Source organism: Schistocerca americana, unplaced genomic scaffold (assembly GCF_021461395.2).
Source record: "Schistocerca americana isolate TAMUIC-IGC-003095 unplaced genomic scaffold, iqSchAmer2.1 HiC_scaffold_15, whole genome shotgun sequence".
Classification (NCBI taxonomy): domain Eukaryota; kingdom Metazoa; phylum Arthropoda; class Insecta; order Orthoptera; family Acrididae; genus Schistocerca; species Schistocerca americana.
This window is the reverse complement of record NW_025725583.1, coordinates 9,900,036-10,476,751: the sequence shown is the minus strand read 5'-3', so window position 1 is coordinate 10,476,751 and position 576,716 is coordinate 9,900,036. Positions and strand designations below refer to the sequence as shown.

At 42.4% G+C, this 576,716-nt stretch overlaps 3 protein-coding genes, 1 non-coding gene and 1 pseudogene across 8 annotated transcripts; 4 read left to right on the top strand and 1 right to left on the bottom strand.

The window, feature by feature from the left end:
* The first annotated feature begins 41,674 nt into the window (after nucleotides 1–41,674).
* Nucleotides 41,675–41,792, top strand: LOC124569493 (annotated as a pseudogene).
* Nucleotides 41,793–66,467: 24,675 nt separating this feature from the next.
* LOC124569468 (Bardet-Biedl syndrome 5 protein homolog) lies at nucleotides 66,468–153,680 on the top strand. 2 transcript variants are annotated; one of them, XM_047131081.1, is made up of 8 exons: nucleotides 66,468–66,691; nucleotides 83,925–84,073; nucleotides 93,769–93,818; nucleotides 101,935–102,062; nucleotides 113,511–113,646; nucleotides 113,727–113,828; nucleotides 137,539–137,730; nucleotides 152,884–153,680. In XM_047131081.1, exons 1-8 carry the CDS (start codon nucleotides 66,588–66,590, stop codon nucleotides 153,097–153,099), a joined length of 1,077 nt encoding a protein of 358 aa, XP_046987037.1. In that variant the 5' UTR covers nucleotides 66,468–66,587; the 3' UTR covers nucleotides 153,100–153,680. The 2 variants fall into 2 exon arrangements, with proteins under 2 accessions (XP_046987037.1, XP_046987038.1); XM_047131082.1 differs by lacking the exons at nucleotides 101,935–102,062; nucleotides 113,511–113,646.
* Nucleotides 153,681–167,483: 13,803 nt separating this feature from the next.
* LOC124569456 (amidophosphoribosyltransferase-like) lies at nucleotides 167,484–420,541 on the bottom strand. 4 transcript variants are annotated; one of them, XM_047131066.1, is made up of 10 exons: nucleotides 420,437–420,541; nucleotides 193,118–193,266; nucleotides 191,134–191,255; nucleotides 190,779–190,927; nucleotides 185,233–185,485; nucleotides 184,616–184,849; nucleotides 184,412–184,539; nucleotides 180,886–181,107; nucleotides 177,837–177,957; nucleotides 167,484–168,871 (listed from the first exon to the last, which is right to left on the bottom strand). In XM_047131066.1, exons 2-10 carry the CDS (start codon nucleotides 193,264–193,266, stop codon nucleotides 168,732–168,734), a joined length of 1,518 nt encoding a protein of 505 aa, XP_046987022.1. In that variant the 5' UTR covers nucleotides 420,437–420,541; the 3' UTR covers nucleotides 167,484–168,731. The 4 variants fall into 4 exon arrangements, with proteins under 4 accessions (XP_046987022.1, XP_046987021.1, XP_046987023.1 ...); XM_047131065.1 differs by lacking the exon at nucleotides 420,437–420,541 and adding an exon at nucleotides 285,109–285,144; XM_047131067.1 differs by lacking the exon at nucleotides 420,437–420,541 and adding an exon at nucleotides 219,247–219,354.
* Nucleotides 213,409–213,482, top strand: Trnat-ugu. The gene has a single exon. It is a non-coding gene; the product is annotated as a tRNA-Thr (tRNA).
* Nucleotides 420,542–420,558: 17 nt separating the features above from the next.
* LOC124569455 (multifunctional protein ADE2-like) lies at nucleotides 420,559–433,253 on the top strand. Its single transcript, XM_047131063.1, has 8 exons — nucleotides 420,559–420,700; nucleotides 424,161–424,361; nucleotides 424,799–424,977; nucleotides 425,772–425,976; nucleotides 426,389–426,585; nucleotides 426,682–426,832; nucleotides 426,923–427,081; nucleotides 432,666–433,253. The coding sequence occupies exons 1-8, from the start codon at nucleotides 420,688–420,690 to the stop codon at nucleotides 432,833–432,835; spliced, it is 1,275 nt and encodes a 424-aa protein (XP_046987019.1). The 5' UTR covers nucleotides 420,559–420,687; the 3' UTR covers nucleotides 432,836–433,253.
* The last annotated feature ends 143,463 nt before the right edge of the window (nucleotides 433,254–576,716 follow it).

Sequence of the window (576,716 nt, the reverse complement as noted above, 5' to 3'; positions counted from 1 at the left end):
ACTTGCGACCGTAGCGGTCGCGCGGTTCCAGACTGTAGCGCCTAGAACCGCTCGGCCAATCCGGCCGGCTGACCATCAGTCAGTGAGTTTTCTTTCGTCATGTAGGCCGTTGCATGCTAGGCTAACCGTGTGGGCTTTGGTACTGCAGTTTTATGACATTGAGCTAATCTATGTAAAAGGTTCTGACAATATCATTGTATCTGGCTTATCTAGGCTTCCCCAAAGGCAAAGATTGTCAGGACGTGAATGAGGAAAATTCACAATTTAAAATCTTGTTAATAAAGGAGACACTATTTAAGTAGTATTACATTCACATGTGTCATAATATGGCCAAATTGCCGGACAATGATCCACAGTGGTATAGTATAAAGCAAAAATTATGGCAGGGTGATGAGGGAAGAGAGTTGGCAAAGTATCGGTATACACTGAAGAGTCAAAGAAACTGGTATACCTGCCTAATATCGTGTAGGGCACCCGCGACTACGCAGTTTAAGTGCGCAAAACCACGTGTCATGAACTCGACTAATGTCTGAAGTAGTGCTGGAGGGAAATGATACCATTAAGCCTGCAGGGCTGTCTATAAATCCGTAAGAGTACCAGGGGGTGGAGTTCACTTCTGAACAGCACGTTGCAAGTATCCCAGAAACGTTCAATAAAATTCATGTTTTGGGAGTTTGGTGGCCTGCGGAAGTGTTAAATTCAGAAGAGTGTTCCTCGAGTCACTTTGTAACGAATCTCGACGTGTGGGGTGTCGCATTGTCCTGCTGGATTTGCCCAAGTTCGTCGGAATGTACAATGGACATGAATAGATGCAGGTGACCAGACAGGATGTTTTCGTAATTGTCACCTGCCAGAGCCGTATCTGGACGTATCAGGGGTCCCATATCACTCCAACTGCACACGCCCCACACCATTACAGAGTCTCCACCAGCTTGATCAATCCCCTGCTAACATGCAGGATCCATGAATTCATGAGGTTGTCTCCATACCCGTACACGTCCATCCACTCGACACAATTTGAAACGGGAGTCGACCGACCAGGCCACATGTTTCCAGTCATCAACAGTCCAATGTCGCTGTTGACGGGCCCAGGTTAGGCATAAACCTTCGTGTCGTGGAGTCATCAAGAGTACACGAGTGGGCCTCCGGCTCCGAAAGCCCATATCGATGAAGTTTCGTTGAATGGTTCGCACGCTGACACTTGTTGATGGCCCAGCACTGAAATCTACAGCAATCTGCGGAACGGTTACACGTGTGCCACGTTGAACGATTCTCTCAGTCGTCGTTGGTCCCGTTCTAGCAGGATCTTTTTCCAGCCGCAGCGATATCGGAGATGTGATTTTTAACCGGATTCCTGATATTCACGGTACACTCGTGAAATGGTCGTACGGGAAAATCCCCACTTCATTGCTACCTCGGAGATGCTGTGTCCCATCGCTCGTGCACCGACTATAGCACCACGTTCAAACGCACATAAATCATGATAACCCACTATTGTAGCAGCAGTAACCGATCTAACAACTGCGCCATACACTTGGTGTCTTATATAGGTGTTGCCGACCGCAGCGGCAAATTCTGCCTGTTCACATACCTCTGTATTTGAATATGCATGCCTGTACCAGTTTCTTTGGCGCTTCAAAGTGTGAGGACACGCTTTATTATAGCAGTGATAGATCAGATAAGACGTGGCGACTTTTTAACCCCTCTCAGTGTGTAATGAACTTTATAAGGTTTACCCATTCCATCTGGGGCCATTTCGGCATTGACAAATCACGAATAAGATAACGCTATATTGTTTCATCGCTAATATGAAAAGAAGAGAACAAAAATCGTTGAAAACCTGTATGTCATGTCAGAAGATTAAGTCGACTAACAGGTGAAGTAAGACTGACTTACATTCGACAGTACCAATAAAACTACTCCAGTTAGTCTCTTGTGATGTTACTGGACCCCTCCCCACAGCTGGAGGTGAAATGAAATTCATATTTGCTGTATATGTGATCTGTTCAGTAAATATCTTAAATAATATCCCACTCGAGCTACAAGGGCAATCAGTCTTGTTCGGAAAATCGAGCACGGTTATATTCCTAAATTACGAAAAACAAATACGATTCTTTCGGATAATGCTTCGCACTTTACTGCTCAAAAGTGGAAAGAATTTTTGAGAATGCAAGCAGTTAAACAAATTTTAACAACTAAATTTCACCCAGAAGCAAGTCCCATGGAAAGGATATTTCGTGAACAAAATCGTTTCATGAGGTCATATGCCTCAAGAAAGCAGATGAAATGGATACAGTATGTGCCCATTTTCGAGGATGTTTTTAATCACTTGTCCCATTCTTCGATCGGTTATATACCTACAGCAGTCCTGCTAAATGAGAAAGAGTCAAATGAATGGATAGACCCCTTACCGAGATTAATTGATCATAGCATTAATCAAGAACCCTCTACCAGGCACTCAAGTGTGAATTGCAGAGTAACCATGTAGATGTAGAAGAAGAAAAAGCTAAAAGTAGCATTAGAAAAGATAAAACAGAACGTGCAAGAGTATAATATAAAATACGACAGGAATTTAGGTAAAGTCACTGAAAAGATATTGCTTAGAGCTCACCCAAAGGCCTCATTGTTGAAGACTCAAAATAAAAAGTGGCAAATGATATATGCGGGTTCATACACAATTATCAGTATACCCCATGAGGGTAGTTATCTGGTAATGTGTCCAGTAACAAGACGAATAAAAGGCTCACACCCCCACAAAGATCTCAAGTTCTTTGAGGGACTTAAATCATTTTATTAGTGATGAGTTGTAGAACAAGTTGTCTGACCTATTTTGTTAACTGTTTTGTAGAAGTTGTTCTTCTAGTAAGATAAGTTTTTGTGGCTGTTTTGCCTAAGATGTAGCTACTTAGATAGGAAACCGTTTGCTAAGCTTAGTTTAGGAATTCTATTTCGGAGAAAGTATAAGAATTGGTTTCATTGTAAACTGATTAGGTAAAGCAGGATTGGATAGTTTACATGAGAGTGACAAAACCTTTTGTCCAACCCATGCAGCGCAGTGAATCTGTAGAAGATTATGTGCGGAAAAGTTTCCTTATTGCCGATTTACTAGTGGCAAACTGGTTAGCGACTTACGTCAAAAACTATAAAAAGTTCAGAGACTTTAACAAATATCTGCATAACTTCTTTAGAACAAATCATTTATGTCAGTCAGTCAGTGTGTTTAAGGTTTTATACTCATATCCTTAGAGTTTAAAACATTTAATACATCATTACAGAATAATTCTTGTTTTGTACCCATATAAAACTGAACCATTGTAATTTACGTCGTAAAATAGTCACATACACTGAGGTGATAAAAGTCATGGGATATCTCCTTATATCGTGTCGAACCATTTTTTTCCTCAGCATAGTGCAGCAAATCGAAGTCGAATGGACACAAGAAGTCGTTGGAATTCCCTTGCAGAAATATTGACCGATGCTGCCTCTATAGCCTTCCATAACAGGAAAAAGTGTTGCAGGCACAGGATTTTGAGCATGAGCTATCATCCCGATTATGTCCCATAAATTTTCGATGGGCGAAATCATTCGCTAAAATTGTCCAGAATGTTCTTTAGACCAATAGCGAACAACTGTGGCCCGGTGGCATGGCGCATTTCATCCATAAAAGTTCCATCGTTATTTGAGAAAACGAAGTTCACGAATGGCTGCAAATAGTCTCCAGGTATCGAACATAACTATTCCCATTCAGTTGGACCAGAGGACTCAGTCCATTCCATGTAAACACAGCCCACACAAGTATGGAACCACACCCAGATTCCACAATGCCTTGTTGACAACTGGCGTCCATGGCTTCATAGGATCTGTGCAACACTTGAAACCTGCCATCAGCTCTTACCAGCTGAAATCGGGGCTCATCAGAACAGGTCACATTTTCCAGTCGTCTGGGGTCCAACCGATATGGCCACGAGCCCAGGAGAAGCGCTGCAGGCGATGTCGTACTGTTAGCAAAGACATTCGCATCGGTCACCTGCTGCCATAGGCCATTACCACCTAACTTCGCCTCGGTGACCTAATGGCTACTTTCGTCGTAGGTCTCACATTGTTTTTGCGGTTATTTCACGCAGTGTCGCTCGTGTGTTAGCACTGACAACTCTACGCAAATGCCATTGCTCTCGGACGTTAAGTGACGGCCGTCGGCCACTGCATTGTCCGTGGTGAGAGGTAATGCCTGAAATTTTATATTCTCGGCACATTCTTGCCACTGTAGATCTCGGAATATTGGATTAACTAACAATTTCCGAAATGGAATGTACCATGCTTCTATTTCTGACGATCATTCCGCGTTCAACATCTGTTAATTCCCGTCGCGCGGCCATATCACGTCGGAAACCTTTTCACATGAAGCACCTGAGTACAAATGACAGCATCGTCGATGCACTGCCCTTTCATACCATGTGTACGCGATACCACCGCCATCTTTATATGTCAACATCGTAATCCAATGTCTTTTGTCACCTCAATATATCTTTGGGAACAATAATCTTTACGCAGGTAGAAACTTTCTCTGATATTGTACGAACTGTCTGTTCAGTGATGGTCTAGAAATCCGAAAGTCGTTTCACAATTAAATAAAAAATAAATACTGTTAGATATTGTGGAACATTAATGTTGTGTATTTCAGATTACAGTATGTCCATATTCTTGCAAGAGGCGATAGAATATTCCATCAACTATGAAATATATAAAAAATTAATATTATAATAATAACTATTTGTTTACATTAGTGCTTAGCACACCGCCTTATTGTAATTTGCAAGAAATTGCAATTCAGAGGAATACATCATTGTAGTAGCATTCGTCCGAAATTTTGAGAAGTTCAAATTGATATAAGAATTATGGTAGTAAAAAGCTCTCACAACTTCGACAACGTCATAATTTACGCAACTGAAGTCTGTACTCACCATTACCAGTACTTCACTGCGATTGTGAACACAGATGTATAGGAAATGCGTATGTGAGCGTATAAATGGCGTTATTGCTATTTCTTTCAGTCGTTTTCGGTTCCGTTCGGGAAAGTTATTTATTTCTATCGGAGGATCTTTCCCTTTCTGTCTTGCTTTAACATCTCCCAGTTGTCTGCCCATTCTACTTACGGATTCGCGAACCGAATCGGGTTTTTTGTTGACAGCAAGTATGACGAGCGTGGTAACAGACGCCTGGAATGCTCTTTCCTCCTGGGCACCGAACTGTAAACGCATGAATGTACCTTGTGTTAAATGTAGCCTGTAATTTTCAAAGGTTCCACCTTTAGGTTGTTTTCATGCTACTTCTTTCCCGAATATTGGCTCAGAAATTTGGTAATTGGCATATGTAAAAATATAAATGCTTTAAGTAAAGAGTTCTTTAAGGTGTTCTTTAAGGGGGGGGAGCATGGGGGCCGGGGGATTGTCATGACATCTATTACCCTCCCCCACCCCAATCCACCATTTGGTTTCGCGCCTGCACAGGTCAACTCACGCTTAATTCGTAAACACTGTCAACAATTTTCATAATCAGTTTTGCTAAAGCTCCTTCTATAATTCTTGGGTTTTTCAACAATACTGAGCTATGAGAATAATTAAATTTACACTTAGGTTATTTTTCAAAAATATTTAACTGAAACATACCTCAAGAACAGATCCAATTTTTTCTACACTTCCAATTGGTACTTAGGCATTAGATCTTCTGAAAAGGTAGATTCTCGCAAAAGCTCTGTGGACCTGCTGGAATTGACTCCGAGCCAAACGGATGTAGTTGGTGAATCATTCATCAGAAAACCAGACATCAAAGTGAGGTCACCGTGACTTTTCTCTTGTTTATGTATCGGCTTTTCTATTCTGATTTCTTCAGTTTTGAAATACCATATTGATGTGTTGGTAAATGTGCCAACACCTTGTAGATAGAGGCGGCCGAAATGCACGCTATCTAACGCAGACGGGCGAGAATTCTGGAACAGGATAAGTAGTGAATTCTAATAAGAAATGTATGCAGCTCCTCGAATACTTATCTTTTATTCTTTGATGTGAATACAGCATTCTTGATGAGACATTTCATACGATAGCTATCAAACTATGTAAGGCTAATGGCGCCTTGCTAGGTCGTAGCCATGGACTTAGCTGAAGGCTATTCTAACAGTCTCTCGGCAAATGAGAGAAAGGCTTCGTCAGTGTAGTCGCTAGCAAAGTCGTCGTACAACTGGGGCGAGTGCTATTCCGTATCTCGAGACCTGCCTTGTGGTGGCGCTCGGTCTGCGATCACACAGTGGCGACACGCGGGTCCGACATGTACTAAATGGACCGCGGCCGAGTTAAGCTACCACCTAGCAAGTGTGGTGTCTGGCGGTGACACCACACATATAACGACAGCAACATTTCCATTTCCTCATCAGATTTCATCTCTGAACTAATGTCCACTAGTGGAACCATTGCTTCGTAAGGCAGAAGCTCGTTCAGGTCCAGGTTCCGGTTCTGGTGGAAAGAAGGGGACCGGCACAGTTTATTACTGTTTCTCTCCCGGCTCCCTTACCAAATATCAGTGATGAATTCAGGGAGTGGTCCGGGGGGAAAAATTCCATCCTGAAGTTAAAAATTCTTTCCCCAACCCTCAGAGAAATTCATAGTATATATTTGTATACAACACTAAAAGTTAAAATAATGTATTAATTTAAATTATCGTCTGTGCTGGTGTAATATAATAACTAATAAGTTTGTATTGTTTTGACAAATTTCACCTCTGCGGCCAGCCACTGTTTACGAAGTTTGGAATCAGCAGCAGGCTAAATGGTTCAAATGGCTCTGAGCACTATGGGACTTATCATCTCAGGTCATCAGTCCCCTAGAACTTAGAACTACTTAAACCTAACTAACCTAAGGACATCACACACAGCCATGCCCAAGGCAGGATTCGAACCTGCGACCGTAGCAGTCGCGCGGTTCCGGACTGAAGCGCCTAGAACCGCTCCGTCACAGAGGCCGGCAATCAGCAACAGACAAGCCGTGACAACTCTCCATACACTGATGCGCGCCAAAAGGATCTATCTAAGCACAAAGGCTGCCACCTGCTACACACTACGACAATAACAAAGTTCCATTATTGTTTTAAATTTCATTTTCTTACATGCAGCTATTTTAACGGTTGCTCAGTTAACAGCTTACTAAGGAAGAGTGATGTGGTTATTCAATGTGCGTGCTGTCTTCGTCAGTTCGTCGTATAAAAGAAGTGTTAGTTGCTTTCATTTCTAATAAAAGACAGCGCACTGCAGAATGCAGAATGCTAGTGAATGTGAGGGTGAATTGCTCACTGAATCTTCAGATACTCTTCCTCAGTCTTCGAACGAAAAATTTACTGTTTCTTGTCCACCCTTAAGTCGTCACCCTAAACAAAGTGTTGAACGCGAGATCTAGTACCAGCAAAAATGGGAGTGCAGGTACAATTGGTTGTACTTTGAGCGCGGTCGGGGTTGGGCTTTTTTGGAAATTGTGTGAAATGTATTTAAACATGATAACGAAGCTATACGGAAACACAGGGAGAATGTTCATTTCTGTAACTTTCGCCAAATTTACAAAAACTACTGGAACCACAGGAAAACTAGGGAAACATGCAAAGATAGAAAACACCGTTGTACTTGCAAATTGTAAATTTCAAGGATAAAACACTGCAATTAATGTGCAGATAATCAAACAAAATGAAACCGGAAAAAGTGTTAAACCGCCAAGCAGAGTCCTCTTTAGTACGAATTGTGTATTTACTTAGGAAGAAACCCCACAAAATATGAACCTCTAATTCGCAAGACAGTACTAGAAAGCGGCAGTAACCTTGAAAATCGGCTTAAATTTCGGAGTGAAAGGTTCACATATGCTGGCAAATATCCTGCTTCAGAATTATTAAATTGTATTGGCGAGATTGTAGACAATCAGTATGAAACACTCCTCCATGGTAAATGCTGTTCTGTAATGGCAGACGGATGTACTAGAGTTTCTAACCAAAGTGAACTGCATTTACTAGTTAGTTTGTTGAGCCGTCTTCGTATTTTGATGTGAAGGGAAGTTTTTACGTGTGGTTGAACTGAAGTGTACCAGAGCTGAATCTACACTCCTGGAAATGGAAAAAAGAACACATTGACACCGGTTTGTCAGACCCACCATACTTGCTCCGGACACTGCGAGAGGGCTGTACAAGCAATGATCACACGCACGGCACAGCGGACACACCAGGAACCGCGGTGTTGGCCGTCGAATGGCGCTAGCTGCGCAGCATTTGTGCACCGCCGCCGTCAGTGTCAGCCAGTTTGCCGTGGCATACGGAGCTCCATCGCAGTCTTTAACACTGGTAGCATGCCGCGACAGCGTGGACGTGAACCGTATGTGCAGTTGACGGACTTTGAGCGAGGGCGTATAGTGGGCATGCGGGAGGCCGGGTGGACGTACCGCCGAATTGCTCAACACGTGGGGCGTGAGGTCTCCACAGTACATCGATGTTGTCGCCAGTGGTCGGCGGAAGGTGCACGTGCCCGTCGACCTGGGACCGGACCGCAGCGACGCACGGATGCACGCCAAGACCGTAGGATCCTACGCAGTGCCGCAGAGGACCGCACCGCCACTTCCCAGCAAATTAGGGACACTGTTGCTCCTGGGGTATCGGCGAGGACCATTCGCAACCGTCTCCATGAAGCTGGGCTACGGTCCCGCACACCGTTAGGCCGTCTTCCGCTCACGCCCCAACATCGTGCAGCCCGCCTCCAGTGGTGTCGCGACAGGCGTGAATGGAGGGACGAATGGAGACGTGTCGTCTTCAGCGATGAGAGTCGCTTCTGCCTTGGTGCCAATGATGGTCGTATGCGTGTTTGGCGCTGTGCAGGTGAGTGCCACAATCAGGACTGCATACGACCGAGGCACACAGGGCCAACACCCGGCATCATGGTGTGGGGAGCGATCTCCTACACTGGCCGCACACCACTGGTGATCGTCGAGGGGACACTGAATAGTGCACGGTACATCCAAACCGTCATCGAACCCATCGTTCTACCATTCCTAGACCGGCAAGGGAACTTGCTGTTCCAACAGGACAATGCACGTCCGCATGTATCCCGTGCCACCCAACGTGCTCTAGAAGGTGTAAGTCAACTACCCTGGCCAGCAAGATCTCCGGATCTGTCCCCCATTGAGCATGTTTGGGACTGGATGAAGCGTTGTCTCACGCGGTCTGCACGTCCAGCACGAACGCTGGTCCAACTGAGGCGCCAGGTGGAAATGGCATGGCAAGCCGTTCCACAGGACTACATCCAGCATCTCTACGATCGTCTCCATGGGAGAATAGCAGCCTGCATTGCTGCGAAAGGTGGATATACACTGTACTAGTGCCGACATTGTGCATGCTCTGTTGCCTGTGTCTATGTGCCTGTGGTTCTGTCAGTGTGATCATGTGATGTATCTGACCCCAGCAATGTGTCAATAAAGTTTCCCCTTCCTGGGACAATGAATTCACGGTGTTCTTATTTCAATTTCCAGGAGTGTATAATAACAGCAGTTGATACTGAAGAACGAAAACTTTCTTAAGGCAAATTAATAACATGCTATTTCGATTGTGATGCTAATTTTAATGGATCTGTCACTGGGGCCCGTGTTCGGTTATCAGAGAAAAGGGGGAACGAGTTGCCGTACTCGTACTGCAGAGCACATGTGTTGTCAGTTGCTGCTACCAACTGTAAAAATAAACAGCCTATAATAAAATGCACCTTATAAACTTTTTCATGCTTCTGCTAAACGACAAAATGTATTGCATGAAATTCAGTATGGTTTAGAACAATGTGTTTTAAAAATACGCAAAGCTGTTGACATCCACTGGTTGATAACCTATCGCATAGTTCATACCATATTCCTGTGTTACAAGTCCATTATGATGGCGCAAATGTATACACAAGGATGCAGCTAGTTTGCTAGGAAGAATCTAGTTAAAAATGATGAGTTACAATTTCACTGTAGATTTAGTGACTTTGGACGATACATTAAACGCCGTCTCAGACTTAAGCAAAGTTTTCCAAAAACAATCACACAAAATTTGACCACTCCCTATACTTGTCTCTTGTACTCTGGAACATTTAAGATACACCGACTGCCTTTGCGGTTGCAATGAACGCAGAAAATAAAACAGCAAATAAAATTTAAAAAAGTGGACGCAACAGCAATTGAAAGTATTCTATTCACAGAGAACTAGAAACAAACTACGAAAAATCTAAGGAAGTTTGTTAAAAGTATTATTAATGAAACTGATCAACTGTTCAATGACAAGGCTGTGAAAGTGATAGAACTAAATGCACATTCTGAAAGTTTTGAAACATTTAAGAATTTAGTGTTAATGATTGCAAAGAACTGTGCTTAATTTCAGGACTCACAATGTTGACGCTTTTATTGCGAACTTGCGATCTTCGCCGGCACGGTAGCTCAGCGTGTTCGGTCAGAGGGTTAGCTGCCCTCTGTAATAAAAAAACTGAGTCAACTCGATCAACAACGAACTTAAACGGATGTCTTACGACGTCCGCCCCGAACAGATGCGACGAACGATAGCGAACAAAATGAGATATTAAAAAAAAAGAAAAAAGAAAAGCGGTCTGAGGCGCTGCAGTCATGGACTGTGCGGCTGGTCCCGGCGGAGGTTCGAGTCCTCCCTAGGGCATGGGTGTGTATGTTTGTCCTCAGGATAATTTAGGTTAAGTAGTGTGTAAGCTTAGGGACTGATGACCTTAGCAGTGAAGTCCCATAAGATTTCACACACATTTGAACTTTTTTTTTATGACAAACTTAGGAAACAGGATATATCAGATTACGCGTCAAGCTTGTGAGGTTGTAAACAACAGAAGGGGACGAGGAACCCACAGAAACTTTCACTGATGATGTCATCAACAGATATGCTATAGAAAAAATTTTCACCGCGTTAGTTTGCTGTAAATGTTAGTTATTGCACCCAATAATATAATTTTATTGAATCTTATAATTTTACTCTGTAAGATAATTAATTAACTCAAATGGTTCAAATGGCTCTGAGCACTATGGGACTCAACTGCTGAGGTCAGTAGTCCCCTAGAACTTAGAACTACTTCAACCTAACTAACCTAAGGACATCACACACATCCATGCCCGAGGCAGGATTCGAACCTGCGACCGTAGCGGTCTCGCGGTTCCAGACTGCAGCGCCTAGAACCGCATGGTCACTTCGGCCGGCAATTAATTAACTTAGGTTATATCTATGCACAATTTAATTAAATATCAGAGATTAAGGAAATTTTTTAAAATACTGGTACCTTTGCTATTTTTTACGGCTGTATTTACCACTGCCAAATATAACTTACCGTCGTCCCCTCTTTAAACATTGCACAGATGACTACGATTTTAATAATAACAAGAAAATTGACAAATGTTGTAATGTCATAAAAATAAGTTTGTTTGGTAATAATAAATGTTTTAATGTAACAGTATGGTCTAACAATTTGTTACATCTATGTTTAGTACATCGATTTTGCTTAACGCCCAGGAAATTGGGATTCAGTCCAAAAAGTTTCGAGACTGGACGATAAAAAATAGAGAAACATTAAGATGGAGGCTTTAACGCTTTACGTGTTCTCAGGAAAGTCGTTCTATGGGATTTTGTTTAACTTGGGTGTCATATTGGCTTGACCGTCGGTTATGTCACCTAGGCGTTGACCGTTCTGTTAATTTCTGCACTTCGTCGTTTTGTGTCAGGTTCGTATTGATAACACCAATCTTGTCACTTGCGATGATTCTTTCCAGTAAAGAACTGTCTGTATTTTGCATTTCAGTCAAGTTGCGGCATGCATCCACGCGACTTTGTTTTTGTTCGGGAGTCAAGGTGAGCGTGACAGACTTTGCACATACTTATCTCTACATCAAAACATTCGGGAGATTGGGCTTAACACTTGATTTGGAGATGTTGCTCCACTGCGATTTGAGACTCAACAACGTTGGCACACCACAACTGCACGTCCACTACTTAATGCTGCCTCACAACTGACTGACAATGCACATCTGTTGTTTACTGTCGTTAGTTCAAGTTGTCACCGCAGTTACTGCGCTGGCGTCACTTGTATATCCGGAGTAAGACCAGTCTAGGAACGTTTATGAAAGGAGGTAGGCTACACATCATTTGAAAAGCACACGTCCGAAAATCTGAGAAGTGTATGTGTCATACAATAAATTTAAGAACTATAACAGCAACAAAGTCTCACAACTTCAAAGTCATAGTTTACATAAAATAAAACCGAAGTGTACACTCACCATTATCAGTATTTAACCAACAAGTAAGTGGTATGATTGTGAACACAGATCTACAGATTATGGATACGCAAACGCAGAAATGAGGGAAATGCTGTTCATTTCAGTTATTTACATCTTCGTTCTGTATGTCAGTCTTTCTGGTTTTTATTTTCTTTATTTTTTAGTAAAGCGTCTTATCCCTTCTATGTCCTGTCACTCGACCTCCTGTGGTTTGCTGGTTCTACCTGTCACTTTCCACTACAGTATTGTCACGTCAGCTGCCACTCGGTTAAAGACGTCACGCAAGTGCTGTTCGTGTAACGTAGGGCAGTGTTGAAAGTAGGGCTGGTGCTTATCGCAGCAACAACTACTCAAAATAACCGATTTCTGAAATAATAGATTTTCGATTTTTTGTTGCTGTTATTTCAAGTATTGAACTTAGAATTCGAACAAATATTTAAAAAATTCTAATGAATGGATATGGGGTTGAGACTGTGGCGGAAATCAGTCTCATTGTCTCCAGCAAAGACGCCGAAAAGTGAAGGAGATGAGAGCAGCTACAGCCAGAGCGAAAGATCACAAGTGGATGACTTTCCTGCATCGTCACTTCTTTTTCATCCCGAAGCAATCGCAGTATTGAGGTTCCAGTTATTACCCCAGGTTCATAGCAAATCAATAAAATTATAAGCATACCAATTAAATTTTCCTTTTCTTCCAAAGAATACTGAATGCTTTGTCCTTACATGAGGTCGTAACTTTGTTGCGCGTTCTCTCGTTTTTAATGTTTTCAAGCAAATAAAGCATTGCACTTCGTTACTACCACACTTCGCCAAATACCTCCGCACTAGGGGTGATGACATTCTGCAATACAACTGATGTCCTAGGGCGACAGTGGGAAATTACCGTACAGACCAGGTAAGAGCAAGTTTTGAAAACAGCACATGCATACCGTCAAATGGGCCGTGCCACGTACTATATTGTCTCACCAGCGCTGTTTCAATTGTTATGTCATACGTCTAATGCTCGTTTCCAATTGTCGGCATTGTTAAAAGCAGCGCTGTTCGCTTTTCTCGTTTTCTATTATAACTCAGTATTTCAAAGCAATGGAAATATTAGAAATAATAAACATCAGTCGTTTTTTAAAAAAGTTACATTTAAAAAGAAAAAAATTTTGCGCTCCTGCTATGGCAAATTGATATGCCCGTTTTTTATCTGGTTCTTAGCAAAAATTAAAAAAACCTGTTATAATTGAGATCAAACAAATATCGAAAAATACCGTTAATTCAGAGCTAAAATATCGGTATCGGTTTTAACCGGCAGGCTTTTTCCATCACTAGTTGGAAGCGGCCGCTGTCAGGTATGGTGGGAACACGACATACTCTGCCCACATCTGATTTTATGTTATCAGTGACTGAACTGCGGCAGACGACGCATTTTGTAGTCAACTTACTCTCGTGTCCTTACTTCACTACAACCTCGTCATGTGCAATGTATCCGGTCAGAACCCGCGGGAAAACTGCTAACGACGCTCGTTTTGTTCTCGGCGCTTAAAGTTGACCTCTACGAGCAAACTCAAGATGAAAAATTTCAAGTTTCAGTATTAAAAGCGAAATGTAACTTCTCACTTTCATCGGTTACCTGAAACTATCCACAAAATGGCTACACGAGCTTGCGCAATACCAGTCGATGACCAGTCATGGTTGGCAGTCGGTTAGGGTTATAGGCGGCACAGGATAATTCCAAACGTTAAACAACGATAGGAAGAAAAAATAAGAGCAAGTAAAAGTCAATACGTTGATAAAAACCATGCAACAAACGAATAAAAATAAGAAAATACATTTAAGCTAGTTAATTGAGCTACTGCATGTCAGGACTACGTGTGAAATATTGCATTACGGGACAACTTCACTGAATAGCGTCCTATTTGTGTTTCTATAGGACCAGTTGCAACGATAATACGTTGTCTAAAGAACGTTCGGCCTGCTGAAACGTTGTATGAAGCTTATCTAGACTAGGCCGAGTTCTCTGATGGTAATACACTACTGGCCTTTAAATTGCTACACCAAGAAGGAATGCAGATGATAAACGGGTATTCATTGGACAAATATATTATACTAGAACTGACATGTGATTACATTTTCATGCAATTTGGGTACAGAGATCCTGAGAAATCAGTACCCAGAACAACCACATCTGGCCGTACTAACGGTCTTGATACGCCTGGCCATTGAGTCAAACAGAGCTTGGATGGCGTGTACAGGTACAGCTGCCCGTACAGCTTCAACACGATACCACAGTTCATCAAGAGTAGTGACTGGCGTATTGTGACGAGCCAGTTGCTCAGCCACCATTGACCAGACGTTTTCAATTGGTGAGACATCTGGAGAATGTGCTGACCAGGGCAGCAGTCGAACATTTTCTGTATCCAGAAAGCCCCGTACAGGGCCTGCAACATGCGGTCGTGCGTTATTCTGCTGAAATGTAGGGTTTCGCAGGGATCGAATGAAGGGTAGAGCCACGGGTCGTAACACATCTGAAATGTAACGTCCACTGTTCAAAGTGCCGTCAATGCGAACAAGAGGTAACCTAGACGTGTAATCAATGGCACCCCATACCATCACGCCGGGTGATACGCCAGTATGGCAATGACAAATACACGCTTCCAATGTCCGTTCACTTCCCGGGTTCGAGTCCCGGCGGGGTCAGGGATTTTCTGTGCCTCGTGATGACTGGGTGTTGTGTGATGTCCTTAGGTTAGTTAGGTTTAAGTAGTTCTAAGTTCTAGGGGACTGATGACCATAGCTGTTAAGTCCCATAGTGCTCAGAGCCATTTGAACCATTTTTTTTTTTTTTTTGTCCGTTCACCGCGATGTCGCCAAACACGGAAGCAACCATCATGATGCTGTAAACAGAACCTGGATTCATCCGACAAAAATGACGTTTTGCCATTCGTGCACCCAGGCTCGTCATTGAGTACACCATCGCAGGTGCTCCTGTCTGTGATGCAGCGTCAGGGGTAACCGCAGACATGATTTCCGAGCTGATAGTCCATGCTGCTGCAAACGTCGTCGAACTGTTCGTGCAGATGGTTGATGTCTTGCAAACGTACCCATCTGTTGACTCAGGGATCGCGACGTGGCTGCACGATCCGATAAGCCATGCGGATAAGCTGCCTGTCATCTCGACTGCTAGTGATACGAGGCCGTTGGGATCCAGCACGGCGTTTCGTATTACCCTCCTGAACCCACCGATTCCATATTCTGCTAACAGTCATTGGATCTCGACCAACGCGAGCAGCAATGTCGCGATACGATAAACCGCAATCGCGATAGACTACAATCCGACCTTTATCAAAGTCGGAAACGTGACGGTACGAATTTCCCCTCCTTACACGAGGCATCACGTCAACGTTTCACCAGGAAACGCCGGTCAACTGGTGTTTGTGTACGATAAATCGGTTGGAAACTTTCCTCATGTCAGCACGTTGTAGGTGTCGCCACCGGCGCCAACCTTGTGTGAATGCTCTGATAAGCTAATAATTTGCATATCACAGCATCTTCTTCCTGTCGGTTAAACTTCGCGTCTGTAGCACGTCACCTTCGTGGTGTAGCAATTTTAATGGCCAGTAGTGTAACTGAATATCTGACGCCGAGAGGAGTCTTGTGAGAAAGGAACTAGCGTGTTTGGTTAGTGCTGTGTACGAAACGTACGTATTTCCTTACCATCAGTTTGTGTGTGTGTGTGTGTGTGTGTGTGTGTGCGTGTGTGTGTGTGTGTGTGTGTGTGTGTGTGATAAAAGGGATTCGGGGTCCAAACACATCAAGAAGGAAAGTCAGACAAGGAATTAGAAGTGAACTATTTGTTGTGTCAGTTTGGGCGTGACGTTGAGCACTCTGACTGGAGGAAGGCGGCTTCAGCGCGTGAAGTGACAACTATCAAGTAATCTTAATCAGACTATACACATAACCCGTCTCCAGCCTGTGAGTGTGCGCCTTTACCTGGCTGGAATATTAGCGGTCAGGCTGCAAGTCCATCCACGTGGATAGGCGCTAAAGGAATCGACTAAAAGAAATCTGTGTTAAATGCAGTTTGTATTTCCTTATCATTTTCGAGACATTTAGTTTTCATTCTACTTTATTCTCTCAAATTTGGAAATTGATATCAAGTCTACAACTTTGCTTCCGCCGTTCTTTTTTTCTCGAAGTTAGAGGCTTTATTGTGAAACACTTACAAAAAAAAATACGATTCAAATTATTGGCCATCGCTGACCACTACTTCCTCCAATCTTTCGTGCAGCATACGAATCCGGCGGCGGAAGAATTTGGCATCTTTTGATGAGATCCACGAATTGATCCAATTTTGCACAGAGTTATGACCGGAAGTGCTGGTCAGCCAGGCCACGTCCCACTGATTGAAAAAGGTGGTCGTTAGAAGGAGCAATGCATGGAGAATACAGGAGGTGGGGTAATACTTCCGATTTCAACGTTTCCAACTATGTTTTGACGTTTCGCGACATCGAGTCGAGCATCGTCAAACTGCCGAATCACCTTTCCGTGTTTATCGCTGTATTGTGGGCGTTTGTCTTTCAGTGCTTGGCTCAAACGCATAACTTGTTTTCGAAAACGGTTTCCTGTGATTGATTCTCTCGGCTTCAGTAGCTTGGAAAACTTTCTCTTCCATACCTGTCTTCGATGTCAAAGTCACTGTCCTTGAGCCGGCCGAAGTGGCCGTGCGGTTAAAAGCGCTGCAGTCTGGAACCGCAAGACCGCTACGGTCGCAGGTTCGAATCCTGCCTCGGGCATGGATGTTTGTGATGTCCTTAGGTTAGTTAGGTTTAACTAGTTCTAAGTTCTAGGGGACTAATGACCTCAGCAGTTTAGTCCCATAGTGCTCAGAGCCATTTGAACCACTGTTCTTGAACCGTTGAAACTATTATCTGCGCATGTTCTTTCACTAACAGGTGCCTCACCTTAGGTCTTAGCCAGCATTTTATGAACCTCAGCGGCACATTTCTTCAGGTTAAAGGAGAAAATGACGAGAGTTAGGCTCGTGAGTTGACTTACACACTCGAGAATAGCTTTATGGCGCAATCATAAATCGACTAATATTTTCATGGCATTATGTTTACAAAATGCCTAAGCTTACTGTGTGACACTTACGACCTACCACCTACACCATCACTTGTCGCTACTCCCATCTATTCCAAAACGGCGGACAGTCAGTCATATTTCCCTATGCTTTTCTTTTACGTCTTCTGTGTGTCCCCCTTCTTTCAGCGGTGTACCGTAGGTCTCTAGAAGAGCGTAGCGTTCCAAAAGATTGGAAAAGAGCACAGGTCATCCCCGTTTTCAAGAAGGGACGTTGAACAGATGTGCAGAACTATAGACCTAAATCTCTAACGTCGATCAGTTGTAGAATTTTGGAACACGTATTATGTTCGAGTATAATGACTTTTCTGGAGACTAGAAATCTACTCTGTAGGAATCAGCATGGCTTTCGAAAGAGACGATCGTGTGAAACCCAGCTCATGCTATTCGTCCACGAGACTCAGAGGGCCGTAGACACGGGTTCCCAGGTAGATGCCGTGTTTCTTGACTTCCGCAAGGCGTTTGATACAGATCCCAACAGACCTTTAATGAACAAAGTAAGAGCTTATGGACTATCAGACCAACTGCGTGATTGGATTGAACAGTTCCTAGATAACAGAACGCAGCATGGCATTCTCAATGGAGAGAAGTCTTCCGAAGTAAGAGTGATTTCAGGTGTGCCGCAGAGGATTGTCGTAGGACCGTTGCTATTCACAATATATATAAATGACCTTGTGGATAACATCGGAAGTTCACTGAGGTTTTTTACGGATGATGCTGTAGTATATCCAGAGGTTGTAACAATGGAAAATTGTACTGAAATGCAGGAGGATCTGCAACGAGTTGACGCAAGGTGCAGGGTATGGCAATTGAATCTCAATGTAGACAACTGTAATGTGCTGCTAATACATAGAAAGAAAAATCCTTTATCATTTAGCTACAATATAGCAAGTCAGCAACTGGAAGCAGTTAATTCCATAAATTATCTGGGAGTAGGCATTAGGAGTGATTTAAAATAGAATGACCACTTAAAATTAATCGTCGGTAAAGCAAATGCCAGACTGAGATTCATTGGAAGAATCCTAAGGAAATGGAGTCCGAAAAGAAAGGAAGTAGGTTACAGTACACTTGTTCGACCACTGCTTGACTACTGATCACTGGTGTGGGATCCGTAACAGATAGAGCTGATAGAAGAGACAGAGAAGATCCAGCGGAGAGCAGTGCGCTTCGTTACAGGATCATTTAGTAATCGCGAAAGCGTTACGGAGATGATAGATAAACTCCAGTGGAAGACTATGCAAGAGAGACGCTCGGTAGCGCGGTACGGGCTTTCGTTGAAGTTTCTTGAACATACCTTCACCGAGGAGTCAAGCAGTATATTGCTCCCTCCTACGTATATCTCGCGAAGAGACCATGAGGATAAAATCAGAGAGATTACAACCCACACAGAGGCATACCGACAATCTTTCTTTCCACGAACAATACGAGACTGGAATAGAAGGGAGAACCGATAGAGGTACTCAAGGTACCCTCCGCCACACACCGTCAGGTGGCTTGCGGAGTATGGATGTAGATGTAGATATTTTGTTTTCCCTGTTTTTAAATTCATGTATAGCTAATTTCTCTCTTTGTAATTTGTTTTACCGCATGTGAGATAGAGTAACTGCGTAGTTATTTCTTCAAGTGTCTGAGTGCGTAATAATTTTAGAGTTTATCTCCACATTCGTTTGTTTTAATGAATCTAAGAGCGCTGGTGTCCTCGCCGTTGAGCTCCCGTAAGATCCAAACACACACACACACAACGGCGGAAGCAGAGTTGTAGACCTAATATTTACAAAAACATTAACGGTGCTACTACAATGTTTTAAAAAGGGAGGGGAAGAGTATTAGGGGTAGAACGCCACGACCTCCACTGAACCAAAGCTCGCTCACACTGCACACTGCTTTTTCTGTGCTACCATAGCCTGAGTAATAATGTTCGTCTGGCATAAAAGAGTGTGTATTCTGAACACAGTCACGAGTATGTTTCGGTCTTACCATGCGTAGTGAAGTCCTCGTCATCCTCCGAATCACTATTGGCAGTCTTCGCTGCTGGAAACAACTACTACTAATTCTATTTCCGTTTGGCAAGGGCCTGTCCTCTCAAGCTGCGCAAACCTTGATAGAGACTGTACCTATTTACGGAGTTTAGCCCGCGGGCAAGCGCTCGACAGTCACAGGGCGGAACTGATTCCGCCAAGTAACGAGATCTCCAAATGGGGTACGGAAGCCCCACACTGCCACTCTCCAACTTCCTTCCCAGCTCCCTCCGCCTCCTCCCCCATCGCGCGGCAGCCCTTTTCCCCACCCCACTTCCCGCAGAGCTCGTGGCTGTATTTCCACCTCCTTCGGCGTGTCCCCTCTACCACTTTGCTTATGTAAATTCCAAATTCTCCAGCTCCGCCCAGTTACGTCATTCACAGCTGCCCCTGATATAAAGGTGGCCTGGCACAGAAGTTCCACAAGTAGACAACCGAACTTGTTGTGACGAATATGGAAGCCGTTCTCGGAAATTAGCTGGGTGTAGTTGGCTTTAGATGCTTAATGGAACGAGAGTATTTCATTAATACACTCCACGCGAACACCTTTTGAGGAAACGAGTGATTCGGAAGAGAACAAACCAGTAATTCCAAAGGCATTGTCAGTAGTGCGAAGCTGTTTGCAAACAAAACCACACCACTGCATGGTATATGTTTCTTAATAATGAGAAAAACTGTATTTAGAATTCCAAAGAGATTATGTTTTCACAGGACCGTTAGCATTTTGTCATGTTCACAGAAGATTATTGCACATATAATATCTAAAAATTTGAAATGTAAGATAGAAGAAGATCTGTTTGCATTAAGAACACACTGACGGAAAGAAATTGCAAAACCAAAAACTAATTAATGTAGAGTACTGAAATTTCGAGAATACATTTTTCTGCGTGACATATTTATGTGATTAACACTGCTACGTCACAGGTAAGTGTAAGTGCGAGGAAGACCGCACTGCAGTTCCTTCTCTAAATCCTCGCACGAACGAAAAAATGGCTGACATAGAAATAAGTGTCCAGGAAATAGAAAAGCAACTGAAATCACTCAACAGAGGAAAGTGTGCTGGACCTGACGGGATACCAATTCGATTCTACACAGAGTACGCGAAACAACTTGCCCCCCTTCTAATAGCCGTGTACCTCAAGTCTCTATAGGAGCGGAAGGTTCCAAATGATTGGAAAAGAGCACAAGTAGTTCCAGTCTTCAAGAAGGGTCGTCGAGCAGATGAGCAATATCTCTGACATCGATCTGTTGTAGAATTTTAGAACATGTTTTTTGCTCGCGTATCATGTCCTTTCTGGAAACCCAGAATCTACTCTGTAGGAATCAACATGGGTTCCGGAAACAGCGATCGTGTGAGACCCACCTCGCTTTATTTGCTCATGAGACCCATAAAATATTAGATACAGGCTCCCAGGTAGATGCCACTTTCTTTGACTTCCGGAAGGCGTTCGATAGAGTCCCGCACTGTCGCCTGATAAACAAAGTAAGAGCCTACGGAATATCAGACCAGCTGTGTGGTTGGATTGAAGAGTTTCTAGCAAACAGAACACAGCATGTTGTTCTCAATGGAGAGACGTCTACAGAGGTGTCGGAAGTTCCATGCGGCTTTTCGCGGATGATGCTGTAGTATACAGAGAAGTTGCAGCATTAGAAAATTGCAGCGAAATGGAGGAAGATCGAACCGCAAGACCGCTACGGTCGCAGGTTCGAATCCTGCCTCGGGCATGGATGTTTGTGATGTCCTTAGGTTAGTTAGGTTTAACTAGTTCTAAGTTCTAGGGGACTAATGACCTCAGCAGTTGAGTCCCATAGTGCTCAGAGCCATTTGAACCATTTTTTAGAGGAAGATCTGTAGCGGATAGGCACTTGTTGGAGGGAGTGGCAACTGAACCATAACATAGACAAATGTAATGTATTACGCATACGTAGAAAGAAGGATCCTTTATTGTATGATTATATGATAGCGGAACAAACACTGGTAGCAGTTACTTCTGTAAAATATCTGGGAGTATGCGTACGGAACGATTTGAAGTGGAATGATCATATAAAATAAATTGTTGGTAAGGCGGGTGCCAGGTTGAGATTCATTGGGAGAGTCCTTAGAAAATATAGTCCATCAACAAAGGAGGTGGCTTACAAAACACTCGTTCGACCTATACTTGAGTATTGCTCATCAGTGTGGGATCCGTACCAGGTCGTGTTGACAGAGGAGATAGAGAAGATCCAAAGAAGAGCGGCGCGTTTCGTCACAGGGGTATTTGGTAAGAGTGATATCGTTACGGAGATGTTTAGCAAACTCAAGTGGCAGACTCTGCAAGAGAGGCGCTCTGCATCGCGGTGTAGCTTGCTGTCCAGGTTTCGAGACGGTGCGTTTCTGGATGCGGTATCGAATATATTGCTTCCCCCTACTTATACCTCCCGAGGAGATCACAAATGTAAAATTGGAGATTCGAGCGCGCACGGAGGCTTTCCGGCAGTCGTTCTTCCCGCGAAGCATACGCAGCTGGAACAGGAAAGGGGGGTAATGATAGTGGCACGTAATGTGCCCTCCGCCACACACCGTTCGGTGGCTTGCGGAGTATAAATGTAGATGTAGATGTAGAGATAAGTCATTGCAAATTTGACATTTTGATGCATTAATAACAGGTGTAACCGCCAGACTGCTGAATGCAAGGACGCAAAAGTGAATGCATTGTGTTGCACAGGTGCCGCATGTCAATTTGTGAAATAGAGTTCAATGCTTGTTGCAGTTGATCGGTCAATTCATGGACGGTTAATGCTGGCTATATATGACGCTGGAGGTGTCGGATGATGTCCCATATGAGCTCGAGTGGAGACATATCTGATGATCAAACAAGCCAAGGCAACATGTCGATACTCTGTATAAAACAGCGGTATGTGGGCGAGCGTTACCCTATCGTAAAACACTCCCTGGAATGCTCTTCGTGAATGGCAGCACGATATGTCGAATCACCAGACTGACGTACAGTTTTGCTGTTAGGGTGCGTGGGATAAACACGAGAGTGCTCTTGCTGACATACGAAATCGCATCCCAGATCATAACTTCATGTGTAGGTTCAGTGTGTCTAGCACGCGGACAGGTTGGGTGCAGGCCCTCAACTGGCCTCCTACTAACCAACACACGGCCATCACTGGCACCGAACCAGATCCAGCTTCCATCAGAGAACACAACAGACTTTCATCCTACCCTCCAATGAGCTCTCGTTTGAGACCACTGATGTCGCAAATGGCGGTAAATGGAAATGAGCGTTTGGCGTCATTGGCCGGGAGGCCTCGTTGGTGCAGGTCTTATTACATTCGACGCCACACTGGGCGACCTGCGGGCCGGATGGGGATGAAATGATGATGAAGACAACACAACACACAGTCCCTGAGCGGAGAAAGTCCCTGACCCAGCCGGGAACCGAACCTTTTTCTTTCGTAACTATATATATATATATATATATATATATATATATATATATATATATATATATATATATATATATATATTAACAAACGATACATTTAAATAAAGAAACATTTCATTCTATTAACCTATTTCTAGAGTTGGTTAACATTACTGTCATTTTATAGGTTTTCCTTTGTATATTCTTTTCGTTTTTCGTTTTTCTCTTATTGTTGTTCCTTGAACCCTTTTACATGGCCATTTGTCGTCTTTTTTGTCTGGGTAAAGCATTGCAGGACAGGCATAATAATTTATACGTAGCATCGACACATTGACTTTGAATTCAGATTTCTGTATGTCATGCATTTGTGATGCCACATTCACATTGTGTATTCTGGTTTGATCTCTTCCTCTAGTTTGCACTGTTAGGTGGGACAGTATGAGGGAAAACATCAGCATGATAGATGGAGCAGAAGTGGAAGAAAATTTTTTTACATGTGCTACAGATTATACATAAATTGAAGAAGAAAGAAAAAGTTATATCATATTTTATAAGAGAAGCAGAGAGGAAAGTGTGAGTAAACAATATAAATTTTATGGGGTACATAGTATAGGAAATCATTCAAAAAAAATTATGAGTAGTTGGCACTTTCCACTAAGTAATGCTTGTATCCTAGACAATATAGTACAAATAATGAAGAAGGGAAAAAAATCACTGTTAGTACTACTGGGCATACTTTTGACACTGATTTGGCTGCGAGCATGACAGATGTTTGGTGAGAAGCACTTTGTATCACTGGTTTCACTAAGAAGGAACACTTTATACTACTATACTTCACTATTTGAGGCTAGAGGAGAAAGCACTTTATCTTTTCTGTTGCACTTATTCACTATCACTGCACACGTTCTTCTTGTGGTGAGTGTGATGAGGTGGCTGGTGGTGGTGGTGAGGGTCGCAGGCTGGAGAGGACTCTGGCGATCGCTGTCTGCAGTGGAATCTGCTGGAAGTTTCTGAAGGAACCCGGGCCCGTAGGACGGCATTCTGTCACGCTCACCACTCAGCTATCGGGGCGGACGTAAATGGGGGTGATTTGGGGTCAGCTGAATGAACGCTACAGGGCGCCTGGCTCGAAGCTGTCATCGAAACAACCGATTTGTAACAGATCGTTGTGTCTCTGTGGTGCCAACTGCGGCTCAAATTGTTGCTGCAGATGCAGCACCATTCACCAGAGCCACACTTCGAACAAGATGGTCCTCCCTCTCGGCAGTGCCACGTAGCCGTCCAGAGCCTGGTCATCTTACGACTGCACTTCCTCGTGACCACCGTTGCTAGCATTCGCGTACAGCGGCTACATTCCTGCCAAGTCTTTCTGGAATATCGCAGAAGAAACATCCGACTTCTCGTAGTCCTATTACCCACTCAATGAGGTGTTGATAATGGTGTCTTTGTCGCCTTAAAGGCATTCTTGCCTAGCATCAACTTACCACGTCCAATGTCAAAGGTAACTCTCGCTAATGAACCATACTGTGTGTATTTAAAGAAAACCTTATTTCCATCCTCATAGTGGCACTACTAGCTCCACTTGTACGCGACTGGAGCGAAATTTGGACAGACAACATCTTTCAGATGTAGAAACACGCCTACCAACTTTCATTTATATCACACATCTCTTTCTTGGTAGGGAGGTTGAGTTTCCTTCAGTGGAATAAAAGAAACAAGGAAAGTTATTAGATCGCTGAAATGAGTCGATATGTTTGCGTTTCATTATCTAGCAAAAGCTTTGACTGGGTCAGTTTGTGAAGACTGGAAACAACAAAGATTAACATATAAATTGATCAAAGGGTAAAATTATGGCGATGAGTAAAGACAACTACAGTTTTAAAGCTGGATCATAAGTGTGCAAAGTTTATTTTTCATCATGTTCCACATCTAGGTAATTAATATGAACTGTGTGATTTTACTCAAGTTTTTTATTAAATAATTTTTTTGTTTTTCTTAAATTACCTGTTATATTCTTGTGATCTTGTTCGTTGACCGTGGAAGATTGTAGTTACAGTGTACATGGATTTACATTTTTTTCTTAGTAAATCTGTGGCCCTTAATGGGATGTTGTTGTTGTTGTTGTTGTGGTCTTCAGTCCAGAGACTGGTTTGATGCAGCTCTTCATGCTACTCTATCCTGTGCAAGCTTTTTCATCTCCCAGTACCTACTGCAACCTACATCCTTCTGAATCTGTTTAGTGTATTCATCTCTTGGTCTCCCTCTACGATTTTTACCCTCCACGCTGCCCTCCAATACTAAAAGATTCCATGCAAACCTATTCGCCAGAGTATTGTTACGTCCGTAAAACAGTAACTTCGCTCTCACACGATGATATCCTGCTACAATGGCTTTAATTGGCACAATTAAACTGACTGAATATCGAGTATTTAGCAGGTGTTGCGCTCCGTACGATGAGACTCTCGTTCAGAAGCGCGGCAAAATAGGCAGCTTTAAAAATAATTTCACAGACATCTCTATAGCGATTGCAGGGCCGTTACTGTTCACGATATATACTGCCGCAAAAAAAAAGTACAGCCCGTTAGAGGTTTTTAACTCACTCAAGATTTGTTGATTGTCACACTGCATATGGAATACTTGAAATGAACACACACTTACAGATCAATAGCACAAGCGGTTCTAAGGTACCAGGTATCAACCTACGATGAAACACCCGTAATAGTATGTGGCGTAGCCACCACGGGCGCTGACTCAAGCGTCCAATCGATATTACAAAAAAAATGGCTCTGAGCACTATGGGACTTAACATCTGAGGTCATCAGTCCCCTAGAACTTAGAACTACTTCAACGTAACTAACCTAAGGACATCACACGCATGCATGCCCGTGGCAGGATTCGAATCTACGACTCAAGCGCCTAGAACCGCTCGGCCACTTCGGCACAGATGGCGAATACTGTGTAAGGATACGTTATGCCATGCCTGCTCGATCTGCTCACGTAGTTCTCTAAGCGTTGTTCACTGACGAGTCGCACGAGTCACTTCTCGTCCCATCATATCCCACACATGCTCGAGTGGAAAGAAGTCCATAGACCAAGCTGGCAGGGGAAGCTGTTGCGTGTCTTGCAGAGCACGTTGAGTTTCACAGGCAGAGTGTGGGCGAGCATTATACTGTTGGAACAACACAGCACCTTCCTGTTGCGAAAACGGAAAAACAGTGGGTCTAACAACAATTTGCACATACCAAGCGCTGGTTAGCGTCCTGCCCAGAAACATGAAAGGTGAACGAGAGTTGTAGCTTATTTCATCCCAGACCGTAAGGGCCAGTGCGTCTTGGACGAATGCATTCTACAAGACAGCACTCGCCAGCTCAATGTCGTACGCGCAGAGGACCATCACTTGCTCGCAGACAGAATCTGCTTTCATCGCTGAGGACAACGGGCCGCCATTCCATCTTCCAAGGGATCCTCTGCCTGAGCCAGTCGAGCCGCACCGTGCATGTCAATGCTGTGATGTGATTGGAAGGCGGACTAGAGGTGTGCGCGCCTGTAGTCCCACTGCTAATGACCGGTTCCAACAGTTCGTGTTGACACGTCTGGGCTCACAAGCTGTGCTGTGGCAGCTGTACTATCTGTCGTTGCTGCCCTTGCAGTACGACGATCCTGGCTGGCGTCTGTGCTTCGTGTACGTCCAGAAAATCGTCTACAGGTGTCAGAATGTTCACGTGACCACTGATACCACCATCGTTGCACAACTGGCGCAGCATGTCCAACTTGTGTGGCAATTCTGCGAAAGGACCATCCTGCCACCTGTTAGGCCACACTCTCACCAATTTCAAGCTCACTTGGCTTTAGGAAGCACGAGTGTGTCTCCACGGCATGGTTGGCTGCTTGCTTCATACGTTTGCACCACACCGAGCCTTCTGGCTGTGAGCATTCTCTATTAAAAGGTAGACACAGATGGCGCTCTGGTAGCTATGTGTCTACGATATGTTTTGGTGGACAACTTTGTAGCCATTATCAGTACATCTGTTGTCCCCCAGATGGCATATGCACATCATCGGATCAAAATCGACGTCGTCTTCCCAGGTGCACAAACTTTTTTTCGGCAGTGAATGTTAATGATCGAGTGGATAACATCATCAGCTGCGCGTGGCTCTTGGCAGGCGGGGCTGTTGGCTATAGCAAGGCCGCAACGTCAAAAGATTGCAGCGAAATGCAGCTCTAGAGCACTGGTGTTTGGTGTATGAGCTGGCAATTCAACCCATAAGGTAACTAAACGTAGAGTATTGCGCACTAATAGGCGAGACCGAGAGAGGTGGCCTGCCGGCCGCTGTGGCCGAGCGGCTCTAGGCGCTTCAGTCTGGAACCGCGCTGCTGCTACAGTCGCAGGTTCGAATCCTGCCTCGGGCATCATGGATGTGTGTGATGTCCTTAGGTTAGTTAGGGTTAAGCAGTTCTAAGTCTAGGACACTGATGACCTCAGATGTTAAGGCCCATAGTGCTCAGAGCCATCTGAACCATTTTAGAGGTAGAGCAGTGATTAGCACACTGGACTCGCATTCAGAAGAACGACGGTTCAAACCCACGTCCTCCCATCCTGATTTAGGTTTCCTGTGGTTTCTCTGAATCACTTCAGGCAAATGCCAGGACGGTTCCTTTGAAAGGGCACGGCCGACTTCCTTCCCCATCCTTCCCTAATCCGGTGAGACCGATGACCTCGCTGTTTGGTCCCGTCCCCCTAAATAAACCAACCAACCAAGAATTAGGCGAAGAGAACCACTATCATTCGATAACACTGTTGTTGTTGTGGTCTTCAGTCTGAAAACTAATGAGATACAACTCATCAAGCTAGTCTGTTCTATGCAAGACTATTTATATCCGTATAATCTAATTACTGCAACCTACATCCGTCTAAACCTGCTTACTGTGTTCGAACGTTCGTATCCCTCAACAATTCTCACCCCCCATACTTCCCCCCATAACCACACTGATAATTCCTTAATGCTTCAGGGTATGTCCTATCTACCGATCCGTTCTGCTGTCAGGTTCTGCCACAAATTTCTTTTTGCCTCAGTTCGTTTCAGTGTCTCGTCAGTTATCCGATCTATGTTCCTAATCTTCAGCATTCTTTCGTAGCTCCATATTTCAAAAGCTTCTGTCCACTTCTTGTCTGAAATGTTTGTCATCTACATCTCAGCTTCCTAACATTTAAATTTATTTTCGATGTCCTACAAATTTCTCTTTCCCAAAAATTCTTTTCTTGCTAGTGCCAGTCTATATTTTAGATCCTCCATATTTCAGCTATTCGGTTACTTGGCTACCCAAATAGTAGAACTCATCCTCAACTACTAGTGTCTCACTTCATAGTCTGATTTCTCCAATATAGCCTGATGTAATTCAACTACATTCTATGACCTGTGTTTTTCCTTGAGTTTTGTTCATCTTACAGCCTTTCTTGTTCAAATTCATCTTATAATCTCTTTTCAAGACATCATTCATTCTCTATAACTGATCTTCCAACTCCTTCGCCGTCTCTGACACAAGTACTACGAGAGTGGTTTGAAAAGTTCTCGGAATCACCACGAGAGGTCAGCGCTAGCTCAACGTATTGTTTACATATTTATTGGACTGTTGCCTGTAAACACGTGCCACGTCAGTGCTCTTGGAAGAGCTGTGGCGCTGACGTGGCTCTGTTGTTGTTCTCGCCTAGTGATTTGCGAAGATGGAAAACATCGAGATTCGAGCAGTGATTCAGTACTTCGTAAAGAAAGGTATGGAAGCAAAGGACATTAATGCCGATTTTCAGAATACACCCGGGGACGCTGCTCCTTCATATTCAGCTGTTGCGAAGAAGAAAAATGAATTAAAATTTGGTCGGGAGAGCTTTGATGATGATCCGCGCAGTGGTAGGCCAAGATGTGTCACTACTGCAGAAATCATTGCATAAGTGCACAAAATGGTCATGGAGGATAACCGATTGAAAGTGCGTGAAATTGCTCACTCTTGCCAGGTGTCATCTGAAAGGGTATATCACATTTTAACTGAAGAATTAGAAACAAAAATATTATCTGCAAGTAGGGTGCCGCGACTCTTGACGCGCGTCCGCACACATGTGCCGTCGCCATGGCAAAATTATACGAAATAAGGTATGAATTGTTGCCACACCCGCCTTATTCACCTGATTTGACTCCGTGAGACTTCCATCTTTTCCAAAAACTGAAAATTTTTCTTGGTGGACGAAGATTCACTCCAAACGAAGAACTGATAGCCGGAGTTGACAACTATTTTGCAGGCCTGGAGGAAACTCATTTTCGAAATGGGATCAAGGCACTGGAACATCATTGGACCAAATGCATTAATCTACAAGGAGACTATACTGAAAAATAAAAAAAAGCTTCCGTGATGTAAGTACTTTTTTTCTATTCCGTTCCTAGAACTTTTCAAACGACCCTAGTATGTCGTCGGCGAAACACTAAAGTACTTTTCCCTGAAACTTACCCAAATTTCTACTTCGTTTCCTTTACGAGCGGGTGTTTATAATGAAAGTACAGCTACTCACATAGCTCTAGTGTTGGCTGTAATTGTCGTACAGCAGCGAAACTTGGTAGATATGCTAATGCGGTAATGCAGAACTGGTTTACGCTGGAAAAATAGTTCCAATTGTGTTCACCGGGTGCAAATCTGGCGCTGTGATTGCAAGAAAGATGTGCAGAAATCTTTCCGTATTTAATGGATTAGGAATGGGACGTGAGTAGAGAAGGTCAAACAAGTGAGAAACTTATAATGTTGATTTTATTATTGACCACTCCTTACACAATTTGTTCAATATGTGCACCAGAGAGGTCGTCGAGATGCTGCGTCCGTAAAACGACGTGATCAACAGTTGCTAGCAGTTCAGGTGTAACCCGGCAATGTGTTCCTCTGCAATGGCCTTCAGATCAGGTAGAAACTGAACGTGTGCATGGCAAACGCATTCGTTTAGATATCACCAAAGCCGAAAGTCTTACGGATTCAGATTAGGTGATCTTTCAGGCCTTGCAACTGGAAAACCTATGGAAATAACAGGTTCATGGAAGGTTGTATTAAGTAGAACTTTCACTGGGCGAGCGACATGAGGTGTTGCACCATCTTGCGTGAACACAGTAGTTTCCACATAGTTGTGCTCTTCCAAAGCAGGAATCAAATGCTGCACAAGGAGGTCTCGATAAGGTGCAGGCATCATGGTAGACATGACGGGCCCTCTGGCTGTATTCTCTGCAAAGAAGAACGGACCGAGAATAAAGAAGCTTATCAGTCCACACTATACAGCCACATATGACGAGTGTACTGGCATGCATAACACGCAGCTAACAAGTACCCCAAATTCGGCAGTTCTGTGTATTCATCGCACCTTGTAGTGTAAAATGTGCCTCGTCACTACATATAATATTGCCCAGAAACATCTCATCAACTTCGATCTGTGCCAAAAACTGAAGACGAAATTAAGAATGTTGGTGTGGATCATGTGGGTTCAGTTGCTGCACCATCTGGATCTTTTACAGGTACCAGTGTAAAATAGACAATAAAACCTTTCGTACTGTTGACCATGGGATCGAAATTCTCGTGATGAACACTAACACTACCTGGGCACATGCTGCATGGAAAGTTATAGCAACAAGAACTTCACCAATAACTTCCACCAAGACAGGAGTTTTTCCTCTTCCAGGTGCCAAACCAACCTCACCCATGTTTTCGAATTTCATTATTATCTTCTTTTAATAATTTAATGACAGAAGGCCTCTCCTCAGACTTTTCAGTCAGCAATACAGTGTCAATACAGTACTGAAAGTACTGTCATTCACATAAAACATAATCAGGTAAAATATCTAATAATAAGTGAGTCAACCACTCGTGGTCTCGCGGTGGCATTCTTGCTTCCCGAGCAGGAGGTCATGGGTTCAATTCCCGGTGGAGTCAGGTATTTTCACCTGCCCTGAGATGACTGGGTGGTGTTGTGTCGTTTTCATAATCACCATTCATCCGCATTATGGTCGTAGGAAGGCAACGGCAAACCACCTCCTTTAGGACCTTGCCTAGTACAATGGCGCGGATCGCCCATATCGTTCCCCTATGCTCTGTCAAGAAGCATGTGACTGAATATGAAAAAATTATTGCAAATCTGTAAATTATAATTTCTAACCAAATAAAAATCTCAGTAAAAAAAAATAATCTGTAAAAATGTAAACCTGTTAAAAATTTTTAAAATATAATATTAAAAAACGTATACATAATAATGAAAATAAAAATTTAATTCATAATTTAAAAAACTAATAAGTTTCTTGTCTTATAAATTACCTCCCCAAATCCAATATTCAAATATTCACAGCCTATGTAAAATGTAAACTTGTATACATTTATTACCTTATAAATTATAACTAAAATTTGACTAATTTGTGGGACTGATATGAATATGACAAAAATATTTATGTTGAGAGAAATAATAAATCAAGAGAGAAACAAGTAAAATTTAATATTTGCAAACATAAATGTAAATCATCTCTCATGACAGAATATTTGACAAGTTCAAAATATAAAGTGCTCTTTGTTTATTTTAAAGGAACTTACAGAGATGTATTCTATTTATTCGAATGTGTTTTTTTCCTATTTATAAGGAACCAGATACAAACGTTTTCGAAGAAACTGAAAAAACAAACTCACTGTTTTCTATGACTGTACAAAAGTAGCAAAAAAATGGCTCTGAGCGCTATGGGACTTAACTTCTGAGGTCATCAGTCCCCTAGAACTTAGAACTGCTTAAACCTTACTACATTTTACATTTTGAGTATCTAGTGAATTTGACACTGAATCTGTAGACCAGAAAAATTTATATGAATACAAGCTTTTTCTTTTATTTTGTATGATAATTCGGCATAAGATGAACCTCTTAATGGAATGTATCTATTAATTGCCAACTGTATTCCAAAAATTCTATTTCATAAATATGCACATCCTTGTTTTTCAAAATTAGACATTTGTATTAAAATATAGTGTTTCTCTTTCTTAAATTTTTCAGATGTATCTTTTTATGTTGTAATCCTATTATTTTGAGTTTGATGCCCAAATTCTGTAACTTCATTACTACTCTGCATTCCTTACTAACAATAAAATAAAAAATGTATATTTAACCCATTATGTAATTTTACAGTTTCTTTAACTACTTTCATAACCTGTTATCTCGATTCAATTAATAAATTATTAGTCTCAACTGAGTCTGTATTTTCGAAATTTATAGTTCCTAATATTTATTTAATGCTTTGTTATGTAGATACTGATTTACTGCTTTTCTAGTAAGAAAGGAAATATTTCTGTTAACACTTTTAAAAATTTCATCACTATTTTCGATATTAGAATAAGGCATCTGTTCCCAATTTTTTCTTTTGATTCTTCTCTGACTGATGATGAGGCATTTTATTTTATTCTGAATTATAATGTCCCTATAAATTATTTCTTTTACAACAGTCATGAGCTTGAGGTACAGTGAAGCTGTTTAATTGCTCACTCATATATAAGGAAAAAATTAAAATAGCTTTTAGAAATGAAAAATAAAAAATTAATAGATTGAAATAAAGCAAAAAATCTTAGATTTTTTAGAAAAATGAAAACACGAGTTTATATTTTTGTATGGGTTGTGAATATCTGAGTACTAGTAGACAATATAAAAGAATTATAAGATTTAAAAAAATGAAAAAAACAAGTTTATTACTTTATATAGGTTCCAAACATTTGAATACAGGATTTGGGGAGCTAATTTATAAGATGTGAATTTATTAAATTTTAATAAATGAAAACAATAAGCTTTTTAAGGTTTCTATTTTAGAGGTTACATTTTAAAAAATTATTAAGTTTGTACTTTTAATGTTCATACTTTTTTCATATGCAAAATTCTTAGTTCAGTAAAAAAATTATGTTTAATTAATTTTCAATTACTTTCAGTTTCAGTTATAGTTTACAATTATCAGACATTCAAATCATTTTACATTTAGCTAAATTTATAATTTAGCTGATTTCTTTTCAATCATGTTTGTTCATGGTGAAACATCCCCTTAGAAAAATTTATGAATTACTGTGCTGATAAACCTCTACATTATTTGATTTTCAAACAGCTCAGCAAAACTGAACGTACTCAGACATTACTTTCTTTACTTATTCTGATCAACAGTAAACTGACACACAATATTTTCAGTGCAGCGCAATCTGACTTTCAATAATCAAATGGTTCAAATGGCTCTGAGCACTATGGGACTCAACTGCTGTGGTTATCAGCTCCCTAGAACTTAGAACTACTTAAACCTAACTAACCTAAGGACATCACACACATCCATGCCCGAGGCAGGATTCGAACCTGCGACCGTAGCAGTCGCACGGTTCCGGACTGCGCGCCTAGAACCGCGAGACCACCGCGGCCGGCTTTTCAATAATCCCTACAAAAGAATGGCCCTGACTAACATTAACTTATACCTTTCACAAATCACTTACCTCACAAAAATCTTCGTTACTCGAACTACTGCAATACAGCAAGCGCCACTACTACAAGCTAAATAAAAGATTCAAACTACTGAAGGCACTAACTACTGATAGTTATACTAAGCAAATGAAATATTTTGATAGAGAACAAACAATGTATTTACCTTTATAGTGTTCAAAAGTCATAATATATATATATATATATATATATATATATATATATATATATATATATATATATATATCAGTTCATGATATCCAGTGTTACAAATTTACTCTTTCTGGCGGACACACGTCCAGATCGTCGGCTCTTAAAATTCTGCCATCTCTCTCCACACATCCACCACTGCTGGCGGCTCACCTCCAACTGCGCAACGCTACACGCTGTTAACAGCCAACTGCCCAACACTACAATAGCAAATTCCAACAATGCAAACCAGCCATAGACTGCACACAGCACAGTCAGTGATTTTCATATAGAGCGCTACATGGCGTTACCAACATAAAAACCTGAACAGCCTACTTACAATGGGATTCGACTGAATTCTTTTTCTAGTAGTAGATAATATTTTGGGCTACCCCACATCTCATAAGCAGTCAAAATTATAAATTTTTTGATGCAAATATTGCTGTACTGGACCAAGAATTTCGAAAATGGCTAGGAGCACTATGGGACTTAACATCTGAGGTCATCAGTCCCCTAGAACTTAGAACTACTTAAACCTAATTAGCCTAAGGACATCACACACATTCATGCCTGAGGCAGGATTCGAACCTGCGACCGTAGTGGTCTCACGGTTCCAGACTGAAGGGCCTAGAACTGCTCGGCCACAGCAGCTAGCCCACAAATTTCGATTATGCTATTTACACATAGGCGCCATTACAGAGAAAGTTATAACTACATATGCTTGATGCAATTAAATTTAACATATCAGTATGCTACTAATAAATATGCATACATACAAACCCTAAAGTTTCAACCTCTGAGACTAAAATAGATCATGTTCATATATTGTTTTTGCTGTGATGTGCAATAACATACCTTCACAATAATGTAACTTCAATAAAAGGAAATAATTATAATCAATTATTTACCACACCAAAGTATTAGCTGTAATAAATCTGCGTTAATATTTTTACAGTTTAAAAGACTGTAAGAAGGCAGCCATATTTTCACTCACGTTTTGTTAAAGGACAGTGTGGATTTCATAACATCCTACGAGCAGTGTACAGCGCCAGTTCCAGGTTTACATATGATGGCCGCAATTGAAACTATTTTTTTCCCAGGATAAATCGGTTCCACATCAACGTATTAGCTAATGTATCAAGCTTCGTAATATATGTAACATGGTTACACTGGACCTCCGTGAGTAGCTGCACTGTTATTATAACCACCTGGTACTTGCTCAACGTAGAGATTAAATAAAATGGGGGATAAGCTGCAACCCTCTCTCACTCCCTTCTCAGTTACTGCTTCCTTGTTATGTCCTTCATGTTATAACTGCAGTCTGGTTTCTGTCAACGTCGCAAAAAATCTTTCGCGCCCCGTATTTTATCACTGCTAGCTTCAGAATTTCAAAGAATGTATTACTCTCAACAGTGTCAAAAGCTGTTTCTAAATCTGAAAATGCTTCAAACGTACGTGTGCCTTCTACGGTGTATCTCCTGAGATAAATCGTTGGTTCACTTATCTTTCCCAAGGTCAAATTCTGTCAATCTTTCCATTATTCTGTAAGTAATTTGCAGCAGTATTTACACCAATGACTTATTAGACTGATTATTCTGGAATATCCATATCTGTTGGCAACTGCCTTCTATGGAACTCAATTCTTTACATTCTTCTTGAAGCATGAGAGTATTTCGACTGACTCATACATCTTGCATTTCAGGCGGAATAGTTTTATCATGGTATGTTCTCTCAAGTATATCATATAGCTGCAGAATCTGCTGAAAGAACTGATGAAAACACAACTTTCAGTTTTGTATTTTACTGAATAATTTACGACTGTACACAACACTGAATAAGAGCATATGTCACGTTCGCTTCCATTTCCACAGTGTCAATAATGTTCTCAAGCAGTACGTATCAATACTGTCCCCCATCCCCGGCGGTTGCTATGTCAACCAATACTATCACCCTCGCAGCCCTGCATTGAAATTACTACAAGACAAGTGATAACGGCAATGATCCTCTACAGTGGCCTTTTGGCTTGGCTTCGGATAATGCGATCGCGGTACTGGCTGGCCCGTTAACTAACGAGTTCCACGGAACAGAGCCTCTCCCTACGTGACTATCTCGCTACACCGAACCCTGCAGCTCTCCGGTATGGCACACAAAGACAGCCGTGTAAACTCCTGCCCTCGTGCGGACATGCAGCGAACTACTACGCGCATTAATGAGTAGAACTGCCACGCGGGGGATTATGGAGCTACCGCAAACGGCCAACTTCAGTTGCGTAACAGTTCGGTCGTCCTCTCCGAGGTCATTGCGTGGGAGGGCACACGCTGAGCAACAGACCGGAGGCTTTCGCCATTACTCGAGGCAGCCCCACAATGGACACACGCGAGTTAGCAGCCTTGGCGAATTCGTTTCCGGAATTTGGAGAAATTCACCGAAATGGACAACAAGATACAGTCTTTTATATAAAAGTATAATACAGTGTGTGACATTCCAGTCTTCTCTTCGAACTTCACACATACGCACTTGCAATAATCTGTGTCTGCCTCGTTGTATCCTTCTGCGAGCTTCCGCTATGGACGGTCATATAACTGCTCCACGAAATGACCCATACGTTGTATTTAACTGCATTTATTTGAACTCTATCTGCCCAACTATTTAGTCAATTACAATTTTACGTATTATGTTTACTGTTGTATATTCATTTGTTATATTGGCGATCATGTTTACTTGTAGTAAGTTTTATGGGGTTCATAATACCAAATAAATAGCTAATAGGACATAAGAAAAACACTGTGGGCAAACAAGCAGTTGCTAAAATGTATGCAAACTCCTTCTTCTTCTGGTATTAGTTACTGGTGTGCACATTTGGAGTCAATCACTAAATGCATTTGCTGTAGTCCGGTGTCCTCACATCTTAGATTTTAGAGATGAATGTCTGTCACACGAAGGTAAAGGGGTTGAACAAAAATATGAATACACCAAAATCACAACACATTACCATCCGTAATACGGTGTAGGAAAACTGATGGCACAGAAAACAACTTCCAGTCGTCTCGGAATCGATATGACAGTTCCTGTATGATTTTCAAGGGTATCTTACACAATTATTCTTGCAAATCACTGGCAAGTTCGGGTAATGATGATGGAGGTGGATACGATCACACATCCATCTTCCCAAAGTAGAGTATAAAAGCATAATAATAAAGAGTTTTGGTGACTGTGGGGGTCAAGGGAGATGCGACAATTTGTCCTCATGCTCTTTTTCCAGCCCTGGACGATACGAGCTGTATGCACAGGGGTCTTGTCGTACTTGGACGTGGCATTACCATTGGGGAAAAAATACCATACCATGGGATTCACCTTATCAGTCAAAATGGCCACATAATTCTTAGCAGTAATGCGACTTTGCAGAGAGTGGAATACCACAACACGACAGCCCAAATCTTCACCGAACACCTGACGTGTTTCACTGTTGGGACGTAAACTCGGTCAGAGTTTGGAAACAGTGTGAAACAAGACTTATCCGGCCAAATTACTTCTCCCATTGCTCCATAGTCAACGTTTTATGGCTTCGGCATCACATTTTCCTGTTACGGGCAGTGGTTTTGGAATTCCAGTTCGCCCTGAAAGTCCCTGTTCATAAGCTTCCTTGGCGTTGATTTGGTGCTGACAGGGTTCGCGAGTGTGACATTTAGTTCTGTACTGACTTTTACAGCAGTCGCTCCCTTATTTTTCGTCACAATCCTCTTCAGTGACCGTCTACCACGATCACACAATATACACTTTTCGTCCGCCTTGTGACCTAGCGGATCATGTTCTTTTTTTTTCGTTTTCCCTGAATGCGGTATAAATCTTCGCTCCAGTGCCTCTTGAAACACCATTTACTTCAGCGAGCTTGGTTACGGTAGCACCCACAATCCGAGCCCCAACGATTTGCCCTCGTTTGAATTCACTTACGCTACTGGCCATTAAAATTGCTACACCACGAAGATGACGTGCTACAGACGCGAAATTTAACCGACAGGAAGAAGATGCTGTGATATGCAAATAATTAGCTTTTCAGAGCATTCACACAAGGTTGGCGCCGGTGGCGACACCTACAACATGCTGACATGAGGAAAGTTTCCAACCGATTTCTCATACACAAACAGCAGTTCACCGGCATTGCCTGGTGAAACGTTGTTGTGATGCCTCGTGTAAGGAGGAGAAATGCGTACCATCACGTTTCCGACTTTGATAAAGGTCGGATTGTAGCCTATCGCCATTGCGGTTTATCGTATCGAGACATTGCTGCTCGCGTTGGTCGAGATCCAATGACTGTTAGCAGAATATGGAATCGGTGGGTTCAGGAGGGTAATACGGAACGTCGTGCTGGACCCCAACGGCCTCGTATCACTAGCACTCGAGATGACAGGCATCTTATCCGTATGGCTGTAACGGATCGTGCAGCCACGTCTCGGTCCCTGAGTCAACAGATGGGGACGTTTGCAAGACAATAACCATCTGCACGAACAGTTCGACGACGTTTGCAGCAGCATGGACTATCAGCTCGGAGACCATGTCTGCGGTTACCCTTGACGCTGCATCACAGACAGGAGCGCCTGCGATGGTATACTCAATGACGAACCTGGGTGCACGAATGGCAATACGTCATTTTTTCGGTTTGAATCCAGGTTCTGTTTACAGCATCATAATGGTCGCATCCGTGTTTGGCGACATCGTGGTGAACGCACATTGGAAGCGTGTATTCGTCATCGCCATACTGGCGTACCACCCGGCGTGATAGTATGGGGTGCCATTGGTTACACGTCTCGGTCACCTCTTGTTCGCATTGACGGCACTCAGTGGACGTTACATTTCAGATGTGTTACGACCCGTGGCTCTACCCTTCATTCGATCCTTGTGAAACCCTACATTTCAGCAGGATAATGCACGACCGCATGTTGCAGGTCCTGCACGGGCCTTTCTGGATACAGAAAATGTTCGACTGCTGCCCTGGCCAGCACATTCTCCAGATCTTTCACCAATTGAAAACGTCTGGTCAATGGTGGCTGAGCAACTGGCTCGTCACAATATGCTACTCTTGATGAACTGTGGTATCGTGTTGAAGCTGGGCAGCTGTACCTGTACACGCCATCCAAGCTCTGTTTGACTCAATGCCCAGGCGTATCAAGGCCGTTATTACGGCCAGAGGTGGTTGTTCTGGGTACTGATTTCTCAGGATCTATGCACCCAAATTGCGTGAAAATGTAATCACATGTCAGTTCTAGTATAATATATTTGTTCAATGAATACCCGTTTATCATCTGCATTTCTTCTTGGTGTAGCAGTTTTAATGGCCAGTAGTGTAGCTCCGACATAATACACTCACAACTAAACACAACATTGTTCTGACTATTACTGACACTTGCAACGTATTTAGAACATTGCACAGGTGCCATTCGTGGTCAAACACAAGAGCGCAACCTGCAGGGTCGTGTAGCATCGCGTTTATGTTCAAGTGTGTAATTCTAGTGGTGGTTCAATATTTTTGCCAAACCCTTATGTCTTGTCATGTGGGCATAAGATTCTGGCTGTCGGACAAGGCTGGTGGCACATGTGAGTAGGGGAGTTCCCAGTTAACGATTGCCTTTATGAATTTTCCCTGCTGACTGGTGTAAGGGGAACAGCGGAGTAATAGGTGATTTAGATCTGCCGCTTCTGAAGTGTGATCTTCGCAGTATGTAGAAATAGAGGTGTGCAGGATAACAACTGGGTCCGCTTCGCGTTCTTATTATTGAACTTTTATGTCTTGGTGTACTTTTTAACTGTGAATGCCATGTTTTTTTTTCTTTTTAGAAATAAATATTGGACTCCTTACAAAGTGTTGTCCTCACGTTACCTGAGCGGTTTCCCAGAATCTGTACAATTCATCCAGTGCCCCTTTGGTTACAGTGACTACGAAATCTGTGTGAGGTAGACGTAAAAAACAAAATATTGCTTCCGCGGTAGAACTCTTTTTTTAACTGATCATCCATTTCGTTCTCCGTGATTCCGGAATGTCATTGGAGCCACAAACATTGCACGCTTTGGGATTTTTCGGATACACTGATAGATTAGTTCCTGTACATCGAAGAAATAATTTTTCACGTTCTAGGACTGATGTACAAGTTTTTCGAGAGCACTCCTGTGAGCTGTTCCAACATTCCTCTTATTGTCTTACTTTTGCCAAAAAAAATTTATGCTTATAGATACAGTATGTTACTTTTATATTTAATACTGAAACACTAATTGTTACATGAATCTTAATCTCAGCTTTTTGCTTCTATTTTAATAAATATAGTTGATCATTGTGACTTTGACAGAGCATGTTCAATACGTCATTGATTCTAATTCTTTTCATTTTTTATTCTCATTAATTCATTAAATTATACACAAGTAGTAGAAGCTTACACAATTCATTAATAAACCTTAAGTAATGTGTTATTGCTTTTAACCTTCCATTACAACTAGGCCGTATGTGTTCCAAGATAGGTCGTCAGAGGACATGTGGTAATTTGCTGCAAGTTACAGCTATGTATCAGTGTCCAAATGGTAAAGAGAACTCTGCTAATGCTTTGCAGAATTCTTATAATTAGAACAATCGGCTTTATGTTTCGCTGTCTTCAAGTTTCATTGTTAGCCCTCTTCTCCGCTCCATATTGCGGCATTGAATTATTTGACGCCTGCAGGTATAAAATACAAAGAACAGATTGACAAGACGAGCTGCTGTTGCATCTAGCAGGACATATCGTGCGAATGAATTGCACCCATGTATTGGTGTTTGCCACGCCACAAACGGTGCCCATATTGACCACCTGTGACGTGAGTTCAAAACTTGGAGAGATACTCCATCCACTAATGTTTCTCTATTTTCTGTACGTCTTGTAGTTTTTGCGCAGAGCTAATTACAGATGATCCCCTATGTGCCATCTCTTCCGCGTTGGAAAAGGAAACAGCTGGAAATACATTTTCCATTTTGTTCATTTTGACTGCGACATTAATTAAAATAAACATATATTAACGTCTTTCATTCTGAAAAAAATGGCAATGAACGGGCTAACTCGAAAATTTCTGTAAAATGCTATTTTTTAGTACTAGTTACCATAGAAGTTTCCCTGGTAGGACCCGCAGCAGTCTCTGCCTACGAATTTATAGATCCCAAATATGGCCCTGCATAGAGTCGATAGCTTTACTTTTAGCATCTGCCATCAGCTATTCGTACAGCCACACGATCCAGTCATTTATGTGACCACCGCCTATGTTCGACTTCAACATGCAATACACAACCGGCCAGGTGGCCGTGCGGTTCTAGGCGCTACAGTCTGGAACCTCGCGACCGCTACGGTCGCAGGTTCGAATCCTTCCTCGGGCATGGATGTGTGTGATGTCCTTAGGTTAGTTAGGTTGAAGTAGTTCTAAGTTCTATGGGGCTCATGACCTCAGAAGTTAAGTCCCATAGTGCTCAGAGCCATTTGAACCATTTTGCAATACACACTCACGGCCGCAGGGGCAGCACTAGCATTGGTGGACATATAAAGCGTGTGAGGGGACGCGGACGACAGTGCAGTAGTTGTCGCAATGCGAAAATGAAGCGCTGTATCTGACGTCCGGTGTTGTAACTGCGACCGGAACGGTCGCGGGGTTGACGTGACGGAAAGCGCGGCGGGACCCGCGGCCCGCGAACGACAACACAAACGGAAGAGCACGGACACGACCAACGAAGGACGAAACAAACAACAACAAAGACGAAACAACAGAGTCAGAAGAAAACCTAACTAGACAACCACGTCCAATCGTAAACTGAACACGAAAGTAAATACGCTGTCTAAGGCGAGGCGATATGTCCAGAGACGTACGCAAGATTAGATTGACTGGCTGAGCGAGAGGCAGGCGCTTAAATCCATGATCGAGGGTGCCGCTATTGGCCGCTGGGACCACGTGTTCCACTGTGGCGCCCTCACACTAAAAGCGGGCCAGGAGGCGCGCGCCGCCACAGCTTATGGCGCGATGGTGCAGAAACCTCTAGGTGTCTTCGACGTCCATATCGTCTGACGCGGATTCAGATTCCGCGGCGAGCGGTACCAAATTCGGCAACGGCCTTGCCGCAGTGGATACACCAGTTCCCGCCAGATCACCGAAGTTAAGCGCTGTCGGGCGTGGCCGGCACTTGGATGGGTGAGCATCCGGGCGGCCATGCGCTGTTGCCATTTTCGGGGTGCACACAGCCTCGTGATGCCAATTGAGGAGCTACTCGACTGAACAATAGCGGCTTCGGTCAAAGAAAACCATCATAACGACCGGGAGAGCGGTGTCCTGACCACATGTCTCTCCCATCCGCGTCCTCAGCTGAGGATGACACGGCGGTTGGATGGTCCCGATGGGCCACTTCTGGCCTGAAGACGGAGTACTTATCTGACGTCCAACTGGGCACGATAGTAGGCTTTTGGGCCAAAGCTGGAAGCATTTCCGAAACGGCTAAGTCTGTAAACTGTTTGCGTGCCGCCGTGGTTAAAATACGAGGTGCATTCAAGTTCTAAGGCCTCCGATTTTTTTTCTCCAGACTGGAAAGAGATAGAAACATGCGCATTGTTTTAAACTGAGGCTGCGTTCATTGTCAATACGTCCCAGAGATGGCAGCACCGTACGGCAGATGGAATTTTACCGCCAGCGGCGAGAATGAGAACTGTTTTAAATACTTAAAATGGCGACGTTTTCCTTACTTGAACAGCGTGCAATCATTCGTTTTCTGAATTTGCGTGGTGTGAAACCAATTGAAATTCATCGACAGTTGAAGGAGACATGTGGTGATGGAGTTATGGATGTGTCGAAAGTGCGTTCGTGGGTGCGACAGTTTAATGAAGGCAGAACATCGTGTGACAACAAGCCGAAAAAACCTCGGGCTCGCACAAGCCGGTCTGACGACATCATCGAGAAAGTGGAGAGAATTGTTTTGGGGGATCGCCGAATGACTGTTGAACAGATCGCCTCCAGAGTTGGCATTTCTGTGGGTTCTGTGCACACAATACTGCATGACGACCTGAAAATGCGAAAAGTGTCATCCAGGTGGGTGCCACGAATGCTGACGGACGACCACATGGCTGCCCGTGTGGCATGTTGCCAAGCAATGTTGACGCGCAACGACAGCAGGAATGGGACTTTCTTTTCGTTGGTTGTGACAATGGATGAGACGTGGATGCCATTTTTCAATCCAGAAACAAAGCGCCAGTCAGCTCAATGGAAGCACACAGATTCACCGCCACCAAAAAAATTTCGGGTAACCGCCAGTGCTGGAAAAATGATGGTGTCCATGTTCTGGGACAGCGAGGGCGTAATCCTTACCCATTGCGCTCCAAAGGGCACTACAGTAACAGGTGCATCCTACGAAAATGTTTTGAAGAACAAATTCCTTCCTGCACTGCAGCAAAAACGTCCGGAAAGGGCTGCGCGTGTGCTGTTTCACCAAGACAACGCACCCACACATCAAGCTAACGTTACGCAACAGTTTCTTCGTGATAACAACTTTGAAGTGATTCCTCATGCTCCCTACTCACCTGACCAGGCTCCTAGTGACTTTTGGCTTTTTCCAACAATGAAAGACATTCTTCGTGGCCGCACATTCATCAGCCGTGCTGCTATTGCCTCAGCGATTTTCCAGTGGTCAAAACAGACTCCTAAAGAAGCCTTTGCCGCTGCCATGGAATCATGGCGTCAGCGTTGTGAAAAATGTGTACGTCTGCAGGGCGATTACGTCGAGAAGTACGCCAGTTTCATCGATTTCGGGTGAGTAGTTAATTAGAAAGAAAATCGGAGGCCTTAGAACTTGAATGCACCTCGTATACTGCGCATAGCAAAGTGGGGACATCAAAAACCGGCGCGGAGGGAACTATGGTGCACAACAGGCCACAGATGACAAGGGTGACCGACGGCTGCGGGCGTCTGTACAGGCTAACAGATGTGCAACTGTTGAGCAACCCTACCGCCCTGATGAACCAAGGAGCGACCAACAGTGTCTCCTCAACGACCGTTCAACGTAAATGGCTGTGTATGGGCCTCTGCAGCTGGTGCCTGGTTTGTGCACCCGTGCTGACTGCTGTTCATCGACGACGAAGGCTGCAATTTGTACGTCAGAAGCGCAACTGGACGTCCACAGAGCGGCAACATGTGGCCTTTTCAGATGAATCGCGTTTTATGCTCCATCGACGTAGAACTTCTAAAAGCAAGCCCTCTGCAACCATCGCCGGAAGGGTCCAGGCCGGAGGAGAGAGCGTTGTGGTATGGGGAACGATTTCGTAACAATCTCGTCGCTCTGGAGGGCACAGCGGATCAACACAAGTATGCATCTATCTTTGAGGGATCATGTCCACCCCTATCTGCAGTTTGTTTTTTTCTCAGCACAATGGCGTCTACCAGCAGGGCGTTGCGGTGTACGAGCGTAGTTTGAAGAGCAACAGGATGAGCTTACCGTACTTCCCTGGCTAACAAACGCCCGGGAATTAAACCCGGTCGAGAATCTATGGGACGTCCTCGATCGGGCTGTTTACGCCACGGATCCTCGGCCAAGAAACCTAGCATCAATGGCCAAGGCACTGGAGTCGGTATGGTTCCACATCCCTGCCGATATCTTCCAGTAGCTCCCTGACTCTCTTCCTGCACATCTCGCAGCGATCCGCGCTGCAAAAGGTCGTTATATACGAGGGTTGGAACTTAAATAGTGGCAACTATTTATTCACAACCGATACAAAAGAGTTACATGGTTCAAATGGCTCTAAGCACTATGGGACTTAAAATCTGAGGTCATCAGTCCCCTAGACTTAGAACTACTTAAACCTAACTAACCTAAGGACATCACACACATTCATGCCCGAGGCAGGATTCGATCCTGCAACCGTAGCAGCAACGCGGTTCCAGACTGAAGCGCCTAGAACCGCTCAGCCACAACGACCGGCGGAGTTACATGTTTGCACCTGTTACTGTCCTTCAAAGTGGTCACCAGCGTTGTGTAGACCCCGTTGCCAGCGATGTAGAAGGCGTAGTATACCGTTAGCAGAGCCTGTTCTATTGATGCGAATGGAGCGGTCCACTGCCTGTCGAATCTCTGGAGCAGTTCTGAAGCGAATGTCACGAAGTGATTCCGTCATCTTCGGAATCAGATAAAAGTCAAAAGGACTTAAGTCCGGGGAGTATGGTGGATAGTGCAGAACTTCCCAGTCCCATCGACCGAACAGAGCAGCTACAGCTTGTGCTGTATGCGCCCGCGCAATGTCGTGCAAAATGATGGGTGGGTTGCGCAGAAAGTGTCGCCGCTTTTTTCGCAAAGCCAGTCGCAGGTGATGCTCCAAAAACGAACAGTAATACTGTGCACTGACGGTCTGCCGTGAAGGAACGTAATGCGTTAGGATAACACCATCACAGTGGTACACGAGACTCGCCATAACTTTAGACCGCTCCGTTCGCACCATCAACAGAACAGGCTCTGCTAACGGTATATTACGCCTTCCACATCGCTGGAAACGGGTTCTACACAACGCTGGAAACTACTTTGAAGGACAGTAACAGGTGCAAACATGTAACTCTTTTGTATCGGTTGTGAATAAATAGTTGCAACTATTTAAGTTCCAACGCTCGTACTTTTCATTAATATCTCAAGAAAAAAAGTTACGTAATTTTTCTCTGTTTGTTTGCAGGTACATGTCTACAGCCCTGGTACACATTGAAATCTCCACGCCACAGTAGCACAGCACGTCGCTAGAGGAACCAAATGAAAATGGCGTGACCCATTAACAAAATGGAGTACGTACGATGAGTGGTGTTAAAGTTTTAATTATCCCCTCGAGATGGTAATTAAGAGTCGGTGATTACCCATCTCATGTTGTCGCGTCACTTCAAATCCGTCTGGGCGCACACCGTATTTACCCGATGTGATTGTTTCCAGTGACTGATCACCAACCGTGTAATTCAAGAGCAATGTATCTCTCTCCCTATTTACGGGCTATACGCTACATCCGTTAATGCTGAGTGTCAGCTGCCATTTCCAGCACGAGAAGTCGATCCTCCGCAGACCTCCCTACATTTCATGGCGTTGTGACCTTTTTATATGCAACATAAATTCACGAGCAACTCACAGAGATTCTGACGTTAGTGCGCAGAAAAACAACCTGGTGATAATGTCACAGCAGAGTACCTGGCGATGAAATGACGAAAATCCTCTAAATAACAGTACGTCGGTGGTGGTGGTGGTGGTTAGTGTTTAACGTCCCGTCGACAACGAGGTCATTAGAGACGGAGCGCAAGCTCGGGTTAGGGAAGGATTGGGAAGGAAATCAGCCGTGCCCTTTCAAAGGAACCATCTCGGCATTCACCTGAAACGATTTAGGGAAATCACGGAAAACCTAAATCAGGATGGCCGGAGACGGGATTTAACCGTCGTCCCCCCGAATGCGAGTCCAGTGTGCTAACCACTGCGCCACCGCGCTCGGTCAGTACGTCGGAAACGCGTCATTGTGGAGGTACGGCCAATCAGTGTTGAGCGTGCAGAAGTGAGTGCATTTACATTAACTTGTCCCAGCTAACACCTGCTGTGTTAAAGAGCGCAGTTACTAATTAAATTTGCTGCAAAGAGTGGTTTCTGCTGAACAGTCAAAGCTAGATAGCTTTTGAATTCCTGTCCATGCTGGTTATGTTAGACACGAATTTTCTTCCGTCTCTAATGACCTCGATGTCGACGGGACGTTAAACCTAATCTTCCTTTTTTTGCAAATTTTCCGCTGTGTTTACTGGACAAAGCTTGGCTATTAAGCCAACTACGCTAAAAGTACCGTAAAGCCATTAATCTGTGAATGTAATAAGCTGCACTGCAGTAAAATAGTCGTCATGTGATACTGTAAGGTGTAGTATCATTAATAATGAAATCGGAGGGTTACTTGTTTTAAAATGTTGTTATTCTTTCCTGCCACCAAGTACAGTTGGTTAATAGGTGTAAATTAAGACAATGCTGCAATAGAAAACGGAACTTAAATTTTGCATGACTCTTTGGTTAAACGTTTGAGCGGAGCGAAAACCGGACTCCCTAGATATTACATAATGTATTATTGTCAGATAATTTTTATAGCCAAATGAAGAGTGGGAAATGGACAAATGGAATATCAAATTCGCTAACGTGAGATCTTGTTTTGGAAAATAAAGGTTGTAAGTAATCATGTTAAGTAAGAAAAACTTAATTAGTGATTTGCTACTAGTTATGTAAATGCAGTGTCAAAAAAGTCATCTCTTGTTCGTAAAAAGTTACATTTGTTTATTAATTGTAGATTTCTTTCTTTCACAAAACTTTTTCCAACACGTAGAGGGGTGGGTGCAGCAACCAGTAACATACGACGAAGGAAGAAACAGTTTTCGTTGCAGCGTTGTAATTATTATTTATTTACCAATGACGCGGTTCGCCTGATTCAGGCATTTTTAGATTGGCTGATATTAGATGATGTTGGGCACATGGGATATCGAGCATACAAATCGTGTTAGCAGATAATTGCCCTCGTCAAATATTTCCGACCTAAGGTTATGTGGAAAATTTCGCTCTGCTCCGACTTTACTGATAGGTTGTTTTCTCCACTCTGCATACAGCGTGCGTAGCCCACGAGATTTGCGGCAGATGACTGTGTATGACTGTGGCACACGTCATGTTGTTATTTGTTCAATTGTATTAACACCTTTATCAAATGACATATTGAAGCTAGAACATTTCTTTTAGTGGAACAGTATACTTTTCTTACGGCATTCGATGGCTCTTGAAACGATGTTCATTTTACGTTGGAACATTTAGGTGGGTTACCATAAGAACCGTTACTTTTCCCCCCGGAGTTACGAACATAGTTTCTACATCTACATCTACATTTATACTCCGCAAGCCACCCAACGGTGTGTGGTGGAGGGCACTTTACGTGCCACTGTCATTACCTCCCTTTCCTGTTCCAGTCGTGTATGGTTCGCGGGAAGAACGATTGCCGGAAAGCCTCCGTGCGCGCTCGAATCCCTCTTATTTTACATTCGTGATCTCTTCGGGAGGTATAAGTAGGGGGAAGCAATATATTCGATACCTCATCCAGAAACGCACCGTCTCGAAACCTGGACAGCAAGCTACACCGCGATGCAGAGCTCCTCTCTTGCAGAGTCTGTCACTTGAGTTTGCTAAACATCTCCGTAACGATATCACTCTTACCAAATACCGCTGTGACGAAACGCGCCGCTCTTCTTTGGATCTTCTCTATCTCCTCTGTCAACACGACCTGATACGGATCCCACACTGATGAGCAATACTCAAGTATAGGTCGAACGAGTGTTTTGTAAGCCACTTCCTTTGTTGATGGACTACATTTTCTAGGAACTCTCCCAATGAATCTCAACCTGGCACCCGCCTTACCAACAATTAATTTTATATGATCATTCCACTTCAAATCGTTCCGTACGCATACTCCCAGATATTTTACAGAAGTAGCTGCTACCAGTGTTTGTTCCGCTATCATATAATCATACAATAAAGGATCCTTCTTTCTATGTATTCGCAATACATTACATTTGTCTATGTTAAGGGTCAGTTGCCACTCCCTGCACCAAGTGCCTATCCGCTGCAGATCTTCCTGCATTTCGCTGCAATTTTCTAATGCTGCAACTTCTCTGTATACTACAGCATCATCCGCGAAAAGCCGCATGGAACTTCCGACACTATCTACTATGTCATTTATATATATTGTGAAAAGCAATGGTCCCATAACACTCCCCTGTGGCACACCAGAAGTTACTTTAACGTCTGTAGACGTCTCTCCATTGAGAACAACATGCTGTGTTCTGTTTGCTAAAAACTCTTCAATCCAGCCACACAACTGGTCAGATATTCCGTAGGCTCTTACTTTGTTTATCAGGCGACAGTGCGGAACTGCATCGAACACTTTCCGGAAGTCAAGGAAAATGGCATCTACCTGGGAGCCTGTCTCTAATATTTTCTGGGTCTCATGAACAAATAAAGCGAGTTGGGTCTCACACGATCGCTGTTTCCGGAATCCATGTTGATTCCTATAGAGTAGATTCTGGGTTTCCAGAAATGACATGATACGCGAGCAAAATACATGTTCTAAAATTCTACAACAGATCGATGTCAGAGATATAGGCCTATAGTTTTGAGCATCTGCTCGACGACCCTTCTTGAAAACTGGGACTACCTGTGCTATTTTCTAATCATTTGGAACCTTCCGTTCCTCTAGAGACTTGCGGACCACGGCTGTTGGAAGGGGAGCACGTTCTTTCGCGTACTCTGTGTAGAATCGAATTGGTATCCCGTCAGGTCCAGTGGACTTTCCTCTGTTGAGTGATTTCAGTTGCTTTTCTATTCCTTGGACACTTATTTCGATGTCAGCCATTTTTTCGTTCGTGCGATTTAGTTGTTTCCCAGAAAGCTGCAGCAACTAGTTGTAATTTTTTAAGAAGACTATTATTTTTCTGTCAGGTTGCTGCTGCATTTAAATCAATCGTGTACAAATCAACTGTAGTCAATTTCCTATCAATTTCAGTGAAACAGCTAGGAACATTCAAAGTGTTAGGGGTTAATGCAACATGCTGTACGTAATTGGCTGTATGCAGCTGCATGAAATGTATACGCAGTTGCGAATACGAATGACCATCAGCTGTATAAGGGAATGACGATGAAAATTTATGCCAGACCGGGACCCGAACCCAGATTTCCCGCTTTACGCGAGCGGTCGCCTTAACCGCTTTTTGTTGTTGTTGTTTTTTTTCATTTATTCGTTACTGTTCGTTGTGTTTGATAGGGTCGGACGTCACATGACACACGTTCAAGTTCATCGTTGATTCTTTCACTCAAACTCTTTTTTAATTTTATCACAGAGGGCAGTCAGCCTTTTGACCGCACACGATGAGCTACCGTGCCAGCAGCTTTGGCTCTCCAGACACGCCTCACGGCCAGAGGCAAACTTTCAAATGTCGTCGTTCCTGCGTCACAGCCTGTACTCGTACACACATTATGTAATTCCCGTACAGGGGAGGACATTTTAATTGAAAGTCGCTGCCTGATACAGGCGGGTAAATACCATATTGCGGTGCCTATGCTGTTAAAAAGAACGATGCATTTCTCTTTCGAAGTATGACTGAAAGAACATTGCATCGCTCTTCTCAACAGCACAGGCACTGCAATATCGTATTGTATTCAGATGGGAGTTCTAGTGGCGTAATGTTCGTTTCAGCGAGATGTCCAAAAGAGTACCCATTTTACTGATTGCAGAACTCAGTGTGCTTTCTAAACGACCTACGGACGAGATATAAAGTTGCTGGTGTCACGAAGCAACAAACCAACAGGAAACACGGTTTATCTTCGCAGCCTCGGCGTATCTTTATGCTGCATATGACGACGCAGCCTGGTGTAAGAGCCTCTCTTGCCGGTGTTTACATCGCCGCAGTTGTTCCGGCCGCCTTGCCTCTTAGATACTTTTGTGAAAAATTTCAACGCCAACATTAACAAGCGTAGTAAAACTGAATTGCGTTTTGCAAGAAATGCTGAATACCGTTGAAAAATAGCACTATTCCATTTACTCGTAAATAAACGTATTTTCCTCAAAATCTCGGTTGATACAAGAGTTAGGGAGGCAAGCACCAAACTAATACAAAGTACTCTTGCAGTAACTCTTATTTCTTTAGTCTGGACTACTTTAATAAACTAATTCCGTAGTAATATACTCTTTTAATAACAGTTGGAAAGCTCATAATATCGAGTCAGCGTAATTTATGCTATAAAGGGTTATCAAAATTTAAAGAAGCTAAGTGCTCTTGTATTAATAATAAGATCGGCCTATTATGAAAAATAAACACGTTATTAGTTTGTGAATCTACCGTTCAGTCCTTAACCCCGCCATTTGTAGCTACCACCGTCTATTATTGATGAGTGACACGTGTTAACTTAAGAGGCATCTTACGCATCATATACAATTTTTTTTTATCCGCTTGAGATACGGGATAACAGCAACGTGGGGGTAGCCAAGGACAATTTAGGGTGAAAAAAAAAGTTCGAAACACATACCAGAAAGTGGAAAAGAGGAGTCTGCTGAAATAATGAAAAAGTATGTACCTACTATTGAATCTTTAAAAAAAAAAAAAAAAAAAACACAATGTCTACATGCTAAAACGGAAGAATGATGCTTGGGAAAAAAATGCACGGTTAATAAATGCAAAAGCTCTTACACAGAGATCGCAACAGCAGAATTAAGTAATTTGGAAAGACGTGAAAGCGAAAGCAAGGGAAATAAAAGCCAAATTTAGTTGAGGACAATTCCAAACTGGCAGTGAAGTCGCTGAGACGAAGATAGGCGAATAAGCCAAATGTTTTTTGGTATGGTCCCACAAAATTTTAAGGAGGAAACTGGAGTTAACGGGAACGACACAATAGAAGATAATGTGGTCCTTTCAAGCAACATCGATGCTGAAGGTTTATTACTTTTGAATTCATTATGGGAGTGACAGTGATCAATCTGTTACAAATATTTACTATTAAAATCAGTCTTGATAACGATTTATTTGTTAAGGTGACCGGTTTCGACTAGTGCTGTGGTCATCTTCAGACCATTGAGTAGGAACCTCTTTCTGCTGGAGAATCACTACTGTAGTGATTCTCCAGCAGAAAGAGGTTCCTACTCAATGGTCCGAAGATGACCACAGCAGTGGTCGAAACCGGTCACCTTAATAAATAAATAGTGATCAAGACTGATTTTAATAGTAAATAGATGCTGAAGGTGAGTATCCTATAGTCGTGATCCGCGGATTACGTTCTCTGGTGGGAGCTTTATCAGCAGACGCGCCCTTGAAAAGAGTCAGAGAACACAAAGCTCTAGAGAAGAACAGGGAGTTGTTCGAAAAAGCAGGCGAGTTTCATTCGATAAAAATGCATTTAGTGACAGAGGAATATAACTGAAAACTGTTATTAATAGAGAGACAAAGAGAAATCATGGAAGAAGAGCGTAACCTCAAAATAGGGGTTATGAATAAGTTCAAGAGCGAAATGGAGCAAACTTCAAGTTCCGGTTCTTCCGGCTGTGTGTTCGAGAAATTTAGGTTTTTGTATAGAAATAGGAATATGTTTTATAGCATAACACATATTTTATTTGCTTGATATTCTTTCCAGTGGTGAGGCCTACTATGTTTTTGCTTTCCACAAGATATAATATTTGTGTTCATTATTTCAGCAGCAGTACATTTAATTTTTCTAATTACCACATTCTAAAATTTATTTTTATTAGCAAAATTATAAAACTAGACATCTTATTTTTCTTAGAAATAATGAAAACATTGTTATTTTATAACTTTATGTACTGAAGTAAGAAATAAAATGAAAATGTTGATTCCCTAATTGCAAAACAAAAAGTAAGAGAGAGAGAGAGAGAAAAAGTAAAAAGAGAGAGAAACCAAATTATAAAATTATACATAAATAAAATGGGTCACATTTCACAGCAGTGGCAACGATCCAGTGACACATATTCATTTATGGAGGAAAAGTCATTACATTAACACGTCATTTTACTAGAAAATTAAATTTTAATTAAAATAAATAAATATGATAGACCTTCTGACAGCTTGGCCTGCAACATCGTTTCTGGCTAGGTGTCCTCAATGGTCTAGTGGTAAGGGGTCTGGAACGTTCCAGCGCCCATCCCCGGCCGGCGCTGGAATTTTCAGGCTTCCGAACCCTAGCCTCCACCTCTGCCCTGGCATGTGGCACATGCCGGGAACCCCCGTGGGGTCCGAGTTCAGATCCCACGTGGAGCTCGCTCCTACACTACAGACTACACCTGATTAGCCGGCACGGTAACTCAGCGTGTTCGGTCAGAGGGTTATCTGCCTTCTGTAATAAAAAAACTGAGGTAATGGATCAACAACGAACGGAATCGGGTGTCTTGCGACGTCCGCCACAAGCAGATGCAACGAACGAAAATGAACAAAATCAGGGAAAAAAATACATACTGGTCGATGTGATTCACCTCCATAGCATCAGGGTGAAACACATCCTAAACTTCTTTTTCGAAGATGTGCAAAACTGCAGCAGCCACCGTGACAGTCCCACACTTGTTTTGTTTATATCGTATTGTTTTAGTGAGAACTTGGAAACATTTCTTCCATACATCGAATGTACGCTCAATTACACATCTGGTAGCAATATGAGCTCTATTGTAGCGCTTTTCGGCTCCTGTGTGGGGCCGAAATACAGGAGCTATAAAATGGCTGACGAAAGCATATCCACTACCTCCAACAAGTAACTCATCATACTATCCATTTCCAAATTCTGCAGCAACTCTACTATACTCCTAAATGTGTGCATCACGTGTGGAAACCGGCCGATGGCGTACCACGTTCGAAAACCTTCATATTAACATCACAGATGGTTTGGGTACTGATAGAAAAGAAAATCTTGCGATTTCTGTTTTATTCTGCTTGTGCTCCAGGAGGACAAACTATCGGTATACGTACATAATCTGCGGCCCCTATGACATTCGGGAATCCACCATTTGTTCCTTGATATATTTCCTTGGTCCGCAGCTCGTGGTCTTGCGGTAGCGTTCTCGCTTCCCCGGAGGAAGGCAACGGAAAACCACCTCCGCTAGGACCTTGCCTAGGACGACGGTGCGGGTTTCCCGCGTCGTCCCCTACGCTCCTCGGAGTATGGGACCTTATCATCCTCATCATATTTTCTTGGTTCTGAGTCATGGACACATACAGTGGCTTTAAGGCACTTAAACTGTTTATCACACCGTAGTACGGTGGATGTTGATGAGATCCCCTATTACGATTTGACAAGTACCAGTGCGAAAGATTCTCAGTCATAAAGATGTTGCAGCCTAGGAGACAAAGCAAGGTTCCTGTCATAATCATGCTGCAGTAACGACTCCAGCATACCATGCAGTGACTCAAAAGATTCCTTATGAAACTCAAACAACTCTTTGATATCATTGTCGCTGTACATGAGCAATGGATCTGTTCCCTTCATTAAAACCCTCATTCTTGGGGTGTCTACCTCTTTCTCCATCTCCATATATTCTTCGTAGTCCAGGTAATCCATAGAATTCGATATTTAACACGCAGAAACCCAAGATCACATCTTACTCTCTAACTCCACTCATACTACTACTTACGAATAAATGTTTGGTTTATTTCCTCCTTACGTTACTAACGCAATAGCATAGTCTTTGCTGTAAGGATGGGCAATTTTTAAAATATCGATACATACTAAAAAAGATACCATTACTATCGAGACAAAAATATCGACCTGTTATGTATCGATATTTTCGGCCCATCCCTACGCGACAGAAGGGGGAGTGAAACACTTCTGATATGTGCTATGCTCATGAAATATTTCACTTACCATAAACATTTCAAACAACAGAATTCCATTTTCCGTTGAATTCCAGTGCAGTAACGCGTGTGAATTTTGTGCTGAGGCTACGTTACTTTTACAGTGTGTCTATCTTTTCTTGATCCAGACACTCACGGGATAAGTAGAGTGCGCAAACTGCCTCATACTTGGGAGCAGGGCGTGGTAATTTCCACAGTTCTCTTACAATGCTGTCAGTAAACGTGTTCGTTTGTACCTCGTACCTATCATTTGCAGTGGTAGAAATGACACATAGAAGTAACCAACTGTCATGGATATGCAGTGCAGACACATTCAAGCTCAAATCTAGTAGCTGGAATGGGCAAGAAATTTGCCGGTGAGAACTATAGTGCCTACGACTCAAGAAAATACAGACAATAAAATATATTACTTTCGACACTCAGTATTTAATAACAATTAATTGACATATCGATAATCTATAAGTTGGCTACATACGAGGGCTATTCGAAAAGTAAGGTCCGATAGGTCGGGAAATGGAAACCACGGTAAAAATCTAAAATGTTTTATTTGCAACAGTTAGATACACCTTGCAGCTACTTATCTCCATAGTCGCCGATCCGACTTAGACGTGTATCGTAGCGTTGTACCAACTTTCCAATACCCTCGCTATAGAAGGCAGCCGCCAGTGCTTTCCGCCACTTCTCTACGCTGGCCTACGGCTCGTTGTCTTGTGCCAAAATGTTGTCTTCATAGCCAGCGGTTCATGTGACCAGAGATGAAACTCAGAGGAAGACAATTACGGGCTGTATTGTGGGTAGTCAAACATTTCCAATTGACAACGATGCAGGAGCATCTTCATTGCCCCTGCAGAATGCGGCGGAGAATGGTCTTGAAGAAGAAACAGCACGACAGTTATGTAATGTTAGCTGCATAGCTTCAGGCGAAATTTCTCACCAGGCCCTCGTACTTGGCGGCAGACACTATTTTCTAGACATCTTTACGCACTCACTGCGAGCTCAGAAATGGGAAGAGCGACGTGATGGTCACTGGGGTTATACTAGAGACACTACCCAACACATCTGTGCAAAGCTTTATCGGATTGTCATAGTCGTTTCCATTTCGCGACCGATCGGACCTTACTTTCCGAATAGCCCTCGTACATCGATATTATTATGGAAATGTCGATATTTTGATACATCGATACTTTCACTCATCCCTGCTTATATGTTGCTCTCCAGCAGTTAGGGTAAACGAAAAATTTACTCCTGTATTAATTTACTCCTTTAGTTCAGCACTCATTATTGGAAGTCGTCGAGTATAGGACGCAGACATAACGCTGACATATAGAAATTGGGTTCTGACTGGGGAGCTTGCTCAGATGGTCGAAGCGGAAGAGCGTCTCAACACTTGCAGACTGACACTTGAGACGCACTTTAGAGATGTGACTCGAATGAAATAACGTAGCGAATAACACAGAACACGCAAAACAAACTAAGAGCCAACAGTCAAAAAAAGAAGGAAGAAAAAGCTCCGCCACTGCCTGTCTCAAACCCGGGGTCTCATCTCGCAAGTGATGAGGAAGGAAGAAGGAGACGAGTAGCACCTCGTAAAAAGCCTGAGTCGATCTGGCTCCGTATTGTAGCACCCTGCCTAGGGTTACGGACGAAACCCGGTCAACGGTCTCGAAGGAGGAACAGAAATCCTAGCTTCCATAGTCAGAGGGAGCGGAAAAACCTAATGGAGAAAACCATCAAAAATAATCATTCGGGACTGACATTCCGATCTTATCCAGAAATCTATTTCCTACCATGTACAATGTACAATTTCAGTTGCAGAATGGAAAGTTCGCTAAAAGTAAGCGCTGCCGCAGGTGATTACTCGAAAGAGGATTCCACCATTGCTTTATGCAGTGCATCAGAACCTTGGGTTCTGGAGAGTCCCAACATCCGCAGTAAGGATGAGTCGAAGCATCCTTGGTATCCTTCAAAACTCAAGTTCAAAAGGAAATTCTTTGCAGGCACCTTGAATATAAACTCATTACAAAAATCCGTAATCGGAAAGAACTAGAAATTCTCTTACGTACGCCTGAAATACAAATTTTGGTACGACAAGAAGCAAGATTTATGGACGAAAACGTTACAGAAAATAAACATCAAATAATTTTCAAAGGTAAACCTTCAAAAAAATTATAAAAGATATGGCAGTACCTGGTACCGCCTTCTATATTCATAAAAATTCAAATCCAATTCAGAATACTCTCTCTTCTCAAAGTAAAATGCAAAAATTAACAGTGTACCTTTGTTAATTTCCATGCCTCAATTAATGATGACAATAAGAAAAATCCGGGCAAAGTGGAAGGATTTTGGGAACTTTTGAAAGACGAAATATCAAAATTCCAAAATAAAGCGTTGTGATACTACTAGGGGATCCTAATGCACAAATAGGGAGGGAAAAAATTTTTCGAGAACAGTAGGAGAATATCCAGACCATGAAAGAACGAAAAAATGTACAAGACTAATTAATCTTTTTAAAACTTTTTAGTTGAAGTTAACGTCAACTTCCTTCAAAAAATTGCGAAGAAAATCAAACAGTGTGATAAACAGTTTAAGTGCCTTAAAGACAAATGTAATACTAGGGGACTCCCCATTAGATCACGTGGCTATTTCTCAAAGCAATATTCAAGAAATCATGAATGTAAAAGTAACATAAAACAGGAAATTTAACTCTGATCATTACCTGATTAAAATTAAAATGAAGCTATGGAATTGTTTTGGGAAAACAGAGCACTTTGATGAATTTAAAATGCAAAGGAAAGAAACAGCAAAAATAGTAAAGAGTGCTAAACTCTTTGAAAAGTCACAGCTTCTGACCATACAAAACAGTTTTGTTAAAAATAACTCCCGGAGTTTCTATCAGATGTTTAAAAATTATCTAAAGAGCTACCAAGCTCCAGGTATTTGCTTCAGAGATGAAAATAGTAAAATAGGCCTAAACAATACCAGAACTGTGAACTTCTAAGAAATTACTTTGAACAACTCTTGAACTGTGAAGAACTGAACTGTAAGCTAGAATTTCCAGATCTTCATGAAAACATAGAAGCAGATCCACCGCCTACAGCTGAAGAAATTAAAAAAGCAATAAATACCCTGAAAAACAACAAACCCAGAGGAGAATACTGTATTACAGCTGGACTTATAAAATGGTCTCAAGCAAAAATTATAACTAACCTTCAGATCATGTTTGGAGAAACATGGGAAACTGAAAAGATTCCAGAAAACTGTAAATGGCTCTTATCCATCCTTTGCACAATAAGGGTGATAAGCATGATGTCAACAACTACAGAGGTATATCTCTGTTGCCAGACGGTTATAAAATACACTCCTGGAAATTGAAATAAGAACACCGTGAATTCATTGTCCCAGGAAGGGGAAACTTTATTGACACATTGCTGGGGTCAGATACATCACATGATCACACTGACAGAACCACAGGCACATAGACACAGGCAACAGAGCATGCACAATGTCGGCACTAGTACAGTGTATATCCACCTTTCGCAGCAATGCAGGCTGCTATTCTCCCATGGAGACGATCGTAGAGATGCTGGATGTAGTCCTGTGGAACGGCTTGCCATGCCATTTCCACCTGGCGCCTCAGTTGGACCAGCGTTCGTGCTGGACGTGCAGACCGCGTGAGACGACGCTTCATCCAGTCCCAAACATGCTCAATGGGGGACAGATCCGGAGATCTTGCTGGCCAGGGTAGTTGACTTACACCTTCTAGAGCACGTTGGGTGGCACGGGATACATGCGGACGTGCATTGTCCTGTTGGAATAGCAAGTTCCCTTTCCGGTCTAGGAATGGTAGAACGATGGGTTCGATGACGGTTTGGATGTACCGTGCACTATTCATTGTCCCCTCGACGATCACTAGTGGTGTACGGCCAGTGTAGGAGATCGCTCCCCACACCATGATGCCCGGTGTTCGCCCTGTGTGCCTCGGTCGTATGCAGTCCTGATTGTGGCGCTCACCTGCACGGCGCCAAACACGCATACGACCATCATTGGCACCAAGGCAGAAGCGACTTTCATCGCTGAAGACGACACGTCTCCATTCGTCCCTCCATTCACGCCTGTCGCGACACCACTGGAGGCGGGCTGCACGATGTTGGGGCGTGAGCGGAAGACGGCCTAACGGTGTGCGGGACCGTAGCCCAGCTTCATGGAGACGGTTGCGAATGGTCCTCGCCGATACCTCAGAAGCGACAGTGTCCCTAATTTGCTGGGAAGTGGCGGTGCGGTCCCCTACGGCACTGCGTAGGATCCTACGGTCTTGGCGTGCATCCGTGCGTCGCTGCGGTCCGGTCCCAGGTCGACGGGCACGTGCACCTTCCGCCGACCACTGGCGACAACATCGATGTACTCTGGAGACCTCACGCCCCACGTGTTGAGCAATTCGGCCGTACGTCCACCCGGCCTCCCGCATGCCCACTATACGCCCTCGCTCAAAGTCCGTCAACTGCACATACGGTTCACGTCCACGCTGTCGCGGCATGCTACCAGTGTTAAAGACTGCGATGGAGCTCCGTATGCCACGGCAAACTAGCTGACACTGACGGCGGCGGTGTACAAATGCTGCGCAGCTAGCGCCATTCGACGGCCAACACCGCGGTTCCTGGTGTGTCCGCTGTGCCGTGCGTGTGATCATTGCTTGTACAGCCCTCTCGCAGTGTCCAGAGCAAGTATGGTGGGTCTGACACACCGGTGTCAATGTGTTCTTTTTTCCATTTCCAGGAGTGTATTTTTAACAATAATACTAAACAAGGTAGAAACAACCATGATAGCCATGTGGCAGAATAACAGAGTGGATTTAGAAAGAACAGATTTTGCTCAGAACAGATTTTCAACCTAAAGTCCATACTCCATCAAAGTCTCACAAACGCTAAAGACATAGTTGTAATATTTATAGATTTTAAAAAGACATTTGATTCAGTTGATACGGAAACACTAGATAAAGTGATCCGAAAATTTGGCATTAAATGTAAACTAGCAAACTTTATTCAGAAAACATTCATAGACACCAAAACAAAAATTTTGGGATGAAGTATCTAAAGCATTCGAAGTAAAAGCAGGTGTAAGGCAAGGTGACGGCCTGTCTCCATTTCTCTTCAATTGTGTCCTAGAGAAAATAATAAGAGGATGGAAACAAAAACTAAAAGAACAAAAGTTACCATCAGTAAGACTGGGGACTAAGAACAAAGGTACTGAAATCCATTGTCTAGCATTTACAGATGATTTTGCCATTCTTTTTGAAAACCTAACAAATTCAGAAATACAAATCAATCTCTTAGAAGAAATAGTCAACAAAACAGGTTTAAGAATTTCTGTAGAAGAAACAAAATTTATAATAAACACAAAGATGCTCCAGAAATAGATATTGGACAGATAAAAAGAGTTAATAAATTTAAATATTTAGGGAAAATGATTCAAGAAAATGGCTTAGAAAATTCGCTGTAGACGAAAGAGTACGTAAAATAGAGAACATTTGCAACAAAATTGAAAATACAGCACTACAACACAGCAGTAAAACCAGAATGTCTCTATGCAAGTGAATGTTTAGTATTGAATTACAAATTACACAAACTTGATTCATTCGAAAAATACTCGGTGCGCAAAGAAATACAGAGGTATGGAAATTAAGAAATAATGAAGAAGTATATCCCAATATGTTTGCTGTTTAAGATATGTATTCGTTTGTTGGAGTGCTGCTTGTAATGGGTGCTCTGAATTCTCCGAAGGAGCCTTTCAGCATGCTGTCGAGCAATGATTACTGTATCAAAACATCAGTTTTCACGATTCTTTATCTCATAATAGTTTTCGAACTCTTTATGCTCTTTGATGTTTTATATATCACGATGTTGGAAATACTCGCCTTCAGAAAAATGCATGACAAGCTGGCACGTACAAGGGAAGAGAAGTATGAGATTCTTTTACTTATCACTGTCAAAACTCTGCAGCCACCTAACGGTTGATGAGCAACTAATCCTGTTTAGGGAAAAATGCTCATTCAGAGCTCATTCTGAATAATGCAGTCGGGATGAAATTTTTCTCCTGTTCGACGGCGTACATACAAAGATTTTTTAGTTAATATTTCAAACGTGCTTTCATCGCTGAAGCATATTTGTAAAAATTAAGAAACATAATTAATATACTATGAATAAATGTACATAGATTATATCATATCGTTAATAATAATTTTAAAGTTAAATTATCGATCTCCGGAAATCCACATACTGATTACACCATTGTTTACACCACTGCAGACGCTTTGCTTTTGTTGTGGCTGTTAACTTTTCTAGTGGCTCGACAGGCCTTGATATCAATATCCTTCAACTTTCTGCGAACAGTGCATTCAGATGCATTCACATTAGCCACATCCAGCTGACATTTTATCAGCTTTTTTATGTGGTGAAATGTCACCTCTTTTACCCATTTTTAAAGGTCACAATTAGTAATATTTGGCTATTAAACAATCAATTGTGATGTCGATATTACGAAATTGATAATCAAAGCGAACAAAGTATTACACTAGTTACACGTGAGAACGCCACAGAACAGGTCCTTTCCTGTACGCTGTTTTCTGCACATTGATACCTACAATTAGTCAACAATCCAATGTCATGTAGCAACAACAGATACAAAATTCAACAAGGTAGTAAGCGTCCTGAATAACTATCATAAATTTTCCGATTAATCGCATTAAATACAGTACTCAACAAGTAATTATTAGAGGTAACATTAAAAATGTGCAGTGTGTCTAATAATTTGGCCAGGGACTGTAGGACTGAATGGGAATGAAAGGGCAGGCATACTCATCCTGAAGGTTCCGGTCGACCACGTCCAACCACCACAAGAGTAGATCGCCGTATTGTGCACCAAGCACATCGTAAGCCCTTTATACACTACTGACCATTAAAATTGCTACACCGCGAAGATGACGTGCTACAGACGCGAAATTTAACCGACAGGAAGAAGATGCTGAGATATGAAAATGATTGGCTTTTCAGAGCATTCACACAAGGCTGGCGCCGGTGGCGACACCTACAACGTGCTGACATGAGGAAAGTTTCCAACCGATTTCTCATACACAAACAGCAGTTGACCGGCGTTGCCTGGTGAAACGTTGTTGTGATGCCTCGTGTAAGGAGGAGAAATGCGTACCATCACGTTTCCGACTTTGATAAAGGTCGGATTGTTGCCTATCGCGATTGCGGTTTATCCTATCGAGACATTGCTGCTCGCTTTGGTCGAGATCCAATGACTGTTAGAAGAATATGGAATCGGTGGGTTCATGAGGGTAATACGGAACGCCGTGCTGGATCCCAACGGCCTCGTATCACTAGCAGTCGAGATGACAGGCATCTTATCCGCATGGCTGTAACGGACCGTGCAGCCACGTCTCGGTCCCTGAGTCAACAGATGGGGACGTTTGCAAGACAACAACCATCTGCACGAACAGTTCGACGACGTTTGCAGCAGCATAGACTATCGGCTCCGAGACCATGGCTACCGTTACCCATGACGATGCATCAGACAGGAGCGCCTGCGATGGTGTACTCAACGACGAACCTGGGTGCACGAATGGCAAAAGGTCATTTTTAAGGATGAATCCAGATTCTGTTTACAGCATCATGATGGTCGCGTTCGTGTTTTGCGACATCGCAGTGAACGCACATTGGAAGCGTGTATTCGTCATCGCCATACTGGCGTATCACCTGGCGTGATAGTATGGGGTGCCATTGGTTACACGTCTCGATCGCCTGTTATTCGCATTGACGGCACTTTGAACAGTGGACATTACATTTCATATGTGTTTCGACCCGTGGCTCTACCCTTCATTCGATCCCTGCGGAACCCTATATTTCAGCAGGATAATGCACGACCGCAAGTTACATGTCCTGTACAGGCCTTTCTGGGCACATAAAATGTTCGACTGCTGCCCTGGCCAGCACATTCTCCAGATGTCTCACCAATTGAAAACGTCAGGTCAGTGGTGGCCGGGCAACTGACTCGTCACAATATGCCAGTCACTACTCTTGATGAACTGTGGTATCGTGTTGAAGCTGCATGGGCAGCTGTACCTGTACACGCCATCCAAACTCTGTTTGACTCAATTCCCAGGCGTATCAAGGCCGTTATTACGGCCAGAGGTGGTTGTTCTGGGTATTGATTTCTCCGGATCTATGCACCAAAATTGCGTGAAAATGTAATTAAAAAAATGTTCCTGTGCGTGTGAAATCTTGTGGGACTTAGCTGCTAAGGTCATCAGTCCTTAAGTTAACACACTACTTAACCTAAATTGTCCTAAGGACAAACACACACACCCATGCCCGAGGGAGGACTCGAAGCTCCGCCGAGATCAACCGCACAGTCCATGACTGCAGCGCTTTAGGCCGGTTTTTTTTATTATTAATCTCATTTCGTTCGTTTTTGATCGTTGTATTTGCTCGAGGCGGACGTCGCAAGACACCCGTTTCAGTTCGTCATTGATCCATTAACTCAGTGTTTTTATTACAGAGGGCAGCTAACCCTCTGACCGAACACGCTGAGTTACCGTGCCGGCTGACCGCTCGGCTAATTCCGCGCGGCAAAATGTAATCACATGTCAGTTCTACACTCCTGGAAATTGAAATAAGAACACCGTGAATTCATTGTCCCAGGAAGGGGAAACTTTATTGACACATTCCTGGGGTCAGATACATCACATGATCACACTGACAGAACCACAGGCACATAAACACAGGCAACAGAGCATGCACAATGTAGGCACTAGTACAGTGTATATCCACCTTTCGCAGCAATGCAGGCTGCTATTCTCCCATGGAGACGATCGTAGAGATGCTGGATGTAGTCCTGTGGAACGGCTTGCCATGCCATTTCCACCTGGCGCCTCAGTTGGACCAGCGTTTGTGCTGGACGTGCAGACCGCGTGAGACGACGCTTCATCCAGTCCCAAACATGCTCAATGGGGGACAGATCCGAAGACCTTGCTGGCCAGGGTAGTTGACTTACACCTTCTAGAGCACGTTGGGTGGCACGGGATACATGCGGACGTGCATTGTCCTGTTGGAACAGCAAGTTCCCTTGCCGGTCTAGGAATGGTAGAACGATGGGTTCGATGACGGTTTGGATGTACCGTGCACTATTCAGTGTCCCCTCGACGATCACCGGTGGTGTACGGCCAGTGTAGGAGATCGCTCCCCACACCATGATGCCGGGTGTTGGCCCTGTGTGCCTCGGTCGTATGCAGTCCTGATTGTGGCGCTCACCTGCACGGCGCCAAACACGCATACGACCATCATTGGCACCAAGGCAGAAGCGACTCTCATCGCTGAAGACGACACGTCTCCATTCGTCCCTCCATTCACGCCTGTCGCGACACCACTGGAGGCGGGCTGCACGATGTTGGGGCGTGAGCGGAAGACGGCCTAACGGTGTGCGGGACCGTAGCCCAGCTTCATGGAGACGGTTGCGAATGGTCCTCGCCGATACCCCAGGAGCAACAGTGTCCCTAATTTGCTGGGAAGTGGCGGTGCGGTCCCCTACGGCACTGCGTAGGATCCTACTGTCTTGGCGTGCATCCGTGCGTCGCTGCGGTCCGGTCCCAGGTCGACGGGCACGTGCACCTTCCGCCGACCACTGGCGACAACATCGATGTACTGTGGAGACCTCACGCCCCACGTGTTGAGCAATTCGGCGGTACGTCCACCCGGTCTCCCGCATGCCCACTATACGCCCTCGCTCAAAGTCCGTCAACTGCACATACGGTTCTCGTCCACGCTGTCGCGGCATGCTACCAGTGTTAAAGACTGCGATGGAGCTCCGTATGCCACGGCAAACTGGCTGACACTGACGGCGGCGGTGCACAAATGCTGCGCAGCTAGCGCCATTCGACGGCCAACACCGCGGTTCCTGGTGTGTCCGCTGTGCCGTGCGTGTGATCATTGCTTGTACAGCCCTCTCGCAGTGTCCGGAGCAAGTATGGTGGGTCTGACACACCGGTGTCAATGTGTTCTTTTTTCCATTTCCAGGAGTGTAGTATAATATATTTGTCCAATGAATACCCGTTTATCATTTACATTTCTTCTTGATGTAGCAATTTTAATGGCCAATAGTGTATTTTCGAGTGGCATCCGAGACGAGAACAAGTAACGGACTCCCTGCAACAATTATGTGCCGCCTCGAACCCTTGGTCGGATACCGGCAGCAGCCTGGTTAGGGAATTTCCGTCTCATGAGTAGGCTGCCGTTAACATCACAACACAAACGGCTAGTTTTATCCTTGTGGGCCCGCAACATGATGTGTATCTTGCAGAGATATTGTAAGTTGCGTTTAAAGTACACTGACGGAAACCAGTCACAACACCAAAAAATAGTTAATGTAGAGTAGTAAAATTTAAGGAATACATTTCTTTACGTGACATATTTAAGTGGTTAACATCGCAAGATCACAGGTTAACGTTCGCGCAAGATAAACCAATGGAAATGTGAAAGGTTGCTACATGTATAACCCCTATAACCGCTAGAATGTTGAATCCAGGCATGCAAACGTGCATACATTGTGTCGTACAGGTGCTGGATGTCAGTTTGTGGGCTGGAGTTCCATGCCTGTTGAATTCGGTCGGTAAATACGGTAATGGATAATTCTGGTTGTGGACAACGCTGGAGTTGTCGTCCGATGATGTCCCATACGCGCTCGATTGGAGACAGATCTGGTGATCGAGCAGGCCAAGCCAACATGTTGACACTCTGAAGAGCATGTTCGGTTACACCAGCGGTATGTGGGTAAGCGTTATCCTGTTTGAAAACGCCCATTGGAATGCTGTTCATGAATTGTAGCTCGACAGGTCGAATCACCAGACTGACACACAGTTTTGCTGTCACGGTGCGTGGGATAAACACGCGATTCATACGAAACTGCTCCAGGTGTAGGTCCAGGTCACAGACAGGTTGATTGTAGGCTCTCCGCTAGCCTTATTCTAAGCACCACAATAGGGAATGAAAGCTGGTGCCAAGGTCATGGCAGCATAGGGAGCTACCAGGCACTTTCCCAGTTCATCAGGAGCTTTCAATACAGAGGAGAAACTACTGGTGTTTAGCGATCACAGTGACCCCCAGTTATGTGCAGTAACATCAAAACTCGTCAAGATTTCGCCAGTTTGGTAGACAATTTGTTTTTATTTCTAACTCATTGGAAGCAGCTTCTCGCATTGCTCCCGTGTGTCCATTTTAGCTTCATTCAGATTTTGAATCTGAACACGTATTAGGCGTAAATAGATGATTAAGATGTTTAAAATATTAGTAAATGATTAAGACAACGCCGGGAGCTCGGGGAGGCTCACTGCGAACGGTGCTTTTATCTATAGTAAAGTTGCAAAGTCAGATGACTAGAGAAAAGCAGGAAGGCCTGCAGAAGATCATTGGTCGGTACAGTAACTGCCTGTTGACTCTGAACGCAAATAGATTTAAGATATTGCGGACAAATAGAAGTGATACATTACTATTCAGTTACATTTCTGGTGATAAATCTCTGGAAACAGTAACGTCGGAAGCTCCGCGAGGCTATTGTGCAAGCAAAACGGAAGCCAGAGGGATAGATATATTTTCTGTCTCTTTGACAGCAGCTATTCTCAGCTACTCAGTAAACTTACCAAAAGTTCGTTTCACATGGTGGTGTCCACTGGATTGGAATACGCATTTAAGTAGCGTCTCTTCTATCAGTTTTGGGCAATAAATTATCTCCTCTTTACTCTGGTCACCTGCAATGGTAAAGTTTATTTGGATTTCATTGTTGCACGTAACGTATTATGCATTTACTCATAAGTTAAGTTTACAAGTGCATTTTGGGGAAGAAACCTTTGTAAACATTAGGAATCAATCAATTCACGTACGGTGCGCCACATAATAGAGATTTATTCAAACGATAAGAAAATAATTGTTTCCTACAACGATTCAGGATTGGAATAAATTATTAACGGCTGAGAGAATCAGACTGACAAGCAATTAAGTCAGTAACTTGCCTTCATTGTTCTCTGAAAGGGACGAGACATTTTTTGTAGTTGAATATAGCAGGATTGACGTCGCTGATAATGCCAGTATTACATGGCCACTATCTCAGGTTCGTAACAGGTTCTTCATCTCAAATGTTTGATGAAATAACTCAAGGACTCAGGCCACGAATGAAAGGTGTATACTGACGCAAATCTTCCTTGAATTAAAACTGTACGCCTAACTGATGCATAAACAATAATTTTGCGTTTCGCGCGTACAGTTTAGCCAACAGTTCTCGTGTTTGGCTGTCGTCATTAATTAGCACTGCTTGTATCTAATGTTTTCCGCGTCCGTCAGATGTCATGAGGCGTTTCACTATTCATTTGTTCCCTTGTATAGTGTTCAACACGCCCAATAGATGTCATCTGCGTATGTCGGTTACCTCTTCTTGTGTTTAGTGTTCGTCCAGCAGATGTCAGCTGCTGCTTCTTTCGAGACAGTCACGGTTGCTATGGTAACAGAGTCGGTAAACAAATATAGTACGCAGTCGCAACTTGTTAATATACGTTTGTGCGTATGGCATTGTTCAGTGTGTATAGGACGAACGACAGACGCTGCGGTGACGGTATGGAGAAAACGATGTGGGAAGATAAAGAAGTTAAATTTGATCTGCCTTTAAAGTAAGTGCACTTCCAAAATCATTATATTTTAAATTATATCAGCTGTAATCATTGAATTATTAACTGTTAGCCAATTTTGCTGTCGTAATAATTACAGGAATTGCAATTTTACTTGTTGAATACAAAATGTTATCCCAGAAATAACAACTAGCGAATTGTGTAATGTTAGGAATACTAAATTAGTAGCACAAAGGCTAACGTCCGCTAAAGAAATCGAATTTAGTTGTTTTAAAAATATATTTCATCAAAATATTACAGGAATTAAAGGTAAAGTCGGTGAATTCCTAATAGATCTTGGCACTGACCTCTCGGAGCATCAATTACATAGGAAAGACATAATAACGTTCCTTTGGAGTGTTACATCTTATCTGATTTCTGTTTAAGGAACTCGTTTAGAAGGAAAGAGTCGTGATTTCTACCCAATGTAATGTGTCATTCAAAAGAATTAACATATCAAAACACTGTACCATAAAGACCAAATAATTGAAATTTTTGTTTTACCACAGGCCTCTACAGACTACTTCGTTTTTCTTTCCCTACATTAAACTGTGCTGGGCTAATTGTTTTAGAAATACATGAAGTTGATGTTGCGTGAGGTGCAAGCATAAACTTTCTCACTGATGCTCCAGAGAAAAGAGTGTTAACAGACTTACTTGAATCTTATAAACTGGCACAGACCACGTACATTCCAATTACACTTCAGGAAAACAGTAGCAACATAGAAAATAACTTCATATATTGTTCTTTAGTGGATGAGTGCAGTGTTAAAAAAAAAACAGTAATGGCCTGTCAGATCATGCAGAGATAGAATACTGAAAGGAATCAAGGCAGAGGCATATCTCAAAGCAGTAAACAAAATATGTGGAGATATTATGAGTTCCCTTGTAATGCAGACATTTGAAGCCAATGTAGAAGGGAAAACTTGCCAAGCAGCCTTCAATACAGACAACTTGAATGACAAATATAATATATTTCTTCAAATCTGTATCAATTTCATTGAAATCTTGTCCTTTAAAAAATTGCAAGCAGATATGCATTACTAATAAGCAACCAACTTGGATAACTAAAGACATTAGAATATCACGTAGGAGGAAATGGAAGCTGTATCATAACATGATGAACAGTCAGATCCTGGTTACAAATGCTGAAGAACTCATCAAACAGGCCAAAATAATGCAGAACTTCAAGAGGATAGCAAAATTAAAAATATGTGGGTAATTGTGAAACAGTTATCAGGATAGAATGTGGGTGCTCAGTTTATTACACTTCTCTTGTGTAAAAATGAAACTGTTATTGATCCACCAGATTTGCATAAAATATTTAATAACCATTCCCTGTCAATAGCTGACAAGTTCAATCAAATTTGAGTGATACAGGTGAATATGCAGAACTCCTGAAAGCTGGTGTTCTGAGACTATTGTATCAATTAGAATCATGAAGATCAGTGTACTACATATTAGTTCTATAGTCTATCACCCTTGCAAAAATGGCTCTGAGCACTATGGGACTTAACTCACCCGTGCAATATGTCTTTCAGATGTGGTCAGTTTCCCAAGTGACTGAAATGCTTGTTAGTGAAACCACATTGTAAAGGATGAAAGATGTCATTTAAACAGTTTCTGTGCTATCAGTGTTTTTGAAAAAGTAATGTATAAGAGAGTAGTGCCATATCTCAGTACACATAAATTACTGTCAGACAAGTAGTTTGGCTTCAGGAAAGGAGTATCAGTGAAGAATGCAATTTATGCTTTTGTGTGTGAGGCACCAGCAGGGCTAAACAATAGGTTGAGGACAATAAGTATTTTCTTTGATTCATCAAAAAACATTTGGTTGAGTGGACCATGCAGTACTTTTCCATAGCTTGAAACATTATGGGATTGGTGAAAATTCTCAAAGTGATTTACTTCATATTTGGAATGTAGGAAGCAGAAGGTCAACAAGTAGTGAAGAAGTTTAAATCCGACAGGGGGATGCCACAGGGCTTTGTTCTGGGTCCATCACTTATCTTGATGAATGTCAATGACCTGCTGCTAAACTTGGCAGACAGCATAAAAAAAATCTCTCTGTGGGTGCCTCAAGCATTATTATAACAAGGTAGTCAGTAAAATGAGCACATGGCTTTCAGAGAACAGATTAACATTCAACTGCAACAAAATGTAATGCATACAGTTACTGACGCAGAACTCTTGCCAAAGTAAAATTTCACTGCCCCAAATTGGTCAGGCACGCAGTGAAGAAACTGAGTACTGCTATTTTCACTATAAAAATAATCTCCACTGGCTCTGACTCTGAAATGTGAATGTTTGTTTGCTTTGCATACTTTCACACTATTATTTTGTGTGGTGTTATATTTTGTGGCACTTCTGTGCACACTTAGCCCAGAAAAGGGTGACCAAACAGATCTGCAGTGCCAGTTTGTGAACTTTATGTAGATTGTGGTTCAAGTATCTCAGAATTGTAGCTCTGCCATCCTCATGCATTTATTCCATGATGAGATTTGTTGTTGACAGTATTGACTCATTCTAAAGACACTGCAACATTTATTCAGTGAACATTAGATGTATAAAACAATATACATTTGGATTAAACTTCTTAAGCATTGAATAGAAAGGTGTACACTATTCACCAGGTTCCATTTTTGATATGGTTCTGCAGAATTGAAAAAAGTTGAGTGATTAACCCAAAGTATTCAGATCCAAGTTGAAACATTTTCTTGTGGCACATTCCTTATGTTATGTACAGGAGGTCTTCACAGCAGTTCAGAACTCCTCACTGTAATGTGTTATTTACTCACTGACAATTTTCTGTGTTTTAATAAATCTTTAATTAAATGTTAAAAATTTTCTGGTAAGCATTCTATAAAGTATGTAACCAAGCAGCTTTGGCTCACATGGTCTCACAGAAACTGATTAAGACGTATTTCAAAGGTTTCTTTCAAACCATAAGGTTTCCCTCATTGTTTTTTCCTTTGAACTACACTCGTAAGACAAAAAACAACACACAACGAAAGAAATCTCCAAATGAAATGAACAGCAATAGATGTGTGTACATGCACAGAAAAAAAGATTACTATTTCAGAAAAATTGAATGATTTATTCAAGAGAAAGACTGTGACAAATTGTGCAAGTCAATAATGTGTTGGTCCATCTCTGGCCCTTGTGCAAGCAGTTATTCTTTGCAGTACATCCCACAGTTGTCCAAGGCATCTCCAGACACATCACTGAAGACAATTCTTATCCAGCTAAAGAGATTCCATGCCAAAGATGTGCCTGGAGATGCCCAACCTGACAGTCACCCACCATATGGCCCGACAACCAGGAGTGAAGGTCTGGGGTGCCATTTCTTTCCATAGCAGGACCCACTTGATTGTCATTCATGGCACCCCTGCAGCACAGCATTACATCAACAACAGTCTACACCCCATTTTGTTGCTCTCCATGGCAAATCATCCTGGGCCGACATTTCAGCAAGATAATGCCCACCCACCTACAGCGAGAGTTTCTGCTGCTTGTCTTTGACCTTGTCAAAACCTACCTCGGCCAGCAAGGTTGCTGGGTCTCTCACAAATTGAAAACATTTGGAACATTATGGGCAGGACCCTCCAACCAGCTTGTGATTTTTATGATCTGAAATGACAATTTGGACAGAATTTGGCACAATATTCCTTAGGAGGACACCCAACAGCTCTATAAATCAGTGACAAGCTGAATAACTGCTTGCATAAAGGCCAGAGGTGACCAGTGTGCCACTGACTTGCACAATTTGTGAAGCTCTTTCTCTTGAATAAATCATCCAATTTTTCTGAAACTGCAGTCATTTGTCTGTCGGTATAGTACATCACATCTGCCGATTCTGTCCCTTTTGGATAATTCCTTAATGGTGCATTTTTTTTTTTTTTTTTTCCTTTCCTTGGAGTGTATATAGCAGTCAAGTAGAGTACAGAACCATGTTTAGTAATATACATGACTCACAGTGTGAAACTCATTTGATTAGACAGGAAATACTGTCCTGTCTTATATCTAGAATGAGCACTTTAAACATTAACTGACTGTTGTAATCCTTCTTTTGTGTAGATCATTAACAATTTTATGAAAGGAAAATTCGGTCAAGGAACCTAATAAATTATCAAAGAGAATTGCTGGCAAGTTCTTACCCCCAGGAAGCAAAATGTATGGTATTGCTGATTAACACACTCAAAAGTAAAACAGACCCATACCACGCTTTCAGAACGAATCGCCCCATTGTATGAGATAAAGCAGATATAGATTGGTGAAGGTTAAAATGGGAGGACAGGGCACTCATGTTTCATGATGAGGGTGGACAAGATGAAAGAGGGAGGCCTCGGAGAGAGTTGGTCTCATTGTTCATCTAATTTTTCTGAAATTGCTATCATTTGTGATGCATCAATTTTTTTTTTTTTTTTTTTTTTTTTTTTTTTTTTTTTTTTTTTTTTTTTGTCTTGGAGTGTATATAGCACTCAACTATAGTACACTGTGCAGTGTCCATGTGGTACCCAGTATTACAAACAAAATTATTTTTAAAGTGGAATTCTCTGCCCCCATTGGATAGAGTGGTCCAAAATTAATCTCATGCAGTATTCGGTTTAGCAATATGTGTTAACAGGAACAGGAAAACATGAAGAATAACCAATATTGCAGCAGCGACTGTGGAGCACTGGTACATGGCGGTGACAGTCAGTGCAGGACAGGGCAGCACATGAGATGGGACAAGTTGTTCTTGTTTTACTGTCCCTGTTAATACATATTGCTAAAACAAATATTGCACTAGATTATTTTGGGGCTAAAGAATGGACATGTAAGATTTGGCTGTAAAAATAATTTTGTTTCTAACAAGAAACAAACTGGCACTTCTTGTTGATACTGGATGTTGCACAAAAGACACGATGAGCAGTATTTATTTGTACTGACTCCACCTACACATTGCACAAATGAAGCCAAAACACCAGGGAAAATGTGCCTGACAACTCCTAGGAGAGACACCCAATGTATACATGTTTGTGTAAATTTATTATGACTTTTTTTTGTCCCAAATTCTTAACTGCACTATTCACCTCTCTACTCCCTAATTTATCTTTACTTCTCATTCTGTCCTTATCTCTTTACTGAAGCTCACTCAGTGCTTCCTGGTGTATTATCTCCAGCCTACTGTCCATGACACTACCCCCTTCAACTCTGTCTACCCTCATCCTAAGTACAGGTGGGTCACTCTCATTGTGGGGTCTGACTGAGCTACCCATCCTGTTTAACCTTTCGCAACTTATCCCTTTTTCCTTTGCTACAAAGGAATTATTAAGTTCAAATATTGGGCAGTCTGTCTCTTTTACTTTTATGTGTGTGTATTGATAGTACTAAAGCATCAACAATAACTATTATACTGTCCCACAGTAGAAAGCACTTCTCTACACTTTAATACTGGAATAAAATTAAAAGGTAATGGATGCATGAGCCTCACCAGAGTACACAATTGCAGTGCATCTCCTCTTGCTACCTTTCCCCTGCACTTACTTAGTACTACACTTCTGTCTCTTACATTTCTTTTCTTTTGATAGAAATACACATGAATAAAGTATTTTCGGATTGTCGAGCACCAGGCTATTGCTCTAGGGTGACAAAAAAGGAAACTGTTGAATGGGAGGGGTGGAAGGCTAGAAAAAAGGGGGAAGCAGGTTACTCAGAACCCAGGTTAAAAGGGACCCATGAGGTATAAGAAGGAATTGTGCCATAGTACCATCAGGCTTATTGCACAGCTCTTGTAAGCAATTGTGCAAAGCAATGCCATAAAGACTCAGTAACTAGGTATCCTGGTGCAAGAACAAGTGTTCAGTAACATTACAGCGCTGGCAGGGCTGCTGATGGCACTGACATGGCAGGAAAGCTTGAGCAAATGTCACAGTAGCCCAATTACACCTGGTGCCTCAGACCTGTTATGACTCAGAGGCCAGGAGCACTGCCATTTCAGAAACACTAGCCGACTAGACTTCTATATAGGTTGTTGTTGTGGTCTTCAGTCCAAAGACATGTTTGATGCATGTCTCCATGCTACTCTATCCTGCACAAGTCTCTTCATCTCCGAATAACTACCCCAACTGACATCCTTCTAAATCTGCTTATTGTATTGATCTCTTGGTCTCCCTCTTCAATTTTTACCCCCACCCCCTCACCTACACTTCCCTCCAGCACTAAATTGGTGATCCTTTGATGTCCAAGAACGTGTACTATTGACCAATCCCTTCTTTTAGTCAAGTTGAGCCACAAATTTCCTGTCTTGCCACATTAATTTAATTTGGCATAATTTCCATGTACATTCACATTCCAACAGAAGAAGCCATCAACATCATAGGAAGCAATCTCCAACTACAAGAAAACATACAACAGGTAGCAGCTGTATTGAAGCTCATAACAGAGCAAAACTACTTCATATTCAACAACAAATTTTACTCTGAACAAGAAGGACTACCTATGGAATCCCCAAACAGTAACTCTCTAGCTGACATTTTCATCAACCAGATAGAAAATCAGTTCTTCCACAAAATAGTAAAACCAAAGCAGTACAAAATTAAATATTAGTACAGATATGTAGATGGTATAATTTGCCTAAACAATGAATCACAGTCTCATATAAAACAGCTTCATGAGGACATAAACTCCATTCACACACAAATGCAATTCACCGTTGAAACACAAACAGGTGAAAACCTCTTTTTCTTAGATCTCACCATTCACAATAGAAACAACAAACATGAATTCACAATTTATAGGAAACCCACAATCACCAGCACTATCATTCATAACCAATCGAATCATGCCATAACTCAGAAAGAAGCCAGCTTCAGATATTTACTGCACAGACTGAACAAAACACTCATGAACAAAATTATTACACAGAAGAACTGAATAAATAAAACAAACTGCACAAGAGAATGGGTATGATACAAAGACTGTAGGTAAAATAAACAACAAAATACAAAAACAGGCAACACGTAATCACAAAATGTACACACACACACACATGTATACACAACACAAGTCACAACAGGTCAATAGACACTAAACAATAAATGGCACTTAATGACTTACAACAACAAAGTTACACACAAGGTGGGAAATATACTAAAGACACAAGGACTTAACATAGCATACACAATACTGAAGAGACCTGGAAGAAATACAACCAACACTGACAAATACAGCCAAGCTGGTATATATCAACTAACTTGCAACTGCTGTCAGTCTGTATATGTGGGTCAAACATGCTGGAATTTTAGAGCCAGATATACAGAACACTTCAGAGCACTGAAAAGCAATAGCTCACCCTCAATATTTGCAGATCACCTAATAGTACATGATCACCATCCACTAAACATTGAAACCAACTTAAAACTCCTTAAAACAAGTAAAAGCCTCTACCAAGAATTAACAATAGAAGAAAACTGCCGCATCCAAAAATCAATAGCCAAGGTAATCACTTTGCAATAATACCCTCTTTGCCACAATAGAAGAACTATATAAATAACACACAGACCAGAACTGCATGTGATCAGCCTCCAAAATTAAATTCCTTTCTCTCTCTCTCTCTCCCTCTCTCTCTCTCTCTCCCTCTCTCTCTCTCTCTCTCTCTCTCCCCACCCCTCTCCCCCCCTCCATCTCTCCCTCTCTCCTCCTCCCCCCTTCCTCTCTGTCTTGGAATAGCACACATACACACACACACACACACACACACACACACACACACACACACACACACACACAGACTCATACACTAAACACCATCAAAACTTCAAATCCAATACCACATCCCAAACAAACATGTCACAAAACAAATGAACACTACACAGCCACAATAACACTTAATGGTGGCAAAAACTCTGTACTTGGTGAATAAATCATAAAAAATGCATGTGTATTGACAAAAGCACAAGAAATGAGTGTGTTACCTCAACACAGACAAAGTAAAAACACCATAACATTAAAAACTGCAAGTAACATGCTAATTAATACAATACATAGTATTCTGTCAGAAATTCATAATAAATGGAAAAATAAAATAATGTTTTGCTGTTTGTAGATGAAAAGCTGTAGAATGTGCTACTAGCATAAATGTTCATAGCCTCATGTGAGGTATGTAAGCAAGTGCATACATCCATTTTTTTCCAAGTGTACCACAAAACTAGAACCTTTAGACATATTTGTAAATAAGCAACATAGAATGCTTTAACACAGTGATACATGTCTCAACTCTGTACTGTATGCTAACCAATGTAAAACATTTGACAATAATCACTCATTTCACAAATTTAATTATTATTACTAAAAGTTTCTTTAAAGGTAACATGTAACAACAATTTTGCAGAAGGAAAGTAAACAAATAAACCCACTGAAGATAGTCCAAAAAGTGTTGAAACATGTATGGGTGAAAACAAAACTACAGAAATGTTTTGCATAAGGCAAAATTCCTCTCCAATCTTCTCTTCTTGTCTAAACTGTTTATTGTCCATGTTTCACTTCCATATGTGGCTAGACTCCAGACAAATACCTTCAGAAAAGACTGCCTAACACTTAAGTATATATCCAATGTTTACAACTTTCTCTTCTTCAAAAACACTGTTCATGATATTGCCAGTCTACATTTTATATCCTCTGTACTTCAGGCATCATCATTTATTTTGCTGCCCAAATAGCTAGTGAAACCTGTCTACTACTTAAAGTGTCTCATTTCCTAACCTAATTCCCTCAGCATCACCTGATTTAATTCAACTACATTCCATTACCCTCATCTTACTGTTGTTGATGTTCATCTTATATCCCCCTTTCAAGACACTAACCATTCATTTCAACTGCTTGTCCAAGTCTCTGACAGTATTACAGTGCCGTTGGCAAACCTCAAGATGTTTACTTCTTTTCCCTGAATTTTAATTACTATTCCAATTTTTTTCTTTGGTTTCCTTTACTGCTTACTCTATGTTCAGATTGAATAACATTGTAGGTGGGTTACAAACCTGCCTCAACCACTGCTGCCCTTTCATGCCCTTCAGCTCTTATAGCTACCATCTGGTTTGTATACAAGTTGTAAATAGTCTCTCGTTTCCTGTATTTTACCTCTGCTACCTTCAGAATTTCAAAGTGAGTTTTCGAATCAACATTGTCAAAAGCTTTCTCTAAGTCTACAGATGCTGTAAATGTAGGTTGGCCTTTCCTTAACCTGCTTTTAAGATAAGTTGTAGGGTCAGTATTGCCTTGCGTTTTCCTACATTTATCTGAAATCCAAACTGAGTTGCTCTGAGGTTTGCTTCTACCAGTGTTTTCATTCTTCTGTAGAGAATGTGTGTTAAGTATTTTGCGACTATGGCTTATTAAACTGATAGTTCAGTAATTTTTGCACCTGTCAGCATCGGCTTTCTTTGGAATTGGAAGTATTACATTCTTTTTGAAGGCTATCAGTAATTGTGATAGAATGTCATCTGCCCCAGAGGCCTTGTTCAACTTAGATCTTTAAGTGTTCTATCAAATTTTTCTTGCAGTGTCATTTCTCCAATATCATCTTCATCTATGTCCTCTTCCATTTCTATAAATTGCCTTCAAGTTCATCTTCCTTGAATAGACTCTCTATATACACCTTCCACCCTTTAGCTTCTCTTCTTTGCTTAAGGTTGGTTTTCCATCTGAGCTTTTGATATTCATATAGCTGCTTCTCATTTCTCCAAAGGCCACTTCAGTTTTCCTGTAGGCAGTATCTATCTTTCCCCTAGAGAAATATGCTTCTGAATCCTTACATTTGTCCTCTAGCCATTCCTGCTTAGCCATTTTGCACTTCCTGTCAATCTCACTTTTAAATGTCTGTATTCCCTTTCACCTGTTTCATTTGCTGCATATCAGTTAAATTCAATATCTCCTGTGTTATCCAAGGATTTCTACTAGGTCTTGTCTTTTTAACTATTTGATCCTCTGTTCCATTTGAAAGAAACACTTGCAGTTTAAGGCAGATAGTAGCAAACAAAAAAATGAAATGATCGTGTGGCATTGATAGCTGGGAGGCCACATCCAGGGAAGTTTGGCACTGAGTTGCAAGTCTTATTGCAGGTGATGCCACATTGGGTGACTTAAGTGTCTGTGAGGATGAGGGATGATGAGGACAGCACAATACCCAGTCCACAAGTGGAGAACATTCCAAACCCAGTCGGGAATCAAACCCGGGCCTGCTGCATGGTAGGCAAATGCTTTAACCACTCAGCTAAGCAGGCAGACAGTAGCAAAGAGAAAACAATGAATCTAATAAATTATCATACATGATCTTTCTTATCTGGAAACCCTTATGAGATATACAGGTAAAAACCTATGAGCCTATAGACACTGTGTGATGAAAAGTATCCCAACACCAGGCTAAAAAAGACTTACAAGTTTGTGGTGCCCTCCATCAGTAATGCTGGAATTCAATATGGTGTTGCCCCACCCTTAGCCTTGATGACAGCTTCCACTCTCACAGACATACATTCAGTCAGGTGCTGGAAGTTTTCTTGGGGAATGGTAACCCATTCTTCACAGTGTGCTGCACTGAGGAGAAGTATTGACGTTGGTCCATGAGGCCTGGCACAAGGTCGGCATTCCAAAACATCCCAAAGGTGTTTTACAGGATTCAGGTCAGGACTCTGTGCAGGCCAGTCCATTACAGGGATGTTATTGTCATGTAACCACTCCACCACAGGCCGTCCATTATGAAGAGGTGCTTGATCGTGTTGAAAGATACAACTGCCATCCATGAATTGCTCTTCAACAGCAGGAAGCAAGAAGGTGAGGTAAACATCAATGTACGCCTGTGCTGTGATAGTGCCACACAAAACAACAAGGGGTGCAAGCCTCCTCCATGAAAAACACAGCCACACCATAACACCACTGAATTTTACTGTTGGCACTACACAAGCCAGCAGATGACGTTCACTGGGCATTCGCCATACCCACACCCTGCCATCGTATTGTCACATTGTGTACCATAATTTGTAACTCCACACAACATTTTTCCACTATTCAGTTGGCCAATGTTTATGCTCTTTACACCAAGCGAGGTGTCGTTTGTCATTTACCAGCATGACGTGTGGCTTATGAGCAGCCACTCGACCATGAAATCCAACTTTTCTCACCTCCCACCTAACTGTCATAGTACTTGCAGTGGATCCGGATGCAGTTTGGAATTCCTGTGTGATGGTCTGGATAGAAGTCTGCCTATTACACATTATGACCCTCTTCAACTGTCGGCGGTCTCTGTCAGTCAAGAGACGAGGTCAGCCTGTACGCTTTTGTGCTGTATGTGTCCCTTCACGTTTCCTCTTCACTATTACGTAGGAAACAGTGGACCTAGGGATGTTAGGAGTGTGGAAATCTCACATACAGACGTATGATGCAAGTGACACCCAATCACCTGACCATGTTCGAAATCCGTGAGTTCCACGGAGCACCCCATTCTGCTCTCTCATGATGTTTAATGACTACTGAGGTTGCTGATATGGAGTACCTGGCAGTAGATAGCAGCACAATGCACCTAATATGAAAAACATATGTTTTTGGGGGTGTCCGGATACTTTTGATCACATAGTGTACCTTCATTTGCTGTCCCAAATCTTAGTATAGTCATGTTTATGAAATATGGCGTGCTGCAGTACACTATATAGATGTAGAAATAATAGTATGCCTATACACAAAAACTGATCAATATGACATGCATGAGTAGGTGCTTCAGAAATCTCGCTGGCATATATTATACATTGCTGCTGCTAAAATACAGGACCAAAGGAGAAACAATTTATGCTACATTGTATACACATTCTCTAGAGCCAAAACAATTACCTTTATAAAAACTGTTGTGTGTATTTCCTCAGTGTTAGCCGGCGTCATGTAGGGGCATAGGTTTATGTGTGTGAGTGTGTTTGTGTACTTTTTTCTAGTTCATAAAATAATTACTTTGAACGCTAGCAAGGTCTCTTCCTTTTCGTGTGTCTCTACAGACAACTTAATGCTTCTGCTTTTCTGTGAGTGGTCTCCTTTAATGCAAAAGTATTTACCCTCTACTAGAACTTCTCTACAAAATTTTCCTTAGTATTACAAGTTTTTATCCATATGTATGGAAGCGTAATTAATACTTCTTACAGCTGTGTAAATTTAATACTAACTTGACAATTGCAAATAAATTATACAATAGGTGATTTGTGCTTCACATGATAAATAATGGTAAAGACTAGATTATAATTAAAATAAATAGTTGGTGGAGGTCATTAGTTAGTGTGTTACATGGGCCATCTTAATGGTTCTTTGTTATGATTTCATATAAAAGATCAAAATATTTGCCACAGAGGTTGAAAATACTACTTCAGTTGTAAGGTACTTTTTATTTAAAACATGACCGGTTTCAAACTCTTGTATACCCATCATCAGATGTTGTAACAGCACAAAGTTACAACACCTGCTGATGGGCATATAAGAGCCTGAAACTGGTTGTGTTTAAAATAAAAAGAACCTTACATCTGAAGTGGTATTTTCAGCTTCTGTTATAATCCTCAGTTGTGGATTGTTTGTGACATAGATGCATTTTGAAATTTAAATCACTGTAGGAAACAAAATTCACATAAACTAGTTTCCATTGTTATGGGATATAGTTGCTATTGAAAATATTTGCTATACCATACTTAGGCAAATGATAAATTTGTAATCATAACTGAACAACAGTTCACTGGTACAACTGGAAAATTGGACTGTTTTTTTGTCTTTTTTCTGTCTTTGGCTTTTTAAGTTATAGCTTTTCTGCTAATTTCCCAATTGTAACATTTGTAAATGTAAAGGGAAGATGAAAGGGTTCTTAATGAATAAAATCAGCCGCATATCATTGATAATAGTTTGTTGTTAATGTAGGATGCACAAGTGTTGCACCACAAATGCAGCTCTGTAGTTCCCCCACCACCCTTGTCTCACATTGAAATATATTCTTATTCATGTTATCTGTCTGGAATAGTAGTCTGCTGAAGACGGTAATGATCAAATATTTTTGTATGTACATAATTTACTCCTTTCTGTTACATATGAAGCTAAAATATTCTTGTAATCAAGCTTTTGTTTTTCTTAAGAGTATTAAGTATGAATGATGATGTTTTTTAGATTGTGGCTAGTTGTTAATGTCTACAGCTAGTAATTTTCAGCACTGCATGTTAAATATTTTTACTGCCTGAATATCTGTAAATGACTTGTTATGTAAAGCAAACTTAAAAGTAGAGTCATTTCAGTTCAGGTTACTTACAAATAGCTGAAGCAAAGTGAAATACTTAGAGTTTAAATTCGGTCTAGTTATGTAATATTAGCATGTAACACAAATTTCAAGAAGTGCCTCACAGTAATGAGGGTATAAAAATATGAATATCTGCAAAGTGAAAGATAAATGAATTGTTGGTGATTTATCATCCATGCAAATGCTGTGTAGGATAAGGTTACAATTCAGTAAAAATATTTATTCACAGATCACTTTACTATGACATCACACATGTTGTTTGTTTATCCACAGACCACTTTACTATGATATCAGAGATGTCAGATTAATACAATAATGAAACACAACTGCATCAACAAATGTGTAAGCATATAGTACTTACAAGTCTAGTTGAATATTGTGGTCATATTTTGTGTACTTGATCCCCAAGAAATAATACCACAGCCAAGGTCTCAGTGAACATAGAACTAATGTGTAGCTACCGGCTCTTGCTGTTAAACACAGATGACAGAACACTAAGGGAATTACATGCTGATGACATTTTCTTTGCTAAAATTTTTGTGTACTCATTACACTTCAGCTGATAGTCAATATTCGTCCCTAAAACTTTTGTCTTTGTTAGACAGGCTATGGAGTTATCATCTACATTTAATGTGACAGTTGTTTTTTCCATCCTCAAACTAAAGTTCATACTCTTTGTTTTATTTGTGTTCAACATCAGTTTATTGCTGATTGACCAATTGTAAACATCCCTAAGGATTTCATATTTTTCCATTTGCTTTCTCTACCATGAACTCTAGTTTTTTATCTGTAATGAAAATGTTACTGTCATCCTTAAAGAGAATTTTCCCCCTATACGTACCACTGACTGGAAAGTCATTAATGTATATCAAGAACAGTGGTAGTCCTAAGATGCTATTTCGAGAAAATCCTCTATTAAGAGAACGGGGCTAGCAAAGCGGGTAGAGTTATGTCCCCACATAAAGTTTATTCTGATGTTGATAATGCTGAGAGCATATTACATGTAGACAATGACAGGGATGGGGGGGGGGGGATATAAATAAGCAGAATAGAATAAAAATTGAGACTGAGATTACAGAAGAAGCATTATGTATGTATACCTAACTAAAGAAACATGAGGAGGAGGGGGGATAACAAAGTTATTAAGTGAGACAACAAAGCCTGATTGTCTGTGGTGGTGGGAAATGGGGTTTTGGAACAGGACTGGTGGTGGAAGGTGTAAGGACATATACCAGAAATGATTGAGGCCAAGAGAGTTACAGGACTGAAGAGTATGTTGGAGTTGGAGAGGTCAGTTCCCACTTGCTCAATCCACAATTCACTGGAACTGGTCAGGAAGGGGGGGGGGGGGGCACTAGCTGTGAAGCAGACATTAACATCAAGTGTACGCTCACGGCATTCCTTGCCTCTTGGTGGCCAGTCTTGCCACTGATCAGAGTTTTGTTGTGACCCTTCAGGTGGACGGACAATTTGTTGGAAGGACTGAAGGACTCTACCATCCTTCGCCGGCTCCTCATCGGCCATACTTGACTGACTCATGGTCATCTTCTCCGTAACAAGGACTCACCCCACTGTCATTGTTGTGCCCGTTTGATGGTGGTCCACATTTTGCCAGACTGTCCCAACCTAGCCACCCTGCAGCCGTCTCTTAATCTCTCTGACTCACTACTGCTGATGTTAGGAGGCAATGCCCCAGTGGCTGACTTAGTTTTATGATTCATTCATGAAGCAGGCTTTTACCACACTCTTTAAGGGAAGACCACTTCACTTTATCGGCGCATTGAGGGGTTGGCCGAGCACTGTTGCCTCATCTGCTCAGGCCGGGCTGCAGCTGTCTAAGGTTGGTGGTCTAGCCTGGTCCTCATCCTATCTGCACTTTTACTCTTCTCATCACCCTCCTCCCTCTCATGTGGTCTTTTAGACTTGTTTGTCTTTTGTCTCTCTCTGCTTCTCTTGCCCAATCCGTGTTGCTAGTCTTTCCAAGGCAACCTCGGAGTAGAGTACCTCTGGTAAGTAGTGGTGGCTGGGTGATGTATGTCTCCTCATTGCACTCTGCTTTCAGGGGCTTCCAGCTGCTATCTAGCAGGGGCACCTTGCTTGCCTTTCTTTCTCTGTCTCCTTTTCTTCTTTTTGTCCCTTCCTCAGCTTTGCTGACATTAGTAAACCTTGGGGTTTTCTTCCCCTGAGATTTGCACTGTGGGCTATCTCTGATCTACAGTCGTATATACCTGTTTGTTCAAGGACAAAGGGACTGATGATCTAGTAATTTGGTCCCTGTAAGCATTCAACCAACCAACCAACAGTTTGTTGGTGGTCATGCCACATGCCACCAGACTTTATATATGGACATAGATGCTTTCAGAGGTGGCCTCAGATGAGCTCTTCAAGTTTGGGTCAATACGGCTCTGCTCCTTCAAAGCTAGTTAGTATGTGTGTTTGGAATATGATGGGGATGTAGTGGAGGATCCTGTTTGTGGATCAGTATTGGGAGATAGGGTTTGTCTGGAAAGATCTTAACAAGATGTTTAGCATATTGGAGGAGGTGTTGCTCGTCATCTACAGGTGGAATGCCTGTACAGCAGAGGTGGCACTTGACAAGGAAGGTAGATTGCTGAGCTGAATAGAACCAGGTGAAACAGATAGGAGAAAAGGTACTGTCAATTAACCTGAACCAGACAAAAGTTTTGGATTGTGAGCATTTATGCTTGATTTCTGAAGGTGATACATGTACTGTTCTACACATTTCAAAGCTGTGGATTGATGTGTTTTTGTTTTTATATCTTCCATAAAAGGTTAATTATTTGTAGTTGAGGATATAGTTTGTCATATGTATGTGAAATTAAGGTGGTAATTTTGAATTGGCAGTATGTTGAGAAATGTAGTGTTCAATGGCAGCAAGGCCATGAGCAGAGGGGATGTAGGTTTATAGGGATGTGGTATCAGCAGTGACATATAAGGATCCTGATCATAATGTGGTACAAACTATGGAGATGCTGTGGAAGAAGGGGTTTACATCTGTGATGTATTAAGTTAGACTGTAGGTGGTGATATGAGCATGCCAGTTGGCTATTGCAGAAATTCTTTTGCTGGGAGTGTGGTCATTCTAAGCATTTTTAATGTGATGTTTGGGCAGGTCATGTTTGTGTATGACTGGAAAACTTCTTATTTTTGAGTCTACTGACAGCTCAGCACTTACACTATGTGGCAAGTGTAGAGTGTATTTATTTCATTCTTTGCATGCCAGGAAGAATTTTTTACTGTTATGTAAAGTTCCCATTGTAACATGTCTTATTTTTACATTTTGCCATACATTGAAATTGAGTGAGTCATAAATACTCATATTGTGAAATAAAGATAGGATCTCAGTCAATTTAGGTGCATTTAGATAAAGGAAAATGAATTTGCAGTTTGGTTGTCATTGAAACTTTTACCTTCTATGTATCTACCCTCCATATCTTTAATATCCCTGCAACATATGTTTCCTCCATGAACAGGAAACTAAAATGGTTTTTATGTTGTTGGCATTTATGTGCATTTCATGGCCTATCAGTTTCCTTCACAACAAATATCTACATTACAATACCATCAACAACTAATGTACTTTGCTTTTGTTAGAAGACATTGAAACAGTGTTTGAATATCCTTCATCGTTAATCAAAATTTTTTTGTAACATAGTTAGTATATGAATTGCTCAGTTATAGACATATGTATCAAACCAAAACATGCTCTCTGTATCCCAGAGACTAACTTCAAACTATTGAAAAAAATATTATTGCTTAGAACTATGTAGACACATATAACATCAAATAGCTAAAAACTTCTTTAGAGAAGTTAGCACAACAAATTGTGTCACTAGCTCTGAGAATTGTTAAGTCTATCATTTGAACAAATAACTGGTACCATATGAAGTTTTATGGTTATATGAATATTTTTCTATTTTATTTTCAGCAAGTTGAAGATGCGACCAGGAGAGAAAGTGTTAGACAAGCTAGATTCTATTGAGGACACAAAAGGAAATGATGGTGATATTGGTCGTTTGATAGTGACAAACTTAAGGATAATATGGCACTCGCTTTCAACACCACATTTCAACCTATGTAAGTGTATTACTTTGAAAAAGTTTCGTGTATATTTGTGGGTTATTAGTAACAGACATGTTGGATTGATTTATGAGTGCATGTGTATATGGTATATCTGTCATAAATCTAAGGTTGGTGTATATTACTATCTACACCATGATTTAGCCTTGCTTATTTTTGGTATTATCACTGTCATCATCATTCTTAATTAACTTCTGAATGAACTTGCAAATAGTGGAACACATAAAGATATCTTCATTACCAACCTGCCTCTGAAGGTGCAGGTTTTGGTTATTGTTCAGACATGAAATTAAATAATTTTTCTATGAGAGGGGAATAATTATTTCAGTTCTATTTACATATTACATTTCTACAGTAATTCACTGATTATTATGAAAATGACACACACCTGTGTTCAAGTAAAGTAATCCACTATGTAAATCTCTTAGTGTGCTGCTGTAAAACTGCTTCTGATTTTCCTCATTCTAGTCAGAGAGTCAATGTTCTCACTCTTTCCATGCCCTTTACCTCCTATATTTTTCTAACACTGTGTTCTTTCCCACTGTTTCCTTTTCTTTTCTTAAATCTATTACATTTAAACTTTTTTCTCTTTTATCCACATGTTAAATGCTTTTTCTCTTTTTTTCATTCATTTGTTACTCCTTTTGATTCTGTATGTTCTTTCAATCTATTTGGAAGAAAGGAGGAAGCAAAATCAGAGTCTCAACATCTAATTGGTGAATAGGTCTTCAGAGATGGTTCAAAAGCTCGGATTGCACAATAATGGAGATGTAAATCAGTAATGTTAGTAATGTTCTTTCAAATGAACCATACCAGCAGTCCATGCCAGTGATTTAAGGAAATCATGGAAAGCATAAATGGGTATGGCAAAGCATACATTTGGACTGAATTCTTCATGGATTAAAGTCCAGTGTCTTAAGCATTGTGCCCATTCACATTGTCCCTTCCATTTGGCATTCTTTGGTTCTCTACTCACACTTCTCACTTCCTTCTCTCTCAGTGAATATCAACCCTCACTGTTGTTCCCATACATTGTGAATACCTTGTCTGTAGCAGTCTTGTCACTGTTTTCCTGTTATGCACTAGACATTTTGAGAAGTGTAAGTTGCATACCTTGATAACTTTGGCTGATATTCAGCATTTTGTATTTTCATCTCTCTCCTCATGAATCATGGATGTGGCTGAGGTAGGGTGGTTGGGATTCCTTGAAAATACAGATAGTAATATCATAGGGGTAACCACATTGAGGGAATACCTGCTGAAAGGCCAAACTAACTCAATGGTTCTTGAAACTGGTCAGTAGTCTTTTTAGAACCTGCACAACAACAGTCTAGACAACTTGCTGATCAGCACTTTTATAATGATGATGGCATCCTTTTGGATAAGGTATTCAAAATGTAAAATATGATGGTCACCTTTTAAAACTTTACTAACTGCCACTGCATGGTGTAGTGGTGATGTGATATTACTACAGTAGAAATCCGCTAATCTGATACCATCAGGACTTTGAAAATAGTGAATTACCAAGTGTCATCTACAAATAGAAGTGTATGGAGTGTGGGACATAAGGTAAACAATAGGCAACCAACCTTTGATTGTTTATTGTACATTCTCTGCATCCGTTAAAGAGATAAAAATGTATAATACTGCATAAAACAACATTTTAGGGAACAAATGAAAACATTTTATTATATAACTCTGCAATGTAATTTTATGAGTTTACGTTAAGTTCAGGACTGAACAGTATTATGCTGTAGTACTGTACTGTGTATGTTTTATACTACAGTATATACAGTATTTGCATATTTTATTCACTTCAAATACGTTCTATTGCCTGTTTGGTTTTTGTCTCTGATTTTTTTGTTCAAAAAACTGGTTACGTGTAGTACAAAAATTTACAAGTTCCATAGTGTGTGTCATTTGCTACTTTCAGAAAATCTTATAAACGTATCAATAGTGGCAGCTGCTTCATTCCAAGTAGATGGAAATGTTGAGTTTGTTGCATCAGCCCTTTCTGCTTCATCAGATTCGATATCTGGTGGTTGAAGTTCTTGTTGTAGCCGTGTCACACTCTCTACTATCAGTTTGTCTGATATTTCTTCAACTACGTGTTTTTTATTATCAGTGCCTATCCAGTACAAAACTTCATATCACAGAAAATTTCTTATTTCATTTTGAGCAACTCTTAATAGTTTAACAACAGCATCATTTTTTGTTGGAATAGACGAATAGTTTTTTCTTAGTTTTTGGCATGACTTACAAAGAGTAGCAGGAATGTTGTGAATGCCAAAGCTGTTTCATAAATAACATCTTTAATTTTAATTTTTTTTAAACCCACCACTGAACAGTCTAAATTGATAAGCTCTTGAAGAAAAGAAGCTCTCTGAAATCATTGGAAATTTTGAATTACTCACTGATTCATTGGATAAATCAGGGAAGTAACATTTCCTGGAAGATAAATGGTGAATATATTCCCTGGGACCAATTCAGATGCTGGAGGGTGGGCTTTACAGTTCAAATGGCTCTGAGCACTATGCGACTTAACATCTGAGGTCATCAGTCCCCTAGAACTTAGAACTACTTAAACCTAACTAACCTAAGGACATCACATACATCCATGCCCGAGGCAGGATTCGAACCTGCGACCGTAGCGGTCACGCGGTTCCGGACTGAGGTGCCTAGAACCGCACGGCCGCTTTACAGTTATGTAGCAACAGTACAACTCTGTTCTTTTCAGACAAACCAAGTTTTCTTGAAACTGTTTCTCTCAGAATGTACAAAATTATGGAAAAACCAGTCCTTAAACAATTCTGAAGTCATCCATGCACTGGAATGAGCTCCATAAATTACAGGAAAATTTAAGATGCTTTTTTGTGCTTGCTAGTAACATAAGGAATCAACATGTGGTCACCTGAAGCATTTGAACACACTAAAACTGTCAAATGTCCTTACTTTTTTTTTAATTTGTGGTGCATTTTTCTTCTTTACCTGGCAATGCTGACTAAGCAAACAATTCCAAAGTAGGACCTGTTCATCAGCATTGTAGATTTGACTAGCAGTTAAGATATTGTGTTTAACAAAATTGCAAAAAGTTTCTTTGTATTCTTCAGCAGCATTTTGATCTGCTGATTGTAACTACCCACTTATATCAAGCTTCTGAATTCCATGAAGAGTTTTGAATCGGTGTAGCCAACAATAAGAAAATGCACGTTCAGTTTCTGATAACCCCAGATCATCATGGAACTGTGTACAGGTTTTCCTTCAGATGTTCTGACACAGAACCACTTGAACAAAATTTCTTCCAACTGATTTACTCTGCACTTTTTAAAAGTTTTGTATGATTCAGTGTCTTTTACTGCAGCTGTCTCTGAGGCTAACTTTTGAAGTTGACCTTTATTTTTTTAATATCATGGACTGTTGAAGAATAAACTTTTTATTCTTTCATAACCTTATTTCTACTCTTACCTTTCTCAGTCCAATTAATGACGTGAAGCTCTTGTTGTAACATAAGCATGACATGTTTACATTTCACTTCCACTTTGTTTTGAGAGGTTGTAGTACAGAATAGCACTAATCCTGATTTCACTTTAAAACACCACTGTTTAATTACTGTAGACAATTGATGCATGACAAAAGCTGCCTGACAGTTGAATGAAACAATTGTTGACACTAAACAACTTGATATTGTTGACCACTGTCGAGTGCAGCCGCATTCTGCTGAATGCATCCAAAATATTCAGTGTGCATGAAGCGATGACAAATTATTGAACATGCCTGATGGTCAGATACCATATTAATAGGCTTTTACTATATTGTTTTAAAATTTGTCATTTGGTATCGTTATAACAATGACAGCTCAGAAATTATCCAAGGAATTTGATTACAGTGTATTTAAAGAAATAGTGATGTGAAAAAATAAAAATTTCACACAAAAGTTTTCACTTTGGTTGGACAATCTATCACTTTCAGAAAAAACTGTTTACAATTGTTTTGCAGACTTTCATCATTGTCATGCTTCCACCAGCAAAGAATTTCCTGAAGGTCAGCCAGAATTGGCTATACAATTTTTCATGAACATTTAGGTGTGAAAAAGATCAGTTCCCACTGGATTCAGCACAATTTGACTGAAGCTCGAAATAGGCATGTGTCAGCTGGTATAATTAAATGCTCAAAAAATTTGCACAAGCAAATGCAAAATGCATATGCAATATTGTAAAACGAGGCAGAACTCAGACATATATGAGTACAAGCTGGAAACTAAGCAGTAATCAACTGTTTGGATATTCCAAGGTGAACTGAAACCAACAATAATAGTTCATTCATGAGATATTTAAAAAAATTATGAGTTGTTTCTTTGTTTATACAGGAGATGTGATGAGCTGTCACAAAGTCATCAAGCAGTTCTTTATTTTATATAGAAAAAAATTGTATTAACATCTCATCACTTGAATTAACTTGATTTATTGCATAACAAATTCATTTTGTTCCCTTACTTCAAGCAAAATATGTGCGGACAGCAATTTTAATCACCTCAAGAAGCTTGTGAAACCTTCCAAAACAACATTTTTGAGGTACCAATATCAGAGTGGAGAAAATTATTCCATGATTGATTTAATGCTTGCAAAAGTGTATGCATTTTAACAGCAAATATTTTGAGAAACAATAAAATTTTTTGAGCCAGAGGAATGTCTTCTTCTATTGTTTTTCTAAAAACTTAAAAGGCATTCATGGACATTCCACAATCGGATCTCTTTGGAGAGACTACTCAAAAGGATATTGTCTTCAAAAATAACAAATCTGGGGTTCAACGGGTTGAATCACCCAGTATTAGATCTCTTAATTGTGTTGGTAAGCTAGAAAATTTGAAAAGCAAAAAAGATATTTTGTGTGAGATATAATGGGAATTAGTGAAGTGAGGTGCAGAATGAGTAGGACGTCTGATCAGGAGAGTAGATAGCTATCAACATCAAATGAAATAGAGGTAATCCATGAATAGGTCTAATAATAAAAAACAGAACAGCGAACAGATTATCATCACAAATACTGAAAAAAGGCACAACCTACTACATTATTACAAGTATAAGTATACATGCCTACTAGCTCCTTAGATAAGGAAGATATTGTAAAAATGTGCAGTGAGATAAAAGAAATTATTCACTACATTAAAAATCGAGCGAGGTGGCACAGTGATTAGCACACTGGACTCGCATTCAGGGGACAGCGGTTCAATCCTGCATCCGGCCATCCTGATTTAGGTTTTCTGTGATTTTCCTAAAATTGCTCCAGGCAAATGCCAGGATGGTTCCTTTGAAAGGGCACAGCCGACTTCCTTCCCCATCCTTCCCTAATCCAATGAGACTGACGACCTTGCTGTTTGGTCTCTTCCACCAAATAAACCCAACCCAACCCAACCCAACTCACTACATTAAAAGAGATGGAGATTTAATTATGATGGGGAACTGAATATCAATTGAAGAAAAAGAAAGGTAAGAAAAAATAGTGGAACATGCACTGAGGTAAGAAATGAGCTACCTGAAAGAATTTCACACAGAGCACAATTTAATCATTGCAAACACATGGTTCAAGACTCATGAAAGAGGGCTGTATGTGTGGAAGGGAAATGGAGACAAGGAATGGTTTAAGATAGATTATGTAATGGTAAAAGAGAGATTTATAAACCAGTTCTAAACTGGAAAACATTTACAAGAGTAGATGGTGACACTGACCATAGTTTAGTAATTATGAAATGCAGATTTCCATACAGATTATGTGTTCTGAACAATACTGCAATATTTTTCTCACTGTAATGGCCTTGATAAATACTATTATTGCTGCCTTAGGATGTTGCTCTTGGGCAACTATCTGCACAGTTGTTGGCATACTGGTAATCTTTCGTGCCTGAGTAAATGGTTCTTGGAGTCACATACATCTAACTTCAACTCTTCTACCACTTTTCTAGCCTCATGTAATGTGCTGGTACTTCTCATGGTATTAAGCTGTCCTGTTTTCCTCTATTTGTGGAAAATGGGTACATATTAGACAGTCTGGCCAGTCCCATCTGTAATCCCGTGCTCTACTACCATGCATCAACACAAAGTGCTTGTGCAATGTGTCTCAGGAAAATAATTCATTTTATCTGGCAAAAACTTGTTTCAGTGCATTCTCCAGTTTTCCACTTCTGTTGGCAGATTGTCCACTTTGAGGTTTATTATATCTATGAAAACAGGTAGAGAAAAAATAATATACTTTGCTTTTGAGTACATATTCCTTACCAGATGTCTTAATGCTGTAATAAGGGTCATCGGCTCTTACAGCATAGTGAGTTGCTTCACATTCTCTCTACTTTCATAAATCTGCCACCAATTTGTTTAGATCTGTGTTCTGCCTCCTTCTCTGTAGTAGATGTGTGTTTCCTGTACAAACTGACTCATACTGTTTTTGTTGGAGATTCAAGTCCTGCATTGACAAATCGTCTTTTACCCTTGTAAGCAGTGTAGTATCCTCCTCAGGTTGTGTGCTCTCACATTCCACATACAGCTGCCCAGTTTATGTCACCATATCCTGCTCACCTGTATCATATGTCACTCATACTTCTGCATGTAATCTTGTCTCTCTATTATACTAAATAGTTCTGAAATTTTACCAAAAACAACTTTTCCTGCTTTTTCATAGGTGCATAAAACTCTACTTTAGTCTGTGTAACATGCTCTTTTCTGTGGTACTTACTGCTAACTTTTTGCCTGAAATTCCTTGCCCTTTCAGCACCCCTCCTCCTCCTCTTCCTCCTGCTCCTCAATGGTGATTTGTATTTTATTATTATTACTATTACTGTTATTAAATGTACAGCACATAATAGTGTCATTATAATCCTCATTACTTTCTAGTGTTATGAGACACTTACCTATAATCTGTCTGTAAAATCTGGCTTGTTAGAAGAGTTTGATATGTGTAACATTCATCTCAGTTCTTTGAGCACTTTTTACCCCTTAATTTGCATGTCGCACACACACTGCTGCTTGTCTGCTTTTATTGTTGTCATTTGGAATGCGCCCTTCCCCACAGTGTCTGCAAATTACTTATTGTTTATATTTTGCCAGATCATCAAGGTCTTTGCATTCCACACACTGCCTCATTACTTGTTAGTCTTTCACTAAAACTGAATGAAATCTGTGATATACTTTAAATTATTTTCGACACTTTCTACTTCAGTTCGTCTCCAAGGTTCTGCATGTATGAAGGTTGGAACTTTAATAGTGGCAACTATTTATTTACAGCTCTTACAAAATAGATATGTGTTTCAAAGTTTTACTGACCTTCAAAGTAGTCACCAGCATTGTGTATAACCAGTCGCCACTGATGTGGAAGTCATAGGATACTCTTAGCAGTGCCAATTGTGTTGACAGTTCAAGCGGCGTGGTCTATTGCCCGACAAATTTGTAGCAATTCTTAAGCAAATGCTGTGAAGTGTTTCCTTCAGTTTAGAAATTGAGTTGAACTCATGAGGGCTTAAGTCAGTGGAGTGCAGTAGGTGGTATAGCACTTAGCAGCCCTATCAGTCAAACAAATCAGTAACAGCTTGCACTGTATGTGCTTGAGCATTGTCCTGAAAAATGATGGTCAGGTCTAGCAGAAAGTGTCATCACTTCTTTCTCTATGCTGTTCATTTTTGGAACACAACTTACAACCAACTTAGAGACAATTGAATTACTGGGACCACAATTATTGCTGACAGGTACTGTGAGACTCTGAAAAAACTCAAACAGGCAATTCAGAACCGGTGAAGAGGAATGCTGAGCAAGGGCGTGCACATTCTGCATGACAATGCTCACCCACACATCACTCAGCAAACCATTGCTCTCCTGCAACAGTTTCAGTGGAACATAATCACCCACCCACCCTATAGTCCTGACTTGGCGCCTAGTGACTATCACCTGTTCCCTAGTTTAAAAGAACATTTGGCCGGAAAGCAATTCAGCTTCAATGATGAGGTGAAAGAAGAGGTTCATAACTTTCTGAACAGCATGGCGGCGAGCTGGTATGACATGGGCATACAAAAACTGCTACAGCGTCTACAACAATGCATCAACAGAAATGGTGATTATGTTGAAAAATAGCTAAATGTTCAAGCTGTAAACTGATATAAACCATTGTAGAAATAAACATGTGTATGTACTTATAAAAAAATAGGAGACCTTACTTTTGGTATTACCCTCATAATACATTGGATTACTTGACAGGGCAACAAAACTGGCCACATGTTGTGGCGCAGTGACAGTAGTGGAAAATCGGCACAAGATACTGAGAGTTCTGGTCAAAAGAAATCAATACCAAGGCACAAATATCAAATAACCAGCAATTTTAATCACACGATAGTGAATAGGCATGTTATTTCCTTAACCTGATTGTCTGACATAAAAATGCAATTTGTTTTGTATCACCTCCCCAAATTGTTCCTCAGTGTAACACTGGCCCCATCCTCTTCAACAACCTCGTACATCACAGCTATGTCCAAATAACTTTTTGAGGAATGGGGATATGTTAATTGTGTTCCTCTCACACATGATGCATAACATGGTACCCAAAAATGTGAACCCTTTCCTATTAAGGTTCTGCGAGTGTTTTGCATATGCATCTAGCAGTGTAATGTAATCTTCATGTGATGCCCCTTACAAACATTAACTTCTGTTACATCAAATCTTTTTCCTGCTGCGTAGTTGTTAATGACCTTTGCTTCTTTAATAACCATTAACTTAAAGTTATCATTGTAAATCCAGTTGTAAATCCAATTGTAAGTCCAGAGACAGAGATTCATACACCTCACTAAAGTAACTGCTATGACATGCGTCTATTATCAATCACTTTAATGCTGAAGGCAAACTGATTTTTGTGATTAATTTTAGGGACACTGTTGTGTCACAGTTCAAATACTATTGTACCGTAACATTAATGGAAAATGCAGCTAAGTGATGCTAGTAATTTTAATGTTTGGTATAAGTTATTGTGCAATATAAACAATATTTATCTCAGCCATCAAAACTTCATCTGCAAATATGATTTTGTATATTGTTGAATGACACATTTGGAAAACCCTTGTCTTAGGCAGGTAAGTTTCCCATTCAATGAGTCACTTTATTTCTTCAAATCTCTAACTTTCTAAAATAATCTTCAGTTTATTTTTGTGATTTTTTCCCCTAGTTATGGAATGAGTGACAGTGCTGGATGACAGTCAGACGCTACTGTCCCAAAACAGCTGTAGAACTGTTTCATATGTTGCTGAAAGAATGTATGAAAATATCCGCAAATTTGCACTAATGGAAAGTCTATTTAGGGCAGGCATGTAGCATTTTGGTTCAGTTAACAGTCCAGATAATTACTACCATACAGGTTCCCAGTCATTAACTGCAGTAAAATATATCTCCCTACTTTAATGACAGCATAAATTTTGGATGTATCTATCTCCTATTTTGAGCTCTATATCCTAGTGATGAACCATGCCACCTCAGAAGTGGAACAGTAAACAGCTACTTGTTTGTCATTTTGTTCAGTAAATAAGTTAGTAGATAAAGTTCATTGTTAATCCTTTCTCACATATTTGTGAGTAGATGTTAGTAATCCTGCCATGATGAATACTAATTTTAGGACAGTGCACAGTATTGTGCTCCATAGTATTCATGATCTCTCTTTTGTTTCAGCGATAGGTTACAACTGTGTAGTCACAGTCACAACAAGGATGGTGAATTCAGTAAGTACCAGTAGTTATATATTAAATTTCCATATTCATTCATAAATAAAACTATTTAAGAAATTCTAGAGTACAAAGGCTAGAAAACAGACCAGTATGCGAAAGTGAAGTTAAATTATAATGTGACTGGATGATAATAGGGCATACAAGGACTGACCCTGTATTATTCAGTATTTTTAAAAGAAAAGACCAATAACTTTCTTACTGACTGTTGTCTGCAACTTCCCTCACATTATATTTTGCTGATTCTTAATTGTAACAGGGTATCCCCCCCCAGCAAGGACATGTGTAAGGGGGTGTTAACAGAGAGAACACTCTTTGTATAAAGCTTGACCGTGTTACCTGAAATGAAAACACATTTATTTTCTTTGTAATTACTAAAGTTCTTCAATTTTAAGTGAAAAAGGTTGCTTTGAAAGGATAACAGTTCACACCATGTACTTCATTTATGTTCATATTAGCAGTTGAAATTAGTCCCATTTTCACATGGAAAATTTAACTATCATGCTATAACTGTTCACATTATCCTTAATAATTGTTCAAATGGTATTGCCTGCCAACAAACAAATGCCACTGATTAAGAAAGGTGATGTTTCCATTGATTTCATATGTCATTATGCTCACCCTCCATGAATAAATTGATTAATCACTCACTGTTGTCCTACCATGTCACAGAAAACTTCCAAACTCTTATTTAATCAACCTCAGTAAACTGTTCATATTTTTGGTGCAATTGGACTGCAACAACCATTCCACACAAAATCTTGACTATGACTGTAGTACATATAGTGCTGGGCCCCTGCGTACTTGGCTACCGTGTTTCTTGGATATACTTTGTGGACCAGGCACAGCCCCTACATCACCCCAAAGCAGCTGTTTATCAACACATTGCTGCATTGATTGCTGCCCAGTCTCATGTGCCTGCGACAGTGCCTAGAGGTGCAGACTGTAATGCTACAGGGCGTGCATATCGCGGTAAACAGCACTCCAGTCGCAGGGGCATACTTATGTGCATATGTTCTTCTGCACAAGTACCAACATTGCTACTAAGCCCCTTGTTGACCAGTTTCACCTCTGGCTTCCAGACGGATCACCAGCCATGCGATGAGACTGCGCTACGGACCCTGACACCACCGACATTGCCACCTCGTGCCATCACTGGGCTCCCAGGCACTGCTGTTTGACCACTGATCCAAAAGACTCTGCTTCCATTGCTCATTGCTTCTGCTGATGATCAGCACTTTATCCTTTTTGACACCAGCTGTGTAATCACCACAGAAGATGATTTCCATTGTATTCTTCAATCATCACAGAAGATCATTTCTGTTGTAGTGTTCAGTCATCACAGAGGGGCATTTTTAGTTCTATTGCATGCGTGGACTTCATTCTCAAACTGTTCTAAATTGAGTTTATGTTCAGTAAACATTGTTACTTCAAGTGCGTCAATCTAGCACTGCCTTAGCCCACTACTCAGCAGGACATTTCAGTGACTGCCCATGCCACACGTAAAGGCACATGATGGTAGTGCTTGGACATTGTTGAATGAAACAACAAGGTAGTGCCTCCTGCTGGCAGTGTTGTGCTCTGCTCCAGATTTACCAGAGAACCAGTGGTGTGCAAGGGGTACAATTGACTAAGTCGTACCACTATTTATAGTAGTACCTCTTACAAATCTTTCACAAAGGTAAACAGTGGAAAAACAATGATCCTGATGAATTCATAATAATGGAAGATTCATATGATCAAATAGTGTTAAAACTTAAACATTCCAATTGAGTTGTGCTGTGGGTCCCATGTAACTTTAACAAACAAAATCCTTGTGCTGTGTAAGCATCATAAATTCCCTGTTTCGTCTGTGTCTACAACCTTTCAAGGACACAGCAGGTATAGGTTCTGTGATCTGTATGCACCCCTGTAATTCGCTGCCTATAAAACTGCTCAGATCACAACAGCAGAGACCTACCAAATCACAATGAAAAGGAAAGAAATACACAAGGATTTGTATAGTGTTGTCAGCTGAGAGAGCCAGAGGGGTAAGTTCAGCTGCCTAATTGCAAAGGTTTTCTTCCTTCATGCACATTGGCACCTTTCCTTTGCAAAGTATCTGCTGATTATCATTAGACTGACAATGTTCCGAGTGCTGCAGTACAGGCTGTATACATTTCAGGACATTGGAACAATGTAAGCATGTTCATTAATCAGTGCATTTATGAAGTATGCTGAAGTAAACAATAGTTTCACTTTCTGCCACCAGGTGAAAAAGATGGTGCTGCAAGTAGTCAGTGTGTGGTGTGGGTGCAGGAAAAGGGCAGGAGTGATCAAACACATGATAATGGTGGTTCAGGCACATTTATTAGGATATGGTCCCAAGTTACAGCATGTGTTCAATATGACCTCCTGACCCAGCAACGTGTTGCATCCATAAAATGCCATGGTTGACTTATCTTGCAGATATCCCCACAACCAGAAGTCACACGGATTATGATCAGGGGTTCTGGAAGGCCACAGATCATGAAACTGCCTAGAGATGACACGGTCATCATCAAAGGTTTCTCAAAGCAAATCTTTCACTGGTAAGCGACATGTGGTGTTGGCCCTTTGTGTATGAAAATAGTGGTGTGAACACAGTTGCATTCTCTAAAAGCTGGAATCACGTATTGCACAGGGAGGTCCTTATAATGTGCAGATGTCACTGTATACCTAAAAGGCCTGCAAGGTGTCATCCCATTGAAGAAAAACAGATTGAGAATGAAGGAGCTTCTGAAACCCCAAGACAAAGTCACATAAGTTGAGTGCAGTGGATTTCCTGCACAACACGTGGTAGAGTAGAGCCCCACATGTGACAGTCTTGTGCATTCATGGCACTGTGCAGAGTAAAATGTGCCTTGTCCATCCAAAGAACATTCCTCTGCCACAGGTCATCCATATCCATGCGTACCAAAAATGAAGTGCAAAGTCACAGCATTGTAGACCATATTGGGGCTTCTTTTGTTGCATATTCAGAGTCTTGTAGGGATACCTGTGTAGAATGCACCACAAAATCTTTTGAACTGGCTCCAAAATTTGAGGCTTGTGCTGCACATTCAGCTACGGCTACAGCAACTAAGTACTACAGCAACTACAATAACTAAGAACTGCCATGGGAGTGGGCCACCTCTCTCTCTCCATGCTGTACCACCTAATTTGCCTGTTTATTCAGATTTCTTGATCATATGCTTTAGTCCATTTAATGACATAGGGCTCTTCACAGTTGTTTCTGTAGGCAGTATTCCTGTACTGTAGTGCTGCTATTGTTACCGTTGTGATACAACTACTCTGCCAGCAATGCATGGTGTTTCTTCTCAATATTCATTACTTTTCATACAGGGAACTTCAACCTTCTTAACCCTTTACACCAACAGTCACTTCACAAAAGAAATTATCACATGATGCCAGCCTACAGAAGCATGCTAATGTCAAAACAGGAAACATTTCACGTTCTGACTGCTTATGGCACCATATTTTCACCTGGTGGCAGAAAATGGAACTCTTATTTTTTTGGCATACTACACAAATGCACCGATTAGTGAACATGCCTATAATGTCTCAGCTTCCTGCGGTGTATACACCTGCTCTGCAGCAGTCAGAACGCCATCAGTGTAATTATAACCATCCCATATGAGAGTGTGCACTACCTGGTCAAATGGATCCAGACGCCCATATCTAATGCAGAATTGTCCACTAGGTATCATGAGAGGCAGACATATCAGTTTCAAAGGAGGTGGAGACTGTTGTGTTGTCAGTAAAGAAGCAGTAACAGCAGAATGAGTTACTCAGGACTTGAAATGTGACTATAACCTGATTAAAATCACATGATAATTGATGTCTGTCAATTGTTACGGAAATGTTGCCACATCCACTGCCAGCTATCAGTTGATTAGAGGTAACACACAAATTTGGCCGGTCACTTCACAAATACTGCTAAGTGTAATGCAGAGCAGTGTTGGAAGTAGCTGCCACAAGGTGTGACAGAAACGGGAGATGCTCTGTCAACAGCTTATTTTAAGTAACCAATGAGTGAACTGCAGTAGACAGCACATTTTATAGACTTGAATTTAAACTCATGTCCCAATTTATCCACAACCTCATGATTTGCAATGGATCTGAGAAAATGATTGTCAACAATCAGCAGCAGAACCAAAATTGAAATCACTTTGTTCACAGTGTTTAAGGCTAACCTCTACGAGCAAACTCAGGACAGAAAAATTTCAGTTGCAGTAGTAAAAGCACACTGTAATTTCTCACTCACTTAGATTACCTAAAACTACCTTCACACTGTGCTGCACAGGCTGCTGCCTTACCAACCGACAAGCAGTCCTGTTTGGCAATTGGTTGCAGATGATACATAACACAAGCAGATTCCAAACAAAAAAAGAATGACAGAAAGAAAAATAGGAGCAAATAAAAGTCAATATGATGATAAAAATGATATAGTAATGTATTAAAAATAAAAGGATTTCATTTAAACCAGTTAACTGAATAAAAACAATAATGAAAGTCTTTTGATTAGATTTATAAAAATAAAAAAATTCTGTGCATTTGACAAGATATGAACCTACGACCTTCCACACAGCAGGTTTATATGCTAACCACCGTGTTACACTTTTACACTGTGGAAGGTTTTGTATGTATGACTCCGGTGCCCCACTCCCAAGGATTAATTGCAGTCTTCAAAAATTCTGCTTCACACAGTGTTGTGTGAAGCTTATCTAATGTAAGCCAATCTTTATGATTATAATAACTCTATATGTGATGCAAAATTGCATCTTGTGTCGAAGAATCCAGTAATGTTTGGTTAGTGCTGTGTATGAAATGTGTGTACTTTGTTAGCAGCATTGTTTGTTTGTGTGTGTGTGTGTGTGTGTGTGTGTGTGTGTGTGTGTGGTTATCATGTGTGATGAAATATGAAATAAAAGGGCCGGACCCAGGATTCAGGATGCAAATCCATCAAGAAAGAAAGCTTGACACAGAATAGGAAGTGGACTGACTAATTATTGTGGCAGTCTGGCAATATCAAATGGTTTGAGTGTGACAATGAGCACTCCAATTGAAGCCAGCTACAACACTGTCAACTATCAAGTAATTTTAATCAGTCTATAGTCATTGGGTCTCACCTGAGTAACATATCTTTCAGTAACATTTTAACCCTTCTAAAGCTGCCCAGTTTGACTGTTGGCAATGTGACTGTATAGTAGAAACACAAAGGAGGAAACATAGCTAAACCAAGATCAGGCAGACTTCATGTACTGATGGACAGGGTGTACCGTGCACTGTGGAGGGTTGTTGTAAAAATTTGCTTGAAATCAGTGGAAGGAATCACTTGCGAGTTCCAGCAGTCCAGCTAGTATTATGTGCTGAGGGAGTTAAATGAATGGAGTACGTTAGTCGAACGGCTCCTTATAAACTACACATTTCTGTAGTCAGTGCTGAGCTATATTTCAGTTGGTGTAAAGAGTGACACCACTGGACCACTGGAAACAAGTGATTTAGATTGGTGAATCATGCTATAACTTGTGGCAATCTCATGGAAAAGTTTGGCTTTGGCAAATGTCTGGAGAATATTATTTGTCATCATGTGAAGTTCTAACGGTGAAGTAAGGAAAATGTGGTGTTATGGTAAAGGAGTGTTTTTCATGGTTAAGGTGTGGTCACCTTATTGCACTTAAGAAAATACTAAATGCATAAGGATATGAGCACATTTTACAGTGTTGTGTACTGCCTACAGCAGTTCAGAGATGATGACTGGTTTATCAGCATGACAATGCACACTGTCATAAAGCAGCAGCTGCGAGGCAATGTTTTGTGGACAAAAACGTACCTGCAATTGACTAGCCTGCCCAAGAGTCCCAACCTGAACCCAGTGGAGCACCTTCAAGATGAGTTAGAATGTGGACTTCACATCAGGCCCCAGCATCCAGCATCACTATCTTCTCTGCTCTGGTTTTGGCGCTTCAGGAAAAGTAGACCGCCATTTCTCCACAGAAATTCAGACACCTCTTTGAAAGTGTTGTCCACCTTCATAGTTGAGTTGTTGGTGTCGACGGCTGCCTTTCAGAGGACCCAGGTACAATTCCTGGTGCTGTCAAGGATTTTTCCTTAGTGGAAGGACTGGTATGGAGTGCACTCAGCTTCGTGATGCCAGTTGAGGAGCTACTTGATGATGTGTATGGGTCGTCTGAGTAAAATGACTCGCACATGTCATATTACGTTTAGTTGCTCCGAGGTGGATGGAGGTACTGTGACAGTTCAAACAAATTAGTGACACACACATGTGCACTTTATTGTGCTGCAATACTTATCTAAAGATATACAACAACTCATTGGATGTGCTTGTGGACAGATACAACCAAGCAGTGGCCTGTCAAGGCATGATTTACTGAATACAGTGTCAAGATCATTATGACCATCCCGGGTGGCACACTGTCAGTCACTGTAATAAAAACATGTCCATATGCAAGGGCTATAGGCAACTCCACTTGTAGATTAAGTCTCGCAGACTAATCTCCACTACGAGCTGTAGCTGTGAACTGCAACCATGGAACTCCGTACTAGAACCAGTGCCGAGTGTGAACCATCCATTGCTGCCTGTGGCCACTGCTTATCTCAGTGCAGAAGGCCATCTCACTGGCAGTGGCACAGACGCTACTGTTTGGGCCATGCTTGTGGTTGGTGGTAAACTTTAAAGTGCTGCCCTTGGTGCCAATCAGAAACTGTCTCAGCACACCAGCTCCAGTTGTGTCCAATGTTGGAATGAAAAGTAGCAGCTCCACAGTCTGGAAAGTTGGCAAAAGTCCGGGAGAGTGGTGTGCTGACCACATGCCCGTCCATACCACATCTGAATGATGTCATAAGGCAGAGGATGATACTGTGGCTGGTTGACATCCCTTGGGCCTTCAAGGCCTGGACAAGGAGTGCTGATAGTGTTTCCAGCTGAGTTTAAGCTGTCATAAAGGTAATGGGTGGACACACTCATGTTAATGCCTATTAATTAATAAACAGTTACTTTTGATCAGATCAGTTGATTATAGGTGACTGTGATTTTGTGTGTGGTGGGGGGGGGGGGGAGTTTTTGTACTGCATTTTGTGTTGCTGCTGATAATGATGATGGTGATGGTGATATTGATGATGGGAGAGAGAAGGGAGAGGATTAAATGTAATGCCACTGCATTGCACTCATCTTGTAATCACTATCCGACAGACAGATTATAAACAGCAGTGTCACACTGTTCACACTCTGTGAGATTCTGTAGAGAGGTTTGGAATTTAACCTAAGATGTTGATGCAAAGTTGGTAGCAAGAAACTGTATGATACCACCTCTCCTACCTTGCTGGTCAAATACTGATGCTTAAAGTCTCTTCCTCCACCAGGATTCAGACTGGCTATCTTCAAGTTTAATGTTGCACAGCCATGTGCTAGCAGCCTCAGCTGTGGACCCATGCTCAATGGAAGATGATATACATTACAAACAGTTCCAGCAAAGCATTTTAATTTGTAATACTTACTTTAACTGCACCATTGTCAAATTAAGATTTTCATACTTTTGGATAGTAATATGTAACATTGACTTTAAAATAAGTTTGTGATTTGGAAACACAGTTTAGGGCACAAACTATCACATGTATGTCATATTTCTTCAAAGTTTAAATGGATGAATAAATTATAAGCCCGTAATTGCTTTTTAAAAATATATTGCCAAAATGTTTTAGTCGTATTTCATAAACTTATCCAACATTTGTGGTTACTTGAGATGTAGATAACCTCACAAAGTCATGAACTATTTATCTGCAAATCCAAGAAAAACACACACACACACACACACACACACACACACACACACACAGATGGAGAGGAGAGAGGTGAAATTTGTAAATAATGAAGACCTAGCCACGAAATGGATAATGTTTTCAAAATGTCATGTTCTCCTAGTCAGCATTGCGGATATCAACTTCATTTAGTAGCCTAATTAAGTTATTTCACAAATTAAGCATACTTGATTTTGTACATTACATTAGCCTAAAGATAAACTTGATATAATAAGCAATTATATCTTGGTTTATAAGTGTTATCATTTAACAGAAACTTCGAGGTACAACAGAGGCGCTTCATATCCTCACAAAATCAAACAATGTCCGATTTGAATTTATATTCACAAACCTCATTTTAGGGAATGCTCGACACATTACATCGATTATGGGTGTATTTAAGTGAGTAATAGCTTTCAAGTATTTGTATACTATTTTGTTATGCAGTATATTATTTTCACTGCTTTAACGGTATACTCTGGTTTTGTGTACTTTGGTACCACAAACATAGCAATGCACAAATAAATTTGATAACAACTCACAGACTGCTTATGGAGAAACCAATTTGCACTTTGCTAAGTTTTTTCTCATTCATAGAAAATAAAATGCAAATACCTCATATTTTAGTGATCTTATGCACTAATGATGTCTGGATGCTGTACATATAGTCAGTACTACTCTTATATCAGATAAATTTATTATGTAATTGAAAAATCTTCACTGATGTTCTGTAATTGATATGATCTGTTTCAACTTTTATCCACTGTCAGGCATTTTTAATGTAATTCCAGGATAACAGGCTAGTAATTATGAAGCACTGTGGCTTCCCATACATACGGCATTCCTTTAAAAATCTGACCAAGGAACCAATAACAGCAAGTGAGTCAGGCTTGTGAGATGATGCAGTTACTGGCACATCAGTGTGCAGCCTGCAGCCTTGCTGTAGTGGTAACACCAGTTCCTATCAAGTCACTGAAGTTAAGTGTTGTTGAGCTTGGCTAGTCCTTAGATGGGCGGCTGTACGGGTCTGCCAAGTGCTGCTGGCAACTGAGGTTCACTCAGCCTTGTGAGGCTTGATTGAGAAGCAGTGGCTCCAATTATGAAAACGGACAACAGTCAGGAGAGCAGTATGCTGACCTCGTGCTTCTCAATATCCACATCCAGTGATGCCTGTTGGCTGAGGATGACACAGCAGTTGGTTGGTACCGTTGAGTCTTCCAAGGCCTGCCCAGATGGAGCTAGAGGAGTTACATTAGTGTGTAGGACCCAGATACATCTAGAACTATTCAGTAACATATTTATAGTTGTGGACAGTCCTGGTGGAATGTAAATAATTTAGGAGTAGAGGTAACCCCCAACCAAATAGTGGAGGCATTGAGTTCTCAAAAGGTACATAAATGAGGCTGAAAACTGTGCTAGCTTTTGGACCAATCTTCTATGAGGCAGAGTACACACACACACACACACACACGTGGGCATGCGCCTATGGCACTATTGTGCCAGCTAAATACAATACACTGTGCCAAGACTGCAGTTTTGCAACTTGTCTAAGGTGAGGGATTGTGTCAGATGGACTGTTTGAGGGGAAGAAGAATGCAAGGAGTGGGTAGGAGAGACAGGGAATGGTGGCTGACAGTTAGGATGGAGACAGCATCTGCGTGGGTTAGATATGGGAGGGAAGGCAGCAGGTGCACAGGATAGGAATGCAGCATATGAATGCCAGCTTCTCATCCCCCATCTCTGGTGATTTTGTGCAGTGCACAATGGTGTTTATGTAGAGTGGATTGTTAAGGGAAACAGAAGAGAGGAAGGGGAGACAGCATCGAAGAGGGTGTGGGTGCAGGATGGGTGAAATTAGGGTCCTGGAGCAGGGTGGAGGTGGGTATGGAGGCAGGGGGCTACCATAGGTTGCGGCCACAAGGATTACAGAAATGAAGGATATGTTGCAAGAGCAACTCCCATCTGTGTAGTTCAGAGAAGCTGGTGTTGGCAGAGAGATTCAAATGGCACAGGTTGTGAAGCAGCCACTGAAGTGGAGCATGTTGTGATCAACAGAATGTTCTGACAGTGGGTGGTCAATTCTGCTTGTACCCACATTTGTGGCCATTCATTTGGTTGGACGGCTGGACAGTGACCATGCCAACATAAAATGCTGTGCAGACTCTGATATAATCAACCTCCCAACAGATGAAGGCTCCACCACTATCATGATGAACTGCTGTTTTACCTAACAAAAGGCATCCACCAACTGTCTTGGCTCCTCCACCTATGAACCCCCCATTTCAGAAGTCCAACATAATCTCCAATCGGCCGGCCAGAGTGGCCGAGCGGTTAAAGGCGCTACAGTCTGGAACCGCACGACCGCTACGCTCGCAGGTTCGAATCCTGCCTCGGGCATGGATGTGTGTGATGTCCTTAGGTTAGTTAGGTTTAAGTAGTTCTAAGTTCTAGGGGACTTATGACCACAGCAGTTGAGTCCCATAGTGCTCAGAGCCATTTGAACCATTTTTAATCTCCAATCTCTACTTAAATTCTTATGCACAGCCCAGAATCAGTCACCCTGAATCAATCTGCCATCTCACCCCAATGACCTGCTGCATACCCACCTTCTGCATTCTTCCCAAAATCTATAAACCTAACAATCTTGGACACCCCATTGTAGCTAGTTACCATCTTCTTTTTCTTTTGCCTTTGTCCTGCATTGGTATAGGGTCAGTGTGGTTATTAAGATTTAGCATGGTTAATTTAAGGGGTAGCCAGTTGCCCTTCCTGTTACCACCCCGCTACCTGCCCCCTGGGATGGAATAGGTGTACCCAAACTGTCTGAGTGTAGCGTTATTCATGTGAAAGTGAGTGAATGTTTTCTAAATGTTTGTAGATCATGCAACTGAGGCAGGACTTGGCTACTAGCCCAGTATTCACATGGTGGGATGTAAGAAACTGCCTAAATACCACATCCAGACTGGCTGGCACACTGACCCTCATCACTAATCTTACAGCAGACTCAATCCAGGGCCGGTGCACCTCCCCATCCTGGAAGCAGCACTTTAACACGCTTGGCCATCCAAGTGGGTCATTGTAGCTGCTTACCATGCTCACAGTGAAACAACCGACAGCCACCCTTCCCCGATCTTCACTCCCACTTTCCACTTCCTTTCTGCTTTTGCTCTCTCCACCTGACAGAACCCTTCACTTCAGCTGAGCTGCAGAACTGCAGTCCCAGCCCAGTGTATTCAGCTGTCACAGTGTAGCCATATAAGTTTACATATGTCTGTGTAAGAGAGGGGAGAAGGGGTTGCGGATGTATGTGTACTCTAGCTTGAAAAAATATGTGTCCAATATCTATCAAATTTTTCAGTTTGTTTATGTTCTTTTGTCTACTTAATGCCCCCATTATTAGGTGTGTTGTTATCTTTACTCTCAAATTATTTGCAGATCACATATTTCTGTTACTGGCATCCCTAACAGCAGCTTACATAGTGTTTGGTGGATAGGCAGAGGTCCAAACAGTGAGTCCTGTACCTAGCTCTGACAAGGGTTTCCACAAATCCAGAGGACTGATGACCTCGGATGTTAAGTCCCATAGTACTCAGAGCCATTTTCCACTAATCCCAGGTGACGAGTTGGAGTGTCGTAGTTAAGTAATGAGTTTGCTTTCTATATATCATCGAAGAAATGGTAATGTCATCCAGACGTTGAAGGAAATTATCGATCATAGGTTCAAAGGGGGCTATCACTGTGCATGTCCATGAACTGGTATAACACAGAGTCATTTCACCACCAACGTCTGCTAATGTGGCAAGGGTTGAGATGTCATACAGGTTAAGGTATTCCCTCACAGTGTTCCCCAAAATGCAGTCAATATCCTGGTGCTTGCATTCATTTTTGTTTGCCAGTGCAGTATCATACTCCTAAGATCTTTATATTCATCATGTTTGTTGTTTGGTTGATTTGGGGGAGGGGACCATCAAATGAGGGAAGTGGTGTGTTACGATAGTGAATGATCTGCTAAATAAATGTGATTGGATCTTATTGATATTCGAAACAATTATAAGGTACCCTATGTCAGTTTTAGAGTAATTCTTCTGAGAATGGTGGAGACCTAAACAGTTACCTTTTCAACACCTTTCTGTATTTGCACTAAAACAGTGTCACTGTTGAGTTTAATCGTGAAGTTAGCATTGGACAGCAGCAAGATACAGTCTCTTGTTATAGTCGGAAAAATGTCTTTCTAGCTCCACATTCTAAAAAATGCAATGCTTCTCCGCAGCATTTCTTGTAGTGATTTCTTGTACCTGATTTTGACAATGGTTTTCACAGATTGCAGGTGACCAGTTGCAGTGCTATGTAAATTCTTAAATTACTTATATTCACATTTTGGAAGAGCAAGTTTCAAATCTCTGTCTGGCCAATCAGGTTTAGGTTTCCCTCGGCTTCCCTGAATCGACAATTAAGGTGAATGCATATCCATAGTGAAGAAATATTTTGTTAATTTCAAGCAATCAGAGACATCATTGTTTCATGACGATGTGTAGACATCATTTTTGGTGATTGCTCATTTGCTGATATTGCAGAAATTCCTTCCTGATCCTTACCCTATCCTAACTTGTGGTTCTTCTCTAACAATTTAACTGTCTATAGGACATCAAACTCTATCTTCCTTCTTCTAACAATATGTGTTCTGCAGCTGGAAAATCTGTTATAGTTCTTACTTTTCTGTATCATGATTTCTTCTCATATACTTTAACTAGGTGCTCGAAGACTTTTATTTCTTGGGCAATGAAGGAGCACTTTCTTGCATTGGGACAAATACCTGAGTCTTTGACACACATTAGCACAGTAGTTGAGTAATTATGTTACTTTCTATGTGTCATCGAAGAAATGGCAATGGCATCTTGACAGTGAAGGAAATTGTCCATCATGGACTCAAAGGGGGCTATCACATTGCAGAGATCAATTAGTATAACTTTGGTATTGTAGAGGTCATCAGGTGCTATAAAAGCAGTCCTACATCTACATGTATGCTCCAGAAACTATGGTGAGTTGTGAAGGCTGCTTTTGACACTTCAATTGTTTGCTGGTCACCTTGACAGCTTTAATCTGCCAGTAGCTAATATGTACAAAGGCAGTCCTACATCTACATCTGTACTCTGAAAGCTACCTTATAGTGTGTGGTGTAAGTCCTTCTGGCACTAGACAATTTTAATCCAATAGTAGCTAATCTGCATATCCATAGTGAAGAAATATTTTGTTCATTTCAAGCAATCAGAGACATCATTGTTTCATGACAATGTGTAGACATCATTTTTGGTGATATTGCTCATTTGCTAATATTGCAGAAATTCTATATTCCATGTGTCTTCCTGATGAGAACCACTGAAGAAACCCAAGTGCATCTCCGAGCATCTTCTACATTTCTTATGAAATTACTCCTTTCTCAGCTGGAGACTATTCATGTGATTGGTAATCCCTCAAATAATCCCCAATATTTATATAATTTTTCATATTGAGCTGTCAGGTCTGTCTTATCTCCATCCTGGATTGGTGCAAATTGCCCATCACTCTCCAACATCATGCCTCATTTAGGCCAGGATCTGTTGGTGTTAGGATAGTATCCTCCTTCACAGTACTTTCTTTAACAGTACCAATGAATTATTATTCATCATTGTCACTCAGCTGATCTTCTTGGTCTGGTGTGGATGTTACCATGTGCATATTGGTAGAGATTATTTGCAGATAATTATTGCAGCTGGTGACTCTGAGTTCCCCTTGGTCACTTCTGATGGTGACTTAAGCATAATCTCATTCTTTGAGAAGAACTTGTCTGATGGGAGGAATGGTTGCCAATGATCAATGCACCTCTTCTTGAATAACCAGTGCTATGTCCTGCTACCTGTGTGCAATGTTCATATCTGTCAGAGATTTCTGGCCATTTATTATATTACGTATTATATTAAAGTTGCTAAACCCTGATTGTCTTTCATGATTCTCATGTTGTGACAACATGTTTTAGAATGAGTGCTTCATACATAGCTATGCTTCTCATTATGTATGAAACTTCACCGCCTGTCGAGTATGGCCCTCTACATCTACACCTACATCTACATCCATACTCCGCAAGCCACCTGACGGTGTGTGGCGGAGGGTACCTTGAGTACCTCTATCGGTTCTCCCTTCTATTCCAGTCTCATATTGTTCTTGGAAAGAAGGATTGTCGGTATGCCTCTGTATGGGCTCTAATCTCTCTGGTTTTATCCACATGGTCTCTTTGCGAGATATACGTAGGAGGGAGCAATATACTGCGTGACTCCTCGGTGAAGGTATGTTCTCGAAACTTCAACAAAAGCCCATACCGAGCCACTGAGCGTCTCTCCTGCAGAGTCTTCCACTGGAGTTTATCTATCATCTCTGTAACGCTTTCGTGATTACTAAATGATCCTGTAATGAAGCGCGCTGCTCTCCGTTGGATCTTCTCTATCTCTTCTGTCAACCCTATCTGGTACGGATCCCACACTGCTGAGCAGTATTCAAGCAGGGGGCGAACAAGCCTACTGTAACCTACTTCCTTTGTTTTTGGATTGCATTTCCTTAGGATTCTTCAAATGAATCTCAGTCTGGCATCTGCTTTACCGACGACCAACTTTATATGATCATTCCATTTTAAATCACTCCTAATGCGTACTCCTAAATAATTTATGGAATTAACTGCTTCCAGTTGCTGACCTGCTATATCGTAGCTAAATAATAAGGGATCTTTCTTTCTATGTATTCGCAGCACATTACACTTGTCTACATTGAGATTCAATTGCCATTCCCTGCACCATACGTCAAATCGCTGCAGATCCTCCTGCTTTTCAGTACAATTTTCCATTGTTACAACCTCTCGATATACCACAGCATCATCCGTAAAAAACCTCAGTGAACTTCCGATGTCATCCACCAGGTCATTTATGTATATTGTGAATAGCAACGGTCCTATGACACTCCCCTGCGGCACACCTGAAATCACTCTTACTTCGGAAGACTTCTCTCCATTGAGGATGACATGCTGCGTTCTGTTATCTAGGAACACTTCAATCCAATCACACAATTGGTCTGATAGTCCATATGCTCTTACTTTGTTCATTAAACGGCTGTGGGGAACTGTATCGAACGCCATGTGGAAGTCAAGAAACACGGCATCCACCTGAGAACCCGTGTCTATAGCCCTCTGAGTCTCGTGGACAAATAGCGCGAGCTGGGTTTCACACGATCGTCTTTTTTGAAACCCATGCTGATTCCTACAGAGTAGATTTCTAGTCTCCAGAAAAGTCTTTATACTTGAACATAATATGTGTTCCAAAATTCTACAACTGATCGACGTTCGAGATTTACGTCTATAGTTCTGCACATCTGTTCGACGTCCCTTCTTGAAAATGGGGATGACCTGTGCCCTTTTCCAATCCTTTGGAATGATACGCTCTTCTAGAGACCTATGGTACACCGCTGCAAGAAGGGGGGCAAGTTCCTTCGCGTACTCTGTGTAAAATCGATCTGGTATCCCATCAGGTCCAGCGGCCTTTCCTGTTTTGAGCGATTTTAATTGTTTCTCTATCCCTCTGTCGTCTATTTCGATATCTACCATTTTGTCATCTGTGCGACATTCTAGAGAAACAGCTGTGAAACAGCTTTGGAAAAAGACATTTAGTAATTTTGATCCACCTACCGCTTTGACATAAGACCAAAATTTCGTAGGATTTTCTGCCAAGTCAGTGCATAGAACTTCGAATTCATTGAATGCCTCTTGCATAGCCCTCCTCACACAACATTTCGCTTTGCGTAATTTTTGTTTGTCTGCAAGGTTTTGGCTATGTTTATGTTTGCTGTGAAGTTCCCTTTGCTTCCGCAGCAGTTTTCTAACTCGGTTGTTGTACCACGGTGGCTCTTTTCCATCTCTTACAATCTTGCTTGGCACATACTCATCTAACACATATTGTACGATGGTTTTGAACTTTGTCCACTGATCATGAAAACTATCTGTACTTGAGACAAAACTTTTGTTTTGAGCCATCAGGTACTGTGAAATCTGCTTTTTGTCACTTTTGCTAAACAAAAAAATCTTCCTACCTTTTTTAATATTTCTATTTATGGCTGAAATCATCGATGCAGTAACCGCTTTATGATCGCTGATTCCCTGTTTTGCGTTAACTGTTTCAAATAGTTTCGATCTGTTTGTCACCAGAAGGTCTAATATGTTATCGCCACGAGTCGGTTCTCTGTTTAACTGCTCAAGGTAGTTTTCAGATAAAGCACTTACAAAAATTTCGCTGGATTCTTTGTCCCTGCCACCTGTTATGAACGTTAGTCTCCCAGTGTATATCCGTCAAATTAAAGTCTCCACCCAGAACTACAAGGTGCATTCAAGTTCTAAGGCCTCCGATTTTTTTTCTCCGGACTGGAAAGAGATAGAAACATGCGCATTGTTTTAAAATGAGGCCGCGTTCATTGTCAATACGTCCCAGAGATGGCAGCACCGTACGGCAGATGGAATTTTACCGCCAGCGGCGAGAATGAGAACTGTTTTAAATACTTAAAATGGTGACGTTTTCCTTACTTGAACAGCGTGCAATCATTCGTTTTCTGAATTTGCGTGGTGTGAAACCAATTGAAATTCATCGACAGTTGAAGGAGACATGTGGTGATGGAGTTATGGATGTGTCGAAAGTGCATTCGTGGGTGCGACAGTTTAATGAAGGCAGAACATCGTGTGACAACAAACCGAAACAACCTCGGGCTCGCACAAGCCGGTCTGACGACTTCATCGAGAAAGTGGAGAGAATTGTTTTGGGGGATCGCCGAATGACTGTTGAACAGATCGCCTCCAGAGTTGGCATTTCTGTGGGTTCTGTGCACACAGTCCTGCATGATGACCTGAAAATGCGAATAGTGTCATCCAGGTGGGTGTCACGAATGCTGACGGACGACCACATGGCTGCCCGTGTGGCATGTTGCCAAGCAATGTTGATGCACAGCGACAGCATGAATGGGACTTTCTTTTCATCGGTTGTGACAATGGATGAGACGTGGACACCATTTTTAAATCCAGAAACTATGTGCCGGTCAGCTCAATGGAAGCACACAGATTCACCGCCACCAAAAAAATTTCGGGTAACCGCCAGTGCTGAAAAAATGATGGTGTCTATGTTCTGGGACAGCGAGGGCGTAATCCTTACCCATTGCCTTCCAAAGGGCACTACGGTAACAGGTGCATCCTACGAAAATGTTTTGAAGAACAAATTCCTTCCTGCACTGCAACAAAAACGTCCGGGAAGGGCTACGCGTGTGCTGTTTCACCAAGACAACGCACCCGCACATCGAGTAACGTTATGCAACTTTGAAGTGATTCCTCATGCTCCCTACTCACATGACCTGGCTCCTAGTGACTTTTGGCTTTTTCCAACAATGAAAGACACTCTCCGTGGCCGCACATTCACCAGCCGTGCTGCTATTGCCTCAGCGATTTTCCAGTGGTCAAAACAGACTCCTAAAGAAGCCTTTGCCGCTGCCATGGAATCATGGCATCAGCGTTGTGAAAAATGTGTACGTCTGCAGGGCGATTACGTCGAGAAGTACGCCAGTTTCATCGATTTCGGGTGAGTAGTTAATTAGAAAAAAAATCGGAAGCCTTAGAACTTGAATGCACCTCGTATAACATGGTGGGGAAATCTAGTCAAAATATTTTCCAAATTATACTTCAGGTGCTCAGCCACAACAGCTGCTGACCCAGGGGGCCTATAGAGACATCCACTTACCATGTCTGAGCCTGCTTTAACCGTGACCTTCGCCCAAATTATTTCACATTTCGGATCTCCGTCAATTTCCTTCGATACTATTGCACTTCTTATTGCTATAACACGCCTCCCCTTTCACTGTCCTGCCTGTCTCTGCGGTATACATTCCAATCTGAGTTTAGAATTTCATTACTGTTTACATCTGGTTTCAGCCAACTTTCTGTCCCTAGTACTATGTGGGCATTGTGACCGTTTATTAATGAGAGCAGTTCTGGGACCTTTCTATATACGCTCCTGCAGTTTACTATTAGCAGATTAATATTGTTATTCCCTGTTGCATTTTGTCTACTACTACCTTGTCGCGTCTCAGGAGGCGTCTTGTCGGGCCTAGGGAGGGAATTCCCTAACCTAAAAAACCCATATGTGCACTACACACGTACTCCGCTACCCTTGTAGCTGCTTCCTGCATGTAGTGCACGCCTGACCTATTCAGGGGGACCCTATATTTCTCCACCCGATAGCGGAGGTCGAGAAATTTGCACCCCAGATCTCTGCAGAATCGTCTGAGTCTCTGGTTTAAGCCTTCCACTCGGCTCCAAACCAGAGGACCGCGATCGGTTCTGGGAATTATACTACAAATAGTTAGCTCAGATTCCACCCCGTGAGCGAGGCTTTCCGCCTTCACCAACTCTGCCAACCGCCTGTATGAACTGAGGATGACCTCTGAACCCAGCCGGCAGGAGTTATTGGTGCCGACATGAGCAACAATTTGCAGTCGGGTGCACCCAGTGCTCTCTTATCGCCACTGGCAGGGCCTCCTCCACATCTCGGATGAGACCCCCCCTCAAGATATCTCTTTCGTTTTTTTCTTTCCTTTTTGCCCAATTTCCTTCCATGCATCTGCTAAAAGCTTGCTAATCATTTTTGCACTAGAATGCTGAATGGTAGGTTAACATTCACAATGATTGTGAAAGCTTGCACTTTACACAATATTCTCAGTACTTTCTCTTATAGAAAAGCAAATGTCTCTGTAGACTTGACATACTGTACTACAGGAAATATCACTGTGAAGCATCAAGCATAAGTTTAGAAATCACTGAATCATAAAATTAGGTCTTGTTTAGATGCTGCTCGACAGCATGCATGAATTTTACAAAATGCATAAGACTGTGCTGTCTGTGACAATGATACTTTTTCTGCTACCGGTTTTGGTCTTAAACCATCTTCAATTGCAGAAAAATTATTGCACAGCAGAGGTGAGCAATTTTTCTGCCATTGAAGATGGTTTAAGACTGAAACAGGTAGCAGAATAAATATCATTATCACAGAGAGCATAGTGTTATGCATTTTGTAAAATTATAACATAAAATTAGGATTATTTGAGTGGGATTTGAAGGTACAATGGCTCTTGGCTTGCTAGGTCATTGTCTGACACACTGCAGATCAAAAATGATGCGTGATATAATCGGGTATAAAATCTAAATTTGGAGACTGTATTGTGTGTTTGAAACTGTACCCAACCCAGTGGCAAAGATAATTTATTCTAGTCAGTGAAGGCTAAGTTAGTTGTTGATTGTTGAAAATTGACAAAAAAAGAGAATATATCATTAACTAGACCCTAAAAAAAGGATGATAATTCCATTGAGTCATTCTTTTTTGTTTGTATTAAATATGAGTGAAATTTTGTAGCTGTTTTATATATGATAACTCATTGGTGTACTTCCTAGATCTTGTACTATACAAATAAATCTAAAAAATTAAATTGTCAGTCAATGTTGTTAACATCTGTATTCCCTACTTTATGTGTAACAAGATGTCTTGAAATCTAAACCATAATCAGTAATGGAGTCTTCTCTTCTCATCTTGTTATATAAATGTCAGAACACTCTTACATGACCCATGTATTTCCTCCAAGACCACCTATGATGTTCAGCATTCATTTTTTAAATTTAATGTTCGAATTTACATTTAGCTTTTTGTACCAGTATTTGTGTGAGTGTATCCATTCAAAATAAAAATGGTTGGCTTAGTTGTCTCATTAAAGCTATATACTAATGAATGTGAATAATTAAAATTGCAGAGCTTATACGTCATCAAGAATGTACCGTGAACTCAAGTTGAGGGGTGCCATCATTTATAATAAACAACTCAAGCTTCTTCCACTAGAGCAAGTTGTTACAACTGTGAATGGAGTATGGAATCTGTCAAGTGATCAGGTTCTGTTGTATTATGTAAGAAACATATTTTTAATTACATCACGTAAGTGCCCTGTTTAGAAGATTTCTTTTATTTCCAGGGAAACCTTGGCACATTTGTTATAACAAATGTTCGTCTTGTATGGTTTGCTGATATGAATGAAAATTTCAATATTTCCCTGCCATACCTTCAGATAGCAAAAGTAAGTAAATATGTGAGATTATTTATATTTCAGTTGCAGTTTCACCATAATTCCTTTCTTATGCCCACTTTCAAAACTAAACTTGGTATTTTCTTCTGCGCACTCTGTTATCATGAATATGCTATGTAAAAGCAAGCAAAGTCTTTTAACAGCTGACTACATAATTAGCAAGTTTTATTTTTATTTGGACACTTTGTTTAGCATTTTCAATTCAGATTGTTCCCACCGAAAACTTTTTCTGCAATCTAATGGGTGAAACTTACTATAAAAAATTAGAAGGGCAGATGTCAATACATTTTACATTACTTTTCTTGTACTCCTAAGCAGAAGCAGTAGTGTGCATTTGCACAGTTCTGTGTTTCACGACATGAAATTGTATTATCAATATCAACACCAATATTGTTAGAAACAGAGCATGAGCTAAAATTTGACAAGTGTGGGTAAGGTACTCAGCTGTGGCTTTCTAAGACACATTCTGGAATTTGCTTGAAGTGATTTTGTGAAGTTGCTTAATACTGAAATCTGGTACATTTCAATGAAATGTGGTGAACTGTGTTGATTATGACATTTATGGGATTTATCTTGAATTTGATGAATGCTGACACATCGAGGGATTAATTTTGCCCATAACATGTCAGAATGGCACCAGGTATTTCAAATAGTTCATGTGTATTAAACACAATGTAACTATAATCTGCTGCAGTGCCAGCACCAGTGACAGTGGATGACCTATGTGATGTGATTGTTAGAGGTATGGAGCAAGATATTCCTTGTGTGTGTGTGTGTGTGTGTGTGCATATTTATTTACAGTATACCTGAGATAATTAAGCTTTGTTCCAAAGTGGTGAACTGGAGCAAAGTGAAACTGCTATGGGTAGTAGCTGTTGTTTATATTGTGGTTTTATTGTTTTAATCATGAGAAACTATGTTTTAAAAATCTGAATTTCACAACAGTATTTTGTAAAAAATTATTTGTCATTGCAAGTTTTATCAAAAATTGAAACTAGTGATTTTTATGTCTGGGAGGAGGGGGGGGGGGGGGGGGGGTTGTAGTTGTATACATCTAAATTTTAAGCACTGTACACATCTCATGTGGAAGTTAACTTCTTTAGTCAATAAGGAATAGCTGAGAATAGCTTACTTTGTAACTTCTTGGTAGATTAAAACTGTGTGTGAACCGAGACTCAATCTTGGACCTTCGTCTTTTGCAGGCAAGTGCTCTACTAAGTGAGCTACCCAAGCATGACTCATGGACTCTCCTCACAGCTTTACTTCCTCCAGTAGCTCATCTCCTATCTTCCAAACTTTGCAGCAGAACTGAAGTTTCCCCCCTGCGGGTTCGGGGGTTAGAATAGGCCCGCGGTATTCCTGCCTGTCGTAAGAGGCGACTAAAAGGAGTCTCAAACGTTTCAGCCTTATGTGATGGTCCCCTCTCGGGTTTGACCTCCATCTATCTAAATTATTCCGAAGAGCGAGCCAATTGGGGAAGGGCACCTTACATGGTGCACTGTATCCTTCGTGCAATTAGACCTATAGCCGTCTTTCTCGTCGTTGCAATGGTGTCCCGCTCGTTTTCGATCTCTTGGGCGATTACCACGCTGCACTCTGCAGTGTTTCTTTTAACTGTGACGACGACCTTGGCCATTTTTGCACCTAAGATCCAGCACGGTAGCCAGTCCGTTGTGGTGGGGTCGCCATGTACCCTCTTGGTTGTAGCCCCCTGACAACACAGGGATCGCTCTACTGATGCCTGCGCCGTTCACTCCCCACGTATGCCAAGGAGTAGATGCCCATCTCCCTGGGGCATCAGGACTCCCGGCAATGGCCATCCTGCCAGGTGGCCTTTGCTGTGGCTGGGTGGCGCCCGTGGGGAGGGCCCTTGGTCGGAGTAGGTGGCATCAGGGCGGATGACCCGCAATGAAGCGTGGTACATCATCTATCGCTGGTGGGCCTCCACCAGCAGTCTCTAAGCAATCGAGGTCTAACCTGAACGGGAAGAAATTGGATCAGAGATCATTTCCCTCCCTAGCTACTCCATGGGAGGAACGTCTTGCTAAAGAAGGCAGTGGCGAATATTCACCCCGGTACCTTGTGTGTGTACGCGGGTTGATGGAGAATCGTTCGTGTCGACCAAGCCCCAGTTTTTTGTGGAGCATTTAGAGGACAAGTTCGGGGAGGTGGAGGGCTTGTCCAAGATGCGCTCTGGCTCTGTGCTCATCAAAACGGCATCCTCTGCCCAGTCACGGAGGTTGCTCAATTGTGACAAGTTGGGGAATGTTTCAGTTACCATCACGCCGCATAAGAGTCTCAACATGGTCCAGGGTATTATATTCCATAGGGATCTTCTTCTGCAGTCCGACGATGAATTACGCGCCAACCTCGAACGACGAGGTGTTCACTTCGTCCGGCGCGTCCATCGGGGTCCGAGGGATAATCAGGTAGCCACCGGTGCCTTCATCTTGGCCTTTGAGGGTGATGTCTTACCCGAAAGGGTTAGGGTGATGGTTTACCGTTGTGATGTGAAACCATATATCCCTCCTCCGATGCGGTGTTTTAAATGCTGGAAGTTCGGGCACATGTCATCTCGCTGTACTTCCAGCATCACGTGTCGGGATTGCGGACGTCCTTCGCATCCTGATACTCCGTGTGCTCCGCCTCCCGTCTGTGTTAACTGTGGAGAACACCATTCCCCCTGCTCACCGGACTGTCGGATCTTCCAGAAGGAAAGGAGGATAATGGAATATAAGACCCTGGACCGCCTGACCTACACAGAGGCAAGGCGGAAATATGAGCGGCTACATCCTGTGCCCATGACATCCACCTATGCCGCTGCTGCAACAGCGGTCCGATCCTCTCCCGTGTCGTCACGTACTGTTGCCTCTCAGCTATGTCAAAATGACCCGGCCCCCTTGGTTGTGGGGAGCACTTCGCCCTCTGTTGCTCCATCTACTCCAGGAGCGACACCACCCCAACCATCGGGGACATTCGTCCCCCCTTCCCAGCCGGAGAAGCGTAGGGCTTCTTCGGCTACTCTAGCCAGGAAGGGGTCCCTTGGGGCCCTCCCTTCCCAGGCTTTGCCCAGTGTCAAAGCGGATACCCGCAAAGTTTTGAAGCAACAACCGGTCGCTGGTCATAGGGCTTCACGGTCGTCGTCCGTCCCTGAGACTGACCCAGTGGGGCCCTCCCAGCCCGACCCTCCCAAGGCACAGCGTGCGAAGCCGTTGAAGAAACAGGCTCCCAAGCATCCTGACATTGCGGTGGCACCTGTCCCACCGCAACCTTCAACCTCTGCGTCTGAGGACGAGGTGGAGATCCTGGCGTCCGCTGAGGACCTCGATCTCGCCAGTCCCTCCGACGCCATGGAAAGCACTGGCACAGGTGCTCACTTGGAGGCAGCAGGTGACCCAGTGGCGTAATCTGCCTTCCCCGTCCCGTCACGCCTTTCCCAGCAATGGCCAGTACCATCCTCCAGTAGAACTGCAGCGGTTTCTTCCACCATTTAGCTGAGCTCCGCCAACTTATCAGCCGTCATCCTTTCCTTTGCATTGCTCTGCAGGAAACTTGGTTTCCAGCAATGCGAACCCCCGCCCTCCGTGGCTATCGGGGTTATTTTAAGAACCGGGCAGCTTATGCAAGGGTGTCTGGTGGCGTCTGCATATATGTCCTGAACTCTCTTCACAGCGAGTTTGTGTCTCTACAAACAGCTTTAGAGGCTGTCGCTGTTCGGGTGTGGACGCCCCAGGCCATTACCGTCTGCAGTATTTACCTTCCACCTGATGGTACTGTCGCGCAGCATGTCCTGGCTGCTCTGATAGCACAACTGCCGCCACCTTTTTTGCTGCTGGGCGATTTCAATGCCCACAACCCTCTATGGGGTGGGACTGTCTCCGATGATCGTGGTCGGGCCGTGGAGCATGTGTTGGCTCAGCTCGACCTTAGCCTCTTAAACACCGGTGCTCCCACGCATTTCAGTGTGGCCCATGGCTCGTTCTCGGCCATCGATCTCTCTATTTGCAGCCCTGGACTTGTCCCATCCCTCCACTGGAGGGTGCATCCTGACCTATGTGGTAGTGACCATTTTCCCATCTATTTGTCACTGCCACAGTGTCATTCTTCTGGGCGCTTGCCCCACTGGGCTTTCCACAGGGCTGACTGGCCAGCTTTTACTTCCGCTGTAACCATAGCGTCTCCCCCACAGGGTGACATTGACGAGGTGGTCCGTGTTTTAACCACGTCCATCATTTCAGCGGCCGAGGCTACCATCCCCCGTTCCTCTGGCCTCCCTCGGCGGAAGGCTGTCCCCTGGTGGTCGCCGGAGATTGCTGAGGCTATTCGCGACCGTAGGCGGGCTCTCCAGCGTCATAGGCGGCACCCGTCTCTGGAGACCCTCATCGCCTTTAAGAGGCTCCGTGCCTTCGCCCGTCGACTTATTGCACGGCGTAAGCAGGAGTGCTGGGAGAGGTACGTCTCCTCCCTGGGCTCCCGTGTCTCGTCCTCGCACGTGTGGTCCCGGATCCGGCGGATTTATGGCTCCCAGACCCCTGTGGGTGTCCCTGGGCTCTCCTTGGACGGCGCTGTCTGCACGGACGCTGCCGCCATTGCTGAACGGCTCGCCGCGCACTTTGCTCAGAGCTCTGCGACTGCATCCTATCCCCCCACCTTTCGCTCTCTAAAGGAGCGAGCCGAGCGGACGCCGTTCTCATTCCACACGCGTCATTATGAAACATACAATGCTCCTTTCAGCGAGAGGGAACTCCTCGCTGCCCTCGCCGATTGCCCTGATACAGCACCAGGACCGGACTGCATCCATGCGCAGATGCTGAAGCATCTCTCCAGGGACTGCCAGAGACACATCCTCACCATCTTTAACCGCATTTGGAGCGAGGGCGTGTTCCCGTCGCAATGGCGAGAGGGTCTTATTGTCCCCATCGTGAAGCCCGGTGCGGACCCACTGGCGGTGGACAGCTATCGTCCCATTACCCTCACCAACGTTTTGTGCAAATTGCTCGAACGTATGGTGGGGCGGCGTTTGTGTTGGGTCCTTGAGTCGCGCGGTCTCCTCGCTCCATCCCAGGGTGGCTTCCGTCGGGGCCGGTCTGCAGTGGACAATTTGGTGCGGCTGGAATCTGCTGTCCGTATGGCTTTTGCCCGACGTCAGCACCTTGTTGCTGTATTTTTCGATCTGCGGAAGGCGTATGACACCACATGGAGGCATCACATCCTCGCCACGTTGCATGGGTGGGGTCTTCGTGGTCGGCTCCCGGCTTTTCTTCAAAGCTTTTTATTGCGCCGCTCTTTCCGGGTGCAAGTCGGTGCCACCTCTAGTTCCTCTTATATACAGGAAAATGGGGTCCCGCAGGGCTCGGTGTTGAGCGTCTCGTTATTTCTAGTGGCCATTAATGGTCTGGCTGCAGCAGTGGGGTCGTCGGTGTCTCCTTCTTTGTATGCCGACGACTTCTGCATCTCATTTAGCTCCACAACTACGGGAGTCGCCGAACGCAGGTTGCAAATCGCCGTTCGCAAGGCAGCATCATGGGCTCTGGCTCATGGTTTTCAGTTCTCTGCTGCCAAGACTCGGGTTATGCACTTCTGCAGGCGTCGGACGGTCCACCCTCATCCTGACCTTTACCTCGACGGCCACCTGCTTGAAGTGGTGGACACTTGCCGCTTCTTGGGACTCGTGTTTGATGCCCGGCTCACATGGGTTCCTCATGTTACTCAGCTGAAGCAAAAATGCTGGCGGCACCTCAACGCCCTCCGCTGCCTTAGCCACACGTCTTGGGGTGCAGATCGCTGCACGCTACTGCAATTGTACAGAGCCCTTGTGCAGTCCCGGCTTGATTATGGGAGCCTGGCCTATGGGTCTGCGTCACCCTCAGTGTTGCAGTTGTTAGACCCCATACATCACTGTGGGGTTCGGCTTGCAACTGGCGCTTTTCGCACCAGCCCCGTGGATAGTCTACTGGTGGAGGCCGGAGTTCCCCCGCTGCGGATTCGCCGCCATCGTCTGCTCGCCAACTATGCTGTCCACGTACATTGCTCGCCAGGCCATCCCAATCATCGCCTGCTTTTCCCTGCCTTGGTCCACCACCTGCCCGAACGGCGACCTCGGTCTGGGCTTTCCGTAGCTGTCCGTGTCCAGTCCCTGCTGTCAGAACTGGGGTCATTCCCTCTTCTGCCTCCCTTCCGGGTCCATACACCTACGCCTCCCTGGTGTTTGTCCCGGCCGTCCGTCCATCTGGATTTGGCACAGGGACCTAAGGACTCGGTTCCGCCTGTGGCCCTCCGTCGCCGTTTTCTTGCGCTCCTCGACTCATTTCCGGGCTGTGAGCCTGTCTACACTGATGGTTCCCTGGTTGATGGTCGCACTGCCTACGCTTTTGCTCACGCTGCCCATGTTGAGCAACGCTCCTTGCCGGCTGGCTGCAGTATTTTTACTGCAGAGCTGGTGGCCATCTTGCGAGCTCTTGAGCATATGCGTTCCTGCTCAGATGCGTCCGTCGTCATCTGCAGTGACTCCCTGAGCAGCCTCCAGGCCATCGACCGCTGCTATCCCTCTTCTCCTCTGGTGTCCTCTATTCGGGAGTCTGTTTCCACCATTACCCACTCTGGTCGTTCGGTGGTTTTTGTTTGGACGCCAGGTCACGTTGGCATCCCAGGGAACGAACGTGTTGACAGGCTGGCCAAAGGGGCGATAGACGCCCCAGCTTTGGAGATCGGTCTTACGGCTCGCGACCAGCAGCTGGTGTTGCGCCGTAAGGTACTTGGGATGTGGGCTGCTGAGTGGCGTGGCGTGACAGCCCCGAATAAACTACGGGCTGTCAAGGGGACAACCGATGTGTGGCGTTCCTCCCTGCGAGCTTCTCGCAGGGACTCGGTAGTCCTGTGTCGGCTGCGCATCGGCCATACCTACCTGACGCACGGCCATCTGTTACGTCAGGAGGATCCCCCCTTGTGTCAGTGTGGGTCCCGGCTGACGGTCGGCCACATTTTGCTGGAGTGTCCTCGACTGCGCACACTCCGGCAATCTTTTAATCTCCCGGGCACTTTGGCTTTGGTTTTATCTGACGATGCCTCCATGGCTGATACCGTTTTAAATTTTATCCGTGGTAGTCCGTTTTATGGTTCGATTTAGGGAGGTCCTGCGCCTTTCCCTTTCTGTGTCTATTGTCCTTGTGTCTGTTGCTGTTCTGGTGTGCCGTGAGATGGTTGACTCTTTCCCATTTTTGATCTCGTGGTCAGTCAACCAGTCTCCGGCCATCTTCCTTTCTTCTGTTTCTTTCTGTCTGGTGTTCCTCTGTCCTGTTCTTGTCTGTAGTGTTTGTTGCTGCATTTGTGTGCTTTTAGCGCCTGGGGGGACGTCTCCTCCCCCTTTGGTTTTTATCTGCTTCGTAGATTTTCGGCTCGCCTGATTTTGGAATGGGGGACTGATGACCTTCGCTGTTTAGTCCCCCTTAAACATACCAACAACCACCAACCAACTGAAGTTTGATAAGTAGAAGATGTGATACTGGTGGAAGTACACCTGTGAGGATAGGTCTTGAGTCAGGCTTGGGTACCTCAGTTGGTAGAGCACTTGTTCATAAACGGCAAAGATCCCGAGTTCGAGTGTCAGTCTGGCACACAGTTTTAATCTGTCAGGAAGCTCCATATCCGAGCACACTCCACTGCAGAGTGAAAATCTCATTCCAGCATCCTTTGTAATTTTTCAGTCTCATGTATCTTTCTTACACACTGTTAATGTGGGAACCCTCATGCCATGTCGGTGATGTCCTACTTATACAGAAAGAGGTACTACAATTACTGTGTACCAAGCGAGGTGGTGCAGTGGTTAGACACTGGACTCGCATTCGGGAGGACGACGGTTCAATCCCGCTTCCGGCCATCCTGATTTAGGTTTTCCGTGATTTCCCTAAATCACTCCAGGCAAATGCCGGGATGGTTCCTCTGAAAGGGCACAGCCGACTTCCTTCCCCATCCTTCCCTAATCCGATGAGACCGATGACCACGCTGTCTGGTCTCCTTCCCCAAACAACCAATCAACCAATTACTGTGTAAGGCTGACCCCAAAGAACACTGCTGTTCTCTGTTCACTAAAGTCAAAATATTGACAGTTGTAAATCTTTATATCTATCTATCAATGATATATGTTAAGCAGAACATAACTGATTTTGTGACACTAGAGAGAATATATACTATCATAACACCAAAATGAATATTAACAAACCCAGGTGTATACTGACAAAAACAGGAAACATGAAGTGGCCTATCTGAAGTTCTTTAATAAATTGTCACTTTCTGCTGTGACCACAATTTTAAACTATCTCAAAAATAAGCTGTAAAACTGGTTAGCTGACAATTCTGCAGTTTAAAAGTATTTTTTGATATATGTAATGTTGAAATTGATTTTTAAGCTTTATAACTGGTAAAAATAGGATATTCAATTTGTGCATATAATGTGAACATTAATTTTTAATATTTTGAATGCAACTGTAACCTACCATCACTGACAAAGACTAATCCACTGTATGTGGCCAATAGACAATACAGAATTTGAATTTGGATCTGTGAAAGCCACACCTGACAACAAACCATGACTGTGAAAAGATGTCTCATGACTGACAGGTTTGAGAGACTTGTGAGAGCTTGGTTTTCAGGGTGTTGAGCCTAAGAGGCACACAGCAGCACAGAGATGGATCAAATGGCTGCAGGAAATGGAAAATCCAGACAGTGGTTTGAGAAATGTTTCAATGTTTTGATGTTTTACTAGTTGCAACCTCATTATTGTACTTGTGTTTAGCTTTCATGCAGCTCTGACACTGAACCCACTTCTCTGAACTACAAATTCAGCAGCCACTGAAGGATATATGATCCGAGATCACATAAGAAATTTATGTGATATGGGGTTTTGTTTTCATCAGGAAGAGCCTCTTCAAGAAATATTCTGACAACCATGTAATTCTCTGTCATGCGTTAGCTGTTTCTAATGACAACTACAGAATAATGAAAAAGCTTTTAGAGGCTGACTTCAGCAAAAATGAATGTGGGTTCCACAAAAATGTTGGAACAACTGAGGCAATACTCACCCTATGATTTACCTTAAAAGATAGGTTAAAATATGGCAAATTTATCTTTATAACATTTGTAAATCATAGAACATTTTTGACAATGTTTACAGGAATACACTCTTTGAAATTCTGATGGTAACACAGATGAAATACAGGAAGCAAAAAGTTATTCACAACTTGTACAGAAACCAGACTGCAGTTGTAAGAGTAGGAAGACATAAAAGGGAATGAGTAATTCAGAATGGTTGTAGCCCATCTCCTATGTTACTCAATCTACACATTGAGCAAACAGTAAAGGATACCAAGAAGAGGTTTTGATGAGGAATTAAAGTTCAGGGAAGAGAAATAAAAGCTTTGATGTCAAAATAATGGACAACTGAACTGCCCGATGTCAGTGTCCAACGGGCACAATATTTCAGCTAACGAACACATTGTCACGATCAAGTGTGCTGATGAGCTGACTGATTTGGGGAGGGGGGGGGGGGGAGTTCCACACTTTTATCTCCTCCCCTTCCCCCTAGGATTGCCCGTTCCTTTGGCTGTCCATGCCCAGCATCCCTACCCCCACTCTTCCCACCAACACAGTGTTCCATCCTAGGTTTGCACCCAGGTTCATGTGCTGGCAGCACCTCTGTTGTTCTTCCTCTTACCCCCGAAGTCACTTCATTCGAGCGAGGTGGCGCAGTGGTTAGCACACTGGACTCGCATTCGGGAGGACGACGGTTCAATCCCGTCTCCAGCCATCCTGATTTAGGTTTTCCGTGATTTCCCTAAATCGTTTCAGGCAAATGCCGGGATGGTTCCTTTCAAAGGGCACGGCCGATTTCCTTCCCCATCCTTCCCTAACCCGAGCTAGTGCTCCGTCTCTACTGACCTCGTTGTCGGCGGGACGTTAAACGACACTATCCTAACCAACCTAACCTCACTTCATTGTCTGGTATCTGATTCCTCTTCTTGATCAGTCTAATAGCAGGGTCCCATGCCATACTAAGGATGTACCCACTGCCACGATTTATCAGCGATTCCCTGCTCAAATCTCAGTAGAGTCACTAATGACACAGTCCCAGAAGTTGGACATCTGGTCAGGAACTCAGTGTGGTCACAATCCATTCCATATAATTCCATCAGGCAATATTCTGCAGCTGTCGACTTGTTAGGTGGCTGTAATCTAATGTGCCATAGGTGTTCTTGGCAATTATCTTTGACAGTACACACTACCTGACCTATGTATGTCTTACCACAATGACAGGGTATCTGATAGGCCCTGGATTAATATAGTCTAAGGTCATCCTTCACACCACCAAGCAGTGCCCATGTTTTGGCTGGTAGGCCGAAGACTGTCTTCACTTGGTGTTTCTGGACAATTCATCCTATCTTCCCAAATAACATGCCACAAAAAGGAATAAATGCAATGTCTACATCCTCCTGAGACTCCTCTTCTGGTTCTGTCAGCTGCACTGAGGGTGTAGGACATAGGGCTCTCTAAATTTGCCACTTCTTGTAGCCATTATTGTGGAAGACTGCTCTCAGATGTTCAAGTTCTTGGCTGATATTTTTGTTGCCAGAGATGGTGTGAGCCCTATTATCAATGTTTTGAGCACACTGTTCCTGTGAGCCAGATGGTTGACAGCTGTCCACATGTAAGTACAGGTCGGTGTGCATCTTCTTGATGTACACGCTGTGGCCCAATGTGCCGTCGACTCTTATTTTGACCAGGGCATCCAAAAAGGGGTGTTCTCTATCCACTTCAACTTCCATGATAAGACTGATGTTCTGGTGTATGGAATTAAGGTGTATAATGAAGTCATTCATCTTCTCTCATCCATGCAGACATATGAAGAAGGTATTGTCTACATACTAGAAGGAACAGGTAGGTTTCCAATGGGATGATTCCAGGGTTTCCTTCTCGAAATATTCCATATACATATTGGTGGTGACCATGGGTGAAAGCAGACCCCCTGTGGCTACTCCTTCCATGTGCTCATAGTAGCCACTGTCAAAAGAAAGTAGACATCAAGACATGCGTGGAAAAGTTGGTCTCCTCTTCATCAAATTTCTGGCCAATAAGCCATAAGGATTCTTGTAAAGGCACTCTGGTGATAAAAAAGATAATGTCAGAGTTCATAAGGATGTCAGTATCTTTAAGCTTAAAGTTGTTAAGATATCCCACAAAATCCACGGAGTTGTGAATATGTTGTGAGCGCTTCGTTATGTAAAGGCTAAGTAAATTCCTCAAGTATTTAGAGAGTGAGTATGTCGAAGGACCAATGTTGCTGACAACACTGTTGCTTTCAAATTACATCTACAGCTGGCCAACCAGTTCAGTTCTCGAATGTGGGACTGGACTCATGATGTCACATGGAGCTCAGAGGACTCCACGCAAAGAAAGGCCACCAGACATAAAACTTCAAAATTGAAGCATATATCAGAGAGGAAAGCTTATGATGTTCCCTGCAAAACTGTCATCAATCTCATGGCCAAGCAACTGGCAGTTCTTAAGAAGGGGCTCAATTTTGCACCCACACCTAAACTGGTACCCGTCAAGGACATTATCAGCTGACAGGAACAGAAAGCTGAAAGCTGCATGACTTCTCCCTGAAGCAGGTGAAGAAGTACATCATGAAACCTGTCAGGTTCTCATGCAAATGACACCTACAGAACTGAACATCTCTAGCTAGGAAAGGGCAGCCCTAAGGAAACTAAGACAAGATCCTGATATCATGGTCTTAGCAGCCAACAAGGGCAATGCAGCTGTGGTCCTATCTCACCAAGATTACATTAAGAGAATGCGGATCTTCCTAGAAGATAGTGCATACTCGAAAATCAACACTGACTCTATCAAGAGGGTGGAGATGAAGACTATGGCGCTTCCTAAAGAATCTGGCTCACAAGACAATGTTGTGAAGAAGCTAAGACAGAGAGCATCAGCTACACCAAGACTGCCAAAGGTTCACAAGGATGGGGTTCCTTTGTGCCCCATTTTCAGCAACATTGGTGCACTGACTGCACTGACATGCTCATTCGCTAAGTAACTGAAGGATTTGCTTAGTCCTTATGTCAGGAAGTGCTCACACCACATTCGCAACTCTGTGGATTTTTGTGGTGCCTTTAACAACTTTAAGCTTAAAGATTCTGACATCCTTGTGAATTTCATCATTGTCTCTCTCTGTATCTTTAGCAGGGAGTGGGCAGCCATAAGGAAACAGAGAAGATCCTGATATCACGGTCTTACCAGCCAACAAGGGCAATGCAGCTGTGGTCCTATCTCACCAGTAGTACATTGAGAATGCCTTTTCAAGAATCCTTAGATCTTACTGGCCAGAAATATGACATAGAGATGGCCATCCTTTTCTGGCATATCATGGTGTCAAAATACTTTCTTTTTGATTGTGGCCACTGCAACCAGATGGAAGGAATAGCCATGGGGAGTTAATTTTCACTGTTTGTCACCAATATGTGTATGGAATATATTCGAAGAGGAAGCCCTGAATCAGCCTATTGGAAACCTACCTGTTTCTTCTGGTATGTAGACAACACTTTCATCATATGGCCACATGGAAGGCACAAATTGAATGACTTCCTTGTACACCTCAATTCCATACACTTGAACATCAGTTTTAACATGGAAGTTGAAGTGGATGGAATACACCCTTTTCTGGATTTCCTGGTTGAAAGATGAGCAGACGGCACACTGGGCCACAGTGTGTACCAGAAGAAGATGCACAGTGATCTGTACTTCCATGCAGACAGCTGCCACCACCCAGCTCACAGGAATGACATGTCAAAAACATTGGTACATAGGGCTCACACCATCTCCGACAATAAAAGTATCAACTAAGAACTTGAACATATGAGAGCGGTTTTTCAGAAGAATGGCTGCAAGGATTGGAAAATTCAGAGAGCCCTACATCCTGTAGCCTCTGGACAACTGATGGAATCAGAAGAGGACAGTCAGGAGAATGCAGCCATTGCATTTATTCCTTTTTGTGGCACATTGTCTGGGAAGATAGGACGAATTCTCTGGAAACACCAAGTGAGGACAGTCTTCCGCCTACAAAGCATTACACAGGTACTGCATGGTAGTGTGAAGGATGACCTTGAACTACAGAAATATCAGAAATATATGGTCTATCAGATTCTCTGCCAATGTGGTAAGACATAATTAGGTCAGGCAGTGTGTACTGTCAAAGTTCATTGCCAAGAACACCAATGGCCTATCAGATTGCAGCAGTCTAACAAGTTAGCAGTTGCAGAATATGGAATGGAGTATGACCACACCAAGTTTCTGACACAGATGTCCAACTTCTGAGACTGCATCATTAAGGCACTTATGGAGATTTGAGTAAGGGAACCATTAATAAATCACGATAGTGGGTACATCCTTATTAGGGTATGGGACCCTGCTATTAAACTGATCAAGAAGAGGAATGAGATGCAGAAAATGAATTGACTACAGGGGCAGGAGAAGGAACAGCAGGGTACTGCTAGAAAATGCACCTGGGCATGAACCTAGGACACAACACTGTGTTGGCAGGAGGAATTAGGGGGGGGGGGGGGGGGGGTTTGGATGCTGGGCATGGACAGCTGATGGAGAGGCCAATCACAAGGAGAGGGTGAGGAGATAAAAATGCAGTGCCAGCCCCCCTCCAGTCAGTTCATCAGCACAACTGTGTTGGCATTGTGGTTGTTTGCAAAATATTGTGTCTGTTGATTGACAGCCAGCAGTTCACCTTTGAACTATTTCGACATGAAGTATTCCAGAAGAAGGTGAAGAATCACAAAAGGTTTGATGTTTGCTGAAGACATGGTAATTCTGTCAGAGACACCAAAGGACTTGGAAGAACAGTTAAATGGAACGGATAGTCTTGAAATGAGATTAGAAGATGGACATCAACAAAATAAACAAATTACAATGAAATGAACACCCTTAGCTGCTTACAGGCATTGACATACATCAACAGGGACAGATGAAAATGTGTGCCCCGACCGGGACTCAAACCTGGGATCTCTTGCTTTCATGGCAGACGCTCTATCCATCTGAGCCACCGAGGACACAGAGGATAGCGCGACTGCAGGGATTTATCTCTGGCACGTCTCATGGGAAACCCACATTCTCAACGTATTGTCTCGCACTACATTCGTAGTGCCCCCGCCCATTATACTCATTACTCGCGGCGCATTGCTGATTCCCGTAAGAGTCCGGGCACTGTTTGTGCATTCACACAGAATAAGAAGATGGTCAAGTGGCTGGTGAGCCTTAACTATATATATACTAAGATGGTATCTGTTCTATCGGACATGTCTGAAAGAACAGATACCATCGGTGACCATGCAGCTCGTTAGAATGAAATTACAATGAGATGAACACCCTTAGCTCCTTACAGGCATTGACATACATCAACGGGGACAGATGAAAATGTGTGCCCCGACCGGGACTCGAACCTGGGATCTCCTGCTTACATGGCAGATGCACTATCCATCTGAGCCACCGAGGACACAGAGGATAGTGCAAAACCCACATTCTCAACGTATTGTCCCCCATTACATTCGTTGTGCCCCCACCCATTATACTCATTACTCGTGACGCGATGCCAATTCCCGTAAGAGTTCGGGCACTGTTTGTTCATTCGCACAGAAGAAGAAGATGGTGAAGTGGCTGGTGAGCCTTAACTACGTATATACTAAGATGGTATCTGTTCTTTCAGACATGTCCGAAAGAACAGATACCATCTGTGACCATGCAGCTCATTAGAATGAAATTACAATGAAATGAACACCCTTAGCTGCCTACTGGCATTGACATATGGCAACGGGGACAAATGAAAATGTGTGCCCTGACCGGGACTCGAACCCCGGATCTCCTGCTTACATGGCAGATGCTCTATCCATCTGAGCCACTGAGGACACAGAGGGTAGTGTGACTGCAGGGATTTATCTCTGGCATGCCTCTCGCCTCCCAGACATGTCCAAAAGAACAGTTACCATCTTAATATATATAAAGTTAAGGCTCACCAGCCACATGACCATCTTCTTCTTCTGTGCGAATGCACAAACAGTGCCCGAACTCTCACGGGAATCAGCATCGCGCCGCGAGTAATGAGTATAATGGGCGGGGGCACAATGAATGTAGTGCGGGACAATACGTTGAGAATGTGGGTTTCGCGGGAGGCGTGCCAGAGATAAATCCCTGCAGTCGCTATCTTTTGTGTCCTCGGTGGCTCAGATGGATAGAGCGTCTGCCATGTAACCAGGAGATCCTGGGTTCGAGTAACGGTCAGGGCACACATTTTCATCTGTCCCCGTTGACGTGTGTCAATGCCTGTAAGCAGCTAAGATGTTCATTTCATTGTAATTTCATTCTAACGAACTGCATGGTCACCGGTGGTATCTGTTCTTTCGGACATGTCCGAAAGAACAGATACCATCTTAGTATATATAAAGTTAAGGCCCACCGGCCACTTGACCATCTTCTTCTTCTGTGCGAATGCACAAACAGTCCCTGAACTCTTACAGGAATTGGCAAAGTGCCGCGAGTAATGAGTATAATGGGCAGGGGCACTACGAATGTAGTGCGGGACAATACGTTGAGAATGTGGGTTTCGCTGGAGGCGTGCCAGAGATAAATTCCTGCAGTCGCACTATCCTCTGTGTCCTCTGTGGCTCAGATGGATAGAGCGTCTGCCATGTAAGCAGGAGATCCGGGGTTTGAGTCCCGGTCGGGGCACACATTTTCATCAGTCCCTGTTGATGTTTGTCAACGCCTGTAAGCAGCTAAAGGTGTTCATTTCATTGTAATTTCATTCTAACTAGCTGCATGGTCACCAATGGTATCTGTTCATTCGGACATGTCTGAAAGAACAGATACCATCTTAGTATATAAAATAAACAAAACTTTTGTTTATGTAGTCGAATTAAATCAGATGATAGTGAGTGAATTAGATTAGGAAATGAGTCATTAAAAGTGGTAGATAAATTTTGCTGTTTGGGCAGCAAAATAATTAATGATGGCTGAATTAGAGAGGATATATAATGCCATCTGGGAATATCAAAAAAGGCATTTCTGAAAAAAAGAGATATTTGTTACTAATGAACATAAATTTTCTTAAAGTGTTTGTCTACACTGTAGCATTATACAAAAATGAATTGTGGATGATATGAAGTTCACAAAAGAACACAATAGAAGTTTCAGAAATGTGCTGCTACAAAAGAATGCAGACTAAAAAACCGGGATCTGTTTGTTTCAATATGTTCTGAAGCAAAAGATCGTCAGATTGAAAGTGGAGGGTAGCATGGGAGATAAACACTGTAGAAGGAGTCCAAGGCTCCAATACAATAATCAAGTTGAAATACATGTAGGTTGCAGTAAATGTGCAGGGATGAAGAGGCACATATAGGAAAGACTAGCATGGACAGCTGCATCAAACCATTCTTCAGACTGAAGATCACAATAACAACGGCAACTAAGATCAGAGTTATGTAATCTTCAGTGATGATTATGGCTATTGTAAAGCAGAAACTGTATCACTCAAATTGTATACAACTCAAGGAGCCCATCTTGACCAGTGTTCCGTGTTTACATCTCCTGACCTCCACAACATCCTTGTCAAATCCTGCAATATTCCCAAAATACTTCCCTTATCTAAAGGTTGTACCCTTGTAATCGAACCTGCTGAAAAACCTGCCCCATGCATTCCTCCACAACCATCCACTCCAGCCCCACCACTGGCAAAACATTTAACATTCAAGGCAGGGCCATGTGTGAAACAACATGTCATTTATCGGCGGACGTGTTCACTGCACAGCCTTGTACATTGGAATAACAACTACCAAACTGGCTGAGCACATGAATAGGCACAGACAAACTGTCCATCCTGGATACTTAATACCCAGTGGCAGAGCAAGTGCTCCAGTATACCTCTAAGGATCTAGGTGCCTGCTACACCACATGAGCCATTTGTTTCCTACCACCAAACGTCAGTCTATTGATGTGTAGCACATATGTAGACTGTAAGTAGTAAATAATGTGTGTTTGTTGTCAGCTCTGATCCAGAAGCAAAAACACTTCTCACCACATCCCTTCAAGGATAAAAAGCAGTTTTCCCCATTCTCTGCATGCAAATGGGCATGTAGGCCATAACTTCACACTCAGAGTGGAAATGTGTTTCTCTTCGTTGTTCAAATCCAGCAGTGGTGAAATGGCATTGCACATGCCTGGAGAAAACAAAACTTTCCACACTCTGCGTTACGAAACACAAGACGACGTGAGCAATGGCAGAAATATCTGAAAATGCGTTCCTTGAAAGTACAATGCAAGTGCCTTGCACTCTCTCCCACAAATTTATTCTATGGGCTGGACTGAAACCAGTTGCAGGCTGGATCTGGCGTGCAGGCCACTGGTTGCCACCCATGATCCTTCACATCACTTTGTAAGTGGGCAAAAATATCTCACTCCTCCATGTGCCACATTAAAGCCAGTTGAGGGAGTGCATAAGTCATTTCTCCTTGCTGCTGTTTTCAAATGGTTGTTAATTAATCACAATTGTCTTCATAAGTGGGTAAAATTACTATGTTACCTGTATGCGCAACTGTTTAAAAGTGCGCCGGCCAGAGTGGCCGTGCGGTTCTAGGCGCTACAGTCTGGAGCCGAGCGACCGCTATGGTCGCAGGTTCGAATCCTGCCTCGGGCATGGATGTGTGTGATATCCTTAGGTTAGTTAGGTTTAATTAGTTCTAAGTTCTAGGCGACTGATGACCTCAGAAGTTAAGTCACATAGTGCTCGGAGCCATTTGAACCATTTTTTAAAAGTGCAGTTTACAACAAATTGTGTAGTGGACACCATGTATTATCATTCTGTGCAACAAACAATTTCTTATTTAATGAAGAACTGCCACAGAATATGATGACATAAGACATTAGAGAAAGAAAATAGAAAAAATAATTCAACTTTCATGTCCACAGTTTGCTATTATCGCAAATGCAGGATTTGCAGAGCTTAGATGTTAAAAAATATCTGTAACTCCATTTCACATCCTCATCAGTATAAATACAGTAAATGTTTCTTGCCAGTGGTGCTGTTTACAGTGCTTGTCTCTTATTTCGTAACACATGATTTTTTTTTTATATCCCATTCCAGTTTTTGTTTGTGTATTATATTGTCAAAGCATTTACATCCATTCATATATCCTGTTTCATAAATTCTAGAATTCTATGATGTGGAACAAATGAAAGGTTAACACCAACTAAGTACATTAGCTGTAAAATGTATTTCTGGAAGTCATTTTAATAATTAATAATCATTAATATTGCCAAGAACTGTGCTGCATGCCAATTTGTTGTAATGTTTAAGTTACTGGCTGGTGTCCTGTGGGTCACCAGCTCAAATCCAATCATGAACATCTATTTGTTATTTAGTATTTATAATTTCTAGAAGGTTCTCAAAATTTCTTATGTTTGTAATGTTTGTATATTCTGGAATAACTGGTGTTTGTGCAAATAGCTGCACACTCTGTCTACGAGTTCAGTTGTAATTCTGCATGGTGTTAATAGTAAATGTGGTTTCAGTGCTAAGTGTTTTACTTCATTGATGACCCTACTTTCGGTTTTTGGACTTGATTTTAGTTGTGATGTTACATCATTTGGTAAAGACACCCAGTACTTCAAAACATCTACATCACTGTGGCTCCCATCAGCTGTTGCCTACACGGACAAGAACCAGAATACATGCAGTACATTTGTTTCCACAGCCCTTATATTCAGGAGACCATACATTCCAAAACAGTAGTAAGTCTGCTGTTCATCAGCCATCCATCAGTATTATCTGGAGACACTTGTCAGGACCAGATAAAATGGCTGAAAGAATTCTGCCATGTTGCCAAATACAACAGGTGGGGTGTCATGATGTGTTTGGCAAATTTGTTCTTTTACTTGGACAGGATTTGAGATCAATGAAGAGAAACTCTATTGCTGGGATAAATTCCAAGCCAAACTGAAGAAAACATTTGGTGACAATCAGCAGCAAGTCTGCTTAGTTGAACACCAATTTAAGAACAGGATTCAGCATCATGGGGAAATAGCACAATCCTACATACAGAATGTTTTGGCCCTACGCCAAACTGTGAATCCGAATACAACAGAAGCTGACATAATCTCACACTTGATAAAAGTAGTCACAGAAGACATGTGCCAAGCCTTTCTGATAAAGGATGTCACAACAACAGAGGAATTCATCAAGTGAATGCAACAGAAAAATCATGACCTCACCTCTCTCATATGCCAGGTTGTAACAGAAGAAATACAGCATTTTATGGCAGGCAGAACTGTCAGACCAAGTAAGCCAGAGACAGCAGCCATGAATGTTGTCCCCAGTCAAATGCACCAACCTGGAATTACATCACTGCTCTCAAACAACAACCTAGCACCTGATCAATGCAGGTACAATTAACTTCTCCTCCAAGCCTAGTGTCCTGCAAAAGAACAGTTGTAGGGAAGACCGGGGACAACATGCTGGTATGTTCCCACTGTAGACACACTGGACATGTTACACACTACTATGCAGAAGGAAGGTGAGATTTGACAACAACAAACATTAACCATCACAACAGTTCTATTGATACTGGTCAACTGCAGATAATTTCAGTCGACCTGTGGGATGAAGGCTTCAATGTGCCATGGATGAATTCACTCCCTGATACACCATAACCATTCCCTATTGCCATGACAGAGGTACCAGTGGCTCACATGGCCACTGAACTCAGGAAAATTAAGTAAGGCGACCATGCCACAGATGAAAATCCTCTGTGGGCAAAAATCACCAAGATATCAGGAAATCTCAGTGATGTCATCACCAATGGCCAACTTGTTAGGGTGCTGATGAACTCAGGGGCTTCCTTTTAATCTGGAATGCTTATCTTTACCAGCTAAAGAAGACTATGCTCCACAGTACAAAAACAATTATACTGCGAGTCACAGATGGTAAATACATCCAGCCAACAGGAAGAATAAATTTCGCTGACAGAACACAGCCCTGAAGATGTGTTGTTTTAACAGAACATAATCATAATATTATTCTTGGATGGGACTTCTTTCAGGCATCACTACTAGTCATAGACTGTAGAATATGAGAGCTTGAGATTGGCAAAGCTATTTCAATAAGCAATGATACACTGTTCCCATTTCAGTCAGAAACTCCTCAAGATGACTGAAACACCCGAGCATCACGATCAAAGTAGCAAAACAGCTGGCTTCCATATGGTCCCTGGACGCCCAGGAGAAGGACCAAGAGTGCTATAATGCCAACCACTGGCCAGTGAGATACAGCTTGGGAGACTTGGTATGGTCTTTTATGGCTTTGCAGAAAGTGGCACTATCAGAAAAGTTATTAAAACATTAATTTGGGCCATATTTGTTCTTGTCAGACAAGTCAGTCAAGAAGGTAAAAGTGCTGAGACATTTACCTTTGTCCTCTGTATGAATCCCTAGTATAGTCATGAGGTGTAGATCAGTGTGGGGGCTTCTCATTCAAGGAAACTGAAGGCCTCAGTGATTGTGAAGCAGGAGGGGCTACCGCCAATCCTTTATCACAGTGAAGAGTATGTGACAACATAGACTGAACGTGAGGATCCTACAGCACTACCATACAGATGGCCTCTGGCATTTCTACATCCAGGATGCTGTAGTTGGCTCCAATGAGATCTTCTGAAACAATGGGTCACAGATTCTCCTGAAGAGGGAGCAATTGCATAAGCTGTGCTGTGTGCAGATGTGGAGCAGTGGTTAGTGTTGCTGGCTGGCATGCTGCATGTCACCTCTTCAAATATTAGTTATTTAGTCTGTCCCCGGTAGCTGAGTGGTCAGCGTGACAGAATGTCAATCCTAAGGGCCTGGGTTCGATTCCCGACTGGGTCAGAGATTTTCTCCGCTCAGGGACTGGGTGTTGTGTTGTCCTAATCATCATCATTTCATCCCCACCGACGTGCAAGTCGCCAAAGTGGCGTCAAATAGAAAGACTTGCACCCGGCGAACGGTCTACCCGACGGAAGGCCGTGGTCACACGACATTATTATTATTAGTTATTTAGTGGTAATCATTTCTAGAAGGTTCACAATGTTTCTTATTTTTGTAATATTTGTATATTCTGGAATATTCTGAACTCTGTTCAGGAGTTCAGTTCTGTCTGTTGTGTCTGTATGTTAGTGTCAGTAATAAACATGCTTTCAATGCTAAGTATTGTATTCATTCATGACACTTCAAATTTGTAATTGATTTTAGTTATGACATGACAAGACCAGCTATAATGGAGCATTATTGAATTACCAGAAAAACCACTGCTTTTGAAACCACTGCTGTTTTGTCAGTTATACTATGAAGAAACTGAAACATCCTGGCGGATTGAAACTGTATGTCAGACAGGACTTGAACCTAGAACCTTTCTCTTTCATGGGCAAATTTTCTAATGACTAAGTTACGCAGGCTTTACTCCTTAAGGTAACAATCTCCTACTTTCCAGACTTCACTGATGTTCTCCTGAATGCCTCGCAGGGCTAACAATCATGGCAGAAACAATGTTATGGAGAAATGGGTAACCCACAGTCTGATAAATATGAAAGAATAACAATATAAGTGCTGTAAAAATTGAAACCTATTTGAGGTGACCATTCTTACTTATTATCTACTGACAGGAATTTTCAGTTCTCAAATGTAAATAATCACACAGTTTGTAGCAGCAGTCACTAATAAGATATTTTATCATTTGAATTTGCAAGGATTCCTACTTCTTCTGTTATACCTCTGTGGGCAACTTGTTAAATATGTATAGTATTCATTTTGCCAAGTTATGGGAAATAAATACTTCACTGACCTTAGCTTTATTACTCCAAAAGATAATTTCATATGGCAACAGGGGGCAAACAATTTCAGCTGCAGGAAAACATAGTGAGGGATATTTCTAAAAACCAGAACATGCCAAACTGAACATCTTTATTAGTTTGGAAATATGTTGATACAAATTTACGTTGTTATCTATCTGGATATCAATAAATTTTACATATGTGATTACATTAACTCTATTCTGCTGCCAAGTTATTATGTGTTTGAAGTGAAATGCTGTAATATTAATATTTGTGAGGCTAAGGCTTGGACTGTTACTGTGAACCAGTTGTTCATTATGTCTTGGGTCTATCTTTTATATTTGAGTTTAGTCAATGAGTAATGACACTTGCTTCATCAGAAAATATGAGTTGTTGAACAGACCTTTAATGATTTTGGAATGTTGTTTACGTAGGTCAAAAACATGAGTGGGGATCCAGCACTGAACCTTGCAGAACTCTTCCTTTGTTATGTTTCCTCTTTCTGAATTAAATTTTACACCGATAGTGCACTTTGCCAGTGTGACCATCTGCTTTCTGCATACATGCAAGAGGGTTGCCATTTGTGCAATAACATTATGGTATTCTAAATAGAAATTTATTGCTCATATTCTTAAGGGCATTGGCAGTGTCACAGAAAGTGCTAACAGAATAATTTCTTTTTTGTTTGCAGAAACCAAACAGAGAGACATTTAACAGTTTATGTCAAAACTGTGTAAATATTTTGCTGTATGCTACTTTATCAACAATATAAAAAATGAAAGCACAGGAAAGAGTGAAATGGACTCATAAGGTTCTCTCCATTCTAATAAATGATTGTTACTAATGTCTAAATTTGTAAGAAAATGTTACTAAACTCAAAGACTGGTTACAAAGGTTTCTCAAATACAAGTGGGGAGGGGGAATTCCTACCAAATAATTATAAAATTTTAAATGATCAAGCAGATCACCGTCATAGCCAGAATAATTACTTTCTTCCAGGGACACATGATTTGATAATATCTTGGATGTTTGAAACTAATTTCTTGTGATGATATATATACAGTGTCTTACAGTATCTTCTACAGTTGATTGTTTATTGTTAGTTCTGTCATGTATGCCACTATGTTATTTGTCTCATTGTTAATAATGCTCATCATTATAACAATTTTGTATTATGATTTTGTGTATAGTTTGCAACTTTGTATTGTAATATAAACATTTCTTCTTGATCACTCACTTATTCATCAGCTGTGTGCTTGTTTTGGTTCCTTGTTTTATGAATGTTTCCGATCATTTTATTTTTCTGATGCATTGAATGAATGTAATATTTTTTTTAAATTTGTTTGCTCTTACAAATAACACCCCACTGTGAAATATTCTGATGTGGAACCACTATACTAACAGAGATGAAGAAATTATAGTTCACTGTGTTGCATATCTTATAATGAGCCATAAATTTCAGATTTTGTTTCTTTGTCATTACTACCTGTATTATAACATTCTTTTCCTGATTTTAATTTCCTTCATGACAGAGAAAATTGTATTTTGAAGTCAAGTGATCAGCATTTTTTTTACCATAAATGCTTCCATCATGTTTATTCTGTCACTGAATTTCTACCCTTCCTGCAACTCCAAAACCTTTTTTATTTGTTTTCGTGTAAAGTGCTTTGAGTTTGTATTTTGGTGAACATCCATTTTCACGTACATAACTGCTGTTTTTCTCCATCTTTATTACCATTGTTATTACTATTACTGGAATTACTTCCAATAATAATTTATTTCATTAATATGTCTAGATAAATATCAGACAGTCAAAATTTGGAACAGCTTTGGTTGTAGAAAGTGCAGAATCTAGTGGAGGATATGTGCTTGGTTTCCGAATAGATCCTGCAGAGAAACGACAGACTGTGTACAAGGAACTGTGTTCGCTGCACAAGGTTTACAGTCAGAATCCAGTATTTGGCGTTCAGTATACAGTTGGCCAACAGGTAATGTAACCTTATTGATTATTCTAATTATATTTGTGAAACAATGTCAAAGTCTGCAAATAATTCATTGAAACAAACAATTGAAACAGGTTTTGCACACAAACACCCACCCAAAGACAAAATAATTTATACAGATGTAGAAGAAAAGGAAAGGTGCTACAACTCTTTAATCAGGAGACATCAAAGTAACAATCAAATAACACTAAAGATTCAAGTTCAATCAAGGTCCTTGCGGTAGGTATTAGCCACACACAAATACAGACCGAATGGTGGATCCAGAATTTTGGTTTGGAAAAGGCTTGAGTCAGCTGAGGGTAGGCTTTATCAAGGTTAACACAAAAACATTAAAAAAGCATCCCAAATTTTAGTTTGCTCATTTAATGCATCGTGAGTCTCCTCAGATAACTGTTTGCAAATTCTTCAATGAACTCAACACGTTGTAGGCTGCCCGACATATCGTGATAAATTGATATGGCAGCCAAACAGATCAACCTATATTCTATTACTGTTATACAGAGGTATGAGTTCATTAGTTAAAGCAAAGAGAAGCTGCACTCCACGCTACAAGTAGATACTGGAAATGTAGCGAGAATTTGTAAAATAATTCTCATATTTGGGAAAAACTCATTTGTCTCTTGATGTGTCTCAGCTGCTGTTTGTGGGAGGTGTTCCCTGCCTCTCCAAAGCTCCTTACAAGGAGTTATTTCTCCTGATAATGAGGGAGGATGAGACAAGTTGCTGCTGCAAGGACATGTGTCTGCCACTACTGGGTTCAGATTTTGTTTTTATAATGGCACGTGGTATAAGGGTGAATAGGTAAAGAATGGAAGAGTGTTCTGCTCCTTAAAATCAACTCCTCAACTGTCCCAGTATAAAATTAATGAAATGTAGGAATGCATTTAATCTGAAACAAAACATAACATGACATTATTGTTGTACTCAAAACAACATAACAGAAGAGAAAGAAATGTTGCATCAAGCAAAAAGTGTGTGTAAATGTTAAAGGTTTATTTTACCTGTAGTATTCCTTAGCATCAGGTGCTTCTGTAATTGGGTTAATGAGTGGAATGTTTGGCAGTTCTGGGTGCCTGCATTGGGATGCCCAAAGGTTCTACATTACGACATGCCTTGTGGAAAATTTCTTCATATTTAGTTTCTCTGTGTCTTTCCAGTGTTCTTATTATGCTGTCTACTATCTCTTAGCAAAGTATACGATCTAATGCAACAGCCTGAAGATGCCATGAAAGCAAAATACACACATCAAAAAAGTTTTGCATCAACCCGGTTCCCAGAACTCCTGAAGATGGATATTGACCATGGATATTGTATCACACATAGGGTCTCTTTGACTGTTCAGAGATGTCACTAAGCCCACCCAAAGATGAATACAACAATGCATAAGCAGCACCTATTAGATGGAGCGGGTCCGACAGCCAGTCAGTTCCAGTCATTCCATGTTGCCTGTAGTTCAACCATGCCTAGATGGTCAGTACCGCAGTTTGATCATGTCCGCATTGTTACTTTGTGCCAGGAAGGGTTCTCAATAAAGCAAGTGTCCAGGTGTCTTGGAGTGATCCTAAGCGATGGTGTTTGGACATGGAGGAAATACAGAGAGACAGGAACTATCGATGACATGCATCGCTCAGGCCACCCAAGGGCTACTACCGCAGTGGATGTCTGCTACCTATGGATTATGGCTCAGAGGAACCCTGACAACAATGTTACCATGTTAAATAATGCTTTTTGTGCAGACACAGGACGTCATGTTATGACTCAAACTGTGTGGAATAGGCTGCATGGTGTGCAACTTCACTCCTGACGTCCATGGCGAGGTCCATCTTTGCAACCACAACACCATGCAGTGCGGTACAGATGAGCCCAACAGCATGCCGAATGGACTGCTCAGGATTGGGATCACTTTCTCTTCACCGATGAGTGTCACATATGCCTTCAATGAGACAACCGTCAGAGACGTGTTTGGAGGCAACCCAGTCAGGCTGAACGCCTTACACACACTGTCCAGTGAGTGCAGCAAGGTGGAGGTTCCCTGCTGTTTTGGGTTGGCATTACATGGAGCTGACATATGCCACTGGTGCTCATGGAAGGTGCTGTAATGGCTGTATGATACGTGAATGGTTCTGAAGACTGTGTCAGATGTTTATACTTTTCCTAATCACTGAGTACTTTTCCTATTACAGAAGAGAGATCAAAACAATTTTCAGTGCTAGTAGTGGATGTACTAGCCACTGACTCAGTAACAACAGCAATCAAAAACTGCAACTTTTAGACAAATTAAAGAATCATACATAATCAAATCAGCAACTTACCAATGACTGGTGCTGGAACTTCTTCTCTACAGGGTTATTTAAAAATGGCCAATAAGCCTTTAAGGGGTTAAAATAATACTCATCAGTCATTATTAACAACTTTTTCTTTTATTATGAGATCAACTTCAAAATCATGAAAAAATCAACTATTGCCTATAAAAGTTACATACCTATTAACCTACTCAGCCAACATGTATGAAACAGCTGCCTTTTTTTCCTCACAACTTCAAAGTTGATTCTCACTGTAAAAGTTGCTCTTATTGATGAGTACTTTAATCCCTTAAAGATTATTGACTCATTTTAGGTAAATAATGCAATATAAATCTATGAAATTCATGCCAGCAGAAGTGGGCATGCAAAGAAAGCTACTTTAAAAAGAATTCAGAACTGAACAAACCTGATGATTGATATTGCATTACATTATTTATGTTACATATTACTTCACACTAGCCCTTGTGGGGCAGGCAGGGAGGATTGAGTGCCCAGTACATTCCACAGCCACCCACAGTACACTAACCAAAAGATTAAAAAAAAAATCCTTATTTAAATTTTGGTGTAATTTTTTCAAAGTTTGACAGAAACAAACACAAGCACACAATGATAACAATTAAAAAACATTTTAATAGTGTGTTCTATTGCATTTGATTTGCCAAACTGTACATCAAAGGCAGCGCAACACACCCACTCACAGATCACACACTCGTATGTCAAGCTCCATGTGTGACTGAGGTGAGCGCAGGTGGGTGGCAGTGGCAGCAGAGTGTGGGTGTGGCTGCACCTTGAATGAGTGGTGTCTGGATTAAAAACTCATCGCGTAAACACCCTCTTATAGAAATTTATAATTTGTATACATACTATACCTGCTTAAAATGGGTAAGTAAGGATAAGTGATCAAAGCTGTACTGTAGGTAGTATAGTACTAAGAAAATAAGATAATATCAAGTTTAATTTGAAATTTGTCAGGGATAGTCGCAGACGTCTTTTTTTGAGAGTGGGGGTGGGGGTGGGGCTGGGAGCTTGAACCTCTTAGCCCTCTTCCGCCCTCCCCCCTTCCCATCCCCTCCCACCCTCCTGGATCTTCTACTATACAGACCATTCCCACCAACATGAATATAGAAGTCCAACCCATGATGAAGTTGTTATGACAAGTTAACCTTTGTGTTAGGTAAAGCCAAACATACAAGCAGCAGGAGGTGATAATACCCAAGATATCCAAAAGTCAGGTGAACAACTGCTGGTCAGTATGTTCTACATGGTATGTAAACAGTACATTGGCATACACAGAAATGAGAAGCTATTCACAGTGTCACTTCATTATCCTGCTGGTCTGGTTAGGGGACTTTTTCACATGACTCTTCTCTGACATGTTGGTTGAGTGGAGCTGCCAGTCGTGGCATTTCATCTGCTTTCCGTCTGCCTCAGGCAGCTTGATGCCTTTGACCCTGAATAAAAACAGGACATAATAGTAATCTAAAGATAAAAAATAAGAGCTAAAGTTCAAAGAAATAGGAAGACACAAATGGAAAGACTGAAACATTAGAAAAACTCCTGGCATGTGGAGGAGAAAGGTAAATAATGAAAAGATATCCAAAGAGGCCTCAACTTATTAAGCACGTTCCAGAGCTTAACTTCTGGATCCACTGACCTTCTCAATCCACTTGAACTTAACATCTGCAATTTCTATCTCCTTACCCAAACATATGAGCCTGCATGTTCTGCTACCTTTGAATCTCCCACTTTTCTACCTTTATTAGACAGCATCTATAACCTATTGTTTAAAACAGCTTTTCATTATCTGACTGACTACTCCTACAGACACATAATTTTGATATTGTTTTCACATGAATCAAATGCTGATGATAAATGGTATTTCTAAGGAACTCAACAGTGCAGTTATCAGGTATACTCGCATGAAACACTTCCGTATTACTGTTGGTAGCATGTCATCTGTCACACTAATATTCTATACATACAGCATCTGTCATTAGTGACCTGTGAGTCACTAGTTATTTTGATACACAACCACTCACATTGAATCTGTTTGAGTGAAAATTGAAACTCAAAAAAGATAACAATACTCCTTCATTCAAAGAGATTATTATTTAAAATATACATATTTGTGCCCCTTTAAAAGGATGATAATAATTTCAGTGATATTTTGACTGTTTATTATGTCCAAATAACTGATTTTTTAACTTGAAGTTTCAGTAACCTTTTAAAACATAATTTTTTATGCTATATACATATGTGTGGTGTCTGTTCTGTTGGACTTGTCTGATAAAACAGACACCACTCATATGTAGGTGTGACTGCCTTGATAACTCCAGTGCAGATGCACAACAGGATCCAGCCCTCTTGTGGGAATACAGATCTCACTGTGAGCAAGTAGGTGAAAGGACAGTGGATGCTACTATCATGTGACGAGTTGGAAATCTGAGTTGGACGAGGAACATATCCAGATGGCTGAGGTGGTTAAGACAATCCCTCATATTAAGTGAGAGATCTGGGTTCGAGTCCTGGTCTGGTACCAATTTCCAACTCTTGCCATCAAATTATGTTGATGCCCGATTGTGGCTGGTGTTGGTCTTTCCTTCAAAATAATATTTTATATTCTACATGATATAATAGATTCCTCCATTGTTGTCATCTTCACAGGATGTGCAGATCACCCTAGTCTGCTTTCTACATGAATGTTTGGAACAAATTGCTCATACTATGGTATGCTTGCTGTCATTTGTACATACTTGCAATACCTTCTTCTTTTGCTAAGCAGTGGAAGTTCATCCTGTTCCTCTCAATGCTAGATAAACCTGTATTTTTTGTCATTGATTTTGATGTACACTAGTGTGCAAAACTTATGGACAAAAGTAACTGTCGCATGATGTGTCGCAGCCAAGTAACATAGCTCAATGAAACTGACACCATACTTAGAAATAACTGGTATAGTATACTGCAGAAGGTAGCCTTAAAGAAATACGCAGTGAGATGAATGGAAATTACACTTTTATTCAAAGACAATAATTACAGTGACATCATACTAATTTCTGATGGTCCATTGGAAATTACAAAAGGTAGGACATGGTTCTTACTAGGATGTGTGAACACCATGGATGGTATTGCATATTGTGTTCAAAGATTCAGAGGTCAGTACACCCATGTAACACCATTTCCCCCCCACACCATAACACCTAGACCACCAAAATGTTCATGTTCGAAAATGTTCGTGGGCGCATTACATCATATGGTGAGAGATGAGAACACATCATGCAATCAGGAACATTGTCGAACATGATTGTTTTGATGCACCAGATGTTCAGATGTGGAGAGGTGTAATGTTGCATGAGCATACTAATATCCAAATCATTGAGCACAGTACACTCGCCAGTCAATGGTATTGTGACACTGTACCCCTTCCCCATGTGTGTCATTTCAGGGGTGCATTTGGCCTGACTTGTTTTTTATGGATGACAATGCACAACTGCATTGAACAGCTAAGATGGAGGAGCTCTTGGAATGACAGGATATTTGGCAAATGGACTAGCCTGTCATTCCCCTGAGTTAAATCCCATCAGTCATGTGTGGGATGTGTTGGAGAGATGTATTGCACTGTGTTAACATGCACCACTGACCATCCAGCAGTTGTCAACAGTACTGGTGTAGAAGTGAAATGCCTTATCACAAGAACTCCTTACCAACCCTGTGATCGGCATGACAGCACATTGCAGAGCGGATTGCTGTCCATGGTGATCACACGCCCTATTAAGAAACATGTCCCCCCTTTTGTAATGCCCAGGGGACCCTCATAAATCACAATGACATCAATGTAATTATTGTCTTTGAATAAAAGTGTAATTTCTGCTCATCTCACTGTATATTTCTTTCAGTTTCCTTCTGTAGTATACTGCAGCAGTTCTTTCTATGTATAGTCCAAGTTTCATCAAGCCATGATACTTGGCAGTGACAGGGCATGTGAAATTTATTTTCATCCTTAAGTTTTGCACACTAGTGTACTTGAGAACTCTTCACCTTTTTGACAATATTGTCAGTTTGTATGTCCTCAGCCACATTTGTAAGATATTCACTTTTTTGTAACATTATTACCGTAGCTCAATTTGTAAAAGATCTATGAATTCAGGGTAAATATACTTAAAAAAACTTCTAATAACCATCTGCTCACTCTTTTGCCAGTATTGTAATTACTGTATAATAGATCACTAGGTGCCTACCCCACCTTTTGTTTGGTTGTAAAATGTTATTACCGTACTTCTTGCTTTCCCTGAGAGGCTGTATCTTCATCAATCTTTCTATCACTATGCATCATGGAGATGACTACAACAGATTATGGTTTGATTGGACCTGTTACATCTTTTGTAAAACCAAATAGGTCTCAAACTCACTTATTAAAATATTCCAGGCCATTGTGGCGTTGTCAGATAAATTTCTTATTGAAACCTGATATTTTATTCTTATCTGTGGTGGATATCTTTAATGGGGGTTGTAGCTTCTTTGAAGGTCCAATATATCTCATGGCCCACTACTTACTTGAAGCTCCAGTTCTCTGTTTATTAGCCAAAAATTGTTGGCAACTATCTTGTTTGATCTTTTGTAATGTTCCTATCAATAGAATTCATGCAAGAGGCATGATGATCTACCAGTTGTCAGTAGTTAAAGTTTTGATAGTACCTACTTGAGGAATAACAAGATGTTACATTATTTCTGTAGGCTTATTTAGTTTGTTGAAAAGACCACTTGACTTTGAGGCTACATGTATTTCAAAATTCGTTAAATAAAATGTTCTTTGGTCTACCAAAACAAAAGCCTTTATGCTGTATTCCTCGGGAGCTTTTCAACTGTCACATTCTGCAGGAGTATGCAATTTCAAATGTAAGAGGCGATCACAAAGTTTTTGTTTGAGGGTGTTGCTGCAGTGTATATGCAACATACCACCACTTCGATGCAGTTATATAAGCACCAAGACATAAGCAAGGGACAAGTGTGGCATTTGTCTCTTTCCTGTGTGAGTGTGGTAAATGCGGAAATGTGAACTGTGGTGATGTTATTACTAGATGCATCCAACAGGACCCATGTGCTGTTATTCTTTTCTTGGCTGCTGAAGGACCAACACCCATAGGCATCCATTGGAGAATGGAATATGTGCTACATGATAATGCATGTCCCCGTAACACAAATGTCGCAATGCAGAAGTTATGCAAACTCAAGTGTGAGACACTTGAACATCCATCTATAGTCCTGATCTCTCCCCATGTGATTATCATGCCTTCAATCCAGTAAGAAAGGTCTTGAAGGGTTGATGATTCCTGTCAGATGACGCTGTGCAGCAGACAGGTATAGACTTCTTCACCCAGTAGGACACAGTGTTTTACCAAGCAGGTACCTTCAACCTGGTGCATTGGTGGGATGATTGCCTCAATGCTCATGGTGATTTATTAACCTCTCAATTCTGGACTGTACGGCCTTTGAAGAGAAAATTTTTGGGTGCTCCTCATACTTATCTTGCAATGGTGTAATAAGATCACACACAACAGCTTACTTGTTAGTCTTTTTCATCTCATCTCTAGTGGTTTTATCATCAAAGCAAATACAATACATTAGGTCCATCTATATGCCCCAGGTCACAATATCTGTTAAAGTGTTCATGAATGTTCATCATGTACACATTAGTGTACATAGCACTGTTATCCATCAATTTATCAAAATAAAGAGGAAAGATTTATGTGGGAGTCTTTGGTGGCGTAGCCAGCACTATAGCACCTGATTTATAAGAAAAGATATTATGGCCTTTGGGTCTTTCCCTATGACAATAGATGTCATCTGTCATGTAGTCTGCCTTTCTTTACTCATATAGTAATCTATAGTAACAAGTGAACTTAATATTCGCTACATATGAGTCTGGATCATGCTCAGCTACTTCAGCATTGTCTTCTCCATCTTCTGAACTTTCGTCAGACAGAAACTGTTCATCAGTTCGTAGCTTCTCTGACACAATTTCTTCATGTAATGGAAGCTTGGAAATTTACTAAAAGGACATGAGAAACAAGATTGGAACCTTCCATATAAACAATGACTACTTCTTAAAACATGTAACTGGTCAGAAAAGTGATAATGAGAAATTTACTTACAAGCTGATACACATGAAAGACAATGATGGTGATTAAAACATGCACATAGTGTCACTTCACTGAAATACTAAATAACACAAATGTTTGCATTGGCTGATTTTGCTAAAATACAGAACAATATAAGTAGTTGCATCAGGTCAAAACATGCTGTACAAAGAAACAAGGAGTGTAACAGGAGTTTTAAGTGAAGTTCATGGGATAGCCACACAAAAGTGAAATTTACAGGGGGATTTTCTTCTTCACCCCATGAAAAATCAGCAACAAAAGAAAAACTCTCAGGTCATATTGGTGTGACATAAGCAGGTAAAGGTTACCAATTTTCCCACATTTCCTCTGATTACAAGTTTGGGACATAATTTCTTGCAACTCTGGTCGACTACATTGCCACTAATAATTATTTCCAAATTGAGAGCCATATTCACAAACAGGCACACAATGATGGAAATCAGGAAAGTTTCTTCCTATGTAAACTTCTGCTTGGATCACCTAGTGAGTCTCAGAACGAGCAGCTTCTGACGGGATTCGGGCTTGTAGATATTTTTGTTGTTTGGATTCACAGTGTGGCTGCAAGTGTCATAAAAAATAAGCAAACTTGCAATTGCACTTGCATCCAGTACAAGAAGATATCTCAAGCAATTGTGGCTCAGCATACAAAAATGATCGTACGTCAGTACAAGAATAAACTATTCCCTTACCATACAGTATTGTGGTTGTCTATAATTTTTTAATCAGCTGCTATACCAAGGTCATGACTTGAAGTGATAACCTGATATGTGCTCACACTAACAGAATACTTTCCATTCTTTGTAGACTAAGTTTCTACCATCTGCTCAACCTCCATAATGTACAGGGTGATTATAATTAAAGTTCTAGTTTCAAAACACTGTAAAAAATGAACCACTGCTCAGAATGACATCAAATTTGATCAGAATATTATTGCAGTAGTAGGAAACACTATGGAAACAAAAAAATTAATAATAATCATGAAAATATTACCATTAGATAGCTCTGTAAGCAGCAGAGTAAGCAAAATAAAAGGTGCAAGGTACACAGCTTTTCCTTCACCTATGTCAGAGACACTCGGAATGACTATCTCAGTGCAGTATTGCATGCTGGTGGTAAAGTTCTTTTACAATAGCTGTCACTGTGCGTCAGTAGCTCTGCAAAAGTTTCAGACACTCAAGGAAATTAAGAAAAGGCATTGGTCTGATATCTGCCAAGGGTCTGGAGGGAATGATTACAAAATTTGAAAAGACTGGTTATTTTGAAGTGCAGAGGGAGGAAATAGTTGATCCAGCTTCATAAGAAGGTGTGTAAATGTGCAGTGCACACAGAACTGTCCAAACTTTGGACATGCCTGTGAGCTGGGTGCATAAAATTCTACAAAACCTCCCACTTTGCTACCCATACAAAATTATCTATGTTCAGTAGTTGCTGCATGCTGACCCGTAACATAAACATTTGCTGTAGAATTTTTTGCTTCCATGGAAGCAGACAATGAATGGTCATGGGACATTCTGTGGACAGACAAAGACCATTTCCATCTCCAAGAAAATGGCAATACTCAGAATTGCAGAACATGGGCAACAGAAAATCTGCTCCACATCAGCTGGTGCTGCTTCATTCTCTGAAGGTACTGTATGGTGGAGTTCGATGACATGATTTATTGTAGGCCCATATTTTTTGGAGGTAATGAGTCCTGCAGGTCCTGTTACGTGTACTGTCACTGGTAAATACTATGAGAGGCTTTTGCACACCAATGTCATTCCAACCCTTCAACAGTGTGGATGTGTGGGTAGGATCATTTCTATGCAAGATGGTGCTTCTCTGCACGCTGCACAGCCAGTGAAGCAGCTGTTGCAGAGGCATTTCAAAAATGTTAGAATTATCAGCTATCATTTTCCTACAGCTTGGCCATCCAAATTATCCAATCTTAATCTGTACCTTCTGGGTGTGGGGTTATCTGGAAGGTGCTGTGTTCAGTGCTACAATTACAAATATAGCTTAATTGAAGGCACACATTGTGTGATGCATTCTGAAAGTGACCCCTGACACAGTCCAGTCTGCTGTGGAATATGCTGTTTGTTGATTTCAACGTGTGGCACAAAACAGTGGACAGCGTGTTGAACATGTCTTGTGCCAATCTCACATCATTTAAAACTGATATCATTGTTGTTTTTTGTGGCTTTTGCTCTCAGGATAGTTAAAAAACAATTTTTCTCATCTTGATGTGGTACGACCTTGCCTAGTTGGATGGGCTTACCTAAGTAACATTGCCACAGCTGTTAAGTCCCAAACTTGAGTAGTCATGCACATTGCACAATATGGTTACTTTACTGCACAACTCACACAATAGCTGTCATAATGTGATTCATCTGTCATTTGTAGCTGAATCCATGTACATTATGTCTTGGGTTTTTTTCCACCCTAACGTTCCCCCCTTGGTTGATAATATTGTCAGAATTTGATGTCATTCTGAGCAGTGGTTCTTCTTTACAGCATTTTTAAACTGTAACTTTAATTGTAATTACCCTGTACTCGTCTTTTATCCTTGACTCTTAGGAATGTGAGTGGTGTTTTGTACCACATATTCTAGTCCCACCAGTGAAAAACCATGTATAATCAAGGGAAAATAAATATAAAAGAGCATACATGTGGTATGTCTGCTGCACTGTCAGCTGTGTATGGTGTTTTGTATTGAAAAACAAGAGAACACTGCACAGGACACTCAGTAACCAGATATCTGTCATTTATGGTGTAGACAGTTTGTCTTTGTGTACATATTTGATTGTAGTCATGCTGTTATCTCCACTGAAGCATATGCTTGCACACATTACTTTACCATATTCCCCCTTGATATCTCCATTCCCTTACAATACCTTCCTTACTTTCCTCTTTACATGCTTCATTATCAAATTGGCTCCGTCTCCTTATCAATACTGTCTCCTTTTCAATGTTCTTTTTTTATTAATATTATCATTTTTAGCTGTTACAATTTTGACAGCTGGTAAGTAGAACCTCCTCTTTTGTCGTGTGTACAATAAATATCCATTTTAAACTTTATTTTTGAACATGTGTGGCACAATATGTGTAAGTACATTGTGTCTCGAAGGTGATTCCTAGGAACAGGAAAATATCATTTTATTTTATGATAAATTCGTCTTAGTAAGTGACAGGAAAGAATAATAAGGAATGAAAAAACAAAATCTAGCAACATACATGAACACAGTGAGATGAACTAGCAAACTGTGGAGGTTTAGTAATGTGAACTACAACTGCAGTAGGAAGTATTTGGCATTGACGTTCTCCTCTGTTGATTTTCCATTGAGTGCCATTGAGTGTAAACTGACCTTAACACTTTCTTATTGACAATGATTAGTAGTTGTAGTTAGGTCACTGATTGAATGGTTATATTTTTTAAATATGTTTTACCTGAAACTGTTGGTGCTGATAAGTTATTTTCCAGTATTAATGGATTACTCATTCACAACTGTGGCTACATTTAATGTTTCCTCCGATGAAACAATATTGTTGACTATCTTGGTGTCAGATACAAAATTTTGCATAATTCATAACAAGTAGCTATTGCCACACAGCGTAGCAGGTTTAGTGTACTGTTGTCTTCAGTTTTATGATGCTTTTACTCAAGGTGAGAGAGAATGCCAATCCTTTTGCCGAGCATAGTACATCAACTCAACCTGGTATGAACTCAACAAGTTGTTGGGAGTCTACTGCAGAAATATTGAGCCATGCTGCCTTCCTCAGTTTCGAAAGTGTGTCCAGTGCAGGATGATGTGCATCAACTGACCTCTCAATTACATCCCATAGATGTTTGATGGGATTCATGCCGGGCAATCTAGGTAGCCAAATAATTTGCTTGAATTGTTCAGAATTTTCTTCACGCCAATCATGAACAATTGTGGCCCAGTGACACGGCACATTGTCATCTATAAATATTCCATCGTTGTTTGGGAACATGAAGTCTGTGAATGGCTGCAAATGGTCTCCAATTTGCTGAACATAACTATTTCCAGTCAATGGTCAGTTCAGTTGGACTAGAGGGCCCCGTCCATTCTATGTAACTACAGCCCACAGCATTATGAAGTCACCATGAGCTTTCACAGTGCCTCATTGACAACTTGGGTCCGTTGCTTTGTGGGATCTGTGCCACACTCAAACCCTATCATCAGCTCTTATCAACTGAAACTGGGACACATCTGACCAGTCCACCGTTTTCCAGTCATGTAGGGACCAGCTGATATGGTCACGAGCCCAGGAGAGCCTCTGCAGGCAATGTCGTGCTGTTAACAAAGCCACTTGCATTAGTTGTCTGCTGCCATAGCCCATTAATGGCAAATTTCACCACACTGACCTTAAATATATGTTCATTGTACATCCCACATTGATTTCTGTGATTATTTCACACACTGTTGCTTGTCTGTTAGCACTGATAACTCTATGCAAATGCTTTTGCTCTCAGTCATTAAGTGAAGGCCATCAGCCACTGCCTTGTCAGTGGTGAGAGGTAATGCCTGAAATTGGTATTCTCAACTCACTCTTGACACTGTGGATCTCACAGGGGAAACTCTCCATCACAACCCCATCAGATTTAGTGGTAAAATGGTCCAGCAGATAGCCTGTCAAAAACTGAACACAGATAAAGCATGAAAACAAGACGATGGTGTACTGAACTCTGAAAAAAAGAAGCAAAATAGGTACAGTGGACGGTTCAAGCTCAAGATGTGCAACATCAAGTGAATTATGGAAACCGTGGCGTCATGGTTGTCCAGTCAAGGTGTTGGACTACAAAGTGGGAGATCCATGTTCAAATCTCTGTCATATCCCCCCCCCCCTTTTTTTTCACAAATTTATGAACTGTCTGTCCAGTCATTGACATGTCTGTCCTCCTTCTGTAGTCTTGCCAATTGTCATACTACACATTGGTTATAGAACATGAGTAATGTGGTAAGAACATACTACCATCACAAGTACATGTGATGAATAGTGAGGGCAGGCTAGGTGTCACACAGACCTCTCACAGAAATGAAAACAACAAATAAATGGGCATGAACTACGTTACAAGAAAGGAATTCAAGAGTCAAAACTTCCAAAGCAGAACACAAGTCATAGTGTGGTATTTGTTTAGAACAGATAGGAGGTATATAGATCTGAAGGTCTCTTCGTTACACCTCACTGTTGGAGACAGATGTTACACCACGACACAGACACAACTTTGAATACTGAGAACAGACACATCGGTGGCTGGATGGACAGTTCATAACTTTGTGTGAAAAAAAAAATGACATGAGACATGAAAGAGATTTGAACACATATCTCTCGATGGGCAGTCCAGCTCCGTGACCACAGAACCATGACACCGTAACTATTGAAACTCACTCGATGTTGCACATCTTGAGTTAGACTGCTTGTTGTTCCTATTTTGCTTCTTTTTTCACAGTTTGGTATGCCTTCTTCCTGTTTCCATGCTTGATCTGTGTTCAGTTTTTGATGGGTTGTCCACTGATCCATCTTACCACTAAATTAGAGTGGGGTGCAATGGGGAGCTTCCCTTGTAAAAATATTGAATTCCCTAATGATTTCCATAATGGAATATCCCATGTGTCTAGCTCCAACTACCATTCTGCATTCAAAGTCTGTTAATTCCCATTGGACAGGCATAATCATGTCGAAAACCCTTTTCACATGAATCACCTCAGTACGAATGACAGTTCTGCCAATACACTATCCTTTTATACTTTGTGTAAGTGATACTACTGCCATCTTTATATGTGCATATCACTATTCCATGACTTTTGTCACCTCAGTGTGAATTTAATCAAAAATTGCCATTTTCATGAAATTAGTCAGATTACGCCTAAAAAAAATGTACATGCTCCTAGTGATCCTGGATCAAACTTTATTCTAAAAGGGCATGCTGAAAAATAATGGCTCCAAATGGTTTATGTGAAAACTCTTAAAGCTTTTTAAATTAAACAATTGCTACTAACATTCAACATCTTTATTCTTCATGTCTATATATTTGCAAGCCCTCTGCTACTAGAGGACTCCAAATTGTAGTGTGTAACATGGTGGTGTGTAGCGCAACTACGTCAATGCATGAAAAAGAACCTGCCCATCCATACATGGAGTGCCCTCTCCTTCAGCATGACAATGCCAGACCACACACAAGTACTGTGACATCTGCTACAATCCAATGCTGTGGAGTCATTGGCACAGATCATCCTCTGCACAGTCCTGATTTGGCCCCATCCAATTCTCACTGGTTTCCAGTAGATAAATAACATATTTGAGGACATCAGTTAAATCATGTCAAAGCAATGCAAGCAGGGCTGATATTCTGGCTCTTTCAACAAAGTCAAACATTCTACCATGACAGTATCAATAAACAGGCCGCTTGTTGGAAGAAATGTGTTCAACGTCAGGGTGACTATGTTGAGAAACAAATTTGTAGACATGAAGAATAAAGATGTACAATGCTAACAATCTTTGTTTTATTTAAAGAACTTAGAGTTTTCACATTAAAAGTTTGGAGGCATTACTTTTCAGCACACCCTCATACATATCAATGTTGGCAACTTGTGGATACAGATGTATCCCCTGCTTGTAGTCAGTTCTTAATTACATATGGCCACATAATTTTTATAAATAAAAATCTCATTTTACAGACCCAGTACCAAGAAGAGAGCTCCATGTTTGCTGATGATACACAGGAAATCGTTGAGTCAAGTGATGAAATGTCCAATGTTTTCCTTACTTACTTTGCTGATGAAAACCATGAAGACAGGGAACCAGTTTATAATCAAGAACTTGGACTGGCTATTGAAGCTCTGAAACCTGGAACTACATTGCAGAATCTGTGGGAAGTTATACCTTCCTCATAGTGCTGTACCCTATCAACTTACAATGTAACATAGAACATGAGTCATGTTTACAGAATGACATTCATTTAACTGTTTCAAAAGAGATGTCAAATTGTACCTGTTGAAATTTTTTATCCCAAGTGGCTGTATTTTTGTACTTAATAAAAATTTTCTGAAAGCAGTAGCAGCTTTTTGAGTTTGCTACTTGCTACCACTGAGTGTGGCAGAGATGATAATGTTCCCTTGTCATTGTTATATAGTGTTCAAGTTCATCAGACATTTAGTTTTGTATTCCACAGTCTTTATTCATGCAATGCAAGTCCACATGTTGAAATTTTTTTAGAGTATTCATCAGCAACACATGCAAATATCACAAGTCCATGTTTCAACCATTTCACCCTTGGCTGTACTGTCTGTTTGAGATCTTACACCTGACTGCTCTGTGAATGCAAAAAAAAAAAAAAAGCCTTGTGCAAAAACAGCCACCACTGTTTAAACCCTTGGCTTGATGTGTGTCAAACACATACATTTCTGGCTTCCAAAACATACTTAAGAACTATGAATTTAATGTTAAATACATGCATCATATAGGAATTTGCACATAAATTTCCTAAGGTTTCTAGCACTGTTCTTAGTTTCTCTAACTTGAATAGTTTGTTCATAAATAACGATTTTATCAACATAAGTACTACTTTGTATTGTTATGTTACTAATAAATATAAACAATTAAAAATAAGTACACTCATACATCTCTAATTATGTTTACTTAGTAATGCTGCCGCTACTTTCAATGTTTCATATCTTATTTATGTGAAAATTCAGGTTTTTATTCACAGAATGTACATTCCAGCTTGCAATTCAAAATAGGTCATGTTTATAAAAAAAAATCTATTGTGATAGTTCAATAGTATCCACTGAGATTCATCTGTGGATGCTTATTTTGTAAAAATCACTCAAGGTGTCATCGAGATATTAATTTTTGAAGTTCATTATATTAACACAAAATAACTTAAAAACTACACTTCATATCAAGGACACGTTTTCACCCACACTCTCAACGTATTTTTGTTTTTTTAACCATGTTGCTGGCTTCTCCATCACTAGTTAGGTTTATTTTTTAATGGATTTAGTCTTATCGGCTATTTTATTCTCAACACGCAATTCTACAGTGGTGGCTACCCCTCCATGTTTTCACACTAAGGGTCGGGTTTTCCTGATCATGTGGCCAGAGCCTGCATTTACCTGACCTGTGTTCTAAAACTCTCATACTCAAGCATGTCTGCCAATCACTGCACCTCAAAGGGTGCTGCCATCTGTTGATGACATCATGGGTCTCATGTGGTTCAGCTTGGCCTCCACACTCTGCTGGCTGTCAGATACTTGCCAGTTCACCCGCACCTGCTTCTAACATCACAATAGGACAGGTGCACATGGCTGCATCTGTTTCTAAAGTGTCTTGTCACAATTTCCAGTATGTACCGTCTCAGCGTGTAACATTTGACTAATGGTCAGACATCCTTTGTATATGCCAGTTACCGTTTACAACTTTCAGGAGGGTCTGTTTGTAAGCTTAAGTCTCATCTAGTTATATGTGCTTTTCCTAAATCACTTCAGGTGAAATATTCCTTCAACAAGACTGCAACAAATTCTTAACCTTTCCTTGCCAATTTTGACCTAGTACTAACTCTGATGACTTCATTGGTAACTGAATATTGAACTCTCAGGTCTCTTCCTCTCTTCCCTTCCCCCTAAAATTCAGAAGCTGCTTTTCCTTGCATAAATACTGACTTGATCAACAACTGGAAATGTATTTCACTAGCTGCCCTAAAATATCCTCGTAAGAATTTTGGAATTTAATAAAAATTCAACTAAGCAGAGTTATGAGATGTGTATGGTAGTCAAAATGATTTTAGGAATCTAAATTGTTATTGGACAAGAAAGATTAGGAATAAAATGTGATTTCCATTTTATGTATTTATTTTTCAGGTTCCATGGGGTCATGCAAACCAAAGCTGCTTGGTCATAGAACGAGCCAGTGCATATGAGGGCATGTTGAAAAGTAAACCCTTAAAGCATGTTAAATAAAACAAACATTGTTAACATTCTGGATCTTTATTCTTCATGTCTAGCATGTAACATGGCAGTATGTTACGTATCTATATCGGGGCATGAGAAACAATGTGCTGGAATCAAGATTTGAATCCAGGTAGTTTGTCCAGGAATGGAGCACTCTCTCCTTCAGCATGACCATTCCAGACCACACACGAGTGCTGCGATACCTGCAATAATTCTATGCCTTGGAATCACTGTCATCGATCATCCTCTGTACATTCTCAACTTGGTTCATCCAATTTTTGTCTGTTTCCAAAACTTAAAGAACATCTTTCAGGACTTCACTTTGATAGTGATGAAGTGGTACAAGCAGAGGTGAGGTTGTGGCTCCATTAACGAAGTCAAATCTTCTACAGTGACAGTGTCAACAAATGGTCTCTCATTGGGAGTAATGCGTTCATCACCAGGGTGACTGTGTTGAGAAATAAATATGTAGACATGAAGAATAAAGATGTAGAATGTTAATAGCATTAGTTTTATTTATAAAGCTTCAATAGTTTTTACATAAAATTTTGGAGCCATTACTTTTCAGCATGCCCTTGTAATTTATACTCTGCAAATTATTTAATTTGTAAATGGAAAATTCTAAACTACTTAGAGGAGCACCTCTACAGAATATAAATGTACCACAAAGAAACCTTTCAACTTGTATTTGAATACTTGGGGTTTATCACTCATTTCTGCCATAAGCCTCCTGAAAATGGAACCTGCTGAATAGTGTGCACCATTCTATGCAGTGCTTGGAAATGTTATACAAACATACATTGTTTTTCCATCTAGTGTTTACTGGCTGAATATTGCATTTTCTTCTGAAGGAGTTAATATTGTCAATGACGATTTCCATAATGGAAATTCTGAAACACCTGAGCAACGCCCTTCATGAAGTTCATGAACTGACACTACAGATTAGTCCAGCTGCCTGTTTCTGGGCTTAGAATATTCTTGGTAAGTGAATAGACGTGCTCCAAAATATAACACTTTGTGAGAAACTAGAGTGAAAGTAAGAAAAGTAAACAAGTCTTTGTGGTTCAATGTCAGAGACAGTGGACATCATTCTTACAGTGAAGATAGCAGCATTCTGTTTCTGCACAAGAGCTTAAATGTGAGGCTTCCAAGAACGACTTCTATCTACCCTCAGTCCTTAGAATTTAAAATGATCAACTTCAGCTGATTGTTTGACCACCTACAGACAATAAAATTTCACTGATCTACTAGTCAGCTTTGATATGGTGTCTTTATTCGAAAAAGTTCCACTTTCAGAATCCTTATTACTTATTGGCAGGAGTTTGATAAAGAAATTTCAGATTTGTTGAAACATGTTATGACCATAATGTACTTTTGATTTAATAATGAATTTTTTGAACAGATTGACTGGTTGCCATGGTGAATCCCTAATTGCCCTTGGTGGCTAGTTTATTTATGGAGGACTTTGAGGAATAGGCACTGGAATCTGCTAGCTTAAAGCACACCATGTTTTGGAAATATGTTGATAACATGTTTGTAGTGTGGCCCCATCAAGCATATTAGTTACAAAAAGATTTTAAACTATCTGAATTCCACCCATAGGCATATCCAGTTTACGACAAAAATCGAAAAGCAGGGATGCCTTCCATTTTTGGATGTTATGGTTCAGTGCAAAGATGATGGAATTTTGGGACATGCAGTACATTGGAAACTGATGTGTACACATTTATATTTATGTGCAAACAGCTGCCATCATCCTTCCCGGACTATGAGTGTTGCCAAAACTTTTGTTCAGAGAGCACACATAATTGCTGATGAGAGCAGTCTGTAGGACAAGCTTCTACACTTAAAGAGAGTTTCTGAAGCTAATGGCTATTCTCCACAGCAGATCCACTACAAATGAAACCAAGGTGACTGTAAGGAGTGGAGAAGAAGACACAGAAAGGTTTAAATCTATGGATTTCCTATCATGTGTCAGAAGTCTATCGTTAAAATAGGTCAAATCCTTTTGAAGCACAAAGTAAAGGTGATTTTTCATTTTCCACCAAAAACAGCAAGACTCATGGGCTCTGTTATATATGATTTGATGCTCCATAAAGCTGGTGTTTACACAATCCCCTGCAAATATGGCCTTTCATACACTGGACAGACAACTTGCACAATTCACAAAAGATTTACGGAATATCACAGATAGACCTGGCTGTTACACTACAATAAATTGACTGTGGCAGAACACTGTAGTGATACTGGTCACCATGTTGTATGATAATGTCAAAACTTTTGCTTTTGCTACATCTTTTTGGGGTTCTGTGGTAATAGTGACATAGAAATTTACTTGGCAATGAAAGACAGCAGTGTCCATTGGGATAAGTCATGGAGTCCAGCACTTTCTGTGATAAACTTACAAAGACATCATCACTGTGCTGTTCCCAGTGATACGACATTGCAGCATTGATTGACCATGCAGCCACAGATCCAATTCATGCATAATGCACTTCTTTGCTGCTGGTCAAAGTCTCTGCTGCCTGTTTATTTGTGGCCACATGCACAGTGGCATGGTCCCCAAGTTTAAAAGGACTGAGTCATTGCTGGAGCATCAGCTGCAACAAAACCCGCATTTGCTGAGGCTTAGAAACTAGCTCTGATGTGAATAACTGCCCGTTAGTTCTGGAGGTGGGAACCAGGCATCAACCGGTATCCCATGGTGGTAATACAAAACATTTGACTGACATGGCTTCAATGAAGACTACAAGGGAATCCTAGGCTTCCGTGTCAAAATAGAGGTGACAAAAGTCATGAGATACCTCCTAATACCTCATCAGACCTCCTTTTGCCCAGTTTAGTGCAGCAACTTGATATGCCGTGGACTCAAAAAGTCATTGGAAGTTCACTGCAGAAATACTGAGCCATGCTGTGTCTACAGCCATTCATAATTGTGAAAGTGTTACTGGTGCAGGATTTTGTACAGGAACTAACCTTTCGATTATGTCTCATAAATGTCCCATGGGACTCATGCTGGTTGATCTGGGTGGCCAAATCATTGATTCAAATTGTCCAGAATGCTCTTGAAACCAAACACAAACAATTGTGGCCCGTTGACATGCTGCATTGTCACCCATAAAAATTCTATTGTTGTTTGGGAACATGAAGTCCATGAATAACTGCAAATGGTCTCCAAGTAGCCCAACATAACTACTGTCAGTCAATGACCCAGTCCATTCCATGTAAACACAACCCACACCATTATGGAGCCACCAACAGCTTGCACAGTGCCTTGCTGATGATCTGGGTCCATGGCTTTGTGGGGACTATGCCACACTCAGACCCTACCATCAGCTCCTACCATCAATTGAAATCAGGCCTCATTTGATCAGGCCACAATTTTCCAGTCATCTGTTGTCCTACCAATATGGACATGAACCCAGGAGAGACACTGCAGGCAATATAGTATTGTTAGCAAAAGTCATTCACATCAGTCGTCTGATGCCATAGCCTGTTATTCCCAAATTTTGTCACACCTTACTAACAGATAATTTTGTTGCATGTTCCACACTGATTTCTGCTTTCAGACGTTAAGTGAATGCCATGAGCCATTGCATTGTCAATGGCGAGAGGTAATGCCTGAAATTTGATATTCTTGGCACACTCTTGACATTGTGGGTCTCAGGATATTGAATTCCCTAAATATTTCTGAAATGGACTGTTCCATTTGTCTAGCTCCAACTACCATTCCACATTCAAAGTTTGTTAATTCCCACTGTACAGCCGTAATCACATTGGAAAGCTTTTCACATGAATCACTTGAGTACAAATCACAGCTCTGCCAATACACTGCCCTTTTATTCCTTGTGTACGCAATACTACTACCACCTTTATATGTGAGTATCGCTATCCCATGACTTTTTTCACCTTAGTGTACAACAAGCCTGAAGGTCCTGGACAGTGCCACCACTGCAAAAGGTACAGTAATAAAGCAGGAATTGTTCTCTGAATCCAGGATGTGTCAAATGTGCCAATCTACACTTAACTAAACTGTGCATCAATTTTAATGGAAAACACCTGCTCAGATACCAAGGTTGTGAGGCATACTAGAAACTAGTGCACATCCAGAGGCAGCAGAAAGTGGCCATCATTGTTACTGCTGCGTCTGGACAGCAAGCTTTTGACAAGCAGAATTCCAATTGTAGACGCTGCACCTTCCTGTGCTCCAGACAAGACAGAACGTGTGGACCTGCCCCTTCCAATCTACTGCCACAGTGCCCCCTCCAGCAGTGGCAGGGACAGGAGACAGGACCACCCCCACCATTACGACCCCCACCACCACCCTAGGCTCTAGACACTGATAGCAGAACAATCAGTTCACCCAAGAACTTGCAGTGACGACACAACTAGAGTCAAAAAATGCAGGAAGCAAATTCGCGAACCTGTTGCATGAAATAAAAGAAATTAGGGCACTGCTCGCTGGCTTTAACCTCAGCAGCATAGTAAAGGAGCTCAAAGAAACCATGACAGTGGTGTGCGTGGAGCCAGATAAATTTGCAAAAGCGACAATAATTGTAGAAGCCACCATGAACTTTCAATGGTCCTTAGATATAGGAACTTTGAAATCCTAAATTGGAATGTGAACAGCATTTCTGATAAAATTATCCAACATCAGTTCTTTCCTGATCAGCATGTTATAGACATCAGCTGTATCACAGAGATACATCTGTTATCGACTGATTTAAGGTGCACAACTAGTCTGTCCACAGGACAGATTGTCCCAACTGCCGACGAGGAGGGGTGGGCATCATAGTACATCTCCACTGAACAATTGATATACCAAATTTGGTCAGAGTTGGGGCTGCCGGTATAGACTTAAAGATAGGAAGCAATGTCTTCACTGTAGTTTCTGTATACAATTCTCCCTATCGCCACAAAACAGCACAAGACTTGAAAACTAAACATAGTTACAGGGATTGCAATTCCATAAACACCAGCAGGAGGGGAGTGGGGAAGTTTGTCTGGGGTGATCCCTTCTTGAGGCTAATCCCTCTCAAGAAGCCTGTTCATATCTCCTACTAAGCCCAGTTCAGGCCAGATATCCTGGATATCTGTCTCTCCAAAGACCTGCCATGGAGAACCACGAGCACAGTCCATTATGAGCTGGACTCCGACCACAGCCGAGTTGTCTTGGAATGTGCTATTGTCAAAGAGCCAGATAGGAGGATGGCAGATACAAAATATACCACTGATTGGGAGCAATATAACACCCTGATAGGACATCATCTGGAGGACACGCTGCAAATGTGAAATGAAAGGGAGGTAGATGCATCTGTTGAGTTTTTCACAACCATCCTACAGAACCATACTCAGGAGGCAAGCACCAGGATGACCACTAAACCTGGTGTGAGGGACCCACCCTCTGACATCTGGGACCTGGTAATTTCTTGAGGAGGGTTTGACAGTGTTGCTTCAATCCTGCTGACATTGGTTATACGAATGGAAGTACAAGTGAAAGAGAGATTACAGGAGCACCGAGGCTTCTACTTGTAATGAAAGACGTGAAGAAGCAGAGCAGGACATGAACAAATTATGGAAGCTCATGAAAGTGCAGAAGGTTACAGGGTAGACAAGAAAAATGGACTTGTCGGTGGTGACAAGGAGAAAGTGGAAGTACTGGTGACATCACTGAGTCACAATTCTGAACTCACATTGTCAAAGATAATGAGAGTGAAAGGCAGGAGAGAGATATAGTCAGAGTGGCTCAGCTGAGATACTAGGACAGAAAAAGATTTTTTACCAGTTGGAACAACAAATCTCCAAGTCCTGATAAGGCCTGTGTCCCACACCTAAAATGCCTACCTCCATCTGCAATCACCTACATCACCACAGCCTACAACCAGTGCCTCTCCCACAACTTGTTTCCCAAATATCTTAAAAATTGCTGAGGTTATCACCTTATCCAAACCACAAAAGGACCTCATCCTTTCTCACAGTCCCAGATCCATATCACTTCTGTGCTTTCTAGGGAAGATACTGGAGTATCTTATACATAAACCCCTCACCCGATTTCTTTAAGACAACAACATAACAACTCCTGAGGAGTTTGGCTTCTGACCTGAACATAGCACCATTCACCAATCCATGCATCTGGTAGAACACACAGTTAGACATTCCAGGACACGGGATCAGCATGACTGATTCATTCCTGGTGGGAAGGTACAGCAAACATGATCAAACAAAACAGATCAGGAATGCTGTGGCTGGGATCCTGCAGGAAACTGGCTGGAGGTGAAATTGTCCTCTACATGGACAATATAGCAGTATATAAGAGCAGCAGAAACCCAAACTTCATTGCACAAGAACTTCAGCAACACCTAGATACCATCACCCAATGGTGCAACATCTGTAACATCAAAATAAACCCAGAAATCTGTGTTGCCGTAATGTTTACGAGCAAATTAACTCGTCCAACCTGACCGATCTCCATCACTGATAGAGTGGTACAATGGAGTCCTCTGCAATATACCAAGGCCTACAACTCAACAGATGCCTGACATTCATGAAACAAATAAACAGTGCAAGAAGCAAGGGTTGTGCTGCTTTCTACCAGTTGCATCCAGTCCCAAAGAGTGGGGAGTCATCAGCAGATACAAAGCTTGGGTTGTACAGAAATGTTGTCCTGCCAATGATTCTCTATGGATCTGAAGTATGTTCAATGGCAACAACCCCACACCTGAAAAAGCTACAATCACTGCAAAAGAAAATTCTCTGCATCATCGCAGACACAGACTGATACACACCAAACACTCGTACACTGATGTGACAAAAGCCATGGGATAGAGATATGCACATACACAGATGGTGGTAATATCACATATACAAAGTATAAAAGAGTAGTGCAGTGGGGGAGTTGTCATTTGTACTCAGGGACCCACGTGAAAAGATTTCCAATCTGGTTTTGGCTGCACAGTGAGAATTAACAGACTTTGGATATGAAACGGTAGTTGGAGCTAGAAATGTAGCATATTCCATTTTGAAAATTGTTAAGGAATTCAGCGATCCATGGTGTCAAGAGTGTGCTGAGAATACCAAATTTCAGTCATTACTTCTCACCATGGACAACGCAGTGGCCAATGGCCTTCACTTAATGACCGAGAGCAGCAGTGTTTGCGTAGAGTTGTCAGGGCCAACAGACAAGCAACATTGCGCGAAATAATTGCAGAAATCAATGTGGAACATATGATGAACATATCCATTAGGACAGTATGGTGAAATTTGGGATTAATGGGCTATGACAGCAGACAACTGATGTGAGTGCCTTTGCTAACAGCATGACATCGCCTGCAGCGGCTCTCCTAGGCTCATCACCACATCGTTTGGACCCCCAGGGATTGGAAAACTGTGGCCTGGTCGGATGAGTCCTAATTTCAGTTGGTAAGAGCTGATGGTAGGGTTTGTGTGTGGTGCTTCCTTGGGCTCAGATTGTCAACAAGGCACTGTGCAAGGCTGGTGGATGCCCTATAATGGTGTGGGCTATGTTTACATGAAATGGACTGGGTCACTGATTGGAAATAGTTGTGTTCAGCTACTTGGAGACCATTTGCAGCAATTCATGTTCCCAGACAACAATGGAATTTTTTGGGTGACAATGCACCATATCAACAGGCCAAAATTGTTTGAATTTGGTTTTAAGAACTTTCTGTACAATTTGAGTAAATGATTTGGCCACCCAGATCACCCAATATGAGTCCCATGGAGCATTTATGAGACATAATCGAAAGGTCAGTTCCTGCACAAAATCCTGCACCAGTAACACTTTTACAATTGTGAATGGCTGTAGAGGCAGCATGGCTCAATGTTTCTGCTGGGAACTTCTAACGACTTGTTGAGTCCATGGCATGTCGCGTTGCTGCACTCCACTGGGCAAAAGGTGGTCTGACATGATATTAGGAGGTATCTCATGACTTGTCACCACAGTGTATGTTTTAACATATATTTCACAGGCTACAGAAAAAATTGTACTATAAATGGAGATATTATTAAGTAATTCTCACTTGATTTGGAACACTGGAATGCAGTGATCCACTTGAGCTGACAAGAAATCACTTGTTTTCAAAAGTTCTAAAAAAAACAGCACAATTTTCTTAATATAGCTTGGGTCCTTTTTTTAATACTGATTCTTTCGTTCTATTCATGTCTGAGGAACACTGAATGAAACTGCTCACTGACAATGTCCCCTCATTTTTTTTAAGTACTCCGTAGTTATATTAATGTGCTTTTTGACATGGTTTTCACATGTTCAAAAATACCATTTTTGGCTATGGTACGATGGTCTGAAAATGGGTCTTGACCCAAAACTAGTCATTGAGTGAATAAAAAAAAGTGAAAATTACAATTCTGGGCTGGTTTTTCATTGTACTGTACTTGTGAAGACTGTATTTACCTGTTATCCAGCTACAGCATAGGAGAGGTCCAACAGAACTGTGAACTGTAGAAGACAAATAGTGCCCAACTGAAGCTTTCAATGAAGTCCATTAGCTCATTGATTGTACTCAGATGTCTCAACTGGAAGAGCACTACTCACAAAAGGCACATACATAAAACAGAGTCCTGATTCAGCACAGTACATTGAGTGAGCTGAAATGGCTTATTTGTAGGACTTGTAGCAATAATCTACTGTGCCCTACATTCCATAACATTTGCTTGAAGCCCATTTGCTTTGAGCCACTGAAGTCACAAACTTCAGTTTTTGCCAAACGTTCTCAGTTAAACCCATGGCAACATCCGTATTTGTTTCGCATTGTTTATTTGGCAATGTGCAACTTGAACTTCTCACAGAAGCAACTCATTGCTGAGTAGATTTTATAAAAATTTAGAAAGTTGTTACAATTAAATAAAACATATTTATGATGTGTGAAAGACGTTCCATAAATCCTTCTGCTGGTGCAAAAATAAATGTGATACTTTCGTATCTCTCTCTCTCTCTCTCTCTCTCTCTCTCTCTCTCTCTCTCATATGAAATGTCAACACTAAATGAGTAACACTTAAATTTTATTTACAACAGCAAGAAATGTTTAAAAACATATTTCTGTCTTACTGATGTGAATATTTCTACAAAATTCTGTCAGTTGCGTGAGTATAGTGCTGCCAAACTTTTAGCAACAGTGGATCAGTACCATACTGCCAAAGTTCTAAAGTAACAGAGACAATGTGTCATCCCTAAAGCCTCATTGATAACTTTTTCAATATCCAATGAAGACAAATTATTTAACCTTGTCTTTGGACATGTAAAGTATTTCTTCAAAAACAGAATTATATTTCAGGTAAATTGATATGAACTCAAATAACAGGACATTTCAAAAATCATTTGAGCTTTCTAGATTATGTAAATGGAATTAATGTAACTTGATCAGTTGATAGCCCTTAGAACTTTAGATCAAATTTTAAGAATGTTCTGCTTAAAGGAAAGAGAAGGAAACTAATTGTATAAAGTACAGAAGAACTGTGCCACGCCCTGATAAAATTTCAGGCCAAGATGACCGTGAATTACAACAGTGCTAGGTAGCTCCAAATGGTGTCTTTATTACATAAAGAAGACATGGATGCAAGCATAAAAATTTGAACATGTCCAGGTGATGTAACCCAAACTTGGATGGCAGGGTCAGTAACCTACAATGAAGGATTGGGGTGTCTCCACATTGTGACCAACTGCAATGGCATTCTGCAGGAATATGTCTCAGATTTGCAGTATCCTGAATTGGTGTGCTATAAGATTGTATTCTGTTTGAAAAACTGAGGGTAATTATGCCCACCACACACTGCACACAGTAGAGGCAGCATGGCTTTTGTAAAGCATGCTTTCCAATGAGGCACCACACAGTGGACACAGCTGAGATTCAGGGTAGGACATTAGCTGTGGCAGCCCTCTGACCAGTTGTCTGAGCCACACAAGTTTTTCTATACCTGCAACCACCTGTGTCATCCCCTCAGGACCCATTGATTTGTCATGGTAGCTAGCAGGCTTGCTTCACTGTGGAACGGCAAGGTGCGCAAATTGGCCAATCTGCAATCTTTCTCAAATAATTGTAAAGAGACAGTCTGGTAAAAAAAAACTTTGATTCTCACAAATCTCTTAGCTTAATTCATGAGCTTCATGATGAACTGTGTATCATTTTATTAATGGTTATAGTTGTGATATTTCAAGATTATGAATTTCTTCTAGCAGTTTACCTAAACTTTGCATTGGAAAATAGTGGTTACCACAAATTTGTGCTTAGTGCATGTTAGGTCATACGTTGTTGTGTTTGAACTGTAGCTAACACATTGAATTATTCTTTAAACTTGGAAGGCTATCACTGTCTGTCTCCAATCTTGAGACAACAGATTGTACGTAAAGTAATCCATCCTCTGCACACGAGGGAAAAAGCCAGAATGAAATATTCATACCTCACTCATATCTCGTAAACAGTTTGAGACACTGAAACAAGATTTTGGCAATTGATAGCACACAAAGAGGAGCACATTTCATCATAAAACTAACGTAGGAAACGTCCATGCTTATGATATTCAAGCAAGTACAGATTTTTCTCCAATTAAGCAAGGAAGAATGAAACTGGAAGAAGGTTGCAGAGGAATTATATTACATCAGTTGTAAGTAATGAAACAACAAGTTCACTGTTACCAGTCAACAGTGAACTTGTTGTTTCATTTAATGTCAGTAACAGTCACGGTAAAGCCTAACCTAAAAATGTTCGCATTTAAAGTCAGTTGTAAGTATTATTTATTTATTTTATACGCATCTTCACAGTAAACATTTAATATTAATGATGTTAAGTTCTTCACATTCATACTGGTCTCTTTTTATGGGTGCATACTGCCACTGAACAAAAGGTTCAGGTGAATTAAAACATTCATTAAATCTTTCTCACCTAAGAAATGTTTTACTCATGTTTCTGCATCTACTTGGAGCAGGTGACAGAAGCTGGTTAGTGCTCAGTGGTCTCATTTCCTCCTCCTCCTCCTCCTCCTCCTCAGCGAGATCTTTTGACATAATGTTTTCAGTCCTCAAATAATTGTGCAGTACACTTGTAGCCCTCACAATTCTATCTACAGTCTCCAGTTTACAGTCAAAAGACCATTTAAGCAAAAGAAATCTGGAACTCAATATACCAAATGCACTCTCTATATGAGGAAGACTGTAGTTAAAAACTTTACTTTTGCCATTAGCAGTAACTCTAGATTTAGGTTAAGGTTTCAGTAAGTTTTTTTTAATAACAGAAGTGTCTCATCACCTATGAGAACATAAAGGGCTCCTGAGTTCCAAATCAAAGTCAGAATCTAAATCTAACTGCATAGACAGACTCAGGGTGGACATTGCAGGGTGCTCTGTGCTTCATGAGCACTGGACCACTACTGAGATTCTGTCATGCCTCTGCTATGGGCAGTATGTGTTGACCTACAGAAACTGTTGCTCTGCCAGGCCTCTGCTCTGCTTCTGCTGCATGCAGTGTGCAGTGAGCCATAACATATTGTATAGCAGACCACATGCTCGTTCATCTTTGGGTCCTTAGTGCAATAAATCAGTTGGTCATCTGCATTTGTGTCTGAAACAGCCACAAATGTGATGCTCAGCATGCACCAATGGGCACGGTGGCCCACAAGCAGCACAGCATCTGCAATGTCTGTTATATTCCAAGGCTGTGCATATGTGAGAAAAACTGATTTGCTAGTTTCATTACTTTCTCTCTTCTACAGATAGCAGTAGCTCTGTCTGTTAATGCCTGGCCATACATAAGCACACGGACAGGTAGCTACCATACATGTTTTAGTTATGACATGAAGTGTAATTAATTATTATCCTTTCATCCACATGTTTTATTGTTTCCCTTATTTATTCTTACATGAGTACATCATGTATCCTGTGGGTGTATAAATAATTGTTCTTTGTGACTTTTCAATACTAAAATACTGTGGGGGTAATCTAACCTTGGTGACTCAGCATATCATTTACTACAGTAATCTGTAATGACCTTTTGCCATTTCCCTAATTTATTGGACTGTATTTTCTGATACAGTGCACCTTTATAAAGCCTTACAGTAACAGTGAATCCAATTCAGCTTTTTTGCACACAGTTCAGTTACATTTCGGGTATCATTACAGAATTTCTGACCAGTGATCGGCTTCAGGACAACATTCCTGAGGAAGGAAACTGGGAGAAGTTGGGGGATTTAAAAAGGAAAGGCAGGTCACACAGATCTGAGAATGTGAAGTAACCATCTGTTGTGAATACGAGAGGAGCCAAAGATAAATATAAGCCTACTCCACACAAAATGAAATACTACAATTTTAACTATTTAAAAAATTTATTCACATAAAACGCTTGACAAAAATTAAAAATATTAAGTAAAATTAAGTTGCAGATCTGAAATTGCCATAATGAGCAAGAGTAATACAGCCTCCATGGATGTGTAATTGAACTAGGAACTGTTAGAAATAAATTGTGGAAGTAATATATTCCACATTAAAATGATGACAAATCTGAGCCCATATGTAGCTTTTGCTCTGGCAAGGTGTGTTTACACCTAACTCTTAGTCTGCTAAAATGATAAATTATAACACATAAGACTTGGTGTTTCTGTTGAGAGTAATCTAAGATTGAACCAACATTTTGATGTTGATTCAAGCACAAAAACTCTACAAAACCACTGAGCTTGGTTTCTTTTAGAGTTAATTGGCACATTACATTTCATTATAAAACATAAAATTAATACGCAGCATCAAATCTACATTCCAACTTCATATGTACAGAAATATTACAATGGAATGGTTCTTTTCTAATATAAAAATAACTTTTCACAAATAAGAGGAGACAAACCATCTCCTTTATCCTGCTCATTGTGAAATTCAGATTAAAAGCTTAGTGATATGGATACATCATGGAAGAAGTACACTTCATGTACAGACACAAAAAATGTGACACTATAACAGTGAACTTGGTAAAGGAACAAAAAGTAGTTCTTAATTTTTAAAAAACATAGCATCACAATATATATTACAAAGAATAATAGGATTTTTTAAAAAAAAATCACAGGACCCCTTACTTTCTGAAAAGAATTCGCTCACTACATCAGAATGTAATGGCATGAACACAAAAACTGAATAATAAAACAAGAACATTTATTATGTGATTCCTGTTTTATCAAGTTTTCAGAAAGAAAGAAAAAAGGGATCTCATAGCTCTTTACTTTGTAAGAGCACAACTCGAATGTAATTGTACTTCAGAAGTACTCTTTAATAAATTAAGAATTTAACCATTTAAGATAATTGCCAGAGGTAAAAAATTAAATTATCAAAAATACATAGACATTATATACTGACCACAAAAATGTGTAACAAGTTGAGATAGATTGCAATATAACACTTATCTGAGGTATAATTCTGAAGTGATAACATGTTTATTAAATTTTGAATTAAATATACTTAGTTGTGTCAGTAAGTGACCTCAGCTGTGTTACATCATAGTTTCATTTTGTGGTAAAATTCAACAGCTACTGTTGACAACTGCATGTCTAACAGCTGGTAGTAAAGCACATCACCATTCCAGTTTTTCTGGATACACTCCAGTGAGGCACGCTGTGCAGTGTCCAATGCTTGTGGAGCTTTTGTTCTTCATTCTGTGCCGAACTGCTTGCACTAAGCCTTCCACAGATAAGTACGCCAAACTGTCCGCACCTGAGTAAAATGATGTTTAGATATAGCAGGTTTCTAATAGTTAGTGGTCATGGAAGATGACATATGTTATGATAGCTGCAGGGATAGTAAGTGTAATGTTGTCTTACATCCAAACTATTTGAAGTACTCAAATTTATTTTTCAAATCAGTCAACTGAAAGCTGAACTTTCTTTCTCATGAGTCCATGATGCTAGAAGGACTTCATTGCTGAAACTGGTCATACTAATATCAATCTTGAGATCAGAGTTGTAGATTTATGTATGTGGGTGTTTAACATATGACTGTGCTTATCTCAGTATCACTTGAAACAGTAAATTTCTCTTGCCAGTCTCCCTGGATTACTACAGTTCATTACATTAAATATAGAGTTGAATGGAGTAAAGTTAAGCCAGTAAATTAATTAATGATCCAGTGCTATGTCATTTGGCTGAACAAGGGTACCCAGTGAGGAAAAATCTTCCAGCATGTTTTTCTAAATATCTGGAGTAAATCACAAACTGAAAATTGTAGAGAGGACTGAAATAACTTATGCAAACAGGAATTCTTGGATTCTGAGAGGTGTTCAGTTTCATAAGTTTCATAACAGAATTCAGTCTAGCTGGCCAGGAGGTGCTTCTCATGCAGTTTGCAACATCTGCATTCAGTCATAACAATAACTGACTCCATTTTTATCTCAGACAGCAGCTACAAAACTGTAAAACACGAAGCCATGACCACCAACCAACTATACACATGAATGAATGGCCACTGTCACACTGTGTGAAAGAGCAGAGTTGACCACCAGAAGTAGAACATGCTACGAGCACAAATGCTTGACTTCAATGGCTGCTTCCACGTCATCCGGAAACACACACACACGCGCACACACACACACACACACACACACACACACACACACACACAGAGAGAGAGAGAGAGAGAGAGAGAGAGAGAGAGAGAGAGAGAGATGAAACATGTTTTTGGTGGTACTACACATATATACATACTAACCAAATAAACACAGCTGCTTGTCAAGAAAATAGTAAAATACTGGTTTCTTCATTGTTACCCATAGAATGTTTGACACCATATCATCTGGCTAACTTCCTATGAATTCTAATGTACTTCTCTCAATATACCTGCTAGGATTGTGAACAAACTAAGTGCAATGTTACATTTTGCTTGCAGAACCTACATTTTAATACAAATATTTACTATTTATGACAGGCTGAAGCAAAATTACACACTACTCAATCAAGTTGAGATTTACAAAAAACATAGGAAGTTTTAACTTATTCTCTGAAAGACAATTATACAGTGTAACAGGCAGAAATGTATGCTGGTGTGCGAAACAAAGACAAAAGTAACTTTCACATTAAGTGTCAATGATAAGTAACATAGCTCAATAAAACTTGGACCACACACATAAAGAGCTGCTACAGTGTCATGCAGAAGGTAACTGAAAGAAATACACAGTGAGATGAACAGAAATGACACTTTTATTCAAAGATAATAATTATGTGAAGGCACCACAAATCATAATAGTCCTTGGACATTACAAAAGGTGGGATGTGGTTCTTTATAGTGTGTACTATCACCACAGCAGCAATACCTGCCCTCCAATGTGCTCCCAAGCTGGTCATGAGTTTTGTAAGGAGTTCTCGTAGTAGGGCATTCCATTCCTCCACCAGTGTGACTGACAACTACTGGATGGGCAATGGTGCATGTGGATGTTGATGTGCTGCTGTATGTATCTCCAATGCACCCCACATGTGCTCAATGGGACTGAAGTCAGGGGAATGGGCAGGCCAGTCCATTAGCTGAATATTGTCCAGTTCCATGAGCTGCTTCATCTGCACTGTTTGATGTGGTTGTGCATTGTCATCAATAAAAATGAAATCAGGATCAAATGTACCCTTGAGAAGATGCACATGGGGAAGGAGTATAGTGTCACAATAATGCTGACCAGTGAGTGTACCATGTTCAAAAATTTGGAGGTCACTACGCCCGTGCAACATTATGCTTCTGCCCACCCTAACATCTGGACCACCAAACAATCACGTTTGACAATGTTCCTGGGTGCCTTATGTGTTCCCTCTCTCATCCTATAAGGGTACATAATGCACCTAGGAATGTTGTCAAACATCATCGTTCTGGTGTTCTACGTGTTATGGTGTGGGCAGGCATAATTTTGCCTGGACATACTGACCTTCAAATCTTTAAATGTGGTACATTCACCGAGCGGCATTGCTGTGACACTGTACTCCTTCCCCATGTGCATTCAGTCCTGACTTCATTTTTTATGGATGACAATGTGCAACTCTATTGAACTGTGCAGGTGGAGCAGCATTTGGAATGAGATGATACTCAGCAAATGTTCAAGACTTAAATCCCCTCATGTGATCAGTAGAAGTTTTTCAGCATGTCAATACGCACAACCAACCATAGAGCAAACAGCAACTCTACCAGCGAAACTCCTTACCAACCTTGTGGCCAGCATGGGAGCACGGCGCAGAGCATGCGTTGCTGGTATGTGGTTGTCACATACCCTATTAAGAACCATGTTCTGCCTTTTGTAATGTCCAGAGGACTATCATACATTGTGGTAACTTCAGTGTAATTATTGTCTTTGAATAAATGTGACATTTCTGGTGTATTACTGAGCTATGTTACTTTGTAGTGACACATGATGCAAAAGTTACTTTTGCTCTTAAGTTTTGCACATCAGTGTGTTAACTGCAGAACATAATATTGCCATCTTGCACTTAATGCAACAGTGTTTTGGCTGCCATTTGATATGTTCTCCAGGTATCTGTATAATGAGTCTATTGCCCTAACAATAAAAAAACAAGTTAGCCCTGCAGTTTCTGTTTTCTTTGTATTTGTCATGTATTTTACGACACTCTTTGGATCTACATGAATTTATTTGCAATTTACAATATTGTGAGAAGAAAATGGATCAAGGTGTCTGGCCATACAGCACAAATATCTGAAAATGGCAACTTTCCACTCTTGTGAAGGTAAACAATAAAAAATGTGACCCACTGACAGATAAATATGGCCTTACTGGGATCAACTGGAAAACTCCCTACTGTATCTAATGTGTGTCTATACATTGTGAGAAGGAGGCACAAGACAAAGATGGAGGCAACCTCTTATAGCAACAAATGTTCAGGGACTGTTGTCAGATATGATCAGAAGTTTACACTATAATTGCTGAGTGTCTGTGTTACCCTATTCACAACTCCTCATTTTCTCTGCATTTCAGTTCTACAGAAAACTGATAATTTCTGCTTGGTGTCCATATTTCTTATTTAGACTGAACAATATTTGTAACAGAAGACAGCTGTCTATATTCTACATGAGGTGTGATGTTAAGCTGTGCCAATTCTAATTCACTAAATGCGAGTATCAGCATCCAAGTGAAATTTTGTAAACAGCGCTATTTAGATTGCTTCATGTATTTTTTGTCTAATTTTTTACATTGCTGACCTGTCTTGGCTACTCTTCTCATCAAATCCCAGCAAACTGAGCTTGGATGTTAGTTTTGTCAAGTGTTATACAAATTGCCATATTTCCTGTTGGCTTCTGTCTCAGATTCTTCAATTGACAATCGTCTGACAATTTTTTGATGTTTCACCAGCACAAGTAGTTGGCATTATCAATGCTCCATCCTCCATTGCTGGTCGTGTACTGGAGTCAAGCTCGTAGCTAGGGATTACATGTACCTGTCACACCACCATCTGAGGACTTTCCCTGGTCATTACTGCTGTGGTTCTCCCCCTGATACCTACAACAGTTGTTTATTGCAGCACGGTAATCCAGGATCCATGCACCAGTTGTCATATTTGTGGATTTCTATAGCTTCCCTGGGTAAGTGGGTATGATAGCTCTTCTCCCCAGCAAGAACTTTCATGTCAGCAAATTTATCATGTGATCAGTCTTACACAGCTTGTGCTCTGCCACGACTAATTTCTCCACCTATACCAACCTCCAATATCATTTCCTTTCAGTGACCCAGGTGTTGATGGATCATCCAATCATTCCCACACAGACTTTTCCACATGTACAGAGTGTGTCTTATATTCCCCTACATTGCAAAGAGACCACCTTCTGTCCTTTGCTATGGCAGGTACATATTATCTCCAGGCACGAGCTCCCTTCCATTTCACCACCAACTATGGACAGTGAAGCTTTGACAATGGCAGCCACTTGTACCAGCGAAACACCTAAAAATTGTCAAACTAGCATCAGCCAAAGAACCCGAGTCAGAAGTCAACAGGCAATATGTTAACGAGTGACGATGCAGGCCTCAAAAATTTTGTTATATGGAGTGTTACTTAAATAATTCTAAGCTTTTTAATTTATTCTTTAGATATTATAAATGAAACCCTTCTGCTTTTTCATTATATCCATTGTGGATGACGAACTGAAACTGCAATTAAAAAGTGGCACATTGTTTACTTTTACAAATATTTGTTACTGTGTGAAGGAGCAGATATTGTAAAAATAAACTATGTAATACATGCCCAGATGGGCAAAACAATGATAGTAATAATGATGAACATGTTGTCTCATTCTTCCTGTTGTGGGAATCCAAGTAATGTTGTGAGCATTAGGTGATGTAGGTGGTGTGGCATTTGGAGGCTTGGATCAGTCCAGGCTGCATGCACAGATAGCTGAAATGGTTAAGGTGACCACTCATGATAAGCAGGAAATTCAAGTTTGAGTCCCAGTCTGGCACAAATTTTGATGCATCACAAATAGGTAGTATATCTATACCCAATGCAGCTAATGACAAAAGAATTCACAATCAGTGAACAAATCTCAAAATAATAGGAAGTAGCAATTTACGTAGGTATGATGTGCAACCAGCTGCTTTTTGAAATTGATGTGATTTACTGTAACATTAACTAGTTTTCAAGCCACTGTAGGCTTGTTGTCAGTTGGAGTTACAACACCATTATATCTTGGATGAAATGCAGCTCTACACAAGGGACATGGTGATTGCACTGTCTTGTCCGGTACCTATCACTCTGCATATGCGCGTGCATGTGTAAGGTGGCAAAATGCACAATTAGTATGACCTTAGTGCTTAGCTGCACTTGGTCCAAGAAACAAGAACATAACACATCCATCTCATAAGGCTGCAGCAGCTCAAAACATAGTTAATAGTGCAATAGATCTTATGAAACTGACGAAGGGACTGGTTGCATATTATACCTACATAAACTGCCTACTGCTTTTGATCTAATCTAAATAAGACAGTCAATCTCAAAATACAATCATACCTAACATGCCACTTGTTATTTTAAATGTTGGCCATAATGGAGTTCAAACTCTGAACTGCCTGAGCTGGATCAAGAGCAGGGAATCCAATAAAATATTCAAAGTTCTGCAAGCTTTATGTAATATTTACAGGGGTGTCACATTTAGTAGATCTCACATCAGCCTATGTCAAGAATGATGAGACATTGTTATTTAGATGCCTCATAAAAATGTAAATATAAACACCTTCTGCTGGATGAAGCTGGCTAAGACACCTTAGGAGGACAAGAATGCACTATTTTCATTTGAATCTAGTACTGTACAGGAATCTTAGAGGACAGGAATGCTTTATGTTAAATATGGATCCATTCACACTACAGGTCATGCAACTTGTACAGTTTTAAATGCAAATTTTAGGGCATCATCTCTCACTTCGTTCCTCTTTCTACTCACTTCCTGAATTACTGTAGTCTAATGTTCTTCCCTTTATACAACACACCATTTTTCCTGTGTATAAGAGTGAAACATAGAACTCCATACAGCTACATCATCTTTTCTTCATTCCTTTCTTCATTCCTTATATCACTCCTCTCTCTACCTTCAATTTGACAACTATATGTATAGGTTTTCATCAATTTTAGTTCTACAATTGTGTGTATCATTACCAGCATTTTTCTGCTATCATTAATTGAAATCAAATTTATATTATTATATTATGTTTTTATTATTTTGATATTTGTAAATTATGTAGACTACAGGGTAAATGTCCAAATATGTCATTTCTTAGGAACTAAATATAAATTTCTGGCTTTGGCTGACAGCACCCGGCCCACTAATATATCTGGGCACCTCAGCAAAGCACAGCCTCCATATGTTCCTTTTTAACTGAAGTTAAGTAACATTTTTGTAATTCAGTACAGTGAAAAACAGGAATTAAACATTTCTTTCAATGATGCAACAGTGTCAATGCCTAGTGAGTAAACTATTAAAAGTTAGTCGTCATACTGCTTGCCTAGGAGGCAACAGTTGGTGAGGAAGTTCCCATCCCTGGGGCATCATTAGGAAGTCTAAAACTAAGGAAACTAAGAGGAATCCTGTCAACACAGCAATAAGAAAGTATGTCGCCAATAGAGGAATAAAAATATAACTAGCTGCTTGCATGACAAGAGGTTCTCAGCAGAAGGTAATTACAGCAAGAAATATATGCAAAGGTAAGAAGAGGATTAGCCAAGTAGAGGGTGTGTTCCACGATCACAGAACTGCAAATAAGAGTGTGTGTTAGAAATGCAACATTTCTGTCCAAGTTGTGTTACTCTACAACAATAGAATGAATTAATTTGGGAGCTCTTTACGTACACCTTTTTCGCAAAAAAGAAAAGTATAACAAGCTGCCTGGGAAAGTTATATAGGCCTGCATCAGTACGAAGTTTCAGTTTTCCATGCTAGTTTAACTATATCTTAGACTGCTGGAGTTATGACACGACATACAAACGATATTTTTTCCTTACATAATGGATTTGACCACCTCCCAAAAAAATTAACATTGCCATTTTCATCTTACATCTGGGAAGTGGAAAACGATGCCTTTTAAATCATGAGCAGCTTCCCAGATTTACATGCCTTACAGCTTTCTGAAGTAGAAAAGGTGATAAAGGAAATGAAAGAGTGGTACCACTGTTGGATTGGATGGTCTTCCTATAGAATTATTTCAGTGTTTGGACAAAAAGGGCAGAGCTGAAATGACAGCTTTGTGTAATGTTGTATAAGAAAGTGGCACATGGCCAGAATACTTTGTCAAGACTGATTGTTTCAATCCCCAAAATAATCAAGCACCAAGAAATGCACAGGATATAGCACAGTAAGTATAATGTTTCATGCTGCCAAAATTGTATTGAAGGTACTGAATCAAAGATAGATACGTGTAATGGAAGAGAAAGTAGAAGAAAAGAAATTTGGTTTCAGAAAAGGGAGAGGTACTAGAGACACTACTGGACTAAATACAATGACTGGTGAAATACATACAGAAAGAAGAAAAGGAATGAGTTTGTGCATCACAGACATAGAAAAGGCCCTTGACAGAGTGAAATGGGACAAGATGAAGGAAATTCTAAAATTGAAGGAACGTGAACTGAAAGGTCTAATGAAGGAGTGAAAACCAAGGCAGAAAGCATGTTACTGGCTTGAAATCTGAAGAGAGATTTATCAAATATCTGAAGAGAGGTTTATCAAATATAGGTTTGTCTCTCACCAAACTCTATTTACCATATATATCAAAGACTTGATGATGAAGATGCTAGAAGTAGAGAAGGAAGGAGTAAGCTAAAGAGGCCAGAAGATATACTGCATCACATCTGCTGAAACATGGTAGTACATAGGAAGTAATCTCTTTTCAAAGAACATTATACAGACTTGGAGAAATGCAAGTGTATGCATGAAAATTGACTAAGATAATGAGAGTACATGACAAAGAAGATATGGAAGCGAAAACAATGAAAGGTCAAAAAGAACATGTTGCACAGTTCAGATATTTACAGAGCAAGCTAACTGATACTGAGATGAACGGAAAATGATTAAGATCAAGAACTGCTACAGCAAAGCAAGCTTTCCAGAAAAAGAAACACTTGTTATGTAGCAAATTGGTGTTGGAATTAAGAAAAATGGTGATTAGATTCTTCATGCGGAGTTTTTGTGTATGGCTATGAAAGCAGTACATTGGAGGAGAGGAAAAGAGATGAAACTGAAGCATTTCAGACATGCGTTTGGAAGAGAATGGAGAAAATAAAATTTGTGGATAAGAACAATGAAGAACCAAAAAGGGTAAAGAAACTAATAACTCTCCTAAACCTGGTTAAGAAAATGATAGTGTGACTGGGACATATATTGAAAGGAAAAGAAATTCTGACAGCAACTATTGAGGGTACAGAGTCAAATAGGGAAGAGAAGAATAAAAATGAGGGATGAAGTGCAATGAGGAAGATACCAGATTATGAAGCAGCTGGTCTCAAACAGGGTCAAAAAGAGACAGCAACGGAGTTGGGAACCTGCCAACAGGCAGAACACCTTATATGATGATTCCATGCCCTTTGGCTTGGTCCTTGACATGTTAAGACTCCTTTAGTTTTGGACTGAGAGCTGCTTAGTTCCCCACTATGTTCATCTTAAAAAACATCATGAAACAAGTCCAACAATATGTAAACTACTACTCATATCATCGGTGTAGGTGAACGAATGTAGAGCAAGAGGGGGAAACTGGAGGATGATGATAAAGTTAAATACTCAGTGTGTAGACACAAAGCAATCACCATCCCAAAGGCTGGCTTTAACAGCAGAATGCATGGTCTTATTGTAGGTAATATTTCATTACATTTATCTAGATAGGTATAAACAGACCTATAGGTTTATATGGAAAGTTTATCGTTGTGAAACTCAGCATTTTCACCATTCTGAGTTGTGAAAATCACATTCAATGGAAAATAAATAAATAAAAATGACATCAAAGGACCAATCACTGACCTATATTTGTACTTATAGTCAAACTTTAACAACTAACTCCCTAAACCAGTGTGTACATACTTAACTGTAAAGGATTATATTTAAAAATCATCAAATATAAGCAGCCAGATGCAGTTATTCTGAATTACCATCATTCATTGTCAAGAACAATGGTCTAAAAACATATAAAAAATTTATCACAGTTGCTTCCATGAAATTCACTTACCAACATGTTTTGCAAGCTTCAAGGAGTCTAATTTGTTTGCAATTAACTCCTCACTTGTTGGTATATTGATGCCCATGTAACAAGGATATTTCACAGGAGGTGAAGCCACTCTTATATGGACCTAGAAATGCACAGATTTTAATTGAATTACATGATGAACAGCAGGGTAATAAGATACAGTTTCTTCAAAGTCATTATATGCACCTATATCTATAAAATGCAGATTAAGTCATTTGAATGAGCAATTAAAAATTAATGACAAACTAAATTTTACTCTCCTTCCTGAAACTAAATGTTTTACAAGTATCTATAAGCTAATACACAAACTACATTTGGCAAACTTGAATTTTATTGCCACCATCCTGTGAAATTAAGGACAGATGTTACTAGCTATTATGTAACAACTACAAAGCACATTCAGCAAGGCAGTCTAAGAGCCTATTATGCATACTGACAACAGCTTTGAGACTTCTTTTGTTCAAACACTTACATGAATATATTCAAACTGGATCTGAAACTCTAAGCTTATGTTTTCATACATAAAAGAGAGCATAGAAGTTTAATTGCTCCAGAACAGATTTCTGTCAGCCACTAAAAACAAATTAAGACCTGTACTAATTTTCTTGGGTAAAACATTTCACAACATTCAAAGAGTTCTAGGTCAAAAATGAGTCACACACCAACACATGCTGTGACCAATAGTTCCTTAGTACTGAAAGCAGTTTTGTTCATTTTGCATTGAGTTGAAAAATATTGTAGGTTCCCCACACAAAATATTACAAACATAATAATTTATTATATTACAAACGAAGATATTACTTGTAATGTATTAATATATGGCATTTTATTACTAGAGCCCATTAAAATAAAATCAAGTTATGAATGAAACATATGTGACACTTGTGTAATAGTCAACAATATTTATTATTTTACACCATTTGGTTTCAGGCTACAAAGGAGGGGACTTCAGTGAAAATGTTATGTAAAATTATTGAACTTACACAAAATATGTGACACATTAAACAATGTGCTATATCACAAATTAAAACAGTTTTTCTGAGCGGAATATAAACTGAACAATGAACTTTGGGAGTGGCTGAACAAAATAATCTTGTCCTTAACAGATCCAGTATTACTAGTAGGTAAGATATGAAAATGAGATTAAGTAGGTAAGTGAAACAGCAGTGATCATACAAAGTAAAAATTTTGAACAGGGCAAATAAACTATAGTAAATGGTATAAAAGAAGAAAATGGGGTACGTGAGTAGGAGAGGTAATTTACAACATTGTCTGGATGGGATTATGAGTAGTACCTGCATTTAGAGGAAGCAACTGAGGGAACTGTGTTTGATCGTTAAGTATTAAGCTTAAGGAAACTGGCATGTTTGTTAATTTCCATTATTTCAAAGGGAGTTAATCTTCCTCCCTTTATGTATGACATATTACTTCATGTTGCACCTTATGGCTTTCCTTAAGCAGATGTTCTGCAAATGTAGCTTTCCTGAGTTCCCAAGTTCTATAGTGTTCCTTCAAACAAGTTCATATTCCCCTATCAGACTAACCAATACAGAATTTGCCACAATTACAATCTTTTACAAAGCTGAAGTGCTGTTTTTACCACTGGGCAAAAAGTGACCAGTTGAGCAGTGTACATAAAATGATGCTTCGAAGTTTCTAGATTTAAGGTTCCATCTTTCAGGGTCTTCATTCTCAGTTCCATGTTGGAAATTAGCCAGTGTTTTCATGTCCTGATCAAAATCAGCCAGTGTTTTCATGTCCTGACCAAAATCAAAATCAAGTTTAAACCTATTATGGTACAGTTCAGTTGACTTGGTGAACAAGTTAAAAGATATCCAAATTCCCACTAAAGAGTCAACCTAGTTTCTTTTGATGGCAGTAATTTATTCACTAATATACCAGTACATGAGTGCCTAAACATTCTCACAGACTTACCAGGTAAGTCAGGAGTTAACCCAGCTGTCACAGATGACATAAAATTAGGTAGACACACTTGCCTAACACAAAATTACTTTAGTTTCAATGGCAAGATATACGACAGTAGTATGATCAAATTCTATATAGGTCAGTCTGGCAGGGCAATATGCACCCTCTTGAAAGGACACCAAAAAAGTTGGAAACTCAGAAAAGGAGACCCTACCACCTGCTTAAAGAAGGCCATAGTTACTAGGTGCAACATGAAGTATTTCATTACATCCATAAAGGGAAGAAAACAAACTACTTTGAAATAATGGAAATTAATAATCATATGTCAATTTCACCAAGCTTCGTACTTAATGATCAAACATGGTTCCCACACTGGCCTCTTCTAACTGCAGATACTACTCATAAGCCCATCCAGACAATGTTGTAAATTACCCCTCCTACTCACATGCCCCATTTTTCCCCCTTTATACTTTTTACTGTAGTTTCATTTGCCCTGGTAAAAAATTTTTGCTTTGTATCATCACAGCTGTTTCACTTGCCTGCTGAATCTCATTTGTATAACTAGTAATACTGGACCTGTTAAAGAAAAGATTATTTTATTCAGCCACTCCCTTGGAATATCTCACCAAAGTTCACTGTTCAGTATATTTTCTGCTTAGAACAGTTGTTGTAATTTGTTACGTAGCCCAATTATTTAAAGTGTTACATATTCTGTCAAAGTTCAATAATTTTACATATCATTTTCACTGAAATAATTCCTCTACTTTTTAGTCTGAAACCAAATATTAAGAAATGTCATATTTGGCAACTAACTGAGATGTTCTGTTAGGCACTAGTTTAAAATCTTTGATTCCACAAAATTTCACAGCTACACATTCTGTATTTATCATAGTTCCTGATTACAGTGTAACAGCCAAAAGTCAGTTTATAAAATAATAAAATATTGTAGAATGTCACACCAGAGCTTTGTGTTTTTCATTCATGATGTATAAAATATTCTACCAAGAACCTACGGAACAGTCAGCCAATGAACAATCAAGTTATTGTAATATAGGCTTGTCTATTTTCTGAGCAGATACTATGATTATAAATGCATAAACTTTACCTCACTGGCACCAGCATCTCTCAGTAATTTTATAATTGGTCCGATAGTATTCCCTCTTACAATGGAATCATCAATCAAAACTATTTTCTTTCCTCTCACATTCTCAGATAAAGCTCCAAATTTCTTTGCTACACCAAGCTGTCGAAGTCGAGTACTCGGCTGGATAAAGGTTCTTCCAACATACCGGTTTTTACACAGAACTTCAGCGAAAGGAATTTCAGACTGTAATACAAATAGAGATTTAAAGAAAAAACCAAGCACAACCTAATAAACTGTTTTTTTTTCTGTTATTATCAATGATTCAATTTAATCAATGCAACAATGGAAGCTAAATGGATGAAAACATAATGTAAAGGTTTCAGGTAAATGTAACCTTATACTGGAAATTTACTGAAACATTTGTAATATGCAACACAAAAAAATTACTAAGAATGGGAAGAAACAAGCTCAGGCAAGAAATATGGTTGTGCAGTATTTGTCTGTCAGTCTGACAGATTACAACTGAGTAAACATAGTTTACATCAAATATAGAAGCTATGAATTAAAAGTTTACGAAGTTACAAGAACACAGTTTTACATTATTCACATTTAAAGTTTAAAGATACAGAAACCAAAACTGTTGGGGGGGGGGGGGGGGGGGGGGGGAAGGAGAAGAAAATTCAGATGCCACACAAAACCATAAGAACAGTTTTCAAGAACTCTGTGAAAATAATGATACTGCCACATGTGAAAGAAACTATTAGAAACCCTGCATTAAATACAGATAAATTATAATTACTGAATTAAAGGGTGCGATAGTTCAACATAGATAAAATGAACAAAGCCTTAAATTCTGTTAGTAATAGTATAAGGGACAGTCAGATGAAAATGAGACAGGTGGGAAGAAAATTAAGTAAACTGATTATTATTTCAAAATTAATTGCCATAACTGTTAATACATTTGTCCCACTGTGACACAAAATGGTGAATGGCTTCATATAAAAATGTTTGTGGTTGTCTATGGAACCATGATTGTATCCTGGTGTGCACCTCTTTGTCTGAAGCAAATTGACAGCCACGAATGCCTTTCTTCAGGGCTCCAAAAATATGGAAATCACATGGAGAGGGTTCAGGACCATATGAAGGACACGTAAGGGCTCTCCAGTGAAACTTCTGCAGTGTATCAAAACAACGTATTTTGGAGTCTTGAAGAAAGGCATTTGTGCCATCGATTTGCTTCGGACAAAGAGGTGCACACCAGTGTACAATCATGGTTTCATGGGCAACTGCAAAAATTTTTCCATGAAGGCACTGGGCATCTTGTATCTCAGTGAGTAACTGTATTAACAGTTACAGCAATTGATTTTGAAATAATAAACAATTTACCCACTTTTTTCCATCTGTCTTGTTTTCATTGACTGGCCCATACAGAATGAGTAGAACATGTACACAAACAACAGAGAAAACAAAGAAAAGTGAAGGAATCAGAGGGCTGGATGGGCACAGACAGGGAAAGGACATTAGTGTGACAGAAAACAAAATGTGGAACAATATGAAAAAAAAAACACAAAAAATATTTTTAAGTTCAAAGAAAAAGGAATTAATTACTAATTATCTATGAAGAAGGACATTGTCTGGAAGATCAGTAAATTTTTCAATTTGTTTATGTGCCTGTCAACAGGTCAACACCTGTTATATGGTGAGAGGTTACCTTTACTCCTTCCTTTATTTGGATTCCTCCCAGTACTATAAAAGAACAATTATGACTTACTGAATAACTCTCTAGTATACTCAGATAAAAATGACATCTCTGTCTCTAACAACACACAAATTTGTGCACACAAATATCTTTAATTATTTGCAAAATAAAAAATGGCAAATTATTAGACAGTATTTCACAGCAGCATTGCAAATTGCTTTGGTGTAACATTCTGTTCTGGTTACTTAGTGGTTGTAATTTATAGTGATACCTATATCTATGTGACTTTGAAGTTTATGATTTTAAAATATTCCTGTCTCAAGTCTCCGGTAGCTTTGCTAACAAACTTTTTTTGAGTTATCCAGAGACTTCAAGTAATCTTAAATCTAAATGCAAGATGCAGTCAAAGCTGCTGCAAACTGTTTCTCCCAATATTTACTTTTAATGTTTTCCTAACAGGAGTGGATACTTTGGTGGTCTCATGTTGTGTTACACAGAAAAATATGAACTTTTTAAAGCAGAGACCACCACCTACCCCCTACATTTTGAAACTGAATTTTGTCTGAGAAAGTACATACTAAAAGTGAAGGTTCTTACATGGCATTTATAACACCATCACTCCTAAACACACATATTCTGGGACTTAATTGAATGGCATAATTTTTCTCAACGAATTATGGACCTTACAACCAATACCAACTTCAGTAACTTCTGACATCCATAGCCCATGACAGTCTCCCTGTTTTTGCTAACCTGGGTACGCTGCATATTTCTGCATTATGACATGCCCCTGCTTTCTTATTTCTGCAATGGATGAGTAATCTAGCTATTATTTATTCAGTTTCTGGTTACCCTGCCTTCTAAATTTTTTCAAATATCTTCACAGTCATTTCTCTAAATCCAATACATTTGCACTTATACAGGGTGAGTCAGCAGGAAAGGTACATGTTTTGAGATGCAATAGTATCAGTGATTCTGAACAAAAAACTTCATGTGGACATATGCCCTATTGTGAATGGTTTCTGACATAGATCACGTTTAATATCACTTTTGTATGTTTTTCTTTAATAACTCGAAAACCGCACACTCCAACGAAAATGTGTCTCAGTACACAATTAAACTAAATTACATTTGCTACAAAAGAAGGCCCTATTTATTTTTTGTCTAGGACTAAGAGTTTGCACAGAAAGATCGCGAGAATACTGCAAACCTCGTGCGACATGCGTGTGCTGTAGTTTAGGTCCTTTTTGTAGGCCAGTTAGAGGTAGTTTTCCAACTTGATAGACCACAAGTGCCCTGTATCAAAATGTTTGTCTCAACTTCCTCTATATTACTGTGGTACATTGTAAACAATGACAATGAATAATACAGAAAATAAATAGAAATGTACATTAAAAGTGTTCTATCTCAGAAACCATTTGGAATCCACATCAAGTTTTTTGTTCAGAATCACTAATGCTATCACTCCTCAAAACACGTACCTTTCCTCCTGACTCACCCTGTACATGATTTTTGGGGAATCTATTTTGTTTTGATTTATTGATAGACTTTGCTGTCATCTGCTCACTTGTGGATTACAGCCTTTTGACACCTTGTTTCTATAGTCTGAAAGCTGTTTTTACCTTTGGTGGCTATTATAAGCTGTAAAATGTAAAGGGAAGACACACACTGTGTTCCCTTGGACATTTTTGAATACTGACTGTTCCCATGTAGAGTCTATTTTGAGTTCAAAATAAACCACTACTTAACTCTTTCATACCATTATGAGACAATATATCACTTTACTCCTTTCCTTAAGAACTGCAAAATTCACAATTTTTTCATGATAAATAAACAAAATAAAAGTACCTCCTGGGAATATCCATGTGCTGCTGCTGTCCCAGATTCAGGGACTGAGCTCACAATATCAGCATCAACATAAGCTTCCCTTGCCAGAACTCTGCCACACTCCATTCGAACAGAGTACACCATTTGGCCTGGAAAAATGTGAGTTATTATTTCATTTCAATACACAGTTATCCAGCTTTCAAAGACTCCACTCTGTTGACGTACCTTCAAAAATACTATCAGAGCGAGCAAAGTATACGTATTCAAAGATACAGAAAGCTTGAGGCTTTGCATTTGGTCTGGAAACAATGCTAATTGTCTTGATACCATGTTTAGTTAATTCCACAATTTCACCAGGATACACTTCACGTACATAACGAGCTCCAATTGAAAGAAAGCCACAAGATTCTGAAGAAATAACCCAACCTTCACCTTCTTCCTCCTCTTCTGATGGCTCACCTGCAACAGCGAGATATACTTAAATACCACTGTTTTTCACTTTCTGATGTTAAGTTCCATCACTTACTAAGGCCATGCCATAATGATTCTCTCAATAAATTGGTTTCACACATAATCCTTTTATTACAGACAACAGTATTCATTTTGTTACCAACTCATTAAAATTTCATGAAAATGTACAAATAATATTCTTTAGAAACTATATATTCTTTGCAAAAATAGTTTTAAATTACTTTATGCCACATTGTATGCAACTCAAAAATTATTTGTCTGTCATAAATCAAGGAATCAATGTGTATCAGTTCTTACAGGTAATGTGGATTAAACTCAATGAGCAACCAATTTGCTAAGTATAATGCAGTAAATGTATAACAATAACTTACTATCTTTAAGTTTTATGGGTACTATTTTCCCAATGCAAAGTGGTCTGTTGCCATAAGGATCTCTTACTCCATATATATGATCATCCTGCATGATCACCAATGAGTATGAGAGTGGAGCAAGTTGCATTAGGTGTTTTATCCTTGCTGGCCAGTCAGGGCCATTTGTTTCACCATCAGGTGGATTCAGACAAAGAGCTTGTGTGATCAGTTCACTGTCCGAGTGTGTTGAAAGACCAACACCACGAGCCAGCACCTATTTAGTAAAAGAAACAATTAGAAACAGGAAAGACTTTAAAGACATATTCAGAATATACCAATTATATAACATTCCATTGTTCTATTTTAAATAGTGGAAAAAGTAAACACAAATCACTCAGCATGAAGAAGAGTTGTTAAGAGATCAACTAGAACATAAACAAAATTTAAATTGTTACTAAACTTTCAGCCATGTTCTTTTTTTTTCATACAGGTGAGTGACTAAAAAAAAAATAAACACACACACACACACACACACACACACACACACACACACACACACACACAAGAGAGAGAGAGAGAGAGAGAGAGAGAGAGAGAGAGAGAGAGAGAGAGAGAGAGAGAGAGAGAGAGAGAGAGTCTCACTCATTCACTACTACCACCACCACTGTCCTGGAGCTGCAGACTGACTGGTGTGAAGGGTTGTGTCAGATGGAGGGAGGAAAGAAGGAAGGAAGATTCAGTTTTATGTCCCGTCAAAAGTGGGGTTGTTAGAGATGAAGCACAAATTCAGATTATAAAAGGAAATATGTTTTGCATTTGCCTGGAACGATTTAAGGAAATAACAGAAAAACCAAATCCAGAAGACCAGATGGGATCTGAACAATCATCTTCCTGAATGAGAGTCCTGTCTGCTAACCACTGTGCCATGTAACTTGATGTTTCAGGTGTAGGCAGTATAAGGAGCAAGGAGGAGTTTTGGTGAAGGGAGGGGTGGGGTGGGGGTGGGGGGGAGGGGAGGGAAAAATAATGCTAGAGCTTAATGTCCCATTGATAATGAGGTCATTTTGGATGGAACAGAAGCTCAGTTTAGTGAGAAGGGGGAAGGAAATCAGTCATGACCTTTCAAGGGAACCATTCCAGAATTTGCCTCATGTGATTTAGGCAAATCATGGAAAAATCTGAATGGCTTGACAGTGATTTGAACAGTGGAGGGAAAAGAGCCCAACACCAGGGCTGGATGGGTACCAATGGTATGAGACAGAATTGTGGCACATGAGTCATGACCCTGTGGAAGACTCCCAGCGCAGCCACCTAGTGCATCGTATACAAGGGTAGTTTGGAAAGTTCTTGGAACAGAACAGAAAAAAAGTACTTACATCACTGAAACTTTTTTTATTTTCATTGTAGTTTCCTTGTAGGTTAATGCACTTGGTCCAACAATGCGCCTGTGCCTTGATATCATCTCAAAATTGAGTTTCCTCCAGGTCTACAAAATAGTTGTCAACTCCGGCTATCAATTCTTCATTTGAAGTAAATCTTCGTTCACCAAAATAAATTTTCAGTTTTGAGAAGAGATTGAAGTCTAGTGAAGCCTTATCAGGTGAATAGGGTAGGTGTGGCAACAATTCATACCTTAGTTCGTATAATTTTGCCATGGTGAAGGCACATGTGGGCAGGCGCACATTGTCTTGATGGAAGATGACTTTCTTCCTTGCTAAACCAGGCCTTTTTTTCGTGTATCTTTTCTTGAAATTTGCCCAGGAGGTTAGCATAGTATTCTCCAGCAATTGTTTGCCCAGTGGAGAGATAATCTACAAACAGAATCCCTTTCAAATCCCAGAACACTGATGCTATGACCTTTCCTGCCGAAGGAATTGTCTTTGCTTTCTTTGGTGGCAGAGAATCGGCATGTTTCCACTGCTTTGACTGTTGTTTTGTCCCTGGGGTATAGTAGTGCACCCAAGTTTCATCTGTGGTCACAAAGCAGTGAAAAAAATCTTGTTCATTTCTCCTAAAATGGGCCAAACATTGTTCCGATATGTCCATTCTCATGCGTTTTTGATCCAGCGTCAAAAGTTGCGGCACCCATCTTGCAGATATTTTTTTTCCTTTTCCAATTCTTCAGTTAAAATGTGATATACCCTTTGGGATGACACCTGGCAAGCATGAGAAATTTCACACACTTTCAATCGGCAATCTTCCATGACCATTTTTTGCACTTTTGCAATGATTTCTGTAGTAGTGACACATCTTGGCTGACCCCTGCACGCATCACCATCCAAGCTCTCCTGATCAAATTTAAATTCATTTGTCCACTTGGCAACAGTTGAATATGAAGGAGCAGAGTCTTCCAGTGTATTCTGGAAATCAGAATGAATATCCTTTGCTTTCATACCTTTCTTTACGGAGTACTTAATCATTGCTCGAATCTCTATTTTTTCTAGCTTTGCAAATCACTACGCAGCAACAACAACAGAGCCACATCACCGCCACAGCTCTCTTCCAATAGCACTGACATGGCATGTGTTTACAGGCAGCAGTTCAATGAATATTACATGAACAACTCCTTGCAGTATCACTGACCTCTCGTGGTGATTCCGAGAACTTTTCAAACTATCCTCGTACTTCTCTTGTCACAGGTTTATCTTACCCTATCAGAGGCAAGTACATCTGTGAACGCAATAATGTCATATTCCAACTCTGGTGTAACTTGTGGACAGACATATGTGCATATGAACACTAATCAGATGTCCACACAAATGAATGATCACTGCCAAACTGTGACCAAGAGTAAAATTGATACTTAGCAGCACATAATGGCAGTGAGCACAACATGCAAAACATCAATGCTTGCTTCACAGTCCATGACATTTGGAGCCCCATCCCCCCCCCCCCCTTTTCCACCTCAAAATCAACTTTTGCGAACTATATACATAGATGGGACTGGTCCTAACGACACATCCTTCAATTCTTCCAGCCCCAATTTCATCTGTCCCCTATCCACCTATCTGCCACTTCACTACATTAATCTGCACTTGCACCGTCCTCACTCCAGTCTCCCTGATACCACATTCGTCTCCCATGCCACTGCTGCCTCTTTCTCCCAGTCATCAGTCCTCCTTGCTTCCACCACTCTCTTCTTCACCACTAAAGCCTGTTGATATCACTCACTCCACACCTCAGTGTGGCTACAACATTCCATAATGTTTCTCTCTCTCTCTCTCTCTCTCTCTCTCTCTCTCTCTCTCTCGGTGTGTGTGTGTGTGTGTGTGTGTGTGTGTGTGTGTGTGTGTGTGTGTGTGTGTGTGTGTGTGTGTTTTTCCAATCTTGTTATGTGGATGTTGACTGCTCAAGGCCTGAACTACATAGTATGCCATTACCTCTTCTGCTTCCATTATTTGTGTTACATCCAAGGAATTGCCAGTATCATACTGATCCATTTTGATGCTCATAATATAACCTGCGTGGTTACTTAAGGATCACAGAAACTTGTTATCATATCTGAAGGAGGAAAAAGAGAGGCACTAGAATATGGATCTGGTCATTAAAATATCAACATCAAAGAAATTTAGGATAATAGTTTCTGTCTTGCTATTGATACTGCACACAGAAAGAAGTGACTTTTCTCATGTCTAGAAACTGTTCACAGTGTTATAAAGAAGCTACTGAAAATTTCATGAAGAAGCTGCTAAAAGAATTATTAACTTTTATCATTTCAGTGTCTGGTCAGATTTTGATACCTGTTTTAACATAATTTGAGTCAACCAAATAATAATGCATTGTACTTTCTTTGTGTTTCTTGTGAATTTGTCTCTCTCTTTAAAATTGTTTTGTTATTATGTTGTTATATCTACATTCACAGATGACAGAGAAAGACTGAATAAGCAGATCTGCCAGTTTCTCCTTGTATTCAACCAAGAGTATGCTAAATGAGATGCTTTATTGCCCAGTTCAGCAAAAAAAACCTCATATTAGAAACCAGAACTTAATAGAAGTTCTGAATAACTGTGTTCTGCAGAAGGATTATTTTGTAATCATGCTGTTGATCTAATTATATTAGCTCTAAACATAGCTGATTGGTATGTAATTATTCTTTCTCATATATTAACAATGGATATAATAATCCCAACAATTGAAATAGTGGATCCAACACTTGATAGTTCATTTTGTAAGTTACTTTATAGTTAAGTACATCACCTTGATAAATATCAGATATAGTATTGAAATTATCAGCAAGGAAAAACACTGCCTCTGTAGCTGAGGTTGTTCATGTATGGCAGTGGTGTCATGCTTGACTCAGAGGTTAGCCAGTTTGAATCCTAGTGGTAAATGAAATTTTTGCCATGAGTATTTGGCCGACAACAGGGAGAGTGGTCCCAATTAAATTTCAAATCTCTTTGCAGTGTCTTGTGAAGTGATGGTATGTACCACTGCCAATGGTGAGCCAATTGCCAGATGGGTGCATTAAGCTTGGCAGCCTCTTGATTCTATTCGAGAGAAGTAGGCTGTGTGTCGGCATCAAATTTCAACCGCTCCTTTCTCTTGATACCACCACCACCACCACCACCACCACCACCACCACCACCACCACCACCACCACCATCACCATCCTCTAACATAAACATAATGCTACACTATATATGCATCTGTTACACTTACCTACACACTGCAAATACCCATTCAATACAACTCTCACATATCCACAAGGAAAGGGGTTAATGCATGTAGAGGAAGAACACCTTTTCAGACTGGCTGCTCAAACCACCCCTTGGGTTATTTAAGCCAAGAATGCCATATAACTTTTACATTTCCTAACATAATATCCTTTGCAATGATCTCCAGCAAACCTTTCATGTGCTACAAAGTGCTGTGAAAGTCTAATTGGACTTTAGTATTTTGATAGACAATTTAATCCTAGAACCAAACATCCATAATAATTAAAGGTCATTCTCACAACTTTATCTTGATATGACTGCTGCTGATTTATTTTATTTTATTTTTTACTGCATCATGAATTTGTCACACTGAGTCCCAATATCACTGCCACAGAAGGAGGACATAACGTAAACTTGCGAAAGACAGTTTACTGGAGTCACTGTTACAAAAGGTAATGTAAAAATAATTATCCTCTCACAAATCAGCATTGTGTTGGGTTGGGTTGGGTTGGGTTGTTTGGGGGAAGAGACCAAACAGCGAGGTGATCGGTCTCATCAGATTAGGGAAGGACGGGGAAGGAGGTCGGCCGTGCCCTTTCAAAGGAACCATCCCGCCATTTGCCTGAAGTGATCTAGGGAAATCACGGAAAACCTAAATCAGGATGGGCGGACGCGGGATTGAACCGTCGTCCTCCAGAATGTGAGCCCAGCATTGTGTATTGGAGATACTAGTGATATATAAATTGCATATCTCTGTACTGCCTACAGATGTTAAAGTAATAATTAATTTTGTGAAAAACTTTTTTAATTTTAACAGACATCTTGCATGTGATGTGATTACTCATCAGAGCTTAAAAGGGCAACAGCTTAGAACTGACAAGGGTACATTAAGGAGTTATATTTTTCAATTACCATCTTACGTAGTGAACCACAGTTAACAAGTTCTCCATTATGAGCAACTGCAAGAGGACCATGGGTTGTATGAACAACAAATGGCTGGCAATTAACTTCTTCAGATGCTGCACTTGTTGAGTACCGTGTATGTCCAATTCCCAAATTGCCTGTAAAAGCAGATTTAGCCATAAAACTTTTTAGGTAAAATTTTATAACACAGATTTTTATTATGATGCAATATTTTACAACTAACCAGTTTCACGCTAACACAGTTAGCTAATACTATAATACAGAAGATGTAGATGTACTGCAACCACACTGTTCTATTTCTTTCAACAGTAAATCTACAACAATACATGTAATCAATGCCTACCTTTTAATTTCTTCATAGATTCATCATTAAATACATTATTTATCATGCCCATGCCTTTGTGGACTCTGAAAGATTTGGCATTGTTTCCTTCACTGGTAACTATTCCAGCACTCTCCTGTCCTCTGAAAAGAGAAAGCCATAGATTATTATTGCTGCAATGCTTACACACACACACATTTTCTACAAGATGAGTCAGGAGGAAAGGTATATGCTTTGACAGTTGATGGAATTAGTGATTCTGGACAAAAAAGTCATATGAACATATGTCCTGTTCTTAACAGTTTCTGAGGAAACTGATGAATACATTGGGGGACAAGACAAATGTAGGTGACACTACATTAAACACTGTGTACATTTCCTCACACAAGATGTTCAAATAATACGAGGGTTGCCAGAAAGTAATGAACTGCATTTTTTTTCTCAGCCGAAAACAATATTATGAATGCAAAACATTACATATGTATTATTTGAAGTCTCCTGAGCGAGTGCGCCAAGTTTCTGTCACTTCAAACAGATAGTGTAGCTGCAGGACAGTTTCAGAATGGCTTCTGTAGGTGATGTAAGTTTCAAGCAACATGCAGTCATTGAATTTCTCACTGCAGAGAAAGAATCAATGGGGAATATTCACAAATACTTCTGCAAAGACTACGTGGCATCTGCAGTCGACAGAAGTACAGTTAGTCACCGGGCACAGAGGGCAAGTTCATCAGAAGGCGGTTCAGCGAAGCTCCAGGATTTGCAGTGGTCGGGAGACCATCCATAGCTGTCACACCTGACATGCTGTGACAAGCTGATGTTGTCATTCACCATTACAGGATGCCACTCGTGGAAGACTTTTCAAGAATGATGAGGAGGTGATTCACATAGTGAAGCACTGGCTCCGCCACCAGGACAACGATTGTTACTTACAGGGCATACATGTCCTTCTTACGCACTGGAGAAAGCTCATAGAATGGGATGGAGATTATGTGGAAAGATAGGGTGTGTAGATAAATCACCATTTTTTCATGTGTGTAATTCTCATTATGTTCAACAAAGAATTGTTGAAGAAATAAATGTAGTGCATTACTATCTGGGCAACCCTCACAATAATTTCATGTGGCTCACTGGCCTAAAGTTCACCATCAACCGCAACGCATTTTGCAGTTCTTGTAGACAGCTGCTGTGTAGCTGATCTCAGCTCATTAATACAGTCCTTTATGTAAGCACACACACATAGAAAATATGAGTGATAAGTTCCTCCGTTGTGTCCTCTCTGCATATGTAGACTCTGCTCTTATGCCAACCCCACAAACAGTAATCTAATGGAGGCCAAGAAATGACTACATGGTGACCAGTCCAATGCTCAGGATATGTTTCAGTGAGATACTGTGAAGTGTGCACTCAAAGGGTCAGTAAAGAGAACACTATGTAATCTAATGCTGCTTTGATTGTACTTGCATGCAAGTGCTGGTGAAGAAGGACATGCGACTGATGCTCTTTATTTTCAAACACTGGATGTCAGATATGGTTAAGAAAAGAGCATATGTTCCTCTGACTGTTGTTCCGAATCACCAGTACTATCACCCCTCAAAGCATGTACTTTACCTCCTGACTCATCCTGTATTATAAATCTCTTGAAAAATGGTGCAAGAACTAAACATTTCCCAGTTAATTATTTCCTCCATATATTATCTGTGCCCATATTCTAGAAGCAGCTGACACGCTAAAAACTCCGAGATAAAAAGAGTGAAATGCAGAACGTATAAGTGATAGCTATTTGTGCACAGATTGCCAAACAAGAAACTGAAATACCAGAAAGGGGCAATAGAGTCACAAACACACTCAAATTTCAAATTAATTGACCTGGCAGAGTTGAATTGATACCTTCTAGAACATGAGCTGAGTTATGGAATGCTATTGTTTCTACAAGGTTACTATAAAAACTTTCTCCAGCTCTCAAACACGTATCAATAAAATAACTGGATTGTAAGTTGTCCAGTACCTGTGCTGTAGTGCCACAAGCCCTAGGCAAATAACTTGGGCAACATCAACCTGTGTGGGCCAGTCGCCGGCAGCTATACAGCCAAACACACCACATTCGTGTGTTAAGCCAGTCTCTTCCTTGTTAACTGTGGTTATTTCCTCTGTCATCTGAAATTAATAACAATAATGTTAATTTGCTATTAATCTAGTAATTATTATTATTATTATTATTATTATTATTATTGTTACAAGACTGACGTTAAAAAAATCAGAACACCAATAAATGATTAATGTAGAGTAATGAAATTTTGGGAATATGTTTGACTATTTACCATATTTAAGTGATTAACATTGCAAGATGACATGTTAATGTAACCTCGAGACAAGCCATTGCAAATGTGAAACACTGGTACATTAATAACTGGTATAACCGCCAGAATGTTGAATGCAAGCATGTAACTGTGCATGAATTGTGTTTTACAGGTGCCGGATGTCAGTTTGTGAGATGGAGTTTCAGCCTTCTTGTACCTGTTCGGTGAATACAGGAATGTTTAATACTATTTGCGCATGATACTAGGGTTGTCGTTTGATAATATCCCAAATGTGCTCAACTGGAGGCGGATCTGGTGACTGAGCAGACCAAGGCAACATGTCAACACACTGTAGAGTATGTTAGTTTACAACAGCGGTATGTGGTGTTATCCTGTTGGAAAACACCCTTGCGGCCTGGCCACTTGTGTAGAACACTACCACCACATAAAGATGCCCACTCATAAACTAACTGTCCCTGCTGCCAAAAACAAATCTGACACATATTATGTAAACTGAAGTTGGAGTGAAGAGAGAGAAAAAGAAAGGGAGGAAATTATTGATGTCAGCTGCATTGGGACTACATGCGGTATCAGCAATGATGAGTGAAAACGTGTGCCGGATCAGAATTCGAACCCAAGATCTCCTGCTTATTAGGCAGCTGTATTAACCACTGTGCCATCCGGACACTGTGTTCATCGCAACTGCACAGACTATCTCAACACGGCCGATCCAAACTCCCACCTAGGATCACCCATCCGCAGCTCCCATCAATGTCCTCCATGCCTGCTACTTTGAGAATTCCGCAGGAAGTCGAATGTAATTGTGCACTCGCAATAAAGGTGGTGGATTCATTGCCCATTGCGGCGAATCAATTATATGAATGTGTGGTGTCTTCTCCTTCAGACGTGGCCACTGCACACAGGTGGCGCTAGGCAAATCACAAGAAGATGAGTGAGCCAAGACAGCACGGGAAAGACCACCCCATCCCTGCCCCACTAAGAAAAAAAAAATAGAGAGAGTAGCTCCCTGTGGCATAAATTACTGAAAAAAAAGCACCACCCTAATTTATACGCTTGCGTAGACATACCTTGCAGATTTGTGTTCATAGTTCTACTATTAAGTGAAATGCTGATAACTTCGATTTTATATTGCGTAAATTAAATAGAGAGAGTAGCTCCCTGTGGCATAAATTACTGAAAAAAAAGCACCACCCTAATTTATACGCTTGCGTAGACATACCTTGCAGATTTGTGTTCATAGTTCTACTATTAAGTGAAATGCTGATAACTTCGATTTTATATTGCGTAAATTAGGACTTTGTCGAGGTAGTGTTTCGTGTTATTCTTCTCAAATTACATAAAGGTCAAATTACATAAAGGTCAAATTACATAAAGGTCAAATTACATAAAGGTCAAATTACATAAAGGTCAAATTACATAAAGGTCAAATTTTTGGATGAACGCTTTTAAAATCATGTATTTCTCTGAACTGCAATTTCCTGGTAGAAGTTCTGCTTCTGGAATGTACTAAACACTCACGCTAACTAATTATCATCACCAACACCGCCACCACCTTTGATGTTCATCCAATAGTTTCGCATCCTCTGGCTGTGTCCTCCCTTCCTCTCCTTTGTCCGGAGGACACAAGTGGTTTGCCCTGGAACGTCACTGGGTTAAGCATTCTCTTGAGGGACGTCCTATTATAATAATCTTACGAATAGGAGCCACATGAAAGTGGCAGTGACGACGAGTTATGTTTGTGATGAGTAGGAGGTGGGCAGTGGAGGGGGGGGGGGGGGGGGGGGAGGAGGACTAAAACAGTAGCCTCGCACAGAAACCAACACTGGGTACTAGACTGATTAAATCTTCATTGATTTCATCCCCATTTGCCTCCACTCATTTCATGTTACCTACACTAATTCAGTAAACATAGGGATCTCGAAGGATAAGACGTAGTTGGTTGGTGAGCTCAAGGCTGTGGCCTTATGTAATATTGTCTGCATCCCCAAAAGACGGCCGGGAACAGGTTTCTCTGGCCATTCAGTGCGGCCACTTACACAGGAATGCGGCTACCTGCCCAAGAGGGATCTATCTCCAGCCCCCGCTTCCTTTCTTCCGTGCAAGTCTGTCTCTCACAAGATTCGCTTCGTGGAACGTTACACTCCAGCTAGAACGAGGCATTTCTGGGCTCACAGTCACAACCAGCCTAACAACAACGTGACGCACTTTGGGGACCAACAACACATCTAACGAATATTATTGTTATGTACGATTGTAGGTCGATTCACACTGGAAGTCAACGCAGCGGAACGTCGCCGTCAAATGGAGCTACACTAGATGTCACTTCACTCAGTCCAGCGCTGAACGTGAAACTGCGGTTCGAGATATGATCTGTTACACATGAAGTCGGAATCTACTATCCGAATTATGGAACTAAAAATTATACTTGAATTTGTTAGTTGCCAAAGCAAAATTCGTAACGGATTTTCTTGACGTAGGTAGTATGGTGAATTTTCCATGTGGCTGATAAATGAACGAATAGTAGAAGTGTCGTCCTACTATTTCGAAACGTCAACATATGTGTGACCGAGAAAATATGCAGGCCTACATACGAGGGGACTCGAAAAAGTTACACATCGTTACGGCAGACCACGTAATTTTTATTGTATGCTGAACTACACGTCAAAGTTACAGTCTTGCATGACACTACTTTTCAACAAAGTCACCAAGTCTCTGCGAACAACGGTCGTAATGTACTACCAATCGTTTAACTCCTCGAAGATAAAAATTCGCTCCTTAGTCACGGAGTCATTCGAGAACCGCTGTGTGAACGCCTGATGGAAAATCTCAACCCTACCAGATGCTCTTTCAGTTTACCGAAAAGATAGAAATCGCATGGTACAAGATCTGGACTGTACAACAAATGTTTCGAAACTTCCCATCGAAAACGCTGAAACAGAGCTTGTGTTGTGCGCGCCGTATCGGGATGCCGCACTCTTGTGCAGGTGTAAAAGGCCTTCGCTTACTTTTGCACGCTCTTGTGTCTTACGTTCTTTCCCGCGTATTTCACTTTTGCTGTACGCTTCAATCTGCCGCGCCATTTCACTCGCACTGTGGGATGCACCTATTACTCGCGCCGCAGTACAACTGTCTGCCCGAAGGCCAGAGCAAGTATTCTCCTGTGACAATGTGCCGCTCTTATTGCACAATGGCCATAACGTGGGACGACATGTGAAACTTACTTTCTGACGGCGCTAGGAATAAACGTGTCAAACAATATTTACCTGGCAAAACGCAGCGTCGTTTTTACTATCGGCTGTGTCTTGTTCTCTTGTTAAGTGCTACATAACGCCAAAATGACGGTATTTGCCGCCTTCAGTATAGCTGTATTTTTCAGTATTACCCAAAGGTGTTTAATTGAACCTTTCAACCTATTTTTGTTCTGCTCTACACACAGTGTAGGCTTCTTTTGCCCAGTTATTACAGTACCCAAATAATTCTTCTGTTTCATATGTTTGGCCACTTGTGTGGGAACACGCTAGGAAAATATCCAAGCTCTCGTGCAACCTCCGCAATGTGCCACGAAATCAAATCAGTCGATAAAAGACTGTAAAGACATACGAGATCCACTGCAATAACATGAGTAAGCGCGGTGAAATGAGGTTAACTTCTGATGTTAGCAGACGGTGCCATCGCCATCCCGTCAACGTCCGAATCCTCGTTACACTCTGATGTGGAAAAAAAGGAACTCGTTAGTGAAAACACACACACACACACACACACACACACACACACACACACACAGGGTCTACGACTCCTGACCTATCAACTACTGTGAAGCGCATGTCCCATTGCAACTGTTATTAGGGCTCTTTCCAGTTCCATTCACTGCTTAAACGCCTCTGTCAGCGCTGTAAAATCTTGTTTTCGCGATACCTATGTGAGCCATGCATGGGGAGCTGTATTATACTCCTAGAGTCATCACTTAAATTGCTTCTAGAAACTTTCTCATACGTTTTTACGGGATATTTTGCGTCTATCTTCAAGCGTCTGCCAGTTCCATCTTCGTGACATTCTCCCATGAGTCAAACAAACCTTTGACTGACCGTGCTACCCTTCTTTGTGTCCGTTCATCTACATCCATACTCCGCAAGCCACCTGACGGTGTGTAGCGGAGGGTACTTTGAGTGCGCCTATCAGTTCTCCCTTCTATTCCAGAAAGATTGTCAGTATGCCTCTGTGTGGGCTCTAATCTCTCTGATTTTATCCTCATGGTCTCTTCGCGAGATATACATAGGTGGGAGAAATATACTGCTTGACTCCTCTGTTAAGGTATGTTCTCGAAACTTCAACAAAAACCCGTACCGAGCTACTGAGCGTCTCTCCTGCAGTCTTCCATCATCTCCGTAACGCTTTCGCGATTACTAAAGGATCCTGTAACGAAGCGCGCTGCTCTCCGCTGGATCTTGTCTATCTGTTCTATCAACCCTATCTGGCACGGATCCCACACAGGTGAGCAATATTCAAGCAGTGGGCGAACAAGTGTACTGTAACCTACTTCCTTTGTTTTCGGATTGTATTTCATTAGGACTATTCCAATGAATCGGAGTCTGGCATCTGCGTTACCGACGATCAACTTTATATGATCATTCCATTTTAAATCACTCCTACCGCCTACTCCCAAATAATTTATGGAATTAACTGCTTCCAGTTGCTGACCTGCTGTATTGTAGCTAAATGATAAAGAATCTTTCTTTCTATGTATTCGCAGCACATTACACTTGTGTACATTGAGATTCAATTGCCATTCCCTGCACCATGCGTCAATTCGTTGCAGATCCTCCTGCATTTCAGTACAATTTTCCATTGTTACAACCCCTCGATATACTACAGCATCATCCGCAAAAAGCCTCAGTGAACTTCCGATGTTATCCACAAGGTCATTTATGTATATTGTGAATAGCAAGGCGAGGCAGTTCAGATAGGCCACCACGAATATATCCAGGACTTTGCAATGTGCTCCCTTGCTGGCCACAAGGCTGGTTAGAATTCTTGTGGCAGGGCGTACCATTCCTCCAGCTGTGCGGCTGACAACTGCTGGAGGGGCGTTGTTGCACGTGGGCGTGCTGCAATACGTCCTCCAACTGATCCCACACATGCTCAATAAGGTTTAAATCGGGGAGGGTTGAAGGGGGGAGGGGTTGGGAACTGGCAGTCCAGTCCATTCGCCGAATATCCCCTCGTTCCAAGAGGTCATCCACCTGCGCCGTTCGATGCGGTCGCGCACTGTCATCGATAAAAATAAAGTCAGGGCCGAATGCACCCCTGAAAAGACGAACATGGGGAAGGAGTGTAGTGCTATAATAACGTTGACCGGTGAGTGAACCGCGTTCAGTTCAGTTACATGTAGAAGTTACTTTCGTCCTTAAGTTTTGCTCACCACTGTATATCTACGTGCGGTTCCGCCAAGTTATAGCACATATTGTGGCGAGTTTTATGACGTACGCAAGTTAGTTTTAATGTCAATAGTTGGTGACGTGTTATTGTTAACGGTACCATATGCTTTTTCCCACGGAAAGAGTCTTTGAACAGGACGCCAACGACGTAACTCGTGTGGAACTTGATCAAATAGTAAATAGGCAACAGCGTCCGAACCTGCTGCCCTGTCGTCAGGTCGAGAGGTCACACAAACTTCCGCCCTATTACACCACATGCGAGAAAACGTCACCGTAGGCACGGCTCTTGCGTTTACCTGGGCGCTTTAAGCTCATTAGTCTATGCTCTCCTGCTATCAAACAACTTACTCGTGAAGCTGTCCCCACGACAGTCGACAACGTGAATACGGTTTTAGTTTGTGACATACGTCGCCAAACTGACAGAGTAGCCTGCGACTGCATCCCCTCTCGATGTTTCTCTGCGAACATCATAAAAAATTTAAGAAAGTGCAAGTGTGAAGAATACAATACGCCAACGAGAAAGAATAGCAACTGATCAGAGAAAAAGCAACTAATATTTTAGCAGCGGCAACACACGATCGATATGTCATACGAGGCAGCATGAATATGCGAGTGTGTGTTAAATCCTATGGGACTTAACTACTAAGGTCATCAGTCCCGAAGCTTACACACTACTGAACCTAAATTATCCTAAGGACAAACACACACACCCATGCCCGAGGGAGGACTCGAATCTCAGCCGGAACCAGCCGAATATGCGAGTGAGATCAGACACTGGAGTGCCCTACAAATACTATATTCCAACTCATTTCATTCTTTCTACATTCCGCTCCGTCAACAGTTTCTTTGCATTGACTTTTATAATCGATTACAGTTCTCCGAATGGCGTCTGCCGCGGAAGTGGCCGCGGGGTTTGAGGCGCCATGTCACGGATTGCGCGGCCCCTTCAGCCGGACGTTCAAGCCGTCCCTCGGACATGGGTGTGTGCGTGTATTGTTCTTAGCATTAGTTAGTTTAAATAGTGTGTAAGTCTAGGGACCGATGACTTCAGCAGTTTGGTCCAGGGATTCACACACATCTGAACATTTTTGAATGGCGTCTGGAAATTTGTAAGTTCTACTACTGAGGTCATCGGTCCCTAAGCTTACACACTACTTAGTCTAACTTAAATTACGCTAAGGACAACACATACACCCATGCCCGAGGGAGGACTCGAACCTCCGACGAGGGCAGCCGCGCGAACCGTGACACGGCGCCTGAGACCGAACTGCTACCCCGCGCGGCGAATGGTATCTGCGAAAATTGCTAAGTGATGCGGCGTTTCTGCGCAAAATTTTGTTTACACACCATGGGCAAATTAATGTTCGCAATATGCACCACAGGTCTGCTGAAAATCCGCGCTCACTGAGGGAAGTGAAGAAACAACGACCGTGGTCTGTCAGTGTGTGGAGCGGGCATTGCAACCATCTCATCATTGGTTCTTGTTTCATTTATGGAACTTCAATAGCCACGAATATCACCAATAGACGCGAACATCATCAGTTACCAACATATAAGCTGGCGCAGCTATTGGAAGACATCTAATTGGACAGAAGACAATCCGTGTGTTAACGACATGTCTGATATCCCCTTCATTCCGTACAGATACCATTTTTAACATAAGTTATTTGCGGCGCTGTCGTCTTTTTACTATTTGACCAAGTTACACAAACGTTATGTCGTTCAAGTCCTCGTCAAATTCTCTTTTCATTGCCATAGGAAAAATTTATTTAGCTCCACTAAAATAGTCGCTGTCATAATTCGGCATCAATAAATGTTAAAAAATTACTTGCGTACGCCAGAAAAATCCCCACATTGACTGCTGTAGCTCGCTGAAACCGCACCTCGACACACTCCACTTTTTATGGACACATTTGAGGTGGGCTGTCTTTGCTGCCTCAGCCTGTACATAGCGCTGATAGTATTGTGAGAATAATGACCTTCGCATCCAATTGCACGTAGCTCGCCGACACTGTGGTTTATGTGCAAGATCTTAATGGAAGCGGTCAGCGCTCTCTTCCTACGATACGCTAATCAGTTCTTCCAGTGAGCGTGGAAAATCTTCTGAGGCTAGTATCACAATAAAGGATGTTACGTATCTTTACAAAAAGAAGTTGAGACCCGCTGGAACTTGACCTGGAAACCTTCCGATCGTCACTCAGAATCGTTATCGAGTGGACTCGATAAGCCGAGTGAAACTGTTGATCTGCCGACAACTCATTAGTACATTTCCAACGTCCTACGACCGCGCAACTGGATAGGATCTTTCGCCAAACACTTCGTGGAAACGAATTTTAGTTTATTTAAATACCGTTCTTACGTGACATCTTTGAAAACTTTAATGGTTGGATATTTCCTTGCAGTGGCACAACATACCTATTTTAAAATTAACCGAGAAGATTTCAGCCTTTCAGAAAAAATACGATTATGCAAAAGAAAAATTAGTGAGGATGGTATTAATGCTTCCTTTCCCTTGTTGCACTAGTTAATCAACTCTAATGGAGTTGATTGTCTTGCAATATAAAATGTGATTTTGAAGACCACCTATCAAAGCTTATCAAATCGTTCAAAAAATACTTTGAAGCAGATACTAGCGACAAATCTACATGGATTAAAGAACCATTTGGAGCCAAAGCTGTAATTAATTTTACTTATTTAGAAGAAAAAAGAGCTGTCTTGCGACAGCCCATTGAAGCCAAAATTTGGCGTCATCAAACTTAGCGATTTTGGATATCAGTAACACATGATTGTATGTTCCCCAGCGGTCAAGTTCAACGAACATTAATTCTATTTGCAACATAGTACTTGTGTTATGCTGGGATTTCAGGAATCACTGAAATAAGAGTAAATATCGCGTGAAAATTAAAGTGGAACTGGAAATGAGAGGGTACCTGTATCCAGTTTGATTGCGATAGCTAAGAAGCTGTGCAGTGAAAATTATACCGATTAGAAAGCTATTCAGTAATACATTTCCGATTTTAAAATAAATGTTTCATTTACGAGGTGACTTGAAAAAGTAAACTCCGCATATCGTTCCACGATGAGACCACTGCACAAAAAAGGGGCGCATTGTCAGAATGTTTTGGGTTTCCAGTAGACACAGATCTGCTGCGGTACATCACAGTGTCGGAGTGAAATAGTGCTGGCATGGGTGGGAGAGCACTCCCCCCCCCCCCCTTCTCTTCCAAGAAAATGATTTAAAAGTCGGGATTAGGCTGGTTTTTAATATTCTCGGAAACGAAAATTTTTATGGCCACTTATAAGCCGCCATTCGTCTTCCAGAATATTAAAAATACTCGATACCCCGAAGTCTAGCCCCCCCCCCCCCCCCCCAAACTATCACATGCGCGCCCTTGACTGAAACTTGCTCCAAACTTCACTGCTGTTCTTGTGGGCAGTGCGTCTAAGTTGCGCACAATTTCACAATGAAATTCTGACGGTATATGGACAAAATGCAATGTCGTGTCAAACAATAGTGAAATGTTGCCAGTAATTTGACAGCGCCGCAGAGACGTGGGTGATGCCTATCGGGAAAGAGAGCCGTCGACTTCTACAACAGACGACAATTTCCAGCAATCGAGGAACTGATTCGCAGCAATAAGCAGGTCCTTCGACGATGAGGATGTTCACATAGCGGTTCTTGAATAGCTCCTTGACCGAGGAGATGGTTTGTCTTCGATGAACTGCCCTGAAGAAAACACCAGTACGTCGGTCGAAACGTCGGCAATTTAGATGTTTTACTAGCATGCAATGACGCGGCCTGATACCCAAAATTATTTTACCGGAGAATGGTGGAACGTTCCCACCTTCGTTTACAGAGACTTTGTCACTGCTGAAAAATTGTGTCATATATTTGTATCACTTTGAAGTGTAGTGTAGCATTCAATAATGTTACTTTGCCTGTCATAATAACCCGTAACTTACTTTTTGTAGGTCCCTCGTATTATTACATCTTTGAACTAAGAATAGTTTAACCGCATTAACTACGCACTACAGCTGCGTTAGATCGACCGATGTGATCACAAGCGACGGAGCACGAACTATGACTTGCTAAGGAAATCAGATAGTTTGATTTTCAAAGGAACCATCCCGGAATTTGTAAACTTATCAGCCATCTGGCATCGACTGCTGGATCAAGGCCCCCCTCCGGAAATCTCCACGCACTACCGACATCAGCCGGCCGTAGTGGCCGTGCGGTTCAAGGCGCTGCAGTCTGGAACCGCGAGACCGCTACGGTCGCAGGTTCGAATCCTGCCTCGGGCATGGATGTGTGTGATGTCCTTAGCTCAGTTAGGTTTAACTAGTTCTAAGTTCTAGGGGACTAATGACCTCAGAAGTTGAGTCCCATACTGCTCAAAGGCTATCGACATCAGATCTACGTACTCAAATTGCTCTTGCTTGTTTTCTAATTTCGTCCACCCTACTCCACCAGATCGTCGTCTCAGATTTTTCATATCTCTCGGAATCCAGTGAAGTTTGTTTGCAGCAAATAAGTTTTATTCTGCGCCCCGAAGTAAATAGTTAACTATCCACTGACGAGTCAGGAGCAATGCCGGGATGGTTCCCTTGAAAGTACACGGCCGGCTTCCTTCCCCATCCTTGCCTAATCCGATGGGAACGAAGACCTCGCTGTTTGGTTCCCTCCCCCAGACCAACCAACCAACGTGTCAGAAATTATAGTCAAAAGGGTTAAACAACAACAAATGATTGAAATCGAAGCTAACTTTCATATATTCCACCTCAGACTTTAATGCACTTTCGAATTATCTTGACACTACCACGTGTAATTGTCAATATCAATTAAATTTTCCAACAGCCGTGTACCTAAGATGGTATGTTATTTTGACAACCAGTCTTGGCATTCCGCTATGACATCTTCAGGCCCCATATGCCTCTCCCAAAATGAACGATACTGCCATACAGTGCCACACATCCCCGGATTTCGTGAATTCAAACCGTTTCACTAGTGCTTCATTCGAAGACTTGGTAGCAGCCCAGTTGCTAAGTCTAACATTTTCTGGAAGATGGATCGGCAGAAATGGTCGTTCCTTGACCACTACAGTCCCCAGACCTTGTCCCCTTAAAATTTTTGCCTGTGGAGACGACTGAATGCCGAAGTCTAAGCAGAAAAATTAAAAGCAAGATACGAATTGATCGTTGGATGTGTAGGGACCCCTTCACGATACCCTTCCTTTTACCCAAATAAACCCCTTTCAGTACTACAAGAAGCTCGTTCCCAACAACGTGTAGATACTGACGCGCCAGCAGGGGTGGCCGAGCGGTTCTAGGCGCTACAGTCTGGAACCGCGCGACCGCTACGGTCGCAGGTTCGAATTTCGAATCCTGCCTTGGGCATGGGTGTGTGTGATGTCCTTAGGTTAGTTAGGTTTAAGTAGTTCTAAGTTCTAGGGGACTGATGACCTCAGAAGTTAAGTCCCATAGTGCTCAGAACCATTTGAACCAAGCCATACTGACGCCCTGTAAAAGGAAGGAAGAAAGATCAGGGTTTAACATACCGTGACATCGAGGTCATTAGAGACGGAACATAAGCTCGGAATGTTTCAAGGATGGGGAAGTAAATCGGCTGTCAGGGAAAACCCAAGTCTGGATGGTCTGACACCCTATAAGGCGAAGGGGTAACAATAAATGCCTAGTCAACTGACTATCATACCACACATTTACGGAGACGCGTTTGTTTAAAAAAAATATTCGTCATGTAAACTCACACGTAGTTACACAACTTTAAAACAAAAGTGGCAGTTTATAAATAAATCTATAGCAATTGGAGCACCAACAAGCGAAATGAAAACTTCGTTCTGTAACTAGTTTTATCTCTGCAACAAACAAAAATTATTAGAATTAGTCTATACTACCACCTCCTTAATATTTACTATTCTTTCTGAAATACTGTATACTTCGGCTGTCAGCAATTACTAACACACACACACACACACACACACACACACACACACACACACACTGTTCTCACATTAATTCCATGAGGCTTGACGTCCTGGTGCAATTATTTCAACTGGATGTCTTCCCTAGTAATCTTACCAGGGAAGTGGGACCTACCGTTTAACGTGCGATCCGAACCACGTGTCGTTCGTGGCGAATCTTCAGATCATTCAGATGTGAAGGCTAGGTTAAAAGCAGATTGAAATTTTCCGTTGTCCCACTCACACACAATCATCTGCGTGACATTTACAAGAAGCCTCGGTCTGGAGAATTCAATTTAGTATCAGCCTTATTTGTTTCAGTCTACCCTCTTCTAAAAAAAAAAAGTATCCAATACAGATAATACCGAACTGAGTATTTATTATATTCCGAAAAGTGGAGATTAGTAAGAGAAAATCATCTTAGAAAAAAATTATTTTTATTTAAATCTAGAATACAGATGGTTAATATTCATTAAATTCTCAGCAACTTAAAACCTTCGAGTGGCAGGTCGGGTACAATATAATCTAAACCAACTGTTCAGTCGGGTATTAAATGTAGTTTTCGATTAATATTAAATTCTTGCAGGGGACATCTAACTAAAAATTCTCTCTCCTTTATCAGTTTCTCATTTGCTGATTCTAAGGATCCATATTTTAAAAAACTACGTCTTGTGTACATTTGTACTGCAAGATTCAGTATCATAACCTGATTCCCACTTTGCAGATTGGGCTTTGCGAATGCCCGATTCCCCTCAGAATTTCAGATTACGATTTAAAGCTAGTAGCTATTCCCTCAATTAACTGATTTACTGTCTGTAACATGTATCTTCTATTACTTATTCACAATTTGAGAATTTTAGCAGAAAGCTGCTAAATTTGACAAATAATCACTGGAGTGAATTAATGTTGGACGAACGGCAAAAATCAATCGTATTATGAGCCACTGACAGACTTATGCACGCATTTGAGAGAACAAACAATATGACAAAGAGATTGAAAAAAAAGAAAACAGTATATGACTATGAATTAGATATTTTATAAGCGAAAATAAAAAAATTGAAAACTGCACAATTTTCTGAGAATAGCAAATAACAGGAGCACGAGCAAACAGTTCAATAAAGAATGTCAGGATGCTTCTGTAGGAAAAGCAGTTATATTCCAATCAAAGTTTCAGGTCCTCAGTTACATGCAATACTAAACAATTAGGCTCCTTACAAACAAATACGAACTTTCTCAATTTGGGAACGGCTACAGACTGACTATAATGACAAAACATGAGAGCTAATTGTACCACGTGTCGTCGTTGTCGTCGTCTTCTGCTAGAAGACTGTTTTGATGAAGCTCTCCGCGCTAATCTATCAATTGCGCGCCTCTTCATCTTCGCATAACTTACGCAGACAACATCCATTTTAATCTGCCTATTGAATTTTACCCTTGGTACAGCCCTACAATTTTTTCCCAAACTTCTGTCCATTACCAATTAAATGCACCTTCTTGTCGCAGTATGTCTTATCAACAATCCTTCGGTTTAGTCGAGCCATAAAGCACTTTTCTAGTCGTCTGAATGCAGTGCCCCTTCATTAGTTAGCCGCTCTGCCCATTTAATCTGAAGCATTCTTGCTGTCTAAACTGTTCATTGTCCATTTTTCAGTTACATATAAGACTGTTTATCTGACAAACGCTTTCTGAAAATAGTTCCAAACAGTTTATATTGGATGTTAACGTAAAGCTCTTTTTTTTCAGCTGCTAGTCAACATTTTATATCCTCTACAATTCTGCCATTGTCAGTTCTATTTCTGTCCAAATAGCAAATCTCGTCTACTGCTTTCAGAGTCTCATTTATTAATCGAATCCCCTCAACACCACCCGACAAGTCGACTACACTGTTATGCCGTGTAGTTCTCACACACTAAGTATTCTCTCACTTCGTATTCGTGGGTCCTACACCAATTACAAGACCACTCTCTAAATCATATTTCACCGTGGAATGTTATTTTAATTGACAGTCACTGTACATGCAGAACCATAATAACAGAGACACTTCAAAGCAAGCGATTAATTACTAGAAAATCGCATTGTGATTCCGTTCGGATGCAGTGCTTGCGGAATGGTCGCCCGTGCTCACATAAACGGTGGGCTGATAACCACCCTTCAGCGCTACATACTTCTATCAAACACACAAAACATGCACTGCATTTCAACAAATTCACACGTTTAGCAGACAGACACTGATCTTCACTAGTGGTCACCGAAATACACTGATGAGCCAAAACATTATGACCAACTGTTCAGTTTTCTGCCGGTCCACATATGGAACACAATACAGCAGCGATTCAGCGTGGCGCTGATTCGACAAGCCCTTGGTAGGTCCCCGGAGTTTTGTGGCAGCAGTTTCCTATGACCGATCACGCAATTCCCGTAAATTGCGGGTCGGTGGTTTGTGGGCGCGGAACTGGCGAAGATTGAAAAACCAAATGTGTTCTATAGAGTTCAAATCAGGCGACTTTGGCCTCCAACACTCAACGTGATGAGTGAATTCTCAAACCACTTCAGCCAGATTCTGGCCCTGCGACACAGACAGTTATTCTGCTGGAACATGCCATCGCCGTCGGGGAATACATCAAACATGAAGGGATGCAGGTGATCCACAGTGATTTTCACGTTGTCCACAGCCGTCATGGTGCTTTCAATTACTGTCACAGATTCCAAAGATGCCCTCGTGAGTGTTCCCCATAGCATAATACTGCCCACCACCGGTCTGTGTCCCGTAACAGTCCACGCCCCGACCCGTCCCCAACACCCGCGTCCGTGGCGCGTAGTATGTTTCGAGTAGCCGATTGCCGGAATGACTGCGTATCCAGACACGAACGTCGATCTGGTGTAACAAGAAAAGTGATTCAACCTGCCAGGCGACATGTTCCCACTGATCCACGGTCTCATCTCCATGATCTCGTGGCAACTGCAACGGTTAACTGACAATGCCGTTGGGTCAACATGGGGATACGTAAGTCATCTGCTGCGGAACTCCACGTTCAGCAACGTGCGGTGAACGGTGAGCTCCGAAACAGTTGTTCCTGACAAGGATTGTCCTCTTTCTTCAGATCTGCCTGTCGGGCGAGCCTCCGACCTCCACATCCCGTGATAAGGCGTGATCGTCCAACACCTGTCGCCTACTAGTTGTTTCACCATTCTTCAACCACTTTCCATAGATGCTCACAACAGCAGCACGGTAACAGGCTACCGCCTTGCCTGTTTCCGAGATGCTCGTTCTCAGACCCCTGGCCTTTATAGGCCCTTTGTCAGAGTCGCTTACGACATTGGATCTCCTCATTTGCGGCTGTACTGTCGCTACAATGATTCCCCATACGTCTCTGATCCGCTTCTACAATGTCCTTACTGCGTCACGTGCCCGTGTCCGCAACACTAACAGGTAGCATTCCGTCTTGAGGTGAGCAGTGGTCGTAATTTTTTGACTCATCTGTGTATATCCACATACAAAATCGAGAACCTTTCGTGAAGCCTGGAAGTCTCACCTTCTGCAATACGAGTGTTTGCTGTAGAATTTCTTACGTTCGCAGCAAAACTTGTAGAAATGGGTCTACGCTACGCGCGAACTCGCGTTTTAACAGAACCGAGCTGTGGTGAGCAATACATTTTATGGCCGAAGACATAAATAACGCAGCGAACGTCCTTTGTTATCTTGACCCTACCAGGGCAGCTGAAAATTTCCACGACTCTCACGCGCGAGAATCTGTAAGATGATGCAAGTTTGAGTATTCGCTACACACGACACATACATTAAACTAAATGGCTCTGAGCACTATGGGACTTAACATCTGTGGTCATCAGTCCTCTAGAATTTAGAACTACTTAAACCTAACTAACCTAAGGACATCACGCACATCCATGCCCGAGGCAGGATTCGAACCTGCGACCGTAGCAGTCGCGCGGTTCCGGACTGAGCGCCTTGACCGCTAGACCACCGCGGCCGGCTACATTAAACTAAACAAACAAAGAAGAAAATCGTATATCTCTCTCTCTCTCTCTCTCTCTCTCTCTCTCTCTCACTCACTCTCACTCTCCAGTTTGCCGATTATCAAAAGCAAAGGGCTAACATGGCGTGAAATCCCCGACGGCAAAGAAAGAAAACACAAGGTCGTTAAACCAGCCGTTGTAGAACAACTTTGCCACAACCATCAGCCTCATTTCGCATGCTGCCTACATAATATTAAAGATCGTAAACAAGAGATTGGAAAGAAAAATGGAAGGAAGTCCGGCTGAGGAAGAAATTGGGTTTAGAAGAATTGTATGGACAAGAGATGCAATAGAACTCTTACCCCTTCTAGCAAAGAGATTTACTGAGAAGGGAGAGTGTCTATACTTTGGAGCCTATACTTCCGTTTACAGACTCTGAAGAAGCTTTTGACAGTGAGCCTTCAGTTGCACCAAAAGAAGAGAATACCATCTGGAAACAATAAGCGAAAGGTGTAAGACAAGGTTGTTATCTACTTACATTCTTCAAAACATATTTTCTGTTTGCTTGTATCCCGGTACATTCGTGAAATTTTAGTCCTCAAATGTCATGACTAGTGAGCGTATAGTGAAAGTTAAGTACACAGATGACATGCATTCGACAATTATTATTACCATAATTAGTGTGTTGAGTGAATGCTTGAAGATACCGTTCTCGTTTTTAGTGAAATGCAATGTTATCTTACACAGCGCGAAAAAACAGTGTTTCATATTTTGAGGGGTGGTAGTGTGGACATGGTCCGGCACACCTACTCCTACACGTAGATCTATATTCCGCGAGTCACTGTAATGCGTATTGCAGGGGGTACTTTTTATTGTATCATGTATTAAGGTTTCTTCACCTTCCAGTATGAGACTGCATCATCACGTATTTATTTAATATCTGAAAGTTTAAAAATATATTCGAATAACGGCAGTAATGATGAGAGTCTCTACTTATTTCTGTTACTACTGTAACTTTAACTTCGCTTCATAATTTAATTACTGTTTTATTGTGGTTGTGGGCGATTTATTCGCTGTGTTTAAATAACTCTTCATCTGCAACAACATGAGTGCTTTAGTGAGTAGGCGATTATTAATTAAATTTGACTTCAACTGCGTGTATTGAGCGATTTTTTTGTAAAGGCACTTACAGCCTTCGCCGAAGTACGAGCTCGCGAAAATTTTCACACGACACGCTCATCTGGAGGCTATTTTAGCAATTTTTATTAACCTGTGCGAAGAATCTTATTTTTATAGTTGACAAGCTGCGCATACTCAACGAACAAGTATAATGGTAATTAAGGTTAAAAAGAAGAAATAAAAATCGCACTGGTATTAGCTAAAAGTAATTTATAATCTCCGCTGCGTGTAAAGCATTTTGAGACATGAAATAAAGACGCAGTGATGGTGGAACAGAAGTGCCAAAACATGTTTAGGTAAAGACTTCAGTGGCTTGTGTTTTACGAAAATGAAACTGCCACCATTCGTATCATAGTAACCACGAGTTTATGAACTCGGTTTTTTATACAAGGACAGACACTGACAATTTTTACGTGAAAGAAAGTGAAAATTTTCCTAAGGCGATGAGAATACATGGCTAGATAGAGGCAGACTGGTGGTTTACTAAGATCCGTCAGCGTGGTGTATGTAACTCGCAAGGTCAGGTTCACCTGGCGGTCCAACTGTGCTAACACGGTGAACGCGTAATCATTTAGTGCGGTATAATGTCGAAACTCTCATCCACTGTTGAGAATGTCGTCCATGCTTTACGAACGTCTAGCGAATCTGACTCAAGCACTCTGATATGAAAACAGTGTACCTTAATTTTGTACAGGCTGTACTATTCCAATATTTAGATATAAATTCGTGCAGACACTACGAGCTCCTCACATAAAATCTGAAACAAATCTGGCAGATTATTCCGAACGAAAGGAGATTCATGGCATCTAATGTATAGCGTCTTCTTGTTACTACAGGTCGGCGATAGGAACTTCCTTAGAGACCAAGCACGGAACCAATCAATCCCGGCATAAATTAGAAACGATTTCATTTTTTGACTCGGGCGATTTAAAACTTCTATGTGGGTGTTTACGACGGGCATCCTGAATCAAATTTACACGCGTTACTTCAATGCCATCTTGTCCAGGACGTTAGAGAGAAAACCTTTAATTTTATTACTTGCAGGCTCCGGCTATCATACTTGCAACAACTCGCTTTGATGCGTAATGTGCCAGAGATTTACAAATATCGCGCATTTATTAGTAAAAAATGGCTAACTGTAAACATAGATGGATTTTAACTTCGATCTTAAGCTACAATAAATTTTAATGAATTTAACCCAACTATTTACCTATTCATATCATCATCTAAAGAGTAAAAGGTGTCAAACAGAAATGATATATATTTGATTGTAAAAACAGTATCATTGTCCGACAGTACCGTTAATTCGAGAATAAGGTGGTCAAATATTATTATGGCTTTGTTCATTTCTGTGCAAGAGGAAGGCCAACTTGCAGGTAATGGTGGCCAATTTTGTTGCTGGTGTTATATTTATCATATCTGTTATTATTTTAGAATTGTGACAAGCTGTTCACTACAGACTTCCTATGAGAGTAAATTAAAATACACACTAGATATTATAGCACGTTTCTGTGAAAGCATATCTTGTGCCTAAAAGTTGTATTACCCCGAATATTATTCCGTATGACAAAGGATGGATGTATACCAAGTCAGTCAACTTTTTGATACTTTCATCACCAAAATCACACTGTGGCGAAGAGGATTATCGCTAAACTCAAACATTAATCGAAGATTAAGAAATTATAATGTAAAAATCTTCATGGACTGGTAAAGGCTTTCGTAACATCTTTCCTGAGACAAAGTCAGATTCAGTAAAAAGATAGTGTATATTACCAGCACTCTGAAACTGGCACTAACGGTTAGCAACATTACATCAGTGAATAAATTAACTACGAGGCTGTAGTTAATGTTTCGGACTGCTCAGACAGGTGACTACAAAACGCACGTTTGCGAATCACATACAAATTCAGTTACACCATTTGGGTCAAGGAATTCTATTTTTCGTAACTATGCATTCATTTTTCGTAAGACACACACGAAATAAAATATGGACAATTTGTTAACTTATGGTTTTCTGTGTAATCAAAGTCGGCAACAGGGACATGACTTAATGCTTTGGCACGTGTAGTAAATAAATTTTAGGTCGTCGACAACTGGCTCCGCAAGTTAGTTTACACATTTAAAGTCCAATACGATAAGCTATAGCCATATTCTGCAAACCACTCTCAAGTGAATGGCAGGAGATACTTCCCACTGTAGCACTTATTAGTCTGTCTTCCCGTTCCTTTCGCGTGTGGAGCGCGGGAAGCATGACTGCTTAAATGCCTCTCTCCAGGCGGTAATTACGCTAATATTAACTTCGCTGCCCCTACGGGAGCGATACGCAAAAAGCTTCAGTATACACACCTAGATCTCTCACATAATACTGGTTCTTGAAATTTTGTGAGTAGGCTTCCGCGTGACATATTCCATCTTCAGGTTTTCACCATCTCCACGACACTCTCCCGTGCTTTAAACAGACGTGTGGCCATTCTGCTGCCTTTCTTAGTACATGATCGATATCTCCTGTTAGTACTATCTGGTATGGGTACCAAGCACTTGAGCGAAGTTCTAGGATGGGACGCACAAGTGATTTGCAAGCAGTATCCTTCGCAGACTGACTATATATACGAAGACAGTAACTTGTTCTCGAAAGAACAGTTACTGTTGACGACCGTGCAGCTTTTCCCTGGAATAAATGATGACTAACTGACAACCTCAGCTGCCGACAGGTGTTGTTGATATACCTCGATGTGGACAGCTGAAAATGTGTGCCCCGACCGGGACTCGAACCCGGGATCTCCTGCTTACTTGGCAGACGCTCTATCTATCTGAGCCACCGAGGACACAGATGAATAGCGCGACTGTAGCTCATCACTCACCGCTGGTCAGCACAACTCCTCCTGTTCACTGGCCGGCTGCTGGCAGAGGCAGAGCTCGCTCCCCATCCATGCTTTCTACACCACCTGGCAGTATCTGCTCACTCTCTCCACCGTCCAAACATTACAGGATCACCCATGCACCATATGTGCCAGTATAAACGCCAGAACAAATCAACGAGGTTAGTTAGGTTTAAGTAGTTCTAAGTTCTAGGGGACTGATGACCTCATAAGTTAAATCCCATAGTGCTCAGAGCCATTTGAACCGTGCAGCTGGAATTCCAGGGAAAAGCTGCACGGTCATCAACAGTAACTGTTCTTTAGAGAACAAGTTACTTACTGTCTTCGTATATATAGTTAAAGGCTACCCAGACATTGACCTTCGTCAGTGCGAATGCGCACAGGTTGCCCAAACTCTTACGGGAATCGCCAAAGCGTGCGCGAGTAATGAGTGGGTGGGCAAATGTCTATAAGGTACAATACATATGTAGAATTAATGACAGTTGGGAATGTGAGTCTAGATAAGTCCCTGCAGTCGCGCTATTCATCTGTGTCCTCGGTGGCTCAGATGGATAGAGCGTCTGCCATGTAAGCAGGAGATCCTGGGTTCGAGTCCCGGTCGGGGCACACATTTTCAGCTGTCCACATCGAGGTATATCAACAACACCTGTCGGGACTGACTGTATGTTCCCAGTGTCTCGCCAATGAACTGACGTCTGACACCAGCTTTACCTATGACTTAAACCGATGGGATGATTTCATACCCCCCATAAAATATTAGATCGAGGTATATGTGCGAGTTGACTGAGTCCACTTGTGACTCACTAATACTGTAGACACAGGACATTATGTTTCTTTGTTTTCGTCTTGCGAAATGCACAGTTTTACATTTCTGAACATTTAGAGGCCGTTTCCAATCTCTTCCCCACGTTAAAATCATATATTGGTGCAGCCTTTTTTCAGATAGTGCCTCATTTAACAGGGCAATACATCTGCCCCAGCCGACCGGCGTGGTCGAGCGGTTCTAGGCGCTACAGTCTGGAACAGCGCGACCGCTACGGTCGCAGGTTGGAATCCTGCCTCGGGCATGCATGTGTGTGATGTCCTTAGGTTAGTTAGGTTTAAGTAGTTCTAAGTTCTAGGGGACTGATGACCTCATAAGTTAAGTCCCATAGTGCTCAGAGCCATTTGAACCATTTTTGAACATCTGCCCCTCCCGATGTCGTTTTATGCAACTCGCAATGTTATATCTGACCTTCAAGAACTACGCGCCGGGTTTTCATATTCTCTCGCTCGCTATGCGCAAATTAAGAGGGGTGTTCAATAAAGAATGATCATATTTGTTTTTGACAACATACCTTTACTCATCCTCGTAATTTTGATGGTCCTTTTCAAAGTAGTCTCTCATGAATTCAATGCACTTGTCCCACCGTTTCTGCCAGTCTTCAAGTACATACTGGAAACCATTTTTTGAGAGGTCCTTCAAAATCGCCTCAGCAGTCTTCACCACTGCTTCTGATGATTGATAATGACTCCCACGAAGGCGTTTCTTCATGTTAGGGAATAGAAAAAAGTCACATGGGGCTAAATTCGAACTATAGGGAGGGTGAGGGATGCACTTCACGTTGATTTTTACTAGATCTTCAGGAACAACACTGGCAATATGCGGCCGCGCATTATCGTGGTGCAGCATCCAGCCTGCTTCACGGAAATGTGGTCTTTTGCGCTTGATATGAACTTGCAATGTTATTAGGACATCCCTGTACTATTGTCCAGTTGCTGATGTGTGTGCAGGTACAACATGTTTGTAAACCATCCCATGAATATCAAAGAATGAGATGACCATAACTTTCCCAGCAGAAGCAACCACTTTTGTTTTTTTGGGGGTTGGTAATGAAGGAGATTTCCACACTGAGCTTTGCTGTTTGCTCTCAGGATCAAAACGATGTAGCCAAGTTTCATCAGCAGTGATTACATTTGAAAGAAACTCCGGATCTTCCTTTAACATCAACTTTAACTGCAGACCTACACACGAATGTCCTTTTGTTCGGGAATCAACAGTCTTGGAACCCATCGCCCACAAACACCTGTCATGTGTAATTTTTCTGTCACCAACGCGTGGGTGGCACCAAATGAAATGTTCAGTATTTCAGAAACTGATCTTAAGGTAATTCGTCGATCCTCTCTCACAATGACAGCAGCAGTGTTGATGTTTTATTCCGTGAGAGCAGTAACTGGAGTACAGGGTTCAACTTCCTTTCAAATTGACTGTCTCCCCTCTTTAGACGTTTTAAACCACCTTCGAGCTGTGCTGTAGGGAAGAACAGACTCTCCGCAGACCTCCTGTAACATTGGATAGGCCTCAGCTACAGATTTGTTGAGACGAAAGCAGAATTTCAAAGCCATATGTTGTTCCTCGCGTGTTACCTCCATTGCAGCGGCACGCGAAGATATCGGACCTTGCCTGTCTCTCACAGGCGGGAACCAAGGGTTGCAACAATGAAACTACTACGACGTGTTTGTTGCACATTAAGCAAACAGAATATCATAAGATTAAATTTTATAAGCGAGAAATTATGACCATAAAAAACCATTCTTTATTGAACAGCTCTCGTATTAGTCCTGCAGAAAAAATGAACAGGAACTCTTTGTAAAAATTTAATGTAGTTAAATTTTGTACTGCGATTCGTTTTCACTAGAGGCCGTAGTTCGTGGCACTCCCTCCTACAACTGTATAAAAATTTGCGACTGCGCGAGTATCTTCCACATCCAGTCTTTTTTGGTCTTCATTGACTGTTTTTATTACGCCACCACCTTAGTCGAGAACTTACAAACTGTAAAACTTACGTCTGTGTAGATTTTACCTAACAATCTTGTGAATTTTAACAGCATCAAATAAACTATTACACCGTTGCATTCGTCGTGCTTTATGACTACGAAACTAATGTAGTTGTAATGGTGTGGATGGAATTGTCAAAGTAATTAGTTTTAGCGTAACGTTTACAAAATTCGTTTTTCTTTCATTACCATCATGGGCACGTTTAAATTAATAACGTTAACGAAATATCCGACTACAATCGTGGCGTAACTGCCCAATCAATAGAGACCAAAGGAGGTCAAATATCGGGACTAGCCTAGTTCGTGTAGTCGGAAATTTTTGTACAATAGCGCCACGAACAACATACTACAAATCCTGGGATGAATGTGGGGGTGCAGGTGCGTTTCAAGGTCACTTGAATCTGCAATTTTTTTGGTTTCCAAGTTGTCATGCGTCTGTGAAACTGGACACACACACACACACACACACACACACACACACACACACTGTATCACTGTTTACGAAACATTCAACCGTTCTCTGCTAAAGACAAAATTCTTTCCTGAAACCTATTTTATTTGAAAGCAAACATGAACAAAAGTGAGCTTTAGCTTGAAGTGAAAATACGACAATACTATTATACATGCAGCACTTGATATGATGTGGTTTCGTCTCTTTAATGAACGAATGCTTACGAAAACAGTGTAATAAAAAAGTCTGCAAGAAAAATATCTTTTAATATTATGTCTTAAACAAACCTTGCGGTCGGAGACAGATGGTTTCTGCACTACTTTGTTCAGCTAGTTATTTTAAATTTCGTTGACAAAAACTTCTCCGTAACTCCGGTTTTCGTCCCGCAGCTTTGATTTTTCCTTGTAAAAATATTGCCGAGACACTCAAACTGGGTTATCTGTTCCAGTGCTGCATTACTTATTATAGTTTTACATCACATGGGTGACTTTCCCTTTAATGCTGTAACATTGGTTTTATAAGTGGAGATGTTCAAATATAAAAGGAACATCTCCTCTAATAAAACAAAGGTTGTGGCATTCAAGGGAAAATCACCTGTAGGATGTAAAATTGTAATAAGTGCAGTAATACAGGAGCAAGTAATCGACTTTCCGGATCTTGGTTCTGACATAGGAAGAAATTTCGACATCGGAATTGAAAACAATATCCTAAAATTTAACGCAATCTGTGGAACAATTGGAAATACGCTACAAGAAAAGCCACGAAAGAGAGAGAGATGAAGTTTTACTAAGTCATGGCAGTACCCATTACGCTGTATTGATCTGAAACCCGGGTTCCCACACAAAACGATACGAGCACGACCCAGATTGCGGAAATAAGATTTCTTCTTAGAGCTTTAGGGTGCACCAGAGAAGATCGCTCCAGGAATGAATACACTAGGAATTAGTAACAAGTTGAGTCAATACACAAGAAAACAGACCTAAATAAAGACAGATGATGGGAGCACATAGACATAATGCACGAAAATAGACTTTAAAAAAATTATTGACCATAAACCACGGCCGGCCGTTGTGGCCGTGCGGTTCTAGCCGCTTCAGTCTGGAATCTCGCTGCTTCTACGGTCGCAGGTTCGAATCCTGTCTCGGGCGTGGATGTGTGAGATGTCTTTAGGTTAGTTAGGTTTAAGTAGTTCTAAGTCTAGGGGACTGATGACCTCAGATGTTAAGTCCCATAGTTCTCAGAGCCAATTGAACCACAAACCACGAGGGACAAAACGGAGGCGAAGACCACGGAAGAGACGAGCTGGACCTTATTCACCTACTGCATAAAGGAAGGAGGAAGGAGACGACGTTGTTTTCAGACTTGATGTTGGTCACCATTTTCTACTGTTCTTGCTGAGGATTATAAATAATCAGATTAAAGCTGCCCACGACAACACTATTGAGTTCGCTGTCACTGATGATAAATGATAGCAGCACGAAAAACTGGGGATTATCCAACACACAAAAGATATTTTTGGAAACATTTTGCTTACTTTTTTGTTGCTGAGGCTTCAAGACATTCAGTTGTTAAGCTAGTGCTCTACGTTAGTAATACATGAGGTAGCTGAGCCCTCTTCTTTAATATAAATGGCAAAATATACTGTAGCGGTCACTGTAGGACCTGCAGCACGATGCGCCCGAAATGGCAAGCTATGGCAAGTTGGCCACACTTTCCCCATACAGAGCTTTAATGTACGTTCAAACGAGCCATTGAAACTGCATGTTGCGACAATATGGTCTGGAAATGTTGTCCGGCAAAGTTGCTGGCCATACGAATTGCAGCCACACGTCTGCGACATTGCTGGAGCAGATAGGTTTACAAAGACCACTGCACTGCTGCCAAATAAACGAAAGCGAATTACGGTAATGGAAATGTTCGGCTCTCCGCTTTTTTGCATTCCAAAACGGAAAATCTTAGCAATAAAACGAGAAACTGGGCTTTGTAAGTCGTTCATTTCTAAGTAAGCGAACTGAACCCGAAACTGTAACTCGTGAACTGACGATGGTGGATACATACATTTTTCAGGAAACACGACTTTGAACACATCGTAAAAAGAAATCGCCTGACAATTTGTAAAGCGGATACCAATGTGAAAGACAGTCCACCATTTACAATCAGAACGGCAATCATTCATCGTTTTTGGCTACTGGTGATTCATACCGAAGTTTGACCTACTTCTAAAGCCGACTTGTGACCGATATTTGTATCTTGGCACCAGACGTTTGCAATGCTTTGGTAGAAACATTCACAGAATTCATTGGAATAAATTTGAAATAACGATCAAATACTTATGTTAATACTTTATCATGGTTCGCCAGTGCAGTGAGAGAACTATTAATTTCATAAATGCGACACATCTACGACCAGAGTTACGGGACGTGGAAAATAATGTAAACAGAGACCATAATCAAAAAGGAGCAGTTGGTGAGTTTCTGTCCATGAACATGGAAACGCACGTGATGAAGCTCACAAAAAATTTAAATGTTTTAAGAAACTACGTAGAATACATCTATGGCTCACTGTTGCAGATCATCTTCTGATATGGCGGTAGCAGAGAGAATGTCCTTTTTCAGATTACGGTCTTTGTATATCTTACTTTTTATGTTCAACACTTTCGATCGTGTAAGTATCACATGAAATTCATGGTTCTCTTGTTTGTCTAATTCTACATTCCTGCAGGGAATTAACAAATCGAGTGAAACTACGAATGTGCACCAAATCTCGACCACAGGCGAAATAATACGGTTTCACCGCTCAGATTACATCACTTGGCGCTGCAGTGCTATCGGCGAGAAAAAATGAGGATGTAAGGGTGAGAATGAGAGAGATGCATTTACAGACAAGGAGAGAGGCAGATATGGCTTGGACACGAGAAATATCCTCCGCTCCTAACGGACAACGCCAGCACCTCGACCACACCTAGACAACAGCTAGCTCGATCAGCAATGTTGTCGGGTCATGCGAAAACACTGCGGTGGATTGAAGCCGATTTGCAGCAATGTTGACAGCAACACTAATTAAGGGCACATACTGCCGTAAAATATGCCCATGTGAACGCACCTTTAGGGCAACCCCTATAAGCCTGATCACTGGCGAGAGAAGACTTCTGCAGGCGGCGCGTGCGGCCCAGCAACAGTAAACAGAACAAATACTTCTGTTGCAACACGATTGCTCGTATCTCCGCCTGACCCTCACAGATGACAGGCCCCCCGTAAGTATTATCGCCTGCTCTCCTGGGGGCATAAGCGTCTACAACGTCAATGAACTTTGCCCCCGTGTCTCCTACTTCACATCACCACAATAGACGACACACACACACACACACACACACACACACACAGAATAACGATATTACTCTGTTGCAAAACAGATGTCACTCTGCTATCTCGCTAATTAATAGCAACTCGGCAAAACGGCCCCCTGCTAGGATCGATATGTCAGCAACTATTTCTTTCTGTTAGGACGTAATGTAAACACGATAAGACCTTTACTCAACTACACTGGCTATGCTTTCTTCTCTTCTAGATCGCTAGCTGATACACATAGCAATTCTTAGTAATATCTTGCCTGATGCAGACAAGGAAATTCGTGGCCCATAGTTCATACACTACAGGACGAAGATCGATTCACACTGCACGTCAACGGATAGGAAAGCGACGTCATCGTCAGTTCGAGGTGTATTTACGGTAGACGAAACGACAACAGAACGTCTCCTCCCTTAGACCAGGTGAAAACCATCCGTCATACAAAAAGTCCGAACTAAGGAACTAGCACCGATTGAGTTCATTAATGGTTAGAGCAAATTTCATAATGGTTATTCTTCACTAGTTTGTATGGTAAATTGCTGAGAAGTTAAACAATAGGAAAAGTGTCGTCCAAACATTTTAAAACAGCTATATGTATTTGCTAGAAGAAATTTATACATAGAAATCCGTCACTCAGTATTTAGAAGGTAATAACATTGAGCTTTTTTAACAAGTCCATTCTGTTTTTTCTTTTTTTCTGGTAACCAAATAATGTCAAAAACAATTTTGTCTCCTTCAATGGAGCTGACATTATTTAACTGAAATTGTTCATCAATTTTTGTTCCTATCCGTGCACGGTGTACGCTTTTTCTTTTTGCTGAGATTGTAAAATCTAAATCATTTTTCGCTTTCAATGATCTGGCCGGCCTCTTCTGTTGAACAGTTATGGAAAAATATGCAAGCAGTAGCGAGACATTTTGAATGTGCCTCGGAAAGAAAGCAAACAATGAAATGAAGACTATGCGCGGCGAGGATAGGATAACTGCCGATATTAGCGGACGGCTCCACAGTCGTCAGACCATCGTCAACGTCGAAACTTTCTTCCCGAACAACCTACATTTTGGCGCTCCATTCCATTGACAGTTCCATGAGAATTCCGACCTTAACATTCCTTTGCATTACGAAATGCATCTATGTTGTACATGCACATTTTCTAACTTTATCAATCCATGTTTTATCGGGCCGTCCTATCTGCTTTCTCTTGCCTCGCGGAATACAACATAGAACTTCATTGGTTCATCCGTCACCCATTCCCATAGCCACATGCACTAGTCAGCTTCACTCTGATAACCACACGTTTTAACAAACAGAATTTCAGACAATGTCCGGCCGGTGTGGCCAAGCGGTTCTAGGCGCTTCAGTCCAGAACCGCGCGACCGCTACGGTCGCAGGTTCGAATCCTGCCTCGGGCATGGATGTTTGTGATGTCGTTAGGTTAGTTAGGTTTAAGTAGTTCTAAGTTCTAGGGGACTGATGACCTCAGATGTTGAGTCCCATAGTGCTCAGAGCCCTTTGAACCTTTTTTTTTTCAAACAACGAGAAAAAAATTATTTTCTCAAAACATAGATATGGACTATGTTGCAGTATAGCTTTGAAAGCTCGACTCTCTTACAGGATGATGTAAAACGTCTAGAAGCAAAGAATGTGGTGATAGAGGACGATGACCAAAACCAGTTGGACATAAAGGAAGACAAATGGAATGGTATTAAATGAAATATGTACACCGAAAAACCACCTGAAAACACGATACGATATTGCAGTGCCTTTGCTGTTAAATAGAGCGATGCAGTCCTCCTTCGGACATGCAGGAAGAGGCCTTGCAGCGTCCACAGCTGTTAGGAAATATATGAAATGTACTCGCAGTTGCAAATGCGAACAACCATCTGCTCTATAAGCTATCGCTTGCGCCTTGTCCCGCAGTTACGCAGGGTCGGCCACGGTTAATCTGATTTGGCATGTTAATTTTAAGGGGTGGCCGGATGCCCTCCCTGCCGCCACCCTGTACCCCTCAGGACGGAAATAGCGTACCCCAAGCGTCTGTGTCTAGTGGAATTCATGAAATAGTGTGAATAGGTTCAGATGTCTGCGAGCTGTGTAACAGGCGGAACGTGGGGACCAGCCCGGTATTCACCTAGCGGGATGTGGAAAACCGCCTAAAAACCACATCCAGGCTGGCCAGCACACCGGCTCTCGTCGGTAATACGCCGGGCGGATTCGATCCGGGGGCCGGCGCCCCTACCAGAGTCCAGGAAGCAGCGCGTTAGCGCTCTCTGCTACCCTGGCGGGTTAACCATCTGCTCCATAAGCGAATGACAATGAAAATTTGAGCCAGACCGGGTATCGAACCAGTATTTCCCGCAATATCTCATTCATCCGCCGATACGAGGCAGCCACTTTCAATTAAGGTTTCCTTCCCTGTGCGGGAATTACATAATGTGTGTACAAGTTGTGACACAGGAACGGCGACGTATCGAAGTTTGGCTTCTGCCTGTGAGTCGTGCACGAATAGCCAAAGCGGTAAAGGCGAACGCTTGCGTAATGCGGGAAATCCCAGTTCGAGGCCGGTCAGGCACAAATTTTTGTTGTCGTCATTCCCTTGTACAGCTGATGGCTATTCATATTTGCAATGGCGAATACGTTTCACGCAACTTAAAACGATCGGAAAAAGAAAATCTTCGCTCTTGAGGCACATTATAAGGCGTAAGAGCTTCCAAACAGAATATTTCAGGGCAAAATCATTCGGAAGAAAGGAAGAAGAAAACCAAGAAAGAAGACACTAGAAGAACTGGTGCAGAGCATGGGGTACCGAAACAACGCTAAAATGAACAGTGGTATCCAGAAAAGAAGTGAATGGTTGCAACAAGGCATAGACGTTAGTGGAAGATAATGACTAGTTTGTTCCCTGATTTGACTCTTGTCCTACCTAACATAGTAATTCCCATTATGTAACTCGCCATTGCTCGCTGAGAACAGCCCGCCTCACTGCCTTTAAGTCAAAACTGGAAACCCACACTGATAGTAAACTTCCCTTTTCAGAAAAGTTTTGAAAACTATTCATTTAACCAAAAGCTGTGAAGTCCATTGTCACTATTTTGTTTACTTACTTCATTTTATTTTTTCCTGTCCGTCCAGGCCAATGGTTCCCAATTTTTACGAGACCATTACCGCTGAGTGCAATCTGATATTAGCTATTAGCTAGAACCCGACAATTACCAACATCTACTGAACTTCAGAATGAAAAAGAATGTTACTTGAAAACTTTAATTCTTAGAATCACGAAAAATAAATGATATTTAGTTTTCTTAGGTGTCTCATTAAACTACGGCTAATGAGCCAATTGGTACTGTTCGTTTCTAACTTTTTTTATGGTGAAGCAATTCTCAGTGCATGGCGAGTGCTACCTACAACTCCTCCTCTGGAAATGTTTTTACTATACTTATTGTTTGCAAAGTACTTAAATGCTTAACTTCTTAGACATTTTACGTCTGAACTGGCAGAAATTGCAAGACTTCAAGCTGCTTTGTGTCAGACCACTGCCACTACTACTACAACTACTACTACTACTACTAATACTAATAATAATAATAATAATAATAATAATATGTAGGTCCTACAGCTGTGTTCGTTTACTTTTTGCGAAGTGAATAATGAAGCAATTTCTGGTCCATTGTAGGAACTATCTACAACTCTGAGAAGGCATTTTAATGAGATACGAGTGATGTATATGTCTCCAGTTTACTGTCATAATTGCATGATACACAGAACAAAACATGTGTCTAGCGGGTCGACTGTGTGAAGAAGACGATGTTCATACATTCGTTTCACAAGCTGTAATCTCCACCACATTGTGTCACACGTTAATGTTAGTATTTAAAAAATACAGTTATTCCTAACTTACGTAATCAGTATTATAGCCTTACGAAATAGCGATTACAGTAATAATATTTTTAAAACAACTTGGTTTCGTGGCTGAAACACAATCGAATCCTGCTTTACGCCTCAGGTGTAATTACCCCAGTTTGGGAACCACTGATGAAGGTACTACCCTCCACTGCAAAATCTCGTTACCAGGTTTTATGATTTCACTGGTTATTTCTACAACTTAATTTTCGATGTGTTAGATATAAATTATATTAGGCGTTCTAACTGATTTTCAGGTATACTTTCAAGATTGATCTATTAAGTTCTCCCATTTCTTGTTCACGTTTGTCTGAACTAAAGAGGAAAAATCTTCATCAAAACGAAGCTAGTTCACCTACGTTCCATTCCCACATTTTACCCTGTCGTTTTCCCAGCTTATGTATTTCAATATTACCTCTACGAGGGCAGAGATTTATTTTGGTGAAAAGGAATCTCCTCGTCTGCCTAGTCTTTCTGTTCTGAATATCACAATATCTAGATAAAATCTAATGAAGTATCACTGGCGGACATGTTCTTCACTGTGCTGAATTAAGATGAATCTCGTAAGTTGTATCTGTGAGACTATAAGTACTTAACATCGAACGTTGTGTTCACATGGCGCCTCCCAACTAATTTTTTTTAAAGACTTCATGTTTATTATTTTTTAGCCGTAACTTGTGCTTTGTTGTTCATACAGTGGACATGTTTCGAAACAACTCCATTATCTACAATCGTCCGGTCCAAAATAAAAATACAAATGAAGGACAGTTTACAGATCGTCTCGACTTACAAACGTAAGATGACCTGCTGATAATCGAATTGTTCCTAAACATGTCCAGCGTATAAATAATAACACAAAAGTTGTAGGTCAAAGGTAATAAACACGTCGTCTATAAAAACGTACAGACTTTTTTGACATCGAGTCAAATACAGTCTCAAAATCTAAGAATTCGAAGTGAAACATTAATTCATACTAAGTGTTCCAAAATTTAATTTATGACTAGCAAGTAGTTACGTCCACTTCTAAAGACAGCTTGCTCCTTCGCCCAGTTAAATTACAATGTTCCTTTGTATGGTTAGTAAAGGTTTTAATGAACATTTTGTGTATTATGGAGAGAAAGCTGAAACCCTTCCCGGCCGTTGCTGTAGAACGAAGTCTCAAATCTGAAATTGTTTTTTCCAGCAACAAACTTTCTGTTGTTTTCTGAACGCAGACTGCACAACGTCTTGTGCATATGCATGTAGGTGTCTCCAATGCGTTGGCACGGCTGTAGTGCATTCCTGTGCGCAACACGGAAGCACTTTTGCTTTTTCGCCCACGCCACGTCAACAACGCGATGAATAGGACTAGACCAAGGATGCCTTTACAAACAACATTACACAGCCCACGCTTTGAGACTGAAGATTGACTCGTATTTTGTGGAGAACGACGCTTTAAATTACCGTTCACACAGATTTAGGTTTTATTTGCTTTCCTTAAATCGCTTAACGCAAATTTCGGAATACTTCCTTAGAAAATGACAAGAACGATTTTTTTCCTGATCCTTCCCCACTCCGATTTTGTACTCCGTCTCTAGTGATTTCGTCGTCTAGGGGTCGTTAATGTCTAATCTTCCATTTTTCCCTGTTCCGTTATCTCACTAGTGCAGGAAAATAAGACAATACACGTCCCTCTATCTGACCTCATTATCTTCGAAAGAGACATTCAATAAATTGCTATCACAGTTACTTTTTGTAGCACGATCGTGTGGTATTCTGCGCTAGAATTCTCAGATTCGATGGTACTTCGCCCAGTAAGTGATTCAGCTCCCTCTCGTGTGTGTGTGTGTGTGTGTGTGTGTGTGTGAGAGAGAGAGAGAGAGAGAGAGAGAGAGAGAGAGAGAGAGAGAGAGAGATCCCATCATCATACGTGGTCCACAGTTTTTGTAATTTGACAGTAAGGGAACCTTTCGAAGTAGTTTGCGCGTCATCTGTCTGTGAATCCAGTAAACTTTGTTCTGTGTGTTACCTCATTTCTACACTGAACAGTTAGAACATTATGATCATTACTATAGACACAAGCACATCCAGGCGATAGCAGCGTCACCTGGCGAGGAGTGACTGCTAGTCAAACACATACACGGTGCATGTAGTATCAGTGAGCGTGCTGTCCGTGTGTAGAGAATGGAGGAGGCGCGCGATCTATCTGAGTTTGACGGAGGGCAGATTGAGAGGGCCCGAAGGCTCGGCACGAGCATTTCGGACATTGCACGACTTGTAGGGTGTTCGAGAAATGCTGTGATGAGGGTCTTCAACGCGTGGCGATACCAAGGTAAAATCACGTCCAGACGTCATGGGTATGGGCGGCCACCCCTCATTACAGATGTCGTACGTCGTGGGCTGTGCAGACTGGCAAAACAGGACAGGCGGCGAACTGTGGCGGAACTAACATCAGACTTTAATGCTGGGCAGAGTACAAGCGCCTCTGAACACACAGCACCGAACACTCCTAACGGCGGGCCTCTGCGGCCGACGAACCGTGCATGTGCCAATGTTAACACCAAGACATCGATAACTACGACTGAAATGGGCACGTGACCTTCGGTACTGGACGTTGGTGCAGTGGCAGAGCATTACGCGGTCTAATGAATCCAGATACATTTCTCATCGTGCCGGTGGGACGACGCGAATACGTCGTCTTCCAAGGGAACAGCTCCGTGACGCCTGTACTGCGGGATGGAGACAAGCCGGTGACAGCTCCATTATGCTCTGGGGAGCATTCACGCGGGAATCCATGGGTCCAGAGGAGCTCATGCAAGGCACCATGACGGCCAAGGAGTACCGTACACTGTCTGCAGACCACGTACACCCCTCCATGACGATCATATTTCTCGACAGCAGATGCATTTTTCAACAAGATAATGCGCCATGACACAAGGCGCGGAGTGAGATGGAGTTGTTGGAGGAACACAGTGGCGCGTTCCAATTTAAAATGGTTCAAATGGCTCTGAGCACTATAGGACTCAACTGCTGTGGTCATAAGTCCCCTAGAACTTAGAACTACTTAAACCTAACTAACCTAAGGACAGCACATAACACCCAGCCATCACGAGGCAGAGAAAATCCCTGACCCCGCCGGGAATCGAACCCGGGAACCCGGGCGTGGGAAGCGAGAACGCTACCGCACGACCACGAGATGCGGGCAGTTCCAATTGATGCGCTGCTGCCCACCCCCCTCCAAACTCACCAGATCTGAACCCAATCAAACACACCTGGGATATGATTGAATGTGGCGTCAGAACTCATCGCTTCCCTCCTCGGAATTTACGAGAATTAGGTGACGTGTGTGTGTGTGTGTGTGTGTGTGTGTGTGTGGGGGGGTGCGTGTGTGTGTGTGTGTGTGTGTGTGTGTGTGTGTGTGTGTGTGGGTGCGTGTGTGTGTGCGCGCGCAGATATGGTGGCAATTCCCTCCAGCCCGCATCTCGTGGTCGTGCGGTAGCGTTCTCGCTTCCCACGCCCGTGTTCCCGGGTTCGATTCCCGCCGGGGTCAGGGATTTTCTCTGCCTCGTGATGGCTGGGTGTTGTGTGCTGTCCTTAGGTTAGTTAGGTTTAAGTAGTTCTAAGTTCTAGGGGACTGATGACCATCGCTGTTAAGTCCCATAGTGCTCAGAGCCATTTGAACCAATTCCCTCCAGCGACTTACAAAGCCTCACAGCTGCCATGCCATGACGTGTCGCCGTTGTTATTCGTGCCAAAGGTGAACATGCCGGCTATTAGGTCAGTGGTCATAATGTTGTGGCTAGCAAGTGTACAGCCGGCCGTTGTGGCCGAGCGGTTCTAGACGCTTCATTCCGGAACCGCGCTGTTGCCACGGTCGCAGGTTCGAGTCCTGCCTCGGGCATGGATGTGTGTGGTGTCCTTAGGTTGGTTAGGTTTAAGTAGTTCTAAGTCTAGGGGACTGATGGCTTCAAATGTTAAGTGCTATAGTGCTTAGAGCCACTTGAACCATTTGAGTAAGTGTACATCTGTATGTTTATCGCACTGTCCGAGGCGGAGATTCGTGACCAGCCGATTAGTTGCCTAAACGACTGTGGAAACCGCCTAAAAATCACCACCGGGCTGGCCGGTGTACCAGACCATGGGTCGTTATTTAATCTGGAACTGAGCAAGCTGTGAACGAATCCAAGAAGAAAATTGGAAAAGTAGTAAAAGAAAACCTTTACGATTTGACGATGACACTGTAATTTTGTCAGAGACGGTAAATGACTTTTTATGTCAGCTGAACAGAATGGACAGTTCCCTGAAAAGATATTACAAGATGAATATCAACAAAAGTAACCAAGGGTGATGGAATGCAGTCACCTATTAGGATGCCTCCTCCTGCGAAATTTTTCTCTGTATATTCGTTCTGCTTGCCTGACATTACATCTTCTTGCATCACATATTTAATGCACGTTTACAAGATCTCATACGAAGTTATGGTCCATTTTAAGCTAGTCATTAACTGTAAATAATTGTTAACTCCACAATAGACACATCACAGATGACTGTAATATTCGAACGCATTATTAATGGTACGCTGCTTGGCTCATTCACGTCGATTAAATATATACGCGGAACGTTGCAAAACTACATGAAAAGGAGTAAGTACATACGATCAATTGTAGGAGATACGATTTATTTAGTGTTCTGTGGAAGTTTAGTGCACCTACACAGGAGACTGCGTGCAAAGCACCTGTGCTACCCATTCTTGAGTACTGTTCATGTGTTTTGGGTCATAACAATGTAGAATTAATCGAAAATAACTAAGCAATTCGGAGGCATGCTGTGTTTGTTATCGATCGGTTCGATTAGAACGAGAACACTAAGGAAATTCTGCATGTGCTAAACGCTATCGGGGATGTTCGTAGACCCAGCATTTGCGACACACGGCAAAACGATGCTACTGGCTGTAGCAGAAATCTCACTTAAGAACCGTTAAGTGCGAAATAAGGGAGATTATTCCTCGTACAGAGGAATACAGACAGTCATTTTTCACTCGCCCCACTAACGAGAGGAACACGAAAGGGAACGATTAGCATTAGTACAAATTCACGTCCGCCATGCATAGCAGATTTGCTTGCAGAGAGTGTCTGTTCATGTTACAGATAGTTTCAGCAAATGTCAAAAGCAGCCCTACATGGAAGGCGATGTGCAACACGAGAATTGCTCTTTTTAATATCAATAACCTGTCTTCCTTTGGGATACGTGCCTCCGATGCATACAGCACAAAGACCGTTCTGGGAAACGGTAAGGGATCAGGATGCAAACAGGAACTAGATGACACTCGTCTTTACGCGCAACATCCGTAAAAAGATTAGGAAGAGAAGATATAGTATAAATATCAACTTCCCCTCCTCATACACCACACGGTCAATAACGAAGTTTAAGAAAGGATGCAAAGATGGTTTCAAGAACATTCTTTGTATCATTTATTTCATATTGTCTGCATCAGACAGGAAGCGTTTAAGGCCATGACTAGACACAGCATATATATTTTGTTTGATCGCTTAAGAGACAATTTAGCTGGTAGCGCCAAGAATCACATCCAACGTTTTTTTTTTTCGGAAGGATTACAAGGTCCTACCAGCAATAACTATCTACATGGTTCCTGTACGTTCCTTACAAGAAATTGAACAGCCACGAGCCACAGAAATTATAAAAATAAAGCGCTACAATTAACACTGGAAATTTGTACCATTCTTCATTTATATACATAACGCGGTCTACGAACTAAAACGCCTTATCGTGATGTCGAAGTTACATCACCCATAGTCAAGCAGAAAACAAGAACCTTGTATTGGTGTTATCGGCCTGGTTCACTTTCTGATGTAATCCAGCTGCGCAGTTCACTGAAGTCTCCAGTTATAGGTCGATGTACCCGGCCGCCGACGATTCTGCATCCGCTTCATTCACAGTAACTCCGTTTACTTGCGTAATTTTTCTTAACTATTATGGAACGCTGTAATGGCTGCCTACGAAGCGACTAAGCGGAATTTCAGCAGTTTCTGCTCGAATAAACGTCTTCTAAAAGAAAGAGTTATGTACAGCTTCGGACTCTAAAGGCCACAACATGTAAAATATCGCATGCAAATGCAGAAAGGAAGATTAAGCTTCACTGCTTCGTCGGCGACGAGATCATTAGAGACTGAGCACCAGGTCGGATTGGGGAAGGTTTGTGACGCAAATCGGACGCGTCGTTTTAAAGGAAACCATCCCAGCATTTGCCTTAAGTTATTTAGGATTTGAATATGTATCATCAATTCAAGTCTAGTGCCTTGCCAATACGACACCTTGCAATATAATCCTACTGAATTCTCCGCTCTTTTTTTATAAATCACAGACAGATTGCGACTAGTCGATCTATTTCTAATAGATTTCTTCACAAGGAAGGCCCTTTGTTCATTGCAATCTAAATTTTCGGGAAATAAGAGTTGGTTATGAGGTATCATTTTCGGCTTTTACATAAAATTAGCTGAGATTACCCGTTTCTTTCGATGTCGATATTACTTGTGTTTATCAACTTTTTTGTGTGATCCAAGTTTTCGACATTACTTTCAAATTGTTAACGTGTATTGGAAGTCAGAATCACCTTTCATTCGCAGCGACAGATTCTGTAGAGGGTAACCCCCAAGAATTAATCCTGCAAAGCCTGGTAAGAGAGTACTGCTTTGCTTACTTTTCGATGGTTTCTTAGAAAATCATTCTCAAGTAATTGAAGTACATAGTCAATGTACAAGGTCAAAATACCTCAATATAAGTAATCTGTTTTATTCACACAACAATAGTTTAATTAATACTAATTAAAACTTTACTACAAGTACATCGATGAGTTAAAAGATACTTTGCCGAGTCGAGATTTGTAATCTCTCATTTAAATGCATTCTTTTGAGATATACAGGGTGCTTCACAATTCCTGGTAGAGGTTATAAAGAGGACTTTGTAGAGAAAATTTCGATAAAGAACCTATGTAAATTGTGTCCGAATATCGGATCACTTTCAAATCCCTCTCTTCACGGTACACATACAGCGGAGAAAATGTGCTCTGACTTGTGTGCTCAACAGGAGCCCACGGCACGGGCAATGTTTCGAGCATTCGTCTTTGCATTCTCTTCAACGTGACTATGGATTTCCTGTTCAAAGTCGAGATTGTGGCCTTTCAGTGGAGTCCCACAGTCAATCTTCCTAGTCGCGATCGCACCAGTTTCTCGCAGCAATTGGTATGTGGTCTCATAATTATAGCAGGGACTGACAACGGCGCCCCCTTGTCAGTTTGCGTGTGTACCGCGAAGTGAGAGATTTGAAAGTGATGCTATGTTCAAATTTATTTTGTATCCAAGCGGTTAATTTCCGGACACGGGCTCCTTATCAAAACCTAATCCTCTCTACAACCCCTAGAAACCTGTAACAGGAATTGTGAAATATCCTGTGTATACTACAGGGCTATTACAAATGATTGAAGCGATTTCATAAATTCACTGTAGCTCCATTCATTGACATATGGTCACGACACACTACAGATACGTAGAAAAACTCATAAAGCTTACTACAGATACGTAGAAAAACTCATAAAGCTTTGTTCGGCTGAAGCTGGACTTCAGGTTTCTGTCACCAGAGCGCTCGAGAGCGCAGTGAGACAAAATGGCGACAGGAGCCGAGAAAGCGTATGTCGTGCTTGAAATGCACTCACATCAGTCAGTCATAACAGTGCAACGACACTTCAGGACGAAGTTCAACAAAGATCCACCAACTGCTAACTCCATTCGGCGATGGTATGCGCAGTTTAAAGCTTCTGGATGCCTCTGTAAGGGGAAATCAACGGGTCGGCCTGCAGTGGGCGAAGAAACGGTTGAACGCGTGCGGGCAAGTTTCACGCGTAGCCCGCGGAAGTCGACGAATAAAGCAAGCAGGGAGCTAAACGTACCACAGCCGACGGTTTGGAAAATCTTACGGAAAAGGCTAAAGCAGAAGCCTTACCGTTTACAATTGCTACAAGCCCTGACACCCGATGACAAAGTCAAACGCTTTGAATTTTCGGCGCTGTTGCAACAGCTCATGGAAGAGGATGCGTTCAGTGCGAAACTTGTTTTCAGTGATGAAGCAACATTTTTTCTTAATGGTGAAGTGAACAGACACAATGTGCGAATCTGGGCGGTAGAGAATCCTCACGCATTCGTGCAGCAAATTCTCAATTCACCAAAAGTTAACGTGTTTTGTGCAATCTCACGGTTTGAAGTTGACGGCCCCTTTTTCTTCTGCGAAAAAAAACGTTACAGGACACGCGTATCTGGACATGCTGGAAAATTGGCTCATGCCACAACTGGAGACCGACAGCGCCGACTTCATCTTTCAACAGGATGGTGCTCCACCGCACTTCCATCATGATGTTCGGCATTTCTTAAACAGGAGATTGGAAAACCGATGGGTCGGTCGTGGTGGAGATCATGATCAGCAGTTCATGTCATGGCCTCCACGCTCTCCCGACTTAACCCCGTGCGATTTCTTTCTGTGGGGTTATGTGAAAGATTCAGTGTTTAAACCTCCTCTACCAAGAAACTTGCCAGAACTGCGAGCGCGCATCAACGATGCTTTCGAACTCATTGATGGGGACATGCTGCGCCGAGTGTGAGAGGAACTTGATTATCGGCTTGTTGTCTGCCGAATCACTGAAGGGGCACATATCGAACATTTGTGAATGCCTAAAAAAACGTTTTGAGTTTTTGTATGTGTGTGCAAAGCATTGTGAAAATATCTCGAGTAATAAAGTTATTGTAGAGCTGTGAAATCGCTTCAATCATTTGTAATAACCCTGTACTTTCAGTGTAATTTTGATTTAGAAATTTTTCTAGCGATTTTGTTTTTGTATGCTTTTAGCCCTTTATCACCATGTCAGTACGGTTCAGTCATCAGATTATGAACGCGAATTGCACTTGAACACGACAGGTAATGTGTGATTGTCACTGAACCTATTTTGATCCTCTGAATCATATGGAAAGCTGGTCTATAGTGTCACTGGAAATGGTAGAGATGTTCATTTGATTCAGAAGACACTTAGTAATCCCGATGTTGGGCTTGCTGACGCCGTAGGAATGGCGTCGCAAGCCACCATAATAAAAAGATGTAGGTGGAATTCCGGACAGTATTCTATTAATAAGACCTGTTTTCATTAGTAATGATTCGAGTCCATTACATAGCATGGTGGAGACACTGATCACGTCAGGTGAAACTACATCTACATAAATTCTCCGGAAGTCAACTGACGGTGTGTGGCGGAGGGTACTTCTGGCAAGACTAACTGTCCCCTCCATCCCTGTTCCATTCGCGAATGAAGCGTGGGAAGAATATGACTGACGGTAAGCCTTTGTATTGGCTCTTAATTTCTCGAATCTTGTCGTATTTCGTGATATGTATGTGGGAGGAAGTTATGTTTTCCGACTCTTCCCAGAAAGTACTCCCTCAAAATTTCAATAGCAAACCTCTCCGTGATACACAACGCCTCTCTTGCAGCGTCTGCCACTGGAGTTTGTTGAGCATCTCTGTAATTCTCTCGCGCCAACTAAGCGATCCCGTAACAAAACGGGCAGCTCCTCGGTGGATGTTTTCCATCTCTTCTATCAGTTCTACCTGGTACGGGTCCCAGATTGATGAACAGTACTCAAGAACCGGTCGAACAGCTGCCTTGTAAGCCATTTATTTATATAGGTCAATTACATTTACTTAAGTTTCTTCCTATGAATATCAATCTGGCATCAGCTTTTCCTACTGCTTTATGTCGGCATTCAACTGAATATTGCACTGTATAGATACTCCTAGATACTTTACGCTGGTTACTGTTTGTAGCAGTTTATCATCAGTAGAGTAGCTGTACAACAGCGGATTTATTTTCCTATGTACGCGCAATATGTTACATTTATTTACGTTCAGGGTCAACTCTCTGCTGGCACTGATACCTCCTTATGAACAACCGCATCATCTGTGAACAGTCAAATAGCATCCGACACATTGTGCTAGATCATTTGTATACACCGAGAACAGTAACCGTCCTATCACACTTCCTTGGAGTATCCCCGAAATTACCTTTAAATCTGCCGATTTTGTTACGTTAAGAGTTAATATTTTGAGACCACCTCTTGAAATTATCGTAATCTAATTCCATAACTGTTTTAAATTTTTCAGTATGACTTAGCACAAAAATTTAATTCTTAGTAGTGAATGTGACTTTTCGCAAAAAAATGTCATATTCGCATTCATATTTTCAGGTTCAGGACTCTTCTTAGACGTCTATATAGCTTTATAAAGTATGTTGTGAATGAAAATCAACGACAAGCAACGAAATTTGTATATTTTTAAATTGTTTGCGGTGCTCATAAAGTACCTATCCACTCGGTGTAAACACCATGGACAATGCGTTGGTGTTCCTAAGATTGTGCTACACAATAATTTCTGGTTCTGTACTCTACTAATACATAAGTACCTATTTAAAAAGTAAGTAGTTAATAAAAGTTACACATTTAATGAATTTGTGTTTTTAGCTTTATTGGTGGTGGGCACAAAGTACCCCGCCTTAAACGTGTTAAAGAAAATGCGTTAGTATTGCTAAGGTTAATGAAGAGAAATTCATGGGTGTGCACTTCACTAAACATTGACTACAGGATTAAAGAGACATAGAAACAGTAATTTCACACACATTTTTGGGAGTTATAATGTTAACGAGATGGAGCTGAACGACCAAATAGCCTTGTTTCTGAAAAAAAAATGGCAGGCTTCGGTTCATTGATAAAATACTATGATCCTTCAGTTCGTTTATATAACAGACTGCATACGAAAAAATAGTACTGCCCAGTCTGAATATAGTTCTAGTTTATGGAATCCATATCAGAGCTCATCGAGCGTACAGCAACAAGGGCGGCACGAATGGGAGCAGGCTTGTTGGTCAGGCGAGATAGTAACAGTAATGTTTAAAAATCTTAACTGGGAGAAAAATGCTTAATATCTCGAGAGGACATGATAAGAAAACTTAAAAAAAACCGTCTTTCAGCGCAGCTCCTTACTTATCTATCCCGTAGAGATCGCGCAGAAAAAAAAGTAGGGAAGTAACAGCACGCACACAGGACTACAAGTAGTCATTTCTCTTCCGCTCCACGTTTGAATGGAATGGAACTACAGTAATTGTACAGTAAAAAAGCAACCTCTGCCACGCACGTAATAGTTATTCCGAAAGTAGAGGCAGACTTGAAGCCAGAACTTTGCCTTTCGCGAGCCAAAAAAAGGAAGGAAATCTCACGCAGCCTGAAGCTGCGATCCATGCCAAATGATATATTCAGATGGCTCTGTTAGTAGATCGTTATCCGAAAAAGCCAAAGATCAGGGTTCTATCCCCGATACAATGCATACTTTTATCACGTACGTCGACTACTGACTTTTTGCTGGACTGAAATGCTAGCCTTTTTTTTTTCGTTATTGCACGAGCCCACAAACCATCCTGCTAATTTGCTTTTGCCCCCCCCCCTCCCTCTTCCATCCTCCTTCACCCCCTCCCCCCCCCCCCCCGAAGAAAAAAAATACATTACACGTCACGATTGGCCAATGTTGACTTTACTGTGGTTGATCTGGTGGTAGATTTGTTCAGTCCACTCGGTATTGGTGCAGGTACTGGAAGGGCCGAGCACTCTTACACGCAGTATTTCTATGAGATACTTTTTCTTTATTTTTTATTGAATCTTTCACAGGAAGTCTGACCACATCATACGAAAAACATGTAGAGTAAAAATATCAATTAGAACAAACTGACCGAGCGAGGTGGCGCAGTGGTTAGTATACTGGATTCGCATTCGGCCATAAAGATTTTGGTTTTCTGTGATTTCCCTAAATCGCTCCAGGCAAATGCCCGGAAGGTTCCTTTGAAATGGCGCGGCCGATTTCCTTCCACATCCCTGACACCATTTGAGCTTGTGCTCCATCTCTAATGATATCGATGTCGACGGGGCGTTAAACCGAAACTTCCTTCTTTCCTTTCCTTCTAGAACATAATGGATTAATCATAATTCAAACTAGAGTATGAACAAGCCTGTTTTTACAATAGAGCGTATCTAATGATCGTCGGTCATTCAAAACACATAGTACACCTAACATACTCCCGAATTACTGCTCTATACAAGGTAAAACCGCAGTAAGTACTTAGACAGCTTTTTAAAGGCATGTGTCCCCTAGCAACTAACTTCTGCAAACACTTTCTGACGTTTTTACATTACAACAAAAACTTGCCCAAGTTTACTTCTGAAAATCGCTTGGACAAGTTCAATTTCTGGAACTTATTGCAAATGCCTGCAGACGCGTTTCCATTAGACGATACTGCAATGCCTGTGTTATTCTGACTACTATGCAAATGGCCGATACTGAGCAGGTGACTTTCAAGTACAACGTCTGAGCTGTACGGGAATATACCTAACGGATGTACGAGTATAGATCGTAGACGCTTGGTTGACTACATATAGAAGTTTGGGCGTGGCCCTTAGTCGTGCACGGATAGTCAAATGGTAAGACGACAGCACGCGATAAGTGGGAAGTCCGATTTGAGTCCCGGTCCGACACAAATTTTCGTTGTTGTTATTCCATTCCGCAGCAGATGGTTGTCCTTATTCGCAACTGCGAATTCATTTAATGCGTTTCCACTAGAGTGGCATCGCGAGAGAGGCAAGTGGAGATTTACAGTGTTGTGCTTAAAAACCACAGCAGTCGTCCCCGTTGTTGCATTATTATTATTATTATTATTATTATTATTATTATTATTATGTTATCATTATTAAAAATCGTAACGAGAGACAACAAGTCAAGGAAAAAATGTATGGCTGAAGAAATGTATGGCTGAAAAAATGTATGGCTGAAAAAATGTATGGCTGAAAAAATGTATGGCTGAAAAAATGTATGGCTGAAAAAATGTATGGCTGAAAAAATGTATGGCTGAAAAAATGTATGGCTGAAAAAATGTATGGCTGAAAAAATGTATGGCTGAAAAAATGTATGGCTGAAAAAATGTATGGCTGAAAAAATGTATGGCTGAAAAAATGTATGGCTGAAAAAATGTATGGCTGAAAAAATGTATGGCTGAAAAAATATATGGCTGAAAAAATATATGGCTGAAAAAATATATGGCTGAAAAAATATATGGCTGAAAAAATATATGGCTGAAAAAATATATGGCTGAAAAAATGGATACAGCAGCGTATATATTTATCAAGAAACACTACTTAATGAATTGAAATCACGGCCCTTCGTTCAGATTAAAAGCAGTCTGCTAATGTTGTATGCAAGTTTCGAAGACTCCTTGTCTATTGTACAATTCAATATTTGAAAACAGGATATCAAAATGCGCCAAGTTGTATTAGCAAGAAATCGCCTTTTAACTTTTATTTGATTTTTCCAATCCGTATTTATTACTTTTATTACAAATGTAATGCATTTATATGTACCCCAATATTTTAAAAAATCTGGTTAAGTTTAAAGGCACCTGTACTACCTACTTCCCTTTTTGGAGAAACAAAGTAATGGGTAAATTTATTTTGCACTTTCTTGGCTGACACTGCCCAGTTATATATGTTTAGGGGTACAACGATATATTTGTTTCGGCCCATCTCTTATTACGCCATTCTTCTTACCACGCTAACATTTTCGTACCAGTACTGGAAACACAATACTTCTGCAAATTTGAGAAAAACTTACAGCAACTGTCAAGTCCGGCAGGTACTCGCAACAATACGCAAGAAACTTTTCCCACTTACTTGTAGAAGCTCCTGGAATTTATGAATTTTGCTGAAGTCGACTTGATGGGGGTGTTTCCACATCAAAGAACTTGCAGAAGTACCTTTCTGCAAGTGACTTGCGGAAGTTTACTTCACAGTCGACACGCGCCTTGACGTTTCTCCAACGAGCGGAAATTGCCTGGAGCGATGAACAGTTATCACTGAGGTAATTCCGATCTCTCGAACAGCAATTTCGCCCGCGTCTTGGCGACGTCGATAACACGGGAGCACATCGTCAGCGCTCGCTGCACGTGACTGGCAGGTAGTGGCGAAAGCCATTAGCAACGCAGGCACGTTTATCTGTAATGGACGTCCCCCATCCCCAGCGTTTTCACACAGCTAGTGTTTCACAAGTTTGCATGCTTCATCAGCAGCTTCCAGTAAACTCCCGCAGTTACCTGAGAAGCAAGGTTGCTTTTGACGCTACAGTTTACTGACTGTAAGTTTTTCCCTGCCAAATACCTCATCTCCCGATAGTTACCAGTCTTCCTTCTCTGATCGATAATTTAAGTGCACTACAAAAGACTCTCGATTTCGAAAGCCACCACACTACATCTTTTGATGGGGTTTTGAATTTTCCTGAAACTTCAGCTAAAATGAACAATATAAATGTATTATTCCGTCGATTCTTGATTTAAAAACTTTATATGCATATATGAAAAGCAAACAAATTGTGTTTTGTTTCACTATTACTTGTTTGCTACTAACCACTTTTCAGCTCATTCGCCATCGTCACAAAAACACTCTTGAGCAAGAAACCAAGCGGATAAACTAAAGAAACAACCGCATTGAATCTTTGGTCGTGACATTAGAAAGGGAATGTCAAACTAAGTGTTCTTCATTCTTGTTGTGTGTCAAAAACGTTAACGGCTTTTACTTACGTAAACAGTGGACGCTGTACGAGGAACGCATTGCAACATAAGCATTACAGGGACTCTGATTTCTAATACAGTGAAACTTCACTAATTAGGACGAGTCCGAATAACTCAAAGTCCGAATTAGAGAGATGTTTTCTAAAATAGTTATCTGAATTAGGAATCTGACAGGAAGAAGTTACAGAGCGTTATTGTTTGTATGAGGTGTACATCGCATCATCAGTGGTGGTCCACTTGCCTGCTTTCGCTTTCCCGCTAGTTCGTCTTGTTTTAGAAAAAAGTCCAAAATTTTACTGCCTTTTGCTTAATGTCGTTAAAGGTCGACTTAGCAATTCCAAACTCTCCCATAATATTCTGGGCAGAGGCAGCGGCTCGATTTTATCGAGTACTCTCATTTCATCTTCTGCGCTTGAAGATTTATTTTTAGTGCGGTTTGCTGTGCTGAAGTGTCGAAAAATTTTACGTCGGCGCGTAAATATTTACTCCAAACACTCGTCTTGTTTACTGTATTAAACAATACGTCCATACTTTTAAGCGTAACATACATTAATCATTGTCGGCCATGGGTGGAGTGACTCGGCAGGGGGAAGGGGATGGATTTTACAATTAGTGAGCCTGGCGTGAATGATTCTTTGATGCCTCAGGGTGTGTCCTATCAATGATCCCTTCTCTTAGTCATGTTGTTTCCCCCAATTCGACTCTATACACCTTCGTTAGTTATTCGAACTACCTAATCTTATGCAATCTTCTGGAGAACCACATCTTGTCTGAACAGTTTATTCTCCATGCTTCACTTCGACCTAAAGCTACACTCCAGACGATTACCTTCAGTAAAGACTTCTTAACATTTAAATTTATATTCGTTGCTAACTATTCTTTCGTTTTACAGAAACGCTTTTCCCGGTATTGCCATTCTGAGGCCATCGTTAGTCATCTGCACAGCAAAATCTCCGTCGTGAAACTCAAATCAAAAATGGTTCAAATGGTTCTGAGCACTATGGGACTTAACTGCTGTGGTCATCAGTCCCCGAGAACTTAGAACTACTTAAACCTAACTAACCTAAGGACATCACACACATCCAACCCGAGGCAGGATTCGAACCTGCGACCGTAGCGGTCACGCGGTTCCAGACTGTAGCGCCTAGAACCGCACGGCCACTCCGGCCGGCTCGTGAAACTCCAGTTACTCTAAACTGTATACTAGAATCATATTATCGAAAAGGAAATAACAAACAATTTCTTATTTATCTTTATAGCAGGTGAAACAAATTTTCTAGCGTTACTAACACACAATTGGTTATTAGTTGTGCGCGTTCGTAGCTTTTACTTTCACTAACGAGGAGTCTTCAATGACGATATTTTATTTTCCTGTTTAGGTCAAATGCATTTTCCATGATTACAGTGACGTTTTTGGGCACTATATCCGATTCAGTTTATCAGCTAGCATTAAATTAACGAGACAATTTTTATGTTTTTCAAGAAAGCGGCTCAGATGAGATTATCGAACAAATAAATTGTTGTTAGTGACTACATTCATTTGGCCACACACGTTAGTCTTCCGCACTGGTGAATGACTTCCATATTTGCGCTTGAAATGATTTAACGTGTTTATGACTGAAGTAAATAACCTAAATGAAACAGTTTAATTAGTGATTCACGGATGTATTAAAGTGGCAAATGTCATATATCTTCGTTTACATAAAGAGATGGAATAAAATGAAATTACTTCGAGAGTGGCAGTTAACATTTTTCTGCATTCTTACACGGCATAAAATTTAGCATGATTTAATATCGTAAATATCTGCAGCCATTTTTTCTCAGTTTCTGCTTCAGTTATGCTTTACTATATAGGTATGAAAAAAAAAAATTCATCCTCAGCAACTGAATGTATCATCTGCGTCTACCAAATACGTTTCACCTATTCATGATAAGTATCATCAGTGGTCTGTAATATAAAGAAAATAATTAAACAGTACATATTTTGGTAAGACATTTGCCAAGAATCACTACATATCTATCAAGATATGTATAATTAAATTATTTATAATACAGACCACTGATTAGCACGAACCGGCGAAACATATTTGTTAGACACAAATAAAATATTCAGTTGCAAACTACGGAATTTTTTCTTACCAATATGAAAGACATAGTTTAGCGTGGTTATTAGCGCACTGTGTGATTCAAATTACTGGTCACAACTTGCTGCTTACATTGATAATTACGGAATTTACACATTTCAGCAGGTGATCAAGTAATATTAACACATTTTTAATTCATGAAAACAGATGAAGTTAAATGAAGTAGCCTACCACGGGGAAGTATAGGTCAAATGAAGGCAACTAATATTTATTTGTTCCTTAAGCTCATCTGAGAAACCCTTCTAGTACAACTAACAACTGTGTCGTTCCTCTACTTCTAAATGATGAACTGCAACACAAGTAACGCCCAAACACATCAATGTAGTCCTTGAAAATGGAGTTGTAGCTCCGAAACACGTTGTTTAAACCAGGAATACTAAATATTGTGACTGAAGACGAATTTAGTAGGCTGCAAGGTGTCAACGAATTCCCAGTCGGAGAACGCTGAAAAATATAAGTCTCAGCCCGCAAGCTGCGCGAAAAATAACTCTTAGCGACTTACCTTCGGGCTGTCCAGCCATCAGCGATCGTCGCATAAACTAAGAATTGTCTCCAGAGCTCGATAAAGACTGTCGACCTCGTGGCACTGTCCCCAATAGGAATTTGGGTTACAAGCTACGGTGGCTACAACAAAGAAAGCCTTTCTGCTATTGGCTCTTCTCCCAGCGTGTGGCCTAGGCGAGTTCCCTCATCCCCCTCCAACGTGGTAACAAATACCTCTCGTTCTGTCCTAACGCACCCCACACCAGGTAACAACGGGACGGGCTATTTAAGCCGTTAGCCTCGCCAACAGATCTGCCCAATGTTTGCACAACCGTAACGACTGGATCTCTCAAGGCAGTCATTAGCGTCTGACCAGTTGCCGGCAAGCAAGAACCAACCTCTAGAAACTGCTGCAATCTCAAGCGAAACTGACGATTCTACAGTACCCATTAGTATTATTCAAACAGTTTCTATAGAAGGATGACCATAAATATAAAAGAATATCCAAAACGACCACCACCTCTGAAAAAATTGCTAGTATCATCCAAGCCCACACACATTCATATCCAAAGGCATATTTCCATCGTAATTTGTCCCGCGCTACCTGTCCAAGGTGTGTCCGAAAAGAAGACCTAACATAACCTGTAAATTTGCATCAAATTTGTGCCGCACAGGGCATGATCTATATAAAAGTCGTTTCATATGATAACATTACTTTACGCGTCCGTTAGTTACATCATTACAAGCTAAATCGAGACGTATATTATAATACAGCGAAGAAAGCAACATCCTCTGATGGAATTTGTATTAGCTGTTATATTGTATTAGCCCATTTGAAAGTTTATATTTGTCTACTGTTTCTCACGGAATGAAAAAGCCCACGTGACTAAAAAAAGAGCGCTGTCAGTTATCTCAAAAAAGTCACCGCAGGTTAAGGCAAGGTCATTCGTGTGATACGCGGTGTGGACAGCGAGAGACCATGCTGATTTCCTCTTTTTTTAGTTCCAAATGGCGTTTGACTAAGTACGTTATGGGTAGGTTCACAAATATGTGATTTCGTCTGACAGTACCCAGCACGGTATAGTACGGCGAAGTTAATCGAAAGTAATGTCGAATATTTCCCAAGGAAGTGTACTAGACCCACGAACGTTCCCAACATTCAGGTCGTTTAAATAATACATCCCATATTCTTACAGCAAATAGTACTGGTAAAGAGCAGACAAAAATCCTACAAACACATAGCCAGAAAACACACTTGTTGAGAGATGAGCTATTTTGAAACTTCCTGGCAGATTAAAACTGTGTGCCCGACCGAGACTCGAACTCGGGACCTTTCATACCAGCGCACACTCCGCTGCAGAGTGAAAATATCATTCTGGATGAGATATTTTACTTGTGACGAGAAGAGTCTATATTTATGTGGACTGTCTTTCTATTGACGCACGAGCGTTATTTATCCCTTCAACGGTTCAGTTTCTTTGCACAACTGTTTCAGTATCATCTCGAAATTGTCTCAAGACTCCGTCGTCGATATCCGGTGCGTGAACTCCGCTAGGTCTGCCAGGATCCTTCGCCCATGTTGCGAATGATCACGTGTTTTAAAGCCGCTGGAACAATCAACTGAACTTTTTTTTTCAGATTGAATGTGACATTGAGAATTTCTTTTGGCGTAACTGACACGTGCCTTCCACTAAACCACAGGAAGATACAGTCTGCCATTTCCGCATGGAATTACGTTGTTCGCACTCCACAGATCACTGATCTTTTAATCATACTACGAAAATCTCTGACAATACACACGGTAAGGCAGATGTAGGAGAGTTTTAGGTGCTATGACTGAGAACAGCATCATAGGCGTAGGACTAAGAACAGAGGGAAAAACAACCAGTGAGAAATGAGGAATGAACAAGAAGACCGAGTACTGGTCGTTCTCATCAAGACATTTAGCGTTGATCCGTACTGTCTCCTGCAAGAAAATGAGACAGTACTTTTAAACACCGTGTACCTAAAAAGTTTATGAGATGGAGTCAGCACAACAATCCGAGTCTTCGCTGCCTACAACAGGGAAGTATATCGCTCAATGATCGTGAGGTACTGCAAAATGACTTGAACACTATTTCCAGCTGGTGTATTTCGTAGCAGCTCTCTTTAGATTTAGATAAATGAAAAGTAATGCCAATAATAAATGGAAACAATTCGATAGCTTCCAAGTACAAGACCAGTGGTAAACCATCACATCGTTAAAATACGATATCTACGGGAAATACTACGAAACAATATGAAATCTGATGAATACGTCAGTTCTAGTGAAGGTGAGTGCAAGACTTAGAAGTGTACTAGTAAACTGCGATAAATCTGCAAGGGAAATCACATACAATTCGCTAGAATACTGCTGCGCGTTTAGAGACCGTATCGAAGAAGCCTAACAGCAGACACAGAACGCGTTTACACAATCACAAAGGGAACTGACATGGAAATCTGCTAACACTTGTTGGGTCGATTAGGTAACCGGTATTCTGCATCTATACTCTGCAAGCCACCTTACTGTTGGCGGTAAAGGGTACTACTGCTACCAGTCTCTCTCCTTCCATGTTCCATTAACGAAAGGTGCGTGAAAACGGTTGTCAGTGATCTCTAATTGTCTCTGATTTTGTCGATGTGGCTATTTCATCTGACGTTTGTGGGAAACGGTGTTATGTTGCCCTACTCTTCTGAACCGTGCGCCATTTCGGCGTTCCTTCTATGTTTGAAATGAGGAACGTTATTAGGATCGACCGCAATGAAACAATTTTAGAAGACCAAATCCAGTATTTCAGCCTTCTCTCTATCTTCGTTCTCCGTGCCAATATTGTTACTGAGCGACTGAATAGATGATCTGCATCCGTTTGACTTTACCGAAGTCCAGAACTTCTTAGGATTTTTAGTCGGACCGGTTGATAATATTTTACTTTCGATTTCACTGAATGCTGTTTTTTTGGTTCCGTTCGGCTTTTTGATGAGGCGCTCTCTGCTTTCGTAGCAACTCTTAACGCGGTTACTGACCAAAATAGGGTCTTCGCCGTTCCTCGTAAAATTCCTCGGCACATACAGGAATCAAGCCGTATTGTAAATTGCTTTTGAATTCTATTCGTTTGTACTCCACTTCCTCGACAGCGAAGGTGAATATTTTCTGTTGATTGCTCAGACACTCTGCAATTCGTATCCTGTTACTCTGGCTAAGCAAAAATATTTTCCTAACTTTCTGAATTTTCCGAACATTGTCTTAATATCTACAGCCACTAACTGCAGGATGAAAGTAATGTTAGAGATATTAAGATACATATCGAGGCATACAGCCGCCATTTCTCCCCCGTCCAAAAACGACAGGGACAGAAGGCCACTAATTTTGCTACTTAGCACAATCTGCTATACACCGTACAGACTTGTGGGATACTATGACCACTGCCTAACGCGTGGCTGAATGCCGTCTGGAAGCGTTGATATCACTAGACGCGTTAAGGAAAGTATGCAGAGTAATCTGGAAAGCTTGTAAGGGTGTTCAAAAATGGTTCAAATGGCTCTGAGCACTATGGGACCTAACTTCTGAGGTCATCAGTCCGCTAGAACTTAGAACTACTAAAACCTAACTAACCTAAGGACATCACACACATCCGTGCCCGAGGCAGGATTCGAACCTGCGACCGTAGCGGTCGCGCGGTTCCAGACTGTAGCGCCTAGAACCGCTCGGCCACCCCGGCCGACGGTAAGGGTGTTGCAGGGTAGGTTATGCTGAGAAGTAATTAAGAAAAAAATCGATACGTTGCGCCATTCCCGAGTCAATTAGCATTGAAGTTAGTGAAGCGGGTCGTTGCGCGTGCAAATTCAAGCATACTGCCAGTTACAATTACTGCCAGTTGTTTTCATAACGTGGCTGATAGCGCACGAGACTGATCAGCCTTTGGCTTGGGTTCGATCCTTACTATCGTCCCACTCCAGTATTTGTATCTCTCTCTGGTTCGGTTTTAAGAAACCGAACGAAGAACACCATTGGGACTGCGTCTCTGACGGATACCTTGAATCTGCGCGTGCGACGGTCGGATTGGCTCACTTCAGAGCAAATTAACTCTGAAACGGCGCAACGTTTCGAATTGTTTTCTTAATAATTATTTCTCACCACAACCTAAAACACCCTTTCAAGCTTTTCAGACTGTTTCTGAGCAACTTGTACGAAGTGGAGCAGAGACGAATGGGAAAATCGTTCAAGCGACGGTACGGGTGGCAAATGGGGAAATCCGCGCCGACTGTTCTGGTCGGCCGCCTGCGGACGAGCATCTCGGAAACCACGAAAATGGTCGGCTATTCGTGTGCTACTGTCGTGAGCATCTATGGCAAGTGGTCGAAGGACGGTGAAACCACGAGTAGGCTGCAAGGTGTTGGACGTCACATCTCCCCATAGAACGTGAATGTCTGGCGCTTGCTCGGTCTGTAAAGCAAGACAGGTGTCGATCATGGACAGATTTGATGACAGTACACAATTCTGGTGCTGGCACAAATATTTCGGAGCACACTGTTCGCGCACGCTGTTGAACATGGGGATCCGGAACTACGCGTTCCCATTGACTGCGGATCAACGGAAACATGTTGCCTCATTGGATGAATCAAGTTTCTTGTTACACTAGATCGACGGCCGTCGACTACGTGAACATTATTCCGGATCATTTGCATCTCTTCATACTTGTTGCCTTGGCTGAATTCGATGGCATCTTCCATCTGTGTCATAAGGCTAGAATCGTGATACACGCAACGTTTGTGCCTTTTCCACCAAATTCGCTACATCTGAACTCGACGAAACTCATCTGGGACGTTATCGGGCGCTAGCTCTGCGCCGATTACCACCAGCACGTAATTTACGGGAATCGCATGACTTGTGAATACACATCTGGTGACACATACCTCCAGAAACCTACCACGGACTTAACGAATCCATGCGACGCAGAATCATTGTTATATTCCGTTCCAAATGTGGACCAACAAGCTCATAAGCATGTGGTCATAGTATTTAGGCCCTTTAGTGTATATAAAGGCCCGCATCTCGTGGTCGTGCGGTAGCGTTCTCGCTTCCCACGCCCGGGTTCCCGGGTTCGATTCCCGGCGGGGTCAGGGATTTTCTCTGCCTCGTGATGGCTGGGTGTTGTGTGCTGTCCTTAGGTTAGTTAGGTTTAAGTAGTTCTAAGTTCTAGGGGACTTATGACCACAGCAGTTGAGTCCCATAGTGCTCAGAGCCATTTGAACCATTTTTTGTATATAAAGAACACGATTTTCGTATGTTACTGAGGCATCACCTGGTTGGTTGTTTCGATCGAACTTAATAGGGTATGACAGTACATCGATGATTTATTTGGTAAGTGATCTATATAGCGCACTTTCAGTCTGGCAATGACGAACAGTTAGGCAGGATATCTTCTGTGTATTCAAGTGACTTTGTCATTGTAAGCATCAGCTCCTAGAGAATTGCTATGTTGGACTAATGGCCCACGAGTCTGACCAAAGATTGCTGTGACTACTTATTGAGGTTGGTGATTCTACTTTCTCATATTTATCACGCCAAAATTGTTTTTCTGTCGTAATGTTATCTATCACTTGCCTGTTGTTCGCTTCTCTAGCTTCACATCCGTAGAGGCAACATACCCTTTTTCGTGCAATCAAAGTGCAATCCGCAGGTCATTGCGACAATGTATGGTCCTCAGGGAGTCTAAGAACACGATGATTTCGATTCGATTACATAATTTGTTTCATAGATCCATGGCGACGAGATCCTCAGTGATGAAGATGTCATAAAACAATACATAACACATATTTACAACAACAAAAAATGCTAATGCACCTTCCGCGGATCTTATGTGAAATGATCCTCAGGGATATTGAATAGGTCATCAAATCTGTAATATATTTTCGTTTAAGGGGTAGTAACAAACCTGGCGATAAAAAAAGTTATAGGTATTCATCCAATTCTTAGGATATTGTAGCCACGCCTGATCAAACGGAGCCGTGCGGTTAAAGGCGCTGCAGTCTGGAACCGCAAGACCGCGACGGTCGCAGGTTCGAATCCTGCCTCGGGCATGGATGTGTGTGATGTCCTTAGGTTAGTTAGGTTTAACTAGTTCTAAGTTCTAGGGGACTAATGACCTCAGCAGTTGAGTCCCATAGTGCTCAGAGCCATTTGAACCATTTTTTGATCAAACGGAAAGCAGTTTACAACGCTTATTTACACTGATCACATTACTTCATTGAAAACGAAAGTCAGATTATACGTAATACGTTATTTGATGTTATTAACATGTACATACGTCATTTGGCTCTATAAAGAATGCGACACAATAATGTACAGGTGAGTTTGACACGTTTAAAAAGGGTCATGTAATAACATTATCGTCATTGTGTCAAGAAACACCTATTTTCTTGAATTTGTGTAAAGTGAAGTGTATTATCTCATGCAACAAAGTCTTTTCACTTCGGCGGCCGAACGCCTGGAAACGTCTCAGCCTTTTTGTACAGATAGCAGCCCAAAAATGAGAGCCGAGACAAAGAGACAGACACGGATAATTTCCGAATTATAAATTCAAAGGTTATTTATCTGGAATCCATTGTGAGTATAACATGAAAGCAAGCTATTTCTGGTTCTTGTTTAATTTATTCCAGTTATAATATTTTCTTCACACAGCTGTACCACACATTTTATTTTTATGTTGAATTTAGGTACTGTTGATTTCAATACTATGCAATCTCATCACCAAGTACTGAACGTGCCTCATACATCGAGTGCAGTAACAGGGGCCTTCCGGTTCTAGGCGCTTCATTGCGGAACCGCGCGACTGTTACGGTCGCAGGTTCGAATCCTGCCTTGGGCATGGATGTGTGTGATGTCCTTAGGTTAGTTAGGTTTAGGTAGTGCTAAGTCTAGGGGACTGATGACCTCAGATGTTAAGTCCCATAGTGCTCACAACCACTGGAACCAGGGGACTTCCCCCATAACAGGAGAATGCTTTCGTCTAGATCCATAATCCGCAAGATACCTCATGGCTTGTTGCGGATGGTGCTTTGTGTAGCAGTGGCACTACCCCCCTCCCCCATTTTTTTTTTAAATTTTATCGCAGACATTGCGCAGGAAGAACGATTGCTGGTATATCTCCATGTGAACTCTAATCTCTCTGATTTTACAATCATGGTACTTTCGCAATATACACGTAGGAGGAGGCAACATACTGGGTGACTCTCGGAAATTTAACGGTAAACGGCACCGTGAAGCACTGAGCCTCTCTTGTAGCGTCTGTCGTGTGAGACGGTACTTGGGTGAGCATTTCCATGACGCTTTCGCTCTTACTAAAGGAGCAAGAATGAAAGGAAAGCTTAAAAGTTGGAAGGAGGACCTGAAATTCAAGGCAAAATTATAGAAATGGAAGAGGACGTAGATGAAGATGAGATGGGAGATAGGGTACTGTGAAAAGAATTTGAAAGAGAAATGGAAGACATATGTCGAAACAAGGCCCATGTTCATGATGTATGAGACAGGCGAAATACCCTCAGGCTTCGAAAAGAATGTAATCATTTAAAATCCAAGGCAAGCATGTGATGACAGGTGTCAGCATTACCGATGTATCAGTTTAATACGTCATGGTTGCAAAATATTAGTACTAATTCCTTATAGAAGAATGGAAAAATTGTTGGACGTCTACCTCGGGGAAAATCAGTTCGGATTCCGGAGCAATGTAGGAACACGCGAAGCAATACTGACCCTACGACTTACCTTAGAAGATAGGTTAAGGAAAGGCAAACCTACGTTTCTAGCATCTGTAGACTTAGACAAAGCTTTTGAGAACGTTGACTGGATACTCTCTCTGAAATTCTGAAGGTTGTTGGGGTAAAATACAGGGAGCGAATGGCTATTTGCAACTTGTACAAAAACCAGAAGGCAGATATAAGAATTGAGGGGCATGAAAGGGAAGCAGTGGTTGAGAAGGGAAACAGGATTATAGTCTACCGCCGATGTTACTCAATCTGTAGATTGTGCAAGAGGTAAAGGAAATCAAAGGAAAATTTGGAGTAAGAACTGAAGTTAAGGGAGAAGAAATAAAAACCTTGAGGTTTGCCAGTGACATTGTAATTCTGCCGGAGACAGGAAAAGACTTGGAAGAGAATCTGAACGGAATGGACAGTGTCTTGAAATGAGAATATAAGATGAAGGTCAGCAACAGCAAGACAAGGATAATGGAAGGAAATCGAATTAAATCAGTTGATGCTGAGGGAATTAGATTAGGAAACGAGACACTTAAAGCAGTTGAGTTTTCCTATTTGGGCAGCAAAATAACTGATGATGAACAAAGTAGAGAGGATATAACCTGTAGACTGGCAATGCCAAGAAAACTGTTACTGAAGAGAAGAAACTAGTTAACATCGAATATAGATTGAAGTATTAGGAAGTCTTTTCTGAAAATACTGTATGGAAGTGAAATATGGACGATAAACAGTTTTCACAAGAAGAGAATGAAAGCTATTGAAATGTGGTACTACAGAAGGATGCAGAAGATCAGATGGGTACATCACATAACTAATGAGGAGGTACTGAATAGAACTGGGGAGAACAGAAATTTGTAGCACAACTTGATTAGAAAAAAGGGGTCGGTTGGTAGAACACATTCTGAGACATCAAGGGATCACCAATTTAGTATTCGAGGGAAGCGTGGGGGTAAAAATTGTAGAGAGAGACCAAGAATTGAGTACAGTAAGCGACTCAGAAGCATGTAAGTTATAGTAGTTATTCGGAGATAATGAGGCTTGCACAGGATAGAGTAGCATGTAGAGTTGCATCAAACCTGTCTTCGTACTGAAGATAACACCTACACAAACGAACCTGTGACGAAACGCACTACTCTCCTTTGGATCTTCTCTGTTTCCTCCGTTCGCCCTGTCTGGTAAGGGTCCCCGGCAGACGAACACTACTGCAATATCGGTCGATCGAGGGTTTCCTACGCTACGTCCATCGTGGGTGGATTACACTTCCTTGGGATTCTTCCTATAAATCTCGATCTGGCATCTGCGTTATCTGCGACTAGTATATTATGTGGTTCAAATGGCTCTGAGCACAATGGGACTTAACATCTTAGGTCATCAGTCCCCTAGAACTTAGAACTACTTAAACCTAACTAACCTAAGGACAGCACACACATCCATGCCCGAGGCAGGATTCGAACCTGCGACCGTAGTAGTCCTGCGGTTCCGGACTGCAGCGCCTAGAACCGCATGACTATTATGTGGTTGTTCCACTTTAAATAGCCCCTTACGCATACTCCCATATATTCAATGGATGTGACTGCCTCCAGTGATTATTCTGCAACCGTATTATCATACATTAATGGATAAAACAACATCATCCGCGAAAAACATCATGAACTTCCGACGTTATCCATTAGGTCATTTATATAAACCGTTAAAACCTACCGATTTTCCATGCAGAATGTCTGAAGCTAGTTTTATGTCTGACTACCATCAACAAGAACATACTAACCAGCCAAAAAGTCTAATTCAGTGTGTCGCACGTTGCATCAATAACATTTCATAAATACAAAGTACACAAAACCATTTTAATTTAATACGACATCTCAAGGTGGCAGGGGTAAAATACAGGGAGCGAAAGGCTATTTACAATTTGTACAGAAATCAGACGGCAGTTATAAGAGTCGAGGGGCATGAAAGGGAAGCAGTGGTTGGGAAGGGAGTGAGACAGGGTTGTAGTCTCTCCCCGATGTTATTCAATCTGTATATTGAGCAAGCAGTAAAGGAAACAAAAGAAAAATTCGGAGTAGGTATTAAAATCCATGGAGAAGAAATAAAAACTTTGAGGTTCGCCGATGACATTGCAATTCTGTCAGAGACAGCAAAGGACTTGGAACAGCAGTTGAACGGAATGGACAGTGTCTTGAAAGGAGGATATAAGATGAACATTAACAAAAGCAAAACGAGGATAATGGAATGTAGTCGAATTAAGTCGGGTGATGCTGAGGGAATTAGATTAGGAAATGAGACACTTAAAGTAGTACAGGTGTTTTGCTATTTGGGGAGCAAAATAACTGATGATGGTCGAAGTAGAGAAGATATAAAATGTAGACTGGCAATGGGAAGGAAAGCGTTTCTGAAGAAGAGAAGTTTGTAAACATCGAGTATAGATTTAAGTGTCAGGAAGTCGTTTCTGAAAGTATTTGTATGGAGTGTAGCCATGTATGGAAGCGAAACATGGACGATAAATAGTTTGGACAAGACGAGAATAGAAGCTTTCGAAATGTGGTGCTACAGAAGAATGCTGAAGATTAGATGGGTAGCTCACATAACTAATGAGGAGGTATTGAATAGAATTGGGGAGAAGAGGAGTTTGTGGCACAACTTGACGAGAAGAAGGGACCGGTTGGTAGGACATGTTCTGAGGCATCAAGTTATCACAAATTTAGCATTGGAGGGCAGCGTGGAGGGTAAAAATCGCAGAGGGAGACCAAGAGATGAATACACTATGCAGATTCAGAAGGATGTAGGTTGCAGTAGGTACTGGGAGATGAAGAAACTTGCACAGGATAGGGTGGCATGGAGAGCTGCATCAAACCAGTCTCAGGACTGAAGACCACAACAACAACAATGCATGTTTATGAAATTTTCTGTACTATCGTGATTACATTTACACTGTAATCTGCAGGTATATACTCCTCTATCTCTGCTGAGGTTTTTTATGTCTTATTTTCGCTACTGCCGGTGTAAAGTTAAAATTCCCTAGCTATATGTATTCTGCGTGTGTAGATAATGTAAAACGATCATTGTTCAAACTATTTGTATTGTGATTTTTCTGAATAGGTGATTTATAGTCTACCTTCTGATTTTACGGTGAAAATAACTACACATAGCTCGCTATATGCAATGCTAATGATTTCGATCTTTCTCCGCCTTGCTTTGTCCGCGATGGCATTACACGTGGCTAGTGATCCACTCTTCGGGCAACACGCGAGTTATACAGCCATGAGGGGAGGGGGTGTAGAAAAAGCGGTAGGGGCAAGGGGGAGGGAAGGAGGGACGGACGGAGGGAGAGATCTGATGGCAGCCAAGCGTGAGAAGCGTGAACGACACGCGGCCTTCTCAGGTTACGGAGATGCTGCCTGACCGGCTGCATCCCTGTCTCACTGTGACAGCCAAAGCATTCGAGCCATAATTTTATCATTGTTTTATATAATTGCATTAAAAAATCTTTAACAGCAAACTGAACGGACAGAAATATTTCTTCTTATTAAAAGAATTTCGTTTCAAACGTCGCACGCTCGATTATATATTCATTTCTTTTTTTTAAAGTGTATTTTCGACATCGTCAGCTTATAGTACAATGGTCCAGTTCCAGCTACAATTTACTCTTACAGGTGCATATAACAAGGGTAATAAAACGTAGTCGAATTAAATCGGGCTATGCTGAGGGAATTATGTTATCAAATGAAACACTATAAGTAGGACATGCGTGGTGTTGTTTTGGCAGCAAAACAAGTGATGATGGCCGAAGCGGACACGCTATAAAATGGAGACTGACAATAGCAGGAAAAGCGACTCTGAAAGAGAGAAAATTTTTAACTTCTAATATAAATTGAAATGTTAGTAAGTATCTTCTGAAGGTATTTCTTTGGAGTATAGCCTTGCGGGGAAGTAAAACGTTGACGATAAACTGTTCAGACAATAGAAGAGCTTTTGTAATGTCGTGCAACAGAAGAATGTTTAACATTAGGTGGGTATATCGAATTACTAATGTGGAGGTACTGAGTCGAAATGGTGAGAAAGTAAATTTATTGTAAAAAAACGATCGGTTGTAGGACACATCCTGAGGCATGAAAGAACCGTCAGATTGGTAACAGAGGGAAGTGTGAGGGGTAACAAGTGTAAATGGAGATCAAGGTTTTAATGCAGTTACCAGATTAAGATATGTAGTCTGCAGTAGTTGTGTAGAGATACGGGGAAGATTAGCGTTGAGAGCTACATCAAAAACCAGCCATCGAACCGATGACAACAACAAACACATACGGTAAATGTTAATGAAAGATTGCTCCAACTTTGTATGACACCATATTCGAACGATGTTTTCGCGTCGCTAGCGCAATCCTTCACTGAAGTACAAGAAAGTATCGATTTCAGAACACAATCAGAACTAGCCTACCATTATTAACGCTGAGTGAAGGCTTGGCAACTAGCTATGGTGGAGGGGTGAGGGATCGGGGAAGAAAAATTCTGAAATTATCAGGTTTCCTACGAAAGAACTATCGCCCGAGAATCACTCTGGATTATTGCTCATTTGTCCCGAGTTGCTAATTAATTCATAATGAAAGACGAAAATATGATATGGTTTCCAACGTCCTCAACTATTTTGCGTGTACAAGATGGTCAGAAACAATCTGGAAAGCTTCTACGGGTGTTGCAGGGGAGATTGTGCTGAGAAATAAATGTTAAGAAAAAGGTTCGATACATTGCGCCGTTTCCGAGTTACTTAGCATTGAAGTTATCAATCAGGTCGTTGTGCGCGCAAATTCAAGCACTTACACGAGCTTAAATGCGGTAGTGCGCAGACATCTGTGGGTTCGTGAGTTACCACTTGTTGAAATGATCATTACCAGTTAAAATGCGCATTTTCGAAGTGATAAGTTAAGCTAGGTGTGCAAAAGCTACGTTTGTTCGGTTTGACCAAACCGAAGAACGTGTTTGGCGACACAGCCTCTGGCAGGATGATGGAATTCGGGCGGCAACAACCTGATTGGGTAACTTCAATTCTAAATAACTCTGAACAGCGCCAACGTATCGAATTTTTTTCCTCTTAATTATTTCTCTACACAGCCTCCCCTGCAGCACCCTTACAAGCTTTACAGACTGTTTCTGGCCACCCTGTATTCCCTAATTTCAGCCTTCCCCTCAACGGCTCCTCCCAGTATCCTGAAAATAGTTTCCTGGTGTCTTACAACATGTCTCATCATCTTGCCCCGTCATTACTATTTCCGCATATATTCCTTTCCTCGCCCATTCTGTAGCAAACCTTTTCTGCTCTTACTAATCGCCTACCCGGCTCCATTTACCGAGGTAACTATGCACACCTGTGCAGTGCCGTTCGACTTTGAAGTCGTTCGGGTGCTGGTGGTGGACGAACTTTTCACTGTCAGTATTTGGCCAGTAAGGGGAAGAGAGTTGTTGGCGTAAATTTCCAGATCTATCTGTCTTCCCGCCAATGTCCCAGATTAAACTCCAAACCTTTACGATTTATGTCATGAAGCACGGCGTGTGAAACTGTTGATGGTGACCCATCCGTCGGATGGGGACGCTAAGTTCGGCGGTCCTGTTGATGGTATTAGAGAGGACCAAGACATGTGCTGCCTTCGCCCTTCTCTCATCATCTTATTCTAAAGCACACACACAATACTGCACCGTATACGCATCCATTACATTCACCTGTAGCCCAAAAATACACGTACGACAGAAATCTTTCATATCAGCATCGTATTTTATTTTCTAGGTCATTGCCGCTCCCATCATTTAAAATTTTTTTAAAAAGATTTTTAAATTTTAACTACCGCTTTCACCAGATGGCGGTATATTGGACGTGAATGGTGGGGAGTGGCTACAGTGCAATGTTCAACGTTACTATGTTATAAATGACGTATGTGAGTAGACTCTTGTTTCATTCAAAAAACTGGTTGTTTAAAAGATTAATTGATAACTCAGAATTGGGAGATCGAATAATTTGTACGAGCTCTTATTATATTATTTTTTGTACAAAAGTAATTATAGGCGTTTGTAATGGCTATTTTTTTTCAAAATTGTCTTGTAATCCAATCACGAGTGCAATGCGATGGGTAATGAAAATGATCTAACTAATAGGATAGTCGGTAACATCATCACGAGGCTTTCAGAGAACAGATTAACGCTTAAGTGCAGTGAAAGGCAATGCATACAGTTTCTGGCACAAAACAACTGTAAAAGTTTTTTTGTAGTGCGGGCGACCACAGCCAAACTTCGACATTTTTCCAAAGAAAATTCCGCATTGGCTGTATTAATATTTTCATTAAATCTGCGACCGGTTTCGCAACACTTATCGGTGCATCCTCAGGCAATCTGTAAAAAAAAAAAAAAAGAGCCGGCCGGTGTGGCTTAGCGGTTTTAGGCGCTTCAGTCTCGAACCGCGCGACCGCTACGGTCGCAGGTTCGAATCCTACCCCGGGCATGGATGTGTGTGACGTCCTTAGGTTAGTTAGGTTTAAGTAGTTCTAAGTTCTAGGGGACTGATGACCTCAGATGTTAAGTCCAACAGTGCTCAGAGCCATTTGAACCATTTTTTTTATTCTAAAGCTTACGCGGAGTCGCCGACGCGAAAATATTAGCAACGCGTATTTTGAATTCCGAAATTGTTTCCGGGAAAGGAGGTACATACACAAGGTTTTTCACATAACCCCACAAAAAATCTGTGAGTCACGTCAGGAAATCGATGTCGCCAAGAGCAGAACGGTTTGGAAGACGTTGACGTCTGCCTCCTACTAACTGCGCTTTCGCAACGATCGAAATGTTGCATTTTATTTTATATTCTCTCTAATTCTCATCGACGTATCGTTACGCATTAAACAGCTCTGGCAGTTTTTAATTGCTACATTTACTTTGGATGGCCTTGTACAACATTGGGGAGATCACCGCACGTTAGCACGTGGAATTACGAGCTCGACCACGAATTCTGCAGCATCTTACTGCTGCTGGCAGTGAGAATGAGATGTTCCTGGACTAACGGTCGGTCAGACGACAAATTCCAGCCATTGACGGGGGCTCTGATGAAAGTAGCCAACTCGCCTTCCGCGCTGACCGTTACGTAACGGCCTGCCGGACGCGCCCGTTGTCCCTGAAAGTCTCCGAGACGTCTAATACGGCTTGCCAGCCGGCCTTGGCGCCCTCGAAAAGTGAAGTACGAGCGCTCCGCTCCAGAGGAAGTGACGATCTGTGGAGAGAGATTGCTGACAGCAGCCGTTCACGCTTTATTACGAAAACCAGCGTCCGTCGATAAATCCCGGCAACGGCTGGCCGGTGAGCAAAGGGTAGTAGAGATGATTAACAGCGGCCAGCGTCTTTGTTTTTCCTGTGGTGTCCCGTGTGTTCGGTATCGCGTACGTTACCAAATGACCCGCAATTTCAATACACATACCTATTGGCCTTCTCTACAAATTGCATTGCAGCAGCCAATGTTTTCACGTAATACTCATGGGCGTAACGAGTGTAAAGGGAGGGGGCCAGGGTGAGGTGGGTCAGAGGAACCAGCTGCCACACCCCATACTTAGAATGAAAAAATTGGCGCTCTATGGGTTCCGTAAAAACTTAATTATACATACAAACAGTTCATCCATCACGGGAATCGATAATCTTGGCGATATTTGCCTGTTAAAGACAGCGATCCGGACAGGATATTGGACCTGGTAATTCCAAGACTTTCTAGGATGTTTTAATTTTGAGTTTCAAGTCGGACAACGTACGACAAAAGAAATATTTCTTCGTGTGATATAATTGCAGATTAACAATTTCAGGTTTTTTCCTTTACTTGTACTGTTAAATCTAGCTTCTTGCCAAATTTCATGACCGTAGGCCAACGGTAAGTACTGTATAGGTTTTGAGGAATTTGCAAGTCTCAAAATATGTGATATAAATGAACGTATCCTTTGACTGCATTAACTTTGAAGCTTCAACTTTTTACACCGCCAAGGGATAGGAAAACTGATCTCTACAAGCCGAATTCGCTTCCTGTCCAACGAATACAGACAGACGTATCAATACAGTATCAGTCTGAATAACAGCGGAGCAAGTACAAGGTGTACTTACAAAATAACGCGGAATTCTGTAATTTTACGTGTTAAATTGATTTTTTGTTGTTGTTGAGTTGGTAACCATGTCTGAAAAGCATCTCTACAGTGTTAGCTATAGCGGATATTTAGTCCACTGTCAGCTGTCGTAAACGCAACATATGTTTTGGTAAAATTTGCGATTATTTATTTTGCACAAAATAGATTAGAGAATTTGCTACTAGAACGAAATGAAGTGAAGAAAAGTTTTAGGAATGTTAGATCTTGCTTTTGGTGAATCAGCTATGACAAAAAAGAATTTTACAAGTGGTAAAAGCGTTTAGGAAGAGGTCGTGTAGATGTTGAAGGTGTGAGCCCCAGCACATCATCAACCGATGAAATCGTGAACAAAGTGAAAGGAATGATAACGGCGAACCACAAAAGAGAAGTCGTTGATGATGGCGTATCAGTTAACTCATGCCCTGATTTTTTTTTTGTAGAATCATTTGGGTCTGAAATGTGTCATGAAAATTTTTGCGATAGTGTTGACCTTCGGCCAAAAACTGTGGCGAATGCTAGTTTTTCACGAACCGCTAGTCGAAGTTAACAACTATGCAGAACTAGTGGAACGTGTTATAACGGATGATGAAACATTTGTACGACGCCGAAACGAAGGCTCAGTCGGTCTAGAGAGAGCATTCTGGATCGCCAAGGCGGTAAAACGCTCAACAGGTGCGGTCTAACGTGAAGGTGATGCTCACTGCGTTCTTCGATTTTAATGACATTGTGCTCCATTGGTTCTTTGAGGTCGAACGATCAATAAAGAGCAATCATTACAAGTTCAGTGCAGTTCACGTGAAACAATCTGAGAAAAAGCCCTGATTTGTAGCTAACAATTCATGGTTTTTCCTCCACTTTTATGCATCTGCTCAAACTTCATTGCTTGTTCGTGAATTTTTGACCACAAACAATACTGTAACGATGGCCCAGCCTCCATGTTCACCAGAAACGCCTCCATGCGACTTTTTCTATTCACAAAAATAAAGAAAACTTTAAAGATTTAACAATCGTACCTGAGATTAAAAACGCATCATTGACAACGCTAAAAGCTATCCCATAGATAGAGTTTCACGAGTTTTTCGGGGATTGTAAAACGCGTTGGTATATGTATGTAGTATCTAATTGAGACTATTTTGAAGGTGATAAAATTAATATAGACGAATAAATAGAATTCACTCCTAAAACCAAAAATTCCCTTACTTTGTGAACACACCTCGTAATGGACAATAGTAGAAAGCGCATCCCGAAGCATTTGTCGTGAAATCTCGGAACTATTCCGCCATGCACTGCATAACTAATATTAGTTGCCCTCCCGTCGCTCACATCATGGGCACTATCTACGTAACAGTGTTGTTTGTCAGACGACACGGCACATACGTCCTGCCCCAACAGCCTAACGTGATTTCCACGCTGTTTCCGAGCCAGCACCAACCAACCAGTCTATCGCGCTGCTTAAACCACCATTGCTTCATCTTCTCTACTGGGAATGGCTGGAAGGCAACATCAAAATGGCATTTGGTCTGCACATCGATATCTCGGAAGTTAATGCCGACTATAATCCGCTACTCCCCTTTACGGTAGCTCTTCAGTCGTCCTCAAAAGGTTAGGTGGATAACACTCCAACCCTTACAAAAATGTGTGTGAATTTCTAAGGGGCCAAACTGCTTACATCGGTCCCCAGACTTGCACACTACTTAAATTAACTTAAGCTAACTTATGCTAAGAACAACACCAACACACAAACACACACACACACACACACACACACACACACACACACACACACATATGCATGCACGAGGGAGGACTCGAACCTCCGGCGGGAGGGGTTGCGCAATTTGTGACATGGCGACTCAATTCGCGAGGCTCCAATCCTTACATCAAGTAAACATATCAGCTGAATTGATTTGTCTGAAATGAAATGATATCGGTGAAGTAATGTCCAGAAATGCTGAAATCGAATGTAACGAACATATCGTGACTAAATGAAATTTGTGCGAGACTAGGGCTCGAACACAAGTTTTCTGATTTTTGTGAGCAATCGTCTTCACCAATTTTTTAGAGGTAAACTTCCTTTACTTAAAAATGGTTCAAATGGCTCTGAGCACAATGGGACTTAACTTCTCAGGTCATCAGTCCCCCAGAACTTAGAACTACTTAAACCTAACTAACCTAAAGACATCACACACATCCATGCCCGAGGCAGGATTCGAACCTGCGACCGTGGTGGTCTCGCGGTTCCAGACTGTAGCGCCTATAACCGCTCGGCCACCCTGGCCGGCCTTTACTTAAATTAATAGACCTTAAAAATTTATATCTTGAGTAGAAATGAAACACTAAAGTCTTTGTCCTCCTTAATTCGGCACGCTTTGAATTGCGAAATGAATTAATTAAAAAAAATTCTCAACTTGAAGAGTAATAGGAAACGCAAGGGAACCAAATGAAATATCTCTTTACTAAACACAATTATACAACTACAAATTTAATCATCTCGAGTGATTTCCGCAAATCTTCAAACTTACATTCGTAAAACTCTCTTCTTTTCTGACATCTGAGCTGAAACTTAAAGAGTCCCGGTTTCTAAAATCATCCATCTCTACTTCTGTTTATTCCTTTGATTGGTGCCACTTGTTTGAGTTTAATAAGTTCCAGGTGCTGTAGGGCCATAAACAGGACATTTTCGTATTTCTCTTTGAATACTGCATGTATTTGATTCTGAAAATTTTGGCCATGATTGGTAAATGTAGCCTGACCACTGAACAAGATACACGATACATGTGGAGTACCCTGTCTTAATGGACATGTACAGAAGTTAACACGGTTCTCACAATCGTTTCCATGCAGTCCTTGATGGAGAGAGATGTGACAGGGATCGAACATATGTCGATGGAGAACGCTTAGGACACTTTCCTGGCTCATGCGATTCCGCGAGAGCTGACGTGCGATCAACTGCAACAGCAGCAAGAACATTAATTTCCCCCTCGTCTCCCCGTCGCTTGTTTCATTCTGTTATATAGCCTAGGTGTTAAGCTACCACTTCCACGAACTGGGTGAGGAGATTGATGATAATTGCCGAGATGGCTGACGTCTATTGGGACATCTTGTCGCAAACACCGTACAAGAAGTAATTGCATTCTTCCTACACTCTCCATACATCGTGAGCATGGCGACTTTTCTACATCTACATCTACATCTACATGATTACTCCGCAATTCACACTTAAGTGCCTGGCAGAGGGTTCATCGAACCATTTTCACACTACTTCTCTACCATTCCACTCTCGAATGGCGCGTGGGAAAAAGGAACAACTAAATCTTTCCGTGCGAGCTCTGATTTCTTTTATTTTATTATGATGATCATTTCTCCCTACGTAGATGGGTGTCAACAATATATTTTCGCATTCAGAAGATAAAGTTGGAGATTGAAATTTCGTAAATAGATCTCGCCGCAAAGAAGACCGCCTTTGTTTCAGTGACTGCCACCCCAACTCGCGTATCATATCAGTGACACACACACACACACCTATTGCGCGATAACACGAAACGAGCTGCCCTTCTTTACACTTTTTCGATGTCCTCCGTCAATCCTACCTCGTAAGGATCCCACACCGCGCAGCAATATTCCAGCAGAGAACAGACAAGTGTAATGTAGGCTGTCTCTTTAGTGGGTTTGTCGCAGCTTGTTCTGCCAACAAAGCGAAGTCTTTGTTTCGTCTTCCCCACAATATTATCTATGTGGTATTTCCATTTCAAGTTACTTGTAATTGTAATTCCTAAGTATTTAGTCGAATTGACAGCCCTTTTTCTGCATTTGTAAATCCCATCGTCCACTCGAGACCTTCTGCTTCGACTGTAACACACTAACTAGCAAGTTGCGATGCACTCAAGGAACACACAAGCGCACTGTAAGCCAACATAACAACATCGTACCTAGCAACTACGCAGGGTGAGTGGCACAAACAAGTGTCAGTGGAGAAGCTTTGAAAACAGGATATCTCGTACACGACTCGCACTAAAATCCGCAACAAGCACCACTGATATTCTAATTTACCCTCCTTTTAGTTTATTAATAGGCATTGTTCCATTTAAGAACGTGTATTTTTCAACAAAAATTACACTTTCTAAGTGTTGTTACAATATGTTGATTGGCTAACAATACAAGCCCTTTTCGCAATATTTGCGGTCCAAACTTTAGGTCATTCGTTCTGTATAAACGATTTTACTAAAATGTGTTTTTGGGGGAGGCGCCATAAACAAATTACGAGAGACAGCACGCAAGACGTGAAACACCCTAACGTCTGACGGAAGCCTAAACATCGTATACGTCGTAAAACGTTAAGAAATTGGGCTTCAAATGTTTTGTAATCCACCAGCCACAGTACGTCAGCCTGTTATCTTCCGAATGAAGTGGGAAAGCTGCCAAAGACGTCAATGAGGATACTAAACCTTCAGACTTTCTTATTTCCGCATGATGAACCCAACTCCACCGACAAAATTCCGGAGGTTATTCGGGAATATTTCATGAATATTTTAGTATATGGATATTTACTGAATATTTTGGTATATGGGACTCGATAAAGATGAAATGGGAGATACGATACTGCGTGAAGAGTTTGACAGAGCACTGAAAGACCTGAGCCGAAACAAGGCCCCAGGCGTAGACAACATTCCATTACAACTACTGACGGCCTTGGGAGAGCCAGTCCTGACAAAACTCTACCATCTGGTGAGCAAGATGTAGGAGACAGGCGAAGTACCCTCAGACTTCAAGAAGAATATAATAATTCCAATCCCAAAGAAAGCAGGTGTTGGCAGATGTGAAAATTACCGAACTATCAGTTTAATAAGTCACAGCTGCAAAATACTAACGCGAATTCTTTACAGACGGGTGGAAAAACTGGTAGAAGCCGACCTCGGGTAAGATCAGTTTGGATTCCGTAGAAATATTGGAACACGTGAGGCAATACTGACCTTACGACTTACCTTAGAAGAAAGATTAAGGAAAGGCAAACCTACGTTTCTAGCATTTGTAGACTTAGAGAAAGCTTTTGACAATGTTGACTGGAATACTCTCTTTCAAATTCTAAAGGTGGCAGGGGTAAAATACAGGAAGCGAAAGGCTATTTACAATTTGTACAGAAACCAGATGGCAGTTATAAGAGTCGAGGGGCATGAAAGGGAAGCAGTGGTTGGGAAGGGAGTGAGACAGGGTTGTAGTCTCTCCCCGATGTTATTCAATCTGTATATTGAGCAAGCAGTAGAGGAAACAAAAGAAAAATTCGGAGTAGGTATTAAAATCCATGGAGAAGAAATAAAAACTTTGAGATTCGCCGATGACATTGTAATTCTGTCAGAGACAGCAAAGGACTTGGAACAGCAGTTGAACGGAATGGACAGTGTCTTGAAAGGAGGATATAAGATGAACATTAACAAAAGCAAAACGAGGATAATGGAATGTAGTCGAATTAAGTCGGGTGATGCTGAGGGAATTAGATTAGGAAATGAGACACTTAAAGTAGTAAAGGAGTTTTGCTATCTGGGGAGCAAAATAACTGATGATGGTCGAAGTAGAGAGGATATAAAATGTAGACTGGCAATGGCAAGGAAAGCGTTTCTGAAGAAGAGAAGTTTGTTAACATCGAGTATAGATTTAAGTGTCAGGAAGTCGTTTCTGAAAGTATTTGTATGGAGTGTAGCCATGTATGGAAGTGAAACATGGAGAATAAAGTTTGGACAGGAAGAGAATAGAAGCTTTCGAAATGTGGTGCTACAGAAGAATGCTGAAGATTAGATGGGTAGATCACATAACTAATGAGGAGGTATTGAATAGAATTGGGGAGAAGAGGAGTTTGTGGCACAACTTGACGAGAAGAAGGGACCGGTTGGTAGGACATGTTCTGAGGCATCAAGGGATCACAAATTTAGGATTGGAGGGCAGCGTGGAGGGTAAAAATCGTAGAGGGAGACCAAGAGATGAATACACAAAGTAAATTCAGAAGGATGTAGGTTACATTAGGTACTGGGAGATGAAGAAACTTGCACAGGATAGGGTAGCATGGAGAGCTGCATCAAACCAGTCTCAGGACTGAAGACCACATGATGATGATGATGATGATGGGACTCGTGGTCGCCGGTGGCTCGTTACAGAATAATATTATAATTACGATTTATTTTTTGTTATTCTCTTACAGTGTTTATATAAAATTACCTTTACAACAGTGAAAATGCCTGTAATGCCAATAGAAAACGTACAACGCAAAACACAGAGTAATGCAACAATCGTCAGACGCTGAAGTACGAGTAGTGTCATGTGGTTACTGTCGCTGGCAGAAAAGCTCCGCATAGCCGCTGTTCCACTGCATTCAGTGAAAACACATGCGAGGTGCATATCGGCAACTCTTCATCATAAATTTATCCACACTGCTATGTTTCACTGTTTACCTACAGCTAATCCTGTCGGGTAAACGAATCCAGGACAGAACCGAGCAGTACCAAACGCAAGCTTGAGGACTAGAGCACTAAGAGTGACGTGGGTAAGGCGGGTGTCAAAGACAGGTATCGTGAGTGAACGGAGGAGTTTTCTTTCCAAAGAAGACTCACTCGCTCACTCACTCACTCACTCACTCACTCTCTCTCTCTCTCTCTCTCTCTCTCTCTCTCTCTCTCTCTCTCTCTCTCTCTCTCTCTCCCCAGCAGTTGTGTTTCGCCTAAGGGTAGTCGGGCGCCCATTCGATAGAGCGTTCCCAAATTAGTCTAGACCGATGTCTGTTTTATTGATATGTATTAACAGGCACAGTGAAACACGAAGAATAACTAGTGTTCCAGCAGTGAGTCAGCAGCGCTGCATGCTTGGCGGTAGCAGTTAGCGCGTACCAGGGCAGTGTTGTCGCTTATGGGAGTGCTGGTTGTTCTTCGAGTTTTACTGTTCCTGTTAATACATAGCAACAAAAAATATCGAACTGGGCTAACCTGGGACCGCTCTATCGAGTGGGCACGGAAAATTCCGCTTTAAAAGTCATTCTGTTTGCAACGGGAAACAAACGGACGCTTTCCGCCCACACTGGGTGGGCTTCGCGTGAAAGACGTGATGAGCGCTATTTCTTTGCGCTGACTAGCTACACTGTGCAAAAACGGAACTGCAAATATCTGCTGAAAATGCGCCCGAAGACTCTTAGGACAGACCACCAAATGCATTACAGTCAACATTTCCACTGTTGTGAAAAAATTTTTCAGTGCAATTAATGAGGGTAACACGTCAAACGACATCCAATTACTCCATAATAAGCCATTGGAGGTCACGCATCCCTAATACCAAAACAATCGGCGAAGATACCTGAACAAACGCCAAAATTTTGTCGGTCGAGTTCGGGTTTTATTCTGTAAGTGCCTTCGTCTTCTCGGCGTCGTCGAACCATGCCACAGTTCTGTCGCTGCACAATATTACAGCCACAATGGTCCAAAAAACAAAACAAAAAATGGCTATCCCAAACAGCCCACAACAAACACAAAGCCACTTTTTACTTTATCTGTAGGGATTCCGTGTCCGTAACGTGATGGTCGATCACAGGATGACCAAGAAGCACCATATCGGCGCATTCAATGGTGTTGACAAAAAGTGTAACATATTCCTCGGCGCACTGGGGGCTGAGCCTTTGGGCTCTTCTGAACGCCAGAGCCATTTTCCTGCAACCAGGGTGATGGGCCTATGTCCAGCTGGGAGACCTTTAAATCGTCCTTCCGTAATCCTTCTACAGAGTGCCAAAATTAAACTGGCCCAGAAAGTGTTAGTGCTAACCGGTATGTTCAGAAACTATTAAATCCATATTGCGATCAACTGACAGATGATGAACGACTGTACTGACATTTTCGGTATGACGCAGCAACAACGCACACCGCATTGACAATCTTGTCACGGATGCATATGGTGTTGCACGAGGAGAGGGCAATCGGCAGACGCATTCCAATCTCCTGGTCACTTCGGTCGTCTAATCTCTCTCCCTGTGATTTTTGCCTGTGTGGGCAAACTGAATGTCAGGTGTACAGGGTGTCCATAATTATGGTTCCAGTTTCTTAACCCTGTAGAAAGAGAACCACTGCTCAGAATGACACCAAATTTGAATAGCATATTATTGATGCAGGCGGAAACGTCATGGAACAAAAAATACTTTTGACGAAAATTTAACCAATAGATGACGCTGAAAGCGTCAGAATAAACACGGAGCGCAGCTGTTGCTCATTTTGCGCCCGAGATGCCAACATGGCTATCTCCATGAACGATCGCGCGCTGCCGGTAAAGCTCATTTACAAAAACGGCGACTGCGTGCCAGTACCCCTGCAGAAGTTTCCGATACTCGAGAATATGAAAAAAAGTATTAGTCAGATGTGAACCGAAGAAAATTATTACAAAATTCCAAAAGACAGATATTTTTGAAGTGCAGTGTGGCACAGGGAGGAAAGCAGTTGATCCGACGTCTGTCGAAGATGTGGCCACGGCATTGCAGGTATGATCGAGCGCTGGTGTGCAAAGATGCAGTGCACGGAGAATTGCCCGAACGTTGGGCATGCCTGCGAGTACGGTTCAAATGGCTCTGAGCACTATGCGACTTAACGTCTGAGGTCATCAGTCGCCTAGAACTTAGAACTAATTAAACCTCACTACTTAATCTAACTTAAAGTAACTTACGCTATGGATAACACACACACCCATACCCGAGGGACGACTCGAACCTCCGACGGGGGGAGCCGCGCGGACCGTGACAAGGTGCCTCAGACCGCGCGATCATAATCCGTGTTACTTATGGCTGTGGAGTTAGCTGAAAGATTGTGTGCTCAGTGCGTCAATTACGAACGTAGCTGAACTGAAAGCACGCGTTGCGCAACGCATCCTGAACGTAATCCCCGAAGCACTCTGATCTGTTACGGAAAATGCTGTTTCTCGAACCAAGTTGTGGCAGGTTGGTTTTGGTTTTTTTGGGGGAAGAGACCAAACAGCGAGGTCATAGGTCTCATCGGATTAGGGAAGGGCAGGGAAGGAAGTCGGCCGTGCACTTTCAGAGGAACCATCCCAGCATTTGCCTGGAGCGATTTACGGAAATCACGGACAACCTAAATCAGGATGGCCGGACGCGGGATTGAACCGTCGTCCTCCCGAATGCGAGTCCAGTGTGCTAACCACTGCGCCACCTCGCTCGGTCAAAGTTGTGGCAGGAAACGGTGGACAGCAAATTCAACATGTCTTGTGTCAGTCTCACCATAATTACAAGCCAATGTCATTTTGCTTTTTTACGTGTTTTTCGGCCTCAGAACAATTAAAAATAGATGTCATTTTGATTTTTATGTGGTTTTTGGCCCAGAAAAATTAAAGACCGATGCCATCCGACGTGGTTAGCTCTTTCCAAGGTGGATGGGCTTACCTACTTAACAGTGCCACAGCTGTTGACTGCAGTCATGCTCATTGGACATTTCGAATGGTGTAATGTGAACTCTCACCACAGCTGTCGTATTGCGATTCATCTGTCATTTGTAGCGAACACCACTTACGTTAGGAGACTTACAGCGCCATCTATTGGTAAAATTTTCGTTAAATTCTTTTGTTTTACAATGTTTCTCCCTGCGTCAATAATATGCTGATAAAATTTGACGTCATTCTGAGGAGTGGTTCTCATTCTATAGAGTTTTGAAACTAGAACTTTAGTTACGAACACACTATACTTAAATAATCCGCACACTATCGCAGAGCTACGGTAGAACACTGAAAACGCTATTCCTGCCATCCATCTGCTACCTGTGTCTCCCAGTTTCATAAATCGTGCACAGCGCTGCATCGTCGTCAACCGAGGCATTGCCAGTATCTTCTGCGACGTTCATTAACAAATGTCAGTCCCGCATTAGTCTTAATTCTCCAACCAGTATTATTTCGCCCAGCCTGCATGTGGCTGAGGACAGGGCCCATTAAACTGGCTTAAGGTCTACTGACTTTCCCAAGATGCAAGTGTTTCTTAGCACTCGTTGAAAATAAACGCTGCGCGGGATTAGCCGAGCGGTCAAGGGCGCTGAAGTCATGGACTGTGCGGCTGGTCCCGGCATAGGTTCGAGTCCTCCCTCGGGCATGGGTGTGTGTGTTTGTCCTTAGGACAATTTAGGTTAAGTAGTGTGTAAGCTTTGGAACTGATGACCTTAGTAGTTAAGTCCCACAAGATTTCACACACATTTGAACATTTTTTTTGAAAATAAACTACTGAAAATTCTTTGAAGGAAGCAGCACGTCCCACAGTTGTTATACTCTTGAGAGAAGGATTTGACCAATGATCTCTCTGCATTTCTGCTCCTGAGGTCATTTGGATGAAACAGCCAAGTGTTAAAACTAATTTAGTGGAGCACTTCGGAGTTCACGAAACCGTCTAGACGGCTCGCAACCCTCGCACGTATAAGGCTGCGGGCACTGTGTCACGAACAATGATAGCCAGACGCCGTCGCCAGATGTCTCCCCATCGGCAGACAGCTTGGTCACAGTCTACCCGATCTCCTTCGTCAGTTTTTGGGGGATCAGGGGAGTTCGAATCTATTCCATCAATGAGATTAGAATAAATTGTAATCTCCTGGTGCGGGATGGCTGCAAGAAAAATCTGTGCTTCGAGACGAAAGCTGCACCGCGGCTTTTGCTATTAAAAAGACGCCGAATGCATGTGAATGAGCTATATGTTTCGCAACTGAAGTGGCGAGTACTGCACACACATTCCTCAGTGTTTGGATTAACCATTCAAGTTTTCCGAATATGAGAGAGAAACGCTCTCTTACAGATTCTAAACGATTCGTGGTAACACTGAAAAGCAAGGTTACAAACACTCTGCATAACTTTAAATAAATTCAGTAAAACAGTCATTTGTCAGTTAACCTGCAATGACTGCCATTCAGCATACGTGCGAAGGACAAACATAAATATTAGAATAAGATACCCCGAAAACCTAAAGCAATGAAAAGTGGAAACACACCACATTTGCAAACCACCTCGCATAACAGCATCACCACCGTACTAGCATAGAAACACCAGTAAGCAGAAATAATGATTCGTAGACAGCCAATGCCCACCTACCATAACTTAAAGTTCCACTACAGCCACTTTAAGCATAAAATTTGACATAAGCCACCTTTCTCTGTGGCACACACAACTTTTTACAACTATGATATAGCCCCAAAGTTTCAGATACAGATTTTGCCTGTGCCACCAATGACATGTTGCATTAAGTATAGACATGAGCCTGAAATGGCTAGACAGCCACAGAACATGCATAACGTAATACAGGATAACGTTCAATTAATTATTATTACATTTTTAAGCTGCTTCGAAATTGTGGTTTCCAATGAAGTAGCTATTTCAGAACAGAGATTTCGAGACATATCCCCGTTATATTTCTCATCCCAAGGATACCGCGAACTACTCCTTTCTTATACTATCTTAAAAAATTCACACAATACATGCTTTACTTGTGGAGACGTCGGACGATTCGACCGAAGGCAACAGATTTTAATTACGCCGATCGGCATCCGAAGTCTGTACGTTCGGGGGTTTAGATCGGTTTCATAAAGGCCGCGTGGCGTATTGGTTTGAAAAGATCGGCCGATGTCTGTCGTCAGGTGGAAGTTCCAATGTCGGTGCCACTTGTGACCACAGCCTAAGAAGCGATTCATTGGTGGAGACGGAGTTTTCAAACTGTTTCTCTTATGTCGACAGTCAGTGACTGTTCGTGATAGAAAACTTTATTCTGATGCTGAGGCAAACAAAAAAGAATTATTAAGGGCGTTGCCGTGTGCAAGAGTGGAACACCGATTGATCATTTCCAATGTTCTAGGGGAGTCTTCTGTGTTAGTACGTGGAGCGATTGGCTAGATGCAGGCGGTGGTGTAGGAAAGAGATGGACTTGGCGAGATGAAATTACAGCCTATAAAGAACGTTTGTTTACGTGCGAACGTCTGGAGTTTTTATGAGTCTTGAGCTCTACTGACTCAACTATTATCCTGTTTTGTCTTGTTGGGGCGAACTCACGGAAGTCGCTATGACCCAGCTGGATAACATGTTTGAACTGCTAGCGGTGTACGTTTTCCAATCCAGGAATCGGGTCTCTGAACGTTTCTGTATGCAGTTAATTTGCTACAGTCCATTTATTGGTGATCAGTAACAAGTTTATTCCTTTTCGCGCGTCAAAGGGAGGCTGGAAACCCTTATTTAAATTGGTTTAATAGCGTAGCAGTGCAGAGAGTTACTCAGATCCGACAATAAACGTTTCCCAGTTCATCTTCGGTGCGGACTTATAAGGGGAAGCCACGACGTTGGGATCGCGAATTTTCTTCAAACTTTGTACACCTTTCGTAGGCCATAAAAACAACATAATGTCCCAGTAGTAATCTGCACTGCTCTGGCAACTCCGAGAAAATCGCAGGGGAGTTTTACACGTCTATTACGTAACTGATGTATCTGTAAATAGGTGGCGGACGTTAGAATCCATGATGGCCAAGTGGTTAGCGTTGGAGCTTCGTGAGACGAACGTATACGAGGCAACGATTCAGCTTCCGCTCAAACTTTCATATTTGTAGTACAAGTGTAAATTCTCTGATATTTAAAAAAAAATTGCACCTGCACTATTCTTCTTGCTATATTAACAACGTCTCACCGCTACGCAGGTTAACTACCAAATGGGGCCTGCCTCTGTGTCTGCATCTCGAAGCGTCGAGGTGCAAAGTAGCTCCGGGTACCTTACCAGATTGCATGTATAGGGGTTTCGCAAAGTACGACAGGCATACATTTTCAGGAAAACTATATGCGTTTCTTCATTTACTTGTCGATAGTTATAAATATATATATATATATACTAAGATGGTATCTGTTATTTCAGACATGTCCGAAAGAACATATCACCTTAGTATATACTTAAGGCTCCCCGGCCACTTGACCATCTTCTTCTTCTATGCGAATGCACAAACAGTGCCCTAACTCTTACAGGAATCGGCAACGCGCCGCGAGTAATGAGTATAATGGGCGGGGGCACTACGAATGTAGTGCGGGACAATACGTTGAGAATGTGGGATTCGCGGGAGGCGTGCCAGAGATAAATCCTTGGAATCTCACTATCCTCTGTGTCCACGGTGGCTCAGATCGCCGGCACGGTAGCTCAGCGTGTTCGGTCAGAGGGTTAGCTGCCCTCTGTAGTAAAAAAACTGAGTTAATGGATCAACAACGAACTTAATCGGATGTATTACGACGTCCGCCCCGAGCAGATGCAACGAACAAAAGCGAACAAAATGAGATTTAAAGAAAAGATGGATGTGTAAGCAGGAGATCCCGGGTTCGAGTCCCGGTCGGGGCGCACATTTTCATCTATCTCCGTTGACGTATGTCTACGCCTGTAAGCAGCTAAAGGTTTTCATTTCATTGTAAGTTATAAATATGTTTGTTCTAACAATTAACTTTAATTAAAAATAATAAGTAGTCAAATAACGTGAAATTCACTAAAACGTCATGCAAATAAACCTGGGTTCTTAAAATTATATTACTTCTCAAATGTCATACATTAAATAATATGACAAGTGATGAAAAAAATACAGGTTAAAAACTGAGCTTGAGAGAGAGAGAGAGAGAGAGAGTCGCACCGTCGCCCCATAAACTTTCGTCTTGCGTAGCTCGAACGCAAACCACTTCACCACCACGAACTGTAACGGTCGGCACCTACGCACAGATACATCAGTTACATTCACTTACGATTTTCTCGAAATTGCCAGAGCAGTGCACCGTATTAACTGCACATTATGCTGTTTTAATGGTCTACTAGAGATGTTCAAAAAAAATGTTCAAATGTGTGTGAAATCTTATGGGACTTCACTTCTAAGGTCATCAGTCCCTAAGCTTACACACTACTTAACCTAAATTATCCTAAGGACAAACACACACACCCATGCTCGAGGGAGGACTCGAACCTCCGCCGGGACCAGCCGCACAGACCATGACTGCAGCGCCCTAGACCGCTCGGCTAATCCCGCGCAGCTACTAGAGGTGTACAAAGTTTGAAGTAAATCTGTGGTCCTAACGTCGTGGCCTCCCCTTGGTAGTGCCGCGCACCAGGAGCATGTGGATTGGAGCCACGGCCGCGAGTAACACTTAACGAGACGCCACAGAAGCTCAGAATACAAGAAGGGAGGAACGTTTGAAAGAGACTCTGTCTTCGAGACTATGTTGTCATTGGGCTCTTCGATCAGCAAAATTAGCCGGCTGCTGTGGTCGAGCGGTTCTAGGCGCTTCAGTCTGGAACCGCGCGACCTCTACGGTCGCAGGTTCGAATTCTGCCTCGGGTATGGATGTATGTGATGTCCTTAGGTTAGTTAGGTTTAAGTAGTTCTAAGTTCTAGGGGACTGATTACCTCAGATATTAAGTCCCATAGTGCTCAGAGCCAGTTTAACCATTTGCTCTGCAAAAACCGACCTGCTACCATCCTAACAGTACGTCTCCAATGATGATTGTGGGGCGCTCAGTTTTTACAGTCCACTCTAGCCACGGCCACAATTGATGATGATGAAATTATGAGGACAACACAAACACCCAGTCCCCGGGCAGAGAAAATCCCCTACCCGGCCGGGAAAACACGTCTCTAAAATCGTTCGATTTCTATTGTCATCCCTACTCGATAAAGACTCCACATACTGGATGTGCATTCTACACTTAGTCACAGTAGCGTCTTGTATTCTACTTCCTGTTATAGTATCTCAAAACATTCATGGCTCGCTGCGTGCAAAGTCCTCATATTTGTTGCGTGTCAGTCGCAGTCACAGGCGCTGATGGCGCATAATTTTAAAGTTTCCAGAGTTCAACTGTCCACTACTTCTTTGCTTTTAGACCTTGACGAAACAAGTTGGTCGATTGTATTGTCTTAGATTGACTACTAATACACACCATAATGTGACGTTAGATTTTGGGTGTACACTAACACTGATGTGCCACATGTTTTACGTATTTTACGTGATTTCACTAATCTATATGGTATGGTTACGGTTTAGCGGGTTGACTATTAAGCGCATTAGAGCCTCCATCTTCAGTGAAAATTTTAACTGTAACGAATTAAATACATTAATAACGGTGCTACTTGTCAGCTTGGTAGACTCGTATCACGCATTGCACTTCGCGTAAATACTTCACCAACCATACAGAAATAATATACGGAATATATAAAACGCAGAGAGAAGAAATGTCACACCAGTTAATTAAATAGCCAAATTTCATATCATCTTCCACAATTGTAAATAAAAGATCATTTATAGTGTCACCCTGAACAGGACATTCGTACTTTACAGGTGTTTTATGCACTTCCTCGAAACTCTTACAACATAAGTAAGTTTTTCATTCGCCTTACCTAATACTCAAGTTACCTGATCGTCGCATTCCTTATTACTTCTTAATGTTATCCATAAATTCTTACAGGAGTTCACCTGCTGAAGACGTTCATAACTAGACTTGTAATTAGATACTATTGCGTTCCTTTTCCTTGTTTGAGGCATTAACATGTATTTATTCACATTTAAGCAGAGCTGCCGTTCTTTATACCCAGTGGAAGTTTTGTTAAGGGGCTCCGGGAAGGCTCAAAATCATGAAAAGTTCTATTTTTACTTTTTTGCGTTTTCTGAATCTGCAGACTATTACCTTTTAATAGATACATAATTTATTCAATTCCGAAGAGTACAACTATTTTTAAATTTTTTTTGAAATGTGTTCTACATGGGCGTGACCCACTGTGGCGCTGTTAAACTGCTGTCAAATGGTGTTGTTATTAACGTCCGTGTTCATCAGGTACATTTTAGTGATGTGAGATAAAGTATGTGTTATGGCTAACCTGTGATGGTTCAATATATATCGCTGGTGTGATTGTCGATTGTTTCATGTTTATTTACTTTGTCGTTATCTCGAAAATATTCGTAATTAATTCTGTTTCTTGAGTCTCTGTTTTGTTGAAGTATAATAATGAGTGAAAGTAAAGTTATTAGAAATCCTCTGAAGGCTTTTACGAAAAGGAGAAATGTTGGAAAGCCAAAGGTATGTGTTATTACTGTAAACAATAAAGACGATAACCAAGTGAGTGAACCTAACCTCTCAAGTACACCTGCCCATAGCAGTCAAAGTGGGAAAGAAAATACTTCACAGAAGAAGCTTGGTTCAATGAGTGAAAACTATGACTGTTTTATGGGCGAATCGGATGTGAATGAAATATATGATATGTCGTTTCTCGAAGGAATTTTTTCAAACTGTGTAAGATGTATTCATTGTAGTGAAGTAGGTCTGGAACTCTCCATAATAAAGCACGTAAGACTTGCTAGTGAAATACAACTGAAATGTGATAAGTGTTCATACATGACCACCTTTTGGAACAGTGTTGCAGTAACTGCAACTGAAGAAAATGGTAGCAAAATCTACGAACACAACAACGAGCGATGCTTGCTTTAGACAAGGAACGCCTTCGGGCTGCAGACAGGGCTGTGAAGAGTCTAGAAATACAAGCAAGAGTAAACAGGAGGAGGAACAAGAGGAAGCTGGAGGAGGAGTTTGCAGAGGATGAAGATAATCCATCCTATGGACCTGGAATGCACTAAAAAGTTAATCCAATCTTTGTCGCTCGATTCCCAAAACTTTTATTTTCTCATACTAATTACATGTTTTCTAAGGATCTTCCAAACATATTTGTTTCAAACTTTCAGTAAATGTTACACAGTACCGTCTGCATAATTTAACACAGCCTTTTTCCAAAAAACTGTATATTTTTGAATATATAAATAAAAAATTGCAAAAAAATGTTGTGAATTTTCATTACAATTGACAAAAAATCATCTTTAATAACTGAACTAAAATTTTGTAAAAGTTAAGTTGTAGCCCATATTCCAATAAATAATCTGTAACAAGTTCAACTTCCTACCTCAAATACACTCCTGGAAATGGAAAAAAGAACACATTGACACCGGTGTGTCAGACCCACCATACTTGCTCCGGACACTGCGAGAGGGCTGTACAAGCAATGATCACACGCACGGCACAGCGGACACACCAGGAACCGCGGTGTTGGCCGTCGAATGGCGCTAGCTGCGCAGCATTTGTGCACCGCCGCCGTCAGTGTCAGCCAGTTTGCCGTGGCATACGGAGCTCCATCGCAGTCTTTAACACTGGTAGCATGCCGCGACAGCGTGGACGTGAACCGTATGTGCAGTTGACGGACTTTGGGCGAGGGCGTATAGTGGGCATGCGGGAGGCCGGGTGGACGTACCGCCGAATTGCTCAACACGTGGGGCGTGAGGTCTCCACAGTACATCGATGTTGTCGCCAGTGGTCGGCGGAAGGTGCACGTGCCCGTCGACCTGGGACCGGACCGCAGCGACGCACGGATGCACGCCAAGACCGTGGGATCCTACGCAGTGCCGTAGGGGACCGCACCGCCACTTCCCAGCAAATTAGGGACACTGTTGCTCCTGGGGTATCGGCGAGGACCATTCGCAACCGTCTCCATGAAGCTGGGCTACGGTCCCGCACACCGTTAGGCCGTCTTCCGCTCACGCCCCAACATCGTGCAGCCCGCCTCCAGTGGTGTCGCGACAGGCGTGAATGGAGGGACGAATGGAGACGTGTCGTCTTCAGCGATGAGAGTCGCTTCTGCCTTGGTGCCAATGATGGTCGTATGCGTGTTTGGCGCCGTGCAGGTGAGCGCCACATTCAGGACTGCATACGACCGAGGCACACAGGGCCAACACCCGGCATCATGGTGTGGGGAGCGATCTCCTACACTGGCCGTGCACCACTGGTGATCGTCGAGGGACACTGAATAGTGCACGGTACATCCAAACCGTCATCGAACCCATCGTTCTACCATTCCTAGACCGGCAAGGGAACTTGCTGTTCCAACAGGACAATGCACGTCCGCATGTATCCCGTGCCACCCAACGTGCTCTAGAAGGTGTAAGTCAACTACCCTGGCCAGCAAGATCTCCGGATCTGTCCCCCATTGAGCATGTTTGGGACTGGATGAAGCGTCGTCTCACGCGGTCTGCACGTCCAGCACGAACGCTGGTCCAACTGAGGCGCCAGGTGGAAATGGCATGGCAAGCCGTTCCACAGGACTACATCCAGCATCTCTACGATCGTCTCCATGGGAGAATAGCAGCCTGCATTGCTGAGAAAGGTGGATATACACTGTACTAGTGCCGACATTGTGCATGCTCTGTTGCCTGTGTCTAAGTGCCTGTGGTTCTGTCAGTGTGATCATGTGATGTATCTGACCCCAGGAATGTGTCAATAAAGTTTCCCCTTCCTGGGACAATGAATTCACGGTGTTCTTATTTCAATTTCCAGGAGTGTACTTTGTGAGGAAAGATGTAATTTATAAGCGTTATTTTAACATTGCAAGTATAGGCCGAAAGTTTTTCTGCATGCCTTACGATCGTTCTACGACGATACTTTCCTGTACAAAAACAGCATCGTCGATGAAAAACCTGATAGTGATGCGGAACCCATTTTATAAATCGTTTATGTCTACTAAAAACATTAGGGGTCCTTCCCTAAGGGCACACTCTACGTTACTTTCGTTTCTGTGAGACACTCGCCGTCAAACAAAGTAACGTGCTCTGTTAGTCAAATGTTCTTCGAGCCAATCACGTATCTGCAGAGATACTCCGTATGGTATTGTCTTGACAAGGTAGCCCAGTGTCTAACGCCGTTCGAAAACCTGAGAAGATAGAATCTACCTGTTCACCTTCGTCTACTGTTTGCAGATTGTCGTGTATAGATCGAACAAGCCATATTTCACACTACTGACTTTTCTTCTGAATCCGTGAGGATGCTTTGACAGAAGCTTCGGAATGTTTGAGCTAAGAATACGCTCTAGGAGCGTGCAACAGGCGGGCGCCAAAGACATATGTCTGTAACCCTGCGGGTTCGACCTTTCACCCTTTTTGTAAACAGGAGTGACCTGCACCCGTCTCCATTCACATGGTACTTGAACTAGGAGAGGAGTTAGCTCAGCAGCGTACTCATTGTAAAGTTTAACTGAAATTTCGTCAGGTCATGCTGCCCTGTTCGCTTGAAGAAGTCTCTCCAATACCGAGGGAGCCAATGTCTACAGCTCTCATTTATGATGCTGCGGCGGTCAAATATTGGTACGATAGTGGCATCCTCATACGTAAATAAATTTTTAAAAGTGGTATTTAATATCTTGCTTTCTGTCTGTTGTGTTTAGTTTCAATACCAGATGAATCCACGAGAGATTCCATGCAAGGTTCGACCCCGTTCATTGACATTAAATATGACAAACTTCCTAGGATTTCGACAGAAAATGGCTGAAAATTCTCGTAGGCTTTACAAATGGCATTCCTTACGGATCCATAGATTGTTATTAAGTTTTCTCTATCAGTCTCTCTTGTAGTGAGAGTGTAATAGTCTGCATGTTCGCAGCATTCTCCGCATGGTACCATCAAAACAAGTTGGGTGTTATATTACTTTCCTTGTTATCTAGATCGCGGTTTATGGGGTCTTTCAACTTTCAAATCAAATGGTTCAAATGGCTCTGAGCACTATGTGACTTAACTTCTGAGGTCATCAGTCGCCTAGAACTTAGAACTAATTAAACCTAACTAACCTAAGGACATCACACACATCCATGCCCGAGGCAGGATTTGAACCTGCGACCGTAGCGGTCGCTCGGTTCCAGACTGTAGCGCCTAGAACCGCACGGCCACTCCGGCCGGCTCTTTCAACTTTAACCACACCTGACCTATGTTAGCCGGATCTTAAATACACGTTCTCAGTTCGCCCTTTCTACATCTACATACATACTCTGTAAACCGCTGTGAAGTGTATGGCAGAGCGTGCACAGTACCACACGTCAACCTTTTTTTCCAATTCGAATAGCCGGCCTCTGTGGCAGAGCGGTTCTAGGCGCTTCAGTCCGGAACCGCGCTGCTGCTACGGTCGCAGGTTCGAATCCTGCCTCCGACATGGATGTGTGTGATGTCCTTAGGTTAGTTACGTTTAAGTAGTTCTATGCCTATGAGACTGATGACCTCAGATGTTAAGTCCCATAGTGCTCACAAGGGAACCTCCCCATGGCACCCCCTCAGATTTAGTTATAAGTTGGCACAGTGGATAGGTCTTGAAAAACTGAACACAGATCAATCGAGAAAACAGGAAGAAGTTGTGTGGAACTATGAAAAAAATAAGCAAAATATACAAACTGAGTAGTCCATGAGCAACATAGGATCAAGGACAATATGAGCTCTGGAGCGCCGTGGTCTCGTGGATAGCGTGAGCAACTGCGAAACGAGAGGTTCTTGGTTCAAATCTTCCCTCGAGTGAAAAGTTTAATTTTTTATTTTCAGACAATTATTATCTGTCCGTCCGATGCGAGGTAGCTGCGCCGTAGTATGGGGACGTTGTATCAAAATGTAAAAAAACATATGTTTTGACAGAGCACAGGGAAAACTGTGTGACTGTGAAACTGTTGCATTCATTGGTTGCAGTTTATGTGACAAACTTTTATGTTTTCATCACTTTTGTGGGAGTGATTATCACATTCACAAGAAAACCTAAATCGGGCAGGGTAGAAGAATCTTTCTACCCATTCGCCAAGTGTACAAGTTAGGTGGGTCGACAACATATTCCTGTCATGTGACGCAAATGGTTCAAATGGCTCTGAGCACTATGGGACTCAACTGCTGAGGTCATTAGTCCCCTAGAACTTAGAACTAGTTAAACCTAACTAACCTAAGGACATCACAAACATCCATGCCCGAGGCAGGATTCGAACCTGCGACCGTAGTGGTCTTGCGGTTCCAGACTGCAGCGCCTTTAACCGCACGGCCACTTCGGCCGGCCCATGTGACGCACATGCTGTCACCAGTGTCGTATAGAATATATCAGACGTGTTTTCCTGTGGAGGAATCGGTTGACCTATGACCTTGCGATCAAATATTTTCGGTTCCCATTGGAGAGGCACGTCATTTGGTCTACTAATGGCACGGTTTTGCGGTGCGGTCGCAAAACACAGACACCAAACTTATTACAGTGAACAGACACGTCAATGAACGAACGGACAGATCATAACTTTGCGAAAATAAAGAAGGTAAAATTTTCGCTCGGGGGAACGCTTGAACCAAGACCTCTCACTCCGCAACTGCTCATGCTAACCACGGGACCACGGCGCTCCTGAGCTAATGTAGTCTTTGATGTTGCCTGTCTTGCGCGTAGACTACTCATTTTGTATATTTTGCTTATTTTTTTCATAGTTCCACACAACTTCTTCCTGTTTTCTCGATTGATCTGTGTTCAGTTTCTCAAGGCCTATCCACTGTGCCAACTTATAACTAAATCTAAGGGGGGTGCGATGGGGAGGTTCCCTTGTCAGAGCTATTGGAACCCAATTCGAATCCGATACGGAGCGAGGGAAGCATGACTCCTTGAATACCTCTGTGCGTGCTGTAATTGTGTGATCTTGCCTTCGTTCTCACTGCTGGAGCCATATGTAGGGGGCGTAAGAATATCTCTCTATCCTCCACCTAATAGTGGTTCTTGAAATTCTGTGTGTAGGTTTCCCGGGAAAATCTGCGTCTATCGGCAAAGAGAGAATGCCAAATTACGTTTCTCAACATTTACCTAGCGTTGTCCTGCGAGTCAATCGTGTAGCCACTCGTACCGCCCTACTTTATATCCGTTCAATATCCCCTGTCAGTCCTGTCTGGTATCGGTGTCACACACTTGAACAATATTCTAACATTGGACCCCAAAGTGATTTTTAAGTAGTTCCTTTGTAGATTGACTGCAGTTTTTCAGTATCCTGCCAATGAACAGAAGTCTGCCATCTGCCTTACCTACGACTCAGCCTATGTGATAATTCCCTTTCATATCCCACCAGACTCAGGTGTTTGTATGAGCTGGCTGACTAACTGTGAATCGCTGAAGTTGTACGCATAGGATACAATGTTTTTCCGTTACGTGAATTGCATAGTTTTACTTTTCTGTAGATTTAAAGCAAGTTGCCAATCCTTGCACCACTTTTCAATCTTATCAAACACTGACTGAATATTTTTGCAGCTTTTTTAGGACAACACTTCATTACAGATAACTCCATCATAAGCGAAACGTCTTTACGAAAGTTCATAGTCCCTAGTTTTCTTGATTAGGTTTCTGTATTTGGTGGCCACCGTCTCTGAAACAACATCACGATCATCAATACCTTCCAGATAGGTGTGCGGGTCCGTAGAGCATGATATCTTCACCAACGTGACGTAAAATCTTTCTCTTCTTTCCATTTTCGCGTGGGGAACGTTTACATGGGATGAAATTGAGCGTAAATCTGCCGTTTTCTCTAATTTCCAAACGAAACAGGTGCCCATGGAGCGTTCGCTTTGAGCAGCCAGCAGGCCAGCTACACTGTCAGAGCGACAAAGCACCGCCCTGCGTCAAGATGGTTTGAGTGATACTCTGCGTCCATGAGGGTCTCTCTCTGTTTCCCTATGTTGCTGGTCACATATGAGAAGCCATCGAGAGAGCTGCCTTCCAAATAGAGGCCATAGGTATACAGGGTGGTCCGCAGAAGTAGAAACACTCGTTGCAAACAAAAACAGCTGAATAAACAGAAATTTAATGTCCAGTAGTACGAGATAAGGCGAGGGGGAAAAACTTAACCGATGTTACCGACATGGCAGCCATTCTTGAAGCCATCATTTTGGATGCAACTCGTAATTTTCAAATGAAAACGGGGGAAGGGTCATGGCACAAATCAAACATGTAGAGAATTACACGAGGGAAACAGTGACGTCTTTCAACTGAGCATAGCTTAATTAATTCTTGTGTTATCAGTAACATTCTCCGCCTCCCCACCCCCACTCCCAATTCTTTAAAGGAAGCTGAGTTGGCAAAGTACCAGAGCTTCAAGCGCTGAAGCTGAAATCGTTATAGGAACAGAAAGCTGGCTGAAGCCAGAGATAAATTTTTAGAGGCGTAAACCGTGTTCAGAAAGGATAGGTTAAATAACGTAGGTGGTGGCGTGTTTGTGTCTGTTGGTAGTGGTTTATCTTGTAGTGAAGTTGAAATAGATAGTTCCTACGAATTACTATGGGTAGAGGTTATACTCAACTCAGATGCTATAATAGCTGAACAGTTCAAAGAAAACTTGAATCTCATTACAAATAAGTACCCCACTCACACAGTTATAATTGGTGGAGACTTCAATCTACCCTCGATTTGTTGGCGAAAATACATGTTCAAAGCCGGTGGTAGACAGAAAACATCTTCCGAAATTGTACTAAATGCTTTCTCTGAGAATTACTTTGAACAATTAGTTCATGAGCTCACACGAATTGTAAATGGTTGCGAAAACACACTTGACCTCTTAGCCACAAATAATCTTGATCTAATAGAGAGCGGCTACAGGGATTAGTGAACACAAGGTCATTGTAGCGAGGCTCAAAAGCATATCAACCAAAACCACTAAAAATAAACGCAAGATATATCTATTTAAAACAGACAAAAATTCGTTTGATACCTTCCTAAGAGAGTGTCTCCAGTCCTTCCAAGCTAATTACGTAAGTGTAGACCAGATATGGCTCAAATCCAAAGATACAGTATCGACAGCAATAAATAGATTCATACCGCATAAGTTAATAAGAGACGGGACTGATCCACCATGGTACACAAAACACATCAGAACACTGTTGCAGAAGCAACGAAAAAAGCATGCCACATTCAGAAGAACGCAAAATCCCCAAGACTGGCTAAGTTTCACGGAAGCTCGAAATTTAGTGCGGACGTCAATGCGAGACAGTTTCCACAATGAAACAGTGTCTCAAAATATGGTAGAAAACCCAAAGAGATTCTGGTCGTATGTAAAGTACACCAGTGGCAAAAAAACGGTCAATACCGTCACTGCGCGATAGCGATGGAAATGTTACCGATGATGGTGCCACTAAAGCGGAGTTACTAAATACAGTTTTCTGTAATTCCTTCACGAAAGAAGATGAAGTAAATATTCCTGAATTCGAAACCAGAACAGCTGTTAGCGTGAGTGACATAAAAGTAGATATCGTAGGTGTTGCGAAACAACTCAAATCACTTAAGAAAGGCAAGTCTTCCGGTCCAGATGGCCTACCAATCAGGTTCCCTTCAGAGTATGCAGAAACAATAGCGCCTTTCTTAGCAATCATATACAACCGCTCACTTGACGAAAGGTCTGAACCTAAAGAGTGGAAAGTAGCACAGGTCACACAAATATTCAAGAAAGGAAGTAGGAGTAACCCATTGAATTACAGACCCGTATCACTGACCTTAATTTGCAGTATGATTTTGGAGCATATACTGTACTCTAACACTATGAATCACCTTTAAGAAAATGACTTACTGATACATAACCAACACGGATTCAGAAAATATCGTTCTTGTGCGACACAGCTAGCTCTTTATTTCTCATGAAGTAATGAGTGCTGTCGACAAGGGATCTCAGATCGATTCCATATTCCTAGATTTCCAGAAAGCTTTTGATACCGTTCCTCACAAGCGACTATTAATCAAATTGCGTGCATATGAAGTATCGTCTCAGTTGTGTGACTGGATTCGTGATTTCCTCTCAGAGAGGTCACAGTTCGTAGTGATAGACGGTAAATCATCGAGTAGAATAGAAGTTATATCTGGCGTTCCGCAAGGTAGTGTCATAGACCCTCTGCTGTTCGTGATTTACATAAATGATCTAGGTGATAATCTGAGCAGCCCCCTTAGATTGTTTGCAAATGATGCTGTAATTTACCGTCTAGTAAAATCATCAGACGATCAATTCCAATTACAAAATGATCTAGAGAGAATTTCTGTATGGTGCAAAAAGTGCCATTTGGCACTAAACAAAGAAAAGTGCGAGGTCATCCACGTGGATACTAAAAGAAATCCGGTAAATTTTGGGTATACGATAAATCGCACAAATCTAAGGGCTGTCAATTCGACTAAATACCTAGGAATTACAATTACGAGCAACTTAAATTGGAAAGACCACATAGATAATATTGTGGGGAAGGCGAAACAAAGACTGCGCTTTGTTGGCAGAACACTTAGAAGATGCGACAAAACCACTAAAGAGACAGCTTACATTACACTTGTCCGTCCTCTGCTGGAATATTGCTGCGCGGTGTGGGATCCTTACTAGGTAGGATTGACGGAGGACATCGAAAAAGTGCGAAGAAGGGCAGCTCGTTTCGTGTTATCACGCAATAGGGGTGAGAGTGTCACTGATATGATACGCGAGTTGGGGCGGCAGTCACTGAAACAAAGGCGGTTTTCTTTGCGACGAGATCTGTTTACGAAATTTCAATCACCAACTTTCTCTTCTGAATGCGAAAATATTTTTTTGACACCCACCTACGTAGGGAGCAATGATCATAATAAAATAAAAGAAATCAGAGCTCGAACGGAAAGATTTAGGTGTTCCTTTTTCCCACGCGCCATTCGAGAGTGGAATGGTAGAGAAGTAGTATGCAAATGGTTCGATGAACCCTCTGCCAGGCACTTAAGTATGAATTGCAGAGTAACGATGTAGATTTAGATGTAGAATCAGAACTGTCGTGTATAAAACAGGCTCGTTTTAAGTGAAGCTAGTTTTTCACTCGTCGCAATGTTTATGATGTCATATCTCTTGAACAGTATGTCATACAATGATATGGTTTTGCAGGTACATTCAGTGGTATATGTGGATACCGTCTGCAAAAAGAGCTGCGAACAGAATTAGTAGTAAAGCAGTAAAATTACTTCACGAATAGTGAAAAACGTAGTAAGCGATAAACTTTTTTCGTTTCAATATTTTGTGGGGGTTTCAGCAAGATGTTTCGAAAAGGTTTGAAATTATGGGTAAGGTTTGTTGGAAGTCTCTAAGTGCTCCCATTCTCAAATACTGGATGAATATAGTCTGGGTAATTTGTGCGGCATGCTTTACGTTGCCTCAAGCCATACACAGTTTCTAACTGTAATACCTGAGTTTTTGTGTTAAACCTTTAACGAAAGATTATACCTATTAATGAGTAGATTATGACACAATTTAAAAAATTTAAATTCGTTCAGTAATTATGTGAAATACTGAAAATCGAATTTTTGTTGCTGTTAGACAAGCAGACTATTACTGGGATCGGGTGACTTTAACAGTTTAGTAATATATATGACTGATATTGCTTTCTAACAGGTGACGTAAAAGCTGATGGCGTTAACACAATCCGAACGCATTGAGATCGTCCTGATATCAGCAGAGAGGAGCATCCCTCTTATCACAGCGGATTTCAACGAACGTCACGCAGATAGCCCACTCATTACTCACAGCGCGGTGGTGCAACTGGCATCGGAATTCCGTGAAACTGGCTGTGTCGTAGACGAACAGAAAGCTGGAGCATCTGAAATGGCTAAGGATGAAGCAACATCGACCGCTATTCTGGCATCGTACAAGAATCCGGAGAGCAGCACTCGTCGCATCTCGGAGGAATCTGTGGTCAGGGAGCGGACTGTTACTGCTCGTGCTCGCATTTCGGTACATGCGTTGGTTGAAGTCCACGAGGACTAGATGAACCGGTTAACAACGTTACAGCGTGCCGGACAACGCATCAAGCACATCATGTAGCCTTTTTGTTTTCACCAGAAATAGCCTCGTTCTGCGCAAAATGTGACGTAACTCGAAAATGTATGAAGCTGCGCTGCAATGAAAGAAACAATTCTTTTCTCGTGTAAATATTTATCTGTTTGATATGTCACATAACCTCCATTCCATTTGAAAATAACGAGTTGCATCCATAATGCCGGTTGCACTAAATTGATTCGATGACGGTAAAAGCCGCACAGATTTTTCTCCTCTCCCGCCTCGTATCACCAGACTTTAAATTTCTATTTCTGTTTGTGTTTTAAAGGTGGTTCCACATCTATGGTGCTATGTCTGGGAAATAGCCCACCAACATAACAGTACAGCGCCACTGGTTGCCTACACATGCGATTGCAGGGGCAACGACAACAAGAGTCCAGACGCGAGTCTGTACAACACCGGGTAATGTAGGAAGCCGCCACTGCGACTCAGAGCGCTCGCATCACTGGCAGCAGCATCGCTACTACGACTTGTTTCCTTTCGCCGTATCACACAGCCGCAAACAGTCCGCGACCAACCCATCCGCCAGCCGCTGTTTAAGCCAGCCCGTATCCGGCACTTACAAGCCAACTCGCCAACCGGAGTACGCCACTTCCGGAACTACGTGGAACCAGTCTTGCTTCTTGCTATGCTGAGACTTGGCCCCTCTATGTTCGGCCTCCAGGATTTTGGTATTCGACTTCGTATTGTGACTCGTCTCACCTTGCTCCTTAAGACAAATACGAGGGTTGTCCAGAAAATAAGTTCCGATCGGTCGCGAAATGGAAACCACTGGGAAAATCCGGTAAAGCTTTGCACAGATGTGTTGGGCAGTGTCTCTAGTATGCCCGTCGATCGTGTCGCGTCGCTCTTTTCAGTTTTTAGTGAACAGTGAGCACGTAAAGATGCATAGGGAATAGCGTCTCCTGCCAAGTATGAGGGCCTGGTTAGAGATTTCGCCTGTATCATGCAGCCCACATAAAACAACTGTCGAGGATGCCAATTCTCGGCCGCACACTGCAGGGGCAATGAAGACGCCCCTGCAGCGTTTCCGATGAGAAGTGTTTGATCACCCACAATACAGTCCGTAATTGGCTCTCCCTGAGTCTCATCTCTGCTCTCAAGAACCGCTCGCTATGAAGACAAAATTTTTCCACAGGCAACGAGCTGCAGACCAGTGCAGATTAACTGGCCGAAAGCACAGGCGGCTGCTTTCTATGACGAGGAAATTGGAAAGTTGATACAACACTACGACAAAACTCTAATTTGGAGCGGCGACTATGTAGAGAAGTAGGTGGAAGGTGTACCTAACAGTTGCAAATAAAACATTTCTGGTTTTCACGGTGGTTTCCATTTTGCGACTGATCGGAACTTACTTTCTGGACAACCCTCATATCAGACAGCGAACCAGACATTCTAGGCGAACGCTCTAGCCCTCGCTAATCTTACCAAAAGTATTAACCTTACTCAGTTGCTTTAACAGCTAAACAATTTTATATTCTTGTTCATTAATGCTTCAGGACGGGGAAGAGTGAATTTATGTTGTTATTAACAAACCTATTGTTCGTTGTCTACCTGAGTGTAAGTTTTCCCGCACCGAGCCCGATGTGGGCCACTTGATTTCCTCTTTCCTGTATTGCAAAACAGTACACAATATGTGCACAGTGGAGCTGGTGAGTGTTTCGACCTCATGACTACTTCCTGCCATATTTAATATATACTTCACAAAAATACAAATAAATTTGTTGTAATGGTATACTACGGCTAGATTTCTTTTTCCTGTTTGATAAAATCTAGTCGCCTTATTTAAGAATTAATAATCAAATTCTCTTAGCACTGTCTCACTTGCAGTACGTAGCGATGCATTCAGGTTTGGTTGTCAGCTTCCCTGTGCATTAGAGGCGACCTGCGTACTCACAGCGTGTTTTCTCCGCGTTGCAGTCAGCACTCACCTGAAATAGGAAAACACACATTATTTATCCCAAAGTGAAGTCTGGATGTTCTTATCTGCATTAAACAAGATACTATAGTGAGTTCACAAAAGTCAAGGGATAACGATATGCACATATACAGATGGCGTTAGTATCGCGTACAAGGTATAATAGTGCAGTGGAATGGAGGAGCTATCTTTCGTGCGCAAGTAATTCATGTGAAAAGGCTTCTGCACGAGGGGAATTAACAGACTGAGCGCGGAATGGTAGTTGGGAGCTAGACGAATGGGACTTTCCATTTCGAAAATCGTTAGAGAATTCAATATTCCGACATCCACAGTATCAAGAGTGTGCCTAGAATACCAAATTTCAGGCATTACCTCTCACCACGGACAACACAGTGGCCGATGGCCTTGACTTAGCGACTGAGAGCAGCGACGTTCGCGTAGAGTTGTCAGTGCTAACAGACAAGCAACGCTACGTGAAATCACCGTAGAAATCAATCTGGGACGTACGACGAACGTATTCGTTAGAACAGTGCGGCAAAATATGGCGTCAATGAGCTGACAGCAGACGACCGACTTGAGTGCGTTTGCTAAAAGCACGACATCGCCTGCAAAGCCTCTCCTAGGTTTGTTACCAAATCGGTTGGACCTTAGACGACTGAAAACCGTGGCCTGGTCAGACGAGTCCTGATTTCAGCGAACATTTATGGGTCATAATCGAGAGATCAGTTGGTGCACAAAATTCTGCACCGGTAACACTTTCGCAATTACGGACGGCTATAGGGGCAGGGGCAGCATGTCTCACTATTTCTGCAGGGGATTTGCAACGACTTGTTGAGTCAATGCCACGTCGAGCTGCTGCACTACGCCCGGCAAAAGAACGGCCGACGTAATATTAGGAGGTATCCCATGACTCTTAACTCCAGTCTATGCCGCCAATGTTTATTGCAGTTGTAGAAACTGCGAATATTCGCCAGTCCCCTACGTACAGATAAAATAGCGAAACAGCAGCTGGCACAGAAGTACACAAAGAGTCGTACTGTCCATACTCTATTCATAAGTGGAAATGGGAGAAACGTTAGTAACCGAAATAATAAGAACTGCCATCTAGCACTTGTCAGAGATTCGCAAAGTACAGATGTAGGTTATGTGCGTGACTTGAACCATGCTCAGTGACTTATGGACGACGATTGAGTGCTGATGGACTTGGATGACTCCCCGTAGCGTTTGGTGTCCCCTTAAGTCGACACCGCGATTTTACTTGCTAGGTGGAAACAACTTTTTCCATCGTACCACAGTCGAGTAGGTGAACTCGAGGCAAACAATTTGACATAGAACACTTGCGGCTTATGAAGCCAGGAAATAACGTAAAAGTGGCCCGGAAAAGTTACCTGTTACATCGCGTGTGCGCCGTGTGGTATTTTCAGCACCCTTTCGCTCTCCATAGTCGACTTTTTCGTTAACGTTATTAAATTTCCCGAGAGTGTAATAAAAGAATAAGACTTTTGTGAACGTTATGGCCGGCCGTTGTGGCCGAGCGGTTCTAGGCGCTACAGTCTGGAACCGCGCGACCGCTGCGGTCGCAGGTTCGAATCCTGCCTCGGGCATGGATGTGTGTGATGTCCTTTAAGTTAGTTAGGTTTAAGTAGTTCTAAGTTCTAGCGGCTGATGACCTCAGAAGTTGAGTCCCATAGTGCTCAGGGCCATTTGAACCATTTTTTGAACGTTATGCAAAAACCAATTATATTAATAATTCGATCTACACTTAATCCTTACAAGCACAGCAGCTTCGTAGTAAGAAGGCCAGGCAAACTAAACGATTTAATTGTTAGTTTTATGCGGTTAAATTTCACTGTTTTGAGGTGCAACTGAATAAACGTCGATATTACATTCTGTAAGTGCAAAAACAAGGGATTTTCAACATTCCAGGACGACTTTAGCCAAAATCACGCGCGGAATGCTTGCGCTGTAGCTTAGATGGCTTTTGCAGGTCAATTTGAGATTATTCTCCGGCTTCACAGACCGTACGCATCCTATACCAGTTTGTTCATCTCTACTTTACCTGCACGAATGTGAAATGTTATCAACAGCTATTGTTTACACTCTATATAGTTCCTTTGATAAGACGACGACGTATCCCTCTAGAGCATTTGCCACATCCGCTAACTTCACGAACAGCAGCGAGCAAGGCCGTATTTAAGCGCAGGCTACGTATTCTTTAGCATAGGGCCCGCTTCACGAAAATGTAAAATATAAAGCATTTTAATTCTAAGGCCGTCATGGACTTCGCATAGACTTATTGCTCTGAGTTTTTCAGTGGACAGCTGATACGAATTAAGTCGGCAGTCATCTCGCAAACACCGCGCACTCTCGCATCGAACTCCCTGTGGCGCCCAACCAAGCGCGTGGCCCTTAACTTGGCGGACCTAGTATGACTTTTAAAGTCTGGGTAACGAAATTTCGGCAGTTTAAAATTAGTTCGATTTCTGAAAAAAAATGCTTCCACACATTTTTTCCATCCAAACCAGGACCCATAAAACTTGGACGGCTTTTCCTTAATATCGAGATCTAAGAATGTACCTATCACTTAGCATTAACAGCAACTGAAAATGACTTTTGCATGGACATAATTGGTGCTGAATACCTTATGAAATCAATTATGTTTTTTAATCCTATCGATTCAATTCAGAAACTATATCTTAATATCTTATAAATTAATTGCCAAACTTTAAATGCTGCAGTATAGGCATTTAATTAAAAAAGTCTTTCTAAAATACATTTTTGCGGCTTAGTAATCACAAAGTTTTCCCCACCAGTGCCCACACCACACAATCTGCCTAAAGGGATATAGCTCCTACCTACGGCCCTTGCTGCATGCAGAGACACGAAAGACGTACACTAATCTTATCAAACGGATCAGGACACTCATTAGTGGACATTACTACGGGGTATGACAACCTTTCGCCTTTATGACGGCTTGAACTCTGCTGGAGACACTTTCAATGAGATGTCTGAATGTCTCTGGAGCAATGGAGCCGAAACCTGAGAAGGTACTGATGTTCGACGCTGGGATCTGAATCGAAGTCCACGTTCCGACACATCCTGCAGTTTTTCCATTGGTTTCAGGTTGGGACTGTGGGCAGGACGGGCCATTTCAGAAATGTTATTCTCCACAAACCTTTGTCTTACAGACGTTCCCTCAGGACAGGGTGCACTGTCACTCTGATACAATAAATCATCGTCTCCGAACTATTACTCTACTGTACGCAGTGCACAATGCTATAAAATGTGTTAAAATCCTTCCGCAATTAGCGTTTTCCAAGCGCAACCCGTACCGTAACACCACCTCTGCGTTCTTCACCGCTGGCACCACACGTGAAAAGTAGCGTTTTCCACACATTCTTCAAACCGAAACGCTTCCATCGTATTGCCGCAGGGTATAGTGTGATTTATTGGTCCGAATCACTCGTTTCCAATCATCCACTGTCCAATGGCGTTGTTCTTCACACCACCTCAAGCCTCGCTTAGCACTGACTACGGAAATGTGTGGGTTATTAGGAGCTGCTCAACCAGTGTTGCCCATTCTTTTTAACTCTCTACGCAGTCATTGTGCCAGCTAGACTGCTGGTAGCACTTTGGAACTCACAAATGATTCCTTTTGCTGATCTCATGTGATATTTTAAACTACTCTCCTACCCTGATGACATCCAATGACACGTTCACGTTCGCAATCCTTGAGCTCTCCTGCTGTTATTGCTTCTGTGCTGACGGCACAATACACCCTGCCTGCTTTCATATTGGCTTATCCACAACTATTTACATCTATTGGTCACTTCCACAATACATAAGGGTGTCGGGATACTTTTGATCAGACAGTCCACATCTACATCGACACTCCGCAAGCCACCATACGGTGCGTGGTGGATGGTACCCTGTACCACGACTAGTCATTTCCTCTCCTGCAACTCGCAAATAGAGCGACGAAAAGCGACTGAATATATGCCTCCCTATGAGCCCTAATTTCTAGTATCTTATCTTATTCATCCTTAGGCACAAAGTGTGTTGGTGACAGTAGAATCGCTTGGCAGTCAGCTTCAAATTTCGGTTCTTTAAATTTTCTTAATAGTGTTTCTCGAACAGAACGTCGCCTTCCCTCCAGGGATTCCCATTCCAGTTCCCGAAACAACTCTGTAACACTTACGTGTTGTTCTAACTAACTGGTAACAAATCTAGCAGCCCGCCTCTGAATTGCTTCGACGTCTTCCTTCAGTGTCGGCAGGACACTGGAAATATTGTATCCGAACACCAAAGGTTTGTTCTTCCGCAGTGACTTACATTTTTCCACATTTAGAGTTACCTGCCATTCATGACACCAACTAGAAATTTTCTCTAAGTCCTCTCGTATCTTTCTACAATCACCACAGCACCATTAGCAAATAGTCGTAGATTGCTGCGCACCCTGTCTGCCAAGTCATTTATGTGCACAGAGAACAACAGCGGTTCTATCACAGTTTCCTGGGGTAAATAAAATAAATGTCGTGTGACGAGGGCCTCCCGTCGGGTAGACCGCTCGCCGGGTGCAGGTCTTTCGATTTGACGCCACTTCGGTGACTTGCACGTCGGTGGGGATGAAATGGTGACGATTAGGACAACACAACACCCAGTCCCTGAGCGGAGAAAATCTCCGACCCAGTCAGGAATCGAACCCGGGCCCTTAGGATTGACATTCTGTCCCACTGACCACTTTTTTTTGCATTTTGTCGTTGCGGACGACACATGACATCCGTAAAAGTTCGTTTGTTGATCCTGTCACTCAGTTTTTAGTTTTTTATTACAGAGGCCAACCAGCTCTCCTACCGAACACGCTGAGCTACCGTGCCGGCACCACTCAGCTACCGGGGGCTACTGAAGTGGCGCCAAATCGAAAGACTTGCATCCGGCGAACGGTCTAACCGACGGGAGGCCATAGTCACGACATCTACATTCCTGGGGTATTCCTGACGATACCCTTGTCTCTGATGACCACTCGTCCTCGAGGACAACATACTGGGTTCTGCTACTTAAAAAGTCTTCAAGCTCCTCACTTATCCGAGGACCTATTCCATATGCTCGTACCTTCGTTAACAGCCTGCAATGGAGCACCGTGTCAAATGCTTTCCGGTAATCCTGAAATATGTAATCTACCTGTTGCCCTTCATCCACAGTTCGCAGTATTTCATGTGAGAAAAGGTCAAGGTGAATATCACACGAGCGATGCTTTTTAAAACCAAGCTGCAGGCTATTAAGATGCGATATACGCAAGTATTTTTTAGTTTACCCGTCTTAATCATACTACAAATTAAGAGTGTGTTTCAACAGAAGTGCTCCTCTTTATCAGTAATGCATCATCAGAGGTGAATGGAGTTTATTGCTCTCTATGATTATGCTTTACCAGTAAAGCGAAACGTGTCTGGCGAAACCCTCGAATAATTTTCAGCAGGCTAAAGACAGGAAAATCAAAACGATAAAGTGAAAGATGGCCATCGTAACAAAATTATTAGGATATGCCGGTTTCGATTCTTGGTGATTATTTTTCTCAGGTAACACCATTGTGAGTTGAATTCTGTTGAGCGCCAATGCGTCTCCTGAGCTGACTGTACCAAGCGGTTAGCTACATACTGCTCGTTACTTTCAGTTTTTAATCAATAACTGTATGTCACTATGATTTTCAACAGATTTAGATAACAATCCGAAAAATGGAAATTGCTGGTACAACCGTGACGAATGCGGTATGGGGATTCACACGGGTATGAATGAAGTGCTATTGTAAACAAATCACACGGCCAGCAACGTCCTGGTTCCCAATGTGTGCGCTGAGGGTTCAAATGTCAAGCTATGTTCATCCTGTGTCCGCCTGTCGTTTCCTCGGCTCCTCGTATATGGTATAGGAACACAGATATTCGAGTTGCGTTACAGAGCCACTGCAAATGCAGGTGTTACTATCGGCAACATCGTTACTTAATTTTATTGTAATGGAACGCATTTGAGCACTTTTCCTTCACATAGGCGATCGCCACAACACGTAGCGATAGATACAAAATATGTACTTAGGTATTTTAATTAATTCGTCGGTTTCCAGAAATACACTCTTCCATTGCCATGCCACGGGTTGACACATGAAGACGTCGGACAATCACTGAGAGACACAAAAAATAAACAAAGCTAAATAAATTTTTTTCCATTGTGGATTCTCTCCCCACTCAATGCTTATTTGTTTCGTTTCTATATTTTGCCACAGCTGCACGATCCCTATAATGCTCCAAACATTCATTAAATGTGTACCATCTGATGATGAATCGGTAGCCGATTTTAACCAGTCACGGTAAATAAAAATTGAAGAAACACAAAATGCGACTAATTGCAGTTATTTCTGGCAACCTTTAAGAAAACTAAATATTTTTGTTGACGACATATCCACAACTAAATACAAAGACGATAAAGCAGTCAGGCTAGACAACTCCCAGTAGCTCCAATGAAGTCCAGTGAAGGTACATCACGTGTGATATCACTAACACGAAAGACAAACGAACAGTATAAAACATATGATCAACGATGAGCAAACATGACGATACGACCATCCCAACAGCTAAAGCTATAATGACTACATGAATAAACGCAGATTAGTCGTACAACCAAAAACAAAGTAAAGAAAACATAAATACGAATATTTGAACACAGGGTATTGCATTCGCTAAAGAGCCAGCCGCGAGAAAACTAATCCACCTGGTTTGCATCATATATGAGACAAGCGAAATACCCTCACATCTGAAGAAGAATGAAGTAGGTCCAATTCCGAATAAAGCAGGTGCTGACAGGTGTGAATATTACCTGACTATCAGTGTAATAAGCCATGGTTGCAATATACTAACATGAATTAATTGCAGAAGAATGGAAAAACAATTAGAAAACGGCCACTTTGAGGATCAGTTTGGTTTTCAGAGAAATGAAGGAACATTCGTAGGGAGCCTAAACAGAATTAATTGTGGAAACTGCCGCGCTCAGTAGCCGTGCTGTCTAAGGCGCCTTGTCGCGGTTCGGGCGGCTCCCCCCGTCGGAGGTTCGAGTCCTCCCTCGGGCATGGGTGTATGTGTCGTCCTTAGCGTGAGTGAGTTTAAGTTACATTAATTAATGTGTAAGCCTAGGGATCGATGACCTCAGCTGTTTGGTCCCATACAACCTTACCACAAATTTCAAATTTTTTGTGACATCGGTCAGATGAAAGGAACATTAACACCCGGTTTAAAGAGCACGCGACGAGAAGTGATAGTAACCGATTCACTTTTCCTGACATTTAGAGGTCTCCAAGCACAAAGTACTCAGTGCATCTCAAGTATTTATAAAACTTGTCTGGTTATTCCAACAACTGAGGAAAGGGTGTACAGCAGACTTTCGTTAGTCTGTAAACAGAGCTCTGTGCGAGTGTTAAGGGTCACCAGTAATAACGAACGTTATCCCATGATACGAATAATTAAGGGTTTACACATTTGACAATGATGCTTGCTTATATTTGACTGTGCCTATGGGCAGATTACCATTACACGTATGTGAAACAATGCGAAGTAATTATTTGTTTTCCTTGTTTACAGAACTTGACAATGGGTTCATGCCTTCTTCAACTGTGTTTGTAAATTTAAAAAACACACATCCGTATCACTGTCGCGTCATTTTCTCCGTACTGCGTGCCTATAACATACAGAATAATATCCGATTACAGAATTGGTGGCGAATATCTGGAGCACTACATATCGATTACTTTCAATATTTAGGGGTGATACTCAGAAGCGATATGAAACTGGACTAACACATGAAATATGTAATAGGAAAAGCGACCAGAAGACTTACATCTGTTCGACGGGTTCTGCGAAAGTGCATTGCATCTCTAAATGAAATCGCATACGAAAGGCTAATGCGACCGTATCTAGGAGACTGTTCCAGCCGTTTCTAACCTTATCACACTAAACGAATTCGGAGGTCGGCATAACCCATACTTAAGTCACTTGGAAGAAATACGAAATCCTCATGAAATCCCTAAATAGAAAACTGGTACAACATTTCTGCTAACACTGTGGTATATCTCGCGTAGGGATCAGGTGAATAAGAGCGAGTAGGGGCGCGGGGTCACATGGAGTGGTATTTTCCCTTCAGTCAATACACAAGTGGATTAAGACAGAATACCTAAGTTTGGAAGAACTACCCTTGGTCACGCTCTGTACAGTGTCTTGCATAGTATACATGGTGAATCACCTAAAATTTGCACCACAAATTTTGTGAAAATGGAAAGTGCAACTGATGTACAGTTTTCACAAAATGGGTTGGTAGTCATGGGCTTATAATTTTAGCCAATAAACAGATTGTAATAATACTCAGAAAGTATATTTTTGTGCTAATATACACTTTTTAAATGGAACAATACCTATTGACATTAACAGAAGTAGGGTAAATTATAATGTCAGTGGTGTTCGTTGCAGGATTCTAGTGCGAGACCTTTACGAGCTATCGTATTTCGAAAAGTTCCACACATCGATACCAGTTCGTGCCATTCAACCTGCATATTTGCTACGTACTATGTCGTCATGTTTGCTTCAGTGTGCTTGTGTGTTTCTTGAATGCACTGTGACTTGCTAATCAGTTTGTGTATGACTTCCAAGCAGCAGATCGTGTGTGGGCGATGTAATTTACCAACGTAGGAAAAGCCGACATGCTCATGGTGTATGGAGAGGTGTAGGAAGAATGCAGGTCGTTGTTGTACGGTATATGAGGAAAGGTATCCCAGTAGACGTCAACCATCTCGGCATTATTTATTAACTTCTTCACCCAGTTACGTGAAAGTGGTAAACACCTAAAATATGTAACAGAAGGAAACAAGTGACGACAGAAAAGGGGAAAATTAATGTTGTTGTTGCTGTTGCAGTTGATCCGCACGTTAGCTCCCGCGCAACAGCACAGGGAGCGGCACGGGTCAGGCTGATGTCCTACGCATTCTCCACCGACATAGGTTCCAACACTATCACGTCTCTCTCCATCAAGAGCTGCGTGGAAACGATTATGAGAATCGTGTTAACTTCTGTAAATGGGCATTAAGGCAGGTTACCCCAGATGCTGAAGCGATATTTACCAATCACGGTCAAGTTCACCTCCGAAACTTGCATTCCTGGTCCGCTGACAATCCCTGTTCGCTCCGTTAGGCGGAACGTCAGCGTCCACGGAGTGTGAACCTGTTGTGATCTATCAGCTCATAGGCCTGAACGCGCGCAAGTATCGCAGCCTCCTAACGGACCATCTTCCCCGGATGTTAGTCGACGTTCCTCTGCAGATTAGGTGGAACCTGTGATACCATCATCATGGCTGTCCACCCCGTAGTGCAAGAAGTCTAACAGCATGCCTTCACGAATTGTTTCCAATCGTTGGATTGGACGCAGAAGAATTGTAGACGTTTTTCTGTAGGGAAAGCTGAAAGACGCTGTCTACAAGGACATACCAACTACACCGGATGATAGGCAACGACGTATTACTGCAGCCTGCTCGGACACTTCCGACGAAATGTTAACACGTGTGCAGCAGTCGTTCCATACCAGACTACAAGCGCGTATCGCCGCTGCCGGTGGTTATTTTGAACACTACCGGTGATCGTCAATTGTCTCGTTATTGGTCAGAATCCACGTAACTAGTGTATGCACTTGTACTGTTCTTTAGTGTGTGACACCACAGGCATTGTACAAGTGACGGCGTGGAAACTTTTCAGAATACGATATCTCGTAAACGACTCGCAGTAGAATCCTGCAACACCACTGATATTCTAATTTACCGTTCTTTTAGTTTGTTAATATCAATAAGCAATGTTCCATTTAAAAAGTAGGTTTTCGGAAAAAAATGCACTTTCGAAGTATTACTACAATCTACACTACTGGCCATTAAAATTGCTACACCACAAAGATGACGTGCTACAGACGCGAAATTTAACCGACAGGAAAAAGATGCTGTGACATGCAAATGATTAGCTTCTCAGAGCATTCACACAAGGTTGGCGCCGGTGGCGACAGCTACAACGTGCTGACACGAGGAAAGTTTCCAACCGATTTCTCATACACAAACATCAGTTAACCGGCGTTGTCTGGTGAAAAGTTGTTGTGATGCCTCGTGTAAGGAGGAGAAATGCGTACCATCACGTTTCCGACTTTGATAACGGTCGGATTGTAGCCTATCGCGATTGCCGTTTATCGTATCGCGACATTGCTGCTCGCGTTGGTCGAGATCCAATGACTGTTAGAAGAATATGGAATCGGTGGGTTCAGGAGGGTAATACGGAACGCCGTGCTGGATCCCAACGGCCTCGTATCACTAGCAGTCGAGATGACAGGCATCTTATCCGCATGGCTGTAACGGATCGTGCAGCTACGTCTCGATCCCTGAGTCAACAGATGGGGACGTTTGCAAGACAACAACCATTTGCACGAACAGTTCGACGACGTTTGCAGCAGCATGAACTATCAGCTCGGAGACTATGGCTGCGGTTACCCTTGACGCTGCACTACAGACAGGAACGCCTGCGACCGTGTACTCAACGACGAACCTGGGTGCACGAATGGCAAAACGTCATTTTTTCGGATGAATCCAGGATCTGTTTACAGCATCATGATGGTCGCATCCGTGTTTGGAGACATCGCGGTGAACGAACATTGGAAGCGTGTATTCGTCATCGCCATACTGGCGTATCACATGGCATGATGGTATGGGATGCCACTGGTTACACGTTTCGGTCACCTCTTGTTCGCATTGACGGCTCTTTGAACAGTGGACGTTACATTTCAGATGTGTTACGACCCGTGGCTCTACCCTTCATTCGATCCCTGCGAAACCCTACATTTCAGCAGGATAATGCACGACCGCATGTTGCAGGTCCTGTACGGGCCTTTCTGGATACAGAAAATGTTCGACTGCTGCCCTGGCCAGCACATTCTCCAGATCTCTCACCAATTGAAAACTTCTGGTCAATGGTGGCCGAGCAACTGGCTCGTCACAATACGCCGGTCACTACTCTTGATGAACTGTGGTATCGTGCTGAAGCTGCATGGGCAGCTGTACCTGTACACGCCATCCAAGCTCTGTTTGACTCAATGCCCAGGCGTATCAAAGCCGTTATTACGGCGAGAGGTGGTTGTTCTGGGTATTGATTTCTCAGGATTTATGCGCCCAAATTGCGTGAAAATGTAATCACATGTCAGTTCTAGTATAATATATTTGTCCAATGAATACCCGTTTATCATCTGCATTTCTTCTTGGTGTAGCAATTTTAATGGCCAGTAGTGTATTCTTGGCTAATAGTACGAGCCCCTGACTACCAATCCGTTCTGTGAAAATCGCACATCAATAGTCACTCCCATTTTCGAAATATATGCGGTGTAAGTTTCAGGTTATTCACCCTTTATATGTGGAGGTAGTCTGAAAAGAGCGTCACTGGTGCGGCACGCAAATTGTGAAGCGTACGCGTCACGAGTGCTCGTAAATAGTGTTTGTGAATGTGCGCCCCTGCAAGAAACAGTGTCTCAGCTCAACGACAGATGGCCAACAGGGACGATATATTCTCAAGCCATCACACAGCTGGCAAGTGGCGAGGGACGCATGAAAACCGCACCACTGATCTTTGGCCCTTCGAGTGCAATCGCCAGACCAACTTGAGTTTAGCTGCGCGGAAGAAAAAACAGATGCCGTGGGCCAAGGCCGCAAGGCCGGGACAATAAGGCCCAACGCACGAGGACAAAAAACCCAACCCCGCGATAACAGCCTCCGACGTGACGCGGCTGCCCTTTAACTTCTTTGCTCACGTATGAGTATTTAAATAGTCTTCCCGCTGCAGAACCGACATATGCTTCATGCACTCTCAGCTGTTTTAAAAATGTCAGTGTAGACGTTCCCTTCACAGAATTATTTCGTTCCTAAGGGTTGACAATGATAACTGTGATTACTTAAATGTAAATAAAAATTTATTCTGTGCAAGTCACTTGTTAGTTGTGCCACAACGTGTTTCGATGTTACATGCTGTTATCTTCTCGCGATAATTACGTAGTTACATTCTTGGTATTAGTAAAGAGCACCGACGCCATTTCACAGCAGCAAACCAAGGGAAAAAGACTTATCTTTGGGTGATGTTTCTTTCTCCTTTTTCTTGAAAATCTAAAACCAGAAATTATTCAAGAGTAACATCTAATTACGGAGAAAGTAGAACAAAACAGAAGCTGCATACGACTAATTGTTGTATGAGATCTTCTGTGTACATGTGATGTTAGAATGTTATACAAAGATTTTATATATTTCCACGTACATAATCACCCTGTAATTCACAATTAAGTACCTGGCAGGAGATTCATCGAACCACCTTCAAGCTATTTCTCTACCATTCAAATATCTAACAGCGCGCGAGAAAAACGAAACTCAAATCTACGTATTATACATGTACCTATATCAATCACAGTACTGATACGTGGAATCGCTGGAGATGTAGTATTTAACACCGTAACTGTATACGACATACAACAGTGGTGTAAGGGAAGTAGAGACGAACAATTTTATACAGGACACTTGTGTCTATCAAGCCGGAAAATAATATCGAATTGAAACTTAAAACTTCCTGGCAAATTAAAACTGTGTGCCGGACCGAGACTCGAACTCGGGATCTTTGCCTTTCGCGGGCAAGTGCTCTACCAACTGAGCTACCCAAGCACGACTCACGCTCCGTCTTCACAGCTTTACTTCCGCCAGTAGCTCGTCTCCTACCGAGTTTGAGTCTCGGTCCGACACACAGTTTTAATCTGCCAGGAAGTTTCATATCAGCGCACACTCCGCTGCAGAGTGAATATCTCAGTCTGGAAATATCAAATTGACCTACAGCGCACCGCGAGGTTTTCGATATCTTCTCGCTTTCTTACGCCACTGGCTTAGACAGCTATTTCGGTAATATTGTTAATTTAAACTTTCCCCTGAGGGTTATGAAAGAGAAAATACTTTGGTAAACTTTATATACCAACTGATTACGTTAACAATTCGGTCTAAACTTAACATTCAAAGTAGTTTCGTACTATGAAGGCTAGACAAACCAAACGATTTATTTGTTAATTTTATGCTGTTAAAGTTCACAAAATTTTGAGGTAAAATGTACACGAACGTGAATTTTACATTTTGTAAGCACAAGAAAAAGAAGTTTTTAATATACAAGCACGAATTTAGGCAAAATGTCCAGCTGTACGAATGGCGGTCGAAAAGTTTCTAGCCCGAGATAGTTACCGTAATGTCTCGCACAAACACCACCACTTGCTTTAATGGTGACCCTTTTTGGGTATGCAAGTCAAATTTCACGGCTCCAGCATCGTTAGTTTTGCCGCTAGGATGCGTTGTATGACGTAGTGTAAGCAATTGGCTAATTTCGAGAGAATCAACAACCGTGCTGTGATTGAATATCTCCATTTGAAGGTAATGACGCCCAAGGAAATTGCGGAGGACATATGGAATACACTTAAGGAAAGTGCTCCGTCTTATGCAACAGTGAAAAACGGGGTGTTCGCCTTCAAACGTGGAAGAACGAGTGTGGAAGATGCTCCTAGGAGCGGAAGGCCTGTCGCCGTTGCCACTGGTGAAACAGTGACTGCAAGTCATACAGTTTTGCAGGATCGTCGAACGGCGTAGCAGCACATTGAAACCACATTTGGGATCTCCTATGGGCGTGCTCATGACATTGTTGTGGATATTTTGGGAATGCGGAGAGTTTCATCTTGGTAGGTCCTGAAATACTTGAATGCAGATCGGAGACGGGAGGGTTTGCAGTGTTGTGAAGAAATCGTCCACCAATTTCAAGCGGATGAAGACAGCTTTCTTGCAAGGTATGTGACAATGGACGAAATGTAGGTTCAACACTTTGATCCTGAGACAAAACAACGTCTTCTGGGATGCAGAAGGACTAATTATGGTGGATTACTTGTAATAGGGCTTAACGACCAATGCATTATACTATTGCATCCTCCTGCGCCGTTTTAGAGAAAAAGAGAAAAGTGCGGAAAATTGGCGCGCGGAGTTATTTGCATAGGACAACGCACCGGCGCACAAAGCCCTCACAACACTGGAGACACTTCGTCAACTGTGGGTTCGAATTGTTACGACTTCCGCCACAGAGTCCAGATTTGGCTCCATCCTACTTTTTTCTTTTACCAAACCTCAAAGGACGACGCTTTGACAATGATGATGCTGTGAACGCTTGGTTGGACTCGAAATCGAAGACCTTTTATTTAAATGGATTGCAGAAGTTATCTGAGCTTGCCAGCAAGTGCAATAGTGTACACGGGTATTATTCTGAAAAATAAGTTGGTATTATGAAATTTCTGTCATTCTTTATTTGTTAGGCTAGAAACGTTTCGCCACCCCCCCCCCCCTCAAATATCGGTGACATATGAAAATTTGTGCCGGAAAAGGAGTAGAATCCATATTTCCCGCTTTATGGCAGCGATCGCCTTAACCGCCATCCGAACACGCCTCCAGGACCGACCGACCCACCTTCCATACGTCACAATTCTCATCTCGTAAAGCTCGCTCCCGCACGCGCACACACACACACACACACACACACACACACACACACACACACACATTGGATGTGATCGTCGCTTTAACCCGTCGAGGCACGTAATACTTATTGTATTATTGCACAATGCCTATGTTGACAATTAACATTATGCAGTGTTCCTCTAGACACGCGTTCATGTCTGAAAGAACACTGTATAACGTGAATTGACAACGTAGACATTGTAAAATATAATAATGAATAAATGCATCTGGCGTGCCGCTTGAATTTGCACGCGGAACGACCTGACTGACTAACTACAATGTTAATTAACTCGGAAATGGTGCAACTTATCGAATTTTTTTTCTTGACAATTATTTCTCAGCACAACCTATACTGCACCGCCCTTACAATCTTTTCAGACTGTTTCTGACCATGGCGGAGATCCTTCGTGGTCAACGAGTTTACCTTCCCACTACGAAAGTCCCACAAAGCATTAGAAAGTGCTTTCCCGAGCGCGGCCGTGTAAGAAGATGAACTCTGTGCCGTTTAACTGAAATAAATTCCAATTGTTTCCATGGACATTTGAGTGTGTGTGGCACTGAGCACTATGGGACTTAACAGCTGAGGTCATCAGTCACCTAGAACTTAGAACTACGTAAACCTAACTAACCTAAGTACATCACACACATCCATGCCCGAGGCAGGATTCGAACCTGCGACCGCAGCGGTCACGCGGTTCCAGACTGTAGCGCCTAGAACCGCTCGGACACCCCGGCCGGCCTGTGTGTGTGTGTGTGTGTGTGTGTGTGTGTGTGTGTGTGTGTGTGTGTACACGCGTGTCTTTTGACCTGTTGTACTGCGGCGGAGATCATAGGTGGAAGTTACGAGGGGCCAGCTGGAATACTAACTAATCAGTGTATATATTCCAGTCCAGTGGTCGAATCTCGGCATTTTCCTGAGAGTAGTTAGATGGCTACAGGGTTTCCAATTATTGACACTGGAGTACTGAGAAGTTTAACCCTGTCTAGCGGGTTGAAGTGAGGTAGCACTGCAGAGAATTAACTCGGACCCAGCAATAAACGTTTCCGATTAAATCTGCAGATCAGTACGTGGCGTGATGCGTGTTGCGCGTCTCCAACAGTGCGTGGAATCTGTTCACGTCGCGACCGCAAATGTGGTTTAGTGCGACACCACGGCAGTTCCGATGCACGGATGGGCGGAACGTTGCAGCACTGCAACGAATAGCAGCGGAGCCTGCATCCTCGCGTAAACTGCGAGCAGCAACACCGTCGAAAACCGGCGCGTTACTTGCATAACTGCTACAAACTGTTTACGAATGTTTCCAGGATGGATTTTCACTCTGCAACGCAGTGTGCGCTGGTATGAAACCTCCTGGCAGATTAAAACTGTGTGCTGCACCGAGACTCGAATTCGAGAACTTTGCCTTTCGAGGGCAAGTGCTTTCCCAAATGAGCTACCCAAGCACGACTCACGAGCGTTCTCACAGCTTTACTTCCGCCAGTTTCTAACCGCCAACTTTCCAAACTTCGCAGAAGTTCTCCTGGAAAAAAATATATTGCGGGGACATGGCTTAGCAGCAGCCTGGGGGAGGTTTCCAGAACAGATTTTCACACTGCAGCCGAGTATACGCCGATACGAAACTCCCTGGCAGATTAAAACTGTATGCCGGACCGAGACGCACACAGTTTTAATCTGCCAGGCAGTTTCATATGTACGAATGGCTCCAAAATATCGTATGTCTCTGTAGGAGCCATTTTTTATGATCAAACTGGGTGGAGACAAAGAGACAATGTTACAGAAGCCTTGATATTAACTGTTGGGACGTTCGCTCAAAAATGGTTCAAATGGCTCTGAGCACTATGGGACTTAACATCTGAGGTCATCAGTCCCCTAGAACATAGAACTACCTAAACATAACTAACCTAAGGACCTCACACACATCCATGCCCGAGGCAGGATTCGAACCTGCGACCGTAGCGGTTGTGCGGTTCCAGAATGAAGCGCCTAGAACCACTCGGCCACAGCGGCCGGCGAGGTGTTCGCCATTCACAGAGTTTTGCTCTGACTCGTCGAGGGCACTCAACGATGTGAATTGTACATTAGTTAGTAGCCGATAACCTGAGAAGTCTCTACAGTGAGAAGGAGCTGCCTGAACAGATTCATTTGCAGTGCAAACCGGATCACGAGAGGCAACGAACGCGCAGACCAAGCGGCGAAAAAGACGCAGAAAATAACTTTCACCGAATCACTTCTTTCGTGCAGTGAATTCCACAGCACACTCACCAACGAAGCAAAAACGGAATGGGCAGGGTTACTGGACGTGGAACATCACGTCAAAGGTATATGGTATGGTTAGATAAAGCCACAGATCACATGTTGCCCTTGGTTTCTCAACTCGCGAGCTCACGAGAAATTAAAATGTTACTATTAACTAAGGACAAGTCCGCCCCCGGTAGCTGAGTGGTCAGCGCGACAGAATGTCAATCCCAAGGGCGCGGGTTCGATTCCCGGATGGGTGGGAGATTTTCTCTGCACAGGGACAGGGTGTTGTTTTGTCCTAATCATCATCATTTCATCCCCATCCACAACCAAGTCGCCGAAGTGGCGTCAAATCGAAAGACTTGCACCCAGCGAACAGTCTACCCGACGGGAGGCCCTAGTCACACGACATTCTTTACTAAGGACAAATCATGAGTACTAATAAAACAGATATTTATTAAAATTAATACCATCTCCAAACTGTGATTCCTGCCTCACTGAAAAGGACATTTTATGTATATTAATAGGACGTAACAAATACAAGCATCGAAGTACAATTTCATTGCACAATGCTTTGAAAAGTACGAATTATTTTTGGCTAAGAGTAGCTCTTAGCTCCGTAAATAGGTCCGTTGGCATACACACTGATAAGCCGAAACATTATGACCACTGCCCACCGCGACGTTGGGTGCCGCCTGGTGACGTTGCGGGCACATGACGTGGTAACAAAAGTATGTAAGCGGAGAAGACACGGAGGAAGGATCACCTTAGCAAAGGTATGGACTGCAAATAGGGAAATCCATTGAAATAAGCGACTTTGACAGAGGACTGATTATTATTACGCAGAGCCTGTGAACGAGTATCTCGAAAACGGCAAAGCTGGTCGAATGTCGACGTGCTACTGCCGTGAGCGTCTACAGAAAGAGGCAGAAGGACAGTTGAACCACCAGTAGGCGCTAAATGTTTGAACGTCCACGACTCTTCATAGAACGCGGGGTTCGAAGGCTTGTCTGCTCTGTGAAGTAGGTTAGATGGTGATCTGTAGCATCTCTGCCGAAACAGCACAATGATGGTGCACGCACAAGTGTTTCGGAAAACACCGTTTATCGTACACTGTTGAAGATGGAGCTCCGCAACAGACCACCCCTACGTGTTTACATGTTGACCCAACGACATCGTCAGTTACGATTGTAGAGGGCACGAGACCATCGGGATTCGACCGTCGATCAATGGAAACGTGTCGGCTCTTTGAGTCATTCAAATTTTTGCTACACTAGATCGCTGGTCGTCTCCACAAACGCCGTTATCGAGGTGAACGGCGGCTCGAAACGTGCAGCGCGTCACGGACGCAACCTGATAAAAGCAGTATTATACTACGGGAGACATTCTCCTGCGCTTGTGCGGGAACTGATATAGTAATCGAAGACGCGCTGACAGATGCGAACCACCTACATCCTTTCATGCGTGATGTCTTCCCCGACGGCGATGTCATTTCACTGGTGTAACTGTTCGTGTCTCGAAGCCTGAACCATGTTTCAGCGGTTTGAGGAGCTTTATAATGAACTCACGTTGATGTTTCGGCGACCAGTCTCGCCTAATGTAAATCCTATGGAACCCATCTGCTTCGATACTGGGCACCATCCCCGCATACGTAAATCAACGGCCCTTTATTCACGCGAATTACACGGACTGTGCGCAGACATCTGATGCCGCATATATCCACAAACCCACTAACAAAATGTCAGATCCCTGATATGCAGGGTGTTTATAAATGCATATCGGGGTTTTAACGCTTTATAATATTTATTATGTTAAACTTACAGTTATAAATTATATATCAAATGGCAGAGCTACTCAAACAGTTTTACCAAGGACCTTATAAATGTTCAATGTGAGCACCATCTGTCACACGGCACACATCAAGTCTATGGCCGAGTTCTTCCCAAACGTTGATAAGTGTGTGTTCAGTGATTGGGGCAACAGCTGCTTCAATCCGATTTCTTAATTCAGGGAGATCTGCTGGTAGCGGAGGCACGTACACACGAACCTTGATGAAGCCCCAAAGGAAAAAATCGCATGGCGTTAGGTCGGGTGAACGTGGAGGCCATGTAAAGCAAGCCCTGTCATTGGGCCCCTTGTGGCCTATCCAGCGCTTGGGTACAACCAATCGAGTATTTCGCTATGCCAGTGAACATTTATATGGTTCTTCGTAAAACTGTGAGTTGCTCTTTCATTTGACAGATCATTTATAACTGTAAGTTTAATGTAATAAATATCATAAAGCGTTGAAACCCCGATATTCATTTATAAACACTCTGTATTTCATTCCAAAGACGGACAAACAAGCAGATTGGGTTGGGTTGTTTTGGGGAAGGAGACCAGACAGCGAGGTCATCGGTCTCATCGGATTAGGGAAGGACGGGGAAGGAAGTCGGCCGTGCCCTTTGAAAGGAACCATCCCGGCATCTGCCTGGAGCGATTTAGGGAAATCACGGAAAACCTAAATCAGGATGGCCGGATGCGGGATTGAACCGTCGTCCTCCCGAATGCGAGTCCAGTGTATAACCACTGCGCCACCTCGCTCGGCAAACAAGCAGGTGTTCACAATTTTTTCGCTCATTAGTGTCCATTTGCCATTTTACTTAACTTCGTAAAAGAAAGAAAAAAGGGTGGGAAGATTACAGTTTCACGTCCGGTCGACAGCGCGGTCGTTAGTGACTGAGCACAAGCGCAGATTACGAAACAATGGGGAAAGGACCGACTGTGCCCTTTCGAAGTAACCATGCCGACATTTTCCTGGAGTGACTTTGGGGAAATTACGGAAAATCTAAATATGGATAGCCAGACGGGGGTTTGAACCGTCTTCCTCCCGAATGCGAGTGCAGTGTGCTAACCACTGCGTCGCTCGCTCGGTTTAACTCTGTAAAAGAGAGACGCAAAGCTTTACGAGCTTCTCTTATGTGTATATAATCTATTATTTTCGCTTAGCTTTACTAGTCTGGTTTTATGTAATTCAGTGTTTTATACTGCGTGATCAAGAATGACATATGTCCTGTTTGTATCATGTCACATATTGTATCTACTCAATTGGGCTTTCGCTGAGACTAGTGAAAAAACCTTGCAGAATGTTCTTGATTAACTTTTGCGCAAAAAGACTGAAGAAAGTTTACGAACTGGATCTCACAAGACACCGCTATTTGCTTGCCCTGGAGACACCGATAAAAATTAAGGACTGTATCAACGTTAGCTGTGCTCAAGAATTCTCCTGCGAAAGGAAACGTGTAATTAGCAAATATTTAATCACTCAGCACTCCGCTGATGGCGGCTTCCGGCGAGGACAGATTGTGTAGGAAGCTGAGCAGTCGCTAAGAGGCCGCGCATCGCCAAAAGTTCTGAAGATGCCTCGCCTAGCGGGCTTCTTGCATACTTTCCTATAAGGTATCGATAAATGTTGTCAGAATAGAATCTGCTTCAACCCACTTCAATGTCTGAGTGATCGGACGCACTCTACCTTACATTCAAGTCATTCTGGAACAAAGCTTTCACTCTGCAACAGAGTGCATGTGATAAAGGAACCTGCTGGGAACCCAAACCCTCGTATTTCGCATGGTATAAGGCATGGTCAGACCGCAAAGATGTTAAGGACCAGTGCTCGCAAAAGGCAAGGCTCCGGGTTTGAGTCCCCTTCCGGCATGAGATCAGCGTATGTCAGCAAGTTTCATTAAGGAGGGCATTAACCTGCCGAGTGAGAACTTCGTTCTGGAAACAACCCAACCGCTGTGGCTAAGGCACCCTTCACAACTGCTGCTCTAGATATCGTATCGGAAAGATACACTGTCACGTCACGTGAGTGAGTGACGTCTACAGACGTTAAAGTAACCTCTGGCGTGCCACATGGGAGTGTTATGGGACCATTGCTTTTCACAATATATATAAATGACCTAGTAGATAGTGTCGGAAGTTCCATGCGGCTTTTCGCGGTTGATGCTGTAGTATACAGAGAAGTTGCAGCATTAGAAAATTGTAGCGAAATGCAGGAAGATCTGCAGCGGATAGGCACTTGGTGCAGGGAGTGGCAACTGACCCTTAACATAGACAAATGTAATGTATTGCGAATACATAGAAAGAAGGATCCTTTATTGTATGATTATATGATAGCGGAACAAACACTGGTAGCAGTTACTTCTGTAAAATATCTGGGAGTATGCGTGCAGAACGATTTGAAGTGGAATGATCATATAAAATTAATTGTTGGTAAGGCGGGTACCAGGTTGAGATTCCTTGGGAGAGTGCTTAGAAAATGTAGTCCATCAACAAAGGAGGTGGCTTACAAAACACTCGTTCGACCTATACATGAGTATTGCTCATCAGTGTGGGATCCGTACCAGATCGGTCTGACGGAGGAGATAGAGAAGATCCAAAGAAGAGCGGCGCGTTTCGTCACAGGGCTATTTGGTAACCGTGATAGCGTTACGGAGATGTTTAATAAACTCAAGTGGCAGACTCTGCAAGAGAGGTGCTCTGCATCGCGGTGTAGCTTGCTCACCAGGTTTCGAGAGGGTGCGTTTCTGGATGAGGTATCGAATATATTGCTTCCCCCTACTTATACCTCCCGAGGAGGTCACGAATGTAAAATTAGAGAGATTAGAGCGCGCACGGAGGCTTTCAGACAGTCGTTCTTCCCGCGAACCATACGCGACTGGAACAGGAAAGGGAGGTAATGACAGTGGCACGTAAAGTGCCCTCCGCCACACACCGTTGGGTGGCTTGCGGAGTATAAATGTAGATGTAGATGTAGATTAATGTGACCACCAATCAAAAGCCTGAATAACCGCCATTTGCAACACGGACCACTGCGGGACGTGCAGGAAGACAGTCAGTGAGGTTCTAAAAGATACGACAGGAATGCGGAGCGATGCCGAGTCCAGCGCCGTGGCCAGCTGCGCTATGTTTCTCGCTTGAGAATTCATGGTGCGAACAGCTCGATCGAGGTGGTCCCAGATGGTTCAGATGTCTCTGAGCACTATGGGACTTGACATCTGAGGTCGTCAGTCTCCTAGAACTTAGGACTACTTAAACCTAACTAACCTAAGGACATCACCCGAGGCAGGATTCGAACCTGCGACCGTACCGGTCGCGCGATTCCAGACTGAAGCGCATAGAACCGCTCGGCCACACCGGCCGGCCGAGGTGGTCCCATAGATTCTCGACTGGATTTAAATCCGCAGAGTTTGGTGGCCAGGGGCGTACAGCAAACTCCTTCTGGTGCTCTTCGAATCACGCGCGTGTACTGCGAGCTATGTGACACGTTGTATTCTCCTGCTGGTAGAGATACCATCGTGCCCACGTGGGGTTGATCATGGTCCTCTAGGATAGATAATAACTTGCGTTGATCTACTGTGCCCTCCAGAATGAAAAGATCATCCAGGGAATGTCACGGAAACATACCCTAGATCATAGCGCTCCCTCCTCTGGCCTGGCACATTTCGACAATTCTTGCAAAGTCTTTGCTATCAGACGTTTCAGCCGTACACGCCTGGGGTCTTCTTTCCGATGGAGCATAAAACGTGGTTCATCTTAAAAGACTACCTGTCACCACTTAGTGAACGTCCAGTTGTGGTACTGGCGAGCAAATGCCAGCCTTCGTCGCCGACGAACAGCACTCAGCATGGGTACATGAACCAGGCGCCCGCTGCGGAGGCGCCTGCGCAGCAACGTTCGATGAACGGTCGTTACGGAGACATTGTTGGTGACCCCTTGGTTCATCTGAGCGCTCAACTGCTCAACAGTTACACGTCTATTCACCTGTACACATCCCCTGTCATCTACGGCCCGTGGAATACGACAGTTGCCTCGGCGCCGGCTTTGGATAGCGCCAGCCGGCCGATGTGGCCGAGCGGTTCTAGGCGCTTCAGTCCGGAACCGCACTGCTGCTACGGTCGCAGGTTCGAATCCTGCCTCGGGCATGGATGTGTGTGATGTCCTTAGGTTAGTTAGGTTTAAGTAGTTCTATGTTCTAGGGGACTGATGACCTCAGAAGTTAAGTCCCATAGTGCTCAGATCCATTTGAACCTAACCTAAGAGTGTTTGACTTTGTTGTCGGCGCCACAACCTCACCTCTGCTTGTACCGTATCATCGCTATGAAAGTGAAGTCTTCGGAAGTGTTGTTTAAGTTATGAAAACGGATGAAAGTCGGATGGGGGTCAAGTCGGGACTGTATGGAGGATAATCTTTCACAGCGAATCCAAGGCGTCGGATTGTTACAGATGTCGCAGCGCTCGTCTGTCTTGTAGCATTGTCATTCTGAAGGAGAGTGTACTCCATGTGTGGACGAACTCTTCGAATTGGTGCTTTCAGGTTTCGAAGGGTCTCTCTCGAACCGGCATAGTTACGTTACACACCGCCATGGTACACGCTAGGATTCGGATCCCTCTAGCGGCAGAGGGTTGTACCTTGCATCAGCGAAGCGGGAAAGCCGACCAATATACATGATATATAATACCTCAACCGATATTGAGAACAGAATAAAAAATTAGGGGGCACGACGTTTCAGTACGCACTCTTCTATCTCTCGCGCGCGCGTTTATCCACTCTTCGTCAGTAAACCTATGAGAGGCAAGTCATGGACGTCCTCCGTCTGTAGACTGACGAGAAATACACTGAAGCGCCAAAGAAACTGGTATAACCATGCGTATTCAAATACGGAGATATGTAAACAGGAAGAATACGGCGCTGTGGTCGGCAAAGCCTGTATAACGTAAAAAGTGTCTGGCGCAGTTGTTAGTTGGGTTACTACTGCTACAATGGTAGGTTACCAAGATTTAAGTGAGTTTGAATGTGGTGTTATAGTCGGTGCACGAGCGATGGGACACAGCATCTCTGAGGTAGCGATGAAGTGGGGATTTCCCCTTACGACCATTTCACGAGTGTACCGTGAGTATCAGAAATCCGGTAAAACATTAAATCTCGGACATCGCTGCGGCCGGAAAAAGATCCTGCAAGAACGGGACTAACGACGAATGAAGAGAATCGTTCAACGTGACAGAAGTGCAACTCCTCCGCAAATTGCTGCACATTTCAATGCTGGTTCAAATGGCTCTGAGCACTATGGGACTTGACATCTGAGGTCATCAGTCCCCTAGAACTTAGAACTACTTAGACCTAACCAACCTAAGGACATCACACACACCCATGCCCGAGGCAGGATTCGAACCTGCGACGTAGCGGTCGTGCGGTTCCAGACTGAAGTGCCTAGAACCGCTCGGTCACACAAGCCGGCCTCCGCCGTGTTTCTAGAAGCCTAATTGAAGAGCATAAAGAAGGGGCACCTGTGCTCAACTGCTTGCTCGTTATGAGGCTGGTTGTGACTGTATCTTGTCTAACGAAGTCACTGGCGATGAAACACGGATTCATCACTTTGAGTCTGAAACAAAATAGCAATCCATGGTGTGGCACCATACAGTCTCTTTCGAAATAGTTCAACACAGTGCCCTTAGCTGTTGAAGTCATGGCAACAGTCTTCTGAGACTCAAATGATATTCTGTACGATGTCCTCCCTCCTGGTCAAGCGATCCATTCCGAAATCCTTTCTGAGACTCTTAGGAAATCTAAGAAACAATTAAGGCGTGTTCATGATCACTTCTGCTCCACGACAAGACAAGGCCACCCAAAATGGGATCACAAAACTTAGGTGGACTGTTCTTTGATACTGCAAAAACTTAGCTGATGTGCAGACCAGTAGAGTCGGAAGTAGTTCAAACTGTCCTAGGAAACGTGTTTGGAGGAAAGGAAGGTGGGATGTGCTGATGTAGGCATAGCACCAGGCGATAATACAATGGGATGTTGGTATTACAGTTAAGAGGAGACGTTGTGAAGCAGAACGTTTTCTGAGACTCTGATGCTGAACAGGAACTTCAAGGGCTGGTACAGGATATGGACGGTAAGAGGTAGTTTCATCTGAGGTTCATGGGGGAGAAAATATCGTTCAACGTTTTGGAGGGAGTGATAAAACTTAGGAAGAGCGGAGATAGATGTAACATTTGCACCAGTGAGGATGAGTCGGTTAAGGGCCTTGTAGCTAGCTATACATGAAGACTATAGGATTTTCGTCCTCGTGTTCGAATGATCATCTGTGTTCGAACGTGTTTTGGATCATTAACAAGTAGGGACTACAAGTTAATGTTTGACTGAGTGTGTGTCCTAGGTATTTCGTGCTTTAGCTGCGCTAATTGGATGGTTGTGGGTGCAGAACGCACCGATAGGTTTTGTACTATTGTTGGCTGGGCTTTTGCTAGGTCTATGAAATGACACAGCAACTGTGTGTAAAGCGCATCCAAGTGTCGTGTTTGTTAAGGGGTAGAGAAGGTTATATTTAGGCTCCTTAGCCGTTCCCCTGAAACGCAAGTGGAACAGGGTTGTCAGCCACGGACGGTGCGACGGTGGCTGCTTGCTCCTGACGCAGACGCTGCGTATGCAGCAGTGCACGTGTCGTCTCGCGTGGCTAACGCTGCGTCAAATGAGCCGTTCTGTGCCAATGCTGCAGGGCACCTTTCTCATACCGTGAGGTTTACTTTCCAGCATCTTTAATCCCTTATCAAAGGTATTCTAAAAGTGCTACTCGGGATCCCGGCAAAAGGGCGGTTGTCATATATCGATGGTAGCCAATGAAAAACTTTTAACTTCATTTTTCTGTGAAAAGTTCGTAATTCCATTAAGCAGTAACTATTATCAAAGAGTGATTTGAAACTGCATGGAGTTCTCTAATCTGTAAATAACTAGGCTTCTACTATATAGCTACACATGCGGCATTATCTGTATCACTTTATATGTTTTTTAAGAAACCGTTTTTACTTTTCCAGTAAAATTTAACAAATTCGAGTTAAGAGGTTTTCACTGCCTACCATCGACATGTTTGATGAATGGAAGAGTACCGACATACTTCTAACGCAGGATTAGTTGTACTCAAAACTACGTTGAACGCTGAAAGCAGAAAGTGTAACATATTGCGCATAAACTGACGAAGAGATCCATTACTGTTCGATTGTAATACTGGAGGCAAATAATGGGAAACAGGAACTATCGTAAGATACCTAATTGCAGTAGTCAAAAAAACAAACCGTAGAAAACGCAGTTGCGGGGCTGAGATTCACAGGAAGAATATTAAGCAAATTTAATTCATACACAAAAGAAACAACTTAAAAATACTTCTTTGACAGGTCTTGAGTATATCTCGTCAATCGAGAACACCTACCAAATTTGTTTATTAGAAGATTTTTGGTTGGTTAAGGGACTATAAACAGCGCGGTCATCAGTCTCTCCTTCAGGGGTTAATCCAACTGGAGTAAGTAACGTCAGTCAGAAATTTGACCGAGTAGTATTGTAGGAGTGGTAAAATCAAAGCACTGAAAGCAATATTGATGCCATACTTAATAAATAATTTAATAAATGGTTCAAATGGCTCTGAGCACTATGCGACTTAACTTCTGAGGGCATCAGTCGCCTAGAACCTAGAACTTATTAGACCTAACTAACCTAAGGACATCACACACACCCATGCCCGAGGCAGGATTCGAACCTGCGACCGTAGCGGTCGCTCGGCTCCAGACTGTAGCGCCTACAACCCCACGGCTACACCGGCCGGCAGATAATTTAAAGACTGGTTAAAATACAGTTTGGTTCTTATTATCGTTCAAAACCCCCCGAAGTAACGTAGATGACGCTGAGATAAGTAATTTAATATAAAAAACATGGGATCGCAAATGTCGGGAATTACACCAAAAACGCCGTGCGGTTAAAGGCGCTTCAGTCTGGAACCGCGTGACCGCTACGGTCGCAGGTTCGAATCCTGCCTCGGGCATGGATTTGTGTGATGTCCTTAGGTTAGTTAGGTTTAATTAGTTCTAAGTTCTAGGCGACTGATGACCTCAGAAGTTAAGTCGCATAGTGCTCAGAGCCATTTTTTTTTTACACCAAAAACTGATGAGAAATGTTGAACACGTGACGTCACCAGATGACGTACCTCGCCCCACGTGCAGCGGTTGGGCTTGGGCGTGAAGGGATGTTTGAACGATGCAATACTTGCACTAGAGCAAACGGTACACATTTCGGACACCTTTGGTGAATGTGATCTGTTGTAAACATAGAAGCTGCAAAATTATTGTCCACGCTGTAACAAAGTAAAAGCTGTTAATATTTTGTGTTACTTTCCTTTCCTCCCTTTTTTTTTTGTTTAGAGACATTATACAATAAAGAAAATGTACCTCAACTGCTGGCAACGACGCAGCTCGAGCTTATAGTCACTCACTTGTGATGCAATACAGTAAGTTTCTCTTGTACTGTAATTTGAAATAAACAAGCTGAGACCGCGATACCGGTAAATAGAACAATAAATCTTACCTCAAAGTAAACATACAAGTCTGACGTAATGAAAAAAATACTGCCCGTCAGATGCGAGACTCGAACCCTGAAGCCCACGCACTGTAATCACGAACATAGGCCCGGAGCGACACCGACGTGACTTGAGTTGGGATGAACAGGTGCGATAGGCTCAACTGCTGCACGTGCGATGACGTACGTCATCTGATGACGTCTCATGTTCAACATATGTCACCCCCTTTTGGCGTATTTCCCAACATTTGCGACCCCATAGGTCTTCTATTAAATGACTTGTCTCAGCGTCGCCTACGTCGCTTCAGAGGTTTTTATACATTAATAAGAATCACTCTATATAGAGGTCGGGTCGCTCTACAAGTCAGAGAAGAAACGAGGACTCCCCCGTTCTAATCTACGGTGAGAGGCATCCCCACCCCCGCCCCCCTAGCCGTAATACTCTGATGGAAAAAAATCGCAACACCAAAAAGTAATTAATGCATAATAGTGAAATTTCGGGAATACATTTGTCTAGGTAAAATATTTTAGTGATTAACACTGCACGATCACAGGTTAATGTAAGCGCGAGATAAGCCATTGCAAATGTGAACCGCTGGTACATTAATGACAGGTGTAACCAGCAGAATGTTGAATGCAAGCATACAAGCGTGCATGCATTGTGTTGCACAGGTGCTGGGTGTCAGTTTACGGGCTGGAGTTCCATGCCTGATGTACTTGGTCGGCCAATACAAGGACGGTTAATGCTGTCTGTGGATGGCGCTGTGAGTTGTCGTCCGATGACGTCCCATACGCGCTCGATTGGAGAAAGATCTGGTGATCGAGCAGGCCAAAGCAACATGTCGTCACTCTGTGGAGCACGGTGAATACAACAGCGGTACGAGGTCGAGCGTTATCTTGTTGGAAAACACCCGCTGGAATGTTGCTCATGAATGACAGCACAACAGGTCGAATCACCAGACTGAAGTATCCATTTGCAGTCAGAGTGCGTGAGGTAACCACGAGAATGAGCCTGCTGTCATACGAAATCACTCCCCAAGCCATAGCTCCACGTGTAGGCCAGTCTGTCTAGCACGCAGACAGGTTGGTTGCAGGACCTCATTTTGCCTCCTCCTAACCAACACACGGTCATCACTGGCAGCGAGGCAGAACCAGCTTTCATCAGAGAACATAACAGACCTCCACCCTGCCCCATTTGTAGCAATTCGTTCTGTCTTCCCACTCGCCGGTGCCAAGTGGCCGCGCGCAGCCCAATCTTCTTGCAGCCATACATTCTCGTAACCACCTCTGCCAGAAATCGTGTGCAGTGACTACATTTCTGCAGTCTTTTTGCAGTACCGCAGAAGGAACATCTAGCTTCTCGTAGTCCTATTGAAGGACGTCGTTCAAAATCAGTGGGGTGTTGATAACGGCGTCTTTGTCGCCTTAAACGTATTTTTGACTAACATTAATTCACCACATCCAATCGCAAAGGTAACTAACATTGACGACCGTTACTGTGTGTACTTAAAGAAAATCTGAATTGCATCCCCATAGTGGGGCTACTAGCGCCACTCTTATTGGACCGGCGCGAAATTGGAATAGACATCATGTTTCAAGCCTACCAACTTTCAAATGGTTCAAATGGCTCTGAGCACTATGGGACTTAACATCCGAGAACATCAGTCCCCTAGAACTAAGAACTACTTAAACCTAACTAACCTAAGGACATCACACACATCCATGCCCGAGGCAGGATTCGAACCTGCGACCGTAGCAGTCACGCGGTTCCGGACTGAAGCATCTAGAACCGCTCGGCCACCGCGGCCCACCCAACTGTCCCACCTTCGATCCGTTACAATGAGTGTGTTAAAGATGGGAACAGAATCCACTCCCAGAGGAACTATAAGAACCTGTCCAACTGTTCTTTCGTCGTCAAATAGTATCAATGCTTAATGTTTCGCCTTCATCGCAGTGCTATCTGAAAAGACGCGCGTAAGAAAGTAAAATAGTGTGGGGCAGAAAAAAGGACTAGCCGAATCTAAAAGTAATTATAAACGGAGTAAGAAAAGGATTATCAGAGCGACTGACGGACGAATAGAAAAGACAAAGAAGATCCAACGAACAGTGGCACGTTTCGTCAACTGATAGTTTAATAAGGGCGACAGCGTTCGGGACATGTTCAACAAACTCTAGTGGCAGATGTTACTACAGGCGTTGTTCGTCATAGAACTGTTTACTGTTGAAATTCGGAGAGTGTACCTTCCGGGAAGAACTGGGAAATTTATAACTTCCTCCACCGTATCTCTTGCGAAATGACCACAACGGAGCGTATCCGAGAAATTAGGTCCGAGACGGAGCTTTGCCGACAGCCATTCTTCCCACGCGTCATTCGCGAAATGAACAACCAGGGAAAGGAGGAATACGTAGTGATACCACAAGTAGGTTCCGCAACGCTTGCAGTTTCAAGATCTAGGACCTTGGCGTTGTTCGCATGAGCAGCACTAGCTAGTTGGCAATAATCACTATGTGGACGATGTGGCCTATTCTACACCATATTTTAAATCTATGTGACGAAGCTATGCTGATTATATTTATATGTTTTGACGATGCCATTATGGCCGTACCACCTTAGGACATGGTTGGGTTGGGTTGTTTGGGGGAAGAGACCAAACTGCGAGGTCATCGGTCTCATCGGATTAGGGAAGGACGGGGAAGGAAGTCGGCCATGCCCTTTCAAAGGAACCATCCCGGCATTTGCCTGGGGAGATTTAGGGAAATCACGGAAAACCTAAATCAGGATGGCCGGACGCGGGATTGAACCGTCGTCCTCACGAATGCGAGACCAGTGTGCTAACCATTGCGCCACCTCGCTCGGTTTAGGACATGGTGTAAAAAAGATCTGAAGATGGTCATTACAGACTGAAACCGGTCATCGTCTAAAGAATTCATTTGTGATCAGAGACTGGAATAAAAAAGCACTCTTATTATGGTTGCGACGCAAGTTTTCCTCTGTCAAGAGCAGCGAGGGGCACGCAGTGCTGCCTCACAAAGAAATACTTTATGCCAAATCTATGTTCAGAAAATGCGGAAAAAACATGCTAAAGTTTACAGAAAACGCTGAAAAAATTCTAAAAAAGCTATATCAATTAACAATTCTACCAGATGTTATTTCTGCCTAGTAAGTCATTAATATACTGTATTCCTGATCTCCAACGTCGCCTAGTTAATGTCGATAAAAAATGTGGTGCCAATACGTTCTTGATTATATCCGTGCATTTTGTTCTGTGTAGTCATAAGTTAGCACTTTAGCTATCGACGGATGTTTTTTAAACAGTAGTGATAAATAGTCAGTGGTCAAAATAGAAGCATGCTCACATATATAGTTACTGTACTTTCAGCCTTTTAAGTGTTCTTCTTTTTTTTTTTTTTTTTTTTTAAGTTTCGAGAACTCAATCTTCGTTTGATCTTTTAATGTGGTCAAAGCTTTGACGTGTTTTGTAGATGAAAGAGGTTGTTTTGAACAGCAGATTTTAGCTACAATATTACAGTTGCAACACTTGCAGTATGCTTTTGTGGAACCCTTTTCGGCAGGCCGACGCCACTCTGTAAACTTGAACATGAACTCCCACTATGAACCATAATGCTGGACTATATTTCGCAATCACTGTCAAAATATTATCAGTGAACACTAATAACTAATCTGACATTACCATCACACATGAATTATTTGCTAACTAACAACAAAATTAACAAATAATCTTCGATCTGGATTTTATGTAAGTTTCGTTTCGGTCCAGAACTTTAGAGATTGCCCAATCCAGCGACAACGAACGACGTAGGATATCCAACGGTGGAAAGTAAATCCTTCCTGATAGCGCAATTTCGTTTTTGAAAAAAAAATCTTTGCTTTATCTGGAAAACATACTAAAAATATGCTAGATACTAAACTGAAGTTTTTCATGCTACATCACTTGAAAACATGCTCAAGTTAGTCACAAAAATGCTGAACTGGCAGCGCTGGGGCCACGGTAATAGGCACGTGTCCTGTGAGCAAGCTCACAAACAGTATAAGCACATGTGGATTACGAGTATGTAAGTCCTAGCCTGCAAACATCCACTGTCTCACTGTTTTTTTTTTTTTTTTTTGCGCGATAATTGCGCCAGTACTAACAGTTCAGACTGTAGCTGACACGCCTACAAAATGTTGCGACTTATTCCGGTGCGCTTACAGTACTAGTTTTTCAGTACTGGCTGTGCTCATTTCAATGTCTTTTCTTTGTGGCAGTGTGTAGGGAGAAGGAGCGCCCATCATAGCCACCAATGCGATCTTCTTGTTCCGCACCCGCTAGTAGCCCGAGGCTGTGAGTTACGTAAGGCGTGTGAGGGTCTCTCACGGACACGCCGGATCCAGTTCCACTGCACGCCACGGGAGCAGATTCTGTCCCATCGCATATTCATGGCCCGCTTTGGTGAAGCGCCGCGCACTCGTGGGAAACTGGACGGCTCACAGCAGCTGTGTGCCACATTCGAAGAAATAGACCTTGAAAGAGGCGAGAACTGGAATCAAAAACCAAACGCGCGGCCTCTGTTCTCGTATGCGAGCAAGGATCGCATTCAACGTACTTGGGTGCTAAAAAGTAAAGTTGTACATTATTGTTGGCTGGAAGACCCTGAGCTATTCTGGTCTTCTGGCCGAATACTGGTTTGATGGAGCTCACCGTGCTAGTCGATCCTGTCCAAGTCTCTTTAACTCTGCGTTAACTACTTGATCCCACATCCGTTTGATCCTTTTTAATGTATTTTGCTGCCCAAATAGCAAGCACCATCTATAGTCGGATTAAAATTACTCGACAGTTGACACTTCACGCGTTATAGCTATTTCCTCCAATCAGGGTGCTCAACGTGATCAACGTCACACCCGAAACGATCACCTTTGCCAAACTGCGACAACAATTAGTTCAGTTTCAGTTCCTTGCCCGGTTTTCTCTTTCTTAATGTGTTTGGGTCCTGACTCCAGGGTCTGGCCCTATTATTTCGTATTTCATCACACATGGTAACCACACCAAAAACAAAGAACACACGACGATGCTAAAGAAATACACACGTCTCACACACTGACGCTATTCATTGTCGTTCGTGCCGTTATTAGACAGGGATCGGCTTACATTAGGCAAGCTAACATTGTGTGAAGCCGAATTTTTGAAGGCTGACAATAAATCGTTGTGACGGGTACAGCGGAATCATAAATACAGGAACCTTTTCCAGTGTAATGGCGTAGCATGGTGGTTAAGATATGCCGAGCGGTCTGAGGCGCTGCAGTCATGGACTGTGCGGATGGTCCCGGCGGAGGTTCGAGTCCTCCCTCGGACATAGATGTGTGTGTTCGTCCTTAGGATAATTTAGGTTAAGTAGTGTGTAAGCTTAGGGACTGATGACCTTAGCAGTTATGTCCCACAAGATTTCACAGACATTTGAACATTTTGGTTACGATATAACCTGACGTATAGAATGTCGATGGATCGAATTCGTCAAATGCAGAGAAAATTACTTTTCTAAATCTAACCAAAAGATTCTTGACTATCATTTTATTCAATTAATTGGTTTAAATGTATTTTTTTATTTCTAATGCTTTGCAGCGTCATTTTATCATCATATTGACTTTTTGCGTTTTTTCCCTATTATTTTCCGTTTGGAATTTGTTTGTGTCACCTATAATCTTCAACCAAGTGTCAATCAGGCCTGCTCATCGGTTGGTAACGCAGCATCCCGTGTAGCCACTGTTAGGATAGTTCCAGGATACCAAAATGGTTCAAATGGCTCTGAGCAGTGTGGGACTTAATATCTGAGGTCATCAGTCCCCTAGAACTTAGAATTACTTAAACCTAACTAACCTAAGGACATCACACACAACCATGCCCGAGGCAGGATTCGAACCTGCGACTGTAGCGGTCGCGCGGTTCCACATTGAAGCGCCTAGAACCGCTCAGCCACAACGGCCGGCCCCAGGTTACCAGTGACAGCGAAAAACTTACAGTTTGCTTTTACCTTTAAAACTGAAATTTTGCTGCAGAATATGGCAATGCAAACAAACATATTATGAATTTTTTCTGTCTTGAGTCTGCTCGCAGATGCTGGCCTTAAACGCCGCGAAAAAAGTAACCGTGATTTTAGTTTTGCCGCAAATTGCTGATCGCAGTTTTCTCGGAATTCAGGGCTACAAAACGCGTCGTCTGCCGCAGTTCAGTCACTGGTCGCTTAAAATCAGCTGTCCACAGACATTTCCCATTTCCGCCATACCTCGCGGCGGCCGCTTCCAACACTGCACCACGTTACGCATTAACAGCATTTCTGAAGTGACCCTCAGTGTTTGTGTATTACCTATAACCGAGCGGTAGCCGGCAGCGGATGTGGCAACACTGTAGAAGCAAGTGAGAGACATCAACAAATCAAGTCATTTTAATCGGACTATTCTACTTTTAGTGTCTCATTGCCTAATCTAATTCCCTCAGCAACGGTCGAATTAATTCGTTTACGTTTTATGCTCTTGTTTTCCCTTGTCGATCATCTTAATAACCTCTTTCTAAGACACTATCCATTCTGTTCAACTACTCTTTCATGTTCTTTGACGTCTCTGACAGAATTAGTATATCATCGGCAAACCTTAAAATTTTTATTTATTTTCACTGAACCTTAATTCCCTATTCAAATTTCACCTTCAGAATAGCCTACAACATTTCTCACTCACTCCACAATTATTGCTTTCTCTTTCATGTCCTACGACACATATACCTAACTGCAGTCTGGTTTCTGCACAATTCGCGAATAACCTTTCGTTGCCTGTATCTTACTCTGCTTCCGAAGAGTGTTTCCCAGGGCACATTATAAGGAACGTTCTCTTAACCTAAAAAGGCCAATTATCCCCCATTTCTGCTTGCTTGTTGCGGAATGTGTCTCGCCCATACAACAGAGGAGTATCCTTTCCACACTGCTTCTCTCCGTGATGGGTGACCACTCGCTCGTTTACATACATTGCAGGCTCATTCACACGAGAGGCTGTGCTTACAGATGAAGTATTGAAGCTATTCCGTTTACGCTGACCCCACATACGTCCTTCCACAACATAGTCTGACTTAAATTACACTATTGATCAAAAGTATCCGGACACCTGGATGAAATGACTTACAAGTTCGTGACGCGCTCCATCGGTAGTGCTGGAATTCAGTATGGTGTGGGCCCACCCTTAGCATTAATGACAGCTTCCATTCTCGCAAGCATACGTTCAATCAAATGCTGGAAGGTTTCTTGGGGAATGGCAGCCCATTCTTCACGGAGTGCTGCAACGGGGAGAGGTATCGACGTCGGTCGGTGAGACCTGGAACGAAGTCAGCGTTCCAAAACATCCCAAAGGTGTTCTATAGGAATCAGGTCAGGACTCTGTGAACGCCAGTCCATTACAGGGATGTTATTGTCGTGTAACCGCTCCGCCACAGGCCGCGCATTATGAACAGGTGCTCGATCGTGTTGAAAGATGCAATCGCCATCACCGAATTGTTCTTCAACAGTGGGAAGCAAGAAGGTGCTTAAAACATCAATGTAGGCCTCTGCTGTTATAGTGCCACGCAAAACAACAAGGGGTGCAAGCCCCCTCCATGAAAAACACGGTCACACCGTAACACCACAGCCCCTGCATTTTACTATTGGCGCTACACACGCTAGCAGATGACGTTCACCGGGCATTCGCCATACCCACACCCTGACATCGGATCGCCACATTGTGTACCGTGATTCGTCACTCCACACGTTTTTCCACTGTTCAGTAGTCCAATGTTTACGCTCCTTACACCAAGCGAGGCGTCGTTTGGCATTTACCGGCGTGATGTGTGGCTTATGAGCAGCCGCTCGACCATAAAATCCAAGTTTTCTCACCTCCCACCTAACTGTCATAGTACTTGCAGTGTATCCTGATGCAGTTTGGAATTCCTGTGTGATGGTCTGGATAGATGTCTGCCTATTACACATTGCAACGCTCTTCAACTGTCGGCGGTCTCTGTCAGTCAACAGATGAGGCCGGCCTATATGCTTTTGTGCTGTACGTGCCCCTTCACGTTTCCACTTCACTATCACATCGGAAACAGTGGACCTAGGGATGTTTAGGAGTGTGGAAACTCGCTACAGACGTATGACACAAGTGACACCTGATCACGTTCGAATTCCAAGTCCGTTAGTTCCGCGGAGCGCTCCATTCTGCTCTCTCACGATGTCTAATGGCTACTGAGGTAGTTGATATGGAGTACCTGGCAGTAGGTGGCAGCACAATGCGCCTAATATGAAAAACGTATGTTTTTTGTTGTGTTCGGATACTTTTGATCACATAGCGTAGTTCGCATCTGACGTATTAAACTCGAAGTTGCAGTCTCCAGGCAGCCACCACAGTGCTCCATTGTCTGTGGCGATGCGAAATCGCTTTGAAGTCTTGAAGCCTTCAAAAATCATACAAAAAAATCTGAAATTCGCATGAGAAATAGTTCTCTATAACGCTTCGAAATTTATCTAAATATGTTCGTAATTTTAACTACATCTAGGGTTAGATTAATATGTTTGTAATTTTGATTAGATCTGGGATTACGTTAATACGTTCGAAACTTAAATAGATCTGGAGTTGGGTTAATTTTTTCGGAAAAGGATGAAATTTTTCGGGGAGACAGTTTCAGAGTCATGAAGTGATATCATAAAAAGCGTGAAACTAACTGATATGTTGTTATTCGTACCAGAATACCTCGCTCGACAACAGATCTTCCCAAGATTTCGTATCATCTGCGTGTGCTTTGTATAAGCTTCGGTAAATGGAGTTTTTCTTACTTCTTTGTTAATATATAAATCGTAAGAAATATGAAGTTTAAAGTTCTATCTCCTATCAAAATTAGCTTAAAATCTGAGATTCTCTCATAATTTCAAAAATCTGTTATTAATATGGGTTAAAGTCAGAATTATGTTTTTCTATATATAGGAATGAGTTTCGCGTCTGGAAAAGTTTCCTACTTGAGAACTTGCAGGCGCAGTGCTTTGAGCAAAGTTTATGAATGGCAACAGAGTAGGACCTGATAATTCCAAGCACTCATTGACGTATTTCTGTAGGGAATAATTGAGGCCGCTTACTGTGAAATGCCTCCTAGTATATATCGGACTACAAGTAAGTGGAGCCCGCTTTTCTAGATGTCACATCTGTACGTACAGCTGAATGAGAATCTATGTAGTAACACTGATGACACTGAAACTGAAAATGATTACGTTTATTCAATTACATGATGTTTCGCTGGCATCAGAGCACAGTCTGCTTTGATAACCTGGTAGCCATCACAGGATCTCGCTAGCAATCTAACGAACAGAAGACAATCTAAAATCACGAGAAAATTAACCTGCGGGTAAAAAATAGTGTTAGTTGGGAATACAGAGCAGCACAATCGAAGAACAGCCAATGGCAACTGTGTGAAGTACGTATGCGCACTGCAATAACTAGTCGGGCCGGTGCGCACGCCTCATTCAGTATGTAGACGGTGGCTATCGGCTTCCGGCGAATTCGCCAAGCTATCTGCTGGCAGCTCCAAACGCGTTTGGCCTAGACTTTTTATGAGAACTTGAAAGTTGCCCATTACACTAGCAACTTCCACTTCTGAAATCATTTCGCGTGTTAACAACTCGCAGAGTCACTGCAAAGATGCACGTCTGTACCTACCGATCGATGTCTACGACATACGTGTCTTTGAGTTGGGGTTGGGTTGTTTTGCGGAAGGTGACCAAACTGCGAGGTCATCGGTCTCATCGGATTAGGGAAGGGTGGGTAAGGAAGTCGGGCGTGCCCTTTTCAAAGGAACCATCCCGGCATTTGCCTGAAGAGGTTTAGGGAAATCACGGAAAACCTAAATCAGGATGGCCGACACGAGACTGAACCGTCGTCCTCCCGAATGCGAGTCCTGTGTGCTAACCACTGCTCCACCTAGCTCGGCGTGTCTTTGGACGTCAGTAAACTTCGTCGGAAGAACTCTCAGAGTTCTACGATATTGCAGTGCCTGTGTTGTTGAGAAGTACGATGCACTGTTCCTTCGGACATGACTGGAGGCGTGTAGTGTGTTCCGACGAGTTGCGAGTTTGCTCTCTTCTCAAATAATGCTAGACCTCGAATACACTGACAGCCCGATGTGACTTTTAGCCTGCAGTGTGTGGAGGGTGTTGTGCAGTCCGCAGGTAGTTGATGATGGTTTCAGGGCGTTTTTCGTACCAGTACTTCGGCCCACCCACTCATTCAGCTTAACATGAATATGAACCAGGATCTTTATTTCAACACTAGCTGAATACCCGGCGCTGCGCGGGTATATATTAATTCCAATCTTCTGTTAGTAAATCTCCTTCTTCCCCCTCTGTCCATCTGCTCATCCCCCTCTAAGAACATCTCCTCTTCCCCTGCTCATATCCTCACCTCCTCTAAGCCATTCTCCTCCTCGTCTATCTTGCTGTCCATCTCCACATCCCATCCTCCTCTCCATCTAATCCTGTTTCTCTGTCCACCTTCTATTCACCCTATGCGCCTTTACCTCCTCCTCCCATACCCCCAGGCGTTCTCGGCCTCTCCACCTTCTCTCTCCATCAAGTTATGACCTCCATCCCAATAGCTGGCTGGTGGTCCTAATTGATCCAGGGTTTAGGAGGAGATTTTCACCCACAGCTCTGCCGGAGTACACACATTTCACATATATTTCACACATATTTGTACACATATTTCACCCTTATCTTTAGCGGATTTCGCTCTCCAGTTTCGTTTTAGCACAGCTCAATATTTATAACGTCATTTCTCTTGTACAACGTGTCGTATAATGATGTAATTTCACAGGTACGTTCTGTGGTGTATGTGAATAGTGCCCGCAAAATGTATGAAGAATACAGTTTGCAGTAATAAATTAAAACGTATTGTCTGATGCGACAGTTCTCTGCATGAACAGCGAAAATCTAATAAGCAATAAACTTTTTTCCTTTCGTCACAGTGTGGGGGTTTTCATCCAGAGAAAGATTCATAAAGGTTTGAAATCACGTGCAAAATTTGTTGTAAGTCACTAAGTGCTCTCAGCCTCAATTACTGGATGAATAAAGTCTGGGTAAACGTGCGTCGTGGGCTACACTGCTTTTTCACACCCACACCCACCCCTTTTATAGGTGGGTGGTCCTTGTCCCCGTAGTCATTCTTTCCACACAGTAAATTACGTATACCAAGTTTGTTTGAAATAGGTCGTGGAACACAAATACATAGTTATAATACGTATGCATTCTCCAGACCAACTGTTGTGGCTTCTTCTACTTCAGCACACTCTCCCGTCCTCGAAGATAACAAGAGCCGTGTCCCTGGTTTGAACAACTTTCAGACACCCAGTCACACCGGAACTGGCCAGCTGAATCACCTCATCTTAATCCCACAGAAAATGTCCGAGACTATTCGGAACAGCGGGTGAAACGCAGCGATCAACATCCCCGCAATCTGGAGCTCTACGGTATCTAATCATCAACAAGCGGCCTCAGTTGGTTATCGCATAACTGAAGAAAATTGTGGTCTCTCTCTCTCTCTCTCTCTCTCTCTCTCTCCCTCCCTCGTGAGGCCATTATAGGAACTTCAGCCGGTGCTGAACGGCAGCGTGACGTATCTTGGGAAGACTTTTTTGTCTGGCGAGCTTACTTTTCTTGTACGTGGGCGTGGAGTTCTAATCAGTTTTTCCGTGTTCTGTGTGCTACGCACCTTCAGTTGGCTTGCAGAGTACAGTAGCTGCAGCTGAACACTACCCACTTAGTATATAATGAAACAACTAAATGACAGATTAGGGTATCAGGACACTTCCAAGAAAATTCATAGTGAATAAGACTCTGACTCTATTAATTCGTAAGTGCTTTTCTTCTGTTCATGGATCTTACTAAGTGGCAAAAGCTGAAAAAAAATGCCAAGTGCGAGTAGGACTCACGCACTGAGGGTTCCCTACAAACTTAATAGTTTAGCCATCCTGGGAATAAAGAATATCAACGATTTTTGCTGTTATCAATATCGGTACTGGCGAGATATTGGCCCCGAGAATTCTAAGACCGTATTAAAATCTCTACAGTAGTTCCTCAGACTAGGCCGGACACACAAAAAACAAGCGAGTAGGGGACTTCAGCTTATGTAAGCAGAGATTTTTATTTAATTTAATCGTATGGCTAGGGCCCCCGCCGGGCAGGCCGGGTGCCTGTCTTTCAACTTGACGCCACTTCGGCCCCCTGCAATCGATGAGGATGATAGGAAGATGATGAGGACAGCACAACACCCAGGCCCTGGGCGGAGAAAATTCTCCGACCCTGCCGGGAATCGAACCCGGGCCCAGAGGATTGACAATCCTTAACGCTGACCATTCAGCTACCGGGGGCGGACATGTATGCAGAGAGAGACGGTTTAATAAAACTTTTTATTTTCTCATTAAAACATGACTACAACTTACATTTTACGTTTGCATGCAGTAATGTTCGTCTATTATGCTTCTGACGGATGACGAATGCAATGTACACTGAAGCGCCAAAGATTCTGGTACAGGCATGGGTATTCTAATACAGGGATATGTAAAAAGGTAGAATACGCCGCTCCGGTCCGCAACGCACATGTAAGACAAGTGTCTGGCGCAGTTGTTAAATCGGTTACTGCTGCTAAAATGGCAGGTTATCAAGATTTAAGTGAGTTTGAACGTGGTGTTATAGTCGGCGCACGAGCGATGGGACACACCGAGGCAGCGATGAAGTGGGTATTTTCCCGTACGACCATATCACGAGTGTACCGTGAATATCAGGAATCTGGTACAACATCAAATCTTTGACATCGCTGCGGTCGGTAAAAGATCCTGCAAAAACGGGACCAAACGACGACTGAAGAGAATCGTTCAACGTGACAGAAATGCAACCCCACCGCAAACTGCTGCAGATTTCAATGCTAGGCCATCAACAAGTGTCAGCGTACGAACTACTTAACGATACATAATCGCTATGGGCTTTTGGAGCCGAAGGCCCACTCGTATACCCTTGATGACTACACGACACAAAGCTTTACGACTCGCCTCAGCCATTCGTCAACACCGACAATGGGCTGCTGTTGACTGGAAACGTATTGCCTGGTCGGACGAGTCTCGTTTCAAATTGTGTCGAGCGGATGGACGTGTACGGGTATGGAGACAATCTCATGAATCCATGGACCCTGCATGTCAGCAAGGGATTGTTCTAGCTGGTGGAGGCTCTGTAAGGGTGTGGGGCGATTTTAGTTGGAGTGATACGGGACACCTGATACGGCTAGATACGACTCTGACAGGTGACACCTACCTAAGCATCGTGTCTCATCACCTGCATCCATTCATGTCCATTGCGCATTCCGTCGGACTTGGGCAATTCCAACAGGAAAATGCGACACGGCCAGAATTGCTACAGAGTGCCTTCAGGAACACTCTTCTAAGTGTAAACACTTCCACTGGCCACCAAAACTCTCCAGACATGAACATTATTGAGCATATATGGGATGCCTTGCAATGTGGTCTTCTTACTCTCACGGATTTATGGACAGCCCTGCAGAATTCATGGTGTCAGTTCCCTCCAGCAGTACTTCAGACATTAATCGAGTCCATTCCACGTCGTGTTGCGGCACTTTTGCATGCTCGCGGGGGCCCTACACGACATTAGGGAGGCGTACTAGTTTCTTTGGCGCTTCAATGTGTTCTAACGGCGAAAGAAATTTTTATGTGATATAATCACAATTTAACAAGTTTCAGATTTGTACTCAGAAACCTTTGAAACACGGCGAAACTGACGGTTCTAGGCGCTACAGTCTGGAGACGAGCGACCGCTACGGTCACAGGTTCGAATCCTGCCTCGGGCATGGATGTGTGTGGTGTCCTTAGGTTAGTTAGGTTTAATTAGTTCTAAGCTCTAGGCAACTGATGACCTCAGAAGTTAAGTCCCATAGTGCTCAGAGCCATTTGAACCATTTTTTTCTCACGAATATACAGAGTTGTTTCAGTTTATTTACATTTAGCGATGACTAGGCTGCTAACTACAGAAAGGAGAAATATAGAAGCTACCGGACAAATAGGATGCCCTGCACCTGACGCTGTACAACATTCCACATTTATTGAACAGCTGTGTTACATTTTAGTATCTCCTCGAGGTCCAAGTCATTAGCGGCAAGAGAAATGGTTGCACTGGGCAATGATGATAGAAGGAATTTGGAGTAGCCTGGTTAAGGTGGCATCACAGCATAATCCTTAACTTCTCGAGAAAGACACAGTGAACCTATATCAAGATGGCACGACGATAGTTTGGACGTACGTGGCGTGCTTCAGAATTTTTTATTCTGTTCTCAATATCGGTTGAAGTGTTACGTGTCATGCATATTACTCGGACGACTTTTCCACTTCGCTGACGCGCGTTACAATCCTCTGCCGCTAGAGGGCTCCGAATTGTAGCGTGTGACGTGGCAGTGAGCAACACAACTATTTCGGTGGGTTAGGGACCTTCAGATAACTGAAAGCTCGAATTCGAAGAGTTCGTCCACATGGCAAACCCTCTCCTTCAACATGACAAGGCCAAATCCCACACGACGGCTGACGTCTGCAATAATCCGAAGCCCTGAGTTCAGTGTGATCGATCGTCCTCTATACAGTCCCGACTCGGGCCCATCCGATTTTCATCTGTTTCCAAAACTTAAAGAACACCTTCGAGGATTTCACTTTTATAGTATGAAGCGGCACAAACAGAGGCGAGGTTAGAGCTCCGTGAAGAAAGTCAAACACCGTACAGTGACGGTATCAACAAACTGGTCTCTCGTTAGGAGAAATGGGTTCGTTGCCAGGGTGACTATTTACAGAAATAAATATGTAGAAATGAAGGATAAAGATGTAGAATGTAAATAACGTTGGTATTATTTAAAAAGCTTTAAGAGTTTTCACATAAATTTGGAGGCGTTATTTCTGAGCACGCCCTCGTAGTTCTCGTGAGCACGAGGTCACTGTCTTCACCACTGCTTTGTTAGGATCCACCATTCCTAGTCACGTGTCACAGTTGTCTACAAACTAAGTGGCCAAATGTCACTGGAACGGTTCTCCCATCTGAAAATTTGGGATATATGACGTCAGAATGTTGCGGGTAGATGTGTCGTACGGCGCGAATGTAGACGCGATATCTGAGCAGTCGGTTACAGGCCAGTGTGTAGAGAACATGGCAGCACGTAGCGAACTAACCGATTTTGCATGTGGGATCATAATCTGTACAGGACGCATGAGCTATTAACCATATAGGAGATTACACAATAATCCCGATTGCCTAGATGAACAGGATCTGGGGCAGATCTTCGGTATCGCAGAGACAATGTTTCCAGTCGCTAAACCGCCGCACTGGACGATCACAGGTGTTTGACCGAAGGACATCACGCAGAGCTATATGAATAGGGTTGTGAAAGTAACGACTACATTCTGTACCTTATCTATTCGGTATTATCGAGACACACGCCTGTTACACACTGGTCGATACTAGTTACTTTCGTTATCCAATTCCATTACGTATAATTGTTTTTGAACTGTTTTGTGCCTCTCCTCTTGAATGAGTGTGATAGTCGGCACAAATCATATTTTGCTTCATTTCCTTGCTCTTCTCTGAAAAAGTCCCGCTGTGTTTTCCGCTACAAGTGATTGCACTAACGTGAGAAAGTTTACCAAATTATGGTTAATATGAACTAGTATCAGCAGTATAATGAGCCGCTGTAAAATAGAACTGCTCAGCTCAGACCTCCATTTAATTTTATAATCCAACTGAACACTTAGTACGACATGCAGGTAGGTCGGAGACACACGGCTTCCGCACAAGTCACTCACGCCATGCTACTGCTCGCGCGCGGCGTTAGAATTTGTACGACTGACGAAACGTATTTTATAGTAAGTAGCTGGAGTCATTCGAATACAGTCGACTTGTCCCGAGCTGAACGGAATGCATGCGGGAAAGAAAACATGGCGAGTGACAGAATGTAGTCGGTACCTCGGGTCACTACCGACCTGCTGAGAATAAGACTTTAGAGCTGTACGTTAACTACCGAGTCGGGACTTACGTACGGGAAAGAAGATGAGTGAGTACGTTTCAGTTACTCCGAGTCCGCTGACAAGAGGACTGTACGATTTTCCCCTCACCGATTTGATTCATACCGACAGGGTGGGTAGGGCACGACAACGACTTCAGCTCATGTAAACAGTATGACGCAACTCTCAACCGTTTTCCGGAAGTTCGAGTTTGAAAATTCTAGGCGTGCTTTGTATGGTCTCAAATATTCGAGCAGTCTGCAGTTGAGCTAGTAAGCGCGTAGTTTCATACGTGCTGGGTTTCTGAATCGAATCTCGCTGCTGGTACATTTTTTATCACTAAAACATAGTTCTAGCAACAGATTTATTATCACAGCACAAGTCATCAATTTTTATTGATATACATAATATTTATCCTGAAAAGGAGGAAAATCGTTTATCTCAAGGATACTGGAAATCAGTGGTGGCTACGTGGTCTTGGTTTAAATGGCTCTGAGCACTATGGGACTCAACATCTGCGGTCATCAGTCCCCTAGAACTTAGAACTACTTAAACCTAACTAACCTAAGGACATCACACACGCCCATGCCCGAGGCAGGATTCGAACCTGGGACCGTAGCGTTCACTTGGTTCTAGACTGACGCGCCTAGAACCGCACGGCCACACCGGCCGGCACTACTTGGTCTATCTGAAATTCTCCTAGAGCATTGCTGGGGGATTTCCAAGTTACTAGTTTTCTGTGTGGTTTCTGGAATTGCGTCGAAATGACTTTCAGCTCAATATTTCTGTATAAATGTATCAAGTTCTCTCCATTTTTGTTTGTTCTCTTGTGGGCCGTGTGTTTTCCTGTCGTGTCTCAGAATTTTCTTTCCTTGCCTAACTGGGCATTGAATTCCCCTAGCAACACTTTTACGTGATTCTTGGGGATTTTGCTGGTAGTTTCTTCCAGATCTTCCCAGAATTCCTCTACCATCTCTGGGTTCTTCTTGTTATAATTATTTGTGGGGCATGTGCACTAATTAGTGTGTAGGCTTTGTTTCCAGATCGTATCGTGAATGTTGAAATTTTTTTCTGATTTTGAGGTGAAATCTATGACAGAGTCCAGTATCGATTTATGTACTACAAATCCTGTACCAAAAATTTGAGATTACTTCCTGGAATACTTTAGGCTGGTCTCCCCTTATATATTCTGTAATTTTCCGAATCAATGTGGTTTTCATCTGTGAATCGTGTTTCCTGTATTGCCATAATTTTGATGTTGAATTTATCCATGGCGTTTGTTGTTTCAATTCACCTGGCTTCAGTAGTGTGTTTGTGTTGAGTGTTACCATGTAAAATATCCTCTTTGTCTTGAAGGTTTTTGAGAAGCTTCGATTCTTCTCTTTATGACATGCCTGATCCCCTGGAATCAGATGATCAGGTCTATTACCCAGTCTTACTGACTGGAGCCCAGGGTAGTGGATTCTTTCCCACTGTTCTGTCACGATTGTTGGTTTGTGTTGAGGTTTTGGTGGTGAAATAACGAAGGATCTCACATAATTCCGACTGAAGTTTTGAGTTCCAGAAGCTTCAATCACAGCCGAGCACACAGAGCCAACAGACGCTGACCAGAGTACCGATGGCTACCACCCGGACCTGTCTGGATTTTGGGGATTCACCTGTAACCCTAGGTAGGGGCCCTCACAGGGTGCTACCATCCGGAGCCAGATAGACCCCGGTTTTTTTTACGAGGTGTTACTCCTCCCCCTCCTCCTTCCTCATCACTTGCGATATGAGGCTACGGGCTTGGGACCGGCATTATTATTATTATTTCTTTCTTGTCTCAGACGTTATGTCTGGTTAAAAATGGAAGGTGACGCGGACCTTGATCAAGCGTGACTTCCTTTTAACTGTACGGTATACGTTACATTGCATTTAGGAACTTTCGGGTAATTGAACAAGTGTCAATAATTACAGATTTCTGTAGTTGTATATATAAGTTTGGATGTAGCTGTATTGCATTGATGTACTGGTGGATATTGTGTGGTATGACTCCTGTAGTTGATTGTATAATTGGTATAATGTCAACTTCATCCTGATGCCACGTCCTTGACTTCCTCAGCCAGTTGGATGTATTTTTCAATTTTTTCTCCTGTTTTCTTTTGTATATTTGTTGTATTGGGTATGGATATTTCGATTAGTTGTGTTAATTTCTTCTTTTTATTGGTGAGTATGATGTCAGGTTTGTTATGTGGTGTTGTTTTATCTGTTATAATGGTTCTGTTCCAGTATAATTTGTATTCATCGTTCTCCAGTACATTTTGTGGTGCATACTTGTATGTGAGAACATGTTGTTTTATAAGTTTATGTTGTAAGGCAAGCTGTTGATGTATTATTTTTGCTACATTGTCATGTCTTCTGGGGTATTCTGTATTTGCTAGTATTGTACATCCGCTTGTGATGTGATCTACTGTTTCTATTTGTTGTTTGCAAAGTCTGCATTTATCTGTTGTGGTATTGGGATCTTTAATAATATGCTTGCTGTAATAACTGGTGTTTATTGTTTGATCCTGTATTGCAATCATGAATCCTTCCGTCTCGCTGTATATATTGCCTTTTCTTAGCCATGTGTTGGATGCGTCTTGATCGATGTGTGGCTGTGTTAGATGATACGGGTGCTTGCCATGTAGTGTTTTCTTTTTCCAATTTACTTTCTTCGTATATGTTGATGTTATGTGATCTAAAGGGTTGTAGAAGTGGTTATGAAATTGCAGTGGTGTAGCCGATGTATTTTTATGAGTGATTGCTTTGTGTATTTTGCTAGTTTCTGCTCGTTCTATAAAGAATTTTCTTAAATTGTCTACCTGTCCATAACATAATGTAGGTTTTTTATGTCGATAAATCCCCTTCCTCCTTCCTTTCTGCTTAATGTGAATCTTTCAGTTGCTGAATGTATGTGATGTATTCTATATTTGTGGCATTGTGAGCGTGTAAGTGTATTGAGTGCTTCTAGGTCTGTGTTACTCCATTTCACTACTCCAAATGAGTAGGTCAATATTGGTATAGCATAAGTATTTATAGCTTTTGTCTTGTTTCTTGCTGTCAATTCTGTTTTCAGTATTTTTGTTAGTATTTGTCTATATTTTTCTTTTAGTTCTTCTTTAATATTTGTATTATCCATTCCTATTTTTTGTCTGTATCCTAGATATTTATAGGCATCCGTTTTTTCCATCGCTTCTATGCAGTCGCTGTGGTTATCCAATATGTAATCTTCTTGTTTAGTGTGTTTTCCCTTGACTATGCTATTTTTCTTACATTTGTCTGTTCCAAAAGCCATATTTATATCATTGCTGAATACTTCTGTTATCTTTAGTAATTGGTTGAGTTGTTGATTTGTTGCTGCCAGTAGTTTTAGATCATCCATGTATAGCAGATGTGTGATTTTGCGTGGGTATGTTCCAGTAATATTGTATCCATAATTTGTATTATTTAGCATGTTGGATAGTGGGTTCAGAGCAATGCAGAACCGGAAAGGACTTAATGAGTCTCCTTGGTATATTTCACGCTTAATCTGTATTGGCTGTGATGTGATATTATTTGAATTTGTTTGGATATTAAGTGTGGTTTTCCAATTTTTCATTACTATGTTTAGGAACTGTATCAATTTAGGATCTACTTTGTATATTTCCAATATTTGTAGTAACCATGAGTGGGGTACACTATCAGAAGCTTTTTGGTAATCAATGTATGCATAGTGTAGCGACCTTTGTTTAGTTTTAGCTTGATATGTCACCTCTGCATCTATTATCAGTTGCTCTTTACATCCTCGTGCTCCTTTGCAACAGCCTTTTTGTTCTTCATTTATAATTTTGTTCTGTGTTGTATGTGTCATTAATTTCTGTGTCACGACTGAAGTTAATATTTTGTATATTGTTGGTAGGCATGTTATGGGGCGATATTTAGCTGGGTTTGCTGTGTCTGCTTGATCTTTAGGTTTCAGATAAGTTATTCTATGTGTAAGTGTATCAGGGAATGTGTATGGGTCTACAATGTAACTGTTAAATAATTTAGTTAAATAATTTATTATTATTATTATTATTATTATTCATTATTCATTATTGGCAATGACTGTAATTGTATAAACTTGTTGATAAGCGTAACTGTTATACAGCAGATGCTATTAATTTCACACTCTCACATTTATCTGAATCTAAAAATTTGTGAACAATAAGAATGTATCCAGAATGAGATTTTCACTCTGCAGCGGAGTGTGCGCTGATATGAAACTTCCTGGCAGATTAAAACTGTGTGCCCTGCCAGGAAGTTTCAATAAGAATGTATACTCACAAACCGCCACGTGTACAACTGATTGCATGTTTATGCAGTCTTCTCTATAAGCTATCTCTGTTCTGTTCGATAATATACGTGCAGTTTTTGTAGTCGTTTTATATGATTCTTAGGCTGCATGTAAAAATACGCGTCGCAAAGCTGCACCAGCGGAGTACATTTGGGAGGGATTACTTTAATAATAACGCGGGAATGAAAAAAGTGCCGGTAGCCAGATTCGATCTACGGACCTCGCGCTTATGAAATTAACCGCTTTCTCTCCCAACTGCGCACTCCATGAATGCTAGCGACCATACATACAGGGTATAACAGAACGACGTTTAAAAAACTTGGGAGATTGTAGACGATGAAGTTTTGAATGTTTTCATTTCAGGAACCTATAGCTGGAAATGTGAAATTAAGATCCTATAGCCACCACTGCGCTTTTAAAAATACACGCGCTACCTGTACGAGAAGTTCAAATGGCTCTGAGCACTATGGGACTTCACATCTGAGGTTATCAGTCCCCTGGACTTAGAACTACTTAAATCGAACTAACCTAAGGACATCACACACATCCATGCCAGAGGCAGGATTCGAACCTGCGACGGTAGCAGCAGCGCGGTTCCGGACTGAAGCGCCTAGAACCGCTCGGTCACAGAGACCCGCTTGTACGAGAAGTTACCAGGTGATATTCTCAGTACACATTTGGGCTGGAATTCTTGGAGATCACCTTATTGGAACACACATAGGCTATTACCAGATCATTTGAATGATGCACAGTATTTGGACTTTCTGCACAATCCCTTGCCCGAACTTCTGAAGGACGTTCCCTTGCAACCGTGCACTACTTTGTGGTTTCAGAACTATGGTGCTCAAGCGCACTTTGTCAGGCCAGGGAATATCTCACAGACAATTTCAGACAGAGAATAATTAGGAGATGCCGAGTCCTTTGGTTTGTGCGCTCCCCTGACCTCACACCTCTTCACTTTGTCCTCCGGGATTATGTAAAGTCCTTTGTGTACTCAACACCAGTAGAAACAGTGCCTCAGCTTATTGAGTGCATCTTCACAGCGTTTGATACAATCAGAAGAGAGAGCAGATTAATCACACAAAACATGGTTCGTCATTTCACATTACGTAACAAAATCCATGTTCGTAACATTGAACAATTACTCCACAGTAGTGAAGCCACAGATTCTGTTTAAGCCGGCCGCGGTGGCCGTGCGGTTCTGGCGCTGCAGTCCGGAACCGCGGGACTGCTACGGTCGCAGGTTCGAATCCTGCCTCGGGCATGGGTGTGTGTGATGTCCTTAGGTTAGTTAGGTTTAAGTAGTTCTAAGTTCTAGGGGACTTATGACCTAAGATGTTGAGTCCCATAGTGCTCAGAGCCATTTGAACCATTTGATTCTGTTTAAAGTATTTGACTGTACTCTACTGTTAGTGCACGTTTTTCAGACTACAGTGTCTGGTGTTTCATTTAGCGTCTAAATACGTAGAAATCGCATAGTGCTGTACAAACTTTATTTCACATTTCCAGCTATAGATTCCTACTATCAAAACGTTGAAAATTTCATCTTCTACAATCCTGGAAATTTTTAAAACGTCGTTCTGTTACACCTCGTATAAGCAGGCGTAAAATGTTCAAACTCTATTTCCTCGGAAACGGTTAGGAGTAGCGTCTTCCTGTTTTCATATGTTGAAGTCTTATTCCTGCACTACACACCCTGTCAATATGAATCAAATCGGCGAGAGGAAGATCGTACGGTGCCCTTGTGAAGGTAAAGAACTGGAGGAATACGAACACTAACGACTTGCCCTAAGTCGGGCACGAATTACATGAGGGAAGAAAACATGCGAGTTACTGAACGGTACTTCAAGTCTCATGCCATTGCGTTACTCAGTAACGAATACGTACGACATCCAACAGAGCTACTTACGACAATCTACTGAGAGTCAGATCGTCGCCGATATGAATGTCAGGAAGCTATTTCTATCACGACTGTGCGGAGAAAAATGCACTGCATGGGCTATAGCTTGCGATAACCCACATGACAAGCATGGCCTTCCCATAACTTTTGACCATTATAGAGGTCATCCACTGAGGACAGAACGCTGTTCTGTCAGCTCCAATTCCTAATGGTGAACACTGAGCACTAGAAGCAAGGTCTAGGTCAATCGAATGAGCTAGGACGCGCGATTCAAAGACTCTGGACTCTCATGCCGGAGGAAAGGGGTTCAAATCACCATCCGACCACCTAGATTTACGTTTCCCGCACTTTCCCTCAATCGAGTAAGGCGGAAGCCTCGATGACTAGTTTGATATGAACACGGGCTATTTTCTTTCACAGCTTCATTTGATCAGAGTTTGAGCTCAGTCTCCTGACCTCGACGTCAACAGCTCACTGAACCCTAACCAACAGAGATACCAAACAAGCAGAAGGGCATCAGGGCCTAAAATAGGTGGTACAGGGTGTTCAGATGGTGATGTAACCTTATCAAAACACGTTTTTTTTTTTCTTGCAGGTATGATCGGTGTCAAATTGACGAAGAAACTTGGTACTCACTACAGTGGTGATTACTAATTACCAACCAGTACATTAGATGCGCCGTTTATGTCGAGACTCAGAGTACCTTCTCAGGAAAGTATGGTAAGGATGCGCCAAGCAAATCCACTACCAAGCAGAAAAGGTGCGTAACCACTGAGTCTCATGAAGTCTGTGTGACCTCTACACCGTCTGTTTCACCTTTGGCAGTACCCACACGGCTTTTTACAAGTTATTAAAGAAGCATCAGTACAGAATGCCGTTTAAAAAGTTGCTAGCTGAGGACAATGGAAAACGTGCAGTTTTCTGCCAACAGTCGACGTCATCTGCAACGTCAGATGGTGAAGTCCTCCTTGATTGATTCAGGTCTGATGAGGCATGGTTCCACCTTGATGGGTGTATAAACGTAATGAATTCGCATATTTGGACTACGGTAGTCCCTCGTCAGCTGCACGAGCCCCCTTTACCCAGAATATGCAGGTCTGCAGTGTCACACTGGTGAGTTCACCACATTATTTCATGGCACAGGAAACAGTAATTGCAACATACCGATGGTGCAACTGTTTATAAACACTATACCTGAAGACCAGCTACAGTACACATGGTTTCAGTTAGCCAACAGAGGAAAACTGACTTACAGTTTAACATGGAATTCGAACTACGTGTTGTTTCTGGCCACTCTTCACATCGTTCAGGGATGAAGGCTACGTTAAAATGAAGATTGAAAGTGGACCGACCGTAATTCGATCGTGCGCCCTCTCAATTTCCTAGTAAGCACTTTACCAATTAACCATCACGCCTCGCACGTGTGTGTGTGTGTGTGTGTGTGTGTGTGTGTGTATAATTAGTTCATCTATAGGTTTTGCATAGTAAGTTTGCGATTATCGAAATATGTGACAAATTGACGCATCTCTTGACTGCAATGACTGAGAACCTTGAATTTTACACACCGCCAAGGGCCCATAGACTTTAGTATGCGATATAAATTTCAACGTGATACTTCGACCCGTTCCTGAGAAAAATGGGTCGTAACAGCCAGACAGACTAACAACGAAGCGATGCTATAAAGGTTCCGTTTTTACTAACTGAGGTACGGAACCCTAAAAAAGACGCCATTCCCGAACAGTACAAGTAAAGTCAACAATGTGTTACTAAATTCCATCAACAAACGCTAAAACATGTGTTTAAGATCACACAACGTCGTCTACAATTATGTGAATAGCATAAAGGAAGCCAAAGTCACCAACCCTCTTAGCTTTCTCATTTACCCATGAGGTTGCCTTACAGTTTTAACGCACTCTATTATAGGATTTTCCAACAGCATAATGAGTAGTTCATCATGCACTACCGTCTTCCCTCGACCATGAGAATTAAAGATTTACTTTGTTAAGGCAAAGTAAAGGTCAAGTTAGTGACTTCACAATTTTGATCATAGAGTTCTGAATTTACAGTTGTACCCTATCATTCTATAACAGTGTCCAGTGGTCCATCCTCCTAGGCTGAGACGTTTCCTAAGATAATGACTCTTGCTTCCTGTTTTAGTTGGTGGAGCTACGTGGAATCAGTTACGTGCCGCTGTGTGAGCAGAGTGCTGTGTAGAAAGTATGCAGGCTGCTTGGAATGTCACTATCCAGTATCCCGTATGGAGTAACTCCCACATTCGAGCAGAGAAATCGCGAGTTTCCCGGAATCCGGGGAAATGCAGAGTGTTACAGACCTTTGGGGTCACATTTACAGCGGACGGACAGCATTCTAAACTGGGCATCTTTGCAGAAAAAACTAGTGGCAGAAAAGTAATATTTCAGGCGGTCCGACGTCTTGAATGAACACTGCCCAACAGACACGTGTTTCTACACTGTTAAAAAAAAAGGCTCTAAGCACTATGGGACTTTGCATCTGTGGTCATCAGTCCCCTAGACTTAGAACTACTTAAACCGAACTAACTCGGACATCACACACACCCATGCCCGAGGCAGGATTCGAACCTGCGACTGTAGCAGCAGCGCGGTTGCCAACTGAAGCGCCTAGAACCGCTCGGCCAGTTTCATAACAAACAACTACCTGTTACATAGACGCTAGTGGCGCTACTTTAAGAAGCGACATACTAATTACTATGTTGGAGCTACCATTGTTTAATGTTCATCACTAGCTGTCCAAGATAGAGCCTAACTCGTTACAGCGACTTGCAGACATGGATTTAATGCATCGTAAAGTAGGATGTAGTAGCCAAAAATTCGAACGAATGTACAGAGAGGAGTATCAGGGCAGGTATCATCTTAATAGTAACAAATACAGGGTGGTCCGTAGGTGTGGTGCCACTCTTCTAAAACAAAAAATGGTAGACAAACCGAAATTTAAAGTCAAGTGAGGCTATGTTAGCAGCATGGCGGACACTTTGGAAGCCGTCATCTGGGATACAAATAGTACTTTTCTAATGGAAAGGGGGGAGGGGGGGGCGGCGGGTCAGAGACATATTACAGGCATAGAGAATTACACGAGAAAAACAATAATGTCTTCCATTTGAGAGTACATTTATCCATTCTCGAGTTGAGTCGCATTTTGTACATAACATCGTTTCGCCTATGATGTGCTTTTTACAGGTGCAGTTAATTTCTGTGTGAACGGAGAGGTAAACTAACAGAATTGTAGATACTGGTCAGATGTCAATTCTCACTAGAAAGAACTATCTATGAAATTTGGTGGATCGAAAGCGATGGTTTGGTGTGGAACGTGGGTTTTCTCGTATTATTGGGCCCTTCTTCATACTAAGAGTACCCCGTTATCTGCAGTTATTAGACGAAGCTGTGAGGTCGTCGGTGCTATCTGAATGCGGGAAATTTCCAACTCTCTTTTAACATTGTGGAGCCGCACCTCATGGGCTAGTTGTCCGGGTATACATAGATATCCAGCTTCCTCGGAGATGGATACGTCGTGTATGTATGGTGAAATGCCAGCCATGTTCCCCGGCTGTATGTCAGGTAGATTATCTGTGTGTGGGGACATGTGAAGGCAATTGTGCATACGGTGAAGAACAGCAACCTTCCGCGATTCAGGAAACGGACTGTGGATAGTTGTGCTCCTATTCCAATACCACGTGTTCGTTAAAGTGCATGAGGAATGAATGAAACGGATAACAGCCACTTTACGATGTTCTGTACAACATGTTTATCACATCCAGTAGACGTTTTGTGAGATCACCAGCATTTGCCTTGTTCAGTACGAAATGTGACATTACTGGAGAATGAATAAAGCTATGTAGAGATGAAGGACGCCCTGGTTGTTTCTCGTAATTCTCTGTCAGTCTGATACGTCACATGATAAGCTTTCAATTTGGAAGAAATCACTAGCTGTTTCGAAGATCGTGGCCTCCAATATGGCCGTCATGTTGGCAACATAGCCTCATCGGTTTTCCCCACTCCCATCTCGCACTGACTTTAAATTTCTGTTTGTTCACCCTTTTTTTTTATTTTTACTTTAGAAGGGTCGTCCCACATCTAAGGAACACGCTATATATTTCCTTGGATGAAATATGAAATGCACGAGAAACAGGATAGTTCAAGCCACAATGAGATGGTCACTTATCTCTAGATAGAACAGTTTGCAAATTAGAAATGGCAGTGACGGATCGTGTGGGAGAAGTTCCATCAATAACCACCAGTCAACACACTTCGAAGAATATAATGTGAAGAGTACTGGTGGAGCACCACGTAACATCCATACGATTAACAAATTGTGAAAGCAATGGGACCAAATTATTTTTGAACCCATAGTCCAGTTCTGTCCATGGATTATGTCATAGTGCATTCACCGAGAACGGCGTTCATCATTTTGGACAGTTATTCTGAATTTACATTGTTGCTATAAAAATGTGTAGGCTGTTTTTATCAATAACAAACTAAATTTCAATTTCTAACCATATTTCATTAGCTCTTAGGTCTCTCTACCATTAGTGTAATTACGACAAAGATTTAGGACACTGTGAATAAGATAAAGCTGTTATCGACTCACAGATTGGTTTGAGCATCATAGTGCTTTGCTAGACATGGTTCTACTTGAGGTGGTATGCCGTTGTCTTCCACCAGTCTTTGAACTGACTTACCTAGGCAGTTACAGGGAGAACTACATTTCAGTTCAGTTCAAGGATCATCAATTAAAAGAAGGCTAGTGCTGCAGGAGAATTTGGCTGAGGAGCAGTTTGGTTTTAGAAGGAATGCAGGCACAAGAGATGCAACAGGACTTAAGCGAATTTTGGGAAAGAGTTCTATTGGAAAGGGAAGAGACCTACAGGGTGGGACAAATAAAAGTGGCCTGGACTTACGTTACCAACATTTTGAAATCGTTTGTGGCAGCACTAACGGAGGAGGAAAAGGCCTACAGTTGCTTCCAACAGGATGGAGCAACTGCCCATACAGCCGGCCGAAACTTGGAGCACATTAACACAATCTTCACGCCGTTAGCAGTGGTCAGCCTGGTCGCGGCCCTAGCTGGCCACCCAGTTCATCTGATCTGTCAGCGGGCGATTAGTTTGTATAGGGAGCCCCAAGTCTAAGGTGTATCGTAACAACCCTCATAGTCTTCAAGAACTGCAGCAGAACATTTCGGATGAGACTCCAGCAATTCCAGCGGTCCAGCTTCGATCCGCCTTCAGCAACTTGCTGATCAGGGTCAAAAGTGCCAAGAGATGAATGGTAGTCACTTTCAACGTCTGTTACAGTCAGGTTAGTACTGTATTTCCTTTCCTTGGCTGTGTTTCTCTGTACCCTGAACTCTGTTCTCCGGGCCACTTTTATTGGCCCCACCCTGTATGTGTGTGTTTTATGGGCCTGGAAAAGGCATGTGACAATGTGGTTTGGGATTAGCTTGAAACTGTAATGAGGGACAAGAGAGTGGACTGGAAAGCCAGGTGACTTATAAAATCACTATGTGTAAATCAACAAGCGCCAGTTAAAGTGAGAGGAGAAAGAACCAGATGGATAAAACCAGCAAAAGGAGCACGATAAGGGTGCTGGCTGTATTGTCCTCTTTTCAATTTGTACTTAGAAAATGACTGCTCACTCCCCATTAGATGATAAGGGTGTAAAAATTGGAGGAGGAGAACGTGATTTTTGAGGTTTGAAGAAGAAATGGGCAACAGATGAAAAAGAAGTACAGGATATAGTGAATACCACTGAAGCTAGAGGAAAGAGTTATGGAATTACAATTAATACAAAAATGTAATGGCACTAGGGGAAAAGATATTGCTGAGTGGGGAAATATTAGAACATGTGCAAAGCTTTAAATACATCAGAAGCAGGACAGAAACAGACTGGAAGACCAGCACAGGAATTACAACGAGGACAGCAACGGTGAAAGAGGCATTTTATGAGAAAAGGTGAGTTTTCTGCGGCAATATGAACAATTATTTGAGGAAAAGATAAACAAAATATTTTGAATGGAGTGTCCTGGAAGATGCTCAAAGATGTAAACTGAGACTGGGGGCTTTTGAGATGCTGAAATGGTGTATGTAAATAATAATTTGGATGGATAAAGTGAAAAATGAGGAGGTATTGTGAAGCGTAGGAAAACAAAACAATTTCTGAATATCATAAAAAGCAAAAAACTGGATTGGACATTTATTAAGAAAGAAGAAGGAACTTACGAAAACAGTCAAAGAGACATGTGGACGGCAAGAGGACGTGAGAAAGGAAGAGATCTCTGATTCTGGATGAAGTGCTGGACGGCAACACATCCAGCAGCATTAAGAAGGAAGCACTCGATCGCAGGAAATGAAAATGCACATGATCTGCAAACACAGCAGAAACTGACGACGATAACGACAGTTCAACGTTGACTCCGAGTCACCGTGCAGCTCGGCATTTTTCACATTAACCACCATTTCAAAGGTGAAGGATTGAAAGTCAGTCCTAGGGCTGATCAGCGATCGAACCGGAGACCTATAGATTCTTAGTGGTACACATTTACCGCTGAACCACCGAACCACACACGACTGCATGCTGGACCGGGACCAAATGTGAACACTTAATGTCTCCAAGTATAGGAGACAACAATTAGGAAGGCATTGTCTGGGAGCAAATCGTCTATATGATCAACAGCAATGAATGAAATATGGTGGATCCTATCGTTTACGGAAAACAGGTGGGTAGAACGTTTCGCCGAAGAAAATGTGACTGTGTTACGTAATGGAAAAACGTTGCTGGTCACCGGACCTCGCAGAACCTGTCTTTCATGAATATTTACTCACACAGCCAGTCGTAACGAACTCTGCAGTAAATCTGTCTGGTGTGGAGCGATCGTAAACAAGGTGTCAAACTGGGTGCATAATTTTTTAGGGCGTCGTCAAAAATTACACATGCATTACGTCAAGCGCGGAGGCAGAATACGTTCGGTACGTATAACGAAATCGTGCACATCAGTTTCTGGAAGTCTGGTGCCTAAACCCGCAAACCACACGCTAGCATACATAAATCTGCGATGTACTGAAATTCGAAATGAAAATGTAACACATTTTGATCTGAGAAAGACGTTTACAACGCTTCGATTACGCTGGAAACGGGAACAGGAAGTTAGTTACTTTGATAACTCATCTGTACCTTACGAGCCACCTTCCGGTGTGATAGTAGAATATATAATGTACCTTCTTCGCCACCGACCTTCCCGCGCCCTCACACACACACACACACACACACACACACACACACTCACTCACTCACTCACTAGCTCCCGCCTTCTTCGTCCATTTTCCAATGATATGCGGGGAGAAATTTTGTCGCTTCAGTGGTGGCAAGCGAATAATTTAGAAGTTGCGCACAGGACGGGCTGCCGCTAATCGTGTAACGATGAGCAAAAATGGTTGTGGGTAACAGATGTCCACACGGAATGTACACTTAGGTGACAAAAGTTATGGGATAGCGATATGCCCACATACAGATTGCCGTAGTATAGCGTACACAATGTATAAAATGGCAGGTGATTCATGTAAAGGTTTCCGACGTAATTATAGTGGCACGACGGGAATTAACAGACTTTGAACGTGGAATGGTAGTTGCAACTAGACGCACGGACAATGCACTTCGGAAATCGTTAGAGAATTCAATATTCCGAGATCCACAGTGTCAAGAGAATGCTGAGGATAGCAAATTTGAGACATTAACTTGGGGAACGCAGTGGCCGATGGCTTTCACTTAACGACCAAGAGCAGCAGTGTTTACGTAGCGTTGTCAGTGGTAACAGACAAGCAACGCTGTGTTAAATAACCGCCGAAATCAATGTGGGGCGTGCGACGAACGTATCCGTTAGAACAGTGCGGTGAAAATCGGCGTTAATAAGCTATTGCAACAGACGACCGATGCGCCTGGCTTTGCTGCCTCGCCTCTCCTAGGCTCGCGACCATGTCGGTTGGACCCTAGACTATAGAAAAACCGTGACCTGGTCAGATAAGTCCCGATTTCAGTTGGTAAGAGTTGATGGCAGGGTTGGAGTGTGGTGCAAACCCCACGAAGCCATGGAACCAAGTTATCAACAAGGCGCTGTGCAAACTGCTGGAGGCTCCATAATGGTGTGGGCTGCGTTTACCTTGAATGAACTGGATTCTCTGGTCCACTTGAACAAATCATTGAGTGGAAATGATTAGTTTAGCTATGTGTTCCCAAACAAAGATGGAATTTTTATGGATGACAATGCGCTTTGTCACGGGGTCTTAGTTGTTCGCAATTGGTTTGAAGAACAGTCTGAACAATTGGGGGCGAATGATTTGGCCGCCCAGATCGCCCCACGTGAATCCCATCGAATATTTATGGGATATAATCAAGAGGTCAGTTCATGCAGCGACAACACATTCGCAATTATGGGCGTCTATAGAGGGAGCATGCCTGCCCTGATGTTCCTACGCAGTCCAAAATCGAGTCAGTCACATCCGAATGCCCTGCAAACCTCTATATTCAACGATTCTACCAGCCAGCCAAATGGAAATCCACTATCAGGAACCTTTCAAACCGTCAAGTGCTGATAATGCTGTGTCTCACGAGTACATGGCATCTCCATGTCATTGACAGTGATGGCTTGATAACACCATACAGTACGAACAACATTAATGCACTATTGTGATCACTACCTGTCACAGAGAATTGCATCTGTCATCATCTACATACGAGTCAATGGTGACTACGTACACGAAGTTACATCGACATCCGACCATGTCTTTCGTGTGCTTCACTTTTCTTGTCAGTCAGTGTAATATAGATTGCCTTATTGTCCCATGCAACGGTCATAAAAACATAAATATATCAGTGTCATCGACAGACAGTCTATTAGGAAACGATGGAAGCAGCGTGTAATATATTGCTGGGTACTAGGAGGGTTAATGTGGCATACAACAAACAGGGATCGAATAGAACCGGTACTGTTACAAGCCCTGCGTATGGATCCCAGTTTGTCCAACTTTAGTGTCGTGGTTATAATATGAGACTTATACTGAAGGAGGTACGGATGTTTCGAATATTACGTAACGTGGTCTTTTGGAATTTCCGAGTAAAGCTCTCCGCAGTGCACATCGTCTCTCTTGTAACGTCGCAGGCTGCACTATGTTGAGCATTTGTCTCACTCTGACTAAACAAACCCGTGACGAATCGACCAGCTCTTCTTTGAATAGATTCAGTCTTCTGCGTTAATCTAAGCTGGTAAAGGTGCGCGGCTGTGTTGCAGTAGTAAAAAATGCGACGAACAAGGCTTTTGTAAAAGACCTCTCCAGTGCTTTAATTTCGTTTCAGTAGGATTTTTCCAATGAATCCGAGTTTTCATCTGCCTTCCCCACGGCTGGAGTTATGTGGTCGTCCCCATCTGAAATGATTTCAGACAAAAAAACCGATATAAGTTGTGCCTCATTCCAGTAAGTGATCGCCGATCATGTAATCAAATGATAGCAGATAATTTCGCCTATTTACCGCCATTACGTTACATTTAGTTGTATTTAGAATCAGCCACCAAACTTTACATGAGGCATCTGCTACCCTCTCTCTACACGTGAAGGTATCGTCTTCCTGCACACAAATGCGTGGTTTGTGAAAATCCACACAGAACGCACATATAACCAATCCCAATATTAATAAACACATTACTCCCCGTTCACACTCGTGCAAACACACTCAAAAACCATTTTTTTACACGATACCAGTTTTTAAAAAGAAATTCGTCCTCGCAATAGAAAAAGTTGCCCAGAAGAACTGACTGATTTTAAGTTATGATTTAAAGCTTGCCGACAAGCAGTCCGACATTTAAGTTATTCGGCAAATGGTCAAACATTTTTTTGTTGCATACTGAAATCCTTCTAAGCCACTGAAAGCTTTCATACTGGGTAATAAAGGTGAATTTTTTCATCTAGTGGTATAGGTATAGACATCAATACTCTTCTCAAATTGTGATGGATTATTGATGACTAATTTCCATTAGCGAATGTATTGTGATAGTGCAGTTAAAATGCCAAATTCCTCGAAGAGATACCTACATGACGACTGCGGGGGAACATCACGTATTACTCTTACTGCTCGCCTTTGTGTAATCAGGACTTTCTTTCTAAGTGATGAGTTACCCAAGAAAATTATTCCGCAAGACATTATTGAGTTGAAATAGGCAAAATATGTCAGGAAGTTGATTCGTTTGTTTCCAAGACTAGCAAATACTTACACGAAGAGCAAAAGTAGCTGAACATTGTTTGAGAATCTCAGTAATATGCTTCTTCGAGATAAAGTTTTCATCGGTACGTACACCCAAAGCTTTGGAGCATTCTCTCTTATTTATTGACTCCTGTTCATGTGCTACATCAAATGTTGGTATGAGTATTTGTTGTACAGGACTGAATATAGTGCATTTTCCCAAAATTCTAGGGAGCGTCCATTTTCTGAGAATCACTCAATAATTCTTGGAAAACATCATTAACAATCCCTTCTGTTGCTTTCTCCCAAATGAGATTTATTATAACACTAGTATCGTCTGCAAGAAGTACGAATTCTGCTTGTTGAAATTTAAGTGGAAGTTCGTTCACATACACAGAGTGTTTTTCCAAAGAGTCTTCAGTCCATTTCCTCCAGTGTTTCTGCAGATATTTGCAATTTCGCTTTTTTTAATTATTCAGCACAAATTTTTGTACACGGTGTACGATTCAAACTAAATGTGTGTAAAGCCATCCATTCAATAAAACTTGAGTTTTTCTAAGAGTTTAACATGCTCTACACGACAGACGCCTTGGAAATATCACAAAAATAATTGGCGATATTTTATTATTTAACTTACAATATTTGGCGATTGAATGTATAAATAACATTCTCCGTCAAGCAAGCCTTCTGGAAACCAAACTGTGATCTGCTAAGTAAATTTTTTTCTACTTACATGTGACTACTCTTGAGTATTTTCCGAAAAATGCATGACACACAGCTATATCGCATTCATTTATTATTATTACCGGTTTCGATAATAAAATACCATATTGGTATGAAAAAAATGTGTGTGACATCTTATGGGACTTAACTGCTAAAGTCATCAGTCCCTAAGCTTACACACTACTTAACCTAAATTACCCTAAGGACGAACACACACACCCATGCCCGAGGAAGGATTCGAACATCCGCCGGGACCAGCCGCACAGTCTATGACAGCAGCGCCCTAGACCGCTCGCTGGTATGAAAGATTGAACTATAATACTCACATGTCACACAGACTGAGACAGGGAGACATTTATTGGCACATTTTATGATACGAGTAATTGTGAAAATCTAGGAAAGCGAAAATTCATAAATATGGAGCTGAGGCCCATTGAATAACAGAGTAACTAGACAAACGTGTACATATTCTTGAGTACATTACTTTTCCGAATATTTTGGAAAAAGATGTCTGTAAGTACATTGGACGATAATTATTTAAGTCTTATTTAACTTTTATTTCACAAAAAATGTAAATAAAATTGTTTTATTTGTTTACTATATATAGCTTTGATTCATTCCCTACCTGATACAAAAGTAGTTGCCCTATTTAATACCTGTCTAATTTTTTCAGCACACTCTTACTTGCATTAAGTACCGATGCATTCAAGTTTGGTTGTTAGCATCTCTCCACATCAGGGGCGGCTTACACATACTTTAAGTGCGTTTTTTCCGCACTGACTCAGAACTCACCTGAAATGAAAAATGAAAATGTTTATTCCAAAGTAAAGTATGGATGTTCTTTTTAGATTTATCGAGCGTTTACATGTTTATTACATAAATGTTGTAAATGAACCTAACTGCCTACAGGGAACAACTTTTCACTTCAATTCAACATTATGTCAGTTTTTGGTGCAGTTCTAGAAACTGAAATGCAATGAAATTGTCATATGTAATCAAACGGCAGTTAACATATTCTCATAATCCGTTTCACATGCGACTAGTCATCAACAAATATAAAAAGTTTTACTTGTACTAAAAATACAGTAGTCACCAAAGCGAACAACAGGTGCAGAATATTCATGTTGCAAGGAACCATTACGTACAAAGTTCGCGTATAATTTATATATCTATGCTGCTGCCAAAACAATCTCATGTCGTCGTGAAAAAAATCATTATGTTTACAACACTAGTGACGTTTGCTGGCATAGATCGAGATATACTGGATAGTGCTGGTAATATTTCCAGCCATTCTTCCTCAGCTGCCATTTCAGTTACATTTATCATTTACATGCGAAGAACAAAATGTTTATTTTGCTTTTAGTGAAACATGTACCACCCATTCGTATCAGGCATCATCGCCGGTCTATTAAAAAAAGATACTTGTTTAACGTATTTTATTAGGAGATATGCGGTGTCTGCTGGCAGCGCCTTTATGTTATCTCGCATTTTACCAGTTCTGCATCACAACCCCAATACAGTGGAAACTCATTTATTAGGACTAGTTGGGATAGGAAGTAGTCCAGACTATGGAAAATCCAGAAATTCGGAAAAAAATGACAACAGTTAAATCCCATAAACATACATTATAAAGTTATGTTCATGTAACCACAAATTCTAGACTGTTTTCACGTATAAGAAGGGACTCTCACTTATAAGGAGGGACTCGAAAGTTTAAGTACGCGGGACAGTACGATTCTTGTGGGCGAAAGTCTGAACTGCACACAGATTCACCGCGAAATTCTGGCGATGAATGGAATGTCGCGTCCAATCGCAGCGAAATGGTGCCGACAATTTGGCCCAGATCGCACAGAAGACAATATCCAGGCAGTCGAACTCATTCGCAGCAATCGCAAAGTGACTATCGCTCAGCAGATGTGCATCTCAAGAAGCAGTGGCATTTCCATCGTCCGAGATCGTTCGCAGCAGCGGAAAATGTGCTCACGCTGGGTACCGCTATCTCTGTCACCTGGACGCAAACGCAGCTATTCTGGATTTCCTTGAGCGGTACTCCGCGGAAGGCAATGTCTCCCCAAGCCCCGTCATTGCGGACGACGAGACATGGGTTCATCATTTGACGCTTGCAACAAAGAGAGCGTCTATGGAATGGAGACACACTCCCGTCCTCTGCGGAAGAAATCTGAAGTTGTGCAATCAGCAGGGAAGGTCATGGACACCGTTTCCTTTGACTGTGAAGGAGTAATGTACACACAACAATGGACGAAACTATTAATGCAGATTCCTACTGTGTAATAGTGTCATCGCTGCGCAGCATCATAAAGAGCAAGAGGCGTGGACAACTAAGCAAAGACATTGTTCTGCTGCCGCAATTCAACCCTCAGTCTGGAGCCCATAACACAATCATTGGTCCATCGTTTTCGATGGGAGGCTTGGAAGCATCCGCCACACAGTGCACATCTTGCACCATGCGATTTGCATCTTTTTGGCAAGTCGAAAGAACATCCGGTGAGACACAGATTTTCCAGCAATGAGGGCGTCCAGACAATGGTTCACGAATGGCTCCGTGACCGAGAAGCGGACTTCTGCCGTCGAGGAATTTAACGATTGGTAGAACGTTTCGAACGTTCTTTACAGAGATTTGTTAACTGTGTTGAAAAATATGGTCATACCTGTGTCACTCTGAATGGTAGCGCAGCATTCAATAAAAATTACTTGTCCTGCCATAACAATGAGTGACTTACTTTCCGAAATCCACTCGCACGTAGGAGGGAGCACTATACGGGTTGACTCTTCCAAGAACGCATTCACACCGTGACGCAGAACCAAGGGCGCCCATTCAACAATTTGAAACGGGTACGGTGCTAGATCTGGGGGTATGTACAAGGGTTGCCCAGAAAGTAATGCACCGCATTTTTTTTTCTTAGCCGAAAACAATGCTACGAATGCGAAACGTTACGTATGTATGAAGTCTCCCGAGTGAGGGCGCCAAGTTTCCATCACTTCCGATAGATAGCGTATCTGCAGGAGAGTTTCAAAATGGCGTCTGTAGGTGATGTACGCGACAAGCAACTTGCCGTCATTGAATTTCTCACTGCATAGAAGAAACTGTGGTGAATATTCACAAACGCTTGTGCAAAGTCTATGGAGCATCTGCTGTCGACAGAAGTACTGTTAGTCGCTGGGCACGGAGGGTGAGGTTATCAGAAGGCGGTTCGGCGGAGCTCCACGATTTGCAGTGGTCGCGACCATCCACGGCTGTCACACCTGACATGTCGCAGCGAGCTGATGTCTTTCGCGAGGACAGACGCACTACGACTCGGCAGTTGGCGCTGTACCTGTCTATCAGCAAAGGAAATGTGGATGCAATTATCCGCAGTCTTGGATATTCAAAACTGTGTGCAAGATGGGTCCCACGGTGTCTAACGCTCGACCAAAAATCGCACTGAAAAAACATTTGTCTTTATTTGTTGCAACGTTTTGAAACTGAGGGGAGGCATTCTTGCCCCCGATTTGGACAGGCCATCAAACCTGGGTTCACCATTTTGAGTCCATAACAGAACAACAGTCGATGGAATGGAGCCATTCCCACTCCCCACATAAGAAAAAATTCAAAGCAACTGCTTCCGTCGGTAAGGTCACGATTACCGTGTTCTGGGACTGTGAAGGTGTGATTCTCATTGATGAAGTGCCAAGAGGCGGTACCATTAATTCAGAAGAATACGTCAACACATTAACAAAACTCAAGACGCGCTTCCGGCGACTTCGGCGCCACAGTAACACAGGAAATGTTTTGCTGCAACACGATAACGCTCGGCCCAAAAAGTCTGAGCACTGCTGAACACATCGCAAAACAGGGTTGGACAGTGTTACCCCATCCACCCTACGGCCCTGACCTAGCCCCCTCGGACTTCCACTTGACTGGTTCATTAAAGGATGCCATTCGTGGAAGACATTTTGAGGACGATGAGGAGGTGAGTCACAACAGGACAAGGATTGGCACCGACAGGACGTACACCCTCTTGTTTCGCGCTGGAGGAAGGCCATAAAACGGGATGGAGATTACGTGGAAAAATAGGGTGTGTAGATAAAACACCATTCTTACGTGTGTGTAATTCTCATTATGCTCAATAAACAATTATTGAAGAAACAACGCGGTGCATTACTTTCTGGGCAACCCTCGTAATATTTTTAATGTTTTGGAAGACGAACGGTGAATTATACGTAGCCATAGAAAAGTTCCAGTTCCGACCCTGTTAAAAACCTGTGAAATAACGACTTTTAAATCATTTAAAATGTGTGTGTGAAATCTTATGGGACTTTACTGATAAGGTCATCAGTCCCTCAGCTTACACACTACTTAGCCTAAATTATCCTAAGGACGAACACATACACCCATGCCCGAGGGAAGACTCGAACCGCCGCCGGGACCAGAAGCACAGTCCTCATTGCAGCGTCCCAGACCGCTCGGCAAATCCCGCGCGGCTTAAATCAATTTCTTGTAAGAAAAAAAGCCTGACCACGCTACACCTTTTTTCTTTCCCTGAGATCTGGCCCGGGTATGAATGCGACGCTGGTGTGATGTACGTTATGTCTCAAATTCGCGTGGGCAACTTGTCTGCGCCATGCATAACGGGCCCACGTCGGCCTCATAAATTTGCATTATTCCGCTTCAGTTTGCAAGGACAATTACTGGCAGCATTGCTAAAACTGCCTACGAAGAGATCCGAGAGTAGCTGCGAAGGCCGAGCACATTAGTGCTACCGAGAATTTATACTTCCTTTTTATTTTTGTAGTCGCATATTCATCGGTTATCTCCGAAAGCAACATCAGAAAATAAAAAAGCGGTGATTTATTGGTTGAACGGAAGTGCTGGGAAACGCCTACGTATCAATTTTATTTTTCTTCAAAATAAATATAGCTATCGCCGTTCTGAAGGTGAATTGTGCAGATGCAAAAATCCAATCGCTGGAAATTGCGATTCAGTTAAATGAGCTACTTTTTGAGCTATTTACCGAAGGCAGACAAAAGTCATTTAGTGCCAGCGATACAACTGTATGTGATTGGGCGCAAGATATTGCCAACGCGATAGGTGCTAAGGAATTTACATCGTCTCAAAGTTGGATTAACCGCTTCAAAAGAGCACATAGAATTGCGACAAAGAAAGTAACAAAATTAATATCGAAAAACAGATCGGAAAACGAAGTGGTTTGAACCGAAATTATAGAAGCTTTTATTACGAATGTAAACCGTAAGGACGCTAATTTTTGTTACTCTTACGTTTACAGTAAACATCAGGTTTTCAAAAAGACATGCGTGGTAAAAGAACACTGTCGTACAAAGGAGAAAATTATACAGAGCCGACTTTGTGTGTGTGTGTGTGTGTGTGTGTGTGTGTGTGTGTGTGTGTGTGTGTGTGTGTGTGTATTCCTAAGGGACCAAACTGCTTAGGTCATCGGTCTCTAGACTTACACACACTACCTAAACTAACTTATACTAAGAACAAAACACACACCCATGCTCAAGGGAGGACTCGAGCCTCCGGCGGGAGGGACCGGAGGCGACTGTCCAGTTCTCAGTTGCACTCACACATTCATACACTATAATGACGAGGGCTAGTAGAAATCCTTGGGTAACAGAAGAAATATTGAATTTAATTGATGAAAGGAGAAAATATAAAAATTCAGTAAATGAAGCAGGCAAAAAGGAATACAGACGTCTCAAAAATGAGATCCACAGGAAGTGCAAAATGGCTAAGCAGGGATGGCTACAGGACAAATGTAAGGATGTAGAGGCTTATCTCACTACGGGTAAGATAGATACTGCCTACAGGAAAATTAAAGAGACCTTTGGAGATAAGAGAACCACTTGTATGAATATCAAAATCTCAGATCGAAACCCAGTTCTAAGCAAAGAAGGGAAAGCAGAAAGGTGATGGAGTATATAGAGGGTCTATACAAGGGCGATGTACTTGAGGACATTATTATGGAAATGGAAGAGGATGTAGATGAAGATGAAATGGGAGATACGATACTGCGTGAAGAGTTTGACAGAGCACTGAAAGACCGAGTCGAAACAAGGCCCCCGGAATAGACAACATTCCATTGGAACTACTGACGGCCTTGGGAGAGCCAGTCCTGACAAAACTCTACCATCTGGTGAGCAAGATGTATGAAACCGGCGAAATACCCTCAGACTTCAAGAAGAATATAATAATTCCAATCCCAAAGAAAGCAGGTGTTGACAGATGTGAAAATTACCGAACTATCAGTTTAATAAGTCACAGCTGCAAAATACTAATGCGAATTCTTTACAGACGAATGGAAAAACTGGTAGAAGCGGACCTAGGGGAAGATCAGTTTGGATTCCGTATAAATGTTGGAACACGTGAGGCAATACTGACCCTACGACTTATCTTAGAAGAAAGATTAAGGAATGGCAAACCTACGTTTCTAGCATTTGTAGACTTAGAGAAAGCTTTTGCCAATATTGACTGGAGTACTCTCTTTCAAATTCTGAAGGTGGCAGGGGTAAAATACAGGGAGCGAAAAGCTATTTACAATTTGTACAGAAATCAGACGGCAGTTATAAGAGTCGAGGGACATGAAAGGGAAGCAGTGGTTGGGAAGGGAGTGAGACAGGGTTGTAGTCTCTCCCCGATGTTATTCAATCTGCATATTGAGCAAGCAGTAAGGGAAACAAAAGAAAAATTCGGAGTAGGTATTAAAATCCATGGAGAAGAAATACAGGGTGTTTCAAAAATGACCGGTATATTTGAAACGGCAATAAAAACTAAACGAGCAGCGATAGAAATACACCGTTTGTTGCAATATGCTTGGGACAACAGTACATTTTCAGGCGGACAAACTTTCGAAATTACAGTAGTTACAATTTTCAACAACAGATGGCGCTGCAAGCGATGTGAAAAATATAGAAGACAACGCAGTCTGTGGGTGCGCCATTCTGTACGTCGTCTTTCTGCTGTAAGCGTGTGCTGTTCACAACGTGCAAGTGTGCTGTGGACAACATGGTTTATTCCTTAGAACAGAGGATTTTTCTGGTGTTGGAATTCCACCGCCTAGAACACAGTGTTGTTGCAACAAGACGAAGTTTTCAACGGAGGTTTAATGTAACCAAAGGACCGAAAAGCGATACAATAAAGGATCTGTTTGAAAAATTTCAATGGACTGGGAACGTGACGGACGAACGTGCTGGAAAGGTAGGGCGACCGCGTACGGCAACCACAGAGGGCAACGCACAGCTAGTGCAGCAGGTGATACAACAGCGGCCTCGGGTTTCCGTTCGCCGTGTTGCAGCTGCGGTCCAAATGACGCCAACGTCCACGTATCGTCTCATGCGCCAGAGTTTACACCTCTATCCATACAAAATCCAAACGCGGCAACCCCTCAGTGCTGCTACCATTGCTGCACAAGAGACATTCGCTAACGATATAGTGCACAGGATTGATGACGGCCATATGCATGTGGGCAGCATTTGGTTTACTGACGAAGCTTATTTTTACCTGGACAGCTTCGTCAATAAACAGAACTGGCGCATATGGGGAATCGAAAAGCCCCATGTTGCAGTCCCATCGTCCCTGCATCCTCAAAAAGTACTGGTCTGGGCCGCCATTTCTTCCAAAGGAATCATTGGCCCATTTTTCAGATTCGAAACGATTACTGCATCTCGCTATCTGGACATTCTTCGTGAATTTGTGGCGGTACAAACTGCCTTAGACGACACTGCGAACACCTCGTGGTTTATGCAAGATGGTGCCCGGCCACATCGCACGGCCGACGACTAATTTCCTGAATGAATATTTCGATGATCGTGTCATTGCTTTGGGCTATCCGAAACATACAGGAGGCGGCGTGGATTGTCCTCCCTATTCGCCAGACATGAACCCCTGTGACTTCTTTCTGTGGGGACACGTGAAAGACCAGGTGTACCGCCAGAATCCAGAAACAATTGAACAGCTGAAGCAGTACATCTCATCTGCATGTGAAGCCATTCCGCCAGACACGTTGTCAAAGGTTTCGGGTAATTTCATTCAGAGACTACGCCATATTATTGCTACGCATGGTGGATATGTGGAAAATATCGTACTACAGAGTTTCCCAGACCGCAGTGCCATCTGATGTTGAAAATTGTAACTACTGTAATTTCGAAAGTTTGTCTGCCTGAAAATGTACTGTTGTCCCAAGCATATTGCAACAAACGGTGTATTTCTATCGCTGCTCGTTTAGTTTGTATTGCTGTTTCAAATATACCGGTCATTTTTGAAACACCCTGTAAAAACTTAGAGGTTCGCCGATGACATTGTAATTCTGTCAGAGACAGCAAAGGACTTGGAAGAGCAGTTGAACGGAATGGATAGTGTCTTGAAAGGAGGATATAAGATGAAAATCAACAAAAGCAAAACGAGGATAATGGAATGTAGTCTAATTAAGTCGGGTGATGCTGAGGGAATTAGATTAGGAAATGAGACATTTAAAGTGGTAAAGGAGTTTTGCTATTTGGGGAGCAAAATAACTGATGATGGTCGAAGTAGAGAGGATATAAAATGTAGACTGGCAATGGCAAGGAAAGCGTTTCTGAAGAAGAGAAATTTGTTAACATCGAGTATAGATTTAAGTGTCAGGAAGTCGTTTCTGAAAGTATTTGTATGGAGTGTAGCCATGTATGGAAGTGAAACATGGACGATAAATAGTTTGGACAAGAAGAGAGTAGAAGCTTTCGAAATGTGGTGCTACAGAAGAATGCTGGAGATTAGATGGGTAGGTCACATAGCTAATGAGGAAGTATTGAATAGGATTGGGGAGAAGAGAAGTTTGTGGCAAAACTTGACCAGAAGGAGAGATCGGTTGGTAGGACATGTTCTGAGGCACCTAGGGATCACCAATTTAGTATTGGAGGGCAGCGTGGAGGGTAAAAATCGTAGAGGGAGACCAAGAGATGAATACACTAAGCAGATTCAGAAGGATGTAGGTTGCAGTAGGTACTGGGAGATGAAGAAGCTTGCACAGGATGGAGTAGCATGGAGAGCTGCATCAAACCAGTCTCAGGACTCAAGACCACAACAACAACAACAACAACAACAACAACAATGCCCATAATAGTCTGAATAGTTCCTGCCTAAACTATATGTACGTCTTCGAGAATCAATCGGACTTTTTGGGCTACGTGAGAAAAGAAAAAGTTCTACGCAGACAATCTTGTAGAAGACGCATCGAAGCCGAAAAATAATGGGAAATGAAAACGTTACAGTTTTCATGCATCATGCTTTTCTTCCGTTCTGCGGGAACGAATCTCTTCTCCTTCTAGATTCGTGGTCATGTCGTAAAGAACTGATTGATTAAAAGCTGTATTTCGAGCTCACCCTGACAGAGAAATAGTGGTACTTCAGATTCGACCGGCAGGACGAACGTACGTTAACCGTCAGACAGACAATTTTTCGGTCAGTAGAAGGCATTTTACAGAAAACTAACACAGAAAATTATTGTGTGCAAGTCACTGCAGTTTCCAGTCTGCCGGCCGAAGTGGCCGTGCGGTTAAAGGCGCTGCAGTCTGGAACCGCAAGACCGCTACGGTCGCAGGTTCGAATCCTGCCTCGGGCATGGATGTTTGTGATGTCCTTAGGTTAGTTAGGTTTAACTAGTTCTAAGTTCTAGGGGACTAATGACCTCAGCAGTTGAGTCCCATAGTGCTCAGAGCCATTTGAACCATTTTTCCAGTCTACTATCACGACAATATTCTCAAGTTGCAGTTAGTAGTACATTGTCAATTTTGTCCTCCACGGTTTCAAAATTTGATTAAATATGCGTGGCACTTCTTGAAATATACTGAAATCAGGCCTGATTAATTTCTAAGAGCGGACCAGTTTTGTCTAAGGACGTCTAATAATGTCTGTGGCTCGTGGGGTTGTCACATGTTGTCTTTATTTGTGTGTTCTTGGTGCACAATAAAGGTCTTTTGGAACACTGGATCAATGTTTCGCATTTTTGCGGTAGTTACAAAAAGTCATATTAATTTTTTACGTGTTCTAAACTGTATATTTATTTTGTGTATTCCACAGCAGTTTGGAAAGAATTATGTATATGTACTTGTCAACGAATGGTTACCATCGCTTTCACAGGGCGAATCAGCTATTGTATTGCTGGGGCAATAGAGTGTCGTGTAGCTTACGCCACCTTGGCCCTAGATGTGTTGGCATAACATAGCGAGGGAGGTCACCGCTGTACAATAAGGCAGTTACAAGCGCGGAAACCACGCGACAAATGTCATACTTCATAATTATTATTTTTTTTTTCAAACTACCAGGTCATGGCAGCAGCTAAAATATTGCGTACAGTCGTTTTCTAACATTAACACACAGTGGTAAAAAAGGAACACAGGTTTCGGCATAACAAGTCTGACCATTCCCTTGATAGTATTACCCCGCAAATATTAAAACGACGTTCATAGGATTTGTCGACTCAGACAAAGCGTTCTGATATTATAAAATGGTGCAATCTGCTCGACATTTTCAGGAAAATAGGTGTAAACTACAGGAAAAAAGCAGATAATATGCAAAATGTACAAAGACTAAGAGGGGAAATTAGAATGGAAGACCAAAAACGAAGTGTTCACGTAAGAAAGACAAGGATGCAGTCTTTCGCCCCTATTGCTCAATTTTTGGATCGAAGAAGCAATGGCAACAACAAAAGAGAGATTGAGAAATGAGATTAAAATTGATCGTGGAAGGATATCAATAGTCAAATTCGCTGAGGACATCGTTATGCTCAGTGGAAGTGAGGATGAGTTACAGTCTTGTGACCGCGAACATGGCTTGAAATTAGACAGGAGAAAGACGAAAGTATGGAGGAGAAGGAGGAGTAGGAGTAGCAGCGGCAGCAAGGAGACAAGCGATAATTTACTACCAAAATTGGGGACAACGAAGCAGACTAAGTAAAAGAATTCTGCTAACTTGCGGGAAAAAAGGGCGGCAAAGCAAGAGCGACATAAAAATCAGTTTAACACAAGCAAAGAAGGCAGTCAACTAGCGTCAAACATATTGTTTAATTTAAGGAAGAAATTTCTGAAAATGTAAGTTTGGAGCACAAAATTGTATGCAAGTGAATCATGGACGGTCAGAAAAACCAGATGAATTTGAGATGTGGCGTCCAGAAGGATGTAGAAAATTAGATGGGCTGGTATGTCGAGAAACGAGGAGGTTGTCTGCAGGACCGGTGAGTAAAGGAACATTTAGAAAGCATTGACAGGAAGGTGGGACGGGATGATAGGACATGCGTTAATGTATCAAGAAATGATTGCCGTGGTACTTGTGGGAGCTGTAGAGGGCAAGACTGAAGGGGAAGACACAGACAGGAATAAAATCAACAAATAACTGAGGACGGTGGTTGAAGGTGCTACTCTGACATTAAGAGGAACTCGTGGCGGGCCGTATCAAACCAGTCAGAAGACTAATGACAAAATCTGAAGGGTTCGAGAAGTTCAGCACGAATCTTGTAACCGTGGTTCTTTCTGTTACAGACATGCCACATTTACGTAGGACTGTCATTGGTTAAAAATGCACGTGTTAGAGCGTGGAGTAGAGGTTGCACAGACCACGGGGTCGATAGTGTGTACAAATGGTCTCAGAAGCGCCTACCCGCTCTGTATGCACATTCCGCAAAGATAAGCCGGCACCTTTCCTAAGCACAGATACTGTGTGCTGACTGCTCGCTACCGGATCGCCCAAGTGCGATACCCTCGTTCCCAGATCAGAAGGCACCCACGCTCCCTTCAGAAGACAGGATAGATTACAGTTTATGATTTCTTCGACATCGATCTCATTCCAAGAGACCGTCTTAGCTGACAAAGAAAGCATTCGCCCAACAGTCACCGAATTTGCTCATCTTTCGCATGACTGTAGTTCATACTTAAATGTAACAAATGCTTCTCTAGTACGATGGGCTTCTCAAATGTTTGCGAGAAATCGATGTTCAAAGTTTAAGTGTCTACAGAATACCACAAAAGACCAGCAGCCGTCGAGCAGCAGGTTTAGTGTGTTCCAGTCACGTCATTTTTTCCTAGTCTTCTACGAAACACTTGTGTCGCTGTGTTTCGTCGGAAAGGGACAACAATAATAACACTTCTGGCAAATTTAAAGATCTTGGACAAATTATATAGAAGAATGGATTAGAAAAACGTGCAATATATGCAAGAGTTAGTAAAATGGAAAAGGGATACAATTTCACAAAAAATATCTACAGCAAGAAATGTGTACCTCGAAAAACAAATGAAAACACGATATCACACCGTAAGACCAAAATGCATGTGAATTCTTTACGACGAACTTAAGTTGAAAAGAGGAGAGGTTCTTGAGAGACGGATTAATAGAAAACAATGGATCCATTGCGAACTACAGATGGCTAGAAAATAAGTAACGAGGAGATCTACAAAAACATAGAGAAAATATAATACTGAAAATGTGCACTGTCATTCGTGATATTTGAAGGATTCTCGATCAAAAAGTTCGTGAGCCTGAAAAATTGTTTTAACTTTTTTTATACCTTCGGGCATAAATGATCCAAATATTCAAATGGCTCAGAGCACTATGGGACTTAACATCTATGGTCATCAGTCCCCTAGAACTTAGAACTACTTAAACCTAACTAACCTAAGGACATCACACAACACCCAGTCATCACGAGGCAGAGAAAATCCCTGACCCCGCCGGGAATCGAACCCGGGAACCCGGGCGTGGGAAGCGAGAACGCTACCGCAAGACCACGAGCTGCGGACTAATGATTCAAATATATCAAGACCACACAATACCCGACTGCACGGCACTGTCTTCATAATGCATCAGACAAATATCCTCCAGTACTCTTCAAAATCCTAAGATCCTAAGCTAAACATTGAAATTTAGATTCTCAGTCGACATCTGATTTGCTGTACATGATTTCGAGCATTGTTCAAAGGTATGTCACATGTTTGTCGATTTTATTTCTTACGTCTGCAGAATTCATTTCACAAAAATACTCGATAGGTCTTTTTTCAAGTATTTTTTTTATTTTTAAGTTTTTTTCAGGTAACGTGATATTTTTTTACGCCTAATTTGCCCGTCTAGTTTCTTCATTTCTCTAAATGTCCTAAACTTGGTACTTGATTTGGAAGTAGCGTTTTTGACAGTTAAATATCACACCAAAGAATGTTTGTATGCTCAAAATACATACGCCTTGTAGAGGTGAATTATTTGACACTTCATTTACATAGCTAGCAAAAGCTGCTCGGGAAATATTTCAATTTTTGGCCAAATGTCTAATTTTTCTTAATCACCGTAATAACTTCCACTGAATTAAACTCTTTTTTTCTCAACAACAGGCATCACTCTGATCGATTTGATACCCATTTTTCGATTTCCCCCTCTTCGTTTGACTATCAGCATTCGCACAAAAACCCATTGTGTAATTTATCGAGAGTCTTGTTTTCTCTCCTCTCAAACATTAGACCAAAAATACGGAACAAGTATCACAAGTAATGGCGACGTGCAGACTAATCTTCTTTGGAAACATCTGCCCAATGAATGAGGACATGCTAACGATACAATTACTCTTGTATTTCTCGAAAAAGAAATCGACAATGGCACGGATTACAGACATGACGAAAGAACTAGAAGGAAATAATACCGAAGATTCGGAAATAACAGGCAGAAACCTTTGTAAGAATATATTACTAAATATAGAAGGCTTCCAAGGCAGAAGAAATCGGTAACAACATGCACAGAAGAAAAGAAGAGGCCACATGGGCATAAGATGGAGTACTGAAAAAACAACAAAGAGGAATTGAAGTTGTTAAGTCGTCCTAGCTGGTCAGTACGAAGATAAAAAATGACAATCGTTGTGGTACATTCGTGGCGAGATGTAGTCAAGATCGTCATGAATAGTCAAGGAGTCGCCATGAAATGATCATTTATTAATCGATATAGTCATGTGTGTATCACAGTTAAGCCACGCGGAGCTATACCTGCTTTAAATAATGGACACTTTATTTGCGACACGCGTATCAATGTATCGACGATTCATTTCTATATACTATACGTCACCGCAAAAGCACCACAATAACAGTCGTTGTTGTTGTTCCTTTCCTAAAAAAAGCAACGTTGTTTGTAGCGACTAGTGTTCGGATAAGATGAGGAAAAACAGACACATGACTCGAACACAGTACGAGCAGACTTCAACTCTGCCGCCTTGGACGACTGTGGCAACGCCGCCGTTCGACGGCTGGTGTTCTCCTATGGCATTCAACATGTTCGTAAAACATGGAACCTAGCTTTCACAAAAAAGCATTAAAAGCACATCTAAGTGCGTACTATAAATGTGAGAATTGTGAGCAAGATAAGTGGTTCAATGTGTGTGCCCTTCCCTTTTCTGTTGGGAAAGGGTAAGGAAGTACATCGGTTGTGAGTTTGTTGGCTTCGTTTTTGGTTAAAAAAGGAAATTCTGAAAATGCTGAGGAAGCAGAAGCTCTTGTACTCTCGATTCAAAAGAGAACACGCAAATGACAAGTAAAGGTTAACACGGACTCGTGCGTCTGTGAAAAGCTCTATGCACGAAGCACAGAACAACTACCACCGTCATACCTCAGCTAAAGAACGAACAGAAAACCCGAGAAAATTCTGGTGCTGTGTAAAATCGCTGTGCGGGTCAAAGGCTTCTATGCAGTCGCTTGTTGAACAGTCTGGCGTGGCAGCTGAAGATAGCAAAACGAAAGCTCAAGTTTTAAATTTCACATTTAAGAAATCTTCCGCGCAGGAGGATCTTAAGACATACGTTCGTTTGAGAATCGAGCGAACTCCCGTGTAGACGACATAGTAACAGGAATCCCTGGCGTAAAGAAACAAGTGAAAGAGTTGAAAACAAATAAGTCACCAGGTCCGGGTGGAATCCCAATTCGGTTTTACACAGAGCACTCTACGGCATTGACTCCTTACCTAGCTTGCATAAATCGCGAATCTCTTGGCCGGCGCAAAGTCCGAAGAGCCTGGAAAAAAGCGCAGGTGACTCCTGTACATAAGAAGGCTAATAGAACGGACCAACAAAATTGCAGACCAATATTTCTAATATCGGTTTCCTGCAAAATCCTTGAACATATTCTCAGTTCGAACACAATAAATTTTCTCGAGTCCGAGAAGCTTATGTCCCCGAATCAACATGGTTTTAGAAAGCATAGCTCGTGCGAAACTCAGCTTGTTCTTTTCTCACACGATATACTTGAGAACTGCCCGCATCTCGTGGTCGTGCGGTAGCGTTCTCGCTTCCCACGCCCGGGTTCCCGGGTTCGATTCCCGGCGGGGTCAGGGATTTTCTCTGCCTCGTGATGGCTGGGTGTTGTGTGCTGTCCTTAGGTTAGTTAGGTTTAAGTAGTTCTAAGTTCTAGGGGACTGATGACCATAGATGTTAAGTCCCATAGTGCTCAGAGCCATTTGAACTTGAGAACTACGGACGAAGGGCAATAGGCAGATTCCATATTTTTAGATTTCCGGAAAGCATTTGACACGGTGCCCCACTGGAGGCTGTTAATGAAGGTACGAGAGTATGGAATAGGACCCCAGATATGTGAGTGGCTGGACGACTTTGCAAACAATACAACCCAGTATGTTGTCCTCGACGGTGAGTGTTCATTAGAGACAAGGGTATTGTCAGGAAGGTCCCACGAAAGTGTGGTAGGACAGCTGTTGGCGGACAGGGTGCACAGCAATCCGCAATTGTTTGCTGATGATGCTGAGGTGTAGGGAAAGGTGTCAAAGCTGAGTGACTGTAGGTGGATACAAGATGAATTATACAAAATTTCTATTTGGTGTGATGAATGGCAGGTAGCTCTAAATGTGGAAAAATGTAAGTCAATGTGGATGAGTAGGAAGAACAAACTTGTAGTGTTCGGATACAATATTGCCAGTGTCTTGCGTGACAGACTCAAGTTGTTTGAATGTTTGGGCGTAACGTTGCAAAGCGATATGAAATGGAACGAGCATGTGAGAACTGTGGTAGGGAAGGCCGACTTCACATTATTGGGAGAATGTTAGGAAAGAGTGGTTCACTTGAAAAGGAGACCACATATAGAACGCTGGTGCGACCTATTCTTGAGTACTGCTCGAGTGTTTGGGATCCGTACCAGGTCAAACTGAAGGACGACATCGAAATAATTCAGAGGCGGCCCGCTAGATTTGTTACCAGTTAGTTAGAACAACACGTAAGTGTTGCAGAGTTGTTTCGGGAACTCTAATGGGAATCCCTGGAGGGAAGGAGACGTTCTTTTCGAGGAACACAACTGAAAAAATTTACAGATCTGACATTTAAAGCCGAGTACAGAGTGGTTCTGCTGCCACCAACATACATAGCGGGTAAGGACTACTAAGACAAGACACGAGAATTTAGGGCTCAAACAGAGGCATATAGACAGTTGTTTTCCCCTCGCCGTATTTGCGAGTGAAACAGGAAAGGTAATAACTAGTAGTGGTACAGGGTAACCCTCGCTACACGTCGTACGGTCGCTTGTGGAGTATGTACGTTGATGTAGATGTAGAGAGCATCTGCTGCTGTACGCTGCCAACTAGATTTTCACTTATTTTTTCAAACACTGCGGTTATTCACCCAGAGGCTGCGCTCTCACCTCTCCTACTCATTCTGTGTATCGACATATACTGACAAGTCAAAATAATAAGAACACCACGCAACGCGAGACTGAATGCCACTTGGATGCACGACGGGTACGTGACGCTGTAAGGAAAGTACATAATCGGAGCAAAGACCAATGGTGAGTCATTGCAGCGACGATACGGGCCGCAAATGGGGAAATCCAGTAACATAAGAGACTGACACAGGGCGTATTGTTATGGCCCAGTACCTGGGAATGGGCATCTCGGAAACTTTGAAGTTGGTACGCTGTTCGCGTATTACTGTCTTGAGTATCTATGGAAAATGACTGAAGGACACTGAAAACACGAGCAGGTGACGATGCGTTCACAGCTTGTCATAAAAAAATGGAGGTCGGAAGCTTTCCAGCTATGTAACGCAAGAAAATCGCGTATGGAACAGATCTGACGACACAATACAATGCTGGTGCAGACAAGTGTTTCGAGGCACACTGCTCAGTACACATTGTTCAGCATGCGGCTCGGAAATCAGACGACCCCTACGTGCTCCCAAGCTGACCCGACAGAATCGTTAATTATGATTGCAGTGGGCACAGGATCATCGGAATTGCATCATGAATCAAAGGGAACGTGCCGCCTGCTCGGATGAACTACATCTGTTGCTACACCAGCTCGACAGTAGTTAGTAGAGATTAGATTAGATTAATACTAGTTCCATGGATCATGAATGCGATATTTCGTAATGATGTGGAACGAGTTACATTTTCCAATCCATGACATAATTAAGTTATTTAACAACATAATTAAGTTAATATAACAACTTTTTATTTTTTTGTTTTTTTTATAATTTTTTAAATTTTTTTTCTTACTTTATATCTAAAAATTCCTCTATGGAGTAGAAGGAGTTGTCATTCAGAAATTCTTTTAATTTCTTCTTAAATACTTGTTGGTTATCTGTCAGACTTTTGATACTATTTGGTAAGTGACCAAAGACTTTAGTGGCAGTATAATCACCCCTTTCTGTGCCAAAGTTAGATTTAATCTTGAATAGTGAAGATCATCCTTTCTCCTAGTATTGTAGTTACGCACACTGCTATTACTTTTGAATTGGGTTTGGTTGTTAATAACAAATTTCATAAGAGAGTATATATACTGAGAAGCTACTGTGAATATCCCTAGATCCTTAAATAAATGTCTGCAGGATGATCTTAAGTGGACTCCAGCTATTATTCTGATTACACGCTTTTGTGCAATAAATACTTTATTCCTCAGTGATGAATTACCTCAAAATATGATGCCATATGCAAGCAATGAGTGAAAATAGGCGTAGTAAGCTAATTTACTAAAATGTTTATCACCAAAATTTGCAATGACCCTTATTGCATAAGTAGCTGAACTCAAACGTTTCAGCAGATCATCAATGTGTGTCTTCCAATTTAATCTCTCATCAATGGACACACCTAAAAATTTTGAATATTCTACCTTAGCTATATGCTTCTGATTAAGGTCTATATTTATTAATGGCGTCATACCATTTACTGTAGGGAACTGTATGTACTGTGTCTTATCAAAATACGTCAAAATAGTGTCTGGATGCGGCGTGATCTGGGCGAATCGCTGCTCGAAACATGCACTATGTCACCGACACAGGCCGCTGGGATTAGTAATATGCGGTGGGAGACAGTTAGGTGGGCTTCTGTAGGACCTGTGGTAGTAATTGAGGCGCTACGACAGCTGTGGACTACGTGAATATTATTGTGAACCACCTGCATCGCTTCGTGCTTGATGTTTTCCTCGAAGTTGACTGCATCTTTCAGCAGAATAACTGCCTGTGTCACAAGGCCAGAGCCGCGCTAAAATAGTCTGAAGAGCACGGCAGTGATCCACGTCGATGCCTTGCCCTATAAATGCACCTGATCAGAACCCGACTGAACGTATATGGGACACTATCGGCCGACAGCTCCGAGGCCACTAACCACCGACCCGTAATTTTACCGAACCGCGAGAGCTGTGCGTAGACGTCTGGTGCCGCATACCTTCGTTAACCAACCAAGGAATTGTCGAATCCATGCCATGCTGAATCGCTACTGTATTGCGTTCCAAAGGCGGACCCACATGCTATTTGCCCGTCCGGTTAGCCGTGCGGTCTAACGCACTGCTTTCCGGGCGGGAAGGCGTGCCGGTCCCTGGCACGAACCCGCCCGGCGGATCAGTGTCGAGGTCCGGCGTGTCGGCCAGCCTGTGGATGGTTTTTAAAGCGGTTCTCCATCTGCCTTGGCGAATGCGGGCTGGTTCCTCTTATTCCACCTCAGTTACACTATGTCGGCGATTGCTGCGCAAACACTTTCTCCACGTACGCGTACACCATCATAACTCTACCACGCAAACACTGGGGTTACACTCGTCTGGTGTGAGTGTGAGACGTTCCCGGGAAGGTGCGGTGGGGTGCAGCGGGATGGGGATGGGGGAGGGTCCACTGGGGGCTGTACCGTACAATAATCCTGGGTTCGGTGTGGGGCTTGTCGTTCCTAGGCCCCCAGTTCCATACAATACAATCTGCTATTTAGCAGATGGTTATAATGTTTTGGCTCATTGGTGTAGCGACAGTAGAAACACAGCCACGCAATCCTCAGACGGTGCGATATGCTGATGATTTATATCAATAAGGTGACGACGATTAATAATCTTTTCTTTCAGCGCAGAGGCACACCATGCCCGATCTCTTGCGGAAATCAGAGATCGACGAGTAAGAGGTTCATGGGTAGGTGACGCTACGTCAGTAATGTGTAACAGGGTGGGAATTTAGGTAGGAAGGAAGGTGTGCTCGGATAGCCGAGGCGCTCGCGTAAAGCGGGGAGTCCGGCTTCGAGTAGCGGTTCGGCACAAATTTTCACCTGTTACCATTGATTCATTTCAGTGCTCACATTCGGCTAACGCCAATTAATCCTCTGATTGATGAGATTTCTCGCCGACACAGCCTGCCGAGATCCCGAAACTCCGAGTTCGAAACATCATTAGAGCAACAGAGGCTTGCGGCTAAATATAAGGAAAACAAGCATCCGGTATGTGAACTTCAGCCAACCGTATCCTCTTTTTGACAACAATAGTCAGTTACAGCCTCAAGATTGCCGTCTAAACCGAAATCTATTTAACAGAATAAATCAGTATTGCACAAAATCCACATGTTCGCGCTTTTAGTTTATAAGTAATAATTAGTATCGATACTGAAATTATCACATCTAGTCTTTTAGGAAAGAAGGAAGCCAGATATATAAGGTTTATTGCCGCAAAGACTTCATATTTTCTACGAACATACGTTTCCAGCAACAAATAAGAGCAAATAGTCACATTCGTGAGGTACACGCTTTTCAAACATTGTTTCTGAAGTAGTGGCACTTTTCCGAACGTTTATAACTGTCTCGTCATGCAGATTACTCAAATTCAGAAAAATAGTTGTAGTTCCTAACTGATAAAAATCCGATCCCACTGCGTCCTTGGAATGGTGGCCTCTAGCAACGCTGCTGAACGACATCTGACCTGCCTTATCTTTCTTGACGAAACTTGGTGCACGTGCTGGAAACAGACTGATTACTGTCGCCGCTCGAAGGAGCTAGTTATCATTTCGCTACATTTCCAAAAAACAAGCAGGCACCGTAGCAACTCCGAGAACAAGATAACAGCTTTCCACTGATGTTCCTTATACAATGGAATGACCAACTTAACATACATCAAGCGGAGTTGGTAGTTTCTGCACAGAACACAAGCATTATGATTAAGCCCTCTTAGAGAGAAAGCAAACGAAGAAATAGTTAATGTCTTTTCTGAAAGTGTACTATTTTTGAAAAAAAATGACCTCAGCACATCAGTTATATACAACAAACAGAATGCCAACAGCACATGAATAGTCAGAAAATAGGATAAACATTGTTCCACATTTTTGGATGTACATATTGCAGGAAACTTGAACTGGAATAAATATTTTACTGAGCTGCTCAAGAAATCACGTTCGGCAACTTTCGAACTTCGGACAATTTCTTGTTTTGATAATGAATAAATATCTTAACACATTTCCACACATTTATGTATAATGGCATCAATTTTCTGGGGTAGCTCATCTCTTAGAAAAGATGGTACTGACCGCACAAAAGCAAGCAGAGTGAATATATGGTGTTTACTCTCATCATCTTTCAGATGCTTCTTCAAAAAGTTATCCATTTAAACGCCACTACACAATACGTATACTAAGAAATGGCATATCTCATAAATTATCTATCACAATTTGAGAAGAATTTGAAGAAAAAATTTCTTTGATTGCTCAGTACTAAAGCTGTCAGTGGTTCAGAAAAAAATCTCAATATGCAGTCATTAAAAGTTTGTCATTTTCCCAGCAACATAAAATGAAAGATGGCAAATAGTCGATTTGAGGCATTTGGCAGTCGGATCGCTTAGAAATAACGAGTGACCAGCGATCGTTTACTGCAGTTTGCGATTTGTCCACACTTGTGCACTCTAAGAACAGAAGAAAAGAAATAGAGATAACCCACTGAATTTTAGACTCCTATCATTGACATCTATTTGTAGGAGGATTTTGGGATATACACTGTTTATCAACATTATGAAATACCTACTGAAATACCTATTGAATTGAGAAGATCTCGTGTTTGTGAGTCACAACTGGCTTTATATTCACACAAAGTAATGAGTTCTGTCCACAAGAGATCTCAAGTTGATCCCTATTGCGATTCCTGATTTCTAGAATTCACGAAGCCTTTTGACACCGCTCTTCATAAGCGGCCTCCAGTCAAATTGGGAGCCTGTGGAGTGTCGTCACAGTTATTCAACTGGATACTTTATTTCCTGTCAGAATGGTCACAGCTCGAAGTATCTGACAGGAAGTCATCTAGTGAAGTCTAAGTTATATGAGGTGTTTTCCAAAGAAGCGTTGTAGGCCCTTCTGCTGCTCTTAATCTGTAGAAATGATTTAGGAGGCAATCCGGGACAATATATATGCATGGTTTTAAAAGTGGCAGTTGGCCCTGAGAAATACAAAGTGTGACGTCCTCCACACGGGTAAAAAAACGCTACATTTCGATTACGCGACATATTACACAACTTGAATAGTTGTCGATTGAAGAAAAGACTTGGCGGATTGCTATTACGAACAACAAATTGACACTATTAGAAATATGGTGGGGAAGATTGCGCTTTGTTGACGGAACACTTCGACAAATCTACAGCAGAGAATGCCTACATTACTCTTGTCCGTCCTATTCTGATGTACTGCTACCCTATATGAGATACTTACCAGATAGGACTGACGGAATGCGTCGAAGAAGTCCAAAGAAAGGCACAAGAAGGGCACACAGTTTTTATTATCGTGAAGAGAAAAAGTGACACGGATATGATAAGGAAGTTCGGGTGGCAATCATTAAAACAAAGACGTTTTTCGTTGCTGTGAGATCTTTCCACGAATTTTCATTCAGCAAATTTTCTCCTACGAGTGTCAATGGCCATGCTCGCACAGAAAGACTTAGATGTTAATTTTTCTGTGTTATTAGAGAGCAGAACTGTACAGCCTTAAGTGTGAATTGGCTGAGTAGTCACGTAGATGTAGATCTAGCGACCTGTCTACGGATTGCAGCGACCCGTCACTTGTGTGTGAGGCCCTGGAGAAAGAAGCCCAGGCTCGTAGAAGCTCCCTCCTTGCTCCGTTAGAACGCAGGCTCAACAGGTGTCAGAAGCTTTAAAGCGGCGGACAGGGGGAGTGGAGTTCATTATTCCCCACACGCCTGCCAAGTGACCTCGTTATGGGCGACCTTCAATATTCATCACGCACTTGGTGCGCCCATTAAAATCTCGCACAAGAGGACTGGGCGGAAGAAAGAAAATTGCTTCTCACGTCTTGTGACGCTGAGGTTGGAATACTGATGCTTCGAGAGCACACGCCAATCAGTATGCAGTAGTGACGAATGCAGGCTGTTCCTCGAAGTCGCCGGTTCGTTTCCCAGTAAATTATTCAGTTTCCCTGATGAAGAGCATTAATATTTTATCAGTGAGGTAGATAACGGATGGCGATTCGGTACGAAGTGAAACACACTTAAATGTGGAAATACACTCCTGGAAATGGAAAAAAGAACACATTGACACCGGTGTGTCAGATCCACCATACTTGCTCCGGACACTGCGAGAGGGCTGTACAAGCAATGATCACACGCACGGCACAGCGGACACACCAGGAACCGCGGTGTTGGCCGTCGAATGGCGCTAGCTGCGCAGCATTTGTGCACCGCCGCCGTCAGTGTCAGCCAGTTTGCCGTGGCATACGGAGCTCCATCGCAGTCTTTAACACTGGTAGCATGCCGCGACAGCGTGGACGTGAACCGTATGTGCAGTTGACGGACTTTGAGCGAGGGCGTATAGTGGGCATGCGGGAGGCCGGGTGGACGTACCGCCGAATTGCTCAACACGTGGGGCGTGAGGTCTCCACAGTACATCGATGTTGTCGCCAGTGGTCGGCGGAAGGTGCACGTGCCCGTCGACCTGGGACCGGACCGCAGCGACGCACGGATGCACGCCAAGACCGTAGGATCCTACGCAGTGCCGTAGGGGACCGCACCGCCACTTCCCAGCAAATTAGGGACACTGTTGCTCCTGGGGTATCGGCGAGGACCATTCGCAACCGTCTCCATGAAGCTGGGCTACGGTCCCGCACACCGTTAGGCCGTCTTCCGCTCACGCCCCAACATCGTGCAGCCCGCCTCCAGTGGTGTCGCGACAGGCGTGAATGGAGGGACGAATGGAGACGCGTCGTCTTCAGCGATGAGAGTCGCTTCTGCCTTGGTGCCAATGATGGTCGTATGCGTGTTTGGCGCCGTGCAGGTGAGCGCCACAATCAGGACTGCATACGACCGAGGCACACAGGGCCAACACCCGGCATCATGGTGTGGGGTGCGATCTCCTACACTGGCCGTACACCACTGGTGATCGTCGAGGGGACACTGAATAGTGCACGGTACATCCAAACCGTCATCGAACCCATTGTTCTACCATTCCTAGACCGGTAAGGGAACTTGCTGTTCCAACAGGACAATGCACGTCCGCATGTATCCCGTGCCACCCAACGTGCTCTAGAAGGTGTAAGTCAACTACCCTGGCCAGCAAGATCTCCGGATCTGTCCCCCATTGAGCATGTTTGGGACTGGATGAAGCGTCGTCTCACGCGGTCTGCACGTCCAGCACGAACGCTGGTCCAACTGAGGCGCCAGGTGGAAATGGCATGGCAAGCCGTTCCACAGGACTACATCCAGCATCTCTACGATCGTCTCCATGGGAGAATAGCAGCCTGCATTGCTGCGAAAGGTGGATATACACTGTACTAGTGCCGACATTGTGCATGCTCTGTTGCCTGTGTCTATGTGCCTGTGGTTCTGTCAGTGTGATCATGTGATGTATCTGACCCCAGGAATGTGTCAATAAAGTTTCCCCTTCCTGGGACAATGAATTCACGGTGTTCTTATTTCAATTTCCAGGAGTGTATATAGGAAATTTAGAAATTATACAAAAAATTCTAAACTAGCACAGAAGACTCGTCTAAAGCAGTTCTCCGTGCTAATACCTAATTAACAATTTCCTGATGCGTCACGACGTTTCCTCTCAACCTATCCCTTCTTCTATTCAAATTATGCTACGAGACTTTTTCTCCCTAATTCGATGCAGTACAACTTCATTTGTTACCCAATCTATTTATCTAATATTCAACATTCTTCCGCAACACCACATTTCAAAAATTTCTATTCTTGTCATGTCTGTATTGTTGGTCGTCCACTTTCCACTTCCATTTCGAGCTACACTCCAAAATAATACTTATTAACATATGTCCACCAGACAAAAATTAGTGACCCCTAGAGAAATCATTACAAGTATCATTTAATACCGTGTAATTCCGCCCTGGAACTTGATAAACGCCAGGATTCGGTTAGGAAGTGAGTCCACAAGATTTTGCAGGTACGTCGCATCCATGTTAACCCACTCGCTGAGGATTTGAGCGCGATTCCACCAAACTGTGGGGATGCTGATGCGGGCATATTACCCTCTGTTCCAACGTGTCCCACAATTTTCTATGCGTTTCAAGTCAGGTGATTTTGCAACCCAATTGAGATGAAATAGGGTTGGAAGTGTTCAGAAAAACAGTTCCATTTTTCTTCCAACCAGATGAACTTTGCTTTTGTCGTCTTTATATGCCACTTGCGTGGTAACCGACTCCAAATGTTCATTGGATACTGTTCCGTCGCAATGTTTCCTCTGTAACAGGTTGGGATGGACCTTCATTCACTATCTACAACAACGCCTGTGGTGTCTGGAAGCTATTTTGATTCCCAAGCCGCGAAACGCATCTCCGGCCTGTCTCAGGGTCTTTTTCCAACCACAATTCTGACGTCGCGTTGCGTGGTCACTTCTGTTACACGACTGCTTGTAGACACGTTGAATGGTCCACCGTGTAACACCCACAAATCTAGCAACTTCACACATCATATGGCAATGGCCACGGTCAAACACGATCGCCCCTTTCTGCCACTTTGTCACGTCCTTAAATTTACCCAAGTTTCGTACAATGTCAGCTTGAAACGTAAACACTAGTGCCTTAAGCTCAGGTAGTGGCAGTGCGTGCGTCGTGGAGCATGTGACTTTATCGCTGCTCCATCTGTAATGCTCACGCACTGAGGTGACTAATTTTATGTTCAGAGAGCTTATTTATGTTCGACGTTATAACATACACTGGTGGGACTTGAAAGTTTGTCACTATGAAGTACCAAACTTTGTGGAGGTCGAACTGAAGTCCATGATCAATATCAGTATGAGTTGTGAGGCCCAGGGGCACGAACACACACGCATTCGTTGTGGTATGGTAGCAAAAAACCTCCAAAAGTTATCTCGAGGTATTTATTGCCACGTCTGAAACGCATACTGTGTCAGTTCTTGAAGATTTCTCCCTGTAGGCTGGTATGAATTCCAGTCGTATCAAAGGATTGGGCAGGCCAGACAAGGTACCGTACATTCCTCAAGTCTTTTGTAATGAAAGGCCGGCCGCGGTGGGCTCGCGGTTCCAGGCGCGCAGTCCGGAACCGTGCGACTGCTACGGTCGCAGGTTCGAATCCTGCCTCGGGCATGGATGTGTGTGATGTCCTTAGGTTAGTTAGGTTTAAGTAGTTCTAAGCTCTAGGGGACTGATGACCACAGCAGTTGAGTCCCATAGTGCTCAGAGCCATTTGAACCATTTTTTTGTAATGTAAACTGCAGTATGGGGTCTTGTATTATCCTGCCAGAATATACAATTTGGTACCGTAGTCATGGTTCTACCTCCGTAGCTGAGTGGTCAGCGTGGCTGACTACGACATGGAGGAGCCAGCTTCGATACCCAGTACTACCAAGGATTTATCGTCGGTGGGAGGACTGGTACGGGGTGCATTCAGCCTCGTGGGGTCAACTGATGAGCTACTCGACAATTAGTAGCGGCTCCAAAATTAAGAAACCCCACAACGACCAGGAGAGCGGTGTGTTGAACACATGCTTCGCCGTACCGCATCCAACGACGCCACTGGCAGAGGGTGACACGGTGGTCGGTCGGCGCAACTGGTCCGTCTAGGGCTAGAACGCGGAACGCGAGCATTCAGCTTCTGTTCAATAGTTACCAAATCAGTCCTGTTAGCTTCAATACCTCCTCAAACAATGATTCCAGCAGTTGGGGACGTATGGTCCTCGTGAATCGGTGCTTCCTGGACCTTTCACCTGGTCGTCTACAGACACGTTGACGCCGGTCTTCCCGCCACAACAAAAACGCTATTCGTCGCTGAACACCACAGAATCCCATTTATTGTCCTAGTTCACTCTGGCCTTGCACCATTTGAATCTCTGTTGTCTGTGGCATGATGTCCGCAGTAAAAGACTCACGGCAACTCGAGATCTCAAGCCAGCTTCCAGTAATTTGTTCCTGACGGTCGTGACGACACACCGCCTGCATCCTCTGCCCTGAGTTAACTTGTCATTCGTTCATTCGTCAAAGCTACGCAAACAATCCTACGATATTCTCGTGCGTAATTCTTCTCGAAGGGCCCGTGGCCACTACTCTTCTTGCCACACTGTTGTCCCGAGCTATCTCGTCACCACTAATGCTGCCTTCACTGCACTACAGAATAACAGTGAATCGTCTGATCTGTCGATTTGATGTTCCGATCTCCCTCATGCACTGATTCGAGCTATCTCAAAGTTCAAAACATTGCGATGAACTGTACATACACGTCTTCTGGACACCCTATGTTGCGATCTCCAGTTGAAAAGGTCCAGAAGCGTTAGACACACCCAATATCCATAATGTGCACATACTATTCTTCATCTTTAAGAACGGCTTTTTTTTTGTACCGAAAATAAGTTCGATTAATGATGATACACTATTGGCCATTAAAATTGCTACACCACTAAGATGACGTGCTACAGACGCGAAATTTAACCGACAGGAAGAAGAGTCTGCGATATGCAAATGATTAGCTTTTCAGAGCATTCACACAAGGTTGGCGCCGGTGGCGACACCTACAACGTGCTAACATGAGGAAAGTTTCCAACCGATTTCTCATACACAAACATCAGTTGACCGGCGTTGCCTGGTGAAACGTCGTTGTGATGCCTCGTGTAAGGAGGAGAAATGCGTACCATCACGTTTCCGACTTTGATAAAGGTCGGATTGTAGCCTATCGCGATTGCCGTTTATCGTATCGCGACATTGCTGCTCGCGTTGGTCGAGATCCAATGACTGTTAGCAGAATATGGAATCGGTGGGTTCAGGAGGGTAATACGGAACGCCGTGCTGGATCCCAACGGCCTCGTATCACTAGCAGTCGAGATGACAGGCATCTTATCCGCATGGCTGTAACGGATCGTGCAGCCACGTCTCGATCCCCGAGTCAACAGATGGGGACGTTTGCAAGCCAACATCCATCTGCACGAACAGTTCGACGACGTTTGCAGCAGCATGGACTATCAGCTCGGAGACCATGGCTGCGGTTACCCTTGACGCTGCATCACAGACAGGAGCGCTTGCGATGGGGTACTCAACGACGAACCTGGGTGCACGAATGGCAAAACGTCATTTCTTCGGATGAATCCAGGTTCTGTTTACAGCATCATGGTTAGGTTAGGTTAGTGGTGTTTAACGTCCCGTCGACAACGAGGTCATTAGAGACGGAGCGCAAGCTCGGGTTAGGGAAGGATGGGGAAGGATATCGGCCGTGCCCATTCAAAGGAACCATCCCGGCATTTGCCTGAAACGATTTAGGGAAATCACGGAAAACCTAAATCAGGATGGCTGGAGACGGGATTGAACCGTCGTCCTCCCGAATGCGAGTCCAGTGTGCTAACCACTGCGCCACCTCGCTCGGTATTTTACAGCATCATGATGGTCGCATCCGTTTTTGGCGACATCGTGGTGATTGCACATTGGAAGTGTGTATTCGTCATCGCCATATTGGCTTATCACCCGGCGTGATGGTATGGGGTGCCATTGGTTACACGTCTCGCTTACCTCTTGTTAGCATTGATGGCACTTTGAACAGTGGACGTTACATTTCAGATATGTTACGACCCGTGGCTCTACCCTTCATTCGATCCCTGCGAAACCCTACATTTCAGCAGGATAATGCACGACCGCATGTTGCAGGTCCTGTGCGGGCCTTCATGGATACAGAAAATGTTCGACTACTGCCCTGGCCAGCACGTTCTCCAGATCTCTCACCAATTGAAAACCTCTGGTAAATGGTGGCCGAGCAACTGGCTCGCCACAATACGCCAGTCACTACTCTTGATGAAGTGTGTTATCGTGTTAAAGCTGCATGTTCATCTGTACCTGTACACGCCATCCAAGCTCTGTTTGACTCAATGCCTAGGCGTATCAATGCCATTCTTACGGCCAGAGGTGGTTATTCTGAGTACTGATTTCTCAGGATCTATGCACCCAAATTGCGTGAAAATGTAATCACATGTCAGTTCAAGTATAATATATTTGTCCAATGAATACCCGTTCATCATCTGCATTTCTTCTTAGTGTAGCAATTTTAATGGCCAATAGTGTAATTAGCGCATCCTACTGGCACTGAAATACTGGAGAACCAGCTAGGTATCGTTTGGCCAAGATACTCATGGCGTAACACTTCCCCTTTCCGTCACTATATTTCTATTCTCCAGAAATGCTTTTCTTGAGTTTGCCTGTCTAGATTTTACATCTCCTATCTATACTTCTGCCGTCGTTAGCTATTGTGCCGTTTAAATCGCAAAACTTTACTTCTGTTTTAAGACGTAAGGTGGTTACTTGAGCCACTGTGGACGAAAACTATTTACCGTACGGGTCCCCAGCTTTATAGGAATAATGTTCTGACTGTGTGCTGCCAGGTTTGTGTTGTTAACGCTGTTAGTGTCATGACTTGTTATTGGGCGCCGGTCCTGGTACGGCGACACAGGGTTGGAACACAAGTATCACTGTGCATTACAGCTGTATACAGTCAACATGTGTGTGGGCAAGGGGCTTTACTCGTAAAGCTGTTTTATAAAAACAACTGCAATAGTACTGCTGCTCTAAGCGAGTATTAGCGCATTACAGAAATACGAGCAGGTCTTCTTTCCGCACCAGGGGTGACGAACGTCAATAGGAAATTCGGATTCAGTGGCGATTTGAGAACTGCTTCTGGGAGAGGCCGACGCCGAACTGCGCCACAAACAGTTCAACAAGTTACTGTTGCCATGGCTGACAATGCTGGACGCAACGTGTGACCGTCAATCAGTGCACGAGCTGTGTGATGACTGCTGAACATTCCATGGTCCATCGTTATTTCGGGCAGCAGCAGAGCAATCTCTAGTGCGGTTACAGGCTGTCGTGTATGTAGATAGTTGTCATACTGAGGAAAGTTTGTAACCTGGAACGTAAACCCGAGACGAAATTAACAAATATTAGCTTCTCGTGTGTACATCAAAATGTGTTTCTTTGCCTGGTTTATTCGTTATTTCTTTTGTGCGTGTCATTAAAATGTTGCGATCTAGTTTCATTGTGCTGCGATCACTCGTTTATCATCAGAGCAATCTCAAGTAGCGGAAGTTTCATTATAACCAACCTGTACTTATTCCTAAATCCCTTCAGCATCACCTTACTTTGATCGACTACACTCCATTACCTTTGTTGATTTATCTTGAGGCTTGTCTTATAATCAATTTTCAAAGCCGTATCCATTCCGTCTGACTACTTTATTGTCTAGGACAGAACTTCAACCAGACTGCTCCTTCGACTGTTTTACTGCTTGTGATACAATAACATGGTCTCTAGGCTGGAGTCCTGACTGAATACTTTAATTTGGAATTGAGTATGTCATCTTTCTGTCAGCATCAACACCGGGCTCCGACTGTGTATGTTAGTGTTAACTTGATACTTGGCGTTTCTTATGGATTCACGAGTTGTTATTAAGACTGCTCTATGTTTCCCGGCAATCTTGTAGAGAGATAGTAGTAATCATTATTTTCGCAACAATCTCCGTATGGGTGCATGAAACGCAGTTGAGTCTGTGTAGTCGTTTATTCCATTAGCTTGTACGAATTTTCCTAGAGCGCGATTTAAGACATGTTTTGTTACGTTTGCCGGAAGTGTGTGTTTTGCAGGATTGCACACAGCGTATTTCATGTAACTGGGAAACACTTTAAACACATATATACTCTCCAAGATTTTGTCATCGGAATCGCGGAATATGATATGACTCATTCACCTAGTTCCTTCGGAAATTATTAGTCCTGTCAACGAAGGAAAATTAGGGGAAAAAATTCGTTTAGTTGTAAATTCTTGTACAGTTGTGGGCAGGAATGCCACGAACATACGAAAAACTCTGTCCGGTGTGGTGTGAGCGTTGGAAGGGGGGGGGGGGGGAGGGTTGTCGTTTGAATGTCACGTTTTTATGTTTTTCCTGGATCGTCATAAAGCTGCGGCTTCTGCCGAAAATGTTTCCCAGTACAAAATGAATACATTAAATCTTCTACAAAAAGTTCCTGTTCATTTTTTATCTAGGACGAATAGTTTCGGCGTAGTAGGGGATGGAAAGATTGCAGATTATTAAAAATAGTGTGGTAACTGTATAAAATATTTTTATATTAAATGAAGTGGATTAAAAACAAATATAAAATGCGTTTCCCGTATCTATGTACGGTAGAGCCTTATTGAGGGACAGATTGTTTTCTGGGGGTGTAACAGGGTGGTGGTAGTGGTGGTGGTGGTGGTGGATAGAGGGTGAAAGGTATAAGTTCAAGGTAAGGTAGGTCGCCGGATTGTGGTCATGCACTCCCCTCCTTCACAGATCTGCAAACTGAAGAGCGAACAGGTGATTTCCCACTTTATAAACCCCACTACGTCTCAAGAAACAACTACAAGGAGCTTCACAAAGTTATAACGATCCTCCGCAGTGTACCGTATGAGTCATTGATGACGTAGTGTGAAGAAATGCCCAGGGGTTGTCATTTCCCGCAAATTGCGTTGACGCTATTTGAGGTGCAGATATAAGTTACAAATGCAAGAAATGCAAGAAATGCAAGAAATGCATATGGATAGAATGTACATAAACCTCTGGATACTGTCCTGCACTGTTAGAGGCGAACTGATTCTAATTCAGCCTGTAATGCGGCTTTAGCGTTCTTCAGGGAAAGGAAACTTCCCCAACAAGAGTGCTGCTCGCTTTTCAGTTTACAGGCAGACTAGACCTCCTTAGAAAGTCACCATATAAACACGTGCTCAGTGGAGTTATTTTCAGTTAATTAAATGAGGAATTATTTGCAGTTGCTAAGTGAGCTTTTATGTAAAATGCGTTCCCGTGAACCGTAGCTGAGAAGTGATTAATTTGTGTGAAGTTGTCAGTGACCTATGTAGTGTTGTGAGAATAGGACTAGGTTGGTAAATGTGGTACCTTGCTGCTGTCTGTCGTCGACAGCATACTGCAAAGCCGAGTAATTGTATTTCAATCATGTGGTGGTGAGTCAATAAATGACTAGAAAGTTACTGCACTTCTCTCATCATTAATTTGGTTTCTGATAGACTAAATACATCTCTTCCATTCAAGAACTGCTGCCACTTGTAGAATGGGCTGCACCGAGTGGGTCCACTTACCACCCCCACCCCGTCCAGTATATCTTCCAAGAAGGGAGTGAATATGTCTGATGGAATGGGACTGAGCATGTTCCAGTCTAGAAAAAAAAAAATATCCCCTAATGAATTGCTTCACTTTTGTTACACTATCTGAAGTTCCATAACACCTACGTGACCTAATTCCGTTGCAGAGGGAGACATGTTGAGAGAGCTGAGGCTGGGATGATGCATTTGATATCCCTCACCCACGCTGTGAACTGTATTCCAGCCAGTGATAGTGGAAACAAAGAATACGACATCGCCGAATACAAATTGACAGAATTTTACACTTGGGACAGCTCTTCAGTGTGGTAGACAGTTGACCACTCCAGGGGTTTAGCGTTTGACAACTGCAAGGAAGTACTCGCTTAACAAAATGAAAATAACTCCATTATATAAATACGGACTCAGTTAAGTTAGCCGGCCGCGGTGGCCTAGCGGTTCTAGGTGCTTCAGTCCGGAACCGCGCGACTGCTACGGTCGCAGGTTCGAATCCTGCCGTGGGCATGGATTTTTGTTATGTCCTTAGGTTAGTTAGGTTTAAGTAGTTCTAAGTTCTAGGGGACTGATGGCCTCAGCTGGTAAGTCCCATAGTGTTCAGAGGCATGTTTCTTTTCAGTTAAGTTATTTTGCCTGCTCATGTAAGAGAACTGGACAGGAAATCCTGGGGAGGTATAGTCTATCTGTAAACTGAAAACCGAACAAGCACTCTTGCAGGAATATATTAACTTTTTTGTAGGGAATTTAATGTATTCTAAATTTGTACTTTAACACATTCTCGCTGGAAGCAGTGGTTTTTCGAGTTATTAAAAAAAACATAAAATATTGACGTGTTTACGTCACCCTGACCCCCCCCCCTCCTCTCACAACAGCGCTCACATAAACCGGTTAGGCTTTTCAGTATGTTGTTCATGCTGTTCATGGCACAAGGCACTTCCTCCTACCACTGCACAAAAATTCCCCTGATCGACCTTTTCTGGTCTTCGTTGACCGGGCTGTATCTACGAAATTCGCATTAAACGTAAGGTTGAATGGTAGTTCAGTAGCTAAAGGATTACGTTGAATCGATCACGCCCGACTCAGTAGCAGTGCTGTCAGCGTGTCTACCTGTCATGCAGAGGAACCGCCGCCAATTCTCGTACTGCCCGGGATTTATCCACGGATGGAAGACTGGAACGGGATGCACTATTCCTTCTGATAAAAAAGATGACCTACTTGAATGAGCAACAGTGGCTCTGAGGTCTGAGAAGCCATAAATGACCAATAGAGCGGTGTGGTGAACCCAACCCGTCGTGTCGATTCTGAATGACTCCACTGGCAAAGGATGACAATAAGCTTGTATAGTAAAATCGTAATATAGTTTACCATAACTACTCCACTTTATTTGGAAATTGTGTATATTTACTTCGCTGCCCATAAAATAGCCCTCATCTGCACTAAAGAAAAAAAAGTCAACAGGTTGTATTATTTCACCGATGATTTCTAGAATTTTCTTTTCGATACGTTCGACGGAGTACATATTTTTCCATTCATCGTCGTAAATTATCTGCACTACATAGGCAAGTAGCAGGCTGGAAAACTGCAGCGAAATTCTGGAAGACCTACAGAGGATTGACCCTTGGTGCAGGCCGCGCGGCTGCTACGGTCGCAGGTTCGAATCCTGCCTCGGGCATGGATGTGTGTGATGTCCTTAGGTTAGTTAGGTTTAAGTAGTTCTAAGTTCTAGGGGACTGATGACCACAGATGTTAAGTCCCATAGTGCTCAGAGCCATTTGAACCATTTGAACCTTGGTGCAGGGATTCACGGTTGACCCTTAACATAAACAAATGTAGCATATTGAGCATATATGTGTAGAGAGAACCATTATTGTATTGTATTGTATTGTATTGTATCGTATCGTACGAGTGCAGAAAAATCACTAGAGGCATTTACAACTTCTAAAAGTATGCGTAAGGAACGACTTAAAGTCGAATGACGGCATAGAACTAATGGCAGGCAGGTAGATGCCAGATTGAGATTCATTAGACGAGTCCTCAAAAAGTATAGTCCAGCTACGAAGGAGGTAATTCACAAGCCCTTCGTTCGACCGATAATTCGGAGTCCCTCGTCTGCTGGACACCATTGCAACTTAGGATTGACGGAGGAAATAGAGAAGATACAAAGATGGGCAGCGCGTTTCGTTACAGGTTCATTTCGTTAGCGCGAAAGCGTCACGGTGGTTAACTGCTTTTGTCATTTTAAGGTGACAGTGAGTGTGGGCCATCAACAGCGCATGCGCTATTTGAAAGCTGCTGATCTTTTAGGTAACGAAATAATCCCTCTACATGTGCACATGAATAAAAATGTGAATCTACGGAGGAGAAAAAGTTATGTAAATTCCTCCAGCTCTGTGCGTATTTATTATATAACAGTACAGGTTTATCGCCTCGACGCAAGAAGTACGACTTACGGGTTTACGCAATTCCAGCAACTGACGTAGCACGCTCATTTGGCGGAAGCACTTTGAGCCTTTTTTTGAGACGACTGGAATGACCAGTTTATCTAAGGTTCAAAGAAACTAGTAAGATGTATAACTTAGCACGAAGAAACTTCTGCATCTCATTTTCTGACGCGGTATTTGTAAGCTACCACGAATATTATCCAGACGCGTAATTGTTGCCTTACATTGATTGGTAAACATAATTATTCTTGTTTAGACTACTGCTGCAAAAGCAAGGTGCTTATTCAATACTCATATTCAGCACACATACGTACTGAGTTGACTGTCGCAGCGAATCATCCTGAAAACTGCTTAAAGATTCCTTTCTCCCCGCAACAAAGACACACATGCCAACCAATTCATATAATTGGCTGAAACAGACGGGGAACATAAAATTGTTCCTGTCACCACAGAATATTCTGTCCACTGGAAAATCTTCAAGAAAGAACCAATCTCCCTCCCCCCCCCCTCTCTCTCTCTCTCTCTCTCTCTCTCTCTCTCTCTCTCTCTCTCTGTCTCTCTCTCACAGACACAGACACACACACACACACACACACACACACACACACACACACACACACACACACACACACACCACTGGTGATCAATCACTGGAATCAGTATCATGTTTAAAATATCTATAAGCACACGTCGAGCACTATCTTAAGCGAAATACCACATAAAATTCAGAAAAACCAAACATGAAATATCTCTCTTTCAAAACAACTACTGAATGACTACATAAAATAAGAAGCCTAACAGTACGGAGTCTCGACAGTAAAACTTTCTTCTCTTCATATGAAAACTGAAACATTTATTTTAAGAAAATTACAAAATTATTTTCAGCGTACTCTTACATCCTAAAATGTTTTTGCAGCAACAGGTTTTAAGCAATACGTCTGCTACCGTACAGAAAAGGTCATCGAAATCGGCGGAAGGAAGACATGTCTGAATTATGCACAGACTACCGTCCTATGTCGCCAATGGTCACCGAAGTCTCGTCTACACCGCAATCCAGCAATTATGAAATCTCCTTTGTTTCAGAAGTCTCAGGCGAGCAGGAAACTTAACTACCTTTTTACGAATTCGTGTCAAGCATAGTTCTACTCCTTCCCATGTATATACACTGAAGCGTCAAATAAACTGCTATAGCCATGCGTTTTCAAATACAGAGATATGTAAACAGGCAGGATACGGTGCTGCGGTCGGCAGCGCCTGTAAAAGACAAAAAGTATCTGGTGCAGTTATTAGACCGGTTACTGCTGCTTCAATGGTAGGTTATCAAGATTTAAGTGAGTTTGATCGTGGTGTTATAGTCGGTGCACGAGCGATGGGACATAGCAGCTCCGAGATATGTAGGTTGTTGGTTTTTTTTTTTAAAAAAAGGGGGGGCGGAAGGGACCAAACTGCTAGGTCATCGGTCCCTAAGCTTATACACACTACTTAATCTAACTTAGCTAAGGACAACACACACACCCATGCCCGAGGGAGGACTCGAATCTCCGACGGGGGGTAGCTTCACGAACCGTGACAAGGTGCCTCAGACCGCATAGCTACCCCGCGCGTCACTTAAACGGACAAAATGGGAGAAGAAAACCACAGAAACGCAAGAAACAGGTAGAAGAGATTAAAACGACAAAATAGATTACCATAGCTGGCTGACCATGAGAATAAAAAGGAGAAACGAGACACTCTGCAACACATTAAAACCTCCACCATAAAAGCACTAGGGTGGAGGACACAGATGAACAAAGGACAGCGCTAAAACTTAGATCAAACGATAAAACTCACCCTCACGAATAAAACGTAAAACAATTAGCTGATGATGCGTTGTCAGATAAAATCAGCGGCAACGAGTCCGGTAACCAAAGATTTCGTCGCAGGGCAGTCAAAGTGGGGCAGCGGACCAGAATCTGGGCCTCTATCAACCGGACGCCGCATCGACACTGAGGCTGGTCCTCACGGCGTAGGAGGTAGCCGTGGGTCGCCCAAGCGTGGCCAATGCGGAGCCGGCAGCAACCACAGTCACTGCGAGAGGCCGGCATGGAGGACTGCCACACATTCGTAGTCTCCTTAATGGCACGCAGTTTGTTGTGCATACTGAGACTATGCCATTCTGTCTCCCAAAGCCGAAAACCCTGGCGACGTAAAAACGAACGCAGGTCAGTTATTGGAATGCCGATATTCATAAGCAGTTTCCGTGTAGCCTGTTTGGCCAGTCTGTCGGCAAGTTCGTTCCCTGGGATTCCGACGTGACCTGGGGTCCCGACAAACACCACTGAACGACGCTGTTGCTAAGACAGTGGAGGGCATCGAGGTGCTGCCAGCACTTCCGCTTAAGCTGACGAAGGTGAGGGAGCCAAGTCAATAGGACGTCGGAAACCAGTCCTGAGAATCGATATGTCTCCACTACAGTGGGTGAATCGTCATTAAGGTAAAGTTCTGGTTTAGGATGAACGGCACGACGCCGACAGACATGCATAACACACGACTTTTGTTGTAGTCACCTGCTCAACCATCACATCGATGTTACCGTGTGGGGGAGATTCAACGGTGACAGCAGAGGTGAAAGTTTCCCAGTCCGACTTGTTTAGAGCCCATCTGGGCAGGCGTCCATGGGCCTGACGCCGGGGCACTGACAGGAAGATGGGGAAGCAGTCACTACCACACAGGTCGCCATGTGCTCGCCAGTGACTAGATGGGAGAAGTCCTGAGCTGCAGATTGATAAATCAATGGCCGAGTAACTACCATGAGCCACACTGAAATGTGCGGTGGCCCCAGTATTTAAGAGGCAGAAGTCGAACTGAGACAGGAAAGTTTTGCCATCACTGCCTCGGCCAGTAAGCACAGTGCCACCCTGCAAGGGGTTATGAGCGTTAAAATCTCCCAAAAGTTTAAGGAGTTGATTAATTAATCCAGCTAATAGAATCAGGGGTACTGCTCCATCTGGAGGAAAATATACATCACAGACAGTTATTTCCTGCATCGTCCTTATTCTGACAGCCACAGCTTCAAAAGGGGTTTGAAGGGGCACAGTTTCACTACAGACTGAGTTTAGGACATGAACGCGAACTCCACCTGACACTCGTTTATAGCGGCTACGGTTCCTCTAATGCCGGGAACCAGGTTTTCTGGAGGGCAATGCAGAAAGCAAGTGTAAAGCTTAACAGTTGCCGTAGCCCAGTCAGGCGGTGGAAAAAACCGCCGCAATTCCACTGGAGGATGACGTCATCGTGAGACTGGGAAGGCATGGAACATTCAATGAGGCAGTTTACGCCTCAGGGTCACTTGCTGCCACCGACTTATTGCCTGAGCAGTCTGTATCTATGGTGTCTGAGGGTCCGGCGAGATCCAGGTCCTCAGCGAACGCCAGAATCTCCACCTCATCCGCAGATGCAGAGCTTGTAGGTAGCGGTGGTGTGGGTGCCACCGCAATGCCCTTGGCCTTGGGAATCTTCTTTCTGAATTTCTCTCGCTGCTCCTTAGGTTTCCCTGGCTGGAAGGACTTCACTGATTAAGTCTCCAGGACAGAGGATGAGCGTGAAGCCCTACGACCAGCTGCTTTTTGGGCTCTTCAGCCACTGACGGGTGTCATCTTTCCCACTAGCAGAAACCTGGGAAGGGAGTGACCCAAGGGACCCCTTCTTAGTGAGATGAACCACAGAAGACTCACGCTTCTCCGGTTGAGGGGGGGGGGGGGGGGTTCCCCCCAAAGTAGGTGGTGCAGGAGCAACAGGGAGGGAAGAGCACCCCACCATCAAGGGGGCAGGTGTAGTCTTCTGGCTCTGAGAGATGACTGGGTTTGGCGGAGCTGATGGGCCATATGTACAGGATGTAGGCGTTCAAATTTCCTCTTAGCCTCAGTGTAGGCCAGTCGGTCCAGGGTCTTGTACTCCATGATTTTTCTTTCTTTCTGGAGAATCCTGCAGTCAGGCGAGCAAGGCGAATGGTGCTCTCTGCAATTGACACAGATGGAAGGCGGACGAAATGTAGACCTCGCCGCTCTAAATTGGCGCGCAGCTCATCATCAGACTGCAAAAGAAGGTCCTTGTGAAATATGGTACCCTGAACCATATTTATGCTCTTATGGGGCATGATGGTTACAGAAACATCGCCCCATTTGTCAGAAGCGAGTAACGCCAGTTACTGGGCAGAGGATGCTGTTTCGATTGACCCAGATCTCATTTTGGACAAGCCCTCCACCTCCCCAAACTTGTCCTCTAAATGCTCAACAAAAAATTGAGGCTTCATCATCATGAAAGATTCCCCGTCAGCTCTCTAACATACAAGGTACCGGGTCGAATAAGAGCTGCTTCCATTCTTAGCCTGACATTCCTCCCATGGTGTGGCCAGGGAGGAGAGCGATTTAGGGTCATACTTCTGTGCATTGACTTGGGCCCGTGAATGCTTAGAGACTGCTGGTGTTTTACCACCAGCGAGAGATGATGTACTACGCTTCATTGCATGTCATTCGCCCCTATGCCACTCACTCCTACCAGGGGCCCTCCCCACGGGCGCCACTTAGCCGCAGCAAAGGCCACCTGGCAGGATGATCGTTGCTGGGAATCCCGATGCCCCAAAGTGACAGGCATCTACTCCTCGGCATACGTGGGGAATTAACAGTTCAGGCATCAGCAGAGTGATCCCTGCGTGGTCAGGGGGCTACAGCCAACAGGGTACTTGGCGGCCCTACACAACGGGCTGGCTACTGTGCTGGATATCAGGTGCAACCAAGCAAACAAGTCCATTATCATCGCCAGCGTAGAATACAATACTGCACAGTTGATGGGAAAATACGCACCCAGGAGGGATAGCCTGCCCAACAGTTGGAGAATGAGCAGAAGACGACGAAGGATGCGATAGATCTCGGCGCATGATGGACATAATGCACCATGTAAGGCGCCCTTCCCCAATTGACTCGCTCTTCGGGAAAATTTAGAAAAATAGAGATCAAACACTACAGAGGACCATCACATAAAGGCCGAAACGTATGAGACTCCTTTTAGTCGCCTCTTACGACAGGGAGGAACACCTCAGGCCTATTATAACCCACGGACCCGCAAGAGGAAGATCTCCGAGACAGTGATGAAGTTGGGATTTTCCCATACGTCCATTTCACGAGTGTACCGTGAATATGAGGAGTCCGGTAAAACATGAAATCTCCGACATCGCTGCGGCTGGAAAAAGATCCTGCAAGAACAGGACCAACGCCATCTGAAGAAAATCGTTCACGAGACAGAAGAGCAACCCTTCTGCTAATTGCTGCAGATTTCAATGCTGGGCCATCAACAAGTGTCAGCGTATGAACCGTTCAATGAAACCCAATTGATATGGGCTCTCGGAGCCGAAGGCTCACTCGCGTACCCTTGATGACTGCACGACACAAAGCCCGTCAACACCAATATTGACTGTTGATAACCGGAAAGATGTTGCCTGGTCGGACGAGTCTCGTTTCAAATTGTATCGAGTGGATGGAGACAACCTCATGAGTCCATGGACCCTGCATGTCAGCAGGGGACTGTTCAAGCCGGTGGAGGCTCTGTCATGGTGTGGGGGCGTGTGCAGTTGGAGTGATATGGGACCCCTGATACGCTTAGGTAAGACTGACAGGTGACACGTACGTAAGCATCCTATTTGAGCACCTGCTACCATTCATGCCCATTGTGCATTCCGATGGACTTGGGCAATTCCAGCAGGACAATACGCACCCCAGACATCCAGAATTGCTACAGAGCGGATCCAGGAACACACTACTGAGATTAAACACTTCTGATGGCCACCAAATTCGCCAGACATGAACATTATTGAGCATATCTGGGATTCATTGTCATACTCTTCAGAAGATATCTCCAACCCCTCGTACTCTAATGGATTTATGGACAGCCCTGTATGATTCATGGTGTTAGTTCTTCAGACACGTCCTGCTGCGGTACTTTGTGTGCTCGCGGGGGTCCTACACGTCATTAGGCAGGTGCACCAGTTTCTTTGGCTCTTCAGTGTAGAATAGACATCGAGGAAAAGCCTTTTCGCCTATGTCAGACGAGAGGTGATACAAATCACTTGCTGTTTTCCTTCAGTTTTTCGAATCACAGCAAAACCGTTAGCAGCAAACCTTCCAAGTGCCTCTGTTTTACTGTCTCATGAAGACACTAAAAACAGACAGACCCCTCTCTGATTCTATACGATACAGTAGCAGAGTACTTGAAATTTGGTGTACTGTCAGTGGTTACACAAACATTTTGATGCTCAGGTGTATTCTGCCCAAAATCTTGAGTTCTTTTTTATATTCCGTTTTGTCTACAGTTGGTATCATGGTAAGATTCTGTGTATACTGTAAAATAATCTTAAATCATTGTTCTAACTGAATGAAAGAAAACCAGCGCAGCTGTTATTTTAGGTGCATTTATGTAGCATGAACTGTTTCATCCTCACGAGACCTGCAGTTGAACAACCACCGTCTGTACATCCATCAGCCAGAATCATGTTGCATTATCACAATTCTCTTTTTATCTTGTGCTGTACATAATTGTCCTGATCTACTTTTGTTCGCAAGCGGTTTTTGGAAAATGTTAGAATACGTGTAGAGTTTCTTCTACACTAGACAGTCTGCTTTGTTACTCATTCCCGTAAAAAATTGATTTTTCATTTATTACGTAATTAGTGTATTATGTAATTTTACATTTTAAATAGAGCTTGTAGGTATGTGTATTTATTAGGTTACACTCTCGCAGTAAAGTTATTACGTTTGTTTGAAATGATTATGATATCTTATAATCTACACTGATCAACCAGAACATTATAACCACCGACCTACTATCGATATAAACCCGTCCAGGAGTGACAGCAGCATCACCTGACGAGGAAGTCTGCTAGTCAGACACACGCACGGTGCATGTAAATTAGTGAGCGTGCTGTCCGCGTGTAGAATGGAGAAGACTCGCGATGGGTTTGACCGAGGGCAGTCTGTGATGGCTCGGAGGCTCGGCACAAGCATTTCGGAAACTGCACAACTTGTCGTGCTGTGGTGTCTTCAGCACGTGGCGTGGCGAAACCAAGGTGAAACCACATCCAGACGTTGTGGCCTAATATCGTGCCACTCCTCATTACACATCTCAGGCGTAGTAGGCTGCGGAGACGAAACTAATATCAGACTTTAATGCTGGGCAGAGTATAAGTGTGTCTGAACACACAGTGCACCGAACACTCCTACCAATGGGCCTCCGCAGCCAAAGACCCATGTATGTGCCATTGTTAACACCACAATATCGGCAACCTCGACTGCAATGGGCACGTGGCCAACGGCACTGGACGATGGCACACTGGCAAAGCGTTGTATGGTCTGATGAAGCCCGATACCTCCTTCATTAGCCGATGGGAGGGCGCGAATCCGTTGTGTTCCAGAGGAAGAGCTCCTGGACACCTGTTATGCGGGACGGAGTCAAGCTGGTGGCGGCTCCAGTATGCTCTGGGGGACATTCACGTGGGCATCTAAGGGTCCAGCGGAGCTCGTGCAAGGCACCATGACGGTCAAGGGAGTATCGTACATCGGTTGCAGACCACATACATCCCTTCACGACGATCATGTTTCCCGATGGCAGTGGGATTTTTCAGCAAGGTCATGTTCCTTGACACGAAGTGTGGTGGAGTGGTTCGAGGAACACAGTGGCGAGTTCCAACTGACGTGCTGGCCCCCAACTCTCCAGATCTGAACTCGATCGGGCACATCTGGGATGTGACTGAACATGGCGTCAGAGCTCATCATATCACCCCCCCCCCCTCCCCTGCCAGAATTTACGAGAATTTGGTGCCTCGTGTATGCAAATGTGGTGCCAACTCCCTCCAGCAACCTACCAAGGCCTCATTGCTTCCATGCCACGACGCTTCCCCGTTGTTATCCGTGTCAAAGGTGGACAAACCATTGCGACATGTACTCTTCAACATTTTACTGAGCGATTAGACTTTTACATAACGACGCCGGCACATTTCTGCCATTTCGTATTATTTAGGAAGACTGTTGGTGAATACTCGATTTAACTGCTATATATCATACACCCATATTTTAGTAGCTTTCGGCCTAATTTGCGTCTTGTTGAACTCCAGGTCATCTCACGACGTTCGTATAGAATGAGACCGGTCGTGACTTAGTAAATACACTTAGAATAATACCTGTACTGTGTTCTTGATAATTATATTAACCATCTGTGAAGCACAACTTGACCACAGTTATTGTTCAAATTGTTCATATTGTTATATGAATACATAGTGTCTGTTCTTTCTGACATGTCCGAAAGAAGACACCAGGAGGATTCCGCATCTGTTATGGAAATACGTAAATTGAAGGGGGAGGGACGAGAAAGGAAAGGGGAGGAACTACTGATGTCAGCTGCATCGCGACTGTATGCAGAATCAGCTGCGACAAGTGAAAATGTGTGCCGGACCTAGATTCGAATGCAAGTGTCTAGTAAGCAGTAGATCCCGGGCTCGAATCCCCGACTGGCACACACTTTCACTCGTCGTCGCTGGTTCCGCATAAAGTCCCTATCCTGCTGACATCAATAATTCCTTCCATTTCCTTGCTCCTCCTCCATCTTTCGTTTACATAATACGTTCATACTGTGATTTCTCTGTATGACGTTCTTTTATTTGCTCCAAACTACTGGCAATAAGGTTCAAAAACGCAAGCTAGATAAAGCTTGTTGCATTCACACCGCACAGGTTTGAAAGTAGCGACCGTCGGTCGTCGTCGTCGTCGTCGTCGTCGTCGTCGTCGCAGCCGCCACTATGATCGCAACGTTTTCCTCAGATTCCCTAACCAGTTCGAAGAAGAATGTCAGGGCCGCATCCCTGTCCAACTAAGTTGGTACCTTCGGCCTCGTTGTCGCACTGACCTACTTCATCCAGAGAAAAAGACGCTGTATTCTCTGCTTCGTAAGGCCGCCTGCGTGAGGCAGTCCACTGGGACGCCCCTATTAACAGTGAATTGAATTTAATTTAATCTGTAGTGGCGGCTCCATCTATAATGTCTTCACCGGGCAGTCCACTCCATCGTGTATTACCACCACCTTCCAAGGCACCCAAGGACCATGACATCACTTGTACCTCACTGAAGCCGTCGACACACAACCGTGCTTTCGACCGTCAACGGTTAGCGTGCAGAATTCACGCTGAACGGTTAGAAACTATGTGCCTCGGGAGTAAGACTCCTACGTTAGCGCTATCAAAACGAATATTTCCTCCCTTGTAGCCGCGCGGTCTGGGGTGCATTGTCGCGGTTCACGCGAACCCCCCCCCCCCTCCCCGCCCTCCTTCCGTCAGAGATTCGAGTCCTCGTGTGTGTGTGTGTGTGTGTGTGTGTGTGTGTGTGGTCCTTAGCGTGAGTGAGTTTAAGTTACATAAATTAGTATGTAAGCCTAGGAACCGATGACCTCAGCAGTCTGGTTCCACAGAACCTTAACGCAAATTTCAAATTACCTCCCTTGTCAACATGCTAGTCATGTTATTCTTTTTGTATTATATATAAAAAACTTCAATATCCATGAACATTTTGCAAATAGCATGACATAAATTTACAACAGTTCCCCAAATAAGATGAAATAATTTTTATCATCCTGACTTCTTTGTAAAACCCTAATGTAATTCTTACTTGACCGCTGTTCCTATTCACGAGCAGAATCTTTACAACATGTGTAATAAAAGACTTGAAAGAAGAAAGTGCAAAATATCTTACTGCAAGCAGTGCAAGCTGTCGTGTAGATAAACCCAACAGAACAAATTCACTCCTAAGAGAGAGCGCTCTTATATTAACGTAACATCGAATATTAATAAGAAAGTATCAGAACCTATTAAAAAAACGCGAAGGTGAGTAAAAAATAGCTTGGAAGCAATGGGACGCCAACCGGCAACACATCAGCTGTTACCTTACACTTCTGTGACTCTACTCGTACGCTACACCGACCATGAGTGTTTTATAACCATACTTTGAGTCTTAACATCTCCTGAAGGCTTTATCCTACATGTGTTAACTGACTCAATTATAACAAACTGTACCGCGACCAATGCGTTTTTGGTAGATCTTCAATTTGCTGTTTCACTCAAACGGCATACATTCATAACACGCAAGTTAAAAGAATTCTTTAACCTCCAATATGGCGTTTCCAGTCATTTTATTACAATAAATCATATAATTTATGACGGGGTTTCGTGAGATCCTCAATTTGCTGGAGCTTAGAAACGGCAGATACACATATTGGCTTTAAAGGAAGGAAGGAATATCGGTGAAAATAAACGACGAAAATCATTAAATATAAATTTAGTTGACGGGCCTACACACATACTGGAACGGAGTCTGTTAACAAAGTTAACGATGAGTAGGAAAGTGGTGTACTGTCACCGCGTGGTTCGAGTGTAAAATGACTTCAAAGAGAGAAAAAGAAGTTAGATGAACTGCGCAGCAAGGCTATGGCAGAACTGTTGCTGCTGAATTTGGTGTGGGAGCTTCAGCGGTGTCAGATTGGAATAAAAACCTAATAAAATTGAAGACTTGTCTCAAAACGATGGTAAAAGATGGTTTAGAGTGTCCCATGAAACCAAAAAAGAAAGAATGACTCTCTAGAGCACGCACACTTCACGTTTAGTGCAAATAGGGAAATGGGTTAACTGACAAAGTTGGTGTTCAATGTTAAGACATTGCGACACATAGAAAGGAAACAAGGAAACTGAACAAAGTAATGGTTTTTTAACACCAGACAGAAATAGCTCGGCCGAACTCATGTGGGTGAAAGCTTGCGTGATCGTGCTGCCCATAAACGACCTATGAATCAGCCTCAATAGACACTAATTATTTCCAGCTACAAAATTCACATGTTCACAATTTATGTGAAAATGCTTATTTTCGTGTTTTTATGTGTCACGAATGTTTATGGCATTTAAGTGATGCCTCATAATTTTTTCTAAGTGTCTGGATTATTCAGATTTTCGAACACACACACACACACACACACACACACACACACACACACAGGCGTGCGCGCCCGCGAACGAATGTACCTACCTATGATCTGAGACGTGGTGGGTGAGGGAGGATAAAACGGGTTTTGTGGAATGGCAAGGGGTAAAGGAAATGAAGCTTTATTTCTTTGGTTCAAATGGCTCTGAGCACTATGGGACTCAACATCTGAGGTCATCAGTCCCCTAGAACTTAGAACTACTTAAACTTTACTAACCTAAGGACATCACACACATCCATACCCGAGGCAGGATTCGAACCTGCGACCGTAACGGTCACGCAGTTCCAAACTGAAGAGCCTAGAACCGCTCGGCCACTTTATTTCTTTAAAAATAAAACTAAAGACTACCGAAAAAACTGTGTTTATTAATAGCTAATCATACTAATTTTACCAATTAATAGGTACCTAGAACGAAGAGAGATCCGTACATGTTTTGCTGTCGGGCAGGAAAAATTTCAGTTACATCCGAATACGTTCTATATTTACATTTCACTAGTTTTCTACTTTAGCTGGTAACAAGAGAAAGAAGTATAATTGTGTTACTGGAAGCTTTTAGAATGTACGGATAGTTAGCATTTTCAAGCGGCGTGAAGACAAATAGCTTGGCGCTAGCCTGGAGTGATTTTTGAAGTACCGAGGAAGTTAGAAGCACAGAGGCTGTCCTGAGATTTTTCCGACGATCGTCCACTTAGCTTCAGCCGCTGCGCCGCTGCGATTATACTTCACTGCAAGACAGGAAGCCAGGTCGCCAGATTAATTTTACTCGATGATTCCTCCGAAAGAGTAATCGCTCACGTTGAACGAAATAGAAGCGCTCAGGATCAAAGGGCATCAAATCGATCCTGCTTTTAAGGCTGGACAGCAATATTGTGACCGTGGATTGACTTCATAGATGCAAAAATAGGTGGGAGAAGCAAAAAATTCGTTACTTGGGATGATTATACAAAGGAGTTATACGCAGAAATACTGGTGAAAGCGGTATACAGTCTCAACACCCTCCAGGTCCCGAGCTATGGTGAAAGGAAAGTATAGAAATCTGTCGCGCGTGGGAGCAATCGAAGAAACAATAGCGCAAGGGTTACGCTACGCATAGCTGAGATGACGGTGACCTCAGTGTAGGGATGGGAAAAACCAGCCAGTTAAAAGCGATACCGGTATTTTGGTTTGAATAATCGTTTTTTCAGTATTTGTTTTGTCTCGGTTATAGCAGATGATTTTATTTTTTACTAATAACCAGGTAAAAAACGAAGCAAACATTAGACATACCAGTAGTGCTAAAATGTTTCGTTTTTAAAGAAACTATTTAAAGGAGGAGAAATTTTTACCCCTTAAATTAACATTGCTCTGAAATATTGCGTTATTATTGTGTAGAAAATAAGGAAAGCTGTCAGTGCTATTTTAATAGCAATGCGAGCGAGAAACACGTGGCATAAGAATTAGTACAGGATTGCTGAGACAATAATGTGACTTTTACCGTGTGGCGTAGGCTATTAGATGGTATGCTTTCACATGCAGTGTGCCTCATCCAGTCTATATGGTAGTTTTTCTCTGTCGTCGTTGGACATCAGCTGTATTAGAGAATGGCACCGTTCCTAGTCTCTAAGTATTTTTACGAAGTGCGATATCAATAAAACATGATGCTCCATTCGCTTTAAAAGATTCGAAATGGGAGGGGACACAAAAAACTTGCGACATAATATCTATATCTGCTTTTTAGCCCTTGAAAACGGAGAAGTCAACACAAAAAATAGTTATTCAACCTCAGTTTTTCATCCTTTAGCACTCACCATTCGTAATATTTAAATAATGGTACGATTCCTGATTACAACATGATCTTTGAGTTTCAAAAAATTAGAATCAACAGAAGAATAGTGGTGATTTTTTGAAGTTGTCAACCACTTTTCGCTTTTGCTGGAAAAGCAGCGAATGGCGGACGGACTAAGTTTTCTTTTATTTGCCATTTTAATATTTTGAGTCTATGTATCTTGAAGCTGATGGAGTCAAAATATTTCAATGTTTGTTTCATTTCTACGTTACGACAGGAAATAACAGGAATAAAAAACCGAAAAACGGTTACTTCAGAAACCGGTACTTTGAGCGGTTTTAACAGTTCTGTTAAACTGGCGTTGAAAAAAAAACACCACATGTATAACCGAGAACCCTTTGATTGAGAGAGAACCACCATCCCTACCTCAGTACAGCACACACCCGGCATCGGAAGCAGAGCCTCGTGCTTCATAGAAACCACGAAACCACTGCACGACGCGTCGCTTCTCCAACACCGTCACAAATTGATATTCACACAGGTATCGACAGAAAATGCAAAATTGTAAACTTTGGCGGCCGATGGATGAATGTGTGACGTTGCAGCACAATTTCATCGCGCAGGCGGCAAGGACAGTAAACAGGGGACATGTCGATACCAGGATGTAAAATCTTGGCAAGTTTCATTCCGTGTACTCTGTTGGGCAGAAACTGTGCCTCGCAGACGGGCGCGTGAACAATATAAGCAGATGTCAGCATTTGAGAGGGGACGTGTAGTTGGGCTCAAATGGTTCAAATGGCTCTGAGCACTATGGGACTTAACTTCTGTGGTCATCAGTCCCCTAGAACTTAGAACTACTTAAACCTAACCAACCTAAGGACATCACACACATCCATACCCGAGGCAGAATTCGAACCTGCGACCGTAGCGGTCACGCGGTTCCAGACTGTAGCGTCTAGAACCGCTCGGCCACACCGGCCGGCTTTGGGCTCAAAGAAGCAGGTTGGAGTTACTGGCTAATCGCTCGACATCTGAACAGGAGCGGTACCACTATTCGACGATGTTGGCAGGACTAAGTGAACCGTAGACGAGCAAAGCGACAAGAAGGAAGCGGTCAGCCAAGAGAGACGACAGAATGTGAGACCCACGCTGTCTTCAGAGAGGCACTCAGAGCCCCGGATTCATCATCACCTATTAGGCCGATTAACAGGCGGCTCACAGAAAGCAGGCTGAGCTAATGGCACCCCTTGCGCCCACGATCATTTACCTCCGTACACCAAAAAGCCCGTATGCAGTGATGGCCGACACATTAGGTCTGGAATCTCATTGACTGGAGTAGAATTATCGTCAGCGATGAGTCCCGATTGGAACTGCGCCCCGAAGACCAGCAAAGCCGGGTATGGAGACGCCCCGGACAGCGGTGGGATACCAACTTGACTGTCGCCCGCTGTATATCCTGGCTACCACGATGATGGTCTGGGGTGCCATTTCTTCCCAGGACCCCTTCGGTTGTCATCTGCGGCACCCTTACAGTACAGTGATATGTCGACGATATTCTACGCCCAGTTTCGTTTCCTTTCATGGCAAGCCATCTTGGGCTTACATTTCAGCAAGATAATGCCCGCCCACACACGGCGAGAGTTTCTACTGCTTGTCTTCGTGCTCGCCAAACCATACCTTGGCCATCAAGGTCGCCGGATCTCCTCCAATTGAGAACGTGTGCATTATGGGCTGGGCCCTTAAACCAACTCGGGATCTCGACGATCTAACGCGCCAGTTGGACAGAATGTGGCACGATATCTCCCAGGAGAACGTTCAAGAACTATCAATGAATGCCAAGCCGAATAACTGCTTGCATAATAGCCATAGGTGGACCAACGCGTTATTGACGCTCTCGGTTCGTGAAGCTCTGTCTCTTTATGAAATCACCAATTTTTAAAAAATGTAATAATTTGTTACTCTGAACATGTACATCACATCTACCGATTTCCGCTCCATTCGGATAATTCCTTCGTGGTGTGTCTTATTCTTGTCTTAGAGTGTACTCTGTATAGTCGTACCTTGGTTAGCAATCGATGAAGTGACACCGTTTGGAAGGTCTAGGAAGACGGAATCTGTGTTTGCAGGATGACGTACATAAACGCTTAAAAATACACAAAGTTGTGCCCCACACGTGTTGTCTTTCCTTAATCCCCATAATTATTCGAGAGACGCCTGTTTTGCCCTCTGTTTCAGGTTCTCCTTTCACGGCGTCACTCGAGGACAAGCGAGCATTCCATGGAAGGCATGTTGAAGGTGACAAATTGCCTGCTGGCTTCTGTCTCGGGTTCGTCGACTGACGTTCGTTTGATAATTTTTCTGACTTTGTGCCAGTACGAGTGGCTGGCATAGTCGAAGCTTCACCATCCACTGCTCGTGGTGGAATGGAGTGTGAAGCTTTGACAATGCTGTGCTGGCAAAACATCAGAAAAATTACTAAAGAACCGTCGGTCGAAGAACTCGACACAGAAACCAAAAGGCAATTTGTCGACAAGTGTCCACGAAACCCGTAACAGTTCTGCGCACGTTGAAGTCTTATCGTACAAATGTGTTTCGAATGACATGTATCGATTTCTGTAGTGATAAATAGCGCGTAACGTCCGTACAACGTGAGACGAGGTTTCGAGGAGTGGGTTTTTCTTGGAGAGGAACACGAGGGTGGGGCCAGACATACACAGGCTGGCGCACAAGCGTGAGCTGCGTATGCGACCTTGGTCAAGCCCCATTCATAGCCGTGGCCTCGCTTGCCGACGCATCCTGGCACCGCAGGCGCAGTGCTTCCGTATCTCGCTCAAGGCTACACGACGGTCCAGCCGAAACAATACACACAGTGTATACGCACAGGCAGTGCAGCCATGAATAATATACTTCATAAACCACCTTACAGCTTGTGGTGGAGGGTACTTTTAGTACCACTTTCATTTCTCCCCTTGCCTGTTCAATTCACTGAAGCCGCACGGGATGGAAGATTGGTAAGACGTCTTGTGAGCTCGAATCTCTCTAATTATATCTTCATGACCTTTTCTCGTATGTATATAGGAGGAAATAATTTATCGGTTGCCTCCTCTACAAATATGCACTCTTGGAATTTGAATATTAATTCCCAACATCTCTCTTGTAACGTTGGATGAACATTTTCGTTACGCTTTCGTACACACTAAACGACCCTGTAACAAAACGTACCGCTCTTCTCTGGAGCCGCGCGAGGTAGCCCCACGGTCTGAGGCGTCTTGTCACGGTTCACGCGGCTCCTCCCGTGGGAGGTTCGAGCCCTCCCTCGGGCACGTGTATGTGTGTGTTGTCCCTAGCATAAGTTAGTTTAAATTAGATTAAGCAGTTTGGTCCCGTAGCAGCTTACCACAAATTTCCAAATTTTCTTCTCTGGATCGTATCTATTTTCTTTATAAATCCCACCTGGTAGAAGTCCTAGACTAATGAGAAATCGGTCGGACGAACGTTTTTACACTTCTTGAGAATTCTTCCACTTAATCATCTGCCTTTATTACGATTAGTTTTATGAGGTCGTTCCACTTCAAATCATTACGTACTTCCAGATATATAACTGACTGATCCCTTCCAGTAAATGTTTAGCAATCGCGTAATCATATAGTAACTGGTCATTCCGACTAATCTTTTCCAACATTGCGACTTCTCTAGATACTCCACCACCATCCAGGACGGGCCTCGTGGCGTCGCCCACGTTAATAAATGGTTGAAATGGCTCTGAGCACTATGGGACGTAACATCTGATGTCATCAGTCCCCTAGAACTTAGAACTACTAAAACCTGACTAACCTAAGGACATCACACACATCCATGCCCGAAGCAGGATTCGAACCTGCGCCCGTAGCAGTCGCGCGATTCCGGAGTGAAGCGCCTAGAACCGCTCGGCCACAGCGGCCGTCTCGCCCACGTTATCCACTAAGTCATGTAGTATACCTCCTAACAATGTGTTGGACCTCCTTTTGCCCGGAATACTGCAGCAACTCAACGTGGCATTGAAAACAAGTCGTTGGGAGCCCCCTGCAGAAATAGTGAGCCTTGCTGCCTCTACAACAGTTCATAATTGCGGAAGTGTTGCCGGTGCATGATTTTTTGGGTGAACTAACTTCTCGATTATGCCCCATAAATGTTCGGTGGGATTCATGTCGGGCGATCTGAATGGCCGAATCACTCGGTAGAATTGCCCAAAATGTTCTTCAATCCAATCGCAAATAAATGTGGCCCAGTGACATAGCGCATTGTCATCCATAAAAATTGGCTACAAATGGTCTCCAAGTAGCCGAACATAAACATTTCCAGTTGATGATCGGTTCAGGAGGACCAGAGCACCCAGTCCATTCCATATAAACACAGCCCACACCATTATGGAGCCACCACCAGCTTGCACAGAGCTTTGTTGACAACTTGGGTCCATGGCCTCGTGGGAACTGCGCTACACTCTTACCCTACAATCAGCGCTTACCAGACTGAAATCGGGACTCATGTGACCAGGCCACGGTTTTTCAGTCGTCAAGGGTCCAACCGGATGGTCACGATACCAGGAGAGGCGCTGACGTGCTGTTAACAAAGGCACTCGCGTCGGTCGCCTGCTGCCATAGCATATTAACGCCGAATTCCGCTGCACTGTCCTAACAGCTACGTTCGTCGCATGTCCCACATAGATCTCTGCGTTTATTTCACGCAGTGTTGCTACGCAAACGCCGCTGCTCTCGGGCAAGGTCGTCAGCCACTGCATAGTCCGTGGTGAGAGGTAACGCCTGAAATTTGGTATTCTCGGCAAACTCTGGCACTGTGGGTCTTGGAATATTGAACTCCCTAGCAATTTCCGAAATGGAATGGCCCACGTATCTAGCTCAAACTACCATTCCGCGTTGAAAGTCTTAATTCCCGTCGTGCGGCCATAAAGACGTCGATAACCTTTTCATATGAATCACCAGAGGACAAATGCACTGCCCTTTTATACCTCCTGCGCGCGATACCACCGCCATCTGCATTTATGCATATCGCTATCCCACGACTTTTGTCACCACAGTGTAAATATATTTATCTACATCAATGCTCCGCAAGCCCAAGATACTTCTGGTGCCACTGGCATTGGTGCGTGGGAATAATGACTGTCGATAAAGCTCCGTATGAGCTCTAATTTCTCCAATTTTCTCATCGTGGTCATTTCGTGGGACGTATGTGAGAAGAAATAATAAATTGGCCGACTCTTCTCGGATCGTACTCTCTCAAAGATTCAATAGTAAACCTCTCCATGACTGGCAACGCATCTTTTGTAGCGTCTGACAAAGTTTTTTAATCATATCCGTAATGTCGTCACACGGGACGAGGCAACTAACGTTGAAGTGCACGCAGACGGGATGCCTACAGTATCGTCGGCAGGCCGAGCTCGTTCACGTGATTGTACGCTCTCTAGCGGCAGTTATCGGCTTTATTTGGCTCACAATCCATACAGTTTGCTCACTAAAATGGACGCGAATAAAATTCCTACGCTAGCTTTATTAAAATGCAAATTTCCTCCCTTGTCCATACGTTAGTCATGTTGTTCTGTCTGTGGTATACACAAATAAAAACTTTAATATATGTGAATATGTAATAAGGCAAAAAGGAAAGATACACCTCGAGTCAGTAAGGACATCAGCTTATAAAAGTTCACCAACTCGAACTCGCTACTGACGGAGAGCGCACTGTTATTTACATAAAGTCACATATTACATAAATTATTTCTATTAATTTCATGAGGAAGTCCCACAATCTTTGGGAAAAAACGAAAGTGGAAAAAGTAGATACAACAGGATGCGAACCCTCTATCAATCTACTCTCAATTTCGTAACGTGGTTCCTTTACCAAATACGACATGCTGAACGTTTGCAATAAGCGATTTATTTTATGTTACGGGCTTTTAACTGCTTTAATCGCGAAAATGATATTAGTTGACATTTAATTGTAACACATCCTAATAATGATACGTTTTTCATAAATCTTCAGTGTGACGTCGCCTTAAAACGGCTGATCATAACACGCGCGCTATAACGCGAAAATAACTAAATAAGAAAATTGTTTGACTATCAATATGACGTTTCCCGACACTTTACTGCAAAAAATTGCACCAATAACGATTCGTTCTCGAGACATTCACTGTGCTGGTGCTTAGAAACAGCGTATAATCACAGAGTATAAAGTACAACACAAAACCTACCGAATATGGGCTTTTACTAAACACTACAAATACAATATGGCGTCTCGCTTTCTGCTTGTAACGTAGGGAGAGTTCTTGCTTCGTGTTGGTTCCACTATACGTGGCACGTTGCCGAAATATCGCAGAAGTTCGTGCTTCACGTGACGGAATGGCTACTCAGCGTAAAATAGCAGCAATTGATGTCACAAAAGTAGCAGAGGGCCACGTCAGCGTTAGCTAACTCGTCCCGTGTGACGACGGCTTAACGCTCTCGCGTCGACTAAACGATCTCGTCAGGAAACGCGCCGCTCTTCGGTGGATCTCCTCCATCTCCTCCATTATTCCGGCCTGGGAAGGGTCCCAGACTAATGAGTAGAGTAGTATTGAAGAGTCGGTCGAACCAGTGTTTTGTAACGCAGGTCTTTCCTGGATAAATTACATTTCCTTAAGGTACTTTCAATGAATATAAAATTGGCTTCCGCTTTTCCTACAATTTATTTCTTCATCTACATCTACATTTATACTCCGCAATCTGCATCGCGCTGTGTGGCAGATAACAGGAGTTTACGAAAGACATCAGGTTGCCAAACGAGATCGTCAATTCTTAGCCTTCAACTGTGGACGACTTTCGATAAACGGCAGAAAAACATGGCGGCTAAGGTCAACAGCACAGCCACTGACGTCTTGAGGCCTCGTCGGATGATTCGCTATTGCGTCAGAGAGAGACAGCCTTAATATTGAAACGCTAGCAGCAATTGTCTCTCGGGAAGCTCCCGGTCACTGTTGTATCACAAAGGCAATCGGCTGCGAACCATCAGACTAAGATCTGACGAAATCCTACGGCAACGATCCACTTGTATCCTGCCAACATCAGCTGGGCTTCCTCGTAACACACACCTGTTAAACGGGTGATAGCTAATACGGCAACTTTTCGGTTTACGTTCACAATAGTCTACAAGCAGCAACAAGACGACGACGACGACGACCACCACCACCACCACCACCACCACCCCAATTAGGCTTTACTACCTGCTACGCCCACAAATAAAGCGTTTCATAAATAATTCCATCCGTTCCAAGTTCCTTCTTTCTTGCTACCTAAAATCGTAAAATATCTTGGGTAATCGTCCTAATGATGGGGAAATTTCGAGAAAACAAGCAAAATCTTTGATTGGTGCTTATACATCGAGAAAAAGGTTTTGTCCGAGTACCAAGAAAAATAACGAGGCAACCTCTACATGCATATATGTTCCGGAGTACTAAACACGACTTAAGGCCATGGACAGCAACCCCCAAACTTGCGATGAAGTCCCTTATTGTTCACTGTTGTACTGAATTATCTAACCGCACAAACTCAAAAAGCAATAGCGTAGAATCTTGTGTGTGCTGTTGATGTAGCCATTATACCTTATAACTGGCAAGAAATTCAAGACAGTCTTCAAGAGTGGAGGAAGGCACTAGAAAAAAAATGGCTTACATACCGGAAGAACAAAGGCTGAGTTCATGACATGCGGTTTCAACATCCCATGCCACATTAATCACACTATCAAGCTTGATAACTTCACACTTCCCGAAACTACAAATTTCAGCTATCTGGAATCAGTAATATCAGAGAGCGAAGTAACTCAAGCAGGTATACCGAGGTGACAAAAGTCAAGGGATAGCGATATTCGCACTTACAGATGGCAGTATTATCGCGTACAAAAGATATAAAAGGATAGTGCATTGGCGGGGCTGTCATTTGTATTCAGGTGATACGTTATGTGAAACGGGTTCCGTCGTGATTATGGGCGCATGGCGGCAATTAACAGACTTTGAACGCACAATCGTAGTTGGAGCTAGACGCATGGAAAATTCCATTTCGGAAATAATTAGGAAATTCAGTATTCCGAGATCCATAGTGTGTAGGGTGTGCCGAGAATACCAGATTTCAGGCATTATCTCTCACCACGGACGACGCAATGGCCGACGACCTTAACGACCAAGAGCAGCGGCGTTTGCGTAGAGTTGTCAGTGCTAACAGACTAACAACAATGCGTGAAATAACAGCAGAAATCAACGTGAGACGTGCGGCGAACGTATCCGTTAGAACTGTGCGGCGAAATTTGGTGTGTGGCAGTAGACGAGAGACGCGAGTGCCTTTGCTAACAGCGCGACATCTGCAGCGCCTCTCCTGCCCTCGTGATCATATCGGTTGGATCATAGACGACTGGAAAACCGCGGCCTGGTCCGATGAGTCCCGATTTCAATTGGTACGACCTGATGGTAGGTTTTGCGTGTGGCCCGGACTCCACGAAGCTATAGACCCGAGTTTTCAAGACACTGTGCAAGCTGGTGGTGGCTGCATAATGTTATCGGCTGTGTTCACATGGAAAGGACTGGGGCCTCTGGTCCAACCGAACCGATCGTTGACTGGAAATGATTATGTTCGGCTACTTGGAGAACATTTGCAGCCATTCATGGACTAAGTTCCCAAACAAGGATGGAATTTTTATGGGTGACAATGCGCCATGTCACCGAGCTATAATTGTTCACAATTGGTTTGGAGAACATTCTGGACAATACGAGAAAATGATTTGACCACCCCGATCGCCTGACATAAACCCCAGCGAACATTTATGGGTCATAATGAAGAGGTCAGTTCACCCGCCAGGGCAGCCGAGAGCGCCAACGCGCTGCTTCCTGGACTCGGGTAGGCGCGCCGGTCCCGGATCGAATCCGCCCGGAGGATTAATGAGAAGGTCGGTGTGCCGGTCAGCCTGGATGTGGTTTTTAGGCGGTTTTCCACACCCCACTAGGTGAATACCTGGCTGGTCCCCACGTTCCGCCTCAGTTACACGACTCGCAGACATCTGCACACGTTCGCACTATTCCATGAATTATACTAGCCGCAGACAGCAGGGGTACACTAATTCCATCCCGGGGGTACGGGGTGGCGGCGGGAAGGGCATCCGGCCACCCCTTTCCACTAACCTTGCCAAATCCGTTCCTAACAATGCCGACCCTGCGTCAGCGCGGGACATGGCACCAGTGAAAGAAAGAATGAAGAGGTCAGTTCGCCCACAAAATCCTGCACTGACAACACTTTCGCAGTTATGGTAGACCAGAGAGACAGCGTGGTTCAATATATCTCTTAGGGACTTCAAAGGACTTGTTGAGTCCATGCCACGTCGAGCTGCTGCACTACTCCAGGTAGGAGGTCTGACACAACATTTACAAAACGGCTGCAAGACCAGCGCTGTTGTATGGCAGTGAAGCCTCACCATCAAAAAAGACACTCGAACAGAAGCTCCATGTAACAGAAATGCACATGGCACGATATAGAGATGTAACATCGAAAGAGAAAGGGCGCAATGAATGTACAAGACGTAGCTTTAAACTCGCTCTCATAAATAAACAACTCCCAAAATCTAGTCTGTGATGGTACAGTCACATAACACGAAGACTTGATGGCCACGTCGTGGAAAGGTGCCTTTCCCTGGTTACGAAGATGAAAGTGAAAGGAAGACCTCAAAGCCAGCTGCTTAACGAACATCCAAAGTTATACGAAGAGGCTAAGCCTTTGTGAAGTGATCCTTACCAGTGGGACAGATGGCGCCGCATTACGAGGAAAGCTGGACCCGAACAACGGGAAAAGGCGGGGATAAAGAATCTGCCGTTCTTCATCCTGATTTTATTTTCTTTCCATTTACGGCGAAGGATGCTTTTTTCATTTATTACATGTTCTTATGTTTTCGTTTTTCTGATTTTGCTATGCAGGCCTATGTTCATCGACATGTTTCTTCAGAAAACATATTTACACACTTTCTGATGCGACTGATATTGTCAGTACCAACGTCTGACTTCCATACATGAAACATGATATCATCACTGTTTTGTAAAATCCTTGAGTGGTTTCTTTAAACGTTATTTCGCAGTGTTATTTCTACTGTACCGTTCATGAAGTATTTTTACAGGTTTGTTACATGTCTCTTTCGTCAGGATAAGAGATTTTGCATCTCAAACAACTGAAATGTTTGAACTACTCGACATGTGGCTCTAATAGAATTTTTGGTGTAGTAGAGACGCCATCACATTTATAAGCCCCAAACTTCAACAGGTATCAGAAATGACAATACATTCCAACTGAGCTGTTATTAAATTTATTTAAGAATGAAATTTCGGACGGTGAGCCATTAGCAAGTAGCAGTACACTGTGAAGCGCGCCAATGCATATTCATTCCCGTGAAGTGAACATAGTATTCCTGTCAAACATATTTACGTACTTCATGCAGTACACATAAGTAAACAGTGGTCTTCATTAGCTATATAAAAGGACTTAGCATTTCATATAATAATTCATATCGAATTCATGCCAATACGGGAAGACATAAAATGCTAGGTAGCAGGTAGAAAAGCACTTCAGAAAAATATGAATCTCTTAACACGTAATATAAATTTAGGTGTTAGGGCGTCTTTTATGAACGTACTTGTCTGGAGTGTACCCTTGTGTGGGGGAGTGAAACGCGGGCAATACGCATTTCAGCCAAGATGGTGATAGGAGCTTTCGAAATGTGGTGCCGCAGAAGAATGCGGAAGATTATTAGCTAAGTTAATCAGATAACAAATTTATGGTACAACTTGACTAAAAGAAGAGGTTGGCTGATAGGAAACATCCTGAAGCATCAAGTAATTGTCAGTTTGGCAATGAAAGGAAGTGCTATTGTAGCAATAAAAATAAACATTACTAATTATATAGTACAGAATAAAAATTACACTCTGTCACACATTTAACATGGATTCACAGTAAAACTTGACAGCCTGCATTCAATCTTAAGTTTGTTAAATAATCAGTGTGAAAAACGCAACAGTTTCTGTTGCGCTACGCAAATAAGCCGAATATCTACATCTACACTCCGCAAGCCGCCTTAAGATGTGGTGTCGCGAAGGGTGCTTCGTGTGCCACTGTCCTCCCTCCCCCCCGGCTGTTCCTGTCCCAGTAGCAGAATGCCCGCAGAAAAATTTATTGCTGGTAACTATAATTTTCACTGAAGAGCAACATTCAAGTATTGGTCGAAAGGGGGTTTGGTAAGCTACGTCCTTCGTGTGTGGTCTAAACTTCCTGAGGGTTCTTCCGACCAATATGTCATGCGTCTGCCTTCCTTGTGATCAGCATTATGTGGCCGTTCCACTTCAAATCACCCCGTGCGTCTACTCACGGATATTTTATGGATGTGAAACTTCCTGGCAGATTAAAACTGTGTGCCCGACCGAGACTCGAACTCGGGACCTTTGCCTTTCGCGGGCAAGTGCTCTACCAACTGAGCTACCGAAGCACGACTCACGTCCGGTACTCACAGCCTTACTTCTGCCAGTACCTCGTCTCCTACCTTCCAAACTTTACAGAAGCTCTCCTGCGAACCTTGCAGAACTAGCACTCCTGAAAGAAAGGATATTGCGGAGACATGGCTTAGCCACAGCCTGGGGGATGTTTCCAGAATGAGATTTTCACTCTGCAGCGGAGTGTGCGCTGATATGAAACTTCCTGGCAGATTAAAACTGTGTGCCCGACCGAGACTCGAACTCGGGACCTTTGCCTTTCGCGGGCAAGTGCTCTACCAACTGAGCTACCGAAGCACGACTCACGTCCGGTACTCACAGCCTTACTTCTGCCAGTACCTCGTCTCCTACCTTCCAAACTTTACAGAAGCTCTCCTGCGAACCTTGCAGAACTAGCACTCCTGAAAGAAAGGATATTGCGGAGACATGGCTTAGCCACAGCCTGGGGGATGTAGCCAGAATGAGATTTTCACTCTGCAGCGGAGTGTGCGCTGATATGAAACTTCCTGGCAGATTAAAACTGTGTGCCCGACCGAGACTCGAACTCGGGACCTTTGCCTTTCGCGGGCAAGTGCTCTACCAACTGAGCTACCGAAGCACGACTCACGTCCGGTACTCACAGCCTTACTTCTGCCAGTACCTCGTCTCCTACCTTCCAAACTTTACAGAAGCTCTCCTGCGAACCTTGCAGAACTAGCACTCCTGAAAGAAAGGATATTGCGGAGACATGGCTTAGCCACAGCCTGGGGGATGTTTCCAGAATGAGATTTTCACTCTGCAGCGGAGTGTGCGCTGATATGAAACTTCCTGGCAGATTAAAACTGTGTGCCCGACCGAGACTCGAACTCGGGACCTTTGCCTTTCGCGGGCAAGTGCTCTACCAACTGAGCTACCGAAGCACGACTCACGTCCGGTACTCACAGCCTTACTTCTGCCAGTACCTCGTCTCCTACCTTCCAAACTTTACAGAAGCTCTCCTGCGAACCTTGCAGAACTAGCACTCCTGAAAGAAAGGATATTGCGGAGACATGGCTTTCTTTCAGGAGTACCGGACGTGAGTCGTGCTTCGGTAGCTCAGTTGGTAGAGCACTTGCCCGCGAAAGGCAAAGGTCCCGAGTTCGAGTCTCGGTCGGGCACACAGTTTTAATCTGCCAGGAAGTTTCATATCAGCGCACACTCCGCTGCAGAGTGAAAATCTCATTCTGGAAACATCCCCCAGGCTGTGGCTAAGCCATGTCTCCGCAATATCCTTTCTTTCAGGAGTGCTAGTTCTGCAAGGTTCGCAGGAGAGCTTCTGTAAAGTTTGGAAGGTAGGAGACGAGGTACTGGCAGAAGTAAGGCTGTGAGTACCGGACGTGAGTCGTGCTTCGGTAGCTCAGTTGGTAGAGCACTTGCCCGCGAAAGGCAAAGGTCCCGAGTTCGAGTCTCGGTCGGGCACACAGTTTTAATCTGCCAGGAAGTTTCATATCAGCGCACACTCCGCTGCAGAGTGAAAATCTCATTCTGGATTTTATGGATGTGTCTGCTTCCAGTCACTATTCTGCGATCGTGTAATCTGACACTAACGTGTCTTTCTGCCTATTCATGATCTTATATCCTTGGAGTAATCGGTATTTTTATCCTGCCAAATAAGAGTGGTACAGTAATTTGCTTGGTAGCATTCCATTCGCATCGGAAACCTTAGCCGTGGCATCAGGGCAGATACCGATCCATCGTCTCGTGTTCCTAACTGACGTTACGTAACGGTAGTCTGAATGTATGTCACTGAAGGGACTCTAATCGTCCGTTGGTGAACACAATTAGGCAATGACGCGACAGCCCAGTGAAGAACTACGACAAAGTTAGTAATCTTTTACAGTGCCGGTATCATCCACAAAACATTAACGTTCGATTTTTTTAGTGCAATCTGTATTGCAAACAATTAACTTCAATATTAAAAGTTCCCTATCACCTAATATGGCAGCAGATTTTCTCTCAACTTAGGATGGCATGGAATGTAGCATTACGCAGTGACCATAATGTGACCTGCTACTTTCTGGAATATCTCGTCCAAGCTTTCCTAGGGTACCTGCAAAGATGACCATCTGCACTTAGAACTACACTGGCGCAAAAAGTGCAAGACCAAAAAACAGTTAATGTAGAGTAATGAAATTTCTGGAATTCATTTGTCTAGGTAACGTATTCAAGCGATTAGCATGAACGATCACAGGTTAATGAAGACCGAGATAAGTCATTGCAACGTGAAATTCTGATACATTAACAACTGGTGTAGCCGCCAAAATGCTGAAAGCAAGTATGCAAACGCGCATACATCGTGTTGTACAGAAGCCAGATGTCAGTTTGTGGACTGGAGTTCCATCCTTGTTGCACTTGGTCAGTCAATACAGGCACAATTAATAATGGTTGTGGATGATGTTAGAGTAGTCGTCCGAAGACATCCCATATGTGCTCGATTGGAAACAGATCTGGTGATCGCGCAGACCAAGGCAACATGTCGACACTCTGTAGAGCATGTTGGGTTACAACAGCGGTATGTGAGCGTGCGTTATCCTATTGGAAAAGACCCACTGGTTCAAATGGCTCTGAGCACTTTGGGACTTAACTTCTGAGGTCATCAGTCTCCTAGAACTTAGAACTACTTAAACCTAACTAACCTAAGGACATCACACACATCCATGCCCGAGGCAGGATTCGAACCTGCGACCGTAACGGTCGCGCGGTTCCAGACTGTGGCGCCTAGAACCGCTCGACCACCCCGGCCGGCAGACCCACTGGAATTCTGTTCAGCCGGCCGGAGTGACCGAGCGGTTAAAGGCGCTACAGTCTGGAACCGCACAACCGCTACGGTCTCATGTTCGAATCCTGCCTCGGGCATGGATGTGAGTGATATCCTTAGGTTAGTTAGGTTTAAGTAGTTCTAAGTTCTAGGGGACTGATGACCACAGATGTTAAGTCCCATAGTGCTCAGAGCCATTTGAACCATTTTTTTGTGATGTGCAATTGGAAGATCACAAGTGTCACGACTCAAAAGATCCTGTACTGGATGTTTTGTTGATAGTTGTTCCATCTGCAGTGGATTAGCTTCAACAAGTGAGGCATGTCATAGAATACACGTATCTTGAGGTCATGGTCCACACGATCTGAAACATGTTTTGTCTATTGTTACGTTTGGTTGCTTCCATAGCCTCAAATTTGTTGCTCCCATATCACAAGTAACGGCAACAATGTGCAGTCCAGCTTCTGCAAGGTCATTAATTATCGCCTGCAGCAACTCTATCGTCATTGTGACGTCAAATTCATAATATACAGGCTGCTTCCATGTCTAAGTTGCGGACCATCACCAGATGATTTGTAATACGTCCGTCAATTTCCATTTCGTCGAAACTGAGAACTGCCATCGCTTGAAATCGTTTAGGCAGAACTGCTCTCTGACTTCAATCAAATTTATCACGTCTTTTACACTTTCTGGCCTAAACTTAACTTGCTTTTGCCATATCTTCTTCGCTGAACGACAGGGTAAAGTGGGTCCCAACACTCTCCAATAACAAATGGTCCTGTTAAATTAATGTGACCACCAACTATGTTAGACGTCAACGTGCAATAACCACTCTCAGGCGGCAGCACTAGCAACGAAGAGTACAGCGTGTCGGGTGGATGCGGTAAACGTAAGGTGGGTGGTTCAAATGGTTCTGAGCACTGTGGGACTTAACATCTGAGGTTATCAGTCCCATAAAACTTAGAACTACTTAAACCTAACTAACCTAAGGTCATCACACACATCACCGAGCGGGGTGGCGCAGTGGTTAGACACTGGACTCGCATTCGGGAGGACGACGGTTCAATCCCGCGTCCGGCCGTCCTGATTTAGGTTTTCCGTGATTTGCCTAAATCACTCCAGGCAAATGCCGGGATGGTTCCTCTGCAAGGGCACGGCCGACTTCCTTCCCAATCCTTCCCTAATCCGATGAGACCGATGACCACGCTGTCTGGTCTCCTTCCCCAAACCAACCAACCAACCATCACACACATCCATGCCCGAAGCAGGATTCGAAAATGCGACCGTAGCAGTCGCGCGGCTCCAGACTGAAGCGCCTAGAACCGCTCGGCCACACCGGCCAGCCATAAGGTGGAAGCAAAGCGATTATCTTATGTCCAAAATGGCATGATCATTGGCTTTCGAGTCAACGGTGGAAGCATTTCCGAAACAGCTAAGTCTTTACACTGTCTGCGTGCCGCCGTGGTTAAAATACGCCGTGCATAGCAAAATCGCGCTATCCAAAACCGCGATCCTCAGATGACGGCTGCGGATATGTGTACGGACGAAGACACGAGCAGCTTTGAGTACTGACCGTCATGATGAACCAAGGGGCTATCAACAGTGTCTCCTCAAACACCGTTCAACGAATGTTGCCGCGTATGGGCATCAGCAGTAGGCGCCTGGCTCATGCTGACAGCTGTTCATCAGCGACTAAGGCAATTCCGCAACTTTATGTCCACTGAGCGGCGACAGATGGCCTTTCGAAATGAATCTCGTTTTATTCTCCATCGAACAGATGGCGGTTGGCGTGTACGTCGTGAAACGTCTGAAAGCAAATACAGGAGGGGAAGTTATGGTCTGGAGAATGTTTTCGCGACATTTCCTGAATGATCTCGTCATTCTTGAAGACACAAAGGATCAAAAGCACCCATCTATCCTTGGGGACCACGTCCACCATAACAAGCAGTTTGTTTTTCCTCGGAACGATCGCATCTACCAGCAGAACAATGCAACGTGTCACGAAGATCGGCCTGTACGTACGTGAAGCAGGGGGTATTCCATGTGTGAACCCACACTTCGAATTTGAAACTAGATTACAGTACGCTGTTTCTCACGCACCGGCATATACCAAGGTGACAAAAGTCATGAGATATCTTCCAATATCGTGTCGGACCTCCTTTTCCCCGGCGTAGTGCAGCAACTCGATGTGGCATGGACTCAAGTCGTTGGAAGTCCGCTGCAGAAATATTGAGAGATGTTGCCTCTATAGACGTCCATAATTACGGAAGTGTTGCTGGTGCAGGATTTTTTGCACGAACTACTTCTCGACTATATCCCATAAATGTTGGACAATCTGGGTAGCGAAACCATTCGCTCGAATAGTCCAGAATGTTCTTCAAACCAATCGCGAATAGTTGTGGTCCGGTGACGTGATGCCGTTGTTTGGGAACATGAAATTCATGAATGCCTGCAAATGGTCTCCACGTAGCAGAACATAACCATTTTGTCAACGATCGGTTAAGCTGGACCAGAGGACCCAGTCCATTCCATATAAACACAGTCCACACCAGTATGGTGCCACAACCAGGTTGAACAGTGCCTTGTTGACACCTTAAGTCCACGGCTTCGTGGGGTCTGCACGACACTCGAACCCTGCCATCAGCTCTTACGAACTGAAATAGGGACTCGTCTGACCACGCCACGGATTTTCAGTCGCCTAGGGTCTAACAGATATGGTCACGAGCCCAGGAGAAGCGCTGCAAGCGATGTCGTGCTGTTAGCAAAGGGACTCACGGCGATTGTGTGCTGCCATAGCCCACTGGCGCCGAATTTCGTCGCACTGTTGCAACGGATGCGTTCGTTGTACGTCCACAATGATTTCTGCTATTATTTCAAGTAGTGTTGCTCGTCTGTTAGGACTGATAACTCTACGGAAACGCCGCTCTCGATCGTTTAAGTGAAGGCCGTCGGCCACTGGGTTATGAGAGGTAATACCCGAAATTTGGTATTCTCGGCACACTCTTGACACTGTTGATCTCAGGATACTGGACTTCCTAACAATATCCGGAATGGAATGCTCCAAGCATCTAGCTCCAACTACCATTCCACGTTCAAAGTCTGTTAATTCCCGTCGTGTGGCCATAGTCACAGCGGAAATCTTTTCACACAATGAATCACCTGAGTACAAATGGCAGCTCCGCCAATACACTGTGCTTTCATACCTTATGTACGCGATTCTACGGCCATTTGTGTATGTGCACATGTGTTATCCCATGACTTGTCACCTCAGCGTAGTTACAAGATACGATCAGAGCTCTTTAGCGGTAGAGAGCTACAAATACTGGGTGCCCATTATTGAACTACATGAAAAAAAAAAAACTTACATTAGTTACAAATTACGGCGTGCACACACTTTACTCAACATGTCACTACACATATTCGGAATTAAATTATGTCATATTCGTTGTGCCTGCCATAAATGGCGCTGATGTGGCGCAGACGAATAGCGAAATTCTGCGTGATCCGCTGAAGTGTCTGAACATCGATGCTGTCAATGGCCTCCTGAATGGCTGTTTTCAGCTCAGCAGAGGTTTGGGGGCTATTGCTGTACACCTTGTCTTTAATACAGCCCCATAAAAGGAGTCGCAGTTGTTCAGATCCGGAGAATACGGCGGCCAATCGAGGTCCATGCCAGTGGCCTCTGAGCACCCCAAAGCCAGAATGCGAACCCCAAACTGCTCCTCCACATCACCACTCTCCTGCTTCGATGGGGTCGAGCTCCGTCTTGCATGAGCCTCATCTTGTCGAAATCAGGGTCGCTTTGGATAATGGGGATGAAATCATATTCCAAAACCTTCGCGTAACGTTCGATAGTCACCGTGCCATCAAGTAATATCGCACTGATTATTCCGTGACTGGACATTGCACGCCACACAGTCACCCGTTGAGGGTGAAGAGACTTCTACATCGTCAAATGCGGATTCTCAGTCCCCCAAATGCGTCAATTTTGCTTATTGACGACGCCATCCAAATGCAAGTGGGCTTCGTCGCTAAATCAAACCACGCATGCGCATACTAATTCTCATCATGCCCCGCGCCCAACCGTGGAGTTTGAAAGTCCTAACGCAAACCGTTCAGAAGTTATGACGATTTCTTTTCATATAGCTCAGTAAGGGTCACCCTGTATGTAGGCACGAAGAGTAAGAGTGTAGAATGCTAACAACCTTTGTTTTATTTAAAAATCTTCAAGAGTTTTAACATAAAAATTCGGAGAGACTACTTTTCAGCATGCCCTCGTTGTTTGTGTGAGTGGCACATGTACTTTTCTAATTTTCGGACGAATAATTCTCAAATGATAGATATCTGTGCAATTCAATTTGTTTGTTTGTTTTGTTTTAGAGCGCAAAAACAATTGGAGTCATAGCGTTCAAGTCAAAACTATAGAACAGGAAGACAGAGAGGAGTTAAAAAACGACTACACGTAAATCACAATCGATGTAAGAGAAGACAATTAAAAACACGGACGTGAAGAAAGGTCTATAAAATAAACCATAGAGAAACGGAGGTCCAGAAGTAAAAATTAAATCGCCTTCGCCATATTTCTACGACGGATAAAAGGTAAAAAGCAGTCGACAGCCCGCGCGTCGTTCGCTAAAACGGCCGTTAACTCGGTCTAGTGGATAACGTTGCTGCTTCTGGATCACGGGGTCCCGGATTCGATTCCCGGCCGGGTTGAGGATTTTTCTCTGCCCGGGGACTGGGTGTTTGTGTTATCCTCATCATTTCACCATCATTATCATTCATGACAGTGGTTAGATTGGACTGTGTACAAAAATTGGGCTGTGTAAAAATTGGGACTTTGTACAGGCGCTGATAAGCGCGCAGTTGAGCGCCCCATAAACCAATGTCATCATCATTCGCAAACCCAAGCGCGAACATAAACGGTTAAAAATTGGGCTTTCCGTCAGGAAATGGTGGACACTTAAAACTTGGGCGCAATGTGCAAGAAGTGTTGGGGCAGCGCCACTTGACAAATGGCGATGGTTAAAAAGGCAGTGCCCAATACGCATCCTATTTAAAATGACCTCCTCCCGGCGGGAGGGCAGAGAGGAGGTCGCCCTAGCGGATGAGAGAGGCTTAATAATATGGAGCTTATTCCCATGAAGGGAGGACCAATGGCGATGCCGAAGTGACACCACCTTCTGACAGACGACAACACAGAGATCACCGGGGGAGGGGGGGGGGGGACCAGTGGGCTGAGGTACGAGGACAGCAGCCTTCACAACAGCGTCAGCAGACTCATTTCATCTCATTTCCTGGCAGACTGACATGACCAGGAGCCCACATAAACATCACAGTGGCTCCATCAAGAGTGAGCAAGTGACAGTTTTCCTAGACCCGTCACACTAAGGGACGGGCGGTGTAGTGCGCACAGAGACATTGAAGGGCGCCGATAGTGTCTGAGCAGAAGACACAATTGAAAAGCCTGTGTCGCCGGATGTACTCCGTGGCCTGATACAGGGGGAAGAGCTCTGCTGTAAAAACTGAGCAGTGTGTCTGAAGCCGATACCGAAACGTCAGCGCTAATTACGAAGGCACACCCGGTCAGTCCGAGAGCCATCAGTGTACTATCGCGAAGTTCCATGCGAGGGACGTGAAACTGAAGGTCATAGAGCGAGGCTGGCGTAATGTCCTTAGGAAGCAAATGAAGTCCTGGGTGAATACGGGCCGCCGCACAAAGCCAACGTGGTGAAGGGTTCACATCCACCGGGAAGTTACAGGTAGTGTGAAGTTAAGCAGCCGGGGCAAGAGCCGAAAGTGGACTCCAGGAGGTAACAGAACAGAGGCGGGCCCATACTGGTGATCAAAGGTATCATCGAAGAAGGAGGCATAGGATGGGTGGCCACGCATAGCAGACAAACGGCATGCATACCTGCTGAGGAGAATGTCACGGCAGTAGGTCAGTGGTAGTTTAGCAACTTCGGCATACAGACTATCAACGAGGCTAGTTTAAAAGGCGCCCGTGGCCAAACGGATGCCACGATGGTGGATAGTGTTGAGACGGCGTAAGAGGGATGGAAGTGCAGATGCAAATACGAAACAACCATAGTCTAGTTTCGAGCGGACAAGGGATCGGTACAAACGGAGGAGGGTGGTTCGATCAGCACCCCAGGAAGTACCTTTGAGGACACGTAGGACACTGAGGGACCGCGTACAGCGTGCTGCCAGGTAAGATACATGGGAGGACCAATAGAGTGTCCTATCGAGCATGAGCCCCAGGAATTTCGTAGTTTCAGCGAACGGAAGAGCAAAAGGCCCAAGGTGTAAAGATGGTGGGAGAAACCAATTGCGTCGCCAGAAATTCATACAACCGGTTTTGTCAATGGAAAAACGAAAGCCATTGTCGATGCTCCAGGAGTAAAGTAGATCGAAACATCGCTGAAGACGTCGCCCAATGAGACAGGTCCGTGACGAACTGCTATAGATGACAAAATCGTCGACAAAAAGGGAGCCGGTGACGGCCGGCGTGAGACAGTCCATTATAGGGTTAATGGCGATAGCAAAGAGGACGACGCTCAGGACAGAACCATGAGGCACACCGTTTTCCTAGACAAATTGCAATTTATTGGATGTTACGGTAAAGCGATGTGTTAATCACTGATGTAACAAATTATTATTATATTAACATACATTTTATTGTTATTAAACAACATATGATCATGATAGTAAACATTGTTTATTTTATTATTATTATTATTTAACCCGCAGGCATCTGTGGCGCGTTAAGAGTGGGGTGACTGCAAATTATATTTGGTGAGGGGGGAGGGAGGAGAGAATAACAAACCGTGACCCCCTTTCAGAACTGAACTTTATAGAAGAGGCCCTCAGTTTCAGTTCACAAGGGAATTTTTTTTGTAGAAGTCAATTTGATTTCATTTCGAACAGGACGCTAAAAATATAGACCGAAAGGCAGGGCTGAAGGTAAAGAAGGAGGCGCTAAAACTTTAGAAATATATGAAGTATTATAATTGGCAAGAGCTAGGCAACAGAGCCAATAATTTAGGGTCCAATTATCATTCTGTCCCGGGATCATTTATCGATCCATTAATCTCTGGGAAGGATTTTTTTAAAGTGAAAACATGCCAAGTTGTACTTCGAGTCGGGTCCACATTAAATGGTAGGTCCCCATATAACTGGTTGGGTACGTCGGTTCAAGGATTGAAAGAGAGCAACGCCATATTACGTCCAACACGGCTATGTCTAGTAACGCACTTGCTGTGTTGAAACCAACCTTCGGGTTACGGAAAGAGCACTTGGGACCGTTTCCGTGGCGCACAATGTATTGTATGTACCTCAATCCAGTTTGTTGAACTTAATTGTGACGCTCTCTCAAAACCGAAAAAAGAAACACGTGACTAATCGATCAGCTCTTTTCTAGACCTTCTTTTCATCATATTTGATAATGGCCTATTACCTGTGAAAAATCCAATAGAATCGGTCGGACGAGAGTTCTGTACCCGACTTCCTTAGTGTACTAATTGCGAATCTGTAGGATTAGAATAATCATTCTCACAAACATGTAGGTTCTCGAAAATCTTATTCGGTATTTCTACAATAGAGTGCCTGGGAGGATAACCCAAATATTTCACGGTTCGGCAACAGTCGCACTTTCGTGCTTCAAGGAGACATATTTGGCGGTTGCGTACGATCCAAGTGATTGATCGGTGATGGTGTTATCATGTATATAGCGGCTTTGTCACTATTTGCTCGCTTTGCGTTACTTACGCTCGTATGTGGGATCGGCTGCTAGTAATTGCCCAAAACAATTAGCTGGAGGCCTTCCATCGTATTGCAACATTTTTATTTTTATGACACCACCTCCTAGACTGAACCGTGTCGTTCGTAAGCTGTTTCAGAGAACCACCGACGTTAAGTATGTTCCTACACATGAAAACTGCAAACTACTGCAAGATGACTGACGAAGTGGTATTTATTGAACCACCTGGCAATATCTCCAATTTCCCTTCCCCATTCTCATCTTTGTACTATCCGAGTCTACGAGTATGTTTCGCCACTAATGATTTCCTTGTCGACGGGACATTAAAATATTACCTAGCTGATTCGGGGCATGCTGTTTCTGGATGGTAGGTCCGCAACTGTTCAGTACTGAGGAAATGTGATAATTTTTTTTTGTCAGTTTGCTTGTGTTATTCAGGTGTAACAGTAGACATATAGTCTAACTTGTCAATGAGAGTACTTGTTGCTCACAGTTTGACTTTGTGTACACAAGCTATTCTTGTTTTTTGGCACCAAACTGTGTTGCCTGCTACGGTTATAACAACGTGAGTAGATTGAGAATGGGCGTGTCAGCCCGAAACCGGTAATCACCGCAGCAAAAATTATATAATCATGCAACTGAGACGGAAAAAATAAAAACAAAATAAAAACACTTTACCTAACTACGTATCTTCATTCATTCACTCAACCTCAGCTAACAGGGGTTTTCTGAGCGTTAGTCAGTTAAGATATCTGACACTACAGTCACTTAAACTGTCGGACTTACGTCACGACCCCCCCCCCCCCTCAAAAATAAGATATTTTTCGTTAGGTGATGTACGGCATACGTACGTAATGTGCAGCAAATTATTTATCGGGGATTTCTTTATTACAGTTTGTAATACAACTTTTCTGAATTTACCTTGTTATTTTAGTTATTTATAACGAAAATCGAATTAAATATGAAGCAAGTAATGGCATGATGGGTTCTGTTCGAGATTAGAAATTGCTGAACCAGTCAAAGTAGGTGTCACCAACTGTGACAAAAACGAACCTAAAGTTTATGCTACGCTGCAGATCAGTTTGTCACTATAACAAAGGTGGAGTCTGTACATCCTACTAAACTAAACTGCGTCCGAACAGACCTCGGAAGGCCCAACGGTGCCGACCGACTGCCGTGTCATTCTCAGCCGACAGTCACTGGATGCTGATATGGAAGGACATGTGCTCAGCACACCGTTCTCCCGGCCGTTGTCAGCTTTCGTGACTGGAGACGCTACCTTTCAATTAAGTGGCCCCTCAGTATTGGCCTAGAGAGGGTTGAGTGCACCCTGCTTGCCAACAGCGCTCGGCAGACCTGGACGGTCACCAATCCAAGTGCTAGCCAAGCCCGATAGCTCTTAACTTCGGTGCTCTGACAGGAACCGTTGTTACCACTGCGGCAGTGCCGTTGGCCTGCACATCCTATTAGTCCAATATAGTATTTCAAAGAGCCGCCAGCAGAAGTCGCGCAAGCGTTTGATAAACAGCCCGTGCTATAGACAAACTTACCTGTTACCTGAAGCGTGCAATTTCACCCACAAATGAACTGATGTGCTCGTTTAATTTCATATGCCCACGCATCTTTGTTCTAAGATATGGCATGGTAGAATCCAAAATTTGTTAAATCTATAGTCGAAGAAAACTATTTGTTTCTCCTTTTCAATAAACACATAAGCCTTACAAAAGAAAAGAGAGATTAATGTTTAATGCCCCGTCGACGATGAGTGCACTGGAGACAGAGCACAAGCTCCCATTGGGGAAGGAAACTGTCCCTGTCAATTTCAAAGGTGCTATTCCGGCATTCGCTGTACGTGGTTTAGAGGAAACTATGGAGAACCTAAATCTGGATAGCTATCCTCCCAGTGCCTTAGCTAATACACTACCTCGCTCGCTGTAGGCCTGACAGTTTTTTGAAGGATGCCGTGTTTATGATCTACAGGGTGTCTAATAGGAATGACTAATACTGGTTCAAATGGCTCTGAGCACTATGGGACTTGATATCTGAGGTCATCAGTCCCCTAGAACTACTTAAACCTAACTAACCTAAGGACACCACACTCATCCATGCCCGAGGCAGGATTCGAACCTGCGACCATAGCGGTCGCGCGGTTCCAAACTGAAGCACATAGAACCGTTGGCCACTCCGGCCGGCAATGACTAATATTCAGGGATATTGCAGGAACGATGGTTCGAGGCAAGGAAGTCTTAGTAAACATGGGCTTTACATGCATACCTCAAAAGCTATGAGCACTTATTCAGTAGAAGAGATGTGTTTCACGATAACGAAGACGAACAAGTGCTCAAAGCTCTTACGGTATGCACTTTAGAGCCCACGTTTACTAGACTTTTTCCTTCGAACGATCGTTCCTGTTGTATCTCTGAAGATTGGCTACTCCTCCTGGGACACATAGTACACAACCCTGGAAGAATATTCTGAAAGTGTTTGTATGGAAGTGAAACGTGGATGAGGCAATTAAGACAAGCAAAGAATAAGAGCTTTTGAAGTGTGGTGCATAGAAGAATGCTAAAGATTAGGTGGCTAGATCGTGTGACTAATAAGAATGTACGGAACAGAACTGGGGAGAAAAAATTGTGGCATAACTTGACTGAAAGAGCGGAACGGTTGACAGGACACATCCTGGGGCATCAAGGAATTGTCAGTTTGGCAGTGGTAATGGAAGGATGAATTCAGTAAACAGGTACAAGTGGATGCTTGCACAAGGTAGCACGGAGAACTGCATCAAACCAGTCTTCAGACTGATGACCACAACAGAACCCTAGGCTGAACCTGTGGCGCTGGCCTTAACAGAGAAACTTTTTAATTAAGAGGGAAAGGGCGTAAAAATTTCGTGGGTCCTGGACTCGACGAAATGACATTTGGAATAACTTTCCCACGAAATCGAACTCACTTCAAACCGTCAAACTTTCGTTTGCAATTCTTTTAAAAATACTTGCGATTTTTTCATCAGAAGTGCCAAGCGTTAGTCGGGAAGCCACTGGGAGCTTGAGGCGGGGAAGTGTGGTGTTTGCAAGGTGCCAAATAAGCACATACAAAATAATTACGTCAACGTCTCCTACGGTTTAAGAGGTGCTGCACCACAATACTAAAACAAAGGCATTTTTTCTATATTTTTATTTGAGGGCCCATAGGTTGTACTTATCTGCATTACAAACCAGTTGCCAACATTCACATCAACTAAATGTTTCGTAAGATACAATCACGCACCAAGCAGTGCAGCTTACAATTCCTCCAGAATTCAAGCACATTTACGGTGTTGCACATATCACCGCTATAAAAGAAACAATTTTGTAGAATATTGACCCCATCAGATCGATAATTTTCGGGATAAAGATCGCCGGTAAATGTTGCAATGTTGCTTTTCTCGTCAATCCGTTCACCTTTTTTTGTTTACTTTTCCATCTCTTAGGCATGCCTATTTACAGTGCACTCGCATAGCGACTTCATTACGTCAAGGACACCCAATTCAAGCTTTAGAACTGTTTAGCCGACGGGCACTGAAAACAAAGTAAGGAAAACATGAATTAGCCCGCTTTCAGAGAGCGTTCTCACTATTCTAAAGAAATTATAAAGCATTACCTGTCTAGTGATTGATTGTGGCAAAGAACAACGATTAACTCCAAACTATGAAGAACTAATACTGGTGCTTGGAGACAAGCAATAAATAATTATGTTTATCGCATCCGATGTAACATGCCAGCTGAATCTAAGCGCACCTAAGACAAAAGATCGCGGTTCTGTAATGTCCATTAAATTTTGTATAATGATAAGATTAAGGAAATACTATTAGCGTCAAGCCTGCTAATTATCTGGGGCAAGTACCAAAAGTTTCCCTATGGTTACTTCCTAAAGTGAAATTACAGTAGGTACCGAAAATTGTTTGAGGACTCGCTGCGGCACTATACTGTCTTTTCATCCTTCACAAAACATGTGAAGTATAGGCCTACTATCAGAAAAATGCTACTAAGTTTACATCAACCGTTATACACACAAGACTTCGAAAAGCAACGAATTACGTCTTTCCATTGCGGCTATCGCGCAGTAAATGAAAAACAAAGTCTGGTCCATCGATTGTGATCTAACGTGTAGTTTCCATTTGGGACACTATAAAGTTCACCATGACATACACATAAGCAGCATCCTAGCTCCAACGGAAGTGTCTTTCGCATCAATTTCCTTGTCACATCCTCTAAGTCCTTTTCATAAGAATCATTCTTATGTTATCACCAAACATTTGTGGATTTCGCGAAGCCATATAGACTCCCGGAACGCAGTAATTAATGAAACAACAAACTTCCTGAAAAAAATCTTGTGTGTTCAGACCATTAATATATTCGTCGATTTCGAATACTCTGCCGCTGTCAGCAGTGCTTTCTTCTGCAAAACCAAAGGCAAGTGCTTTATCATAACGTCAGCTACGCTGAAAAGTGTCATTCCGCGGTACACAGAAAACGAAAATCATTCGCGCGGGTGGCGACATTGTTAACTTCAGAGTCCAAAGTCCCAAATACCTCCCAAGAGTACTTTTTACGGACTTCTTCATGAATCCATTAAAAGAACAGGACTTTGAGTTTTCAGCCCATTTAAACGGCTGTTTTCATCCGTGTGCAATTAATTTTTTTCCCTCCAATGACGCTTCAGTTTCTATGCGGATTAGGCTTTACGCCTAGTTCAAGCGAAAGTTAAATTTGATATCTGAGTATTGATTGGAATGATACAGTTTTGCAGTGGTCAATGTCCCTTTCTCCTCCATTCATTGTCCACTGCAAAATGATCAGTCTCAGCTATTCAAGCCGGCTACAAAATTATATAAGTACGGGATGTGTTTACATTATGCCACAGGAAAAAAAGAAAGAAAAGATGTGACTGCTGTAGCAATTTCTCCATTTTTGTAACGATGAACATAAATGGGTTTACAATTCAATCAAACTGTTAAAATTTCTTTGAACTCGCTGTGAAAGAAGTCCAGGAGATTCTGCACAGTTTTAATATTTTGAAAACTGTTCACGATTTTTTTAGCGAACGCCCAACTCTAATTTATTGGGCATAGTTTACAAAACTACTCATGTTCCTATTTTTTTCCCTGGGAAAAACCGAAAGACAAAACTTTAAGCACTTTTTTTTTTTTTTTTTTTTTTTTTTTTTTGTAAGAACAGCAAATAACAACATAACGGAATCCATGCGGATCCCTTTACGCAAGTTTTTTCCATTACATGATTATAGTTCAGCAAAATCTGCAATTTGCAGTGAGCAACAAGCTCTTTATTTCACTCGGAACAGGTGGTTGACGCCGGCTAGCGTTCACACTTCACAGTATAAACACAGCTCCGACGTCAACTTTCAGTGATTGGTGAAGCTGTTGTGTGGTTTTTCCATACATTAACGACGTCTTTACCAGGTGACAATGTTTGAAAATTGAAGTACTTTCGGAAATGAAAGTTTCTTACCTTTAACACGCGCGGTTCCTCGGAAATTCACGAGACGAAACAAACACACCACGTGCGTTGCAAAGAACTCACTGCATCCTGAGACCCGGCTACTATTAGTTGGAGTATCGGTACCACGTGACTGGCTTCTGGTGGGGGAGGAAACTTTGAGCGCCAAACGAGTACGGCAGCTGCTGAAGATTTGCTGCCATTCCCGGTTAGTTTGGTGTGCGGTGGTGTCTGAGGCTGTGGGCTGAAATACTATTACAGCAATGGCTGGAGAAGGTAAAGTTAAACTATTCCGCGCACTTATGGTTACAGAGCACATGTTCGCCATTACAGCTGCATGTTTGTAAACAGAGTAACATGTACTGAAGTATTCAAAATACTATTCTTTAAATTAGACGCATATTTTGTCGCACTATTAATCGCTGTTGTCCTTTATACTAATTATCGTACGGAGAAACTTGCGTGTACGTGGGTTAAATTTCTTATCACCAGAGGATTGATACAGTTTACTTTAAACTAGTCCGTTATAGGAATCTACATTTAGGGTCTTAATTAGAAAGACTGGGAGTGCGTCGACAACGGCAGCTTATAAGGCGCAGAGTAAGGCAAACAGAACATGTGACACAGCTGTAAGAATTATTTTAATTCACTGCTCGGTTTCTTTTATTTTCATGTTTTCAAACGGGCAGTGAAAGTTTGTTTGGCTGTAAAAGAAATCATTTTACATTCTTAAAGATTTACTTTTCAAATGTGCATTTTGTTTTTAATGTGTGCAGCACTGTAAGATTGTAATATCGTTATATGTGCCCACAAATAAAGGTATTTTCGGGGACAGTGACCCCTCTAAAATATAGGGCATTTGATACTGACTATTCTTGTTGTAGTAGTAGTAGTAGTAGTAGTAAACTCTAGTTCTCAGCCAAAGAGAACTTGTTTCTTGAAACATTTTGCACCATTTTTAAACTATAAAAATTGGAGAGCAGAAGAGCTAATAACAAATACTCCGCTCTATGAACATGAATATTTCAATAATAAGATCTTGTTGTTGCTGTCTGATTACAGCTTTAAGATAAACTTTTTGCATGCATGCCTTATTACTTCCAAAATACCGACCTCAGTAAGATAGGCACATAGTGTGGCTGTGCATGTTCTTAGCTGGTTTTAGCTGTGGTGCGATAAAAAATATTATGGCAAATTTGAAGACCAGCATAATTATAAATTAAAATGCTGTTAATGTAGAATTGGATGCATTAGTGATCAGTCAAGTGTTCAGAAAGCTAATTGGTTAGACCTGACCTAATGTGATAGTTTGTCACAGGTACTTTGCCTGTAGGTAGTGATCTATAGACAATAATAACCCCATTAACAAATCAGGTCTGATGTTAGACAAGTTTTGTGTGTCATTTGACTAGGCGCCGGGCCAAGTCGTCTATACCTCAAAAAGCATCGAACATATATTTAAAAAATTCTGCACTTGCTTTCTTTCCTCTTTTTTTATTTTTATTTTTTTTTTTTTATTTGCAGAAAGTGATTTAACCTACCTAGGTTATAGAGGTGGTAGCACAACAAATGCAGCAAATATTGGATCGTAGTAGAAACACACAAACCAATATATACTTGTGACTACCATCAAAAATACAGTGACTGTGTGGAAAAAGAAAAGGGGGTCACACACAGGAGGAGGGAAGACAGTACACCGTATTAGCTGTAAGGGTCACAAAAGTTAACACCTAAAGCAAATTCAGAAGAAAGCTGGTTAAGTGACTGTTACTGAATGTAGAAGGGGAGGGGGGGGGGGGGTGCAGCAAGGAGTATTTCTGGCTTCTTTGAAACAGTATCACTTACAGTATGTGATCTTTCACTTACGATTTGTCATTAGGTAGACTTCCATATAATTAAGAAACAATAGTGTCATAATATTGCTGTATTAATTGTTTGATACACAAGAGTACACTTAACTCGGGTTGGAATGAAATATCTCACACACATCTAGACAGGGGAATCTGCAAATTGTGATGGAAAATAATACACTAAGAATATTGGGCTGTCTAACAACAGTACACATTCATATACCTTCAAGTAAGACATCTTTTTTGCAGTGCAGAGGATTTCCATCCACTTCTTATTACCCCTATATATTTCATCCATACAGTGATGAGGGAAGATCACTTCACGCTGATGACAAATAAGTGACTACTCCAATAAGTTTCATTATTCATGTTTGTTGTAACCATTAAAGATGGGTGGTAAAGGGGGAGGGGGGGGGGGGGTTGTAGCCATAACATGCTCAGCACATAAAACCTCAAATCTCAAATGCCGTGATACAAAAGATAGTTTAAATACAGTGTCAGTGTAATTTCTTTCTTTCATTATCGTAATGTAGTAAGTCGTTGTTCCCCAGTAATTTATTTTTTTTATTTATTTAAATGTCAAGTTCCATAGGACCAAATTGAGGAGCAAATCTCCAAGGTCATGGAACGTGTCAGTACATGAACTTAATGAACTTACAACATAAAAAGTAATAACGGATAAAAATAAATGTTCATGAACCTGAAAGAAAATCGGTCCATAAGTTTAAGCAAACGCTATCAGCAATACAATGAGAATCATCTTAATTTTTCAAGGAACTCCTCGACAGAATAGGAGTGACCCATGAGTAAACTCTTCAGTTTTGATTTGAAAGCGCGTGGATTACTGCTAAGATTTTTAAATTCGAGTGGCAGCTTATTGAAAATGGATGCAGCAGTATACTACATACCTTTTTGCACAAGAGTTAAGGAAGTCCGATCCAAATGGAGGTTTGATTTCTGCCGAGTATTAACTGAGTGAAAGCTGCTAATTGTTGGAAATAAACTAATATTGGTAACAAGAAACGACAATAAGGAATATACATATTGAGAGGCCAATGTCAAAATACCCAGACTCGTAAAAAGAGGTCGACAAGAGGTTCGTGAACTCACACCACTTATTGCCCAAACCGCCCGTTTCTGAGCCAAAAATATCCTTCTAGAATGGGAAGAGTTACCCCAAAACATAACACCATACGACATAAGTGAATGAAAATAAGCAAAGTAGACTAATTTACGTGTCGAAATATCACTCACTTTCGATACCATTCGAATAGTGAAAATGGCAGTATTAAGTCTTTGAACAAGATCCTGAATGTGGGCTTTCCACGACAGCTTACTATCTATCTGAACACCTAGGAATTTGAACTGTTCAGTTTCACTAATCATATGCCCGTTCTGTGAGATTAAAACGTCAGGTTTTGTTGAACTGCCCCTGCACTCTTTAAAGATATTCAGTTGTCCATAGTAATTATTGCCAACCTAGCGAAGTATTAGTGGTTAGTGTACTGGATTCACATCTGAGAGGACACTGTTCAAATCCCTGTCCTGCCATCCAGCTTTAGGTTTGACATGATTTCCCTAAATTGCTCCAGGCAAATGCTGGGATGATTGCTTTGAGGACGACACAGCTGATTTCCTTTCTCATTTTGTAATCATAGCTTGTGTTTCCTTCTTTCCTTGTACTTCTACCACTGATCAACAACTAATCCTATAGAGTAGATGGCATTTTATCCATAGACAGTCACTCGAATCTACGTATTACATTTCATTGCTTTCAGAGGCTCAACATGATAGTCATCACTACTAACTCTTATTCTTCCTTGTGTACGTATTTTGCAGTGTTCATTATTGAAGATTCATCTTGTCTTTCCTTTCTTTTTTTCCAGGAAACTACAAGTTGGGTAAACTTGTGATTGAAGGAAAGACTAAGAAAGTGTGGGCTCTAGAAGACTCACCTGATCTGGTTTATGTTGAAAGTAAAGATCGAATCACAGCAGGAGATGGTGTGAAAGCTCATGACTTGGAGGGTAAAGCAGCCGTATCAAACAGAACGAACTGCAAAGTTTTTGAGCTACTCAATTCAGTTGGTAGGTGATATGACCACTTAGCTTTTGCATGGAAGTGCCAATTGTGGTGTTTTGTTGTATAAAGTTAGCATATGCTGTGTTCCATACCTTTAAGCAGTTATGTTTGTTTAAATATTGGTCCAGTACACTAAGGAAGGCTGCAAGAAAAGGGCCGGCCGGTGTGGCCGTGCGGTTCTTGGCACTTCAGTCTGGAACCGCGTGACCGCTACGGTCGCAGGTTCGAACCCTGCCTCGGGCATGGATGTGTGTGATGTCTTTAGGTTAGTTAGGTTTAAGCAGTTCTAAGTTCTAGGGGACTGATGACCACAGAAGTTAAGTCCCATAGTGCTCGGAGCCATTTTGCAAGAAAAGGTGAAGTCACCAATGGCAAAATTTAGCAGTTTGAGTGTAAATACATAGTGAGTGTATGTCAGTAAAATTTGATTTAATTTTTACAGGGCTAAAAACTTCATTTGTGAAGCATGCGGGTGAGAAGGCATTCATTGCTAAGAAGTGTGAAATGGTGCCAATTGAATGGGTAACGCGAAGATTAGCAACAGGTTCATTTTTGAAGAGGCATCCTGGAGTTCCTGAAGGGTATCGCTTTAACCCACCTCTGCAAGAAACCTTTTACAAGGTTAGCTGTTGTTTACTTATAAATTGATATATTGGGACAGTGTTCTAATTTCAGTTGAAAATGAGACTGAGTACTTGTAAATGATGTACACAGGAGTCTTGCAAATCTGGCCATTTTTTGCACGTATGGCTGCCAGATCACTTCGAGTGTGTCAAATTTAATTTAAATATATAGGCACTATACATTATTAAATCTAAAGATACATTAATTTTCATAGAAAACATAGTTCTTGGGTGTGTACATAAAGAGTCCTGTTGATTGCTCACCACAAACGTGTCCCCAATTTTTAGTTGTTGCAATGAGGACAGGTGATGCCAGCACGCATCCGCTTTACAAGCATTGCATCAGTACTCCATGTATCTGGTTGTTGCATAATATACTCCAGGAAGGTGTCTGCAGCTTCAGCACAAGCAGTGTGAGAAATCTTCATGTTCTCTCTTCTATTTTCTCGTCACATTTATCATTATTTTTCTGCACACTTTCAATTATTTCTTCATCACTTTTCTCCATTTGGTCGCTTAATAACATATTCTTCTTCAGTTTTGCCTTTTTCTCAGATTATAGCATTGTTTAACATTGTAATTAACATCATTATAGCACTAAATGGTTCATTGTTGTACACATCATTTCTGCTTGTTGGACGAGATGCCAGATGTGGGTGAGATAAATAAGGTGGTGGACTACTGAATGCCGAATTAGAGTTCAGTATATCGTAAATGTTGATTTATATAATATATATTATTACTTAGAACTTCTTTCTGATGATCTGTGATTTGTCATTTTCTTTTCTGCAGGATGATGCTAATCATGATCCACAGTGGTCAGAAGAACAGATAATATCAGCAAACTTCAACTTAAATGGTGTAGTGATTGGCCAGGATGAGGTTGATATAATGCGCAAAACAACTGTTGTTGTCTTTGAAGTTTTAGAAAAAGCATGGGCTGAAAAAGATTGTGCTCTCATAGATATGAAAATAGAATTTGGAATTGATTCCTCTGGTAAGAAACATTTCAACATTTCTCATTTACATAAACAAAATGAAGTTCTGTGCCCTGTGCATGCAGATTTTTGTGTGATGCTGTTACAGAAACATATTACAGAATATAATGATAACATTGCATTGTGAAACTAGTTAATATTATTAGCACTTTTCAGATATAAATTAAGTATTTTAAATGTGGACCGAGAGGCAGATGTGATCAGGAATATATGGTGCACAGTGTGATATGACCATGATAAATGCAAAATGAGGCAATTATTAGTTAGGTTTCCATCTTATCCACCTGTAATTAGATATCTGGATATTTCCATGCACTAAAAGAATAACAGTTTACCTTGCATATTGTTGTAATTGTTTTATTATTATTATGAGGAGAAGTTTGTGCAGCTTTCTTTTGTTCTGTTTTGCAGGGCAGATTTTAATATCAGATGTAATTGATAGTGACTCTTGGAGACTGTGGCCCTCAGGAGACAAACGCCTGATGAAGGATAAGCAGGTGTATCGAAATCTGAGTAAGGTTACGGATGAGGATCTTGCTACAGTTAAGAGAAATTTCATCTGGGTTGCTGAGCAGTTAGAAACTATAATACCAGTTCCAAAGTGTTTGGTAAGCTAATGATAAACAGCATTTTATTGTAATATAAGCATTTTAATTGTGATCTTACGTTCATTCACTAATGTCTTTTCTTACTTCCCAAAACAGGTCGTTATACTTATGGGCTCTCCAGCAGATGAAAAACATTCTTCAGTTATTGCAGACAACTTGAAAGCTATGGGTATTCCATGTGAAATGAGAGTAACGTCTGCACATAAGAACACAGATGAAGCTCTTAAAATAACTGCATTTTATGAAGGTATCTTTATTGTGATGAAATAATATTTCATAAAAAAGGTTGTAGTAGTGGACATATATATAATGTACATGTATTTCTTGACAACTGCAGGTTGTGGCCAGAAAGTAGTATTCATTGCCGTTGCTGGGCGAAGCAATGGTCTTGGACCTGTTCTTTCAGGAAACACATCTTTCCCAGTTATCAATTGCCCACCTGTGAGAGCAGATAATGTCGCACAGGACATTTGGTCTTCATTAAATATACCATCGGGTAAGTATCAAAACAAAAAGATTGTCAATTAATTTCTGTACATAAAAGAAACATTACACAGGCAGATGCTGTCCATTTTGCAACATTCATCTAGTAAGTCATTGATATAGGTTTTGCATAGCACAGTGCAATGTGTCACATGGTGTATTTGGTGTTTCCTCTTCAATTAGTGTGCTCAGCTTAGAAAGTTCTTGGTTTAATCTGGTATGCAATATTTTTAAGAATGTCCCAGTAAAAAGAAGTCACAGACTGAAAGATTTGGAGACTATGGTGGCAAGGCAATGTTAGCAGTCTTTGAAATTAAGGTATTCCTGAACATACGTTTTGCTGCTGCCAGATGGCTATCAATGTGTAGGTAACACCATCCACTTCAATGTGCAGAAAATCAAGCTCTGGAAATGTATGTAATCTTGGAGAGAAAAATCTCTAACGTTCAGATGTCAGTGACAGAAAAGAAGGGACCTATCATTTCCACAACACGGCACACAATACGGTAACTTCGGTACTGTGTAATTGATGCTGATTAATCTGAACATTGTTTCTTTTAGCCCAGTAACAAAATCCGCTCATTCACGTAACCACATACATGAAAATTGGTTCCATGAGGCATACAAGGATTCTGAATTAAGTTTACATCATTACAGTCTTTAACTAACAATTGTTCACAAATTTGCAGACACGGGACACAGCCATTAGGATTCAGGTCTTGCACAATCTGAAGATTGTATGGATAAAATTGAATTTGGTAAGAGTATACTTTAAGCTATTCATCTCCGGGCAGGATGTGATAGCAGTACTGAAATTCTTGTTGCGCAGTTTCCAAATTGTCACTTTGTTGATAAATTATAAGCACAAACACTGCCCGCTCTGCACTGCTCCACAGTGACTAAACATTTGTTATTGCTATACAGTTTGACACCTTTTACCCACTTCAGCCACTGCTCCAGGGCTGTTACAATCATCTTAAAATATTTTTCTTTCTCTGTGCCGCTCTACATGCATGGGACACTGGAAGAGGGCAGTGAAGGCAATGATGCGAAACATTGTGCTGTGGTGTTAATTGAGCAGGAGCTATATCAGGAGCATGAATATACTGAGCCCATGAAAACTTAATTTAACAAGATTTTAGTCAACCAAAATATTATTGGATCTGAGAGTGAGGGCACTGTGGTCACCTTATCATGAGTTTTTGAGAAGTTTCATGAGGACTCACTGAACCACTTGATAGCATCTCTGCTCTGTCTTAAACAATCACAGTGTGATGTGTTTTCCTTAGTTATGACTGTAATTGTTTACTGTAATGTCACCACATGTTTCTAATAGCTGCTACATGAAGCAAAGTGCTGTAATATCATGGGAGGGTAATAAAACTGGCCTTGTTTTGAGCATTAAGGTGTAAGTTAGTAAACATAGTAGGCATTCATTCCCTACCTCCCTGGATAGTGTCAGGGAATAGAATCCATGCAGTTGGAGTTTCATTAAGGTCGTATTGTGAATTCAATAACAGTTGTTCCTCACAAAGCATTGCCCGTTGCGGTAGATATAAGTTGACTGGGGTATGTAACTGCTGCTGTCGGTGGTCCAGTTAGCCACACGCTCATCTTGGTTCATGATGATGGCAGCAGCATACCAGTTCAAACTCACGCTGCTACATAAGATGAGAAGCCGTAGCTGATAGCACAGTGACTGCTGCACAATTTAGGAGTCAGTGTTGCTTTGTGGGTGGTCACCATGTGTAGCAGGAACTGTTTGGTGGAAGTCACGTGCATTATGTTGAGCTATAGCTTACAATGATCATACACCTCCGCTGTTTTTAAAGGGACAAGTGAACAGTACAGGGTACACTCAACACCACAATGCTTGGGGTGAAATGCTCTTCCAGTAGAACAATACATGTGCATACATCTCGTGCATTACACAGTGCGCTCTGATACTGTCATTAGCTCACCTGCTGCTATGTTAGTTAATTGGAGGGTTGGATTGGTGGAGAGAATGATGTGATGGCATCAGGTCCAGTCTGCTTTGCCAACATCTCTCGACCAATTGCAACAGGTGGAAGTAACTTAGTTTGATATTTCCCCAAGATGACACGACATACGTATGGTCAGATAAGTGATTCTAGCTAGAGGTGTGTCACATTGTGTTTATGATAATAAGCTTTGCACAGTCTGTATAATATGAGTAATATGTCATTCATATGGAACTTCTACTTTGTGATGTTAATTTTTTGATTAGATTGATGAGCTTTTACATTTGAAGTGCCTGGATTGTGTGTGTGACAAATACGAAAGGGTAATAAAGGATACATAGAATGGAAGCTGCTATGAGACCCACGGGAGAATGAGACCAGTTAGTAGGAGCTGTGTAATAAGCATATAAGACTTTGTAACATTATGCATTGATTGATACTAAAATGTAATCTTCATTACAGTTCAAAGTGTCATTCTTGTAAGAAATTCATTGTGATGTGGATAGTGGTGAAGTATAGGTACACTGAATATTTCTTTATTTCACTGAACAAGTATCAAGTGTTGAATCCATAACCATTGGAACCAAAATATTCAAATAGCATTGCAGAACAATTATAAGGCATGTGTCATGATATTCCGTTCAAGTATTGAGAAGAGAAGAACAGCTGGTGTGAAGATATGCTTAACAACCTGTTTTCCAGATACAGTAGTTTGTATGTTCAGATGTATTATGTAAAATTCTTTCTTCGGATGAAAAAGTAATTAATTAATGGGAATGACATGTGGCATAGGTCTCTTTTTCTCAAGTGAAAAATAGATGGATGCAAAAAGACTATCTCTAATGAAAAAGATTTTATATTTATGTAGTCCTTAGATGGACACTTCGGTGTGCCATATACAAATTCTAATTTTGGAGAAAAGCATACTTACAGGCTTTCCTTTCTTTACTGCAAATAATACAAATAGCACACATGAAAATATACATAATTAACATAGGGAAATTAGTTAGACATTTGCATTCCAGTGGTTTGTTTTGTATTCTTATTTATAGTAACTGAGATTTTGAGAAAAAGTAACTATGTCCACTTAACAAACTTCATTGAAAGAAATGTAGGCACCAGGGAATCAGGAGACCACTTGCAGATGCGAAATTTGTGTGAGCCCTCTTAGATGCAGCCTCCTACATAATTGTAGGACAGTGTGATAGTGGAGTCCTGTGGAGTGTTGGGGTGTTAATGAGACACCATTCAGTTAAGTAATTTATTAGCAAGAGTTTTACATTCATTTTGTCTCCTTCCTGGTGCTGCCTAGCAGTGGTTGTGCTCAGCCTACATTGCACGAAGGTGTGGAGTAGCATGTCAGTGGCCTGAAAGGAATCTGCAGGCAAAGACTCTTACCCTGTAAGGGGTCGGTACTGGGGCCCTGCCATAGGAGGGTACTGTGGCCAGCACATTGTTATAACCTAATGTGGCTGTGCGAGCCTCACTGCTCTCATTGAGTGAAGCTGCACATTTGACTGGCCCCAGAAATCTTCATGCTCCCTGTTGTCAGTTGTCTATTCAAGGCGACTCTTTTCCTGACTTCAGTGCCACCTACAGAGTATTTGAATATCGCTAGTATTGGAATGGAACATACATATTATGAATAAAAGTCTGGTTTTTAGATTGTTATTTATGATTTGTATTCTGGAGCTTTTGCACAAAGGTGTGTAGCAGAAATAAAGATCTAAAACTCTAGTACAGATGACTGATAAACTATTATTATGAATCCCCTTAAATTACAGCCATTTTACTTCTTGCGCATTGGTAGCATACTTTCAGTAAACAGTAAAGACTTTGACCCATTCAGTGTATGACACTGTCATTTATCTGCATTCACATCACCTGAAATGAGATTTTTACACAAATTCCATCCAGTGTTCAGGTACATAATTATCATGCTTGTGGTGTGCTTTTTCAGTGACAGCAAAATCGTCACTTGCTTGCTCGGACTTCTTGTTCCCTGTACTAACAAGATAACATCCTGCAATGGCAGTTCTTACATTCCTGTTTTGTTTCCAACAACTGTTGGAATATGTGAAAGAATTTCTGAAAAAGATTCATTCTTTGCATTTCCAATGCTATCTTTCCCTGCAAAATTCTAAATATGGATTATCTGAATATGAAACTACGTGCTTAAGCAACCCTCATATACCAGTACACATAAATATTAACTTAAAACTTGAGATACACAAATGTGTGTGGACTGTTGTTTCTTTACTTATGTACTTACTTACTTGCTTGCTTGTGCTTGCTTACTTCCACATCAGTCCCTGAATCATTGTAAACTTGAAACTTTGCATCACAATCCTCCCCATTCAACAGTTGGTGGACATGGCTCACTGTATTGCTGAACAAAGGCATTTCACTTCCTGGAAGTACACAAATCTGTTAACAGATACTGGCACAACACTCGTTTAAGCATATTTTCTGTTTTTTGCCTGATAGATCTGTATATCAACACAACTGAAAAATAGCAAAATTGGAGGTAGTTATTTCTTTGACTGAAACATCCATATGTAATTGTTGCTGTTATTTGGAATATTCATGTCATTATTGAGGTATTGTACTTACTGAAGCACTGTACTCTTATAAAATAATACTTCATGATTTAACTGGCAGTTTCTGTAGTCTTTAACACTTATTATGTTGGTTTTTATATATGTATGGATAGAAAAAAAATATCCCACTAACACTGCTTCTTGAATGACACTTTAACCTGTGTATACTTTCGAGCCAAATTGGCAGTCATGCTGTGGTAGTTGATTTGCTATATATATGTCACTGAACTTTTGTGGAAGTTCTAATTTTGGTTGGTGAGGTGTCACTTTCATTAGCTGGCAATGCATATGTCATTTTTTATATTACTGTAGTTAATAATTACAGTGTCCAAAGCTGACAAGACATAGAACATGAAATATTATAATAAAAAATCTGTAATTGATTTGGACTTAAGTAGTATGTAAAGATCATTATTGTTGTGGACACTCATTGTGCATTTATTTTACTAATATGACCTGTAATCATTCACATACAGAGCAGTAACACACACAGAATAGCATTATTCTGAGCCAACAGCTTAGTAACAGGTACTAAGTTTCCTCTTGATGGCTCTTTCGTAGGTCAGTGCTAAACATGCATTCTGTTACTCATTTATTCTTGTTTTACATGTGAAATTTATCCACAGGACAGGCCCAATCATATACACTGAGCAACCCATTTCTGTACCGACTGTTGTCATTTCTTAGTACTTGGATGGAGCATCATGACACATGCCTTGCAATTGTTCTTTAATACAGTTAGAAATATTGTTATGCCTTATCAATGACAGAACCAAAATGTTCCAATAAAACTTGCACAACCCTTTCCGTTGACTGCATCATAATGCTATTCTTCAGACACATCCTGTTTGCAGAACATTGTGTTAAAAAATTACAGCACAATTTTTTTTTTCTAATCCACATTATGCATCATTATTTTCTGTAAAGCCTTTTAAAACATGTGTGATTTATTTTTTTGTTTTTTACATACTGATGTAGCTATTGTAAACAATTGTTTGTTGTGTATCTCTTACAGGCTTAGGGTGCACAACTGTGGTGTATCCTGAAGCTGCTGCCTTGGCCGCAGCTCAGATTCACGGTTTGTGTGACTATGTTGTGTGGTCACGTCTTAGAGTGAAGAAGCTGCAGAACTTCATCAATCTGAAAGTTGCAGATAAAAAGATGAGAAATCTCAATGTGCAATGATATGTAGCATTTGGAAACAGTCTGCTCTCAGTTTAAAGGTGATGCCATGCAACTACTAATTGGGACCATTGATTTGGGAACATTTTAATGGCAGTGATTGTCAGTCTTCCATTAGATGTACTGTAATTTGTATTTCAATAGATATTTTTATAAAATCATACATAGCAATGCTCCAGAAAGTAAATGAGCTGTATTATTCAATAGTCTTTGAATAACTTGTTCCTTTGCATACTGTTTTTATGCTTCTGTGCACTTTATTTCAAGTTTTATGTGCCATATAAGAAATTGCCAATGATGATGGTATATTTTCATATTCCAGTATAGCAAGTAATTCGTAAATTGTCTATATAATTTGTTGACTGATAGCTTATAAAAAAATTTTCACTAATTTCATTTAATAAAATATATTAAAAAGTAACTCTTTATGCCATTTGATAAGAAAATATCACTTCCTCTGTACCTAACATCAACCATCTTTCTTTAAATTTCCCAATAATTTTGAACAAACCATAGTAATACACTACCTTCCATATGATTATAGTGGTTCCATTTGGTAAATATGCGAAAGAATATCAGAAGTCAGTGGTTGTTGTATGTTATGAGGGTAACTCAAAGTAAGTTAGCAGGCAGCAGGTTAAAAATCAGTATTTATTTTGACAGTTGTGCAGGCTGGGGCAGAAACTAATGGAAACTAAATTTTTGTTCAGACATCAGTTATGTTATGAAATCTTGCCACAGTTCACTGCTTGACGTCCATCGACGTGTGCAGCCCAAACAACAAAATGGATTTCCACACAGGCATTTACAGTTGTTTCTTATAGTTATACAGTAAAAGTGAAATTGTTGAAGTGCAAGCAGTGATGGAAGGCATTCAAATAGTAGTGAAATTACATGTTATAAAATACTGAAGAGAGAAGCATAAAAATTCAGGAGACTGAAAAATACATGAACTTTGAAGCTGTAAAAGGCCATTAAGTAAACTTGTAAGAAGTGAAACTGCAGATCAGAGAAGTAACTTCTGTGTTTTGTTTTGTGGTTCATGGAGTGTTACTCTCACTAGGATGACAATTGGGAAGTGACAGTGTAGTACAGTGTCCTTGTGAAAGTAAAAGTGTCCTGTGGGTGCTGAAGGTGAACAAATGAATACACATGGTTAGTGATAGACGGTGACATTCTTTTCAGGGTGCATATTTGATACTATGTAAACGTCCAGCAGGGAAGGAGGTTTATATTGTATAATTTCATTTTTCGATGTTATACCCAAGGTCAGTTGAGCTGGGCTTTTTCTGCACAGTCGCAATTTACTACTCTTTAGTCCTGACAACCTTTTCTGTGCTTAAAGTCTCCACTGGTAGTCGTCCTGTATGTACTAAATATCCCTCCAATGTCTGTCAACATGTGCTTGACAGATGGTACAAGTAGTCTTGATGGCAGCCCGAGTGGAACTAATCCTCATTTTGTGACAGAGTTCGATAATCATCTTTCAAAACCTTTGGGAAAGGATTGACTTCACAGCTATGTAACAGATGCTGTGATGCAAAAAATGAACTAGTTCAATTTTGACAATTTATATTTTGTGAACATCAAGTTATGAAAAATGTGTGGGTCATTTTTCAGAAGGCATTCTGAACAAAAAATTGTAAACTTAATCATTAATATCATTTCCTCTATTCCACTGCAGTGTAAATATAGAGTAGAGCTTCTCTCTGTTTGTTGAATATCTGTCTGAAAGTTTGAAATTGGAATCAATCACTACGTCACCCATCCCATGATGCTGTCATTTCTACACTGTGCAATGCAATTAAGAATCACTTTTTTTTAAATGCCATAACTGTGTCTCATTGGATATAAAAGTTTGAAATTTGTCTCCAAGGTGCATACAACCTTCTTGTGTAATGGTGCTAAGTGTGGCACCCTGTGATGCCACCCCTCTGCCTCTTCAAATGGTAAGGCATCAACACGTGCAAAGAAAGGCCAGAGTTCAGTTCATCTGACACAAAAGGCAAGCATTAAGCCATACTGTACAGCTGAATGTCCTTGGGAAATATAAAACCTGCAGTTTTCCTTCACTTTCAGCCATTTGCAGTACCATCAGGGCTATTTTGGCTTACTTCATAAAGCAGCATCGGTCAATCAACGAATCTACTGAAAGCACTGCCTTCCCTCTTCAGGAACCATATGTTGTTCTGGCCTGGCCACAGATAGCCCCACCACAGGTGGGACCAGATTGGAGGGGTGTCTATATACACTGAAGTGCCAAAGAAACTGGTATAGACATGCGTATTCAAATACATAGATGTGTAAACAGGCAGAATACAGTGCTGTGGTTGGCAATGCCTATATAACGCAACAAGTTTGTGGTGCAATTGTTAGACCAGTTACTGCTGATACAATGGCAGGTTATCAAGATTTAAGTGAGTTCGAATGTTGTGTTATAGTAGGCGGATGAGCGATGGGATACAGCATCTCCGAGGTAGCGATGAAGTGGGGACTTTCCTGTACGGCCATTTCAGGAGTACCATGAACATCAGTAATCCGGTAAAACATCAAATCTCTGACATCACTGCGGCCGGAAAAAGATCCTACAAGAACGGGACCAACGACACCTGAAGAGAATCGTTCAATGTGACAGAAGTGCAACCCTTCCACAAATTGCTGCAGAATTCAATGCTGAGCCATCAACAAGTGTCAGTGTGCAAACCATTCAATGAAACGTCATTGATAGGGGCTTTCGGAGCTGAAGGCCCACTCGTGTACCCTTGACTGCGCAACACATAGCTTTACGCCTCGCCGGGGCCTGTCAACACTGTCACTGTACTGTTGATGACTGCAACATGTTACCTTGTTGTACGAGTCTCATTTCAAATTCTATCAAGCAGATGGATGTGTGTGGGTATGGAGACAACCTCAAGAATCCATGGAACCTGCATGTCAGTAGGGGACTGTTCAAACTGGTGGAAGCTCTGTAATGGTGTGAGGTGTGTGCAGTTGGAGTGATATGGGACCCCTGATACATCTAGATATGACTCTGACAGGTGACACGCACATAAGCAACCTGTCTGATAACCTGCATCCGTTCATGTCCATTGTGCACTCCAACAGACTTGGTCAATTCCAGCAGGATAATGTGACGCTCCACACATCCAGAATTGCCACACACAGGCTCCAGGAGCACTCTTCTCAGCTTAAACACTTCTGCTGGCCACCAAACTCCCCATATATGAACGTTTTTGAGCATATCTGGGATGCTTTGCAACGTGCTGTTCAGAAGAGATCTCCATTCCCTCATACTCTTGCGGATTTATAGACAATCCTGCAGGATTCATGGTGTCAGTTCTCTCCGCACTACTTCAGACATTAGTTGAGTCCAGGCCACGTCTTGTGGCACTTCTGCGTGCTCGTGGGGACGCTACATGATATAAGGGATGTGTACCAGTTTCTTTGGCTCTTCCGTGTAAGTGAGGCACATTTACCAACCCACCATGACAAGGTCTACGGTTAATGGAGTGGGAGGGGGGGGGCAGTGTGTCTATATTAACATCAAATACATTATTGTTCAAGATATGTAGTAGTTGTCTTTTTTTCTGAATGAATGGTGAGGGGACAGATGGATGAATGAGTGGAGGTGTTACTGCTCTTCGATTGAAAATTCAAAATGGGACAATAATACGCATTAGGATATAAAGCTGCTCATCACATAGAGGAAGCATTGAGTGGCAGACAGGCACATTTAAAAGTAGACTGTTTGAAAATGTCAGTTTTTGGAGAACTTCATCCAAAAGCTGATATTTTCCAAAAGTATGCTTCTAAATGTGCTTGTCTACTGCTCAGTGCCTCCTTTATGTGGCGAGTAGCCATAGATCCTAATTTATATTGTTAGTTTTTGTTTATTGAGCTAGGAGATGCTATAGTTAATGTACCATTCTTATGCAGGGGGAGCTGGCTTCAAATACCTGTCCAACTATGTTGATTTATGTGTTCTGTGGTTGCCCTAAATAATTTTATGTGAATGCTAGTACAGCTCTTTCAAAAAGCACTGACTGTAATTATCTTGATGTGGATGGGAAGTAAAAGTGTAATCTTGCATCCTTTTATAATAAAATATTAACAGTAGGTTTGAATTTTACAGAAGGTAACATCATACAATTTGCGCAATGCATTATATGCTGGAAGTCTGTAACAATGAAGGTCAGAAAACTTACGAAACTTTATATAGGTTGGATCTTAATTCTACTGGAAAAGTTTTGATGTTGATGGTAACTGTTTCCTGTGTGTTTTGGTGTAAGACATACTTGGTTTTCAGTGGCTTTGTTGAGAGTAGATGACCGGTAATAAGGAGATACCTCTGGTTATTATGGTCTGTCTTCGCACTCTTTTTGTGGAGCAGGTGAATCAATGCACATTTCCATTCCTGTGGAATTTTCTGTGTATTCCATATTTCTATGACAATTTTATGGACTTTCTTTGTGATGATTCGATCTCTGAGATAATGCTGTCTTCTCCTGGTGCTCTGTTGTTTTTTAGATGTTTTGTAACCTCTTCTAACTCTGTTATTGTAGGCAGTTTTGAATCTGTGAGGTACTGTTTTTGTGAAGTGTAATTTTTCTTTAGGCTTCTTGCAATTGAGGAGTTGATCAAAACAGTTTTTAAGAGCGATGAAATGTATTATTATATTAAAACATTTTATGTACTTTGTCATTATTATTAAAATCCTAGGCATCTGTGGCATGTTAAATCTTGGGATAGTGGCAAATTGTATTTTTAGGAGAGGGGAAGTGAGAACAAGAGGAGATAATGACATTAAAAAGAAATATTCGACTTCTTCAAGACTTTCATCTCTATAAAGGAACAGAAGTAATGAATTTGGCCTAAAAAGAAAATATTTAGTCAAATAAATATGCCAATGTCTGACATTAGGTAAGAATATTTGTGTATTTCATCTAAACATAATATTATTTAACCAAAAACAATTCTATCAGAGGACGCGAAAGAAGTAGCTGCAATGTGCCGTGGTGAATGCTGGGTAAAGAAAGAACTTCCAGTAGAGACAGCTTTGGACCATTTCTCACTGTAAAATTCCCATTAAAGACTGAAGGTCATAGTATAACAGTCACTAACAACTTCTTCTTAAACCCAAACACCTGAAGTGATTTATATGAGGGCATGCTGACTACTAATATCTCCAATTTTTTTAATGTGAAAACTCAAAGCTTTATAAATAAAACAAATGCTATTAACATTCTACATCTTTATTTATCACATTTATATATTTGCAAGCTTGTGCCTTTAGAAGGCTCAAAATTTTACGGCTGTGTGTAACGTAACTATATCAGTGTGCGAGAAACAGCATTCTTTTGTCAAGTTTCGAATTCGAAGACTCCATCCACATGTGGATCTCCCTCTCCTTCAGTGTGAAAATGTTAGACTACACACAAGGTCTGAGACATCTACAACAACCTGATGCCATGGATTCACAGTCATCGCTCATTCTGCATTGAGCTGTGACTTGGCCCTATCTGTTTCTAAACCTTAAAGAACACCTTTAAGAACTTCACCTTGGTAGTGATGAAGCAGTGCAAGTAGAGGTGAGATTGTGGCTCCATCAACAAAGTCAAACATGCTACAGTGACACTATCAACAAATTGGACTCTGGTTGGAAGAAATGTGTTCATTGCCAGGGTGGCTCCATTGAGAAATAAATATGTAGATGTGAAGATTAAAGGTGTAGAACATTAATAAAGTTTGGTTTATTTAAAAAGCTTTAAGAGATTTCACCTAAAAAAATTCAGAGGAAATACATTTTGGCACCTAATTTATTGAACAGCTCTCTAAGTTCTGTGCTTTAATGTAGTCTTGGAAACATACAAAAGAGCAGTTCTGACACTATACTTGTCTCCAACAGTTAGTCGATTGGGAAATCATTGTATGTAGATATACCAGTATTGATTTTCATTATGGATATTACTGACTGAGGGGACCTGAAGTTCATGATGTCCAGCTTTGGTATGTTCTCACAGTAAGTTTAGCAAGGAGAATAGGACATATCAGAACAGAAACTGGTAGTTTATTTCTAAATCAAAACGTTTTTCATGAAAAAGATGTGAGTGTCACAATATATGGTTTGTCTGACAATGATGGTCAAAAGGCAGCAATGAAGAGAATCCTATAAATGAGATTTAGCTAAGAAGAGAAAAACAGTTTCTCACAGTAAATTCAATAAATTCTTCCTAACTGTAGCTGAAAACACGGGTGCCCATATGATTACTTTTATTGGGCTTGGAATAATCCTTAACTCATTCAAGGAAGTAATGTACAAAATGCTGAAATTTAAAAAAAAAGCAAAAAAAAAAAAAAAGGATTCTGCTTGATAATTAGTAATTAAACTACTGCTATGTACAGGAGTTGCACAAAAATACAGAAACACAGTCAGAAATATATGCTTGAACATAAATGTACATACTAGCCAAACCTGCAACTTTTGCAGTTATATTTGACCACAAACAGCATTTGTGCAATGTCTTCAGTATGTTGCAAGCATCAGTTGTAGTCAGAACAGTGTTCTATGTAGTTGTGAGTGCATTATGTCAGAGCTAAGTGAATTCAAATCTGGGCAAATTGTTGCTGCTGATATAGTGGGTTCTTCTGTAACCAAGGTTGTGGAAATGACTGGTGTTTCAAGAGACACTTTGTTGAAGATTTATACCACATATAGCCAAAGCAGAAAAACATGATCCACTGAATCACAATGTGGGCAAAATTGTGTCTTAAATGATAATGACGGATGGTCATTGAAGAGGATTGTGACAAAAAATAAGAGGATGACAGCTGCAAAAGTCACTGCAGAACTGACTGTTGCATTCACGAAACCTGTTGTCCCCGAAACAACACAAAGAGAGCTTCATAAGTAAGGGGCTGCAGGGCGAGATGGAATTCTAGAACCGCTCATCAGTGATGCAAACTCATGTACCCAGATGATGACGACGGTGATTGGTTTGTGGGGCACTCAACTGCACAGTCATCAGGGCCCATACAAAGTCTCAATTTTTACACAGTCTATTTTCTTTTCACAGTCCAGTCTAGTCACTCTCACAAATGATGACAATACAAACACCCAGTCCCCAGGCAGAGAAGAATCCTCCAACCTGGCCGGGAATCGGACTCAGGACCCTGTGATCAAGAGGCAGCAGTGCTAGCCCCTAGATCACGAGCTGCAGACACTCTTGTACCAAGAAAGTGTGGTGCTGAAGCCATAAAACATAGACTATGGAGCAACTGAAAAACATAATGTGGTTGGATTAGTCTTGTTTCGCACTGTTTCCAATTTCTCTCGAGTTTACATCATAAGAGAGAAACAGGGTAGGGATTTGGTGATGATTTGGACTGCCATATCAAGATATTCCAACAGCCCCATGGTTACTCTGTAAGGTCGCATTACTGCCCAGGATTATTTGTCTGTTTCGGCTGATCAGGTCAATCCCATAGAACAACCTTTTTTCCCTAAAGGTGATGTTGTGTTCCAAAATGACAGGATCCCAGTTTGTGCAGCTCATGCCATCCAGAACTGATTTTGTGAGCATGAGGATGAATTGTTGCATCTTCTCTGGCCACTACAGTCACCAGATCTCAATATTATTGTGCCCTTGTAGACTACGTAGGTGAGAAGGGTATGTGATCACTATCCACCTCCACCATTGTAACTTGAACGTGGCACTATTTTGCAGGAAGAATGCTATCAGATTCCCGTGAAAATGATCCAGGACCTGTATTTATCCATTCTGTATGACTGGAAGCTGCCCTGAATGGTAGTAGGGTTGCTATACCATATTAGGCATAGTAATGTGTTGTGTTTTTGGTATCTGCATATTTTTGTCCAACACTTGTAAAAAGGTTATTCAAAAAGACATACCCAAATAAATGATTTTTTTATTTCAAAAAATATAAATTGAATGTAAGTAATCTAAACACCAGTAGAAAGGAGAGGGTCAAAAAGCTGGAGTTACCACTGCTGGAGCACCAACAGTTGCACAGATAACCAGCCACAGTGTGCCAGTTGTAAGATGGTACCATTAAGCGTAAAGTTTCCTGTATTCTTGAGTTCAGAAGGAGTGATTTGACAATTTCAGCACAGAGAACATTTCATCTCTGATTCAGCATTGAACCAGCAACTAATAGGAGCATAAACCATTGGTCACATGTCTCAGATGAAAATGTGAAACAAATTTCGGGATCGATTGGCGACTCCATTGAGTGTCCTGTGCACCACGACCAGATAATGGATATACTTGGAAGGAGAGACAGCATTGGTCGTATTTTTTTTGTTTTATTAACCGCAAAATCGATTTTCGGTCACTTAGTGACCATCCTCAGTGCTAGAAGTTAAAAATTTTCACATAACGATCAGAGAGTATAAAACAGAAAATCACAACTACATCTGCATATGAACATAACAGTTGGTAGGAACATACCTGTATTATACAATTTAAATTGGTAGGCACTGGTGTCAACAAGCTTAGAGCGATCACAAACTGAGGCCGCTGTTTACATGCACTTGTTCAGCAGACCTTGGTGTGACAGGGCTTGGAACGCCCTCTATGTGACATGTGTCACGTGAAGACTTAATATTACTGGTTTTGCGAGATATTAACACTAAGTAACTCTTGTGCATTTGTGAATCATGAAGTAATTCAAATTTAAAATGTACGTAAAACACATAGCAAACGAAGGGGGGGAGGAAACATCTAAAATACATTGGCGTATTGTTTTTAAAAAACAAACTTACAAAATAAAAAACAGACCGATAATAAGTTGTCCAAGTGCAGGCCAGGTAAAAGAGAACAAGACAATGGAAAAGAATAATATATGAATAACATGAAATGAGGTATAACACGGGTTTTATTAAATGCCATTAAATAATATTCATTACAACAACAAAAAAGGTTTGAGGGTGTAGAGTAACAATTTTGTTATCATATTTAACGATGTGATAATTTACATATCATTCGTCCCATCACTGGTTGCACGCTTCCGCATAAGCACTGGGTCAGAACCCATTCGTACATTCACAGGTTGATAAAACAGTAATAAAATTGCCAAGCAACCGGTTTTGAATATTAATAAAATAATTTGATTTTACATAACTTATAGTAGCAGTGGGACCCATATGAAATAAAAGCAGACTTAAGAAGTACCTATAAGTCTAATTGTGTTATTGAAATAAATTTAAAAATATAAGGTTTGAACAAGTAGTATACATCAAACATCGAGAAACCATCATGAGGAAGGACAGGTAATAGTGCCACTTATACCAGAAATATACATCGTACTTTAGAGAAATTAAACATAGGCTATGCATGATATCCAGCACTTATTCAAACAGAAAAGGAATTGTTAACATACATTAAAAATAATTACGTAAAGTGATAACCGGTTCATATTACTTTGTGTCAACGCCTAAGAGATGTTGACTGCAGTAAAATTATGTTCAGTAGGCGTCCATAAGTTCTGAAAATTACAGAACAAAAGGGAGCATACTTTTCAAAAACCGAAATCAGTAATGTTATTAGAACACACCGAAACATGTGTGTCTATGTGTTGAGATAGTTGGAATAGTGGCCATTGTAAGTGTTCTCGTAGCAACTATGACTGAGGCGTTGTATATAAGGGATAACAAGCAACTGATTGCTCGGTCTCCGGCGGTACTCCAAAAGGATACCGCCCTTCGATTGTGCCATTCCAGCACTTATCAAAGCGCTAGGTTTTCAGGTGCCAGCCAGCCAGCTGAACAGCAGCAGCAGCAGCCCCGGCCCCGTCCGCGGCGGCAGCAGCAGCAGCAGCTGCGGCATTCCTGCCAGCCGTCGTCAGCGCCAGCAGCGTGGGACTCTGGTCTTCGTCCGTCTTTGTCTTCATCTGTCTTCGTCTTCATCCGTCTTTGTCTTCATCTGTCTTCATCTTCATCCCTCTTCGTCTTCGTCTGTCCCCAGTTTTTTCCTTTCCTTTTCGTCCTGTGCATTTTTGTTTATCCCTGTCGTCATGTCAGCCCCCACCACCACTACCACCACAGCCATAGTTTATACTTCCCCCTCCGCCGCCGCCGCCACCACCACCATTACATGGTGTGCCCAGTCACACTCCCCTCTTTCCATCCCTCCTCTTCTCACTCTCCCTTCGCCCTCGCTCTTTGTCGCCCCCTCTCCAGCTTCTTCCTCCTGCTCCTCTCCCTCTGATCCTTTCCCCCCACTCCCCCCGCCTGTCATTGCAGCTCCAGCTAGGGTGGTGGCCCGTCGGGCGACTGCCCATGCCCAACTCTCCCCATCGCCTTCGCCATCACCGCCACTGCCATCGCCATCGCCTTCACCGTCACAATTTCCGGTGCCGACTGCTGTGTCCCTCATGTCACCATCCACCCTTCTGCCGCCGTTAAACGCCCTAGTGGCACCACCACCTCCTCCGCTCCCAAAAAGGCCCCGCCCCGTCCTCCTTCCCCCCACCAGGATGCCATGGATGTCTCCCCACCTGGCCCTGCTCCCTCCGCCTCCTCGTCCTCCTCCTCCTCTTCCTCCCCCTCCTCCCCCTCTTTATACAAATACCTCCTCTCCCGTCCCGATCCTTCCCTTCTCGAGGCCCGGAATCTCTTCCTCCTCCTCCGCCAACACTTCCCTGGTGCCCCCATCTCTCTCCCAGACGGGATTCCGTTCTCATCTCCTGCCCCAGCCCAACCCTCCATACTGACATCCTCTCCTGCCTCCTCATCACCCGTTTTGGCCCCAACGCCTCCCTAACCCCTGCTCCTTCTCCATCTCCTACCCGCCAACCCCAACCCCCGTGTCGCCCGCCGACCCTCACCGCCGTGATCACTCGGCTCAGTCCGTCGATCACGGAGGAGGAGGTGTTGGTGGAGCTCAAGGCACATCCCACGCTGGAGGTGCGGGCGGTCCGCCGCATTTTCAACTCGGCCGGCCCCACCCGCCTTATGCGGGTTTTCTCCGAGGACGCCCACTCCATTGACCGTCTCCTGAAGGAGGTTGCCCTACTCTTCAACCAGCGCTATAAGGTCAACCCCTCCCGTTCCCCTCCTCAATTCCTGCACTGCCAGAGGTGTCTGCACTATAACGCACACCCAACAGCCGAGTGCCGCGAGGTCCCCACCTGCCCACATTGTAGGCAAGCGCACTTCCTCCGGCTGTGCCCTAACCTTCAATCCCCTCCCTCCTGCAATATCTGCAATCTCCCCCATCCCAACTACTCCCAAAAGTGTAAAGCCTGACCCCCTCCGACCTCTCCGGAACTCACCGTCCCTGTCTGTCCTCTGGACGCCCCCGCCCCTCCTGGCAATTCCCTTCGTCCACCCTTTCCAGTGCCCTCACACTCTCCAACAGGTCTCCCTTGCTGCCCGTTCCATTTTCCACTTAAAAATGTATGCCACCTACTCCAACAACCAGGCCCATTACACCTTCTCCCATCTTGACACCCTTGTCTAATTCCCTGTCATGGCGTGACAGCACCGTATCCTTTTCAACAACATACACTCCCTTCCCGCCAACAAGAACCTCTTCCTGCACACCCTTGCCACCCACCGCGTGGATGCCTTCCTTCTCAATGAAACCTTCCTCCGACCCCACCACACCGTCCACACTTCGCCCTACCTCCTTCACCGTTCCGATAATCCCCTCCCGATTGCACGTGGCGGGGTTGCCATTGGCCACCACCGCCAGATCCCCGTTCGGCTCCAACCTTTCCTTCCCAACTCCACCGAACACCTGATCCTTAGTCTCTTCTTCCCCGGCCTTACCGTCACCTGCGCCACCATCTATGTCCGCCCTAACACCCCTATTCCCTTCGACTTCCTCTCCCACGTCGACCGTACCTTCTCCTCCTATGTGATCGCTGCCGACCTCAACATTCATAGTCGTTCCGCCGCCCAGTTACGGCGGTGGCATCGGTTCCTCTCCTCCCTTCAAGGCAACCTCATCCCCATCCCCCAGCACACCCGTCCCGAATCCAACTCCACTCCCGATGTTATCCTTTCCTCCCCCAACCTCCTTGGCCGCATAACGGTGGATGTCCTGGAGCCTATTGGTAGCGACCATCTCCCTGTCCTCCTCACCGTTTCTGACGGTCGTCGTCCCCGCCCCGACCCTCGTAATGACCCTCCCCCTAAGTACGTCTATGACTATTCCCTTGCCAACTGGAATGCCTACTGGGATACCCTCTCCACCCATGTCGATAGCCACGCCTTCACCTACCACCACACTGACGATGTAACCCATGCTGCCTCCTTTCTCCAGCAGACGTTGTCTGAGGCCATGGAGGCCCACGTCCCAACTGTCGCCATCCACCCCCACCGTCCTATCTTACCCCCACAGGCCGTCCTCCTCCTCCGTGAATCCCGCCATCTCTACCGTGCCTTCCTCCACACGCGTGACCCGGACACACTACGACGTCACCGGCAATTCCAGTGACCCATTCATAATTTGCTCGCGGCTAAGAAACGCCGGGACTGGCGACAGACATGCACCCATTTAAATGCTACCCTACCTATCAACTCGTCCAAGTTCTGGTCAGCCTTCCGTCGCCTTACCGGAACTATACCCTCCCCCTACTATCCTCTTTTCCATGATGATCACCCCTTCCCTGACACCCTTATTAAGGCCAATCACTTTGCCTCCTACATCTCCGATTTGTTTTCCATCCCCGATGATCCCCAGTTCGATTACTCCCTCTTCCCGGATGTCCGCGATCGAACTGACACCACTGTCCCTCCCATCGCACCTGGTTTCCAGTACTTGGACAACATTGCACACACGGAACTCAATGCCCCTATCACCACATGGGAACTCATTGCTACACTCTGCACTAAACGCAACACCGCTCCTGGTCACGATCGTGTCACCTACCGTCGCCTTTGTGAAGCTCCTGTCTCTTTCCTCTCCACTCTGGCCAGGCTCTACAATGTAGTCCTGTCCACCAGTTACTACCCCGACCTGTGGAAAATCTCCCGTATCCTGATGTTCCTTAAACCTGGCAAACCGCCGTCCGCCGTCTCCTCCTACTGTCCCATCAGCCTTACCTCAGTCTTCAGCAAGGTCCTGGAATCTATCCTCACCCAACGCATCCACCAGCATCTCCGCCAGCACCGCCTCCTTCCCATTACCCAGTGTGGCTTTCGGCCGTCCTTCTCTTCCGACGACCTTCTCCTTCACCTCACTCATTTCTTTTCCGACCAGCTTAATTCCTGTCGCTCCAAAATCTTCCTCTCCCTGGACCTCGAACGTGCTTATGACCACGTATGACATTCCGGTCTCCTCTTCAAGCTCCAAACCTTCGCCCTTCCCATTAACTACGTCCGTCTGATTGGCTCCTTTCTCTCCCAGCATCCTTCCTACGTCACCATCCATAACACAGATTCCTACAACTTTTTCCCCTCCGCCGGTGTGCCCCAAGGCTCCGTCCTCTCCCCCCTTCTGTACCTTTTGTACACGGTGGACATGCCGCCACCATCACCCCCTTTCCACCTTCTCCAGTTTGCCGATGACGCCGCCTTCCTTGCCCTTGCCCCCACCCTGCATCGCTCCCAACACCTTCTCCAATCCCATCTTGACTGGTTCACCGCTTGGTGAACCAGTGGTTGCTCAAGGTCAATCCCTCCAAAACCCAGGTGGTCATTGTAGGCAAAACCACCCCTTCCTTCTGCCTCCTTGATTTCTATCTCACCATCTATGGCCGTCCTATTGCCCTCACTCCCACCCTTCAGTACGTTAGCATCACCCTGGACCGCCGCCTCTCCTGGACTCCCCATCTCCGGACAATACAAGCCAAGGCACGCTCCCGACTCTGTCTCCTCAAGCTCCTTTCCGGCCGTACTTGGGGTCTGGACCCCTCCACCATCCTCCACACCTATAAATCCCTCATCTGCCCTATCCTTTGTTACGCCCATCTGGCCTGGATCTCCGCCCCCCCCCCCCCCTACCTTTTATAAATCCCTCCAAATCCTTGAACGCTATGCTCTCCGCCTCGCCTATCGCATCCGTCTCCCCTCCCCCACGCAGATCCTATACGATCTCATCCCCTTCCCCCACTTCCTCCTTTTCCTTGAAAGGACACGGATCCTGTACACCTCCCGCAAACTCGATCCTCCTCATCCGCTTGTCTCACCCATCCTCTGCCACCCCCCGCCCGCTGCCGCGCCTGTATTCCCACGTCTCACCTGGTCTCCATATCTCCACCCTCCTTACCCTCTCCCAAGGTGGCTTCCGCCAGCTCCCCCTCCCTGATGATGTCCTCCTCCCCTCCATCTACCCCCCCTATCAACTTTGATCCTCCCCCCCCCCACTTCCTGTGTCCTTTCCTTTAGGCACCCTCCCTCCCTCCCTTCTCTTTCCTTTTCCCCCGTCCCCTCCCTCCACCCCTCTTCCCCCTGACTTCCCCTCCCCCTTCCTCCCTTCCCCCTATCTCCCCTGCCCATGGCATCTGCTCTCCCCTCTCCCTCTCCCCTCTCCCTCTCCCACCCCCCCTCCTCCTCTCTTGGCAGGTTCCCGGACTCGTACACAGTTAGTGAACATTCGCGCTCCGGAGATCATCGCCTCATGTTCTGTGTGTGCCGTCGTTTTGTGCTTAAGTGGTTCAGTGTTATTCGTTTTGTGCACCTACGTTCATGTGTGACAATTTTTGTCTCTGTCTGTGTCCAAGTGTCTGACCAATTTTATCTTGGACTCTACGCCCGTGAATGGTGCCATGTATTTTAAAAAGTGTTTGTCTCCGTTTCTATGTCCACCATGTTTTTTCTCTAAATGTCTTCATTTGTATCTTTTGTGTTTCTCTGAGGCCAAAGAGCGGCGTTGTATGCTGCTGCTGGCCTGCCTGTCAACAGGTTTAAAAATAACAATGAAGAAAAAAAAAAACTGATTGCTATTCGAGAGTTGGATTCCCCCACTTCCTCATCGAGGACTCGCACTGCCTGGGCTACTCTCAGGGTGTATCTTCGACGTGGAAGAGCCCCAACCGTACCTGTTGCGTTGTTGCCCGTCTGCATGCCGTCACTTCTGCCCGCCGCCACCGTCTGGTCGCCGTCGCTCGGTGCTCGCCGCTTCTTCTGCTGCCGCCGCCGCCTGGTCGCCGTCTCTCGGTGCTCGCCGCTTCTTCTGCCGCCGCCGCCGCCGCCGCCGCTGCCGCCGTCTCTCGGTGCTCGCCGCTTCTTCTGCCACCGTCTCTCGGTGCTCGCCTCTTCTGCCGCCGCCGTCTCTCGGTGTTCACTACCGCCTGCAATCATGGACGCCCCAACTACCACCAACATCTACACCTCCCCTTCGTCTGCTCCCACTGTAACGCCATGGAGTGCTTCCTCTGGGATTAACCCGTCTCATCCACCTCCCCTACTCATCGTCTCCTCCCCATCTATCTCCTCTCCATCACTGTATCCCCACCTGTATGTCACTCCCGCTACTACCCCTGCTACTGCACCTGCTGCTGCTCCTGCTCCTGCCTCTGCCTCTGCCTCTGCCCCTGCTCCCACCCTCCTCCAGCTCCTGTCGCCCGCCAAGACGACTTTCCCCCTCTCCCCCCTACATCTACCGCTGCTTCCCCTGCCCAAGTCACCACCCGCTGCGCCACAGTCGCCGCCACAAAGCGCCCTACCCTCTCATCCGGTGCTACTGCCTCACAGGAGGGCCCTGCCTCCCACCACCTCCCCATCCATCCAGTCCCTCATCCCTCCTCCCAGGCAACACCCGCCAAAAAATCTTCCAAACGGCCCACTGGCGGCCTCTCCTCTACTTCCTCATCCAAAAAGCGACTGCCCGCCCCACCTCCCACTGACCCTGCTATGGATACCACCCCACCTCCCTCCTCTCTAGCCCCTCCCTGTATACCTTTGTCCTAGCCAACCCTGATCCGAAATTCCTGGATGCCCGCGCCCTCACCCTTGAAATCCGGAAGTACATCCCCAGTGCACCCATCACCCAACTTATCCCTCGCAGAGACTCTGTTCTCATCAAGTCTCCCTCTCCATCCTTCCATGCTGATCTCCTCCGGCGCCTTCCCCGCATCACCTTTGGGCCCCACACATCCCTCACCCCATTCCTTACATCCTCCTCTCCTCGTCAGCCCCAACCACCTCGTCGTCCGCCGACCCCCACAGCCGTCATCACAAAACTCAGCACTGTGGTCACAGAGGCTGAGGTGTTGGTGGAACTGAATGCCCACCCCGGCCTGGAAGTCTGCTCTGCCCGCCGTATTTACAACTCCTCTGGCCCTACTTTCCTCATGCATATCTTTACAGAGTCCGCCTCCTCCATCGACCACCTCCTCACGCAGGGACCCCTGATTTTCAACCGCTGCCACCCTGTTGACCCGTCCCGTTCCCCTCCTCAATCCTACTGCTGCCAGCGCTGTCTTCTGTACAACGACCACCTCACCCAAAACTGCAAGTACCCACCCACCTGCCACCATTGTAAAGCCTTCCACTTCCTTAAACAGTATCCCAACCTCGCCTCCCCCCCGTCCTGCAACACCTGCAATGAACCTCACCCCACCTATTCCTCCAAATTCAAAGCCAAGCCCCCTCCCACCAACCCTGAACTCACTGTCCCCGTTCGCCCCATTGACCCACCCATCCACCCTAACAATTCCCTCCGCCCTCCCCCTACAGCAGAAGACATCATCCGGTTCCTCACTATCATCCTGCAGACCATCCACCCCTTCCAGCGCCCCCACACACTCCAGCAGATTTCCCTTGGCGCCTGCTCTGTTTTCCACTACGCCACATACTCCCACAACCAGGCCCATTTTACCTTCACCCACCTAGACACCCTCGTTTAAGCCTCTCTCTCCCCTTCCTGCACCCTTCCCACCTCCAACCTCCTGGCGCGTCAACAATATCGTCTCCCTTACCTCAACATTCCCTCCCTCCCTGCAAACAAATACCTCTTCATGCATACCCTCTCCCAGCACCAGGTTGACTGCTTCATCCTTAATGAAACCTTCCTCCAACCCCACCATGTTGTCCGCACCTCCCCTTATCTCCTTCACCTGACAATCCCCTTCCCCTATCCCGAGGCGGGGTCGCTATAGGCCACCTCCGGCATCTCCCTGTCCGGCCACAACCCCTCCTCAATGACCCGACCGAACACCTACTCCTCAGCCTATTTTTTCCCTCCCTCACCATCACCTGTGCCACTAACTATATCCGCCCCACAGCTCCTCTCCCCTTTGACTTCATTTTCCATGTTGACCGTATCTTCTCCACCTATGTGATCGCCGCTGACTTCAACATCCACAGCCGTGACCCTGCCACCCTTCAGCGGTGGCATCAGTTCGTTGCCACCCTCCATGGTGACCTTGTTCCTCTCCCACAGCACACCCGTCCTGAAAGTAACTCCACCCCCGATGTTAGCCTCGCTTCCCCCAACCTCCTTGGTCGCATCGCTGTTGATGTCCTCGATCCTGTCGGTAGTGACCATCTTCCTGTCCTTCTCACCATCTCTTCTACCCGTCCCGCCACTGCAGCCACCCGCCCGGCTGCCCCTTTAAAGTCTGTCCATGACTACCACCGTGCTAATTGGGATGCCTACCAGGAATCCATTGCCTTACAGGTCGAAAGCCACCCCCTCTCCTTTCACCACCCTGATGACATCACCCATGCCTCTTCCTTCCTTCAGAAGACCATCACTGATGCTGTGGAGGCTCATGTCCCTACCAAACTCATCCACCCTCACCAACCTACACTTCCTCCACAGGCCGTCCTTCTTCTGCGTGAATCCTGCAGGCTCTACCGCTCCTTCCTCCGCACTCGTGACCGGGATACTCTAACCCGTCACCGGCAATTACAGCGACATATCCGGAACCTCCTTACAGCAAAGAAACGCCGGGACTGGCGCCAGACATGCACACGCCTCAACTCCACCCTCCCTGTCAACTCCTCCAAGTACTGGTCAGCCTTCCACCACCTTACTGGTAGCCATCCCAGCCCGCATTACCCCGTCCTCCATGACGATCGACCCTTTCCTGACAACCTCAGTAAGGCTAACCATTTTGCTTCCCACCTATCCGACGTCTTCTCCATTCCTGACGATCCCCATTTTCATTACTCCCTCTTCCCCACCGTCCTTGACCGCACTGACACATCTGTCCCCCACTCACCCCTAGCTTCCAGTACTTGGATCGGTTACCCCCCTCAGACATCAACACTCCCACCACCGCACAAGACATCACACTTGTCCTCCGCTCCAAACGCAACACCACCCCTGGTCATGATGGTGTCACCTACCATCACCTCAAGGAATCCCCTCCATCCTTCCTGTCTGTCCTTGCTACCCTGTAAAATGTCCTCCTCTCCACTGGATTTTACCCCGACCTGTGGAGGACTGCCTGTGTCCTGTTGTTCCCTAAACCTAACAAACCCCCCTCTGATACCTCTTCCTATTGTTCAATCTGCCTCACCTGCATGTTCAGTAAGGTCTTCGAGGCCATCCTCTCTCGCCGTTTTCACCGCCACCTTAACCAACACCGCCTCCTCCTTCTTACCCAATGTGGCTTCCAGCCTTCCTTCCCCACCAACGACCAACTCCTTAACCTTACCAGTCTTCTTTCCCTCCAACTTAACTCCCGTCACTCCGCTATCTTTGTTTCCCTTGATCTCCAGAACGCCTATGACCGTGTCTGGCATCCCGGGCTCCTCTTCAAACTTCAGACCTATGCTCTCCCCATCAACTTTGTCCGTCTCGTTGCTTCCTTCCTCTCCCATCGTCCCTCCTATGTGACTATCCACAATTCCAACTCCCGTACTTTCTAGCCCTCTGCTGGCGTGCCCCAAGGTTCTGTCCTTTCCCCTCTCCTCTATCTCCTGTGCACTGCTGATATGCCCAAACCTCCCCCTCCTGTTCATCTTCTCCAGTTCACTGATGACACCGCCTTCCTAGCCCTTTATCCTACCCTTCAACAGTCCCAACGTACCCTCCAAATCCCAATTCACCGCTTGGAGCAACCAGTGGTTCCTCCGTGTTAATCCCTCCAACACCCAGGCGATCATCATAGGCCGCACCACCCGCTCCTTCCGCCTCCATGATTTCTACCTCACCATTTATGGCTGTCCTATCCACCTCACTCCTACCCTCAAATACCTTGGCCTCACAGTCGACCGCCACCTCACCTGGACTCCCCATCTCCTTACCGTCCAAAACAAAGCTCACAACCGCCTCCGCCTCCTGAAACTCCTGACCGGCCAGACGTGGGGTCTGCATCCTTACACCATCCTTCACACCTACAAATCCTTGATCCGCCCCATCCTCTGTTATGCCAGCATCGCTTGGATTTCCGCCCCTCCCCGGTTCTATAAAGCCCTCCAAATCCTCGAACACCATGCGCTCCACCTCCCCTTCCGCATCCGCCTTCCATCCCCCACACGCATCCTCTACGACCTCATCCCCTTCCCCCACCTTCTCCTTTTCCTTGAACACATCCGCACACTATATATTGTCCGCCGCCTTGATCCCCCTCACCCCCTGGTTTCTCCCATCCTCTCCACCCTCAACCAGTTGCCGCGCCTTTACCGTTGTGTCCCACCCTCTCTCCATCTCCACGCCCTCCATCTCCTTTCCCAACACAACTTCCACCGTCTACCCCTCCCGGATGATGAGCTTCGCCCTGACATCTACCCTTCCTCCCAACTCTAACCCCATCTTCCTGCCTCCTCCTCAGGGCTCCCTCTCCTTCCCCTCCCTCCTCCTGAGCGGCTTCCCCCTCCTACTCCTCCTCCATCTCTTGTGCCTCCTTTCAGTGTCTCTGCACTCCCTCCTGCCCTGTCTTCCCTCTTCGTCTCCCGCCCCACATGTCTCCTACCTCTTCGTGTACCCACTGATGCCCCTCCTCTCTTCATCCCACCGGTTCCCCAGCTGCCCCATGCTCTCCCCTCCTTTTCCATCCTCTCTGACCTTTTCCCTCGGCAGGTCCCACCTGGCAGTTTTATTCTTCGTCGTGTGTGCTCCAAGTGGGTTTTAAGTGTGTTGTTCCGGAGTGTTTTTACTACTGGAACCGACTCTTAACCTGTGCGTGTGCATTCAGTGTCTTCTCTGTGTTTTAAGAATCGCCAACTGTGTTTTTTAACTTTCTGGTGACTTTTTTAACTGTCCCCCATGAACGTCTCCATGTCAGTGTATATTTTACCTCCATTTTCTCCCCTTACTCTGTTTTATGTTCCCCTTTTTTATCTCCTTATGTATGTATCATTTTATTCTTGTTTTAGTTGTAGTGTCACTCGGCTGAAGAGAGTCGGATTGTGCCACTGACAGCCCTCCCCTGCCCATATGGGGCAGGGGAATGAAATCACAATCAAGGGGGAAAAAAAAAACTGATTGCTAATTGTGATAATTGGCAACAAGTTGTTGACTTTTTTCATAGGAAATCGGAGAAGCATTCCCAAAAATGTGTGCTTCTCGATATCGTTTGCTCGTTAAGTGGCGCGATATCTGGAGATTTATGATGGCAAAATATCTCCATCTCTTCCATAAGGTCGAGAAAGCGTCCTTTTTTACCCTTGTGCAACAACTTCAATTGCGATGTCAAATCTGGAGTTGTATGACCAGTAGCTACCAGATGGGCTGCGAAATTCGATTTTTCCGCAATATCTTTCCTCTCAAGTGCAACGTGTTCACGGAACCTTGTTTCTAATTTTCGTCCGGTTTGCCCTATGTAACCTGCATTACACGTGGCACACATAAGTTTGTAAACACCTGATTCATGTAAGACATAGCGTTCATGAATGTTAGTCCTTAAAAGCACGCCTAGTCTGTTCGTCGTCGAGAAACCTACATTAATATTCCTCTTCTTAAATACTCTGGCAATTTTATTGCTAATGGGACAATAGAAAGGCAAAGTGATAAATTTTTGATTTTTAGTTTCGCTTGTCTCATTCTGACTTAAATTATCTTTACTATATTTCTTGGATACCATCTCATAAATGTCCATGACGTATTTCAACGGGTAATTATTATTTCTTCCAATTTGTTTGACTATGTTTAACTCTTTCTCATGGTTTTCATTAGATAATGGTAATCGGAACATACGATGAAATGCAAAATGGAAAAACGCTTTTGTGTTGCCAGGATATAGTGAACCATAATCTAAGATGATATCTGTGAATGTTGATTTTCTGTAAATGTCAGATGTATGTTTTCCGTTTTCCCTTCTAATGGTTAGGTCTAAAAAATTAATGACTCCATTCTGCTCTTTTTCAACTGTGAAAGTAATTTTGTTGTGTAAACCATTAAATGTACTGACGACTTCATCAATATCAGATTGACTGCCATTAATTAGCAATAGCGTGTCGTCCACATATCTATAGTAGTATATGATCTTTTCAGCTAATGTGGGAAAATCTTTTAGTAATTTCAGTTCAAGATAGTTAATAAAGATGCCTGCCATAATCCCTGACACAGAGTTTCCCATGCTGAGTCCGTCCTTTTGGACATAAATTTTGTCATTAAATGTGAAGTAGTTATATTGTAAGCAGAATGATAACAGTTCTATGAACTCATTGATTTCCACGCTGGACATATTACTGTGGTTTCTGAGATTAGCGTCAATAATTTGTATTGTTTCCTCAATCGGGATATTCGTATATAAATTGACAATGTCTAGCGAAAAAAATGTCATAGTGTCTGTAACAGGTATATCTTTTATTTTCTCTACTAATTGGGCACTATTTTTAATCGAGAACTGTTGCTCAAATTTATAATGCTTATTCAAAATAGTTAGGCATTTTTTCGCAATATTCGCTGACGGGCCCCCTCTCCCATCAGCTACAGGCCTAATGGGGTCCTTATGAACCTTGAATTGTGATCGTAGCATAGGAATTTTTGGATTCATTACCTTGAGATACTGTATCTCATGAGGGGCTATTACATTTGAAAGTGATTTAAGTTTCTCATTTAACTTTCTTTGAATCTCATTCGTTGGGTCTCTCGCAATTGATGTAATACCGTTTTCTTGAAAAAATTGTAAAGTTTTTTCTACGTACATTTCTTTTGTTACAATAATAACAGAATTCCCTTTGTCTGCCTTTGTGACAATTGCATTACTTTCTTGTAATTTATTATTCAAGCTTTTTACTGTCAAATGATCCCTCCTGTTTTGGTTATTTGCCTTTTCTACCTCATCCTTTAATAGCTTTTCTACCGCTACAGCCATTTTATTCTGTTCTACCTTATTTATTTTACAACTATCCATCGCGAATTTTACCTGCACTAGTGTATTCTTAATTGCCCTACTATCCAATTGTTTATGTACATTGTATTTTAAACCCTTACTCAAAAGTTCATTTTCTTCTGGATTAAATACTATATCGGTTAAATTTTTAACTCTAGGATAGAAGTTATATTTATGTTTGCCATTTAACATTTGTCTTTTCCCTTGTCCTATTAGCTTAGCTATTTTTTTGACATGTTTAGCTCTTACTTTGCTAACTGCATTATACACAATCTCATTCACTCTTGAGAGTAACAAATCTAAGGTCAAAGGAGAAACAAGTTCAACCAAATTGGCGTGTGCTTCGAACAGCTGAGAATTAATAACACTTTTTTTAAAAAACAGTTTCCTAATTTCACTTCTCATCAAAACTGGTTCGCATTTTTTCATTGTCACTGCGCACATTTGTCTTTGTCTATTGAAGTAACTTTGTACATACCGTGGGGTAACATTTTTCTTGATACACTCTTTGTTGAACTGGATATGTTGACTTGTAATCGCCAGCTTGATCTTTAACTTCTTGTATTTAAAATACGCTGCACAAGCCCAGCTAGGCAAAATTTTATTGATTGGCGACTCCATGGAGTGTCCTGTGCACCACGACCAGATAATGGATATACTTGGAAGGAGAGACAGCATTGGTCGTATTTTTTTGTTTTATTAACCGCAAAATCGATTTTTGGTCACTTAGTGACCATCCTCAGTGCTAGAAGTTAAAAAACAGAAAATGACAACTACATCTGCATATGAACATAACAGTTGGTAGGAACATACCTGTAATATACAATTTAAATTGGTAGGCACTGGTGTCAACAAGCTTAGAGCGATCACAAACTGAGGCCGCTGTTTACATGCACTTGTTCAGCAGACCTCGGTGTGACCAATGCTGTCTCTCCTTCCAAAATTTCAGGATGTTTAGTGCTTAGTCCAACTCAGCCAATAGAGCTAGTACAGAACCGGGAATACCTCTGTCCACTATATAGTGAGTTTTGAGACACCATTTGCTGTACAGGCCCTGTCACGTCCAGCTCATGCAGTCTCTTTTGGAAAATGATGAAGAAAAGTTTTGAATTTTGTGGAAGCATGATAAAGATGGAGAATGAAGCATTTCTCCTGCACTTAAATTTAAGCAATAAAGTGACGTTTCATCTTTGTGAATAGGTAAAGAGACACAATGTTCAGATATTGGGTCTGGAAAGTCCCAATGAAACATTACAACATCAGAGAAATATAGCAAAACTAGACATGTTTCCTGCCATTTAACTTTATACTGTCGGGTTTTCAAAAAGATGTATGGAGTATTCTAAAAGATGCAGTTTATGTGTCACTACTACCAACACTCTAGCCAGTTTGTGGAATGGTATCACAAGTGAGGTTGACTCAGTACCACATGCAATCATTCCTCATGTGTGGGTTGATGTTTCCCATGCAGCAAGAGGGGGGGAGGGGGGGGAGATATGTTGAGCATTTATAACCTACATTTGGAAACTTCAAAAATTTTTGTTTCCATCTGTATATAGCTTACTCATAACCAATTTATGTCACACAGAACAAAAATTAATTAAATTAGGTCCAACAGTTGTGAGTATTACGAAGTGTATGTTACATCAAGCATTAAAAATTGTGTTTCATCCAACACATTTATTCAGACAAACTAGCTTAAAAAAACCACTGCTGTAGCTGGTAATAAAAATTGTAACTGAAATTTTGCATTAAATGTTAGATGATAAATAAAAACCACATCTGGGACTAATTAAAATTTTGTGCCACTTTTCTTTGATAACCCATAAGTTACAATGAAACTACAAACTTATCAGGAGAAAAAGTGATGATTTGATTCACACTTAGGAATGCGCTCAGATAGCCTAATGATTAAGGAAATTGCTTACGAAAAGCAGGAATCTGGGTTAGAGTCATGGTATAATGAAAATTCCCTTTAGTCACAATAAGTTCATTATAAAACTAAATATGTCATCAAATTTCAGAGAATATAGAGGTAGAAAACAATAATAACACCAAGATACCTAGCACTTTTCACAAAAATTAGACTGAACATTTTCTATGTTTCTAGGAAACTTATCTATGGCTATTGTCTGCAGCTCAGGGTCAAGCAGTTAGCTTCACTACCTCTAGATCATGGGGTGCTGGGTCAGATTCCCGGGTTAGCTGGAGATTTTCTTCACTCAAGGACTGGGCGTTGGTTGATGAAATGGACCACTGAAAGCAGGTCGATTTGATTAACTTAGATGGACATTGCGTACTCCAACAAAAGACATCAGTTTTGCCAACTCAAATGTTAAGGAGATACTACTGACTTGATAGCAGCCTCCTGGGTTATATTTATAATTAGTCAATAAGTCAAGGTGTGTTTCCTGAAAGAATGAAATACACAGTTGCACACCACCCCTAACTCCTGCATTACTAGGCAACAAACATCAACTCGGTGCTTCTGATTTTCAGTGAGTGGTCACCTTTATTCTTAAATTATCTAAGAGAAAGCAATGTGTGATCTCATAAACTCAATTTTGTTAGAATGAAAGAAGAAAAAAAAATATCCTGTTGCCAATTTTATGGACCTTGTGAAGACTTTCAACTTTCGTAAAATTGTGCTTGGATAATTAACTAAAACTTAATGGCACTAAAGCCACCATCTTTGCTTGGATTGGATAATATCTTGACAACAGACAACAGAGAGTCACAATAAAAAATGATACCACAGGATTATAACTAAATTTGAAGGGAGGAAAATGTTAGTCATTCAAGATTCAGTTCTTGGCCTACTCCTGTTATTGACCTATATAAATTAATTAGTTACCATAGCCATTGGAGGACTCTTAAAAAACTGTGATACTCATAGAAGTGAGATAGAAGTATAGACCTACTGATACAGTTTCCACACACATCCATACCAGATACAGCCACGGGAATCATGGAACAGGCTTGTAAATAGATCACAACAAACACCTTACCACTTAATTTCTTAGAAACTCGTATTATGTAACTCCAAACAAATAAAAATGACTTACTGGTATTGTAAATGTAATCAATGGGCACATTCTAAAGGAAACTCTGTGAATGAAAATTCCTAGGCATCTTCTGGATAATAAGTGCAGGTGGTATTGGCATCTAACAAAAAACTTCAGTTCTGCCTGCTTCATGCTTTGAACTCTCTGCATTGCGTTGACCCGTAGGCAGGACTGGTAACATACTTCATACATTTTTACTTAATGCCGTTCTGTATATAATTTTCTGGAGAAGCTTGATAAGAGACATAGTATACCTTTACTCAATACTGTTCTTGATATAATCATCATCATCAACATTTAAGACTGATTATGCCTTTCAGTGTTCAGTCTGGAGCATAGTCCTCCTCATAAAATTCCTCCACGATCAGTGCTAGCATTGGTGCCTCTTCTGATGTTAACCTATTACTTCAAAACCATTCTTAACCGAATCCAGGTACCTTCTCCTTGGTCTACCTGACTCCTCCTGCCCTCTACTGCTGAACCCATGATTCTCTTGGGTAACCTTGCTTCCCCCATGTGTGTAACATGACCCCACCATCTAAGCCTGTTCGCCCTGACTGCTACATCTATAGAGTTCATTCCTAGTTTTTCTTTGATTTCCTCATTGCGGACACCCTCCTGTCATTGTTCCCATCTACTAGTACCTGCAACCATCCTAGCTACTTTCATATCCGTAACCTCAACCTTATTGATAAGGTAACCTGGATCCACCCAGCTTTCGCTCCCATACAACAAAGTTGGTCGAAAGATTGAATGGTGCACAGATAACTTAGTCTTGGTACTGACTTCCTTCTTGCAGAAGAAAGTAGATCATAGCTGATCGGTCACTGCATTAGCTTTGCTACACCTCACTTCCAGTTCTTTCACTATGTTGCCATCCTGTGAGAATATACATCCTAAGTACTTGAAACCGTCCACGTGTTCCAACTTTGTTCCTCTTATTTGGCACTCAATCCGTTTATATCTATTTTCCCACTGACATTACTTTCGTTTTGGAGATGCTAATCTTCATACCATAGTCCTTACATTTCTGATCTAGCTCTGAAATATTACTTTGCAAACTTTCAATCAAATCTGCCATCACAACTAAGTCATCCGCATATGCGAGACTGCTTATTTTGTGTTCACGTATCTTAATCTCACCCAGCCAGTGTCTTGTTTTCAACATATGATCCATAAATAATATGAACAACAGTGGAGACAGGTTGCAGCCTTGTCTTACCCTTGAAACTACTCTGAACCATGAACTCAATTTACCGTCAACTCTAACTGCTGCCTGACTATTTATGTAAAGACCTTTAATTGCTTGAAAAAGTTTGCCTCCTGTTCCATAATCTCATAGAACCAACAATAACTTCCTCCTAGGAACCCGGTCATATGCCTTTTCCAGATCTATAAAGCATAGATACAATTCCCTGTTCCAGTCGTAACACTTCTCTATCATTTGCCGTAAGCTAAAGATCTGGTCCTGACAATGTCTAAGAGTTCTAAACCCACACTGATTTTCATCCAATTTGTCCTCAACTAATACCCGCAGTTTCCTTTCAACAATACCTGAGAAGATTTTACCCACAACGCTGATTAAAGAGATACCTCTGTAGTTGTTACGATCTTTTCTGTTTCCGTGTTGAAAGATTGGCGTGATTACTGCTTTCATCCAGTCTGATGGAACCTGTCCCGACTATCAAGCCATTTCAATTATCCTGTGTAGCCATTTAAGACCTGACATTCCACTGTATTTTATGAGTTTCAATTGAATTTCATCCACCCCAGCCACTTTATTGCACTACAATCTATTGACCATTTTCTCCACTTTCTCAGATGTGATCCTATTTCCATCATCATTCCTATCCCATTGTACATCGAAATCTAAAACATTACTGATCGTATTTTCACCTGCACTGAGCAACTCTTCAAAATATTCCTTCCATCTGACCAAGGCATCAACAGGATTCACCAGCAGTTTTCCTGACCTGTCCAAAATACTTGTCATTTCCTTCTTATCTCCCTTTCGAAGACTGCTAATACACTCCAGAATGGTTTTCCAGCAGCTTGACCCAAAGTCTCCAACCTGTTTCCAAAGTCTTCCCAAGATTTCTTCTTGGATGCTGCAATTATCTGTTTGGCTTTGTTTCTTTCTTCAACATAACATTCTCTGTCTACCTAAGTTCTAGTATGTAGCCATTTTTGATACGCCTTCTTTTTCCTTTTACAGGCTGCCTTGACTGTGTCATTCCACCAAGCTGTTTGCTTCATCCTACCTTTACACACTACTGTTCCAAGACATTCTTTAGCCACTTCTAGTACTGTGTCCCTGTACCTTGCCCATTCCTTTTCCAATGACTGTAATTGACTACATTCAACTAACTGGTACCTTTCTGAGATCACTGTTATGTACTTGTGCCTGATTTCCTTATCCTGAAGTTTCTCCACTCTTATCCTCCTACATATGGATCTCCTGCACTTTCAGCCTCACAATACCAATTTCACTGCAGATTAAATAGTGAGCAGTGTCATCAAAGAATCCCCTGAATACACGTGTATCACTCACAGCCTTCCTGATCTGTTACTATATAGTCAATGACAGATCTGGTTCCCCTGCCTTCCCAAGTATACCGATGAATGTTCTTATGTTTAAAAAAGGAGTTTGTGATTACTAAGTCCATACTGGCACAGAAATCCAAGAGTTGTTCCCCATTCCTGTTGGCCTCCATATCCTCTACAAATTTACCCATAACCTTTTCATACCCTTCTGTTCAGTTTCCAATCCTGGCATTAAAATCACCCATGAGCAGAACACTGTCCTTGTCCTTTATTCCAACAACTACATCACTGAGTGCATCATAAAAACTATCCATCTTATCTTGATCTGTCCCTTCACAATGTGAATATACTGACACAATCCTAATTTTCTTGCTAGACACTGTATTGTATTTGTGGGAAAATACAACAAAGTCAAATAAGTACTAATTATAGCCAGTAGCCTACAAGAATACATACCAGTACTCATTTTTCACCATATAATTTGCTAAATGCCTCTGAGTTTATCTTTTTCCAAGTAGTCTCTATCGAAAAGGCCCATGTTTTGCCACAAAAGACGTCCTGACAGAGGTAAATAACACAAACTTGCCTTTTGGACATTCTGTGAGCTTTCTGAGGTGTTTGATTGTGTGGAACATGTAATTCTACCAGAGAACTAAGTTCTTATTGCATTAATGATATCTGTCTTGGATGGTTGGAGGCTCCAAGAAGCAGAGACTGAAACTGAGGAAATGCACGACAGGAATAAAATTAATTGCAGAATTAGGGAACAACACACGAAGTCTTGTAAGATTCAGATTTAGATCTGTTAGTATTCCTAACCTATAAAGGCCTTTATGATCTTGCAATGACTTTGAAATGTTATTACAAAACTGTAATGTTAGTTGATGACAGAAGCATATTAAGGAAGGAGTGAAACTGAATAATGCAAGACACAGCCCAGATGGTAGCTGAAGTGACCTAAAATCGGATCATTTACAATAGACATACATAAGATTACATAACAGGACAAGCCTGCTTCAAACAAGAGGATATCTTAAGAGTTTTTCAATAATGTACTTTGGTTTTGACCTGCATGGAGTAAATTACAAACTACAATGTATATTCCATCCAATTTGTCTATGTTGTAATTGGTCAACCTGACTATTTATGTGTAATAATGTTATTTTGCATGAACTCTTTAATGGAGTAAAAACTATTTTTAGTTAATATTCTTTATGATAAGTTTTAAATTTAAAAACTTCCTTTATGTTTTTGATCTCTTTTGGCAGTATCCCTCTTGGATGGTTGGAGGCTCCAAGAAGCAGAGACTGAAATTGAGGAAATTCACGATAGGAATAAAATTAATTGCAGAATTAGGGAACAAAACATGAAGTCTTGTAAGATTGAGAGAAGCACACTAACCAAGGAGTGAAACAATCATGCAAGACGCAGTCCAGATGCTACCTGAAGTGACCTACAATTAGTTCACAGCAAGAGTTTTAGTCGTGATATCACAAAGACTCACTTCATGCAGTTTAAAACAAATTAAAATGACCCAATGGTTACAGAAATAGACATCAATAACCACACAACAAATGAAACATAGCGTGTAAAGTTTCTTTTATCAAATTGAATAATAAGGTAAAATGAAATCAATGCACTTAGAGATACATCCCATTCCGTTAACTTGAAGGTTAGAGTGCTGGCTTATTTTGTATACTTTGACTCCCTGTTGCCTTACAGGACTATGTTCTGGGACAATACAGCTAAAATAAAGGAAAAATGAGCAGTACACATACTGTATGAAGGAAGTAACCACACATATTGTGGAGGTGTCTTCAAACACCTTATATCATACAAAATACAAATAAAACATTACAGTTGGGAATTTTTTATGAGATATAGTTTAAAATTTATAATCCAAATTACAAGAAATGCTTAGTTGCATTTGTTCACATGAACAGGCCTCTTGTGTTGTACAAGTTTCCAGATGGCAACACAAGTGTGTTTCTTGAAAATTTCTGATTGATATCTTGCAGGTTAAAGCCATGATTCCACGGTAGCTGTAAATGTTTTGACAAAATTAAAAATTTATTTACGTTTACTACACACTTGTTTTGGCTTGGCCTTGTCAAGTGCTGCGTACAGATATATGTACCTCGGCAACATTTCTGCACTGATAACTTTCAATTTGTCATATAATCACTCTGGACAAAAAATTAGCCACCCACATGAGAAACCACACCAATCTCGTGTAAAAGATCCACTAGTTTTGATAATGGCCTCAATCTGAAGAAGGAGAGAGTCCACAAGATTCTTCAAGTATGCCACACCAGCTAAAGCCAGTCCCAGAGCGAAGTGTGATAGAATGTTTGAGTGTTTTTCAAACCAGAAAGAACACTCATCAGAGACATGGAAGAGACGGCAACATTTGGCCAACAAGAATGTTGAAATGAACATTCTGGTTCATGTTCACATTAAGCTGAATGACTGGGCTGAATTTATTGTACAAAAAACACTCCCAACACCTGGGGTAATTTGGCTGCCAAGTTGCAAGTCTTTCCAGTTGATGCCACATTGGGTGACAAGCATGTCAATGATGATGAAATGGTAATGAAGACAACACAACACCCAGTTCCTGAGAGATGCAAATCTCCAATCTGGCTGGGAATTGAACCTGGGCCTCAAGTATGGAGTCACATGCGCTAACCACTCAGCTAAGGGGGTGGACAAACTACACCCTCTATAAACAACACCTCATTGGGCTGTCAGTCCGCTGAGTGCCCTGCATCAATGAAAAGATGCAAAACCATGACTTGCTGGACCACTGTCCAGTTTCTGTCAGCAGCTTGTGCTCTTGAGTTTATCAGTGCTGACCCTCAATCACGGGGCATATTTTCATCCGCAAAGGAAGCTCCATGAAGGGTGTTTGGTAGAGAGCAGAAAAGGGGAAAATCTGAGGGAAGAAGATCAGGTGACTAAGGTGGGTGTGGAATGACTTCCCAACCCAATGCCTGTATAGTATTTTTTGTCAGTCAAGCAGCATGCAGATAGGCGTTATTGTGGAGCATCATCACTTCACACAGTCTTCCTGGTTATTGTTCTTGGACTGTCTCTGCAAGATGTCTGAACTGTTGACAATAAATGTCAGCAGTGATGATTACACCTTGGGTGAAGCAATTTGTAGTACACCACACTGTCACTGTCCCACCAGATGCATAACATTATCTTTTGTGGATATATGCAGGTCTTTGTAAGAGGAGTTGCTGCTTTTCTTTTTTTTTGACTTCTTTTCTTTTCCTTATGTTAGCATAAAGACACTATTTCTTGTCACCAACAATGATACAGGGTAGGAAAGGTTGGTGTTATTCATGAGCAAGCAGAGATGCACGTATGATGACCCAGTGATTTTTGTGATTTTGGCTTACAGCATGCGGTAGCCATACACACAATTTTTAAACCTTCCCCTTTGCATGCAGATGTCACGCAGTGGTGGAATGATCACAGTTCATCACATTTACCAGTTCTTGAGTACACTGACATGGTAGATTGTGGATTAATGCATTTAAACAATCTTCTTGAAACCTCAAAGGTCTTCCTGAATGTGCAGAGTCACTAATGTCAAAATGATCCTCCTTAAAATGCAAGAACAAGTTTATTGCTGTGCTCTTTCCAGTGGCATTATTCCCATACATGGCACAAATGTTTTTGGCTGTCTCCACAGATGTCACCCATATACTGAACTCAAACAGAGCACTACGTCAAAAATGTTCCAATTTCTTCACTTGGCACTCCAGTTTCTGACTTTTCCATCTCCACTCACTGTCTCCAAATGACAATACATAAACTCAAATAACAATAGTGAGCTACAAATAAAAAGTTACAATTGATAAATAAAGCCATACCAACCAGAATACCAACATGAAAAACAAAAACTTTATGAACTTCTGCACCAACCTCACAAAAAAACTTGCACCAAATAGCTGAACTCCTCAGAGGAGGACTCCCAGACAATAATGCCACATGCACATTTCATTTTGTCCAGTTTCTGTGTTGTTTGGCCCATTGAAGGCATGCAGCTTCACATGCCTCTGTGATAAATGACCTTTTGTGAGAGGCATGACTCCAAATGTCTATCACATATAATTCCCTTTGAAATGTTTGCTTGAGAACTGGCTGATATGTGCCTGCATTCACTGTGAGCAACAACTCCTGTTGGGTTTGAAACCAACTGTTGTTGAAAAATCATGACACTCTCCTTTCTGTCAAGATCTTTTTACAGCCACCATTATCATGCTGTGACGCATGGCTGTGAATGGTACAGCACCCCTTGTAGATGTGTCGGACAGTCCCCATTAGTACACCCACAAATCAGGCTACTTTGTTGATGGAGTGCTCATGGGCATGTCCAAATCAAAAGCTCCTTTCTGCCATTGTGTCTCCACAATAACCTAGCTTACTGTGCTGACTGACAGGCACAGATATACCACATCACTGTCATGATTTACAAATCATCAGCAATGTGGAGAATCACATGACCTTGTACCAATTCTACATCATGTACCATGATCGAAAACAACCAGTCTGCTTTGTAAAGGGAATGACTAATGTTACATCTGGTGAATTTTAACTTATCAGTAAGTTCTACCTAACACACTGATATTTCCACATCTTATCCACCTATACCTAAAGATGAAATAAAAGTAAAAAATGAAACTCAGAATTTCTTCTCTTCTGCTTCCACAATATTATAAATCCTTAAAATGTTTATGAAAGATTTTCTGAGTGAGTTCTACAGGCAAAATCAGTGAGTTTGGGCATGTGGACAACAATAAAAAATTGAATATTTCCATAATAACAGAAGCTTCACAGTAATATCAGAGGCACACGTGAAATTAAATTTTTTTATCTATTCAGCCATTTCTCTGTAATTTCAGGAAATAATCCTCAACACAAAAATTGCGTCTGAACCTCACATGCATAGCTCACCACTTTGTAGGAACTATAGCAGTAAAGAACTGCATTATAAGACTCTTGAGTACTTAGTGGCTGCATGGGGCAAATATGAATAATGAAGGAGATCAGAGCATTTAATTGTCAGTTATTATAGTAAGTATGATAATATGATGAGTGTGCTCATTGAATACCAATGAATGATGCTAAAAGAGAAGTACTGCGTATCACAGTGAGGTTTACCATAACAATTAGGAAAGCATACATTCAAATAAGATTCCAAGAAGAATGAAGCTTGTATTCTTGCATGTAGTTCTCAGAGTTCCATATTAAAATCCAGATTCAGATGGTGAGCATCCATTATCAAGTTTAAAATAGCAATAAAGTTACCACTCTATCATTATTTGAGACTTCCTAATGGGTGCTTGCCATTTAAACCAGTTGTAATTACTTTTTAATGTGCAAGTGAGACTGAGTACTTCGTACTGCATTCTGATCACTTAATAGTGCTCTATGTCATGATGGCAAATGTCACCAAAAATTTATTCATTCAACTTGCATGTTATGAATTGACCATTGTGGTAAAACCAGATATACTTGAGTGCACATAGAAGCTTGTCAACAGTCATTCTTTCAGCATACTATTTGTGAATGGAAAAGAGATGGTGACAAATAATCAGTTAGATGAAGCATCATCTGCCGTACACCATAAAGTGGCTTGTGAAGTATAGATACATATGTACGTGTACAGGAGTCCAGAAATATAGAAACACTGCAAGAAATGTGTGCTTGATCAAAAATGCAGATAGTAGTCATGCCTGCAGGTTGTGCTGTTGTACTTAATGATGAATGGCACATGTGCAATTTCCCCAATATGTTTCAAGTGTCAGTCATGGTCAGAACAGTGTTCTGTGCAGCTATAAGTGCATTACATTGGAACTAAGTGAATCTGAGCATGGGCGAATTGTTGGTGTTCATATGATGGGTACTTTTGTAACCAAGGTAGTCAAAGTGTTTGGTGTTTCAAGAGGATCCACATCGAAGATTTATACTGCACACGGAGACAGCAGAAAAACATCATCTGCTTAGTAATAATGTGGAAAATGTGTGTTGAGTGATTATGACAAATGATCACTGAGGAGGATTGTGATGAAATATAAGACAACAGTTGCAGAATCACTGCAGAACTCAATGTTGCAATTGCAAACATTGTTAACACCAAAACAACACGAAGGACACACTATAAGTGGGGAGCTGCAGGGCGGGCTGGAATTCCAAAGCCACTCGTCAGTGATGCAAATGCATGCAACAGGAAAATGTGGTGCCAAAGCCATAAATCCTGTACTTTGGAGCATTGGAGGAAAGTGATTTGGTTGGCTTAGTCTTGTTACATGCTGTTTACAATTATGACTGAGTTTTTTCCTAATAGTTAAACAGGGTTGTGAGTCAGTGATGATTTGGTCAGTCATATCATGGTATTCCAATGTTCCCATGGTTACTCTGTAACACCGCATTACTGCCAAGGATTATGTGACCATTCTGGCTGATCATGTCCATGCCATGGTGCAATGTTCATTTCCTGGTAGTGATGCCGTGCTTCAAGATGACAGGGTCCCTGTATGCACAACTTGCATCATCTAGGACTGATTTTATGAGTATGGGTATGAATCCCCATGAATCATGGACCTTGCTGTTTGTGGGGAGACTTGCGTGCCTCAGAGACGCAGATAGCCATACCCTAGGTGCAACCAAAATGGGGGGTTATCTGTTGAGAGGCCAGACAAACGTGTGGTACCTGAAGAGGGGCAGCAGCCTTTTCAGTTGTTGCAGGGGCAACAGTCCGGATGATTGACTGATCTGGCCTTGTAACACTAACCAAAACAGCCTTGCTGAGCTGGTACTGTGAGTGGCTGAAAGCAAGGGGAAACTACAGCTGTAATTTTTCCCAAGGGCATGCAGCTTTACGGTATGGTTAAATGATGATGGCGGCCTCTTGGGTAAAATATTCTGGAGGTAAAATAGTCCCCCATTTAGATCTCCGGGTGGGGACTACTCAGGAGGACGTTGTTATCAGGAGAAAGAAAACTGGCATTTTACGGGCCGGAGCATAGAATCTCAGATCCCTTAATCGGACAGGTAGGTTACAAAATTTTAAAAGGGAAATGGATAGGATAAAGATAGATATAGTGGGAATTAGTGAAGTTCGGTGACAGAAGGAACAAGAATTCTGGTCAGGTGAATACAGGGTTATAAATACAAAATCAAATAGGGGTAATGCAGGAGTAGGTTTAATAATGAATAAAAAAAATAGGAATGCTGGTAAGGTACTACAGACAGCATAGTGAACGCATTATTGTGGCCAAGATAGATACGAAGCCCATGCCTACCACAGTAGTACAAGTTTATATGCCAACTAGCTCCACAGATGATGAAGAGACTGATGAAATGTACGATGAGATTAAAGAAATTATTCAGATAGTGAAGTGAGACGAAAATTTAATAGTTATGGGTGACTGGAATTCGATAGTAAGAAAAGGAAGAGAAGGAAATGTAGGTGAATATGGAACGGGGGTAAGGAATGAAAGAGGAAGCCGCCTGGTAGAATTTTGCACAGAGCACAACTTAATCATAGCTAACACATGGTTCAAAAATCATGAAAGAAGGTTGTATACGTGGAAGAAGCCTGGAGGCACTGGAAGGTTTCAGATCGATTATATAATGGTAAGAGAGAGATTTAGGAACCAGGTTTTAAACTGTAAGACATTTCCAGGGGCAGATGTGGACTCTGACCAAAATCTATTGGTTATGAACTGTAGATTAAAACTGAAGAAACTGCAAAAAGGTGGGAACTTAAGGAGATAGGACCTGGATAAACTGACAGAACCCGAAGTTGTTGAGAGTTTCAGGGAGAGCATTAGGGAACGATTGACAATGATGGATGAAATAAATACAGTAGAAGAAGAATAGGTAGCTGTGAGAGATGAAATAGTGAAGGCAGCAGAGGATCAAGTAGGTAAAAAGATGAGGGCTAATACACTCCTGGAAATTGAAATAAGAACACCGTGAATTCATTGTCCCAGGAAGGGGAAACTTTATTGACACATTCCTGGGGTCAGATACATCACATGATCACACTGACAGAACCACAGGCACATAGACACAGGCAACAGAGCATGTACGACGTCGGCACTAGTACAGTGTATATCCACCTTTCGCAGCAATGCAGGCTGCTATTCTCCCATGGAGACGATCGTAGAGATGCTGGATGTAGTCCTGTGGAACGGCTTGCCATGCCATTTCCACCTGGCGCCTCAGTTGGACCAGCGTTTGTGCTGGACGTGCAGACCGCGTGAGACGACGCTTCATCTAGTCCCAAACATGCTCAATGGGGGACAGATCCGGAGATCTTGCTGGCCAGGGTAGTTGACTTACACCTTCTAGAGCACGTTGGGTGGCACGGGATACATGCGGACGTGCATTGTCCTGTTGGAACAGCAAGTTCCTTTGCCGGTCTAGGAATGGTAGAACGATGGGTTCGATGATGGTTTGGATGTACCGTGCACTATTCAGTGTCCCCTCGACGATCACCAGTGGTGTACGGCCAGTGTAGGAGATCGCTCCCCACACCATGATGCCGGGTGTTGGCCCTGTGTGCCTCGGTCGTATGCAGTCCTGATTGTGGCGCTCACCTGCACGGTGCCAAACACGCATACGACCATCATTGGCACCAAGGCAGAAGCGACTCTCATCGCTGAAGATGACACGTCTCCGTTCGTCCCTCCATTCACGCCTGTCGCGACACCACTGGAGGCGGGCTGCACGATGTTGGGGTGTGAGCGGAAGACGGCCTAACGGTGTGCGGGACCGTAGCCCAGCTTCATGGAGACGGTTGCGAATGGTCCTCGCCGATACCCCAGGAGCAACAGTGTCCCTAATTTGCTGGGAAGTGGCGGTGCGGTCCCCTACGGCACTGCGTAGGATCCTACGGTCTTGGCGTGCATCCGTGCGTCGCTGCGGTCCGGTCCCAGGTCGATGGGCACGTGCACCTTCCGCCGACCACTGGCGACAACATCGATGTACTGTGGAGACCTCACGCCCCACGTGTTGAGCAATTCGGCGGTACGTCCACCCGGCCTCCCGCATGCCCACTATACGCCCTTGCTCAAAGTCCGTCAACTGCACATACGTTTCACGTCCACGCTGTCGCGGCATGCTACCAGTGTTAAAGACTGCGATGGAGCTCCGTATGCCATGGCAAACTGGCTGACACTGACGGCGGCGGTGCACAAATGCTGCGTAGCTACTGCTATTCGACGGCCAACACCCCGGTTCCTGGTGTGTCCGCTGTGCCGTGCGTATGATCATTGCTTGTACAGCCCTCTCACAGTGTCCGGAGCAAGTATGATGGGTCTGACACACCGGTGTCAATGTGTTCTTTTTTCCATTTCCAGGAGTGTAGAAATCCTTGGGTAACGGAGGAGATATTGAATTTAATTGACAAAAGGAGAAAATACAAAAATGCAGTAAATGAAGCAGGCAAAAAGGAATACAAACGTCTCAAAAATCAGATCAAAAGGAAGTGCAAAATGGCTAAGTAGGGATGGCTAGAGGACAAATGTAAGGATGCAGAGGTGTATATCACTAATGGTAAGAGAGATACTGCCTACAGGAAAATTAAAGAGATCTTCGGGGAAAAGAGAACCACTTGCATGAAAATCAAGAGCTCAGATGGGAACCCAGTTCTAAGCAAAGAAGAGAAAGCAGGAAGGTGGAAGGAGTATATAGAGGGTCTATACAAGGGTGATGTACGTGAGGACTATATTATGGAAATGGAAGAGGATGTAGATGAAGATGAAATGGGAAATACGATACTGTGTGAAGAGTTTGACAGAGCACTGGAAGACCTAAGTTGTAACAAGACCCAGGAAGTAGACAACATTCCATTAGAGCTGCTGACAGCCTTGGGAGAGTCATCCCTGACAAAACTCTACAATCTGGTGGGCAAGAAATATGAGACAGGTGAAATACCCTCAGACTTCAAGAAGAATATAATAATTACAATCCCAAAGAAAGCAGGTTTTGACAGATGTGAAAATTACCGAACTATCAGTTTAATAAGCCATGGCTGCAAAATACTAACACGAATTCATTACAGGCGAATGGAAAAACAGGTAGAAGCTGACCTCGGGGAAGATCAGTTTGGATTCTGTAGAAATGTTGGAACACGTGAGGCAATACTGACCCTATGACTTATCTTAGAAAATAGATTAAGGAAAAGCAAACCTACATTTCTAGCATTTGTAGACTTAGAGAAAGTTTTTGACAATGTTGACTGGAATACTCTCTTTCAAATTCTGAAGGTGACGGGGGTAAAATACAGGGAGCAAAGGGCTATTTACAATTTGTACAGAAACCAGATGGCAGTTATAAGAATCAAGGGAAGCAGTGGTTGGGAAGGGAGTGAGACAGGGTTGTAGCGTATCCCTGATGTTATATGATCTGCATGTTGAGCAAGTAGTAAAGGAAACAAAAGAAAAATTCAGAGTAGGAATTAAAATCCATGGAGAAGAAATAAAAACTTTGAGGTTCGCCGATGACATTGTAATTCTGTCAGAAACAGCAAAGGACCTAGAAGAACAGCTGAACAGAATAGACAGTGTCTTGAAAGGAGGATATAAGATTAACATCAACAAAAGCAAAATGAGGATAGTGGAATGTAGTTGAATTAAATCAGGTGAAACTGAGGGAATTAGATTAGGAAATGAGATGCTTAAAGTAGTAAATGTGTTTTGCTATTTGTGGAGCAAAATATCTGATGATGGTGGAAGTAGAGGTGATATAAAATGTAGACTGGAAATGGCATGGGAAGTGTTTCTAATGCAGAGAAATTTGTTGACATCAAGTATAGATTTAGTGTCAGGAAGTCATTTCTGAACGTATTTGTATGGAGTGTAGCCATGTATGGAAGTGAAACATGGACAATCAATAGTTTAGACAAGAAGAGAATAGAAGCTTTCAAAATGTGGTGCTACAGAAGAATGCTGCAGATTAGATGGATAGATCACATAACTAATGAGGAGGTATTGAATAGAACTGGGGAGAAGAGAAATTTGTGTCACAAATTGACTAGAAGAAGGGATCACTTGGTATGACATATTCCGAGGCATCAAGGGATCACCAATTTAATATTGGAGGGCAGTGTGGAAGGTAAAAATCGTAGAGGGAGGCAAAGGTATGAATACACTAAACATATTCAGAAGGATGTAGGTTGCAGTAGGAACTGGGAGATGAATAAGCTTGCACAGGATAGAGTAGCATGGAGAGCTGCATCAAACCAGAAGACCACAACAACAACAATGGGTATGAATTGTCACATCTCCTCTGGTCGCCACAATCACCTTTGTGGTCTACTTTGGAGAGAGGAGTGTGTGAATGCTATCGATCTCCATTATTGTTACCTGAACTTGCCATTACTTTGCAGGAATAATGGTATAAGATTCCCTTTAAAACTTTACAGGACCTGTAATTATCCATTGTGAGATGAGTGGAAGCTGTTTTGAATGCCAACAGGTTTTGTGATAATGTGTTATGTTTTTGTTGCTATCATATTCTTTTCCACCCACTGCATGTGTTAATGTACAATGTCAGCTCGAATTTTTTAATTTTTTTTTTCAGGATGTGACGTCATAGGACATTTAGGGGAGTTGTGGATGTATTTCTCAGATATATTGATATATAAACTACTCAATAAAATTTGTGTACCAACATCAAGACATGCGTAGATCATGTTTTTTTCTGTCGTAAACTTCTTGATCAATACTCTGTTGACCAAAGAAAATCCTAATGTAATCAAGATAAAAGTAAAACTTCATTGACAGTGTAGTTCAGTAGAGTGGATTGTGTCTCCAACTGGAAACACAACAATGCAGCTTGCATACACATTACAGTCTGTCTATGTGCCTCGAAGGGTTATTTAAAGCTTGGACTACATGTGTTGCTGTTTTATGCAAGAAGGCTTGTCAGCACAGGAAATTTCACACCAAACTGATATACCACAAAGCAACATCATTTGAACATTCAACCATTATAATGAGACACAAAACATTGAAGAAAGCAGTAGAAATTGCACCCTGCATTTTTGAAGGCAGCTGGGAGAGCTGTGTCAAATCAGACAGTGGGCTATTGTCTCCTTATGATAAATTATGAAATTAAGGAAAACACTACAAACCCCTCAGCATTAAGGTGCAGCAAAAGATGGGGAAATGAACGCCTGGAACAGTACCTTGATAAATGGTGTCTGGTTCCCTTCACTGATGTCCAGGTAGAGAGGTGGGTCAGTCATGTTTTGGCTGATATCGTACACTGATGTCCAACACCTCTCATAGCTTGGGAGCATAATGGTTATAGAGTGGTTGATTCAAAGCCATTTTCCAGGATGCTGCACTAACAGGACATTCAGCAACCATTATGATATGGACATAATAACTCATTATTAACTACCATTACTGATGCAAATTGTAAATAGTCCAGCAGCATACATTACACCAACAAGACTCTAGTCACTAGAGCAATACTTTTTCTTTGGTAAACACCTTACTGCATGGTAAAGCAGACAACACACAAATTGTTTCCTCTTCAAGCTGCCATTTTGCCAGATACGTTGCTGTCTGGGTACCTTTTCTATGTATGTTCAGCAAATTCCCCTTAGTGCAAACTCTGAAGAGAGTTGGAAAAGCCAAATTTCATCCATATTACCCCTTTTTGAATACACTACTTATAGTAGCATCCCGGTATAGCTAAGGGATGCATATTGTATGTAGCTGTGCTGTGGTGTTCCCAAGTATTTGTACTTATGGTCATTTCCATAAAGAAAATCAAATTGCAATTTTAAATGGACTTTGCTTAGTTGCTCTGAAAATGTGTGGAACAGTATCAATTCTTGAACTTCAAACTTGAATGGGCCTCTATGAAATCCAACACTTAACTTATCTCATTTATAACTGGGAAATTCTGGTCAGGAAAAGATTTCCTTTTAGTTACTTTTGTTTTGTATTGAAACTTATTATTTATTTAGTTACATGTTCCATGTGTCATTTTGCACAATATATCAAAATGATGTGGAACATGTCAGTTTAAAGGATGTTAACATAACTGGTATTTAAATGTGACTGCATGGTGACTATTTGCAGATGAGTTCATGTAACAGAAAACAATATTTAATTTAATAAAAAAAGTAAGTATGCAATACTAATGCATTAAGTAAATTACAAGTTTCTAAGTAAAAATTGTTCATTGAAATAACTGCCCAGAATGAACGTTTTCAGCTTACTTTCAAATTTAACTTTGATACTTGTCAGCCATTTAATATCATTACACTAGTTAAGTGCCCAAGAATACAATTCCATGTGACAGTAGAAAATGAAAATAAGTAAAGTTCTCGTATGGCAAGTTTCTGATTTGTGGCTGAACTGAACTGTTTAAGACACTCCAACAATTCTTTTTTTCCATTTGAAATTCTCATCATTATGTACTGCACATTACATGTGTTCTATCTTGGAAACCATTCGGAATAGGGCATGTGTTGATACGAAGGTTTTTTCTTCAGAATCATTTATACTATCACCACTCAAAGCATGTACCTTTCTTCCTGATTCACCCTGAAAGTAGGTGGAAGCAGTCTGTTGGTTGATTCTTCTAGCAATTTTACCAATAAGCCACACTGCAATGCAGAACACCTCTCCTCCAGTGTTTGCCACTGGCGTTGGCTGAGTATCTAAAGATGCTTTTGCACTTGCTAAATGAACTTCAATGAAACACACTACTCTTCTTTGAATCTTCTTTATTTCCTTTATCAATCCTATCTGGTACAGATCATAGGCTGAAGAGCAGTATTCAAGTACAGGTCATACGATGGTTTCATAAGCTACTTCCTTCGTGCATGGACTACACTTCCACAGGATGCTACCAATGAATCTCAGTCTGTATCTGCCTTACCTGCAAACAGTTTTACGTGGTCATTTCACTTTAAATAGCTCCATACACATACTCCACTGAGGTGACAAAAGTCACAGGATAGCAATATGGAAATACACAAAAGGCATAAAAGGGCAGTGCATTAACAGAGCTGTCATTTGTACTTATGTGTTTCATGTGAAAAGATTTCTAATGTGATTATGGTCACATGATGGGAATTAACCAACTATGAATATGGAATAGTTGTTGCAGCAACACACATGGGACATTCCATTTCGGAAATCATTAGGGAATTGAATATTCAAAGATCCGTAGGGTCAAAAGTGTGCCGAGAATACCAAATTTCAGGCGTTGTCTCTTACCAGAGACAACATAGTGGCCAAAGGCCTTACTTAAAGACCAAGAGCAGCGGTGTCTGCATGGAATCATCAGTGCTAACAGACAAGCAACTATGTGTGAAATAACTGCAGAAATCACTGTCGGACATACGATGAATAGTAGGCACGCAGTTTGATTAGAAGACGCTTGTGAGGAACGGTGTCGAAAGCCTTCTGTAAATCTAAAAATATGGAATCAATTTGACATCCCCTGTCGATAGCACTTATTACTTCATGAGTATAAAGAGCTATTTGTGTTTCACAAGAACGATATTTTCTGAATCCGTGCTGACTATATGTCAATAAATCGTCTTCTTCGAGCTACTTCATAATGCTCGAATACAGTATATGTTCTAAAACCCTACTGCAAATCGACGTTAGTGATATAGACCTGTAATTCAGCAGATTACTCCTACTTCCCTTTTTGGGTATTGGTGTGACTTGAGCAATTTTCCAGTCTTTAGGTACGTATCTTTCTGTGAGCGAGTGGTTGTATATAATTGCTAAATATGGAGCTATATTATCAGCATACTCTGAGAGGAACCTGACTGGTATACAATCTGGACCGGACGCCTTGCCTTTATTAAGTGATTTAAGCTGCTTTGTTACACCGAGGATATATAATTCTATGTTTCTCATCTTGGCAGTTGTTCTTGATTGGAATTCAGGAATATTTACTTCGACTTCTTTGGTGGAGGAGTTTCGGAAAACCGTGTTTAATAACTCTGCTTTAGTGGCACTGTCACCAGTTACTTCACCGTTGTTATCGCGCAGTGACGGTATTGAATGTGTCTTGTCTTCAACCTATCAGAAGTATGAGGTTCCTAATCTCACTTGAGGAGCAGGAAATTTAAGCGAAATCTTCTACAAATTTTCCTTCAAATGTTCCGCCACTACTGCTCCTGAGATAGGGGTCTATAAAAGCATCCAATGACCATGTTTGATCCTCCTTTAACACTCATCTTCAACCAAATCATTTTGCATCAGAATCTGTACTATGCTCACTAGATATTATAGTATTATTTATAGCTGTAAACACACCACAACGACGGGCTTTCGACCTATCTTTGTGGTATACATTCCAATTAGAAGTTCGCTGCTATAAAATTCTGGCTTCAGCCAGCTTTCCGACCCTAGTTCTATGTAGGTCTCATTATTGGTTATAAGCGAGACTAGTTATGGGAACTTTCCATAGATGCTCCTGCAGTTAATTTATAGTATATTAACATTATTTTTTTGCGACCTCCCATGACGAATTCCACTCTCTTTAATTAATAAGGATAGTATTCTTCCCTAATCTTTACAGAAACCTCTGGTTTAAGCCTTCCACTCGGCACAAAATCAGAGAACCACGATCATTTCTGTGGATGGTGCTGCAAAATGATATCTCTGCTTCCACACCACAAGCGAGACTAGCTGTCTTCACCAAGTCAGCCAGGCGCCTGTAGGAACCGAGGATGGTGTCTGATCCCGTGCAGCAGGCGTCATTCGTGCCGACATGAGCCACGATTTGCAGCACCCCAAGTGCGTGCAATCGCTGCTGGCGGAGCCTCCTCCACATCTCGCACGTGACCTCTGGCAAGTGAAAGGAGTCGACACTAGCCTTTCTTCCCGAACTGCCCGCTATTTCCCCAAGCGGCTACCTCACCCACCTGCTGTTGAAATAACGAGCAATCCCACCTTTGGCACCCGTTCGGACGTTGCAGGAAGACCGGTCCAAGTCTCAACATCTCAGGCATCCCGTGCTGGCTCAGGAGTACTTTCAGCAGTGGACAATACCTCAACCACGTTTTTGAAGCGTCAGGATACGGGTTGTGCGAGCAGTAGCCCCTTTCTCCTTCCACTCATAGATCCGCGCCCCACTGCTATGCGCCATTCAGCGTCGACTGGCGAGCACGGGCAAATCAGAAGGCGCTGTGACACCAGGGGCCTCAGGGATCAAAGGTGCCAAAGCATTCGTCTCAAGTGTCCCAACGCCACCAGAGCCTAGGGCAATGGCCTGAAGACTGTCGACTGTGGCTAACACAGCCTGCAATTGTTTACGTACAGCGGCCAGTTCCTCCTGCTCCCTTACACAACAAAGGCAGCACCAAGCTATCTTTAATCAGCATTTGCCTATATCCCAAGGAATAAAACACAAAGACAAATAGCAGCTGGATGCAGTTTAAGCACTTCTGCTACGCTACTTTTGGTTAATGCTAAAATCCAAAGTGATCTCACACAAAGCAAATACACTAATTTTTATACAAAAATGTAGAATAACATAGTATACACTATTCAATACAGTAAAATACACAATTTTTTTGTTCTGTTCTCAATATTTGTTGAGATATTGCACGTCATGCATATTACTCAGTCGATTATGTTGCTTTGCTGACGCAAGCTGCAACCCTGTGCCATCAGAGGGCTCCGGATTGTACTGTGTAACATGGTGGTGCCCAACGCTTCGACCATAGATAGTAGTAGACAGGCCTTGCTGTGCAGAAGCTATAGGGCTGGTGTGGCTCCAACATAAACCATGTGACTGTTGGCAAAACGTGGCGGGATTTCAAATCAGCGGTCTGCCATCCTATGTTTGTATCGTATTTTACCCACATTTCTCAATTGACTGCCATATACTTCCAACAAAAAATACTTTTTTATTTGCGAAAAATTATGTCAGAACTACATTGACCTGGATTTGTTCACAGTACCATTTATAAAATCTAACAAATACATCGAACGCCCCTCTGGTGGGCAGCGGGACGACATTACTATAAACTATCAATTAAAGTAAAATGTCGTTAAAATTCTTTTAAACAGTAAGAGTGGGCTCGTGTCAAAACTTTAAATATTAGATTCGCCGCGTTTTGAGCTCTAGTCACTTATAAAAGAAAATGGGATATGGGAATTATGTCAACTATAGGTGCCAAAATTGTCGACTTTAGGAGCAGGTCCATTTTAGAGAATCAATTTTAGGTGCACTTCAAAGGTTCAGTTCCTACTATTTTTACGAAAGTTTAAACTATCAGTTTAAAAAAAATGATATTTTAGATGAAAGGTGAGGCTTCAAGTTTCAGAAAATAATTTTGGAGCCTACATTTATTTAATAGTATTAGAAGGTAGAAAAAAATTCTCTTCATGTGTCGACTATAGGTGCTCTTACCTTATTATAATCTCACTTGTATATACAAAAAGGCGCGTATGTGCAGATGGCTTAAAGTTTTTCCGTTTCAGGGCCTGTATCCAAAGCTGCCTTCGGTTTTCATCCTTAGGGAACCTATGAGTAGGAACGAGAAACAGTTATACTTACTTCTGTAACTGAATTATCGCAGATACTTTCCAAAATGTAATACTAGTCTGACTTTACCGGCATCACTTTCAACACTTTAATTTACGTGATTCACTATTTCAAGTGTAAAAAAACATATAAAAGTCACTTCAGCAGATTTCAATAAACGCATCTGCACTATCATAGAAACACACGTGAAATGTAATGCCATTTCCCCCGACAAAACGCTGAGTACAGCCATAAGCGCAACACGAAACAACCATATTTTGCCAACATTCACGTGACTTCAGCCCAGAGATGTTGGAGCCACGAAAATGACGTCAGGGCCAGTCTACTATATTTATGGTCGAAGGCCTAACGTAACTATGCCAATGCGTGAGAAACAGCGTGCTGTAATGGAGACTCGGATTCGAAGAGTTGCTACGTCTACACAGATATTTCGCAAGCCGCTGTACGGCGCGTGGCGGAGGGAGCACTATCACTTGCAGAGGGAGGCAAAATTGAACATTTGTGTGCCTCTGTATGAACCCTAATTCCTAGTATTTTATCTTGGTGGTCCTTACGCGCCATCTACGTTGGCGGCAGCAGAATCGTTGGGAGTCAGCTCCAAATGCTAGTTCTCTAAATTTTCTTAATAGTGCTCCTGGAAGAGAACGTCGCCTACCCTCCAGGGATTCACATTTGAGTTCCCGAAACATCTCCGTAACGCTTGCGTATTGTTCGAACCTACTGGTTACAAATCTCAGCCTAGCTCTGAATTCTTTCAATGTCTTCTTTTTATCCAACCTGGTACGAATCCCAAACACTCGAGCAGTACTCAAGAATACATCGCACCAGCGTCCTATTTGTGGCCTCCGCCGGCCGAAGTGGCCGTGCGGTTAAAGGCGCTGCAGTCTGGAACCGCAAGACCGCTACGGTCGCAGGTTCGAATCCTGCCTCGGGTATGGATGTTTGTGATGTCCTTAGGTTAGTTAGGTTTAACTAGTTCTAAGTTCTAGGGGACTAATGACCTCAGCAGTTGAGTCCCATAGTGCTCAGAGCCATTTGAACCATTTTTTGTGGCCTCCTTTACAGATGAACCACACTTTCCTTAAATTCTCCTAATAAACTGAAGTCGACCATTTACCTTCCCTACCACAGGTATTGAAACGACGTAGTAGAGTCAAGTAGGACACTACTCATGCTGTATTCGAACATTACAGATTTCTTTTTCCTACTCACGGGCATTAACTTACATTTTCCAAAACTTGGAGCACCTTCTCCCTCCCCAAACTTGGAGCATGACATTAGCAGATCACACACGAGCGTTGCGACATCTTCAACAGTCCGACGAGTTCATTGTCATCGTTCATCCCCCATACAGTCCCGACTTGGCCTCCTCTGATTTTCATCTGTTTCCAAATCTGAAAGAACGCCTCCGAGGACTTCACTTCGGTAGTGATGAAATGGTGCAAACAGAGCTTTACGAGTTTCCACATTAAAAAAATCGGAGCCATTACTTTCCAGTGTGTCCTCGTATTTACTTCAACCCATAAGAACGCGAGAACAAAAATTAAACTAAATCTTGAATATAGACAGAAAATCCTGGTGCTCCTGGCTCTTCTGCATGATTCCAGAGACATTTGCAGTTTCTCAGGAGTTAGCATGTGGGTTATGAGCAACAGCTGCAAGGACAAAATATATTTCTTGGCTCCTCTCGTTGCCGGCTTGCTCCTTACCCTTTGCTTAGCATTCCAGCGCTCTTCCAATAGCAAGGTTTTGCCCATTATGTAAACTGAAGGTGGAGGGGGCAAAAGGGAAAGGAAAAAGAAGCAACTGATGACATCAGCTGCAAGGCGACGTCGTGCAGAACCGGGGGCGACGAGTGTAAATGTAGCGCCACCTATCTGGTGTCCCACTCCACATCCTCCATGTTCCGCCTCCAGTCGACGATACGACGTCTTTGTTGCCGCAGCATTCGAAGTCGCACACGCCTTGCGATGATAACGTCGCCTTCACTTGCCCATCTCCACTCGCAGTATACACGCCACCATCAGATTAAGATCGTGGCAATAACCATCTATGTGTAGTTCATAAAATCTATTTTACATCTACAGTTCAAAAGCAGTGATCTCCAATGTTCGTCGTTTGTGACAATATCACACTTTTTCAATAGTCACACAGGAATCTTTACATTCTCTGGTCACAATGTCATAATCCATAACAAAATAAAAATTCACAGTCCTCTTCAGATATGCACTGTTCAAAATTCCTCCCACTTCAATTAATCACGCGTGATTTCCAATCCGCAAGTCTACTGTCCCAGAACATTTCCTATCACATCGATTACACACCACCTACAGGCGTTGTTTCTGCAGTTAGGGATGCCACTATAATGAGGGTTTAGTGCTTCGAATTAAAACTAACCAACGGTTAAACGCATTTTTCCCCACACAAGGGATGTCACGTGTAACAATATCACAGCAGAAAGGGGAATGAATGTTCGAATTATCGTCTGCCACAATATATACAAGGGGACGCACAGTTATGATACGTGTGATTTACAGATGAAAGTCTAGTGTGTCTGCTCCCTACTTCTCGTAACTGAATTGCAGCAAACTTGCTTCCCTCGCGTCTCGTAGATTTTCCCCAATTGTTTTCCTCTCCGTCGGTCGCCAACTCTAACCTGTGTGCCACAAACAGTGCATAATAATATGATAGGTAGGTAACTTAAAATAATAAACGTAACAAGAATCGTAAAATATTAAGATGCCAACCAATTTGCTTTTATTTCACCAGTCGCAAAATTAGTAAAACAATTTTTTAGAGCTAGTCTATCGTTAATATTCATAGCAAGATTCCGGGTCAGGGGTCAGTAGTCATTAGCTCCCGAGCACCAAATGCTTGACACAATCTTAGAATGAACATGAGATCGCACAAATATATTTTCCAAAGCAACTTTAGCAAAAAAAAAAAAAAAAAAGAGAGATGTTAAAATGTGTGTGAAATCTTATGGGACTTAACTGCTAAGGTCATCAGTCCCTAAGCTTACACACTACTTAACCTAAATTATCCTACAAACACACACACCCATGCCCGAGGGAGGACTCGAACCTCCGCCGGGGGCAGCCGCACAGTCCATGACTGCAGCGCCTCAGACCGCTCGGTTAATACCACGCGGCAAACTTCAGCAATTACTTCCGTTGCACTTCACAGTCTAGTTTGCGATGACCACCTCGAATATCGATCGTAGACTGCCTTGTATTAATACAACATCGCACAAGTATGACATATGAGGCATTTTATAATAAACTGTCCCGTCTTTACATGGATTCATGCATTACATCCTCGGAAGTTCGCTATCTTAGCTGTTCGGCGGCGCCCACCGTCTCACGGTGCACTTGTAATTGGCCCATCCTTTCCATCAATGAACACTCAAAGTAACTAAAATTTGTAACTACCATTTCCTGATGAATTGTGTAACACTGAAATTATTATTAACAAGTTCTCAGTGCAAGTCTCTGCTCCAGTACAATATGATTCATGCTCACCCGGCCGTTCTCACGTGTGTGTCCATCTGGCACGACGTTCAATCAGTCTGCTTTGTGGGCCTACCTACTTGCTAGCTTCCCGCAACAAAATTTTCGTATACTGTGTATTAAAACGTAGCATCAACATGCAATAAACGTGGGCAGGGATGCAGCATAAACATCAGAAGCTGTTTCATCCCCAGATGCTGCATACAAAAAAATAATTTCAAAAGTCAGAGAAGACTCGCAGACAGGTATATTACAAGACGACCACAGAATAGGTATGTTAAAATATGTCGATGTTGAAGCTGTCCTGCAGTAGCTATTAAATGGTTCAAATGGCTCTGAGCACTATGGGACTTAACATCTGAGGTCATCAGTCCCCTAGAACTACTTAAACCTAACTAACCTAAGGACATCTCACACATCCATGCCCGAGGCAGGATTCGAACCTGCGACCTTAGCAGTCGCGCGGTTCCGGACTGAAGCGCCTTGAACAGTGCACTGGTGAGGTTGTCATTTGCTCTCAGGTGATACGTTACATGAAACGGGTTCCGTCGTGATTATGGACGCATGGCGGGAATTAACAGACTCTGAACGCATAGTCGTAGTTGGAGCTAGACGCATGGAAAATTCCATTTCGGAAATCGTTAGGAAATTCAGTATTCCGACTTCTAGTGTGAACAGTGTTCCGAGAATACCAGATTTCAGGCATTACCTCTCACCACGGACGACGCAGTGGTCGACGGCCTTCACTTAACGTCCAAGAGCAGCGGCGTTTTCATAGAGTAGTCAGTGCTAACAAACAAGCAACAATGTGTGAAATAACAGCAGAAATCAACGTGAGACGTATCCGTTAGAACTGTGCGGCGAAATTCGGTGTTATGGGCTCTTTGCTAACAACGCGACATCATCTGCAGCGCCTCTCGTGACCTTGGCGGCTGGACTATAGACGACTGGAAAACCGCGGCCTGGTCCGATGAGCCCCCATTTCAGTTGGTAAGAGCTGATGGTAGGGTATGAGTGAGGCGCAGACCTCTCGAAGACATGGACCGAAGCTGTCAACTAGGCACTGTGCAAGCTGGTGGCGGTTCCATAATTGTGTGTGCTGTGTTTGCATGGAATGGACTGCGTCCTCTGGTCCAACTGAACCGAACATTGACTGGAGATGGTTATGTTCGGCTACTCGGAGACTATCTGCAGCCATTCAACGATGTAATTACATGAATCCCACCGAACGTTTATGTTTGTGCACGAAATCCTGCACTGGCAACACTTTCGCAGTTATGGACGACTATAGAGGCAGCAAGACTCAATATTTCTGCAGGGAACTTTCAACGAGTTGTTGAGTCCATGCCACATCGGGTTGCTGCTCTACGCCGGGCAAAAGGAGGCCCGACACGATATTAGGAGATATTCCATGAGTTCTGTCACTTCAGTGTAAAATGGATGGTATTATGGGGGAAGAATACAATATGAAAATAAAAAGTCCAAAAAATAGTGATGGCATGTGATAAAGAAGAGAAAGGTAAAGTCCGAATTTAAGTAGGCAACAAGCTATGTGAGCAAGTTGACTCATTTACTTGTTCAGGGAGTAATATTACTATGAATAGAAATAGCAATGGGGAAGTCAGAAGCAGAACTACCCAAGCCAGTACTGCCTTCAAGAAGAGAGAGGAGAAGAAGGAGGTGTAAACTTCAAAAAGCGTCAGCCTTGAAGTCAGGAAAAGGTTTCGCAAAGATTATGTTTGGAGTGTGGTATGTTACTGCTGTGAAAACTGGACTCAGGAGTGAGGAAGAGTAGAAACTAAATTATTTCGAGATGTGGTGTTATAGACACACGCACAAAATAAAGTGGACTGCTACGGTTACAAACAAAAAGCTTCTTAAAAGAGTGGATGAGGAGAGAAACGTGTGGAAGTCAATTGCCAAAAGAAGAGTGCAACTTATTAGGCATCTAATGAGAGATGGTGGACTACTAAACGCAACAACAGAGGGATATGTTGATGGAAAGAGACCTAAAGGAAATTAGAATTATATATGAATACCTTCAGCTGCTGACGGGCATTGATATATATCAACGGGGACAGGTGAAAATGTGTGCCCCGACCGGGACTCGAACCCGCGATCTCCTGCTTACATGGAAGACGCTCTATCCATTTTTTTATCTCATTTTGTTCTATATCGTTCGTTGACTTTGTTCGTGGCGGACGTCCTATGACACTTGTTCTGGTTGTTCGTTGATCCGTTCACTCAGTTCTTATTACAGAGGATAGCTAAACCCTCTGACCGAACACGCTGAGCTAGCGTGCCGGCAATCCATCTGAGCCACCGAGGGCACAGAGGATAGTGTGACTGCAGGGACTATTTCGCGGACGCCTCCCGCGAGACCCACATTCTCACCTTGTATGTCCACACACTACATTCGTAGTGTCCCTACCCAACACACTCATTACTCGTGGAAGACATTCTTACCAAGGCCCGTAAGAGTTCGGGTAATATGTGTGCATCCGCACAGAAGAAGGTCATGGCCGGTATTGCCAGAACTATATACTTACATGGATATGGTATCATGTCCGAAAGAACAGACACCATACCCACATAACTAAAGGGTTCCAGTTACTTAGATCTGAAGATGATACAAAATGATCGAAACTAGTAATCGAAAAAAATGTGTGAAACCAAGTCGGAACAATGAATGAGAATTATCTTAAATGTCGTCACAAACGTTATTTACAGAAACTATCGGAAACATTAATCACAGCCGGCCGCGGTGGCTGAGCCGTTCTAGGCGCTTCAGTCTGGAACCGCGCGACTGCTACGGTCGCAGGTTCGAATCCTGCCTCGGGCCTGGATGTGTGTGATGTCCGTAGGTTAGTTAGGTTTAAGTAGTTCTAAGTTCTAGGGGACTGATGACCTCAGATGTAAGTCCCATAGTGCTCAGAGCCATTTGAACCATTAATCACAATGGCGCATGGGCATTTGAATCCTGACCTTTCCCAAGTATGTTGTGCCTTTACTGTACCACTTCGCTCGTTTCAATACTATTCCAACCAAATTTACAATTGTCAAAAAAACGAAATGTTAAAGTGCCTAAATCAGATAGAAGAATTACATCGTCATACACCATTGTTAAGGAAAGAAATAATGTCAGTATTTTGACAGATCCGTTGTATACTGTCTCACAATTTACCTAAAAACTATGAAAAATATAAATGACTACGAAAATTAAATCGGGTGAGTAATTCGACGACGATACATCCTCGCCGTAACAATGTTCGCTATAAATATTGTTCGACACGAGAAAAAGATAACTTGTTGTCCATGATGTCGGAGCGAGAAACCTGGCCCGCAGCCGTAACGAAGTTGCCAGTTAGAGCAGAGTGAATTATCTGAGCTATCGCGCCCACCGTTGAGAGTTTATAGGAAGGCGGCGGCACGCCCAGCTCTTGTGAGTCAGCCGCTGGACAAAGCCTCCAGGATATTCCCGATATGTACTCACCAGTAACGCAGGTGCGCCCTTACAAGGCGCAGTACACTCCGCTCCAAGTATCTGAAAGCTTCGCGACCGTTACAGTGTAACTGCCGGGCAGCCACTGCGCGTGCGCTAACACATTTGGCTGCCTTTTGCCACGTGCGTCCGTTGTGCGTTTTTCCGAATTTATATTACTAGTGCGCAGTGACTTCAGGTTGAAATCATGACGTCTATTAGCACGTCAAAATTTAAAGACAGAAAACTGAATAGTCAGTCTCGGGAGATAGTACATAAAATTTTAATGTTTGTGGAAGATAAGTCCACTGAGGGAAGGAACGTTCCGGTGCAGCAAGTTCAGTTGAGAGCCCACGTGGCCACAGCCGTTTCGCGTAGCACTAGCCAGAAAACTAAAAGGGAAGGCAGGCCATCAGAATCCGTCGGAAGAAGGAAATTTGTAACCCCAGAAAAAAAACCTAAACATAAAACAGTTGCAGACTACAACTTTTATCTCACCCAAAACCGAGCTTCTTAACGACAACTTGCAAAAGAGAGCGGGAGAGACGGTGATATACACGTTCGTGTGATAAACCCCTTCCCTCGAAAATTTCTCTCCTTCATACCTCCTCTGTGTTACCACAGATGACGTGTCACTGATCTCGTCTGTAGTAAGATTGCAGTAAACATGAGGTGCCTATTTGCTTCCGCCTCCGTGAGTGGAATGCATAAGCTCTAATTAATTTTCGCCAACCTGTAGTTGTCCCCATGCGCAGAAAACAGCACACAGTTATTGAATCCGTTATCATGTGGTTGTAATAAACTCTTAGCGAGGAACTGATATTTTGTAAATAATTAAATTTCGAATTAGTTTGTTTACACGTGATGCCATTTGCTTTTTATTAACAAAATACCAGAAACAGCACAATTATATTTCACTTTATAAATCATAAATAATCTCCAACCTTCATACTTTCAGAAAAACAAAACAATGAACTGCGTATTTGCATAAGCTCTAATTAATGTTCGCCAACCTGTAGTCTTCTGTAGTTGTCCCCTGCGCAGGAAACAGCACATAGTTCTTGAATCCGTTACCTTGAGGCTGTAATAAACTCCTAGCGAGGAACTGGTATTTTATAAATAATTAAATTTCCAATTAGTTTGTTTACACGTGATGCCATTCGCTTTTTATTAACAGAATACGAGAAACTGCACAATCATATTCCACTTTATGAATCATAAATAATCCTCAACCTTCATAGTTTCATAATAACAAAACAATGAACTGCGTATTTGCATCATTACTATCAAATTGTTCTCAATTTAATATGTCCACATAACCATACATTGCTAATAAAGTTTTAACCTGATGTCGACCGCGGCAGATAACATGTCTGTCCTCCGAGACTGCCAGTCCAGCTCTGATCTTACAGCCGAACCACTTCGCCCGCCATCCAATTTAGGCGCCACCCGAAGATCTCCGAAGTGCTTCGTCTGCCTTTTCGTGCTGTTTATCAATACTTGCCAAACAATGGAATGATAGCACGCTATTGAGAGATGCTTTAATATGAAATGTAAGTAAATACGTTGTTTGGTTTTTCTAATATTAATAACATAAGATTATTATTTCGGTGCGCACCTTCCGAACGCAGCAGCCAGTCGCGGAGAGGGACCACAATTTAGGCGGTCTTTCTCACGATATCCGTATCGAACAAACCATCTATCATCGGTACCTCATCTTCCCTCCGCTGCCTTCTCTGCTGCTCTAAGAAGAGCTTCTTGAACCTGAATATGACGACTGTAAAGCCAGAAATATTACAGCCTACAGTAGAAGAAATTTAACAGAAGTAAAAAGGAGTCATAGACTTTCAAGGTAGCAGCACTAGTGTAAGGGGGTTATTAAAGAAATTAGGTTTTCACTGAAAAAAAAGTCAAGTAGGCTCATATCGTTAGAGAGAAGAGACATCCGCGAAGAAAATAACTGCATATTTGAAGTAATTAAAAAAATTTAGTGAATAAAACGGGGACGTTGCTTACGTTGATGAAACTTTCATTTTATCATCACACGTAAGTGTGAAATCATGAAGTGATAATACAACTCACAGTCTCCTCAGACCGGGATCGAAGCGACAGTGCCTAATAATAACTCGTGCATGCGGTGGAAACTGCTTTGTTCCTTGTGCGCTTGGTTCAAATGGCTCTGAGCACTATGGGACTTACCAGCTGAGGTCATCAGTCCCCTAGAACTTAGAACTGCTTAAACCTAACTAACTTAAGGACATCACACACATCCATGCCCGAGGCAGGATTCGAACCTGCGACCGTAGCAGTCGCGTGGTTCCGGACTGAAGCGCCTAGAACCGCTCGGCCACCGCGGCCGGCCTAGTGCGCTTGTCATGTGGAAGTCAAATAAAGCAGCGGGAGATTACCAGAACCTCATGAACCAACAAAATTATGAAAAGTGATTGACAGAAAAGGTGATTCCCAAGTAAAACCGACCTCGACAATACCCCTTATCACAACGTTAAAATATACACTCCTGGAAATTGAAATAAGAACACCGTGAATTCATTGTCCCAGGAAGAGGAAACTTTATTGACACATTCCTGGGGTCAGATACATCACATGATCACACTGACAGAACCACAGGCACATAGACACAGGCAACAGAGCATGCACAATGTCGGCACTAGTACAGTGTATATCCACCTTTCGCAGCAATGCAGGCTGCTATTCTCCCATGGAGACGATCGTAGAGATGCTGGATGTAGTCCTGTGGAACGGCTTGCCATGCCATTTCCACCTGGCGCCTCAGTTGGACCAGCGTTCGTGCTGGACGTGCAGACCGCGTGAGACGACGCTTCATCCAGTCCCAAACATGCTCAATGGGGGACAGATCCGGAGATCTTGCTGGCCAGGGTAGTTGACTTACACCTTCTAGAGCACGTTGGGTGGCACGGGATACATGCGGACGTGCATTGTCCTGTTGGAACAGCAAGTTCCCTTGCCGGTCTAGGAATGGTAGACCGATGGGTTCGATGACGGTTTGGATGTACCGTGCACTATTCAGTGTCCCCTCGACGATCACCAGTGGTGTACGGCCAGTGTAGGAGATCGCTCCCCACACCATGATGCCGGGTGTTGGCCCTGTGTGCCTCGGTCGTATGCAGTCCTGATTGTGGCGCTCACCTGCACGGCGCCAAACATGCATACGACCATCATTGGCACCAAGGCAGAAGCGACTCTCATCGCTGAAGACGACACGTCTCCATTCGTCCCTCCATTCACGCCTGTCGCGACACCACTGGAGGCGGGCTGCACGATGTTGGGGCGTGAGCGGAAGACGGCCTAACGGTGTGCGGGACCGTAGCCCAGCTTCATGGAGACGGTTGCGAATGGTCCTCGCCGATACCCCAGGAGCAACAGTGTCCCTAATTTGCTGGGAAGTGGCGGTGCGGTCCCCTACGGCACTGCGTAGGATCCTACGGTCTTGGCGTGCATCCGTGCGTCGCTGCGGTCCGGTCCCAGGTCGACGGGCACGTGCGCCTTCCGCCGACCACTGGCGACAACATCGATGTACTGTGGAGACCTCACGCCCCACGTGTTGAGCAATTCGGCGGTACGTCCACCCGGCCTCCCGCATGCCCACTATACGCCCTCGCTCAAAGTCCGTCAACTGCACATACGGTTCACGTCCACGCTGTCGCGGCATGTTATCAGTGTTAAAGACTGCGATGGAGCTCCGTATGCCACGGCAAACTGGCTGACACTGACGGCGGCGGTGCACAAATGCTGCGCAGCTAGCGCCATTCGACGGCCAACACCGCGGTTCCTGGTGTGTCCGCTGTGCCGTGCGTGTGATCATTGCTTGTACAGCCCTCTCGCAGTGTCCGGAGCAAGTATGGTGGGTCTGACACACCGGTGTCAATGTGTTCTTTTTTCCATTTCCAGGAGTGTACTTAGCTCTAACGTCTAATTCTACTAAATACGATATTAGAAAGTGGATACCAAAGGAACATATCCCATTCTCGAATTACGTGCTGGAACCTACTCTGTATGAGTTTGTTCGAAGAACCGAGCCAAGGAGCGTCAGGCATTCCGTCAACAAAATTCTACAAGCTGCTGGTGACGTTGCCTTACACCTTCCTCCTTACTACCCTGAATTAAATCCAATAGCTAATATTTGGTCCGTTGTGAAAGATGGGTACCTACTAGGAGCGTTCTATGCGACGTAACACCTGTGGAACATTTGTGTGAATAGAAATTTAATTCAAAGACTAAAGAAGAGCCGGCCGCTGTGGCCGAGCGGTTCTAGGCGCTTCAGTCCGGAACCGCGCGCCTTCTACGGTCGCAGGTTCGAAACCTGCGTCGTGCATGGATATGTGTGATGTCCTTAGGTTAGTTGGGTGTAAGTAGTTCTAAGTCTAGGGGACTGATGACCTCAGATGTTAAGTCCCATAGTGCTTAGAGCCATTTGAACCATTTTTTTTGAACTAAAGAAGATTAGATTCTGTTGTACAAACTACGTTAAAAAATTGAGCGAGAATATATGCAGCAAGAAATCTTTTTTGACAACGAAACAGATATAATAATAATACGTTTGGGTGGCGTAGATAGTGTTAGCGAAAGTGATTACGATGATTCTCACTCTCAAGAAGAAGATGATGGAGAACTGGAAGGAGTAACTGAGCAGCCTGATAGTGACTGAAGACGAGTACTTGCAATCAATATTTTCTGTTCAGCGTGCGTACACTTGTGCCGAGCTCCGCGGCAGATCTCTCCGTGACGTCACCCACGCTTTCAGCGGAACCAGTGCTTTCAGATATCTGGCGCAGAGTGTAAATCTGTAGCCGCAATACATTTGCGCAAAGCGATAACAGCACTCAATGAGACAACGAGGCGCAACCAGTGGCTGCTAGTTCTAGCGGTACCGACAGATGGCTCTTTCTTTTCCCTTGCAGCGTAACGCCACAGATGTTAGCGCAGCTAAGGTGCTGACGCTATCACGTAGTGTTGCGAAGTGCGATAAATTAGTCCAGTCGCACTGTTAGTCTCATAACGTATATTACCTAAATCATTTGATTCAGGTGCACGATACACGTCGCAACTGTGCAAAAACGACAAAAAACATCCTCCGCTTCGGCGTTTGAGGTTCATCTTTTTCCTCTTCCTCCCTGTGCGCTCGTGAAGGCCGGCCCACGCATCTGACTGGGTAACGCGTGATTGCCAGCCCCGAGTCGACAGGTAGGGTTCGCACGTAGCCCCTGGTACAGGCCAGGTCCAGGGAGGGGAGATTTCCTGAGCTGCAACCTTTCCAAATTGCCGATTGGTGCCTCTGTCAGGTGTTCGGGAGGTGTGAACTATCACCTAAGGCAGGTGCGCCCCCTTGGAAGGAGTGCGCCATCGGAGACGCTGGCAATCATGGGGGATTTCCTCGCAATGAGTCACACATCTTCACAATCGATGTCTACAAAACGTAAAAGTAATGAGGCTAATGATTCAAAGACCCTTCCCGCTGCACGACAGTTTCTCGTGGTCTCACGTCCTGAAGACGGTCAGTCCTTCGCCACAGTAAATCCATTTATTATTCAGAAAGGTGTTGATGAAATTGGCGGCCCTGTGAAATCCTGCTCTCATTTACGGAATCGCGCTTTGCTTTTGCAGACTACTTCTGGTTCTCAAGCTTGCCGCCTCGCATGTCCACAACTACTCTGTTCGTGTCGAGGCCCGTAGAACTTTGCATTCTTCCTGTGGTGTTATTTGCACTAGGCTGCTCGACGGTCTCACTAAGGCCGAAATCCAATCTTACCTCTCTGATCACGGTGTCACTGCTGTCAATCGTGTCATGAAAATGGTAGATTCCTCCTTAGTGCCCAGCCGCACTCTTTTTCTCACCTTTGATAGAGTGGTCCTTCCATCCGAGATCAATGCAGGCTATGAAATTATCACAGTCCGACTGTACATTTCAAACCCGATGCGCTGCTACCAGTGTTATCGTTTCAACCACACTAGAATGTTTTGTCGGCAGCCAGCCAACCTGAGATAGGGATGCGCACGCCTCCTTCTCCCCACTGTATCAACTGCAATGGCGGCCATGCCGCCTCCTCTCGGGATTGTCCCATGTATCTTGACGAGCGGGCTGTCCAAGAGATCCGGGTAGAGGAAAAAGTGCCTTACCCAGTCGCTCGCAAATTATTGGCTAGTCGCAAACCCTACGTTATTCCGTCCGGCACCTATAGTTCTGCTCTTGTTACCCATCGCTCTATGAAGGACATGGCCACGCAGACTCTGAGGTTCTGAAATCGCCCAGTGTTAAGGTAGCATCACCCCATCCAGTTGTGCAACAAGCCATCAAACTCTCGCCTCAAGAGGCGAAGCCACCAGCTACACAACTGGTAGGCTGGAAAGGACAGAGGGAGTACTCCTGTGAAGACTTCCTACATCCCTCCAGCCAACTAACACCCGAGTCTTCCTCTAACAGGAAACACTCGAAGCAGTCTACCTTCTCATTCGCAGACTCGAAGATCCTCTTCGACGGTGTCGCCATGTAATACCTTAGCCCGGCCGGCCTCCGTGTCGCCGGTGTGCACCGCCAACCTTTTTTCAGCGTGGACCCTATGAAGCAGAATCCTCCTGCTTCTGTGCTCTATAGTAACGACTCTTCACAGGCTGTCACTCGGCAGCCGCCTAGGTGACACCACTACATCTCTTCCTCATGATGACTCTTCTCCAGTGGAACGTTCGCGGCCTTCGGTCCCACAAAGCGGACTTACAGCTGATTTTAGCATCACAGCGTACCCCTGTACTCTGCCTTCAGGGAACAAAATTGCGCCCTCATGACCGCTTTGAGCTTACACATTTCTTATTGGTTCGTTTTGACCTTCCCCATGAAGTCGACATTCCATCTCATGGGGGCGTCATGCTACTCATACGGGATGACATTCATAGTCAACCCATCTCCCTGACTACTCATCTTCAAGCTGTTGCAGTTCTCCTTTTCCTTCCCCACCTGACTTTCTTCCCCTGTACCATTTATATTCCTCTGTAATTCGATGTCACCAGGGCAGACTTCCTTCAGCTTATTGGGCAGTTACTTCCCCCATTTATGCTACTAGTTCACTTTAATGTGTATTATCCCTTTTAGAGTTCTCTCAGGACCTGTCAGAGAGGTGTCCTGTTGGCTGACCTTCTTAACCAATCTAACGTCTTCTGTCTTAACACTGGGGCACCCACTTTCCTTTCCAACTCCTCGCACACCTATTCCCATTTGAACCTATACTTCTGCTCTCCCCATCTTGCCCATCGTCTTGAGTGGTCCGCTCTTTCTGGCATCTACTCGAGTGACCATTTCCTGTGTGCTATCCGTTTGCTGACTCCTACCCCATCTGCGTGCACACCCAAATGGCAGCTTACTAAGGCTGACTGGCAGCTTTACTCCTCCCTGGCGACCTTTGAAGACCACGATTTCCCCAGTTGTGATGAACAAGTGGAATATCTCACAAACGTCATCCTTACTGCAGCAGAAAGTTCCATTCCTCGGACTTTCTCTTTACCACGTCGTGTCCCAGTCCCTTGGTGGGCTGAGGCATGCCGCGACGCAATTCGCGCACAAAGACATGCTCTCCGTGTTTTTAACCGTCATCCTACGATAGCAAACTGCATTCATTATAGCCGGCCGAAGTGGCCGTCCGGTTCTAGGCGCTGCAGTCTGGAACCGCGAGACCGCTACGGTCGCAGGTTCGAATCCTGCCTCGGGCATGGATGTATGGGATGTCCTTAGGTTAGTTAGGTTTAACTAGTTCTATGTTCTAGGGGACTAATGACCTCAGAAGTTGAGTCCCACAGTACTCAGAGCCATTTGAACCATTTGAACCTACCTAACCTAAGGACATCACACACATCCATGCCCGAGGCAGGATTCGAACCTGCGACCGTAGCGGTCGCGCGGTTCCAGACTGAAGCGCCTAGAGGCGCTCGGCCACTCCGGCCGCCCGCGGAAAAGCTTATCTACACTGTCCAGTGTTATTAATGTGACCACCTGTCAAATGCCTGGATTGCCACCTTTCGAAAAGCGGGCCGCTGTAAGATGTGCAGGAAGAGAGTCACTGAGGTTCTCGAAAGTATCGACAGGGATGTGAAGCCGCGCCAGCTCCAGTGCCGTGGCCAGCTGTGCTATGTTCCTCAGTTGAGGGTCCATGTCGCGTACAGCCTGATCGAGATGGTGCCACAGATTCACAACTGGCTTTAAATGCGGGGAGTCTGGTGGCTAGGGGAGTACGGTAAACTCATCCTAGTCTTCTTCGAACCACACACGCCTACTACGAGCTGTGTGACACGTTGTCCGCTAGTGGATGCCATCCTGCAGAGGAAAAACGAACTGCGTATAGGGGTGGATGTGGCTCCCAAGAATAGATACATAAGTGTGATGATCCATTGTGCTGTCCAGAATGACGACATCACCCAGGCCACTCCACAAAAACATTCCCCAGAACATAACGCTCCTTCCTTCGCCTGTATCCATCCGGCGATTGTTTTAGGGTGTTTGCTTTCAGACATTTCACGCCGTAAACGCCAATGTCCACCTATGTCCACCTGTATGATGGAGCATAAAACGTAATCTGAAAAGACCACCTTTCGCCGCTCATTACACGTGCACTTGCAATATTGACGCGCAAATTCCAGCCTTCGTAACCGATGAACAGCAGTCAGCATGGGTGCATGAACTAGGCGCCTGCTTCAGAGGCCCATACGCAGCAACGTGCGCCGTTGAGGACACACTGTTGGTAGGCTTTTGGTTCACCTGGGTGGTCAGTTGCTCAACAGCTGCACGTCTATTCGTTCTTACAGATCTCCGTAGACGTTGTTCACCCCTATCGTCTATGACCCTTGCTGCATCACAGTTGCTTCGAAGCCCGTTTTGGGTAGCGCCATTTTTCTGGGCACGGCATACAGGCTGTCCATAATTAAAAATCTCAGTTTCAAAACGCTGTAGAAACAGAACCACTGCTCAGAATGGCGTCAAAATTGAACAGCTTTTTATTGGTGCAGGGGGGAAACGTCATGGAACAAAACAAAATTTAACTTTAATTTTACCAGTAGATGGCGTTGTAAGCGTCTTAACGTAAATGGGGTCGGCTGAAAACGACAGATGAATCGCAATACGGCGGTTATGGTTTGAGTCGCACATTACACCATCCCTACTGTCTAACGTACATGGCTCCACAATTTCCGCAGTCAACAGTATTGGAGTTGTTAGTCAGGTAATCCCATTCACCAAGGAAAGATCATCCGCCTCCTTAACTGAGGGGTCAGCGTGTCTGACTAACATGCAATGGCCCCGACTTCGAGTCCCGGATGGGTCGGAGACTTTCCCCGAGCGGGGACAGGGTGTTGTGTCGTCCTCGTCATCATTTCATTATCATCGAGACGCTAGTTGCCCAATTTGGCGTCAGCTAAAAAGACTTGCAACTCGGCGGTCGAATTTCCCCAGGTGGGTACTCACGGCCACAAGTGCCATACGATCATCATGATTACGGTAAGATCGTATCACATAGGATGGGTAAAATCGGCTTTCAATCGTCATGAGGCCAAGAACTTCATAAAAAGCAAAATGTCGTTGGTTTTAATTTTCCTGGGGCCAAAACCCGCATAAAAAGCGAAATGACATCGTTTCCTAACTGTCGTGAGAATGACGCAAGACATGTTCAATATGCCGTCCACCGATTTGTGCCATACGTTGAAATCGAGAAGCAGCATCTTTCACAACAGATCTGAGTGTCTCGGTGGTTACGTTGAGAAGGTGCTGCGCAATGCGTGCCATCAGTTCAGGTACGTTCGTAATTGGAGCACTGAACTCAAGATCTATCAGGTAACCCCACAGCCAGAAGCCACACGGGTTAAGATTAGGCGATCTGGACGCCCAGGCTGCAGGGAAATGACGGCTAATAATTCTAGAATTTCCGCTTCACTGGCTGTGTCTTGTGCGGTCGTGCCCCATCTTGCATAAAAATGATCCCACCCACACATCCACGCAGCTGAACGGTTGGAATTACACAGGTACGCAAAAGACTTTCATAGCGTCCACCCGTGACGATACAGGTAACATGACCCGCAGGACTCATCTCGAAAAAATACGGTTCTACGATGAGCGATGACGTCAAGTGGCACAACACAGTCACTTTCGCAATGAAGTGGTACCAGCTGATGTACATGCGAATTTTCCGTTGCCCATATTCTGCACGTCTCCGTATCAACATGTGCCTGGAGATGGAAATGGGCTTCGCCCGTCCACAGAATGTTCCATTGCCATTCATTGTCCACTTCCATGCGGGCAACAGAGCGAACGTTTGTTTCGCTGGCAGGTCAGCAAATGGAGCTCCTGAACATAGGTGATTTTGTATTGATAGCAGTGTAGGATGTTTCGCAGGATTTTATGCACCGTGATCGCAGGCATATCCAACGTTCGGAAAATCCCCGTGCACTGCATGTCTGCACACCACCGCTCGCTCCCTCCTGCCGTGCTCTGGCCACATCTTCGACAGACGTCGGGTCAACTGCTTTCTTCCCTTTGCGACCCTGCACTTAGAAAGAATCTGGCCGGCCGATGTGGCCGAGCAGTTCTAGGCGCTTCAGTCTGGAACCGCGCGACCGCTACGGTCTCAGGTTCGAATCCTGCCTCGGTCATGGATGTGTGTGATGTCCTTAGGTTAGTTAGGTTTAAGTAGTTCTAAGTTATAGGGTACTGATGACCACAGATGTTAAGTCCCATAGTGCTCAGAGCCATTTGAGCCATTCTCTGAAGTACTGCAGGGCAAGAGCCCCAATTATACCATCAACTTGGAGAATACCAAGCGTATTTCAGGAAAGGAAGGTCCTGCCCAGAACAAAACCTAAACCTTAAAATCCACACACCTTATCAAAAATTCAGAAAGCATACGACTCAACAACGGGGAATCCCTCATCTATATACTAAAAAAATTAAACGACAAAACCACAAACCTGATCAGAGAAACTCATATACTCCAAAATCAATTTTATGGGAGAATTCTGCGACCCTTTTGAGATAAAAGCTGATGTATGGCGAGGAGACGAACTCTCCTCACAGCTATTTAACTGCCGCCTAGAAAAAGTGGTCAGAGAGTGGAACACGAAGATCCATAGTGGAATCCGATTGGAAACAAAAAACTAAGGCACCAAAGTCAATTCTCTAGCCTCTGCAGACGATATGGCCCTACTAGCTGACTCCTAGGAAGAAGTCGAAGAACAGAAAAATTGGGTCTCAAAATCTCCTCTGAAAGGATCAAGCTACTGACAAACATAAAAAACTACAAAAACACACTAAAATGAAAGAACGAAAAATATAGATTGTCAAAGAATTCAAATATCTTGGAGAATGGATCTGCTGGAATGTCCTCGAAAAAAAAAAAGCAATGGAATGTAGAAGAAGTAAAGTTGAACTGGCCTTCCTGTCCACCAAAAACACATACAACAAAAAGTCCCTCTCACTGAATTAAAAAATAAGACGTTACAATGCATTAATCAAACCAGAGGCCGCCCTGTATGCAGCCGATACATTGTCCAGCACCAACCATGACGCAGTTGAAAGGCTGGGGATCAGAGAAAGGAAGATATTGTAAAGACAACAGTGATGAATCTAAATGGAATTTTTATATTTTATGAAGTTGCCAAGACCGTTAATAGTTATAGTTCATTACTGATAACATGATGGTCTCGCGGTTCTAGGCGCTCAGTCCGGAACCGCGCGACTGCTACGGTCGCAGGTTCGAATCCTGCCTCGGGCATGGATGTGTGTGGTGTCCTTAGGCTAGTTAGGTTTAAGTAGTTCTAAGTTGCAGGGGACTGATGACCACAGATGTTAAGTCCCATAGCGCTCAGAGCCATTTTTTTGATAACATGATGTAATATCTTTAAAATTTTATTTATTTTTTGTTTATTCTTTGGTAGCAAAGATGTGATGATTCTGGGATAGCTGCTAAGTAAGAAGTCAATGAAGTCTTAAGGAGGCAAACTGGCGTGTGTTCTTGGTGATTTAAAATTAGACTAAATATCGTCAAGCAACATCTTTTGGGAACTGCCGCAAATATTACGTTACGGCAGTTATTATATTATGAAAAACGAACTAATTCACATAAAAAATGAAACCCTCCCAACTACCGAAAAATCTCAGACGCAAGGAGGAAAAGAAGAATTGATTTTTATGGACATATCCTCTGAATGAACACAAAAAATTGTTTACTAATTCCGCAACCAAAAATTCAAATTGATTTAAGGAAACGGAGAAAGACTTATGAGAACTACAAATCACAGAAAATATGCTCATATATACAGGGTGAGTCACCTAACGTTACCGCTGGATATATTTCGTAAACCACATCAAACACTGACGAACCGATTCCACAGACCGAACGTGAGGAGAGGGGCTAGTGTAATTGTTTAATACAAACCATAAAAAAGTGCACGGAAGTATGCATTTTAACACAAACCTACGTTTTTTTAAATGGAACCACGTTAGTTTTGTTAGTACATCTGAACCTATAAACAAATACGTAATCAGTGCCGTTTGTTGCATTGTAAAATGTTAATTACATCCGGAGATATTGTAACCTAAAGTTGACGCTTGAAACATTGTCCTCACTTCATTGCAGGGGCCCAAACAGCTGCAACATACATCGCGTTTCTACGGAATGATCTGCCAACGTTGCTCGAAAATGTGCCACTGGAAACGCGTCGACGTATGTGGTATCAGCATGATGGTGCACCTGCACATTCCGCAATTAACACTAGGCTGACCCTTGACAGGATGTTCGACGGGCGTTTCATAGGACGTGGAGGACGCATAAATTGGCCAGCCCGTTCTCCTGATCTTACACCTCTGGACTTCTTTCTGTGGGGTGTGTACCGTGATGTGCCTACAACCCCAGAGGATATGAAACAACGTATTGTGGCAGCCTGCGGCGACATTACACCAGATGTACTGTGGCGTGTACGACATTCATTACGCCAGAGATTGCAATTGTGTGCAGCAAATGATGGCCACCACATTGAACATCTATTGGTCTGACATGTCGGGACACACTCTATTCCACTCCGTAATTGAAAACGGAAACCACGTGTGTACGTGTACCTCACCCCTCATGGTAATGTACATGTGCGTCAGTGAAAAATACCAATAAAAAGGTGTTAGCATGTGGACGTAATGTGCTGTTCCAGTCTCTTCTGTACCTAAGGACCATCACCGTTCCCTTTGGATCCCTACGTAATTCAGTGCTCTCCGATACACACGATCGAACAGTGGAGGAGTGGTACCCAAGCGTCAACTTTAGGTTACAATATCTCCGGATCTAATTAACATTTTACAATGCAACAAACGGCACTGATTACGTATTTGTTTATATGTTCAGATGTGCTAACAAAACTAACGGGGTTCCATTTAAAAAAAAGGTAGGTTTGTGTTAAAAAACATACTTCCGTGCATTTTTTTATGGTTTGTAGTAACCAATTACACTAGCCCCTCTCCTCACGTTCGGTCTGTGGAATCGATTCGTCAGTATTTGATGTGGTTTACGAAATATATCCAGTGGTAATGTTAGGTGACTCACCCTGTATAGATACAAGAGAGGTCCAAGTCAAAATGAAAACCAGACGAACAATGCAAATCTCTGAGGAAGAAAGGAAAGCAAGATCAGAAAGAATTAAACAATACTGAGCTAATAGAAAGGAAAAGAACATTAAAAACTGATTGATTTTGCGTACCCCAAAGTAGGGTGAAACGAAAGGAGGAGGGCATAGTTAGTGTAGTGCAGTGTACATTTTGACTTTCCTAAGAACTCAATAACTACAGATATAACATCTTACAACGTGGTGTGTAACTTATTTTGTGTCCAGTATTTTGAGAAAAATGGGAAAAAGTGGTACAGAGTTACCCCGATTGACTGTAACGCGACTGAATTCAATTTCACATCTTAAGGCTAACTAACATCTGTTTGCAGTTATATTCACCTTTTTTTATCAACTATTGCGAAACATGAAATAACATAAAGAAATGAAAGCAGTTTCATATATTGCCCTAAACATTCCACAAATATGTTATATATAGAACACGTTGATAGTACTGCTGGCAAACGGCTGCGCTGCGCAGCCGACGGGATGTTGTGTGATTGCATCGATAGATGTCAGGCGCAGCGCTGTAGGTACGTGGCCGTGTAGCCACGTACCACCGCTACTGACATCTACCGACGAGAGCTTATAACATCCAGTCACTTGCATAACGCTGCCGTTTGATGGCAGTACGATCGACATGCTTTACACGGTACTAATTTGTAGAATAGTGAGGACAACATATGAAAAAATATATATTTCTTTATGTGATTGGCCATTGCGTACTAATTGATAAACATTGGCTATAAAACTGCACGTAAACGTTTGTCCTGTGTAGCGAGAATAAATTCACTTGCGGCTACACAACTGGCGCTGTTAGTTATATCAAGCTGCCCATGGGCATAGCCGATGTTAATAACATAATTCGTTGAGTGACAATTTTTGGAAGGCTCGGATTGAAAATAATCCGAGCCAGTTGTTTTAATGCAAATGTAGGTTTCTCATTGATATTAGCAACGCAAGGCTATCTCATAGCTGCGGCAGGCGATGTTGTTAAAATCGATGCATTTTGCTCGTGAGAGGCAAGTTCACGCATGTTCTTTCTCCGAGAGAAATTCTCGTAGTAATTATCGCGAGCCCACTCCAGACCTTTTACAACCAGACACGCAGTCTACTTGGCCGAGGCTGTTACCGCACGCTGTGCGGTAGCGCTCGATCCGGGAGCAAGTCGGTTCGAATCCTGATAGAGGAAAAAACTTCCACTGCCGGTATATGGCCGGCAAAGGGAGGATATTTGGCCTGCAATGGGGGGAGAGGTATTGGCGTAAAGTTCCTGATCGCTAGAGTTTGTGTGTGTGTGTGTGTGTGTGTTTTTTTTCTCTTTATTGTGATTTCTAGCGGCGTAATACGCCACTCTTCAACGGAGTGATACATTGAAAAAAATGAAAACGAGACACATAAAAGGCGAGAAAGGGGGACGTAAGAACATAGTAAGGGGAGACAGTGGGGTTTGGAATATACATGTTCATGCGGGACAGTTAAAAAAGCCCACATAAAGTTAAAAACACAGTTGTCGATTTGCGTAGCACATAAAAAACACAAGTCACACGCACAACTTAAAGGTTGACAACAGTGTTAAACTACACCAGAACGACGACACTTTACCCTCGCACTACCAAGCCATTTTCAGTAACGTGTATTACAGTGTGTGTGTGTGTGGGGGGGGGGGGGGGGGATCGGGGGGTTTCTTTGTACCCAACATAAAAAAAATTAAAAAGTAAGTAAAATTCATTAATTGTTCTTGAATCACATTACTAACATACTTTTGAAAGATCTGTTGATGCATGATCAGGATAAAGAACCTGAATATTTCTTTTAAAACTGTTTTCAAAAATGCATTTTAGAGCTTTCACTTACTTCGTCACTTAAGTTTACTAAATCTAGTTACCTTGAGAAAAATTAGTAGTAAAAGTCGTTACAGCACTGTTGAAGCACACTTTACTGTAATTAAGAAATATTACAAAGCCTTGAGGTAATATACAAATAGCTTAGGAACATAACATAGTTTTGTGAGAAGAATTATTCACCACTTTCTTCGGAATCTAATTCAAAATTGGAACGTACATGTGTATCTCTTACAATTTTTGCAAATTATTGTTGTTTTGTTGACTTTGTTGTATTTTTCTGCTTTTGGACGGCTTTCATCAACTCACAAATGACATCTACCTTTACCTCCACGAGCTTACTTTGCACTGAAATTCTGCTTGACTTTCTGTCCGAGAATAGCCTCCATACTTGGAACTACAGGCTTTGGCAGTCCTGAAATATTTGTAGTACTTCCTTCAATATTTGGTTTCGCTTATTGGGTTTTCTTATTCCAGTCCAGGAAGTTCAACAAAAATAGTGTGTAACTATTTGCCGCTGCTATGTCCACAAGAGTATAGAAAACAGACAGCGGCCATCTTCTTGTAGCCCTCTTACAAGGGAACCTCCCTATCGCACCCCCCTCAGATTCAGTTATAAGTTGGCACAGTGGATAGGCCTTGAAAAACTGATCACAGAGCAATCGAGAAAACAGGAAGAAGTTGTGTGGGACTATGAAAAAAATAACCAGAATATACAAACTGAGTAGTCCATGTGCCAGATAAGCAACTTCTAGGAGAGTGTTAGACCACGAGTGCCGTCGTGCTGTGGTTAGCGTGAGCAGCTGCGAAACGAGAGATCCTTGATTCAAATTTCCCCTCAAATGAAAATTTTAATTTTTTATTTTCAGACAATTATCAAAGTTCAGGCACTCACACATAATCAACTTCGCTCTCCAAAATTCCAGGACATGTTCAGATTTGCTTGGACATATGCAGGATTTGACGGTCTACACACGGAAAATTTGAAAACGTTAAAAACATATGTTTTGACAAAGCACAGGGAAAACTGTGCGACTGTGAAACTATTGCATTCATTTGTTGCAGTTTATGTGACAAACTTATGTTTTCATCACTTTTTTGGGAGTGATTATCACATCCACAAGAAAACCTATATCGGGCAAGGTAGAAGACTCTTTTTACCCATTCGTCAAGTGTACAAGTTAGGTTGGTCGACAACATATTCCTGTCATGTGACGCACATGCCGTCGCCAGTGTCGTATAGAATATATCAGACGTGTTTTCCTGTGGAGGAATCGGTTGACCTATGACCTTGCGATCAAATGTTTTCGGATCCCATTAAGGAGGCACGTCCTTTCGTCTACTAATCGCACGGATTTGCGGTGAACAGAGACGTCAATGAACGAACGGACAGATGATAACTTTGTGAAAATATAGGAAGTAAACTTTTCAGTCGAGGGAAGACACCTCAGTCCGCAGCTGCTCACGCTAACCACGGGATCACGGCGCTCCTAAGCTCACATTATCCTTCATGTTGCCTATCTTGCGCGTGGACTACTCAGTTTGTGTATTTTGCTTATTTTTTTCGTAGTTCCACACAACTTTTTCCTGTTTTCTCGATTGATCTGTGTTCAGTTTTTCAAGGCCTATCCACTGTGCCAACTTATAACTAAATCTGAGGGGGATGCGATGGGGAGGTTCCCTTGTTAGTTGAATATTTCTTTACCATTTGATGTATCGTGTCAAAGTCACCTTTAGTCTCGTTATAATACAAATTTATAACTGTTTTCTTCTTACAGGGGGACCCTCCATACTGTAAAACACGGATTTTGATGAGCTTCAATTATGTTGTAGAGGCACTTACCCTGACTGCCTGGCTATCCGGGTTTTTAGCGACAGTCCTTGGTTTTTGAGAAAATCGATTTTGAAGTTTATTGCGTGCTTGTATACCTATAACACTAGACAAATGACAAGTGTGTTGGCGTAGCGCAGCGCTAAAGGTTTTTCCGCTGCTGTGCTGGAGGTACCGTGTTCGAATCCTACACGTGGTTTTTTTTTTCTTTTTCAAAATCGGCCGAATTTTTCAATTTTATTTCAAACAATAACACAGTTTAAGGTGTGTCAAATTATAAAAATATATTCAGTTATTAATCTTTTCTGTCATACAATATTACAAAATTTTACTTTTTATCGTCCACACTGCTTGATGTGCCAGAACAATATTGTGGGTGATACTTATCATAGAAGCAACCGAAGCACAAATTTTCGCAGTTCCACGCGCATTTTATGAAAGCAACCGTCTTGCAGGCGCACGGTTTCTTCATGAGTGATACCGGGAACACACAATTCTTTTGCATTCATAAAAATTTCTTTCACCCGCTAATTTCGATGCGAACCATGCTTATCTAATCATGCTTTCAAAGTTAGGTGCGCTGAATTGATGTAGGATTAGCGAATGCAATTTTATCGAATCTTCCCTAGAAGCGATCTCTCCATTGTCTTTCATCAAGTCGGGAGCATTCTGAATAATTTTCGTGAAGGTTTTTACCTGTTGGTAAAAATAAACATCGCAGGGCTGGCAATAAGGAGTGCACCTTGATGGGAGTACGTTTAAGGTGCAGGTGCTCGCTTTCCTTTCATCAGTGAGTAGACGATCGTATAAAGATGAATCGGTTTGCACTCCCCACGAATCAATTACGTACAAAAAAATTTTCTATCCCACGTACGGAAGAAATACAGAATGCAAAAATTCTTTGTACAGCAGTTTCGTGAACTTCCCGGATTTCGCGCAGGACACGACTACATTTCTGTATTTCCCAGTTAATTCGTCTACTCGTTTTTGAACGTTTGGACCAAATTTTCCGGACGGTTCTTACATACATAAAAAAATATGGGAGCAGTATTCGAACACGGTACTTCCAGCGCGGTAGCGGTGAAGATTTACCGTTACTCTACGCTGACTTGCTCGGAATATATGTAATGTTACGGGTATACAAAGCGGGCAATGAACTTCAAAATCTATCTTCTCAAAAACCAAGGCCCGTCGCTAAAAAAACCGGATAGCCAGGGACTCAGGGTAAGTGCCTCTACAACATATTTGAAGCGCATCAAAATCCGTGATTTACAGTATGGAGGGTCCCCTTGTTAGTGTCAGTCGGTGAACTAACTGCAGCGTCATAATGTTGAGATTATAGAAACAGCAGATTTCTTTTGGGTTTTCGCGGGGGATATAACAGACAATTGTGATTGGAATATTTCCAGTACTAGTATCACTGAAAGCAAATTTACTAGAATATAATTTCCGTCTTGAGATATCTTTCAGTTCTTAAGGTACATGTTTCCTATTTGCTTGAAATGTTCCCACGAGAGTTAGCTTGTGGTTCCTCCATAGATCTTCGGCCAAATCAATTGAAGTGTAATATCTGTCTGTGGTGACATTTTGCCCTGAGTTATGTGTAGGAACCACTGGGCGTTTGACCACAGCTGCAGCGGAATTTGATTGTTGTGTACCATGATTTCGTTTCCCAGCATAAGGCTCCATGCTGATAACATATCTAGTTTTAGCGTCGGTGAGCATGCGTATAAGTATACCATATTTACCAGGTTTTTCCTTCATGAAGACCTTGAAGGGCCACCTGCCACGGAACAATGACAACATTTCATCTGTAACAGTGTGCATCCCAACAGAATAGTATTTTGGCAGTAATGCATTCATTTTATCAAAAACTTCTCGCATTGCCACAAACTTACCACGTTTCTTGCAATCACTTCGCGACTCTCTATCATCATATCCCACTATTTTAGTTGTTGTTGTTGTGGTGGTGGTCTTCAGTCCAGAGACTGGTTTGATGCAGCTCTCCATGCTACTCTATCCCGTGCAAGCTTCTTCATCTCCCAGTACTTACTGCAACCTACATCCTGCTTAGTGTATTCATCTCTTGGTCTCCCTCTACGATTTTTACCCTCTATGCTGCACTCCAATGCTAAATTTGTGATCCCTTGATGCCTCAGAACATGACCTACCAACCGGTCCCTTCTTCTTGTCGAGCTGCGCTACAAACTCCTCTTCTCCACAATTCTATTCAATACCTCCTCATTAGTTGTGTGATCTACCCATGCAATCTTCAGCATTCTTCTGTAGCACCACATTTCGAAAGCTTCTATTCTCTTCTTGTTCAAACTATTTATCGTCCATGTTTCACTTCCATATATGGCTACACTCCATACAAATACTTTCAGAAACGACTTCCTGACACTTAAATCTATACTCGATGTTAACAAATTTCTCGTCTTCAGAAACGCTTTCCTTGCCATTGCTAGTCTACATTTTATATCCTCTCTACTTCGACCATCATCAGTTATTTTGCTCCCCAAATAGCAAAACTCCTTTACTACTTTAAGTGTCGCATTTCCTAATCTAATTCCCTCAGCATCACCCGATTTAATTCGACTACATCCTCGTTATGCTTTTGTTGATGTTCATCTTATATCCTCCTTTCAAGACACTGTCAATTTTGTTCAACTGCTCTTCCAAGTCCTTTGCTGTCTCTGATAGAATTACAATGTCATCGGCGAACCTCAAAGTTTTTATTTCTTCTTCATAGATTTTAATACCTGCTCCGAATTTTTCTTTTGTTTCCTTTACTGCTTGCTCAATATACAAACTGAATAACATCGGGGAGAGGCTACAACTCTGTCTCAGTCCCTTCCCAACTACTGCTTCCCTTTCATGTCCCTCGACTCTTATAACTGCCATCTGGTTTCTGTACAAATTGTAAATAGCCTTTCGCTCCATGTATTTTACCACTGACACCTTCAGAATTTGAAAGAGAGTATTCCAGTCAACATTGTCAAAAGCTTTCTCTAAGTCTACAAATGCTGGAAACGTAAGTTTGCCTTTCCTTAATCTTTCTTCTAAGATAAGTCGTAGGGTCAGTATTGCCTCACGTCTTCCAATATTTCTACGGAATCCAAACCGATCTTCCCCTAGGTCGGCTTCTACCATTTTTTCCATTCGTCTGTAAAGAATTCGCGTTAGTATTTTGCAGCTGTGACTTATTAAACTGATAGTTCGGTAATTTTCACGTCTGCCAACACCTGCTTTCATTGGGATTGGAATTATTATTTTCTTCTTGAAGTCTGAGGGTATTTCACCTGTCTCATATATCTTGCCAACCAGATGGTAGAGTTTTGTCAGGGCTGGCTCTCCCAAGGCTGTCAGCAGCTCTAATGGAATGTTGTCTACTTCCTGGGTCTTGTTTCGACTTAGGTCTTCCAGTGCTCTGTCAAACTCTTCGCGCAGTATCATATTTCCCATTTCATCTTCATCTACCTCCTCTTCCATTTCCATAATATAGTCCTCAAGTACATCGCCCTTGTATAGACCCTCTATATACTCCTTCCACCTTTCTGCTTTCCCTTCTTTGCTTAGAACTGGGTTTCCATCTGAGCTCTTGATGTTCATACAAGTGGTTCTCTTATCTCCAAAGGCCTCTTTAATTTTCCTGTAGGCAGTATCTATCTTACCCCTAGTGAGATAAGTCTCTACATCCTTACATTTGTCCTTTAGCCATCACTGCTTAGCCATTTTGCACTTCCTGTCGATCTCATTTTTGAGACGTTTGTATTCCTTTTTGCCTGCTTCATTTACTGCATTTTTATATTTTCTCCGTTCATCAATTAAATTCAGTACTTCTTCTGTTACCCAAGGATTTCTACTAGCCCTCGTCTTTTTACCCACTTGAGCCTCTGCTGCCTTCACTACTTCATCCCTCAAAGCTACCCATTCTTCTTCTACTGTATTTCTTTCCCCCATTCCTGTCAATTGTTCCCTTATGTTCTCCCTGAAACTCTGTACAACCTCTGGTTCTTCAGTTTATCCAGGTCCCATCTCCTTAAATTCCCACCTTTTTGCAGTTTCTTCAGTTTTAATCTACAGGTCATAACCAATAGATTGTGGTCAGAGTGCACATCTGCCCCTGGAAATGTCTTACAATTTAAAACCTGGTTCCTAAATCTCTGTCTTACCATTATATAATCTATCTGATACCTTTTAGTATCTCCAGGCTTCTTCCATGTATACAACCTTCTATCATGATTCTTAAACCAAGTGTTAGCTATGATTAAGATGTGCTCTGTGCAAAATTCTAACAGGCGGCTTCCTCTTTCATTTCTTAGCCCCAATCCATATTCACCTACTACGTTTCCTTCTCTCCCTTTTCCTACACTCGAATTCCAGTCGCCCATGACTATTAAATTTTCGTCTCCCTTCACTATCTGAACAATTTCTTTTATTTCATCATACATTTCTTCAATTTCTTCGTCATCTGCAGAGCTAGTTGGTATATAAACTTGTACTACTGTAGTAGGTGTGGGCTTCGTATCTACCTTGGTCACAATAATGCGTTCACTAAGCTGTTTGTAGTAGCTTACCCGCGTTCCTATTTTCCTATTCATTATTAAACCTACTCCTGCATTACCCCTATTTGACTTTGTGTTTATAACCCTGTGGTCACCTGACCAGAAGTCTTGTTCCTCCTGCCACCGAACTTCACTAATTCCCACTATATCTAACTTTAACCTATCCATTTCCCTTTTCAAATTTTCTAACCTACCTGCCCGATTAAGGGACCTGACATTCCACGCTCCGATCCGTAGAACGCCAGTTTTCTTTCTCCTGATAACGACATCCTCTTGAGTAGTCCCCGCCCGGAGATCCGAATGGGGGACTATTTTACTTCCGGAATATTTTACCCAAGAGGACGCCATCATCATTTAATCATATAGTAAAGCTGCATGCCCTCGGGGAAAATTACGGCCGTAGTTTCCCCTTGCTTTCAGCCGTTCGCAGTACCAGCACAGCAAGGCCGTTTTGGTTAATGTTACAAGGCCAGATCAGTCAATCATCCGGACTGTTGCCCTTGCAACTACTGAAAAGGCTGCTGCCCCTCTTCAGGAACCACACGTTTGTCTGGCCTCTCAACAGATACCCCTCCGTTGTAGTTGTACCTACGGTACGGCTATCTGTGTCGCTGAGGCACGCAAGCCTCTCCACCAACGGCAAGGTCCATGGTTCATGGGGGGGGGGGGGGGGGGGGGGCAGACCACCATATTCCATCGTAATTTGTTGCTATGGAGGTGGCAAAGACTACAGTAGATTTTACGAAACCTATTTATGTGGGGATGTGCACACTAGATCTATCCAAATTCCACATGTATCGGTTCCATTATGAGTTTGCGAAAACTCATTTTGCAGATCCTGAACTGCTATATATGGATACAGATAACTTTATCTATTGGGTGAAGAACTGCAGTCCATATGGAGTAATGAAGTACAGCAGTAATGAATCCGACATATCCTCATAGACAGCCGATAATCCTTGTGGTCTTGTTTCACAGAACAAGAAGGTTCTGGGCCTTATGAAAGTCGAGGCAAATGGATTGCCGATTGTGGCGTTTGCTGGTCTGCGATCAATAACGTACACGTATCTCACTTTGGAAGCTGTCACCCAGAGGCTAGCTTACTGTGCGCTTCGTATGGCATCAGGATCCCCCTCTATCGGAGACCATTTTCAGTGCCAGTACAGCGGTGTTCGCGATGCTGCACCGCAGCCGCCGCATATGGTACGGCAAACTAGTATTCGATCAAGACGACATGAAGTGTACACGGTGCTGCAGTCTAAAATCGGTCTGCCACCTCATGACGATGAAAGGGTCATTTCTAACGACGGGTCTGAAACTCTACCGTACTCTCACTGCTCACTTATAGCGAGTGATGGGGTGAGGGACTGATTGAGTGAGAGTGAGAGAATGAGTGAGAGAGAGAGAGAGAGAGAGAGAGAGAGAGAGTGCAGAGTAGTGGTATGTCATACTACTTTTATCATAGCGTAAGTAATTCTGTGTGTGCGTCTTGTAAACATTTATTTATTTATGTGTAAACACACACACACACACACACACTGTGTTTGGGAAAAAAGATAAAAAAAGAAAAAAGGATGCATCCTATGTTTGTGAAAAAGTAAAAGAAGTTAAAAATCATAAACAGAAAAAAATTGTATATTTATTTATTCATACACTACGTATGTGTAATGTGTGTGTGTGTGTGTGTGTGTGTGTGTGTGTGTGTGTGTGTGTGTGTGTGTACACATTATGTGCATCTTGGAAATTGAATAGTTTTTAAGTTTTCACCTGCCGCTAGCCATCTAAGTCAGATTAGTTTTTAAATGTATATATCTATATAGCTCACAGTCCATCATAATTACTGTAAAAGCCTTGGCTATTGGGGCTGTGGAAAATAGTTTCCAAGTGTACACAGTCCACCAGAATTATGGTAAAAGTTATGCTACTGGGGCTGTGGGATTTAGTCATAGTAGTAAAAAAGGTATCGCCGCCTTAGTTTCTAGCGAACATTTATATGTTTGGAAAAACTGTAAACATTCTCATCCAGTGGCACTGGGCCGGCCGAAGTGGCCGTGCGGTTCTAGGTGCTGCAGTCTGGAACCGCGAGACCGCTACGGTCGCAGGTTCGAATCCTGCCTCGGGCATGGACGTGTGTGATGTCCTTAGTTTAGTTAGGTTTAACTAGTTCTAAGATCTAGGGGACTAATGACCTCAGAAGTTGAGTCCCATAATGCTCATAGCCATTTGAACCATTTGAATCAGTGACACTGGGAAAAAATTGTAAGAAAGAGTATATCAACCAGTGCTGCTGTTGTTGCGTGTAAGTTCAAAGTATCTTTGTATTCGAATACCATAAGCAAATTGTATCTCAAGAACTACCTTGTACCTCAAGAACTGAACTGTAATCTCAAGAAATGAATTGTATTTGTGTGAACTGAATAAACAAAATAATTCGTTACTGTACGTCACTGTTGTTGTTCTTATTTACAAAAAACCTATTCCTATTGCATTATGTATGTATATACGAAGGCTGTACAGGATACAAATGACATTAGTTTTTCTGAAGATGAGTGCTATTAAGAAGGTAAAGTTTAAAACAAAGAATAACAAAATATATAGAAGGGTTGCGTGGAATTGTGCCTATCATACATCACGAACTGTGTTAAATAGGAGCAGGAGGCACGTTCCTGCATCTGCTTTCAAAGATATATAGCAAACATATCTAAAATTACATCTCCTTTGCTTGAAGAAAACCACAGATATAGAATCCGGACGAAACTATATACTATCAAAGCGCGAACAGGGTGAAGAGAAATCATACACTTATTATGAGCTAAAAAGCAATTTTACATTTTCATAAGCCTATACAGCAACACTATTTTCACACATCTTCTTTTTGAGTCGATGTATAGCAGGACACCCACAGAATTCCAGGTCTTGACTAGTAGCAAACTGGGAGATTCGACGCATCCATGCGATTTCTTCCTTCCCCTTCACGTAGATGATGGTGTCCGTGTGGGCGAATAATCGAAGTGACGTACCGTATCTTTATAGGGTATGCCAGGATCATCTCAGCGAATTCCACGGTAGAAATGTGTTAACCACTTTGCACTCTCCCATGTTTTAGCGCACTTGACATCCTTGAAAGTCCTCAGTGATGCAATGTTTTCTGAGAACGTCTCTATTATTCCGGCAACCTCTGTCTACGCTACGATTGCAACATCTTTAAATATGAACTGCCTACGCTCATCATCTCAGAAACCCTGAACAACTGCAATGATGTTCACACCTTGAGATTCCATTGTGGAACGCTTTGTTCATTTGCACAGCTTGCTGCACAACACCGGCGTGGGAACAGCAATTAATCACACCGTCATGTAGAACTGGAACATACACAACAGGTTGTTCCGGGAAATTTGCTGAAGATTCAAATTCAATTTGTACATCTATAGGTCCATACTTAATTATCTCGTTCTGTTTCGAGCAGTCCATTATCATAATCGGTAATAGCTCCTTGAATTTCCATGAACTGAGTGCACACCCTTCTTCTTCAGCACTTTCATAGTAAGAAGCACGAAACCTTGCATACATGTCATACTAGACTGTAGACATTTTCATCCCACTGCATGTGTAAGTTGTCATATTGGTAGAATTCTGAATTCAGCTAGACTCTGGCATTAGTTAACTTGCAGTTGTCAAATACAATGGAATCAGTTACTATGTTCCCTCTTATGTCAGTTGAAATGCAAGTATGAATAATCTAGGCATCTCTAGCTGTGAAGAGGTTTTAATAGCCCATGTTTGTCTGCTTGCAGTCGGTAGCAATGGGTTCTCGAAAACCTCCCAAGAGCGGATTGTTGGTGATAGATATGTACCGGATTTGAGAACTTTTAAAAGCTCCAAATGCTCTTCATCTGATAAATTGATGTGAATCATTATCTGTATTATCTTGCTGATGGTGATCATATTCTCCTCTTGAGCTCATTGATTGTATGAGTTATTGTCCGTCGCACTCCGCACCAGAATGAGTTCCTGATTAGCATTCACAATAAACTTTTTCATGTCCACAATACTTTGTGGTATGGATGCAGCAAACCGTTTGTGCTCTGCAACTATTCTATCCACCGACTGCCTATGAACTACCCCGAATTTTCTAAACCATTCAAATACGTGGCTGATGCAGAGACGTATGTTTTAAGGGTTCATGTTATGCCGACATTGCGTGTACGGTCGATCTCAGACCCACTGAGTTCATATCGTATCTCTTGAAACAGAAATGCTAAAGCATTATGTGTAAACTTTGATCTCACTGTAGCTCTGCCATCGGTTTTCTTGAACGATCCCTTCAAGTATGAAACTCTGGCACGGAAGCGTCAGCGCGTCTTGGTGCTGGATGAGAATCCTAATTTCATCATTCTTTTTAAATGTGGTTGAAGCATAAGGGCTATGCGAGAAGTATTCCTGACGTACAATTCGCTCATCATACTCTACTGGACTGGCTATATTGGGTGAGGACGGCATTGCAAGGTTTCAAGTCAACTGATTTAAGAAACTCATAGTTCGCACGTGTTATCACTTTGCGGTTCAGCAATGAAGTGACGTACTGTGGACTGTGTACACTGGTTTTATACCGTATGCCCATCCTGCTTTAGATACAATCGTACAATGATTTCCTCACCACGAAAGTCAACAAGTTGATTATTCTGGTCCACAATACGCAACTCCAAATAGTGCAATGTCTGAACTGTCACTGGGAGGTATACTGCATTGGTGGGAGCCTCAGCACTCATATAACCTGTTGCAACTGAGGGGAAGCATCCGTAAAGAGTATGAATCAGACTGTCGTTGAGATAAAACTTCGTTGCAATGTTACACCTGCCTCCGATTGTGCTGGCAGGCAGTATGTCCTCAGTCTAATCTGACTTGCAAAATTTACTAGGATTCTTCTTCAAAACCTGTCCTTTTCTGAAACCCAGTAGGCACCCTTCTGTACCTTTCTGGTTAACGTCAGTCATTACATTCACAGTCCTTATTTCAGATTTAAGACTATTGATGTCTGCACGTCGCTCAATACCTTTCCAGACTGTTTTAAGACGTCGTTTACATCGTCGATATCGTATGCACCAGGTTCTATTCTCACAAGGTCTTTTTCACCATTAATATCCAGATGCAGCTTGTTGTTAGCCTCGGTGATATTTGGGATGCTGTTGTACGTCTCCAGTCCAGTCAATGCAGTACCCCATTCACCAATGCTCAAACCAATTGGCGGGAAGTAATTTGCACGTAATCCAGATGATCACTCTTTTAAAGTCAAAGGGTATGACATTACGTCTGAACATCAAGTCATGAAGGAATGTTTAAAGCTGTTCCTTATATATTAATCTTCTTCTTCTTTGTAAACGTGAAGAGCAACATAATGCATAGATGTCCACAGAGGTGTGTATCTAAATCCTGATAGCGCCGATATTGTAAAACACAGTTCTTCTGCGAGTGAAGAAGTATCGTAATTCTTCTGGGGGTTGCAGGTCACCAAATGAGTCAAAATAGTGGACGGTATTTGTATTTTTCACAACATATGCCACCAATGGGTGCCAGGATCTCAAGCAACATCTGAATTCACAATACCACATTCACCAATTTTCCACATAGTCTTCGGTAATGTATCCCGCATAAACATACCACGGAATCGTGGAATGTTGGATTTATTCCTAACAAACTTAAGATCAGTATTTGTGAGAGGCCGATCTGGTAGGACTGCTAATCGGCTTTTTTTTTTAATTTATGATTAGACGAAGCTCTTTCCTATACAGTTTCAAATATAGCTCTTTCCCGACGGCTGCAGCTTCCATCGTGCTTCTTCTAACTGCGCTTGGCAATTCTGCGCGTTCTTCGCTGTTCGTGCAATAGTTGCAGCACCACCAGCGAGGGACCCTACCACGGAGAGAACAGACAGCGCTGGGATAAAGAGTGGGAGAAAACCACCAGACGTCTTCGGTATTCGTAGAATTCGAGGTGCTTTATCTTATCCTCTTCTTCCTCATCCTTGTGCTTGAGTGCATTTTTAGCTGCATACACTGCTGTCAGGATAGTGTTCTTCAAACACCTCTGCTTCCCACCCTTCTTGTTTAGTTCGCAACGTGCAGCATTCATAACTCACTTGAAATTCATCACTCCGAAACCCAACTTAATTTTTCCACGCATAGTGTTATCAGCTGAAAATGCCGCAATGCGTTGACCTATATGCCGGTATTACACTATCAAATTTCTTTGTCCAATATCTTTGTCAAAGATATTTGATAGTGTAATAGGGATCTTTGACAAATGTCATCCAATATTTGATAAAATCTAGGCCGAGGCCGTGTATTTGGTCAAAGAAATCGCTTGTCTTCTGTTCACTGCAATGCGATATGTTACCACGCGATGCGCCAGCATCGCTGGAGCGTTCTGTCATCTTTTGTGATTGTAAACATGGCTGCTAAATACAATTGGTGTGTGGCGTCTACCACAAAATTAATTGAAATGTATGAAGCGGATGAGGCGCTTTACAGTGTGAGGCACCCTGATTATAAAAATAGGTTAAGAAGATTGGAGAGTTATAAAAATATAGCAGAGATTATTAGCCGTGACATACGGCCTGGATGTACGGCCGAGGATATCAAGAGGAAGATAAATGGCCTCCGCACTGGCTACTCGTACGAGAAAGCAAAAGTACGTATTGACATATTCATTTACATTTATTTATGCAAGTAAAGTTTACATGTCATACAAATGATTAGCATTAATTTGTTCACGGCAGCGACTTGAAGCATACAATAATGTTTACGTAACCTACAAGTAGTTTAAATTATTTTCATTACTAATATTGCAGATGCATAAAAGCAAAAGTGGAGCCAGTGCGCAGGCGGCGTATACACCACAAGTGTACTGGTTCCAAATGCTCAAATTTCTCGACCAGTCAACAGAGGCCGACGAGAGTGTGTGCAATATGGAGAGCACGGAAAGGGAAACTGGAAGTGAACGTGCCACACCGACGTTTGAGGAAATGTTTGAGGTATGTACATTTGTTTACATTTGTTTACATTTTACGTTACTAAATGTGATTATCTTGCCAGGGCACTTTCCCAGCGCCATTGTAAAATGTCTTAAAGTATTCCCTAACTGCTCTCCCGTGTACTGTACGTCCAGAAGCAGCTTGGCAAGCTATTGGTTCCATTTGCTGTAGGTCCTCAGTGCTTTGTGTCTCAAGATAAGTGCAGTTTCCTACTACGGCAGACACTGTTTCCTGACGAGTGTACAAGTGTTTTCTTCTCTCAGTTAACAAGTTGTGCAATGTGCAGGCAGCCAGTGTTATTGTGGTAACTTTTTCAGGAGGCAGATTAATGGTAGTAAGAAAAATCCTGAAACGACTTGCAAGAATGCCAAAGCTGCTCTCCACTAATCTTCTCCCTCGTGACAGTCGGTATTTGAAAACCTTTTCTTATTTTGTGATTCCTTTTAAGGGGTATGGCTTCATAATGTTATAACTCAGAGGAAAAGCGTCATCTGCCAGTACTACCATTGGAGTTGTAATGTTTGTGTTCCCAAGCTTCCTGCCTTCAGGAATGTTGAGCATAGATCGGTCAATGAGACACTCACGTAGTTTGTTTTTTGAAAACACTCCAGCATCACCAACACGCCCATTATTTCCCACATCTACATACAAAAATTTGTAGGAAGCATCTACCATGGCAGATAAAATGATACTGTTGAAGGATTTATAATTGAAAAAGTGAGTCCACTAGCTTGTGGACATTTAATACGAATGTGCTTTCCGTCCATTGCTCCTATAGTGTTATAACAGTTCCACTTCTTCTCGAAATCCTCTGCAATTTGCTCCCACTCTCCTCCACTTGTGGGTACCTGTAAATAAATAAGATTTATGTATGTGCAAGGAAGTACGTAACTAATGGCTTTTATCTTTTATTTTATAACATGAGATGCAAGAGCCTGTCGCATGTAGCGAGGCACAGCCACAGCCCCAGCCCCTGCGTCAAGAGCGGCCTCCCACTAAAAGGGGGAAAGTCACGCCAGACGTGGCAACAAACGTCATGGTGGAGGCCAGCAGGACACTTCAGGCTATGGCTGATGCTGTCAGAAGCATGCCTGTCCATGAAGACCGCTACAGTACCGTTGGCGCCCACATCGCAGCAGAACTGCGTGAAATGGAAAAGGTGGGCGGCAGGGAATACACCACTGCCACTCTGCACAGTCTGGAGCGGACATTAATGGACAGGTGGGATTTGCTGCATGCGACAGCCCATGCACAACCGTCCACCTCTGGATATATCCAGGCTGACTTGCAGCAGGCTGGAATAGACGATGAGGATTCCATTCTATAAATATACATGTGTGTATAATTTTTGTATCTCTCCAATCTTCTTAATCTATTTTTATAATCAGGGTGCCTCACATTGTAAAGTGTCTCATCCGCTTCATACATCTCTATTAATTTTGTGGTATCACACATCAATTGAAATTTGCCATGTAAATAAAATTAAATAAATAAAATAATAACAATTTATCTTCATGAACATAAAGTGTATCGAACATTTATTTACCTTCAGACAATGGTCCTTTAGTGCTTTATAAATTGCTTCACACGTTTCAAGTATTATTTTACTTAATGTGCATTGTGGAATTCGAGTGCTGTACTGTAAGCTAGAGTAACTTTCTCCTGTAGCAAGGTTCAAATGGCTCTGAGCACTATGGGACTTAACATCTGTGGTCATCAGTCCCCTAGAACTTAGAACTACTTAAACCTAACTAACCTAAGAACATCACAAACATCCGTGCCTGAGGGAGGATTCGAACCTGCGACCGTAGCAGTCTCGCGGTCTGTAGCAAGGAATCGTAGTGTTACAGTGAGCCTGTCTTCTGCAGATATAGTAGTTCTTAGGTGAGTATTGTGTTTTGAGATATGAGGAATCACTTCACTGAGAACATACTGAAAAGTATGCTCATCCATTCGCAAGAAATTGATGTATGACTTGACGTCTTCCACTATTAGCTCACGTAACAAGTTTTGCTGAATGCTTTTTTCGTCTCGTCGTGAAACCCACGGCTTCACCTATGTACGTTTCCTTTTTTTTTGCCCGCTTCTGTATCGCATGTGCACACACAGCAATTGTGGCACAAGCAGCAGCTGCTGCGGTTAATAACAATTTGTTTTTGTCAGCCATCTTGAACTTTGACGAAAACTTTGATGACAGTGTAATACCCCGTCTAGCGCTACGTCAAAGATCTTTGTCAAATATATTGGACGGAATATTGGATCACATCTTTGATCAAATCTTTGACAAAGAAATTTGATAGTGTAATACCGGCCATACCAGTATCCTTTTTTCTGCATATCGCCTTAGTCTTATCAGATAAAATCCTGTCTGCAATGTTACGGCTTGGGAGATCTTTATTTGCAGCGTATGCAATGTCGTGTTCCATACACGCGTCGCTGAGCAGATTAATCCCCTTATCACCTGCTGCCAAGCGTTTTTGAACCTTTGTTCCAGATCTACAGCATTTATATCCCGGAATGTGTGCTTCCACTGGCAGTTTGCCTAGAATACCACCACCTCCTCAAATGCGTCTCCTAGCATGCATGTTATGCTACTGCTGTGGTTGTGGATTGCGCATCCCATTATATAGCAGATTGTTAGCATCAATCCAACTGTTTTGTGCCGCAGGCAACCAAGCCATTTGATTAGCGCTATTCCCCCGACGTCTTATGACTCTCTCCACGAGAAACACATCCGGTTCTGAACTTTTTTGCCGCTCCTCCGTGTAAAGCAACCTGCAATATCTTCACCTTTATTATCCTTCAAGATATAAGTTCTAGGATTTGTTCTCTGAACCTCTGAAACTGTAAATATCTCTGTTGACCGGTTTGGTAGGTATGATTTCTCAAATGCTGCCTTGTCTTTTAAGATGCGTACCAAATCATCTACATAAAATTTCTGTTTGCGTGGATCCATCATTTTAATGCAATAGTACACCATATCCATGAGTCCATTATCACGATCATCAATTGGTCTGTTTTTATTGTGCTATTTTTGGTTCGATTGCAGTGAGCAATTATTTAGGGCGAATATCTGTCCATTTCTGTGAGTTGCAAAGATTAAAACACATCCACATTTGACCTTTTATTGTTCTGCTCAGTCGTTCCACGACACTCGCCTACAGGCGGGTGAATGTTTAGTCTTGATATATTCGATACCACTGTATCGCAGTCTTGAAATAACTATTGTAAAGCTCTCCAACGTGATCGGTTTGGAGGTTGTCCGGGCATCAGTTCATCCCTGTCTGCAGCAAACGCTCAAACACATCTACAACACTTCTCCCAATTTTGGTTTTAACAGGTAATGCCCATGCAAATTTGGAGTATGTGACAATAACCTTTAAAATACATTTGAATGCACTATTCTCGAATGAATATTCCCTCATATTTACAAGGCCAACCTGTCGTAAGTCATCCAGACCTTTAATCGTAACATGCCTCTAAGTGTATGTTTTGCGCACTGGTTTGTGCAGTTCTCGAACTACTGTCTCCTTACTTATTCGATGACACATCTGTCTCTAAGCTCAGAGGTTACTGAAACAACCTCATTAGAATGAGCTGTATTACCTGCAGCAGCTGATGCCGTGAGCAGCCGTGGTGGATTTATTAGCCCGTTGGGATCGTCATAATATATATACTGCGGGATTCGATTGTTCACTGCTTTATTCTAGGATGTCCATTTCATTTTCATTGAAAATGGGGACATTTCAAATAAATTAGAGAAAAACTTGGGACAATGAAGAAAAAAAACGGGACATAAATATTGTATTGACTAAATTTAATACACATACAAGTTTACCTTTAGAACGAGGACTCAGATGATCCCAAATCACTTTTTACAATTATTCTGCCACACTATCACCGTACTTTTCACTTTTATGTACTTTATCAAGGAGTGCATTTTCGTTTGAAATTGTATCATAAAAGTCAGTACACGATTCACCATTAAAGTGTGTTTTGACTATGAGTAAGGTCCTCACTGTTTCAACTTACATTCTGTTTTTTTTTTTTTTTTTCATCTGACCACAAAGAGTTCACTAACGAAACACACGTTCCACAGCAGCATTTGACCCAGGAGTTTCCAGACAAAACTCCACCAAATAATCATGTTTTTCATGTTAAAGTTTTTCCTTGGAAATAAGCAAATATTTTACAGCCAGTTTGTAAGGAATTGCGCACCACATGTGCTGGACAGCCAACACCTACTACATTATTCACTGTGTTCTGTTGCAGTTCATAGAACAAATAGTTTTTTCCTTTCCTCTGCTTACCACCAAAATTGGTGTCAGTGTTGTCTACAGAAACTGCAATCACCTTTCCCTCAAGATCATATTCCTTTAAAACCTCCAGCACATAATTCTGAAGTAAATCTGAAGTTTCTCCAGCTAAATTAATCAATTAGAGCGCTTTCCCCGTGATACCATTTTCAGGGTGAAAATATCTGATAAGGAGAGGAACCAGCTTTAAATCCAGATGAATCGATGTATCAATCATTACTGAAATGAATCGAGCACTTTTCAGTTCATTTAAAACCTGCTGAGCTGCATACGGTGCAATAACATTTGAAACGATTGCATTACATTTTGTGTGTCCATACGTGAATTTAGGATTGAAAAGTTTTTTAACCACTGCTGTGGTACAATTGATTGACTTAAAGCTATGGTTATGCATTGCACTGTGGTATGCAAACGTAGCTTCTTGTGCTGCCAACTGCCTATCCATTTCTGTTACTGATTTTAAGTTTACATAGTAGTCACTCACGCATTTATTTGCTCTTTTCGTTTGATCACTCATGCGATGTTTCTTCGTCTTAATGTGATTCACAATGTCAGACTTTCCACCATGACCAATAGCAAATTTTGATCAGCACAACGTACATTCTACAGTTTCTCCACTACCAGTCATAAAAGGAAACTCGCTTTTTATATTGCTGTTAAAATTGCACTTTCGTTTTGGCGTAATGAAACTGTGATTGCACAGTGAAAAACATTAACAGTGTGGTGACGAAAGCCAGAGAGCAAGTATCAGTGGTGTAGAGTATATCTGGACCGAAAGGACGGATTCAGTGGATCGATTTAGAAGAGAAGAATCTCAGTTGTTATTCGTAACCTATAGTGCGTTTAAAATTACTTGCGATTTTTGACAGTTCGGTACATGTTTGGGGTATGCTGAAAGTCATCACACGCTTCCTAGCGTAGATAATTGCGCAGTTAATAGCAAGTCAAACAAGCAGTAGCGTAAAATACTCTAGCCAAGCAGAATCATAAAAAACGGGACATTTGAGAGTCCCCAAAAAAACTTTCGGGACAGCGGAACATTTTGGTAAAAAACGGAACTGTCCCGGGAAAAACGGGACGAATGGACAGCCTACTTTATTCTCAATGTCAGTACCATCACTGCTGCTGCTGTTGTTTTCGCTACTAAGTATTGGATGTACAATGGTTTTGTATTTCTTGTTGCTCTGGCCTTTTGGATCTTACGTAAAGCAGTCAAATGCAGTATTTCACTGTATCACTGTATCATTAAGTGAATAATTTATGTTTTTTTTCGTGGGTATTAGGAAACTAAGATTTAGCCAATTGTTCTCTCAAACTGCCTATCATCAATCTGTATCGCGCTTCCAGTTACGTTTACAGGCTACGTATCCAGCATATATGGTCTTCCCCTGCTGACACCGAATGTTGTGTCTATCGGGTCAGGGTCGTGACGGATAATGCATTCGTCAATGGCAAAAACAATTGTTATCGTGAGGTTTAGTTTTTGCTGAGAGCTGCCTGAGAGATTCACTAACCGGCTTATAGGCCTCTCTTAGTGTTTGCTGTCGATCCATATGCCCTAACCTTAGCAACTATAATTTATCTCGAACGGCTTTCCACACCTGAATGACTTTGCGTTTCATTGACATCTCGGTGTATACTAACCAGACGTCTCATGCAGCGTGGGGCTTTATATATCCGCTCTTCTGCCTCTTATGTGCCTACTCCCCATTCTCAATAACAAGGGCCTCTACATCTATTTTCCCCGCAATAGCCTCAACCTTTCCAGTTAAGTGTTACTTTCTTATCGATTTCATTTACTAACTCATTTTACTAACTCATTTAATGCGTTGATCATTCTCAGAAGAGTCTGGTAATACATCTCTAGTTCACTGCGCATACCTCCAACATTATGGACGACAGCCTGAATTTTCGCATCCACGTACAAGCGAATGTTTTGTCTATGTACACCTACTCTCTAGGCTAGAGAGTCAGATATGCGCGCGAATTTGTCCATGTGCAACGTATACTGATGTACTCATCTCTCTTACCAGGCTATAAATACAGAAACTCTTGGAGGTTTCGCCTGTACCTACCACCGTTCAGTTTTCTTGTTTTATCAATAACGGGAAACACACACTGTGAATGATTCCAGCAATCGGCACATATCTTTACAAAATCGTTGAATGACATTTAAGTTCCTACATGTGCTTGGTAAATGTGTTTTAAATTCAGATTGTCTTGTATGAAGGCTATAATGAGGTTAGCATTGTCCCTAACCAACTGTATCGGGATTCTGGAATATCTTTGGCTTAGATAAAATACATCAGCACCCATATAACGACCGAAACAGAGCTATTTTTGAATTTGGTCTTAGTTTTCCACAGAAACAGATATGAACACAGTGTTTGGCTTTATTTTTTCAGGTGGGAAGGTATCAGCGCTTTCACTGCATGTCATGTAAATAACGCCTTTTACGTCGTACAATATCTACATCTACATCCATACTCCGCAAGCCACCTGACGGTGTGTGGCGGAGGGTACCTTGAGTACCTCTATCGGTTCTCCCCTCTATTCCAGTCCCGTATTGTTCGTGGAAAGAAGGATTGTCGGTATGCTTCTGTGTGGGCTCTAATCTCACTGATTTTATCCTCATGGTCTCCTCGCGAGATATACGTAGGAGGGAGCAATATAGTGGTTGACTCTTCGGTGAAGGTATGTTTTCGAAACTTCAACAAAAGCCCGTACCGAGCTACTGAGCGTCTCTCCTGCAGAGTCTTCCACTGGAGTTTATCTATCATCTCCGTAACGCTTTCGCGATTACCAAATAATCCTGTAACGAAGTGCGCTACTCTCCGTTGGATCTTCTCTATCTCTTCTATCAACCCTATCTGGTACGGATCCCACACTGCTGAGCAGTATTCAAGCAGAGGGCGAACAAGCGTACTGTAGCCTACTTCCTTTGTTTTCGGATTGCATTTCCTTAGGATTCTTCCAATGAATCTCAGTCTGGCATCTGCTTTACCAACGATCAACTTTATATGATCATTCCATTTTAAATCACTCCTAATGCGTACTCCCAGATAATTTATAGAATTAACTGCTTCCAGTTGCTGACCTGCTATACTGTAGCTAAATGATAAGGGATCTTTCTTTCTATGTATTCGCATTACACTTGTCTACATTGAGATTCAATTGCCATTCCCTGCACCATGCGTCAATTCGCCGCAGATCCTCCTGCATTTCAGTACAATTTTTCAATGTTACAACCTCTCGATATACCACAGCATCATCCGCAAAAAGCCTCAGTGAACTTCCGATGTCATCCACAAGGTCATTTATGTATATTGTGAATAGCAACGGTCCTACGACACCCCCCTGCGGCACACCTGATATCACTCTTACTTCGGAAGACTTCTCTCCATTGAGAATGACATGCTGTCTAGGAACTCTTCAATCCAATCACATAATTGGTCTGATAGTCTATATGCTCTTACTTTGTTCATTAAACGACTGTGGGGAACTGTATCGAACGCCTTGCGGAAGTCAAAAAACACGGCATCTGCCTGTGAACCCGTGTCAATGGCCCTCTGAGTCTCGTGGACGAATAGCGCGAGCTGGGTTTCGCACAACCGTCTTTTTCGAAACCCATGCTGATTCCTACAGAGTAGATTTCTAGACTCCAGAAAAGTCATTATACTCGAACATAATACGTGTTCCAAAATTCTACAACTGATCGACGTTCTGCACATCTGTTCGACGTCCATTCTTGAAAACGGGGATGACCTGTGCCCTTTTCGAATCCTTTGGAACGCTACACTCTTCTAGAGACCTACGGTACACCGCTGCAAGAAGGGGGGCAAGTTCCTTCGTTTACTCTGTGTAAAATCGAACTGGTATCCCATCAGGTCCAGCGGCCTTTCCTCTTTTAAGCGATTTTAATTGTTTCTCTATCCCTCTGTCGTCTATTTCGATATCTACCATTTTGTCATCTGTACGACAATCCAGAGAAGGAACTACAGTGCAGTCTTCCTCTGTGAAACAGCTTTGGAAAATGACATTTACTATTTCGGCCTTTAGTCTGTCATCCTCTGTTTCAGTACCATTTTGGTCACAGAGTGTCTGGACATTTTGTTTTGATCCACCTACCGCTTTGACATAAGACCAAAATTTCTTAGGATTTTCTGCCAAGTCAGTACATAGAACTTTACTTTCGAAATCATTGAACGCCTCTCGCATAGCCCTCCTCACACTACATTTCGCTTCGCGTAATTTTTGTTTGTCTGCAAGGCTTTGGCTATGTTTATGTCTGCTGTGAAGTTCCCTTTGCTTCCGCAGCAGTTTTCTAACTCGGTTGTTCTACCACGGTGACTCTTTTCCATCTCTTACGATCTTGCTTGGCACATACTCATCTAACGTATATTGTACGATGGTTTTGAACTTTGTCCACTTATCCTCAACACTATCTGTACTTGAGACAAAACTTCTGCGTTGAGCCGTCAGGTATTCTGTAATCTGCATTTTTTCACTTTTGCTAAACAGAAAAATCTTCCTACCTTTTTTAATATTTCTATTTACGGCTGAAATCATCGATGCAGTAACCGCTTTATGATCGCTGATTCCCTGTTCTGCGTTAACTGTTTCAAATAGTTCGGGTCTGTTTATCACCAGAAGGTCTAATATGTTATCGCCACGAGTCGGTTCTCTGTTTAACTGCTCAAGGTAATTTTCAGATAAAGCACTCAAATATATATATATATATATATATATATATATATATATATATATATATATATATATATATATATATATATCTTCTGTAATAGCTGATACTTGGACTAGAACAGTGTTTTGAAAATACACAAACATGTGCAAATGGGATTCCATGTACGTGTGTAGCAGCGTTATCAGGACACTAGTCTTGCCACTATTGGATGGACCTACAATAATTTCTCGTATATTATCGGAAGGGAGTACTCTATTTTTCTTCTTCTTAGGGCCCCTCGGACAAGCGGAAGTGCCACGACATGACATGGCATGGCATGGACTCGATTACTGTCTGAAGTGGTGCTGAAGGGAACTGACACCATGAATCCTGTAGGGCTGTCTATAAATCCGTAAGAGTACGAGGGGGTGGAGATCTCTTCTGAACAGCACGTTGCTGATCCCAGATATGCTCAATAATGTTCATGTCCGGGGTGTTTGGTGGGCAGCGGAAGTGATTAAACACAGGAGTGTTCCTGGAGCCACTCCGTAGCAATTCTGGAAGGATGGGCTGCCGCATTATCCTGCAGGAATTGCCCAAGTCCGTCGGAATGCACAATGGACATGAATGGATTCAGGTGATCAGACAGGATGCTTACGTATGTGTCACTTGTCAGAGTCGTATATAGACGTATCGGGGGTCCCATATCACTTCCAACTGCACACGTCCCACACCATTACAGAGCCTCCACCAGCTTGAACAATTCCCTGCTGACATGCAGGGCCCATGTATTCATGAGGTTGTCTCCATACCCATACACGTCCATCCGCTGGATAGAATTTGAAACGAGACTCGTTCGACCAGGTAACATGTTTCCGGTCATCAACAGTCCAATGTCGCTGTTGAAGGGCCTAGGCGAGGCATACAGCTTTGTGTCTGCAGTCATCAAGGACACACGAGTGGGCCTTCGGTTCTGAAAGCCCATATCGATGATGTTTCGTTGAATGGTTCGCACGCTGACACTTGATGGCCCTCATTGAAATCTGCAGGAATTTGCGGAAGCGTTGCGCTTCTGTCACACTAAACGATTCCCTTCAGTCATCGTTGGTCCCGTTCTTGCAGGATCTTTTTCCGGCCGCGGCGATGTCGGAGATTTGATGCTTTAGCGTATTACTGATATTCATGGTACTCGTGAAATGGTGGTTGGGGAGGTTAGGGGGGAAGGAGGGGTTGTAGAGTTAGGTTAGTGGAGGTAGCCTAACTGACTTATTTTCCTGGCAAAATCTGAACTTTCCACAGTGGTGGTAGTGTGATGTTCCACATCTAAGGCCACCATCTTGGATCCGCCATCTGGAATAAATTTGGCAACAGAACCGAGTGGGGGGACGCCAGCTTTGTACCGTTATTCACGTTGGTGCGCCTGGCAGGTAATTGTCGACGACAATTTATTGAGCAGTCATGGTTTGAGAGTCGATGTGCCAGTTGTCGGCCCCCGAATAGTTGGACGACACATCAGATGATGAGGAGAAGTCGGATGATCGTTCCCACAGTCGCCATGTTTAGTGGTGTTCAGGTGCGTCGGTGTCGCTGCGGCCTGTAATAACTGATAGCTGGTGACTTGTGGCAAGAGGCGCAATTGCGTCCGGTCTGTGGATTCCTGTGTGGCAGTTGAGATGGCATCGGCGATGCGATGCCTGGTGGAACGCCGTTTATTTGCTACCTCGTCCCGCAGGTGGTCGCGGGAATGGTCGCTGGTGATAGTGTCGCCTAGCCACAGATTCTGGTCCTTGGTCCTGGCCATGGTCCTCTCAGCAGATACCCCTCCATTGTGGTTGCACCTACGGTACGTCTGTCTGTATCTGTGAGGCACGCAAGCCTCCCTACCAAAGGCAAGATCCATGGTTCATGGGGGAAGGTATTTGTACTATCCTTAACATTTTCTTTGAAAAATTACCTGCTTATCTAACAGAGCTAAGGGCAAGAATGTACTCTGGAATTGAACAAGCTACACCAGACAAGCAGCAGCAAGTTTGGCAAGAAGTCAACAAACCATTTTGCGGGCCACAATACGACTGAAAGTCGCTTTCAACCTGTTTATTGATAACGCAAAAGAACGTAATGTAATTTTCCAAAAATGACACCAAAACCAGGTCTGTCGCTTTAGAATTACCTTGTGTAACATTAGAGGAGAAATGATTTGCAGCATCCATCACGCAGCCTTAGTGTAGCACAGAAAGGTATCAAAAAATCTTTGACTACTTACTGAATGATGGAAAGAATTTAACAGATAATAAAATTAAGAAAGTGAGCACAGACGTTCAGGCAGAGCACCAGATGAGAGTTACATGGTAAGTCCTGTCATAACTGACTGGCTGGGAGGACCATATTTTGTAAAGCGACAATATTTGTCATTGAAAACAACTTTATTTGTCTTACTTATATCTCACAGTGTAAAATGTGATAAACAGGTATAAAATATTGATGTCCAGTCGTTTTGTAGACGGTTTCGATGTCTGCATGTTTAATGCTGAAGAACGACTTTGGTGCTGACATGATTGCACAAAATCCCATGTCGGCAAACCGTATCAAATAGCAAACAACATTCAAGTCAGACGCACCATTCATGTGTTATCACAATGAGTAACTTTCTGTGCATCTTCTACAGCTGATGGCTGCTTTAACCATATGAGAAAGTTATTTAGTAATACCAAAACTTAGAGTATAATTCACGATGTGTCTGCTACTAATATCTGAAAGTAACACACATACCTTATAAATGATCAGTATTTGCTCCATTTAATTAATTAAATGTTGTTATGAAACCGTAAAACGAATTTTCTTAACATGAACATTAGTCTTTTACTGTTAATGCTAAAGTGGTCTTAAACACCTTCTCCTAATCGGGAGTTGTACATTTTGGAGATGGGCTAAATAACCAGAAGACCCAAAACGAATTCAGACAGCCAAACTAGTTTATTTGATTACTTGTTGTGCCATTTAACATGGAATATTTGTTTACACATTTTCGAGTTTTATGTATGTACAAGATGGCTTTTTGGCACTTACGATCCTGATTTGACAGTTACTAAAGGTAATGTTTTAAATTTGGTTTGTAAATAATAATTTTTGTCTGACGTTTTTTTATAATTGGTGCACTACACAGTGTAATAATTTAATGGACTCAATATTCATGTGGTTAAAAGCCAAGTAATAATAATAACAATAATAGTAGTAATAATAATAAATATAATCTCCATTAACATATCTCAAACTTGAATAAAGTTGTTATATGAGAATTTTTAATTCAAGACAGCCGTCCTACGACTTCATGGTGTTAGCAATGGCTCTCTACTGCTGTTTTTATGTCTTTAGTGTCGCTGTCGACCGCCCGCTAGCGATACAACTAGACGCTTCCAAGAAATGATGCCACACAAGACGCAAACAATTTCTTCGACTGCATGGGAGTAGATTCCAACTCCAGTCCACATTTTTCACACCTTGCTGTAGCGAATGATGCGAAATAAAGAGAATCCCATGCTAAAACCAAATTAAATAAACTAAGATCATCCATCACACTAAAGAACTTGGCTGGTACAAATATGAAACAGTGGCCTGAAAACACATTTTTTATGGTGAGCAATGTCCTATGGCGGTAAGCTGGGCTATCACATACAGCTCACAGCCAAAAATACAGTTCCGTGTCAGTAATGATTATCCTTAGAGATAGAACTAGAAAGAGCGTGGCACAAAGAAAAGGGAAACAAAACGCACAAAGACTTGTCACTATCTGCAGTGAATGCCAGAGGAGATTAAACCAGTACAGGGAATTACTGACAAGACAAAACAGGACGAAGGATGTTAAAAGACATTTTTTAAATCAATTTAACTGTGAAACCAGACTGTTTGACAGGTGCTGTAATGGAATTAGGCGAGATTTATGATTAAAAAAACGTCTTTGCCTAATTCTTGATTGATTCCTTAGGTTAATCTACAAAAAGGGAGAGGTCGGGGACATATTGGAAGTCCGCAACGCTAGGATTAGTTCTGAATGTGTGCCAACATAAAAAACAAGTACGTGGAGAATGCAACCGATCGGCGATACTCTGCGCAAGAGGTGTGTTATCTTTCGGTCAGCGCTGGGGCTGTATGTAACGGTTCTTTTAATTACGCGATGTGCAGTGCGGCCCTGCACAAAGCACGTCAGCACAAAAAGGAATACAAAAGGGCAAATGGAAAGGCTAATGAGAAGTCAGCTGTACGCAGCAGTTTATGGTCAAGGTGTTATGTGGCCTACTTCCCCCTCCCACCAAGCATGGCCAGCAGGGTTCCAGCTCGCGAGGGTTTTGCTACGTGAACCACCATAGACAGACGCGACACTCCCGGTAGATACAAACGCTACACACTGTCTGCAAAGTCACAGTGGATTGGATGAATTGTTCAGTGACCCATATACGATCTGGAAGTCTGACTACAGCTGTGTGATCGTGCCATCTGAAGATCTTGTACATAGTCTCTTGCCAACAACAACAAAAACAACAACAACACAGCGGCCAAAAAGCGTAACTAGAGTGCGAAAGACAATATTTTCCGATTATGCTAACACATGAGTCTGTAATATCGGATGTTCTAGATTTCTTGAATACGAAATGAATTGTTCCAGAACTAGTGACAAAAGTTGAAAAAGTGAATTTTTTGTTAAATGTGTAGGTTAGACTCATAACTCACATGCTCCAAAATAATGAAAATTGAGATGCCGACATATTCTCATACAGCTTTATACATGGAACATAATTCACGAAACAGTTATTCACATTTGGCACAAGATCCTTGAGAAAACTGGTGTTAAACTTCATGGTTAGTTTCAAAAGTCTCAAGATCCGCGGGATCTTGTGAGATTTGTCCCGTACCTCATCTTGATCAATCGGTGATTAGCTCACTCGGGGCCAATTTCCTGTGTAGTAGTAAATATTGATGTTTTCTGTTTTGTTCAGTTATTTTGGGGAATATAATTCAATATAGTGGTTGGAATAAAACTGATTTGAGACAAGTCATGGAAGAAAACGTTTCACCCGTTGGAGAAAGAGGAAGGCCAAGGAAACGTTCACAGCATCCAGAAATGTGGAAAAGTCAGGAAGCCCAACGAATGAGGTTAGAATATCCTGTTTTCTTCATTGTTTTCAAATCAAACTGAGTCTTGTTATTGGCTTGATTTGTTCCTCCACGTAAGAATGTATAGGACTCTTTCTTTGGAACTTAACAGTGAGGAATCGCAAATTCAATATTTTAAGTCCATTTTTGAAAAATAAACAGAACCTCACAGTGTAGTTTGTTCTATCATTATAGGTACAAACCTTCAGTGCTGACCCGGTATCCGACATGTCAACAACATGGAGGAGCATTTAATTGCTGTTCACTTTCGATGAACGATATAAAAACTTTCATGATTTGTTTTATAAAACACCAGAAAGAGATTATCAGAATCAGTTCATATTGAAGTATGTGGAAATTTGCAACGTCATCAGACGTCGACCTAGAAAAGACAAATCAAGTCAAAACCAAAAGTCGCAGCTGCTTAGAACGACGACACAGAAAAATAAAGTTCCAGTTTGCATGTCAATCTTTATAAATGTATATGTATAAATGTTTATAAATGTATATGTAATGTGTCACGATTCAGAATAAATAATACCACTGAACAGTTTCATCAGCAAGGTTGTGTACAACACCGGAGAGGCGGCTTCAGGAGGGCGGCAGAATATGAACCCAAGACAGACTGTGTCATGAAGTTTATCAATAGTCTAAAGTGTGTAGAGACACATTACTGTAGAGGACGAACAGAAAGACGGTATCTGCCTGCGAATATGAACTGTAAAATGTTATGGAAAATTTATTCTTCCAAGCCCGAAAACATCCCTGTGAAGCTATCTTACTTCAGGTACATCTTTAACACAAAATACAACGTAGGCTTTGATACACCGAGACTGATGTGTGTTCTTCATGCTTAAGTCTAGCTGAAAAGTTAAAACATGAGAGAGACCCTAACAAGAAAACTCAATTACTGAAAAAAGGGTTCACAAGTTAAAGTAACACCCTGAAGGACAAAGACGTTGAAACGTTAATTCTTTCATTTGATTGTGAGAAGAATATCCCACTGCCCAAAGTTCCAGATCAGTCATGCTATTATAGCAGACAAATTTATGTCCAGGATTTTACCAATGTTAAAGGTCACAGTAAATCTGAGTTAAACCGTTCCACTGTTACTTCTTATTGTTGGACAGAAAATGAATTCAGCCGAGATTCAAACACTATAGCCTCATGTGTGTTTGATACATTAAACTCCCTAGACATGTCCCATTACAAACAACTTCGATTGGTATGTGATTGGTGTGCTGCACAAAATAAGAATTCTACTTTGGTTGCGATGTGCATGTTTTGGCTTTCCGTAAAGTCTCCCCCACATATCGATGGAATTGAAATGATTTTTCCAGTCACCGGTCATAGTTACATACCTCCAGACCGTCTGTTTGGAAATATAGAAAGGAAAATGAAAACAATGGAAGTAATAGTACAGCCTGAACAAGTGTATGAGATAATTTCGAGTTAGTCAACATTGAAATTGGTAGGAAGAGACTCCAGTGTTGCCGACTTCAAGAATTGTGTGAAAATTGCATTACGAAATTCAGGATCATGGCATTTTTCAATTTCAAAATGTAAGCGCATTTACATAAAGAGCGGAGTGGGAAATAAAATTCTTGTGCGTGGTGAACAAAGGTACATAAATGACCTTGGAGTGTTTAGATCTGTGTTTAAATCTGGAGTAAATGCACTTACACATCCCGAACTCATCCAACGAAAGAATTCAATCTCTTTAGAGAAAAGGAGGGATGCTGAAAAATTTCTGACTGCCCATTATGGGGAAAACTGGAGAGAAATTGAGGAGCTCAAGTTCTACAAGCATGTCATTGATGAGAATACATTGGGTCAAACTGATCATGAATGTATGTGTGACATGATTCAAGAGGAACTTAATGTTGTGATATAGACATAGAAGAGTAAAATTATTTTTAGTTTTAGAAGTGAGTCTCCTTCAGATCTTCAGTTTTATTTTAGTAGCTTATTTTTTATTGGTATTTGATAGTTTCTTTCTTCTCAAAGAATGCTAAACAAGTCTGAATTATTTTACTGATTATAATATTCTACTTTTCTTTGTGATCAATAATTAGTTCTCATTAATGGAAAATTTGTTAATTTCTTTGATCATTAAACTGAAGAAATGTGCACAGTAGACATTTCTTTTATGAAATTGCAAACGGTATTCCAAACTAAAGAATATCTTTTGTAAACTAACACAAGCAAAGTCCATAAAATATTATATTTATTGGTATCGGTATTTATTGGTATTTATCACGATTAACATCGGAATGTAATATTAAATATACACTGTAGAAGAGAAAGTGGCTTGCAGTTGGAACCAAAAAGTGTTGCATATCGAGTCACAACAAGATAGTTCCCGTGAAACCAACATCGTCCAAACAGCTCAGTACTAAAACTCACACGATCCAAAATGGAGATTTTCAAAACTTACATAGCTCATTAACAAAACTCACATGATCCGTAATATAACCTTAAATAATTGTAATATCTCAATAAGCAAACATAATCTGGAATATACATAATGATTTATAGCCATTGTTCTTGCACATACTGATGTCAATATATGAGACATGCGCACGATGCATGTAAAACACGTTTTTAGTCATTTGTGAAAATTTATGCTTTTGGAGCATGTGAGTTATGCTTCTAAACTACTCAAATGATTTGTGTAAGAAGCAAAGAGATCAGAGAAACATTTGAAGTACCTTTGACTGATGTTCATAAACACTTGCAGTAAATGATTCACACCAAATGTTTCTCTAGTCTATTTTATTTCTTAAATTTAGACAAACGTTTGACCTTTTTATCTTCAAAATTTTTTCAAGTTTTGTTCAGAAAGCTTGAAATATAATTTACTGAAGCATCAAACGGTATTCTATTATTATTAAGAATGTAATGATCAAGAAAAAGCAGAGAAGTTTCAGTTTATGTTGTAATTTGATATATATTTCATTTTCTCAACATGAAAGAAAGGATTGCACAGTTTCTACACCAATTTAATCTTTTCTATGTAAAATATCTAGGCCTTCAAGAGAGTAACTTACTGCTGTTCATGAAATATTTCAATTTTCTCTCAAATCACTAAGTTTTTCTTAATTACCCTGATTACTCCCAAGCGATTAACTTTTGTTTCCAAAACTAAATCTCACTCTGGTCTACCTGAAATCGCATTTGTCTACTTCCCACTCTTTCTTTGGCGATGAAAACGTGGGCAAAAATTTTAGTAACTACTTTTTTTGCAAGCAGTTAAACTTTTTTTTCATAGCTAGTCCTCGCGTTGGTCAGTTTGATACACCATTTGTTCACTTACGACTTTTAGTTCAGCTACAAAAATTCTGATAAAAGTCCGTATTGTAATTTCTAGGGAGTCTTGTTTCACTTCGCACGAACATGTGATCAGAAAGACCGTGATAGTCCTACTGCAGCGTTTCAAAACTCTGGTGTGATATGGACACTGGCACGTTGATTAAAAATTGATTCTGATTCATTTCACTTACTCTCTTCTCGAATATTCCTTCGTCAGGTATAAGAACTAGACGAGGTGCAACAGAAATCGATAAATTAGAAACTACATTAGTCATATCTTTTAGTACGGGTAATTTGTAAGCGCCTCGTGAACATAGCTGAACGGAAAGCCTCTCCAGTTTGTCTGACGAATCGGTTTCAGGCTCTGTCTCAGGCTGATACTGATCTTCGGCCTGACGTGGCTGCTTGTCCTGTTCCAGAGGTTGCCCCTCAGTCTGCAAGATCCGGGAAGTCGCAGAGGGTGGGCTTACTGGTAGTTGGGAGCTCCAACGTCAGGCGCGTAATGGGGCCCCTTAGGGAAATGGCAGCAAGAGAGGGGAAGAAAACCAATGTGCACTCCGTGTGCATACCGGGGGGAGTAATTCCAGATGTGGAAAGTGTCCTTCCGGATGCCATGAAAGGTACAGGGTGCACCCATCTGCAGGTGGTTGCTCATGTCGGCACCAATGATATGCATCGCTATGGATCGGAGGAAATCCTCTCTGGCTTCCGACGGCTATCTGAGTTGGTGAAGACTGCCAGTCTCGCTAGCGGGATGAAAGCAAAGCTCACCATCTGCAGCATCGTCGGCAGGACTGACTGCGGACCTTTGGTACAGAGCCGAGTGGAGGGTCTGAATCAGAGGCTGAGACGGTTCTGCGACCGTGTGGGCTGCAGATTCCTCGACTTGCGCCATAGGGTGGTGGGGTTTCGGGTTCCGCTGGATAGGTCAGGAGTCCACTACACGCAACAAGCGGCTACACGGGTAGCAGGGGTTGTGTGGCGTGGGCTGGGCGGTTTTTTTAGGTTAGATGGCCTTGGACCAGTACAGAAAGGGCAACAGCCTCAACGGGTTCGGGGCAAAGTCAGGACATGCGGGGACCAAGCAGCAATCGGTATTGTAATTGTCAACTGTCGAAGCTGCGTTGGTAAAGTACCAGAACTTCAAGCGCTGATAGAAAGCACCGAAGCTGAAATCGTTATAGGTACAGAAAGCTGGCTTAAGCCAGAGATAAATTCTGCCAAAATTTTTACAAAGGTACAGACGGTGTTTAGAAAGGATAGATTGCATGCAACCGGTGGTGGAGTGTTCGTCGCTGTTAGTAGTAGTTTATCCTGTAGTGAAGTAGAAGTGGATAGTTCCTGTGAGTTATTATGGGTGGAGGTTACACTCAACAACCGAACTAGGTTAATAATTGGCTCCTTTTACCGACCTCCCGACTCAGCAGCATTAGTGGCAGAACAACTGAGAGAAAATTTGGAATACATTTCACATAAATTTTCTCAGCATGTTATAGTCTTATGTGGAGATTTCAATTTACCAGATATAGACTGGGAAACTCAGATGTTTAGGACGGGTGGTAGGGACAGAGCATCGAGTGACATTATACTGAGTGCACTATCCGAAAATTACCTCGAGCAATTAAACAGAGAACCGACTCGTGGAGATAACATCTTGGACCTACCGATAACAAACAGACCCGAACTTTTCGACTCTGTAAGTGCAGAACAGGGAATCAGTGATCACAAGGCCGTTGCAGCATCCCTGAATATGGAAGTTAATAGGAATATAAAAAAAGGGAGGAAGGTTTATCTGTTTAGCAAGAGTAATAGAAGGCAGATTTCAGACTACCTAACAGATCAAAACGAAAATTTCTGTTCCGACACTGACAATGTAGAGTGTTTATGGAAAAAGTTCAAGGCAATCGTAAAATGCGTTTTAGACAGGTACGTGCCGAGTAAAACTGTGAGGGACGGGAAAAACCCACCGTGGTACAACAACAAAGTTAGGAAACTACTGCGAAAGCAAAGAGAGCTCCACCCAAAGTTTAAACGTAGCCAAAACCTCTCAGACAAACAGAAGCTGAACGATGTCAAAGTTAGCGTAAGGAGGGCTATGTGAAGCGTTCATTGAATTCTAAAGTAAAATTCTATGTACCGACTTGACAGAAAATCCTAGGAAGTTCTGGTCTTACGATAAATCAGTAGGTGGCTCGAAACAGCATATCCAGACACTACGGGATGATGATGGCATTGAAACAGAGGATGACACGCGTAAAGCTGAAATACTAAATACCTTTTTCCAAAGCTGTTTCACAGAGGAAGACCGCACTGCAGTTCCTTCTCTAAATCCTCGCACAAACGAAAAAATGGCTGACATCGAAATAAGTGTCCAAGGAATAGAAAAGCAACTGGAATCACTCAATAGAGGGAAGTCCACTGGACCTGACGGGATACCAATTCGATTCTACACAGAGTACGCGAAAGAACTTGCTCCCCTTCTAACAGCCGTGTACCGCAAGTCTCTAGAGGAAGGGAGGGTTCCAAATGATTGGAAAAGAGCACAGATAGTCCCAGTCTTCAAGAAGGGTCATCGAGCAGATGCGCAAAACTATAGACCTATATCTCTGACGTCGATCTGTTGTAGAATTTTAGAACATGTTTTTTGCTCGAGTATCATGTCATTTTTGGAAACCCAGTATCTACTATGTAGGAATCAACATGGATTCCGGAAACAGCGATCGTGTGAGACCCAAATCGCTTTATTTGTTCATGAGACCCAGAAAATATTAGATACAGGCTCCAGGTAGATGCTATTTTTCTTGACTTCCGGAAGGCGTTCGATACAGTTCCGCACTGTCGCCTGATAAACAAAGTAAGAGCCTACGGAATATCAGACCAGCTGTGTGGCTGGATTGAAGAGTTTCTAGCAAACAGAACACAGCATGTTGTTATCAATGGAGAGACGTCTACAGACGTTAAAGTAACCTCTGGCGTGCCACAGGGGAGTGTTATGGGACCATTGCTTTTCACAATATAAATGACCTAGTAGATAGTGTCGGAAGTTCCATGCGGCTTTTCGCGGATGATGCTGTAGTATACAGAGAAGTTGCAGCATTAGAAAATTGTAGCGAAATGCAGGAAGATCTGCAGCGGATAGGCACTTGGCGCAGGGAGTGGCAACTGACCCTTAACATAGACAAATGTAATGTATTGCGAATACATAGAAAGAAGGATCCTTTATTGTATGATTATATGATAGCGGAACAAACACTGGTAGCAGTTACTTCTGTAAAATATCTGGGAGTATGCGTGCGGAACGATTTGAAGTGGAATGATCATATAAAATTAATTGTTGGTAAGGCGGGTATCAGGTTGAGATTCATTGGGAGAGTGCTTAGAAAATGTAGTCCATCAACAAAGGAGGTGGCTTACAAAACACTCGTTCGACCTATACTTGAGTATTGCTCATCAGTGTGGGATCCGTACCTGATCGGTTTGACGGAGGAGATAGAGAAGATCCAAAGAAGAGCGGCGCGTTTCGTCACAGGGTTATTTGGTAACCGTGATAGCGTTACGGAGATGTTTAATAAACTCAAGTGGCAGACTCTGCAAGAGAGGCGCTCTGCATCGCGGTGTAGCTTGCTCGCCAGGTTTCGAGAGGGTGCGTTTCTGGATGAGGTATCGAATATATTGCTTCCCCCTACTTATACCTCCCGAGGAGATCACGAATGTAAAATTAGAGAGATTCGAGCGCGCACGGAGGCTTTCCGGCAGTCGTTCTTCCCGCGAACCATACGCGACTGGAACAGGAAAGGGAGGTAATGACAGTGGCACGTAAAGTGCCCTCCGCCACACACCGTTGGGTGGCTTGCGGAGTATAAATGTAGATGTAGATGTAGATAGTTTGATGAGATATGTTACTGCTAAAGATAATTACGGATGACCTAAATAAATACTTATGAAGTATAAACTGATATTAACATATGCAAGAGCAACAACTTCTACATCTAAATAGAATTTCATTTTTATTTACTTTATATCTGAACTAGTTCATTGACTACCAGCAGTTATATGCCATGGAGACAATTACTGCAAATCAGACAACGTCATGGAGAGACATACTGCAAATCAACGTATTTCTCTCAAAATTACTTTATTCAGTACCAAGTATTGGGGAGGGTTATCTGCACTTATGGGTACTACACATGATCTGTTTTGGCAAGAGAGAACAAGGCGAAAGGCAATGGATTTATTGAAGAGCGTTATATATGATACTGTTTTACTGCTGGAAGTACACAGTAAAAATGCAAAGAACAAGAAATTCTAGGACATCACATTTTCTGTTTTCATTTGCAAGAATAAAACCACAAAAGAGATTGTAAAATTCTTCTTATCTTATATGCAAGGACGAATTATACTGCTTATTTTGGCGTTGTCTAATGAAATATTGTGCCTCATTCTGATCTGATAGTTCCCTACTTTGGGTAGTGTTACAGTCAGTGACATAAGGTTCATAACCACAAATAAGTACTGAAATTTTAATAACACATGAAAATTTTTAGCCTAATTGAAAGTGTGGCGGACGATGCAGACAATAGGAATGTATAGGCACACTGCAATTGTATGGTCAGACACAAGAGGTCTGCAACCAGGTGGTATAGAGGTCACTGCAACAGTGTATGGAAAATGTTTATCGACTTAGTCTTACACATTAACCACCTTCAATATGAGTTCATATCGAAATACCTGCGCAAGAACCGAAAGGGAAACAAATCAATTCTGTTCGTTGTCATGTTTTAAAATTGAACAGGGAACGTGACTTATAGACTCAATAAACAAAGAAGCAACTCTGGATCTCCGTCCACTCCAAATTCGGTTCAACCATTCATTCATTTCAAGTGGGAGTCGAATATATTTTATTCCATCCACCCTGTTGACAACGTCAACTATTTGCCATCTCAGAATAACTACTAGGATTTGCAGTATCGGAAACAAGTGGTAACATTTGGTCTCTAAACAGAGGGGCGTAGTTTCATGACGGAAAGTTCAGTAATGCTGGTTTAGGAGTAATTCCTTTCGAGAGCGAGGTAAAAATACTATTAATAGTCTCTCATTCCACATCTACCAGAGAATATCGAGTAAAAGTTGACTTTATGTCCTTAAAATCGTGTTTTCGTATATACCATATATCACACATTGGGTTAGTGCGACTACAGTTTTCCATATACCTTTGAGCAATTGTCAGCCGATTCCATTTCACTCTGCTCATTTGCAGTTTCAAGAATATTCCACTGCACTTATAATGCATATATTTACTTTAATAACGTAATGGACGTGTGTAATACCTTCTGTAAAGCTGATTTTTTTTCTTTATTGTATTTCAGTTCGCCATCGGGGTGGGCGCTGCTCTTCAGCCGAAAGACATAGAACATACAATAGAAGACATTTAAAAATAACAAAGGAGAAAACAGTGTACACAGATATAAAAAAGGGGGCAACATTATGGAAGACAATAGACAAAAAGAGGCGACTGTAAAACGGAGATAAAAACCACGAAAAAGTATCGCACACAAAAAACCACACACTGGGACAATTAAAAGAACACAAGGCGCAGTATGACCGGAGCATAAAAGTATCGACGGGTGGCGTAGCACATAACAATCACTGACAGTAATACTAAGTACAAGGCCAGCACACAATTAAAATCACACCTCTCGACACACAGGAGAACAGCACCAAACACAATACTGACTTGGCACACTGATGATCAAAATGGAGGATCTGCCAAGCACAAGGAGATGAGGGAGCCCTGGGGGACGCTACCAGCAATAAAAGACACGGGAGTTGGTGTTGTGGAGGGTGACATAGGAAGGACGGCGCGAGAGGAAGGAAGCGACCAGACGGACGAAACTAATAGGCAGGGCATAGGTTTGGAGTTTAAATGGGAGACCGGGATTCCATACACGGTCATAGGCATTTTGGAGGTCGAGGGAAACAAAAATGGCGGAGCGACGGGAGTTAAGCTGTGAAGCTGAAATATTGGAGGCATAAATGAAAAAGAAAATCCAATTCTTGTTGACAGGCACCATAAATTGTACAGCTTTCATATGCGAAATTTTATGTGGACGCCTTGATGTAGACACTACAAGAGACAAATGTGAGATACTCTGAATGTAAAGTGTTCTTTTGTCTTATTTCAGAAAGAAATTACACTGATCAGCCAAAACATTATGATCACTGCCCATCGCGACGTTGGATGTCGCCTGGTGACGCTGTGGGCAAATGATGCCGTAACCGAAGTATGTAAGCAGAGCATATACAGACGGGGGATCATCCTAGCGAAGATATGGTCTGCAAATGAGGAAATCAATTGACGAAGGCCAGATTATTATTACGTAGAGACTGAACGAGTATCTCGAAAACGGCGAAGCTGGTCGACTGTTCACTTGATATTGTCGTGAGTATCTACGGAAAGAGGTAGGACAGTGAAAATATCACTAGGAGCTAAATAGTTGGAAGTCCACGACTCTTCACAGAACGTTCGGTTAGGAGACTTGTCTGCTCTGTAAAGTACGATAGATGGTGATTTGTGGCATCTCTGTCGAATGAGCACACTGCTGCTGCTCGCACAAGTGTTTCGGAGCACACCGTTCATCGTACGTTGTTAAACGTGGAGCGCCGCAGCAGACCACCCTTACGTGTTCATATGTAGACCCAACGACATCCTCAGTTACGACTGCAATGGGCACTGGACCATCGGGACTAGACCGTCGATCAATGGAAACGTGTCGGCTCTTCATATTTTTGCTACACTAGGTCGCTGGTCGTCTCCACAAACGCAGTGATCGAGGTGAACGGCGGCTCGAAACGTGCAGCGCCCCACGGACGCAGGCTGCTGGGAGGAGTATGGGAGACATTCTCCAGGACTTGAATATGGCCTGTGGTACCATAGAAGACACGCTCACAGCTGTGAACCACCTGCATCCCTTCATGCTTGATGTCTTCCCCAATGGCGAAGTCTTGCAGCAGTATAATTGTCCGTGTCTCCAGAACCACGCTGCAGAAGATTGAAGAGCATTATAGTGAACTTACGATGTCTCTGCGACAGAGACATATATGATATGAATTGTATCCTGCAGTCAAACATAAAAGAATGGCTATACAGTGTAGCTGCTATCTGTATCGATAATTGAATCGTCTGAAAAATGGTTCAAATGGCTCTGAGCACTATGGGACTCAACTGCTGAGGTCATTAGTCCCCTAGAACTTAGAACTAGTTAAACCTAACTAACCTAAGGACATCACAAACATCCATGCCCGAGACAGGATTCGAACCTGCGACCGTAGCGGTCTTGCGGTTCCAGACTGCAGCGCCTTTAACCGCACGGCCACTTCGGCCAGCTGAATCGTCTGAAAAGAATGCCCTTGCGCACAACAATTTATAATTTGAGCACTGGTAATTCTCTCAGACTATACTGATTTTGCTCATAAAACTGAAAGAAAATGGACTGTGCCTATTTTCGTGGAAATAAGACTGTTATTGTTGTCGCGATTGTGTTTTCTAATAGACGCTCGTTTAAAAGAGGTGCATTGACGTTACATACAATAGTTACACTGAAATGTCTTCCCTTGCAGAATGGTGAAAGCCAGCAGACGCAGTCGATCGCAGCAGGGGGAGTGCAGTGCAGCTGCACTTTTAGACAAACAACATACGGTCAATATATCCGTCATTTATATCGCATTGTTGTGTGACCGGCGATCAGGCGGACCACTTTGTGCTCTGCTGGGGAGGCTCCAACAGTACCTGATCAAAGGCTCTGCTTGCTGGGGTGGGTTGCGTGGTGGCAGGTCGAAGACTGCACTCTCAGCTACAGCAGTTGGTGATGGGTGATGGATGGCTGTGGCGGGCAGCAGTGGACGTTAGAAAAGTGTTCTAGAGGGTTCTCTAGAATTTTATTATTGTTTCACGGGGTCCAATCTTTCTGTGAAATACGCTGAACAGTTTGCAGGAAGCCTCCTGTTTTCGAGTCTTCTGTCCAACTGTGACTGATTTCCAGAGACTGGAGACAGTGCATCACTGCTACCAAATGGATCTCTTTGTGGGCCATCTGTGACAGGATATAAAAGCCCTGAATCCCTACTAATGGTGAGAAGAGGGAGGGATGAGGGGTGGTAGAAGGGGAGGTAAGACTGGTCCTAAATTGAATAATCTGTGACCGCACAGTGATGTGACCACACATGCAGCTGCCGCCCCTCTTTCCTGGCGCGATACTTTGGGGGTCGGTTTTTTGCAGTAGTTGTGTTTTTACAATGATTTTTCTCAATTCTCGGAACATGTATTGCATTATGACCTGTTGTTTACAAGTGCTGGTTCTTTCATGACAATTTCGATGAGTAATTAGAGCAGTGAAGCATTTTCCAACAGCTGCAGTAGCGTGTATCAGCCTTCCAACGCTTCAGTGATGGTTCGCCACCCTATCTCTTCTTACTATATACAAGTTACTCAGAAGCTATACAAAAGTGACCTGCCGGCCGGGATGGCCGAGCGGTTCTACGTGCTACAGTCTGGAACCGCGCGACCGCAACGGTCGCAGGTTCGAATCCTGCCTCGGGCATGGATGTGTATGATGTCCTTAGGTTAGTTATGTTTAAGTAGTTCTAGGTTCTAGGGGACTGATGACCTCATGTTAAGTCCTATAGTGCTCAGAGCCATTTGAACCAAAAGTGACCTCTCAGGGGTATGAAATAGGGAGAAATTATCGAGAAGTAAATAGAGCGCCGTTTATTTGAATTTAGAGCACCATGACTACAGGGTGTTTGTCGAGCAGTGCAGCGGGAGGCGTCTGTAACGAACTCCGACTTCAAAGCAGCAACAGACATCGTCTTCAGCTGTGGACTTACAGGTAATACACTTATTAAACTCCTCTCTGCCCTACACCAACGTCTAGTCAGTTGAAAACGTTTCCCGCCCTAAATAAAAATAGTACCTTCCACTTCAGCCTTTTTGGTCCCAGCTTGTAGCTGAAGGAATCATTATGTAGAGTTTGAGTACGTCTGCTGCTAGTTTCGCGTGGTACTGTGAATCTTTTCCCCAGGGGACAACACCAGTTACATGACATCGTCAATTTTTGAGCTGTATTGCGATTTTAGGTGCTCCTTGTGTAGCGCTATGCATATAGATGTGTAATTGGGCTCAATCTTAATGATTAATTATGTAATTAGGACCGATCCTTACTTCAGTTTCTCTCCGAAAATAAAGTACACTAACCTAACATACATCTCCTGCAGCTGCACAGTTTCCATTTGTAGAAGCGTGCACTTGGGGTTTCCACCCAGAAGAAGCGGCATTCGAGCCCCAGGCAGGGCACTCACCATTTTGCTTCTCCCACCAATCTCCGTTGGGTGGGCTGGAGGTGGTGTGTGATGGGACGTCAGCAAAGCCTTGGATCTAAGAAATATCCACTATTTTAGAAATCCTCAGCATTTTTTGCATTTCCTGCCGAAATTCCAAATTCCCACTAAATTTCGAAATTCTCAGGTGGGAAATAGGGACTGGGAGAGGAGGGGAGGGACCCGATGCTGTCATCAAGGGTGAGTGTGGGGGTAATTAATTGATAAATTAACTTGATATCAGTCATATCAAAACTGGGATGCAACCGGCTGTGTCCTACTACTTATGGCGTCAACTACTGCTCAGATTTCTGTTGCAGATGCAGTACCATGCGGCAGAACCAAACGCCGAATACGATGGTTTTCCCTCTTGATAGTGCCACTTGTTCGTCCAGTGCCCCGTTTTCTTGCGACCGTACAATCTTGCGTCGACTTCTGCCAAAACTCATGAACAGTGGCTATATTCCTGCCGTCTTACTTGCAGTATTGCAGAAGGAACATGCAGCTTCTCTTAGTTCTGTTCCACGGTCTCTTTCAAACTCAGTGATATTTTGATAATGGCGTCTTTGTTGCCTTAAAGGCCTTCTTGAGACTAATATCAAGTCACCACGTCCAGTCTCAGAGATAACTAACGCTCACGACCGTTACAGCGTGTACTTATAGCATACATGATCTGCATCCCCATAGTGGCGCTACTACCGCGAAATGAGAATAGATATAAACTTTCGGATGTACGAGTATAAAAACCCATACCTACTTTCGTTGTGTCGCACAACTCCTTCTTGGTGCTGCGATTTTTTTTTTTTTGTCGCCATTATATTACCTCCTTCATAACACCCAGTGTAGCTTCCATACGAATTTTTCCACAGACGATCAACTCCTCAGTTGCCTCTATCTCTTGTCCCTAGGAGTGAACAAAGGCTCTCCCTCGACCATTAAAAAAGAAAACACTGACCGAGTGTGGCACTCCGGCACTACCGTCTCAGTCTCAAACTACTAACATTTGCACTGTATATGCGCTATACTGACCTTCTTGCTTCTTTTCTGGCAAACCACCCCACTTGTTGCCACAAATCCGTATTTTCCATCCGTTTGCAAGACTACCTCTAGTATCAGTCCTACCCTCTTCCGCCACCTTCTCTACACTGCTATTATGGCCCCATCCAACTGCTTCAGTATGCCGACGACATGAACCATTCAAGCCTGTGAACTGGTTAACTCAATAACTTCACCTTCTGGTGTTATCTCTCGTATCTTAAAATCAGTTCTGTCACAGTCCAGGCAATGATCATAAGACATACATCTCGTTACTTTCATCGGCCTGATTGTCACGACGTTACAAGTAACCTTCCCATCCATCTTATTAGTCTAGTTTGCGACCTGTCGACCGCAAACTACCGTTGCTACTAGCCATCCAACGAAAAACAAAGTAAAATTACCCCAACTACTAACAGGTCGTACCTGAGGATTGCATCCTTCTACCACCCGATACATTTACAAAAAAAAGCCTTATTTGATCCATCTTTACCTTTGCCAATGTAGCCTGGATCTCTGCTCCCAAAAAAATATCATTCGTTACAATTCCTAGAATGTCTTTGTAGCTCGGCCGTCTGGTTTTACTAAGGGGAATCAGACACCCATCGTCATGTTACAACAACAAAATTTCAAGGAAGCGTACGACGAATGCTGTACTTTCACGTGTGTGTCTTTGAAATGAAACAAGTCAAATAAAATCATATGATATGAGCAAGGTTGACAGAGTTGTGGTCATTGATCTATAACAAAACCTGTCGGAACTGTATTTACGTAACACATAACTTGGCATGGTCAAAAAAGTAACATTGCAAATTTTGAAAACAACGTAACACCGAAAATATTGTACAGCTAGTACGATACTGTGAAACGACTGTAGTTAAACCTACGTTTATCCACGTTATATGGAATAAATTGACTGCAGTTAATTTTAAATGCCAAAAGCTATCAGAACTATTTCATGAAGCGAAAACAAGCTCTCTCAAAAATGAATTTTATGCCAGATAGCATTAATCAACTTAAATGACGCTAGTCAGTATTATCATTTCGTTTCAACACTACAGTTATGTTTTCAGTCACAGTTCTTATATTTTACCAGAGATCTTATATTTTACCAGAGACCTAATTTCATCAGGGCGGGAGAAAAAACTCTGAAGTATTCTATTATCACCCGTAACAGTTTCCGAAAACTGAAATATATCCACACGCCACTACGAGGTGGTACCGGTTGTTACGTTTATAGCACACTGGCGCATACTCTGTCAGTTCGAAACGTTCGGAGAGTGGATTGGTTCAAATGGCTCTGAGCACAATGCGACTTAACTTCTAAGGTCATCAGTCGCCTAGAACATAGAACTAACTAAACCTAACTAACCTAAGGACATCACACACATCCATGCCCGAGGTAGGATTCGAACCTGCGACCGTAGCGGGCGCTCGGTTCCAGACTGTAGCGCCTAGAACCGCACGGCCACTCCGGCCGGCTGAGAGTGGATTAATAAAAAATATAAAACATGTTAAGATAGTGGTTTTAATTTGAAGTTAGTTATGGATGTCTACAAAAGAAGGCAAAAACAACTAGTCATAACCTTTGTAGATTTCAAAAAGGCGTATGATTGCATCTATAGATCTTCAATGATGAAAATATTAAGGAATTTTGGACTTCATCCTAAATTAATAAAAATGATACAGTTAACCTTAACAAACACCAAATCCAAAGTAAAATTTAGAGGCGAAATATCTGAACCATTTACGATTAAAACAGGGTTGAGACAGGGAGATTATTTATCACCATTGCTATTCAATTGTGCTCTTGAATATGTAATGAGAGAATGGTACAAGGAAAATCCTATAAATATTAAAATTGGAACCAAGAAAGATAAAATAAACCTAAATTGCTTGGGATTTGCTGATGACCTAGCATTAATAGCTAATAATATTCAGGAAGCCACGAAACAAATAACAAGCTTACAAAATATAGCACAAAAATTAGGACTCCAGATATCATTTGAAAAGACTGAAATAATGGTAACGGACCCACTTGTAATAGATCACATCACAGTGAACAATAGGGAAATTAAAATAGTGAAACAATTTAAATACCTGGGTGAAATTATAACACATAAATTGGACGAGAAACCTGCATGGCGAGCAAGAACTAATAAAATGATAAAAGCTCAAAAACTAACATGGTCTACGTACAATAAAAATGTCTATCAATTAAAACAAAATTAAAACATTACAAGACGGTGGTTCAACCAGAGGTTACATACGGAAGTGAAACTCTTTTTAAAGTCACCCAGAAAAACAGAATTGACAAAATTTTAAAAGTAGAGAGAAGAATTGCTAGAACATGCATAAATAAGAAATATCAAAAAGCTGGGCAATGGCGGATAGTTCCAAATGAAGTGGTATCCAGAGAACTGGAGCCAATCACTGATACTATACGAAAGAAAAGGATCTCTTTTTGTGGTCACATTCTGAGGACACCAGAAACCAGATTATCAAGGAAAATTATTGAGAAACTATGGAATTTGAAACAACAAGGAGGATGGCTTAAGGAAATAACAGAGGATATGGAAGAACTGGAAATAACTCTGGATGATTTGCAGAACAAAACGCCAAATTTAAAGAAGTTGAGGGACACAGAAATAAGATTTAAACCAAAAATTGACAAACGACATACAATGAAAAGGGTATTTACAGATAAGGAACGACGAAAAGCATCGGAACGCATGAAGAGATACTGGGCCACTCGGAAGGGGAAAATACCAAAGAAGAGGACCAGAAATGATTGACTGAAGTGGTCCAATGAGGCCGTAAAAGCAGAAGAAGAAGAAGTGGTTTTAATTCTTCAGGCGTTCATTACAGTCTCCCCCGCCCCCACGACTTATGTACATCGCACAAAACGTTCATACAACTATGTGGATCTGTCATAAAATTCCATCTTTGGGATGTTGTTCAAATCAGGTTCGTACTGACACCATTTCTCATTACCAGTGATGATTTTTTTCCAGAAAAGAATCGTCTGCACTTAGCATTTAAATCAAGTCGCCGCAGGCGTCCATGTGTTATTCATTTTCGTCGGGAGTAGAGGTTTGCGGAACATACTTCGCACACACTTTTCTCTTCTTAAAAATATACTGTAGAATTTAATATAATCCATTATGGAGTCGAGGTAGCAGTTGTTGTTATACTGGTTATCACTGTTAGCATTCAACCGCGATTCTTATACATATATTTTAGCAACGCGTTTCAAGAGACAATGCTCTTATCATCAGGCTGTAAAGTCTGTCATGAAATTAAACGAACTAAAAAGACAAAATACCATCACAAATATTTGGGAAGTCCATATAGTAAAACAGAATTAAAAGTACATTGGACTGTGGGTCCTCGTCTTACATTGAAGTTGTTGACACACGTCGATGGCCGTCCCATAGCTACCAAGTATGCTGTCGCACTGTGCCGGCTCGGGAGCTGTTGTGGACTGACATGCCTAGGTATTGTGGCGTGGTTACAGCCGTGTGCTTGACGGTAACGCTATGCTATTGGGCGCCTTATCTCCTTATTGTATTGGTCTGCCATCGTTAGCCTCTCGCAATCCGTCAGTGACATGCTACAAGTTTAAAGTCGCATACCTACCCTAAAATAATTCTAAAAACCCGCTAAAAAATCTCATTTCTTTAAAATTATCTTGTGCATTTAGAATATTGCTTTGTTTCTTTTCATGGATAGCTATCTCGAATTCCTCTAGTAAATCAATTTTCCTCCCTTTCTTTTCTACATGCAATATTTCTACGTTATCTTCTATGCTACTAAGGGGATGGCCGGTTTCATATATATGGTTCGCAACAGCTGATTTGTCATAATTTCCTAACCTGAACGCATCTTTATGTTCTTTATACCGGATCGCGAATGATCTTCCTGTCTGCCCTATATATTTTGTATCACGAGTTCTGCACTGAATCTTATAATCTCCCGATCTTTCAAACTTATTTCTCTTCTCGCCAATATCGTGCTTAAGGCTGTACCTCACTGGGTTATTGGTCTGAAAAGCTATTTTAACATCGTATGGCTTCAAAATATTTGCTATCTTTTGTGAGACTGTTCCGTAGTATGGCATCGTGATAATTTTCACTTTCTCTCCATCAGGTTTTTTCTTTTTGCGCTTATTACTTTTCCGTAACAGTTTTTTAACCATATCTATTCTGTAACCGTTACTCATCGCTATTCTCTTAACGGTATTAGTTTCAGTCTCCCTATCTTTTTCGCTCATAGGTAGCTATGGGACGGCCATCGACTTGTGTCAACAACTTCAATGTAAGACGAGGACCCACAGTCCAAAATACTTTTAATTCTGTTTTACTCTATGGACTTCCCAAATATTTGTGATGGTATTTTGTCTTTTTATTTCGTTTAATTACATGACATAGACTTTACAACCTGATGATGAGAGCATTGTCTCTTGAAACGCGTTGCTAAAATATATGTATAAGAATCGCGGTTGAATGCTAACAGTGGTAACCAGTATAACGACAACTGCTACCTCGACTCCATAATGGATTATATTAAATCGTTAGTGTCAGGCGATACGTTGAGGTTAGTGTATAAATACAAAAATTTAAGACGTAAGTTATTAAAAACTGCCGCAAACATAAACTTTAACAAAGAATGTGTGAAGAATCATGTTATCCCGAATTACGTGAAGTTGAAACTTTGTGATTGCAAGTCATGGGCGGGACGACTAGCTGTTGAAAAAGGAAAAAAGTTTTGGATACGCGCAGAAATTAAATATCTGTATAAAAAGAAAGACTTAATTAAAAAACAAATAGTTCAAGCAGAGACTAAGGTCAAGGAAATATTACCGGTGAACGTATAGGAAGAGGTTACATGTAGACTTCACAAAATACTACAGAAGGAGTTTATAAAGAAAAAAGAAAAACAAGATACAAAACTTCGTAAATTAAGTAATAACACGCGCGAAGATGGAAAAGATCAACAACAAAGCCTTTCGTCTTTAGACTTATCCAGGGGTGGTTAACAAAACGGATATTGAAACTTCCTGGCAGATTAAAACTGTGTGCCCGACCGAGACTCGAACTCGGGACCTTTGCCTTTCGCGGGCAAGTGCTCTGCCACTTGCCCGCGAAAGGCAAAGGTCCCGAGTTCGAGTCTCGGTCGGGCACACAGTTTTAATCTGCCAGGAAGTTTCATACCAGCGCACACTCCGCTGCAGAGTGAAAATCTCATTCTGAAAACGGATATTGTATTTGATAATACAGAAGTAGAAATGTTAAATAAGGCATTAAAGTTTAATATTGAGCCGTCATTTAACAAAAAGATCGCGAAAGAAGTAATTGCCCTCACTAAAATGACAACAGAAATTGCCAAATTAAATAATAATGAAACCGGGCATGTCGGTCATAAGCTACATAAAATAGTAAGAAATGAACTAAATAAGCGAAATAGTGTTAATCATAAGACTAGAGCAGACCGACTAATTGTCGATTCTATAAATAAAAATCTTAATGAAGTGAAAGCTATTGCCACGAAAGCGCATAAGGGGAATACGGTCGTAATATTAAAAGAGGAGGAGTACATTTCGAAGACCTTAGCGTTTTTTGTCGAAAATAGCATTACGGAAATTCCGAAAGACATAACAGCCAATTTCCAAATTAAACTAAAAAAATGTTCTTAAACGCACACACTTCCTGCTGCCAGAAGCCGAAAAAAGAAGATGTGTTATCATGAATCCAACGGCCCCCAAATTAAGATCACAGGTGAAGATACATAAAGATCTGCATCCGGTTCGTCCGATTGTTAACGGTCGACATAGTCCAGCATATAAAATAACGAAATTGTTGAACCAAATTCTGAAAAGTACTTACGATTATAAAAATAACTATTCGGTGCGTGGTAGTATGACCATGATAGGTGAAATTAAAGATACGCCAGTCACTGACACCTCCCGTTTGGTTTCGTTGGATGTTAAGAACTTATACTCCAGTGTTCCGGTTAACGAAACTATAGAAATCATTAAGAGAAATTTCCTTAAATACGGTAAAATTTCAACGTAAGAGACAATTGAATTTATTGAACTCCTACAGCTCATTACAAGTTTTAATTATTTTACGTTTAATAACAAATTTTATATTCAGGACGATGGGTTAGCCATGGGGTCCAGTATTTCAGGAACTATGGCGGACATTTTTATCAACGACCTTGAAGGTAAAGTTCTAAATTCTGACGATAACATTATGGATAAAATTGTTTATTACAAACGTTATGTTGACGACACTCTGTTACTTGTCGATGGTTCCCGTGATGACATTGAGGAAATAGTAAAAAACTCAACGACGCACATAATAAAATAGAATTTACCGTGGAGTATGAAACTGACAATTGTTTACAGTTCCTGGATCTGAATATAAAAAAGCAGGGCAACAAACATGCGTTCTCCGTTTATAGAAAACAAACTACGACTGATGCCGTGATCCCGAATGATTCATGCCATCCGCAGGCTTATAAAGAAGCTGCTTTCAGTAGTCTCGTGCATAGGGCAGTCAATACACCTATGAGCGAAAAAGATAGGGAGACTGAAATTAATACCGTTAAGAGAATAGCGATGAATAACGGTTACAGAATAGATATGGTTAAAAAACTGTTACGGTAAGGTAATAAGCGCAAAAAGAAAAAAACCTGATGGAGAGAAAGTGAAAATCATCACGATGCCATACTACGGAACAGTCTCACAAAAGATAGCAAATATTTTTAAGCCATACGATGTTAAAATAGCTTTTCAGACCAATAACCTAGTGACGTACAGCCTTAAGCACGATATTGGCGAGAGGAGAAATAAGTTTGAAAGATCGGGAGTTTATAAGATTCAGTGCAGAACTTGTGATACAAAATATATAGGGCAGACAGGAAGATCATTCGCGATCCGGTATAAAGAACATAAAGATGCGTTCAGGTTAGGAAATTATGACAAATCAGCTGTTGCGAACCATATATATGAAACAGGCCATCCCCTTAGTAGCATAGAAGATAACGTAGAAATATTGCACGTAGAAAAGAAAGGGAGGAAAATTGATTTACTAGAGGAATTCGAGATAGCTATCCATGAAAAGAAACAAAGCAATATTCTAAATGCACAAGATAATTTTAAAGAAATGAGATTTTTTAGCGGGTTTTTAGAATTATTTTAGGGTAGGTATGCGACTTTAAACTTGTAGCATGTCATTGACGGAGTAGCGAGAGGCTAACGATGGCAGACCAATGCAATAAGGAAATAAGGCGCCCAATAGCATAGCGTTACCGTCAAGCACACGGCTGTAACCACGCCACAACACCTAGGCACGTCAGTCCACAACAGCTCCCGAGCCGGCACAGTGCGACAGCATACTTGGTAGCTATGGGACGGCCATCGACTTGTGTCAACAACTTCAATGTAAGACGAGGACCCACAGTCCAATATACTTTTAATTCTGTTTTACTCTATGGACTTCCCAAATATTTGTGATGGTATTTTGTCTTTTTAGTTCGTTTAATTTCATGACATAGACTTTACAGCCTGATGATAAGAGCATTGTCTCTTGAAACGCGTTGCTAAAATATATGTATAAGAATCGCGGTTGAATGCTAACAGTGATAACCATACTGTAGAATGTCTTGAACACTTGATTTAGAGATGTTGCTCCATTGCGATTAGTGACAAAACAACGTTGACACACTACGGCTGCACGTCCACTACGAAACACTGACTGCTCACATTTGTCTGATCGAATACTCATCTAGTGTTCACAGCTGTCATTTCTAGCTGCCACTGTAGTTACTGCGGTGACGTTGCTTATACATCAGGAATAAAACCAGTCTCTGAACTTTTTGGATGAACTGTGTGTACTGATATGTTTCAAAGTTATTAGACAATAAACTGAGAGGAAAGAAAGAAAAATAAATTGTGTGTCAGTGTCTCAAATATTCCGTGTCGTTAGACTTTCCGTGTCTCTCTTCCCTCTCTTATACGTATCCTCCACCAGTAGATAAAATTCCCCCTCTCCTCAAATTCCTCAGACATCCTATGCATACTGGAAATCTGAAGATCAAAACCCAGTTTGTCTCCCCAGACCTCTCTGAGCCTAGGTTGATGCCACAACTAAACCAACATACCCCTCATGCCACCACACCCTCCCTGCCGTATCTTAAGGCATATGCAACTCTTCCACGCCCGTAAATCTGTTCTTACATTTTCCCATCCTACTGGATACAGACCTAGTCCCCATAAGCTTTACTTGCACCGAGGTTCCAATACCCCTCCATCTTCCTGGCACTCCTCAAGCCTTTCCGATTTGGTCTCCTCTTTCACATTCTGCTTCCCCACCCAACATTATCCCCCCTTTCCAGATGTAATGGTCTAACTAGCTTTATTGGTCTACAGTCTCATATTACTCCAGACTTCCTACCTATACTGCATTTAATGGGAGACGACCTCGACTACACCAAATAAAGAAATCATTTTTAATATACGAGGGTTGGAACTTAAGTAAAGGTAACTTTTTATTTACAGCTCGTACTAAATAGATACGTGTTTCAAAGTAGTCACCAGCATTGTGTATAACCCGTTGACAGCGATGTGTAAGTCGTAGGATACTCTTAGCGGCGTCAGTTGTGTTGACAGTACGAGCGGCACGGTCTATTGCCCGACGAATTTGTAGCAGTTCTGAAGCGAATGCCGTGAAGTGTTTCCTTCAGTTTAGAAATCGAGCTGAACTCACGAGGGCTTTAGTCAGGGGAGTGCAGTAGGTGGTATAGCACTTAGTAGCCCCACCAGTCAAACAAATCAGTAACAGCTTGCACTGTACGTGCTTGATCATTGTCCTGCAAAATGATATCCACGTCCTGCAGAAAGTGTCATCTGTCTCTAAGCTGGGTGTAGGTTGTGTTCCAAAAATGAACAGCATAGAGACAGAAGAGATGCAGGATCTGACCATGAGAAGGGAAGAATGAGTGTGTAAACAACTCTGCATGTTGTGATTAGTGTTCTTCACTTAGTACTACGAGGGCGTGCTGAAAAGTAATGGCTCCGAATTTTTTACGTGAAAACTCTTAAAATTTTTAAATAAAACAAAAGTTCTTACCATTCTGCATCTTTATTCATCACGTCTACATATTTATTTCTCAACATAGTCATCCTGGCGACGAACACATTTCTCCCAACGAGAGCCCAGTTTGGAGTTACCATCACTGTAGAATGATTGACCCTGTTGAAAGATCAGCAGCCATAGTTCTGCTTGCTGCGTTTTATCACTATCAAAGTGAAGTTCTCGAAGGCGTCCTTTAAGTTTTGGAAACAGATGAAAATCGGATTAGGCAAAGTCTGGGCTGTATGGAGGATTATCGATGACAGTGAACCCTAGGCGTCGGACTGTTGCACAAGTCGCAACGCTGGTAAGTGGTCTCCCATTGTCACGCTAAAGGAGAGGGTGCTCCATGCGTGGACGAACTTTTCGAATTAGAAACTCGATTTCAGCCCACTGTTTCTCACACATCGATAGTTACGTTACACACTGCCATGTTGCACGCTAGAGTCCAGAACTCTCTAACGGCAGAGAGCTGCAAATATGTAGACAAGACGAATAAAAATGTAGGATGTTAATAATGTTTGTTTTATTTTAATAGCCTTAGAAATGGTCGGGGCATTACATTTCAGCATGCCCTCGCAGTTTCTGAAATTTTGTAAGTAAGAATTCACGTGATAATTTGCGTCGATTTTCAAGATTGTACCAGTTCAGGTATTTCTAAATTTCTGCGACACTCTACTATGAGTCAATCAAACATGTAACCATTCACACCTCCACACTTTGATTATGTCCAGTTCGCCCGTTAGTCTCATCTGGTATGTGTCCCAAACACATGAGACTCAGCATTCTGAGCCCCAACAATATAAAAAAAATTAATTTAAAAATTTTCGCAAAGTTGACTTATTATTACAGAAAGTAGTGAATACAAGAAAAAATTGGCAAAAAGTAAAAAATCAATTCTTTTAAAGTTGTGGTTTCATTTTGGAATCGTTGATACATATAGTTGTCAACCATCCATCATTTCATTAGGTATACACCGAGATGACAAAAGTCATGGGGTAGGGATATGCACATATACAAATAGCGGTAGTATCGTGTACACAAAGTATAAATGGGCATTGCATTGGCGGAGCTATCCTTTGTACTGAGGTGATTCATGTCAAATGTTTCCGACGTGATTAGGCCACACGATAGAAATTAAGACTTTGAATGCGGAATGGTAGCTAGGGCTAGACGTATGGGACATTCCATTTTGGAAATCGTTAGAGAAATCAGTGTTAAGGCATCGAGAGTCAAGAGTGTGCCGAAAATATCAAATTTCAGGCATTACCTCTCACGATGGCCAACGCAGCGACCGACGGCCTTCACTTAACGACCGAAAGCAGCAAAGTTAGCGTAAAATTGTCAGTGCTAACAGACAACCAACACTGTGTGAAATAAGCGCAGAAATCAATGTGGAACGTACGACGAACGTATCCGTTAGAACAGTGCTGCTAATGGGCTATGGCATCAAACGACCGACGCGAGTGCCTCTAACAGCACGACATCGCCTGTAGCGCCTTTGCTGGGCTCGGGACCATATCGGTTGGATCCTTGACGAGTGGAAAATCGTGGCTTGGCCAGATGAGTCCCGATTTAAATTGGTAACAAATGATGGTAGGGTTGGGGTGTGGCGCAGAACCCACGAAGCCATGGACACAAGTTGTCAACAAGGCATTGTGAAAGCTGGTGGTGGCTCCATAATGATGTGGGCTGTGTTTACATGGAATGGACTGGTTTGTTGGTCCAACTGAACTGATCATAGACTTGAAATTGTTATCTTCGGCTACTTGGAGACCATTTACAGCAAAGAACGATGCAATTTTTATGGATGACAGTGCGCCATGTTACCGGGCCTCAACTGTTCGTATTTGGTTTGAAGAACATTGAGGACAGTTCGAGCAAATCATTTTGCCACCCATATCACCCGACGTGAATCCCATCAAACACTTATGGCACATTATCGAGATATCAGTTCATGCACAAAATCCTGCACTGACAACAATTTCCCAATTATGTACGGCTATAGAGGCAGCATGGATCAGTATTTCTGCAGGGGTCTTCCAATGACCTGTTGAGTCAGACAGAAACCACTAGCACTCACAGGGTTAACAGACTGACTGCATCTTCCCAGTATTCTGCCAATGAACCAGTAAGTCACCTGGCTTACATACGACAGAGCCTGTGTGATAATTTTTTTTCATATCTCTACAAACGTTTACAACCAGGTATTTGTATAAATTGACTAATTCCAATTACTGATGCTGTAGTCATAGAACGCAACGTTTTTTCTCTTTGTGAAGTCCATAATTATGCATTTCTGTGCATTTAAACCAAGTTTCAAATCTTTGTACCACTTTGAAATCTTATCAAGGCGTGATTAAGTCTCTTTGCAGTTTTCTTCATTCAGTACTGTAATTTCTAGGGGATGTAATCAAATATGGTCTTCTATCATCGATATTGATAAAAGCAATGAATGATACTTTAATTATATGCAGTAATAGAAATTCGTAATGCCCAAGAGAACAAAATGCGTAACGCTATCTGCCTCAAATGTAAATGGATGCTAATCACATGCAACACATGTACATAAATTCAGTGCAAACGGAAATAAAGAGCCCGCATATCGAAATATCGCACGTGTTACGGGGATAAATAAGTTCATGAAATCGGCAGAGTGCTTTGAATACGTGGTAGACGTCCCCTTATAGTGTCCAGCTGTGCTATGAGGCTGTTTCCCCGTTTGTGAAAGTATAAAGTGAGAATGTAAGCGCAGTTTGCTAGCTGAAAGAGGATTTAATAAGTGATTAACTTCCTATCGGACATGTTATCATAGAACGTCAATGAAACAGTGCAACCACAAGTCTCATATCAGCACCCAGCAGTACATCATATGTAACCTTACCTTACTCAATTCCTGAACGCTAAATAACTTGCTTAGAAATTCTGCCTATTATTAATCTATTGATAAACTTTCCCCGCCTACTCAGCAGCTGAGTAGTGATATACAGGGTGTAACGGGGGGGGGGGGGGGGGGGGGGGGAGGAGGGTGCAGATATTTTTAAATATAGTGCCTTAATGTATACACACATAAGTGTGTTGGTTTTTTTTCTCTGGGCTGAATAGTCTTCCCACATACTCGTCACAACCTTTACGACTTGACGGTTCCTGCATGGTCATACTGCACTGCTATTGAACTATGCCTGTCAGTACAGACTAACCGTTTTGCGTCCACGTGTCCACACTTCATCACCTAACCTGCTCCCCAGGGGAAAATAAGTACTAATGGCTGGCTCTTGCCACATGTACTTGGAGAGGTTAACCAACCTAAAAACATACGACTTGTAATGACTAATTATTAGTCTGAAAATGACGTAAATACAGATGTAATGTTTTTCAGTACACCGTCTTCCGTCGGCAATAGAAATATCTGCACTTATAATCTTCACAGCCTGTATTAATGCGACTAAGAATAGGATGCTAGACTTTCAGTGGCATGACAAGATGATGGCTGACTAGTGGGGCACATTTCCACTGACACCAAACCATCGCTGTTTACGACTTCACTGGTGTCAAGCGAGAGCTCATGGGAGGGCAGGTTGGAGATCTGTTGTGTTTTACGATGAAACTTGTTTCTGCCTCGGTGCCAAAGATGGCCGTGTGTTGATTAAAAGGAGATTGAGGGCTTGCAACAAAACTGTATGCGTGTCAGACACTCGGGACCCACACCAGGAATTATGATCTGGGGTGCGATTTCGTATGATAGCAGGAACACTCTCGTGGTTATCCCACGCACCCTGAATGAAAATTTGTACGTCAGATGGTGATTCGACCAGTTTTACTGCCATTCATGAACAGCATCCCAGGGGGTGTTTTCCAACTGGATAACGCCCGCCCACTTACCGCTGTTGTTACCCTGCTCGGTCACGAGATCTGTCTGCAATCGAGCACATCTGGGATATCATCGGACGACAGCTCTAACGTCATCTTCGAACAGTATCAACTGTCCCTGTATTGACCGACCAAGAGCAACAGGCATAGAACTCCATCCCACAAACTGACATCCGGCATCTGTACGGCACAATGATCGTACGTTTGCATGCTTGAATTCAATATTCTGGCGGTTACACCTGTTATTAACGTACCAGCATTTCGCATTTGCAATGGCTTAACTCGCCCTTACATTAACCTGTAATCTTAATCACTTAAATATGTTACCTAGACAAACGTATTCTCGAAATTTCCCCTATATTTATTATTGTTTGATGTTGTGATTTTTTTCCCATCTGTTTATACTGGATTGATATGAGACCTCTTGCATATTTTAATAACTGTTCAACATCATGGCTCTCCATCAAACAAAGATTACTTCTTCAGAACAGCATGCGACCTCGGAAGTAGCTCTCCAACTTTCCACCATAACTAAACCAGATGTGGAATGTAATGGCCAACTCCCTTCGACCAAGGGAGCCACGTGGCTTGAAACCCGCCAATGAATGCTTTTGGCTAAGAGTGAACTGGCTCACCAAAGACTCAATACTTGCAAATAGCAAAGAGTTTGCAAAAAAGCTTGTGCTGATATATTTCGAAACTGGGCAGTGCAAAATGTCAAAGAATAGTGAAAGAAGTGTCTCAGTTCACAAAAAAGGTAAAATATTCTGTGAGGAAATGAAAGAGTCGACTAACAGGCACCTTTCACTACTTCAGTATAGATTAATTCAATTGACTCTCTGGGTATCATATGAGAAAAGTTATATTTCAGACTATCGATCTTTTAGGAATTCATGCTGGATATCATGGAGGAGGTATTCTGTTCGAGATAACTCGACCTTTCTAACTGTAAAGAAAATATATGCATAAATTTGAACATCATTTGGCTGCAGAGCAGTTATATGGCTACAGCCAACCTGCCGCCCCAATGTGGGGGCGGGGGAGGGGGGGATGAAATGATAAAGTAAAAGAAACACACTGTGTCACATGGACATTGATTATAATGCATGCACTTATCATTAGCAAAGATACACTGTACATCTTGTGCATGCTGTCAAATTTACCAATGGATGAAAGTATGTGTATGTATATTTCAAGCATCTCCTCCTAAATCACTGGACAGATTTCAACGGAACTGCTACTGCTACCCGCTACTTTCTGTCTGAGAATCAGCACTGTGGGGACTGGAACTTCCTAGCTCCCATAGGAGCGAATGTAAGAGTGAATGTAAGAGTGAAAAGGGTTCTTCAACTCCTGACATATAGACTGCCCTGCATGATGGGCGTTTGTGTGGTTAGTATTGGATTGCTTTGCTGGGGCTGCACTTTCGGATGGACATGGCTGAGGACAGAGAGAGGAGGGAGGAGGAGATGGATAGTGAGAGGGGGCAATGAGGTGGACACAAGAAGGAGGAGGTGGACAGAAAGAGTGATGGGAGAGCGGAAGGGGGGATGGTCAGAGAAGGATAGCAGGAGATGGTCAGTGAGAGGGGGGATGGAGAGGAAGGAGGAGATGGACAGAGAGAGGGGAAGAGGAGGGGATGGACAGAAAGAGGAGGGGAGAAGATGTACTGAGTGAAGGAGGAGGAGGTTATCAGAGAGGGAGGGAGGAGGGGATAGACAAAGAGACAGGGCAGGAGATGGACAGAGAGATGGGATGGAGAAGATGGGGAGAAAGAGGAGTTGGACAGAAAGGGGAGCGAGGAGGAGTGTGTGCAATATGTGTCATACGCATATGTGGCCAAAGCTGTGGGTAATAGTTGAACATGTAGATAGATACATGTGGACTAGATTTTCACATGTTTTTCACTGGGACATATGACATAGAATTAAGCTGAAAATAGTTACCATCCTCCAGTTCTGACCAAAGATATTGGCAAGTTAGCATAGACTGCAAGGAAAATGCTGGTACAGAAAATACTTTCTCAGAATATCCACTGTCCACTTCTAGGTCAATTGAAAATGGCATGACTCTACTGTGGGTCAGAACTCGAAGCGCCTGCTTTACATTCAGGGGTAGAGAATAAAAACTGCAAGAACAAAAAATAAAAAATTTCCTCACACAGCAGTTCGTACCATTTGACACGACTGGAAGCGTGAAAAGGTTTTAATCACTGTATTGCTGCGAAACATTGCATTCATAAATTACTGTCTGTGTGCCTCGATAAGTGTTCTAGTTTCACTTCATTTTCAGGCTTCCTAAGCAAGATATACCGTGGACGCAGAAAATTGTTGCACAGTCTTCTTAAGGTATTGGACCTCTAAATAAACTCAAAACTTGCGAACATTAAAGCACCTGGTATAAATGATATACCAATAAATATAGATGACTGGAGAGGAAATACATTCTATAATGTGCCAACTACCAATAAGATTTATGAAACTGGTGATATTCCCTCAGACAGCGAGAAATGTGTGTTGATACCAACACCTAGTAAACCATGAGCCAACAGAACAGCACAGATGGTCGAACCTTGTCTCACTTGCATTTGAAGTGTTGGCATGCTTTATACTGGTTAGTTATGGAAAAAAGGATGAATCTCTTCTTGGCGAAGATCAATTTTCATTTAGGAAAAAACAAAGTTACTAGGGAAATAGCAGCTGTCCTTAGAATAGCAATGGACAAAAATTAAGTAAAGATAAACTCACTTACATAACTTATTCGTTTTGTAAGTAAAACCCGGCTTTTACTTGCTGTAATATATTTTATTTCTTCCATAGGCGTTTCGCCTTTACTTTAAGGCATCTCCAGTGTAATCTAGAATGATAAAGTTTTGTTTTAATACACGACATTTGTAGATTATGACACAGTTCACGATTTACAAAAATAAGTGATTACCCACAGTTATTCGCTTTTTTGATTGTTATCTACTTTTCCTCTCATCTAGTCACACGCTAGGTGTCGCACTGTAACTTCACTTACGAAACATAAACACATTTTCATGTTATGAAAAGAAAAAAGTCCATAACGTGAAAACGTTCTTATGTTCAGTAAGTGAATTACAGTGCGATCTCCAGTATGTGACAATATGAGGGGAAACGTAAAAAAACAAGACGTGAATTTTCGAATAACTTACGGGTTTGCTGCCGGGTACCGTCGTCGACCACCGCCGATATTTCGACTGGAGCACACCCTGCCATTCTCAAGGCACAACTGCAAGGAGGGAGCAATGTGCAAGGGAATTTAATACCTCGGTTCACAGAGGAGAAACAAGGAAGATACCAAACACAGAACAAGTAACCGCAGAGTCAACACACAACCAAAGATAACCAACATCAGAAATATCGATAGTCACTATTAATCAATAGGTGAGGTAGCACTAATTTTGTCCCTCTGTTTTTTGATGAGAGACAGAGCCGGATTCCAAGCAGCATTGTTTCTCTCTACAGCACTGCATTCTCTCTACAGCGTGTTTAAACTGGAACTTTAATTATGGACACCCTGTATTTTTGATTTATCGTTTACACATATTTTAGTAATCAATAATATTAGTTCCTCACGAACCATGGACCTTGCCGTTGGTGGGGAGGCTTGCGTGCCTCAGCGATACAGACAGCCGTACCGTAGGTGCAACTACAATGGAGGGATATCTGTTGAGAGGCCAGACAAACGTGTGGTTCCTGAAGAGGGGCAGCAGCCTTTTCAGTAGTTGCAGGTGCAACGGTTTGGATGATTGACTGATCTGGCCTTGTAACATTAACCAAAACGGCCGTGCTGTGCTGGTACTGCGAACGACTGAAAGCAAGGGGAAACTACAGCCGTAATTTTTTCCGAGGGGATGCAGCTTTACTGTATGGTTAGATGATGATGACGTGCTCTTGGGTAAAATATTACGGAGGTAAAATAGTCCCCTATTCGGATCTCCGCGCGGAGATTATTCCGGAGGACGTCGTTATCAGGAGAAAGAAAACTGGCGTTCTACGGATGGGAGCGTGGAATCTCAGATCCCTTAATCGGGCAGGTAGGTTAGAAAATTTAAAAAGGGAAATAGATGGGTTAAAGTTAAATACAGTGGGATTTAGTGAAGTTCGGTGGCAGGAGGAACAAGACTTCTGGTCAGGTGAAAACAGGATTATAAATACAAAATCAAATAGGGGTAATGCAGTAGTAGGTTTAATCGTGAATAAAAAATAGGAGTGCGGTTAAGCTAATACAAACAGCATAGTGAACACATTATTGTGGCCAAGACAGACACGAAGCCCACGCCTAACACAGCAGTACAAGTTTATATGCCAACTAGCTCCGCAGATGACGAAGAGATTGATGAAATGTATGATCAGATAAAAGTAATTATTCAGATAGTGAAGGGAGACGAAAAATTAGTAGCCTTGGGCGACTGGAATTCGATAGTAGGAAAAGGAAGAGAAGGAAACGTAGTAGGTAAATGTGGAATGGGGGTAAGAAAGGAAAGAGGAATCCACTTGGTGGAATTTTGTACAGAGCATAACTTAATCATAGCTAACACTTGGCTCAATAATCATGAAAGACGGTTGTATACATGGAAGAGGCCTGGAGATACTGGAAGGTTTCAGGAAGATTATATAATGATAAGACAGAGATTTAGGAACCAGGTTCTAAATTGTAAGACATTTTCAGGGGCAGATGTGGACTCTGACAACAATCTATTGGTTATAAACTGAAGATTAAAACTGAAGCAACTGCAAAAATGTGGGAATTTCAGGAGATAAGACCCGGATAAACTGACAGAACCAGAGGTTGTAGAGAGTTTCAGGGAGAGCATTAGGGAACGATTGACAGGAATGGGGGAAATAAATACAGTAGAAGAAGAATGGGTAGCTTTGAGGGATGAAATAGTGAAGGCAGCAGAGGATCAAGTAGGTAAAAAGACGAGGGTTAGTAGAAATCCTTGGGTAACTGAAGATATATTGAATTTAATTGATGAAAGGAGAAAATTTAAAAATGCAGTAAATGAAGCAGGCAAAAAGGAATACAAACGTCTCAAAAATGAGATCGACAGGAAGTGCAAAATGGCTAATCAGGGATGGCTAGAGGACAAATATAAGGATGTAGAGGCATATCTCACTAGGGGTAAGATAGACCTTTGGACAAAATCTTGTATGAATATCAAGAGCTCAGATGGGAACCCAGTTCTAAGCAAAGAAGGAAAAGCAGAAAGGTCGAAGAAGTATATAGAGGGTCTATACAGGGGCTATGTACTTACTTGAGGACAATAATACGGAAATGGAAGTGGATGTACATGAAGATGAAATGGGAAATACGATACTGTGTGAAGAGTTTGACAGAGCACTGGAAGACTAAGTCGAAACAAGCCACAGGGAGTAGACAACATTCCATTAGAACTACTGACAGCCCTGACAAAGATCTCCCATCTGGTGAGCAACATGTATGAGACAGGTGAAATACCCTCAGACTTCAAGAAGAATATAATAATCCCAAGAAGAATATAATAATCCCAAAGAAAGCAGGTGTTGACAGATCTGAAAATTACCGAACTATCAGTTTAATAAGTCACGGCTGCAAAATACTAACACGAATTCTTTACAGACGAATGGAAAAAACTGGTAGAAGCCGACCTCGGGGAAGATCAGTTTGGATTCCGTAGAAATGTTGGAACACGTAGGCAATACTGACCCTACGACGTATCTTAGAAGATAGATTAGGGAAAGGTAAACCTACGTTTCTAGCATTTGTAGACTTACAGAAAGCTTTTAACCATGTTGACTGGAATACTCTCTTTCAAATTCTTAAGGTGGCAGCAATAAAATACAGAGAGCTAAAGGCAATTTACAATTTGTACAGAAACCAGATGGCAGTTATAAGAGACGAGGGGCATGAAAGGGAAGCAGTGGTTGGGAAGGGAATGAGACAGGGTTGTAGCCTCTCCCCGAAGTTGTTCAATCTATATACTGAGCAAGCAGTAAAGGAAACAAAAGAAAAATTTGGAGCAGGAATAAAAATCGATAGAGAAGAAATAAAAGCTCTGAGATTCGTCGATGACATTGCAATTCTCTCAGAGACAGCAAAGGACTTGGAACAGCAGCTGAACGGAATGGACAGTGTCTTTGAGGATAATGGAATGTTGTCGAATTAATTCTGGTGATGCCAGGGGAATTAGATTAGGAAATGAGACACTTAAAGTAGTAAATGAGTTTCGCAATTTGGGGAACAAAAAACTGATGATGGTCGAAGTAGAGAGGATATAAAATGTAGACTGGCAATGGCAAGGAAAGCGTTTCTGAAGAAGAGAAATTTTTTTAACATCGAGTATAGATTTAAGTGTCAGGAAGTCGTTTCTGAAAGTATTTGTATAGAGTGTAGCCATGTATGGAAGAGAAACATAGACGATAAATAGTTTGGACAAGAAGAGAACAGAAGTTTTCGAAATGTGGTGCTACCGAGGAATGCTGAAGATTAGATGGGTAGATCATGCAACTAATGAAGGGGTACTAAGTAGAATTGGGGAGAAGAGGAGTTTGTGGCACAACTTGACTATAAGAAGGATCTCGGTTGGTATGACATGTTCTGAGGCATCAAGGGATCACCAATTTAGTATTGGAGGGCGGCGTGGAAGGTAAAAATCGTAGAGGTAGACCAAGAGGTGAATACACTAAGCACATTCAGAAGGATGTAGGTTGCAGTAGGTACTGGGAGACGAAGACGCTTGAACAGGATAGAGTAGCATGGAGTGCTGCATCAAACCAGTTTCTAGACTGAAGACCACAACAACAACAGCAATATTAGTTTCAAGTGTATTATAATAAAGAACATATCCAAAAATGGAATATATAAATAAATGAAAAAGTATAAAATATTTTCTGGAATAGACACCATTTAAATAGAGGAACAATTCCCAAAAGCGTTTAATATATTTAAGAAAAAACCAGGGTAAAGGGTTATGAAAAACGTATCTCTTTGGAGCGGGCTTAATTGTAAACGAAAACATGTTAAACTTAATAACGGAATCGAAATCAATTAATGAAAGACATTCCACACTAACATTTTAATCAACAAAGAAAGTTTACACTATTTTAGATACACATGTTCCAACGAATGAGAAAAAACGGGACAGAGATAGATCAAACAGAAATTTTTTGGCAAACTGTGTCAAACACTCCAGATCATATTCCATCGAAAATCAATATTACTATTTGGAGACTTTAACGCTCAAATTGGCAAACAACGTCAGCATCAGCATAGATCAATAGTAAGAAAATTTCCTGCACATAAAAGAACCAACGCAAACGGAGAAAGGCTCTTAAGCCTATTCAGGCAGCGTAATAAGGTACTAAAATCTACGTTCTTCAAAAAACTTCCCAGAAAACAAACTGCATGTGTATTACCAAATTCGATTTTTGGCGAAAAACAGCACGATCACGTTGCCATAAGTAGACACCCTACAAGGCACTCAATATAAAAGTTACCAACAGCGCCGGTTTAGTTTCAGACCACTACCCATCTATCATTAAATCCAAGGTTAGACCAATATTTAGAAAAAAAGAACCAATACCAACCAAAAAAGTTTGACATGGAGATGTTATCTAGAGAAAAAAATGTAGTTGGAATAAAGAATACCTAAATGTTGTGAACAACTTCAAAAAGGCATTATTGAGACTGCAGAGGAAATGATCCATCTTAAAGAGAAACAGGAACATGATTGGTCGAATGATGGTTGTGAGGAGTTAATTACAAAGAGACAACGAGCTTGGAATATCTGGACCGCAAATAAGAATGATAATAATAGTAAAAATTTTATAGAAGGAAGGAAACATGCAGCAAAAGGTTTGAAAAAGATCGGTGTATAACATATAAAGAAGCAACTAACGTCAACTGCGACGCACTTTATGCAGAACACCACAAGGAACTTTTATGAAACATTCAAAAATAGTTTAAAGATGTATACACCACCAATTATACAGTTTATAGATCCAAAAACAAAAAAGACTGCATATAATAACACAGAGATCTGCAGATTTCTTGCGGACCGGACTACTTCAAAGAATTACACAGATCTGATCCGCCAACAGAAGAATTTCATTTTCATAATGTAATCCAAATAGAACCACACTCAAACCCACGAGAATAAACGAAATCAAAGAAATCATAAAACAACCTAAAAATATCAAACCATTAGGAGAAGACACTATGTTGCTGAATTGTGGAAACACTCTAGTGACAACATTGTTGTATGTCTAACAGAAATCGTTAACGAAATTTGGACAAAAAAGAGCTTACCATCAGAATGGACATCGGCATTAATACATCTATTCCAAAATAAAGGGAAGAAAACTAATCGTAACAATTATAGATGGATCTCCCTTTTACCGGTTGCGACGGTACCTAACGGTTTCTGATTGTGTAGTTGCTCTTCCAAACAGAAGTCCATACAAGCAAACCAGTTGCGTCTTTACATGCAATTACTCGTACTTTAGGTACTGAGGCTGTGCTCTGTTTAAAAAGAACAGCTCGATGTACTCACAGGCCCGAGCTGCGCACGTCTGCTTTCATGCACTGCAGCTAATTTGCTGCAGATACAAAAAGTAGCTGTGATCGTGCAGTCAAATAGTCTATGCACTGGCTAGAATTGCAAGTTATTAAAATACGCAGAAATATAAAATAAAGAAAAACGAATAGTTTAGTAAAAAATGGTTCTATTCTAACGTCAGTAATTGATGAAGACGACAGAGAATTATGTTGGATAATGAAACTTCCTGGCAGATTAAAACTGTGTGCCGGACCGAGACTCGAATTCGGGACCTTTGCCTTTCGCGGGCAAGTGCTCTACCGACTGAGCTACCCAAGCACGACTCACGCCCCGTCCTCACAGCTTTACTTCTGCCAGTACCTCGTCTCCCACCTTCCAAACTTTACAGAAGCTCTCTCTTGCAGAACTAGCACTCCTGAAAGAAAGGATGTTGCGCAGACATGGCTTAGCCACAGCCTCAGGATGTTTCCAGAATGAGATTTTCACTCTGCAGCGGAGTGTGCGTTGATATGAAACTTCCTGGCAGATTAAAACTGTGTGCTGGACGGAGACTCTTATTCAAGAAAGGATATCTCCAACAAACTGGAACTGATCCTACGATATTGAATTAAAATACAGACAGGGAATATCCTTACGAAATGCAGTAAAATTATACGAAAGAGTTACGAGAATTTTAGCAGGCTCTCCAAACTAAATAGTCATCTCAGCCTCGCGAAAACAAACTCCATTTCGTGATCACAATACACGATAGATTCACCAGCTCAGCCGGCCGGAGTGGTCGAGCGGTTCTAGGCGCTACAGTCTGGAACCGCGCGACCGCTACGGTCGCAGGTTCGAAGCCTGCCTCGGGAATGGATGTGTGTGATGTCCTTAGGTTAGTTGGGTTTAAGTAGTTCTAAGTTCTAGGGGACTGATGACCTCAGAAATTAAGTCCCATAGTGCTCAGAGCCATTCACCAGCTCAAAACAGCTCAGAGCTCAACATGATGATTCACAAATTAACATATACGATACGAAGAGTAGTATCTCATACTCTGCCTATTCTCAGTTCAGTAAATCAAGCAGCAAACATTAGAGTCCTACTTTGGAACACATTCAGACCTCTCATATTATAAATTCCATTCAGAAGTATGATAACGGCCGTTCACCGCCCAGAATCAAACACCTCGACGATCGCACACGCACGTTACCGCAGGCAGGTTGTAACACTCCGGTTTCTTCTTACTGACTTATCCCGCTCGATCGGGATCTGATAGCAGCCCAAATAGATATTAATTAATGTGACCGTGTACCTAATGGGGCTGGCAATCGGATTGGACTGCTACGGAGTTGTTACATTCCATTTTGTCCTTCTCAAATGCCGTAATAATGATATGTCTGGTGCCAAGAAGAACAACAACACAGCTTCATTAATCAACAAACTATATTCATCACAAAAACACCAAAAGGAAGGAGACAGCCACTGCCTTCGTCGTACAGAATTAATAATGGCTAATCTCACCACAGGCCTCTTCGTTGTTCATTATCGTCACACGCAATTTCAATCATTGTAATCCAACACTACAATCCAACACTGCAATCCCACACTGTAATCCAAATGATGCCGGCGCGGTAGACGCGTAATTACAAATATCGGCACAAAAATATCACTGAATCACACTAGTAATTATACTTTTTCACTTTTCCGTATATTTCTAACACAAGGGGTTAAACCACGGCGATGACCACCCCCTTTGTCGGTACGGTCTTGCATTCCAGCAACAGACCTCCACCCGGCTTGGCCCACAGCGCGTACCACACTACTCTCAACACTCGCTCTCGCCACCCGACACACACTATCGATTGTTTGTCCTGTCGACCTGTGCTGTCGCAAAACTTATAGTAAGGGCCTACGGACCCCTTATATCCCCGCACTCGAAAACTTCTTTGAAGCCACAGGCGTAAAAGAATCGGCTAGGGAATTAGACATCACTACATATGAACAAAACACACAGTGCAAATAAGTAATGAAATTACAACCACCAAGAAAATCCTTGACTCCGGTAGTGGGCAGCCTCTACAATAATATTCTACAAAAAGTTATTACATCTCAAAAATATGGCATTGTCCAAATAACACACAACATCAATCCTACTTACTTAACGTAGCATGGTAAATATTTTTTATAAACTTATCTTACCAAAAATTTCCAAAAACTTTTCACTTTCAAAGGTTTGTACGAGTCATTAACTACATATCTGTTATAACTTGCTATAGCAAAGACAAGAAAAGAAACTAGTTGAATGCCAGCTACCCCTTTGGTATGCCGTCCTTTCAGCGGGGTTCGTGCCATCCATACTACTATCACTCTAATTTATAACTCCCTTGGCCAACACTTATAAAAGTTAAGGAGGAAATTCACAACTTATTGCTACGGCAAAGACAAGAAAACAAACTAGGTGAATGCCAGCTACCCCTTTGGTATGCCGTCCTTTCAGCGGGGTTCGTGCCGTCCATACTACTACCACACTAATTTATAGTTCACTTCCCAACGCATATAAAAGTTAAGGAAGAAAAAATCACAACTTATTTAAATCTTTAACACAAGCAAATTGAAATTGAGACAAAATATGACATTTATACATTGAATGCCAGCTACCCCTTTGGTATGCCGTCCTTTCAGCGGGGTTTGTGCCGTCCATACTACTATCACTCTAACCCATAACTCACTTGATCAACACATATAAAAGTTAAGGAAGAAATTCACAACTTATTCATTACAGATTCCATAAATTTAAATGCTACATTATACCGCTAAGCATGTCTTACATAATTATTTGCAATACTACAACTAATGTGGTCACCCAATGAAAATTTTAAACTACTGATCATTTCATTTTGCCAAACCTTACTGCCATATGTGAATTGTTATCAAGAAAGCTTAGATGAGAGGTACAATATTTCCGGTTATATTCACATTAATTCAAATCCACTATATGGATATTTGTCATTCATTACTCAGTGCCAGAATTCTGCTTCTAAAGCTTGACCTGCGTATAACCATAATTGACTCTGATAGCTAATTGGATACATGAATTACTAATTATTCATTAGTTACACTTTTTTTTATCAGCATACTTCAGATAAACATGTATACCTACAAATAATATGCAAACAGATGTTGCTCATGTGCTAAATGACATACTTCAATGTTTCAAACATCTCATACTCCATACTCTTCATTACACAAAACTTAACACCAACTTCAACTGCAAATACATATATATCTTCAACCTATATCAATCCTCCATATACTTCAATACTTCAAACATCTCATACTCAATATACATCATTATTTCACATCATTTATTCGAACGACTATCTCCCCATGTATTTGTTTCTTTATATGTTCATCTACTTACAAGCTGATACGCTACTTCAATTTTCTTACCACAGTTGACCTTTTCATGTCTCATAAAACAACTCTATAAGATTACACAAAATCTTGTTTCACCAATTAGCTTCCCACGACATTTTGTATACATTAGCTTTCTTATCTGGTTCTCATTTTATTACTTCTGGCACTATTCATTTTGTAATGTACTTTCAACTTATTGATTATTTGACACCTCACACACTACATCAACAGTAACTACTTATCCTTATTTTAAGTCAACTATAAATTTACTACATGGTTCCTGACTGAATTACTTGGATGACCACTACAAATCCTAACTACTACTCACTAACTTTCTTAACCTAAGGATAGAGAAAGATGGTAGAGGAGTGAAACTTGAAATGAGAAATAAAGTCTCACCCAGCTGGGAGTGTACCAGTCGCCACTTGGTATACCAGCAAAAGAGTTGCTCGCTCCCTACACCTTAACTACTTCTCCATATATGAGTGAACTATAAATTTTCTACAAGATTCCTAACTATCATTTGTACAACCACTACCTATTCTAACTACTACACACTAACTTTCTTAACCTAAGGATAGAGAAAGATGGTAGAGGAGTGAAACTTGAAATGAGAAATAAAGTCTCACCCAGCTGGTAGTGTACCAGTCGCCACTTGGTATACCAGCAAAAGAGTTGCTAGCTCCCTACACCTAACTTTCTTCAATTCGTACCTCTTGATCCCTTTGTCTATCACCTCTTCTCTCATAATTCCTGTCATTATCATCATCATCATCTCTTGGTTCTTCACTCCTTCTCCAATCATTTCTCCATTGCCGTTCACCACCATGGTTCCTGTACCTATGGCCACCACCTCTTCCTCTATAATTTGATGAATTACCAAAATGATTCCTTGGGTCATTACTTCCCCCTCGGTTTCGATCATTAGCCTGATTGTGTTCCTGTGATCGAACAGATTCCAACTGTTCCAATATTTCCATCAAGGCCTCCCTATCTTTAATTAGGCTCCCGGATACCGTTTCCTGCATTCTCCGGCTCATTCTTCTTTTTATTGCTGATATCATTACGTCATCACTCAGGGACTGTTCCAAGGTCTCGTTCAATTCCCACAAATGTTCGGCAAACTCTCTCAACGTTCCTCTCCATGTATTAAGTGACTTGCGGTGGAGTAGGTCCTCAATTGCTGCACACTGATGACCTTTGGACCAGTATTTCTTCAAGAATTCCTCTTCAAACTGATCATAACTGGTAGTCCCTTCCTTCTTCCTGACTCCCCAAGTGAAGGCCTCATCTTCCATTCTATCTATTGCAAATTGAATCTTGTCTGAGTCTTTAAGATGTGCTGGGAAAACTCCTTTTAACCACTTCATAAATATCATTGGGTGCAACCCTCCTTTCGGTCTAAATTTCTGCCCTGTATTATTTTGGACGTACCGATTATCACTGCTCATCAAGGTAACGACTTTACCTTCCCCAACAGTTAAGGTGGCATTGCTAATTCGCTTATCAATTTCTTCTGTCTTGCTCTCCAATTGCTGCACTCCCTGTTGTAATTTCCTGACCTCCATTGCAACCCTCTTGTTATCCTCTTCTCGTTGCACGGTTATAGCATTTCTCAGATTGACAGCCAGTTGGTTTTGCCTATCTCCTATCCCCTTAACCGCATCATTACATTGTTTCTGCATTTGCGTCACCTCGGCGATTCGATGATTGCAATTCGTTTCCACTTCGTTGATTCTTTCTCCCAATTCGGCTTTCGTTTCTTCAATATCGTCTTCCATCTTTTTTGTTAACTTTCCTTCCATCTTCTCCACGTCCCCCTGGACTTGGTCTATGCTCTTCTGTAGCTTCCTCTCTCTCTCGTTGATGTCCATCTTCAGTCGTTCTTCTAATTCTTGTATTTCCTTCTTCAGACTACATTCCATCTTCATCTGCGATGTTTTGATCTCTTGTGCTATAGTTTCTTGTAAATCTTCCCTTAATGATTTTCGTAAATCTTCCTTTAGTGATGCGTTGTTTTCTTGTAAACTTTTCTCTAACGATGCGTTAGTTTCCTGTAAACGCTTCTCTAACGATGCGTGATTTTCTTGTAAATCTTTTAGTGATTCTCTTGTTTCTTGTGAACTCTTCTCTAATGATTTGGTCCCCTTTAGCAACTCTGCTAACATCGACCGTATATCGGCATCCTCTGAAATTGGCTTATCTCTCGTCGTTTGTCTCGGTGTCTCGGGATAATTAGTTGAATGTGCTACTGGGCTATCTAATGACACTCCATAATCACTGATACCCGAATCATCTCTGTCTTCCTGTCCTATCCCTTTCCTTTCAACTACTGCCTCACAAACCTGCTTATCTTCAGTAGACATGTTTGTTTATTTTTAATGCACAGGTAAGTAATATAGAATAACCTGTAGTAACCCAAAACACTCCTAATTACCATGAAACTAATCAAACAGTACCTGAAGTATTATTCCATTAATCCCTAAATTGATACAATAAGCAAGAGCATCGAACATAACAACTCTCAAAACCTAATCACTTCAAATATCAATTTTCACATACACAGCTTATGTAAAATGTTTTAAATCATACTATTCATAAAATCTATACATATAAATTCCGCAAAAACAATAAGCATATCTGTATAATTATCATTTAGACAGCGCAGTATGCATAAATAAGTATGCTCAATTTCAGAGTATTTTTCGCAAACTTTTCGGAAATTACTGAAATTGGGCACTTTTCCTAACACGCAATTCAGTTTGCAAATGTTTATTTACCGCAAAAACTACACATTGCAATTTAATGTTACGTCAACCAGTCGTCTCCACTCACCAACCGACGTTACCACGAGTCGCGATGTTTTGACGTTTGAAGTGGGCGTGGCGCTGTACTGCCGCCGGAACCGCGTGAGGTCTCGCTGTGGTGGGACGTCGTAGTTCTCAGCCAGCCGCTCCGTGGCGCTGCAGGCGGGCGTAGTTTGTAGTTCGGCTGCTAGATGTCGGGACGGCGCTTCGTGTAGTGCGTCTGTGCTTGAACTACTCTTTGCACAGGTAGTTGGGATGACGTGTGAAATCACCTTGCAGATTGAAGCTCTTTGGCGCAGCTGCTACAAGGGTCTGCGTGACGTCACTCAACAATTGCGTTGCCACATAAATTGTCGCCTGCATAACAGTTTATGGGTCCACATGAAGCTGTCCGAATTTTCACTATTTAAAAAGCAATTCCAGCCAAAATATTATCACTAAACACTTCTTTAAAACTTTCGTGACGAATTCTTGGCTCGTTTTGGTCGTAATAATGTTCACACGTGTCTTTCTTTGGTGTTCCCTTTTCACAGTTTTTCGTGCGGATTTACGCATTTGCACATTATAACACAGTTTATTGACACTATTATTCTCAACTAAAACGGCAAGAAAAAGTTTAGTCACAATCGTAAGGTGCTATTACTTTGTATTGTTCACAATGCACTGTTTCTTGTCGCGATATTAAAGTTTATGCTATGTCCCGATCCAACATTGGAAAATTTTTTCTCACGTTAAATAAGATAAAATTACCTATTGTTCTTTGCGATTCGTCCGATAATTGCACTTGTCCTTTCACGGTAAGCCAAGGGTGTAACACTCCGGTTTATTCTTACTGACTTATCCCGCTCGATCGGGATCTGATAGCAGCCCAAATAGATATTAATTAATGTGACCGTGTACCTAATGGGGCTGGCAATCGGATTGGACTGCTACGGAGTTGTTACATTCCATTTTGCCCTTCTCAAATGCTGTAATAATGATATGTCTGGTGCCAAGAAGAACAACAACACAGCTTCATTAATCAACAAACTATATTCATCACAAAAACACCAAAAGGAAGGAGACAGCCACTGCCTTCGTCGTACAGAATTAATAATGGCTAATCTCACCACAGGCCTCTTCGTTGTTCATTATCGTCACACGCAATTTCAATCATTGTAATCCAACACTACAATCCAACACTGCAATCCCACACTGCAATCCAAATGATGCCGGCGCGGTAGACGCGTAATTACAAATATCGGCACAAAAATATCACTGAATCACACTAGTAATTATACTTTTTCACTTTTCCGTATATTTCTAACATAAGGGGTTAAACCACGGCGATGGCCACCCCCTTTGTCGGTACGGTCTTGCATTCCAGCAACAGACCTCCACCCGGCTCGGCCCACAGCGCGTACCACACTACTCTCAACACTCGCTCTCGCTCTCGCCACCCGACGCACACTATGGATTGTTTGTCCTGTCTACCTGTGCTGTCGCAAAACTTATAGTAAGGGCCTACGGACCCCTTACAAGGTCTACCTTCTTCTGTAACTCGACATAAAGTCGCTAGAATCGCTCCCTTGATCTCTTCACTCGAGAAGTCCCCATCTCTACTTGACTCGAGCAGGTTCAACGACTGTCCATCTCTCATTGGCTGAAGGTCATCCCCACCAAAAATGCATCGTTCTCAAGCTCTACAGACATGATCTGATTTACTTCCAGGACTAACCTAATATGTTACTATCCGTAAAAATCAGATAATTTACAGTAATTACATATAAAGGTTTGTCCATAAACAAAATTGCAAAAATTCTTGTGCAAGTGCGCTCATGTTAAATGACTACAGATTATCCCTAAATATTATTTAAACAATTTTTTATGCCTTCTTAACAGAAGTATCTTTTGGTTCTCTTTTCAGTTGTATGTCCGCTAACACATGCGATTGACCAGTTTTAATTTAGCACTGTTTTTTAATAGAACTTGCGATCAAAATTTAAGTAACTTATACTAAACTGTTCAGCAACGGTGTGCTATCGGCCCTGGGGCGGCTCAACTTCGCAAACAGATTCACCTTACCTTGTACCAATTCTAAGCAGCCGACTAGCTCTCCTACATAAGCGTAACGTTAAATAGTGACTACATAGTGACTATAAGATCTTGTCCACTGCGCTTTTGAAGAGAGGTGAAGGTATTCTTGACCTACAAGTAGGATATTATCAAGCATGATTTGGGAAGGGAAAGTCTTGTGCAGAGCAAATACTAAATCTATAGAACGTAACAGAAATGAGGGAAATCAGAACGATGAAATACCTTATAAATTCTGTAGATTTTAAAAAAGCATGTGACTCAATTGATAGAAATGCACTGGTCAACATTTTAAGAAATTTGGACTTGACAATTAAACCAAAGAAATAATTAAATGGACTTTAACAAACACAACATCAAAAGTAAAATTTATGGGGCAGCTGTCCAAACCTTTTGAAATAAAATCAGGAGTAAGACAGGGAGTTGGTTTATCATCCCTACATTTTAGCTGCGGCTTAGAGAAGGTAGTGAGAGAATGGAGAAAATCCATCAATACTAAGGATGTTCAGCTAGGAAGAAACCCAAATAAAATCACCATAGATTGTCTAGCTTTTGCGAGTGATATAGCATTTATTACTGACTCACTGGATAGTACCAAAGAGCAGATCACAGAACTACAGAAACATGCAGACAAAATAGGACTAAAAATATCGTTTGAGAAAACAAATTTCACGACAAACATCAGAGATGTCCCTCCAGATCTTAAAATTCATAAAAACGCAATATCCAATGCAAACTGTTATAAATACCTAGGAGAATGGATAACAAGCAGCACAAAAGAAAAGACAGCCATAGACAATTGAGAACACAAAATGGTAAGGGTATTCCAAATGATAAAAAAACATATATAACAAAAAAAACTTTGTCCTGGAACACAAAAGTAAGACACTATCAAACAGTGGTAATGCCTGAATTACTGTATTAAGTAGAAGCACTTAAATTAACAAAATTTTAGGATCTTGAAAATCTGGAAAAAGTTGGAAGAAAAATTCTATGGAAAATACTAGGACCTAGAAGTAATGGGAATGTTGAATGCAAATGAAGATCAAATAGAGAGCTCTATTTGAAATAGAAAAGCTAACTGATGTGATGAGGAAAAGAAGACTAGTGTTTTATGGCCACATATACCGAATGAATACACTCCTGGAAATTGAAATAAGAACACCGTGAATTCATTGTCCCAGGAAGGGGAAACTTTATTGACACATTCCTGGGGTCAGATACATCACATGATCACACTGACAGAACCACAGGCACATAGACACAGGCAACAGAGCATGCACAATGTCGGCACTAGTACAGCGTATATCCACCTTTCGCAGCAATGCAGGCTGCTATTCTCCCATGGAGACGATCGTAGAGATGCTGGATGTAGTCCTGTGGAACGGCTTGCCATGCCATTTCCACCTGGCGCCTCAGTTGGACCAGTGTTCGTGCTGGACGTGCAGACCGCGTGAGACGACGCTTCATCCAGTCCCAAACATGCTCAATGGGGGACAGATCCGGAGATCTTGCTGGCCAGGGTAGCTGACTTACACCTTCTAGAGCACGTTGAGTGGCACGGGATACATGCGGACGTGCAGTGTCCTGTTGGAACAGCAAGTTCCCTTGCCGGTCTAGGAATGGTAGAACGATGGGTTCGATGACGGTTTGGATGTACCGTGCACTATTCAGTGTCCCCTCGACGATCACCAGTGGTGTACGGCCAGTGTAGGAGATCGCTCCCCACACCATGATGCCGGGTGTTGGCCCTGTGTGCCTCGGTCGTATGCAGTCCTGATTGTGGCGCTCACCTGCACGGCGCCAAACACGCATACGACCATCATTGGCACCAAGGCAGAAGCGACTCTCATCGCTGTAGACGAGACGTCTCCATTCGTCCCTCCATTCACGCCTGTCGCGACACCACTGGAGGCGGGCTGCACGATGTTGGGGCGTGAGCGGAAGACGGCCTAACGGTGTGCGGGACCGTAGCCCAGCTTCATGGAGACGGTTGCGAATGGTCCTCGCCGATACCCCAGGAGCAACAGTGTCCCTAATTTGCTGGGAAGTGGCGGTGCGGTCCCCTACGGCACTGCGTAGGATCCTACGGTCTTGGCGTGCATCCGTGCGTCGCTGCGGTCCGGTCCCAGGTCGACGGGCACGTGCACCTTCCGCCGACCACTGGCGACAACATCGATGTACTGTGGAGACCTCACGCCCCACGTGTTGAGCAATTCGGCGGTACGTCCACCCGGCCTCCCGCATGCCCACTATACGCCCTCGCTCAAAGTCCGTCAACTGCACATACGGTTCACGTCCACGCTGTCGCGGCATGCTACCAGTGTTAAAGACTGCGATGGAGCTCCGTATGCCACGGCAAACTGGCTGACACTGACGGCGGCGGTGCACAAATGCTGCGCAGCTGGCGCCATTCGACGGCCAACACCGCGGTTCCTGGTGTGTCCGCTGTGCCGTGCGTGTGATCATTGCTTGTACAGCCCTCTCGCAGTGTCCGGAGCAAGTATGGTGGGTCTGAGACACCGGTGTCAATGTGTTCTTTTTTCCATTTCCAGGAGTGTAATAACAGACTTAAATTTACTAAACAGCTACAAATACAGACCCACATGGTTCACCGAAATTGACAAAGATACGAAAAACACAGGAATTAGAATGGACATAATAGATAGCAGAATACCTTTTGGACAAGCAATACAAAAGGCAGGATTTCATGAAAGAAAGAGGTCTGCACAAGGAAGAAAGTGGACCCAAGAAGGAAAGTAACGACACTCTCAAAGGATGGAGGATATCTGGAAGCAACGAAAACTGAATACAAATCACAGTTGATTTATCGTAAACTCCAAAAGAGCTATCCGTATAAATAAATAACAAAACACCCGATAAATTGCATGAAGAATATAAGTGTATTATGTTGATAACCGAAGAAATGAGGATAATGCATTATCCAGTTTCATTACACCCTCTAAGTCTCCAATAAATGTGAACTCTCCCAAGCCTACATGAGAAATGAGTTTTACCGCATCTCTAGTGAAAGTGACGTCGAATAGTAGGCAGACAGCACATTCTGCTAGGTAAGCACATCTTGGGAAGTGCTATCCAATTGCAGGAATGACCACCTCTCCAAAGTGTCTATTTTTGGAATTACTTTTCAGCTTCTTGTTATATTAATATTTTCTTTTGCCACTTAGCCTTGTCACGAACTTAAGCTTCGGTTTCTTCCTTATAAACTTCAATTGCCATTGTTAGTGTATGACAACTTATCATTGTTTTTTGATTTGTTGTTGCTCCATCGGTGCCATTTTTCTCGCCTAGTGGGGCGACTTCCGAGAATACGCCGCGGGATTTAGCCTGTAAGCGTACAGCCCTCTCGCGGTTCCCCTCCTGGCCAGCGCACAGAAAAATCCGAACAGAGAATACAAGCCCCCAGGTTCTTTTATTTATCACAATAACTGCACTGCAGACAATTATCGTTACAACCTTATTTGGAGTTAATTGAAGATGTTTTCCTACAGTTGTCGTAAAATGTGTGTTTTGTTGTCTGTTAGAGGGTACGGCTTCAACATGACACTACAGTAGTAATGTCCACGAGCACATGAACAAAAACTACCACCACATAGCTGCATTTGAGTGGAAGATACTTTCCCAAGAGTAACATGTTTTCCGCATCTCACTCCCGTGGTCTTTTTTTCCAGTGGCGTTGTATGAAGCCGTCGGTATATGAATTCGCAGCAGGGAAATTTGGGAGAGTGCAAGAAAATTTAATACTCCATTGTAACGCATGCATTTAAACTGTTAGTCGTCACTTTGGCAGTTGCTCAGAGCTTAAATTGTTGTTATAATGTGTGGGCTGTATGTATCATTTAGAAACGAAATATTTATTTCTGATTTTTAGTCCTTATCTCTGTTTTGGATATTCTGTAATTATGGTCATGGAATGGGTTTCCGGAGGCACAGTTTTGACTTCATTCTAGGCGCAGTCTACGATTTCCTCTGGGTGAGCAGCACAAGTGTGGCCAGTTCAAATAGGTGGGTCGAGCTACCTGCCTCCCTCTTCCATCAGAAGTTACTCATACGTTTGTCAATCTTCAGGAATTTTCGTGATTTAGTGTGGTTCAAAAGGACTAGAAACGTAGAGCGCAAGAGAAGTGTCTACAATCTACAGCTACTTTTTGAACTGAACGTCCAGATTCGCAACAGTAAATTGTATATAAAACTGTCTTTGTATTTGGTAGAACATAAGATTTCGTTGTCTATTAGAATGTAACACGGTATTTTTGGTGTGGAGGGCAGGGAAAAAATTCTCCACTGAGAGGTTCTAAAGTAAATAAATTTAGAACAACGAAATAGATAATTTGTCCATAAAAATACAAAATGCTAATTGGCTCTGAACGATAATATTGCTGAAGACACAAAGGAATTACAGAAATTGGCTGTGAGTGGGCGTTGATTGAAGTCAATGGGGAAAACTGAAAGTTTGTGCCAACCAGGGATTCTGCCCGGGTCTTACTAGGCAGATGCAGTGACCACCAAGCCATCTGGATGCAGTGGTCACTTTACTTGCACGGGCTACCCTAGAACGCCTCCGTCGGACCCGAATTCTCAACTTATCCACACACTACTAATGTAGTGCCCCTTACCCATTACCTTCGTTAATCGCGGTATTTCGCGGATTCCCGTAAGAGTTCGAGACTGGTGTGCCTCTGCGCTGAAGAGATCATTGGCCATCTCGCCTTAATTATATATAGCGTTTGTTCTTTCAGACTCGTCCGATAGAACAGACACGAGGTATATAAATAATATTGCTGTCATTGAAATCGAATCAGTTTCTAAATAAATATCATTTCCACTCATAAGAAAACTAATCTCCGGACCTCCGCTTTTTAA

Excerpts from the sequence above, each read along its gene's own strand:
- LOC124569468 (XM_047131081.1), top strand. The coding sequence starts at position 66,588 with ATGGCATTGTTCAGTGTGTATAGGACGAACGACAGACGCTGCGGTGAC. Across the intron at positions 102,063-113,510 it reads TCGATTATGGGTGTATTTAA|AGCTTATACGTCATCAAGAA; the intron begins GTGAGTAATAGC and ends TTAAAATTGCAG. Across the intron at positions 113,647-113,726 it reads GGAATCTGTCAAGTGATCAG|GGAAACCTTGGCACATTTGT; the intron begins GTTCTGTTGTAT and ends TTTTATTTCCAG.
- LOC124569456 (XM_047131064.1), bottom strand. The coding sequence starts at position 199,306 with ATGCAGTCGCAGGCTACTCTGTCAGTTTGGCGACGTATGTCACAAACT. Across the intron at positions 185,486-190,778 it reads GTGGTTCACTACGTAAGATG|GTGCTGGCTCGTGGTGTTGG; the intron begins GTAATTGAAAAA and ends TTTACTAAATAG. Across the intron at positions 168,872-177,836 it reads GAAGCTTGCAAAACATGTTG|GTGCGGACAGTTTGGCGTAC; the intron begins GTAAGTGAATTT and ends CATTTTACTCAG.
- LOC124569455 (XM_047131063.1), top strand. Across the intron at positions 424,362-424,798 it reads TGAGCTACTCAATTCAGTTG|GGCTAAAAACTTCATTTGTG; the intron begins GTAGGTGATATG and ends TAATTTTTACAG. Across the intron at positions 426,833-426,922 it reads AATAACTGCATTTTATGAAG|GTTGTGGCCAGAAAGTAGTA; the intron begins GTATCTTTATTG and ends TGACAACTGCAG.